The sequence below is a fragment of the Pteronotus mesoamericanus genome, unplaced genomic scaffold (genome assembly GCF_021234165.1).
Source record: "Pteronotus mesoamericanus isolate MK-2021 breed Mesoamerican mustached bat unplaced genomic scaffold, CSHL_Meso_final contig_50, whole genome shotgun sequence".
Classification (NCBI taxonomy): Eukaryota; Metazoa; Chordata; class Mammalia; order Chiroptera; family Mormoopidae; genus Pteronotus; species Pteronotus mesoamericanus.
In genome coordinates, this window is record NW_026555186.1 from 10,075,898 (window position 1) to 10,652,613 (window position 576,716).

General features: G+C 40.1%; 1 protein-coding gene and 1 non-coding gene across 3 annotated transcripts; one reads left to right on the forward strand and one right to left on the reverse strand.

Moving 5' to 3' along the window:
- Window positions 1-17,946: 17,946 nt before the first annotated feature.
- Window positions 17,947-18,016, reverse strand: LOC129074741 (small nucleolar RNA SNORD123). The gene has a single exon (XR_008529559.1). It is a non-coding gene; the product is annotated as a small nucleolar RNA SNORD123 (small nucleolar RNA).
- A 2,590-nt stretch (window positions 18,017-20,606) lies between these two features.
- SEMA5A (semaphorin 5A) lies at window positions 20,607-473,509 on the forward strand. Of its 2 annotated transcripts, none has more exons than XM_054578336.1 (23): window positions 20,607-21,083; window positions 123,530-123,622; window positions 170,716-170,913; window positions 216,180-216,279; window positions 232,364-232,409; window positions 293,380-293,442; window positions 301,684-301,782; window positions 303,357-303,570; window positions 321,461-321,746; window positions 326,424-326,559; window positions 333,255-333,459; window positions 358,316-358,523; window positions 371,176-371,293; window positions 379,717-379,898; window positions 384,181-384,324; window positions 394,274-394,421; window positions 426,956-427,181; window positions 429,903-430,121; window positions 436,069-436,239; window positions 438,004-438,159; window positions 439,536-439,583; window positions 444,433-444,644; window positions 473,406-473,509. In XM_054578336.1, the coding sequence occupies exons 3-23, from the start codon at window positions 170,793-170,795 to the stop codon at window positions 473,409-473,411; spliced, it is 3,108 nt and encodes a 1,035-aa protein (XP_054434311.1). In that variant the 5' UTR covers window positions 20,607-21,083; window positions 123,530-123,622; window positions 170,716-170,792; the 3' UTR covers window positions 473,412-473,509. The 2 variants fall into 2 exon arrangements, with proteins under 2 accessions (XP_054434311.1, XP_054434310.1); XM_054578335.1 differs by lacking the exon at window positions 473,406-473,509 and adding an exon at window positions 445,688-451,322.
- Window positions 473,510-576,716: the final 103,207 nt, after the last annotated feature.

The following is a 576,716-nucleotide window of genomic DNA, read 5'->3' on the forward strand; positions in this document are numbered from 1 at the left end:
GGATATATTCCCAGAAGGGGGATCACTGGGTCAAAAGGCAGATCCATTTTTAATTTTTAAAGGTATCTCCATACTGTTTTCCACTGTGGCTGCATCAGTCTGCATTCCTATCAACAGTGCAAAAGGGTTCCCCTTTCTCCACATCCTCACCAGCACTTGTTGTTTGTTGATTTATTGGTGACAGCTGTGAGTGAGATGTTAGACAGGTGTGAGATGATAGCTCATCGTGGTTTTAATTTGCATTTCTCTGATGATTAGTGACAGCTAAGGTGGGAAGGTTAGGGGGTATAGGGATTGAGGAAAAAGGATTTAGAGACCTGGAAAACAGTGCGGTGATTGTAGGGGAGGGGCGTAAGGGGACTAAATACTAATGGAAAAAAATACAATAAAAATTAAAAATATATATCTATAAAATTAAAAAAAATTTTTTTAAAGCCTCCTTTTAACTTCTGAGACAGTTGTCATACAACTTTTGTGGTACATTTTGTGACAATCGTAGATTCACAAGCAGTTGTAAGGAAATCTTCAGAGGGATCCCACGTACGTTTTACTCGGTTTCATCGAATGCTAACATCTTGATCAGGAGTACCTTTTTCAAGATATGAGGATAAAGCATCTTTTCTGTAACAGCTTGTTAGTTAAAGTTTAGTATTTAGTTAACTAGGCCTCATTATATAGTTCTTTCTGTCCACAAAAGTTAGCAACGGCGCCATTGCCACCACCCCATGTGGCAAAATTTTAGAAAAGAGTCTACGCCCTCCACTTCTTTTCTCACCTTCTCTCAGACGTTTGCCCCTCCACTGCCGTTGAGCCAGGGTCATCAATTCACATTGTTAAATCCAGAGAGCATGGCTCTCCATTCAGCTGACTTCTCAGCAGCGTCCTTGGAGCTGATCTCTGCTCTTCCTGGCCCGCTTCCTTCTCCTGGCTTCTGGGACACTGAGCCCTCCCAGTTTGCCTCCTGTCCTGTGGGCACTCTGGAATCCACTGCGGCTTCCTCCTTTTCCCCCAATTCTGAGCCCTGGGGCGCACTCCACTCTCTGCTCGTCCCCATCCCTCTCTCATCTTGTCTAATCCTCTCTGGCCTGAAGATCCCCAAACCCCTCTTTGGAATTTCGGACGTGCACATCTCCACTGCACGTGCACATCTCCACTGCGTACCCAAGGGATACTTTGTATACTCACTCTTATTCCAAGAGAATCAACTATCTTAAACCAAGATTCAAAGCAGTGTAATATTATAAAGAGAATGAAGATTTATTAAGTAGTGATGATCTGACCTGCTTCTAATCATTGCCAAGGAACTACTAACATGTTTCTGATTTTGTTTCTAGATTACATTTTGTTTTTTTTCTTCTACTTTGAGGGCTCAGAATAATTTGAGATGCCCATTTCTTCTATGCCAGTGTGAAGTATGTATGTTTAAATTGGATTTTCCATTTTCACATAATTTCCAGTCATCTGTAGGTTTTAATATTTCAAATTAATATTTATTTTTGAAATACCCTGTGAATCTAATCAATTTATAAAATGTGAAAGTTGTCTGTTTTTTTTGAGGGGGGGCTTATTTGTCTCAGTTGATGGCAGGAGACCATTTATATATATAAAGCTTATTTGTTGTCAGTACTCCAGTCTGACTCTCTAAATCGATGGTTTAGATTAGTAGGAAAGTATTCTTCTAAAAACACCTAAATAAAAATCAGCCAGTTTGTGCTCCTGTGAAAATGTTGTTAGAGCCCATGTCGCTTTGCCCAGCACCACTGCCTGCGAGGGGCAGCCAGTTAACCAGAATTTGTAATCCATCAGGAAAAAGATTTTTCACTAAAGGGGGAAGAGAGTAATTGAAATGGGTTAAACCAGTTGAAAGTGCTTTCTATTGTGAAATATTGATAAATACTGGCTCTTTCACCGGTTTAATCTAATATATACAAGAGTGATGTGAAGAGTGATGAATTGCTACCTAGCAGAACAACTCAGGAAGAGATGATTCAGAACACAGGAAAAAGAAAATAAAACAAAAATAAGAAATGCAATTCTTCATACTGGGGAAGAACTCAGGCAACGCCTGCCTAGGGGGGCCCGCCTGGTCACAGAGCCTCCTCCCCTCAAGCGTCTCTCCAGGTGCGTGCGCCAGGGAAATGGCAGCAAAAGCTCTGGAGCCACAGAAACCCAGTTGACAAGGACAATACAATCCTAACTGTAGCTTTTACTATGCTCTTCACTAATCACAAAGATAACCATGTACATTGTGAAAAATTTAGAAAATTGAAAAATTCATAATGGACAAAATGGTAATTAGTCATCCGTGTACCTACTTCCTCTTGTTTTTTTCATGTTTACTTGTATAAACTACTACATTAGAACTGTATCTTTTACATGTTGTTTTTGCAACTGTGTTTTTTTAACCTATGTCACAACATTGTTTGTATTGCAAACAATTTTCATAAGAATGTCATACACAGCTTCCAAAGTCTTATAATAGGCTTTGAGAAGACAGTAAGATTCAAGTGGTTCCATGCTATGTAATGGATGGAATGACATTTGATTATTCTATTGTGTGATATTCATGTTGCTTCTATCTTTTTACTCTATATGAGTCCCACAATGACACTTTTGTTCTCAACTTTTATGAACCTCTCATCTCTCTTATTATCTCTTTAAATTAATTTGGAGTGAAATGGTATATTCATTTTAAAAGCTCTTACTAAGTATTTCCCTTCAGAACATTTATACAAGTTTACATGTCAATGGGTCAGACAAATAAGATGGTAAATATATATATATTTGATAATCTTTATCAATTTGGTAGATGAAAATGTTATTTCATTATTTTATTTTTTAATTTTTGAGCAAAATTAATTTTAGGCTTGCTATCTATTTTGTTGCTCCTTTTAGGAATTAATTTTTCCTTCATCCATCTTTTATTAGGATTTTTCTATTCTTAAGCACTGTATATATTTAGCATCACCTACATGGTCCATGTCTCAGTAGTATAAAGTCCCCTTAGCTTTAGGGATCCAATCAATTACGGGAGCTCACTAGCTACCAGGCAGATGGCCAGGATTAGCTCACAACAAAACTTCTGCTGCTTCTGGGAGACCCCACAGGAATTCCTCCACATGCTAACAAGCCCAGCTAGTGAGCTGCCATACCCGCCTGCTCTCTGACTTCCTCTGTCCATCTTGCTCTGGCTTCTACTTGACCATTTCTACCATCAGGATGCCACATAGGGAAGCTACACAACTGTCACCAATTGCCTAGGTACTCTCTGGACTTAACAGAGACATTGTCTTCTCTAGGGTGGGAAAACAGGAGTGTCAATCCTATACACTCTGTAGATGCCCATCCTTTGTATGCAAGAATTTGCCAGGCTTCAGAGATGGGGTGAGTAGCTGGAGAAGGGGAGGTAAGCTGCTATCTATACCCAAGAGCATCTGGGATCCAGCCCAAATAGCCAGCTGTGCCCTTGTGTAATAACACACTAAGCCTTTGTCTGTGACAAATGTTGCAACTATTTTCTATTAGTCTGTTGCTTCCATTACAATTTACCAGGCTGAAGTAGGTAACTTTGCTTCTCCATGAATGAAATAAGGGGTTGGCATCTCTTTATGGAAATATGGTCTGCTAGGTGTTCTAAAGCTCTTCTCACTGCAGAACACCTGAAAACTCTGGATAAACATAAACTAAATTTATCAAAAATGCAAAGCTGAGCTCACAAGAAAGTATGGAAACTCCCAAGGGCTAAAAATGAAGAGAGAATAGAAATGTACATGGTTGTATGGTGGGCTGTTCCAGTCTTGGTAACCAATAACCAAGGGACTTAGATTTTAATGGTCACAGAAAATAAGGCCTTGGGACATGCAAGATAATATGAAGATATTACTCCTCCACTCACCCCCATCCTAAAAGCCAGCCCTACTGTAATTGGTTGGCTACATCCTCAGTGAAAGGATATGTAAAACATCCACACACCAGCAGAGATAGCAGAGCCATTTGCTCCTGACTCATGGTAGAAAATATCTTCCCTTTTGAATGATAATCTCCAAATTTCTCCCATGAAGGTTTTGAGTTTGCTGTTACCATACTTGAGACCTCCAAAGGAGGAACTTGTCACCAACAAAAACAAGTAGCCCTGGCCTGACATCACTCCTGAGAGGCCCAAAACCCTCTCTGGGGAGCATATTTTAATCCAGGACACTCGGGACTTTCAAATATAAAGCCCCACTGAGTACAAACTCATAATTTAAACTTAAAAATCACAAAAGAACAATATACTGTGTGCACAGCTCAGCAGAAAACGCAAACAGTAGATTCAGATACTAGAAGAATAGGACGCAAACTTTAAAACTAGCAGATTTGAGGTGATTAGGGCAAGAAAAGAAAACAGAAAAGAAATGTAATATTTTTACAAAAAATCCTTGTAATTCTACCCAGGAAAATTATGCCCATTGAAAATAAAAGCTTAATGGGCAATTTAAAACAAAGAGTTAAACCAGATGTATCCAAAATGTGAGCCTTGAGGAGTAACCTAAGGGGTTATTCACTGGATCTAATGTCATTTCAGATATAAGGAGAGCCCAGGTTGCCATAATCCAGTGTGGATCCTTGTTGTTTGGGAGTGGAGGGAAGATCAGATGATAATAAAAGATCAGGTGGCCCCAACATCGTGGATAAGGAACTTCCTTGTTGGCAGTATCACCAGCATTCTAGATGACGGAGACTTAGAGGTAAATGATATAGTCACACTGCAATTATATCTATAAGCTAATAGTAGATTATTTTCTACATATTTATGCTTAACATTAAAAAGATTTCATAGTATGGCAGAGACTGCTCATGGACCATGACAGTGACTCCATCTATGCTAATAAAAAAAAACCTCTGAGTTTTGCCCGGGCACTAAACCAATACTGAAAAATGAGTTTATTCTTGAGATTCAGTTCTGAATGATGGGATTGAACAGAAATGATGTGTGAAACCTCCAAGTTGTGCCTTAGCAAGCAAGGACCCATGACCCCTCTTCTGCCTCCTTACGGGTAGACATGGCGTAAGAATGTTGGGTCGCAAAGGCAAGACAGTCACCAAGGCATGGCATAGCCCCTGGGAAGGGGGAGCCTGGTGCCTGACACCCTTGTGGGGCAAGGGCTGCACTTCAGATTGTAGGTGAGAAAGAATGAAGCTTTTCTTATGCTTACGCCATCACACATTTGGGTGGCTGCCACACATACTTAAACCTACAGAGCAGATGTTGGTGCCTGAAAGTGTGAAGTCGCCTTTGTTGGAATCTAAAACTGATGTCATTGGCGTAGAGGAAACATTGTCACAGTGGGCAACAAAGACTCAGGTCTCGGTGGCTGGAAGGCCGGTGATCCTTGTTATACAGTGACCAAAGATCCAGGGCCACTGCCACCTGCAGTGTCTTGGGAGGCAGAACACATGCCGTCACCAACATTCAGGGAAGTGGGCAGGAAATGCAGAACGTTGGCCTGTTCTTGCTGCTACTTAACATACTAGATAGGCGAATGTAAATTCTGCCAGGCCAGATAGCCACTAAGCAAAAATGGAAGGGCCACCGCTCTGCTGCATGCAATGAAAGAGATAAGATGAGGAGGAGCCAGGCCCCTTAGGGATTAGTGAATATTACGTCGTGACAGCTCTGGCTTCCCCTTTCACTTGAAAACCTCCAGTGTTTAAGCCTCTGTTATTTTGGGTGTCTGTCATATACAGCCCAATTAAATCTTTATTCTACATGGTAAGGTTAAGTCATTCTTAATTAATTCTTTCATGGTTTTTGTGCAATGTTTTGTTAACAGATCCAAGTAAATTATGAATTATTTCAAAATAGTGGACTACAATTTATAGCCAAGTGACTATTGTAGATGTGCCCCTCAACACTGTCTCTCTTCCCTCCCCTTCCCTCTCCTCTTCTCCTCTCTTCTCATCTCCTCTCTCTCTCTCTCTCTCTCTCTCTCTCTCTCACACACACACACACACACACACACACACAAACACATGTGCGCGCGCATACTTTTGAAGGTGAAGCAGCAAAGGATAATTAGATCCCCCTTTCTTGTAAAGAGTCAGTGGGGATAGCGGAGCATAGGAGCGGGAGGGCTGCTGATGTGCCAAGAGGCTGGGCATCAGTTGTAGCTCTGTCCCCACCTGGCTCTGTGAATCTGGGAAGGATACCTTATCAACCCAGCCTCTGAGTCTTCATCTGCGTGATGAAGTTTAAGACCAATGGTCTTGAAAATCCCTTCTGGCTCTCAAATCTTATCTTGACATTAACAAAGTAGTATTAATTTTGCAGTTTCATAATCTGCAATTATACATTCTTGTCTTCAACTCCATCTGCTTGCCGACCCTGGGAACGTGAGCCATTAAACTTGGAATAAATACGCTTACAAGTTAAGTTTGCCTTTTTGTTATAAAATGAAATTAAAGTGCTAAGAGTGTTTTGTCAGTTCAAATTAACATTTGGACACAAAAAAGCCCTGAGGTATGTGTACAAAAGACAGTGAGTGGTCCTTTTACACTCCGTCCGAGGTCAGTTTGCCTCAGAATTAGGGAAAAAAGAAGAAAGTCACATTTTGAAGCCAAATGAAATTCTCTCTTTAAGAATTCAAATAGTTTGGAGGACATTTTAATCCCTCCCCCATTTTTTTTTTCCCAAATGAAGAGGCCCACGGAGCCCTGGTGCCTGTCTGGTGCAGCCCAAGCACTGGGACCTGTAAGTGGCTCCTTGCTTTACATCCACTCCAAGGGGGGACTCAGTCCTGGCAGGTGTCCTCTGCTTGAGTTATTTCTAGACATGCCCGCTCAGCCTGATTCCAGCCTTTTAACTCTAAGGCCTGTGATTGCCTAGCTTGTCAATGCCCTTTGTGAACGTATGTACCTGTGACTCCTTGTGTCCCCGCTCTCCAAGGAACCATGTCCTGACAGGCAAGGAGAATCAAACTCTGAGCAGGCTACGTTTAATGTGACTTGGACAAAACTCAAGACTGTCTTAAAATGTAGATTTTCCTTAATGTGTCAACAGGGAAAAACGAGCTACTGTACAAGACAGATGATTTCCCCACACTAGGTAATGTCATTCTGCGAGTTACAGCAATTTAGCCAAATCCTTAGTATTGTTGTCACATTTAAAAATTGTTGGAAATGATCTAACATGGCAGCAATACAGTCATTCATTTTCTTTTTATTCTACAAGCAAACATTTTTGAGCACCTGGTAACATAAGCCACTATGCCAGGCACTATGAATACCAAGAAGATAAAACATAGTTTCTGTCTGAAAAGCTGAAGTTCCGGAAAACAAAATTCCTGAGAATAAAGACTGCAAGGGGAAGGAAATGATCAGGATTTAGTCACGGAATGGCAAGCTTTGACATTAATTCTGATTTGATTTCAGAGGTTAATGTGCAGGCTGTGCTTGTTAATATTCCCCTAGACAGCAGTTCTCAAAGTGTGGTCCCCAGACCCGTAGCGCCTACAATCGCCTGGAGGCAGGCTACACGGTGCCAGTCTTGGGCCTCACCCAAGGCCTTTGAATCAGAAGCGTCAGAGGTTGTTGGGCACCCGCACAGTGTTAACAAACCCTCCCAATGATTTTGAGAAATGCTGAATTGGGAGTCTTCTGGAGCAGGTACCAGCAGCCCGGGGACAGATGGGGCCTTCCCCCTGCCTTTGCACATAAAGTGTTCTTGAAATACAATTCCGTGGTGTATTGCCTAGAGTTAAACAGAGACTGTGTGGCTCACAGAGCCAAAATGTTTACTATCTGACCTTTACAGGCAATGTTGGCCACACCCTGGCCTAGTCCACAGCAGGGGCAGTGGTGCCACCCGAATCCCCCACCATGCCTCCTGGTTATTTCTTCCTGGGGGAAATAATGTCACCTCTTTGTCTTCGTGTTCTCATCCAGGAAGTGGTGATAATAAGGTTCCCAGCGTTTGCAGTTATTGGGAGGGGTCGAGAGGGTTAATAGTTTAAACCTCTGAGGCCAGAGCCTGGCAAGCAGGAAACTCAGTACATGTCAGCTCTACAAAAGACACATTATAAGACACTTCACTGAGGATGGCCCATGCCTCAGATGTCTGTGACTTCATCGATGCAGTCACCGTGTGCAGATGAATCACTGCGTGAGGCTCTGGAGAATGAAATAGAAGGCATCCAGTCCGCTCAGAGAGCGCAGCACTGTTTATCTTGGTGGACACCGAAAGGCGTGGCACAATTTTCTGGAAAGGAGGTGCCAACATACCATTTCCTCACCCACCAGAGATCCTGACGTGTTTCACTGGGGTGAGTTGAAATGACATCTCCTAAGGGTAGGGAAAGGTGAAATAAATATTATTGTAGCTCTTATGCTGGCATGAATAATTAATGGTGCCTCTGCTTGTTAATCTGGGAAGTTAGGGAAGAAGGACAGTGAACAATGGTCAACATGATCTGGTGTTACTCACTGGGAAATGCTTCCTCAGTTCCTATCCTCCAGAAGGCTCCTTCAGTTCATACACAAATCTGCAAATCTGATCCTAGCAGAAGAGAAAAGGGTGTGTGTGTGTGTGTGTGTGTGTGTGTGTGTGTGTGTGACAGAGGCAGAAAGTGACCCCCAGAATATTGGCAGTTCCAAAAGTAATAAACCTGGCAACAAACATATTTTCAGATTATATTACAGATAAGCAAAATATTTTATAGAAATCAGCTGATAAATGCTGATATTTTAGTGAATCTTTGAGCAAGATGAGCAAATATTTGAATATTCTCTGATTGTTTAAGATTCTAAACAGGAAAATGTGTCTCTCAATAGAGTTTAGCATGAAATGAGTTGCTGTATAGGATACTCAGAGCAAAACCCTTAGAGATAGACAAGAAAACACAATTGGATCCTCAAGTCTTTGTTCTCAAGGGCCATTTCCTTCTCTGCAATATCAGAACCATTTATGCTCTGAAGACGGGTGAGCTTTTGTATAGACAAGAACCTGAGGTTAATTGTTTGTAGCAAGGCAATGTATCAGATTCATCTGGGGACCTTTTTCAGAATCATAAGTCTGGACTCACTCCCTAGAGATTGATTCACTAGGTGTGCAGTCAGCCTGGGTTTGTTTATGTTGAAGAAACTCCCCAGGTATTTTTGATTATCATATTGCTTAAGGGTTATACAGACCGGTTCCATCCAGAGGATATACTGGAGGTTAACATCAAATTTAGTTACACAGTCATTCAAGTTTACTGTGTTGAAACTCATATAAGAAGGTTGGTACAGTAGGTAGCGTATGAAGTTTGGAGTCAAACACTTCTGGATTCCTCTGGTTATTAGTTTGCACATTGCTTGCCTCACAGAGGCAGAACCTCTCTGAACTACCTTTTCAAACTCTATGAAATGCTTACAGTGGTAATCATTTGCTCCTGGCCGCTGTCTCCTGAACTTCCTGTATCACACTGCCTCATTCACTAAAGGTCCCTCTTGATAACTTTAACATCGACATTGGTCACACATCTAGGATGCCGACCTGTTCCATGACCCATTTGTCCTCTGCCTTCAACACCATTAACTTCTCTCCTCGTCTCCCATTGCATTGGACACACCTCGGACCACTGTGTCTCCTCAACCTACCCCTTCCCCACAACAACTCCTGTTCATTTCTCAAGGCAATGGTTCCTTGACCTCATTTTGTCCCCGAGTCCATTGACACTGTTGTCATTTTTGTCCCCATATCCTTTAAGTTAGCTTGCATTGCATGACCACCTTTAAGTCACTTCCTTGCAAACATCCTCAGCCTTCCTGCTTCTCTACCTTTCTGTGAACTGGTGAAGCCATTTCCTGGTTGGACCCAATTACTGGCCTTCACTGCACCAGAACCTGAATTACTGAACTTTGCTAGAGAAAATTTCACTATAACATGGATGGAGTGCATTTTAGGATAATGAGCGCAAGCCTGAACTGGTCACTCAGTGCAGCTGGGAGGTTACAATAAGTTTGTTTTCCTGATTTCCAAGGTGTTGATTTCAGTGCTGCTTCTCTTCTCTGATGTTCCTGCCCTGTTTCTACTTCCCACTCAAACCTGACCTTATACAGTTAGAAGGCCCTCCATACCCGTTGGTTCCCCGTCATGGATTTTGCCAACTGTGGAGAGAAGTTATTTGAAAAAAATGTTACATTGTTGCTGACATGCACTATGCAGATAGGCCTACAATGGTTGTGTCTGTGCTAAACAGGTACAGACTATTTTTTCCTTGTCATTATTCCCTAAACAATATAGTACAACAACTGTTAACATAGCATTTACATTGTATTAGGTATCAAAAGTAATCTAGAGATTATTTAAAGTATACGGGAAGATGTGCATAGGACATATGAAAATACTAGACCATGTTATGTAAGGGACTTAAGCATCTGCAGATTTTCATATGGGGATGGGGTGGAGATGTCCTGGAACCAACCCTCTCAGATACAGGGGCGGGGAGGGGGTGGTGGTGGAGGGGAAGATTGCACTTCATTAGGAAAACAAACAAAAGTTCTTAGAGGGGCAGGTCCTCATCTGCATCAACAAAACTTCCATTCCTGCTTGTGCCTGGTCTCCCTTGGTCCTCTCTCCTATGGCAATGCTAAAACAGGCCCTGCCCTCTCCAAACACAAATTCTGTTACCTCTTATCTTTCCAAGGCTTTCGTTCCTGGGATTATCTTGTTTCTCTACTGCTTAGTCAATTTCTCTCTGTCCAGGAAGGTATTTCAATCAATGTATAAACATGCTTCCAATGACCCACTTTAAAAAATAGCCCTCTGTGCTCACATCCCTCCAGCTGCTACCAGTTTCTTTGTTCTTCTTCAGGACAAATCTGCTCTAATGAGCTTCCTCTGCCCACTCTTGGCACTTCCTTACTTCCCATTAACCTTCTTTATTGAATTATGACATTTTGTGAGCATACAGAAAAGGATAGTAATCTAATGAACACCCGACAAACCAGCTTTATCCAATCTTAACATTTTTTCAATATTTGCCTCATCTTATCTTTTTAAATGGAAAACAACAGAATCACAAATAAAGTTGTTTATCTTTTCACAATCTCTGCCCACAACCCCCACCCCAGATAAACAACCTGAATTTAGTGTTTATGACTTCTCTGCTATTTAACTACTATGTGTATATTCATATATAGATAAGATTCTTTGGTTTAATATTTTATATAAACTGGCAGTATACAGCATGTCCTCTGCAACTTTGCCAACTGGGCTGTATGCAATGGACATTTTTAACTTGACAAGGGTAGCCAAAATGCCTTCCCAAGTGATTGTACCAATTTACACCTCTAAAGGTCCCCTTGCCAAAATTTGATAACAGTTGGTATCACCAGACTTTTTTTATTATTGCCAAGCTGATTGGTATCACATGGTGCCATATTGTTTTAATTAAGTTTCCATGAAATTTAGGGAGGTTGTAGTCTCTTCTTATGTTTATTGGCCATTGGACTTCCTGTTTCATTTGCACATTTTTCTATTGCTTTCTCCTTCTCCATTGGATTGGAAGGAGCTTGACCATATATTCTGCCTATCATCTTTTGCCAATTGTATGCACTGAAAATTCTCCCAGGTTATGGCTTGCCTCTAAGTTGTATTTCATCATATGGAAGTTCTAAACTTTAATGTTGTTTGCTGTATTGATTTTTTTTTTTTTTCTGTATGGCTGGTCTTTTGAAAACTGCATCCCTACCCAGAGGTCATAGAGATAGCTTCTTATATGTTTTCCTTAATTTTTAATGTTTTCTCACTTGAGCTTTAATCTACTTTGAGGTTATTTCTATAAATGGCTTGAGGGAAGTTTCTAATTCAGTGTTTTTCCACCTGGGTTGTCACTTGTTTTAGACCCATTTATTGAGCCCCACCTCTCCCCAGTGAGCTCCTTTGTCACATGTTGAACATGGCATATAAATGGGTCTGTTTATAAGCCCTCTTTCATGTTCTCTTAGTTAATCCCTGTGCCAGTATCTCATTGTCTTAATTTTTATAGCTTTATGACAATATCGGTACCTTATGACTCCCACCTACCTTGTTCATTTTCTGCAGGAATTCCTTAAGCACTCTTAGACCTGTGATCTTGCCTTGCTTATGAATTTTATGATCTACATAAGTTCCATGAAGCCAGTTCAGATTTTGGCTGCATCTGCATTGTATGTAAGAATGATTTTGGGGAGTATGGCTTTTCCGAATGAATATTTAATAATCAAGATATTATATACCATATCATTCCATACATAAATGTAGGATAACATCAATTTATCTAGGCTTTCTTTAGGATCTTCAAATGTAGTTTCATAAGTTTTCCACAAAGGGCCAACATATCTTTGCCAAAATTATTCTTAGGTAACACATTGATTTTTTTTATTGTTAATGTTATCTTTTCTCAATTATATTTTCTCATATTTGCTGCTGGTTTATGGGAACACAATTGATTTGTGTGCTGAGAGTCTACCCAGCAGACTTACAGAACTTTTTCTCTCTTCTAATTATTTATCTGTAGATGTTCTTAAGTGCTTTTACTGGAAACAATTAAATTGTCTGCAATGTCCTTTTGTGGGGGTCAGGAGTGAGCCTCCCCAGAATGTGTCCCCTTCTGGCATGGAGATTATTTACAGCTGAACACAATTAATACCCTACAAACTCAGGAAGAGTTTTTACCTCCCCTTTACCTGCCGAAAGGAATTCAGGTGGAAAACCTGCTTCAGGAAAGGAACTTTAGCACAGTCACCTTAGCACATGTGAATGAAGTATGTGGCAGGCAGGGAGAATCCAAGCCAAAATCTCTAACTCTAGATTCCCTCCCTTTCTAATTGTTTCTGGGTGACCCTACATGAACTTGTTTACCATATGTTTGCTTTCTCATTGACCTGTAAATTAATTGCCCCTTTTTAATCCAAAATGACATATATACCTCATTTTGCCTCAGTGTCTTTGGAATTGTCATGCTTAGGTGAATTCCCCCATATGCACTTATTAAAATTTGATTTTCTCCTGTTAATCTGCTGTAGGTCATTTGAATTATTCAACCAGCCAGAAAGAACTAAAAGAAGTAAAAGGAAAGTTTCCTTGCCCGACACACTTTTCAACTAATTGTGTTGAATAGAAGAGCTGATATGTGCATGCTTGTCTCCATATTCCCGTCCAACTTTTCACAATAAAACGTAAAATATCTTGTTGGTTTTTTTGGTAGATAGTCTAATTCCCTTTAATTACTTGTCTAATAGCTAAGAGAGTTTTTTTTTAATGATAAATACATGTTAAATTTTAGCAAAGCATATTATGTAGCTGTTAAAGTGGTCAAATGTTTTTTTTTTAGCTTGTTGATGAGATGATTAATTACATTAGTATGTTTCCTAGTGATAAAACATCATCCATGTATTTTCGAGAGTTTGGCCTATGACTTTTCTATTCATTAGGATAATTTTTATAAAATAGGGATTAACTTTGTCTTGAATATTTGGTAGAATCTTCCTAGAAAACCATCCAGGACTGTTTGTCTTACTTGTTATGTATTTACTGATTCAGTTTCTTTAATGATTGTAAGTGTATTTAAATTCTTACTTCCTCTTTAGTTTTCTTAAGCTGTTTTTCTAGTGAGTTATAGCTCTATTACCAGAGGTTGGTTTATTTCATTACACGTACTTTTTTAAACAGCTTTGCTATTGTTGATTTTTTCTATTGTAACTTTACAATCTTTCATCAATATGTGATACTAACTACGTTATTTTCCTTTGCTCTTTTTCTGACTTCTTGAGTTGGACTTTTAGCTTGTCAATTTCAGTTCTTCTTTCCTAATGTTAGTGCTTTAGGCTTTTTTTCTGTAAATGCTACTTCACCTACAGCATGTAAGTTTGTTTATGTTTTATTTTCATACAAAATATAAATTTTTCTGATTTCCATTGTCTTCTTTGTTCCATGTGTCATACAGATGTGGCTTACAATGTACAAATATGAAATATTTTAAATGTTTTATTTAAAATGATTAATTTTTAACCTGAATTTATGGTACTGAATATTCAGAAGTCATTGAGACTTGCTTTGTGGTTCCAGACTTTCTTAATTTTTATAAATCTTGATAATTATTTGTATTCTGGATAATTGTTTTTCTCAGGATACCTAAATTCATACTTTTCCCCCTGTAGAATCAATCGGTCAGAGAAATGTGTACCATCAATAACTGTGGATTTGTCAATTTTCCGTATAATTTTGTAGATTTTTAGTATTTATATTTTGAAACCAATTTGGTAGGTTTGTACACATTTGTATTCCCTAATGAGCTGAATCTTTTTTAGATAGTGAATTTTACTGAAAAAGATTTTAGCTTTAAAACCTTTATTTCTGATATGGGTATTTGTAAACTATATTTATTTTGACTGATATTGGCCTGGTATATTGTTTTCCTATTGTGTTATTGTGCTCTTGGATATAATCGGATTTTACATATTTACTGAAATTCTACTAGTTCTCCTCTTTCTACTCTTTGTCTTTTTTTTCAGCCTTTTACTGGATCGATCAAGTTATCTTTATTTCATCGTTTCCCCTCTCTACCGTTTTAGAAGATTGTATGTTTAGAAGATTGGTGTTTTTTCCTTTTTTGCTCTTACATTACTATCCTTGGTATTTTCACTTGTGTGTTTGAGTTAAATTCTAAAATATTTCCACTCTTTCCTGGAATATTACTCCCTTCCCCATATACTTGTTAGTCACTACTCATCCCTCAAATGTCAGCTCAAATGCTGCCTTTAATGGTGCCTGTCCTGACTCTCCAGACTAATCCAGACACCCCTAAACTTGTCTTTCCCAGCATGTATCAGGGCCTATGATTACATGCTTGTGGGATCAGTCCTTGATACCTACCTCTCCCCCAAAGACAATAACGCCTACCAGGGCAGTGGCTGACTCTGTGTTGCTCTATTCTATTCTTAATGCACAGCTCAGTGGCAGGGCACACGCTGTGCAACCAACTTGGCTGCAAGAAGGAACACAGAGCCGGGGAGAGGGCTGCGTGGGTGTCAACGTAGAGATGAGGACGCAGGGATGCCAGACCTGGAAGGGCCTTCACGTTCTCCTGCTAAACCTGGGACAGAAACAGTGATGGACAAAACAAAAGGGAAAGTTACTTCTTTCTCCTATCATTAAGTCTGGAGGTGACAGTTCATGGCTGCGACAGGGGCTCCAGAGGGTAACCGGGGATTCGGGCTCCTTTTTTCAGCTCCCCTGTTCTTGGCTTATGGGTTTTATGTTCAAGATTACCTTACAGTCCTGGATGTTGGCTGTAATTTCAGCTACCACAGTCAAGTTCCAGGCAGGAATTCAAAAGCCTTCCCGGAACCCCAATGTTTTTCCTTGGGTCAGCCTGCCTGTGCACACTGGCTCAAAGAAATGCATGAGCAGGAATTTGCAGTATAGAAAGAAAAATAGTTTAACAATGAATTGGCCAATGTGGACAGGGGGAGTTAATGCTAAAAATCTGACTCCCATTTTTACAGATTATACGAGAGGGCAAAATCACAACACACTGTGGGTTAAGGGTTCTGGGTCATTCTGGGAGCAGATTGATCAGAGGTGAGGCAAGGGTAATAAGTCATTTCTTCAGGTCTTGAGGGCAGCTTTGAGGTCTTCTCTGAAGTTCCTCTGTCCAGGGGTCATTGCACCTTTAGGCTCAGGAACTGAGATATAACTTAGGTCTCTGACCTGCCAGAGGTCTGGACCTTGTGGCCATTGGGTTCAGTTGATAGTCTTCTGCTGCCTCAGGGGTTGCTGATTATCTGGGGGAAGGCTAAGGCTCGGAGGGGTATATATGTATGGAGAGATCTGATTTCTATAGCTGGGATTTAAGCCCAAATTTAATCAAAGTCACAAAGACCCTCAGTTTCAGGAGCAAAGGGCAAAAAAGATCACACCATTAGTTGTTGCCCCCTTTTATGAAGCCTTTCTTGGAATCCCACTGACTTACATCTTATTGGTCACAGCTAAGTTCCATGGAAGTTGATTTTCTTTCTTTCTTTTTTTTTTAAAGCCAGGCAGACTACAATTCAAAGAAAACCAGTTCCATGTTATTAAGAATGATTGAGGGGAGGAGCACTATGGTATAGACTGGAGGCCCAGGGAGACCTAGACCAGTCAGAAGAGGTGTTGGTATTCTGGGTGAGAGAAGCTGATATTCTGAGTTAGGGTAACAATGATGGGAATGGAAGGGAGGGTCTGCAATGAATTGACGGAAGGGTGACAGGACTCTTGACAATTCACCTTCCCCCTTACTTCACAGACACTTGGCCTGCTCATTAATTTCACTTAGTAGGTATTCTTTTCATTTACCTCAAGGTCATCATGAGTTAATCTCCCTGGTAAATGATGGAGTAAACGAAGCAGAATAATCTGTATTTCTAAACCTATGCAGGATGAATGCTACTTTTGAAAATTTATTTCCAAAAATACTTATTTCCCCCAGATCTCTATTTTTAGTGATAGAGGAACACAGAGGATATTGGTTAATGAGTATCAAGCATATCTGTTTTAAAAGTACAGCCATTCTTTGCTTATATACACACAAGACATATACAAGGCTCCATGCCAGAGAATAACACTCAGGAAGCCATATGGATGCTTTGTCTCCATGCCACAAGGCGTCGACATTTCCTCTAGGTATTCCAAAAATTTTTTAAACCCAGCATTTCTCTTCTCCTTATACCACACTTATAAGAACACAACTTGAGGTGGTTTGAGCACAATTTTATTTTAAGGAAGTTGGGTTGCTAGAAAAATATGTCTAGAAATTTAACCATAAAGACAAAATACTTCTAGAGGTGGTTTTCACCTGCCGGGTGAGTTCCGGTGAGCTCAAAGGCAAGAAAGCTCGCCTGGGTTGGGCGAGGGCCAGGTGGCTCTGTGTTAATCTCCATGAACATCTGGCAGGGACAAAACATGCTCCTGACAGTAATGGGAGGCTGGAAGCAGGCCCTGGGCGGGCGTGGGTAGAACTCGGACTTCAGAGAAGGGAGAGTGATGGAGTGTCCAGTGTACAGCCTGGCAGGGGGCTATTGAACAGGTGTCCTCAAGGTCTCCCTGGTCCTTCGGTTTAAGGTCCAGGACCCCACTTCATCCCATGCCCATTGACGCTCATTCTCAGATGTGCCACAATGACTTTCTATTCTATTGTTTTAGTTTCTGGCTCTTGTTTTTGAGTAAACCTGGCCTGCCTACCTCTGCCCTGGGAGAAGGCTACTACATAAAGGGGGGAGTGAGCATTTCGAAGGGTACAAGAATTTTTACCCTGGTGAAGCTCAAGGGACTTGAGTAGTTGGCTCCCTGAACTCCCCCACTTGGTGATTCTTCTGTCAAGACTTTGGGGAACATCACAACATTATCTGTAGCCATATCATGGGTCTTTCAAGTCCTTAAAATAGGATATGAACAAAAACGAGCACTAGGCAATCTTAGTGAGGCATAAAACTGTGTATTGTTTTATCAATGTTTGCCATTTTAAGGAAAAAATTAATGGAGCTGATCAGAGGATCTAGCAGTTTTTTCAATTCTTAAATGCCACGGATCTAAATGAAGGAAAACAGGAGTAAAATGGGAACACTTGTGGGTAACAATTATAATGTGTCCCTAGGCTCATCTGCAGGAAAATCTAGTTAAGATGTAAATGTTCATAGGCTACGATTTCCGGACTGAGGTTTCTCATGATACTAATACAATCATATGTGTTGTAAAGGTCATAGACAGAGGGGTCCCTTGAAGGTCACTCTTGACCACAGCAACATCTGTATCTCTACCCGGTGACGTTGTCTTCAGCCTGCTGCTCCCCTCTGAGGTGGCAGTTTATTGATGTAGCTGAAATTCAAGCACAAGGGAGAGAAATCAAGACAAACCTGGTTAATTATTTCAGAGACATAGGACATCCGTCACATCACCACAGAAATTGAGGTGAATCAGGAAATGGATGGCGTTTTTCAGGTCACATGAATCAGCGCCCCAAAATTCATCATTTTCACCGAGTGGTTGGTTTGCTCATTCTTTTACACTGTGTGCATGGCCGACATAAAACAGTTTAGGGAAAGCCCTATTTTTATTTTTAAAAGAGAACTAAACAGTTTAGTTTTAAAATGATCACCTCTAGTTCTACAATGTGAGTAGAAGCTTAATGTAGGAAGTCCTTTAGTGAGGAAAACTTAAAAAAAAAAAACCCAAAACAACCCCACAACAAACTCAGACATTTCATTTGGAACAAGGGAACACCTGTGGATTCTTTAAAATAATTTTATTGTAGAGACTTCTGTGTTGGGCCCTGGGTGTTTACCCTACTTGCATCACCTCCTTCCTCTTCCAGTACTTACAAAGGACACACCTGCCAACAGGTTCATTTACGCTCCAGGTGAAGAAATGGTAGCTCAGGAAAGTTAAGGAACTTTCCCTAAGTCACGAGGTGAAATCAAAACCTCACTCTAGGGCCATTTCACTTTAAGGATTCACTTTAAGTTTTAATTTGGTTTCTCCTCTGTCCTCAGTATTAATTTGTTTGTAATTCATTATCACTAAACATACCTATTTTAACAATGCTTGGGTATAGCCTGTAAACTGCCTATGAAATTGACCTCCCTCCCCCACATACACATAAAGTTACACAATTGATTGAGTTAAACGTTATCTTATCAGCCCTCCTGGGTTATGGTGTAGAAAGCTAAGTTCTTTTCACGGCATAGCTCTCTGCACATATGCCAAGATTTTTTTTTTTTTTCCCAAGGGTATAGGCCCTTAACTGTACTGTTGAAGGCAAGGACAGGATTAACTACACATTTGTATCCTAATTTGTCTCCCTTTGCCCCGGTGGCTGGAGGCTCCAAAGGCATCCATGCACCCAAGGGCTGCAAGGTCAAGAGGTGAGGTACTGTCCTCTCTCCCCTCCCCTCCTCCCGCCAGGAGCAGAGCAGCCAGGCCAGACCCTGCCTGGCTGCCTCCTCCTCCCAGGGAGTTCCGTGGCCTCCAAGCCACGTAGGCAAGGGAGTCGGAATTCAGGAATGGAGCTAGTGTCCCTCATGCCAAGCACAGAGCTGTTAAACTGTTCAGTAAGGTCCCAGGAACCAGGCAGCTGCCTGGCACCAGCCTGGTGCCCCCACCACAACCCAGGTTGGAATGCTTCCCGAAGAGGTGCCCAGATACTGACATTTCCTCCTGGATGTCTTAAAGGAAATCCAAGTGAGGCCTTGAGTTCCCAGGAAACACCACCGGTGTGAGAGACTTCGAGATTTTGGGCTGGGCTTCCATGGAAACCTTCAGAATTGCTTTCTTTTACTTTATTAAAAAAAAGTTTTCTCCAAAGTAAACACAAATCAATGTCCATTTGTATTTCTACTGCTCTTCTCTTGGATATGACCGGCTGTGACACCTTCCAGCCAGTGGTGGGTTCCTTGCACAGATGTGCCAATGGCACATTTACAGGCACACTGGCCCATTCCCAGTATGGAGAATCTCAGCAACCTGCCCCTGGCTCTGGAGCGATATGTGAATTTGTACCACAGGGACACACTATGTCACTAGCTGAGAGAAAAGCTATGGGGCATTCGTGCGTTTCCTTTTACAAAGGGAACTTTAAAGGCACCCTCTGAAGCTCAGAGGGAGAAAAAAGGGCCCAGAGATACTGTCCCCACCCCATCCAGAGGGAAAGTGTCACGTGCTGCTCTTCGGAGTTTCGAACAGAGGCTTTGCAACAAAACATCAAATTCTAGGAGTCTTGAAAAGTAATTTCCAATTATGAATATTTTCACCTGAGTACTTGCTGCATAGAACTGAGATTCTCCAAAAGTGCAACAAGTAATATTTTGCCCCAGAATTAGACGAGCTGACCTTGTCCATCCGGGAGCTTCTCTTTTAACGCTCAGGGTATTACTTGCTTCCCCGGTTCGTCCGATTTGCTCCTGTCTCTGAACTCCCCTGAAATCGACCCGAACTAGGCTGGCAGCTCACCCCTAAATGGCTCCTCCAAGAACCCGCAGTGACTTTCTAGGTCTTTAAGGAGTTTCCAGCTCAGAGCCCACAAGAGGACGTCACACAAAAAGGAAAAAGTCACTAATTCAGGAGTCCAGGAGGGCCCGGCGACCCCTGCCCACCCCCACCACGCGGCCGCAATCCTCCGGGGGACACGCACGTACCTGGAACAGAGGCCGGCAGTGTGGACGCGCCACGTCTAAGTCTCGGCCCTCACTGCCTCCGGCCCTTTATACTGCGTTCCCCACCCCCCCGTCCACCCCCAAAGTAGCCACGTCCGAGCAGCGGGACCTGGGCGGGGAGCCACCGAAGGTCCGTGCGAGGGGCCGAGGGGAGGGAGCCCCCAAAAGTCCAGGCTCGGGTGCACTCTCATCAGGGAGGCCGTAGTGGGGTTCCTGGGTTGCCGAGGTGCCCTGGGCTCAGAGGGGGTCCAGTCCGGGGAAGGGGCGGTGAAGGGGGTGGGGCCTGGGAGGTCAGGAGCGGGGTGGAGCGCTCGGGTTTCACTCCAGCTGGGAGGGGGAGGAGGAGGCGCGGCGGCGGGGGCGGGGCGGGGGCGGGGCGAGCTAGCCCCGCGCTTCTCGCTCGCACCCCGCTCAGCTCTCTACTCGCGGGGAAGGCGGCGCCGGCGGCGGCTGGTCTAGCTGCGCCCGCTCCCTTGCGCTGCCCTCCCGCAGCGGGTGGGCTCCGCGACCCCCGAGCGGCTGCGGCCCCAGCCAGGTGGAGGCCCCCAGTTTTCACCTCCCCTCAACGCGGACAGCCAGGTCCTTGTGGCCCATCCCGGGGGCGTCCCTGCGGAGCTAGTTCGGGTACTCAACTTTGCCTCGTTGCCCATCGCCCCCACTGGGAACGAACCTGCTTCTCCCCCGCGCGCCGGCCGCGCGCCAGAGGACGGTGAACCTGCTGCTCAAGTGGCGCCCCCAGCCCGGAGCGTCGCAAGTGGGGTGCGGCTCTGGGGAAGTGGCGGGGGCGGCGGAGGCTGCTGCCTCGACTTCCCTCCCCGGGAACTGACTAGGACCCTCAGATCTCTCCGGGGCTCCAGGCTCTGGATGACTGGCACGAGGAGCGCGCATTGCACCTGGTGAGCGACCCCCTGCCCTATCCCTTCGTGGCCGTGGCCGCGGCCGCAGCCTCCGCTGTGCCGCGCTGCTGGCCGGGACCCGGGGGCGGCAGTGATGGGCGGGTGGGTCAAATCGGTCCGGAGCAGGGTCGATCTGCAGACCTGAGCGGGGAATCGCGGGTGGTGGCGGGTATAGGATTAGGAGGACTATCATTAGTGCGGGGGTTCCCACAGATGACCTAGTGCACTGGCTGGAAGTTTGTGTCGCTGCCTTTGCCGAGGCTCGAGCGTGCAGAGGTAAGGAGCGGAAGCGACCCCACGGACGCGACCCTTGCCCAACACCTCGGGAGGGTTCGCAGTGGAGATCTCTGCCCCTATCCCGCACGCGTCCAGGCTTACATCGACGGGGGAGCAAAGGGCAGGGGTCCGGTGTCCGGCCCTGCGCGATCCCATAGCCTTTGCCTAGGAGCCTAGCTGGGGCAGCTTTTTCTCTTTCAGTTACAGGGGTTTTGCGGCGCGCGTGAGAAACTGGGAAGAAGTGGGACTTGGGCTCAACTCCGCCAAGCGCTTTGGTTAATGGGGATGATTGAGGCCGGGGACCGCTCCGAATGCCGCGGCCGGGATGCAGAGGCCCGGGAAACCGCCTGCCCGGTGGTCTGCAGGCGGGCGAGTCCCTTTCTGCGGGCATCTTTCCGCCGCTCCGCGGATTTCGCATCCTCTGCCTCAGGGTTTCGGGGGGCGGAGGCAGATCTGAGCGCTGAAGGGAACTGGTCCTCCCAAGATGTCCGGGAAAACCGCCGCGGAGGAGTGATATTTGCTGGATCCTTTCCCGCGGCGCCCCTTGCGGGGCCTAATAGAGTCAGACTCCGATTCCCGGGGCTTTGGCGGGAAGAGCGTTTACCTCCTCGCCCTTTCCTTGCTTTGTACCTGGATGCGGCTGCTCAGAGTTGGGATTTAACTTTCCTGCGCCTGTGGCGTCCCGGGCATCCCCGGAAGGGGGCGCTGAGAGCGAGCGCTGGAAGAGCTAGAGAAGATGCTGAGAGCAGCGACTAGGTTCTGGGTGAGTGGGTGGGGGTCCCAGAGAGCAAATAGCAGGACTAGGCAGATCTTGCAATAATTTCAGAGGGGTGGAAGGTGGCGGCAGCTGATCTGTTGACCAGAGGGAGCTGTCAGCGTTGCTAGAAGAAGGGACAGGAAAGGTGGTTGCCAAACACAAGTCCTTTAAATAGAAAGGTTCCTTCCAGAGACAAACGTACTACTGCAAACTCTTCTGTCTGTACATCTGTCTTCCTCCCAGTGACGATTGTCTTTACTCAGGAAAAAAATCGAAATTGAGTGAAGGTAATATGATTTATGTTTAATACTGACATAAAGTTCTGCTTCTCAGGAGAACATTAATTAAAATGCCAGGAGTTACAAATGATAGTTGCAGTTTGTTTTTAAGGAAAACAATCGTATATCACCGTTAGCGTCTCCCGAAGAGCTCTGTTATCATGACCAAGTTTGGGCGCAGCAGATATGTTATCAATTATAGTCAGTCTCTCCTAAGGAGGCACAGAAAGACAAAAACAGGCTGTACTAGGTAAGATTTTTAACACCTAATTAGCATTGCTAAATGAATTGCTAACTAATGCCAGTTTCATTACTGAATAGAGGGTAATATTTATTATGCACTATTTTGAGTGACCAGGTCACAATTTCAGTTCAAGCAGATAATAGGTTAAGTTGTATCACTTAAAGTTGTGTATCACTTAAATAACTTTTATGGTTGATGATTTTGTTTACCCCAGAGGAAACATGGATTTTTTTTTTTTACCTCCAAAGATTTTTTATCCGTTTGTTTTTAATGAAAAAGCAGTCCATAATGTAACTGTTTGGGTCACTGGAAACACAGGTTTCATTTTGCTTGAATTTCTCTCATAAAACTTTGCCACAAAACAGCAGCTGCTCCTGGGTATTGCACCATACTGGTGGATGGAACCATGGGGTGATGGGCTAGTACCTGCTTTTACATGCTTTTAGCCTGCATGCACTTTTCTAACAGGGAGAGGATGGATGATGCTGATCATTTTATGCCATTTACAAATTGTACTGACTTATTTGATGGTTTTAATAGCAAACAGCTGCGAGATCCCTGCTGCGAGCACAGACTTTGGTCTCCTGGGTGGTCAAGCTTGTCTCTGTCCAAAAGACGTTTTTTGAGATGTTCAGAATTTGCTAATAACAAGTCTATGTTCTTCACTGCTCTTTTCTTTTAAAATTATTTCTTCACCATTTCTGGATGGAATGAAACATAGGAACTTATAGTGTGGTGGCTATGGGACCCTAAGGAATATGTACTTATTCACGTAGACTTTGGCTTAAGTTTTAGAGAGTTCACAGTCCTTCTGGAGCCCCATCCATGGCTTTGTGGTAAGAAATCTTGCTTCACAGTCACTTTAGGCTCTTGATCAGGGACAAATGTTAAAACCAAGAAACTTTTCTCTGTTGTATGCTAATTGCTCAAAATAACAGATGCCAGCTCCTTGGGATTATGTCAGATGTTCTTGATATTAGAGAGAGCTGCTTAACTGAACCATTAAGCAGTTTTTCATTAACTTGGTGATTATTTTTAATGATTCCATTTTTTTTAGTTGTAAAGTTATTGAAATTGAGGCTTTGCTTCTGATACTCATAAATGTCCAGCCAAAGATATAAAGCCATTCCATCACATACACAAGCAATCATGAACTCTAGAGTTAACTAAGATTAGAAACTAATCCTTAAGAAGAGGTTTGGATTACTAATCATATGGTTTGCAGGATAGACCAAATCAATCAGTTTATAATATGTCCCAGTTAGGGAATCCAGTTCCCTAGTAGCATGTGTAGAGTGTCGGAGAAAAGCGACCCCACACCCTGTGGTAAATTCTCCATAATCCTCGATTATACAATTATACCAAATTTGTGTTTAAAAATACTTCTGGAATTGTTGCTCTTGTTATTCGACAAAGTGCTTAGGGTATAATTATAAACCAAGGTGACAAATTTTTATGTTTAGGGTTAAATAATTAAAAAATGTAAATTACAGTGTCTAACAAATTGAGCTATACCAGTGTGCAAGTGTGTTAAGTGGGACCGTGTACGTTTCTGCCTACCTGCATCTTTGTGCGAATTTAGACAGAGAAAGTGAACCGTTTTCTTGAGTCCTAAGATGTATATATGTTTTAAGTTGTTTATGTTACCTTTATGTACTCTCGTTGACAATATAGACATTTTCACATATGTTCCCAGCAACCTTTTAAAATTGAGATGCAGAAGTTTTCTTGAAAATCATTGGTTTTTATCACTCTGCCTGCTGCCTTGTAGAAATGATCTGTCATAGAAGGGAGCAATCTGCTGTCTCTAATTCTTGTACAAGTTGGCTGCATCCTAAAGATAAATTCACAGGTGAGGTGTAGCTCATTGGCAAGTAGGTTGAAGAAGCAGCTTTTGGCATGCTTGATAAATATGTCAGTCATTTCCTTGATGAATTTGTCAGGTCCTGGTTATCTGATATATAAAATCAATTTCTAACAGCAAGGGAAGGAGAAAAACATTAAAACATATTTGAATATATGTAGATAAGATTTTCACTTTCAATGAGCCTACCCAAGACTTGTTTTGATTCAGAATTTAAGCCAATCATAACAAAGCAAATGAAAACTTGATCCAAGGGAAGGCAGCATATATAAGTGATCTATTATAATGTACTGGCATTAACACCATTTCTCTTTGTCATATGACGGTTCTAGAGCAAAGGAAACCTGGCTCTGATTGTCACAGAATATTTTGAAGCCAGGCAACTTCAAAGAGAAGTTATATTTCACCTGGGGCATGACATTTAAAACAGGATTAACCCAACAGTGGACTCCAGAAAACAGAACATTTTCTCAAAAGAGTTGCTGTTGTATTTTTCTAAAACCCTTTCTTTTTTTGTCCAAGATTAATGGTTATTTGACGAGAGCAAAGATGAGTGTTTATTTCCTTTTTCTAAGTTTTAAAATATACCAGCAAAGTACTGTTGCATTTGGAAAAAAATCATTTCATTCTTCATTCTTTTTCAACTCATATACTAAAATTGTTTTCCTGAATAATATTGAAAAACAATATGTTTCAAGAGAATACATTTTTTTTTAAAGTGAGTGAATTTCTTTTATTTCTGGAAGGCCATGAACCCACTAATCTTTCATCTTCTCATCTTTCATTTATTATCTGTCATTGTATCTCTGTGGAATTGGCTAGCCTAGAGTTCATGGAGAATGATGGGGAAGTATACGCTGGAACAATTTTATTTTATGCTGCATTTTTATGTACATTTGAGAGTAGATGACATTACTGTAACAGGTAATTCAATTACAGATATGTATGATCAGTAACAAGAAGAGTGATGTGATCAAAAACCAACTATGGTGGGGAAATAATACTGTATTTGCTGAGATGTGAAATTAAGTAAGTTCTAGGCAAGTGACAATCAGGATTGAGCAAGGACAAATTGTTCACAGGAAATAGAGCTTCTTTTCAATCACTTCAAATTCTCGTAACAGTGGGCAATGATATTGGAGGTGCCTCTGCAAAGAAAAGCAGAGCCAAGGAAAAGCCATATGAAAAATTCTGCTGAGCAGTTTCCTGTGAATTGTCTGTAAGATGCCTAGTGCTTGGCTAAAACTTCCCAGAAGAGATGCATTTCTCGTGAACTGAGTCCAGACAAAATTCCACATGAAGAACTACCCTTCCTGTAAAACAAACCAGCAAACAAAAGAAAACCTGGGAGATGAAACACATCTTGGAGGGGTCTTCCCAGACTGTTCTCAGGCAGCCACCAAGGATGGTGGCTGCCACTGCAGGACTACTCAAGCTTGCTGTGGTGAGGGGACACACTGGAGGCCAGGGACACGTATGGTTGGACATCCTGCAACCAAATGGATTGTAGAATCACAACTGGCTTCTGCAGTTTCTTTTACAGGACTGAGATTTAGATCTCCCATAAAACTTTACTGATTGTAAAGCTGAGAACATTGTTTGTGACTGGCGGCATAAAGCAAAAAGAATTGCTGTGGATGTTAAACTTTCTTCGTCCAGCAGAAATTGTAATGAAGCTGCTACTCGTGCTGTTTGATGTATGAGTATGAACTAAAGAAGTATTTGCTTCTGCGGCGTCTGTCTTATAAATGCCTCTGTTTTCTAGCTATGTATTTGACTTTAAGAAAATCAGTGCTAAAAAGCTGGGTAAAATAAATGCCAGAAGCCTACGGCTAATAGAGTCTGGAAAGGCTTCCACCTTGAATGAAGCACTCACTGGCCACAGAGCAGTCCCCAGGGGACAGGTCCGCCTCCTGTGTTGGAGATGGGTCAGCAGTGGTAGACAAATTCCTGGCTGGAGTTGGGCAGCTGGAGAGGGGCGGTGTGGACAGCAGCAGTTGACAGCAGCGTAATTGCCCCGTGCGACTCAGGGGTGTCAGACAGAGGTCCTGTGAGGGCCCTGCCCAGAGTTGGTGGGTGGAATAGGAGGATGGACTTGGAGATGGCCAGGTGTCAGTGGGGGGTTAGAATCCACGTGTGCGTGGGGTCTGTGGGACCTCACAGAAACAGGGCCTCAAAAGATAAAGGGGGTGTGGAGATGGGAAGCTTGGCAGGACTTTTCTACAAGAGTGGCCAGGATGTTTGGCTACCAGTGTAGGGCCTTGGGAATGATGACCCAAAACACATTACTGGAACTAAATTACGGTGTGGAGAACAGGTTGAGGGCGCAGCAGGAGAGGTCCCTGAATTTAGATGTCATGATAGAATTGAACTAGCAGGACTACTGTGAGTGTATGTTTAGGGTGATCCTTAGGCCAGAGACCTGCAGTGGGGACTGAATTGGTTCAGTCAGAGGGGGCAGGGCACTGTGCACCAGAGGCTGGGACACAGCAAGTGTAGTCATGTGGGACCATGGTCCCCTGACCTGACTTGCCTGGCCACTGTTCCTCCTTCTTGATTCCAGCCCCTCCAGTCTCCTTCCCAGCCTTTGTGTGTTCTCTTCCTTCTGCTTGGGATGCTCTCCCTCTACTATCCTTGATGGCTCACTACTCCCAGGTCTCACTGCTTTGAAGCATCTCCAAGTCACACTGTCTAAAATAGCATTCCTTCTTTTCTTTCTTCCTTTAGTCTCCCCCTTTTTCTTTAGAGCACTTTGCATTATTTATTTCTTTAAGGCTTTCACCAATAGAGAATATGAGCTTAAGAGGCAGATGAGATTGTCATTTGTGTCTCGGTCCCTCAACAGTGCCTGGCACACATGCTACCCTCAGGCCATATGTGATGAGCGAATGGATCAGTAAAAGCCTTTATGTAGCATATAAGCAATACAGACTGCACTGCAGTATCCTAGATAAAGGACTAGCACTAATTATATTCTTTATGTGGAGAAAAATGTTTCAGAAGCCCCCAAACTGATTTATTAGCTTAATCTTAAAATACAAATGTCTTTGTAAGCCAAGGGTTGTACATACTTCATATATCCTAATTCGGGGCTACTTGCACAGTAAGTAAATGCTTGTTAAATGAATTGATGACCTTGCTTGACTTAGAAATTAGCATACAAACACTTTACGTGTATTAGGACATTTTATGTATATTAAATCAAAAGAATTGAAATTCAGGGGCGTTGTCTTAGTTAAAATAGCATCGCTCCACTCCTCTGCCCCCATGCACAAAAATTCCAGGGAACATATTGTATCCTTATTACATATTTTCACACATTACAGAGATTTTAGAAATACTAAAGTATTTTAGAAATATGGCAGGCTTTCTTAATTTATTTCTGAGATTAGGCCAATAAGCCTTGTCACTTAGTTGGATTTATAGATTTAATAAGCTGAAACAGATGAGTGGATAAACACAATGTGGTATAGCCATACAATGGACTACTATTCAGCAGTAAAATGAGCTCTCAATCTATGCTGCAATGTGTGAATCTGAAAACATGTGAAAGAAAAGCCAGTCACAAAAGACCTTGTGTCCTATGGTTTCATTTATGTGGAATGTCTAGAAAAGTAAACCCATGAAGACAGACAGCAGATTTTTGGTAGCCTAGGACTCAGGGCAGGAAACAGGCACTGCAAACGGGTGGACTGGTCTTTTGGGGAGGATGGAAATGGTCTAACATTGGGTTCTGGAGAGGAGCTCACAGCTCTGCATTTAGAGACATTGTTGCATCATATACTTACAATGACTAAATTTTGTGGGATGTAACTCATACCTCAATAAAGTTGTTAAAAAATTAATCTGGGACATAACCTCAAAAGGTAGAGCACATTAAACTGCCAATGTCCTAACCAAAGTCTGCTGCCTCTTCTGGAAACTAGCCTGTGTTTCCATGATTGTCACAGAGCCTGGTGCTGAGGCCACCAGATGCTGAGATGACAGCATTTCTTTGATGCTGAGGAAGTGTGTCAGCGCTGGATCTCTGTCAGGAAAACAAGCAAAATCAGGTTGTTTCCAGATGAGACAACATAACTGAATTTAATCAGTACATCAAACTAATCAACCATCCTAGCTGCTCAGAGTTTGGTTCTCCCTAATTCCCTGTCCTTTGTTAGAGTAAACTTCTCTTCTGCCACTTTTCTCTGCCACTTTTATTGTTGCAGAGCCCAGGGGGACATACCTGAAAACAGTCTCCTGGTTGCATGAGGGCTGCGGAGTGTTGCTTTGCCCACCAAATGATGCTGCTCTCCTGTGGTAGGGAAAGCCTGCTGCATTGCTCCTGTGTCCTCGTACACTGTCTTAGCAGACCATTGGCCTCAGCAGGTGAGGCGGGGAACTTTAAATAGCCAGACCCAGAGGCAGAATGCAGAATTTTAAATGCCCAGGGCCTGAATAGTTAAAGGGGAGTGTGCTCATTTTCTGCCTTGGTAGAAGAGTCATAGACATACTTCTGGCTTTTTCTACTCTGCTTTGACATGTTTTGCAGGTAAAGTACAAGCTGAAATGAGGTTGTGGGTAGAGATGCTTATGAATTGCCTGTAATTGCCTTGCTCTTTGACTGCTGTCTCTGGGGGGAAGTATCTTTAGTTCTCCCCTCTTGTTTGTTTATTGCTACCTCCATCTGTTTAGTGTGTTCAAACCCTGTCTGCCTCCTGCCTCAAGGGTTCCCCAGCTCTCATCCGGCACCATGCTCTCCCCAACCAGTTGGTGTCCACATGGTGACTTTCCGTGGGAGTGTTTACTTTGGCACAGAAGCTTTGAGTTCCAGGTACTCCACCCCCTTGGCCTTCAGGAGCTGGCTGAGACTGCCAGCCTTCAGAGCTCTCATGCATTTCCCCATTAGTTATAAAGTATTTTTGATCCAGCCCGTGATGTTTCCAGCAAGCATTTTTGATGACATCTAATTTCTTCAGTGCTTGTATGCAGAATTCGGTAGTTGCATGCAAAAATTGAGACTGACTGTTTAAATCCTTGTGCAACGGTTTTTTTGACCACTTACAAATGCAATTTTGAACTAGCTTGTTCTCAATTTGCCTCCACCCTAACTTGCTGCCTAATCTAGACGCAAATTAAGAGTCCAATTTATGCAATGACCATGTTTTTCTATTGCCAGTCCTAAATTATTACTCACCCTTGGTGAGTGGTTTGGCGTTATTTATGAGATTGCATTAATATTTCCTTCTCTGTAATAGATGGCAAAGGAGTGACTGACATTTTTATTTTTGATGTCACTTTTGATAGTTTAATTGGTCAATAAATGTTTAGGTTGGTATTATTTGTGAGTGTGTGTGTGTGTGTATGTGGTTTTGTTGTATTTCCTTTAATTTTCAAAGAATTACTATTCTCCAGATTTCAAGGAGAACTAGTTAGGCATTCTGTTAAACAGACTGACTGTTTATATGATTAGAGAAATTACCATGCCATATATTTAGTTTTGAAATACACAGAATAAGAGAATGGTGCACTTTTCTCTTGTTTTAAGACCTCCTTTAGAATAATTGTTGATTTGTATTGGATCTGATAGCTGAAATTGATCATAATTAAAGTAATGCATAGTGTTATATACAGAATTATTGAAGGCGTTGTCCTCAGTGGGGAAAATGTATTAGACTATTACTTTGGATGATTTTTACTTTTTTCTAACCATTTCGTTTTCTGGAAAGCACCCAAACATTAACATTAAATACTGCTTTTGGACACTCTAAACTACATAGGATCCTAACACGGGGAAGGGCCTGCAATGTTGGCTGCATAGTCTGGAGGGCTGATGTGTGTAGTTCCTTCCTACCTGCTGGACCCTCCTCAGCTCTTGTTGCTGCTCTGACATTAAAAACTGGGGGATCTTTTGGCAACATGTCAGTGAAGGAAAACTCCTCTGAAGTTGGGAGTTAAAGTTAGGAACATTATTCACTTACATCTAATATCTCTGGGATGTAAATATAGAAGAAAGATCATTGTCCTGGCTGGTGTGGCTCAATGGATTGAGCACTGGCCTGTGAACCAAAAGGTTGCCAGTTCAATTCCCCATCAGGCACATGCCTAGGTTGTGGGCCAGGGCCTTGGTTGGGGGCATGTGAGGGGCAACTGAATGATGTTTCCCTCCCTTTCTTTCTCCCTCCCTTCCTCTCTCTCTAAAAAAATAAATAAAATCTTTAACAAAAGAGATCATATTTTACAGAGCAGGAGTCTGGTGCCTAGATATTGAACCTTTGCTCAAGGGAAAGTAACCAGATGCCTGAAGTGGAAAGAATACTGGTCTCTGGTTTCCTGTCCTTTCTGATAAAGCTGATCCTCAAATATCCTTTGATGACTTTTTTCCCCATATCTGAGGGATTTTCTGTTTCCCCCTCCTTATCATTATCCTCCTCTGGTCAATTTCTCTGCTAATCCAGCAGTCATTTAATTAGTATATTCCTCCTTCACGACACAGTTTTGAGTCAGACTGAGTTCAAAATAACTTCTAATTGACCCTGTATTTCTAATAAGACCCAATTCTCTCCCTTTTCTTTCCCTTCTCTGATTCAATACCCTCTGCCATGTACAAGGGGGTTTGCCTGGTTTTGCCTCTATGTCTGACACTGTCTGGAGTCTCCAGTGCCTGGCTCTTTACTGTGGGGATTCCGAGTTGCTGCTGATAGTGCAGAGACCCCTGTAGACATGTTCTTTGGCCCAGATCCTCATTCCTGGGCTGCTTGGGTTGTCTCATATAGGCCAGACCTCATCTAGGTCAGTTATGAGTATGACAGGAATGTGATGGCTATTTAGTTACATCCCAACATTTGCTTCACATTTGATGGTGCTCTCAAGCATGCGTGTGCTTATGAGGAGAGAGCCACTTGTCACGAGGCAGTAGGACCCCCTTCATTCCTCAGTCTTGCCTCATGATGGAAAAGATCTGAAGCCTTGGACCTGTGCCCCTCCAGGTCCTCCCTTCTCTCCAATTTTGAATCGCTCTCACTGCCTTGGCCCCTGGTTACACCACAGAGGTGGCACTGGGCAGGTGGGGCCACTTGCACTCAGGTGCTTGAGACGGAAATAGTTCTCATTCTACTTGTTCACCCTTATTGCTTTTTTTCTTTTTTAAACAATGCACACCTCAAACTAATGTTTTTCTACAGCTTTCATAAGGAAAATGCCATCCTTCAATGTAAATTATGTGGTGGTCAGGGGGGTGGGGTTGGGGGTTGGGCTCTGCAAGTCCATGCAGCACATATTGGCTGTCAAGGCTTTCAGAGCAGACTCCAGAATTGGGCCTGGAACCAACTTTACTCTCTCTGCCAGCAGTGATAGAATTCCTAGGTCCTATTACCAGCTTGTGAAAAGAAATCATTCATGACACTGTGAGCTGGCAAGTAAGAATCTCAAAGATTCATTCACTTGAAAGCTCAGCCTGCAAATATTATTTAGCTTTGAACATTTTCTCCAGGCCCACCTGCTGGGTTTCCATCTCACGGAGGCTTATCTTGGTACAGAAGAAAGACTTTGAAGGTTCATTCATAGTGGGGATCTTAGGGGGTGAGTGCCAGAGATGACGTCAGAGAAGAGCCTTCCGGAACACATCCCGCTCCTCGCCCCTGGTCCAAGAATCTGTGTCATGAGGTCATGTCTCTAGCACTTCATGGGGTAATGTAAATGCTTGGACTTCAGTTGCTAAAGCTCTAAACCACGGTTAGGACAAGAGAGGGGAACAGTCAGCCTTCGTGGTGGTCAGACACCTGTCCATTAAATACCTTGAAGACAGTTTTAAAAAGAGTGTCTTATCTGTCGATGAATTAATTGTTTATTGAGGTAAGCTCAGAAAAATTTCTGATTTGAACTTGGACCATGTCTAGAGGAAATATTGACCTGACCAACATGGAGAAGAGAATATAGAGAGTAACACACCTTAGTTTTGGATCAGGAAGAAGGGTATTTCCCCCTGTCTAGATAGTATTTAAAAGGGACTTTTAAAAAATCATATAATGGAAATTATAATGGAAAAACTGCATCCTTCAGATTCAAACACAGTTCAGAAGTGTATTAGATTTCTTTGTTTTGGTTTGTAGAGTAGAGTTGTACAGGCTTTGGAGTGAGTTTGGGAAAGAGAACAACTGTTAAACATTCTTCATTTGATCTTTGTGACCCTGAGAATTCCTTCATAATCTTTTAGAAAATCTTTTTCTTCTAGTGGCCAATTACTTTGCTCTTTTCTTTCAAGGGGGAAAAGAACCATCATGACCCAGCCAGTGAGTAGAGGAGAGACTCAGTGAGGTGCAGGTCTTGTTTCAGGATTCTTCAGAGTGTCTGCCACACACCGTCCAGATCCTTGTCCTCTTTCAGAAGGTCCCGCTCTACTGGTGGGCTGGTTTGGGGCCAACATGAAGGAGGCGCACAGAAAGGAAGGGATAACCCTGAATAATGGAGACTCCCTGAGCTCCAGCGAATGCTGGTTCCATTTAGTCTTTCTTTTTTTTTTTTGTTCCTTTTAATGAAGTCCATTTGCATTTCTTCTGTCCTCCCCCTGCGCCCGAGACAACAAGCATTATTTGCAAAAGCAGTCATGCTTCCAGCCCTTCCCACAAGCAAGCCTGTGATCTGCAGGTGAACATTGTCAGGAAGCCTGGCAGCGCAGTTTGGTGTGGAGACGCAGCCCCATGGCCAGGCACCCTGGCCTGCCTGCGCCTTGTTGTGGGCACTGTTGTGGCTCATAAAACACGGCTACAGGTTCACCCCAATGACCCGTAATCAAGAGTCTCTTTAATTAATGGTGGTAGCATGTGAATTTTGATGCAGTTTTGGATTTGCTAGTAAGGACCTTTCAATGGGCTTTTCATTTGTTACTTGAAGAACTGGTTTTGGGGCCCAGGTTTCTTGCCTTGAGTTTGTTGAGTAGGAAGAAGGGTTGTGATTGGAGGCTTGGCAGCCATTCTTAGGAGGCCTGGACCAAGGGCACAATTAGTGAATGTCTCAGGTCGGGGACTGCCGTGAGAGGCCTGCAAGGTCCAGTGATCGTGGTGGCTTTCTCTTTAGTTGCACTTTTGAGTGAATAGGCTGTTGGCCTCACTGGAGCCTGCAGGGTAAACTCCTGGAAATAAATCAGATGCACACTGGGAGGCTGTTTCCTGGAAAGTGTATGGCGTTGCTCATGGTGACCTTTATTACTCTGCAGGAAAAAAGCCACCAGGTTTTTTCAACCTGCCTATTGGGATACATTTTCACTTTTGACAGCCATTTTGCCTAATAATGGCAGTGTAACCCAAATATATCACATTTTATGCCAGATATTTAAAACGACCCTGTGGAAGGGGCTGTCAGTGCCAGCAAAATCCACCTCTTGTATCTTTCCTATATGTGGGAAGGAAAAGGTTCTGTAGGTGTATTTCTATAAAAGAGTTTGGCATTAGACTTCTAAGAATTGGTAGAAAGATAAATGAATTCATATACGTAAATAATTAGAGGTACATATAAAACTCGTAAAATATACATATTTGAAATGCTTGGCTTTTTTGAGCAATTGGGAGGTTGTCAGCCATTTCCTTTTATCATATTAGTTTCCAAATGATGAATTGGATTTATTTAAATAAATGCTCCATATTTTAAGTGGAGTGGAGGTCCAGGGAATCTTCTGAAATAATATTGTTTTCAATTAATCTCCAGTATACCACATAGCTTGCTTATACTTAGGGAAAAGACATTCAAATCTATATTAACACTCCTTTAAAAATTATTTACTGTTAGTTCTGAAGTAAAAAGTCTGTTTAAAAAGATCTTATGGACAATCTCAAATTGTCCATAATTGTTCGTGTCACAAAATTCTGTTCCTTTACTGCATTTCAGATGAACAAGACGGGTTTGCAACTGAAGCACTGTTCTGTTGATGCCACAGTGACTTAAAATGTTCGGAGGGGTAGCTGAGCTATTTTTAACGTGTGCAAATGTATCCTGTGGTGGCCGATTTCCAATGATCCAAAATTAGTCCTGGGATCTTGGACACCACAGTCAAGGGCTCGGACGATCAGCATGCTCAACATCTTTGAATTTGTCAGCCTGAATCTAACACCAGGATTGATGGCTTTGGCCAAAGAATACATTATTGTTTGGAGAACACAAAAAGATAATCTCATTGTGAACAAAAAAGTCAGAATCTGCAGAATTAGGTGCTGGCAAGGTGGGTGCTGAATAAAACTGGGAGCAGTTCCAAGCGATTGGGAGATGTCAGTCTCTTGGGGAAAAGGACAGTTAAATACCTAACAGGGGCATTTTTATTTTAGTGGTAGGGGTATGAAGGAGAACAGCTGAGACTTTTTTTTCCTCCTCTGTTTTGTTTCCATGAAAAGAAGGTTAAAGGGGGAGGTTGACTGGACCCCTGGGCAGGACGGGCTTGGCCATCACAGTGGCCTTTCACCTGGGGAAAGAGAAGGAGAGGTACAGTTACCCTCTCTTCTTACACATGCTGCCCCAGTCATCCTGCAGACAAATGACCGATTTGCTTTGGAAGAATTATATTTACTTTTGCCCACGTCTCCAGAAACACTCGATTATTAAATATATATGAAGCATGCAGTTGTCCTTCCCAGGGCTCATTGATTACCAGTTTTCCCCAAGGTTTTTTGTTTGCTTGTAAATTAATCCACAGTTTATAAGAGGATGGGCTAATCTTTAATAGCTTTATTCTGACAAACCCTGTCTCTTGTCTTAATTCAAATCGACACGGCAGACAGGAGGTAGATCTGACTCAGAGGAAGGGACATGCACTTGGTTGAACTATAGAGTTTCGTTTGTTGAATGTGGACTGCCTCCTAATTGATGTAACCGTTCCACAGGCTGCCAGGATTGGGAAGCTGCTGTTGAGGCTGACCAGTGCGTCTCTGTCTCGAGGCAGGGCCTTTTCCAAATGCTCAGAGATGGTGATCTATTATGTTCTTAAAGGAGGGTTTACAGAGGTCCTCCGTTATCATGGGGCCATTTGTTTTACCCTAGTCCAGCTCCAGGGGAGCCCTAGGGTGAAGGATAGCATTCAGCCAACCCATAAGTGTTTACCAGAAACTTCCTCTGCGCCAGACTGCAGGCCCTGCCCTGAGAATACAGCGCGTAGAGGGAAGAGATGGTTTCTGTTCTCTTGGTGCCTGTTTTCCAGCTGGATGTCCCTTTTCTTGGCATGGATGCCATTTTTCTCCATTTTTCCACAATCCAAACTGATGCTTCAGGTGCAACCAAACACCTAGGATTCCCTAGCGCCTTGAGCCAGGATGGCCAAGATGGTAGGTGGGAGGAAGAGTGCGTGTGGGAACAACTGGTAATGTTCAGTTTCCACGCCCTGGCAGAGCAGCCTCGCCTGCTGGGATGAAAGGGCGTGGTGGAGATTTGGAAGGTGTGTGCCCCGCTGGCATGGACACAGCCCGACCCTTGGCTCTGTGAGGGGTACTCTCCACTCCCCATGCATAGCTGCGCCCATCAGAGCATGGGTAGCCAGGATAGGTGCCTTCAGAGGTGGTTCTCTACCAGCAGACAGGACCTAAAAAGCAGAAATGGCTTCAAGTTTAAGTAGGAAAGAGAGTGAATGTTCCAGGCTACCTTTTTAGGATCTTCGAGGAGTTTGCAGTCCCTTGCGTCCCCGTGGGATCACCGGGAGCCCTTCCTTGTCAGGGAGCTGGATGCCGAGACCACCGTATGAGGGGCTGACTGTCGTGCAGGACCCCAAATGTGTGCCATTTCTTGATTTTCTTTAGGGACAAAAAGTGCATGATCCACTTTTGTTGCAGGACAGTCTTCTGCAGTGTCTAGTGCACTGTGCAGTCAGGATGAAGAAAGGAAGCCAACCTTTTCTGACATTGTAGAGCCTCGGGATGTGAAAAGGAGGACGGGAGCAGTCAGACATCTGAGCGGCTCAGCATCCCCCCTGCCCGGCCTTACCTGTTCGTGCCCGCACTTTCCCGCCTCTCACCTGTTTCCGTCGCATGCAGTCTGGTTGTTTGGGATGTTCCTTTTTAGAGTGATTCCAAAAGTCTAGTTAGCTTGCGTGCTTCTGCAAAAGGGTCATTTCTCTCTTCTATGAGCCCCTCTGTGGATCTGAAATAGTGATTGTATCTGAGTTCAGCCATTATCAGTAGGGTACCTGACGTCAGAAGGACAAAAACTATTTCTATTTCTCGAGTTGTATGCAAATGCAATTGGTTCGTTGTTTCTCATGACATAGTTGTTTGAACCTGAATTAACTCACTTTCATTCTGTTTTTACCTTTGCCCTTTTATTTAAACCTAAAAGAGACACACCTTGTTTTGGGATTAATTTTAACACATATTTTTGAAAGAAGAGGATATTATAAATGAGGATTTTTCTTTTTCTTTCTTTTTTTTCCCCCAGGGTGGTAGTGTTTGGGACTTGAAGAGTTTATAAATTATGTGTCTTGTTTCCTTCTGGATGTTCCATTTGGATGTCTCTGTTTATGTTATAATAGCCCATCAAGTTCTCTGCAGCCATGAATGCTTCTACACCAAAAATGTAGCTATTAGTCTAAAAGGGGGTATCTGAACTATCCTATCATCACCTGCAGCCCTGTGAGAGCACTTTCTTTTTTCTTTTTTTAAACACAGGATCTATCTTTTCATGGGATAACCAACACAACAAAGAACTGCTGACTTTCCTAGTGATCCACATCTCTGGAAACGGTCACTTCCAAGAAAGCCAGGGAAGGTAGAGATCCAAGATCCAGAACAGTAGGGTGTGTGGAGGAAATGCCCCCCACTGGCAGATGCCCCGGAACTAGCAGATGACCCTGAGCACCTCTCTGTCTTCCCAGCTATCTCCCTGACTTTGCCGTCTCTTAAGAGGTCACCTTGGCCACTGAGCCTTTTGGACGCTATATAGAGTCTGTTTGAAAGTGACACCTTTAGGGTTTCACGGTGCTTACATTTCAGATAACTATTCCAAAGGCTCCAGTTCCAGCTATCTGAGGGAGCAGATGAACAGTGAGTGTCTGGGTATTGAAGTAGAAAAAGAGAGCTTAGCAATACATCAGGTTGTCAAAAAGGACTTTTATTTCACAAATTAACCCCTGCCTTGCTGAAGAGCTTCAAAAAGAGTGAATGAATAAATGTAAATGAACTTCATAGTTACTTTCAAATGCAGTCATGAAATTTTAGAAGGATTGAAAGCAAGGCACTAGTTTATAATGTGAAAAACATAATTCTAGTTCCAGTTTAGTGAATGTCTTAGTAATGTTGGTGGAGGCCTTTAGATCAGTGTCTGAAATATTCCTGGTATAAAGAGCTTACATGTGTTACTTTGTTTTAATTGAAGTTTATTAGTTGTAATTTTGGTTCAGTAGCTTACCGTGAAATAAAGTCCACAGTCCTATATCCTGAAGCCCTTGGGAGGAGCTGCGCAGCTGGTGGTGGAGGAGGCGGAAGGAGTGCCCAGGCTGCCTCCCGGGCCGGCCCAGTGGCATCCTGACCTTTCAGGAAGGTGCTGACAAGCCTGGCAGCCAGAAGGATGGCTGTGGGGACTTTTACTTAATTATACGGGGCGGAAACGATGTGAGGCAAAGCTGGCACACTGAGGGAGGAAGCTCTTCTCACCCAGGGCCTGGCTGCCATCCTTAGATGGTTTCTCAGACTGTGATGTAGCTGACAGCTGGTTGTGCTTTCAGAACTGTGGTAATAGCCAGAACCATCTGGATACAGCACTACCACGGCCTGAAAACTCAGGCCTGCCTTGTGCCTATCTTTATGGATTTTCCAGAGGTTCCAAAACACCTGCAAATAAAGTTGCCATATCTTACAGACTGCCATCTGGCAACAAAAGCAAAAAGAAACAAGTGGGCCTTCATCAAACTGAAAAGTGTTGTTATGAACTGAAAAGTAAACTGAAAAGTACACCAAGAGGCTGTGGGTTCAGTATCCAGGTCAAATCACATACCTACCCAGGCTGCGGGTCCCCTGTCAGAGCACCTATGGGAGGCAACCAATTACTGTTTCTCTGTCACATTATGTTTCTCCATCTCTCTTCCTTTCTCTCTAAAATCAATAAATATAACCTCAGGTGAGGATTAAAAAAATAATAAAATAAAAAACTTCTACATAGCAAAGGAACCCATTAACAAAATGAAAAGACAATCTGTGGAATAAAAGAAAATACATTTGCAAATCACATTTCTGGTTAGGGGTTAATACCCAAAATATATAAAGAAGTCATACAACTCAATAGCAAAAAACAAAACAAAATACCCCACAAATTATCCAGTTGAAAGTGGTCAGTGGCTATGAATAGATATTTTTCTAAAAAAGACATAGAGATGGCCTACAGGTACATAAAAAGATGTTCAACATTGCTAATGCTCAGAGAAATGTAAATCAAGGCCTTAATGAGATACCACCCCACAGCTCTTGTAATGGCTATCATCAAAAAGACAAGAAATAACAACTGTCGATGAGCTTATGGAGAAAAGGGAACTCCTGTGCATTGCTGGTGAGATTGTAAGTTGGTGCAGCCACTATGGAAAACAGCATGAAGGTTCCTCAAACAATTAAAAATAGAACTACATTATGATTTATCAATTCTAGTTCTTGGTATTTATCTGAACAAAACACTAACTTGAAAAGATGTCGGCACCTTCATGTTTATTGCAGCCTTATTTACACTAGCGAACACATGGAAGCAAGCTAAGTGTCCACTGATTCATGAATGGATTAAGAAGTTGTGGCATGTATATATAAATGTATATGTATCATGGAATACTTTTCAGCCATAAAAAAGAAGGAAATAGTGTCCATTTAAGATGACCTAGTTGGATTTTGAGGGCACTATGCTAAATGAAATAAGTCAGAGGAAGACAAATGATCTTACTTATATGTGTATTTAAAAATAAAATCAACCCCCCCCCAAAAAAACCCCAACTCACCATTATAGAGAAGAGATTGGTAGTTGCCAAAGATGAGGCGTGGGAGGTGGTCAAAATGGGTGAAGGTAGTCAAAAGGCACAAAAGTCTAGTGTAAAAAAAAAAGGGGGCTAACTAATCTAATCATAAAGGCCTGGTGGACCTCTGCAGTTGGGTACTCCTGAAATAACCTGTAGATGCCTGGCTCTGAGGTGAAATTGATTTTGTACCTGGGAATATAGGCAAACAATGTAGTTCTCTTATTTCCAACTCTTGTCTATTCACTCTTTTCAAGAAAATACATTAAATTGATAAATCCATTTGTTCCCATGATTTATTACTCTGCAACACATAGCCCCCTAACTTTGTAGTAGAAGACAGTACTTGGTTATTTCCTCTCACAGTCCTTCTGGTGGCCTGGGCTCAGCTGGGTGGCTCTCCTTGGGTCTGTCATGTGTTGCAGTCACATGGTGCCTGGGGCTAGCGTCATCAGAGGCCGCGAAGCTGGGTGCAAGATGGCTTCACTCACAAGGCTGGCACCTGAGAGTCTTGCCACGTGTCTTCCCTGTTCTTACGTGAAGGCATGGGCTTCAAGAGGCAGGAAACCCGTTTCCCAGCCGTGGAAAGCCTTTTCCCAGAATAGGCACGATGTCTTTTCTGCTCTGCTCTTAAGGCAGTCTTAGGGCTTGCCCTGATTCAGGGGGTCAGAGAGGTAGAATGCTTACTGACAGGCAAGTGCCAAGGCATGTGCAGGAGAACATGGGCGAGGGGAGACTGTCAAGGCCATCTGTGGAGTATGCCATCTGCCATTCCTTGGGTTTCGTGTATAGGCAATGATTTTCAACTAGTGTACCATGGCACACTGGCATGTCACAAGAGGCATACTGGTGTGCTGCGAGAATTTTTTAAAACATGCAGCACCTGACTATTTAGTCAGTCGGGACAGACGAACTTCTTTTCCCTTAGATTGTCAAATAAAAAATGATAACAGCCAATACAACAATAGCTGTTCGGTGTAAATGAATTAAAATCATACCTATTTTTTTGGTCAGATAGGCAGAAAATACTTGTTTTTGGTGGGCTGAAGAATTTTAGTAATTAGTTTATGTGTGCCATGAGATGAAACAGGTTGGAAATCACTGATGTATAGGAACTGAACAAAATAAATGTGTAATCACTTGCTAAAGTCAATCACATTCAACTTCATTTCTATAAAGATAGGATTTGGAAGGAAGCTAGTGCATCAGTACTCAGCAAATACAACATGCAAATGTCAGACTTACACATTACAAAATGGGTGATCCTTTTCAATCAAGCAGATTTTTTTTTTTTAATGCCACGAGGAAGAGTGGTTGCAGGATTTCTTGAAAAATGTCAAGGTTTTCTAGAACTTTTCAGTACGATTGCAAGATAGTATAAATGTAGCCATTATGGAAGTGGGTTTTGCATCGAGGTGGTCAGATATGTTGCTCACTTTCCTCAATTCTAAAATGGTAAGAGTAATTCCTACCTCCTTAGGGGTTTTGTGATCATTAGAGGCTATTAATACATGTAAATTGCCTGCTCCATAGTGAGCACTCAAAATGTTAGCAGGTATTCGTGTTGTGATGATTCAAGAATTCTTTTGCTGATCCATTGTGTGGATTAGCTCCTTCCTTTACTCAAAGGCACATCCCACAGTGACCTTGTTGCAGCTCCTGTTAACGTCACCTGCACAGAGATGCCCACACAGAGCCCAGGAAGGGAGGTGGGAGGAAAAAGTGGAATCGCTAGAAATAAAACCTGGGATGAGCACTGTTGCTTGACCCTGCCCATATCTCTTGACATTGGGAAAACAAATAAAGAGAAGGTTGTCTGTTTGTGCCAGGTACATTCTGCTTGCCCAGGCAGATGCTGTCAGGTGGTTTCGCCAGGCCGGGGGAGGCTCAGCTGCACAAAGCCTTGCTAGTCCTCCACTTCTGGCTGGCTTCCTCCCACTGGGAGCCCTGCAGAGCCTGGAGGAAGCAGGGCTTGTGCCCTGAGGGGTCTCCATGGGCTGGCTGCATCCTTCCACCCAAGGCTTCAGAACCCATCAGCCACATGCCCCCACCCCTCTCTTGGGCTGTGGGACCTGGAAAATGCTCCCTCCTCGCAGTCCAGCAGGCCTAGGGTGGTAGCTTAGCCACTGTGACTACCGCTGGCCCTGACGCTGTGTTTCCTCCCCTTTATTAACACCCCACGTTTACACTTTCCTCCAGATACCCACAGTACCTGGTAAAGTGTACTCTCTATCCCTCCTGGACCCTAGATGCCCTGTCCCCAGGATGATTAGCATTAACATCTATTTTCAGTTGGTTTTGTGATAGCTATTCCTGCCAGCAAAGAGGACGTGAGAAGTTAAGATACGTATGGCCATCATTAATAAGTAGACAGACAACAAGTGCTGGTGAGGCTGTGGAGAAAAGGGAACTCTAGTGCACCGTTGGTGGGAATGCAGACTGGTGTAGCCACTGTGGAAAACAGGATGGAATTTCCTCAAAAAAATTAAAAATGAAATTGTCTTTTGTCCCAACAATTCCTCTGCTGGGAATATACCCTAAGAATCCCAAAATACCAGTTCAAAAGAACTTATGCACCCCTATGTTCATAGCAGCACTATTTATACTAGCCAGGTACTGGAAACAGTCTAAGTGCCCATCAGCAGATGAGTGGACTAAAAAACTGTCTACTTTACACAACAGAATACTACGCAGCAGAAAGAAAGAAGGAATTCCTACCCTTTGTGACAGCATAGGTGGAACTGGAGAATATTATGCTAAGTGAAATAAACCAGTTGGTGAAAGACAAATACCATATGATCTCACTTATAAGAGGAATCAAATGAACAAAATAGAACCAGAGGCTTGGAAACATGGAACAGACTGACAGCGGCTAGAGGGGAGAGGAAGAGGGGGGCAATGGTGGAAAGAAGGGGAAGGGACTAGTCAAAGAACATATATGAGTGACCCGTGGACATAGGCGATGATGTAGGGATTGATGACGGGAATGTGGGACGGGCTAGGTGGAGGAGTCAAAGAGGGAAAAGAGAATAACAATAAAAATTTTTTTAAAAAAGAAAGAAATGTATTGTCTTTACGAATGCCAGGATGGAGCTTCCAAATGCATTATCTTGAAGTCACTGAGGACCCTGAATGGTAGGCAGCTTCCTGTTATTTGAGTTACCCAAAGCTCAGAAGGGGGTGAAGCAGATCATGTGACCAGAAGTGGATCTTGTGCTGAAACCAGGACCTGAATCCTGGCTCTCTGCTCTACCACACCTCACTGGCCACCAGGGAGGATGGAACCAGGGACATGGACCTACAGCTTGAAGCTAAGCTGCCCCAGGGCTTAGGGGACCTTCAGTTGCTGATGGCTCTCCGGGAATAAATCACTTATAGATTTCTTAACTAAGGCCTGACAGTATTTCCTCTAGAAAATCGGGACCACATGTGCTTGAAATCTTTTTCTCTCTCTCCGCCCCCCCCTCCCCTCTCTAAACAGGGCAATTCTTGTTTTGCTAGCTGACATCTTTACTGGACAGTGGATTGATGGTTTATGTAAAGGCACCTGACAATTCTTTGAATTAGTTTTGATAAAATCAGTAAACTGTATTACCCTGGGACAGTCCTCATCAGTGCGGTCTAAGATATATTTAATTTTAGATGTATAAACACACAAATTTCTATTTACCTACTGGTTTATGTACACATATCCCACTTGGCTTTCTGGCTTAATCCTAAACTTAAATGCTAACCACCAGTTGTTAGTGTGGTTGGATAATTGATTTGAATGGAAAGGAGGAGAGCGCTCCTGACTCACACAGATTCCCCTCTTTCTTTCAGTATTTTGATCTCCTTGGGAAGCATTTGGTAGTAACAACTTTGCAACTCAGCGTTTAGTACAAGTTTTATAACAGGTCATATTTTGGGTGAAGTGTATGGTTTACTGATGAGAAAGAAATGCTCGTTTTGATATGTTTCTATTTGAAATAACCCCAAATGGGTTTCCAGGTGTCTAAAACTTCCCCTAATTCTTTAAAATAGAATTACTTGCAGTTATTAATTAATCTCCATGATACAACCCTTCAAAGAGCCACATAGATATTCTAAATAATATAATTTCTGCTCTAGATTCAATATTTTTACATCTATAGAATTTAATTTTCCTGACAAAACACTATTATACTTTTGTCCCGACCCTCTATTGATTCCTGCTTAAACTAAAATGACATCATTTCTTAGACTTGAAGGACTGGTGTTTCAAAAAAAGGAAATTTGATCTCTGAAAACCATACCAGACTTTTCTCATTCTAATTTCACTTCACCATCGTGTGCAAGGGGGGCAGGCAGCGTCAGGGGAGGGGGTAGTGTGGTGCGGCGCAGCAGAGCCAGTCCCCAAAGGCAAGTGGGGGCATTTTTGGATGTCCCAATGACTGGGGCCTGCAGGCCAGCACAGCCATCATCATTTGTTGTCATCCCATCCCCCCTTGCGGATTCCTTGTTTCTCTTGCTCAGAGTCCAGCTCTTTCTTTAGTCCCAGCTGAAGTGTGGCTCTCACTTTAGGGGACATAGTGCCCTGATCTAGCCTGACCCTTAACTTTTGTTGCCTTTGCTCTCACGGCCCATCATTTGTTGTAAATATTAGGTTAAAACAAAGGATGGCAAAATTTTCTTGTGTAGAACCTAATAGTAAATGTTTTAGCTTGAGGGCCACCTGGTCTCTGTCATGACTACTCAGCTGTGCTGTTTTAGTGTGAATGCAGCCATTGGCTGTATTCAAAAGATTGGGCATGGCTGTACTTCATTAAAACTTTATTTACACAAGCAGGTTCAAGGTCAGATTTTGGACCCTTGCCTTAAACCATATGAAATAACTATCTTTTTAGTTCAAAAAATGGTCAACTATTGGCAATTTTATATGATTTAAGCTATTATATTGTATACTTCATTATAAATCTCATTCTCATCTTGATGCATCTCTCATTTCTACCCCAAATACATCTAAATCTCTTTCATTCTCCCAATCTTTTTTTTCTCTCGCTTGATTTTCGCTTCCCATTATAAGTCAGAGCCTTGAATATTTTGGGCATCCAGTTAATATATATTTAGTGTATGACTGACGTGCAGAGCACCAAACTCAAAAATCCTTCACTCTAAGAAAACATAGTAGATTAAATATTCTCTCAGTTACCATGAAATGTGTGTAGATTTTAGCTTCCCATGCTGAGTAAGTCAGAGCCTTGAATATTTTGGGGCATCCAGTTAATATGTATTTTAGTATATGACTGAAGGACAGAGCACTAAACTCAGAAATCCTTCACTCTAAGAAAACAGCTTATTAAATATTCCTTCAGCCACTATAAAATGTGTGTGCATGAGATTACCTTAATAGTGGTTGAGAATTTGAAGAGTCCATATATTGTGACCAAAGGGATTTTCATTATAGTTGTGGTTTTGTTACCAATTGTACCATCTGTATTTGTTTCCCGGGGCTGTTGTACACATACTTGGTGGCTTAAAGTATTAGAAATTTATTGTCTCACAGTTCTGGAGGCCAGAGGTCTGAAATCACAGTGATGGCAGAGTTGGTTCATTCTGGAGGCTCTGAGGGAGAGTCTGTCCCATGCCCCTTCCCAACTTCCTGTAGGTGCCTGAAGTCCTTGGTGTTCTTGGCTTGTAGACCGGCACTTCCTCAGTCATGTGGCATCCTCCCTGTGTGTGTCCTTCTGACTCTTGTTATAAGGTCACCAGTCACTGGATTAGGTCCTGTGCTCATCCAGTATGAGCTCATCTTAACTAATTACATCTGCAGGAACCTTATTCCCCATTAACGTCACATTCTGAGGTTCTGAGCGGACATGGCTTTGGGCGGGGATGTTATTCCCCTATCCAACCCAGTCCACCATCTATGGGGGAGGATGCAGTGCCAGGAGCTGGGGATGCCACTCGGCTGACATCCTGACAGGAAGGTCTGCAGGGACGTTTCTGGCACTAGGGACAGTCCAGGTTATTTGCTTTGGACCTAGAATGGAGAATTAAGCTTTTGAGTGCTTAATAGACATTTGGTGATGTTAATTTACCTGTGAGCTTCCTCTTTCAAACCAACTATTGACAAATGGAAGTTCACCCAGGAGGTGATTATTATGTGGTATTTGGTGACCGATAATTGATAAGTCACTGCTGAGACACTGATTTATGTCACCTTCCCATTGGCCCTTCTTTATCTCTTTTTGTACATTTGTACGGTAATTTAGACTCTTAGATTGTGTTTAATGGCTTTGATTTATGAGTTTCTGTGAACAATTTACACAATATAGGAGTGGTTGTGATGACAGTAAGATTTGAAAAATAGGCTACGATGTTTTTCACTTTATAAATGTTTATAACTCATGCATTTTCATGGGATTTATGAGCATGATTAAGTTTGTCATTTTAGAAATTGAAACTACCTCCTCAGAGAGATGATAGTACAGGAGCTTACATCTCCAGTGGGACTGTGATAAGGGAAGGCTCTGGAAAAGGACACAACACTCCAACATTTGAAATAATGTACCACTGCCACTGATTTTACTGTTTTTCTACTCAGGTCATACTGCTCTTTGTGGGGCTCAGTCTGGCAATTACGTAGTTCTCTCATGTAGGTTTCGTTTTTCAATTTCATTCTCTTGATTGGAAGAGCTAATTCCCATTTTATATAAATAAAGAAGTGATTCCTTCAGGTTATAATAGATTTTAAACACTCTTTTATTAGCTGTGTAAATCAAATCACCTTTATTACTTACTAATTGCTTTATCTTATAAAATTGCTTATACCTTTATATTAAGCTCAAAATAGGCACATGCAAATGAGTTTGGAAAAGAAAAATATTGCGTCTGTGAAACTGTTTAAGTAAGGAGCAGCTACACCTGCCCTAACTGCATAAAAGGCCGTGTGAATTCAGTTGCAGTTGAAGACCCATTTGATCAAGAACTTTGAAGAAATTCCACAACTAAAACATAAAAGGGAGAAGCTGAATCATATCAGGGCTTATCATTGGAGACTCAACTCAGGAGATTTTACTTTCTGTTAACTGGTAGTTCCACAGTTATTGTGAACCTCAAAGGCTTGATTTAACTTTCCGGATTAAAATTGTTTTGGAAGTCCAGGAATTAAACCGTTGAGGAGAGAATGGTGTCCTTTGAGACACACCGCCCATTACTTGCACACTGCCCGTTGTCTTTTCATCATTTTCCCTCCTGTGCATATCTCCTGGAGCAGTTAGGGGCTGCACCAGGGGTATGAGATCACTTATTGCATTAGCCCCATCTTGCTTTTCTCCCTGGAAGTTGTCAGCATCCTTGATCGAATAACCCGTGGAGTTAGGGACAGTGTTAAGCTGAAAAGGTGTTCAAGGAAGAAATGAGATCTATTGAAAGGTTCTGTTCATGTGGATGGCACCCCTTATACAGAGATCATCTGAGTCCATGCTCTAGGCCTTTAGAGAAGGAGGAGGAGGTGGGGGAGGAGGAGACCAGGACAGGTGTGGCAGTGGCAATGAAAGGCAAACACCATATGATCTCATTTATAGCGGAAATCTACGGAACAAAACAAACTAACAAGCAAAATAGTATGGAACCAGAGGCACGGAAATAAGGAACAGGCTGATAGCTGAAAGAGGAGGGCTGGGAGGGCCGGGGAGGGGGAAAGGATGGGTCAACTGTAACAGTGTAAACAGTAAGAAGAATTTTGAAAAATATACCAAAAAATAAAATTTTTATGATAATTGGGACTTACAAAAAAATTTTAGGATAGTTTAAGATTTATGGAAAAGTTGCCAAGACAGTACAGAGTTCCCATTTACCTTGCTTCTAGATGATCCGTTCTTAATGTTTTACCTTAACATGGTACATGGGTCACAATGAAAAAAAGCAGCATCGATGCTTTATTATTAACTGAAGTCTGTACTTTATTTGGACTTCCTCATACTATCTCCCCATGTCCTTTCTCTGTTCTGGGACTCCATCCAGAATACCACACTCCATTTAGTTGTCATGTCTCCTTAGGCTAATCGTAACTGTGACAGTTTCTTAGACTTTCCTTGTTTTTGATGACCTTGGAAGGTTTGAGAAGTGCTGGCCAGTTATTGAGAATGTGTCTCAATTTGGGTGTGTCTGATGTTTTTTATTCATGACTGAATTGTAGTTACTGGTCTTGGGGAGGAAGAACGCAGAGATAAAGTGGCCTTATCACATTGTATCGAGGGCGCGAGCCATCAACAGGACTCATAGCTGGCGAGGCTGACCTTGATCATCCGCCTAAGACAGTATAAAATATGAAGTAACATACAAGTCCAGGGTGTCTAGAGAGGCCCAAGGCCATAAGTGAGGCCTACCATGTGCCACCCCATTCTACCCTCGGTGTCCAAGTCCCTCTGGCTCTTTTTCCCTCAGAGCTGGTCCTACCTACTTCTTCTACTCTTTGTCCAGCTCTGTCCCAAACCTCTGACACCCTTTGTAGGTTTCTGTGTCTGTTTAGTTGATGTCTCTTTCCTAGGGGATAGGCCCTAGGAGGGTGGAGAGCCCACTTTGTGTATTGTATACTCAGCCCCTACAACAGTGCCTGACACATGATAGATGCTTAAAAAATATTGAATGAACAAATGAATGAGTGAGTGATGTGTAGGAGAAAGGTCACAGCATTTAGACCATGGTCTGCTACACTGCAGGTTACAGTCTGGGGGTGAATAAAGACTGGTGCTAAGCTGCGCTGATGGGTCTCTTCATGGCATCATTCCTGGGGACCCGTGTCGCTTGGCTTTTTTTCTGCCAACCTCTCTCACAAGCTTAACTCCTGAGAATTTTCTGTAGCACATTTTTTTTCATAAAGGTCTGAACTTCTGGTTGCTGTATGTATTGTGAGAATAGTTGCAGAAACACATTGTCTATGATTAAAATGGGTTTCCCTGATTGCAGGGAACTGCACTGGGATTAATTAGAAACATACCACGATAGCAAAAGGAAGGGGTGATATAATAGATGTGATAGATGATGTATCAGAATGTAATGATGATGGGACAGAATGCGCTGGAATACACTCTGAGAGTTACAGGCCTAACAAACCCGCCTGTGCTGGTCCTAGCACGGCCCTAGGCGTTTCAACCCCTGCTGGCCCTAGCATTTAACTGGATTTTGTGATAGTCGATAGTTCTGCTGTGCTAGTTCTTGGCTTTAACACATGCACGACGATTGGAAACATATCTAAGGAATTTTTCCTTCCACTCAGACATGGAGTGCTCTGCGGCGAACCCTTAAAAGGCTTCTTTCAGCATTAATTATGTGGTTAGAGCAAATAAACGGACAAATTAGAGCATTAGCACCAACTTCAAATGATGCTGGAATGGTTACAGCAGCTAGTCCAGGTTGTTTTTGCGTTTCAGAGATGGAAAGCTTTTTCTCACTTTGTAAACTTAGAGCTGAACAATGGAAAGTTCAGGGGCCTTTTCCTCTTTGAATGCCACATAATAAAGCAGTATTGAAGTCAAAATTCCGTTGTTGTTTTTCTTTGGTTTGGGTTTGTTTTTTTTTGGTTAATCCATCAACAATGTGCTATGCACAAGTGGGATGCAAACATTTAATTTTGAAAATGTTTCAAAGTCCTTTTTAGATTTTAGTTGAAAGTGGGACACTCACTTAAAAAAAGCTACAACCCGGGGGGTCTCCGCAAACAATGTCAGCTTTTACTTGCACCAGGGCTCTGCCAGTGCTTCTTAGTAACAGGGCGATGATCAGCAGTGACACATTTTGCAGAGAAGGAAGGAAAAGCCAACACAAACACACAAACTAAGGCACAAACTCACATCAATACACTAGGAAGAACAGAGCTCGAAATTGTATTTAAGACTTTATAATATACCAGAGTTATTAACATAACCCTAAGAGTGGTAATTCAATGAGCAGGTGCCCCCAAATGAGCCTTTATTTATCAAGTTTAAAAAATAGCCCTGGCTGGTGTGGCTCAGTGGATTGAGCACCAGCTTGTGAACCAAAGGATGCCAGTTTGATTCCCAGTCAGGGCACAGGCCTGGGTTGCGGGGCCAGATCTCCAATAGGGGGCGCGCAAGAGGCAGTCACACATTGATGTTTCCTCTCTTTCTCCCTCCTTTCCCCTCTGTCTAAAAATAAATAAATAAGGTCTTAAAAAAGACCTACTTTCTGTCCTCGTGTGGAATGAAAAAAAGTAGGTGAACGATAAACTTGTCATTCTGGGCTATAAAAGTATCATTGAGACTCATGTAAAATTTTTTTGTTTACTCTGTTCTGTTTTGATTCAGAATCTTCTCTCTTTTTTAGGCAGAGTGGTCATTTTCTTCTCTGGATATCCATTAAGCATCAGGCAGCGCACAAGTTGGTCTGAACAGGGAATACGTAATTTCTGATCTGAAAGCGAAGGAGAGGGCATCAAACTGATAAATAGGAGAATCTGCAGAAATACCCTGGGGAGTTGCTGTAGCAGTGGAGCTGGGTGCGTGGCTCTAGGCTGTGGGTAGGTTGGCATTAGTAGTTAAAGTTTTCCTCATTTATCTTCTTCCTGTAAATAATGTATAAGTTTAGATTGATCATAACATTGGAAACCTAGAGAAGACTGAAGTAATGAATGTGTAATAGACAGTATCCTTGATCATTCATCTTTATTAGGTGAACATTAGATATTTTAGAAGTAGTTACATGAATTTCTTAAGTCTTGAAAATTGGTGAGCTGCCACCCTACTCACCTTCGCAAGTTCATTCACCTTCTGAAGAATATGCTTTTTGCCTAAGGAATTAGCTGATGCAAGTTAAGGGCCCATTTTTTCTTCAGAATACATGAAGATCTAGATTTAAATTGAGTCACACTTAAGTAACCCCATTGTAAAAACATAATTTAACACTTCCACAGCAAATCAAACATTCCGTGATGGTGCTTGAGTAGAAAGTGTGTGTTATTGTCTTCTGCAAATTCAGCTTTTTCTGGGAAATGTTTCAGTGAATTTGCCTGTAATAATAATTATTATTTTTTTGTGTGTGAATGAAATGGAGTTTCTCTGCCCTTTGTAAATGGCAAGTCATTTTTGAAGTTTTAGTCCAGTTACCATAGTTACTGCTTATGTTTCTTTTTCATGGGATGATGAAAATCTTGTTTCTCTTGACCTTTCTCACCTGTTGTACCATAAATGATGACCAGAAGGGAGAAGCTCTTTTGTATTTGTTTGCTTAGTGTGTGCGTGTGTTCCAAGGATGCAAATTTGAGTTGCTATGGTTACAGGAAACCAGATTGGAGGGAATCAGCTCTTGGTAGGGTGCCGCTACTAGATTCTTTTGTGACATTTTCTTCATAACTAGCTGGGAAAATAATCTTTGTAAACTTCAATGATGCACGAAAGCTGACCATTTCACAGGTTACTTTTGGAATGAAATTGTTTCTATTAGTATTAGCCAAGGAATTTCAGTCATCTCTAACTTTGTTAATTATAGAAATTATAGTCCACAGTTAGAAAAGTAAACTACGAGAAGTGACTTTTTTCTTGTCTTGATTGCACTTGGGTGTTTATGCCACTGCTTTGCCTACCTAAGGGTGCACATGGAGCGTCTGGGGCTTCTGTAAGAGCTCAGATCCTGGGCCAGTGGTTCCTGGTTGGGGCCTGAGATTCTGCATTTCTGGCATGCTTCCCCATCATGCTGATGCCGCTGGGCATGGGCCTTTGCTTGGAGTGGCTGGAGACCATGCCGCACAAGATTTTCCTTCTGCATGGACTTTTAATGCACAGGCTAGGCAGCATTTAAATGGATTCTCACTCTATTTTGAAAAAAAATGTGGTGATTGTCAACAGACATCCCAGAATTTGTTTTCCATATGAGTGGTAGCAACTCTAATAGGCTTTTCCTCCACCCATTCACATAGATTTGGAATTTTTTTAAAAAAGAACACATTTTACTTTTTCTTGACCATAAAGTCATGGATATCCCTGTGTTAATGTGTCTGAGAAGAAAGCAATAATTAGGAACGGATACGATGGTAGTAAAGTGAATTATGTGTTCACACTGACATTTTTCTCTACTTTATTCAGAGAAGCTGCTGTGAGAATACCAGGATCTGATACAGGTTCTTTTCAGCTATGTGGTAATTATTTTGCCCCTCTTTGAGATTTGATGCAGATTCTGAGTTTCTAATGGGTGTGCTCATTGAGGAAGGGTGTCTCTGTGCCTGTGGTTGGCCAATGCCTCCCAGGGCTTCCGGTATGTCCCAGGAGCTGTCACTCCACTGTGGCTCCAGGTCTGCTCGTGGTCACTGCTGCTCCAGTTGTATGGCCAAGACAGCAGGCTTGCTCCCACGCAGCTGCTGCTGGGCGCTCCTCCCTGCCTGGGGCTCCAGGATGCTTTGGTGAGACAACATCTCAGGGAATGGCCAGCCCTTTAGTAGTAAGTAGAAGACCATACAAACCATCATGCCTCTTTGCACTGGGTTCCCTTTGGTGGGATGGTAAATGATTCTTCTATTCACACTGAATTGGAGACAGGTTCTAAATGTTAAAAATTTGCCTGATGCATGTCACCTACACAACTGAATGTGTGGATGGATTGTTGTGAAAATGCAGAAATGGCAACAGGAGGAATCTTGGTTTTTCTAGAGATTCTAAGTGTGACCCTGAGTGAAAGTTCTCCAAAATCTTTTTCAGTTCTTTGTGTCATTAACAAGAGAGCTCTTGCTTTTCATGGGCAAATCAGTGGGTGTATGGTATGTGTATGCATGTGTATATGTATGTATCTTTCTGCATGTGTATATCTCTGTATGTGTGTGGTATTGCAGGTGCCTATGTGTTTATCTGTGTATACAGGTGGATATGTGCATGCATGTGCATTCACGTGCCATGCATGTGTGGTGCATGTGAGCATGCATATGTGACCTATGTATGTGTACACATACCTGTGTATGAGTTAATCTGTACACGTTGACACATGTATATGCTTATATAATATGGGTGTTCATGCATGTACTATGGACCTTTTATGTAGTGTGTGTATCTGTGTGTTGATGCGTGGAGTTTTATGTACATATGTGTGTAGTGTGCATGTACCTATATAATGTGTGTTAGTGTATATGCGTGCACTTGTGTATATGTGTGTGTCCATGTATGTGATATGTGCACATGAAGGTATGCATATGTGTATGTGGTGTGTGTGTGCACTTTCTTGAAGGCAGAGCTGAGGTTGAGTCCAGCCTTGTACCCTCTGCAATGCATCGCACGATGCCTTACACGTAGTAGGTGTTCAGTAGACTTGTTCAGTTAAATTGCATCAACTGAATGAATAGTAGGTTTGCTGGAATAAAAAGAGATTGCCTTCATATTGAATTTACAAATCTCAAGTAACCACAGTTAAGAAAGGAGCAGATGGATTAGTAAGAGAACAGAATTCCTGTCACTGGTTCATCTGCAAGGCATTTCCCCCACTGCCTCTGATGGAAAAGTGGGGTTCACATTTGGCCTCTGCACCAGGGAGCACAGCTGGATTTTTAGCATACTTTTTTTTTGGAGATCAAGAAATTAAAATCTCATGATTAATTTATTTTCAGATTTTTATACTGCCATTAAAATATTTTCTTCTCCTCTCTGTCTTATCAGATGCTGCTGAGGAGTTGGCTCTGAAAAACAGCTGCTGTTCTTGTGTTCTCACTGAGTTAACCGCATTGCACTCTGGCCTGGCGGGGGGGATGAAACATATCTGCGATTTGCTAGAGCTGCAAGCTCCTCAGTTGGTGTAGTTCTTAGATAATCTAGGATTAATTAGCAACATTGCACATTCTCCCAAGTTTTCAGCTCAGCTCCTTATTGCTGTAATCATATTAAGCATGTATTTTTCATACTTATTTCAAGATCTCAGTGACAGTTTCCACATACTCTTACGGTCACACAAGCTGCCCTGTGTCAACTTTTAATGAAGGCTTCTGTCCAATTTTCTTTTGCATGTTGGACTAGAGGGTTTTGAAAATTGTATCCTGGCATATATGATGCACAGTGCATGCATCTCAACATGCTGTGTGATGACACTGAATTTCAGGTGTCTGTCCTTTGGATGTTGGGGGCAGGAAGAAAGGACTTGTTTGTGGAGTGTGTGGGAGGAAGGAAAGGCATCCGGTAGCCTTGTGGCTGCCATCCATCCATCCCCCTGGCTGGGACTCTCAGGGCACAGCCCTCCGCGAACCTCTTCAGGGACTGGCTGGGCAGGAAGAGAAGTGCTGTCTATCTCCCAAATCTGTAACAAAGCCGCCCTGCGGCCCTGGGTTCTGGGGGAGCCCTCCTCACCCTTGAATTGGAAAAGGCTGACTGAAGAGTGAAATTAAGTAGGAAATAGGAAATTAAGTAGGGCATGGGCCCTCTGAAGTTTCACAGGGAGAATGTGCACCCTCCCCTTGTTTGCTGCCTACATCCCATTGTGTTGCTATTTAGAGATGATCTCCTGTTGTTTGGCTGTTTAGAGATGGAAATTTCCACTGGACAAGGCTAGAATTTCCTAAATCAACACTAGGACTAGGGATTATAAGCAGTCACATCTGACATTAAAAATAATGCGTTTTCCTGGAGAGCGTTTAATTCATAGTTTAAAAAAATGAGTAAGATTTTAAATGTTTTTATGATATTTCACATTAGTTAAAGAACGCCGTTATGAAAGTATACATGTAGGTGAATATAATTCAAAGAGGGACATTTTGAATTTTTTTCACTTTTAACGTTAAAATTTTGTATTGTGGCACGTATAAATAGTTTTGTAGTTTTCATCTTCCGCAATAGGGACGAATATAACTATATATGTCTATAATTTTTCTTACAAACTGATCGGGTACGCTTTCTGTTCTTTCAGGTCTTTATAGACTGCTTATATTTTAATCCATTACTTAAGCTTCTAGAATTTTTTTGTGTGCCAGTGCTAAGAGTGCTATGTAAAGAAGTGGTTGGGGTTGTGGTAAAAAGCAGGGATTCTGGACACCGATTGTCTGGACCTCACGCTGTCGCTTACTAACCTGCGACATTGGGCAAATGAGTTAACCTCTCTGCACTCAGTTTCGGTATCTCTAACATGCAGATAATGATACTTATTAACCCTTAGGGAGTCTTTTTAGGGTTCAGTAGAGCAGCATTTGAGTTAATATAGTAATACAGTTAATACACTATGAGTTAGTATAGTAAAGCAGCATATGAGTTAGTATAGTAAAGCACATAGAATGGTGCCTGGTGCGTGCTATGTATGTGTTGTTATTGTCATCAACAGCAGACTTACTAAATATTAGAGACCATAGAATTATATAAAACATTTGGGACGAGGGGGACTAATTTTTTTTAAGCAGCTATTATATTCTAATATATATTTTACTTATTTAATCTCCATTAGTTGTCCTCTAACCTAATGACACTTATTTTATAACTTAGCATCCACACAAGAGCTAGCGGCATGTGTTGGAGTCTGCCCCTGATACCTTTGGTCCCGGAACAGCAGGGGGCCACAGCTAAGCGACCTATCACCAAGGACGAGCGAGCGAAGCAACCTGAGGTGCGGGGAGGGACATTTGTGATAATAGAATACGTGCAGATGGAAAGAATGTCCGCAGGTGATGCAGAGAGGGAGACATCTGTGTGGTGGGCAGAGGCATTCGGTCGCTGGTCAGCAGGGGAGAGTGTGGGGACAGCTTGTCCACGAGCCTGAGCTGTGGAGAGGGCAGCCCTAGACTCTCCGGTGTCTTCCCCGCCGTGACCTTCCTGTTTAAACGAGCTGGGGGCTGCGGGTAGTTCCCTCTGACTTTTGCTGAAATAACTTAAAATTGAAACTGGAAAATTTTATTTCTGCTGACATTAATTAAAAATATAACGGTACCTAGCTCAGCAGTACCCTGAGAATAGCCAAGAGTCTGAGCTTAAATGTCCCATTATTTAGTTCGTACCCAGAATAGCCCATGAGCACAGTCAGATGATTACGTTTTACTCTTATATCCCATGACTGTAATGTCTTTGGTCAATTCCTTAATGGCACAGGCCGATGTTAAATTAGTAAACTTTAATTTTTTTAAAACATGAAATATAAAATTACTCTCTAGGGACCAATTTGTAGTCAGGCTTTGGCTGCTGTTACAAAAGCATGATTTGAGTGTAGGAGAAAGACATTTTGCGGAATCTGACCTGAAACTTTCCAGCATCTCTGGAAAGAAGACAGACTGAATGGAGAACGGCCGAATGAAGGAGCTTCAGGCCTCCCACCCTGTCAGTTTTCTCCAAGGGTTTCCTAACGCACGGGGTTCAGGTTTAAGTTTGAGGGGAACGTAAGCTAATGGAGCGTTTCTAAAAGCTGATTGCTATGAAGGCATCTTAGAAAAGATATTTATCAGGAAGGTGCTTAGGAAATAATTGAGAGCGGTTGATATTGAGAGATAAACAGACAGTGCAGTAGGCAAAAGAGTGGTCCCAAAGGTGTCCCACTGTCATCCCTGGAACACCTTATATAGCAAAGGAAACTTTGCAGATGTGGGTAAAGGCCTTGAGAGGGGAGATAGCCCGGGGTATCCGTGCGGGTTCTGAATGCAATCACAAGAGCTGTCCTCAAAGGAGGCAGGGGAATACTAACTACAGAGGAGAGGTTTGAAGATGCTGTACTGATGACCCTGAGGGCGGAAGGGATGACACATGTCAAGAGATGCAAGAATGAAAACCTCTAGAAGCTGGAAAAAAACAAGGAAATAGAGGGAAAGCCATTTCAGATATCTGACCTCCAGAAAGGCAAGGGATACATTTGAGTTGTTTTAGGCCACCACATTTATGGTAATTTATAATAGCAATAATTTGTTACATAGGAACCTAATATGCCACTCTATTATCTAACTAGTAAGCTTTTGGCTTCAGGGTATTGAGTTTTAAACAGAAAATTAATATTCAAATGTATAATTGACCCATGTGGAACTGAAATACCGACAGTGATTCAAATCAGGAGCATTTCAATGTCAAAATTCAGAAGGGGATTCTGGGATATGGATTATTTGGAAATGTTGTGGAAGTAGATGGAAAGAGTGACCCTCTAGTTCCTTAGCATTTTGTGGCGGAGCTCTGTGTTGCCCCATCTGTTTTGTGTGAGGGGCTCGGCTGCCACAATAAAGTACGAAGACTGTCAGTTTTGCTGAGGATATGATGATCTTCCCAACCTTTCCTTCCCCTTCTTAGCAACTCTCCCCACCCCCCCAGTACAAATGTGTTCCCAGTGGCTGAAGATTTCTGGAACACTACTCTGTATAGATTGTCTGTATGTTTGATGTGATTTGATTAACACATCCAAGGAAGAAGAAATATTCTTATTTTTAAAGAAATTTGCTGGAATCTGGAAGATTTGACACTTTGAATGAAATGCAGTGATAGAATTCTCTCTATATTATTTATTTTTTCTCTGAGGATAATAAAGTTCTCCAGTGTAATAACGTTATGAGAGTAAATCATTAAAGTCCTTAATTTTATTAAAATATACCTTTAGCCCAGGTGACTGATTTTTTCTTTTAAGTTCTTGAGATGGGAGGTTTATTTTCCTAAAAGATTTTGTGAGAGAATTCAGATAGACAACATTGAACGTACTTTAATTCTCACTTTGAATATTTTCTTTTTGCATCTCATTTCGATGAAATAAGGCAGAACATTTTTACTACTTGTTGGCTTCATTTGAGTCTTTGTTTATTAATGCTTTTTTTTGTTTTGGCACAGAACACTATTTGGTTCACAATACTCTAGGGAAAATGCCTAATTACTGAACAACTTTGACTGAAATTCAGGAAGAACATATTTGCAGGGAACATATTTGTTCAGTTTAAGTTTATTTGACTTTCAAAAATAGATAAAAATAATCTGCAACTGCACCACATTGGTGCTTTCATGGAAAGGATCTGGTTGTGAGGGGAACAGCGAGAGATGGTGTCAAGGGCTTTCTTTAATTTCAAATGCCTTAAAAGGAGAAGCGGAATGCGTTGCAGCGCTCCTGCTGGCATGCGGCCAGGCCCTTCCTGAGGTTTTTCCAGAATACAGTGCACAGTGCAACAGAATTGAACACGCATGTTGACTTTTAAATCCACTCTGTGTGCATTGAGATTGCTCAGTTACTATGAACAACTAATTAAAAGAAATAAGAAAAAAAGTATCACTGGATTATGAATTAGAAGGCCAGGGTTTCTGCTTTTGGGGTCATCACTTCTCACACCACTGTAGACAAGTCCCATCAAGGCGCCCGGCCGCCATTGCTTTATTTGCAAAATAGCAGCGTGTGCTTTGCTTCCCACTCAGGCTTCTTTGGAGTGTGAAAAATTAGGTATGTGGGAACAATTAGTAAAATATAATTTTATATAAAAAGAAATGCTTAAGTATGAAGGTGTTCTGATCATTGTGGAGGTCAGGAAAAAGTACACTTTTTGCACATCTGTTGATGTTTTGGGTGGTGTTGAGAAGAACCAGTTCCCCTAAGCTGTGAAATAAGTGAGGAGGATCTGGGGCTATTTCCGCTCTTCTAGGGACTGCAGCTGTGACCTCCTCTAACTTCTGATGCCTGGAAGCTGCTGAGGCTAATGATTGCCCCTTTGCCTTCATTCGTAATAAACTACAAAGGATGTTTCTAGATTCTTCATCTTCCATCCCCTGGCTAAGATAACAAGATATCTGTGCAAAGAAGAACAAATGGGAAGAGAAAGCACATTTTTTCTGAGGAGGGTACTGTTTACATTTGTGTTGCATGGTATTACTAATAGTAATTTTCCCTCAAATCATTTAATATCAGGTTCTTAAAAGGGTGATTTAGCTTTGTTTTCAGATTATACCTGGGGCCCAGGTACTGCACAGACCAGACGGGAATATTTCCACGTTGGGGGGGCGGTCTTCTAAGGCAGCTAGATGTTCTCAGGTTTTTTCTTTGGAGCTCTTGTCTCCAGTACACTGCAGAGCTTTTCCTTGGATTTCGAGTAGTATGGAATGATAGTGCAAAGGTCATCACAACATTGGATAATGTTCTCCCATGTGATTGTCTCCTGAATTAGCCAGATAAAAAAGCTAAACCCTGTTGTAAACAGAATGTATCTCCCTGACTTAGTGAAACTGACAAGATATATTCCAATTCTCTATCGAAATGAATAATGTAGATAAGAAGAATGTCATCATATTACCACATCAGAAAGTCTCTTGAATATGGTATGCTTATTAAAAAAATATGTTTAGTCAGCCCTGGCTGGTGTGGCTCAGTGGACTGAGCACTGGCCTGTGAACCGGAGTGTCGCTGGTTCCATCCTGGTCAGGGCATGTGCGGGGGTTGGAGGTGGGGGCCTCAGTGGGGGGCATGCAAAAGGCGACCGATTGATGTTTCTCTCCCTTTCTTCTTCTCTTCCTCTCTCTAAAAATAAATAAAATCTAAAAATGTTAAAAAGGTATGTTTATGTATTTGAGAGAGAGACATTGATGTGAGAGAGAAACATCAGTTGGTTCCTTCCCATGTGTGCTTCATCTGGGGATTGAATCCACAACCCAGGTATGTGCCCTGACAAGGAACTGAACCCCCAGCCTTCTAGTGTATGGGATGACACTCCAGCCAACTGAACCACACTGGCCAGGGCCAATGTGGTACATGTTTGGGTAGCTGTAGGAGTAGTGTGTTGCACAGTGGGAAAGACACCTAAAAAATTCATCACCCCAAGAGTTAAGGAACCTGTTAAAATTTTTCAGTATACATGAATTCCATAAGGATTTGGATGACCTCATGAATTAATGAGCCATTCATGGTTATGAGAGAATTCAGAATATTTCTAACTCTTAAGATTGATAACAGGAAAGGCAGTATTTGATACTCATGCCATAGAATGTTGGCTGAAATTTGAATAACTTCAGAGAACAACACTTCTAATTTTGTTGGAGTTGTTAGGCCAAGTGGATTATGAATCAGTGTATTGTGTATTTTCTTGCGCACGTGTGTATGTATGTGTGTAATGGCTGTCACAAAAATATATGTTCCAAACTTGTGTAACTCGGTTCTTTGAATTGATACATGAAATTATGTTTTATAACATTCTCTCCTCAAGGGTTGGGAAGATCATCTTAGATTGAAATCTTGAGAGGTAAATGGAGGAATTCAAGTATGTATTAATACATGCATATTATAAACTTTGTATAACTGGGGAGAAGGGTCTGAAGTATATACATTTTTAAAGCAACATACAATTTTATTTATTTCAGCCATTAGCATTAAGTGGAACAAGATTAACAAAGAATTCCTAAAAATTATTCTATAACCCAGAGATGAGACTTGTTTGCAACTAAAATTACTAATATCTTGCAAAGATATATAAATGAACACTTACAAAGGACTTGAAAAATTGAATTTCTAACATGTTATTTACCTCGCTATAGTTTGTACTTACCCCATCAGAAATAAAACATCACCTATGAATCATATGACGTTGCCATTTTGTAGGACAAAATCTGTCACATATTGGAGAATTTAAGTATTCAAATTCACACTAATTCTTCCAATCAAGCAACAAACATTTATTGTCTTATAATATATATTACTACTATCTACTACAGTGGTTGGCATCCTATAAATCCTCAGTGAACTTTGTTGAAGGAATGAATGAGATGGTAAATGAATGGAAGATTGAATATGTGTGTTTTGGACTAAACATGGCCCCCAGAGGTCATGGGGGCTAAAATGGTACGGTTTCTGCCCTGGCCTGTGGCTCAGTGGTTGGAGTGTTGTCCATATTCAAAGGGTCATGGGTTCAATTCCCATTCAGGGCACATACCTGGGTTGTGGATTCGTTCCCAGTCCATGTACATACAGGAGGCAGCCAGTTGATGCTTCTCTCTTGCATTGACATTTCTCTCTTTCTCTCCCTTTCTCTCTGTGTGAAAGTAATTTAAAAAAATGTCCTCAGGTGAAGATAAAAAAAATTAAAATGGCATGGCTTCTAATCTCAAAGCTTCTTCTTTTCAAGTTCTTTTCAGATTCCATGGGATTAGTTTTTTTCTATCACTCTCATCCCTTGCATGTTACCTCCTAAGGGAGTCCTTCCCTGGACATCCTTCTGAAATAACCCATTGCAATTCCCACAAGAAATCTGATGTTTCTTTCTTTGCCTTTATTTCCTTCCCTACTCTTGCCACTATTCTGAATGATGTGCTTTCTAGTTTACATATGTTTTCTGTCTTCAGTGAGGTCCATGAGTGGAGACATCTTATCTTATTCAGTAATGCATCTGTGGTTCCTAGAAGAGAGTGGCACGTGGTAGGTCTGAGTAAATACTTCTTGAAAAAGAAGCTGCCTAGTGAGATCCACTGATTTGCCCATAGTCTTACCCAGAAACTACACTTTAAGGTGAAATTGAGACTTCCTACAGAATTTAAAATGTTAGAATGATAAAACCTCGAGCACCTGTTGAAGGGCTAACACCTCAGTATAGCAGGGATCTTGGGCTCTAGAACCAATATTCATTCAGTCAGCAATTTCTGTTGAATGTCTACTAAGTGCTAGGTGGTGGATATTTAGTGGATCATGGAGGACTTCCTGAGTTCTGTCTCCCATCCTGTTTCTTGTGTCCTTAGCTCCCATGGTCACCTGCCTTCCCCTGTTGGTAATGCAGCTCTGCAGAATGGTGGTGGACTGCTCCACCTGATACCCTCTGCTTGTCCGGAACTGGTCCATGGTTGCAGGTTACTTGACCTCTTTCTCTTTATTGAGGCATTGATTTCATTGCCAAACATTCTGTTTTTACTGATGGACCTATAGGGTTTCTGATCAGCATCCTCTAGGGTTGTCAGTGAGACTCTTCCCTTGACCTTTGTTCTTCACTGTAAATCACTTTTCATTGTCATATATATATATATATATCTTTAAGCTCTGACTGTGTGATAAGTACTGAGGACACAATGATGAGCAAGACAGACATGGCTGTAGAATCTCATGGAAGTTTCATTGTGCCAAAGAAAATAGGGATTCTTAAAAGTAATTTCAGTGAAGTAGGAGGAAGGATATGAAAGGGAAAGTAGAGAAAGTGCCAGAGTTTATATCAGGGAGGAGGTGGCATTTTGGCCGGGGTCAGGAAAGGCCTTGCAAAGAAAGGGCATGAAGTGCACACCCATGGGAGGGAGAGGGCCTAGGTGGGGCAGTGGGAGATTTCCAGGACGAGGGAGCTGTGTGTTGGAAGGCCAGAGAGCGTGAAAGCTTGCTCTCGAAGAACTGGAAACATTCCGTCCAGCTAGTACCTTGTGGTCAATGGCATGCATCCATGGGAATGCTGCAAACCACCCTTCCTGCAGTGTGGAAAATGAACTGGAGGATACAAGATTGGATGCAGGGAGATCAGGGTAGGTGCCTCTTCAGTAGCCCCAGCCAGACGTGATGGTGGCTTCTGTTGAGGGAGAGGTAACGGTGGAGTGAGAGAGAAATCGGCCCACTTAAGAGGAGTTGAGGAGGCTCCGTGCACAGGATTTGGTGACTGCTGGATGCGGGAGAGGAGGGGCTTCCTGATGAAGAGGGAGGTGGCATCACTGGTTTTTGCTGGATCTTTAGAAGAAAACATTCCAAGATGAGAGGCTGGAGAAGGCGACCAGTTGTTGCAGTTGATGAGGTATAGAGGGATGAATTCCAATTTTTGGATCTTAAGACTTGGCCCACTCATAGTGACTGAACTCGCTCCAGTTGCTACCATGGCCTTATAATCATGTTCTAGAAACACTTTCTCGTCCGGCCTTTCTAAAGTTCCCCTTGGGCTGGGAAAACAGCTTTCCACGGCGGACACTTCTAGGGTAGAACCTGAGGCCTGCTGGGTCACCACATGGCGGTTACAGGACTCTGCTGCTTCCCTTGTAGGCAGACTGAGAATTTACGTCATAGGCTTTATAGGTGTGGAATCAGACATGGACACCAACAAGGAAAGACCGCAGAAGTACATCCTGTAAGAAGTAACAACCATGTGTACCTGTGTTGTGTAGAAGGCGCAGGGAAGCAAGTGTGACAGGAGAGCCAATTTTCCTGAAGAAGGCGATTACGGCATGTGCGGGAAACACGAGATGATTGCATTCCGATACACTGTTAATGAGGGATCCTACGGGGCCAGATGGCATCCCTCTCTCTGAGGAACTAGTTGACATGTAAATCTGCACCAAATATTCCAGGATGGTTTTAACCTGAAAGTGACTTGAAGGTAATGGGGATGCAGACCCGCTCCTCGAGGGCGATGGGGGGAGTTCAGTGGCTCCCTAATCTGTGGCATGTGCTCCTTTATTACAGCCATAAACATAATAGGATCTAACTGTGATGGGACACGCCCACATAACTTACCAAATTTATGTCATTTCTCATAAAATAACACCTATGCTGCCTCACTCATTTCACCCCATTTCTCACAAGAATAGACATTGTTCTATAAGGAATTGACACCCATTTCATTATTGGTTGTAGCAAACTTAGAATGAGATCAGCTTTTAACAAATATTCAGAAATTACACTGAATTTTAAAGGTTACCTTGGCATAAGCCTGTGCTTCAGGGTAATTACAGAGAAGGGTCCCCCGGGGTAACTTGTGGGGTGACATGCGTGGCTCCTGCATGGCCATGCACTCATGGCAGTTGAGGCTGTTGTGTCTCGGGACCTCACAACTGGGATCTGCTGTTCTGGAAGCTCCTCGTTGACTTTGGCTTATAAAGATGCTGTTCTCACCGGTTTTGTCACTTCTCAACATGTCTGCTTGCCATTTTTGCCAACCATTAATAAGGGCACAACAAAGCCACACAGATTTTCCACCCCTGTTGATCTCGTGTCCCTTATTTTGATGCCGCAGAGACCCAGGGCCTTTCCATACACCCCTGCCCTGTGGGGATGCACTTGGTTCTGATTAAATATGACCTCCTCTTTAAACGGGGTTCTTGGCAGTCGTCTCGCCAAAAACTGGACCACGTACGATGGTCTGATGATGGCTGCAGTTTTCAAAAAGAGACATTTTATAGTAATGCTGGGTTTAAAACAATAATTAGAGAATTGAGCATCAGAACTGTTTAACAGCTTGTTAGAACCCTAAACATGTACTAGTATATTTTATAGCACTTCAATGAAGATATGAACAAGCTAAGAAGTCAGGGAATTGTAGCAGCTTCTAACCAAGGGTTTGAAGTTAAGACAATATGTGTAGGCTGCTGAAAGATTGTTCCCATTACAGCTAATGTAAAATTCAGCTTTTACAAAGAAATTGGAACTTGTCTAATGTTTAATCAATCTCTAAATGATTCTGAATTATTTGGTTCCTTCTATGTCATCTTTCTGTAGCTCTTATGTAAATTATTCTGGTTGGCTCTGCTGATTTACTTATACTTTGAACTTTGGCATGAGCTGGAGAACCCCTTTTGGGGTCCAGCGTGCCATTTCTCTTGATAGCTACTCGCCCCATCTGGTTTTATTTTTGGCATATTTCATCTGGTTCTGTGCTGGGTGAATGTGGAGAATAGCTGCTTGGCTGACAGTTAATCTACCAGGATAAATTTCTGATTGCTCACTTTGAGGCTGTTCTTATCATTGATCACTGAAATTATAAACCTGGAAGTCAAAGACAATAAAGAAAAATTGTGCCCCCATCCATGAACCAGTACTGTATTTCCTTGCAGCAGTTAGACAATAAATCACTGACTTCGCTTTAGGAATCTGGCTGTCCTCTTGGGGAAAGCTGCCAGCAGAGGTGTTTGGGTGCCACGTGCCAAGACTCTTCCCTTTGGGGTCCTCAGGTCTCCAGGGTTGGGGTTGTTTGTGCGCGGGCACTGGCACTCTGGCTGCTCTGGCTTTCTGGAAGGAGGCGATTAAGTAACTCTCCTTTCAGTGCTTCCAGTGCCCTCCTGAAGGGGCGGCACAGGGACTAAAGGAGGTTTAACAGCCTCCACCGTGTGATCAGAAAGAGTGTGGGCAATCTGCGGCCAAGTCCCCAGTGGGGTCTCAAGGCTGCGATGCAGCAGACTGTTTCCTGTTTCCCCAAAGAGTGAGGCCGGACCTGAGACCTCCCATTGGTAATTAGTGAAAATAGCCGATGAAGTGAGGTTGTAATTTGGAAGTTTGATCCATGGACATGTGTTGTATAATTTAAAAAAGTTATACTCAACTGATTTCTTCATTGGATAAGCCAAGTCCCATGAGTCCTCCCTCTTGCTTTTGTCTCTGGTGAAAGAATAAAACGAGTGCTAGATCCAGGATAGGAGGGGGAAACTGGGTATTGCATTCTTAGCGCCCCCCCCCACCCCCATGAAATTGCTTAATCATTAACATAGTAACAATGAATGTTTCCAGCACACTTCTTCTCCCTTACAAGTTTTTGTATTTTTTCCCTGCCCCCATAGAAGATAAATTGAGAAGCTAAGTTAGACTTTTAATTTATCAGCATTCTGAATTTTGTTGTGATTTTTGGTCAGGAGAAATTACTTGGTGGTGAATTTTGATTTCTGTCAAAATGCAGTTATAGGAATGTGGAAGGTGATTGGACATCAATCTGGTACGCCAAACATAGGGGAGTACGAAACATAGTACTGTTCTTATTCGGATACATACCTTATACAGAGCCCAAGGCAAAAAGATCAAGAAATGTCTTCTGTAGAGGAAAACTTTGTAGCCCTTGTTGAGTGGGAGTTTGGTGTTCTCATGTCCCTTTGGGGAAATTTTTAGGAACTTAAAGATTAACACAAAATCTATTGATTCCTGCTACTTCCCTTCCCATTTTTGCTTCTCCTTTCTCCTCCTCCTCTCTCTCTGCCCCAGCTTAGAACCACTTGGGAAGGCTATTTAATTATTTTGTGGCCTCTGCTTTTTCAGGCGGCATGTCGCTGGTGGATTTCAAGGACTTAACTTGTTCCTTTACTTAGACTTGAGGACTGGGTGCCAGGGGCCTCCCGCCAGGACCGGCTCTCCAGTTTCACCGGGAGCGTGCCAAGTGACAAGGTTAGCACGTGTTTCCTTGCGCAGAAGTAGGCTGGCTGACACTTGAGGCATTCCGTGGAAACTCTATAAGCCCGAGAGGTAGGATGTTTAGTGATAACTCACGGCTGACAGGGAGCCCAGGCCAGCTCTCTGCTATTTCTGGCATGAAGTTTTGCTGGGACACTGTCAGTCCCATCAGCCTTGCCATGGTATGGATGTCTCAGTTACTGCAAACCACATGTCCTCAGCAGCGTGGCTGGCACAGCCCGGCCTCCGTACCTCGGGCCAGATGGTGCCTCTCATATGCATGTATGTCTATCAGTGGGGACCGAGTCCCCATATACTAGGACAGCTTGGTTCATGTGACAGAGAGGTGGCTGCTTCTGCTTTTATTTAAGATCCAACTGTGCATAAAAATGGTTTCTCTTCTCCCTCTTCCCTGCTGCTGAGCAACAACCTTTACCCTCCAGGAAATATTATTTATGTTGATTGAATACAGGGATGTGTATCTTTTTCTTCGTTGTTAATTCACACCCTTCAAATGCTTCCACAATATTGTCCTTTTTATTTTAAAAGTGCTATTTACAGACAGAGAATGAAAGCTTACTCAAATATGCCTGATTAGATATTTGTCTCTTTTGGTTTCTCTGGTAGGTTTGATCATTTTAAATGTTTTCCCAGTGCCATGGCAAAATGTGGATGCCCGAATGCTATCATATGTTTAGTAATTATAGTGGAACAATGTAGAAATTGAACAAGTTACATTTTCTATAGGTGAATTAACAGAAAGTTTTAAGTTTCTCATTGTGTTACAGTTTAGACAATCTTGAGCTGTGTGCACCTGAAAACTCAATTTATGGCAGATCAGCCAACTAAGTTAGACCTGTCCTTTTTTTTTTTCTTTTTTTTTAAAGATTTTTATTTATTTATTTTTAGAGAGCAGGGAAGAGAGGGAGAAAGAGAGGGAATCATCAATGTGTGGTTGCCTCTCGCGCGCCCCCCTACTGGGGACTTGGCCTGCAACACAAGCATGTGCCTTGGCTGGGAATTGAACCAGCGACCCTTTGGTTTGCAGGCTGACACTCAAACCACTGAGCCGCACCAGTCAGGGCATAAGACCTGTGTTTTTGTCATGTAGCAAGCTGTATGATCAGAGCCGGTAGGGTGCTGTTGGGGTGACCTTTGGGACTCAGGTTCCTGTTCTCTTTCCCTTGGCCCTCCTGATGTGTGGCTTTTGTCCTCATGCATGTAGAGGGCACAGGAAGGCTGCTGCATTCCAGCAGACAGCCTGCATCCGGCGGGAAGCGCGGAAGGGGAGTGGCTGGAAGGGACATGCTAGGCAGTTCTCCTCTTGAAGAGCTTCCCAAAGTTTCACCCAGTGCCTGCGGCTTACCTCCCACTGACCCAAAACCATACAGGGTTACCCTGATGGCGAGGGAGGGGCGAGATGGAAACATGGAGGGGCAGATAGGCACGTGGCTGCCCTGAGTCCGATGGACAGGGACCGTGGTTGGGTGGGGAGGAGGAGAGGAGGGGTATCGAACAGACAACATCAGCGTCTGCCCCATGTTTCTGAGCTCTTCCAAATCCTAACTTTAGCTTTTGAATGCTTCTTTAGCCTGCTTAATTTCCCTTTTTTAATTCTGCATGTAGAAAAACACCTAAAATGTCTGTGTCTATATTTATGCACATATACTTAATAAATATTTTATAGATACACACATATGTATATAGTCATGTGTGGAATAACAATGTGTCAGTCAGTGACAGACTGCATATATGAAGGTGGTCCCATAAAATCATAATGGAGCTGAAAATTCCTGTCATTGAATGACCTTATAGTCATCGTAACATCATAGAACCATGCCATTACTTGTGTTTGCGGCGATACTGGTGTCAGCAAACGTACTGCACTGCCAGTCCTGCAAAAGTAGAGCACGTAAAAGATGATGTTACTGGTGTATGTATTTACCGTACTATACTTTTTATCGGTATTTTAGAGGGTACTTCTCTTATAAAACACAAGCTTGCTGTAAAACAGTATGCCGTGCTATACCAGCAAGCAGCCTCAACACCTCTGTTTACCTCGTCTCTGAATTGCATTATTTTCTCTTGCACTTGATGTAATATCGTGTTTGTTTGTTTGTTTGTTTTTGTATAGTAACATGTTTTTACAGGCCTGTAGTCTGGGAGCAATAGTATGTACCATATAGCCTGTGTGTGTGTAGTAGGTTAGACCACTTACATTGGTGTAAGTGCACTCTATGATGTTCACACAGTGAAATTGCCTAACTGTGCGTTTCTCAGAACTTATCCTCATCGTTCAGTGGCCCATGGCTGTATTTTGATGTTTGTCTTTAAAGATAATTTATATTCAATTTAGGTTCTCTTATCATAACCTCTTACATTTTTAAATGTAATATCCATGGATTTTATTTTTCTGTGTTACAGTTAAATTCTAATAACAGGTTAGAGATTAAATTGGGTTAGCAACTATTTTGACACAGTTATATGAAACTGCTAATGTATTTTGTGAATGAAGCCTGCTTTAACTGAAGAAACACTATCTTATTTAGAATGTTAATTAATTTTTTCCCATGGCCTTTGTATTAAGTCATTATGAATATCAAGAAAATCAGTGTGAGAAATTCTAGCCTCACACAGTGGCTGTTAAATCAGTGTTAGATTTTTTCATAAAGGCAGGGATAGTTAATTCTTTCACGAGGGGATTAATTTAGTTTGATCTTTAATTAACAGTGTAGCTTCTGAAGATATCAATGAAAGATTCTTAGGGAGTAAAGGCCCAGCATGGAAGGGATGTGTTGGCAAGTGCCAAAAAGGCAAGGAGAGACTCAAGAGAGGGAGCAAGTGTGCTTGGAAACAGCATCAAACACTTAGGTCTTTTGGGCAAACAGTGTGGGTGGGGCTGCTGGGCACAGACCATAGCCTGGAGCTCTTTGCATAGGGTTGCCCGAGTTAACAGATGTTTTAGCCTAAGTGTATCCTAAATGCGGAGTGGGATAGGATTATATTAAGATGTCCCTTGCTGTCTGAAATGCAAATTTAACTGGACCTCTGGGGTTTTCCCTGGTGCCTTATCTTCAGGGCAACCCTGTGTGGACCACTGGACCCTGCCAGCCTGGGTCAGCTCAGCGCAGACCCCACGGTGGCAGGGGCGGGGTGATCTCAGGATCAGTCGGGAGAAAGTGAGTGCTTTCAGTTGTTAGCAAGGCACACTTTGATTAGAAATGCACACATCAAGAGCGAGCATGATTAAAAACCTTCGGAAGGTTTGGGGTTTTGCCAGACAGCTATTCACATATGCCTTAGGAGCAGTTTTCCTGTCATTTGCAAAGAATACCACTTCACAGGCCTCATAGGGAAGACATCCGCCCCACCTTCACCATTAATATGTGGCGAATTTACAAATGATTGAATCTGAACCATGTGTTGCATTTAACAGTGCATTATAACAACCCAAAATGAGTTGAAGATTAACAAAACTTTCTAAACTGATGCTAAATTGACTTAGTGATTTGCATCTGGCTCTGTGTGGTCGACCTGTTGACAATAACTTATTCAAAAAAATTGCTTTGCAATTTCTTCTTAATTGCGTATGTTGTGCTGTAGGGTGATACAGAAGATACTAAAATATGAGTAACAGATGGATGCTTGCTAATGGAGCTTATTATCCCACGTATTTTCTCATTGTTTTCTATTTATGTCCCTATTTCTGTAAAATAAAACTTTTGCAGAACAACACTAACTGTGGCCTTTTTTTCCTCACTTTTCCTACACTTTCTTATCTCAGTTTCTTCTTGTCACCTTACTCTACAGTGGACGAGACTGTGCTTTGGAATCCATACGAAGTTTGGTTTTTGTTATTAGTGGATGAAGTTAATGATACGTAACCAGGCTGAAACACTTCGAAGGCGGTGGCAGTATTCATGTATTCATGATGGTGGTTTTGTTTTATCTATGCCTGCATCTTTCTTATCCTTATTTAAAATAATAGAAAAATGAAATAATAAAGAATCGAAGTGTCCATTTCTGGACCATGAAAAAAGGTGTCAATCGTTAAGCTTTATGCACTTACATTAGCTTATTTGTAGAGCCTAGTATGTGTAGAGCATTGACCGATATGGACATATAGGAGGCGTTTGTCTTATTTTAAATAGTTTGCAGCTTAATGAGAGGGGGAGGGAACATACATCCAGATAATTAGACCAGCGAGGCATTCGTCACGTCTCACAGGAGGCAAGGCTTCTTTGTGCCAGCACTAATAGTGCAATTCTTGTGACTTTGTAGTGTACTCATTACCAAACACACTCATCATTTTTATCCATTCTCTGTTTTTTCTTTTCTTTATTTGGCATTTGATGACTTTTTAATATGGGAAATTTCACTCAGGTAGGGGTAGAAAGAGAATAAAGAAATGGTACTAAACTAGTTGATGTTTTTCCTTAAAATACTTTTTTTCCAATTGCCCCAGAAAAGATTGTGAAGTTTTAAGAGTAGTAATGCTTTGATTCTTGCAAAAATTTTCCTGGGGGTGGATGTGGGTGTGGGTGTAGAGTCAACCATTTTTATGACCAGTTGCTCCAATTGTTCCAGTCTCCCTTGCTCCACTAGGTGGCACAACAAAAGCATTAGGACCTTCCTCACTTACATTTTCTGCTTTGTGTTTACTTATTTGGTTGTGACGTTATCATAATTGCAGCATGCATACATTTTCCTTATGTTTCTTTTAGCTTGCAGTAGCTAATGTATCTTTGATAGAGTGAATTCTGTAATTGTTAATCATATATACAAAACAAATACGCAAAATGAGTACAGAACGAAAACACATGCTAACCCTGCTAATCCCAACCTAGCCCAAACCCTGCTAAACATTGCCTTTTATGTTCACGGTTCAAGTCTGACTGCAACTCTCCAGTCTTAAGTCATAATGGCCCCTGGCATGACATGTCTTTTGGGTCAGAGTTGGTTAATACAGTATTTGGATGGCATGCCCATGGGAAATGAACAGCTGTGGAGAATTCATGCTGATAACTTTGAGATCTGAGGCTCATCTACTGTTTCACACTGTTTGCTCCCTGGTGCCTTATTGTGGCTGGGAAATAGACCCTGTGAGCCCCACATCTCCACAGTGTGCCTCACAGTCAAAACACCTTCCATGTTAGAATCCACAGGGCGTTCTGAGAGAACCCAGGAATAACTGCAACTCTGTCTTTTGAAATGTCATAACCTCTAGAAATTTATATTAAGGTTTCCAAAATTTATTTCTGGACTAAAATAAAATATGACAAAGTTTGGCATAATTTTCTCAAAATAGCTGGGTAAATGGTGAATAAAAGTCATTTTCTTCTTGGTGGCATTGCTATATTTTAGACTTTTTGTTTTTATTCATGATAATAATGCTCTGAAAATTATATTTTCACAAATGTGCTGTTATTCCAGAAATTCTCTTTTGTACTGTAGGTGACAATGCATCCTTATGTGTTGGCCCAGAATTTGTACTCTGTGGGCAGTGATTGTACCGTTTCAGGAAATAGTTTCTCAGTTCTAGACAAATGGATTAGCTATTTCATCATGGTTGATTTTGTATGAAGCATTGTAAGATGTGCTGATGGTTAGCAAGGAGTTTAGAAACACCTTATTCAATTTTGGTGCATCTACCATCTGCCAAGTTGTGAAAGGAAATTGGAGTACAGAAGCCAAGGCCAGGTGCAAGAGCACCTTATTACCAGGTGGGCCATTGCCCCGGTGCCAATTTAACCTCCATTCCCCATTCCTCAGACCCTCTATTTCCTCTCCTTGCTCTCCTTCCACTCCTAACCCCTATCCAAAGCAAAGATAAACATTTGTTTATTGATCAGGATCTCGATCCCAAAGCAGGCCAAGCTTCCTTCTTTCCCCATTCTCCTGCAAACCTCTGCCTGAATCTTGACCTGACCGCTCCACTATTGAGGAAAGGCCAGTCCAGGAAAAAAGATCAACTCAGGCCACGCAAAAAAGAAGCAAATATGGGAACACAAAGGAGGACAAGCCAGCAGCTCCCCAATGCCCAGGACTTCTCTGGCTTAGGGACTGATACCTGGCTTTTCAGGAACTTGAACTCAGGCAGGCTGCTCGGACTCTGGTTCTAGAGAGGGGCAAGGGGGCCATGCCCCACTCGCTCAGAGCTGGTGGCCTGAATACTGCCCAGGTGACTTCTGCCCCTATACCGCCTTCCCCACCTCTCTGACCTAATGGAAAAGAAGCACTGCCCTAGAGCACGGTAAGGCCTCTCTTCCTTCAAACATACCTGTTTAAAACACCCTTGAACTGGAGCACTCAGGCAGATTAGGAAAGGTGGCTGGGAGGGGCCATGAGTATCCCCAGTCACCATCCCTCACCTTTGTCCAGTCTCTGCTCTTCCAGAGTGAGGTGTCAAGGCCAAGGTGTCCATGACAGCTCATTGCACATTATTAGACAACCACGAATCTCCAGTAGTGGTAGGATGGTGAAAAATGGTTATTTTCATGTTTTTAGACAATGGGAACATATTAAAGGCACAGAAGTAATTTTCAGTTACAATTTAAAAACCAGCTGTTGTCTTTCAGTTGAGGAGACTAAATGGGCAGTTCAGTGATCACTACTGGCTACTTCCATGTGGAGTTTAAACACACTCCATGACTCACAGGGTCAGATGGCCTGCATTAGGGGTGTTGGTCCTCAGCCTCCGTGCAGTTAGCTCGGGATGGTGTCTTGTATCCATAGTTGTACCCATCTCGGCAGGCATCACATCCCCGACACGGAACACACAATTTAACAGCATAGAATACAATGGTGTGCATCTTTGGGTGTGCGAGTGCCAGCCAAGAGTCAAACCACAGGCCACCGTTTGATCAGGGAAAAGGAACTAATGTCAGAAGCGTGCTGTTGTAGTGAGCAGTGAATGAAGGCCAATCAGTCCAATGGTTAAGAGCAGCAGCTTCACAGAGAGAGGCTTACAACTGAACAACTGCTCATCCCTTACTTCCTGTGTGACCTTAAACATGACATTGACTTCTCTCATACTCCTCTTTTGTAAAGTGAGGACATTAATAGCACTTTACTCCTTCTTTGCCTCCTCCAGCTTCTGGTAGCTGCAGGGGTTTCTTGGCTTGTGGCAGCATCACTCCAACCTCTGCCTCCATCTTCACATGGCCGTTTTACCTCTGTGTCTCTGTGTTGAAATTTCTATTATAATGACATCAGTCATATTGGATTTAGAGTCCACCCTGATGACCTCTTCTCAAATTGATTTTATCTGCAAAGACCCTCTTTTTAAATAAAGTCACATTCACATGTTCTAGGTACACAAAAATTTTAGGGGAGACCATTCGACCCAGTATTAGAGGGAAAAATCATTCAAGAATAATGTAATATTAGGAGCTTGGGCAGGGCATTATCAGAGACAGGATGTAATAGCCCTTTCTAACAGGGCTGTTTTGAAGATGAACTCTCACCCTCTGTGGTGTGCTTGGATGCCTGGGGTCTAGAGAGGCTGGCTACATATTAGCAAACACAGTCTTCAGACATTTATTACTGGAGTTCTATGATGCTCAACCTTAGTCCTCAAATATTGTGAGGTGTGTCCAATTACTGAAATGCACTAGAAGATGATTTTCTGAGGTCTTCCGTCCCCTCCATTTTTGCCTCTACAGCTGTCCCTATCCCCAGCTAGCTGTGTCCAGACATGGTGGACTCAGTATTTGAAATTACCAATGAAAGGTGGCCAGCATAAAAAGAGGCAGGGCTTTTTTCTTTTTTAATGGGTACTTGAGCATAATGGTTTTTGAGGCAGTGTGAAGAGCAGTGATGTGTTTCTTAAGAAACCACTGATGCTAAATATATATAGGCCAGTTACCATTAGGGACTCATTTGTCTCTGTCAAGTGTGAAAGCTGATTGTGTCCATGTCATTATGGCTTCACTGGCCCCAGTGGCTCAGAGAAAAATAATCATGTCCCTGTAAGTATCCAGTACACTACACTAAAGGGGAACGGACCATGCTACCATGCAGTGCTCTTTTTAATAAGGCATTGCATTTAGAGGACAATGCCAGATTAACTAATTTAAAAGACAAATACTGGATTCATATACCAGGCTATTTTAAGGCCTTTTTATTCATGCATATTAAAACACAAATGAACAGCGATTATCTCCAATGGGCTGTTCAGAATATTGCTCTTCCTGGTCGTGGATTGCAGAATGTGTGTGGTTTTATGGGCTTTGAAAATATTCTTATGGACTAATTGTCAAATTATAGAAATATATCCCTAAAAATAAAAAATAGAAAGTGAAGAATCAAGGAAGTTCTAATAATCCAGCCTTCTTTAGAAAAGTTAATTTCGGGTTGATTTCTGGCCAGTAGGCTGGTATACTGAGTGGACAGAGCACATGGGTCAGATTCAGCAACTCTGAATTTCAAATTTTGTCCTTACCACTTACTGGCTGGCCTAAATTGGACATGTTTTCTGACCTGAAAAAGAAAATGTGTATAATAATATTTCCTTTGGTTGTATTCACTACAACTTCAGTGTGAGAAGCAGCTGCTTCAAAAACAGTTTTATGGCTTTTGTAGACTGTCTAGGTAGAAATTCCTGGCTCTTCCTTATGAGATAAACTGTAATATATTATCTTTAAGCTTCCTCTAAAATGCATGTACCAGGATATGCAATTATACATTCTTCACTAGTTTATCTTACTTTTACTCAAATGCTTATTCAAGAAATGAATGCTCACTCTGGGCCAGGCATGCTGGGGATACCACAGCTCGCCTTTCAGGGTGCGGGTAAGGAAGGCGGAGCAGATCATGAATGAGTAAACAGATGAGTATTCAGTATATTAGGCAGAGACGAATTCTGTGAAGAACAATTAGACAGTCTAAACTGAGTGCCCTTCTCTCGTCTCCCTTCTCCAATACTGATAATACCTTGGAAAATCCTGTCTTCTAATTGTCCTTTCATTGAGAGAAAGAGTGGCGTGGAGTTGGAAAAGATGGTTTCATTGAATGAATTGCGTGAATTGAATGCATTTATTTTTGGTGGATGAAAGTATTTGCTTATTTAGATTGAGAGTAACCATATTTTATGCTTATCTCTAAGATTTGCCAGGGAAAATATTGGGGCTTGTTAAGTAAGTCTGATGGCAAAGGTCATCCTTTGCCTTTAAAATTGTAAAAGGATGCAAGAGTGGAGGTGGTGTGATCTTCATGTATGCTTTGCGATTAACACAGTGATGGATTTGTTTTCATTAGGTAAAGGTATTTTTCAAATAATCTTTTACATCTTATCTAAATACTTCTCTCCTGTCTTCCCTTGCCTAAATTTGATATGGTTTAAAATTTGAAAAAAATTGAATTTTTCCTGGATGTTGGTTAGATGGTGTGAGAAAGCAGGTAATGACACATTTCCTGCTTTGGATCAGGCTGAATGGCCCCTACCTGAAGCCACGCAATGCGCAGGGCTGTCTCATTTTTTGTTATTATTATTATGCAGTGAGCAATTTGAGGGAGACCCCTGTTCTGGGCATGGTCAGAACTCTCCCCTGCTCTCACCTCCTCATGCCTGTCTTTAAAAGATGTTCCTGTAGATGTGACTTTTGGAGGAAATGTGGATCAGCCTTATTTTTGTTAGGGAAGGAAACACTAGAGATGAAACCCAAAGCACTGCCTTGTAGTGCTCTCTGTTGAAACCACTGAGTCTCTAGAATCCCTGAGAATGCCCCAGCCATCCCTGAAGACAGTCATGAGGTGGGAGGAAGAGTCTGCTAAATAGCTTCTCTACTTACATGAGTGCTCTTCCTTCAAACTGGGCAGGTTCCTGTGGTGTAAAAAAAAAAAAGGTGCTTTTATATATAGACTGTTTGGCACACTTGCAGACAATACATTTAGAACTAGATTTGCAGCTCTACCTTTTTGGATCAAAAACCAAGGATGTTATGTGGACACCCACATTTTTTCATTTTTAAGTAGCAATGGGAATGTGTTGAGTTGAATGAAGGCCAGCATTTCTTGTCCACTAGCGGTTTACCATTGTCAACCACATTCTCTTTATTTATACAAGGCATTGCTGTGCCCACAGAAGAAAAATATTAATTATTTTTTATTCTACATTTCTCCTCCATTTTAAATAATTTTACATTCTTCCTGCTATAGTCATGATGTTTGTTTCCTTCTAAAATTCATATGTTGAGTGACCTAACCGCTGGGGTGATGGTATTAGTTGGCGGGGCCTTTGGGTTGTGATTCGGTCATAAGGGTGGTGCCCTCATGAATGGGATGAGTGCCCTTAGAAAAGGAGTCCCACGAAGCTCCATTCCACTGTAGAAGAGCACAGGAGAAGCTGCGGCCCAGAAGAGGTTCCCTCACCTGACCAGGCCGGCACTCTGATCTTGGACTTCAAGCCTAGAGAAGGATGAGAACAAATCCCATTTTTTAAATAATCCACCTAGTCTGTGCTGTTTTGTTATATAAGACTGAACAGACCAAGACTCCTTAGCAAACACTGTATGTCTCAAACAAGTTAGAAAGTGTAGTGACTTGAGAACTGATTTGGGTTAAAATCTAAATATTTTTGTCAGCTGGGCTACCAATAAGGATATGAGAGCATCGTGCTAGTCTTTTACTTAGTTTATATGAATTGAAAATGGTGAAGGAGGAATGCAGCTCCCAGCTCCCTGTAAAGGACTGTGAAGGGTTTGGGATTTTGCAGTAATTGTAAGCCAAGTTAGCCTGTCACAATTTTATGGATGTGGCAGAAGACATGAGACGTCTGGTTCCGAGGCAAAGGACATTATTGATAATAGCACAGCAAGCAGCACGAGCTTCCTGTTTGCGCTGACTTCCCATTGCTGCCGTCCCCCAGTACCCACGTGGAGGGGCCAGGAGAATCACCGGTGGTACACGCTGTGGATATGCGTCAGAGCTGAGGAACCCAAATGTAAGAAACACAAATTTTTTTTAATAACTGCATGGAAACCCAACCGACATTTGTCCCAGAAGGAGACATTATCTTTATTACGCAGGACAATAAACAAATCTGCCCTGTGTTCTTAGGAGACACTGACTTTGCCTTCCAGGACTGTTTGCTATACAAACATCCTTGGGATAATCCACAGCAAAAGCTGCCAGAACAAAAGTGTCCCGTAGCGGCATGAAATACACATGGAGAATTGCTGGCCAATATGCACATATATATCCATGGATGGCTCTTCCTGGAATCTTAGAGTTTTGTGACTTCATCCATTTTTGCCTGTGTCCAACTGAGTATTCCTAACTTTAAAAAGTTACTTCTTTGTTCTCCTCAAATGACTGACCACTGTCTTCTCACCCTAACACTGCATCATATTATATATTCCTTTTTTATTGACACCAATTGATATATTTTCTGATTCCTTCTTGGACCATGAACATCCAGAGGGCATTTATGTTCACTCTCAAGCACCAAGCTTGCTACTTAGCCAGCTCACTCAAATCAATGTCTGTTGATGAATGGATGAGTCAATGGATACATATTTAATGAGGGAACATAGATTCTATTTCTAGCACCCGTTCTTACTGTGAATTGAGGAATGTGTCTTCTTGTTTTGAGAGTTAGTGAAGTTAGGAATATAGCTGCCTCTATGGTTCAGCTTCTCCCACCTGGAATTTTTCCAGTTTTGGCTCATTTACTTGCTCTCTCCTGGAGGAAAGCTTCCCAAGTAGCCTTTGTATTTGCTCATGTGTGATGCTGTTATTCATAGACCCCTGTCCTTGACCATGACTTCGTGCTGACTTTTAACATTGGCAGTTTAATCATTGACTCTGGGCAGTTTATCTTCTAGTAAGGACCCCGTTACATTCCAGGTATGGTATGACCAAAGGTATGGCAACCCCATGGGTTGGAACAAACACAGAATTTTTTTTTTCGACTAAAATACTGACAGCCTCTAAGGGAATCTAAAAAACTTAAACATTTTGAAATATTCTATAGCTACTTTGGTTTTGAAGTAGGTGTATGCACATATGTACAAGTATTGTTCTTCCCTGAAATTTCTAGTTTTTAACTTCGGAGTGAGCATTTTAATATACACAGGCAGTTCACAAGAATTTTTAAAGTAAAAAAATGCCAAAGGGTGCATTTATTATTTCTTAAATAGAAACTTGAACATTTTAACCAGATCCTTTTGATAGCATAACTTTTCGTATGTGGATTAATGTCACTAATATAAACTGATCTATAGGACAGACTAGTTGTTTTGATCTTGCATAATGTCTGAATTTAACCTGTGGTATATATTATTTACTGGCTACAACAAGAACATGTCATACAACCTGTGTTTTCTTACCTGAAAAGATGGTAATAATGATCCCTCAAGGTTAAAAATTAAGAGGATCAAGGACATTTTGCAAATGCTAAAGTGCTATACAAATATTAGGTTGGTGGGGGGCATGGGACAATGGGGAATTGCAGGAAGCTGACTCATCAAAGATCTGATAGAACTTCAGGGACTGGGAGCACTGACGATTAGGAAGCTTCCCAGGTGAGTCTGAAGAACAGCCAGGTCAGAGAATGAATGGCCTAGTGCATCAATGTATCTCCTGCCTAGATTTTGTTTGGATCAAGTGTCCAATCTTTGTCAACTCACTTGGAAAACAGAAAGACGATATTTAGAAGAAGTAGACTGACTTCTTTCATGATAGGCCTTGTCAATTTCAGATTGAATATCATTCCGCTTTGAAGTTCTATTTCTTTGATTGTCTTGAGTTTGAGAGTTAAAAGATTAACTTTGTTGTGCCCCTGTCCCTTCCTTCCTCTCTCCATAAGTAAGCACCTCAAGGTAAGGATCTATGTCTTGAATTTCTTTTGTTTATTGTTATTCCTAAAGCACCTGGCTAATTATGCAAAAGGAAAGAGCTCTGTGGGTAGGTGCTGATTTAACTGGGTTGTATTAAAAACGGATAATTAGGCTCAGTCCTAATGGAGAACATTTAGAAGGAGAGATCCAGATAAGAACATGGCCCACTTATATTTTAAAAAAAATGTATTGTTTATTTAGTTAAAAATAGACACTATTCAGCACATGCCAGAAATAGATACTGCCTGCAAGAGCACGGTAACCCTATATCTGTTGTGTTGAGTCTAGGCAACTTGAGAGATAAAAACAAATGATTTGTTGGCTCAATGCTAGAAAATATTCTTTCAAAAATTTTTGTTTCTAGAAAGGTCAGCTCTGAGCTGCTACTGGTGTGTGTGTGTGTGTGTGTGTGTCACTTCAGTAGGTGCTGGCATCATGCTGACATTGCATCCAAGCCATTGTCTACTAATTAGCATTTTTCATATTTGTTTCCTGTGAGTGACAGCCCATATAGCATGGGAAGAAATTCTTGCAAGGACATAGCACACGTTTCAATGAAGAAAAACAACAACAGTATCAACTTTGCCTAGTTGTAATCTGGAGGAAAATAACTTTAATTTCATTATCAAGGACTGTCAGACCCTCACTAAAATTTTCTTTTCTCCTTCCCTGGCCCCATGGTTTTCAATCAGTTCTGTTTTATAGAGAGACTATAGTGACATTCTCCCCATAGAGATAAATATGGTTATAATTAATTATTAATGTTACCAGGTCATGATTCTCGAGGAGTCTTGCAGTAGTCAACTTAGGCATCTGTGGGTAAGATAGAAGAAAGCTACTTTGAAAAAGTATGTATTTAGGGTTTTGTAACTTTTTGAATAAACATTAATATATGGTGATGGCAGTATGCATTAAATGATACACTTAAAATATACTAAATATGTTAATTAATAATTAGATATATAATTAAGGTGTATATTAAATACACACACACACATTGATAGACTTTTCCTAGAGCAGTTTGAAGTTCACAGAAAAATTAGGTGGAAAGTGTAGATTTTCAGTACACCCCTCTGTCCTTCTACCGCTCACAACCTCCGCTGCTGTCAACATCCCCCGCCAGAGGGACGTATCTGTTACAACCAACGCACCTACATAGATGCATCCTTGTCATCCAAAGTCCATAGTTTACATTAGGGTTCACTCTTGGCTTTGTGCAGTCTCTGGGTTTTGACAGATGTATAATGGTGTGAATCCCTCATTCTAGTGCCATACAGAGTAGTTTCACTCTTCTAAAAATCCTCTGTGCTCCACTGGGTCATCTTCCCTCTCCTCTAACCCCTGGCCACTGCCGACCTTTTTATTGTTGCCATAGTTTTACCACCTCCAGAGTGTCATACAGTTGGAACCAAACAGTACGCAGCTTTTTCATATTGGCTTCTTTCACTTAGTAACATGCATTTAAGGTTCCTCTGAGTCTTTTTGGCTTGATAGCTCATTTCCTTTAGCACTGGATAATATTCCATTGTCTGAAGGTATCATTTACCTACTGAAAGACATCTTGGTTACTTCCACGTTTGGACAATTATGAACAAAAAATGTTTCTTTAGAGGAAGTCTCATATGCTATTTTCTTCTCAATAAAGATTTCTGTAAAAATGAAAGCAAATGTAATCAGGGTATTGCAGACACCAAAGAAATGGTGAGGAGGGGCGCTTGCTTGGGTGTTGGGGAGGTCGATGAGCATTGGGTCATTTGGTATCCTGTTCCCATGTGTTAACTTCTTACCAGCTTGCAGTGGGTGTAGGGCCTGGTTTCCCCATTCAGATGGTTAATGAGGTCTCTTTGAGGATTGCCCAAGACCGCTTAGCCACACAGTCTTTGATGTTATTCAGATATATCTTTGAATCCTCGTGTGAGCATCTCCCATTCTGTGAATTTAAGCAAGTTTCTTCCTGAGTCTCAATTTTCTGTTCTAGAAAATTTGTCAATAATGGCTTCATGGTAATGTATGCATAATGCCTGGCCCAGAAAAAGTGGTCAACCAGTGATTATTATCGTTATTTTTCTTATCATTAGCACTGAACTTCTTTTCCAACTTTTAACTTTTAAAAATTCTTTCCCCCTACAAAATATGAGCTGCATGACAACAGAAATGTCTGTCTGACTTGTACCTAGAAAAGTTTCTGACACACTTAATAAAAAGCTATTGAAAGAGTGAATGAGCTTTCCAAATGAACCAATGGACTTTGTAGAAGCTGCCATGTTCCTTTCGACTTTATTGCAGGAAGACTGACTACAGGTTTGCCATGGAAGAACATGAATAGTAGCAAGTAGTGTTTGTCCATAAATTGAGGACCTCTAATACTGGCAAATTAATTTTATCCATGATCTCTTCTCTAAGTAAATATATTGAGTTAGGATCTCTATTCATGCATGTAAAACCATTCAATTTACTTATAAGATATTAGAGCACCATGTCCCTTTCTGATGGGTAAAATGGCAATGGTGATAAAAAGTTTTTCCTTTTTCTTTGAAAATTATTTTTGTGAGGGTGGGGAAGGTGGTGGTGGGTGGGGCGGAGGAAAGTGGTGGCAGGAAAATGGAGACAACTGTACTTGAACAACAATAAAGAAAAAAGAAAAAAGAACTGTAAATAAAACACATTAAAAGAAAAAAGAAAATTATTTTTGTGCTTATTTTTATATTTTAATATAATTTTTGCAGTGGCACTTTAAGGATGATCTGATGAAAATAAAACACTAAAGTTGATGGTAGAAATATGCATCTGATTTTATTTTTTTTAAAGATTTTATTTATTTAATTTTAGGGAGAGTGGAAGGGAGAATGAGAGGTAGAGAAACATCAATGTGTGAGAGAAACATTGATGGGTTGCCTCTCGGCACACATGCAGGTGCCCTGACTGGGATTTGAACTGGTGACCTTTTGTTTTGCGGGCTGGTGCTCAATCCACTGAATCATACCAGCCAGGGCTGAATCTGACTCTAATCAGAGAATTTGCCAGTGCTGATGGTCTGTTCATCAACTTTTACTTCCTTACATGTGTCTCCTGCCTTTGCATCTATTCAGGTCTCTGAATTATATATTTAAAGTACTGTAGGTTGAGTGGCTACTATCAAAAGAGAGCTGTGATGGCCAGACAGATCCCAGCGTGCAGGTGGAGGAAACTGAGGCAAAGGAGTGTGTGATATGAATGAGCCTTCTCCTATCTAACGCTGAACTGGATGATGTCATGAGCCAAGTGCTGTCACATTCGGTGGACACTTAAGGAGGACCGGAATGCCTATCACTGGTTAGGGACGGGAATTCCCTAGTTTCTCTCCTGTTGACCTTGCTAGGTTCTGATAGCTCTGGCTTACAAGCCACTCCATGAGGCTGCCAACAGATCGAGTTTTTGCTCTAACCTCTTTATCTCGGAGAGGACACCATGGAAAGGCAGACTGTGTGCCACAGTCGGGACAACTTGAGCTTTGGCGTAAGACCAGCTGCCACTTGTCAGTTCTGAAAGATAAGTTGGAAAAAATAAGCCAGGCTTAACGTGAGGTTATCATCAAGGACATTGTATCCATAGGCCCCTGGTGAGATCAGAGTAGGTTCACCCCAAGGAGCTACAGGAGAGCGGGGTGCGTTCTCCGACGCAGTGGGGGATTAGGCGTTAGTGGCAGAACTGTGCAGTCTGTTATTTTAAGAGCTGCATGTTACCCTTCTTGTGAGCATAGTAACTGGATGCTGCCTGAAGAAGGGCTGCATTTATCTACTTATTACATGTCCACTGTAATGAGTGCTTTTGAAATAAAATACAGAGGGTCAAGGCATAATTTTACTGTAAAATTATTTTAATGTTTTTTTCTGATACAGATAAATTAATGATGGATCACATAAAAGAAGAAAATGACGTATTTGACCGTGTTACTCATTCTTAAAAATCTGACTTTAGGTCTTCCAAAGCTGTATTGTAAGGATGGGGTTTTGCCAAACAAATCTTGTGTCAGTTTAAGTCAGATGTATTATGCTTGTCTTTGGTTCTCTTCTCTGCTGTGTATAGGCCTTCGGTCAACTAAAATTGTGCCTTTTAATGTTCTCAAATTGCAAACGCTTAAGTGCATTTATTTTGAAAAAACGTGCTCAGACATTTTACATATATTTGATCATTTAACCTATGCATTCTCACCAGGGAATTCAGTTTGCTTGGGGAGCAACTAAGAATTGTTCCCCGAATTGCTCTGTGTTCTATTTATACATTTCCCATTTTATTTATTTTAAATAGTCTGCACTGACTGGCTCACATGTGTGTGCTTTCCATGATCACATGGCAAGAAGAAAAGCACCAGCCATATGTATGTGAGGATGAAATGCACCAATGCACATTGAACACTACAAAGCTAAAAACTGGAAATCCTGAGTGGTACTTGAAGGCAGTGTATTTAGAGCCAATACTCACTTGAGTAGCCTATTAGATAGCAATTTGCACTTTGAATTGTAATGGATGATAACATTAGAAATAATGCCTCTCTTGATCAGCAGAGTTCTAATAGCCATGTGCCTCTCCTCCTCCAAGTTCTGCCTCAAGGCCACTTTTGTTTCTTAAGTTTTAAACACCTGCTTCACTGTTTAATGCTATTTGAGCTATTTCACCTATGCTATTTGGACAGTGTTTTTTTCTCAAAATTGTCGATACTCAAAATGGATTCTTTGGACCAGATGTATTTCTAATATAATCCACAATATTTAGCACATTCCGTTTGGTTGAGGCAAAATCCACTGACCCCCCCAGCTCTCTTCGCAACGGCAGCTCCTCCATCACCTTCTCCATCACCTTACATTTCTCCTGTGACAGAGCACTTGTCTCCCAGGAAGGGCTACAGAGATAGATGTTTTATGGAGAGTCTGATGTTTTGTTTCCTTTTGCATAATTTTAATTAGAATTTAAGAAACTCTTGTATCTTGGGCCAACACAGCACTTAGTAAGCATCTGTAAACAAGTTTTATGGAAAAGCTAACATTTTCTTTGGACCAGTGTTTATTAGAACCAAAGGAACTGACTGTTTTTAGCTTATTTCAGCATTCAAGCCTAGTTAGTTTCTTTCTAGTTGGGCCAGAGCTGCTGAAGTACACTTATGGAAGTCACGGTTTGTGTCACTTGCCGTCTGCGCCTCAGAAAAGCCTGAATCTTAGAAACCATGCACAAGCCTGCCTGAGATTTCCGGTTGTTTAAAGGCTGGTACTCGAGACAATGTTAATCAGTTTCTCTCTGGAACTAAATGCAAAATAAATAACAACCAGGCACCATACCAGTCAAACAACTGATGAGGGAGCATTTCAAAAGATGTTTTGACAACAAGGCTGTGTTGACTTAAAATACAAAAGAATACAATTTTTTAAATCTGGTGTTAGATTTCAAATAAACCTAAACATCTCTCTGTTTCCAGAGAAAGGCTCCCAAATGGGCAAATTTCATTCTAGAAGAGAGCAAGTAATTATAAGTAAACACTTGTGATCTGGGGATACACAGCATTAGGTTATAGTACACATCAATTTAGGAATTGATTAACCTGAGGAAAGCCTCTTACGCAGGTGTGTGGCAGGCATACATCTCACACAGAGGCTGATATTCAGTGGATACAGGGTTAATTTTCCTGACCTGAGGGCAGTAATGAATAATATGGTCACAGCCAAATAGCAGGATGTAATGACATTAGAACATGATAGGCCACAACAGTCTTTCACAACCGAATTGCCTATGAAAGGCGGTGCATTTTGTGTCCGGAGTTCTTTTATAAGCGCTACTTATGCATCAGACAAGATGCGAAATGCCCAATGGTGTGATCCAGACGTGTGGTTATTCCAACTGCAGCTCAGTTCACACAAGGATGAATACCCATTTGGGCAGATTTTTCCTAAAGAAGGAGGAAAGAGTGGGTGATTCAAGTGGGGTGGGGATGGAAGAGCCACACAGGTGAGCATTGGCCAAGTGCTTCCTGCAGTACTGATGCAGAACGTATACTGCCATAGACTCTGAGAGAAATGTGGTGAATAACCAGGGAACTGGATATTCCTCATGTTACACGAGGGAAAAAGATAAGGATGCTGGCTACCCAGTGTGATTTAATACTGTACTGAAAATTTTATGCAGTGATAACAGCCATAAAGCAAGATAGGGAAATACAAATATTGAAATGGAAAATATAAAATTCCACATTTTGCCCCCTGCCAAAACACAAGATAATCCATTACAAATATTAGAAGAAATAGGAACTTAGGTTAAAGTTTCAAAAGAAATAAGCAAAAGCCAACAATTTACTGTTTACCAGCAATAATTGGTTACTATACAGTGACATAATGTGATTCCATTCTTGATGGCAGCAAAAATACAAAAATATCTAAGAATTAACTTAAAAGAATGTCTAGGGCCCGTATAGCTCTTTGGTTTTCCTAAGATTTTTGGTTGGTAGATCATCTTAAGAGCCTGTAATTCTTCCTATCTTAGGTTTGTAATTTTGCTTTCTTTGGTTGGAGTTCACTGCCTGAAGCTGCTATGGCTCTGTGTACAGTAGGTTCTCATTTTCTGGTGCCTACTGTGTCCATAATCAGCCCGTGCACCTCCCTGCCTCTTTGGCCCAAGTACTCACCCTAGTGGTTTCATCGTGAAAGCAGACGCCCCTGTTGCTTGACCCCATGGGGTTTGCCCATGAATCCCAACTGCTTTAGTTTCTCTTGCTTTGGAACTTGGAGCAGCCCTGGAGGCACTACTGTGTTTTCTAGGGGTCTTTTTAGTTCATATTTGAGGCTGTGACTTTCTGTGTAGGTGAGCAGATTTCCTTCCTGTCTCTCAGAAATTCCTCAAAATTTACTGTCCGTATAGCACTTTGTTCTTGTCTTCTAGCACTCATGAACATTTTCTTTTTAAATGCCCACGCCCTTTTTGTCATTCACAGGATCTGAGGGTGGGAAGAAGAGGCAGCTCCATGTGCTCAGCTGGCCATCTTGTTCCCACCTGGGGACAGGACACAAGAGTTCACACAGGGACCCCTGGTAGGGTTGCCAGAGAAAATACAGGGTGCCTATTCGAATCTGAACTTAAAGAACGCATGACTGTGTTAGCATAAATCTGTTTTGTATTTACTCTAAGAAAAATAGAAGTATCCACTGTTTGTCTGATATTTACATTTAACCTAGGAGACTGTTGTTTATCTGCAATTTAAATTCAATGACAAATTCTGTATTTTTATTTGCTTCATCTGGCCATCCCACTCGTGGTGGACAGAAGCCACAGTCACCCTACAGGAGTGTGTGTGATGGAGGGTGGAGGTGGAGGAGACGATGAGCCACCCTGCAGGGACCCTGAAGCAAGAATCTGAGAACTGGAGCAAATTAAATGCGAGTTGAACTGAGACTGACCCACTTTGTGTAGGTCAGGTGCTTTCTTAATGCCAACTTTACAATTGTCTTAGCCTTTTCAGGCTACTGGGACAAAAGACCACATGGGTAGCTTATAAACAACAGAAACTTATTTTCCACAGTTCTGGAAGCTGGGAATTCTAAGACCAAGGTAGCAGTAGACCCAGGGCCTGGTAGACGCCTGAGTTCTGGTTCATAGACAGCATCTATTCACTGTGTCCTTGTGGGGTGGCAGGGGAGAGGGAGCTTTCTAGAGCCCTTATTATAAGGGCACTAATCCCAGTCCTGAGGGATCCACCGATATGATCAAAGGTCTTAACTCCTAATACCATCCCATGGGGCTTAGGCTTCAACATAGGAAACTGAGGGGGCACACAAACATTCAGACCCTAGCTATAAATATAAATGATCCAAATAATGCTTAACTGTGGCTAAATGAATTTCTAACAATATATATACTTATATTAATGATAACGCTTCGAATGTGATACCATAGAGTCTACTAAGTTATAGCTAGTCATTAGCTTGAAATGTAAAACAACTCTTCAGAAGTATTATCAAAACATACTCTTTAATTAGTGTTCTTCTAGTGTTTCAATTTAGTATCATTAACTTCAAAGATGTTGAATGTTGACTGTGACAGCTAGCTAACTAGCTATTTGCATACAGCCTCCTGATGACATGCCGAATAAGAACCAGTGTGTTAAAACAAAGGGATCATGTAAAGAATTTTTAATATTTTCCTGACTGTGGGAGGCCAATGAAATAATATCAGTGACTAATTATTGTTGACATACTTGTGAAATGATTGTAGGAACTATAAACAAAGCTTTCATTTTTATGTTACAGAGGATCATGCTTTGCCTTAATCTTTGGAATGAGGTTATTTATAAAATGGCCTATGTTTTAATGGTTTCAGGTTGGAAATCCATTTCTTTTCCCTTTGGAAAAAAAATCTGTGAATGTCAATAATTCATTTTCTCCTTTCATTATTATTCTCAGGTGACAGAATTTTGATTTGGTTCTTCCTGGGACCCCTGCACTACAGAATGATTTCTGTGAATAGAGAATCAGCTCCTGAGAATTGTCACGTTTAGAGTCATTTGACTTCCTATCTGTGTATGCACATGTTGGCCATGCTGCCTGTGTCGAGCAGAAAGTAGTAATTGACCTTGACATTATCTATATCTTTTAATAGGGTTTTTATTCTTTGTCTAATCCCTCACAGCTGCTTCCCCCCCCTCCCCCAGACCTTGAGTCTTTGAGTATTTATTATTTTAAAGTGCACTCGTTTTATAATTTAAGCTTTTCGATCTTTGGAAGCTGATTTACTTTTTTCTTCCAGACCTTTTGACATGCAAGAATGTAACCTAAGGACTTGATGAGTACATACCTGGGCAAGGGTAAAGCAGAAAATAAAAGAGAAATAACACTCAGAAATTTTATGGTAGCATTTTAAGTCACCTTTAAGTGGTTAGTAATTTACCCCCCTGTGTCTGTCCATTCCTTTTGCTTGGTTTTGGTACATATATTAACTAAGGGTAATATGTGCTTTTTTACACACTCATAGCTTTATTCATGCTCTTGTTATGGGTTGTGTTTGTTGTGTTTCCATTCATTGACTGCGTCCCGTTAGGTCTGCAGTCTGGCATGTCACTGTTAAAACATGATTGCCTGGGTTCCTAGGTATTTTACAAAGACAGGAGCAGAAACCTTTGCTGTACTTGGAAACTGAGTGGGAGCAAGAGTCAGAGAGAGAGATAGAGAGAGACAGAGAGACAGAGACAGAGACAGACAGAGAGATGATGGGGTAAGGCGGGGATGGAGGAGAAAGGGGGGAGGGATGGAAGGGAGGGATAAATTGAGAGACAGTGATATGGAGACCTGGATGGGGAAGACATGGAGGGAGCCAAGAAGAGAGAGAACATAGTGGGAGAGAAGGAGTGATGGAGAGAAGGAAAAGAGACCCAGAATTAGACAGTGAAAAGCCTTTGTCGATAAATGCCATTTATAGGAAATCTCTTCATAGGTAAAGTGCTTCTGAATCCAAATACATGGCATGATGATTCCATGCAGAATTTTATACTGTAGGGTCACAATAGGAAAAAAATGAACAGTCTTTTGAGGTTTGAATGGAAGTTAATATATGCTCTTTATAAAATTTTAAATCCCTAAGAATGTTATAAAGGCAAATGGAAAGAGTGAAAGGAAATATATTTACTTTTCTAGAATAAATGATCACCAGTCCAGTGTGTCAGGAAGAAAGCTCCCACTGAACAAATCCGCAAACCTGGACCTTTTGAGTTCCACTTCTTTGGCCAGTGGTTTGCTGTGCAGGAGTTGGTCCTCACCTCCTGCTGTGCGCACCTCTGCCCACCTCCACGTTCAGTGACAACCTGGCCGTCGTGGGAGCATTTACACCATGGAAATTGGCAAACACCACGAATCAGGGCTCTCTGGAAAGCCAATATTTAAACATGGACAGGTACACCACTGGACGCTCCTCCTGCCCTTCCAGTGCCCTGTTTCCATGTTACTTGCTATTGGATGCCCACAAGGGTTGTTTGACCTCCCACCTGCCTCCCACCCAGAATGCTGACCTCTGGGGATACCCACCTGGGTAATGTCTTGTGCTCTTGATTTCTCTCATTTTTGTCCATCAAAATGTATTTGCCACGAGTGAATGTCAGTGCTGTGCACGGTTGCTCTCATTGGATGGCCTCTGAGGTAAGCCCTGCACTTGTGTTGAATTCATAGCGTATTTTTCCTTGGTGCAAAATGTGAAAACATGGCAATGATCTGGATCTTCCCCGGGGTCAGACAACTCTGTAATCTAAGTGGAGGGAATGTCAGACTTCATTCAGCCCACAGGTCACAGCGCTGTCATCTGCATCCCTGCGTACAACACTGGCCTTGGTGAACACAACCAAAAAGCATGTTGAAAGATGAAAGAGAAGTATCGGGTTGGCAAATACAATTTTTGGGGTCAGCGAAATTTCATCAGGGAGCAGAGAGACTCTTTATGTTTTGTTTACTGAACCATCAGTTCAATTTCAGTGAAACAAAAATGGTTTAGAGATGTGATTTCCATTTTGTGCCTCTGTCAGGGGCAGTTGGTGGACCTGGCATCACCAGGGAGGCTGACATAGATGTGTCTGTGCATTAGAAGTCTTCCCTGGGGGTGGCCCTGCTTTTTGTTCAGATAGGAAGACAAGTCAATGATAAGCACATCTTCTTATTGGAATCTTGTCGGTGGCCATTGGTCGAGGGCCTGGTCTTTATAAGAGCCTGGCCTTCTGTGGCACCTCAGAGCTTTCAGGCACCTCTGTTATTATTAAACCTGCCTCAAAACCAGTGAGTGGGATAAAAAAATGGAAAAAGAGAGAGAAAAAGGGAAAAGGATTTGAAATATAGACTAGAAATAGAAGAGCTAAGATTGTGCCCCTCCCCCAAAAAAGAAGAAAAAGGAATCTCTAAATCTCTAACAATTGAGGCAAAAATCTCTAGAATGTCCAATAGTTTGTCATAATGGACAGCACTCTGTAGGTTTATAGGCTTGTTAATGATGGTATTTTGTCCCCTACTTTGGCTATCAGAGTCTGATGGCTCGGTGATGAATCTGTCTGAATTGGCAACCACAGGTTGAAAGGGACACTTTCCTCATTGTGTCCTGGGCCAAAGTAAGCCTCTCAAAAAGATCCACTTCAGAGACTGTAGTTCTTACATCCTAAATTGTGAGCTAAGTGTAAACATGAATGATACTACATTGATGACACCAGACAGATATTTTGTAACACTTTTTCCTATCTCTCAGTGGTTAAGATAGGATGGTCCTTCACTAACAATAATAAACCGTGGCTGCCCACGTGTCCATGGATCTAAATTTCCCTGATGTGATTTATCCCTGTCTTGCCCTGGATTGAGTTTAGAAAGTTATGGAGTCGAGCCATGAAGGCTGTAGCCGACACGTCTGATTTACATGCTTCTCATGCTTCTCTCTCTCCACGTGAGGCGGGTAAGTTATGAGTCCACTGCTCTCGGGAGCTGGGCTTGTTTCTCTTCTCTGTAGGCTGGAGGGCCACGTGTACCTCACTCTTCCCTCTGAGAGGCAGTAAGAGCAGATTTGTGGTGTACAATATTCCTGATTAATTGAAGAATACACATGGCTTATTCATACTCACAAAAGCAGGGTTGCCACCAAAAATGACTCTAATTGGCTAAAAAATAACCCTAAGGTGTTATTGCCTGCAGCCTGGATCCCCCTCCAGATCAGCAGCAGCTAATGACTGATTTGCCTGAGGCAGTGAATATTCTCCTACCCAATGTAAGGAGCCCCATGACTTATTTTGCTGACTTAGGGCTCATATAATAAACTTTCAAAACAGCTTTTGGATTCAGGAAGATTGCAAAAATGAAGTGATTTTTCAACATTATAATTTATTAATAAACAAAAATAAATTTATTTTTTATTCTATGGCCTAAACCAGGGGTTCTTAACTGGTGGTGATTTTTGCCTTCCAGGGGACATTTGGCAGTGTCTGGAGACAATTGCAGTTATCACAACCTGGAGTGTGTGTTTGTTGGTGGTGCCCCGTGGGTACAGGGCAGGGATGCCGCTAAATACTGTGCGATGCACAGAACGCCCCCAACAGAGAATTATCTGGCCCCAGATGTCAGTAGTGCTGTGGTGGAAAAACTTAGGTCTAAATAGATTCTAAAGAAGAAAAAAATATGAGCATTTGTTAGGGGATTTCCTGGGTGGGCATTGTGTTCATTCTTTCAATTAAGAGGTATTTTGTGAGCACCAGTTAGGCACCATGCTGGTGTGGGGTAATGCTGTTTAGTGAGCGGAAGATCATCAACCTGACGCCTATGGAGGTGGTGTTAGTGGGGACAGGCCACTTCCAGGATGACTCCCAGCCGGAGGTGCCACTCAAGAAGAACAGACTGTAGTCATGAGTCATGGTTGGAACAGATACTACTTTCATTCAGTATTCCTGGTGTGAAAGAGAAATAATGCCTGAAAAGGGATCTTACACGGGAAAGCCCTGCTGCATATTGTTAATAACGACCACTTCAGTCACTTTTTGCACTTTATTCACATTCCTAAAAGGTTAGTGTCATAGATAAGGAAACCGAGGCTCCGAAATAGTAAGGCACGTGCCTGGCACCCCCACCTGCCAAGCTGCCAAGCTAGCGCCCATCCTGCGGCCTCTGCTCTGTTCTCCCTTTACACCAGTGGGAAGAGAAGCAGCTCTGTTACTTTCTAAGGGTAACAGGTGTTTTTATTTGTAAAAGTTTTGGTATGTTACTGAAAGTTATGACAAGTGATGATGGAGAGTTTTAACTGCTGAAATGATAAGCACACATTTAAAAATAAGGAATATCATCCAGAAGCTGGGCCAACATTATGGACCAGTTAGACTGATTCAGCTCAAGAGGCAGCGCACAGAGGGTTTTGGGCTCTCAGTGGTCTGGAATCCTGGCTGTTAGAATGTCCCCTTCAAGTGCTGAGCATCTTGCTTGGCATGGAGGCATCATATATATAGTCTTCAGTGTTAGAAAGGAAATTCAAAAAGTGGCTAACAATATGGAAAGCTGTTCATAACTCAGGAAATGTAAATTAACAACTGAATTTCAGCTATCAGATTGGCAAAGATAAGATAAAAATGGAAATCCCCAAGATGTGCAAGTGTTGATGGCAGTTTAGGAAATATATATCACATTAATTGACCTGCCAAGTCCATGTCTATGAATTCGTCCTGTATTTATTCCCACCTAATTGTGCAATGGTGTTCATTTCCTCTTATTTTTAGTAGTGCAAAAAGCCTAAATATCCACTAGAAGAGACATGGTTAAATAAAATATGGAGTAATACATGGTCTGTAAAAGGAGCAAGACTGTACTTTCAGGGATCATTTCTATACTTTGTTAAAAGGAATGTAGCATACCTGTTATTGCAAACTTGGAAACACCTATGGTATATTGAGTGAATGAAGTTGATAATAAAACAGCATGTGCAATCAACTTGTGTATGCAGTTGGTCATAAGTACATGGAGTGTGTTTAAAAGAGTATCTACCAACATATTCTTATTCGCTACCCCCATACAATGAATTGGAGGGAAGGAAAGGGAAGTTTTCTTTTCATTTTATGTAATTCTGTTTGAGAGATAACTACTATATATTCATTTAAAATGGGAAACCTCTTAATTGAAAATACACTTGTTGAGCACCTATTAATTGCCAGCTGCTCCGCTGGGCACTGGAAGCACAAATAGGAATGAGTCATTTCTCCTGCTATAGAGTAGCTTTCAGTCTAACTTTTATACCCGTTCGCCAAACCTTACTTTCTGTTTTCAGATTCTTAATTACTTTGTTGTTCTGGACAATTAGGTAAAAAGAGAAATAAAGTCATTTGGTACTATGCAGGTGAATTATTTTCCTGCATGTTTCTAAAATAACCTTTTGAATATTATGAAATATAAAAGAAATGAGATTTTAAAAGCTGCCTCTTTCCTCAAAACTTAACGTGTATCATGGTCTGAGATGCTCACAATGGAGAATGTATTCATGGAGAGCCTACTATGTGACAGGCTCCAGGAATATATTGATGAGAAAGAAATATGTGGCCCTTTTTAAAGTACAGTTGGGGAAACAGAAGACACATAAGGAACAAAGCCTTAAATGTGTCATTAAAATTAAGACGAGGGCTACGGAAGAAATGGGTGTGGTGAAGATTTTGACAGGCTGTCCACAGGACCCTCTCTGAGGATGTAACGTTTAAAAGTAGATGTGAAAAGCTAGAGAACCAGCCATACATGACGAGGGGAGTGTTCCAGTACATGAGAACAATGAGGCAGGAAACAGCTGGCTACATTTAAGACTCCAGTGGCTCATGGGAGTTGGCCAGATTGAGGGCAGGACAGGTAGGCAGGGGTTGGCTGGCAGGAGGCAGGTGGCCCTGCTTTCTGCTGTGTAACCACGGTGCACGTTGGAGCAGTCATTTCTCCTCAATGATGGAAATGATTCTGAAGTGACAGGCAAATGTAGTAAACTTAGAGGTAAAAGAAGATTAATTCCACAGCATGTGGTGTGTATCTTCTCTTACTTAGTAAGTGGATCATCTTGAAAACACATGAACTCTTTCAGATGAAATACCAAAATGTCCTAAAACAATGGGTAATATGATTCTCAGATAGGCCTATTTACTCCTTGGTCTTTTTCAAGCCAGACTGGTATTTTCTGGCAGGAAGGTCTGTCCTTGCCTTTGATTCTTGTCTGTCACAGCTGGTGTCCCTGTGTGTCTGGCTTCTCTCCCTCTGAATTCCTTTAACCTGCAGACGTTTGGCTTGAACTTGCCTTGAGGCTCAACCATATTCAAACTTGGCCTCAGCCAGGTGTGCAGGAGGTGCTCTGACTCGTTAGAAAGTCATTTCTGCCCACAGACAAATTTGATCTTCAGGATTCAACCCTGAGGGACTGAACTCTTCACCTTAGAGAGCTTCTTTCTCTCATCGTCCACAGCTTTTATTAGCACCTCCTGTATCAAACTCTCCACCATTCTTTTCAAGTACTTTCGTGTCAATATAATGCACCATGAAACTGCTACTTACAAATAGATTTTTAAGGTTCTCTTTGTTGTTGTTATTTTGAATCCTTTACATGGCTCAGCGATCTAGCAGTTCTTTCCCTGATGACTTTTATCATTCATGTAAATTAGGGGAATAGACCAAAAAAAAAAAAAAACAACTTAAAATATGTAGCAAAGAAATAGTCACAAGTAAGGAAATGATTTAATAAATAATGCTGTATAAATTACATGAATATTTTGCAGTTGTTAAAAATCCTACCTTTAAAGAATTTTTACTTTATATGCATAGAAATGTATTTTAAACATAACTTTATCAGTTAACAATTCTATATAAATTTATATACTTTATATGTAATATGTATTTTTATAAAAATAATTAGGAGTAGATAAAGACTGTAAAGAAATGCACCAAGATGATGATGGCAATGATTTTTTTATAATTTTGTACTCTGATAAATTTTCTACGATGGATATATACAGATTACACAAGGAAGAAAGACCTATGAAAACATTAAGAACATATCTAAAAGTGATAAAAAATTGTTATGATGCAGTTTTCTTTGGCTACTTCCCTCCACTTACCTCTCAGCTCTCTTCTGCCCCTCAGGATCTGCTGTGTTAGACAATTCCTTTGGCAATTCCTTTGTGCTTATAGAATAGTAAAGGAAAAAAAATATGATAGAGCCTCAGTAGAACTAACTCTGCTCTTTCAACACAGAGCAGGAACATCTCATTTTATGCCTTATTTGCACAGCACAGCATTGATTTTCTAAGTCACATAATGTTATCAGGGGGTGCCATCAAAGAACAGAAATCAAAACAAAATAAAACTCTTCTAGAGCACTACACAATGTTTTGCTTATGCTCAAAAGCATCAAGAGGCAGATAGAAGGAAAACAAAAATCAAAACCAAACCAAACACTGCCAAGCTTTTAGGGAAAAAGTGGAAGAAAAATTTCTCAAAGGACAAATGCCTCTAGAAAACATAAAACTCACTATATGTGTTTTGAGAGGCAAATGCAATGAGTTGATAGCTTTTTTTTTTGGTAAATTAAAAAGAAGTAGAGTGCTGTTTTTAATAATTTGCCTTATAGATCTTATAGTGTAAAGAGCATCCCATCATTTTACTAAGAGCCAATAGTTACTTTTTTGCATTCTTCCTTCAAGTGAAGTTGGAAAGAAAGATGTACCAAGGAGCATTTAATTTAGAGTACCTTTGCTTGTAATTGTATTGTTCAGCTACGTATTTAGGTATTTAATGAGTCTTGTAACAGGAATATATACAGACTTATTGGTTGAGAAAATTTATTTAGCATAATACACATAACTTATGGAACTTTAGTTATGCTACATATTTTGGACATTTAAAAAAAATCTCTGGCTTATTCTAATCAAACTAGAAACTGGTTGTTTTAGCAAGTCTCTTAATTTTCCAAAGTCATGGCTCGTTCTAAATCCTGCACCGAAGCATTTCCTGTCTCTCTGGGGGTTGTGGATGGTGGGAAGAGGCCACATCACTCTGTCCCTGCCTGACTCAGTCAGTGATAGAGGAACCGCAGGGAGGAGGCTGTGCACACCCTGCAGGAGCAGACCTGCTGCGCCTCTGTGCAGCTCCGTTAAATCCCCGCAGGTTTCTCTCCTGGCGCCCTGCTGGGCAGCGCCGCTAAGGGACCCACAGGTGGGCTCCCACGGAACCCAGAAACCAGCCCTGTTGGTTTTAGACCCCCTATGCCTGTTCACCCATAGGGCACCCACATCACCCTTCTTGTGCGCTTATGGGTGTGATCTATGGATGTGAGGGAATTGGGCCCTGCTGGTTGTTAAATTAAACTTGGCCTCCCTGAGGCCCAGACCTTCTCCGCAGGAGAAAACAGAGTCTTTCCCAAAGCTCTCGCCTCCAGCTTCCCAGCGCTCCGGGGAAGCCTTTCTTCTGGGCCACCTGCTCGAATGGAGAAAGTCCTCCTCATAATAATTATTAACATTTTGATCAAAAGCTAGGATTTTTTTTCCAGCTCTACTGAACAAGACTGACAAATTACTCATAGCAATGTCAGCACCAATTCGATTGTCAGGTGATACACAAACAGCTCTCAAATCTCTGTACTTTAAACAAGTGCCTATTTCTCATTCCTGCTCCCTGTGCACCTGGGGTTGCCAGAGGCTCTGCTCTGTGTGATCCATGCTCAAGTGCCAGGCTGACTTCTGCGGCTGCTGTCACCTGGAGCGTTGCTGTCATTGTGATAGAGATGAAGAGAACATGATAATATTGAGCACTGACTTGCAAAGGCTTCAGAGGATCACTGGTCCCTTCCACTTACATCTCGTTGGCCATAGAAATCATGGGGCCACGGCCTGTGTCAGAGGTAGGAGGGGGGATTCTACCAGGAAGACAGGTGAACAATATTCATGAGGATCATAATACCTGTAATTAGAGTTCTTGTTTTTTCTGTACCAGGCATTGTTACCCTAACCTTTGCTAGTGTGGTATTATCTGCTTTACTTGCCACAGCAGGTAGATTCTGTCATGATCTTTACACACAGGCTCACAGATGATGACTGAGTGCTCAGTGTTGAACAATAGTGTTGGACAGAGTTGGTTGTAGAATCTAGTTTCATCTGTTTCCTCAGATCTGAGGCTCTTAAGCCCTTGCACAGAATTGCCGCAGAAGTCTTGAGGCCGACAGTGCAGGGGCAAGGAGTTTGGCACTACTGGACCTGTTCTAACTGCCTGCCCAGGTAGTGCAGCCCAGGGAATCGCCTGAACATCATGTGGGTAGAGTTTACTGTGTGTGGAAGCTACATTTCTTTCTGTCTCCTCTAAGTCAAAAACCTATACTATATCTTCATTACCTTGTTGAAATGGTGAGAATTCTCCTAACATGGTTACCTTACTGGCTGCTGTTTCCCGAAGATGTGCTGTGTTCCAGACATTGGGACAGCCCCTCTGCATGAGCTGTCTCTTTTAACTCATCTTTGGTTCACAGAGGAGTCATAGTGGCATGCCCAGCGTCCACAGACCTTAATGAGCAGAGTCAGAACTAAAATCTACAGTTGTCTGACTCAAAGCTTGCCCTCCAAACCATTGGTGCCTTGGGGTTTCCATAAAAGTACTCCAAATTCCCAAGGTCCTTACGAAGGACTTCTTCCATTCAAGCCCACCTGGGGGAACTTAGGATCTCTAACTTTTCTGCCATCAGTAACGTGAAGAAGAGGGGGAAAATAGGTGTGAACTAACAAGGGCCTCTTATGCACTCTGCTCATGGTTCCCAGGACTTGTTGGATTCCGGGGGTGGGGGGAGCCGATAGCCAGGGGTGTCCTGGCCTCATGACTTACACACAAGTTAGAGAATCTCTTTCAGCTTTGTTTTTCTCAAATGTAAAATGGAGACACCTTCCTGCAAGGACCTTATACATGAAGTGTTTTTCTTAGTTGCTTATCGAATGGTGGTAGCTTTTGGAGAATGGAGAAGTGTTAGCTTTCTCCATTTTCTGGCAGCCTTCCCTAGCCACCCCCAGTAAGCTGTCTGTAGACATGGCTTTATATCAAATGCCCTAGCCATGACTTGCAACCCAATGCCACTCATAAGCCCCACCAGTATAGAAAAATTAACCTCTTGAAGCAGGTAAAAGGGGAAACTATTACAACATTCTGGAGGACAATGGTAGTACATATATGAAAAGCTTCAAATATGTATGAATCTATTAACTCCATGTTTTATCTTCCAAAATTTGTTCTAAGAAAATAGTCAGGAAGATTTATGAGAAATGTTTATGTGGTGTCATGAGAGCAGTAAGTGGAAACCACTGAAATATCCAGTCTTTGAGGATTGGCTAAATAGATAGCTACTACCATTAGACGGATAGCTCTGTAGCCATTTAAACTGTAGTTTTCAATATTCAAAGATTTGGGTAAAAATAGAGTAACTCCAGTTTTACATAATGGAAATAAATTTGCAGGCATAAAAATTTACAGGTAGCGCATACCCCCAAATGTTACCAGAAATCCTAATCCACCACCAAGAGATCACTCACTATTGTTACTTCCTTTTCATATTTTTGTGTTCTCAAAAATTTATTAATAATAACGATATATTCAGAAAAAATTTTATAATTTATCTAAAGGAAGATAAAGAAAACACTAAGGAAAGTTCAGTACTCAGTGAACTTTGTAGGTTGCGGTGAGAAGCAGTAGAATGTGGGGTCCCCAGACAGGAAGGAGGCCGTGGGTCCGCTGCTCCAGCCCTGGGTGAGATTTATCCAAATCGTACCATCTATGTTCCAGTAACGGCGGAGTCTGCCAGCGTCTCAAATCAGACATTCCTAATTTGGCAGAATTACTGTCATTTACTATTATTAAAGCTACAATAAGAAACATTGTCTACTTCTTTTATTTTACATAAAATTTAATCACAAGTTCCCTTCTGAGTAATGACAGACTCCCAGCTGACCCTCCCTGTGTTTTTAGTAGCAGCCTGAGTCAGCGGAGCGAGGGGCGGCTGTGGATCCCAGTCTGCACTTGGTCTTTGCCCAGATGTGAGTAACACTGATCTTCCTATAGCCCCGAGCAAAGCTTTTTACCTCTCTCTGTGCTCCATAAATGGGGATATTCATACTTATTTTCTTCCCAGCCCACCAGGGTGTTGTAAGGATTAGTTGAACTTTGTTAGTTAAAGGACTTTGAAGTTTTAGTGCCCCAAATGGTGTTATTTAAAAAAAAAAAAAAAAAAAAAAAAACCCTGAAAAACTTTCAACTGCAGTGTTGCCTTATTTGTAGCATTTAGGAATTCCGCACAGGGAAGCAGCCTCCCACAGGCATGGCGCCAGGCCCACGCTGGGCCCGGGCGGGCTCCGGCCTGCCTGGACCACTCTGCCCAGCCTGGCTCCTACCTCTGGGCATGGAGCTGCGCTACCTGCCTTGGCTTGATTCTGGCTTAGCGGCTCCTTGGGGTTTATTATCCAAATTCTGTCAAGGTAGAAAGCCACCCATGCTCACAGCTGCCTCGTCTATGCCAGGAAACAAAGAAACTTTTTCCATATGTGCCCACTTGACTCGCTGTGGAGCTCTGCAACGTAGCATGGCCGAGCAGAGCCTAGGCAGCCTCCAGCCAGTGCTGTAAAGCTCTCTGAAGTGGCAGAAGTCCCAATCCAGGAAAAATGAATGCTCATCCGGGGTCAGACCACTTCATGCAACTCATGTTCTTGCTCTTGGTGTCTGGGTCCTTTTGTTTTCTACATGGATGAAAAGAATTTTGTGGCTAGGGAGGAGAATTAATTTGGGCAGTCAGTAAGAATGAAACGCATCCCTGCATTCTGATTGCCAAACCTCATTCCCCTTTCCCTCACGTCTGCCCACTCCTGTGATAAATCTGAGACACACCGATCCAAAAACACAGGCTCCTCCTTGGCAGTGACTTTGAAGAGTATTTTAGAAATGCTTATTGAGAGTGGATGCCAATTATTTAATGCTGAGTGGGAAGAGGAGGAATGAGTAAAACCAGCCAACGACCCAGGTGAAACCAATCCCAGATCATTAACTCTGAAATATTTGTGATAAACATTGAAAATAATAACTTTGTAGTAACATAAGAGCAGATTGTATTCATTTAATGACTCCGGTAATTGGATTTCCTTATCTTTGTCTATAAATACATTTACCTTGTTTCCTAAGCTAGAAGTCTCAGAATCCTTATAAATTCTACCTTTTCTTTCACACCCCTTCTCAAATAGTCACCAAATTTTATTTTATAAATAACTGTCTCCCCAGGCTCCCCCTTCTCCACCCCCAACATTCTAGACCTTCTTTTCCGCGTTGACTGTCTGGGGCATAGTTCGTACACTGGCCTCATGATTCCTCTAACTCCTGCCAGTTTAATCCCTGCTTCCAAACGATCCCCACACTGGTCGCCAGGTTACCCTCATAGGCAGCTGCTCAGATCCTTGCACCCTCTGCTCCCAGGCATCATTGGTTTCCCATTGCCCTTGAGATAAAGTAGGAAAAAGACTTTCCTCACACGCAGGTTGCTTCAATAATGTTCAAGAAAGATCGTACTGGAGAAGTTAAACAGGTAAAGATTTTTTCCAAGACTATTGCAGTAGGGGAGGGAGGTTGAACTCAAGAAGTCCACTGAAACCAAAAGCAAGAGAGTTTTAAGCGCTGCAGAGCTAATGGAAAAAGTACTGGGGGGTTTTAGGGAGAAGGTTGGTCAGCGTGGTGAGGCCATCTGCGTTCGCTCACCGGGCTTGCTGAAGTTGGGTCCCCTCCCTCCCCTGGAGACTGGGAGATAGGGCCTCTGTCTTTCTTGATGACTTCATTTCAAAAGGATGGCTCCTAGGCCCTTGAGAACAACAATCCTGGGCTGTAAAACTGGCAAGAGGCTGGGCCAAGATTTGTATCTCAGTGGAGCAGAGAAAGGATTTAAATAGTAAATTTTCTAAAATGCATGTTCTAAGAAAAGGGAATCAGGGACCTAGCATCTGGAAGAAGTGGGGCCTGAAGTCTAGTCAGGCCGAAGGGAAGGTAAGGCTGTCTTGGTCAAGAGCCTGCACCATCGCTGTAACTTGTAACTTTGTCTCTGAATTCCCCTCGGGCCTTCTCTCCGTTTGGTTCACTCTCGACTTCTCCCCGAGTCGTCCTGTTCTCTCCTTCTCCACTTCAGGGCCTTGCACACTCTTCATACTTTGAGAACCTGTTCAGATGTCACCTTGGCACTTCAGGCAGCAACTAGTTGTTTTGCCCAAGGACCTGAAATGGTATCAAATAATTAAATATCTACATGGCCGTCAGCCCAATTGACTATAATTACTATAATTGAGTATATTAAGCATATCTTGGCACATTGTGGGTGATTGAAACACTTTTTTTTTTCTTTTTTTTGGTGAATAAATTTCTACTGTTTCAAGAATGATCAATGGAGACTTTTGGGAACATCCTTAGATTTTTTTTAGCACTTAGGAAAGTCACTGTATTTTAAATAAGATTCTGATTTTAACCTGAAAATAAAAGAAATTAACAAACAAGTAATAAATGTCATAGGAATCACCTGGTAACTTGTTAAAACAGAGATTCTGAGGCCCCACACCTAGAGATTCTGATTCAGTAAAGTCTGTGACGGACCTGAGACCTCACATTTTGTGTTTCTTTAGTGGTTCTGATGGGGAGTCAGAGCCCATGACCAAATACATGACCTCATGTCACACAGCCTTAAAGTAGGTTCTGTATAATGGAACTGGGAATCCTGAAACTACCAAGGCAAAAAAAGGTTTTTGGGGAATATAAGGAAACGCGGGCACCAACCCTTCCTCCTCCCTCTTCCCCCCACCACTTGACACAGACAAGATGTGACCAACTTTGGGTCATGGATGGCTGCACACCCATGGGCAGGGTTTGCTGCAAGCACTTGTTTTTAACGAGACCCGAGTCCATTAGACCTAATGATCTCATTCAGGGCTAAGACTACCACCAGCAAGCATTTATTTGCGGGCACTTGCTGCACTTTCCACATTTTCTGCTGATTTCACTCAGCACAGGCGGTGGCAGGTTACAGGCTTCAGTGCCAGGGCCAGCTAGGCTGGCATGGGTGGATGTCGTTGGGCCCTTGGACCCACCCCCCTCGGCTGAGGCTTTGGAGGTTCAAATAGATTGGAGAGCCTCATTTAGACCCCTATTTGACTAAAAAATAAAACAAAAAAAATTTAGTTCTTTAAAAAATATATTTCTAGACTTTTGTAAGTATGAAGTTATTAAAATTATTTTTAAAATGTTTGAAAAATAGTACATTAGTGTAGCAAATAATTCAAAGAGAAGAAAAGTATACACGAGAGAACCCCTCTCCAGAGGCCAGTGCCGTTAACAGCGTCTCATGTTTCTTTCCAGAAATATTCTAAGGAAACATTCCTATCTATGCAAGTTCTTTATAAGCAATAGGGACCTAGATATTTCTCTGGCCCTTCTTTTTTTATGTCACTCTTTACCACAAAGACTTAGGGCAGCAAAAAGATTTACCTTACACTTTTCAATGCCTACATTTTGCAAGTTATCCCATTGTATGGCTCTAACACAGTGACTCAACCAGGGGCGGTTTCACTCCCTGGGGGACATTTGTCTAAAGACATTTTCAATTTCATAGACTGGGTGCTACTAGCATCTAGAGCATAGGAACCGGGCAGGCTGCTTGTCATCCTGCAGTGCTCAGTCCCCAAAACAGAGGTGTGGCCTCAAATGTCAGTACTGCCAATGTTGAGAAAAACCTGCTATATAGTATCACTAATTTTAAAAGACTTGGATGCATTCTGCCTTCCGAGCCCAGCTGTCAACTAATAACAACAACATAAAACAAGGTCACGGAATATGCTCAGTGGAAACACTTCGGGGTGAAGGGCACTGCTTTTCCAAACAGAGCTGCGTGTGGAACGCTCCTGTCTGGGCCTGGGTGTTACATCTGTTGGTCTGCAACAACTTTGGTGGTCCTAGCGTCTACTACCTGGGTATTAAATCTGCCTTGTCATTTCCTATCGCGCAGCGCCTTTGGAGGAGAGCAAGCTGCTTTGGGACAGAGGAAGGCGCTCTGGCAGCGGAGCCCTTGGCGGCTCCGAGCACCTGCGGAACCTATAATTTCGAAGGCAAAATGAGAGCATCCGTTTTTAGCCCCGGAGGTTTTTTTTAAAAAAATGGTTTATATTCTGGCTGCTTTATTTTTGTAGTGGCTCTACTGTGTTTAACTTCATGCCCGGATAAAGAATCCTTTCTTTAGAGAATGATTGCAACTAAGTTAAAAAAAAAAAGAAAAAGAAAAAGAAGTAAAAACAAAAAACAAGCAAACTTGGTAGGAAAATCATACTTGATTATTAATAATATTGTCCTGACCTCCTGTCTTTCCCCTGAAAGCCTATGACAACCTTTACTATTTAGGTGGCACCTGAAGCTTGTATGTAGTTTTGTTTCTTTCTGGATTTAAAGCAACTCTTGCAAATGCAATTTTATCACCACACTGCTCTCTCTCACTCTCTCCAGCTGTTTCAATGCACTTTTATTTATTGGGAGCCTTGCTGAGCACTTGAGAGCCTTCCTTTGCTTTTTTCAGATCCTATCTTTCCCAAATAAGATTTTCTTGTTTAACATAAATGAGTCCCCACCATATGAGCCTTTGTGAGAGCTCAGGTATAAGGGGCATCCCTATTTTTGGAAGACTCACAAACATTTAGTTCAGGCTCGCTGCTGGCACGAGAGGCGGGGAAAGTCTGGTGGCTGATTGTTCATAGCAGCCTTCGTGCCTTTAGGCAGGGTTGGGTGTAGCAATGCAGCCATCGTACCAAGGAAGATATAGAGAGGAATGAGAAGGACATTCATGTTAGCGTTTATGGTGTTGCAGTCCCAGTGTCTCTTGGGTGTTTAATTTCCTGTAGAGATTATAGGAGGGAATAGAAGCCCCTTTCTTGGCACATACAATGGCAACTGCCAAGCATTTGGAGAGTGTGTACGTATGTGGGGGTGGGTGTAAGCGCACCAGCGATTGAGACTACACCTGTCTTTTGCTAATTAAAAAACAATGGTTGTTTGCCTTTTCCTTGGAGGTCTGCGAAGGTCTGTACGACCGCTGTGTCCCTGATGTACAGTTTTGTAGTTACGTATCTCTGATTACACCACTTGGTGAAGGCACGTCTTTCAGGGGAGATGTGATAGAATGGTATTGCAGTGGTGTTACTCAGACCTCAGATTTGATTCTGCTGTAAAAACCAGGTGACCCTGGATGTTTATTTGGAAAAATATTATTCTCCAGGCCTTTCTTCTGTTGGATCCACTGTTACCTGGCAGGAAATTATTGCTTTTTCAGCTTCCAAAAAGATCTTGCTTTCTCTAGGCCATTAGTACTGAAGGGGCTAAGCTGACGTTTTCGTGTAGCTAGCTGACTTTGAACACTGCTGTTTGGTGTCAGCTAAGCTAGACCTTGGTTATTACATTTGCTTTGATGACCTTTGGTTCTCCCATGCCTTTAAGACACTGTAAAATTCAGTGAGCTTTCTCCGTGTGAACCTAGAGGAGAATGAAACAAAGTGTGAAATAATGTCTAGAATTCAGCCTTCTCATCATCAGTTGAGCTCCTCCTGTTTTGCCCAAATGATTCCTTACCTGGTTCTTGCATAAGAGCTTGTAATTATGGAATTCCCTATTTCATTCAGTGCTGGGAAAGCTCTATGAGAAATGCATGGCTGTAGAGGGCAGAAACCCATGACTAAGGAAATAAGCATTTCCTCAAGTGATGGAAATTACAGTGACTGTCTGTCTTCAGTTTTCTTAGACATTTTTGGGGATGGGTCCAAAGAGAAACCATATGCTATTTGTTCTGAAAGGTTTAGGGAGGTCTAAGGCAGCCCAGAGAACGAATCATTGTCAGCTTACTTTTTTAAATAAGAATAGCAAATTAGACAATAGCTTAACCAAACAAATGTAAGTCTTAAAGCAACACATAAGCTAAAATTTAAAAAAATGTAATGACACAGGCTTATCAGTTTTTTTATCAGTAGAGGAATACATGACTTTAATATAGTATTTATTTACTTTTTATTGCACTGTACACTTTCAGTGACAAGAGAAGAATGAATTTTATGAAACAAGGTATTCCATAATTTCTAGCAGCTAGAAAATATAAACTTGGAACATTTGGTTCTGTTTCAAATTGACAAATATATCAAGATGAGGAAAACCTCTCCCCACTCTTTTCCTCTAAAATGGAGATGTGATGGAAAATGTTTTGCTTTGAGTAAGCAGCAAAATTTTTCTACTTGGATGTATAATACTATATTTTATTACATTTTTAGAACCTTTAACAGAATACATATGAACTATAACATACCAATAATTTAACTCAAACATAATTTAAAAATACTTTAATACTTTTTGCTATGGACTGAATTGTGTCCCCCACCACCCCCCTTCATATGGTAAAGCCTAACTCCTACTGTGCTGGTATTTGGAGATGGAGTCTCTGGAAGGTTGAGGTCATGATAGGATTAGGGTTCTTATAAGAAGAGACACCAGAGATCTCTCCACTGTGTGAAGACAAAGCAAGAAGGTGACCATCTGCAGTTTAGGAGGAGAGCTCTCAGCAGGACCAAAGTCAGCTGACAGGTTGATCTTAGAATTCTAACCTCCATAGCTATGAGAAATAAATTGCTGTTGTTTAAGCCACCTGATCTGTGGTCCTTTGTTATGCCAATACAAACTAATCCATTTACATGTTTCATGTTTGGGAGTCTATTTCATATCTAGGATGTATTGAAATGGACAGTGAGATATTTGCTTTAATATGAACTTCTTTGTTCTGTGTAAAATATAAAAGTCTACATTTATGGTTTCATTAATATGTACTCCTGTAAATTCATTGACAATTGTTCTAACCTGTGAGTTGCTAACATAACATAGTTTAGCAATAGCTTGCTCATGCCTGTTTGGAGAGCCAGAGGCTTCATTTATACTCTTGGTAACATCAAAATAAAAATTTCCTACTGCTGTTTTATATGACTGGTTGGAATTTTGAAAATAGACTTTGACAGTATCTGATATGGCAGTTTATGATTGAACTATCCATGGTTAGTAACCAATGATCAAATGTTGATGTTTTGATTTTGACTTGACTTCTCTTATTTAGTTAAGGCATAGCTTCCTTTAGAACCACTGCAGACAGTGAATTGAAAATGATAATCGGCTATCTATAATGCTTGATTTTGTGTGGTAGTTGAAAATAAAATGATTAAAATCAGTCATATAAAATTATATATTTTTTAGCTTATGATGGACAAGTTCAGTTGATAAACTATAATATCAACTTATTTTAAATAAAATTAGTGTGTCATGACTTGAGTTTGAGTGATCTGAATCAGTTATCTATTAATAGTTAAAAATAGTATAACATACTGAGTTAATAAAACACATTTGCGATCTCACTGCTTCTGTGGGTCTGCAGTCTGGGTTCTTACCTGGGATCTTTGCAATGTTGCAAGTTAAGGGCAATTGACTGGGGTAGGGGGTCTCATTCGAAGGCTTGACTGGGGAAGGATCTGCTTTTAGGCTCACTTGGGTTGTTGACAGAATTTAATTTCTTCTGGATGTAGGACTGAGGGCTTTATTTTCTGGCTGGAAGCTTTCTTCAGCTCCTAGTGACTTTCTGTAGTTCCCTGTCATGTGGACTTCTCTAGCGCGGCTGTTGGCTCCCTCAGAGCCAGTCAGGGATACAGAAACTCCCGCCAAGTCGTACTGTGATCTAATATAACGTAGCCACTTTATCTCTTCTATCTGGTCATCTTTGCTGTGCTCTATTGGTAGAGGCAAGTCAGAGATCCCACCTGTCCTCAAGGACAGGCGTCAGAAAAGGGCATGAACACGTGGAGGCAGGTATCCTTGGAGCCATGTTAAGTTCTCTCCCAAGCATGGTTGTCAATGCCTTTCCATGAAACATATTTAATTTTTAAATAAAACAATGTAATTATGGACACATTTGAAAAATTATATTCTATATTAGATATTTAACCTTATGCTATATGTGTAGCCTAAAATAAGCCCTACTTATTTAGTTATTGCCACTGCCATTGATAAAAGTCTTCCCAGTCCATTTTTATCTTGTAAAAATAGATCATATCAAGGGCCTAGTCTTTAAGACTATGGGAATCGGTTTTCATTCAACACAGCTTCCCTACTCTTAACTGAAGGTCTGAGTAATCTGCAAGGCTTTAAAGTAACGATTTTCGACTGGTGTCCTGAGGCAGGTACACGGGTGTGCAGCAGCAAGAATTTTTAAAACATGTAATACCTGACTATTTAGTCAAGGGGACCTCTTTTTCCTTAGATTGTGAAATTAAAAAATAATAACAGCCAACACAAAAATAGCTGTTTGGTGTGAACAAATCTAAATTATACCTATTTTTGTGGTCAGATCTGCAAAAAATATATTTTTTGGAGTGCTGGGAGAATTTTAGTAAGTAGTTTATGTGTGCCATGAGATGGAAAAGGTTGAAAATTCCTGCTTTAAAGGATGTCACTGTTGATGGAGACATATTGTAAAATGTGTACACCTCTGGGACTCCTGCCTGAGTTTCTCAGCTTCTTATACCTGCCTGTTAGCTGTCCTTGAGCCCCCCAAATATTGATGTTCACACATGTTCAGTGGAGTTGACACTCACCCACAGCAAGGGAAGGCTTCCTGTGATGTCCTTCGCAGCAAACTTGGCTTTCAACGTGAGACCCAGGCCTCCGCAGAGGCTTTCCCCGTTCACCCTGGAGCTTCAGTTGGCGGACACGCCACACGTCCCCAGAGCAGTTGACAGCTGCCTTCTGCGGTTTGGTGGGCGACCTGACCATTTGCTGCCTGATTTTCCATGCTGGACCACATGCGGATGGGTGCCTGCCATCCGGATCTCATGAACAGGTTTATTACCAATGTGCTCACACAGTGCAACAGCTTCAAGTTTGAGGGAAGTGCCTCTTTGGCAAGGGCTTATCTTAGTTTAGGGCAGTTACTCTAGGTTTAGACTTTCTTCATTATCCTGAAACATGGAGAAAGACTGCAAGACTGGTCAGATCAATTTTTAAAAGGCAGCAGGCTTGAAGATTTAGAACAAAACTCTTATCACTAAGGGGAAAAATGGGACCCATTTGTCATCAACCCTTTGGAACTTTATACTTTGTAATACATCACTGCTTTTCTCTATTCTCAAATGAAAGCAGAAATGCGGGTTTTTACAGAATACATTTTCTTTTCCTTTGTAATTTATATAAAAACCTTGTCCCATGATCCTTTTTAAACATGTGGTCCTTGCATGCTTCAGAGGGCATCAGAGTGATGTTTCTTAAGATTCCGCACTACCCCCCCCCCCCCCCCCCCCCCAAAAAAAGGGGTATTTAGGAGGAAAAAAACGTCATGATAGGTATGGAATGAGTCTTTGCAGTTGCAAAGTACAAGGGAAGAAACCAAATTCCCGGACAACTAGATTTCAAGACCTGAGACAGGCATTAAAGAAAATAATCTAACACACTAACTTCATTTTATAGATTAAGCAATGAGGCCAAGAAAGATGAAGTTATAGACTTGGGATCTGAGAATAGAGCACTGCTTGTTGTCATGATAATAATATTGAGAAACTTGGCATGCGTAGTTCTGAAACCTCATAACTTTCCTGTAACCTGGTGGCTGATACTATCCTGCTTTCACAGGAGAAGAAACTCAGGGAGATTTTAACACAAAACAAAACATGGCCATGCTACAAAGGTAGGAAAGAGAGACAGGGTTGAAGTCAGTCGCTGTGCCATTTCTATTCTGGGGAGCCTCTGTAGACATTTTCTTAAAGAAGAGGGAGGGAGTGTGTTGCAGATTTGCTCCAGCACTGCCAGTAAGAATGGACAACACGTTCTCCTCTTTGTCCCTAACCTGGGAAGTTCTCGGCAGCAATTTGTATATTTAGGAATTACACTTGGAAGCAGCAGGTTTTTAGTGCAAGCAGGGAGACCAATTGTTTCACAAAAGCTCTGAAATAGGTACCTAGTTGGTCTAATTTGCTGGAATTGACTTGGAAATTTTAAGAGGTAACATTATTAAGATGGTAGAAACTTCAGTGTCCTGGGAGCTTTGAGGCACATTCAGGGCTAAGGAAGTTTTCATGGGGAGATAAAAGGCGAGTTTAATCCTTTTGTAGAACAGTCCGGGCAGGGGGGCTTCTGAGGATGTCTCTGATCCCATTCTCTTTTGGAGGCTGGCCTCTCTGTTGTCATTTAAACACCTTAGTGGAAGGCAGTTTCCAAATGGTTTTTTAAAATGATGTCTGGTGAGGTCCAGTGCTTCTTGAAATTCCCCCAGCGCTGGGTTTCCCCCTTGCTTTGAATCCCAATGTTTATTTTTAAAAGTTTCGTGGTTCGACCTTTTAGCTTTTGTTATTGCAGCTGGCCCGACTTAGATCTCCCTCCGCTCCTCCGGCCCCTTTGTGGTTTGGGGTATGGTTCTGCCGCATTAGGACTGGGCTGAAGGGACAGGAGGCCAGCTCTACAGACACATCTGCTTTGTGTTAGCTGCCAAAGCCACAGGTGTCCCGAATTTGCTCTGTCTGTTCACCAGAATGTTCCTCTTTTCCCCTGGTCCTCTCCCCTCTCTGTGTTCTCCTTGAATTCCCTTGGAAGTTCGGGTTTTGCATCTCCTCATTTTGTTCTGTTTTGTTCTCTGGTTCCAATTACCCCTCCTGCTTCCCAAGCCCAGTCCTGATTCTCACCTGCACTCAGAGCCTGACACTCTGAGTGCGGAGGCAATTATTTGTGGCCAGTTACAGAAGAGAAAGAAGGCGATGGTGGTGTGACAGAGACGCATTATTTCTCTCCCTGGCTGGGTGGGGGATGGGGGGACAGAGCAGCTCTTTGTCAAGTGGTGGAGCCAGGAACCCGCACTCTGCTGAAAGATGGAGGTGGTGAGCGGAAATTCTGCAGGGAACCCGGGAAGATTTACTTTAATTAGAATTTATGCCCCAATCGAAGTCCTGGAGCTACGGGCTTATTGGAAACAAAGAGCGGGCTCCTGCTGTCATTGGCAGACAGAGTCTGACGCTCTCTGTGAGCACCTTCTCTGAGCTGTCCGCAGACTCTTTTGATCACCTTTTCCCCTCGGTGTTGCGTGTATTTGAAGCTCTCCAGATAATGTGTCCCCTCCTGAGCTACTCTTCCTTCCCAGAAGGGTCTTCTGTAAGTTTTAGTCAAATATCAATCGTTTCTCTACTTTGCAGTTTAAATTTTCAGTGGTTAAGCCTCCCTTTCAAGTTGCTACCAGATCTCTTTAAAGCGCTCAGTTAACTTATATACGCCCGTCCTTATTTTAGCATCTAGTATTTTGAGAGATCAGGGACTCTTTAGAGCCAGGTTTGACTGAAAGGCCAGATGGAATAGTCATTAATTTCTTTTAATTCTCACAATTTCTTATTACAGGATTGCTTGATCCCAGTTTCAAATCCTTTTCCTGTTCTGGCCTATTCCTCTTGGCACACTGCCTCCCAGGCTTGCTGCTTTTTCTAGAAACAACTGACTGTATGCGAACTAACCAGGAAACTCCAGGAGAGGTGTGGTTAGTTTGCAGTAATCATAGCCTCAGGGTACAGGCCAGAGAAATCCCTGTCTGATGCTGGGGAAATAAAAATTCTGATGCCTGACTCATATCCATAATGTGTGAACTTGATTTAGTGCTCTTCTAGGTTCTTGTGATTTTCTTTATGAATGTATTTGTAGAGCCTACCAACTTAACTTTTTGTGATCTTGATAGAAACCGCTCTTCTTGAATTTGCCTTATCAGTATGTTTTCTTAGCCTGAGGACACATGCACTATTTCTGTTTTTTTTTTCTTCTTCTCACTTTCTATAGACAACTAACACCATAGAGGTGGAGGTGGAGAAAGATGCTTATTTTTTTTTTTTTAAATTGTGAAAGAAGGAGTGTAGTCCAAAAGGAAGCCAATTCCATGCAAGGTAGTTGTTACAGTTCTTAAGATTTTAATAAAAGGGGAGTAGTTTCTGGAGGACAAGAGCTGTGAGGCCACCAAAAATCCAAAAAGCAAGAGCTGTGGACCTTTGTATTCTATGGCATTTGTAGATTGCTTGTTTTGTTTTTTAATGTTCAAGATTTCCATGTCCTAAAAGTGACTCCATTGAATCATAAGACTTGACTTTAGAAAAAACAGTACTCGCTGTTGTGTATCAGGTTAACTTCTCCTCTTTTATATGTTGTGTGGTGAGAAAACACTTTTCCTATTCAGTGCATGACAGATGAGAATATGTCAGAGGGGCCATGTGTGACGTGTGTGGGTATTTGGAAGTTCAAGTTAATAGCTTGGGTTGTCAGGAATATATTATCTCAAGCGTAATGAGACCCAATCAACTCTATAGACTGTAATCATCCCTTAAATAGAGGGAGCAGGAACCATTATCAGATGCAGGAGACGGTGGTCTGGTTCACATTACATAATGCGAGCTCCGAAGAGTCCTGCCAGCTAAAGTCAGAGCCTGCATTGGGCGAGTGACCTTGCCTCTGGCTCGTCATCCTTGATGCTCGCTAATTGTTCAGGTTTCTGTTTCTGAGCGGCCTAATTTTCACTGTAGGATGACTTCAGAAAGGTCCCTCCCCACGGTGCAGTTTGTGCCAGACAGCCAGGCACCAGGGCCCCTGTGGTCTGCAGCGAGCACCAGGAGTTATGTGCTCCACTGGAGCGAGAGGGCCAGTGTTTCGTGTTTCGGGAATAATCAGGGAGCTTGTGTCTTTTGAATTTCTATTGCCTGACTCCCAATCTCCCTCGAGGGAGGGGGTTCTCCTCTGAGTAATACGCACAACATTCTTACAGTCTTGCAGCCCACCCGCCTTCACGTCAGTCAGCTTCGGACATTCCTGTGCAGAGCTGGGGACACTGCTCTGATATTTTATCTGTGGCTCATATCCTCCAGTACTTACAGTCCACCCTCATTATTCATGGTCCTCAGGCTTTCTCTAGATAGTCATCACCAACACTGAATTAGCTAACACTGAACCATTGCTCCTAAGGGGCGTGGAGGGCTAAGCTCCTGTGAGCCTCTGCCCACAACATCTTCAACCCATCAATAAATAATCTTGTTCTATGTGTATTTTTGTTTAAAGACATCTTATTTAGTATATAATTGATTCATTAGCTTTGAATTCATAGCCAACAGCACATTTGGGGGTTACAAATAAATTTTAGCAAATAGGCAGGTTCACAAATATGGAATTTGTGAATAATGAGAATCAATTTTATTTTCTTTTGCTTTCATCAGTATCAGTTGCCACATGAACGACAATGGTCTGGAGTTATTTGACCCTTTTGTGCTCTGAACCCCGTAGGTGCAAAGTAGATGTTTAAACTTGTCCTTGGAGGTTGCAGCATCATGCGTGCGAGATGCCACAGGATCTGAGTCAGCTCTCAAGACAGGCCTTCTCCCTGGGTGATGGATCAGACCCCTTTGGAAGCTTTCCTGCCTGTCCTGCTGATGGCATCATTGAACCTGGACTTCAGTGCTTCTGCATTGACCTGGAGAAGAGTAGTGACTGAGGCCCTTTTGTAATAAACACTGCCTCGAATAAGAAGCTGGTGAGGAAACGACACACATCTGTGCAGCAAGATGTGCACAGCAGTAGCCATTTTACAACATAACATTGCACCTCTGGTTTCTCCTTTACAATTTTGTTTAGCGAGTATGTGGCTGTGAGCAAAAAGAAAGTTTTGTTTCGTTTGGGTTAAAGAGTATGGCCTGATGTGTGGGCACCCACCGTCACTCCTGTTAACATGGCTGAGAAAGTTCCCTGTGAAACAGTGCCAGCCCCTGCGCCCTGGTGAGCACACTCAAGGGTGGGGACGGGGCAATCTGGTTGGGGTGCAAGAGTATGGATGGCCAAGTGCAACGCACACTTGCTGAGGTTGACAGCGGTGTCTCCCGTGCTGCCGCTCCTCTCTAGGGTTCCTGTGTGGCAACGCGTTCTGGGAAGCACGCGGCTCCTGGACAGCCAGCCATAGGTCTGTCAAAGCAAATTGGGATTGAGGAGGAGGGGGGGCTCCCGCTGGTGATTTCAGTTAGAATAAAGATGTCTTCTGTGCAGTGACAGTTTCTGGAGTGATTGCCCTTGAGGAAGGGAAGCATATTGTAACTTCTCTGCCCTTTCGTTCTTTAAAGGCCTGTCATAGAGTCAGGGGCCCCAGGAGCGCCCATGCTGAACTGCAGGGCTAAGCAGTGGACATGAAGCCAGTGGAGAAGGCGAAGGAAGGGGGTGAGGGAGGGTCTGTTCCTACAGACAGTTTACCATTTGACACCAAATGGAGTAGGTGTAGGGCTAAAACCATTCAATTATTCATATTTCTGTCATGGTTATTGTTTTCTGTACTTCTACTGGAGGTTCAGATAGAATCATTGTCTTACTTGGTGCTCATACCTTGTCAGGTAGAAGTGCCTTGTCTGCAAAGAAGAAACCTGCTGCCTATCCTTGGTCAAGAGAAGAAAGAGGATAAGGAAGCTGACATTTCCCAAGATTTACTGCACAGGAAGATCATGAAACCTAGGCCGTTTCTGACCTTCCCTTCCTTATCTCAGATGACTGTGATCAATTTGCATCTTTTTTAGCTCCTGCTGACAGACTCCTTTGTGCCCTAGAATATGAAAATAGGAGACACCCAATTTGAAGGGTATGAGTAATTTATGAAAAAATGCCCATAGACATTGTATCGTGACATCAAATTATGTTTTGGTGGATAACCTTAGGAGTCCTTGGGAAAAGCTGGTGTCACCCAAATTTCATGTCTCTTTTCTGATGTATATATAGCTCTTTTATAGTATTTAGGAAGGGACATGACTTGAGAAACTGTCTGTAAATAACGAATAGCCATGGCTCGTCTTCCCAGTGCACTCCCAGGCACAGGAAGAAGTGAGGGGCCAGCAGGGCGGGACATTTTGTTCCATGTATCACCTTCCCCCACAATGCTATCAGCTCTCCACTTGAATGAGGGTTTTTTTTTTATGGTTGAATTTCACCAGAGTTCACAGTGACTGCTGCATGATAGGACAGTTCATATTGAGATGATAGTCTCTCTGATGGGGTGTGTGCACAGAGAGAGACAGATTTGACATTAGCACTCCACGCAGCTTCTGGGTGTCTGCGGTCCGAGAGAAGGGACGTGGATAAGAGGCTGAATGTGGGAAGAGCATCTTAATTTAACACTTTAGTCAGGTCTGTGTACTGTTGTCATTTGAGTTTATCTTCCGTGTCATTGCTTTACCTTCAACACTAGAGTTATACAGACCTTTCCTAAGGCTCAGGATTTAGTTATTAGGCTTATTGCTTTTATAAAGCAACGTCACCATTTCTATAGGCCTGAAAAGTGGTTGGTGTGAACTAACTGAGTGAAAAAAAAAACCCCTAATTATGTTGAGATTAAAATGCACATTTTGGAGTCAACTATAAAATGCCTCTAAGAACAGGACTTTCTGGTGCTAAATTACCTAAAATGCCTCTAAGTTTTTAATTTGATAAGCCTTATCATAATTTCATGTTCATTTTGGCCAGAGCACGTACATGTTTTCTAAAGCCACACATGAAACAGAAAACAGGACGGTGACCAAGGAGCTCCTCTAAAGTTGGCTTTTCTCTGCAGTTAACTGGGGAGAAGGGACACAGGAATGAGTAGGGAGGGTTGCTGGTGAGCAGGCAGCCAGCCCAAGGTCGAGTACTCTCCGGACGCTGCCCGTGTGAAGGTGCCTGATGCCCAGGATTAGAGAGAGAACGGAAGCCCAGGAAGCAAAATGGTGAGTTTTGTTTTAACCGTTGGCTGCAGAACTGCTACATGAGAAACATTCTAGGTCAAGGGAATATCACCAGTTCAGAAATTGGAGACTTGATATCTATGAAAAACTGGTTGACTGAGGGAATTATTAGTGTAGACATGAGATTTACAAAGAAAATGTTTGTATTTCTAAAGAGTAAGTCTTTCTGACCAGTCACTGTTGGCCACTGGGTTGGCTTTGTTCCCCTGTCTTGACTCTGGTCATGACAGAGCACCTGTCTGTCTGTGGGACATTTCTGAGTATGTGGGGAGGCTCTGGATTGGGCAGGGGAAGTGGATGCAGCTTCCCCAGAGAGTCTGTGGAAGGATCCTTGTGTCTGCCAATCGGCTTAATAAGCTAGAATAGGGGAGACTTTGCTATGTTTGCCTGGGGGAATCTGCAATCAGTTTGGATTTTTTAGGAGTTTGAAAAGGATGTTAAAAAAAGTGGGGAGCTCAAACCTGTCTTGAGTAGCATCAGCAAGGTGCTGAGACCTGAAAACCTTCTAAAGAAATGTGGAAAGATAATTTTATTTTGAGCGAAGATGAGATCAAGGCAAGCCTAGAGCCTTGGGCCAGGAAGGTGAGATTTTCTCTCCAGCACAACACAGCGGCTCCTGGCTGGGTACCTGCTGAGGACCTGGCACATTTTAGACCTGTAGGAGAAGGGGGCAGAATCCACTTCCACCAGGTGTAGTTTGGGTGATTTTGACTGATGTTAGATTAAACAGTGTTACCTCAAATTGGAAGAGTCTCTTCTAGAAGCTGGCTTTTGGGCTGCGTCCCAGTCTGTGAATGTTTTTGCACACCCTGAAGTCAAATGAAGGAAATCTCATCCCATGTCTTTCTTGAACATGCGTATTTACTTGGTCTGGCCCTGGGGATTCAAAGTTGAATATGACATGGTGACTGCTCTTGACAGGGAGGGCCAGCAAATTCACAACAGAGAAAACCAGAGGCAGACCCCCGAGTCCTGGTCAACAGAGGAGAGGCGACTACATCACAGGGAGACACTAAGGACACTCTAGAACGTCAGAGAGCCAGCAGGAGTGCAGCAATGGTCTCAGGATGAACCACTTGGGTGATGAGGGCAAGCCAATAAGATAATATAAAGGGCAAGAAGTATAGAGTTCTGGATTCAGAGTCATAAATAAATTTCACACATACCCCAGGGAGGGAATTACTGTCTCAGCAAGCTTATAAAATCAAAGAAAAAACAAACAAACAAACACACTTGGTCAATTTAATACTGTTGATCCAACAAAGTAGAGGTTTATTTTCCTGACAGTTTTTATAAAGGAAACAAGCCTGACCTCACTGTTGTGGGGATAAAGGGCAGGGTAGACACTCATTCGTGGGTTTACCATGTCCAGGCACCGTCCTAGGCACTTTACCTGCGTTATTACGTTTGCGGACAGAGCGAGTCAGTGGGAAATAATGAAACACCATTTTGTTAAATGTGGAGCATTTCAAACTGGTCTTGTTTACTTTCAGCTCTAAGGAGTGGGGATTTGTTGAATGTCGTGGTGAGTGATGAATGGTGGCTCCTTTAATCATCGGTGAGGTCAGAAATTTCCTAAGATTATCTGGCGCTCCTCTCCCAGGTGTGATTTTTAGGTCCATGGTGTCCCTCACCAAGGACGGAGTGAGGGATGCAGGTCATGTTAGGCCCCTGAGATGAAATTTTGAAGGGTGTGTGCAGCAAAGGAAATGAAAGAAGGATCTTTGACCCTTACAAAGGAGAGGTCTCTTCCCCAGCAGGTTTTATCAGGATACGCCCAGCCTTCTGGTTCCATTTAGCCAGTCAGATTTGATCAGATGTCTCCTCGATGGAGGCTGTGGGATGGGCAACCGACTTCATGACTAATCCAAGGCAGCTGCCATGGTTGTTTTTAAACATCAGGGAAGCTGTGCTGGCTCTTCGTGGGGAGGATGTTTTAGTACAGTCTGTGCTGAAATGGATGACATGACTCATTGCCAAATGTAAAAAAAAAACAAAACAAAAAGAATCCTTTTATTTCCCCACGTGTATAAACACCCTAAACACAGCAGTGTTTATAGGAAGGTAATATACCATCTGGTTCAATGCATAGTAGCCTATTTCTTATTTTTATCACTAATTTATATTGAGAGGATGACAAATAGAACAGAATTAGATTTCTGGTTATGCTACACAATCAGTGCTAAGGCTTCTGTAGTCTCAGAAGCATGAAACAAATGGTTTGGGGGAATGACTCACTTACTTGCATATCGTAAGGCAAAAATGGGATGTGTCTTCTTTCTTCAGGCTTCGGTGCCCACCTTTGACAATGGAAGACCCAAGAGGTCACTAGGACTGAGTCAGGAGGATATAAAAGTCTTTTATTCTTCATGTCTTCAGAGAGACAAACATTCTGAAATGACTTCAGAGTATTTGTTGAGTTTAAGCCAAAAACCAAAACTATAACTTCTAAGTTTGACTTCTAAGTCCAACACAATTTGCTTGGTCGAGATCACTGTACACCATGTCAACTGGGAGCATTAGCATCCAGGCACACAAAATAAATTTAGTCATGGAAGACCCTGGACTGACATAGCCCCACGTGCATGCTGGATTGGCTGTGTGTTTGTACTAATCTGATTGCCCTTAACAAGTTGAAGGAAAACATCTTTTCATTTCTCTGTATCGAGCTGGAGAGAGCATCCTTTGTAGGCAGGAACTTCTAAAGAAATATATGTTCTTCTTTTAGGAAAATATTTTTCCAAGTGATTTAAACCATTGCCATTTCGCTAATAATTCGTCATGAATTTTACAGTCACCATCTTTCCTGGGATCAGTAAGCCCCTTTTCTTCTCCATGCTCTTGCAGCCAACCTTTGTCTTAGTTCAGCTTTATTCTGGGGAGGTATCGGTGCTGGTTGTATGTTTACTATGTGGCCTGTATTTCCCCCTTCCTGTTCAATCACCGAAGGCTGATATACAAGCCCAGTCCTTCGTGCTTGCTTTAACAAAAGCTAAGGAGCGATAGTAGTTACATAATTTTTTTAGAGTTAAATCTTGATCTTAGAATCTTGAGTTTAGATCTCGAGTTAAAACTTGACTCTTTTGTGTGGGCAAGCTACTGCTTACAAATTAAGTCTTGTCTAATATGTTGTTCTGAATAAGCAAGAATTGAGAGACCACACTTTTCAAAAAGCCTCAGACACCCTTCCCTTCCCGGGTACTGAGAATGTAGTCTACAAAGGATGGATCAATTTAGCTGTCAGAATGAAAGCTGAGGGTCCAATTGCCATGCAAATTGACCACTTGTACAAGCGCTTCAAAATTGCCTACATGAAAAACGATCTTGCCCTTTGAAAATTGGGCACATGGTGGCAGAAATAAGAATGTGGTCGCTCCTCAGAGACCGTGGTGTCCCCAGAGAGCTGATTTTAGAAATTGCTCATTTTGAGCAGTTGATGGTTTTTTGGCAACTTGTTTGCTTTTTAATGAGTCATTTTTGCCCTCTTTCTTTCTTTTCCCTCTGCTCCCATGCCTCTTAGCAGCTCAGAACACATCTCATTGTCTGATGAGTGAGTATACGACTAAGAAGTATTTTACCCAGCTTTATTCCAGTTACTATACTGGTTTTAAGGTCAGCAATTCCAGCTAGCTTTATATACTCAACAAAGGGTGATCTACACAAAGACTGAATGGAAAACAATTGAGTTTTCTTCCCAAATGTTCTTAGGATTAGTCAATGCTTAGAGAAATAAAATCCCCAGTTTCTGCCTTTCTTTTCTTCAGGTCTCAGCTGTGTTTCATATTTCTACGGCATCCCATTTTATAGTGACCACTGACTGGTGGAGAGGAGGGTCTCGGGTGGACCTGAGTGCGAAGGCTCTGAGTTGGAAGCTCATGTTTCTTCCTGGTGCATCTTTGTCTTTGGATACAACTTTCCAAAGTGCCTGCTCTTCTGTTAAGGAAGGTGGATTTGCCTCTGCTAGTCTCAGAGCCCAAAGATTACATCATTACATGACCCAAATGTGAGATTTGTGTTCCCTTGTGAGGACACACTGTCCATGAAACCTCAGCCATCCCTGGGGCTGGTCTCCATGTGTTCCTACTTGGCGCCTAAGATAGCCAGAGATTCCAAGAGGGAAATTGTGACATGTGGCACTTGTTCTTTTTAAATGTACACAAGATAATTATCAAGTAGATTCTTTAATGATCTTGACCAATATGTGGCATTACTTGTACAGAAAATAACTAGCTGGTTACTAATCATTTCTGATTTAAGGGAAAGCTATTCTAAAGGGCGAATTCCTTGAGGACAGAGCCTTTCCATGTAACCAAGGCTTTATGCCATACATTCTGCACTCAGCTGGGATGCAGGAGAAAGTGTCTTACTGGTCATACACACTGATATGGAAACTAAGGCAATACATTTATTTATTTTTTGCAGTGTAATATAGTTGTATAGTTAGAACTCTCAAAAGCTGATTTCTAAATGTCCTCGTATGTTTGTTGTGCCACATGTTTTTTGTGTGTGTGTAAGATTGCTAACTTTCTATAGCTACAAGTATTTGCACTGATGTTTCCCTATGGACATGTTACTTAATTTAGATGCTGTTTTGGCATAGAATCCACAGGCTACCCAGTGCAGGCAAACCCAGGGGTGAAGGAATGTCTTTCAAACAGAAAACATCCTAAGGGTAGGCCCGTGACATCACATCCCTTTCTAACCCAGCTCTCAGCATTTACACATCATAATGTCAAACCATGTTCAAAGTTTAGAAGGGACTATTGAACAAATCAACAGACCTATATTTAAAAAACAAAAATAAAACACAGTTTCAAATTTGAATCCTGACCTGTCTTGAATACAATACGGTGAGCAGTCTTATATGTGGGGTGATTAAAATGCTCCTGCTCCATGGGCCAGCCTCTGACCCTCCGCAGTGTCGACTGGGGCAGGGGGACCGGTGGCTGCTGGAATGGCGCTTGTAGGCCCAAACTTTGCCATGTACTTTCTTCATCAATCTCAAGCTTTCCCTATTCCCTTTGTTGTCTTGAATTGCTCAGGAATGTGGGGGCACTAAGAGCAGAGGCTCACCCTCCTGCTTGCCTGGAGCCCAGGCTGCCTGCGATTATGTCCTTAAACGTTTGCACCTTTGCAGAGCACCCACCTCTCTTTTCGGGCTGCTTCCTCCCTCCTGTTCTCATGCGTCCTCCCTCTCCTTTCCATTGTCCCCTCTTCACTGTCATTTTTACCTTGATGTCTTCCTCTGTTCCTCTTGCCAGCACTTCCTTTTCTTTTCTTGAATGGTTGGGAGTTTCTGATAATCCCCCAGGCTATCGGAGCCCAACTTTCTTTCAGGCAGCATCTTTTTTAACCTAATGTCCACTATGATTTCTTCACGCACCATCCAGTGAGGCACATGTATTTGAAGGGAATGACAGAGACAGTCAGAGGTGACAATGCCGGAAAAGCAAAGTTAGGGTTAGTGTCAGAAAGGGGAGCAAGTATGTAAATAGAGAGTAAACAGATTGCCTTCACCTCATTCCACCTCTGAGAGAGGGATTCTTTAGACCGAACCAGGGGCATTGGACCAATGAGCAAACAACAATAATATCCTGTACTTGTTTTGTAGTTTGATTTTTAGTGAGAAAATTCTGATTCTCATTGTTTATAGTATTAAGTCCAAAGACATTCATTCCTCACTTAGTACAGGCTCAGTTTCTTGACTATTCCTATACAACTAATGTTTAAAAAGCTAGACTATGAATTATAGTCTTTTTTAAAAAAGTATGTTAGAATCTCAATTCTCTTGCAGAGCTTCACCCCCCTGGTTTGTTCCCTCCCTGCCCATCCTGTGCAGAGCTGCCATTGGATTCTCCTAAACACCAGTCTTGCCTGGCCTTCCACTGAGCCTTCAGTGACTCCTTCCTTTGGGCAAAGTCCATTCTCTTTCTCATGTTAATGTTCTTTAAATTGTTTGCTTTTTCATAAGGCAGCTCCTTTGAGCCTTTCTCCATCTTTGATCTCAATGGAGTGTGTGTCAGGGGCTACTTTGCTGGTCCACACACCCCTGATGCTATTCCTCTCTGCCCCTCAGCCTCCCGCTTAGAACCCATTCTGTTTGCTTCCTTGTCTTCCTCCACAAACTTGAGCATGAGGCCAGCTTTCCACCTGCAATTCTCATTGCACTCCAGTCCTGACTTTCCACCTTAGCAGAGTTGCTTTGCTTCACGTGTCCCAGTTCAGTCCTTACTCCTGAGAACTCCTACCTCAGAGGGCCCCAAGGTTGGGGTTTCCATGAATTCATCCTGCCCTAGGGGCAGAACCGGATGCTCATGCTGCAACTCAGTATAGCTCTGGCCAAAATGGCTCTTCCTTTCATCTGAGGATTCTCAGGTCTTCCTGTCTGATCTACCATTTGCTTCACCTGTAATGTACCCCACTCAAATAATCTTCATCAACTCTTAATATCCTACCCATCCCTCAAAGCCCAGATCACATTGCTCTTTTCCTAGGAAGCTTTTCTGGACTGTGCCACCTGGAAGTAACCTCCTTTTCCTGCAATTTCATAGCTTTACTGAGTTATGTAGCAGACAAATCAGACAATGCCTGGTGTGAGCTACCAAGAACATAATCGGTTTTTGCTCTGTCATCTACCCGCCTACAATGGCCATGGGGTGTGCTGTGCATGGTGGTTAACTCACCTCATGGCAGATGACAAGGTGTTTCTCAAACTCCATAGTCATTGGTAAAATTCTTGAAAGCTGGGAAACCGTAGCCCAATAGCTCATACATTTCTTAAACCTGTCCTGCTGGGTTTCTTTCCATTCCTCCACTAAACGTCTTTATGATGCCAGGTGGTCTCGTCCAGTTTTATTTTATTTCTTTTTATTTTACTGTCATTGGTTTCTAAATTGAGCTAGTAAGACTGGCCTGAAATTTTAATTTCTCTCATGTATCTATAAGATAATGGCCACCACCCAGCTGACCTTTGATCTTTAGGACAATGTTTAAATCCATATTTTTTCTCATTCTGGGTAGAATGGACTGGGGAAGTTTGCATATTTTAGCAGAAAGGCATCTGTTGAGGAGCACTTAGTAAGCTGTAACTGATGGTTAAATTTTATCCATGCATTTCAGTTTAGAGACAATTTTAAGAGCCTGTGAAGGTGGTTATAGGGTAATCCTGGAAATGGCTTATCATTCATAAATCACAACACCTTGCAGAGGGCTAGTTCTGCATAGATGTGTATCTGGGATGGGTTTTTTGGGGCAAGGCTCTGATTGAGAATTATGATGCAAAGGACTTTCTACTAAAGATGATACTAAGCTAAAAGAGAAAAAAAATAAGAATAATATGGGATTGAGTCAAATGAAAATGTTTATATATTAATAAAACATAAGCAGTTCTTATTTAATGGGTAATTAAATATCCACCTTAAAATATTTCACCTACCAGTCTGAGGCCAGCCTCTGGGGCTTTGTTGTTTCTGTACCTACTTCATTTTCTAGGAAATATGCCAGTGATTTATGGTTTATACATCAGCTAATGTATGACCTCACTGGGGAGGATGGACTAGCTCAGCCTTCAGACTCAAAGGGGTCATTGTCTGTGACTTTAATTTAGCTCCTATTCATGGTCACTGCTTTGTTGCTGCAATTTCTGCTTGTATGTGTGAGTGTTGTATTGAATCATGTATATGCCTTTGGAAGGTGGAACTCCTACCCGGGCAAGGATTGACCTTATGGCGCAGAGGGTCCTGATGCTGTTCACTGGCCTTCTTGCCCCAGGGTGATAAATTTTTTTTTTAATTGCTAATATAAACACTGGCATAGTAAAACCTTTCAGGGTATGTTATTGGCCCAGATCCTGCTGTTGGAACTGATTTTTGGTTTAGACACCTGACTCAAGGGAATGTTGTGTTGTCCCCTGTCCCCTGAGCCATGTGAATGCTGTGCTGGGCATCCTGTCACTTGAGCATTCATTGCCTTTTCACAAGGAAGAGGCCTGGATTTAGCAGGGATGCTCCCTTCCTGCAGTATTTGTTGTTTAGTTCCATCAGCAGTTCTGAATCCTCACAACGTCCTTTTTGGCCTCAGCCCCTTTGCTGTATAAGAGATTGACCACCTTCTGCAGGCCTCACACTTGGATGTCCTAGCTAAGCAGCCTCATCAGCTAATAGATGACCTCACTGGGGGAAGATAGGAAAACTCAGCCTCCAAACCTAATTATCAGCCCTGTGTTTAATTCGGACACGTGGGAGCCGATAGAAATCTCCAAGAATTCATGGCAGCAACCAGTAGATCTGTCCAACTTTATTACTTAAATTTTGATTAAGATAAAAACAAATACAAGCAAATGTTAGCTCTAATTGTGAAACAGATTTTAGGGCTCCAGAGAGAAGGTTGGTTTATTCAACGATGCTGTTTAACAAAGAAGTCCCAACTAACATATTTGTTGCCACACCCATAGGAGATATTATTGGTGTTGGAACAAAGAATTGGCTGCTCCTAGGAATTTTTCCTGGGCTGAGGATGCCTCCTTACCTTGGGGAGAGCTCTCTTATCCTCTTTTGGCCTCAAAGATTTGCATCTGTGCGTTCTCCTTTCCAAAGGATGATGTCAAGAACTTTCAAAGACTCTGTTGGGACCATATCAGAATCCAGTACGCTGCAGTGTGTCAGCGCACCTGGGCTGTGGGCGCCTTCTTGGGCAATTCTGAAAGTCTTGCTTTGGATCACCTCCTTGCTTCCCATGAATTAACCAAAGGCACCTTATGGAGACAGTAACCACTCATAGGGACAATGTTACCTAGCTACTGCTTTCTGACCTCCGAACTGGGGGACTTCAAAATTGCTCCTTATCAGACACCAGTTTTCCAAAATTCCAGATGCTGTAATTCAGTTAATTTCTGCAGGCAGATGGCTTTTAGATAATTACTGAAGAAGATGGTGTGGGAATTATTGCATAGAGGAATAACCAGAATGTTCCAGAATGTTCTGGGAAGTTCTCCTTTTCCTGTCATCATTCTCAGCTGCTGCCTAAGTGTGTTGGATAGGCAGCATCAGTGTGTTCCAGGTTTATGGCAGCCAGAAGATGCAAAATGTGGAGAGGAGAAGGAAACTGTGTGAAGAAGGACAATAGAGAAAGTGTGAGCCCTGAAGGGCTGTATTTGAAGTCACAGGCATCCTTAAGTAATAATGGACATATTTCCCTTATGAATAAAAAGTGGGAAGAGACCCATTTCCTGGAAAAAATGGCTCTAGGGAGGCTGATATTTTATGGTAGACTTTCTATCACACAACAACCTCAAGTTTTCAGGACTTTTGCATGTTAAATTGGATGAGGAGATTGGATGTCTTGCTTTGGTTTTAGTAAAGTGAATCATTTTTTATGGTTTATAATTATTTTCCTATAAAGTTTCACATTGTGCATCTACTAAATCAACATGTAAATAAAAATACAAACTCAAATTTCTGTTATTAGTTTATTCTAAAACTTCTGCCTTTAATCTTCTGTTTTAAGAATGCATTACTTAGGGTACTGTATTCCAAAAAAGGGCATGAAATAGCCATCATAAAATGACTAAGTTCACACAACCAATCTAACTTTTATGTTCAAACTGCTTAAAGTAATTAAATGGGTTTGAAATGAAGGCCCTTTCCATTGTTTTCTGTTGTTCCCTAAGATTTGTTTTTGTTTGTTAACAGCATTTAAATTTTTATTATTCCTTTTCTGAAGAAAGAAATTCATTGGTTCACAGATGTTAACTAAGCCAGGACTATCCTATTCGTCATTTTTAAGCTATCTGGTGTCACTCTATTTTAAGTCTTACATTGCTAAAGCAGTTTAATCTGGTTGTGTGTAGCACAAATGGAACTTTCTAGAATTGATGAGCAATGACCCCAACATTTTAAAACTGGGCAGATAGGATCATTTTTTTCTTTTCTTTCTTGCAGTGTTGGTATGAGAGTTCGACTTGAGTGAGCAGATGGCTGTGGATTTTTAGTGTGATACATGATTGAAGAAACACTCCACGCTTTTCCTCCTTGGTAAGTCAGACATCGAAGTGGGAAGTGAAGAACCCAACAATGTTATACATTCTGTGATACTGTGATAGCTGATGAGCTTCACTTATCTCTGCTGTTAAAATGGCAGTGAATAGGCAAGCTTTCAGAAAGACAACTATTCTTTGTGGCAAAACTGTTGTGGGCTAATGCCTTACTCAGGAAACCCAGAGTCTTGACAGGGCACCATTGACACAGCGTCTTCTGGTCCACAGTGTGCTTGTCCTCCTGGTTTCAGTTTTATTTTGCACCCATATGCATACTGCTTAGGGCAAACATGCAATTATTTTGGGCTATCTGACAATTATGTTGCACAAAGGTGTTCTGGTATCAAATCTCCCTCTTTTATTACAAGCAAAAGCAGATGTTTACAAAAGTCAAGGTTGAACAGTGTTGACATATTTAAATCATGGGATAACATGGGGCACCCTTTGCTACATACATCAAATAAGGTGATTTTTTGGGGTGAGGTGATTTAATTTTTTCTTACAAAGTGTACTCTGACACCTTAAGGCCCATTGGACTCTACAGTTTTGTTTTTTTTTAATCTAGAATGATGGACAAAGAAAAACCAATTAATTTGTGTTTCTTTAAGGAGTTTAAGCAGATAACTACTCTGTTCATTCATTCTTTCATAGAAATAAATAATTGTAGCAAGTCCATGAGTCTAATGGGCAGAACTTTTGGAGATAATGCCTTTTTCAAGAGCCACTGGTCCTAATGTACAATACTTGTTCTATGAGTGATGGAAATGGATTCTTCACTTCAATGGCAGTAATATAAAAAAATAAAATTATGATTATAAAAGTAATGAAAAGCTATATATGGTACCTTATTAACTGGAAAAAAGAAACCTCAGAATTATATATTTATATTAATATTAATAATACATATTAATATATTATATATTATATATAACATAATCCTATTCATCTTAAAAATACACATACACAAACATAGAAACATGTACTCTCTACCCATAAGTCATGTGTATTATAAAATCTACCAGAATATATATTAACATGTTCCAAATTGTAAACAAATTAACTCTGCAATTGAAGATGTTGGCACATTATAAGCCTTATCTTCACTATCCAAAGTTTTAAATTTTAAAGTTTGGAATCTGAAAGAATGAAGGAAATGGATTAAAATGGTGAATAGTGAATGCTCATTATAGAAAATACAAAGTGGAGCATAAGTAGGTTTATAGTTGTGAGTATGTGAAACAGAGTTTATTCTTGTATTATTAGTTATTAATTATTATATTATTTACCATATGAACAACTGTAAACCTATTTTTGCCTCACCCTCCATATAAAAGAAGGGCAAAATTCACCCTTAATCCCTCCACCAAAGACAGCTGCTGTTGGCATTTAATGTAGTTTTTTATAGTATATTAAAAAAAGATTAGTAACTTACAGAGTTGAATTAATACTACTAGACATGAACTTTTACTTATTGCTTTTAATTTGTTATAACATATACTTGTATATTATACATATATTATAATAACATATCATAGTATTAAAAATTATTAATGACCCTCATTTATGTGTCATACTATCCTATCATATAAAGGCACTATATGTAATTTCCTGCTTTTTTGCTGGACATATATATTATTTCTAATTAACAAAAATAATAGACAATGTTGAAATGATCACAACAAGCGCATATGTCTTACACTTGATTCCAATCCTGCTTTCTAGCTTTTTGTAGGTCACACTATCTCCTGCCTTGTGAAAAGCAGAAATTTGGTGAATGAAGTAGACATTTTATCCACAACAGCAGCTGTTACTGTAAAGTTTTCTTTTAGTTGAAGGTTAGTTCATTGCACTAGAATAGCTGTGGTTGACTTACATTTCAAAACCAAAGAGTTTTAGTAAGACTGCTAATTAGCTTTGGAAAGTGTTGCAGATATTTATATTTCAACAATACTATGCAAGAGCATTCACTTTACTAAACCTTCACTGAGTATCATCATTAATTATTTTGTCAGTTTGTTAGTATTCCTTTCCTTTTATATGTGTCATTGTTTACTCATTATGCTATTTGGTTGATTTCTTATGTGATTATTAGCCATTACTTGGAGAAAGTGTGTGTGTATGTGAAAGAGAGACAAAGAGAGAGAGAGAGAGAGAGAGAGAACACATGTATGTGAGGGGATTGTTTGTTTTTATTTTATACTTGCTGAGCTGTTGAGATTCAGAATTTTTATTATAGATTTTAGGACTTTATTTTTAAGAATATTAATTCTTTGTTGTATTTTTTCCTCCATTTCATTTACTTATCAATTTTATCCTTTTAATTTTAAAGAAATTTAGTGTAGTGTTGCCCAGTTTTTTAAATAATTATTTCAACTACTGCTTAGAAAAATAATAATTTTTCTTTACTTTCTACTTATTAAATATACTCACTAAATATGCTCAATTCCTTAATTCAGAAAAAGTTCCATTATATGAAAATACATATTGACTTTTGTGCTTTTTCTCACAGCTCTATTCTGCCTCTGTTCTTTCTCACTGACAAAAATCAACCCTCAATTTTAATTTCATGAATATATTCAGACAATTAAAATATTTGTATAAATGGAAGATCTCAGTTGCACATTGCTTCATTCTACAGAGGCTAGATTCACAGTGGACAATTGAATTTTTTTATTCTTTTATTTATTTCTCTTTCAGTTAGGAAAAGAGAAAGGTTAATTTCTGCATTTTGAGATATACTACGCCCTTTACCTCTGTTTTTAACAACCACCTTTTAGTATATTTTATTTAAAAGTACTTAACCCATTATGTTGAATATTAATAAATCATTATCACAGTTCTTTTCCTCTCATTTTACCCTCTTACCTAATGTTTGGTGTTTACATGTAATGTTACGTGGTGTGTCTGGGTGACCAAGGCAACGCTGGTTAAATCACGTGATGTGTAGGCTTATGTCCTTGCTTGTTGAGGTTAGCGCACTCACCTAAAATAGTAGTTGTGATGTTCCTGCAATAATGGTTTCACAGGGCATTAGTTCCAAAAGATAGCTTGCTTGCTCTTTCTCAGTTGGAGGTTCACCTGGGTTTGGGCAATTTGGGCCACAGCGTGGTTATCCGTCTATACTTTTCTTGGTTTTCTAGATTTCTTGGCTGTAACATAAGGAAAGTGAGAGGACATCATTTGAGACAAGGATTAGGCAACGAGAAATCAGACTGAGTTTCTGGAGACAGACTACATGTGGAAAAAACTGTGCTTATTGACTTGGTATTTTAGTAGCGGACACTGTGCTGATAGGAATTTCATTCTGTGATAGTTGCTGTTCATTTTTATGCATATTATTGATATGAATACATCACTGGCTTAAACATGCTGCATGGCTGTATTGTGGGATAAAGATGTAGCCTGTCATTCTTAATAATGTCAGAAATACTAAAACGGTGGACTCCACTCCTTATTCCTGCCCTGTTGTCTAGTCAGCTGATGGAAGATCTCCGTAAGACGGTCTGGAAAGGCCCGTGCAGACCTGATCTGTTGAGTCACATGCATTTCACTTCACAGGAGTCAAACTCACTGCCAGGAGGGTTGTCTGCTCCCATTATCCACATTAGGATGCACTGGAATTTCCATACTGGAAAGTTTCCCGAAACCTTGTTCTCTTTCCTTCTGTTTTCTTCTGTATGGGATTTTGACCTTTTTATTTTTTTCCACTTGTTTTAGTGAATGTCTGCAAAAGTATGTTATTGTCCTGAAGGTTGCTGGCCTTATGAATACTATAAATATTTGTAACTCACAGATGTGTGGGCAAGTTCAGATTCCATTTTCTTTCCTTCATTTTGTGTTTAACTCAGGCTGGGCATGGCACATGGGTCTGTTCATTCTCAGGCCCCCGTTGGAGGGGTATGTGCGTGTGCAGTTAATTATTTGGATTTGAAGGTTTACATGCGCTTACAAGGAAACTGCCCTTGTTTCCTTGTTCATGAGATCTTTCTTGGCAGAACTTTCTGAAGGGTATGAAAATGGCCTTGCGCTTGGATTTGGGGTTTCGGGGACCTGGGGGTTTTCCTGCATTGTGATCTGAGGAGAAGGGCATTGGAGAGGCTTGTCCAGCCACAGGGCTGCCACCCTAGTCAGTTCCTGTTTTATCTGCTGGGGCTTTTCATGTGATTTTCATGTGTGTTTGTGTCTTTTTTAGCCTGACAGGGCACCAAGGGATCAGAGTCATTTTTGTTTCATTTGCTTTTGCTTAAAAGTTTGGGCAGTAACCACTATTGGTTAAACAAAAGTAGAAAAAGCAAAGGTTGGAAAGATGGTCAGGAGATTCTGGGAAGTAAATACCACCATAATTTCATAGAACCAACTCTAAGAATAGCAAACAGATCTTACACTTCTGGTGTGGCGGATTTATGGGGGTGCACCTAAGTTAATTTACCATAGTCAGACTTTTGGGGGGATGTGGTGGTAACTGCCCTGCTTATAGCCCAGAGCTCATACTCCTTTTGAGAACTATCACTCTCCCTTCTGTAGCAAACCACCTCCTTGCTACTGTGATGTCTTGAAGACAAGGCACTTGCCTAAGCTGGCCAGTCACACATCCTGTCTGGTGGCTACTCTGGCTAATTCTAATTGAGGCTGCAACTCCAGCTTAGGCACTGATATCCCATTCTTAAACAATTCCTACCTCTTTTTCCTGCATCACCATTTTTTATTTTCCCTTCTCTGCTGAATCTTAGGAATGCAAACGTCTACCATCCTAATAAAATGACCTATTGACGCTAATTTATCCTCCATCTACAACTCACTTCTCTCCTCTTTACAGAATGACTCCTTAAAAAGGCTTGCTTATATTTGTTATCCTTAACGCCTGTGTTTCCATTTTCTCTTGAACCCATTTTGACTACCCAGTCTTTCTGTAAGTACTGACTTGAGAAGGTCACCAGTCAGCATTATGTTGCTAAATCCAGTTGTTGAAACTCAGTCCCCATTGCACTTGGGAGTCATAGTCAGCAGTGTTCATGCAGTACAGCGGGTCTCTCCCACCTCCTTGAAGCCCTTTCTGCATATGGTTTCAGGGCACCACACTTTTTTCCCCACCATTCTCACTATTTGTATATTTTTGCCCCACCTTCCGAAGGTAGTTCCCATGACAGCAGGGATTTTTGCCTCTTTGATCACTGTGCCATCTCCAGGCATAGAAAAGGGCTAAGGCATAAAAAGCTTTCAATAATTATTTCCTTCATGGATGGGTTTATGGAAGATGGATGGGTGGATCAGTGGATGGATGGATGGGTCTTTTGGGGTTTTTCAAACCCAGTGACAAAACTTTAATTTGGACACAGAACTGGAAGTTAATGAGATTGTCTACTAGACAATCATGGTTTTGTGTATTTGGTATGATTTTCTCCATATTGTCCAGTGAGTGGATAGTTGCTAGTTCACCAATTATCAGCTTACATGTCACTTCCTCTATAGACCATTCTCCTCCCTCTTAATGATTAGACCAATTAGGTTGCACCTTCTCTGTGTCTCTGCATTCCCATATATGTCTATTCAATGATAATTTAAGGTTGGATTCTTTGTAGTATTTTTTTTTGTGCACATAGTCTTTCCTCTTCATACAGTGAGACCCTTGACTTGATTGAGTGTATCTTTCCAGTACTTAACACTCTGACACACAATAAGTGTCTAATATGTATGAGTTATGTAATGAAGTGTTTCCAGTTGAAATTTTGTAAAACATAACTTCTTTAATGGCCCTTAACAGGGTGATAAAATGGGCTCCTCTAGCCTTCTCATTGTGCTTCATTTGATTTAAGGAGTTTATTTCTTAGTTTTTTTCAGTAATTGAATAATTAGATTTGCTGTAGCCATTGTAGACTGTCCCATATTGCCCATCTGTGGCCTCTCACTCTACTGCTCTTCTGAATAATTTTTTTTTTGCTTTCCACATGAGTGAACATCATTCATAGTGTATCAAAGGCAAGAGAGAGTGCATGAGCCTTCCAAAGTCTCTTTCTTTGAGCTGCTTGTCTATGAGTTGTACAGAGAACTGAAAAGGAGGGCAGGAGTAATCAAAGAACATGAGGACCAAGACCCATGCGGCCCTCCCCTACCTTGTGGGGTCAGATGTCAACTCCTTCCTGGCATTTAACATTTCTTCACATGAGCATTTGGACCTACTATGAGAGTCATGGTGGAATTTCAGCAGTACCATCTTCAAGAAGTACATATTATTAAAGTAAAAATAGCACAGCACAGCATGACTGTTAGGGCATGGGGCTGAGCCAAGGTCAGAACCCTGAAATCATACTTTCTGTAAATGAGTTTTCTGGTGTGTACATGTTCAACACTAATGTGTTTTAAGGAGTCCCTGCTCTGCTGGGAGCACATTTCTGGGCTGAATAGTCAGGTACATAGACAGACAGATATAGATATATATAAGTAGACATAGACATAGATATAAATAGACATATAGATTTATGTAATCTATATACATATTATGTATATAGACATATAGATAATATGTAATACATATTATGTATATGTAGACATAAATCAGTAGATATTGATATAGATATAGACTGGTATGTTTATAGACATAGAAGATATAGACATAGAAATAGAGACATCGATAACACTATTATTGGGACTCATGAAGGTCACTGAAATAAATGTCTAAAACTGTACTGAAGTCTAGCTTCATGGCTTAATTATGAATTTTTGGTAAATTAACTGATAGCTCCTGAAGGACCCACCTCACAGGGGAGGATCAGAGGTCTACAGCACCTTTAAAATAAATGGCCTGTCACTAACTTGTTGCTACAAGCACTTGTGAGCTTGCATGCATGCGTGCACACAGAAATACAGACATGCAGACACACACACACACATTTTTCATCAAACAGCATAAATAGTCGGCCCCCTTTCTTATCAGCCATCCCTGAACACGTACCTGTGTCATTCTGACACCTGTGCTCATGGCTGTGAGTAGCAGGTAGGAGGCATCCACAGGCTGGGCACGCAGTAGGTGCCAAAGTAGAGGGAACCCCCTCAGTGAGGCATGTGTATGACCATGCGTTCCCACGTTAGTGCTCATTCTAAAATATTATCACTGAGCCAAACATCTTTCTAGTGGGCGGGTCTGGTTCTTTTCTCCCAAGTAACTATGACTTTTCTCTATTTTTCTGGAATTCCTTCCTTCTTAACTCAATTTGGCACATAATCATATGCTAACTGTATCATTCCACTGGCATATTTTCTGTGGAGCTGATAAAGTTCTTCTCATAACTTTCTCTTTTATGTACTGTGTTATGGTCTTCTAAGATTGTTTCATAAACCAGGTATAAAAATGATCTATTATGATCTATGTAAAGGTCTTAGAAGTTTATTCTGGGATGTCATAGTAATAGCAATAATTAAAAAGTGATTTATTATGTTCTAACATTGTTCTGTGGTTATAATATTAAGTGTCTTGTATATATCCTACCCTTCACTCTTATTTTCTTAAGTTCTGTCTTTATGGCACAACATTTACAAAGCAACTTACATTTTCTTAAGCATATCCGAAATGGTCAGATACACTTTCAACTAACATTTCTAACCACAGGAGCATGATTTGTGAAGACTTTATTGATTTGGAGTTGCTTCTTTTTCTGAACCCAGGCCAGTTCCCCAAGTGTAGACAGTGTAAAGTGTAGATCTTACTATGTCACCTTCACCTGTCTATAGTAGTCACACTTTTTTGATCTAAAAGAGGACTGGGACCAGTTCACTAGTGGAAGTCATTTAACAGCCTCTGGTAATGTAGCAGTGACAATGGGAATTTAATAAAGATTCTGCAACATTTCATAAAACATTTTACAAACCACTGGTAATAGCCTAGTAATAATTCATAATAATGGAGCAAATGATTTGAGTACTTCCTGCCTCCCAGGCACTGGTATAACTGCTCTGTTTCTACCACTTTCTCTTCTCAACATCATGCAAAGCAAGGCCTAATACAGTGGAACCTAGATTTTCAAACTTAATTCATTTTGGAAAACTGTTTGAGGAATGATTTGTTAAAAAGCCAAATTTTCTTTGTCACCTGAGAGACACGTGACTGATCATACAGCTATCAGCATGAAAGTGTTGTTAGGTAGGCAATTGAGACCCTAAGTTTTGTTAGACAACTGAGACATTTTTTCCATGAACAACTTGGTCGAGAACTGAATTGTTCAAGAACAAGAACCGAGGGTTGGCTCTATTGTTCCCAGTTTTGAGATGAGTAAACTGAGGCATGGAAAGAAACTTGCCAGGGTCACTCAGGTCATCTGGACGGCCGAGCCCAGTGAATACTATGTATTACCCAGTGTGTGTTTCAGCATCCCCTTTCCCTACAGGTCTCCAAGGGAGCCCCCATGGTGGAATATTACAGAAAAGAATTATAAGGCAACAGAACCTGCCTAGTTTGCATGTTATTGCAAAATAATGCAGCTATAGGTTTCTGAAAATAGTGTTTTGGTTTTGTTTCACTGAGCTAGCAAATATTTTGAGGGTAGGAACCCATACTCACTGTGTAATTTCCTTGCCAAAAACACATGATTGGCGGTCCGTCTCAAATAAAAATTCTTCATAGGCAAACATCTGTGTAAACCAACGGTGCCTCTGAAGCATCTCTTCCTGTACATGGGTCATCAACGACTGTCGGGCACCCCAATTAATGTCTGATTGGAAACTGTGTTTCTATTATTGACATAACACACTGACCACTTTTCTTGAAAATTTCAAAAAATGTGACAAAGAGAAACAACCTACATCCCACTCCCTGCTTCACCCCTGCAATAAACATTTATTGAGCACACGCAATGTGTGAGGCTTTTAGGCATTGGAGATCTACTAGCAAACAAGACAGGCTCCCAGTTCTCACAGAGCATACATTTTAGGTGCGAAAGATCATAATGATTATATCAAAATAAATAAGAAAGTTATCTTGTAGTGGTAAGTACTGAGTGGTAAGTAGTTAGAGAATCCAAATAGGGTTGTGTGATAGAGAGTGAATAGGTCAACTTTGGATTGGCCTGTGTGTGGTAGAGAAGGGGAGAGTGGTATGAACTGAGACCACAGAGATGGGCAAGAGTTAGACTATGTAGGGCTTTGAAAGGCAAGATTCAAAACTTGGGTATTCTTTATATGTGTTGGGGAGCCTTAGGAGAAGCAGTGGTGGAACAGGATTTGATTGCATTTTAAAATTTTCATTCAAGTTGTCATGGTTGCCATTGGGGAAATGGATTGTTGAGTAGCAGGAGGGGAAGCAGGAAGACGCGCCTTGCAGGTGACTGGACAAAGCATGACAGAGGCACAGACTAAGGTGTTGTTGGTGCAGATGGAGAAAACTCAATGGATTTGGCATATTTTTAGAAATAGTTAATTGGTTGGCATTGTGGAAAGGGCAAGGAAAATTAAGGATGAATTGTAAGTTTTGGACTTGAGAAAGTTAGTGGAAGGTGGACCATGTACTAAGATAGGAGTCCTGGGGAGATGTAGGTTTTGGAGGAGAAAGCAAGAATTCTAGGGCCATGCCAACTTGGAGTTGACAGCTTTCACTTCTCACCCAGTTGCATGGAGTAGACAGTAATATATGTGAGTATGGACTCTTTGGGAACGATTGGAACCAGAGATAGATATTAGAGAGGCATTGTAGAGTGACAGTATTTAAAATCCAGGGCCTCTCACCTAGAATGGGGAGGAAAGGCACATCTCAGACAGAACTATGGGTGTGGGAACTTAGAAGGAGGGTGTTGGTAGAGTCTGCATGATATTTCCCTTAATATAGTAGTACTTTGGTATTTCAGAAGTGATCTTAAAAGTGACAAGAAATCCCAGAGTTAATTCTCCCCTTGAGAGATTTCATTCAACATCTTAGCAGCAAAATTCCCCATGGTTGTAACATAAAATGCCATTCTGGTTATAAGGAATAAGGTCAGATTCTTACAATGAAGTATGTAATGGGAGCTCTTTCAGCCTTGATTTCGTTGTTTCTTCCCATCAGCAGTTTAGTCTCCTATTGTTCTCAAAAGTAGTCTTTCCTCAATTGAATCTTGGGAGGCACTAGGCAGGGCAAGACAAGGGTTTTAATGATCTCCTCAGTCTCCCCTTATTGCAAAATGCTACTTTATGACATAAAAATTTGCCTCACTGTTTTCTCACCCTGTTCTTTTAATTGTTTATGTATTTTTCCAGGAAACTTGGGCTAGTGAAAGTTCAGTATTGGAGAGGCCTGGCGAATATGTGTGCTAATGAGTTTCACGTTTTCAATGTCAGTTCAGGCAGCAGTCAGCCCACTTATTGACTAAAGGAATCTGGGAACATTTGAAACGTGCTGTGGAGGAGACTCTCTGACACACTGTTAATAATACAGCAGATAGCGATGCAGGCCAGAGAGCCACTCAACGTGTGATTCCCCGCAAGGGTTTCAGTTAACAGCGCTTGCATTGTTAACACCTTTTGTAGGAGGATCAAAGCTATGAAGCTCAGGATGTCACCAGAGTTTTATCAGTGGCTTAGAACATTGATTTTCAATCATAGAGAAATGCATTTGGCCTGCTAATGTGAAGCTGAAGGCTTACATTTCTCACAGTCCATTAAAATAACATCTGGCACTGGCCATTAAGATTTCTTGAGACATGTGTATTTTACTGTAAACCAGGCTATAGGACAGTATGTTGAGAAGTCATAGGTTTGACCACCCGGAATCCACACAGAGGCCATTGTGAAAGGCGTGGGCATAATTTTGAAGGTACAGTGATCAAGTATTTGTTAAAAGAGATGAACTAAATTAAAGAATAAGCATTTTTTCTAGTGGATCATTTTTATGAGTAAACTGCCAATATAGAAACTAGTTTATAAATAATCTGAAAAGGCTCATTTAAAAAATTATTGCAGTATGATTGCCATCTAAAAAGCTATACATATTTGATGTATAGATGTCACTGAGTTTGGAGATACAAATGTACCTAGGAGACCATCATTGCCACCATCAAGTTCAAAAACATGTCCATTACTTCCCCCAAAGAATCACCTCTCACGAATGCCATTTTGAGCAAGTCAGTTGGGGTTGGCAATCACTCCTCAGCACCCTAAGTTGCAGTCAGCCTGGATGTTAATGTTATGTGATCCCCCTTCTCTGCCGCAGGTGGTGTTCAGATCTCAGGTAATATGTATGTATGTACGGTGCTGGTGTCTCTTCTGAAGTGAATAATGTGCAGCTCACTGAGGGCAGTAAAATGTAAAGGTGGGATTTGCCTCAACTGATCAGGGTTTTCAATGATTATGTACAAGTTGTCTGTGAGACCCAGAGAATATATATCACCTGTGATTATAATGCGATTTGAATGTGGATCCAGGCTTTCAGATGGGGTCAATGAGGGCAAAGGAGTTCCCATTATCCTTTTAAAGACTGATGTTATTCCACCATTTTGGGGATTAGAAACATAAAACATCTTTATTGTTGATACCAATAACTGTCTGATAAAAATTCAACAGAATAAAAAAGCCAATGCTGAAAGATGTTGGGAGGATCAGGCAGAATGGGAAATATGTTTCTCTCTCTCTTTACCACCTAACAAAATGGCCTATGATGCTGTTACTTGCTAAATTCTGGAGATGACGGAGCTGGGTAACAGAAAGACTCAATGAAGCTGTAAGGACTGGTGCTCCGGTGGGCTGCATCCCACTGTTAAGTCTTCTTGTCTCTCTCTCTCTCTCTCTCTCTAAAGGAGAGAAAACTGATGGCACATAACATTGTTAAAGAAATGGAGAGTCGGTCCGTCCCTGCACATTCACCCCATTTTGTATATATAACTAAACCACCCTCCTTTCAGAATAGCTGGTTCTCCTGATGTTGCAGTTTCCCAGCTCAGCATATCACCAGGGTCTCTGTATGTGTTCTGGTCATGGAACCCGTCATAGGGACAGCACAAAGTAATATTTGCAGCTGAAACCTTCTCAGACAAGTGCTTTGTGCAGATTTGAGAATTATGAGGAGACATATTAGGAACGTTCACCTTACAGAGCGGGTCAAATCACTTTACTGACTTTACATCTGATCATGTTCTTCTTAGGGAGGTATAAAGAAGTCATTTATGTCGGTGGTGAAGAATGCATTTTTGCAAATGTAAGTGTATTTATACCATATTTCTTTCCAAGTTTATATGTCAATGCATGTTTTAAGTCTTAATTTTAGCAGTTGCAGACTAAACGTAATTGGGTTGTCATTAAAAAAAAACCCTCTGCTGAATGATGATATACAATGTTTAAATAATCTTAACAAATCAAGTATTAGATAGAGACATTATTGGCAATGCATATGATAGACATAAGGTTAATATCTCATATACAAAGTTATAAACATTGATAAAAAATTTCAAACAGCCCATAAGAAAATGGGTAAAGATACAGATAGGCAATTCAGATAAGAGTAAATTCTGAACTCCAGATGAAATTGATGATCTCCAGATGATCTCCAGTAAGAAGATGAAAGATGTTCCCATCTGCTACTGTTATGGTAATGCAAATGAAATATTATTCTTTTGACTGGAAAAAAGAGAAAACACTTACCACTTGTAAGGATGTCAATTAAAGGGGACTCTTACCCATTCCTGATGTATGTTGGAATTGTTTGAATTTTTGGGAAAACAGTCTTGACAATCCCTATTAAAAATATGCAAACTTTTTGACCCAATAGTACAATTTCTGGGAATATAGATTACAAAAATAAACACACACACACATAAATATGGTATGTGTATTGGGTATTTACAGTGGCATTGCTTTTACTACCCTCCACCCCAAACACTCAACACACTGAGTATGTATTCATAGATTATACATTATATATCAATTAGAGTATGAGAATGCCTCAAATATGATGCAGCCATTTAAAGATTAAATTACCTCTGGGTACTTAGGAGAGATTTTCATACCACTCAGTGAGGAAATGGATTCAGTTTTATAACGTGGAAAGATCCTCATCCTCCAAGACAGTATACACGTGTTTGCTGGTGATCCCATGGACATGGAGAAGGACCTAGGAGGGGACCTGTGAGAATGCTAGCGACGACTATGTGGGTAGCAGGAGGAGCAGCTTCTAAGAAATGGCTCTGCAATGGGCATTGAGCTGGCAGAAGTCGGCAGGTTTGGTCATGAGGGAGCCATGTACTTTAAAGCTGTTGTCTAGACATAGCTGAGTTCTGGTTATAAGGAAGATGGTCAAAAAACCTTTCCATTTCTTTAAAGGGTTTGAAATAACTTCTAGGAATATAGCCTTTTCTCTGGCTTCCAACCTTGTATCAGATCCTTTCTGACTATCTTCTGATAATATTTATTCTCTTTTCAAATGTTCCCTTAAAAAAAAATAAACATTCAATGTGCAGTTGATTAGAAATCCTAAATCTTCCCTTAGGTATTTGATATAAGATATTAAGTATTTCCCCTCCTCTCCAGCCCATGGGTAAACCTGGGCGTGTCAAAAATGCTTCTCCTGTCTCATTTTCCTCTTATATATTAGCAAATACCATAATTCTCCTGTGTATTATGGGTAGTGACAAATACTATAATTAAGGTAAATTATAATGGTAAACGCCTAAGTTTTTATCCAAGAGGTGTTGTATAAACAGAAAGATTGCATGTAACACAGCCCCTCAGCACCACTCTGTTGGCAAATGCTGGTGCTATTGCTTAAAAGGAGAAAGCTGGCTGCGGGGTGAGGGGTGACACACACATGAATCAGTGACAAAGTGGGGGTTTTCGCAAGAGTCGGCAGCCTCTCTGGTCCGCTGTTTGAAGAGCCCAGTGCATTACCCATGGTTCAAGATGGAGTGCCATGTGTGCCTGTGTACCAGCAGACAACACAAAGGAGAAGTGGAGGCTGCAGCTGTAGATCAAACACCCTCCCTTTACTTGAACAGCATCTGGGACCAATATGGCCACCCGGGGCCCAGCAGAGCTCATCCTGAAGCCAGTGCTGTGGCCACAAATGTGCTAATAGGGCTTTGGGATGCACATCAAAAAATGTCTCCTCGAGTCATAACTTTTCTTTGTGTGACACCGCAGACAGAAGTTGTTCTTAATTTGCCTTTCTGAAAACTTGACTTATTTTCACTGGTGATGGGTTGATTTAGAGGAGCTTCTTCATAGCTTCTCATACACTGATTCTGGAGAAAAATCAAATGCTCCCTAGATGAATATACAGAAGTCATCTGCGTGTCATTTATAAACATTTACGTGTCCCGTGTACTTGTGCATGCATGCAGGCCCCAGGAAGAAGACAAAGAAGCCTCCCATTTTAACCCTGCTGTCAGCACACTGTCAGGCCCATCGATGTTCAACAACTGTAGGTTTGCACAGCATCAGGAGAGGTCGCCCCGATGTACTTAGGAAATGGGGTGGCTGGGTAGTCAGCATGCAAGGACTGTCATCACCTTGCCCCCTTTAATCGTCAGCTCAGGGCATTAAGAAGTACAAATAAGTAGTCACAGAATAGCCATGGGGATATAAAGTGCAGTATAGGAAATGAAGTAGCCAAAGACCTTATACACAGGACCCATGGACATGAACAATGGTGAGGGGATTGTCTGAGGGAGTAGGGGGCCCCTGGATAGAGTGGGCAAAGGGGGAAAAATCAGGACAACTGTAATAGCATAATCAATAAAATATAATTTTAAAAAATTGTCAGCTCAGAAATGCAAATTGTCTTCACTGAGCATGATTTGTGAATGTGATTGGCACCTCCTGCCCTCTGCATCTGCCCTTACTTTCTAAGTGAGGTGCCTAGCCTGGCCAAGACATTCTATTTGTCCTTCACTTTGTCCTAAATGGCTAAGATGTTTGTTACTCGCCTGAGCACCTCTTAGCACCAACAGATATCTGGTACTTTCTACCCCATTACTTGTCCTCATCAACATCAGGAGCATATGTATTATAAGTTTATGGCTCTCTGGTGTGTAAACACACAGATATCAGAGTTCCCATTCTTAAGGAGCTCATATTTTAGTATGTCCTTAGTATCTGTCATCTGTGGAAGGCAGTTGTCATCTGCCAAGGGTAAAGAACACTCGTGTTGGGTGCCAGAAATTGTGAGCAAATGGCAAGCTAATTGATTGCAATCATGGGAAGGGCTCTGATTACTACGTGCTGAACCAAATGTTGCTGCTAATGAGTTCATGGAAAATGGAGTGTGTGTCCCGATTTGCTCCATCCTTCACATAGGTGTTATGGACTGGTTGCTTGGGCCCCTAAAGTTTATATATCAAATTTATATCCCTCAATGTGATGATGTTAAAACTGGGACCTTGGGGAAATGATTGGGTTATGAGGGTGGACCCCTCCTGAATGGGATTAGTGCCTTTACAGGAGAGACAGGAGACAGAGAGACTTCTCTCCTCCCTTTTCCCCTACTCTCCTTCTCTCTTTACACATTGAAAAGATGGTAGTCTGTTGATGGTATGCTGATGAATAACTGGAATCAAATAATATGGGAAGTTGAGGAAAAAAATGTACAAACTCGGATTTCACTTAAGGCTTAGGTAAATGTCAATTTGTGTGAGAAATTTAAAAAAAATGTTTCAGCAAAGCAGATGATCACCATAAGTAGAAATTGTAAATATATTCTGCATATACAAGTCAGTGGGATAGCATATTTAATTAGAAATTGCAGTTTATAATGTTAAAAAATACTCTGAAAAAAATTGTCTGTGAATTGTGTCCAACTGGTTTTATTTGAGTGAATTTTTTTATAGGTAAAATGTAAAAGTGGTAGCATCTTAAAATAATACAACAGAGAGCTGAAATGCTTGCTATAAATTGCCTCTCATTTTTTATGTGGTAGCATAAAGAGAGAATCTTTATGGGGTATAAAAGATAATTAGAAAGTTGTCCAATGACTGTACCAGGCTCTCTATTTTAGTAGCTGAGGAAGGTTTCAGTGGTAGAGAGCTTACAGCTTAGTGTGGCCTCAGTATTTGTGAACTATGGATAACAGTTGTCATGTGCAGATGATAAAGAACATTCCTCTTGGGAGGTGGGAATCGTAAGCAAAAGACCAGGCTTTGATTAGAATCGTTGGAATAGGTCTGATAATTACGTCTGGTAATTGGTCCTACCAATTCCTTTCCTCCTTACAGGGTTTAATACTGCCTAAATTCCCTCCCTCCCTCCCTCCTTTCCTTTTGTCTAAAGCAGAGTTTCTCATCCATGGCACCATTGACACTGGGGTTGGATAGTTTCTTTTTGTGGAAGGGCTTCCTGGGCATTTCAGGTATTTATCGGCATCCCCAACCTTTCCTCCTAGGAAGCGGCAGCATCTGCCAGCTGTGACAGCCAAAACTGTCTTCAGACCTTGACAAATGTTCCCAGGCAGAGGGAGTCAAATCATACTTTGTTTCAGCTAATGATCTAAATATACTCCACTAACTTAACTTTACTAACTTACATGCAGGACAAATAGGAGTCTTGAAACCATCGTGTGTACTTGTGTAACTGCACATCTGTGAATGTGAGGCCTTGGACGTGAGATGCACTGCAGTTTGCTTGTTGCCTTTGACTGTATTCTTGATGCTATGCCCAGAGCTTCTATCCAGTACTCAGCTGAGGTAACTCTGGGGTGGAAGTGAGGCAAACAGGACCCAGCTGTGACTTCTGCTCTCCCGGCCCGAGAGGCTGCGGGACGCTTATCTCCACTGGTGCCTAATGGCTGGCAAGTGTGGGGCCTAAGTTTTGGTGAAGAATGACTTTGGGTTCGTCCTGTATGAGATCAGTGATCAGAAATGGTTTAGAGTGGACAAACACTGCCATTGGTTAACCTCTAATTCCCTGACCTCCCACTTTTCCAATTCTCAATGCTTTTTCTTCTCATTTATGTACTCATGGATTTTAGGGTGAAAGAGTGGAATAAATAAAATCCATTCCCCTACTGAAGGTTGAAGAAATTGAGTAAAGTTTTCCAAGAAAAAAACTTCTAAGAATTTCTTTATGATCTGATAACCTACTACCATCATTTCATTTGTCTCCCTTACTTTCACTGACAACTGCTCAAACCATCGCAAGAAGCAGAATAACATATATACTTGGAATGGTACCAGGAGAATCTTTTGGTGTTATCCCTCTGAAACCCAGAGAGTTTATTGAGCTCAGTGAGTGCAGGTTAAAGCTGCCTTTGGAAGAATTCAGTTAAAACAATTTTTTTTTTATTATTATTTATAAAATTTTATTTATTTTTAGAGAGATGGGGAAGGGAGAAAGAGAGGGAGAGAAACATCGACCTGCAAGAGAAACATCAGTTCGTTGTTTCTAGTACGCCTCTTCCAACTGGGGATCTGGCCTGCAACCCTAACCTGTGCTCTGACCTTGAATCAAATCAGTGACCTTTTGGTTTGCAGGCTGGCACTCAATTCACTGAGCCACACTGGCCACGGTAATTATTATTATTTTTGTTGCTCAACTTTCCCAACTGTATTCCAAGGAAGAAAGTTGACTGACAATGGAAGATTTCACAGTCTGTATATTGGAACTAAGTCGGAGATCTGATGGCAACTCTTAATACTGCACAATGTTAAATGTGAATTGGGGAAACTTTTAAAACAGAGTGAGGCCATAAACCAGTGAGTGAATTATAATGATGCAGACAGTAGTCATTTTGATTTGATAGGTGTTCAGCAGGGCTTTTATTACATATATTTTCCATTTTATTTAAAGGAAAATTCCACCCACTTTGCTTAGACCAACCATCTGGAAGTACTTTTTCCCTTTATTGCCTTTGACACTTTGCCAACTGAATGAAAAATGATAGAGGATAAAAAAATTACAAAAACTCTATTTTTAATGCAATTTAATGTTATAAAAAATGCTTATTTTTAATCTTTCAACATGTACATTCAGTTAAATTAAGTTCCTCCAAGTTTCCTTCGGTAATTATTTGTCTGGCATGTGTGACAAAGTGTTTGGATTCCTGTTCTTCCTCCTGATATCATTTTACATCTCTGAGGCCCAGCATCTTACAGATGTCTGTATTCAATGCTCATTGTCACTTTATTAGTAAGAGAACTCCATCTTACATCTGTGGAACCCTAGATACTCAGCAGGTCATGTTCCTATGGTTGGTGCAGCTTCTTCTATACTGGCCAAAGGCTTTTTTCCCCATTCTGTAATGAAATTTTGCTTAGAGAAAGCAGTTTTCTGAAAGATGCATCTTAAAAATAACCACTCATTGGAAGCACTTACCGGATAAATCAAGTAGTGGTTGATTTATCCTCTGGAAAACACAAATCTCTTATTTATTTTAGTCAAATGCCTATCTTCCTCACAAACCATCCAGTGTCATGGTGACCAGATCTTTGCCTATATTTGTATCAAATGGCCTGAGCTTTGGGGAAGCAGTCACACAAAATTGAGACCCATCTATGAAACGGTATAATATTTATCAAACAGTCTTGTGTGAAATGGTGTAATATTTATAGCAGACTTGCTATGTGCAGGCACTGTACTAGGTGTTTTTTGAATGTTATGTTAATCATGACAGAAACCCTCTAAGGTAAGGTGTTGTATTCCCTTTGAATGGATAAAACTGAGGCACAGATCTTATGTAACTTTCCTAAGGTAGAACCATCAAGCTGGGATTCACTCCAGGGCTTGCTAGTTCAAAAGGCCATGCTCTGATGCTGGGAAAAATTCTTCTTTTCTCTTGATTGCGAATGATACCTGTGGTTGATGCTTTCTTCTAATAAGCATATCTGATAGGTTTTTGGGTGAGTTTGTTGTTGCATTTATGTGAAAATTTCTAGTAAATAATGTTACCAGTGTTTTTATGTTACGATTATTTGACAGTAAAAGCATCAATCAAGCCAAGGACTTGTAAATATTTGGAAAGGGACATATTTCCATCTTAATATTTATGCAAGATCCATGAACTTTATAGCACTGAATGTAGATCTATGTTATAAAATCTAATCAGATGGACATTTAAAAAAATTTTATGTTCATTTAGAGAGAATGTATTGGATAGGCATCAGCAGAAAGAGCTAGAGAAAAACTATCATCTTAGATGAAAGTAATTTTTTCTTCATAGTGAATTGCTAGATCTGGAACACAGCTGAGTAGTGTTTTCCATATCTTATGCTTCATTTATTGCAAATGAAATTAATTTTTTTTGATGGTATCCTTTAAAGTCACAAATATTATTACAATGAAATATGATGATTGTAATATCTATTTGTGCATGTAATATGTGTTTTCCTAAAATAATTACATAATAAATTTTCATTTCACAGTAATAAAAGAGTTGGGTATCCTTTTAGCTCTCATCCAGTTAAACAAGAAAGGCAGTAGGTGGTAATTTAGAATCAGATTCTACTAGATAGAAAAAAAAAATTAGGAAATGTTTTCTCCTAATTTCTGGAGATAAGTTAATTATTTATAGAAATTTGTCATACCTATTTTGGTACATACCTTGCTTGTGTTCAGTGAAATTCATTTAAAGGAGAAGTAATACTTGGTAAATGGTAGGCTGCTGGGGATACTCAGAGCACAGGAATATTTCAGAAACATAAATTATATGGCTATATAACTTGACCTTTATTCAGCCTATATAGCTTTGGTTGTCCATGTATGACGAAAACATTGTGAAATAATATCTGCTGTCATTTGCCTTCCCTGTTCTGTAACTACATGTATTCAACAGGGTAAAATTGCTTAGTGATTTCAAGCATTTATTCTTACCCTTTCTTCTAACCTAACCTTCTCTACCTCCCTTCAGCCACGCTCTCTAGCATGCTTTATCACTCTTTCCAGTTCGAACTTGTTTAAGCCTTGCACGTCTCCCTTGATGATGTCCCACTAAATCTATTGGAAAGTTTTTGCCCCAATATATCAACTTATACCAGCCTATTTATATGAGATCTAGCTCCACCTTGCCCAATACAATGGGTGTGCCGTTTAAGCCATGCATACTCTCTCCCTAAACTTTTTAAATCTCATTTAAAGCTTCAGAAACCAGCTGAGTTTCTTCTTATTCTTTGCCTAACTTTCTTATTTCTAGTAAGCTTCATATATATCTAGTACGAACTATTACATTTGCTATCACAGGTGGTACATGGTTAGGTAATGTCCTTTCTCCTTCCATGGAACACTACCCTGATGATTTGGGAAAAGTTTCTGGTCTCTTTCCTATCATTATATATAATTTTATTTCCCATTCTCTTGGGACATGCCCTTCATTTTTAAAGTTGCCTTCACTGTGACTTCTAGGAGCCCAGCCGGATACCTGGCTGCCTGACCTTGTGACCCCAATTTGGGAGTGAAGATTCTGTTTAACTCCTGCTAACAATCATTCCATATATACTTTATTTGGTGGGTTAAATGGAATGGTAGACCTTGTGGGTGAAACACCAGACATTGGTGATGAATGCATGTATGAATGCTATGTTTTGATGATGAAGTCTCTTCATACAAGAAAACACTGGGGACTGTCTAGTGTAGAAAAAAATTAGTTAAGTAGTAGAGGAATTGATAAAAGCAGTTCGTAGGGTTTTTTTTTTTAATGTGACATTCTTGATCTGAAAGTCTAAAGAATATTATTAGTCATTCCAAAGATAAGTCATTGAGTCACGGGGTAACCTAGGAAGTGGTAGACTGTATTTTGTTTTAAAGAAATAATTCTCTAGGGCTTAATTAGAATGAACAGAAGAAGGGAGGGATGAAGGAAAGGGAACCTGGAATCCATGGCGAGATTGACTTTCCACCCATCATTTACTGGAACAGGACATTGCCTCCTTGAAGGAGACAGCCTTTCATTCCAGGGAATACCTTGCATGGATGTTGTTAAGACTTTCTTTCTTTCTAAAAGAAAGCTCTAGTACCCATAGTCATAATATTGTTTAGCCTTGATGGGCCTTAGTTTATCTTCCTATACGTTATAACTCGTGATATTTTCTAATCATGATCACATATTTAATGTAAGTTTTCCTATTTGCTGAACCCAAAATTAACTATTTATTCCTTCTTCTATTCCTTCCTTGTGGGTAATTGACCAGCACAGTTTAATCCTTGGGACTGGGGAATGAGCTGCTCTTCTGCCAGTGGGTGAGACATAGTAATGGTGTGACTTGACTATCAGTCTATGGGTGACTTAAGAGAAGTGCCTAGCCTGTTCTAGTTGGGGTATATGGGAGACTCAGGTGTTCCTGTATCAGTGTGCTGCTTCCACATGATGTTGCTTAAATGTGGGCTAGAGATGCGTGACCTCTGAAGTGACTGAATTTAGAGGACACTCATGGTATAGATAAGGCACGGTATAGACATGTACAACCAAGACTCATCTCTTACTTGTCTGTTTTAGCCTAGTGACTTAGCTAAGTGTCCAATTTAAGAAGATGTATTAAACTCCGGAGCCCCAGAAGATAATCTGAAGCCCAGCAGAGAACATGCTGGAGACATGCCATTTTATTTTTTTCTTTTCATTGTACAGCCATCTGACCCTATTTCTTTTCTCTGAGCTGGAACAACTAGAATAGTGTGCACGAAGGTTGAGAATAATATTTAGAATGGTGTTGTAAGCTATTTTATTTATGGTTACACAGTATGCATAGTTTTTCAGATGATCACAGGATGAAATGAGAAGTGGTTCTGTGGAAAAAAAAGTCCAGATGGAAATTGTCATTTGCTGTAACTCAAAAATAAATATCGTAAGTAGGAACTGAATGCTGTGTTGTGGAAATGTAGGCGGCTTGTATGCCTTTTTTCTTTACTCGCAGATTGTTTTATTTACTTACATATAATATGTGAAAAGAATAGCCTGGATGCTTTGCAAGATTAAAGACCAATGAAATGGAAATCCCAATACTGGGAAAATTGACTGCTGACTGCCCGGGGAAATCAGACATTAAAACAGCCCCTGAAAAATGGAACAAAATGTTTTGAAAAGGTGAACAAAAAAAGGTTCTACCTCTTTGGAGCCCATGTAATGTCAAATGAAATTGATCAGTTACGCACACAATATTTTTAATAAGATCTTAGTAGTTCTCTGGAGTACCTTATCATTAATATTATTGTTATTATTATAAATTTTTTACATTCTTAATAGTTAGACCCACAACATCATTATGTTTTCTTTTGTCCTAATATAGGTGTGGGTGCATACTTTTATGTTATTTACACTCTTATTTAATAAAACCAAATGAAAGATACTGGAAAATGAAACTAACTTTTAATTAACAGTTTCTAAGAAAGAAAAATTCTACAATAAAACAAAACCTAAAAGAGCTTTTCCTATCAATTATTATTTTCATAGAGAAGTATGTAACAGTTTTTATTGAGATTAAAAAATGCCTGGATATAGAAATAAAGAAAAAATCCTAAATAAAGGGTATAGTATCATACTTCATCCCAATATGAAACCAGAGGGCACTAGGGGGTCTTACTCATTTGTTAAAGCTGCAGTTTTTTCTACTTGGAGACTTTGGTTTGATTAGCTGCCTGACGACCAGCAGGAACCATGGGGTAATGGCAAAGCTGCCCCATCTAATGCCGCTGTCTAAGGCACTTTTTTTTTACTAGGAGGCCAGGTGCATTTAATCACTTCTCAACACTTCCTCAGGGAGGGAAGTATACTTTTCCACAGGGAGAAACTTAGTCATGGAAAGGTTTAAGATCTGAGGGCCTGCAGGTCAACCCCCAAATCAGTTACGGAGCAGCCGCCGAGAAGCCACTGTGTCTCCTTCACACACAGGTAAGGACCCCTTCCCCGGTGTGGACTGGGAGGAAGAGCCGGAGCAGGGGCGTGCACTGGACACAGATGGACAGAGAGACAGACGGACATGGGGTTTTAGCTCTTATTCAGCCATAAACTCAGATCACTCAAGTGTTTGTTTTACAGATCCTCTCTGGTTAGCCATAAGTTGGCTGTTTGGGTTTGCTTTGAACTTAATAGATGAGAGATACAGTCCGGATCCCAAATTTCATGTTAGGATATTTGACCCTGAAGGTTTGGAGAGAGAGGCATGTTTGGGTGGATAATTATCTTTTGCCTTACTTGGTGAATCATTTTCACATGTTTTTAGCCATGTTTCTAAACTGATGGATATTAAACTGTACTTTATGTAGAACACTTCGCTGGCGATTAGCCAGGGTGTCAAGGGGTCCTCCAAGAGCAACTCATTGGCATCAGGACTCCTGGGTTCTCTTTCAGCTCTGCTATCAACAGTGGCTCTTGGGCAAATGACTTCCTCTCATGGGAACTCAGTTTCCATGTCTGTAAAAAGAGAACGTTGAAGTGACATCAGTGTTTTCTAAACTGCGTTTAAAATGGCCCAGGTTTCCCCCAAAGTGTTCTCAGAGGAAAGGGGGCCAAGGTCATGGCTTTTGAAAACAGTGGTCCGTTGTTAGAAAAGGTTGAAAGGAGCAAGTGTTCCTGGATCTGTGCATGGCTCTGTGAGATTTATTTAAAAATATAGCTTAAACATAAAATTTGCCTTGAAATATTTGCAGTTTCAAGTAGCCACAGAGTGGAGTGGTTCCGAGATCCTGAGAGACTGCAGCCTGGGTTCAGACCTTTTAGCTCTGTCATTTACTATGACCTTGGGAACAGTTTTTAATATCCCCATGTGTCAATTTCTTCATCTGTAAAGAGGATAAAACTTTGGGTGATAATGATGTAGGTTCATTAATGGTAACACATGTACTATTCTGGACGGACACATTCATAATGGTGAAGGCTATGCGTGTGTGGGGGCAGGGTGTGTATAGAGAGCTTGGTATCTTTCCATTAATATTGCTGTGATCCTAAAGCTGCTTTAAAAAGTAAAGTCCAGACAAAAATTGAAAATAATAATAGTAACTGTCTTACTGGATTGTTATAATGGCAAAATTGTTAATATTATAAAATATTTTGAACAACATCTGGCACCTCTTAAGCACTGTGTAAGAGTTGAATAAGTGTATGCTCACCCATTGGAAAACTTGTTTTGCAACTTGGAGAAAATTTCTGCAATTTAAGAACAATTCCAGTATTTTCTGCATGTTCATTGAGTTTCTGAATTGATTTAATAAGTTGGTAATTTGTGTAGAGTGGTCATCATAGACCAAGAAAATGACTTGAACAAAAGGTGTCCAACATTTACTTAAAGATCCCTTTAAAATCTACAGAGAGAAAGCTATAGAGCTTGCACCGGGCTAATTTTATATCGTTTCTGTGCATTCTCTTGACACAAACATTTCCAACTTAAGTGTGAATCCTAAAGGTATCTTATGCTTTCCCACATGGTATTTTTATCAGTTCTTACAAGTCAAGTTACATATATGTTTCTTCTCCCTAAATTTGGTTTTAAGCTCCTTAATACAGTGTAAAATTTATTTTAATTATTTTTCTGATGTAGTTTAGTGCTATAAATGCTTTACATGACAATACATATTTAATGTTAAAATTTGACACTTGAGTCATTCACATAAATCAAACTATTGTTTTCTTAATACCCATTATTTTACTGAAGAGAAAAACCAGTATTTTCCCCAACGCTACCCTAATAAAGCAGAAATACATTCAGATCACACTGGATTTTAATATGACACAAGAGCAGTTTTTTTCATGTTTGAGAAAATATTTATAACTTTTTGCTTTGCTAGGGCTTAATTACTGTATTTGTTTTTTTTTAAAAATGAATTTAAGGTAGAGTCTTTATGAGACTTTTCCGATTGGCCAATTAAAAAGCTTGTGTCATGCGATCTTCTGATGATAATATAAACAGATATCCATGATTTTGCTAAACTTGGCAGTGAGTAAGCAGTTGCTGTTAGGAAAATGTTTCTGTTTGGGCAAATCCCGCTGTTGGGCATGTGGGGCCCTTAGAAATACAGCTAATTTGTTGGTGACATTTTTAACTGTGTTCTGTTTATTTGATTTCAAACCAGTTCTTTCTCCCGTGTCCCTTTCTCAGCGTTGGTAAGGCAGGAAGCATGCATGAGCATCAGCATGGGGGATTAGACACCCAAAGTCCTCTTCTTGCTGGAAGATAAAGAGAGGTCTCTGATATTCATCATTTTTGGTCAATTTCTCTTGTGTGTAAGATGCAAACTGTGCCTGCTCATGGTGACTGAGCTGGTGTCCTCTCTTGCAGACACTGTTAACCCAAACACATCTTCCATGAGCGAATTCAATCCTAAGGACTATTAAGTGATATCAAAGAGAATCTAGCACATTTCAAATTCCCCTTTGAAAAGGTCATGCAAATTAATTCTTGATTATCAACCATCAGCAGGACACCAGGCACCTTGCTGACCTTATGCAGGTATTATTAGTTCATTTCTCCTTGCGATCACCCAGAGGGGTGGGTGTGGATGGGTACTTTTATCATACTGACAGAGAAGAAGCACCGCAGAACTGAAGCAACTCAGCCAAGGTTTTTATTTCTGTGTTTGACTCAGGTCTGCCCAGCTCCAAATATGGTATTCTTCTCACTCTCTCTGTACACCAAATCTCATTGGCTTTTGTTATAAATGATTCAGTTCAATGGGGGTGAAGGGAGATGACCTAGGTTCAGAAGGAACGCTTCAGAAACTTGATTTTAAGTATTGCTGAATTAAGAATGTGCTTCCCTATGACTGGAAAGTTTGCCAAGCCCTGAGTTAGAGAGAATTAAGGTGACTGGGTTGTGGGCAAGGTTTTATGAGAGCAGGCCGGGTAGTCCCCACTGTGGGTCCCTCTGGGCGTCTGGATCTCTGGGGAGTCCATCTTGCTGCAAAGCCATTTCTAAGTGTTATCCAGATTCTCAGAAGGGACAGAAATGCTGTAACAAACATGGTGTTGAACACCCTGTTTTGTTTCCTGACGTGTACAAACACAGTCTCAGAGGACATTCCCAGATTTGGCTGCTTGGGCCTGTTGTTTAATGGTAGGATAAAATAATGAATATCTTGCTTAACATTCTGTAACTCTAGAAGTTGCTTCCAAACCACATGGCTCCTTATTAAACTGGGTGAGAGAACATGCTTACAGAGCTGGTTATCTTATATTCACCCTTTCTTTGGGTGGCTGGATAATCCACTCTGGAATCTAGTACCTGTTCAAAAGGAGGGAAATGACAAAACAGCTCATCACTTGTTGGTTTGTGGTTGTGGCGGTCACCTGAGACGGTCCACCTGGAAGGCTTCAGTGTTTGTTCATTCATTCCTGGCCATTTTCTTCCTTGATCTCAAGAACTCGCTATCACAGGTTAGTCTCATGATGATTTCTGCCTCTAACAAGGGGAAATGATTTGTCTTCAAATTATGTGCCAAGGGGTCACTGAAGATCCCCTGTAAGAGAAGTCTTCTAATCAGTCATCATTGCGAACATACATTTCAAAATAATTTGATTAAATAAGGAATCTAGTGATACAACACTAGGGACTTTGAACTGTAACTGAATCTTATGGTTTAGTTGTGGCTGAAAGATTTATTGTTGGTATTAGAAAGTTATGGGCACCCAGCCTGCAATTTGAGTCCTGTTTTCCTCTTTCACACACAGACATATGTATATGGTGGAGAGTGCCAGTTGAAAATACTTAACGTTATGACATTGATTAGAAAAAAAGTCACTAGTGCATTTTGCTTAGTTTAACCTCATGGCAGGCAGTTAATGGAAGCTTGTGACACCATGGTTTGTGGAAAAGCAACAGCCCTGGATTTCATCGATGGGAGAATTAACATAGGAATCATATGTATATCTTCTACAGATAATTCACAGTAGGATTCTGAGCTTGACTTTGAACTTGAATAGAAAGCACGTAGTTTCATAACCGGATCTTATTGTGCTTCTGACCAATTCCACTGGCAGAAGAGGAGAGCTGTGTATGTCTAGCCTCTGTTTCTCTTTTCTCTCATTCTCATGTTCAGTTTTATTAAGTTGTTTGTTTCTAATACTAAAACCTTTGAGCGCAGAGATGGAATGCTCAGCAAAGAGGATTGATACATTTTTCTCAGCAGAGGATGAGGTGGCTTAAAATTAGGGGTTGTGATTTTCATTACAATGCGACGGCAAGTATGTGTTAGTCATTGCCTGCTAGTCAGTGTGAGATGATGCATGTAAAGAATTTAATATTATAATCTTCACAGCCATCCATGGGGAAAGTACAATTAATATTCTTGTTTTGTAATGAGACAATTGAGCCTCGCTAGGGAGAGGTTAAATACCTAACTGGCCCAGAGTCACCCAGCCAGCAAGTCTGGAAGCCCAGTGAGGGAGCTGGGTTTCTTAACCTTTCCAGTCCTTGTCCATTCTTCTCACAAGCATTGGCTGTGTCTCCATACCATTTAAGGACTAAGGTCTCCATTGTGATAAAAAGGTGTACTAACTAATGAGTGTCTCTGCCATGGCCTTATGTTGTGTTGGGAATTAAGTTTGTAAATAATGCCACTTTGTAAGTGGAATGGTAAAGTCTATATCCAGTGGGTCCTGAGTGCAAGGTTGAAGGAAGAAGTGATTCTCATGGGCAGTGAGAGGGGGAAAATAATAAAGCTTTTGCAAATGCTTTTTAAGTGGTCCTTCACAGGAGAGGAGGAGTAGATGGAAAATTCTTTGGAGAAAGAATTCTGAGCATAAAGAGCAAAAAGAGGTGTCATCATGAATGTGCCAGTGTCTCAGGAATGCTGAACCATGCATGGAGCCTGGTGGGAGATGAGGCAGGAGTATAGGGTAAGACTGTGTTGCATGATCAAATGCAGAGGGGCATAATGGAGAGGTTTAAGCCTTATTGAGGGTAGATGGAAGAAAAAGAGAACAGAGCCAGGAATGATGCAACCAGGACACTGGCCAGGGCAGAAAGAGAAGGGCATTCAACAGGTATCATTTAATGGTCACTTAATATATGCCTGGTGATGTTTTGGAAGCATTAAAAGCATATGCTTATGAAGTCCTCCACAAAGGACTACTAGGTTAGTGGTACTAGTATTTTAGATGAGAAAAGACAGTTGGCAGAGGTTAGTAAACTCTTCCAAAGTCACCAATTTAGAAGGTAGCAGAACTCAAACTCACCTATGTTCGATTCCAGACATCGCTTGAAGGACCTATGAAATGCTCTCATTTGCATGGTAGAATTGGAGATAAAGCCTTAGTATCTCTTTAAAAACTGAGGGTGTGGTTGACACATGCCACTTCTAAAAAGTCTAGGAAAGTATTGATAGATGAGAAAAGCTGTCAAAGTCCTTTTTAGCCCTGTGGTTGAATGTTAATAATGGATTTGTTATTTATAGTCCTTTGCCATGAGCAAAATCACCTTATTTTTTAATTGTAAGAATATGTGGATGTTTTGAAGATCCTCCTTTATGGGTTGATCTTACGTGAAAAGAGTGGACCAACAGAATAGGGTTTAGACATCTGAGTCCTCTGTGTGTGTGTGTGTGTGTGTGTGTGTGTGTGTGTGTGTGTGTGTAGTTAATCGTTTTAAGCATGTCATTATAGCAAATAAGGACATGATTCTTTATGTTGTAGACAAGTGCAGATGACTGTCTAGTAGTTCATGTGTGGGGTGCACTTGGACTGGGCATGCTTGCATATGATTTATTAGAGTATGCTGAAGACAGTGCTCTGGCCTGCTTGGAAGCACTGGTATGGAGGGAATGGTGATAGTCAGGAGAAGAGGCAGCTGTTTGTTATGACTATGTTGTGCTTAGTTAGTGACCCTGGGCCAATTCTCATCCTTGAAATTCTTTAGGAAAACTCCCATGGGATGAGAGGCTTGCCCAGAATATCCCCATAGGATGAGAATCTTGCTCAGTGGTCAAGGAATTAATTTGCAAATAGATGCTTGCTTAAGATTTATAGGATTGTGATTTGGGGAAAACATAACTATTTCATGATCTGAAATGCTAATTTGACAGTTCACAGCACAGTATGACCTCAGGCTGTGGGAACTGTGGAGGAAGGGGCAATACTGATATTTAAGAGCTGAGAAGAGGACCATGAGGGACTGCTGATTCCAAGTCAATTACACAAGTGTTGCATGATGGAGGCTTCACTTTAAGAGGTGAGACTTGTGGTCCCTAGGATAGTTCTGAGATTCCAGAAACATTCTCTTGGTCTGCCATATGGCACTAGATGCTCAGTCTTCTAAGAACTCAGTGCTCTGAGCAATATAATATCAGAACATTTGTCATTTACACATAGTTGAAGTAATATGCCCACGTACTTGGACACTGCTGTTGTAGATACTGCCCATCTGCCTTCATGTCCACTGGTTCTTTCATTTGCTCTTCTTTTGGAGAATGAGCAACACTGCAAAACCTTCCCTTTAACTCTCTGCCTTAAGTGCTTTAACACTGGAAAGAAATACTTGGAAAAGAATGGAAATTTCTGTTAATTGTGTTTGGGTGAAGAGGTGTGTGCATAGTCTCTAGGGATTTTTGAAGGGGTGTGTGGCATGCATGTTGGAGATGACAGTTCTTGGGCTTGGAGCCAGGTCTCCACCAACACAATTATTAAGTAATATAACATAAGTAATATAATAAATTGACAGATTATGTATATAAAATATAAATTGAGATAATTTTTAATGATAGGAAATATACATTATAAAGCAGTTTGTAAATAGTGAAAGATATTTAAAATTATTTAACCCCTGGTGCTGCTACTTTCTAGATTAACAATAACCTGGGGCTAGAAGGTTGACTTCTCTGAATCACAGTTTCTTGTCCAGATTAAACTCAAGTCTGTGATTCACAAGCTGTCATGGTTTTCTTACAAAGTTTTTCATGTCATTGCATGCATAAAATGGTAACATTGGTGTGGGTAGCTGTGGTAAATGGAGAAGACTTCTCACCTGGAGGCTGAAGGGGTTGGTTCCCAGCACACCTGAGTTACAGTTCTCCAGTATCCTAACCCCTGCTGGGTGCCTCTCTCCTCTGTTGTGACTCTCATCTGTTAGGAAATTGTTTTCCCAATGTGCCTGCACTCTTGCTCCTTCCTATAACCTCTCTCATTCTAATCTGTGAGAATCACCATCAAGCACTGAAAAATATTGGACAATAAACTAAGCTTTTGAAAGGTTATGATCTCATTGTATTTTATCTTTAGTATGGTGTGTGGAGGAAACTCACAAGATAAATGAAGAGTCCATTGATGGTGCTTTTGAACTTTAGCTCTGACTTCCATTTAGGAAGTTATGGATGGCCACCGATAATGCCTTTCATTGTATCTGGCATTTGATGCCACCCATTGTTGTATTTTTTTTTCTAGGCTTCTGAACATCATATTTTTCTTGATTTTTTTTTTCTGAACTTGCTTCAGTCAGCAGGTCTTTGGTTAATGTGCAGCTTAGATAAAAAGTCTAAATTCTAATTTCCTACTGTGAGTAAGATCTTTGGCCATGTGGAGTCTCCTCTAGAGAATTTGAGTTTATCATCTTGTTCTATTTTATTTTTATTTTTATCTGGAGGTTATAGCTCTCCTTTCAGAAGAGGATCATTCAGATGCTCTTGAGTTAGAGACTTGCCTTTTAGATGATGATCTAGCTCTGAGGAGATAAAATAATTCCTGATTCCTTTAAAATAATCCCAGGTTGTCTTTAACACCATCTTCTCTGTTCATGCAGGCGTCTTTAAGCATAACCACCTGTAACCAATGTGCCAAGGTTGGACTTACTAGATAGATCTGTGTCTGTCCTGTGATGATGAAAATGAGTTGGTGAGGGAGATAAGTCCCCAATTCATTTTGACTTTTCTCTGTCATATTTCTTTACATACATAAAAATTTTGTCTGATATAATCACATGTGCCCATTTGCAGTAAACTTGCAAAAAAAGAAACCAACCCAGAAGTATTAAAATATGCAGATCTACATATTTCAGAACATTGTAATGATTTGCTGTGTTTTCCTCCAGGTGTTAATTGTAACAGCAAAGATCCACATTGTCATGTCTAATAATTACTGAGCACTTGCTGTGAGCTCACATTGTTCTGTTTCTCATTGATTAAATTATTAAACCTTCACAGCCTTATGAGAAAGGCACAAAAGTTATCCCCACTTCAAGATGAAAGTAGAGGATATAAAACCATAAGAGGCTGACCTAGTATTTCTATCCAATGTAGAATCAGACTTACTACCAGGATCCCCATGTTTGTATGCTTATATTCAATATGAGAATATACATGTATATGCATGTGATCATACCTTTGTGGGTGTGTGTCTATTTATTTTACTGGCTATAAACAATACCCCTAACAATACTCTTAATATTTTATCTTGAGTATTTCTCATGTCCTTACATTTTGTCTTAAAAATACTGTCCTGTCTTCCTGATATACTTACTTTGTATAGAACTATTTCCATTCCCCCAAACAGAGGCTTCCAAATCCTGGTGTAACAACATAATAATATGACTAGGAAGAGTATATTTCAATGTAAATCTTTGTTGACAGCTCTGATGAATTCCTTCAAAGAATATCCTACAGATGAAACCAAAAGGCAAAATATAAATAGTTCTAAGCTCCTTAAAATTTGTGTGTGTGTGTCTGTGTGTCGGTTTGTCAAATCAAAAAACTGTTTTGTTAAACAGCCATAGCCACCATAAACAGCCTCATGTTTGCATTTCAAAATGGCAGTAGCTAAAGCACTACCAAATTCTACAAGCTGGAAACAGTATATTTTTTCAGACTTCTCAAATAGGTAGCTTTCTTCTACAACTTGCCAATTTGTGTGATTCATTAGATTAGTTACTACACTAGCTAGATCTGTTTGTTTGTGGTTCACTGCAAGGAAGTGTCTTCAAATGGTGAGTGTTGTGCTCAGGGTACATCGGATTTTCCAGACTGAGCTCTTTGTGAGTTTAAAGCGTGGCTCCATCACCTCCAATCTCATCTCCTTGGTTAATGAGCTGCATCTTGTGCTACTGTGGTTGTAAACAAAGAACTGCAGGAATTTTCCAGAACAGCGAGATTAAGCATAACATTTTGCCTGTTACATATGATGTTAGAGAAGGTACATCACTTTCACCTGTGTACTCAACTGGAAACACAATCTATTGCTTATCGACAGAACAAACATGTATGCTAACTTTCCTAGAATGACTTCACTGGTATGTTCTATTTACCAAGTTTTAGTGGCAACTTTGAGGACAAAAACACAATATCGCCATGTCAGGATGAAAAGTATTTGTCAATGCTGTGTGCCTGAGTATTTCTCCTCGGTATAAACAGAGAGCTTTGCATAGTACAGTTTATCTGTCAAGGCTGATAAAACCAATATCCTTTCTGTAGGTAAGAGTGAAGATTATTTCCCCTGGGTAAAAGGAATTTAGTAAGTAAGGGAGTGGGAGGTTCCCATCTCAGAAATGTCCATCATTATTAGCTCATTTTACACATGTGTGTCCTGCTTGTGTTCTCATCCCAACTCCTCTTCACTGGACTTTACAGGAAACACAGGAATTTCTTGTTCTGCTTAAAGGCTACTTATGGAAAGTTCTCGATGCAAGTTTGTACCTTCTCACCATCCCTTCTTTAACCCTGTCCTGCTTTCTGTTCTGACCTGCAGCAGCTGTTGTTCCATTATTTCTGACCTCCTTATATTCAGTAGGTCTAACCTGAACTGAATCTAAATATGTACCTTAGTTAATTCATAATACTAATCTCACATCATTCATTTATTTTAAACTTCAATATTTTTATTCATTTTAAATTAAAAAATAAACTAATGGTTGTTGAAATTCAAACAAGGTAGGAGAATATAAAATATCCCCACTGCCTAGGAGTAATCGCAGTTCTTTTTCACTTACAAACATATAAACATAGAAATCATTTGGTTTATTTTAATCAAAAATTGGATCTTGTTCTTTCTCTTTCCTTTATGTCTTTATAGACAGATAAATGTCTAACTTTCTTTTTTCACTCAACATGATTATTGGGTTTTTATGTAAGTGTGTAGAGTCTTACTGCATTGGTTTTGTAAGCTACATAATATTCATTCATAGGCATGTGCCATAATATATTCGATCTCATCACTTACAAAATTTTGTTCCTTTTATTTCAAAGAGGTAACTGTGTTTGCTAACCCCATTCTCGGTAAATTCTACCCTGTGATTTTATTTGATTTTTTTCTGCCAAAAGTGTGATCTTTTAATTTCCAGTCCATTTGCATAATTCCCACTCTTCCAAAACTCACCTTCCCCAGCCTTTTGTTATATTAGCCTGATGCTTCTTTGCATTACCTGTTAGTTATTTATTGATCCATTCATTCAACAAGTATTAGGTACCCTGTATGTTCCAGAAGTTGCAGTGGGCTCTGAGGGCTAGAGGGATAAGTCAGGCTCAGGCTCTCCCATGTGACCTTGCAGGGATGCCAGGTCACAAGGCAGAAGACTTCAGACCTTGACAGAATGAGTTCAGGGCCACAGAGATGAATTGCATCCTAAGGAGGGGCCCATGCCTCTCGCTGGAGAGGAGGATACAGGAATGGAGGAGCGAGCTGGTATTTGACCTGGACCTCAGAGGAGGGATAGGTTCTAATACAGACATTGGGGAAGGGGTTCTTTGCAGAAGGGTGAACATGGGAAATTGCAGGGCCTGAGAAGGATCAGTGGGTTGTTTAATTCAATCTGGGTGGTTTGACGTGGGAAGTTGATGAAGTAGAAAACTGCCTCTGATGTTCATTCAACATTCATGCATTTCACCTTAGCACTACTGTGACGTTTCTGTTCATGTTCTCTTGCCTTTTAAAAAATGTTTATATATCTTTAACAACGTCAAAGTATTGTTTAGTTTTGTTTCTTTTTATTTTCAGAAAATATTGATTACTGTATTATATGTTATTCTTGATTTCCTCCCCAATGTTATGTTTCTAATATTTATGTTGTATGTAGCTGGAGTCCACTCATGTTCACTGTGATATAATACACCATAAAAATCTCCATTCTCTCAGTGTGAGCCAGTATTCTTTCTAGTTTTTTTGCTATTGTGAACAAGGCTGCTATGGATGTTCCTTTACATGTTTCCCGGGCAGATGTGGAATTTCCCCAGGGCTGAGATAGCCTACCATTAGACCTCTCATTGAACAGTGAATTGATTTTATCTTCTCTTTCTAGGGAGATGCTAATTGGTTGCTGGAAAATGTTTATCCTAGAAGATTTAAAAAGCATTTAAAAATAGTCCTATTTGCTTATATTTATTAAAACATTTCTTTTAGTGCTTCCTCATTGCTAGGGAGTACTCTACATCCTTTCAAATGACTCATAATTTCAAGCCACGATTTTTGTCTCTGTATTACAGATGGTGGAACCTCAGGCATAAGGTTAACAACATTGGCGCTGAAATTGGGACCCAGACAATTTGGATCCAGAGTCTGTGTCCTTAAAACCTCTGCACTGCTGCCCCTCCTAAACTTGTGTTGATGGGCAGGGGGGATCATTGGGCTGTAGGCTGAGGAACACCATTAGGTAGTTCTTAACCTTTTACATAGCAAAAACAGGCAATGAGCCATTCTCGGGCTGTGTTTATCCCCTGCACTGTTAACAGAACAGCTTGCCAAACTGATGCAATCTGACCTTCCTCTTTCTGGACTTACATTTAGGAATTGCTCCTGTTGTCTTTTCATTAACGTATCCACCATGGCAGAGGTTTTGATATATTGAAATACAGAATTTAAAGCACTTAGGGATTACTTTTTAACCATGGAGACCTATATTGCATTGTCCTGAATGACCTTTCCACATTCCAGACTAATGAACTGAAGGATAAAAGACCATATGTTCACAGCATGTCTGTATTTCTTAGCGTCACCTTTTGTGCTAATCATTCGATGCTTCTGTGGCAGCTAATTCAAGGTCTTTATTGACTTGGTCTCCTGAAGTCTCACCTAGGAGACTGATTCCTTGTGAATGAACTTGTAGTTTTCCATAGAAATTCTCCTAGAACTCGGGTTAAGTGCTGTTCAGTGGCACTGGCACAGAGTATCTAGATCTTCACAATGATTTTCACTTGTTTGGACAAAGACTCTCTTGGTTTCTATCCCTTCTAGAACCTCCTTTGTCTGTTAATTAGTATACGTGTGATACTGTCTCCTAGGTTCTGGGGATGTTGAGTGAACAAAACCAAGGCTTAGTCCTCCAGTTAGTTGCTTATATCCTGGTGGACCATAACCAAATACATCCGTTGAGCAATTTCAAGTAGTTCTAAGGGATGAGTGCTTTAGCAGGCCTTGCTGGGGAGTCCTTTCTGAGGAGCTGACGCTTGAGGGAAATCTGAATAATGAGAAGGCGGCACCTTGGAAGGACCTGCGGAGAGAGAAAGGATCTCTGGACCTATGGGCCAGCAAGTGCTGTCTGAAAGGTGATGAGCTCAGTGGGCAAAAACTCTAGAGAAATGGGTGTGTGAGCACACGTGTGTGTGCAAGTGCACACACAGGTTCGCAGCTGGGGCACAGGGCGTGGGAGTGCTGGGGAAAGTGCGGAAGCAGGTGGGGCCAAACACAGAGGAGTTCTGGTTTATTGGGGTCAGAGGTTTGCATTTTTGGAAAGTTGAAGAGTTAGTCCACGGTTTTAAACAGGGGAAAATGTACCTAATCTAATTAATTGTTTTTCTCCTTTTTATATTGGAAAGGATAGTGCAGCTACATACAGTTTAAAAAATATATACAGGTATTCCATTCTCCCTGTTTGTTTTTCTCATCTTTATTGATGTGTAACTTACAAATAAAAGCTGTACATATTTACCATGTACAACGTGATGTTTTGATACATGTGTAGAGTGTGAAATGATTACCGCTATCAAGCTAATTTTCACGTCAACTAGTGTAGTTACCTTTTAGTGTGTGGTGAGAACATTTGAAATTTACTGTCTTAGCAAATCTTAGGTATGCAGCACAGTATTATTAACTGCAGTCACCGTGCTGTCCGTTAGATCTCCAGCACTCACTCACCCAGTGTAACTGAAACTTCGTACCCTCCACCATCTCCCTATTTGTACCACCCCCAGCCCCTGGCAACCACCGTTCTACTTTACGCTTCTGTGAGTTCTACTTTTTTAGACTCTTTAAAAGGTTGCTCTGGTTGCAATGTAGAGAATGGGCTTTTGGGGGACAAGCATGAAAAACCCCAAGACTTCTTCACTTGGGGTGACTTCAAGGCTAGAGACTTCAAGACTAGAGAGGCTTCTGCTGAGTCCAGGTGAAATATGGAGGAGCTTTACCTGGCATTGCAGGTGGAGGAAGGGGACAGGTGTGTAACCCATATGCTAGGGTTTATTGATGGTTTAGAGTGTCATGTCGAGGAATTGGAGAAATAAAAATTACTCTACCTGTGATGGGGAGACTCAGGCAGGAAGTGGATTTGAGGAAGAGGGAATCGGTGATTTGCTAGGTCCATATTTAGTTGGAGGTAATTCTTTGTCAAGTAGAAGTGAAAGGTGATGGAAGTTGCCATTTCAGGGGCAGGTTGAGAATGAAATATAAATTTATATTCACCAGCTGAAAACTGCTATTTAATCATCATGGGCGCCCAGAAGGGCGTGGAGATGGCGGGCAGAGGAAGATACAAGTCAAGACAGAGGATGACGCAAGACACAGAGAAGGCCACCCTATAGTTGTGCAGGGGCTGGTTCTCTTTCACCATTGGCTGAATGAAATCTTGGTCAATGAGGTCTCTGGCTCAGATGAATGATGAATGATGCTGCAGCTGGTTGGCTGCTTAGTGAAATTTCTGTCTCCAAGGACACCTATTCAGGCCCAACATGAGGTCAGTTTTAGAAATAGAGCATCTCTTGTTTCTTCAGCCTCATGATCCATATGTCTAGTGGGGCTCGCAGTCCCTAGTCAGCAATGGTCATTGCAAAAATGAGGTAGAAACAAGAACAGGATCTTTAGTACAGCAATATGGCTCTGGGGCTGGGGGCTGGGGTCTTACCTGTTAAAATTGTTAGTTTTTCCATTTATCTGTGGGGCCTTTCTTTGTCTTTATGCCTAACACAAAGGAATGAAAATCCTTATTGTTTATGTCAGGAAATGATAGATTTATTAATATTTTACCAAATCACATAACCTTCTTTGCAGTTTCTTAAATTTTATTACTTCTTGATAAGTAGACTCTTTGATTTTGATGGTATGTCTCAGTAATTTTTCCTTGTGATGAGAACTTCTAAGATTCATTCTTAGCAACTTTCAAATACACAAGACAGCATTTTTAATATAGTTATTTTTTTTTATTTTAGTGAGGATTTTTTATTCTTGCCTTCTTTAAATTATCACCTGAGGATATTTTTTCATTGCTTTTAGAGAGAGAGGGAGGATGAGTGAGGGGAAAGGGGAGAGAGGGAGAGAGAGAGAGAGAGGGAGGGAGAAGAGAAATATTGATGTGAGAGAGAAACATCGATTGGTTGCTTCCTCATATGTGCCCCAACCAGGGATTGAACACACAACCTGGGTATGTTGCTCTGACTGTTAATTGAACCTACAACCTTCCCATCTATGGGATGATGCTCCATCCTACTGAGATGCACCAGCCAGGGCTTGTTCTTGTTATTAATCAGTTGACCTAAAGTAGTAATTAGTGCACTTGGGATCTGGTGGGTTTGTTTGTTTGTTTTATTTTTTTCCCTCAGACCAAAAATTGCCTCAGATTTTAAATGAACTAAAATTTTTCACTTTGCCATGCCTGGTCCGTTGGGCCTAATAGGTGTCATCAGCTATCATACACGAGAGCGATTGCCAACTAAAATCTGAAGACACCAGATCAGGGGCCTTTTCATTAAATATTCTATTTTTTCCAAGTGTATTAGCAGTCTGTTCGTTATCTGTAAATTCACCCTATAATATTTCAAGGTATTTACATTTTCATCATAGAGTAATGAATTTGATGTATTTATTTCTGGTATGAATTATAACATCCCCTTTTTTGGGTCCACTCCCTTTTCAGGTGGTCCCAGCGGATTATGGTGTGCCAGAGTCACTACTGAACCCTCAGGGTTCACACACTGTGGTGAAATCTTCCATGTGCATTCACGTTTCCAGACCCAGGAGACTTCCTCTTTTTAGCTGGTTTGCCTATAGCGATCCCTTCATCCCTTTGACCATTAATTGGAAAATCATGACATTTAGAAAGGACATTTCTCAAAACCATGGGAGTCCTTATATTTGGACCAGATGTTAAGAGAATTTTAATAGAGGAATAAAACATCTGTGACAATGAATAACAGAATAGAAGAAAGAGGAACATGAAGAGCATTTAATGGAAGAATATATTGCTTTTTGTTAAGAAGGTAAAAATATGTATGTGGGTTTGCATTATTTTCATCCATTAACTTAGTCCTCAGTTGGTGATGACTATGTCTCGTATTGGCCAGAGGTGGACATTTTCACAGTCTTGTTTAACAAGGGGGAAGATACACAGGTATAGGAATTTGGGTGATAAAGGCTATCAGTAGAAATGAGAATCGATGTATGGTGGGGGCAGGCAGGGGGAGGGGAAAGAAGGAAAAACCAGAGAAGGCTACTCAGAGATGGAGCCTAAGGATTGGGACTGGAGCCTGGGAAACCCATCCAAAAACAGCTGATGTTGCAGAGGTGAGAAATAGAGGGGGTTGGTCAGGGTAGGGAAGTGGGCGTGAGTCTAGATATGGATGAGTGAAATGTCAGAACATAGTGACAAAATGACAGATGAATTTTGGGAAGATGAAGGGAAGGAGGATGGTGGGTGAGTCCTCAGATCCTGAGTTGCGTGGCTGAGTAAATGGCGTAGCTCACTATTAGAGGAAATAGGCGTGGAGGAGACAATTGGCAAAGATGGATATCAGGTCACCTTTAGAGGACATACCTCTGCGTTATTTATGTGAAGATAACTCTTTTGATTTATGAGTTTGGATTATGTACAGAAGTTTTGAAGAGAGTTATAGATTTGGAAGTTACCAGTTTTTAGGAAATTTGTAATATCATGCAAGTTTGAAGAGAAAGGCCATTGAGAGTGTGTAGATTGAGGAGTAATGAGCCTTCAGGAGAGATTGGGGAACACCATCATTTAAGAGGAGAGCTCAGCAGTAAGAGTTATGGATGCAGTAGGAACACAAGGATATTCGGATGTTATTGAAACCAGGGAAGGGAGGGTTTCTGGAAGATATTCCGCAGAAAAGATCAGCGGGCACAGATGCCATGGAGCTGTTCAGCTGCATAGGCTCACCAGATTTGACAATCAGGAGGAGACCAGTGATAGCTGACCTCCTGATTGAGGGTGCTGATGGAAGGGTCTGTCCTTTTCTTTCTGCCACCACTGTGCACTTTGACATGTTGGCAAAGACATTGTGCTCCTAGTTCTGCTTATCTTAACTAAAAACAAATGAGAGCTATGAATGATAATTTTCACACATGAGAGTCATTTATAACTTGATCATCTTATTCTGTCCATGTGAGCTTCCTGCCCTGAGGAAATGACTCTGTAAAACCCTTTAGAAATTGTCTGTTGTTACCTCAAAGACCCACTATTTAAGTTTTCTTTCTTTGAAAAGACTCTTGTTGGTTTAGCTCACGCAGAAATAGGTTGAATGAACTTTCACTTAGTTTTAAAACCTGCTGACAGATAAAATTAATATTGCCTTTGTGTAAATAATAATTTTATCTAATGGACTTCATTTATTTTTATGGTTCCTTCAGGCGATCTGGAGCTAAACTAGGGGAAAAAGGCAAAAGTGTAATAACAATTCCCTTTGAAGAAAGATATAAAATAAGGTCACTGAAGCTGAACCATTATTAAAATGTATAAAATAGTTTAATGTTTGCTTTTTCCCATTTTATACCATGAGGTCATTTTATATAGCCATAAAATTCCATCTCATCTCCATTTGGATATGATGAGAATCTAGGAGTAACAAAACCAACTTCTTTGTTCACCTGAAGGTGGCAGCCAACAGCGCTACTATGGTTAATGGCAGTCGGTGTTTTCAATGAACACATCCTAAAAATGTTTCACTAATTCGTTGATGTTAAACCTCTTTTGGCTAGAACTTGGCAGTCAAGACACATGACTTAAAATATTATAGAAAGGATCTAATTTTTACAAAAAAATGTATGTAAAAATGGAAGATGTAGCATGTCTGGGTGAATATCTTTATTTTCCGTAGAGACTCAAGGTCATAACAAGAAAACTTGAATTTTACCTTATTTCCCAAAGAATAAAGTGTTCAGTTATTGTTTTTGAGAAAGGTTAGAAGAATCTTTTTCCTTGAACACTGTGCATCAAGTTTATTGTTTTATTGATTCTTCATTTAATCCCATTTCCTGCTCAATACCTAGAATATCTGAACTCTCACAAGAAAAGAACATAGGTCCATTCGATATGTTGATTCTAACCCTGAACACATCAGACTGATTGTCCTGGATCATTTTTTTCTGTTTCTTTAAACACTTTTAATTTGAACCCCTTCAGAAGCCATAGCTTCTGTCTTCTTCCTCTATTTAGAGGGAATTCCTCTGTGTTCTGGGTTTCCTGAGACTTTACTCCTGTTTTTATTTGATAATTATCAAAAGATAGATTTTTACTTGCTTGACTCCTATTAACTGTGACCTTGAAGTGTCCCCATTGGTCTCCTCATCTTTGCCTCCCTGTGTTGGTGTCCTGTTCTTTGCCCACAGGTGATATCCTTCAATGTGGTTGGTTGGTCATGATTCTCCCTACGACACTGCATGTTTCCATGCCAAGGGTTTGTCCCTTATTATTCATTCTGGAGACAAGTCTAAGTTTCTGGAGGTGATTTAGACTACCTGATCTTGTGGCCCTTAATCAGTGTGTGGTTTTACCAGTGTGAATGTTAAGACTGAACAAGCCTTGCAAAAAGCCAGGTGGTAGCTCACCAAAATGGCATGGCTGCCATGATACATTTGATCTTACCGTAGTAATCTCTGAGATTTCTTTAACTTGAGCCCTCATATCTCAGCTTCAAAGAGAAGAGAGAGATGGGTTGATTTCAACCTTCTCTTTCACCTCTCGAATTCACTGAGTCGTTGACATATTTCCTGTTTAGTATGTACCAGGGGAATGAACAAACCATTTTCCAATGGTATTAGCTCCGTGGTGAGGGATGGGTGAATCTCAAATGCTCAATAGTTCATCAGCTGTGTGATTTCTGATTCATTCCGACAACTCATTCAACATGTTGAAACGCATAAACTCGGGACTGTAACAACGTGTTCAACCCACAGCTGATTTATAATAAAAAGGAGAAGTCAAAACATAGGAACAGGAAAGGTTGTATGCCTATATGTGCAAACTTTGATGAGGAATTGTCCACTGTAATTGGCACATTGGGGGTCTTGGAAAAGACCTGCCCCTGTAAGTGTAGAAAGCAGAGGCCAACCTGTACCATGCCCAGTGGGAAGACTGGGGGCAGGTGTGGGACCCGCAGCATTAGCAACGTGCAGATGAGTATGCAAGACTGACTGAGGATCCTGACTAGGCCAGAGGGGCTGGAGGGATGCCTTTGCAGTAGGAGTAGTGGAGGTGGAATTTGGGTAGATGGTTGCTGGTGAAGGGGCACAGTGTTTTCTTTGGAGTGCAGTGGAGGAACCCGGGGAGTTTTTGAAGAGGGTTGGGCTGTTTACCTGGCAGCCGCTGACGGTTGTGCAACAGACACCATGTTTAGCTGTGCCAAGGTGTGTGAGGATGAGACCAGGCGGTGTGTTTGGGTGGACCATTTTGCGGTGGTTCTGCTGCTTTCAGTTTGGACTGCCACTTAATTCTGGGGGAATGGTTGGTTCATCAGGGCCTATGGAATAGGGCCAGGAGATGGGAAGAATGGATGCAAATACACACATTTCAGAAGAGTGTTCCATCCCCTTCTACAAATCCTAGCCCTGTGTTCCCAAAGTTGCAATATGCTATAACTTTGCATATTTAACAGGCACCAGTGTAACAGCTCCTCAGTTTGGCTTCCCCCCCTTTGAAGCTAAGCACCCTGCCGTGGGCTGGTATGGGGCCTGACTTCCTGCGTCCTGTCTGAGTCAGCTCACCTGGCTTCATTGTCCTCTCACCAGTGGAAGTACTGCTCTTTATGAACTCTCTGAAATGTGCCAATGGATCAAGCTACTTCCAACTTTATAGCAGATGTAAGACTCAGAGGAAACCCAGCCTCCTCTGAAAAGAAGTACATTAAGCTTATTTTTGGATCTGTTTCCATTAATAACTAGTTAGGCTTTGTTTCCAAAGCAAAACTTCTTGTGTAAGTGCTCATTCTTTTTTTTTTTTTCCTTCTTTTTTTAATCTGACAGAGTTTTTTAAACTAAGAGGAAACAGTTATTTTCTGTTCCCTAGAGCCTACTCATTTGCAGTGTGGGTGTGAATGGGAAATGTTATTTATTGCACATGCACTTATACAGACTTTTGCTTATTTAGATGGAGCTTATAGAGAGAGCCTCCCACATCAGGAAACTAAAAGGAAGGCTTCAGGCGTTTTGAAGTAAATGTAAAAAAGTGCTTCTATTTTGTAGCTGAAATTAGTTTGCTGTACGAAATCTTCCTATTGGCAAAATCATTTGTTTAGTATTAACTCACCTAATATATTTTTAATTTTTCAGGGGTGGTGGGATGAAGTTAGAACAACTTCTTTTGAAATTGATTCTTTGAAAATTTCTTCATAATATATTTTCCAGTGTAACAAATATATAGTTATAATTAATGTGACTTTTCATTCTTATTGAAGTTTTGCTGACACGACTCAATACAAGTTCAGCTGGGTGATTTATATAAGTGTATTTTAAAGTAATCTTTCTAGCGATGATAGCTTATTTAATTTCCAAAGAGGGAGAGGTGTTTTGATACACAAAAATTGGAGCTTCTCACCAGGGGCGATTGGCAGTGCTTGGAGACAATTTGGCAGTGCCTGACTGGCACACATGGGGAGGGGCTGCTACTGGCATCTAGCCAGGGATGCCCTAAATGCACCGAACAGTTCCCAGAACAAAGAGTGATATGGCTCTAAATGACAAAAGTGCTGAGATTGAGCTCTGAAAATCCCTGATATAATTTTGACCCCAGAGCTCCCTGATTCAGTGGAAGGTGGAATTGCACAGTCTAGGATGGAGGGCCTGCTATTTAGGGGTTAGCCTGTTAGAGCAGAGACACTCAGGGAGCAGTTAGCCTTGCATGGCCGATGCTCAGAAAAGCCCACTCTGTAAATGATGGTGAGTGCCTTCCTCTGGCCTCATACCACCAGGATTGTTTCTAGTATCTTTATTTTAAGAAAAAAGGTAACATGCTATGTATTCTGAAAATTACAAACTTCTAAAAATCACCTGTTCTCATTAAATGTTCTTCCCTCAGTTTTTCATGGCAAACATGCAATTTCATCTCATCACCATGGAGCTACGTGTCCCATTTTAGCAGCTCTTCCCCTTGACATGGCATCTCCTCCTTCTCTAATCATCGCTTCCCACATCCCAGGGAAGGGGCGATTCAGGCATGTCTGTTATTTTTCTCTACCTTTCCTTCAGGAGGCTGAGCTGCTAGAACTGAGGCGAGAGATCATGGCTGTTGTTAACTTTGGACGATTCCAATCAACAGTTGGTCTGTGGACTCATTTCTTAGGTAGCAGAAGGGAGTCTATGTTCACATGGGCCTGACACATTGAGGAACCGTACAAGAAATGAATTTGCTCTTAGTCCCTAGTTGACTTGAGCTCAGTCGGGGAGGTCAAGACAGGGCAGAGCCCCCCATCCGTCTCCTGATGGAGTGCTGCCTAGTGTAACCACTGTGGGTGCCAGGCATGGTGTAAATGGGAGTGTCATGCCTGCCACGGAGCTTGCACCTTCTCAGGGTTTACTGGCACTTTCATTATCATCCCGGCATTAACTTTTATCATTGCTGATTCATTTTGACCTGAGGCAGTGTTACTCTACCTCCAGGGGACGTGTGCAGATTCTCCAAAGGCCCTTGCTGTGAACAGAGCTAAGTTACATCTGAAGCTCCTAACAAGTGTTATGTTAAGACATGTCATTTGATGACATTGCATGTGTTAAGTCTCAGGTGAGAAGGGTAAGAAAAGACGGGCTGTTCATGTGTTTACCTCTAGACTGGAGTTCTAAAGCATTGCTCAGTTTTGCAGACTATGGCACATTTTCCAAGAGTGAAATTAATCATGCTTTAATTTTATAACCCAGGAAAAATATAACACCTGTGCCTTTACTGCTTCACTGTCCCTTACTGTGCATTGTGCCTGGGCAGGGATTGTGGACCCAACGGTGAGATGCCCCCTGGCTCCCAGTTTCCCTCTGCATCCCTTCCTCCACCTTCATGCTCAGGACCCCTCATTTCGACAGAAGCCACACTTGGCCTCATCATGATTTGCTGTCCCTACACTAGTTTTCTGCTCAATTTGAACATTTTCATCAATGGGAGCATTGAGTCAATGGGACTCAAAATGGGACTCAAAATCTGATGCATCCTAAACTTTTTTCTTCCTCTTTGTGAAATCTCACCACATATTCATGGGCACAGAACTTTAGAAGACAAGCCTGCTTTCATTCTTTCATGACCATGTTCTTTACTGGGACCCCAGTAGCTTCTACATTTTTTTTTTCTGGATCTTTTGTTTGATACCTCTGCTCCTGCTTAAATCTACAGCCTCTTCCCCACTAACCACTTCTCAGAAAAGATGCCACATTTAATGATCTGTTTTCTTGACACTAAAATGTTCCTAACTCTGATTGGTTAATGCTTCTCTGAGTTCATTGAATTTTCTTTGAATGCCTGGCATTCAAAGTAGCCACCCACATTTTAGCCCCCTTTTGCCCCTCCATTCCTTTTTGGTTTCTTCCTATATGAATTCTGTCTCTTGTTTTGTTGAAACCGTGACCTACCCTTACAAGCTGATCGTTGACTGTTCACTAACGCCATTGGTCTGCCTCATTGCGATGCAATGGACCAGGTCTCTTTTTAAAAAGTGTTATTTTTATATTTCAGCCTAACTTGATCTTCATTTTTGCTTGGTGAGCTATCTCTGATTTCCTTCTCATCTTTGTGTGGTGACTTTTAAAATTGCAGCTTTCTAAACAGATAAAAGATTTTCTTTAGCTCCTTTTCTCTTTTTCTTTTCTTTTTTTCACGCTTTCCCCTGGTGAATTTAACCACACCCATGATTTAACCCTTCTAAACAGTGTATGCAGTCTCTGACTTCTTTTTTTTCTGAGCACTCAGGCTGGATTTTCAGCAGCTTTTCCTTAAATATACTCTCAGCATCTTAAACCCAACATAAACAAAAATAAGGATAATAGTCTCCTCGGAACAAAATTCTTCAGTTGATCATCATATTGAACAAAATGGCATTACCGTCTTCACAGTCTCTTATATTCTCTGTCTTGAGTGTATCTGTGCCTCTTTGCTTTCTGTTCCCCCAAAGTTTGCAGATTAGAGTAACAATCATTTTATTTCATCTCACATTTTGGGGGTTAAGAATTTGGGCAGGATTCAACTGGATGATTCATATCCTCTCATACTTATTGAAGTCACTCAGTGGCTTTCATGTATATTCACATATCAGGTGCATTGGTGGGGATGGCTGGGAAGATGGGCTCAGTGGGTAATATCCCTAGGAGCTCCTAAATGTGGTCTCTCTAGCATGGCAGTCTCAGGGCACCTGGGGTCTCAGTGCCCAGAAAACATGTTCTAAGAGAAAAGAAGTAGAAATGGCCAGTCTCAGGGGCTGGGCTTAGAAACCAGCACACCATCAATTCTGTTGCATTTGACTGAGCCAACCCAGATTCAAGAGAAGGGTCCTAGTCTGACCTCAATGGGGGGAAGTTCAAAGAATCTGTCTCCCTCTTTAATTTGTCATACTTTTCAAACCCATTACTTTAAATGTTTGCCTGAATTTTTATTCACATTGACACCATCTGAAGTCACAGTTTCATTTATTTCTCTTCTAAACAATTGCAGTGTCTTCAGACGAACTTTTCCACCTCTGTACTCCTTTCTACCCGATTTCCAATGCACACTGTTGTAAGAATAATTTTATTAATATTTCTTCTAATGTAATATTAATATACTATGGTAGCTTGTTGCCTAAAAATAGAGAGCTCAGATTGTAGTATAGTTTACCTTCCAAATGTTAACCCAACCTACTCTGTGAGCTGCTTCCCACGGCATCTCCCTTTATATCCCCTGGTGTTTGGGTCAAGTATAGTAAACTCTTCCCAAAACACATTGCCTACTCCTTCCTCTTGCCCCTCGAGTGCCTCTTTTCACCCTCTTCCCTTGGCATGGAATGTACTCCCAGAAGCCTCCATCTGTTGAAATCCTCTTTATCCTCCAGTATTAAACGCAAAGGCTAGCTCCTCCGGGGACACACCCTGAATCCCTCTAAATAGCGGCAGGACACTCTCACCACTCCCACCGCTCTCCTGCTTCTTTTTAAAATGGATTTCTAACAACCTCGATTGTAGTTATTTTTACAAGCCTATCTCATTTTAAAGCTTATTAATCTTTTAAATTATTCATAATCTTTCAAGTATCAACACTCCCAGCATAGTAATTTCATCTCACCCAGTGGGTGCTCAATATAGAGTTCATTTGATTGAGGCTTGGTCTCTAGCCAGAATCTTTGCAGGCGCGTCATCTATAAATTTCAAAGGGTAAATTCACCAGATGTGGACAATTTTTAAGAGCCGGGTATCATATTATTAATCAGTTTATTCATAAAGGACAATGATCATGACCTATTAAATGGGGCCTTTTGAATCTGAAAAAGGAAGGGCTGGCTTCTTAGGGTTTTCACATGCAGATCTGTGTTTGCATGAGGAGGGGAGGACAATGTTCCAAGGGAAAACCAATCAATGGTCACAGTCCTTACACTGCGTTCCTTAGAAGTAACTATAATGTCTTGGTAGAGCTTACACTTGAACACTTTTCCTTTGAAAATAAATGGTTTGTCTCATAAAAGTATTGTGAGAAAAAGAGGTCCTTATTGAGACACACATATACTCATATATCAGCTAGAAAAACATCCACTTGTCTAAGCCCTGGAAGTTCTTTTTCTTTTATTTTATATGTTTTTAAAGGTAGTGGCAGGACACTATGAGAAAACGACCACCCAAAAACCTGAACTTGTTTTCATCCAGTTGTTGTCCTTTCTGTGTTTTAGGCACTTTTCCCACATGACGGGAAGGCGAGCTTCTGGTTAGAAGAAAAGCGTGCAGAGTCAGACACCTCCTACTCACCATGAAGGGGACCTGTGTCATTGCATGGCTGTTCTCTAGCCTGGGCTGGTGGAGACTCGCCCAGCCTGAAACAGACGCTTCTCAGTGCCAAAGAGCAGAGCACCCGGTCATTTCCTATAAAGGTAAGGGGCAAGCATGCTCCGGTTGCCAAGGCACCCCTTAAATGCACTTTCCCTACTCAGTGACAGAGAACAGCAGTGCGTATTGCTTTATTATTCTGTGACTCTTGTTTTAGACATTGTTGAAAATAGGAGCAAAGATGCAAAAACCTTCATCTAGAAACAGATGAGTATCTCAAGAAGAATCCGCGACCAGAGTTATCACAGATAAGAAAGTCCCAGTGTTGAGACCCCCTTTAGTTAACAGGTGCTGGAAACATAATAGGCATTAGAACCAGGGGATAAAAATATGACCCGCAGAAATAACACCAGAAGACAAGGAAAGCAGCCCCAACCAGATGGCCCAGTTGGTTAGAGTGTTGTACCGTGCACCAAAAGGTTTTGGGTTTGATCCCTGGTCAGAGAATGTACCTGGCTTGCAAGTTCAATACCTGGTCAGCACAGTACGCCTATGGGTGGCAACCAATTGATGTTTCTCTCTCTTCCCCCGTCTCTGTCTCTCTCTTCCTCTCCCTCCCTCCCTTCCTTCCCTTTATTCTCTTTCTAAAATCAATAAACATACCCTTGGGTGAGAATAAAAAAAAAAGAAAACAAAAGTTTCTTTACCTCAGCATTTCCCAGCAAAGCCTTAGTCTTGCCACAAAACGTGATTTTTGCCTCTCTCTGGCATCGTATGGCAGACAGAATTAGTTTAATGTCTCTGGTGTCTCCATGGATCTATAGGATTAATTAATTAGAATATATTTATTTTTTCATTAGTCAAAGTTTATATAGGGTTCTTTTTACCCTTGGCACTTAGTGTTCAGGAAGAAAAACAAATGTCTTTATTCCTGTCTCATTGAACTCGGTTATATTATCAAGCTCACCATAATTATTCAGTCATTGGATTTTAATAATCCATCCAATAGTTTTATGCTTTAAAAAATTGTATTTATTGATTTTTGAGAGAGAGAGACAGACAAAGACATCGATCCATTGCTCCATCCATCTACCCACTCACTGGTTTACTCCAGCATGTGCCCTGACTGGGGATTGAACCCAAAACCCTGGCACATCCAGATGACAGTCAGCTAACTGAGATCCCTGGCCAGAGCCAATAGTTTTATGTTTTGTTACTTTTTAAACTTTGTATCGTGAAAAATTTCAAACTGAAAAGAATAGTTTAAGGAACACCCAGACTCTGCATTTATTAATTGATGGCCCATCTGTTTGCTTTTAAATCCCCACTTACGGTCCACCCCACACCCACCAAATCATTTTGAAGCAAATTGAAGAGATCTTATTTGTAACATTTGAATTGATGACTGTCAAAGAAAAAGAATTCACAATAGCATTGTCATATCAAACAGACAGAATTCCAGAAAAATAATTCCATAACATCACCAGACATTTAGTGAGTATTGTGAGATCTCCAATGGTCTCGTGGCTACTTATGCATTTTTGTAACAGTTGGATTGACTCTAAATGGAGTTCCTGCATTGCAGTTGGTGGAGTATCTCTTGAGTCTTTTTAATCTTTTACTGTTTTTTTGTTGTTGTTGCTCCTTTTGCAAATCAATTATTTTTTTTTAAATCTAAGTTCTTTGTACTATAGAATTTCCCACAGCCTAGATTTTGCCAAATGCATCCCACTGGCATTTGTCTGCCTTGAATATGTCTGTAAATATGTAGTGATCAAGAGGCTGCTTAGATTGAGGTTCACATCTTTTTGCCTATGCTCTGTCATGAATGGTGCTGTGTCCTTCCATCGGAGGCAGATAATAACTCGGTGTGAAATTAGCAGGGAGTGGTGATCACTGCCTAAATCTACTGATTCATTCATGAGGCAAACCTGGGGTTTCCTCATTTTATTATTCTTTCTTTATTTGATGGCAAGGATATTTCTATGTATCCCTCACTCTCCCTATCCTCGCTATCTTGTTTGACGATCCTGAGGATACAGCTTATATGGGAGCGATGGAATAAGAGCTGTCCCCTACCCTCCATCAGTTTTTTTTAAAGAGACTATTAGTTGGTTGTCTGCCATTGCCCAAAGAGGAAAAATAAGATGTTATATTTGCTTTTTGTTTCTTTTTCTTATTTTGATTATTAGAATTGTTATTAATACATGGATTTCGAGGGTTGATCTATGTTAAGCAATCACAGCTTTTGTCCTTACATATGGTGAAATCGTTGCATTTCAAGCCCCTAGAAGCCTCTTGAACCTGGCTCCTGAATTGTTCTGACACCACCCATGTTGCCTCTGCTAGCTTGCTGACTCTCTGAGACAGCAAGATGTTCCTATCTCCTCTTAGACATTTCCTCCCATAGATCTGACAACCACCTATTTTTGGCTCATTTTGTGTGAAGGCTCTCAGCTAGGTGTTTTGAACTGAGGAAAACATTTTACAAACATGCACCATAAGTTCTTCTAGGTAGTTCCAACTCATCTCCAGGACTGTAAGGTTTTTCGAACCTCTTCCATCTTATGTCTACATCATTCTCTCTTGTACACAGAATCCTAAGTCTCTGCAGGCCAATATAATATTCCTTTGCCTTTTCCTGATATAGACATGTATTTGTATCAGAATAACAGTTTCATGCAACTCTAGGCTCATTGACTACTGAAAACCCTATAAGATGATTTTCTTCTTTTAGTTGTCAGGGTATAAATTTCATTGGGGAAGTAAAGCAAAATCTCTGCCTTGAAATCACTTGAAATTATTTCCTCTTATATGGTTATGCCAACTCAAAACCCAACCTCTGCTGAATTTTGCTTTTAATTTCTAGAGATTTTAAAAACTTATATTAATTACATTGTATTATATCAAAGTCAAATTCATGAGAGAAGGATGTTCAAAGAAACTAGCTTTCTTCTCTCTTGTTCACTCTCTGCTTTTAGCTAACCTTTTACTTACAGCTTATGGTTAACGCTTCTTTTTAAATGCAAACATACACACATATTCTTGCCCCCCCTCTTTCTTAGACAAAAGGTTACAGACAGACAAACATTTCTCTATGTAACATTTTTTAACATAATGATATATCCTGGAGGGTACTCCTTAGTAGTGTAGATTTATGTCATTTCTTTTTAGAGCCACATAGCTCCCTGCTATGTGATCAACACAGTTCAGGTTTCCTGTCATTTCTGATCATGGATACTATTGCAATGAGTAGTGTCTCTTGCAAACAAATTTCAATATTTTTGCAAGAGTACCATTGAGAGACATTGCTAGAATTGGGATTGCTACGTCAAGAGGTAAATGTATTTGTGGTTTGCTAGATGTTGCCTGATTTCCATTCATGAAGGTTGTGTCATTTTGTATTCTCCTTGCCCTGGATACAAGTATCTGTTTCCCACCAATCTTTTCCAGAGTATACTGTTAGGCTTTGGGATTTGGGCTAATCTCATAGTTCATAAATGGTATCTCAGCTTAGGTTTAATTTGCATGTTTTTAATTAGGAGTGAATGCACAACAAACATTTAATTGGTGCCTATTATGTACCAACGTCTGTGCTAAATATTGATGAGCTAGAGGCAAAAAACACAGCCTCTATTAAGATTTTAGAATACCTTCAGGAATGTAAACCAAAAGGATCACTGCATTACATTTTATTAAGGGTCCTAATGGGTGTCATTGCTGGGGGCTGTGAGGACTCTAGGGTCCTAGGAGAGGGGCATCTGAACGACAGCCCAGGCTGAAGGAGTGTGGTTAAGGAAAGTTTCTAGGATGAGGCAATGCCAGAACTGAATCACAAATGATGATCAGAAGGTGTTTGTGAATCTCACAAAAGGGGAAGAGTTCTCGGGGGAGAAGAACCAATGCATCGGTCCTGAAGGGAGGGAGGGGAGCATAGTACACATTGCAAGCATCATATATAGTGCATCATGAGATCTTAGTCTAAGTTTTAGAGAGGACATAGAGGGAGATGAGGTTAATGGGGTTTCACAATGTAAGGTGCTGAAGAGCATCTTGAGAAGCCCCTCATATATCTCAACAGGCTCAGCTTGGAGGATGGCAAAAGGGTGGCAGGGAAACCCAATTCTGAGCCTGCTGCTGTGATCAGAGGGAGCAGTAAGGAGGAACGGGGCTGAAGGAGTGGTAGCAGAATTGGGAAGAATTGGGTGAACTCCAGAAATTTGAAGGCTTTTTTTTTCATTAATGATTGAATGGGTATAGGGGGAGAAGGAAACACCAAGTATGACCCCCAAGTTCTTGGCTATTTATTCCATATGGAAGAAAGACAGGGAACCAGATTTGAGGGATGTTGATGGTTTTAAATGAAGAAAGCGGAGTTTTTACCTGCCATCAGATGGAGTTATCTGTTTGAGAACACGGCATCATGAGAACCAAGAATGAAGGACTTTTCAAGAGGGAGATGGCCATCACAGTATTCAGTGATGTAGAGTTTAAGAAAGATGTAGGCCAGAAGGTAGAGTGACAAACTCATCCTGGTTTGCCCTGGACTTCCCTGGTTTCACATTGAAAGTCCTCTGTTCCGAGAAAACTAGGACAGAGGGTCACCCTCCTAGAAATTCTGTAAGCAATGATATTTTAGTTTCCTAGTGCTGCTGTACCAAAGTACCACAGACTGGGTGGCTTAAAACAAGAGAGACATCTTTTACAGTTCTGCAGGCTAGAAGTCTAAAATCAGGTGTCAGCAGGGCCATGCTTTCTCTGAAGGCTCCAGGGGAGAATCCTTCTTTTCCTCTTGTAGCTCTTGATGATTTGCTGACATTCCTTGGCATGTAGACTCATCACTCCGATCTTTGGGTGACATAGTCTCTCTGTGTCTTTTTTTCTCTCCTCTTCTTATTAATGACCCCAGTCATACTGCATTTAGGGGCCACCCTAACCCAGCATGACTTCATCTTCACTAGTTACATCTGCAGAGACCATATTTCTGAATAAGATCACATTCACAGGCATCCAAGGTTAGGATTTTGACCTACCTTTTGGGGACACACAATTCAACCCATAACAAATAGCATTTAGCCCAGCAGCTTTAGGGCAGTGCAAGAGGAGCAAACTCGATGCTGATGAGTGGAAGGATAAACATGGGAAGGATAAAAGAAATAGATATAAAAGGAGAGAACTATTGTGTCAGCCAGCAGGGACATGAGGACAGGGGATGGCTTTTAAGAGAGCATTACTTAGTCATCCTTAAATGGTGATGAGAAGCCAGCTGATGCAAGAGGCTGAAGAGGGAAGGACAGGGGAGATAATTGATTGGGCAAAGTCCTGGCTGTAGGTGGGAGTAGGATACTGGGCACAGGCGGGGGATTAGCTTACAGGAAGCGGACTCCACCTCCAGTGAGGTGGGGAGAGAGTGGCTAGGGCACCCAGGATGCAGAAAAGTTAGAGGGTGGGGGTGGCTGGAAGGGAAGGTAGTTCCTGAGAACCTTCATCTCAGCTGAGAAGGAGTAAGCAGGCCAAGGGCCAAGAGTATGGGGGTTTTAGGAAGGAAGTGCTTCTCTGAAGAAGGGATGAAACATGACCAAAAACACACACAAAGATTCCCTGTGGATGGTAACAGCTCATTCTGTCCTTGAAGTGGCTCATGTCACAGCTGAGCGGGTGGCCACCGATAGCCTGCATGTCCCCTTCTCTCTAACACAGTACTCTTCAAGAGAGTTTGAGAAAGCAGGATGAAACACTGATAAGGAAGAAATAACAGGAGGACTGGGTAATCTTGACTTATAAAATCTTGATTTCTGTGTACATTTATAACTTCACGATTCAGGGTGATAACACTGGAGGTGCTCTGCGCAAGAGGCTGTTAGTGAAGTGGACCAGATACGGTAGCAGTGTCTTACTATAGCTAAGCACATTGTATTGAAGTCTTTTAAAAAATATTTTATTTATTTTAAAATTTAAAAAAAATTTAAATTTGTTGAGGTAACATTGATTAATAACATTATATAAATTTTGGGTATAAAATTATGTAATACAACATCTGTACATTGCATTGTGAGCTCATCACCCAGAGTATGGTCTCCTTTCATCACCTGGCCAGGCAGGTATATGGAATCAGGATGCTGGCAGTACCATTTTATCTCAGCCTCAGTAAAATATCTGCCACTGTGGACTTCTCCTGTCTGGCGGAGTTCATTGCTCAACACGCTGTAACAGCTTGCTGTGTTTGCAAAGTTACTCCTCGACTGCATGTTCTGGAATATTTATCCCAGATTGTGCAGGGCCTGCTAAAACACCCTGATCTATTACAGACACACCATTCACACTTAATGCCCTTGTCTGTTCCAATAAAGAGGGGGGAAAAATAGTGACTCTTCAGGACAGCGTGTTTCTCAGCATGCTTATTGCCTCTCATAACGATCTCCGAAATGAGTTTTAAATGTTTAATGTTCACTTAGGTAATAGTGCCAGATTCTGCTTTGGTTTCTTTATTGATTAAAGTTTACCCAGCTATTTAGAGAGTGTGCTCCAGTTATAGGAATTGGTTTATGGGGAGCAGTTTTATTCAATACAGTAAATACAGAGAAGACCACTGGTGGAGTGAGTCATGCCACACTCAGGCTTTCTTTGCCTTGGACTTTTACTGTCATGACTAATTTGGAGGCCTCCCTTCAGTGCCATAGCTGGCAGCTCTTGATATCAATGCCTGAAGTCACTCCTGCCTGCAGAATCAGCCAGGGCACTATTAATGCCAATCTTAGGTCCCTGAGATCTTTGACTCGTTGGTGTTCTTGTTGAATGTTTTCCTATGTTAGGATCATTGATCGGCCTGAGGGTTGTTTTGGAACTTATTTTGGAGGATCTATATGGACACTTGATAAAGTATTAGCAACCGTTGCCCCCTGATCTTGGGAAGGGCATCTGAAAGAATCAGAATGGGTATTCTAGCTGGGACCATCACTGGGGCGGGACTTGGCCCTTGAACTTAAGCAGTTGCCTTTATCCCCACATGGAGTCAAAGGTGATTGTAAGAATCGTGACTGAAAGGTTCCAACATAGAATCCTAAACTTGACTTCTAGTCTGGTATCACAGGATGAGTAATTATTTTTCATGGATACTGCATTTTTCTTTTGAATCATATGATTATATTCCACTGTATATATGTCATTATTTTGTTGTGTTGACAACAGAAATATGTGATTTGTTTTGTAACTCTCTGTTGACTCTCCCTTGTGTTAACTTCCTGGGACCCCAGCCTGTCCCACCTCTGAGAGGCTGTCTTCTGCCAGTTTGTAAGGTGGCCACGTCCACATTTCCTTTTGCCCCATTAACTGACAACCTGCCCTTTGTCTGCCTCTTACTTTTCTTCACTTGACTTTCTCATAGTCTCTGGAGCCCTTCTTTTGGCTGGAGAAAGTGTAGCCTGGGCAGCAGCAGTCACCCTCGAAGTCAGAGTGAACTAGCCTTCTAGAAAACAGTGATGGAGACACTGGGAGGAGCCCCAAGAAACCTTTTCTGTGCCATGGCTCCATATATGTCCCATGCCCCCAAGCAAGTCCCATGGCTCCATACCTGTCCTGTGGCCCCATGAACGTCCCATGTGTCCATGCCCATCCCATGGCACAGCATTTCCTCTCCGGGTTTTGGCTGTCTGGTGCCCAGTGCCCCGGACAGTCATGGTGCTGGTTGGATTTCTTCTCTAGTTTCTAGGCCCCTCATCATCACAGCCGGAGCGGCAATAAATGATTTCTAGAGTCTCTGTAAGAGTTCAGAGTCTTTGACTATGTCAACCTTGATTAAAATTGTTAGTATTTCTTTGTGTTCATCTACTCTCAGAACTGCCATTTGACCTTTATAAATCACATGTATATATGACTTCATGACAGTGGCCTATTTTCTACATGGAAGAATAGGACATTTATTTGAATTAAAAAACAGATGGCATGAAATTGATTTTAATTTTAATGTTTTATATAAATCCTATTAAAGTATAGCAATACACCAATAATTGTGGAAAACAACCTTGAACTCAATGCTTCTCTCTGTAAATTTATATAAACCGAGTGTGGTTCTCTTTGGTTTCATAACAAGAGATGAGTTATTCTCCTGTGAACTGGGGAAGAAAAGTGTAGTTTGTATCCTTAAAAAGTCCATTGTTCCATAAATATATTGACTTTTGTTATGCATGTGACTGAATGTTTCATATAATATAATGTCAGAATCACATGGGCAGATTATTTGAACCAGTTTGCAAGTGAAGTAACTAAGGAACAAGCACACTGCCTGTTTTTTCATATAAAAACTGCATTTGGGAATACATTTTTGATTTTAAAGTCTGTTGCTAGTCAGCTATCTGAAAAAAAATGGAATATTTAAAAAGATACCACTTTTCAATTTTTAATGTAGGGCATATCATGATTATTCATAAATGCACAGAGGTGTTAGTGGTTTTACACTGCATTTTCCTCTAACACCTCTATATGTTATTCATTGAGTAAACTGATTCCAGTACCTGCATTATACTTTGATGTTGTTATTGATCTTTGACTGATGAGACCCAAGATGATCCTTGTTGTATGTTTTTTATAAATAATGATTAGCTTCTGAAAGTGATTTATTGAGTTTTGAGAATTATCAATAACTTTTGTATTACTTTTGGTTTCTAGGGCCACTAATGAAATAATTTGTGAATGAACATGTATATTTTATATTAAGGTAAAATTTTCATTTTTTGATTGATTTGTCTCGGTGGGGAAATAGTTCTTATTATTTTAAGACTGCAAATGGAATACTTTATAAGGGAAGTAGTTCAATGTGATTGCATTAAAACTGGGAATAAGATTTTGTAAAGTTAGTGTCAGGATTTTGATTTAAAACATTCATTTCATTTGGCCTCAAATGGTATGCTATTGTGTTTTATTTATCTTTGAACATATTATAGTCTTTCTAAGCATTAAATGGGTAATTTATCTGTTTCTCACACTGAAGGTAGATAAAAATCTTGTCCTTATTTTATATATAAAGGAGAAGTCGGAGAGTAAATGTAGGGTGGATAAAGTTTTAATTAGGCAGTATTTTTCTTAGATTTATGACCTCTGTCTTCTCCTATGAAGGCAAGGTAAGCAACCATGGTTACATTTGAGAGACAAAGTATTACGCCAACTCCAGGAGACAACAGTGTTGAATTTTTCCTATTACCAATGTGACAAAGAAAATACTCCAGTGAGGTTTTTAAATCTAATTTAGTTAGTTTACTAATTTAATTAACACCTTAACTTTTGATTTTCCAGAAGGTGTTTTGTTACTGAGTTAGAAAGGGCCAGACCAGAGGTGGACTCGAGCTTTCAGAGGAGTTGCGTTTGATTTCTCTTTGCTTTCCCACTTCCTGCATGTGGCTCGGGGCTGATCACATGTCTTGCATGAGGCAGGAAACATTCTTACTCATAATTAAGAGCTCAGCGACCTATGCTAAGTGCCAGAATGAATAGATTCTTCCAATCCACAGGATGACAAGTTGCAGGAAAGCAGTTTGACCATTCCTACCTTGAAAGTGCCCTGGGCGTGTGTGAGGTAGACTGCACACCCTATTAACTGAAATCAATGAGGCCAGACCCTGGCACCAGGCATGGCTAACAGAGTGCTCCTTGTAGCTCTCAGAAGGTAACTAAAAATTGTCATTCTCATTTGTATTTTTGACTTTTTGCCACTGTATTCCCTGGCTTCACCACACAGAATGTTTTAGCTTCTGCTTGTTTGATGATAAAAGCAGAGGTCCAGTTCATTAACAATTCAGTCGATATTTGCTGAGTGTATGTTATGTGCCAAAGATGGTTTCAGTCATGGGGGTTACCCCAATAAGCACAAAAGGTAGAAATCTCCGCCTATGCTGAGTTTACATTCTATTGGGGGAGATGGACAATGTTAGATGATATATGGTGATAAGGGCTGAAAACAACTCCAAAGCAAGGAATGGGTTAAGTGGTGGAGGGTCTTCTAGGTTTCATTAAGGTAACCAGGTGTGCCAGACATTTACCTGTTGCCTCTCAGCCCCACCTCACCCTTTTTGATTCTCTGTGCTACTGGTCAGGGAGACAGAAGAATTTTTCAGGCTCCCGTACCAGCTGGGTTCCTATTAGGATGTGTGAATGGGGGGAACCAGCAGTTACTGAAGAGGCTGAGAAAGAGGTCACGTCGATGCCTCCAACTGCACAGCTGAGGATCGAAGGGCAGAGGCGGGGCTTTTTGGCAGTTCCTGCTGGAGTCACAGCTGGAGAAGAGCAGGGCACAGGGACAGGGTGTGGGCTCCAGCCCAGCTTGTTAGCAGCTGCTCATCTCTGTGTGTCATGCACGCTTCCTTTTGGGTCTCCCAGGCCCTGTCCTTCATTTCTTTGCTGTATGAGTTCTTACAATATCTTTACAACCAATTCCCTCTGTAAAATTTTCTCTATTTGAGGTACCTATGTTGGCTTCTGTCCTTCTGGCTGGATTGTGAGTTTTACAAAGGACCCATTGAGTAAGGAGTTAAAAGAGGTAAGGGGGCAAACCATGTGGATAACTGAGGAAAGAGGGTTCTGGCAGAGGGAAGAGCAAGTGCAAAGGCCCTGAGGTGGGGCCATGCATCCCAATTTTGAGTTGCAGCAAGCAGGTAGGTCATCATGACCGGAATGAAGTGAATCTCAGAAGAGGGTAATAGAGATGAGGTCAGATGGGATAATAGGGACCAGGTCCTATAGGGCTTTTAGGAATTTTTTTTATCTTGGGTGAGGTGGGAAGCCACTGGATGATTTTGAGTAGAGGGACAATGCGACATGATTGAAATGGGCCAGCTGGCTGCTGTGTTTAGGATAGACTGAGCTGTGGGTAGGTGGGTCGGATGCAGGGCAGAGACTAGTTTGGGGGCTGGTGAATAACCTAGACTGGAGATGGCAGTGGCTGGGAGGAGGGTATTATCAGCGGACACAGGGAACTGTGGTCGTATTCTGCATATAGCTCATTTTGGAAATCCAGTTCAAAGTTTTTCTTTTCAGGTTGTATATATACTGTAAAAGAAAGAAGCAGGCGAGGTTGACTCTAAGGCTTTTGATTTGAGCAATTGGAAGAGAGGAGGTGCTGTTTACTGTGATGAGGAAGACTGTAAGAGAGTCACATTTGGAGGGGTATCAGGAGCTCCATTCTGGACACGTTAAGTATGAGATGGTTCTTTGACATCTGGGTGGAAATGACAAGTAGTCAGTTGCTTATACAAGTCTGGAGTTCTTGGCTGAAGGTAGGCATTGAGAGTTATTAATATATAGCTATCATTTAAAGTCATAGACTGGATGCAGTTTCTAGGGGAAAATGTGGAGAAAGAAAAGAGAGGAGGTCTATTGAGTGAGCCCTGAAGTCATTCAGAGAATAGAGTTTGGAGAGATGAGAGAGCAAATAAGATGGAGAAGGGGAGTCAGATACCTGGAAGCTGAGTGAAGAAAGTGTTTCCTTTGCAGTCACCTAGTGGGCTAAATCTGGAGCCTTGGCTCTGAAGACCAGAAAGCAGGAGGCTGATACTAATTTGCTAACGAGAAAGGAATACTAAGGCACTGACGGGCCCGGAGTTTCTAAGCCAAGCCTGGGCTCCACTGGTTGGAGGAATATCTGTCAGATACTTCCGATTACCATGGACATGTGCCACATATTTTGAATCCGAATATCCCTTGAATGATGGCTAAAGAAAGAATTGCCCTAGTAATCTTTAAGAAACAATATTGTATGAGGTTTGTACCTCTAAAAAGAGAAAGCTCAGAAGTTGCCCTGGTACTCAAAACAGGCATTAGTAGCCAGCTGGGAGGAATGGAGAGAACAATATGGTCAGGAAACCAGGGGCTGGGTTTGTGTCCTGTGACTTAGTAATTGTGTGAACGTGGGTAAGTGGCTTAAAAAATGGAATGATAACACTACCTTTGTAGGATTATTGAGTAGGGTAAAAAAGACTGTGTGTGTGTTTGTGTACATGTGAAAGTACAAGGAACTACAATTCAATTCCAACATTAAAAATAGTCAACTTTGAGCTTAAATGTAGTTGTATAACACTATTAGAAATTTTTGAACACTCTGTGAGGCAAACTAAATTGAAAAACTAGCACCCATGAAGTGAACAAGAAATTTGAATAATTGGTCTTCATGATTTTTATCTGGGTTTTAATGTTAATCACTGTATAATGCATGTATTTGTTGATAACTTCTCCATTTATGTGGTTAAAGGGAAAATCGCAAATCAATGCATGGATGGTTCAAGCCAGATTTAAACATTTTCTGAGATGAAAAAAATGGGCTAGCAAAGTATGACCCACTCACACTTAGAACTCATTCAAATGCTTTTATTTCTTAATTTTAAAGGGTTAGCCCTACTAAAAAAAAAATCATGTCTACAAAAATAAAGCTCCAGAATAAAAATCATAAATCTTCCATTTCACAGCGGGGACATCAAATCTTAGATGAAAAATCTATGGATTAAGGTATGAATTTGAAACTCAAATCAATTTGTTTTGGGACTAAAAATGCAAACTGATGTAGACTATATGAATGTGTGAATTCCTGTAAGAGTTTTAAACCATAACATCTAGTACTAACTTTACAAATTGTATACAGATTGTCAGAGAGCTGTATTAAACATGTCTTTTTTTTTACAAAGATTTGATAAACAGATGATTCCTTATTTTATTTATTTTATTTTTTAAAATATTTTATTTATTTATTTTAGAGAAGGGAAGGATGAGAGGGAAACATTGATGTGTGGTTGCCTCTCACGCGCCTCCTACTGGGGACCTGGCCTGCAACCCAGGCATGTGCCCTCACTGTGGGTCAGACCAGCGACCCTTTGGTTCGCAGGCCGACACTCAGTCCACTGAGCCACACCAGGCAGGGCAGTGATTGTTTATTTTAGATGGAAAAATGATATAGGGGACTTTACTATCTAGCAATGATGGAAACAAAGGGACTCGACTTGCCCTCTTGCTTTAAATAAGAAAACCAGACAAAATATTGGAAACTACAGTTTTCAGACAATGTACTAGCAGGCAGAGGGCAGAGCAGGATTGTAATTACTTAAAGAAAGGAAATCAATGAGTCCTATGATTGCATCAGCTCACTGAAAGTGCTTTCCAAGACATAGCACAGTAATATAGGGAATACAAACATGAACCAGTATAAATCACGTCTCAGTATATTTAAAAGGATTGAAATCATGCCTGTCTGATCTGTAAGTACATCAGAACCAGACTAAACATCAATAACAGAATGACATATAGGAAATTATTTTGGACTTTAAGTAATATACTTCTAAATGAATCATAGGTCAAAGAACAAATCAAGAGGGAAATTCTAAAATATTTCCATCTGAATGATACGAGCACAACTTAATCCAAATTTTAATCTGTACCCAAAGCAGAGCTTAAAACGAAATTTATAGCAGTATTTACTTATACTATGGATGGAGAAAATGCATCACAATGATTTTCGGATGTTTCTTAGGGAAATAAAGAAAAAGCAAATGAAATCTATGGTAAACAGAAGAAAAAAAATGAAGAGGATAAATAAGTTAAGTGGAAAAAAACTAATGAAGATCAATGAAACTAAAACTTTAGTTCTTTAAAAAGATCAATAATATCAATAAACTTCTAGCCATATTGATCTGGTACAAGAGAGAAGACGTATTTATCAATATTAGGAATAAATGAGACATCACTATAGAACCTACAGGAGTAAAAAGGATGCTAATAGAAAACAATGAACAGCTATATGTCAATAAATTTAACAATTTAGGTGAAATGGACAAATTCTTTGGAGATACAATATGGGTATATTCAAATTCGCTGAAGAAGATACTGATAACTGACCTAATTCTATATCTCTCTTTTCTAATAAAAAAAGATTTTATTTATTTATTTTTGTAGAGAGGGAGAGGGAGAAAAAGAGGGAGGGAAACATCAATGTGTGGTTGCCTCTCACACGCCCCCTCCTGGGGACCTGACGTACAACCCAGGTATGTGCCCTGACTGGGAATACTGGTGACTCTTTGGTTCACAGGCCAGCGCTCAATCCACTGAGCAACACCAGCTAGGGCTGAACTAATTCTATATGTCTTAAAGAAACTAAATACATAGTTTAAAATCTTTTCAATAAAGAAAATTTCAAATCCAAAGATCTCCAATAGTAAATTCTAACAAATATTTAAGGAAAAAAAAATACTAATTCTACTCTTCCAGGGTAAAAGAGTATGGAACATCTCTCAGCTTCTTTAAGACATCATCGTTACTCTTTTACTGAAGCCAGACAAGATATTCCAAAACGAAAAACTATAGATCGGGAACTCTCATAAATGTAGGAACAAAAATTCTTAGTAACATTTTATCTGTTGACTCCAGCAATTTGCAAAAAGAATAATATGTTATGTTCAGTTGATCTTTACCCCCAAAATGCAACATTGCATGGGATTTTAAAGGTTTAACCTTTGAAAATCAATCAATGCAAATCAATGCATTAACTATACTTTTAAAAAATACTTATCTCCATATATATAGTAAAAAATTTCTTTTTACTTATTGTGAAAAGCCATTTGATAAATTTCAGCACACATTCATGATGAAAACTAGGAGTAAGGGTATTGCCACACAAGACAAAAGCTTCTTTAAAACTCTCCTTCTAACACGATGATTAATGGTCGATGTTTAAGGTCTGCATGCTTTCCACAGAAGGATGTTTACTCTTACCACTCTTAGTGCTTTTAGTTATTTTACTAGTCACTGTGAGAGGTAATAATAGATAAATAACAAATTTTGATACAAGTAATATAATAAGTGGATGGCATGCAGATTGGAAGGGAAGAATTACACTTCTTGGCAAACAAGATTACCTTAAGATATGGAATATCTTAATTAAATTTTTAAAAAGAGTATTAGAACTAACAAGTGAATTTCTCATGATTTCAAGATATGTAGTGAATATAAAATACTCATTTGCATTGTGATACACTATCAACTAATAGAAATTGAAATTAAATTATGTATTTTACAGTAGTATCATAAATATGAAATAAGGATATGTTTAGCAAGATGTGTAGGAGCTGAACATTGAATGCAACAAAACATTACGAATAAAATTAAAAAGACCTAAACAAATGAAGACACGTTTATACATCAGAAGATTCAATCTTAAGATATAGGTCTGTACCATATGTATTGAAGCTATACCACATGAATTGCAATCAGTATATTTATACCAATCCAATAAAAGTTTTACTGTTTTTTTATTATATAAAATGAAAAGTGGTTTTTGAAACTTATATAGAAATATAGAGTATTTAGGAAAACTGAAAATGAGAAAGAAGATCAATGTTAGAATACTTTGAGTACATGAATTCAAGGTAATGTGGTATTTACACAAGGATAAACGTATAAATCAATGTAACAGAAAATAGAGATTAGAACTAGACCCACACACATATTGTCAGTTAATTCTAAATAAAGTGGCCATGACAATTCAATGAGGAAATGATTACCCTCTCAACAAATAGTATTGGAAAAATTGGACATCTCTATGCCAAAACTATGAAAGGGATCATAAGCCCAAAGATAATAAATTTATAAAACCTCTAAAAGAAAACCTATGAAAAAAATTTCTGTGCCCTTAGATTAGGCAAAGACACAAAAAGCATATTAAAAAAAAACTGATAAATTGGACCACAGCAAAATTAAAAACATTTGCTATTCAAAGACACCATTGAGTAAATGGAATTGCAAACATTTATAAAACCTATGTCTACTAAAAGTCTTGTGTCCACATATAGAAATAAACCCTTACAACTTAATAAGAAAATAAATAATCGAAATGTTAAAAAATGGAATAGAGATTTATACAGGTTACAAAATACTAAGGACAACCCTGGTGAGCTCTATACATGCAACAGAGTGACTAAAATTAAAAAGACTGATAATACTAAGCACTGGCAAGAATGTGGAGGAACTGGACCTCTTAGGCTTTGCTCTTAACAATTTAAGATGGTGTAACCGCTTTTGAAAATGTAGAGTTTCATCTACATTTTCTTATAGGAATTTGCCCAAGGATAATGTAATGTTACATAATATCTGCAGAAAGATTACTATCCAAAGGTTCACAGCAGCTCCATTTATACTAATCAAAATGGGAAACTCAAAATTCCATCAATGGGAGTGGACAAATTAGTTATATAGATTGGAATATATGGACAATAAAAGGAAACTACTTATGGACAACAAAATGGATGAATCCCCAGAGAATTATGGTAAGTGAGAGATTCCAGATACAAGACTACAAATTATGTATTATTCATTTCTGTGAAATTCGATAGAAGATAAAACTAAAATAACAGAATACCTATCAGTGGTTGCCTAGGTCCAGGGAAAGGTAAAAAATTCACTGCAAAGTTTGTGAGAGAATATATAAGTAAATACAAATATTTTATGTGATGATGGGGGAGGTTTATACATTTGTTAAAAGTTGCTAAATTTAGCCCTGGCTAGTGTAGCTCAGTGGATTGAGTGCTAGCCTGAGAACCAAAGGGTTGCCAGTTCGATTCCCAGTGCAGGGCACATGCCTGGGTTGCAGGCCAGGTCCCCAGTAGGGTGTGCACAAGATGCAACCACATACTGATATTTCTTTCCCTCCCTTCCCCTGTCTAAAAATAAATAAATAAAATCTTTTTTAAAAAGTTGTTGAATTTAAGTTGGTAATATAATTGTGTCTAAATTATACCTCAGTGAAGCTAATTTTAAAAATTATATAGCTTCCAACTCTAGTGGAGAAGCATGGACTTGTCCAGAACGTAGAATTTAGTAATCGAGTTGCTTAGGAAGTAGCCTGAGTTTGCCACATTTCCTTGGCACTAAGGCCAAACATGTGAGAGCTTTACAAGAAGAAAGGTAATTAAGAATAATGCGTTAAGCAACATTTAATACAATGAATAACTATGCATGTGTCTTAAAGCTTCCTAAAATCCCACATTTTCTGGTCTATAATGAAAACCTACCACATACACTGTTTAATCAGTAAAGTTTATTCCCGTTATTTTAGAAAATTAAAATCCTAATAATACAGTTTGACTTGGCGTTAGATAAGTTATATAGACAGTTTCTTCTTTAAATACAGCCCTTGCGCAAAGGGTAATCTTTGGAGGAAAATATTTCTGGCTTACCTGTGCTTTGAGACAATGTCATCATACTGAGAATTGCTGATTTGTAGGTTACTTGGGGCGAGACTTGACTTGGGGAGGCGAACACACAGTACAATATGCAGATGATGTATTATAGAATTGTACACCTGAAACCTATATAATTCTATTAACCAATGTCACCACAATAAATTCAATGAAAATAAATTTTTAAAAAAGAGATAATAGATCCTCTCGGAATTAGCAGTTATCAGAACCATAGAAAGGAAATGGGAGAGGCATTCATTTAGCAGCCACAGTGGTGACCTTTGGTTATAACCTTTGCTTATAATGCATACAACTCTTCTTTTTTCCTTTCAGGCAGGGCTGATTTCTTATAGGCGGTCTCTTACTTTTCACACCTGCAGTGAGAAATGGGGAAATGAGAGGACCTATTAGGGTAAAGCAGCACTGTGCCATGGAACTTCCTCTGATGATGGGAATGTTCAAATTCTGTGCTGGTAAATACAGTCGCCATTAGCCATGTGTAGCTCTGAACACTGAAATGTTGCTAGTGCAACTGAAATCATTGATTTTATTTAATTTTACTTAATTAAAATGAAAATGTAAAGAGCCATCTCTTGGTGGTGACTGTCCTAGTGGAAGGCTCAGATATGGACCTTCGGCTCCTAGCACTATATGGAAATACTGGCCGAGGCCGCTGCTCCTGTGTGTCTGCGCAAAGACTCTCATGTCCTGACATCGTATAGAGGTCAGTCCTTTGGGAAGTCGCCATGGTTTGTGTTTGAAGAAAGCTGGACCAGGTAAAGGAAAAGTTTTCCTAGAAGTAATTATGATACTTCTGCTATTAATTACTTCTCTGATGTGAAGAAAATCTCTTGTCTTTCTGGTTGGTCTCAATTTCTATAAGCAAAAAATGAATATACTGGGTTATTATATGAAAAGTTTCTACCACAGTGATAATACTATTGCAATTTAAGCTAGGATAAAAAGGTAGCCCAAGGGACATTTGGGATATTCTTTATCTCTTCAAGAAGACTCCCTCCTGTCTTAATTCTCAGACAGTAACACAGTCAGACTATGTATTGTAAGAGCAAAATAGAAATTGAGATTGTGTTGATGTTGACAGCTATCACAAATGTTTATTTAGTAGGAAAAAATCAATAGTTTATATGAAGAATTGTGTGACTTTTCATTTTCATATATTTCCATAGTTAATTAACATATAAAGAGCTGGGATCGTATTCCATTTTACACTTAACACTTTTTCTTGCTACCTAGAAGGAAACAATTCAGAGATGAAGTACTAATATATATTTTAGGTCATCAATGTGGTGACATTTAGAAACTCTTGCTCTGAAAGCTGACTGGCTATTAGGCTTACAGCATCAATTAGAAATATCTAGGCTGCAAATAACAGAAAGCTGACCTAATAGAGGTTTAAATTATAAGGATATTTATTGTTCCCTACCTGGAAGTAGAGAATCAGTCTCTCCAGGTCTGGTTCAGAAGTGTTAGTAAGAGCTAAGCTACATCATTTTGCTCACTTGCCCTCATGTAACTGGCTTTTGCTTTTGGCTTTTATTTCATGTTTGGATGGCTGCTGGCAGCATTGGAAGGCAGGCAGGGGTGGGAAGGTTGGAGGATAACCAACTGCTTTACTCATCTGTTTCGTATCAGAAATCAACAACAAAGGCAAATCTTTCGTGTGCAGAATTGTTTATATGCAAGTGGCCAGACCTGTGTCACATGACTCACTCTAGGCATAAGGGAAGTGCCTGGCAAAGGGGGATGGAGAAAATCATAATTTAACCCCTGAGTCCTGTAGGCCAGGGACGAGGGTGAGGTGAAGAATCCATTTTGAGTGCAGTATTTAAGAGGCACCAAAAATTTTAGTGATAAAAATAAATAATATATTAAAGCAATATTTTTAAAAAATTTATATTCGTGATAAAAATTACAATGAACAAACTCTCTGGATCTTACTTTTTAACCTTTTTATTGTATTTTTTTCATTACCATTTGTCCCACTTATACTTTCCTCTCCCCAGCAGTCTCCCACCTCCAGAAATCACCACACTGTTGTCTACGTCCGTGAGTCCTTTTTCATTTTTGCTTAATCCCACCTCTCTATCTGGACTTTTAAATCGAGATTGGATCAGTACCGTCAAGCCCTGCCAAGCCCTATTGGAGCTCTAATGTCTATTTAAAATGTGGTTGGCTTGTTCATCATGGGTTTTTTGGGCATTAATTTAGACCTTTGAAAATATTGCATTATAGCATTATTTTGACAGGTGAGGTTTCTGGTACCCTCTTAAATATGACACTCTAGGTAAGGACCTCACTTGCCTTACTCTTGTCCCAGGCCTGCTGTTTAACAAATTAGGTTCTGTTAGCAAGGAAGAACTGGTGGGCAGCTCATGTTGTCTCCACAGCTGTGTAATCGGTTCTGGTGTATCTCCCCTATGAATATTCATAAATGTCTGTCCTTCTATCCGCTCCATGGAATATGTCTGTCTCTCCTTTTATATTCTAAAATTCTGGTTGATAAACAATGTCTATTTCAGAACAGTATCTTGTGTTTCTTTCTGAAAAATGAATATTCAAAATACTCTCTTTGATAGAAACCCCAACTAGACCTTCTAGTGCCAAGAAACAGAAAATTTCTCCCTAGCAGATTGTTCGCAACCAAATCTGAGATGCAGTAAAGAGCAAGAATTTCCCATTTTTATATTTTCTCATTTTAAAAGTAATATTCTTGAATGACTTGAAATTTCAAAGATGGTTTATGAAAAAATTGAGAGATGTAAAGATCTGTTGGTACCTTCTCATGTCTCTTGAAATTGGCAACGGGAATTTGACTCTCTTCGATTATGACTGAGTCTGTTCTCAAGAACTTGTGCCATAAAATTTTAGAAATTGTAATCATGCAATATGAAAGTGGCACAAAGGAATTTACTCTTCCTATAATTTTAATATCACTCTCTCTTTGGTCTTATTAACTACTAATTGATGTTGATAAGCTGTTTATTTGAAACCTCTTAAGCTTTTCTTCCCTTCAAGGGGTATGATAAGAGCAAGCCATCTCTCCATGGGAAAGTTTTAAAATTCTATCAGGGTATTTGTGACTATAAGCAACTGTCCTCCAATGAAAATTTCATATGGTAAAATTTTATCAAGACCTGTAAAACCTGACTAATATAGATATGTATTAGGAATTTCATGCAAGGCTATAAAAATGCATTTGTATTAAGGGCCAAATATATTATTCACACCATTTATAAGATGTAAACTCTTCAATCTCATAGATGTCTGTCCAAAATTTTTCAGTGTCTTCTCTGATTGAATTCAGCTTTTGAAAGCTCTTGAGGGCAGTATTTGGAATTTATGGGAGGAGGGAAGAACATACAGAAATAATAAATTACATAGTTGGTTGTTAAATATGGCTGCTATGAGAAAATTTAACGTATGCTACAGGGAAAGTAAAAGTGGGAAGATTATAATGAACTTTGCATGTGTCTATCATTACTGTTCTTACTTAGGACTTCCCCTTCCTCCTGAGCCAAACCTGAGCACCCAGATTTGTGTTTAATTAATTAATTGACTAATTAAAGCATCAATGAAATACTGAGTTCCTCTTAGCTATAGCCTTACACCCTGCCTTTCATATACCCCATTTTTTTCTGGCCATCTGACATGCCTTTTTATTTGATTTTACTTTTTGATTCAGTTACCCCATTGCATGAATTAACAATTGTTTTTTTGCAACTGAGCTACTAACTCTTTGCAGGTCTGTATCTCTTGGCCAGAACTATATAACTGTTGCTGGGCAGGGGGATGGAGGGTTTATTTGGATAATATTTTGTCTGCGGTTCATTTTGTAATTCTTAACTGCTCTGGGATTCTTCTGCTTCCCTACCTATGTGAAGCTTCAGTTGATATCACCATGAATTTCACACTCCATGTGAGAGAAAGATACCTCCCAAAGGATGTGTAATTCTATTACACAGCAACAACTCTTTCTAAGACTTCAAGCCAAGCAAAAACATTTGCTAGTGCTGGAGCTACTTTTCAGCCAATCCAACCATGTGACCTTCGAGATCTTCTCTCATTGCGGCAATTTACTTTTGACCTATTCCTGCCCTACCATATAATCGTGACCTCACTCTTCTACTGCGGTAGGTGAAGTAGCAGCCATACTGTTTTCCAGTGCAGATCCAGTGCATGGCCACATCTGCCTTCCTGCTCTGTTTGTTTTTATCATCTGTGCAACATTAACGGACCAGTGTGCATTTTCAGATGGAGAAAACATTATATCAGCACTTTGCAATGACTTCCTGTGTGCTTTAATTGTTCAGCGCAGATTAGAATGCCTTATGCCTTTTATAGTCCGAGACCACGCTCCTCTGGCTCAATAACCACATAAACAAAGCACTAGCCAAAGAACCAAACACGACTGTAAGGTCTCATGAAAAATCCTGCTCTAACGAAGTGGACTATAGAGCCCTGGAATCTTTAATTAGTCAGATTCCTAACCATATTAAAAGAAAGAAAAATGCAAAACCAAAAATGAGACATACCTCAAATATCATGCCTACATATCCCGCTAAGGGCCCCTGGGGGCCAGGTCAGGTGCCAAATAGTTTGGGGACAGGTCACAGTTTCCCCTTTAAGCACATTCAGATGGTTTCACATATAAAAATTAAGGCTTGAGTTGGGGGCTAAAGGTTTTTTGCTCTAGCCTCAGTAACTAACAACTGAAATCATCTCACATTTGGTATTTATGCAGTATGGATGTAGTACAGAGATTAGAATGTGTGTGGGCTGAATCCTGAAACCATGGGGCAAGTAGATTAACTATGTTTACTTAGTTTTTATGTTCTCTTTTTTTGGGATATAATTAGCAGTTTAATTAGATTACTTTAGTGGTTTAAATTCTATTTTGAAAAGGCAGATGTAAAATAGAAGGTAGGGATTGCAAATTACATACCTCTTCCCTGCAGATTTAAAATGTTAATATTTGTCACCATAAAAATGTTGGGAGAGCATTCAACTAATTTTCTCTGTTCATTGAAAGCAGTATTCCTCATAACTGAGAAACTAATGTGAAAATATAAAGGTGACAGTTCTTATGAAAGATTTCCAGCAAAACAGTGGACTGAGTTTATGGGAGAAATCCCTTACCCTCACATAATGGCATTATAAAATACAGAGTTGGCCCAAAAGCAAGAAAGCCAAAGTCCAGAGGCAGCAGCTATTAAAAGAGAAGTCAACTCTGGAATCCTCAGTAGGACTCCACATTGAAAGGCCTTAGGGGCCAAAGTTTTCAAACATGGTTACAGGTGGGAGGAGCGGGTTGGGGGTACTCATGGGCAAGAAGAGCAGAAACTCAACTTCCAGTATAAAGTTCAGGCTGTAGTGCACTGTCCTACTTGAGAAGTGGAAGTCCAGAGAAACCACATGTCACCCCCATAGCAGAGGGACGGGAGCAGACTATGGGTGGAAAGAGACCCATGAAGTAGAAACTGGAATACCAAGCCTGCTCTATGGGCTCCCATGGGGGATCCAAATAGGGACTGTCCTTGCCAGAGAGGAGCCCCAATTCAAAATATAGACAATTGACATCTAAACACCAAATCTGAGAGGGCCCTCTTGTCTTCCTCTCTCTAGCAGTGTTCCTGGACGGTTCCTGGATTGTGGGCTCTTGTGGGAATTCCTCTTACTGAAGATGAGCTCAGAGTTAAAGAATAAAGCTCCATGAGACAATCAATGTAGAACTTATACCCTCTGGCCCATAGAACAGATTGTCTTAGAGATGCGCAAGTAGAATCAGGATGGCCAGAGCAAGAGGCCATGGCATAGAAGTGACAGAGAATGGATGGAGTAAAGATGATATTAGGAGCTGGAAAAAAAATTCTGAGGAAAGCTTTGTGAGTGTAATAGAGAGGAACAGACTGAGCTATATTTGAAATCAAAGTAAAGAATTCATTTATGTATTATCTACAGCTCAAAACATGTAAGAAATATATGAGTCAGTCTTAACCACAGAAAAAAAAATAGATGGTCTAATTTTGATCACTTGTCTGCCTTTCTCCCAAAGAGAGCCATATATTTTTCTCATTTCCAGTTACGAAAGTGCATGTCCTGCAAGAACTTGGGTATTTAAAGAGCGAGATTTCTATTTTATTTATTATTGTACCCCAAGCAAGGATTTCATAGATGTTGGTGGGCATAATGACTTCATGTATATACTTCTTTGCTTCCCTAAAACTTACTTTCTTCAATAGGATGAAAAAAAATTAAAAAAATTGTTCATGTAAAAGATAAATCATAGACTGATAGAGAAAATTATAAAATAAAAAGCATTCATCATTCTTGTTTTGTGTTCTTCTCTGCCTCTTAGCTCTTTGAGTTTTTGTTTTCTTGCATGAATCATGAACATAATATTATATGCCTTCAAGGCTTTTTCAAAGATTTGGGAATGTGTATGTAAAATAACCACAGAGTTTCTTGGCTTAGTTCTTAGAATATGGTATGAAATTAATACCTACCAAGACAATTGTTTTCCTCTCAGTTTTATTATTTTCACCACCATCTGAAATAAAATTCCTGAAGAGCATGTACTACAGCTTCATTACCTTTGGTAGCTATTGTCTTGTTATCATAAGCAAGGTGCAGGATGTAATAAAACTTGACTTGTTTTGGGGAGTACTATTGCGTTAGCTCGTCTTTCCTGGGTCTCTATGTCTTAATCTAACCTTTCTTTATCGATGCCTTTTTTACTCAATATATGTATTTTTGAAAACACCTTTACTGATCTTCAGAGTATTAAAATCTTGTCTTTTGAAATATATTCAGTCTGAGAAATTCCTTAAGATCTTGCATTCTGTACTCTATCTGGGTCACCAATAGAATCAAAATTCCATTCCTGTGGCTAATACTCTATACCTTATCTTCAAGTGTGTGTGCATGTACTTGATGCTGATTTCTGATTCATCTCCAGAGAGTACAGATGAGACATGATGACCCACTACCAAGGTGAATGGTGGTTCATATGGTGACTAGTTTATTGAACTGCCCAAAGGATTCAGAGGCCATTGCTGACAGATGGTGTCACCATTGTAATTCTTGTTTATCTTGAATTTAGAAACTAAACAAAACAATCTTTCATTATTTTTCTATAAAATGAGCACAACAATCTTAAATTTGTTGCCATGACCTTAGAAAAATCCACCATGAAATACTGTCAAAAAAATAACTCTCAGCACATTGCAGTCTTAGATTCCAGGTTGCCCTACCTCCTCCTTCCCTGTGGTTCTCATGAAACTGGGTGAACCCTTTGCCCTCAAAGGGTAACTTTCCCATAGTTGACTTTTTGCCCTCGCATTCAAGAAACGGTTATTTGAGTTATGCCAATGTGGATACTCTACTATTGGACAGGCCAAGAGGATGTGGTACTAAAACATAAGGCAGAATAACTTGGATTGATGAAAATTTGAATTTTTTAAAGAAAAGGACAAAATTTGGTATAGAGAAGTGATTATTATAGACAAAAACGTTATGTTGCGTTCTCCATGCAATAAAAGACTCATTTTAGATTCCATGGATGTCAAACTTGTTAGTGATTTCAGCTTCCATCTAACATGTTGGGATCCCCGCCTCTGTCCACTTGTTTACTCTGGCCTCCATGTACAAAGGGAACCTACTGGATGAAAACAACTGGGAATCATGGCAGGTTGTGAAAAGTGCGAAGTGTAGCAGTCTCAAATTCCAGCAGTGACTCACAGCACAAAATCACAACCCAACAGCAGATATTTATAGAGTCCCTTACATACAGCATGTGTTTGAGCTTTTATAAAAGTCTGTAAGTGGCTATGTCTTCACTCTTTTATACAGCCAGGGAAATAGACTAGAAGGGAAGCAGCTTGCCCACAGGCCATGATGTCTTGGGAGGGTTAGTGTTAGGGACTGCAGTGGCTGGGCTCTAAAACTCTACAGCCCTAAGCTGTGGTGGGGAGGAGCTTGGACCATGCTGTTTCTACCTTGTGTGCACATCTGTGTGTATGTGTGTGTACATGGTGCGGTGCTCTGCTGAGGAGCTGGGGCCATGGTTGGCAGGGGAAGCCTACTGCGCCCGGGTCATGTCTGCGCTCCCTCTCCTCCGGTTCACAGAAAACTCCCAGAACCCTGCTGGCTGCCACATTCACAGGAGGACTCTGAGTCAGTGTTTTCTCTACTCTTTGAATCAAAAAGTTTTGAGTTAAATATATCTCATCATGCACCTTAGTGCCCAAAATAAGAGGCTTAATTCTAGAGTCCAGGGGTGCTTATTGTACAACAGAGGAATGGAGCACCCCAAATGCAGTGAAAAGAACTCCAGTCTAATATTCACTACTTCCTTTCTTTTTTTTTTTAATTTCATTGCTTTCACTATAGAGTGGGCACCTAAGGACTAAAGTTCATTCATTCACTTTAATGTTCAGCATTTATTCACTTAGTTATTCACTGAAACAACGTTCATTCGTGCCTTCACTACATACATTTTTTATTGAGTGAGGGCCCCCTTTATGTCAATCTTTGCATCAGGCACTGGGGATATAGGGAGTGGGAAGACAGGTGTGCACATAGGCAAATGGAACACTGGGCCGTGGGGCCTGATAGGGCAAAGCCAGTACATATTGTGCCCATGGAAGGAGTCCTTCATCTTTTGAAGGAGACCCACAGAGGCTTTCTGGGGGAGCTGTCATTGCAGCTGGCATCTGAAGGGTGGGAAACAGAGCACCAGGTGAGAACAGAGAAGTAAGGGAAGCTATGGATAGTCCCTGGGCCAAAAGTCTTTGATACAGTTAGAGCCCAAAGTTCATGTTAGACAGCAGGGAGAATGTGATTGAAGATAAGGAGCCATATCGGTGTATTTTTACTGAGGTTTCATCTAAGGATGCTGATGTGAAGTTAGAGGCAGGGGACACTGGTTAGGTAAGGTACTGAGGGAGTGACTCTTGGCATAGCCAGGTGAGCAGTGGTGCAGATGAGAGGGTGGTGGCCTGAACCAATCATAGCAGAAGGGACAGAGGGAAGCACATTCAAGGAGAGGAAGTAACAGGGGCCTGTGACTGGGTGGGAGCAGATGTCGCTGCAGCGTGCTCGAAGATCCGCTGTGTTCAGCCAAGTTAACTGAAATCTGACAACCTCTTCTGTTTTAGTTGAATTTCAGCAGCAGAAAAAGCATTCTCATAATTTATGTCCAAACAATGGTAGCTAAACCACTTTAGGTAAAAAAGTGAGATTAGAAATTTATTTGTGAATATTCATCAATATTTTATGATGTGGAGATAAATAATTTTGTCTTACGTATTTTAAGACATAAAATGATTCGAATACCCCTCTGAGCTTTGCCCTGGACTTCAGATTAATCCTCTGTGTGTCCCTTCGCTAGGATCCTCCCACAGTCAGGGCTGCTGCCCCTCTGGGGCTTCCATCTCGACGTCACCAGTCAATTAAACGATGGCTTCTTGGGTCACAGTTCCCCCTACCCTCTCTTGTCACCCTAATCCTTTGAACAGACTCAACATTTGAAAAGTGGCTTACATTTATGCCCTGAGTTTATAAAGATAGTGCCAGCCTTTCCTGTCCTCGGGTGTCTCTAACGTGGTAGTGTTTATGTTTGGGGAAGAACAAAAATAGAAATGTTTATACCCGGTGGGGTGAAAAAAGAACTAAGGCAAGCTGGCATCATCGGCTTGGTGGGTCTGCTTTGTGCAAACAATTCTCACTAATTATAGCCCTTTCAGACGGACAGCGTTATTATGCTGACCATATGTAATTAACTTGACTTTTCTTTATCTGCGTATGAAAATAGAGTGGCATTGCTGTTTCACCCCTTACATATTTCCAAGCAAGGACTGCGCATCGTTCAGTGGGACAGTCTAGCATTCATCTTTTCTGTAGGAGTTCTGAAATCTCTGTATGGCATTAAATTTAATAGGCCTAGTATATCAAAAATAGAATTATAATTATGAAAAGTCAGTTAAAAGGAGGGTGAACGGTAAAATGAAATGAGATTTTTAATGGCTTGTCGACAGTTGTAATTAATGAGATGGAGCTTGGGCCACGCATGTGACCTTCAGGTAGGAATGGGACAAAGCCCTGTATGAATGGGCCCAGGAAGAAGAATGATTTTTCAGAAGAAAATTCCTCCCTACATCTTGCCAGCTTTTGCCTCCCCCTCCCTCAGGACTTTTTCTTGAAGTTGGGCTCATTGGGGTGGTCAGGAAGCCGCGCTCATATCACCAAGTGCATGAGAGCACCCCTGGAAGAGACAAAGCAGGCCCCGCCATGGAAGCCCAGGAAGAGGGCAGTTCTGGAGCGAATAGCGGCTCCTGTATTTGAGAAGCCACTTGTTATCTTGCTTCTAATAGGAAGCTGCTTTTCATGACAATGTTAATTTGCAGGTCTATCCACTTCAGTGTCTGTTTTACACAGTGATTTTCTTTGAACGCCAATTACAAACAAAAAGAGAAGGATGCAAAGGAATGCCGGCTTCGGTGCCTGACACCATCCAACTGCTCAACTTCCACGCACACCAAGTGGGTTCCTGAGGCTATAAAAAATGTTTCTGTCTGATTAAACACAGGTCCCTTTGAACTCCATGGGGGTTCTTTTCCACTAGCACTTTCTCATAACTGTATGCAAAGTCTTTTTTTTTCCCCTTTGGTCTGACTTGGGATCCAAAGAGCCTACACGTCCGCTGTACCCCACTTCCTTCATCCTTTTGTTAAAGCATAAAAAATTGTAGTTCCTGTAACATCTGTTACATTTCATACCCTGAGGCACAGACGGGCTGAGCTAAACTTTCTTTGCACACACGCTGGCCCTTTTTCCTGCTCCTGCATGTAAAATGGGTGGACTGGAAGGCAAAGCAGATCAGAACAAATATCTAGTAACTAGTTCACAAAGAATGTTAGTTACCCACCTGATTACTATCAACAGAGTCTCTGTCTTTCAAGGGGGCACGTGGAGAGGAAATGCATCTTCAGTGAGTCTGGGGCTTAGCTGGGGCTATAAGCTGTCCATTTGAGGGAAAGAATTGGAGTGAGAGGGGAGGTTAGAATTTATATGTATGGCACTAGAAACAGTATCCAATTGGGCGACACTTAAAAAGCACATATGCAGGCATATGGCTTATTGATCTCAAGAATGTGGTTAAATGGTCAAATTAATTCTAAGGTCAATACCATCATGGCTATTAGCTCTGAACTACTGTGAACTATAGGAGTTGTAGATGACTGGGGAGGAGTGACATGACTCTACCCAGGAAGAAGATGGAATTTGTTCTTTTGTTCTTGCATGCATTGGTTGTTCCTTTGCTCAATGTTCCGCAAGTGTTCAGTGTGAGGACCCCTTTTCTTCCTGTTCTAATCTGCTTCCTTTAAGTTCCCAATTAGAATTGTATTAACTCTCATCTACGTGTTAATGGCCATCACATTTTTATCTTCAGTTCAACCAGTTCAACCAGAGCCACAGAACCACCATGCACCTACCTACTCATCTCTCCATTGGGATTTCCAGTGGGGATCTCCATCCATAAAATAACCGTTGGGTTGTTTTCTAGACCATTTTTTTTTCTCTAGTCTCTCCTGCCTCAAAAATGGCCCAGAGATTGAGTTGCCCTAGTCAAAACCTTGGGTGTCATCCTTAATTCCTCACATTTCCTTATTTTCCAATAATAAAAGTGCCTCCTTAATCTTCCCTTCCCCTCCTTGCCCCTGGACTTCATCCTATGTCCCCCGTGGTCAATTCTTCACACAATTGTCATAGGAGCTTTTAAAAATGTAAAGTAGTTCATGCTCCCCCTTTACCACTCCCTCCACACACACCTTGGCTTCCTTGTGCTATAGGACAGAGTGTGCAAAAATGAGAGCCTATAGCCAAATCTGGCCCACCTCCATTTACTGTAAATATCTTATTGGGACTTAGTACACCACCCTTTGCATTTGTCTACAGTGACAACAGAGGAGTAAAGTACTTGTGACAAAGACCATTTGGCCTGCAAAGCCTAAAATACTATTTTTCCCTTTACAGCAAGAGTTTTCTAATTGCTCCCATGAACATAATCTAACCTTCTTCACCTTGACCAGCAAGACGCTACCTGAACTGTCTCTGCCTCCTTGTCAGCTCTCCCGGCCTCACCTCTCACATGTTCCTGCCTTTTCTCTGTTGCTCGATTATTCTGGGTCAGCCCCACCTCGGGGCATCTCCCCAGACAGCCCTCATCTCGGAATAGCCTTCTCCCAGCCTGGCTTTTTCTCATCACTCACATCTCAGCTTAATGACTCCTCAGCAGAGTGGTCTTCCTCAGAAACTGCATAATGTCACTCCAAGCCACACTCTGAACATCATCCTGTTTTATTTATGTCATGGCACTTGTTACTTATTTTATCGATTTTGTCTTTTTCATTAGATTACACACCTAAGGAGAAGAAGAACCTTCTCTGTTTGTTTTCCCGCAGTCTCTCTAGTTCCAAGCGCAGGCCCAGACACAGAGTCGTTAAGTGTGTCAGCTGAAGGAAGGCTGTCATGCTCCTGGTGGTGGATGGCCCAGTGAGGGAACATTAATGGGATCAAGCAAGTGATTAGTGCTGACCATGATGAATGCCATGAAAATTGGGCACAGCCAAAAGGGTCTCTGAAGTCTTTTGGGAATACATCAGGAAATGAGTATGTGCACTTGTCAGGAAAAATTGAAAACAAGCTTAGAAATGTGACTGTGACACTGAATTCACAATTCTCTGTGAGGAATTCATAAACACAGCTCCTGGTTTGTCTGCACAGTGGCTTTGTTGCATGCTGGGAGCGAGAACAGCTATTTGGCAACCAGGTAGGTTCTGGTCGAGATCAAGTTAGTACCTGGAAATGAAAACAACCATAGCTCTACTAAAATAAACCAAAGTGGAAAAAAATGAAAGACAGCATTTATTTTCTTATCTCCTCTGACCATGCACCACCTGTGAACCTGTCTTTATCAAGGTCAGTGATTTGAAGGTGCCCAGTGCAGAGCTCTCTGGAGGATGGTGGGCCAAGGCAGAAACTTACCTCTGCTGGCAAGAACAACCTTCAAGCCATAAATGTCAGCTTTTGTTTTGCATTTAAAACATATGGTTTTAACATTTTGAGTGTTTGACTTGGGGCTACTGGTACCTAAGTAAGCCTGTGAACGAAGCATGTAAATTTCATGAAATCATAGATAGTATCAACTAATAGGCCCGGCTAGGATTTCCAGAAGGTTTGCTTTTTCTGTGGGAGGAAATGGAAGTATAGTAATTAGCTGGGGTTTCAAGATGACTTTGTGTGATCGTGTATAGGACACTCAATGTTTTCCATGAGTTGGGCAAAGATTTCCTGTACACCCTTTTTGTTTTAGCTGAAAAAAAAAAGAAAGAAAGAAACTAGGGCTGTATAAAACTAATGGAATAAAATATTCTGGAAATGCTATTACTTTCTGATGCCATGTGATGTATCCTAAGCCATGTACTGTGAGGGATTAGGGGCTCTTTTTAGACTAGACTATATTGACGTCTGGCTGGGTGAATGTCAGTAAATTCCCTTGCTCGTCTGGACTCCAAATTTCTCATTGATAAAATGAGGCATTTGAGTGGATGTGTTCAGAGTTCCCTTTTTACTTTAAGGTTGTGTATTATTTTTGTCCGTGTTACTAAAGGATTATACTTAATATGTTTAATGACCTGTAATCCATATTTATTGAGCTTTTACTCTGTGATATTCTAAAGCAGAGGTTGGCATGCTTTTTTTTTCTTTGCTGTAAAGGGTCAGATAGTAAATATTTTAGACCTTGGAAATCAGGCTGTCTATATTAGACGATACCAGTGTAGCACACATAAAGCCATAGAGTACACATGAACGAATGGGCAGTGCTGTGCTCCATAAAATTTAGTTACAATAAAACAGGTGATGGGCCAGATTTGGCCCATGGACTATCATTTGCTGATCCTAGACTGACAATTATACTGTATAAATATTAAAGATGGCTTTTAAAAATAAATTCACATGATTTGTATATAAATTCATTCACATGTAAAATACTTAAAAGGAGAGTGGAAGAGAATTGATAGGTGCTACTTAAACATAATCACCAATCAAGATACATTCTATAGACAATGTGGTTGAGCAGAAGGAATGGAGAATGGTGAGTAGGAGAGATATAGGTAGATCCTGGGACTGCATTGTGCCTTGAAGCTTTCAACATTTTATTCATTCCATATTCATTCAAGACTTGCTGCACTGGGTATTAGAACACAGATATTAACAAGTGTACATGACATTCTTAAGTGGCTTCCTGTCTGTTCTGTTTGTTAGAGAGCAGTAGAGACTCATCGGAGAAAGATAATTCAGAAAGGGTGGAATCATGTTATCAATGTGGGCAGGTGAGAAAGAGCTCGTTGTGGCATGACTAATGGGTCTAAGTTGGGGAAAAACAGAAGGGAAGAACCAGGTGAGTTTGAGAGGGACCGATAGCCAGGCAAATGCAGTTTGATGGGCCTGTGGAACCTTACAAACAGCACAGCTTTGCCTTTTGAGATTGGCTTGCCTTCCAAAGGCTGTTTTTGAGCTCATGTGTCTGGAGGTTTACAGGGATGCCCTAAGACAAGAATGTGCCTTCATCTGTGTGTGCAGCTTTCACAGGAGAACTGGGATCCTCATGACTCTGAATCTGACTTTTCTTCCTTCCAACCCTCCTAAAAGATTGATCCAAAGCAGATTGCTTTTTGCCTTTTTTTCATGGAATATCAGTGTTAATTATTCAGTAGAACAATGAATAATGTAAGGGGATGTCTGCTCAGTTTTGTTAACCTATTGTTATCTTATTGGTTTCTGTGGAAGGGTATAATGGAAAAATTCTTAAGTAGAGAAATTTCTTATGCTGGTTTAAGAAAATGAGGTAGCTGTGGACTGTAAAATATGTGAGGAAAGATTACAATGAAATATACTAATTGTATTATGAATGGCATTTACTTGTTTTCTAGCCATATATCTATTACAACTCATACAAAGAATTTGGTGAGCTTGAACCTAGGAAAAAATTGCCACTTTGAAAAAGCTGTAGATGGGCCATGGGATCTCCTCTCAGATAAGTAGGTTAAATAATTTCCTGATAAAGTGAGGGAGTGATTCTGTGTCTTTCTGACTCATCCAGACCAACATCCCTGTGCTTCAGTAGCTTGCAAGAAAATGTATATGGGTTCCATTATTTTACTTACTAGTTATCCTCACAGGAGGAATAACCTCTGAGTTAAGAGTCCCCATAACCAGCCTCAGGTTCAATGATTTCACTAGAATTTTTATCATACTCATATTTTATTATAGAAAAAAGGATAAAGTTAAAATTGGAAAAGTTGAGTGCATAAAGAAAAATCTAGGAGAGTCCAGGTTTAAGCTTCTATTTGTTCTCTCCTAATCGAATCATCTGGATAACACTCAATTCTCTTAGCAATGATGTGTGACAATATGGATGGAATATCGCCAACCAGAGAATCTCATTTGAGCCTTGATGTCTAGAGTTTTTGTTTTTTTTCCCCTCAGCCAATAGGCATGGAATGCCCATGTGCCTAACCCTAGTTATTCAGTCTCTAGTCTATAGAGGTCAAGCTGATACAACATCATCAAAGGTCCCCACCATTGATCACATTGCTAGCATAGAGGGGCTGGCATGACCCAAGGTTCTCAGGTATACAAAGACATTCTTATCAGGCAGGATATTCCAAGATCTTAGAAATTATCTCCCAGGAGCCAGTCAGGGGTCAAACTTTTCTTTGAAATATGCAGGGTTTGAACACCCCAGACCTATGGAATCTCTTGATTGATAGAGTTCTGCCAAAGAGCAGTACCTTTTCAGTTACTTTTGAAAGATTGTTCATGGATAGCTTTCCTAATTTGGCAGAGCTTTATCAACCCTTAGCAGGAAGACTGTGATTTACATAAAATTGTATATAGTTCTAATAAGAGGTTAAAATTGATGACAGATATTCTGCCAGGTACTCCGGGTGTTGTCAAAAGATACAACATCTGTTAGGAAAAAGTCCAGCCATTGTTAATATAACAAGAACGGTTGATGTAACGTGGCAGCCAAGGAGAATGCACTGGAATGTGCATGTGTGAACAATGACAAGTTCACTGTACTTTTCAGTGGGGGCGGTAGGTGCCATTGAATGAGCATGTGTACTGTGTAACCATTGCATTCAAAATGACTGAGCCAGTAAAGCAACAAGTCTGCATTAAATTGTGCATTAAGCTTGAACATCCCTCTGCAGAAACTATTAGGATGATTCAGGAGGCTTTTGTGAATGAGGCAATGAGTGTGCTTAAATAAAAGTGTGGCACAAATGCTGCAAAGATAGCTAAGAACCTGTTGAAATAAGGCCTGCAACAAGCAGAACACCTGAGAATGTTGAGCATGTACGGGCGGCGATCAACAAAGATCAGCGACAGTGTGAGAACTAGAAGCTGATTTTGGGATTCCAAAAACTACTGTGTCCGAGATTTTGATACGGGATCTTGGCACGAAACGTGTCGTGGCAAAATCTGGTTCACGGCTTCTGCTACCAGAGCCGAAGGAACATCGTGCTACAGTTGCTAATGACTTGATTCAAATTGCTACCAATGAATCAAATTTCCTAAAGAAGGTCATAACTGGAGATGAATTGTGGGTGTAAGGCTATGATCCAGAAAGGAAGGCCCAGTCATCCCAATGGAAATTGCCTGGTTCTCCATGCCCGAAGAAGGTGCAGCAAAGTTGCAGCAAGATCAAGACCATGTTAACTGTGTTTTTTGATAGGGAAGATGTTGTCCATCACGAGTATGCCCCTCCAGACCAAAGAATTAATGAGTACTACCATAATGTTCTTCATTGGTTGAGAGATGCAATATGATGAAAACAGCTGCAGCTATTGGCTACTGGTGATTGGCAGCTTCATCATGACAATGTGCCCACTCATTCATCACCTCATGAGCAGAGTTTTTGGTGAAACATCAAATCACCCAGGCGACTCAGCACCCCATACAGCCCAGATTTGGCACCCTGTGACTTCTGGCTTTTCTCAAAACTGAAATCATCTTTGAAAGGGAAGAGATTTCAGACCTTTGATGAGATTCATGAAAATACTGTGGGGCAGCTGATGGTGATTCCGGCAAAGGATTTTGCAGAGTGTTTTGAACAGTGGAAGAGACACTGGGAGAACTGTGTGAAGTCCCAAAGTGCCTACTTTGAAGAGGACTGAGGCATCATTTTCCTATGTATAATGTTTCTTGCATCTTTTATCTTCTTTAATAAATCGTTCTATTTTTCATAGCACATAGCTGGATACTTTCTGCACAGACCTCATCTAATAGGACCATTCTCATGGTACAACTTTGAGACAGGTAAAGACCAATCTTAACTGCCCAGCGTGGCAGAGGTGGGAACTGGTATTTCCTGAGACCCTCCCATGCTTTAGGTACTCTAGTGAATGCTTCATGGGAATTAATTTACATATTCTTCTCCACATTAACTATTGTTTTCTTATTTTTCCTCTACTTTATATTTTCTTAAGAAAAAATGAGGCAACTGGTGGTAGCCTTAGAGTCCCACAGATGGAAAGTTCTGCATCCAAGATTCAAACCCCAGTCAGCCAAACTCTGAGGACTATGCCACTTTCATGAATGTTTGGGTAAATGGAGGATGGTTTTGTTGGACTCAGTCTCATTTATTTGCAGTGTTAATAGCAGTTTGTTCTGAGAAGACCTAGAGTTAATTTGTTTTTCAGCAATGGAGGGAATAGAACAATGTCTCTATATTACCAAGGAAGCTCTGTTCTTAATATCTTAGATATATATGCACTGTCCAGTAGAGTAGCCAGTAGCCATGACAGGCTATTGAGAACTTGAGATGTTGCTAGTCCAAATTGAGATGTGCAGAGTATAAAATACACACAGGATTTCGAGGATTTAGAACATACACATGAAATATGAAATGAAGATATCTCAATTTCATTTTGATAATATGTTGAAATGATATCTCGGATATATTGGGTTAAATATACTATACTGTTGAGAATTAATTGTACCTGCTTTTTGACATTTTTTAATGCACATATTGGAAACTTAAATGCTATGTGTGTAAGTCATATTTATATTGGATAACATGCCTCAGAACGTTTATCATCACACTTTCCTTGGGACCAGCTAGCATTTCTCTGCTTCAGTTTAGTTCTCTCTTATGTATATCTCATCTTTTTTAGCTAAATTATAAATGTCTCAAAGGCAGAGGTCTGCCTCACATTGCATTCCATAGCTAATACCTAGAGTGGGTTCTTCCATGTAGCAGATCCTCAAAAAACATTTGCTGACTACACCAATAAATCACTGTGTGCCCCTACATTCTTGGTGCATATCACCCTAATGCTGAACCCTAAAGTTTCTAGAAAAATCTGGGTCTCTCTTGGAAAACATTCTATTTGTGATGTATAGATAAAATTGATACTTCTGCAAAAACACATCCTGGGGGACTCATTGAAATGTCTTTGGTAGGGAAACTTTCTTGTGCAACACTGGCTTGTTCCTGCTTCTTCCCCTGAGCGCTGAGGTCTGCAGAGGTAGTGGCTTAGATGAGAACATACGATTTCCCAGTAGCAAACAGCGAGAGAAACTGATTGTAAACTGTGAGAAAGAGGTATTAGCTTCAGGAAATGATTTATTTTCTTAAAGGCAAGGTCAGGCAATTCCTGAACACAGGGCAGAGAATGAAGTGTGAGAACATTTTAAAACTGAGTGCCCTGGATTCTAAGAGGTTCCTGAGACTATCTTGTGTCGTCCCTGAGGTTACACAAGGAAAATACTCATCCCTGCTTACATAGCACGTACACGACCACTCCTGGGATAATCTAAGTGCCTGTTGAATAGAAATTGCTCATTTTTACATTTTTAGTCATATTAACATCATTTGTAATTCTGAAGTTATAAATCTAAAGGAAATTACTTTTTAATATCCTCTGGCCCAACATTAAGATTTTGCAATTAGATTTTATAGCCTACAGTCATATGCTGCAGGTCACAAGGCAAAATTAAGACTGTTCTACGCTAGGAGCGTTTCCTGTAGGCGATGCAATGGACTGATAAGCCACACAGAGTTTAAGGCAGGGCAGTCCTGGCACTTGCATCATTGCCTGGAGGGCAGAGCTGGTTATAGTTCAGGAGTTTGAGGGTCTTGGCCTAGGAATTTGTACAGTCTTTTAAAGAAAGTCTGTCTTGACGGATGGACAAGTAGAAATTGCTTCTTGTGTGAGTTAGCCAACAATAAATACTCGCCACTGATTAGCTTGGTTCTTATTCTGCAGTCAATAGGAGTAAATTGCTCCAGATGGTCTAATGAAATAGGTTTCCATGATCATAAAAGTTACAGATGAAGGGAAGGAAGTGCCCATTGTCCAGGACAAGTTTGAGCCTAGCTTACTGACAACTTTCCACAAATTTCCTTTACACCTTGCCAGGTGTGTCTCAGGTGACCTTCGGACAGTTCAGAATTTCTTGGGCTGGAGTAGCCTGGAACCCACGTAATACTGACATTTAGGTCCTGAGATGGAGCAGGTTTTTTTTGATCATAGAACTGTTTCACACAAGCAAGTGAAAACTTGGGGAAACAGTGGGAATCCTGAATCACACTTGATTCAGCACGGGAGTGCATTTCAAATGGTCATGAGATCGTAGTCGATTGCAATGAAATCTTGGTTCCTAAATTTCTCTTACAATGTATGCCCAGGAGAAATATCAAACACGTTTACTTAGTTCTGTATTATCCTGCACTAATGTAACTTTTATGAAAATGATATGTTCAAAAATCACACATGAATCCCTTCAATGAGTGGAGTATACTCTCAGCCTGCGCCTTGCCAGCCTTCAACTGACAGCTGCCTCCCATGCAGGCTCGCTGCTCCTGCCCTTTCTGGAGTAGGGTATGCATTCTTTCCTCTGATTTAACAGATCTGTGGCTATTATTTAATGCATTTTTACATTGTGAATATATAGTATGCCATGCACTCCAGACTGTAAAACATAGCTTAAAATGAGACTTGTGGTTTTCAAATTGTGTTTTAATTAATAAGACCCAGATCAGGAAAACTTTAACGAAAGTGAACGATCGCAGCTTTTGGTCTCTTCGAAATCCAGCAGGCAGGCTGTCCAAGATGAAGCAGTGAACTTCAGAAGAACCCAATTCCAGAGCACAGATATTTTGCAGCACTTACAGTTTGTGGGTTTTTTCTACGTGGAAAATGGATTAAGTCTCTTCCATGTCATTGCAAGGGACATATGAAGGAACATGATAGAACACCTGACTCATGTGGAGCAGATATGCAACTAAAGACAAAAAAGATGTGAGAAAGCACTTAAAATACTGTGTTTCATATGTTGTGCTTACATTAAAAATGTCAATAAAAAATGCTTTATGCATTCTTGATATGTTGGGCCCTTTTTGCTTTTACTCAGATAAAAATGTTTTAATTTTTTCTAATTATTTATTCTAATAATTTTGGTTTAATTTAAAGAAAAAGTCACATCATTGGAACATTTTGATCATTTCCTATATAGCAAAATTTTGAGACAATTTTCTCACTCTGTACTGTAGCCTTTAGTGTGTATTTTACATGTATAAATTTATATATGTATCTTGATGCACACTTTTGCAAATATGCATGAATACAAGCATATATATGAATGAACATATTATTATCTAGATATAACTATGTATAATTATATACACATCTGCACCTAGATATAAAAATATGTAAATATATACTTATATACACCTATTTATATATCTGTGCATGTATATATGTGTAAATAAACATGTATATACATACACATTCATACACACATATGTATATGAATATATTGTACCTAAATCTAGACATGGAATTTTAGTCCCTTAAAATACTACTAGTGCTGTGATGGAGAAGATACAGATTGGTAAAGAAGTCACAGAACTCGGATTTTCCACTTTGCCCCTCGTTGGCAGGTGGCTTTGGGAGGTCATGTAACTTCTTTGCCCTTAACTTTATCAACTATAAAATCCAGGGTGTCGATTGCAGGACAGGCAATGGCATGTCTTGATGAAACTACTGTGATTCTACCAAGTCTTAGAGAGGAGTTAGAGTAAAAATAATTGAGCTTAAAACATTTGGAGGAACAAAATTGGTTTGATTTTTTTAAACTTTCTACAAAGCTAAAGTTAGGCAGAGTGTGTTTGCCTATTTCTAAGTGAGCTGATATGATCAGGACCTGCCTTGGAAAAAACCTGATGGAGGGGGTAAATTTTCCGCTGTCAGGATCTCCTTCCTTGGATGCCTTGTTGTGTTTGGTGGCCCCTGGTTTCTGTCTGCCTGGCTCTGGGACCTTGCTTTTTCCAGTTGTGCCTTGCCCAGTGGGTAAATTGGGCAGTTCATTCCTGTCCCCCATCTGAAAACTACCACCAATTTCCTTTTTCCAATTTTGCTCTCTTTTGATGGGTGGCAGCTGCTATTTTCAGTAAATTATTTCATCGTACTACATTACTATGTGCTAAGGATGAATGTATTTTATACATTCCCTGGACAGTGGATTTTAAATTTGGACCTTATGAGAATATTTCCTTCATCCCAGATGGGTTTAAATTCCAGTTTATCTCCTTACCACTTATGTTACATTTGGCAAGTTGTGTAGCTTGTCAAAATCTTGGGGTTTTTAATTTTTACTTTTCATTCTACAAGAAAAATTATAGATCTGGCTTCACAGTGACATGAACATTAAACAAAATAAGAAATTGTTAACATCCAAAAATATCTAATACAGTTTCTAAAACCAAGGAAACCCTGAAAACATAGTAAAAAAAGTGTAAATAAGAAACATTGGTTATTGTGATTTATCTTTTTTTACAAACATCAATGTTTGTCTACTTGCATATTTCCTCTCTGATGACTTATTTTGCCTTGTTCTGCCACTCAAAAAACACATGAGGCTTGGGGGCTGTCAAGGGAAGAAATGTCCAAACCTGTGGAAAAATTTTGTGAGATTTCATTTGGGCCAAAGTCACAATTGCCAGGAAGCAAGATGTCAAATGCTTGAGAACATAACAGTTTTGCAGCTTCTTTTATGCATTTGAAATTAAGGTGGGAACTTTTGGAAGATCACATGGAGGTGAGAGAAAGCAAGGCAGGGACTGTATAACAGCAGAGTTAACACGATTATGAGCTCTATAGAGGATGGATACACTTACTTTAAAGGTGTGTTAACCTAAATGCCTGAGGCAAAGATAAACCTTTTACTAAAATAATTATATGCCCAGGGCCTGACTACCCATCACGACCTACCCAATTAGTGATTTATGATCAGATCACCCTGTGAGATTTTTTTCCCATAAAACCCCCTTCCTCCCCCGCCCCCTTTTTTTTGTCCACAGGACTGAAATCAGTTATCATCACTTACGGAATTGCAGGCAGGACTCAGGTAGCTGAAATCCTGATGTGTTCTATTTGAGGGGCAGGGGGGCTGTGAAACATGGCATGAGAGTGCTGCTGACGTCCTGCCTGAAGTGTGAGGTACTTGCTGTGGGTGACGGAGGAGCAGGCCTGGAAAAGCGGATGGGAAAAAGTGGAAGAAAAGGGTAGTGGTCAGGTGGAGGTGTGGTAAACCAGTAGTCCCACTGAGCTCTTCTTTTGTCTTTGGGCTTTTTAAAATTCTGCTCCTTTGTTTTTCAGTCATATTTTTAGTTCATATTTTTAGGTCAAATGGTGGTTTATGTAATGCACTGAAGCTGAAAATGAAATCCCTAGAAGGGAGATGCATGCCAACATTAAAGAGTAATAGGTATCTTTGAGATAGGACGGTGCCTTTCACAACTTGGGAAAAGGGCAGGCAAGGAGAATTTCTAGAATGCCCAGCCAAGATACTCCCTGCATTTCTCCTCCTGCCCCGCCAGCCCTGCCAACAGAAGTGCCCTCTGGAGGAGGTGAGAACCCAGCTCATGCATTTTCAGAACAGTGTCCTGTTCTCCCATATCACAGCTGAGTGGCTCAGACTGCTTAGAAATCCAGCCATCGCTCATTCCCCTTTTCATCCCTCCTTCTCATTCCAGAATGTCCTTCCCGCCAATAAAGTGGATCGATGGGTATTGACATTTTCTTCCCCCTTACATACGTAAAGACCCTTCTTGGATCATAAAACCTTACGAGTGAAAATGGTAAATGCTTTTACTCACAGAGTTTAACTGGCTTGTAGATTATTGCTAATAATAATAACATTAAAACAATAAATGTTATATTTACAGGTTGACATGGTAGCTGGGTTTGGGAGACAGTGCCTTCTGTAGTCTGTAATTGAAAACCCAGTGGGTGGCAATTTTTATTTAACAGTATAAGAATATATCAGTGAGAATAAACTACCTTTCCAAATGAAGAGGTCGTAGGTTTTTCTTCCTGTTACTTTTAAAATGTGGCACACAAGGTCCTGGCCCATGTGGCTCAGTTGGTTGGAGCATCATCCTGTACACCAAAAGAGTGGGAGTTCGATTCCTGGTCAGGGCACATACCTAAGTTGCAGGTTCAATCCCCAGTTGGGGCATGAATGGCAGACAACCAGTCATTCTTTCTTACATCGATGTTTCCCTTTCCCTTCCTTCCTCTCTAAAATCAATAAACCTATTTTAAAAGTAAAAAAAAAAAATCTGTCACATAGGAAGGTACATTTTTTATTTAGTTCAGTTTAAGTGTATAGCGTAGTGGCTAAAAACACAAGCTCCAAAATTAGGAGCTAAATCTTACTAGCTGTTGACCTCAACCAGGCTTGGTTTCCTCACCTACCTCACCTATAATAGGGTGGGCGTGAGAAATATAGGGATTAAAATGTGTAAATTGCATAGAATGGCATTTAGCTGATGGCATGCACTGTTTAAATGTTAGCTATCTTTGTTAGCTGCTTTACCTACAATCATGTTGTCAGTTTTGCTATTATCTCCACGTGCAGCGTTAGATGTAGATTAAATCGAAATGTAATTTCCTGAGTATTGGAAAGAGTAAGCCTTGATTTGCATTTATATTTTTGTATATTTTGTTACTACCTGTGCTTCTGTATCTCTCCCCACTATCCCCTGGCCCCTCCTAGTTTATAGCCTGTGACTCAGTTTCCGATATGGGTCTTAACTTCCCCAAGAAGCTTTGCCTGCCTGTTTTCTTGATTCCTTAATTGACTGAATTTTGAAGGAGAAAAGAATAAAACTCAGGGTACCCAGAGCTGCCCTTACTCTACCAGAGAGCTTCCTCACTCAGTGTCTGCCCACAAGTCAGCTGGTCTCAGTCCCTCAGCGCTGCAGTCTCTGGGGGAGCCCCCAGTCTGGGTTTTGGAAGGACTGTCAGCTTTCGGACTGGTGCTGTTCTTCACCAGCAGAATTCCCTGTGATCTTCGCTTATCAGGCTCTAAACGGTTTTCTCAGCTTGTAACAGTCCTTCCCTTGGTTAGCTGTAGCGTGTTTGCTCTAAAGAAAAAAAGATAGCGACTTGCAGTCCTTTTGCTTTCTAATCTTGGGTGGTTAGGGGTGACTCACTTGAATCTGCTAAGCTAGTCTCTAGTTTATATATGCCAGTTATTTGGACCAAATTTATTAATACTAGATACAGGTTTATGAAAGTAATTTTTCTTGAAGCTGTGACACTGGATTCTTTTGAAAGTTAAATAAATGTGCTTTTGGTAGACTTACTAAAAAATAATGTTGGTATTTATATAGTAGTAAGAGAAGGCAATATGAATAATTGCAGCTAATTTTGCAATAGAAAATCATTGCCAGAGGCCATATTTTAACAATTATGTTTGTGTAATGAATGGGTTAGCTAGGATGATTACTATCAATTATTAAAAATTATCTACAAAGTATTCAATTCAAATTTATAGATTTTGTGTTACTATTTAGTTTCCAAACAATGATCATATGGCTACCATATTTAAGTTCCATTCCATCACATGGTTTTTTCAGTAACATCAGAAGAGAAGGCTAGTAGGAAAAGGTGAACACATCATCTGAGGGAAATGAGCATGTACCAAGAAAGTCAGTGCATTGAAAATGTATCTCCCTGGCCTAGCACGTTCTGTGTGTCCTCCCCCGATCGCCTCACTCTCCCTGGCCTGTCTTCGGCCTCTGCTGCGCATATTCACCCCACCTGCCCTGGTACTCTCTCCTGTCCTGACGCTGTAGTCTCCTGGCTCTTCTTATGAGTCCATGACTGTTCATTTTCTGATTCCTTAGGAAGCAGGATCAATAAATCTTCATGCTACTATTGAACACTGTAATTGTAGTGGTGAATTATTGCAACAGATTTTATGATGTTAAGCTTTTCTGAGCCATCCTTGTTTTTCTGAATTAAATCTATCCCATATGAAAAAGTGTGTGAAGTGTGTGTGTGTGTGAGTGTGTGTGTGTAGGATATACTAACATAGCTATTTCCTTAAGTATTTCAGCTGTGTTCTTAAATGAGCTGGCCTATGATTTTTTTTTCTCATAATGTCCTTGTCTAGCCTTACTATCAAATTGTCAAGATCACAATAGCTTCAAAACCACAAAGAGAAGAGAAGATTTACCTCTTTGCCCAATCTCTGAAATAATTTGTATAAAATTAGAATTATATGTTTCTAAAGGAGTTGGTAAAAATGTAAAACTGAGCCTGTAGCCCTTTCCTACATACTATGCTTGAGAGTTTATTATGTATTTTGTTTGGGTGTTTGAAACTCTAATCATGAAAGAATATAATTAAAAAGGTTTTTAAATGTTGTTTTAATGGTGGGGGGAAAATGCATATTCTTATAGGCAAAGGGGAAGGGGCTTTATAACATTGGATATTAATTAGAGGATAAAAGAGGTAAATAAGAAAATGGATTAAAGATGAGGGAAGAGATGAGACTGAAGCCAAGTAGTTGGGACTGGTTATTAAAGAAAGGGTGGAACATGACGGTTCTGATCTTATAAGCAAAGGTGAGATGATAGGTATTGGTGCAGGTATATTTTCAGTTAGACGGATGGGCTGGTACAGGAACTTTGGCCCAAGGCCCTCCTCGGATCCAGTGAGGTAGAAAGCTCTGTGATGCACAAAGTTGAGCTGGGCAGCCCTTGTGGAAGATTGCACGTGATAGTCAAAAACGGAGAGAATATGCAGATTACCCAACTTGGATCTAGTATTAACCATAAAAATACAGAGTTTTAATGGGGAAGCTCATTAGCAATTTAAATAAGGAAAATTGAACAATATGGGCAGAACTCTATGCTGGTGACTCCTCTTCTTCTGTCCACATGGCTCCTTTTATTATTTCAGTATTTTAGGAAGGGGTGTAACCTTTGCTCAGTATAGGTTTTAAACCCCGAATTATGTATCTTCATTCTGGTTCCTGTTGGTCAGTCTCTTTCCACTCTTCTCAATGGATAGAAAGATAAATGCATGGGAAATGAATTAAATCAAATCTTTCCTTTCATTTTATCTAAGACTCAAATCATCTCTACTTTCTACATATGAATATTTCCTGTAACTGTATAAACGCCTGTATTTATAAATACTGTGCTTAAAGAAGATATTAGCGCTAGTTCCCTAACTGAATTTTTAAACTCTTGGAAGGACCATTTATTAATAACTTTTTATAGCTCCGTGGCCTTTAACATACTTTGCTATAAATATTTTGTTTCAATTGACTTACCTATAAGATGAAAAAGTTTATATAAAGTACTAAAAACAATCAAGATACCATACACATAAAAATTTCAAAAATGAAATAAATACCAGTTACTACATAACTCAACCTTTATTGTCTTTAAGTAGAATGGAACTTTTAGTTCGTGTCATTTTTTTCCTCAATAACTGACATTAGAGAAATGGCATATTTGTTATACAGAGTTATTACTTGAAAATAATCCACTCTGGCAGTGTAGTTCAGTTGGTTAGTGTTATCCTGATACAACAAGATTGTGGGTTCGATCCCTAGTCAGGGTACATACAAGCATCAACCAGAGAATGCATAAATAGTAGAACAACAAATCAATGTTTCTCTCTCGCTCTTTCTCTCTCTCTCAAAAAGAAAAGTTAAAAAAAGAAAATAATCCATCTAATTTATATCAACAAAGGCATTTTTACAGGACATGGATATATTTTCATAGTAAATCTGTTTTTACACCTGCTTTTGTTGAAAGAGATTATCTCTGCGCCATTTCCCCCACTGAAACCAATAACTATGTTGACTTGACTGTTACGTGCCTGTTTAGTTCAGTGTGATAGCACTTAAAATGTTAAATCTAAGAGAAAGAGGTGATCAGGTACCAGGGTTAATTGTCAGGGCCGATTATAAAGTGTGGCACAAATGGCAGGAGAATTACTGAATGTTTTTTCAGTGTCAGAAATGAGCTAATGGATTGTATTAATGTAATGGAGGTTTAAGAAGCAGCATTACAGCCTTCTTTAAATACTGTCATTTTATAAGAAATAAGAGTAGGACTTCAGGCTGGAGGCCATTTAACAGGATTTAATAATATTTATACATAAAAACAAAAAGCAAAAACAACCTCTTTTACAGAGTAGCTCTTTCCTGATTTCCCTTAGAAAAAAATGCAAATGAGGCTTCGAAGTAACTGCGGATTTCTCATCTAGGAAGGACAAGTTTAATAATGAGGTCAAAATAGAAACCCAAAGGACAAAGGACAGGATATGGAACATCTTCTTTGAAAGAAGGCAAATGGTGCTCCTGTGTTTGCCCTTGGTCCTACGGAGGGCTTGTGTGATTTTTCCAAATCTTTGGTTCTTTCCTGTCAAGTTGCACAGGAAATGGTATTTTCTGTGAATAATGTGTTATTTTCTGCCCAGCCCAAAGCCAATGGGAAAATGCACATCTGGCTTGTAAATCACAACCAAGCATGGATGCCTTGCTCCCTCTTTATTGGGTGGCTGTAACTTTGTGCTTTACACATTCTCAGTGTGGATTATGTGACATCCTGATGGAAACCTCCAGTGGCCCCTCAACAGTCACCTCGGGGGACCTTTAAATCCTCTCTGAAATGTAATGTTTGCTACCTGAAGTGCACTCTCTGTGGTCCCCAAAAGAAACATCATTCATTTTTATCTTTTTATTTATTTATTTTTCCTATTTAGAAATTGGCCCCTGGTTACGGGAGTTCAGAGCGAAGAATGCTGTGGATTTCTCGCAGTTAACATTTGACCCAGGACAGAAAGAACTTGTTGTAGGAGCAAGGTGAGAGATCTTCCATTTTGCCACCACAGATATCTTCTGACTTCATTTTGCATCTGTGCAGTTACACGTGGGCTGCTCTTCCATAATTGACGAGTGCTCAGTAATAATTCTTTTAAAAATGAAAAACAGTGTGAGTGTCATAAAGTATACTACTAATAGTAGGATGACTACTGCATTTTACAGCATGCGTTTATGGGGCCCACCCCTTGTGCCAGGAACTGTTCTAACATGAATTCATCCCATTTTTCCTCCCATGAATCCTGAGAGGTAGGTATTGTCTGTTTCCCTATTTTAGATAAAGGGAAATTGAGGCAGGAAGTGGATAAATACATGACCATGTTTATTATGTCTAATAAAAAATGGACCCAGGTTTCAGTCTCAGGCAGTTAGGCTTCAGAAACCATGTTCTTCTCACCAAACTCCTCAGTAAAATCCTACAGATCAAGAAGCCGTAATGTTCATTCTGGCCCATGTTACCGCTCTTCGTGTCCACAATTAAGCCATTAACCAGCCAACTGAGCATTCAAGGAAAGTTGTTACTATTTATATCTCTTAAGGGGCACATGTTCCTGCATCCAGTTCAATATTTGACATTCCAGTTGACACTAAGGCCACTGGAACACTGTCAGCACAGATCTTGAGTTTTTCCGTCATATTTACCATGACTTCCGCAGAAACATACATAATCCGTCTCTTCAAATCATCTATCCTGCCATTGTATTTGGAAGTTGATGTATAAAAAAAGCACTTTATGTCTGTCTCTTAGGAAAAATGACATGGAACTAGGAGAAAGAGGTACTTTGTAGATTTGGATTCTTCTGGCATCCAAGCAAAGCACAAGTGGAGTGCTCATATCGCTTTTGCCCAAATTTACTAGATTATAAAACATACCTTTCATAGTGAGAGAAGTTATACAGTTTCCACATAGACCTGAGTGAAGCTAATATGCTTTAGGTTCTGGGCATTTGAGACAGGTATCGAACACTTTTTAGGGTCATTGTTTCTGCTGTCAGATCTTAAGTAGCCTTTGTATACCCATCCAACATCTGAAGACATTAAGATGTGTGCTTGTAACTTTAAATGAATAGATAGTAATTGGTTAGGTTCCTGCCAGCGACCCTGCCACCTGAATCTCTTCTGATGTTTGTGGGTGGACAATGAGTACAGACTAGACGGGCCCCCTTGGTGTGCTTTTGCTTACTCCAGCCCACTGGTAATAATTGCGGGGTTTCTGATGCTGATTTCCACAAATTCCATCACTGGGATCCTGGGCTGATTATAGCAGGGATTTTTAACTGGTCTGCTGCCCTCCAGATATCCTCTTCCTTCTGTATACCACGGCTAATGTCATCTTTTCAAATATCCGCTTTAAGTAACTGCCATTGAATAAATGCTGGCTCTTCGGTGTGGTCTACCAGCCCCTTTGCCTTTTGGTCCCACATTGCTTACAGACTCGCCTTTTCCATTCTCACACAGTCCAGGCATGTGGAATTATTTATGTTACGCACAAAAGAGAACATTCCCTTTCTTGCCTTTGGGATTTGGTAACCTTTTACTTTTCTGGAATATTAGCTGCCCATCCATCCCACCCCAAATATCTACTTGGTGAACTTGTAGTAAGGATCTAGCTCAAGGCTCCTCCATCTGGCCTGAGCTGTTACATTTCCTGCTTTGTGTGGTCTTTTTAAATTTCCTGGTAGATGACACCTGTCATCTACCTTTATTAGTATAGATGCATTAGTTCTAATTAATGCATTAGTTCTTGTCCAGTGTCCTCCCTCCAACCCCCATTTTCATGTAGTGACTTACTAAATGGTAGAGAGGATATGTCTGTCTGGTCTTTGTTTCTCTAGAATACAGCACTTTCTCCTCCTGATAAAAACTTGGAGATGTCTGTTGTTTCAGTATATATGTTTCTAGGATTTCATTTGTATATATACCCCTTCGCATCTGGAGGAAACGTAAGGGACAGAGCATAGCAGATGTATTCCAGATACCGACAGTGGGGCAAGGACACAAAGGAGTGTCAGTCTCTAAATACCTAACCTAATGCTTATGGGAGACGAACCTTTTCCCTGAGCCGAAGGGGAAATGGGGCCCCTCCTGGGACAGCAGAGGCAAATATGATCCCGATCGTTGTAGCTGGGTCAAAATCCCTCATTCAACTCTAAAGGACTTTGGGAAAAAAGTTTTCTTGTGAGTTTGACTCAAAAGACTCTCCATTGTTTCTGGAGGTTGAGCAGGCAATGCCTCACATGTGCACGCTTTCTGCCGGTGGCTGGTCTTTGGTCCGTGACACACAGTCTCCTAATGAATGTGGGAAGCCACTGAGCAAAACCAGACTGCGAAGAGACATCATATGGTCCATCTGGGTCCATCTGGGTCCATCTGGGTCCATCTGGGCTGGAGACAGCACCTGGGATTGTTCCCAGGGAACACCCATCCCTGAAAGTCTCCATCCTAGTGGCCCTAGAGGTTTCCATCTTTGTTCCTAGAGGTCTCCATCCCAGCATCCCTGCAGGTCGTCCTCCCAGTGTTCCTGGAGGTCTTCCTCCCAGCATCCTTGAGAATCTCCACACCAGCATTCCTGGTAGTTTCCATCTACCTCATGTCACCTCAGTCCCAGCCCAGCCATGCTGAGAGGGATTGGACTAGCCACTGAGTCAACCTAGCATGCCCTACGGCATGGCAACCAGGACAAATAGGATCTCCAGATTTAGAACATAAAAGTCCAGGATATGCAGTTAAATTTGTATTTCAGATCCTAGAACATGGACTGTATTTTCTATTCTAGTACAATGCATGGTACATTGTAGACACTCAGTAAACAAAAGAAAGGGTAGACTGGATTTGCTTAGTTGTGTGACTTTGAGCCCATTTCTGTCTAACTTTCTCATCTTTAAAATCGATACAGTTATTTCAATTCCTTTCAGCTGTTGGGAGGATTAAATGAATAATCCCTGAAAAGTGATTGTCACAGTAACAGGTACCCAGTAAGCCCGCAGTGGTAAGGGACTCTGCGGTTGGCTATGGGTTTGGGCATACATGTACATATGTATTTTGGCAGATATCGCAAAGTAAGAATAGGAAATTTACCTGGAAAATGTGGTGGGATTAGACTGAGAATGTTTGAGAGGAAATGTGAGCCAGTTATAAAACTTTAAAAATAACCCAGCCCTCAGATTCCTGTTTGGGAGGGCTTGACCTAGCAAAGAGGTTTAGATAGCAGGTGTATATTTTAGATATCTGTAATGGTTTAAAGATATGATTGGTAGAAAAACACAAGAGTCTTTTTTTTTCATATTAGCAGTAGATATTGTAAAGTTGTTTATTGGATGGTTTCTCTTTATACCCACGATACTTTGTTTCTGAAATTGAATTCAGTTCAAGATTCTTTGTGCTCTTTGCAAAAAGAAGTTCATTGTCCTGCAAAAGAAAAACCTTTCCAAAGGTGATTTGGGTTGTGTAGTGCCAGAAGGTCCTTGCATCTGGATTCATACATTTTCTGGAAGGAGCCCTAAATTCACGATTTTCAAGTAGCACATTACTTTTCATAATATTTTAAGAGCATTGACATTCATATTCTGTTTTACCCAAGCCTCTTGAAAAATTAATAATGTTGGTGGATGTTTTCAATGACAAGACTCAGGCATTTTCATTCTAAAAAATATGGAAAATACAGTAAAGCATAAAGAAAAAACAATTCAGAAATAATTACAGTTAATATTTTTGGCTTTTGCCCTGTAGTATTTGATTTCTATTGATTTATATTATTGGGATAATATTTTATGAATGATTTTCATATTTTTGTCCAAAAACCTACTTAAAGCAATTCCCATTGTGTGTATGTGTGTATGTGTGTCTGTGTATGTGTGTGTTTGTGTGTATTCCAAAATGAAAGGATATTTTGTGGTTTAGAGGTATTTGAATAGATAATTATGAATGTAATATAGTAATAATCACAAAGTAGCCACGAGTGTAAGTAAGTTTTCTGCATTTAGGATTGTAACAACAGATGTAAGGGAGGGTGATTATATTTTAATTCTCCAAATGAATCTGATGGTCTTTAATGCTTCCAGTTCATTGTAAGAATGATAAGTTAATTCTATGCTAAACTTAAATATTAGTCCAAATTGTGCCTAACTTGGTCTGTACCCAGTGCAGGGCATTTCACAAATTAGTCCTATTTTTATAACGTGCAAAGCTACATATTAGTAAGGAAAAGAGATTCTCATCAAACATAAGAGGAGTTGATTTCAGTCAGCTTTGTTTGCTTTTTGAGTTTTGAGTTATTTCTTTCCTATAACTTGATTTCTGATTATCACACCCTTCTCTGACAAGGTCAGTGTTATACAAGCATATAAATGAAAGGCACAGAAAGAACATTCACCGGTAAGCTCTCCCATAATCCACCTGTGAGTCCGGGAGGCCCAGCCACTTGCTCGCAATTAAAGTGGTGGCATGGAAGCCCATGTATCCAGTATTTGGGTCAGGCAATCATCATAACTGATGACAAATATAACGATTTTTGTCCTCAGAAATTTAAAAAAAATTTTCTTGAAAATACATTCTTTTTAAATATTTTTTAAACATTTATTTATTTATTTATTTATTTTTAGACAAAAGGGAAGGGAGATAGAGAGGGAAACATCAATGTGTGGTTACCTTTCAGGCACCCCCTGCTGAGGACCTGGCCCACAACCCAGGCACATGCCCTGACTGGGAATTGAATCACCGACTCTGGTTTGCAGGCCAGCACTCAATCCACTGAGCCACACCAGCCAGGGCGAAATTTTAATTCTTTTAATTGCCTTACAAAATGGCAACATTATAAGGATATCAAGAGAAAGGGTACTGGAGATGCTTGAGTTTCCTTGCACAATTTACCTGAAGTGAGTACCAGCCTACTCAGCAACTTGCATGGAGATTGCCATTATAACCAATGGATTATTTCCATTTATTGGAAAATATCTCTTTATACATGTTTGTACAAAACATAGTATGGATTTATAATCAGTATGTTTATTACCAAGAACTAAAACTAACACCCGAGTGCTTCCAAGACAGAGCTTGGTGTTCCTAACAGCCACAATAAACTTGTTTTGAAAAATGTTAGTCTATTTTGTGAACCATTTGTTTTGCTCATTGTTTAAATCTACAAAACTAAAGATAAAAAGGAAAGATAAATTACTTCTGTTGTGCTGGGTCTGTATTTGCGTTAAGTATTCAAAGCGTCTGTTCCCATAAGATCACATGAAATGGATGGGCAGGCTTCTGTTTAATTGGAATGATTTCCTTTTTTTTCAGAATGATTTTGCCAGTGGTTCTAAACAAAGGAAGCTAAATTTTAGATTCATATAAAAGTCATTTAAAAAAATTGGCTAATTCAATTTTCTCCTTTCTGTGGTTATAATTCCTATTTTCATTTTAAAGTTTTACCCTTAGAACTAATCTGTTGGAAGTGGCATGTAATTAAAAGGAAACTGGAGATTTTTATGAGATTTATGCCTCTAGTAGCCACAACTTCTATTTTCCAAGGTCTATATTTTAGCCAAGTTTGTGCATTAAAGGTAACTCCCGCTGAGAGGAATGAAATCAGCAATTAGGAGTGAATCCAAAAAGCAGCAGAACCCCATTGTGCAAAGAAATCCCAGGTAATGGTGATGTTTATATTGTGTTTACATTAATTACAACTTAGGAAAAGCAGCTGGTGATGAAAAGAAGGGCGGTGCTTTTCATTCTTGCTCTTCATTTTCACCCCTACCCACCTGGAGTTGGTTTAAACCTGTACTTTATGGCTTAAATATTTTCTTTTCTCTGTCCTTCTCCGTGTCGGCACTCGATTCATATGTGTGTCTGTTTCTCTCTTAAGATTCTCTCTACTAATCTCCCTCCTCCTTCTGCTGGTTCTCCCCTTTCTTCTAATATGCTTATTTGATTAATTAACCTAATCTGTGTTTAAAAAGTCCACTCTTTGCTGGCTTTGTTAAATTTTGTGCAGTCTGCCTATTTGATTAATTAACTTAATCTGTGTTAAAAAGTCTGTTCCTTGTCTGCTGGCTTTGTTAAATTTTGTGCAATATTTGCCAAATATCAGTGTTCCTAAGTATCACCAGACGTGTTCATTCAACATTCAGCTTTCTCTGCTCTCTACTCCCATCCCCTCTGATTCAGTGGTTGGAAGGGGGTCCTGGAGTATGAGCTTTTAACAAACATGTGGTCTACAGACCCTCTTGTGGGAAAGACTTCTAACCATGTGTTCCTTTTGCTGTTGTGAAAAACAAAATAATCTTTGTACTTTCTTCCCTGCCGGAGCTGGAAAGCAGATAAGCCTAGCAGGGTAGTTATTTATTTAGTTAGAAATATATATATGTAGTCTTCTATTTTCCAGATTACAAGAATGAGCCAACAAAGGAGTGTGATAAAAATGAACCAGCCTCTTCACTTTGAGTGTGTGTGCGCGATACAGTATTTGAGTGGTGAGAGCTTTTCTCCCCGCCGGTCCCGCATGGGGCCCATCAAAATTTATTAGTTCAGTTGTTACTCTGTCACGACTCTTCATTCATCAAATATTTATTGAGCCTACTTTATGTCAGGAAGTATCTCAGGCATTGGGAAAACAAAGATGAAAACTTTATAGCCTAGTGCAAGGGTTGTCAAGCTAAGACCCAAGTTGGCCTCCTGTTTTTGTAAATAAAGTTTTATTGGAACACAGCCACACCCATTTATTTGTATATTACCTGTGGCTGCTTTAGAGCTTTAGCTGCAGAAATGAATGCTTGCAAAGGAGACCACAAAGTGAAGTCTTTGCTCTCAGACCCTTAAAGAAAAAGCTTGCTGACTCCAGGACTCGTGAGTGGGTCAAAACAAGCAATTGAATTCTCCCAGGGAGAGCTGAGTTATGGGCCCTGGAGACATCAAGAGTAAAGGAGACTGAAGGTCCTTGGGGGTAAAAAAGGTACACTCAGAAGGGGATCTATCACTTGGTCCATGGAGGTACATTAGGAGTCCGGAAAGATCTTCTTGCCAGAATGACTACACCACATGGAAAGTCCCAACTCATGACGCAGCTTGACTGAACCTGTTGGTGGCTGAGAGGGAACTTGTAGGTAAGGCCAGAACTTTAGGTGAGGTCGGTTATGGAGGAGCTTGGACTTATCCCTCCAGACCTGTGATTTCTATCCCAGACATCGTGAGTTATCTGAGAGGCCTTTCAAGAAAGTAGGTGCCCACGTTTCTCTTCAGATCATTTGAATCAGACTTTCTGGGAGTCATGTTGGCACCTTTGTTTTAACAAGCTCTTTTTTTGGTTTGTTTTTATTTATTTTTCCATTTAAACTTTTGTTTTCCATTACCATTTATCCCCCATGCTCTCTTGCACCTCCATCCGCCCCCCTTCCCTTCCACGATCACCATACTGTTGTTTGTGTCCATGAGTTCTTTCTCTTTTTTTCTTTTCTGCTCTATACCCCTGCCCCCACCAACTCCCTGACCCCTCCCGCAGACATGTCAGCCTTCTCTCTATAACAAGCTCTTGATGATGCGCTGGCCTGGCAAATTTGAGAACCTCTCCCAGAGTCATCAGTTGCTCAGCAGATGTCTAGGCCTACCTATTTACATGTTCAGACTTACATTAGGAAGATACTTTTGCCATATTGTGTGTGGAATGTGCGAGAGTTTGGAGAATTTGGAGGTAGGGACAGTGGTTGTGGGACTGTGGATCGGGTGACAGTATAGAAAACTTGAACTTAGTGATAGTGGAAATGGAGAGAAGTTAGATTTGAGACCTATTTCAGAGATGGTTTTGACGGTGATTGGTGACAAATAGAGTGGGTGGCTGAGGGCAGAGGCCAAAGGGGAGATTTGGGAGCAAGATTTGGAAGTGTGACTCATGGCGGCATTAGCTGGGTTTGAGCACAGGGGAGGTAAGCTGTAATTCTTTGATTATTTCAAGAAACATTTAAAAGAAACCCTTAGATTTTGCTAATTCTGAAGATAGCCCAGAAAAATAATTGCACATGGCAATAATTTGAGCAGTGAGTATTTCTAGGAAGACAGAAGTTAAAAGAATTATAGGATAATTCTCTTGTTATTTTTTAAATGAAAAATTATCTCTATTAACTGAAAAATGGAAAGGAATGAATTAAATGCCCAGTGGACATACAAAAAAGCAAAAGTCACCAGTTAAATTTAGAGCAATAAGTCATGATCTGTAATCCTCAAAGCACTTAGAGATTGTCAAGTAGCATTTAGAGCATAGTGAAATTTAAATTATCAGTGTAGTTAACAATATTGATTAATAACTTTGCTCCTAAATATGCTATGAGAAAAGATTTTTCTGGTTTTATATCTCTGAAATTTGCTAACAGTGTTGGTCTTAAGCATAGCATTCTACTAAAAATTCATCTTTGTTATTTCATTCTACTTGCCAAAGACCAAGAGGCTATCCATGTATTCTGTGAATTTTAATCTTGGTATTGAAACATACCAGAGTACTATTAAGACTTTGATCTTGGTTTTGATGTATTCTTTGAAACTTATTTCTAATAACCAGGACTTATAAAGGGTTGGAAATAGGCTTTTGGGGAATGAGACAAAGAATGAAATGAGCCAATACAGTTCTGGGAGAGTGATTATTGAACACATATGGTAAAAACAACAATAATAAAACCAAAATTATTTTAAAGATTTTATAGCACAAAGTTTATATATATTTACTATTTTGGGAGAGGGTTCAAAAAAGTTGGACTGATGAGGTAGCTCGTAACATGTCCGTATTATACAAAAGTCTCCATTTTTAAAAGTATATTAGCCAAGGGGAAAAAAAAAATCAGCATTCAGAGCTTTGATCTAAATGAGACACAACTATTTAAATATCTTGGTATATATTTGGAGTAGTTTGGTAATTTTAAAATTTAATTAAGTTCCCCAAAACTGTGGAAAATATACGTAAAAGAGGTAATTTTGGAAATGTTATACCCACAGAAAAAATAAAGGTTCCTGAAAGTTGTTTGGAGTCAACCAGCATAATGAAAGTCTTAGAAATAGCTATTATAGATAGGTGGGTGAAATACGTAAGTCAATTACATGATGGAATTGCATATTTATGTTCTTTAAAAGCTATGGATATGATTGATATATTAACTGTTTCCATTTAAACAATTAATTTTTATAAAATTATATTGTGTTCTAAAGGACATAGTTACTACAATACTTTTCATTAGCTGCCAAAACACAAACTTATATTTTCATCTTCAAGTCTGTCAGTGCCTTTGCAAATGTGGGTATCATGTAAGATGTTACTATGTCAAATCCTGTGCCAGCTGTATATCAGTAACTGTTAAGATAGAACCTGGAAATGAAAAGAAATGGAGAAGATGATGCTGGCACAGGTAGGTGCAGGCAAGACCAGCTTTTCAGTTGATGTCAGCTCTCAGATTTACCCCAATGGTCACAGCTTTTAAACAGTGTATGTTTTGTCTTCGGGTTGTTTCATGATCAACCGTGGTCTAAACTTTGACATAAGTCTGCATCGTCATTGCTTAAAACATTTTCTTGCAGATGTACTTGCTGTCTGTCTTCATTTTCTCTTTGTGCAAAATACATGTCTGTCTTAATTATTTGGTCTTCTGTTCCTTTTCCTTAAGAAAGCCTCTAACCTACCTGTTCAATAAGAACTTGGAATTTTTTCTTTGATTTTATAGCTATATTCATCAGAGACCAATTGAGTTATTCTAAGAGAATGTCATTTTAAAACACCTGTGTCTTTCATAATTAATGGAGGTCAGAGTTAAGTTTTATAGTGTCTCTAGATAAAATGAGTCATTTAGTTAATATGCTCGTGATGGCTCAACCTTTTCTTTAATGCCAGCTGAATTTTATTACTTTACATGAGGATACAAGTGAACTTCGTCTATTAAGGTCCATACTGCTCCCTCAGAGAATATATTGTTGTGCTTAGTGATTTGTTGCTAATCGGCCTCCGGGGGATGTGATGGGACACAGGGATGAGTCAGTCAGTCCTGCAGTCAATAACAAACAAACTCCAGGGAAGAGGGAGGAAATGCACTCAGATGTCTAGTGAGTAAGGGGTGAATGGGCTTCAGAACTGTCAGTTTGTGTCTGCCCCATGTAATGGCTTTGTGATTTGACTGATTCAGTCTGTTGGATCTGTGAATAACTCATATATTAGCACTCCTAAAAGTGATATGGATATTACATTTGAATGGGCAATGTGAAATTTTATTCTAGAACTTTGAAAAAAAGTAGGTCCATACCAAGGGAAGAAAAGCTCACACTTTTATTTACTATAGCCATTAAAGTGAACATTTCCGGCAGGGATGTCCAACCTTTCAGTGTCTCTGGGCCACGCTGACAGAAGAGTTGTCTTGGGCCACACATTAAATATAGTGCAACACAAAATATTTAATATTTACTGCAATCACAAAAAAAACTCATAATCTTTTAAGTGACTTTACAATTTTGTGTTGGACCGCATTCACAGCCACCCTCGGATGCATGCAGCCTGGAGACCGCAGGTTTGAACGCCCTTGCTAGAGCATGGTAAGCCCTTGCTTTGTACCCCTGTAATGAAAGGGGGATGGAATCAGAGAGCAGCTCCCCTAAGCTGTGGAGCTAATACACTCTGAGGATCTAACCTCTTAACCTTGTGCACCCCTGCCTCTCTCCCCAAAGAGTGGTACTGTTCCTCCTTACTACCTTTTTACATCTGGGGTGTTAGGAAGATTGATGAGACCACTTAAATAAATGCTTTGGGTTGCTCGAAGCATTGCCCTACTGGAGAAACTGACCCTGTGTGAGACACTTGGTTAGCATTCCTTGTTGGCAGGGAGCCAGAAGCATTACTTCTTCATGTTGGAAAGATCGGGAGTCTTTCCTGTGAACCTCACCTATAGGGCTTTCTCTCCTCTGTGAGCTCGCCATCGCAAAGAGGTTGCCTCTTCTCTAATGCCCTGGATAATAGCCACTTGCAGGGGACGACCGCAGATCTTACTTTAATGTGTGAGTGGCCCCATGTCTGGGTGGTAATAGCAATTTTTCGTTCCCCTTAGATTTTCTTTCTTTTCATAACCTTTAACTCCATAGGTCATTGACCTAAACTGTAACGGATCAAGTTGTCTGGGGAGATTTCAGGTCTCTCATCTTGCCAGCTGGACTGGAATTTTTCCAACAGCAAAAATGCACTTGGACTTGTACTTAGAGCCAAATAGTTTGAGGGAGGAGGTTTGAGGATAGCAGAATCCACACTGTGTTTTGCCAGATTCTTAGGTTCCAATAAGGAGATTAGGGAATTCCACAAATGCTTTTTTTTATTTCATTTTTCAAAATATTTTTGACATTACTGAAAATCATGATAGATAAAGTGAATACTGAAATGTATAATATCACGTATTTCTAATATGGACACTCTCAGTAAGTCATTAAATGGTTTCCTTGGGGTTTGTGTAGACCACAGTTATGTATTAAACAAATATTTGAAAACACCTACCAATTCCTTTTCTCCAAAATCAAACAAATAAAAAAAAGCAACAAAAATGTAACCAATCAACTGACATAAAAATAGATGTTGAGTCTGTGCAAGCTTATAGATCTGATAATTCGAATTTCAAAATTTTCTAGTTAGCATAGTCAACTGACTTTATGATTAACATATTATATAGGTAAGTACTTACTGAATAAGTTTTTATTAATAAAGAATTGTCTTATATTTTTATATGCTGAGATTTCATTTAAGATTATTTGAAATATGTTATTCATTGGCAAAAAATAAAAGAATATGCTTGAAACGTATATTTTCAGGAATTTATTGAAATATGTTTTGATAAGTCTTTTAAAATCTTTCATGAGATGGCCATGTGTTCCTCAAACTGTATTAGTCATTTCATATATCTAAAAATGGTCACCATTTTGTAAAAACTTGTGTTATTTAAATATACAGACAGATTACATAGTTTCTTGTTTCATAAATGAAGAAACTTGGACACTCTTAAAATAAGTCAGTTTCAGGAAGAATCTGTGAGAAGTAGGAGGAAGAAAGGAATCACTGTCTCATCAGTCAGACCGGTAAGATGAACATGTTCTCTTAATGGTTGGACACACACAAGTCACAGTCAGATCAGTGTCCCGGAGGTCAGAATCAATTATGTAGAATAAAAAACTGGTCATTAGCCGTGCTAAGCCTTGGATTATCTCAAAATTACTTGTATATGTGACTGAACAATGAAGGCATAAAATAATTGTACTGGAAGAACTATTACTGTGTGTGTGTGTGTGTGTGTGTGTGTGTGTTTAGTGCCAGTGAAATTAGGAAGGGGGCATTGGATGACTGATTGGTAAACTCATGTAACACAATGAGACAAGGGACACTAAAACAGGCAGTCTTGTTTCTAATCCTAGGACTTTCCCTGAATCCTAGTGATCTTGGATAAATCACACTGCATATCTTAAGTGGAAAAAGTTTCTCTGCCTACAGATTGAGGGGTATATACCCACTAATGACAATCCAGCTTTAGAATTCTTGGATTCTATGATTTTTAGGTAAAAAAAAAATTGAAGGTGGGTTAAAAAAAAAATCACCAACTAACGTCTTGTAACCCAGAACATACCAAAGAAAAAGTTCAAATCTCCGGTACTTCTCTTCATTAAGTTGACAGTGGAGGTGGCAGCAGCGTTGATAACCTCTGATAATTACTGTGCTATTTTTCCTAGGAAGCATGCTCTTCTTCTCTGCCCTTCCCATTCACCTATTCAGCGCCTCTGCCATACTGATGTTTTACTGATGAGAAGCTTGCAAGGGCACCATAGTTCTCAGGGGTTTGGTGAATACAGAGTAAACAGTGAAAATCCACTGGTAATGGCTTGGGGGTAGAGAGTGGTACCTGCACAGAAAGTTGGGACCTGAGATGCAGAAAAAGAATTATCATCAGCAGAGTTAGATTTGCTTGGGAGATGTATACTGACATGTGGCATGTTTGTCAGCATAAATCAGTGTCTTCCTATCTTAGTCCATATGGGCCGCTGTAACAAAACACCACCTCCTAGGCAGCTTATAAACAGCAGAAATGTATTTCTCATAGGTCTGGAGGCTGAGAGTCCCAGGTGAGGGTGGCAGCATGGCTGGGTGCCAGTGAGCTCCTACTTCTGGGTTGCAGATGGCCAGCATCTAGCTTTGTGTCCTCACACCTTGGAAGGGGCTGGGATCTCTTTGGAGCTTCTTTTATGAGGGTAATAATCGCATTCATGAGGCATCCACCCTCGGGACCAAATTACCTCTCACAGGCCCCACCTTCTAATACGGTCACCTTTGGGGCTTAGGGTTTTTAACATGCATTTTGGGAAGACTCAAGTATTCAGAGTATAGTACTTACCCTACAGAAAACACTTGAAAACTGGACCCAGGGGTTTCTGAGCATGATCTCTATACCTTCTCCAAGCCTCTCCCCAAGGAGAGAGGCCTCTGACTGCTCCTCTTCAGGGGCCCTGCCCAGAGCTCTGCAGAACATCAGGGACACCACCATCCTCTTACCCCGTGCTGTGAAGGCACTTTTGGCTCTTCCTTTGCATAAGGGAGCTGCCTTTCTCCGAAGTTCCCAGTGATAGATACTATAGTGTGGCCATGCACATGTGTATGTGTGGAGGTGAGGGTGTGTGTGGGGGGTGGGATGGGCAGGTGTAGGATGGCCTTGTAATAAATAGCAAAGCCCTCGGGTAATTGATTGACTGAAAAATGTGAGTGTTTTGTTTTTTTTTAATTGAGAATATTTATAGAGCCAGTGAGTTAGAAAGAGTGTGATAACTGGGTGCCAGAATCAAAAGAAGATAAGCAATAGTATCTTTTTTTCTAAAAATCCTGTCATGGAGAATATTCTGAGAATTTCATTGTGTCTGGAAATTTTAATATTTCTTATAAACTGTCTAGCAGTAGCCATACTGGTTGCATTTGTACAATGTGTCAGACAGGCGCCCTGTGACTATTCGCTCCATTCCACAGGTGAGAAGACTGAGGCATAGAGTGCTGAAGCTTTCTTCCTGAGGTCTTGTAGTGATAGAGCTTTGGCTTTTGCACAGATAATCTGAGCCACTAGGCAATGCTGTCTCCTGTGACCGAGGGGCAGTGACCACTGGCAGCTTTCTACAGCTGGGAAGCCAGTTAGAAAACCAGCCCGAGGGTCAGGGTCAGGAGCCATGGTTCTGCCTGATAGCCAGTAATTGCCACTGCAGCCGCTTGTATGCTCCTTGCCTGAAAGACTTATCTCTGTGTGTGTGTGTATAGATTTCTAACTTGTCTTAGAGGAATCCTGCTGGTCTCTATTTCACATCAGGTGAGATACTGGCAACTCTTCAAATGCAGGCTGGCTTCCAGGGGCGCTTACCAGCAGGGGACCCTGGGCTTCAGTGCATGCACTGAGTTCATGTGCTTCCCCTGCACGAAGATGTTTCTGTTGGAAACCTTACCTCTGCATGGTGCCCAGCTAAATAAAAATAGACTCTGCTGTCATATTCCCTCCCTGAAGGCCTCCTTAATCTGGTTCTTCACTGTGGGCCAGACCTCAGCCATAACAAAGAAAGGGGACGTTTTCCCCAGATGGCTTTGTGGTGAGATGCCATGTGCCAACCATGCCTCTGGGGTTATTTTCAGAGGTTAACTTGGAGGGACACAAAGAAGGTGACAAAGAAGCCATTACAGTGGTTGGAGAAGGCAGTTTTCACTGAGTGCAGGATGGCAGGGCCCCCATGGTGGGGGGCAAATTCTGAGAAGCCTGAGGGGCAAATTCTGAGAAGCCTGAGTACTGGAGTCGGTCCTTGAGATGCAGGAGACCACCCTGAAGGGAACTGAGTCCCATCTCCTCCTCCAGCAGTGTGTGTGTGTTCACTCACGCTGCTGGATGTCAGCTTCCCTGTCGCTTTGTCCTCCACATGCCTGTCTACACCAGAGGCGTGTCTCTTGGTCCTCGAGGCTGTGCCCTCGGCCTCACTTGACAGTCACTTGTCACTTCTACTGGGACAGCCTCTGCTTCTGACACCCACCTACCTTTCTATATAATTAATCTGCTTTTGTTTGTTACTGGTGTTGGAAAAAGTTTATTTTATTTTATTCCATTTATGTATTTATTTTAGATCTAACCTTGGACCAGCCCCTTCTAACATAACCTCAGCTTCACAGGGACTCCCGCTCCCCGTCCTGCATTCTTGGGGTCTGCTTTCCAATGCTACTTGCCAATTTTCCCTGCCTTCTGCTCCTGTGCTCTGTTTCTCATCTGCATGGAGTTCCTTCATGATTTGAGTTAGAGGCCAAAGCATTTCACATGAGGGAGGCCCATCTGTTTTTTCTAAAAGCCGCAGCAGTAGGGCCCAAAGCGTCGTGTGGCCCGTACGTATGGCTTTCTCTCCCTGTGTTCTTCTGACCTCCATTGTATGCTGCACTGCTCTGTTCTTCCCCTTCACTGTTGAAAGCTGATAGTTCCCTTCTCTCTGGCGTCCTCTTTCACACTTGGGCACACCGGCAGGGCTGACTCTTTCAAGCCCTGGGTGGCAGACCAAGACCCTGTTTGTAAATATATGATACACTAAATCAGTCTAGCAAGACAGAGCACTAATACTCAGACCATTGTTGAATTCAAAACCTGGACATGTTTTAATTACAAAACTTGGTGAATGCGGGTGACCGGTAAAAATGACACATGAAGAATGGTTTTATATGATCTTACTTAAGTTTAGTTTCAGAATCAAATGCCAATGTTGTTTTTGTCCATTCACGTAGATCAAGGGAGCCAGTTAATAATGTAGACTTACCTGAGTCTCACACACACGCGCATACATACGCGCGCACACACCTTGTTCCTTAACTTTTTCGCCCATCTCAAATGTGTGTCTGTTGAATTATCGAATGCCTTCTTGAACTCTGAGGTCCCAGGAAAGTTGTGCTACATGTGGTCTTAGCAGGAGGATGCTTTGGAAGCCAAAAATCATTGTTTCTTTTCCTTCTTTGTTCTCATGGATTTTTATGAACTGTAATTTTTTTGCCCTATTAAAAATAAACTTGCTCTCTTTTTGTATTTTGTAGAAACTACCTCTTCAGGTTACAGCTTGAGGATTTGTCTCTGATCCAGGTAGGTGCAATTTATTTTTCTACAGCTTTCATTTTCCATCTGAATTAGCTCACTGTTTGAGGGACTGAAGACAGATGCATGTAAAGGTATTAATCAGGCTGCTCCAGGGGTCCTTTGCATCAGCAGGTTAGGCCTCAGGACTCTTGGCCGCCCTGTTTGGTGTGAGTCACCACCTGCTTAAATTCATTGTTGGCCCTTTTCTCCCACCATGCAGCTAGCCCCTCTTCCATTCATGGGCCTCATCCGACTTTCTCTCCTGTAAATGGTAAATAATTCAAAGGACATTCCCTCAGTGTCTGGGAGCATCTTTTTCTGCCCCTGTTAGAATAATCATTGATTACTTAGTTTGATGCTTTTAGCCATCTTATTCTTACAAAAATCAGCCCCCTTTGAAAATCATTGTTACCTCTTTATAATTTATAATTAAATATAAATGTGTGTTAAAAACTACATCTAGCAAAGAATAAGTGATGACAGAAAAAATGCAACTTACCTATGTCTGTGTTTATTGTTTTTGAGAAGGAGCCTGATACTCTCAGGTCTGAATGGAGTATTTATTTTATTGGTGGCTCTGAACCATAAAGGCCCACGCTGTCCTCTAGTCTTTTAGGAGGGTCTGATGACCAGGGTCTCCTTGGAGAAGGAGAGAGTTATGACACAAATATCTTTCACTGAGGTTCTAGAGCTCCCGAAGGAACATGCCAGAATCCCAGGGCTGTGTCACTTGGAAAAAGTTCTTCAATTAGTTTTAATGCCACCCTCATGTGCTAGAGTTTGAGGAAGTGATTAGAGAGAAATTTATATTATTTTCTCCTATGATGTTGGTGTTTATGAACATTCTGAAAACTTTGGAGCAAGAGCTTCATATTAGATCTTTTTTCCATCAGGACCTTACAACAAGCTAGTCCCACAAGTAAAGCTAATATTGGTAAAAAGCAGAGTCTTTGAAGATGGTAGACTTGGTGGTCTAGCTCCACGACTGCCAACACTGGTGGGTTTCCTCTTTTGTGAAGTGGTCACAAAACGCTATCTTCCCCAGAGTGTCACTCATAAAATACATAAAGTCAGGCATGCACAAGAGAGGAGGCACAGTGTTTTCTGAACAAATGGTAATTGCTTATGTTTTTAAAATGGACTAATAGGAATAAATAATACATTATTGTCCAAATTGTTTCCTCACACTAGGCAATGAATTGCCTTTCCACTGCAATTAATTATATAACTAAAGTCTTTAAGTGAATTGATTGGTTGGTAAAATTATAATGTATTAACAATGACTCAGAATGATCAGCAATTTAAGCAAAACAGCATTTTAAAACTCCAATTTTTAAATAACATTTTATAAAAATATAGACCTTTCAATAGCTAAGAAATGTATATAATGCTCATTGTGATTCTCATGGTATAATATATTACCTGGCTTATTGTATGTGTTAAAAAACTAAAATGTGTAGATATGTGTGTACATAAGCGTATTCATTGATTTCCTAACTCTCTTGGTTTAGAGGGTTTGGAAGGCAGCAATGAGCACACCTAATACCCAGTCCTGGCTGTCTAAATTTCATTCTCCACCAAAATAAATCAAGGTTTCTTATAAAAGCAGCTGATTCTAGGGCCTGGGTAATAGAAGTCCCAGCTGCCTGGAAGATTTTGTTGTTTCAGAAACTAAGAAAGTATTCAAAGAACAATGAGGGCATGTCAAAAGGATCTAAGAGCCAACTTGAAAGAGGCTCACTGAAGAAATCTAGGACAGTTTGACTGTTAAAGTGAATAAGGATGGCATCGGATTATTACCGATTGAATAAACTAAGAATTGATGAGTATATACTGACAAACAATAAGAGAATAAATAAACAATTGAGACAGAAGGGACTGATCTTCCTTACTGTAAAATGTCAAAATGAGTGCTGAAATTTATGGGTGAGATTTTGATGGCCAAGATATTTATGTATTCTGAAAGTATTTACCTATAAAATACTTATTAATAATAAGAGGAAAACTTGTGACTTAGTAGTGAAAAACCTGGTCAGTTTCACCATAACCACTTAGTTGAATGTACCCTCACTTGTAATGGTACAGGAAACTAGTATAAGTCTCCTGATTCCGTGTGCTTAGAAGTACACAATAAGATTTCCATACTATTCCAGCCAAAAATTATAACCAATTTCACTCTGAGAAGACAGCACACAAACCAAAACTGAGGGACGTTCTACAAAAATCTTGCCTCTAGTTTTCAAAAATCACCAAGTCATGAAAGGCATAAGAAGAATAAAGACCTATTTCATCATAGAAGAGAAAAAATAGTCATGACAATCAAAGGAAACACTTGTTCCAAATTATATCTTGGAACAGAAAAAAGAATGTTTGTGCCATATTGGAACAATTGGCAGAATTTTAAGGTCTGTAGGTAAAATAACAGAAATGTGTTAATATTGATTTACTGATTTTTATACCTGTAATGTGGTTATATAGGAGAATGTCCTTGTTCTTTGAAAAATATCTACCAAGGTAAGTAGGGGTAAAGAGTATCATTCCTGCAACTTATTCTGAAATAATTTTAAAAACTGCAATATGTGTGTATGTATATTACTATAGACATGTAATACACATACAGTCGTGCAGAAAGAATGATAAAGCAATGTGATTAAAAGTTAATAGGGGGACTGATTCAAAGATAGCATTGAAATGTAAACTATAGCTGAAAAATAAAAAAAAAAGTTAATCAGGGAAATCTAAAAGTCTGGGTGAATAGCTTACGAGAGTACATTGTACTTTTCTTGCTGTTATTTCAAAATAAATAGATGCAAAAACTTGGGAGATGCATTTGCCAGTAGCCCATGTATGATATTATTGTGTGGGAAGGGAAACTGCTTTTCTCATCCTTGTTTCCCATTGTCACGACCGCCTGTGGTGGAAGTTAGGGTTAGGTTATTGGTGGAATTGAACTGTTATTGAAGTGTGGGAAATCCATCAGCCTCACCACCCACTGAGAGATTATAGTCTGTGACATAGAGCCAAGCAAGAAGGCAGGCGCTTTCTGAATGGTGGCCTTGACCTCAGGGTCCGAATATCAGGTGGCAGACCTGACAGCAGCCCTCATCACATTGGTGCAAAACATGCCACTCTCACATTCTCAGTTGTGTGTGACACCTGGTAGCTCACGGTTTACTCAGTGTGGAGAGGGGTGAAGATGGCAGTTCTTCCCATCAGACGTTTTTCTTTTTCCTGTACGTCTCTGATACATGTCTTGTGGATTTCTATGAATATTTTATTTTAATTTACATGACTATTTCCAAGGCTAATAAGAAAGAGTAGGCACATCGATGAAGAAAGGGCTGTAACAGTGTTAGAAACAGCTCTGTCCAGAACATAGTGTGAACCTCATTGGTATATGAAGATTATCTAGTGGTGGTCACATTGAAACAAGTGCCAAGATGCAAGAGAAATTACTTTCAATAATATACTTTACCTAACTCAGTATAGCAAAACTATCATTTCAACATGCACCCATTACATTATAAGAAATTGAGAAATTACGTTCCTTTTTTTGGTATGGAGTCTTCAAACTCTCCTGTGTGTTTACCCTTGGAGCATTTTCCTGTTCGGACTAGGCAACATTGAAAAGCTCAGGGTGACTGAGTGCAACCCAGTTGGACAGTGGAGTTCTGGGTCATGCGTGACAGAAGCATTTATGTCTTGGATGCCTTCAGTCATGTTATAGAAATGTTATTTTCTACCAGGGAGCACCTAGATTGATCTGGATATCTGAGGCTAATACTTTTCTCCTTCTCTGTGTCTCCAAAAATAGAACACTTTTTAAACATGAGAAAATGAGGAAACTGAGTCCAGAGAGAACAAGCAACTTGCAAAAATAGAAAAAAAAATGGAGAGCATGAGAATTGAGAATGCACGGTAGCTTTTTTTTTTTTTTTTTAACACCAGACAGGCTTTATTTGGTCTTGCGCCTCTCTCTGCCCAACAGCTGGGTCCACTTCCTGGTGGCAGCTTGCATTGCTCCTGTCTTTCCCCATCACCCATAGGGACTTGGGACACTTCCACCTTGTCTGTAAGCTGCTTATAGCTTCCCACACTGGAGGTGATTGCCCAGCTTTAGGAGTTTGCTCCTGTTGTCCGCTCCTAGAAATACTTTTACCCTATCATCTTCTCAAACTAGAAAAAGACGGCCCATCCCGAGTCTCACTTTAGCCATCCCCTCTTTGTAACCCATCCTAAGTCTCTTTGGGCTGATGACCCTCTGATGCATTTTATAGTCTTTGAGCCTTTATTTCTGACTAGAGCCTATTGCCTTACATTGAAATTCACAGTGTGTGCCATGAGGAGCATTGCATTTCTCTTTGTCTCCTCAGTATTAGATTAGAGCAGATCATTAGATTAGGTAACCTGACAGGTGGTAGACTCAAAACAAATGCCTGTGAAAGTTTTCACCCCTTGATATTTAGTAACACATTCAGTCCTTTTTTTAAAAATCTTTTTTAAAACTTACCATTAGCCAAGTGCGGGTAAACTTCATATTTGTGTCCCTAACACAGAGATGGAAATTAACACAGTCTGAGACTAGAACAATGAGAAATACTTGCTGAAACAGACATCCTGCTGTGCATACACACACCCCAAAAGAAGACTCTAGAACAGTACAGGTTATTCCTGACTGTCCCACTCATCTGTCTGCTCAATACTGTTCTGCAGTTTTCCTCTTCCCCAAATTCTCCTCTCTTTACATTGTTCTAGGATCAGTCCTGAGAAGACAGACATTGAATAATATTTTCTTAAAACTCAATTTAGTGATTTTCACAAAATTCCAGAGGTCCTCCGCCCGAACAGTGTCCCCCAAATTCAATGTGCTGCTTTGCTTTACATAGAGTGGCCAGCATGGTCCTTGGCTACAGTAAGCACCCCTTAGTGCATCTTTTCCCTCTCCCCTTCCTCAAGTCAAGGTGGTCCCCGCATGGCGACTTGTTGATCCTCAAATCTGTTGTTTAGTGAGAGCAGAAGAGGAGGTTTCAGATCTCATTTCTGCCAGAGAGGCAAGGGAAGGATGGGAGATGAGCTGCTGGCGTGACAACAGGGGTCAAAGATGCTGTCCTTCCAAAGATGGCTGCCCCTTGTGGCTCAGTGTGTGAATCCACGCCGAAGTCCACTGATGAGACAACTGGGCTTTTGTGGGGCGGCTTCAGAATGGGAAAACTAACTGCAAGCCTGATGTTGTCAACAGAACCCAAATCTTGTTGCTGTTGCCTTCCTAGTAAAGTTGAGAAATCGCCAGGTGGAGTTCCTAAAGCAGTAAAGATTTGAGCAAGGATTGAGTTAGGACACAATTACTCTACTACTCTGAGTAAACATGATCGGTTTTCATTAGACCTCTTGGCATCACACAAAAATATTCACATGTAAATATATCACGAGGTAAAATGGATGTATTTAGAATACATATTATACCTTTCGTTTCACCAACAGCCATACTTTAACATATTAAAGTAAAAGACCAAGAGTTGCTTTTAATTTACAGAAATAAAACCTGGTTTGCATCAACAACTCAAGAATCAAATATTAATGTGCTATCATTTATAAGGTGTCTTTCCACTCGGAGGCTGTGATAAATTCTCTCACATCTCACCGCATGCTGAAATTTAGCCATGGCATCTTGAAAACCAATCACTTTTGGGCATTGTGATAGAAGACGTGGCAGTTTACCAGTATGTGTGTCTCCTACTTGTCATAATAACACATTCAGCTCTTCAGTATCACTTTCCTCCTTGCCTTGATCACAGTGGTTATTTTGCAAGAACAAAGCTTTTTGAAAAATACAAAAATACAGCTGGTCTCCAGACTCATTCACATTTGCCCATCTGGGATTGTACCCTGGATGGCCCGACAAACACACTCCTTGAACAGCCTCCTAAGAACACAAAGGGACTGCAGCTCGTTTAACCTCGCTATCTTTCTAACGTTCTTTGGGGAAATAGCTCAAAATCCATTTTTATATTGTTTTGTTACTGAGGGAAAAGAAATTCACAGCCTATTTCTCACTTACAACTGCAGGAGTAAGCAGAAAAATTGAAATCTGTGTTCCAATTTGCCACCTGCCTCTCTATGACTTCTAAATTGAAAACTGTTAAATCTCTGGCTACCTGGTCAATGTCGGAAGTCTCTGGAAAGTTAAGATAGATGTTAACTTTGTTTCCTGTATATTTGGGTTTGGGGAATTGAGTTTCAATTTCTAAACCAGTGTTTCTCAGCTAGAGGCTGTTTAACCCACTGGAAGCATCTGGTTGTCTCCACAGGCGGGGGAAGGCTGCTACTGGCATTGAGTGGGTAGGGAGCAGGGCTGGGGGCACTGCTAAAAACCCTCCAATGCACAGGGAAGCCCCTCCATGCGAACTCAGAATGTCCTGCCTCTGAATGTGAATAGCGTTAAGGTGCAGAAACTCCATGTGAGATGATTGTAACCTCAGCTTCCACGTATTTGAAGACGCTCCTTCTCCACTTGGTGATGTTAGTATTATGTGTTCAATTTATAAGATTTTTCACGTGCTTAGGGAATTCTCTTCTTTAGATTTATTCATATATTTAACCAAATGCATGTATAAAACCTTAGTGGCAATTTCTAAAGAAGCTGCTGGGAGACTTGAGTTTAAATTTCTTCCTTTTATTAATATGAAATTAAATTTAAAGTAAATTGAGTCAATTTATTATACTAATACTCTCTTTAATGGGTCATAACAATACGATATAATTTCCCTCTGTTGGAATTTATCTGTAAAATTTAAACAATGATGTATTAACTAATAACTTAGAATAACTATTTAAATGAGATAATCATATTAATTCATTTTAAAGTCAAGTTTCTTATTTATATTGAACCATAGGAGACTGGTCTCCCCTGCAGTCCTCAAAAACCATGATTATAAATTTTATTTATTTTCTGCCTTTTTCCAATATATTCTTTAAATCATAGTGTAGAAGTAGAAGGGATCTTAGAAAAAATCTTTATTAAAACCTTTTAAGGGCCTGCAACCTAAGGCATGCGCCTCAGTTAAAATTTTACTGAAATGCCGCCTTGCTCTTTCATTTGCATATTGCCCTCTGGTGATCATAGTTAATAGCGTTTCTTGGGACATAGGCACATCCATTCCTGTGTGTGCTGGCTGTGACTTCCTTATCAGCAGGGCCAGCCAGGTGTAACAGGAACTGTCTGACCCACAGAGCCTGAGGTATTTCCTACTTGATCCTGTCAGGAAAACTGTGTTATCCGTTATGGTCCCGGCTACACTGCAAGTTCTCAGTGAGTGTTTCCCGAATGGATGAGCGCACTAATATTGATGCAGTGTGAGTGTGATTCTTTGTTTCTGGTATGGCTTTTTTCAGACAATGTCGGGTTGATGTGTTCATTTGAACTCCCTGTGCAATAATTTCATGGTCCACACTAGACCGTGGCCTGTGGGTTGGAATCCTAAGACAGGGGAACGATTTGTCCCCAGATTCTTATTTCTTACATTCAACCCCTTGGTGAAAATTCCCTGTCAAGAGCTGTTTTACCTACCCATTTATTTACACACATTTACTTTACTTTTAACTCCGTGGAGGATTCAAAGTTGCTTAGGTCTATTTTACATAGATGAGGACTCAGATTTTACTAGTTTCAGAGAGCAGTCATCAGGTTAACTGTGGTTAACAGAGCCCCGCGCTTTCAGTGGCTCAACGCACAGACAAAAGCCTTAGTCCTCAGTTGTGTGACAGTCTAGAGCGGAAGGCCTGGGTTGTGTTCCACTGCCATCCAGGTATCCGGGGTGTTCTTCTTTACAGTTCCTCCAACCTCAGCCTACACCACCAGGGGCAGCACATATGAAAGAGTTGGGGATCCTGCAGAGGGGACCTATAAGGGTCATGCCAGGGGGTGGTACACCTCCCTTCTGCCCAAATTCCATCAGCCATAACTTAGTCACATGGCCTCAACCAAGTGCAAGGGGACTGGGAATTGTAGTTTTTCTGTGTACCCAGGAAGAGGACAAACACTTGGACATTTAGATATTGGCAGGTATTAGCATTTTGTCCCAGGCAGCTTTAGGAGAGCAAGACTAGCCCCTCGGGATGCACTTAAGTGTTTCTGTGTTCTCCCCAGGCTCCCCACATTCCACCATTCCACCCATTCTAATTTCCTGCTACACACAAACAGATTTATTCATGCTTCCAACATTTCTGTAAATAACAAAGCGAGGATACTTTGAACAAACCACTTAACCTCTTTGGACCTCAATTTTCTCCATGATGTGTTTTGGAAAGGAGAGTCAGGAATTATCCCTGAGGACCCTTTCAGCATTAAAATCTTAATGTGCACCATCCTTCCCTTTACTCTTTTTTCTGTCATTGCTTAAATGCCTCTGGATTCCTCCTTCTTTAAAGAAAACTTACCCTATAATTGGAAACTTGGCATTATGCTTATTTGATGTCACTTTAATGACCTAATTTGTCATAAGATAATGATGACTCAACAGTAGTAATAGCAGACAGCATTTGCTGTGCTTCTACTCTGTACTCAGCCTTCACATGCATCATCTCATTTTTGTTTTCTCAGCAGTACCAAGGGGTAGGTGTTACTGCCAATACTCTGTGGAGGAGGAGTTGAAGCTTGGGCAGTTGATGTGATTTACCCAAGATCACCCACCTGGTATGTGGTAGAGCTAGGCTGTAGACCTGGTTATGTCGGGCTCCAGAGGAGAGCCTCTAATTACCAACCAACATGCTATTTTATTTACTCATTTGTACTGACTGCCATGTCACCTATGGTTGAAGACTGGCTCACAGGGAATATAACTGTTCATTTACCATGTAATTTATATCTGGGTTTTAGGTCAAGTTTCCTGTAAGCCTGAGACAGGGAATCCTGTGTTTGTGTGCTTTATCTAGAGGATGTTCTCAGCAGGTGGGGAAAGAGGGGCACAAGGGAGGAAGGAAGGGAGCAAGGGTTTTCTCTACTGGAGTCCAATGTCAGCGTGATGCCAAGGGCACTCGGGAGCAGGAATGGAAACTCAGTCAGTCCCCTTTGAGGCAAGGGGGATGTTTTATATCCAACTCTTCCCTTGTCCTTCAGTCCTTAGCTAAAGATTTTAGAGTTTGGAGGGTGTGGTGACATAATCTCCCAACCAGCCAAGAGCAGTTCTCCAGAGGAGGGGACAGCCTCCAGCAGGCATCAACCAAGAATGACAGCAATCAGAGGAAGGCTCATGGTTCTACAAGGAGAGCCGGGAAGGGCACCAGAACACCCACTGCAGGGTGCATTCCTTAGTATTTTACTTCGCGTTGCCCTGATGTTCTAGACCTTGACTATTCCCAAGCACTGAAGGAGTGAAATGTTTTTTGTCTTTGAAAACAAATGTAATACAAGCTTGATTATTGAATGCATTCTGTTGTGTTGTACAAGCCTTAGTTTTTAATAATTCTACCTATCCATTTCTGAATTTATGCTTCATTTGCAGCCTTAAAAACTAAATTGAAGAGGCAGGGATATTTTTCTCAGTCATGTGTATCATTTGGTTTTATGAAATGAGGTCAGGAAATTTCTGTAAGACAATAGCAAACACTGTCTGACAATCACAGGCTGCTAGATAAATGGAGGGGTCCATTTCATTTATCTAAAATGCATTTCTACTTCTATTTCAGAAGTGGTCCCAGAACCTGACATAACTGTTGAATGATGGGCATGCTTAGAATTCTCTGCCCTGCTTTCATTGTCCTTATTTGTGTGCCTCTTCCAAAATGCTGACACAGATAGATAAACCAACGTACCAGGAAAGCCCTTTGTTTCAAATATAAGTAATGGATTTCTTGTTTGGGTAAGAGATTATGTATTCTGGAAGCTGAAGTCTCCCAATTACCTAGGGGGCCAAGTGAAAATGAATGGCAAGGGAGAAATAGAAATGAAAAAAATGTGTCACATTGGCCTACCATTCTCTGGAATTAATGGATTGGTACTCTTGATTTGATAATTCTTTAACATATAGGCCATTTGTCATCCTGACTTTATTCAGTAACTGTGATGGAGTTTGATAGCATAACTGTGGGTGATGGCCACTTCCCTTGTTTAATGTATATATGTCTGTCAGACTTTCCTTTTGCTGTTCTCTTTAGCTAACTTTCTAGAGTTTATGCATTATTGCTTCTTCATTATGCCACAGTGTTTAATCTGTTTCTGTTTGTACTAGTTCTTACTGGTCTTGAAGCTAGCTTCTTTTAAATGATAGGATATAATCTCTGTTATGATTTTATATGGGTTTATGGAACAGTTTAATTCTTGAAGTTCACGTTCATTTTCAGTTTTTGGAGATACTCAATTTATTGTTTACATGCTCTTGAGGAAGTACAGAGACAGGTTTCCCACTGAAATACACACTATTAGAAGTAATCTGTTTTAAAAGAAAATACGCATAATTGGGTATGAATTGTGTCAATAATTGCAGTCCAAAGACCTTTCAAAGTTTTTTTGATGTACAGTTTTTAATCATTTGAATAAATGAGCTTTAGAATCAAAAGTAGTCTTTAAAGTATAGCCATTAGTTTCTGGTTCAAGAGGGTAAAGGGAATTTCAAAAACAGATTGTACATGTATCAAAAATGTAGCATTTAAATGTCACTAAAGATATATAAAAAGAAAAAAACTATGAATCTTAGATATGGAATATTATATATACCCCAGATTGAAGGCTTATTTTTGAAGGGTATAAAACACCCTTTATTTAAAAATTTGGAAATATATAGGAACAAAAAAAAAAAACCAACCCAGAATCAAAACATGGGATAAAAGCCAAATAACAACCAAAACTAATTACTTTAGATGAAATGCTAATATTCAAGGAGTGCAGTAAAAAACTAATTACTTTAGATGAAACAGTAATATTTCAAGGAGTACAGTAATATTTCAAGGAGTAAAGAATTCCAAATATTGTGGTTTTCCATTAAAAAAAAGGAAGAAAAAGGAATGTGAGCACGAAAAGGAGTATAAAATGAAACATGCTCCACGCATACTCTCATTTTTGCAGTTCCACCATGTGGTTACGGCAGATAGGAAATTCAGTTTGGCTTCCTTGGTGGTTTGAATGTGTACTGTTTATTGTGCCGAGGATGGCCAGCATCAGGGTCAACTGAGAGTGGCCGTGCTTTAACCTGTAAGGAGCTTTATCACTCTTTTTCTTGTTTACTCCCTTCTGGTACTACCAGGACCTTATTCTTTGTGATTCTGGCACTATCCCCATGACAATGGTGTAGCATTCTGAAAATTTTCACCCGCTGAAACAATATCCATGTCCTAACTCCCTGGAACCTGTGAAGGTCACCTTATATGGCAACAATATGGGATAAGAATCTTGAGATGGGAGGTTATCTCAGATGATATGGGTGGGCCCCAAATGCAATCACATATCCTGGTAAGAGGGAGGCCAAGGGAGCTTTGACATGTACATACGGAGGTGAAAATCCTCTGAGGATGGGGCAGGGAGACACTTGGAGAAGCTTGCCTTGAAGGTTGGGGTGATGCAGCCACAAGCCAAGGAATGCGGCAGCCACCAGCTGCTGGAAGAGGTGAGGAAGACTTCTCCCCTGGAGCTCTGGGAGGGAGCATGTTTGTGCTTGGCACCTTCATTTTGTTCCAGTGATAATTTCTGACTTCTAGCCTCCAGAACTCTGAGAGAATACAGTTGTATTGATTTAAGTCACCAAGTTTATGACAATTTTATTACAGCAGCCTCAGGAAACTAACAATGTATGACCTCTATTTCTTGTATCTTGCAGGCAGGCCAGTGACCCAGGAAGCCTAATTAGAGTATCCTATCTCCTTGGTCAGGGTACTGTAAATGATCCCAGGCAGCTAATTAGTAACCTTTAAGGGCTTTGAAATATGCACTGAGAGAAACAAGGCACACTTCTTTTCTTTGCAATTTTGAAACTGAGAGATGATGTCAACTGCAGCCATCTTGTCACCTTGTGGTATCTGCTCACAAATAAAGCCCAACAGAGGCTGCCATAACTAGGAATCAACACTCTTGAGTTTTTATAGCATACTTTGAATCCCTGAGCTAGTCTGTGCTTGAGTCTTATTTTCTCCTCATGTATTTTCCAAATGTAAAATATTTTAAAAATTTTCTTTTTGGCTTAAACCAGTTGGAGTTGAGTTTTTATCACTTGTCACAAAAACAGTCCTAAGGGTTTGGTTAAAATGATTGTACTTATGTCTGCTGCTGACATTTAAAACTTTTCAAAAATACATTTGAATGCCAGTGTACACTTAATTTAAGACTCCTCATACTTATGGATTTGCTGTCTAAAATTTGTCTAACCTTTGAGAGAAGAGGCTGCCTTCAGAGTGCTGGGTCCAATGCATGGACCAAGTGTGGTTGTCTTCTGTTTAAAATAAACATTATCATTGCTTGTGGGAGTCATTTAGTCCATAAAAAATATACTTGGCTTATAAATACAGATATCAAAGAATTCATCTGGAAGTCATATTTAAACCAGGTATTTTTTCCCATTAGGAAGGACACAAGTTAAGTCTGAACATATTAACCTTTGGGTAGCATGTAATTTCCTAGGGTTGCTATAACAAATAACCACAAATTTAGTGACCTAAAACAGCAGAATTTCATTCTTTCACATTCTGGATTCCAGCAGTCTGAAATTGAGTCAGCGGAGCTACAGTCTCTCCAAAGTTTCTAGGGGAACCTCTTTCCTCTCCTTCCACTTCTGGTGGCTCATGGCATTTGTTCGGTTGTCAGTGCCTAACTCCAGTCTCTGCCTGTGTCTTCACATGGCCTCCCCCATGCGTCGGAGTGTCTGAGATCTCCCTCACCTTTCTGTCGTAAGGATGCTTGTCATTGGATTTCGGGTCTACTAGATTCTCAATAGGACTTGAAAAGATCTTTTCTCCAAATAAGGACATAATCACTTCAGGGTAGATATATCTTTTGGGAGGCCATGATTCTACCCAGTGCAGGTAGGACTCAGCCTTCTGTGTAGAAGAAAACCTCCCTGAGTTTATGTTTTTTTGTTTTGAGTAGATCCTACTATTCATAGTGCCATGAGGAGTTTCCTGGTGTTATTGCTGCATGATTTTTAAAAATGATTATTTAGCTTTTTTACTCCATCTCAGGGATTCTTAACCTCAACACTAGTGACAACTAGGTCAGGTAAATCTTTGTTCGGGTTGGGGGGAGCTGTCCTGTGCGCTGTAGGATGTAGGACAGAGGCAATAGCTCTGACCTCTATTCACTAGATGCTAGTAGCACCTCAATCTCCAGTTGTGACGCCAAAAATGTCTCCAGGCCTAGCTGGTGTGGCTCAGTCGATTGGAGCATCGCCCTGTAACCAAAGGCTTGCAGGTTCAGTTTCTGGTTGGGGCACATACCTGAGTTTCAGGTTTAATTCCCATTCTGGGCACATGTGATCACTCATCCAGTCACATACAGGAGGCAGCCAGTTGATGCTTGTCTCTCGCATCGATGTCTCTCTCTCTCCCTTTCTCTCTTCCTCTCTCTCTCTCTGAAAGCCATTAAAAAATGTCCTTGGGTAAGGATTTTTTTAAAAAAATTGAAATAAAAAAGTCTCCAGGCATTGCCCAATGTCCCTTGGGGTGCAGAAGTCTCCCCCAGATGAGAAACATAACTGTTTCTATGTCACACTATAATGGCAATACATGTTTTCTGACAGAAAAGCCAAGAGATAAGAGGGCAGGGAATCGGAGAGCACAGAGAGAAATGTAAATTCTGCCTTTCCCATTTGCAAAGTGGAAGGAATGGATTTTCAATGGACTATGATGCAAGGCAGGAGCTGTAAGCTGCCTACTTGCCCTTTTCTGGGGTGTCCATACTTTAGATGTAGAAGGTTGAGGGTGTGAGAGACCTTTTTTGTCCCAGTGTCCCTCTCAGTGATACCCTGGAATGTGGCTCTCTGAGGGACCACACAGGTGATCACAGCTGGGCTGGCCTGCTGTACCACCAGAGCTCACGGTCCTGGAGCCTGGAAATGCCATGGGAAGGGACGTGGGAAGGCAGGGGTCGGGACTACAGTTTCTTACTAGTCATATTAGGTGACAGTGTTGGGAACTTCTGGTTCTCCTTCGAGCTGAGCCCCTGCAGGGTTCTCATGGGCCAGTCCCATGACGGAAGGAGGAAACATGAGATGTTTCTGTTGTTTGTGCAATTGGTAGTAATCACTGCCAGGTTTTTATTGTAAATATTCTTTGGCTTTTTGTAGTTTCTTGTTGGAAGGGCAGAGAAAGGTGCTACACATCATGACTTCCTTCTCAAAACCTGTTCAAATGAAAGGTGTTTAGAAATGACAAAACCGCCTAAGGCGATGCTTAAAGGGATGCTTAAATTTGGCCTCAGAGCTCCGCCGCAAAGGTTGACTTGGATCGCTGGGAGCACTCTTCCACGAGGCTCCCCCTTACTGCCCTCCCTCCCTACTCCACTGGTCAGTGCCCAACCCAAGATAGGAAGCTGTCAAAAAAGCAAGGCTAGTTCTCAGAAAGTCCCCAGGACTAGAAGGGCATTAGTCATTCCCAACTCTCCTGCTTCCTGAGTGTTTGCCTGATCTCCAACAGAATTCAAACCTCCCGCCTGTGTTTCTGCGGCTTCTTTCTCCTGCTCAGATCCTACTGCCTTCTGTCTATACTCTCCCCCTGCTCAACTCCTGGCAGGTATTATTTTAATTGTCCCCATCCTTGGCAGGTTCTTTCTTCATCCACTCTCCTTCCCCTGTTTTAGCTTTCTTTCCTCTATCCCAGCAGCATTAGAACAAATGGGCAGAAGATCTCCAAGGGCCCTGTTCTGCTCACGATTCTGAGATTCACATGCCCAGTTACTATGGATGTCCCCACCTTCTGAACAGTTATGCTCATCTTAGTGCTTAGTAATAATGGTGAGGGTGCAGCCAGTCTGGCTTACTCTGCCTTTAGTGGCTGGTGATTGAACTTGCTTTATCAAGCCTGTCCAAATGGCTAACTGGAGAGGTCCCTGGCTCCTAACACCGCCACAAGGCAGGAATTTACTTAGGCTTATGGCCCCTAGTCAACAGTGGCAGAGTCTTTGAGTTCTTTACTAAAATATTATAACAATTAGAGAATCATGCAACAATCGGGCCCTTTAAAGTGTTTGAATAGCACCCTGGGTATTTAAAGCTGCAAAAATGTCAACTACTGTCAGTCTTGGATAAGAACCTTCATCACAGATGTTTTTTTTTACACCCCTTGTTCGAAATTCTGTGCCAAACAGAGAACAGACTTTATGTTTAATATTCTTAGAAAACTAGAATCAGTACAATTCTAGGAAGTTAAACTACATATTTATTATTTTTACATTTTTATTTATTTAAGAAAGAATTGTTCAAAAACTTAAAAATATTTAATTGTGATGCTTTTATTTTAACATCTGTGTTAGTTTCTTGGGACTGCTGTGACCGAGTAACAAAAATGGAGTGGTTACAAACAACAGAAATGTAATGCCTCACAGGTCTGGAGGTCAGAAATCTGAAGTCAGGGTGTGGGCAGGGCTGTGTTCTCACCACAGGCTCTCGGGGAGGGTCCTTCCTACCTCTTCCAGCCTCAGGAGTTTGCCAGCAATCATTGGCCTTTCCTGGCTTGTAGGTGTATCACTTGGCACTCTTTGCCCTGTGTGTCTTCACATTGTCTTCCCTTTGTGTTTATCCCCCTCAGTGTGCAAATGTCTGCTCTTTATGAGGACACAGTCAGCCTGGATTAGGGCTTACCATGAGAACCTCATTTTATCATGATTACCTTGGTAAAGCCTTTATTTCCAAAGAAGATTACTTTCTGAAATACTGAGGGTTAGGACTTCAACATACCTTTTTTGAGAGACACAATTCAACCTGTAACACCATCAATGTAATTTTTAATAAATAGGTGACACTTTGGTCACTCAATTTCATAGCTATGTGTTCTTTAATTGTGTGTGTGCGCGCGCATGCCATGTAAGTGTATGTCCCCCCTTTATGGAATGTTTTAGCTGATGGTATGGAGAATAGAAAAAGTGTAAGTATGCTCTTTTTTTAGGTCACACTTGTTCCTTTTTAAAATTCAACTCTCATTGACTTTCTAAGTTAACCACATGCACCTTGATTTTCATCCTTTTCCCCAGCCCTTTAATTTTCTCATAATGGAGCATTAGTGATTCTGGTCATCTGCTCTGAACTTAAGCTGCGCCCTCTGCTCTTTCCCTGTTGTGTGCTGCTTCCCTGCTGTTCTCTTCCAGAGGGGCATCCTGGAGCTCCTGCCATAACTCAGGTCAAGCTCCCTGAGGAGCGGCCAGTGCTTTTACATATTTTTTGAGCCCACATGGTTTAGAGCATAATATCTTACATATAGAAAATGCTATTTTTCCCTCTGCTTATTGCCTTTCCTTGCCCAATATTGTTACCCTCTATACTAATTCTGAAATTAAAAAATAGAAACTTTTACAGAGGCTTATTTCATAAGCTAACCCTGAAATCCAACATTTTTGAGGTATTGTATCTGGATCAGGTTACTTTTTCTATGATGTTTTACATGTATATTTGATCCTAGACTTCCAAAAATGTAGATTTCCTTTTTTAATTATAGAAAAACAAGTAGCTAAATTGACCTTGAATGTAAAAATTATAAAATGTAAAGTTAAAAAAATAAGCATTATAAGATCTGACCAAGCACTGAGTATAAAATAGATTTACACATAACCATACATGTAAATGAGTTCCCTGAGTCAAAAGAGAATTTGTAATTTATTTACCTTGGTGAATAGAGATTTTTGCATTGATGGCTTTTTTTATTAGCCTTACATGTATGAGTAACAGGATAGTTCTACTAATGGATAGTTCCCCACCTCCCCCCCCCCAGGAAATCATAATTAAAATGACTCTTGTCATTTTGAAGCATGACTGGAGTAAATATATAATTTTAAATGCATTCCCATGGTCAGGGACGTAGGTAGTGTTTCTACCAAAGAGAAGATGTAGTAACTAGAATCAGTTAACTGAGAAGATAGTATCGACTTGAAGTAAATTGAAAAGGAGGGGAAAAAGGTGATTCAATTTGAACAAATCCTTCCAGTGTCCATGGCATAAATGTAATATGTCAATTTCTAGTGAAATTATTTAACATCTTACTGTAGCATTGTTATCATCCTTTAACTTTGTTATTTTTTTTACTTTTTTATTAGATCATGAGTCAAATTTCAGACCCCACATTATTAGTTTTTTTTTTCTCATAACATTCAAAATGAGAGTGAATTCTGCCAGAAGGGGTAAAATAATTGTTAAAAAAGCACATATGAGGAAAGTACAATTCTTTTCCAAAACAATACAGAGATTTTATTATCATAGAAAATGTATCTTGCATAATTATAGAGTGTCTCAGGTACTTGCAGACTGATTCTAAGAGGGATGTGTATAAATAGGTCACAGTTAGCTGTTTCAAAAACAAAACTATTTTTCTAGATATTGACAAATTTCAGTTTGTAACAACTTACAAACTGAATATAAATAGTCAATATATTTAAAGATCCCTATGTCAGCCTCTAAGATATGATAACCTATCAATGGATGTGTAGGTAGTATATTAATTATATACACTGTATACACTAATAACCTTTTTTCTGACCTTCTAAAATAACTGCTATATTTAGACTCTATCCCTTCCCTCATATGGGATACAAGTATCTATGTCCTTGTCCCACTTACATACCCTTTTTAAGTTAACATGGTAGCATTTGAGATTTTTAAGTCCCTAATTATCATTCATCACATTAAAATACCATTTCAATGGTAAGTAATTATCTATTTGCTCCACTGGTTGATCAGAGTTGTTACTTGGCAATAGAAACTATATTTTCTGCTCAGTCTACCTAGAATCAAAGGACGCATTCAGTGATGTTTGGATGAATACAATCATTTCCAGCCTGATCTTTCAGATATGTGCAGTGTAATTCTCTGGAGATATTTAACAATGTAAAACACGTAAGATTTTCCTGAATTTTGTTATGGTGATTGGAACCAATCTTGGGGCATTTTTATGTGTATCTATCTGTGTGTTAAGGGCTCAACGCGTGCTGAATCTAATCAGCGCACCTATTTGATGGGCATCATCTCTGTCCTGATTTTGCATATGAGGAAAACTTGTCAATGTCACACATCTCTGGCCTTGGTGGACTCCAGTTTAGACCTCAGACCTCCAGGCTGCCACATCCATGCTCTTAACCTTATCCGTGCTAGTAACATCGAAAAGCAGGATAATCAGGGACAGAAGCTCCGCCTGCCGCTTCCTCCGTTGCCCGCCCTCCGTAACTTACACGTATCCCCTGAATCGTTATAAAATTCTACCAAGCCATAGTTTAAACCAGTCACTGTGAATGATTTGGTCTTTCATCTTTCTCTTTGTTTGTGTAATTCTGAACAATAGATGAAGTTTACAAATCAGAAATTCCCAGCTCACCAAAGGAAGTTTATTTCTATGTTTGACCTTTTTCAGGAGAAAGAGTGTTACAAGTGCTAGTTGGATTAGAGGCTTACTGACTCTAACACAGTGACACTCTTAGGTCATCAGATTCACTTAAATGGACTCTTAAAGATGGAAATCCCCAAATCCTTTCATGCCTGCTGAGTAAGGGATTGGGATCATGGAGATCCCAGCTTTGAACATGAACCCTGGGAAACAAAAATATTGGTGTTAGTCATACTTTGCTGGAATAGGTCCAAGCATGGGCTGGGAAAATGGTGCATTTGATCCCTGAGGTGCTGGGAGGAGCAGGGAGGGTGGGGCTATGAGCAGCTGGTCATTTGGTTGGGTTGAGGGAATGGAAAGGCAGGAAGTTCTGCTTTGACCCTGGTGACCTTACGTGATGGTGAGGCATCCAGCTGGCTGACCAGTGGGTATTTATAAAGGCAGTTTTTAATCTTGATGGGAGAAGAGGAGGAGAGGGAAGGAGGAGGAAAACAAAGCAAGTGAAAGTGAAAGAGTGGGAGAATGAATGAATGAATGAATGAATGAATGAATCATGGAACCAGGTAGGTCCCAGAATGGAACTAGTTTGTTGGCTTATTAGGAAGCCACTTCTTCACTGTTAATGAAAAGGAAGAACAAGGTGCCTGCTCTGGAGTGAAATACGTGGGAGTTCAGGATCCTTGGACAAAGCAGATCACGGGTGGGGTTTGGAGTTCTGAGAGGTCAAACAGCTAGGCTAGTCAGTAGGTCTGGGAAGAGCTTTTTGTCAAGGATCTGAACAGCACCCAGTATTCAGTTATTCCAAGCAGGGAGGTTGGCATCATAGGTATTGATATGAAGGAGACATCATATCCATCTTTGTACAAGGAACAGCAGGAGGAAACCAGGAAAGAATGAGTAGAATGGAGTCTCTGTCCCTCTCCTGGTGTCTGGCAGAACCAGGCCCTCTGAGCCCCAGTTAAGTGCCCGCTGCCCCAACAACTTTGCTGGCATCATTGGAAAAGATCTCTTGGGTGTGCAACTCCTCAAAGTGATGCAGGCTGCCGGTGTTCAGGCTTGCACCCCAGACTTAGCACCTACGAGAAATCGTGACATGTCCGTCTCGCAAGCCCTGGGCAGCTACAGTGGAGCTGAGCGGGGTGGGGATTCTGTGTGACAGGGCCCTGCGCTGCAGATGTGTGGCAAGAAGCCCACGTGCTGTCTGGCCGTGTTTCACAGACAGGGTTTGGGGATCATTCACTGCTTTATGTGACCTGAGCTTCTGTTCCCAATTTCATTTTCCTATCTCTTCCCTCCCTTCAATTTTATGATTAATTAAAAGCCAATATGTTTGCAAACTACTTATATACCTCTGTTGATGGAGGTACTACCAGATATAAAAGACAGAGAATGAAATGCGGAGACTGTAATTGTGATATCACAAATAAAGGGAAAAATTGCCATTTGTTTCTTTCTCTTTTTAGTGTACAGCCAACGCAGATGCCAACGTTAAGCTATTTACTTATTTATTGATTTTTGCAAAAAATACCAATATTACCCCCACCGTTTACCTGAATATCAATTACTAATTTGGGTTAACAGTTTCCCACCTCCAGAACCTCAGTGTAGTAAGGCTAACCCAGGCAAGTGGCGGATCAATAATTGATCTGAATAAACCTAAATGTTGGAGCAGGAGAGAAGAGAAAAGTCAGAAAAAAAATTAGATGAGAAAATAGTACCAGAGTGGACTTGAAAGAAAAATGATGTAAATGCATATTGTGACAAACTGAGACCAAGAAAAGTGCAGAATTTAATGACATGTATTAGATTCATCAATATTATTGCTAAAAAAAAAAAAAAAGCATCAATTTTGGGTTGTCCATGCAATGAGTATGAAACAGCGGAATTTTGGTAACTACATTTTTATTAATTCAAGTTTGTGTTTTTCCTGTGATAGCTCTCCTTACAATTTAAAACTAGAGAATATTTGCTTCTCCTATGCCCTGGAGGACAAGGGTAAAAAGATGGTATTATAAGCCCTAAAGAGGTAAAAAGACTAAGTTTAATGAAGACATGTTCTCAAAAGGAAGCAATTACCCGAATTGCTTTGAGTTTTTGCATTTCAAGTATTCACGAAACAGAAATTATAAGGTAAATCACATTGATAAATAGATATCAGGTACTGACTGCCCTGCGTTCTGCTGGGAAAGGAGGGGACCTGAGCTCTCACTAGAAGCTTATGTTCTAGCTGACAGGATAAGATTTATGTTCTTGAAATATTAGTGGTGATAGTGGTAGTGCTGTTCCAGGACTCTGTGATTAATTGCCAGGGTGCAACATACACAGTCTTAGAGGAGCTCAGAGCACAGAGAGGCTGGTCAGGGACAGGGACAGGGACAGGGACAGGGATGGTCAGAGCAGAGGCTGCAGCTCTGACTACCTTCCACAGCAGGGCTCCTCAGCCTTGGCATTGTTGATATTTTGGGCCAGATAATTCTTTGCCATGGGGGTGCCATTTGTGCAATGTAGGATTTTTAGCAGTATCCTGGACTTTTACACACTACATACTAGTGGTTGTTCCCCCTCACCCCAGTTATGAGGACCCAAGATGTCTGTCCCCAGACAATTGCATAAATTCCCAGGATGGGGGCAGAAATGGCCCTTGTTGAGAACCATTGGTCTACACCAACAGCAATGGTTTCACCTTTTGAATTACCAATATGATACAGTTGATTACATTTTGTATCACTTAGAAATTTCAAACAAATATTTTCCATGTCAGTTTCTGTTTAATAAAAAGGCACCATGAAAACTGATTGCTTAAAATTAACGAGCAATTCTAGAGTCATTAATCTTTTATAAATTCAGCAAAGATTAGCTATCTGGCATCCCATGTACAATATCTGTATTCCTAGAGGCACTGAAGAAGAGTTTTGGAAAATACTCTCTGGGTGCCCACTGCCTCAGCTTACTATAGGTGGCATTAGACAATTTGCTTAACCTCGCTATGCCTCAGTTTCCTTTCAGGAATAATCATAACTCCTTCCTTCAGGTTTCTAGGATGAGTAGATGAGCAGCCTGGCATATTGCAAGCCCTAAATGAATGCCAGTGTTGTTTTATTGTTACAATTGTGAGCTTTACACATGAAGTTTATACTGGTAAATGCTATAATTTAAGATCAAGATCATAAATGGAGGACTCACAGAGTTCATTTGTACATGTGGGGCAGGAGGCATTTATTTACTAAGGGGAAAGAGGGCTCAAACATTTGCATCTGCTTAAAAAAAATCAGTATTGTTATGTTTGGCATCTTCCAAAAGCCACTGTTGCCTCCACACCAGTTATGTTCTGCCCAGCTGGGCAAAGGGAGCCGGGTGGGCCGATGAGCTGGGGGACAAAAGACAGCCTGTTTCTAGTGCTGCAGCTTGAATCACAGATGCCAGTAAGAGAGCAGGCTTGATGCATGTGGCACCTGTGATGAGAAGGGAAAGTGACCTTACTAGACATCTAGACTTGTGGTAAAATAATCACTCCTTCTTCTGGTGATCAATTGCTGTCTAACAGATTGCCACAAAACAACTGTTTTATTTTGCTCACGATTTTATGGATTGGGAAGGCATTACAAAAAAACCTTGGCTGGGGAGTTCAATTATGATCATAGTAGCATCAGATGAGGCAGCTGGGATGGGAGGTTTCCTAGTCAAGCTGGTTTATTGGCTCCTATGTGTCTGTACATCATCACATCATTGTTCCTTGGGATCTGTCTCTCTCTCTCTCTCCGTTCATCCATCCATCCATCCATCCATCCATCCATCCATCCATCTCCCCACACTTCTCACCTTGTCCCATTCTCTCTCCATTGGTCATCTTATCTTCCAGACCGCTTCTGCAGGATCGGGCCTTTCCTATGAGGGACCCGGCTTCAAGAGGTAGGAAGCTAAGCTGCAGGCCAGTGAGGGCTGAGCATGGAACTGGCAGAGACGGGGTCACTTCTGTCCTGTGCTATTGGTGATAGAAGCCACAGTCCTGCCAGTGAAGTGGTGAACTAGACTATAGTTCTGGGTGGGGATCAGCTGATGACACTGAGGAAGGGCCTTGTAGAGGGGATATTGTGGGACTCATCTGTGGAGCACGCGGTTGGCCGCATCCCAAAGCTTACTTAAGCCCTATGCTCTGTGACTCCACCTCCCATACATTCTGACTCCCCTGACCAAGGGATCTTCATTTCTAGCGAACACCTGGAGGTGAGTCCCATGCAGTGACTCGAGAGTCAAAAGTGGGTAGGAAGAAAATAGGAGAATTTCTATTTTTATTATTTTTCTATAAAAGCAGTATAAAATTTACTAATATTAACATGCTAGTTGATGCTTTTCCAATATATCGACCTGCTGACACATGCCAGTCAATTTCTGGGGCATGCTGAGTCAATGAAGGACAAATGAGGAGGATTTTAGTAACCACGTATAAGTCAAGTGGATGTTTACATTATGATTTTGAGTATGGTAGGATCTTAATAATGTTTGGTAATGAAGTGAGAGGAGACCATTCCATACAGAGGTTCCCTAGGTGTCACTAGGCAACATATTTAATAAGTTGTATATTAATCTAACATATTAAGTTTGTCTAACTTAATATGTGAGTGTGTATATGTACATACACATATATGAATGTATGTATGTCTATCCTTTTTTAAGAGACAACATCCAAATTTGCTGAACTTTCTGTAATTTTTAATAATATGAGAAATAATAGGTACTTTAGGAAAAAGTAATCTTTTTATTTCAAGGATGAGTAAGACAGTCTGCTGTTCAAAAAAATCTCATGCAATGGGAAAGTAATATTTTAAATCATACACCTAAATGTTTGTGAATTTGTTGTTGAAATTGGTATACAGGTGTCACTATAATGATCTTATTTATACTTCAGATTTGAAAATTTAGAAAGGTAAAAGAATATTTTTTACTTATACTTTGCACCTGGTTATAAAATTTTCCACTAGAGGGTTTCAGTGTGTTTTCTGCTCATTTTGAACTTCTCTTAGGATTTTTGAGGCAGGTGATTTTGACATCAGTGAGGATGGAAATGTACTATGCAAATTTCAAGAAACTATCTAATTGGAAGATAGATTTTGAAAAATAGAACCCAATGATGCATTTGGATTTACAAATCTCTTTTAGGTGTCTATTTTAGTTGTAACAGTTTTAGTCTAAAAATAAAAAGGAAATGAAAGTAAAAACAGGCTTTCTAAACAAAGTTTTAAATCACTATCATTCTATCAAATTAATAAACTAAAATATTTTAAAACTTTTTAATTAGAGTATATGATAACATTTAATTTAAAATATCTTTTATTTTGTCATTTTAAAAATATATGCATTGTAATAAAAATATATGCATGTACAATTTTATGTATATAATATGCAAATGAAGAGATATACGCTGATAGGTAGTAAATGCCAGTAGTCTTTCTGATAAGGGTTGTCAGCAGAACATTTTGAGAAATATAGTAGAGTCCTATTGAAGATGTTTTGTGGACACCACAATACTTGTCTCTAGTGAATTTAAACAATTGATTAAAATAGTACTGCAGCTTGGATTCTCTTTCAAGAGAAAAGTCACTTAATTTAGAATTATTTTTTAAGAGAACAAGGTCTTTGTTTGCAGAACATGATGAAAGGTTTGACTCTTCTTCATCTATTTTGTTCCTTCATTTCTGCTTTTTTCAAATATTACATGATAAGAGTTAGACCTAGGTTATAACTTGCATATTACTACTGCCAGGTTAATCGGAATCTTATGAAGACTACCATTTTGTTTCAGCCACTTCATTATACAGCCAATTTTTGGTAAATTTGTTTTTAGTTTAATGTTGGGGAAAAAATCCATATTAGTCTCACCCTGGTTTTAGAAGATGAGTTTCATTCATTATATTTCACTGCTAGAAATATAAACACCACTGAGAATGGTTTCACAATTATTTTCTCTTGTTCCATTGCCCTTGAAAGCACACATGCCTCCTCTGGGCATCTTCTCCTGCCCTCCCCCCTGCACGATCCCCTTCTCCACGGTCCTTGCTGCATGGACTGCTTCATACTCCTGGGCCTGCAGGTGTCCAGTTGTCTGGGCCAATGGAAAAGGTGCATGGAACTGCCGGGGAGAGGTAGAGGAGGTCAGGGTTGTGACTCCTTTTATTTGCCCCCACAGAGTCACCTTGGACTGGCTGTGGCCCTTGACCAAAAGTCAGCTTAGCACAAGGACCCTGATGACAAAACTGTGTTGCCTCACTCTCTCTGTATGGGCCCAGCTTTCTCCCATCATCTATCTTCACCCCCCTGGTAGCTGCTGGGGACTCTTGTTTCTCTCCACCCCACTTATTTCTTTGTTTATAATTCTCCTATTAAATCTTCCTCAGATTACCTTATGTGATGTTGTCACGTGTGTCCTGTAGGACCCTTGATTAGTAAAAGTCCTATAAGTATATGTTATGACTTTATTCATTTTTAAAGTATTTGTAATTGTTTTAGAACACCACATATGTGTCATGTGTTTCTTTTATGTTTGTCAGTGATTTTGAAGAGAGACAGATTTTAAGAATCTGCATTTTTTTTTAACTGAGTTTGGTTGAATATGAAGCCATTTTTTTTTCAATTGGGGTTGAGAAAAAAGTACTTTGCCATATAATTTCAAAGCATTGCAGGCCATGTGACCTCTGGTGCAACTAATCAACTGCCCCCATGGTGCCAAACAAGCCACCGATGATACGTAAATGAAGAGAGATGGCCATGCTCCAGTAAAAGTTTATGTATAATTATAGATGGTGGGCCAGATTGGCCTGCTCTCTGTGCTTATTTATCCCTGTGCCATAGTAACCCAGTTAGAAAATATGTATCATCTCTTTCAAGTTTATAGAATTTTTAATGGTATATATATTATAAATCCTTGCAATAGATGATTAAATGTCAAGTTATTTGGGAAATTCTATATAGTGGAAATTCCTAGTTATATTCATCTAAAAAATAATTACAGTAGACAAAAAAAATCCTTGGCTGTAAGAATTGTATATATATGAAATAACTTGTCTAGTTTGTTTGAATTGAACAATACTTAGAGTGATTCCTAAAAATAGAATTTGATACACATGCCGATTCTGAAACCACTTAACTAATATTTAATTAACATTAGCAAGTGTGATACAGATGGTATTTTTCAGATAATGCTGGTGTCTAAGTTAATGTAAAAATGAATGTCCTTATTTGTTTTATATATGTGTGTGGTGTGCGTGCGTGCACATTCGCATGATAAGGGAACAGGAAATGGTAAGCTGACCTATTAATTCCGGGTCTCCTGCACTGCTGGCCACTCCAAAGTGTGTGCTCTCTCTTTCCTTGCACAGGGGTATGTAGACAGTAACCAGTGAACTGCAACTGGTTGTGATGATTTTGATTGCATCTAAAGAAGGGGAATATGTTCAATGATTGAAGGTTCCAGACTCAGCACGTGTGCGAGGGTGCAGGAGGCGCCTGGTCCAAGAGGATCTCAGGAAATTCATGTTTCTCATCATGTGTTGTTTTTTGTCTGCTGAAAACAAATAACTAAAGAGTATTTTCTTGCAACTTGAGTGTATTAACTATCTCTGGTCTAATCAGCTATGACTCAGAAGCAGATGGTAGTAAGACCATGTGTTTGGCGCCCCACTTGGAAGGGTACTAACCTGGCAGTGATCATGGAAAGCAGAGGTCTACTCTGTTGCCCAAAGCAGTACATAAGAATTCAAAATCACACTGCAAAGATTGGTTGGCCTTACTAATAGACTGGACTGGGAGGTAGAAGGATGGGGGCAGGCACCAGATTCTATAGAAAATGAAACTACCAATAAATGGTAGGAAAAAAATTTTCCTATAATGTATATTTTAAAATCATCTTTCAGCATTGTAACAATTTAAAAATTTGACTTTATGTTGGAATGATCAGAAGAAGGAGGTTTAACTCACATGTGACACAGGTGCATTTTCAAGTACAACTTTGTAAGAAATCTCTTTGCAACTTCTTTTTATTATAATATTACAGATTGAATTGTGGCGTCTTAATTTGTTATCTCCATTTGGTGAGGATGGTTGTGTTACCAGACAGGGACTGTCCTGGAGTGGGTCCACCTCAGGCCAGCCTGCAGTGTGGGTTCTTGATTTCATGTAGGAAAGATTTCACAACGCAAGCCCAGATGAGTTTGAGAGTATGTTTATTAAGACTGGGCACAGTGAAACAAAGAAAGGACTTAGGGTAGAAGAAGTAAAAGGAGAGCCAAGGTGGTGTTCAGCTTTGGCTCTCTAGAAATGTTGTAGGAAAGGAGTGAGCCAAGGTGGGGCTGCTGTCATGTCAGCTCGCTGAGAAGTGAAGGTCACAGTGACAGAAGTGAGCCATGCAGGGCTGCTTTGAGCTCACTGGGAAGTCAAGAGAAAAGGGGGCCTTGGAGACAGGATCAGAGGGTAAGCCCGGGTGAGCTGCTGCTGCCCACTGGTCCCCTGGCTGCAAGTCTCATGGGGATCCTTAGAATTTAGGAGGAGGTAAAAAGTTCATGCCCGGGGAGGGGCATGGGTGCGTTCTAGAGGGAGCCAGCTCTGAGTCTCTGTCCTGAGGACTCTTTATCCTTCTGCTGGTGAGAATCTTAGGGGAGGGTTTCAGCAGAATATTCATCAGCTTTCCAGGTGCACTTTTTAATATGCTGATGTCTCAGAATGATCTCTTAGAGGGGTTTGGGAATATTCTTCGGTCTGCCTTGCTGTTTTACTTTTATCTTGGGTCCATCTGGCTTTTAATGGGGCTTTTGTTATTTGTTCCCCCAACTTCATCTGTCCTTGGGTTTAGCTGGCACAAATGGCATTAAATGGTCTCTGTTCTCTAGTTTCTGAGACCATGGTGATTGAAGCTAGGTATCCTTTGGTGAGGGAGGAGACATATAAACCATTTGCTCTTGAGTGTCCTTGGTTAGGGGAGATAAGGCCTTGCGATTCACTAGCTGGCTGTAAGTGCTCAAACTGTTTGGCCTTGTTTAATTTTCTTGTCTCAGTTTCCCTATTCCACTTGCCCAGGAATTTTCCTAGCTTCTTACTATCCTGTCACAGTGGAACGAACTTCTAATATTCTTGAAAGCTACATACAAGAAGATAAATATTATTCAGTGCATCTCTTTAGAAGATTTGCCTGAAAACTCATACCTCCTGCCTTGGTTTTCTTGAAATTACCCATATCTTTTGACAGTATTCCTCCTGCTCCCTGCGAAGCAGGACCCAGCAAAGCACCCGAGTCTACATTCCTTATAGGGTACCGCCTCTCATGGGTAAGGAAGTTGTTCTGAGGCCTCCCTGGGCTTGTGTTCTTCACCTGTGCTCCTGAAAGCAGCCCTCCCTGCTTCAGAGGGTACCCAGGCCTGCCCACGCCGACTGTTGGGCAGAGTGACGGATCAGGAACAGAACAGCTGCTGTGGAAACTTGCAAGCTGATGTTGAAGTTTGGTTTAGAGAAGAACCAAGCCTGGCTGGTTTTTGAGTCTCAAGACTCACAGCCTTAATGGGGGTGGCTATGGTTTGAGTTAAAGCATGTGTTAATTTGTGTGTGAATGTGTTGCATGACAAAGTAAGGAGTCCCTTCTCAATGCCATGCCTTTTTGAAAAGCTAAGAGCACTGGGTATTTGGGGTCTTTCAAGTCAGCTCACAGAGGCCATACTGTCTTGGCTGGTTCATGGCCCAGTGATGGATGTGTGGCATCTGCTCTGTAAGATGAACTGCAGAACCCTGCACTCTACCGTGGAGTCAGGTCAGTTACATTAAGAAACGCATGCACTTTGCAAGCAGAAACATTTCCTAACAAGAAATGTGAGATATCCTTACTAGCATAGAAATCATCCCAGACAGTGGTTGGAAGGACAGAGGGATTGTGCAATGATGCGGAAATGCTTCTAATTAAAGGCAGGGGATTTGAGAAGGTGTCGGAGGCGTGAGGAATTTAGCACATGCCTACAGATGTTTCGTTCTCCCTTCCTCTCCTTTGGCGTTATTATCAGAATGGAAGGATTTGGGAGCTGTCTTGCTGGGCCAGCTGCCACAAACTGGCAGAGTTTATGTGGCTGGCCAAGGGGTACCCTCTTCCTGTGCTGCCGTCGCATTTCCTGTCCTGGGGCCTAGCTGTGGGGATTGTGCCTCCCCCTACCCACAGCCCCCTGTTGGAGGAGAACTTTAATTGGAGCAATGTGTGCTCTGTTGGCACAAGGAGAGTGGTTTGTTAAAGCCTATCCATGTTGTGGTGGTAGGCAGGCTTCTTCCAGCTGAAACCTGCAAGAGCAAATAAGAAAGCTGCTTCTCATCCTACATAAAAGGACCATAGGTCCGCACTAGTGCGTGATCATGGAGTTCGCTCCGTTTGTAGTTTTCTAAAAACTTTGCCCTGAGAAAGAGTTTTTGAGTTAGAAAATAAAGGAGAAAAAAATTCCGTCATTAGTGACTGTTAAAAATAATTGATAAACAGTGTTGAATTGGAATCGACCCAATCTGTCATAAAAAAGAAATGGAAATAATTATATTCTCCTCGTTTCTTATTCGCTGGCTCATTTTAAACTCCCACGTGGCCGCTTTCTCTACATAATTCATTCACGATGTGTCTGTGTTGATACTTTTCAGGCAAGGAAATCTGGGTTTGAGTTTACATTATGAAAATGAAGGTCTTTTGCTTTCCCCTTGTCACTATTACTTTCTTTCAGAATTCTATATGAGCTACTGTTTTATAGTCTACTGAAAATTATTGCATTGCCAGATATTCATTACAATGTGCTTTCACTCAGAATTGGAATATTCAATCAGGAAAATAACACTGGGCACAGACAAAATCATTATATACATATTTTAGTAAAACCAGGGATCATGTGCATTGAGGTGTATAGCAGGTCTGTGCTGTGACCATGAAAATGAGGTGAAGTTCGAATTCTTTGAGACGGGTAAGAGGCAGCTGAGGGCACAACCTGAGGGCAGTCACTGGAGGCCGAAGAGGGCATGCCTGAGGTTAAACGTGTCCAGTGTAACAGTGAGCGTATCAGGCAGTACATAGAGCTTTCTAACTTGCCTCTCTGTTGGGGGATCTGGTGAGAGATTAGATGCACTGGGGCAAGCTGGCGAAGCACCTAGTTTTCCAAGCCAAGAAGTATGGTAGACAGAATTCTAACATGGTTCTTGGGTGTAATCACCTCTTCTTGAGGGTGGGCCAGGCTGGTGAATATGATGAGGGATGCACACCCATGATAAGGTGACTGTATATGGTAAAGGTAAAGGGATTTTGCAGATGTCATTAACAACACTAATCGATCAAATTAATCCAAAAGGAGACTATGTGAGGTGTATTTCACCTAACCCTGTGAGCTCCTGAAAGGGACTCCAAGCAGTGGCAGAAGCTCTGCTATGGACTTGAAGATGGAAACCTCCATTTTTGTGGAAACTGCCACATGACAGGGATGGATGGGCAGCCTCTACGAGCAGAGGACCTCAGTCCTAAAATCACAAAGAGCTGAATTTTGCCACAACCAGTGAGTTTGGAAGAGGATCTTGAGCCTCAGATAGACTTCAGTTTCAGTGGACACCTGGACCCAGGCTGGTGGGGCCTTAAACAGAGGCCCCAGCTGGACCCCTGCCCCTGAGCACTGTGAAATAACAAAGGAATATCGCCTTAAGCCTCTATCTTCGTCGCAACATCATAGAAAGCAATAGAAAACTAAAACCAGGAGTACGTTGGTTTCCTATTACTGTAGTAACACATTACACCATACTTTGTGGCTTAAAACAATGTAAATATAGTAAATTTATTACCTTGCCATTCTGGATGTCAAAAGTTCAAAATGGGTTTCACTGGGCTAAAATAGACCCATTGGTAGGATTATGTTCCTTCTGGAGACTCTAGGGGAACAATCTGCTTTCTTGCCGTTCCCAGCTTCTGGAAGCCACCTGCATTCCATGGCTCAGGGCCAACTTCGGTCTTCAAAGACAGCAATCACACCGTGCAGACCTCTGCTTTCTTCATCACGTCTCCCTCCCCGACTCGGACACTCCTTTCTCCCTCTTTCACTACATCGCACTCACTGGATAATCCAGGATAATCTCCTATCGCAAAGTCAACTGAGATGGCAACCTCAATTTTGTTCGCAACCAAAGTTGCCTCCTTGCCCCATAACATAACACTCATATAGTCACAGGTCTCAAGGACAGCGATGTGGACACCTTTATTGTGCCTTATCACCAGGAATTCAGGTGTTACATTGTGGAATAGGGAGACACACGTGTGACAAGATGGAATGTGTTTTAGAAAGCTTTCTGATGTCAGGACAGGGGACCCAGTTGGGGATCTCTTTCTCCATCTGGTCAAATATGACTGCCAGAAAATGGTTAATGTCTCAGTGTACCTGCAACAACTGAGATTTCACTATTTCTTATGTTCTACTAGTGGTGTTTAATTAAGTAGACTTAGCTATAAATAAATGTATAATACTGATTTTCTTTAATATGCTCTTCACAGGAGAGGACACTGTGTCATTTTGTACACATATGTTATGTAGATTGAAAGTTGTGGGGACAGTGCAGTTACTGCTTTTCCCGTTACTGCCTTGGGAAGATTCTTCGTCCACTTGCATGACTGAAAACCACAGGGACGAACGCGTGGCTCACTGCCAGCATGCTCACAGGCCTCATTGCTTGTATCAGGTCTGGCTTTTTTGTCCTTCCGACCTTAGCTTCCTCTTCGCTTTATCTTTCGTAGCTATTTTTTAAAAAGTTTTCCTCTACAGTCATGCGTTACTGCAAACATCACAGAATGGACTTACTCCAACCTAGATGACCTAGCCTACTACACACTTGCACTACAAGTAGAACCTGCTGCTCCTAGGATGCAAACCTGTATGGCATGTTATTGTGCTGAGCACTGTAAAGCAGTTGCAATGCAATGGCATTTGTGTATCTAGGCATATTTAAGTATAGAAAAGGTACAGTAAAAATACAGTAGAAAAGGTTTAAAAAATGGTCCCCTCTATAGCAGGGTCCTTACCATGAAAGGGGTCTGTGGGACTGGCAGTTGTTCTGGGTGAGTCAGAGAGTGGGTGGTGAATGAAGGCCTAGAACATTCCTGTACATTAATGTAGACTTTATAAACACAATATACTTAGGCTGCACTAAATTTATAAAAAGTATTTTTTCTTCAAAATGAAAATAACCTTAATTTATTTTACTGTAACTTTTTTACTTTATAAGCTTTTAATTTTTTTTTAACATTTTGACTCTTCTGTAATGACACTCGCCTTACAGCATAAACACATTTTATACCTGTAAAAAATATTTCCTAGGACACAAACACGCACAGGATCATCAGCGTCACTGCCTCCCACCTCCACATCTTGTCCCTCTGGAAGGTCCCCAGGGGCAATAATGTGCATGGAGCTGTCCTCTGCTGTGGTAGCCATGCCTTCTTCAGGAACACCTCCTGCAGGACCCGCCCCAGCTCTTCTTGAGGAGGCATGTCGCTCAGAAATATGTCCATGCTGGTTTGCCTGGTTTCTTCTCCTTCTTCCTTTTTTAAAATCATAGATTTGCTTGTAAGCAGATGAACCACCATGACAATGTCACTAGGTGACAGGAATTTTTAGCTCCATTATCGCCTTACTGGACCACCGTTACATGCAGCCTATCATTGACTGAAATGTCATATGTGGTGCATGAGTGTATTTGTTGGTCTTTATAATTTTATTGTATTCATTATTTTTAAAGGTGTGTTTGCTCCAGAGTGAGCTTCACTGAACCTAAATTTGATGATGTTCTTGTGTTAAGAGTGGGGAGGAACTGAGACATGACCCAACTATCTCTCACTTTACCTAAGAGGCCCCCGTACTCGTGAGAGGATGTGATCTGACAGATGTCAAACTGCTGTCTTCTCCCCTCGTGGGGACAGCAGTGCATTTTAGTCCCATTTAATTGGATTTCGTGGATGTATTTGCCTTATCTTTTTACTGAGCTGGAAGTCTATAAGAATACAGATATTTCTCAGTATCCCTCCATAACTGTGTCTAGAAAGTCAATAAAATAATATGAGTATAGATTTACTTTTCATATAAATTAGGCTTTCTCACCTTTGGCACAGTTCACATTTTGGGCTGGAATTCTACCTTGTGGGACTCTTCTGTACATCCATCCTAGGATATTGAGCTTCTGTGGCCTCCATTCCCTAGATGCCAGTAGCACCCTACCTGACTCCTGGTTGTGACAACCAGAAATGTCCCCAGATACTGCCAAATGTCCTTGTGGCATAAGGGGAATCATCTGCAGTTGGAGACCATTGGTATAAACTTATCTGACAATCGTAGGGAAACATATTTTGAATGGGAGCTATTGCTTGGATTAAAGTAGGTATTAGAATGAGATGAAGAATATTTTAATTCCAGTAGAAGTAAATATTTTAATTGTTATAGAAGTAAATATGCCATTATCAAAATGTAGCAGATTTCCTATTGCTTTTGTGTTTTTTAATCTTACCAGGTCTAATAAGATCATTAAATATTAGAAATTAAATTTTGGTAGCCCATCTTGATTTACAATATCAATACATTCAATTTTCTCATCTGTAAAGTGGGGATGATAACAGTATTCTCCTTAAGGTTATTGTGAGGATTACATGAGGCTTTTAAAGTGGCTTTTATTTTACCTAGAACTTCTCCATTCATGTTAATGAATATTATCAACAAATTATCAGGTTAGGTTAATGAATGAATTATTTAAATTATATAGACAGACACATACTCAGTTGTTTATTTTTTTTTAAAGAACTTCACATTTCTTAGTATCTTTTTACTAATCAGAAGTGATGAAACAAAGCTTCATCACCTTGTCCTGGAGAAACCTCCTAATCTGACTAGAATGAGTCCAGGCTGATGTTCTCCAGTTTATTGAGAGGCCTGCCCGAGAAGCTGTTCCTGAAGTGAAGGCTGGGTTTCTTTTTCTTTTTAAAAGGTTTTATTTATTTATTTTTAGACAGAGGGGAAGGGAGGGAGAAAGAGAAATAGCAGTGTGTGGTTGCCTCTCGCACGCCCCCTACTGGGGCCCTGGCCCACAACCCAGGCATGTGCCCTGACTGGGAATCAAATCTGCGACCCTTTGGTTAGCAGGCCAGTGCTCAACACACTGAGCCGCACCAGCCAGGGCTGAAGGCTGGGTTTCTGACCAGCCATGACTTTCACCCAATTTCTAATACTTCTGAAATTTTCTTTTCCTGCCAGAGTCTGGAGAGTTGTTACTGTATTGGCAGGGAGGGTAGCCTAAGACCACCCCGAGGTTAAAAGAGGGTTCCCAGGCCTCAGCGTAGAGTCATGTTCATGGCTGTAATTTCTTACAGTGAAGGATATGGAGCCAAATCAGCAAGGGGAAAGGCACCTGAGGGAAGTTAGAAGAAACCAGAAGCAAATTTCGTGGGGCCCTTTCCAAGCGGGGTCACACAGGGTGGGCGTAGTTCCTCCAGCAACAAGCTGTGTCCCGCGTGTGAAGTGCTTTCTATCAGAGAGGCTCATTGGACTCAATGCCCAAGGTTTTACTGAGGGCTGGTCACGTAGGCACCTTCTACCCGGAACATACTAAAATTCCAGACTCCTTGAAGAAAAGCAGGCTTTGGCATAACCCTGTTGTTACATACAGAATTTAGGTATGGTGAGCCATTCTTAATGAAAAATGGTGGAAACCCTCTGTGCAGTTATTTATTAAAAGGGGACTGGAGTTCATTGTTATATGGAATTTAATAGCCCTGGTTGCCTGATTCAGGAAAGACCCTTAGAACTAATCCTTATTTTTTGCCTATGGAGATATATTTTGATAATGTATCAGTAGAAGTACAGAGTATAAGTTGAGAAATCATAAAATTTACAGAAACTTTAAGATCATCCTTTATCAGGCAGAGTCTCACATTCTGTATGTTATGCCTTTTTTTGCTACTGTTACAAAGATTATAATTAAAATATTATATTCTATTTTTGTAGTAACAAAAGTATCCCCATGGACATTATCTGCTTTGAACTGTGTAGCGCAAGTTTTTGGTAATTAGGGCACTTACTTTTTTTCCCCATACTTCCAGACAAGCGAACTAACTTGACCGGTTATCCAATTTGCTCAAGGTTGCATAGCTAATAAAAACAGAACCAGGACACAAATGCAATTCTTCTATTCTTTTATGAATTCCACAGCCATCTCTAGTGTCTTGTTTTTGAATCAGAATAGAATCACACCTCCAACACAATAGGTTGTTATTACCATTAATATCAAATTTTACTGCTTCTATGACTATAGGGGGTAGTATTAAACTTTCCCTCATGTGTTGTCCACCTGGTTATCTCCTCTCCTTCGTCTGCCATCAAGGTGTCTCTGATTGGGGGGTGGGGATTTTATTCTAGGTAATTTGTTGCAGGCGAGGACTTGGAATGATTCAATGTGCATGAAGTTCTTAGTTCTCCGTCCAATAGTTTTTCTCCTAAACAGCCCCCTTCCCACATGGCCTTCTGTCAGGTTTCCAGGGCATACATTTCTTGTAGTTTCTTTAGTCTAAGATCTGATCTTACAACAAAGAGGGGGAAAAAAAATGTGTTTTTGCTTAGCATCCCAGGAGATAATTGTATGATGCAAATGTGTGCCCTACCAGTTTATTTATCTTGAAACTGACATCAGTGCTAAAACAAATTGAAATATACTTACTTTAAAAATAAATTAGTTTGTTTAAAACAGAGTTTAATATAATTTATCCCCTAATTATTAAGCAATTACAAATCAAACAGTTGGTGCTGATTATCTATATACAAGGTAGCATTTTAAAAATTCATGATAAATTACAGCAATCTGTTGAAGTGTTGAAGGTGATTATAAAGTGTGATAGAAATGAAGTTTGCTACAGTGGAAGGAAAATAAATCCTTTATTAATGTTTAGTTATCTCTTTCTCTCACTTCTGGATTCAATGTGCCCTACGTCTAGATTAACTCTTATTGCCTAGGGACAAAAATATTTACTAACGTGGCATTTTTAGTTTGTCATCATTAAGGTGTTTCAAATTCTGTATCAGTATTATCAGATTACCATTGACTGACAAATTCTGAACTTTATCTCAATAAGGCATAAAAAATAATAAGCTTTACATTTCCTTTCCTTAGGGTTTCATGACCTCATTTTCTGTGTTTTTCTCAATAGATAGATGGGTGATCTTATCACTGTTTGTTTAAAAATCACCCTTTGAGACTGAATTGCTACTTGTATTTTCCACACAGAGAAAGTTCATTCTCTAGGTTCCTGACCTCACACTGTCTCAGTATCTTTATCAATGATTCAGATTAGGATATAAAGGATGTGTGAAAATATTGGTGTGTAGTTTTAAGTGAATAAGTTGATTGACAGTTTTAGGGTCCATTGGCTCTGAACAAGTAAAATCTATCAATACAATATTTTTAAGGTCCAATAATAAGTTCTATAAATGGAGCTAAGTCCACCAACAATAAAAAACAGCAAGACTCAACTATGCTAATCAAGAATGGGAAATAGAATAGGTGTGTCTGAAAACACAGTGCAACAGATTTAGATGGCTCTAAAAACCGATCAGTGTTATGATACTGAATGTAGTACCCTAGCTTCTTCTAATCTTTTCATATCTGAAGTATTATTCATGTTTTTGGAAGCTATACTTTTAAAGCAGCTTTTTATTATGGAAAATTTCAAACATAGACAAAGGTAAAGAGAATAGTATTATGAAGCTCTGTACTCAACAGTCAGATTACAATTTATCAACATTTTTGCAAATTATGTTTTATCTATTATCTTATCTCCTTTTCCCATGCACATACCAATACTAGGTTATTCTGAAGCGTATCTCAGACAAAATGGTATATTGTCTTTCAATATTTTAGTTTAATTTTATGCTTTTGAGTTACAGCTAATCAGAAAGAGGGAGGAAAGGGACCAGAAGAGTCATAGGACTCAAAAACCATATTATCTGAGAAATGAGCAAAGTAACTTGGATACACTGGCCTAGAAAGGAGAAGGCCCAGGAAGATGATTTAGGGGTTCATAAACAGAAAGCACACTAATGTGGAAGAAGGTTAAGCATTTATGTGGGGTGGTAGATGTCAGCTCAGTTTAAGCAAAAGTTTAATAAGGTTAAGTGGGTCAAAGTTTCAAAAGACTTTCAGAAGAAATTGATGTTTTCAACCAATTGGATTTACCAAGCAACAATAGCTTGACAGTGTGATAAAGAGGGGAAGGTAGAAAGGATTTAAGTCAGATTTGATGTTACAGAGCTCTCTCCAAATTGAAGAACCGATGACATATGCATGGATTCCTTACTTAACCTCTTCTTAGTATATATGAAATGAGAATTAATTTTTTTTCTGAATCTGACAGCCACGTAAAAACTTCATTCTATTGTTTGTAGTCTAGATGCATAGAGCTGTGGATACCTCCTAGAGTTCTGCGCCAAAAACTTAGTGCGCCCTCTTGATTTTGCTACTTTCTAGGTGGGCAGAGTTCGGTGAGGTGTCTACCCTTAACCCGAAGCTCTCAGGCTCCTAGTCTGTGGGCTCCTAAATTGTAAAAAAGGAATTTTAAGGTGTTCTCTGAGAATTAAGTAAGTGCTCATACTTAAAGTCTGTCTCCTTTACTCTGTGCTCAACTAGGTACTTGGCCATAGATGTTCGAAGTTATTGTTCAGATGTCTAGAATGTGGCAAAACTTCCATGTTATTATTATTATGGAAAATTGCAAACACAGACTCTCAACCACGGCTACAAAGATGACATACATGTGGTCTTTCCAGAACAAGGCTAGAGTTTGGGGGGCATTTTGGGCTGGATCAAATTTTCTTCAGTAGTCTAGAAGAAATCAGGAGATTCTTAATTTAACCATGCTTGCCTCTTCCCATCAAAATAGAACAGTTGCAATCATTTCATTGCTATCATCTTCCTACACTTTTTCTTGCAGGATGGAAGAAGCTGTTTGTTTTAAAGATAAAATATTGTTTTCTTGGACCGTCATAAGAGACCTGATAAAAGTTTCCAGTGTAGCTTAAAATTACTCTAAAAAATAATAGTTTATTCAGCCAAGCATTACATCATTATATTGACAGAGACTTTGTAAATATGTAATCATCATTTATGGAACCATAGTCTTCTAGAAATTGTCACAAGTCCCTCCCCCACCCCCAAATCCTATGTTACCATTCATGCTCTTTATTATATTAATATTATTTACAAGCAGAGGGATGCCAACAGATTCTATTTATAGGATACCTAGAAAGTGGAAAAACCCTCTTGTGCTTTGAAATGTGCCCTGGCCAACTTAGACATCTCAGGTTATCTGAAACATCAAAGCGAAACACAGACTGGATGACTTCTTTCCTTGGAATCGTCAACCTGCATTCAGAGGCTCATACCTAAAATCCCGGTCACCCTAAAACACCCTCAGGGTAGACAGAGCCAGCAGTGCTTGAAGTGCGCACAGTGTGGAATCGAGCACTAATGCCCTTTGTTCACGAACAGACTGGGAAATATGAGATAAATGGATTTTTTTTGTGATGGTGGGAGAAAATGTGGGAGAAAATGTGGGAGAGGCTGAGAAGGAAGGGGTGCTGCGGGGCAAGGAATGTTAAAACTTTAGCAATTCCTTTTTGGTCAGCCTCCGCAAAACACTGCCTTTTTCCTTCCAGCATTTTTCAAATGCCAGGCCCTCAACTTGAAAAGAGGGTGCGCCAGCTGAGTGCCTGACATTCCCTTCCAGCACGTGGTGGGGAGCTGGCTGGTGCGTGCTGCTCCTGTGCTGAGAGCCCAGACATTCAGTGTGGGTAGAAACCAGCCCTGTGATGGCCTGAAAGGAAGTCAAGGGGGCTGCTCCCTTGAACTTGGTTTAGCATAACCCAGCAGGTGATGCCTGTGTTCATTGTCTTATCTTAACCCAATGGTGACACAAGGCATCATTGTAAGGTAATGCAGATGGTTGCACACAGGACATCCGGCACTGGACAGATAAGACAGCAGTTTGTCACATATACTCACAGCCCAGCCGGGGAAGGAGGCCACCGCACACCAAGAACAGCCACATGGGGAACAGAGGGAACAAGCGGGACTGTGGGAGGCAGGCTATGTGGTGTTAAGAGGGTGCTGTGTCCCTTGGCTCCCGAGGCAACATGTAACTGGCTTGTCTGAATAATTGCAGGGGCTGGCGGAGAACCGAAGGCAGAACTCAGTGATGAGTCGGAACAGTATGGGTCCTGTGGCCCAGCAAGTCTCTTTGGCTCAGGGACCTGGTCCCTGGGAACAGAGCCCCATGCCGGGGGGTGGGGTGGGGGGAGGGGAAATGTGCGGTTAGGCCATCCGAGACCCTTAAAGTTTCCCCCAGATACCCAGGCAGCACATCACAGTGGGTGCGAATTGGAGGCCTGACACCACTGTGCCTGAAGAAGACAGCAAAGAAGAAAGGCGCTCATTCGTAGTCACAGCAGACCACTTGCTCATTGTTTCAGTCACTTGGTTCATGTTCCATTCCAGAATGTTAAAGTGTCTGTACCTTATAGGGAAGAATCCCCAGAAAAAGATTAGAAAGAATTTCAAGACAATTCTTAGCCAACTTTTTGGACCTCAAAAGAAGGGATAAAAAAATGACTCAGTAGGTAGAGGATTGTGGGCCCCCACCATCCTCCCTTCCTGCACTGCCCAACCTCAGGAGACAGCAAGTGGCTTAGATAGTGACCAGTATTCTGTGTTATTCCTGTTATTAAAGATCTATAGTCATTGTTGAGAGGATATAGCTTTCTTTTCCTCAAATAGGACATACAAAATTATAAAACTGGAGATGGGCTTCCTGTTTGTGTTTCCATTCTCGGCCTCTAGGTCCGCTGAGGGAACTGTGAACGTGACCCTCCTATTTCCCTGGGGGATGTAACTATGAGGATGCCATACTCCCCCCCCCCCCCCAGCCACGAATCATCTCAGAGCTGAGAACCATAGGGTAGTTTCTGCTCAAGTGACTCATTTGACATCAACTTGAACTTCATTTCCTTATAAAACGGTTCCCTGAATGGATAACCATATTTGAATTTTAAGTACTGAGGAGATTCTTCTGGGATTTGCTTTGAACATTATTGAAACAAAATGTGGAGTTGTAGGTTGAGTGCTTCAGTGCTTTTGTTACTGCTGCCACCCTCTTGCCTTCTCAGGCCCGCATTTCCCTCTCCTCCCTGGCTCTCTTTCTTCTTCCTCCTCTCCTTTGTTGCCCTGTGCCGTAATTCCCGCTTGCACAAGGCCCTTTCGCCTTGGCTGAGGGAAATGTGTTGGGCATATGTGTGGTGTTCTTAAACAGGAAGTAATAGACCTAAACTAAAAGTAAAGTGATCTATTTTAATAGTATGTTTTATTCTCTTCCAATCTTACAACGTAATTCCCCCAAAATAGACTTGAATTTGAATTTGTTTACATCTTTCATTGCGGGCCTGTATTTCCTAAAAAGAAACTAGGCACTTAGCCACTGTTCCAGAGTTTCCAATCCTAAAATTAGCTTAACGACAAAAACAAAAATAGATTTACAGGCTAAATTCTCTTCTTATCAATCTCTGCAGGGGAATTAGGGAGATAGGTCTCAGGCATTAAAAACCATGATGTCTTTTGTTTTGCAAGAACCTAAATTTAAGTCGTAAAGGTTAAATGGCAGGATACAAGTGTTTGGATCACACCAGGGAATCTGGGGGACAGAGTGAAAAAGCAAGGGGCAGTTCTATTCCTTTCATTATCCAATCTGTTTCTACTCACAACAGCTGTGACAGCAGACAAGGGGATTTACCCACACCAGTCAGTTACCTGGCTCTGCCCACTAACCAGGTGTCCTACTCCATTCAGTTCCGACACCCTCTGTCGTTACTCAGACCTCACCGGTTAAGGAATCAGTCCCACGAGCCTGATTCCCACTTCAGACAACGGTCACAGATCCAGATTGTCACCTCTATTTCTGACTTGCTGGCTATAAATCTGGGATCTTCCCTCACCCGCTTCCGGTTCAGTAATTCTCTAGAGTGGCTCACAAAATCCAGGATACACTTTACTTGAATTGACCAGTTTATTATAAAGGATGCAAGTCAGGGACACCCAAACGGAAGAGATACAAAGGACAAGGCGACAGGGCAGGGAGCGCGTGGCAGAGTGCCCATGCTGTCTCCTGGGGCACCAGCCTCCAGCATCTCCGCATGTTCACCAACCTGGAAGTCCTCTGAACCCCTTTATTTAGTGTTTTTCTGGGTGTCTTATTATATCAGCATGGTTAATTCAGTTATTGGCTATTGATGATTGAGCTCTTTTTCTCTTCCTGGAGGCCCAGGGGTGGGGTAAGGGCCAACAGTGCCTTTTATGGTTGTTTTCCTGGCAACCAGCCCTCATCCCGAAGCCATCTTTGGGGTCCACCAAGAGTCACCACCTGAGTGTAAACTCAGGTGTGGTTGAAAGGAGCTTGTCATGGATAACAAAGGGAATGCCAAGGGTTTCACAGCTCTCTGTTTGGAACTGAGGGTGGGAGGGGATGGCTACAAAGATGAGGGATATATTTTTTACTGAATCACACATTGATAAGAACTTTTCAATGGTTCCTTAATGCACATTCCTTAATGTTTGTCCCAGCTTTCTCCTAATATTGCAATAAGCAACTTAATATCCTGAACAGATTTTTTGGGCTGGCATCTCCATCTTTTTTTTTCTCCTACTGACTGAAGGGATTTAGCTTCCCAAATCATTTGGAATTCTTTAGGCATTTATTTGAAATTTTATTTTCAAATCTCCCCCAAAGCAAATAACAATTTTCCATTAACATGTATAGAAATATTTGGTACTGTGACCCCTTTAAGAATATTTATTACCAGCCAAGCATTTGCCCAGAAGCTGCTTGCATTTCTTCCTTCCACTGTGGTTGTACAGTAGGTCCCTGTTATCTGAGGCTTCACTTAATGTTGATTGTTGCCCAAGGTCAACCATGGTCTGAAAATATCAAATAGAAAATTCTAAAACTAACAACTCAAAGATTTTAAAATTTCAGTGCTGTTCTGAGTAGTGTCATGAAATCTCTCCCCATCCCATTCCATCCTGCATGCTTTCCAGGGGTGAGCAAAAGTAGGTTTATAGTTGTTTGTATGAAAAATAATGCAATAATTAATAAATAGCAATAGAAAAATAAACTTTGCATTTCACATTCTTGCAACTATAAACCTATTTTCGCCCACTCCTATATATGCTATATGCCACCTGCCTATTGGTCACTTAGTAGCCATCTCGGTTATCTGATTTACTGTCCTAGCGTAGCAGATTCAAGTAACCCTTATAGTAGTGTAATTCTATGTCACAATGCCTATATCAGTCACCTCACTTCATTTCATCGTGTAGTTACTGTATCATCTCTCATCATCAGAGAAGGGTAAGTACAAGACAATAAGACAACGAGACTATATTCATATACTTTTATGACAATGTATTGCTATAATTGTTCTATTTTATTATGAGTTATTGTTAATCTCTTACTGTGCCTTATTTATAAATTAAATGCTATCATAGGCATATATGGATAGGAAAAACACAGTGGACATAGGTGTTAGTCATCCACTGTGGGTCTCAAAAGGAATAGGTCATGTCCCCAAGGATAGGTGGGAACTACTCTATTTCCAGATACCTGAAGGATTAGAATGGGATTAAAGAAGGATTTTTCTTTACGTAATTAAAAGCATTAAATAGGTAACTTTGCAGGCTTACCATGTGCAGGCATTGTATTAAGTGCATTGATAAATTCTTCTTAGTACTCTCCATGACCCTTTGAGATTGTTGCTATTCATTATCTCCACTAAATAATGAGGAATATATATTTACATGCATGTAGAATTTACAGTAGAAACCAGGAACCAGAAATAATTGGTTTGTCTAGGGGAGTTACAGAAATGATGACATAGCTCTGAAGTGAACAACAATATGGTCATTAGCTGAGTTCAGCTAAACAGTGCTTCCTGGGTGGCCTCTCCGTGCCAAGTTCATGCTGCGCTGAAGATTGATGAGCTCAATGAAAATGATGAACACAGCCCCTCTCTCGTGACCAAGATACTTATGAAGTTTGTATAACATCAAGATATTGTGTTACAATGTAAACCTGGATAGAGAGTATGAAGTGATACATACAGCATAATGACAGTCAAGGGGAAAAAAATGCACTTGAGTCAGAACGAACAACTGACACCTTCCCTCCAGGTAGGGAGGGGGAGGAGGCAAGTGACCTGCCTATACTCTAGTCCCATTTTTTTATTGAATTTATCAGGGTGACATTGGTTAATACAATTATATAGGTTTCCGGTGTCCAATTCTATAATACATCATCAGTATATGGTGTGTTCACCACTCCAAGCCAAGTCTCCTTCAATTGTCATTCATCCCTCCCTTTACCCTCTTCTCTTCTAGCTAATTGAAGAAGTAAAATGGCTGTAGACATAAGCCTCAAACTAGCATTTTGAGAACCTGTTGGAAGGGAAGAGGGTAAGACTGGTAACTTTTTTAGAGATTATTTCCAAGGAAATCAGTGTAAGCATTTCTTTTTTATTTTAGCAACATCGCATTTGACAGCTCCCCCTTTTTTTTTTTTTGCTTAATCTCTTCACCTTTTTAACCCAGTCCCCAACCCCCTTCCCTTCTGACAGCTGTCAGACTGTTCTCTATCTATGAGTCTGTTTCTATTTTGTTTGTTTATTTCATTCATTAGACTCCCCATATGAGTAAAATCATATGGTACTTGTCTTTCTCTGACTGCTTATTTCACTTAGCATAATGCTCTCCAGGAATAATGAGGGAGAGGAAAATGAAGAGACTTAACTAAGTCAATAGCCAGTATTCAGCCCAGCTCTCCACATGCCCAGATAGACCCAAGGGCAGTAGGAGCAGGGTTCTCATTGTCTTTTTCAAATGAGGAGAGAGGGACCTGATGATGTTAATGACTTGGCCTTTGATCCCAAAAGTGGTGAAGACAGACTGACAGACAGACCTGCTGTCTCTCCCATCATCCTTGATGAGCAACATGTCTGCTTGGCCATCAGTCTCAATTAGGTAACGAAACACCACCCCCGAGACTAAGTTTGATCAGTACATTTTTTGTTCCAATAGTCAGGATTTTTATTGGGTTGTAAAATGTTGGCTTAGTGAGCCTGCTAATTTAAGAAGTAAAATGGCTGTAGACGTAAGCCGCAAACTAGCATTTTGAGAACCTATTTGAAGGGAAGACGGTAAGACTGGTAACTTCTTTATAGATTCTTTCCAAGGAAATCAGTATAAGTATTTCTCTTTTATTTTAGCAAAATCACATTTGACAGCTCTTCCCCACACTGTTCCTTCTCAGCTCGTTTTCAGTATTCAGTCTGAGTGAGTTTTCAGGTGGCATAAACCTTGGGGCATCAGCAGTGGGTCATGGGGTGCAGTGATAAGACTGACCTTGACACTCCCTGACCTTGTGCTGGACTTCCCTTCACCTCCTGGGGCCTCGGTTGCTGTGTACAGAGCTGACTCTGTGTCCTCTTTTATAACTTATCCCTGAGAGTTTTTGAGACATCTATTGGTGTCCCTCGGTGCTGCCACTGTGAAACACCTGGCAGCTGTGCCTGGCACCAGGGTGCATTGCTGATGGCTCTGCTGCTGGGTTCTGAATCAGTAGTGATGCCTATGACAAAAATGGGGATGGGAGGTAATTAGGGGGCTTCATTTATTCTAAAAATTATCCACTGACCTCATCTGTTGTGAGGAGAAATAATCAATCGTTTAGAGCTCTACAGAGTCTCAGTCATTAATAAAACCACACATTGTGTGTTGGCACTGACTATTTTGATGGACATTTTCAGGTATGACACAGAAGCATTTATTTCATTTTATTTACTTCTAGTGAAATTTAATTTGGTATGAAAAATCATATATAAATATGAAATATATATGTATATATAAAGTCTGTATATATATGTGTGTGTATATATATGAAATCGATATATAATTTGTTTGCCAGATGTGGGGAGCTTCACTTTTTCCCCTGAGAATAGTTTTGTGGATGTTTCCCCAGTGATAGTATGTGTGCCGTATATCCTGCTGAAAGCAAAACGTGAGCAGACTGTCATCCTTAGAACTATCTGAATGTCTTCAAGACAGGCTGCTGTGAGGAGGTGATGGAGAGCATAACTAATGGGTTTTCTCAGTATGTATTACTGTGCAAAGCATTTATTCTCTGGACTGTTGCCAGATACAAAACTCTCCAGAGTCAGGTGGGAACCCCCACCACCCTGGCTATGCCACATCCCCATGGCAGGCCAGCAAATGCACACTTGACAGAAAGGAGCTCTCAATGTCTGCTGGAGATAAGAGACTCCAGGTCCAGCTACTCCTCCTGACTTACTCTGTCCTAGAGTTTGTAGACTGCATCCACATTCATCCTTTTCTATCTCACAACAATATTATGAAACGAGAAGCACAGGGATTATTATTCCCATTCCATGGATTTGCAGGATAAGTTTCAGAAATGCAAAATCATTTACCCAAACTTTATACACGTTTGAACCTGTGGTCTTAAAATCAGGCTCACTGGATAACAAATGTGATGGGGTTTTCACCTTGAGGTGGTTACCTGTTCAGAAAGTTCCCAAAGACAAAGTTATTGTGCCTCTTTGAACTCTCAGACTCATTCCTCCTTTCAGTTCTTACTTAATTAGGATGTGACGTGTGGCAATCTGATTTGTAAGTGCAGGAAATAAAGTAGTAAACCACGGAAAAGAACTTTATTCTCTTAGAAGTTTGATTATAGTTGGAGACAAACATGTAATTAATTGATAGTTAAGGAAAGTATTAGAAAGTGTAAGTGCGATGCCCAGAATTCAAGTGCATTCAGATATTGCACTTGATCTGAATGACCCCTGTAGGAAGGTGTTCAGAAAAGCTCCATTTTCAGTGACATTTGAATTCATATCTGAATGTTGTGGAGTCAGGCAGTGGTGCAGGGGTGAGATTTCTGGGGATGGAGACCAGCAAATCCAAAGGTCCAGAAGAGGGAGTGACCTTGGCAGGCTAAAGCAAGGTAAAAGGTGTAGAGTTGCTGGATCACAATGGTTATGGGACAGAGAGTGGATGTAATCAGTGACGTGGGGTCAAAATCTCGTGAGACTTTGTGACCAAAGCTGAAGACTCCAGATTTTATTTTAATTATAACAGTAAACTATTAGAGGTTATTAAACATGATCTAATTTTCACATTAAACAGTTATATTTGATTGAGATGTAAAGAGGGGATTATAGTGGGGCAAGGCTGGAGGAAGAACACCAATTAGAAGATTGCTACCATAGTTTAGGCAAGAGATTTTCATAGAGACATGGATGGATTTGGGATTGCATGTCTGTGTATTTTTTACAACCAACAGGTTTAACAGGTGGATTGGAAGTGGACAGTGAGAGGAATCAAGGATGACTCATACATTTTTTACCTGAGCAACTGGGCAGGTAGTGATATGAACAAAACTGGGAGAAGCCAGTTGGGAGACACTGAGGGAGATCATGTGAGGTGATTTGGATACATCAAGCATGAGACCCCATTAGGGTATCACACAGGACATGCCCAAAAGGGAATTAGAAGGATGAATAGTTCCTGTCAATGAGTGAGAATGGCAGCACAACATATTGTTGGCTTCACTGTCATAGGGCCAGGTGATACTGTCCAAAATGGAAAACTATGCCATAATGATTTTATCATGGAGTAGTGGCAATATAGAAGATACTTCTTTATGCTAAGAGTTTCTCCTGAGACACATCATTATTTATAGGAAGAGCAGAAATTGGCAGAGATGACCTAGGGATCAAAGTTTTTGAAAACACACAGGGTCAGATGTTTAAAAAAAGGTAAAAATGTGAAATTTTGCAGACCACGTATGGACTTGCTGCATTCGTTTATTCACAGACTCAATTAAAATTGAGTAATTAAGAATTAAGTGTTGGTTGAGTCACCTGGTTTTTATATTAGTATGAACACAAATCTAACCAATTACAAGTGACATTTGTCAAAACACTGTAGAAGTAAACCAATCAAAATGATTATAAATAGACTGATAAGGTCTTTGAATATGCAAAGAGAAATGATGAACACACTGGGACAGAGATAGTTCTCATAACCAGAAATCATTTCTAAATTAAAAACCAATTAAATCTTTTATTACTGCTATTTGAATGTTTGTGGCTTGATTTTCATAGCTACAATAATCTGAAGGAAATAATTAAGAGACCTAATGATCCATCATCACAATCCATCAAATCAGTTGGCATTGAGTGAGAGTATGTATAGATGTGTATGGGGGAAAAAAAGTTATCGTATTTGGAAAAACAAAGGCCAGAAAGCAACTTCTCTTGATTATCCAGCCTAATCAGATCGCTAGGCCTTAGGAAACGAGGGGGGTAACTGCTGTCATTACTTATTTCAGGGATGTTAGAGTTCCTTTAGAGTGTGACTGTCCTAGAAAATACTAACTTTAAAGCCCCGTGGTTTCATCACACAGCTTGTGTGATGGCCTCAGAAGGTATGTTTGGCTTCTCCCTTTAACACTGGCATTACTGTCAGCCTTGGGACCATTTAGGAAAATTGTAAGGGCAAGTCCTCTAGTGGGAGGACAGCAAGGGAAATTGTAAGACCATTTGGGGACAAGGAAGAATGACAGTCTCTGAGAGAGCAGATAGGCCGACTTCTGGCCGGTATAAAACCCCAGAGTGCACCAGGTCCCCGGCTCTTTGTGTTTTCCAGGCCTGGCGTAACCTCTTCAATGGCCCTCACACTTCCTCAGGGCATCCGTGTGCTGAGCTATGGTTGGCTGTCCTCTGTATTCCAGGTGTGGAGGTGGGGACATGGGATCTTAGAGTCTCCCTTGGCTGTGCCTGCATAATGGCTGTGTCCGTCATACCCAGGACTCAGCTCTTTTGGCATGGATGCTTAACACCTTATGTATCTCTGTGGGACGGTTTTTCCCTTATTTCATCAAATCCAACATATAAACTCACTTTGGAAATATAACTCCGCTTGAATGATCTGTCTGTATTTTAATAATCTTTACCCAGATGTAATGTGTCAGAAGATGGGATTGTAGACACACCCCCACACATACTTGCTCTTAGCCCTGCCTTTGATATTATTTCAAGTGGGCTTGGATAATTCTGCAGAATTGCAGAGTGATAGACTATTCTACAGCTACTTTTGTGTTTTCCATGTACTCTCAGAGCTCAGCCTGAGGTAATGCAGCGGGTAGTAGGTGCTAGCTAAGACTATCAAAAGAATGAATATATATGGAATACACATTGAAATCTTCACAGTTTTGTCAAATTCTCAGTAATAATGAGATGAAATGAAGGGACATCATCTCTTCAGCCAAACCATTATTTCACATTTCCCTTCCATGGGTCTTTTCCCTTTTTATTAGAAAGAGAAAACAGCCCACTTTATTTGCTTTGCCAAGTTCAAAGCAAAGAAACTTGATTTCAGTAGGAATTTGGTGAGGCAGGAAGGAATTAGGAATCTCCTGAGTTCCTGGCACCCTACTCCCTAAAAGAGGGGGCCTTAGCACATGGGCAGAGATTATGGATGCTGAAGTCAAATGTCTTGGGTTCAAATCCTGGGTCATCCACTTAATAGCTTGATAACCTTTGGTAAGTTATTTACCTTTCTACCTCATGTGTAGGGTGAACTGAATACTAGTGCCTCATTCACAGGGCTGTTGGGAGCGCAGAGTATGTAGCGATGGGCAGAAGAGCACTATACATCATCCCCATGAACCATTCTGGAATATTTCCCCCAATATGTCTTCCTGGCAGCTCTTTTAAGGTGTCTTACTGTCACACATTGTCTGATTTCTTGTTCCTGCTGTTGCATTGCTCTTCCACGTACCAGGCACTCTTGGAATGTTGTGACAACTCCAGGTGACTGAGTGCTTTTTACAGTCCTCATTTATCTGTGGGGTCTGGTTGAACTCACTTTGCTTATCTAAAAGGTGAGCAGTGTGATTCAAAGTCAAAACTTGAAAAATTAAGGTCAGACCCAAAGTGTTGCCAAAAAATGGCATTGAATTTCCTCTATTGATAGAATTATAACTGATACCCAAAAATCTCTAGTGTGAATTCTGAATCTGGCTGGTTGGGATGCAGAATAAATATTTGGTTTTTAATAACTTGTTTCCTTTTAGAATTTTTCACATATGTGAAAGTATAAAGAGATATATTAGCCTAAGAGATATGAAAAACTTAATTTTTCCATCCTATTTTTCTAATTTTTTAACTTATAAGTTTTAATTTCTTTAACTTTGTTAAATATCCTATAAGTTAAGGATCCTAAATTTTCTCTCATTTTTCATTTGTTCACGTCATATTTCTTTTATATCATCTCACTTTCTTGACTCTCGGCACAGAATTCTAAGAAAATAAGTCATTATCATTAGACTTGGAAAAAAGTTTCTGTACTAAACTATTGTGAATTCTTACAGTGTTATTAGCACAACCTTTCATGTGATAAATATGGTTGTTTTTTCAGTTGGTTTTGAAAAACCAAAATTCACTACCAATAAACTGAAGTATGTTTGATTCAAAAGTGTGATGATAAAAACATCCTATGAATTTTTTGTCAACTCTTTTCTCTTTTGGAAGTAAATTTATTGTCCTATTATGTTTTTCTTTAAGCCGAATTGCAAAGGTAGTTTATTTTTATATGGCTGGAGTTATTATTGGGGAGGAAAGAAGGCAGTCCATAATTGTGTAAGGCCCTCAGCCCAAAGCCAGCCAAAGGAGCGGATGGGAATTAGTGTTATACTATAGATTAGACAGACTCGAGCTACTGACATCCACCCAGTTGTCAAGTCAGGTGTGCGATCATCTCCCACACATCCATGGTGCACCTCCCACTACGAAGTAGCTGGTTACCCATCCCATCTGTCATGCTGGTGTCGCTGCTTATGGCAGCTCTCTGTATCTGACTTCTCATTGGCTGTAAGGGTCTCCGCAGCAGTCTCCTAGTCATCCACATCCATTCCAGGCCTTGCCTGCCCTCACAGAAACCTTTCTCAAATACTAATCTCACCAGGCCAACTTCTTGCTTAACGTCCCACCATGGCTTCTCTTCAGATCAACTGGTTCAGATCAAAGCAAGTCTCGCGCCAAGTCCCTGGCCTGATTCGTCAGGCCAGTCCTGAGCTGCATGCCCACCCATAAAGCCACATTCTTCTTCATTCCCTCTTCCAGTGACTTTTAGTTTCTCAAACTGATACCCTTTCTTTCCATTCCAAGTGTTTGCACGGGCTAATTCCCTTTCTTTTCATGAACTCTCATCCCTGCATTCACTGATCAGTTCTTTCACTATCCAGCTTAATTAACCTTTGATTCATCCCCAGCCACATCTGGGCCAAGTTCTCCTTCAACGTGCCCAACCAAGACCACAGAATGTATCCCTTAGAGATCTCTTTTTCCTATTGGGGACTGTGTCTTTCATATTTGCAGACTAGCTCAGATGTGTGGCGGGATATGGAGGTGAATTTATCCACCTGACAACATCAAAATCATGTGTGTGTGTGTGTGTGTGTGTGTGTGTGTTTGCACATTTGTGTATAATCCATGGGTACATATGTCTGTAGTAGTTTTCTGTGGCTGCTGTAACAAATTACCACAACCTTGGTGACTTTGAAAACAAACAGAATTTATTCCCTCACAGTTCTAGAAGGCAGAAGCTAAAATCAAGGTGTTGCTTAGGCTGCTCTCCCCCTCTCCCCTTCTGGGGAGCCACTGCCTCTTTGCCTCTGATGGCTGAGACTCTCCTTGACTTGTAACTGCACCACGGCAATCGCTGCCTCCATGATCATGTTACCTTCCCCTCTGTGTGTGTCAAATCTCTATCTTCCACCCTTGGTAAGGATACATTTCACTATAAGTGGGGCGCACTTGTATAATCTAGGCTAATTTCCCCATCTCAAGATCCTTAATCACATCTGCGAAGTCCTTTTTGACTACAGGTAACCAAGGTACCAAGGTACCTTGGAACAAGATGTGAGTATCTTTTGCAGGGGTCATTATTCAGCCTGCCACAATGGCCCACCACCGGACATACACAATGTGTGTTTCTTGATACTAATCAGAGCTATAGAACCAAAATTTTGACTTCAAATTCATTCAGGGGAATTTGGGTAAAGTTGCAAGTTTTGGCAATTCATCATCAGCTCTGTCTCATCATATATCAGAAGAGCTGCTGAGAATACATGGAAAGGGGCAGGAGAGACTGACTGATGTTCACCTCCAGTTACTGTAAAATATAATATCCATTTAACATCTAAAATACAATATCCATTTTTAATAAAAATATCTTGAACATTTATATATATCATAAAATTACCAGCTTCTCCATGACTGGTGAGATGAGTTGGTTGGGTGTCATCCTGCAAAGCAGAAAGTTGCCAGTTTGATTCATGGTCAGGGCACATGCCTGGGCTGCGGGTTCAGTCCCAGTTGGTTGGGGCGTGTACTAGAGGCAACAGATCAATGTTTCTCTCCCGTTCTTTCTCTCTCACTTCCCCCCTCTCTAAGAATGAGTAAATAAAATAAATTACCAGCTGTTATTCTCATACTTAACACTTCTGGACTTGTTTACTAGATAGAGCTCGTTTCCATCAGAGAGTTCTGTAAGGATAATATTTTAAGACTTGCCCCTGGCATGTAAATAAATTGAGTATACCATAGAAGAGAGAAAAATGTTTGAAGAAATAAATGGCAAAATCACAAATCGCTGTTTAATGTTAAATTATGTTTTTGCCTTAATAAGTTTAAGCAGATATTACTAAAATAATGAGAATGTTAAATATTAACTGAGAAATGAATATATCGATAATGTTCATTAAGTCTACATTTAACATTGGAATATTATAAATAACGTGTCTTGAACAGAAGTATATCATCTTGTTATACATTTTATTTAAAATAGGAGAGAAATGTAACTGCCCAAATGTACACCAGAAGACAAATTTTAATGTTCATTTCTCTTAGCTGCAAGCAAAAATTTATGGAAATAATACTGATAAGGCTCATAAAAGGCTTTTCAATATATCTTGTGGTCTGGCAAATAGCTCAATATGTTCTGAAGTTGGAAGCAAAGCTAATCTTTGTAATGGTAAGATGCATCTCAGGAAGCAAGTGTTTATAATACAAATAATAAATAAATTCTGAATGGTCCAGTGAGTATAAAACAATTCCTCAGTAAACATCTATAATCTGAGCTTTATAAGTACTTCAGTGATTGTAGCACAGGTTCTAACTCAGAACTGCAGGGAAAATCAGGTATGAAGTGTTGTATTCAGAAAAGTAGAACATATTGATGGAAGAACTAAAACAAACACCCATATATTTACTTCTCTATTGGCTATTAAGGTAACAGTTTGTACAGAATGTTTTCATTAGGATTTAGTCAAGATAAAGAATAATAGGACTGAGACTGATGACCCCCAATATAAATGACCTTACACTTCAAGAGACCTCTAACACACAAAATCACACATAGGACAGTCCTCTTGAAGTTGTGAAATATCTTATTAACATCAATACAATGAAATTCTAAGCTGCACAAAGAACTGTAGGGTTTCTGTCTCTTCATTTGCATCCATGCAGTAGTTGCCGGAGTCCCTTTATGTATACATTTGTTTCATGTTGCCTTACTGCTTTGTATGACCTGCGAGATGCAGCCCCTTTTGAATCCTTTAACTGTATTTGCAAGTTAAATCTCATCATATGGCCAGGAAACTCACTTCTGTGTTAGGGTCAGACATGTTTCTCTTCATTTTCCCAATGGTCCTAGAATGGGATTGTGAGTAGTCAAGTGCTGTGTCCTAGAAGAAAGCATTGGTCAGAGCCATTGTACAGCTAGAGCTTTGTGAAGACGTTTCTAAGAAAGCTTTCATTATATCAATCAAGTTGTTCATTTGCAGAGTTGGTCAAGGTCCTACAAAACATCCCATGCCAATATCCTTCCTCCCTCCCTCTTTTCTCCTTCCTTCCTCCCTTCCTTCCTTCCTTCCTTTCTTCCTTCCTTCCTTCGTTCCTTCGTTCCTTCTTTCCTTCCACCTATATCATTGTCTCATAAAGTTTCAAACAGTCTTAATAAGTTCAGTTCAGTATGATATTTCTCATGACATTCTGTAATCAACTCACTCCTTTTGGGGTATCTTTTTGCATGTGTAGCATAGTTGTTACATCAGCTAAAATGTCTAATTTTAACTTCTAGAGAACATCACAATTTCTGTTGATCATTACAGATACTGTGATGTTTGAAAGGCTTCATCTATGTAATTGTATGTTCTGAAAAAGAGAGAATATGGCATTAGAAACAGTAGTTTTCCCCATGAAACACCTTTGGGAAACATTAAGTTAGGCAAGTCCTGGAGAAGTCAACACTTTTATCCCCTGCTTGATTGACTTTGAATTGAGTTCTGTACATACTAATACTTTAGGAAGTTTATGTCAAAAATAGTCATCCCTCTAGTAATTGGATTTTTTCACACACTTAGGCTAATAGATTAGGCAGTAAGCCACTTTTCAAACCAATCCACTTGAATCCATGAAAGTGATTTCTTTGAATCCAAGAGCAGCTACTCTTACTAGCCTCACCTTCCAGCATGGCTTTCATTAATGGCAACATTTTTGCAGTGAAACAGTGGTTTGAAGCCTCAGTGCCTGAAAAGTATCGTGGAAAATTACACCAAATGTTAGAATATCTTTTAATATTTGGTTCCTTTCTGATTTATTTTTTTCATAAAATCATCCTAGTGGGGCATATCCATATTAAAGAATAAGGTTATTATAACTCATCCTACATTGTTTTGTTTTCTCCATCCTTAGATCCATTCCAGGCCCTGGAAATTGCTTATCAGACGTGCCTAGACCCTTAAAACAGTAATTTGTCAAATATGTTTTCTGGAATGTCAGGATACTAGACATGTTCAGGGGTTTTATGTTATATATGTTTTGATTCTATTATTTACAATAGGATTTATACCAATGTAGACCATATACAAAATTATGAACACTTTGGAAACCTTTAGTGAATTAATTTTTATTATGGTATTTCCTGGATCACATGGTTTATTGCAGAGCATAGGATAAAGTGTCTGGTGTCATTTCTGATTGTATTCCAAAGCAACTGAAATCCAAAGGTGGCCTTATTTATTACTACTTTATTTATATAACCAGTATTATTTCAAAAGTAGACAACAGAGCAAAATGTAGAAATAATTGAATACTGAGAGCACTATGACTCAGCAGTCAGTTGTCCTTACCTTTTCTAAATGATTTAATGTGATCATCCTGCGCTTAAAACACGACTTTAGTAAATGCCATATTTACCTTCTTTTGTATGAGATTATACATCAGTTTACTTAAAGAAACCAGTTGACTGCTGAAAAAGTATGGAAGCCCCTAGTCCTTCCCACCCCTCTTTAGAGAGAAACTACCTTCATTCTTTCTCTTCACACTTTGGGGCAAAGTCAAGTATTTGGACAAGGAACCCTTGTGGGGTGTTCACGGTAGAAGTGCAGCACATGGAAGGCTCACCCAGCCACTCAAAGTCCCCACAGCCTCCTGTGCCCTTTGTGCATGAGAGGTCCTCTACGGACAGCCTGGAGCCAGTTCCGAGGCTGTGTGTATAGAGCGTTCTGTACTCATTCATTTAGTATTCAGCAACTGTCTGTTGAGTTCTTGTTGTATGTGAAACACTGTTCTAGGTTCTGGGGACACATAAGTGAACCAGGAGGGCAAGATGCTGCCCAAATATAACTTGTCTCCTATGAGCGATCGAGGAGGCAGATGTGGTCTTGCACACACAGCTATAGAGGCCTCTCTGCGAGGATAACACGTGAACAAAGCCATGCAGGAGGCATGGGCGCCAGCTAGGTGGGTATCTGGGAGAAGAGTTTCCAGGAAGTGGGACTAGCTGGTGCACAGGCCCTGTGGAACAGGCCTGCACGGTCTGAGGATCACACCAAGGAATGCTCGTCTCCTCGGAGTGTCAGGGCCAGGGGTTCTAGAAATGAGACAGAAAGAAAGTGGAGGGATGTGGCTGAACATTGCAGGCGGCTTTGATTTATACTCCAGATTAATGTGGGGCCCTTGGAGGGCTGTGACAGAAAAGGGATGGATGACATGTCAAGATTCATTTGGAAAACACAACATTGTTGCTACATAGAAGAGTTGTCTTTTCATATCCAAGATGTTTAATTTCACAAAACCAACCCAAGATTCTTGTATTATACCTGGCCATACAGTTGTTGACTCTATGGTTTCATTAGATGAAGCATTTTTTTTTCTCTAAAATCAATACTGGGATCATGGATGGATCCAGAGACTTTAAAAATGAATATACTCTATATATGGGAATCAATACTTTTTATGATGAATGAATATTTACTGAATGCCAATAGCTCTGAACTTAGATGGGCACCATTTTCTGTGATTTAGGTATATATTTTTCTAAGTTATGAGGAAATAAAACAAAAGGATTGTGACAATCAGCACACACTTCAACAATTTCAGTGACTGGAGAGTGGTCCAGAGCACGGGATTTGGGTCCAAGTTACAGTTCAAATCTTGGTGCCTCCACTTTCTATTTTTTGACTTTTGCTAAGTTTTTAAGTCAATGTTGTCACCCAAAAGTGTTATAGTAATGGTATCTCCCACATAATATTACAGAGATGTAAATTGGATAAATGTATAGATAGCGCTTAGCACTGAAGCTAGCTAGCACTTGACAAAAGTTCAATAAGCTGTTATCAATAATTTGCTTAAGATTTCACAGCTAATTTGTAGCAGAGCAATGACCCTATTTGTATGATATCACTTGTCAACCTCAAACTCTTACTTTTATGTCATGCTGTCTGTACTAACTTGATTTGTGTTCCCCCAACCCCCCAAATTCATGTTCACTTGGATTTTCAACATGTGACTTTCTTTGTAAATAGTGGCTTTGCAGATATAATTAGTTAAGATGAAGTCACACCAGACAAGGGTTAGGCTTTACTGTATAGACGAATGTCCTTATGGGAAGGGGGACATTTGGACAAGCGGAGACACACTGATATACCATATGATACCAGAGGCAAAGATCAGAGAGAGGCTAAAACCAAGGAATGCAGAGGATTGCCCACAACCACCATAGGCTACGAGAAAGGCAGGGAGCAGATTCCCGAAGAAACCAAACCTGTGGGCACTTTGATTTTGGACTTCTAGCCTTGGCAACTGAGAGAGAATAGGTTTCTACTGTGTAAAGCTACTCATCTTTTGGTACTTTCTTATGACAGCCTTAGAAATCTAATATACTGTCTACTCAATTAAAACAGCCCTCACTTTAAAAAAGCCCAATTAAAAAAAAAAAGGCCCAATGAGCATTTAACAAATTGAGAGTTCCATTGCATAGACTTCAAAGTAAGTTTGATTTGATAATATGTGCAAGAAAATCTTGGGGTTTAAAATAAGGTTTTAAAGCCCTAGCTGGTGTTGCTCAGTTGGTTGGAATGTGGTCCCATAGACCAAAAAGTTGCCGGTTTGATTCCTCGTCAGGACACATACTCGAGTTGAAGGTTCAATCCCAGGTTGGTGTGCTTATGAGAAGACAACATATCCATGTCTCTCTCTCACATTGATGTCTCCCTCTTCCTCTCTAAAAGCAATGAAAATATATCCTTGGGTGAAGATAAATAAATAAGGTTTATAAATGACAATAATACATGCTTATGAGACTCTCTAAGGTTATGATTTGCAATATCTCTAATTTTGGAGGATATTAGTGTAACAAGAATCAAAAAACTGTACTTAGATGATAAAAAGTCCCCTCCCAATTCTCTGATTCTCAGAGATCACTGTAAGAATGACACGACTTGCCCTGTATTTGACATGGACATAAATTCAAGTATTTGGCAAATTAATATTAAAAATGAACAAGTACACTTAATATCCACCATGATGGAAAGGTGGAGAGGAAAGTTGGACAAATCTTTCCAAAGTGACTAAAGTCACTTTATGCCTTTCAGTGCACACAGCATGCCACTTGTTTTAAACCTGTCACATGTGGCCATGAAAGTTCATTAGCGATGATGTCTATGCTCAAGAACAACTAGATCGATACTTTACTCAAGTTACATTAAAAAAAACCCACAGTTATTCCAGGTTCCAACTAGTTGGTGTTTGCTTCCATTTTGCACAAAGGTATGGCCTCACAGTCCCTGGCAATTTGTTTATAATTGCCCTGACAATTTAACATCCTCTAGCGTTTCACAGAAATATATGACATAAGAATATGAATGCAAACATGTTAAAAAAAGCCCTCAGGTGGTTGTTAATTTTTGGCACTGTGTAATTAAACTAGTTTTTTAAAAAAATGTTATCTCTTGCCAGTATCTAATTAACAAAGCCATCTGCTGAAAGAGTAGTGGCCCATCTGCCTAAGAATGTTGTTCTCTTCATTTTTATGAAAAGTATCTGCCTTTGCTGGTCCCTGTCTAATTAACTTCTCTCACTGCGGAATGTGATATACACAGCTTTGTTTATATACTTCTGAGAACTGTGGACTTACATGTATGTAACACATACATAAAGAGAGCCCATCATTTTTCTTTCCCACATCTGATTTACTCCTGAGATTTCAACTCAGTTTATCATCACCTGAGCAGGGGTATGTGCTTGACAGTAAGGCGTGCATTGTATCATGAAACACTAGGTGCTTCCTTACTCCCTCAAGGTTTCTACAGGTAAAAAATGACTTTCAGCAAACCTACTCCATCTCCTTTTAGTCTTTCTGCAACACTGTCACTTCCTGAAAGTTGATGATGGAGTAAGCTCCACTCTATCACTGGATCTGAGGTGAACATGGCTACTGTAACAATGCAAATGAGCACTGTTGCAGGCTCATGATCTTGTCTAGACTGATAGAAGCCACTTGTATTTTATTATAAAGTAATATCTAATGTGTGCAGGTATTATCTATATGTCTGTTTTTCCTTCCATCAATCATTATCTAGAACAATGCCTTGTGCTTGCTAGGTACCCACTGAATATTTATTGCATGAAAGAAAATGAATGCATGTGCATAAAGGAAATCTTTTGTAAGCACTTGAAGAGCCCAGATGTTATTTGTATATAGTTACAGAGAAAAAAATGCACCACAAACAGGAACCTTCATGTCTTTTAAAATATAGGTGTTTCAACTCTTTGCCTACTGTGTATAGCCAAATAATAGCAATATTACTGCTATGTGTCTGCTATTGAAAATTATAATGAAGAATAAGTTCAGAATGGAATAGGGAATTGATTTCTTTTCTCTACTGGGCTATCATGCAATGGAAAAAGACAATAGATAGCAAAAATTAAAGATTAAAACAACCCAGAGACTCAGGAAATTAGATCATTAGTATTGTATTGAGATCTGTAATGTAGAATGAAGAATGGTTTCCTTTTTGTTTTGACTATCATAAACCTAGGTTTGGGTAGGTAAGAAAGATAGCTTCACAAACTGGTAGTGGGATTTGTTCCAAAATTATGATACATGAAAGAATAACCAAGCATCTCCAGTGAGAATAGAACAAGAAGGCTTGATTAGAAGTCTAGCTGATTAGAACCAATCTTGTGGAATGAAAAAAGTTATGACCAAGAAGTTATGACATAATCTAATTTTATACAAAATAATGAGTAACTTTGAGAACAAAGATCTTCTATAGGAGAGTTCCATTGATATTTATATTTTTTTCCAAGAAAAGTGGGGTTTTGTTTTTGTTTTTGTTTTTCCTCGCAATGGTCAAGTGGGTAAAGTGTAGCTCATTGAGGGAATAGAAAGATACTATGGGATTAATCTGGAACACCCAATTTTAGGCCAATCTGGAAAAAACACATTGTCCTACTACATTTTTTCCCCAAATTCTGTAATATCTCATAATATTTGTTCAGCCTTATAATAGGTTTTTCAGTTCCACTGTTAATATAATTAATTTCCCTTTATCCCATCCTTTATTCTGGTAGGAAACAAATCAATAGAAAAAGCTATGCAATCATGGTTTTTAATTCTGGATTTGAGTATTGTTGGAAAGCTGGTGATACTGTAATGAAAATACCACAGGAAACTAAATTTTGGTACTTTTACCAACTGTCTTCAGAAGAATCTGTTAAGATTTGTTCTGTTTTCTATTGGTCCAATAAATTTAGGTGAGCAATTGCTCTTTCTTAGTCAACCAAATAAAGTAATGAAATATTTTTGAAAATCTCTCATATTCTTTTACCTATTCCTTCCCCCTTTCAATCGCTGGCCAATATTTATCTGGAAAATGCAAAGGCTAATTGGGAATTAGATGGACTTGGGGAGCTGTTCATTTGTCATTTCAGAAGGATCTGAACCATTTTATGTCATTTGATAAGTATTCTTCTCATAACCCTGGGACTAACCTTGCTCCTCATAGCTCTTGTGTTTACTGAAGAGAGTGTTAGTATTCAACTTTCAACAAAATTGCTAGACCAATGAGAACCTTTATAAAATATCTCTTTCTCTAAAGTATTTTGCTGTATAGAAATTAATTTCTCTCTGTGATATATAACACTAAATCCTTTTGATAGTATAAAATCACAGTTATAATAAAGTCTACTTTGCTAAAAGAATATATCATAATGGATCAATTCTGTTTTGAGTTTAAGTAAGGGCAAAGGCATGGGTATCTTTATTTAAATAAAAACAAGAGTGAGCTTTTATAAAGAGATCTAAGAAAGGAAACATCTACTCAGAATGGCAGCAATGCATTTATTTTATCTGTGCTTCATGGAGATAGACAGTTATGAAGCTGTTTTTGAAGCTCTTATCTCTTCTGTAGACGTGCCATCACTTTTCATGAAAATATTTGTCATCGTACCATGGAATTTAAGTCATTTGTTTGCATGAGATGCTGATTAACTATGACTTTACTGTTGCCATTAAACCTTATGAACAGGAAAACATCAGAGAACGAATTAAGTTCTCTTATCAGATGCTGACACTGACAAACATCTCTAAGTCTGCAGGAGGGAAAACAGTTGTAGTATTGTTTCTGTTTGAAAGACACTCAAGTGTTCTCTCTAGAATACTTTTCTTATGGGCTCATATTTGCCAAGTTAGATAAGTTATATAAGATGTAGTGTTTCATGTTTTAATCTTTGTTATGTAGCATTCTTTGGGGGATAAGTAGAAATTAGATAATGGTGTTAGAATGACTTTGTTATTCTCCTAACTTTTGGAGAGTTAGAAGGAAAGTCTTTCTAGAAGTAAGAGTAAAGCTGTTATTCCTCATATTAGACAGTTTATTTTTGGCTAACTTAGTTTATTATTTAACATAATTCCAAATTAACAAAAAAATTGCCCCTTGTTTAAATTTTTTTTCTGACAATGATCTAACTAGTTCTTCAGAAATTCTGAATTCTTAAGAAATTCAACTCTAATAGTAATAGACAGGACATAATTGTAGTAACATGTGTACAGCTGGAGAAAACATTTTTACCTCATAATAGTCCACATTCCGTGCAGTAATAGAAAAGATAAACAACTGACATGGGTAAATTTGTTCAAAAAATGATTCACAATCTCAGCATAGAGATCATTAATGTTCTCAAGCATCATTTCCTCCTATGAAGTAAGCGCTGTCTGTTATCTTAACTAATCACAGGCTCCATTTGTGAGTTAGCATCCCATGTGTAAGTGCCCATATCCAATTGATCAGCATGATTAGATTTGGAAAGTCTGGGAAAAAAATATTTAACAGTTGGGGCTCTTAATATTTAGTCAGAGCTAATAACAGTATGAACATTACTGGTATAGGGGAGAATAGTAGATGTGCTTTTTGCAAGAGCTATTTATTTTATTGACTATTCACCATTTATATATGTATCTTGGTAGTAATAACAAGCAAAATCATTCTTCCTTCATTATCTATGTATACTGATAGATGGCATACTATTAAAATAAAATGCAAATGGGTGAGTTTTTAGACCATATTGTGTCCAGGCTTCTCTTTGGAGCACGCGATGGGTTTATTCTGTGATGCCACTAAAGCGATAGTTTCTGTAATTGCGCACTGGTTGCCACCTCCTTGGGTGTGCCTCTCTTACAGTGACCAGACGCAACTGTCACACGGTTACTACTTAAACATGGATACTTAGGGGGTGAGCCCTTTAAAATCCTCCCTTTTTAAAGCTCAGCCTAAGCCCAAATGATTGAATGTTATATACTGGGTTTAAATTCTATTTTAATTTGAAAATATTGATGTTATGGTGCACCCATATTTTCTAGTCTGGTTGCTGGTGTCTTATTTTTTTTCCTTTTTGTTCAATGACAGCCATAATAGTTGTGGTCATTTTGGTGTTTCCTACAGGCTGTGGAGTGGGAGTGTGATGAAACGACCAAGAAGGCCTGTTACAGTAAAGGCAAATCAGAGGTAAGGGGGGCACGGTCATGGGCGGCCGTCACTGGCTGAAGGATGAAGCATAAAGGATGTGAATGTGAAGGCTCTTCCTGATTAAGGTGCCATGTAATAAAAGCAAGATTTAAAATATATGTCCACTAAATTCTCCAGGTTTTAAGACTAGATTAGTTTCCAAAGAAAATTTAGAACATAAGATCAGATCTAATTTGTACCCTTAGTCATTAGACTGAGGTACGAAAGTAATTAATTATGATATCATTTAGAATAATATGGGCCTGAATTTTTTAAATAATATTTTAATTTTCCTAGATTGTGTCTTACAGCTAACCCCATAAAGTAACTATGTTATACCTAAAATAATGTCATCAAAAATGAGTTGAGATTCCTTTATAATTTATCTTAATATATTTTTAGAATAAGCACTTTCTCCACAAGAAAATCTACACCCCCTTCCCCAAGTTCCTAAGGAAAGAGCAGATTATACAATAGCCTGGAAATGCATGTCTTGATCAACTGTGTTCATGGCTGGAGAACTTTCATGCAGTTGGCTGGCCCCGAAACAGGCTTATGACGACTCAGAAACTCTTGTGTTTCTAAGAGAATGATACTGGATCGTGTTGAGGAAATTCTTCTGTCACTGGATCTTAGGCTCATTATGTCTCATTCTGAGTGATCATCTTACTTCATTGGAGCAAGGGCTTTTCAGTGTGAATCACACTTTGGGTTGCAGAAGAAAGTCGCTTCACTAAGAGCAGCAAAGAGGGCTCTCTCCTGAGTGTGGTCCAAGGGCAGAAAATAGAGCAAATGGAAAGATTGCTGGGAAAGCATTCTCACACCATCTGTATTTGCAAAAGACTGTCCTGTACTTGATTTTACCCAATTTCACTTCCTGTTTCTCTGTCTTTGAACTCAACAGTTTTGAGTGTCAAACACATAGGTCTCAGAAAACATACTCATTGTGTTTCCCAAAGCTGAATAAAGAACTAAGAAGAAGGAAGAGGATGAAGAGGAAAGTACAGTCTTATTAGCCAGGGAAGCACTTGGAGACAAGGAAAAAGAAAAGCTATTTATCAAAAGATCTCTAACCTCAGAAAATGCCTCTGAAATAAATCATGGGAGGAACAAAGATACAAGAAGATTAAAGGTAGCCCCAGGTTACAAGGAATCAGAATACAGTCTCCTAAAATATCCCTGAAAATAAATAAGTTCATAATAAATCTATTTATCTCAATAACCTTACTGAGGTTGTATAGATTATGTACAAGCCTTTTGAAAAGGTGCTTTCTCTTCCCTGTAATGTTTACACATCTTGATAGGACAGATGTGCTGTACTTTTGTCCCTCACTCGCCAGAGCACAGGGTGTTCTTCAAATAGGACCACCGTGCTGAGGGATGTAACATGGGGAACCAACTTTACCTGGGGCTGGGAGGAAAAAAATGGCTTTCTTTCTACCAGTAAGATTCCCTGATAGAAAGCCTCAGCCTTCCTTTCTGTGGCTCTAAGGTCGACAACCTCCCCTTTGCCTGATCACAACAGTGCCTTCCAGGGTCCCAGGGCACTGTCTGATGACCTCATTCTTATTTAGCATTTATTTAGCCTCTGATTCTTTCTTAACATGGCACCCGACATAGGAGCCATCTGATGAGGACCTGAGCCCAGCTCCCCGGGGCCAGAAGTGGTGGAAGCCAGGCCACCCCAGTGAAAAGCCATAGCTAGGCCAAGCGCCACTGGCTAAGCCCTGAATTCAGAGTTCAGACACCCCAAGTTTCCCTGTTCTGACAATGCCAGGAACCAACCCAGAAAACATCCTCAGAGTCAACTTGACTAACACATAACATCGGTCAGGGGGAGTGAACATCAGATTTTTCTTTGTATCCATGACTTGAGAAATGAGAATTCAACTGTTTCACATCTTTGTTTGTGCGGTAGTGTTGTGAGAATTGACACAGAATTACAAAGTTCCCCTTCTCCCTAAATAAAAAGAATAATGCAAAATGTGACATCTCAAAAATGAGAAAAATGCCAGCCATTTTGACTGAAGTGGGTTTTTTTGTACGCTAAGAAAAGTGGTCTGTGCTGCTCCACACAATGCGTTTTACTGCAGAGCCAGGAATGTGGGGAAAGGGTGAGGGGCTGGGCCTGCGGGTGGCGGGGCCGCGCCCACTCGCTCCTCTGGTGAGAACCTGTCTCAGCTGCCTGCAGAGCAGGGGGGAAGAAAGATGAGACATTTCCTCCTGTTTCCCTGGGAACAGGATCGCTGGGACTGAACCGACATTGTTCCGTGTACAGTCCATTCCAGTGACAATTTAGAGAATCAGGGTCAAGAAAGATGTCGCCAAATCTTTGATTTGGGCCCATTTAGAAGAGAGGGGTGGGGGTGAGATTGCTAATTCTTCCTGAGGTTTGAGCTCTATTTTATTATACAGTTTTCAGTGTATTTTGGAAAGATGGGGTGACTTCACTGCTATGACTTAAACATTCCATGTACCAAAGAGGGGAAAATCTGTTTTAATAAATTCCAAAAACGTTTTAATAAAATCTGTTGTATTTAGTCCTTTTTGAATACCTTTTTAGAATTCGGCTTTGAGAGCTATTTAAATATCTTTTACACAAATATTATTTTAAACATAAATAGTCAATTCTCTGGTGACCTAACAAGCGTTCCTTGTCTGTTTGGGGTTATTTTGTCTGAGCCAAAGCCTTTCCCACCATGACCTTTAGGAACTTTACAAAGGAAACACAACTGATTATTAAGGGAATGAAAGAGCTACATTGTGTATATGTTGCACTTTATAACTTTCAAAAGTTTCTTGTTCATGATTTCATTTCAGTACTTTTAACACCAAGTTCCTAGAATTATTTTGCTAGTTAGTGGGAGAGTTTTGATTAGGATCCAGGGCTCTGTGTATTGTTCCTCCTGCTGCGTCCCGTGATCCGGCTCCCAAGTTCTCAAACTGCGCAAGAAAGGGTTAAACTCCACTGAGTGACGGACAGAAAACTGTGATGCCATCCTGCCTGGGAACCTGGTGGCATCAGGTTGAAACTTGCCATTTTCACCTAAATTGCCAGTATTTGGAAAGCTGTTAGCTAATCAGTTCCCCTAGCAAACTACAGACCTGCCTTAATCCTATATGACTGCTTCAAAAATTGAGGATTCTTTAGATTAGATTAATGTACACCAATTTTTTATTTGGAGGTTCCCAGACAAGTTTCCCATGGAGTCAACTTCATTGAAAATAGTCACATTATGTAAAAATAAATATATAAATTACATTTTAATTTATTAGTATACTGTGTATTACATAACATAATATACATATGTGTACATACATAACTATATCTCTATTTATATATATAAACTTACATATAGAGAGAGAGATAATGATATATTTATATATAGGTAGGGCAAAAGTAGGTTTACAGTTGTTCATATGTAAAAAGACATGCAGGTTATGATTATCACAATAGTTTTTAAAAATTATTTATTTATTGATGAGAGAGAGAGAGCAAAAAAACATTTATTTATGCATTCATTGGTTGATCCTTGTGTGTGCCCTGACCAGGGGTCAAACCTACAACTTAGATGTATCAGGACAATGCCTAACCAACTGAGATACCTGGCTAGGGCTACAATAGCTTTATTAACTCAAAAGAATGCCACAATGGCACAGTGTACATAAGTAGAATCTTGTAAGTGCTCAAATTGCTGGCCTTTATTATTTACACACTCTTGTAGCCTTTGAAAGTCAGTAAACGAACACAAATTTCAGTGACCCACTTGGGTTAGCCCCACTGCTTCCTGAGGTGGTTGAATTCAAACCTACTTTTGCCCATCCCTGTATTTATATATACTTCTGTAATATGTATGCATATTTATAATATAAAATACATATATCTGATTGGATCATGTGATTTTTCAAGATCCACCTGGTAATCATGACTTTGGTTGGTGTACATTGAACCGAAAAGGTGCCTGCAATTACTCTAAATTGCTCCTCGGATGCTCCCTTTGGATGCTCACAAATGCATCATTAAGAGATAGACACACTGCTTTCAGTGGGAGTGCTGTGATTAACATAAAGGCTGTCAGGCTTCCAGCCCTCCTTCCTCCTTCCTCCTTCCTCCTCCCTGAAATTGATGGGCTTGATGATGGCTGGGTGTTGCTGAAGCATCTACCTTGTTTACGGTTAATTTTTCTACACAATCATAGTCTTTCTTCAAGCAGAACATAACTGTTTGAAAGGAAAATGATGAAATGCTATAAGGCAAAACCAGTTACTTCATTAAGAAAATGGTCCTAAAACATGTGTTTTCTCTTCCAAGGCCAGACCTTATATCCTTGAGACCTAGTGAGTCTTGGCCAGTCTCATCTAAAAGCTTTCAGTGAGTCAGCAACTATGCATTTTGGCTATCAATTCAAATAAGAATTGCTTTAAAGTCAAGGACAGGTTGACCAGCCTGAAAGAGTACAGGCACAAATGGGTCATTTTAATGTCCAAGTGGCATTATCAGAATGGAAATAGATGAGTCTAATTGTCAACAACAGAAGCCATGTGGTGGCAGGTTGCTAGTGACCTTGGAAATGAACACTATGACTTCTTGGAAAACCAGAGTGCATTAAATCCCCTTCATCCATTTTGAAGATGGGGTGAAGAAAAAAAATTATTAGATGAGAAAAAAATTCAAAGACATTTAGATAAACTGATTTATAAGAGAAACCTATAACAGAATCTCTTAAAGGGGTTTCTATATAATGTCTATATTTTAAAATAGGTGACTCTATGCATGCCTCCTATCAAGTTCAGCTAACCCATGTGAAGGCCACATTTGTAACACAGACTTATTACAAAGAGTACCAGGAGATTTTCTATAGGAGAATTTGGGTTTTAGGATCATTACCAGAATGAGAATAATTATTACCAAGCCTGACACACAGACTATTTTCTGTCATTCCTAATTTTGACTCTTTTCATTCCTAAATTTATCTTATGTCCCAAAGCTAAGTACCTCCACTTTCTCTCATTTTTATGTTTTTATGTTTTGTTTTTTTGAACTTGTCCCCATCTCTCTTTTTTAAAAAAACCTAAGGAGTTGTTATTTTATGTGTATTTCCTTAGTTAAGATTCACGTTGGCTGCTTCTAGAGTGAGTCAAGGCAGTTTGTAAGTTAAACCTAGGAGTCCTTCTAAGTGAGTAAGAATAGGAAGGGTCTGAGATGAGCTGTCTGAGACCTTTGGGCAAGTGAGTTCAGCTCTTGACCATTAAGAAGAAACAAAATACCACCTGCCTCCAAAGGTTTCTCTTGTAGGACACTCTGTTCCCTCTGACCTTGCATACTGGCCTCATGTAGAACATTCTCCTCCTTAGGTCCCATTTGTCATGAGCAAGTCTGTGTTCCCTAGGGTTGGGTCCCCCTCCTTCCTTTTAGAAAAGAACTGCCCAGACCTTCATGTCTGATTGCCCTGGTTCCTGACATTTACCTCCTTCCTTCCTACACTCTGAGCTGGGGGAAACCCATCGCGGGCACATGGCTCGCCCTCCTCAGGTAGCAGAGCTGCCCGGTGTGGTCCTGGTTACCGGAACATATCTTTTCCTTTTTCTTATTTTTTTTAAAAATACTCCATGCTAATTGAAATAATAGCTTTTTTCCTTCATTTGCCTTTCTCCAAGACTTAAAATAAATTACCAGTTGGATTTGTCCTGCTTCCCTGGCACAGGTCTGCATGCTGGCTTTCACATTCCCTAAACAGGTTCCTCGTTCTTTCTCAAGTTTGTGATGGGCCTTAAGGACTGTTAATAACCTACAGTCCTATTTTCACTTTGTCTTCCTTTGGGGAGATTAAGATAAACACCATCTTTGTTATCTTGATTGTTTGCCTTCTCATAATTGATTAAAGGCACTTGCTCCTTCTTCACCAAGTCTGTAGAATTCAGCCCTGAGGTCACATCTTTTCAGGCTGGACAGATTGTCTTGGATTAACTTGCCCCACACCATTTTCATGGTTAACAGGGACTGCCTTGAGCACATTTCTATTTCATGTCAGTCTCTTGCTTCAAAACAACAAACAAAAAGTTCTGTACATCTTGACTCATCCTTGAAAGACTTTTAAAAGCAGCAGCAGAAATCAAACAAAACCCCCAACTGTCTCCACTGTGTAATTCTCCATCTTTATCTTTAATATAGTGTCATTTTTGTGTCTGTTTTATCTGTTCAGGAGTCCAGCCCTCTTGGCCCTGTGTTCCCCAGGGTGTCTCTTTGGACTTGCCCTCAGACAAGCTCATGCTTTGTGTTTTCCTCCTCGCCTTAATCTTGTGTTTGCAAACTCTGCACCCCTCTGCTCCCTGAGGTGGCAGCTCTACCACATCCCTCCTGTGCTCTATGTACGCTCCCGGAGTCCAAGAAGTCATGACCATATGGTTCTCTGAAGTCCTGTTTTGTGCTTTCTCTCTAGAACTCTCCTGCCCTCTCCCCAGTTATAAAAACAAAACAGAACAGAACAAAACAAAACACACCTCCCCATCTGGTGCTCCTTTCTCACCCAATTTACTGTCTACTGTTTACACTCATTTCTTAAGTATTCTGATAGTTATATTAGATCTCTCACTCTGTGGTTTTCTTTCCTCAGTTAAAGTGTCTTCAGGTTGGCACCCAAAGATAATATGTTACCTGTATTGCTAGAATTAGCATTAGAAGACATATCTACCCTTGATATTTCACTTTACATTTACAAAGTAAATCCACATAGCTTAGCTCTTTTCATCATCATAGCCAGGCTACATAGCAGACTGGAGCAACATTTCATGGAGACTGGGGTTCCATTTTTTTGAAGGATCATTGCTGTGTCATTAAGTCCAGATCTCCCTGACTTTGGACAAGGTGTTGCTCAAGTCCTCACATCATCTTCTGGGTCTAGCTGGTTGGTCACTGCCCACATCCTCTTGATTTACTGGACTCTAGCCTTGCCTTTTTACAATTCTCACCTGGTTTAGACCCAGGATGAGGATGGACTGAATTATAGACATGGTTTCCTTACTTGTCTCTGAACTACAGTCCTTATTTCCAGGTTAGCTTCCACATTGATTCCCAGTCATCCTATAATCACAAGCATTGGATCAAGTCTGAGCTTCATGCAGCAACAGCATTTAATGGGTCCCTTCACAATCAAAATAAAATGCAAACTCATCCACCTGGCACACCTGGCCTGTGTCTGGCTCCCCAGCCTGTGTTGCCTCTTGCATACACAATAGGAGCACCAGGATTTCTCTAGCCAGGGTGCCTTGGCACAGTCCTGTCCCCTGCTTGGAGTGTCTTTTCCCTCTTTTGCTTAGTAAAATCCTGCAACTTTCAGATGGTACCTCCTCCCAGAAGCCTCTGTAAATTCTACTTGCCCTTTGAAATTCACGTTAGGTGTCACCTCCTCTGCCAAGCCTTCCTACACCTTCTTGCTTCCCCTCCTCTCTAGAGTTAGTTATACCCTGTTCTTCTGTGGACAACCCTAAAGTAATTGCTGTGGGCCTGTATTTTAATTTTTCTTTTTAAGAGCATAGATTGCGACCTTCAGTGTAGGGCCTACCAAGAGTACCTGATCCGTAAATGCTTGTGCCAAGTCCATGCACACCTATGACCATGCCCCAGGTTTTCTAGGAATGCTTTGCAACTAACTGCAAGAATTATTCAGCTCTGGGTCACGCCTCCACATGGGCTTTCTTCCATATATTTCAGACATCCTTTCTTTGTTACTTGTCTACCAAAGAACCAAAAATGTTAAGACTCTTGCTTTGTATGTAATGTAGTTTGAGAACTTAATGTGAAACCTGTTCTAATTTGTGAAGTTTCACATGTGACTTTTGCATTCGGAGGAGCATCCACAGTGTTTTTTCAAAGTCCTGAGGAAGTTTCCTAAGATACTGTTTTATGAGCAGCAGTGAATATATTCATTTTATTTACTTTCCTAATACATGGCAAAGACAATTTTGGGTTTGTATTGATATCAAATATAATTCAAAATGAAACCCTATTCATGAAAAGAAGATACACACTTTGAGATTTTAATTGAACATAGTATCCTCTATTGAATAAGCATGCAGGTAGATTATTTAATAGTTTTGTTGGTATTTTTTGTTAAATATCCAAGAAGGTTTCTTTTTTTAGTGGTCAATTAACATTTATTAGCTAGACAGATTTTGTTTAGAGTCAGCATCCCCTTTGGGCTGAGGCGTTGTTACTATATTTCTTGTGATTTTTTTTTTCAGGATGAGTGTCAGAACTACATCCGGGTGCTTTTGGTGGGTGGCGACCGGTTGTTTACCTGTGGGACCAATGCTTTCACACCTGTCTGCACCAACCGCACGGTATGGCTTCATGTTGAGAGTTGACAAAAACTTAATACCAGGAAAATCCAAACCTTCTATTAAAACACTAATGTCTTTTTGTATTTCTGCTTTCCAATGAGTTACTCTTTAATTCAAAATACACCTTTCATCAAATTGAATAAATATTTGATGTATTGATTTATTCCTAATCCCAGCTTTCAATTATATAAATAACTGGAAATAACCATAGCTTGTATAATTAAATTTGAATGGAATTCTAAACTATTTCTATCAGTTTTTCCCCACCAGTGACTCTAAACATTAATTGTAAACATATTCTTTTTTTTCTTTTTCTGCTTTACTCTGGAGATATTGTTAAGTATTAAAGTGGCCTAAAATCACAATCCAAATGAACAAAGATATTACAGATTGGATAAGAAGCATGACAAAACTTTAAAGCAAGGAAACGAACAACTGGAACTCTAGGCAAAGTAGTTATATCATTACTGACAGGGATTTTCAGCATCTGCATCTTACGCCAGGAGAGCACCAGGGCTATCAAAGCACACAGTTATCTTCCCAATGAAGGGTCTTCCTTTGATCTTCCTCAGGGAACATAATACTGAACTATCATCAGGTTAATTTTCTGGTTGCACAACTTCTCCCAAAAATCGGAATTTATCATCAGCTTTCAGGGTTCATTATTTTTGAATTAACATTCAGTTATTGGAAATAAAGTGAGGATGATGGTGATAAGAAGTGATGCTCACAGAGATCCCTGGGGGCCATTCCCTATTCCAAGAGCCCTCTGTTGACTTGCTCATTTAATCCTCGCTTCTACCCCATGTAGTGGTTCCCCTTTGGGTCCCCATTTCATAAAAGGAGAATCGGAGGCATAGAGATTTTGAGTAACTTAACGGGGCTGTAGTCCACCTGTAGAGCAGGCAGTGGCTCTGAGTGTCCCCTGACCCCTCTGCTCTATTGCCTCTCAGGAAAGAGTGAAGGAACAAATGCACCTAAGATTCCCTCCCCACTCAAGAACTTTTCTCCTTCAGTGACTGAGAGGCTGACTTCCCTCCTAGATGACAGCAGGACATGGAGTTGTCTCTTTAAAAGCTGAATAATTAAGTTTTGGAAAGTTGGGTTACTGGGTGCTATAAATATCCATACATCCTTACCTGTGAACACAGTGTTGGGCTATTCATAATATGCTGAATCACTTATATTGATAAAAGTGTACATAATTCTTTATTGTGGTTTATATTTCTGTAAGTATTAAATTTGATGTCTCTTTTTAAGTGGAAAGATCTGGAAAGATCCACAGTGCCCCATGCATTATTGAATAGTAGCCATATGCATATAACAATTTTCAGATTTTGTGAGGATTCACTAGCATGAGGTTTTGGAGCTCGAATGGGCTGATAAGAGAGATTGATCTTTGGACTCTTTAACCATGACCATAGAATGCAGTTTCATCAAGGGCAGAGTGTGAAAGTTTGTTGTGTGTTGTCAGAAAGCTTGTTGCCCATGCTTCATTAGCAGTTCAGGCATTAACACTATTAAAGGGCTTGACCGGGGGATAATTGGTTTCCCTCTCTTGTCCTCACCCACAGTTGAATAACCTGACTGAGATCCATGATCAGATCAGTGGCATGGCTCGCTGTCCCTACAGTCCCCAGCACAATTCCACAGCTCTCCTCACAGCCAGCGGGGAGCTGTATGCTGCTACAGCCATGGATTTCCCAGGGCGCGATCCTGCCATTTATAGAAGTCTGGGCGTGTTACCTCCTCTCCGCACGGCCCAGTACAACTCCAAGTGGCTCAATGGTAAGTCTTACACTCACTCCCATTTCCCCTCTCATGTGTCTGTGATGCCTAGTTATGTGGTGTTCAAAACCAAATTGCCACAGTTTCTAAAGTACAGTATGTGTCTTTTCTAAAGAAATCAAAATACAACTTGTTTGGTACTTCCATGTGGAAGGGCATCATATGGCTCTTCGGTGATAGAAAGAGCAGTGACATTCCTAACAGTGTGGATCATGAGAATAGGACTCATTTGATAATCATTGAATTTATGCTGTTTTTTAGTGTTACTGTTTGTAATTTAGAAAATGTGATGTGTCCAAGATATCCATAGACTCATGCACTTTCTCTTAATGTCTTTATTATACAAGGTCTGGCACAATAGCACCGCCTTTTATTATAAAATCTCTTATTACAAAATCATAAACATGTAATTCTGTAATGTAACAATGTCACACTCAAGAACACCATATGACATTTTAGGTGAAATTTCAAATTCCATCCATCTTGTGTGAGACATTCACACACCCTACCAACCACACTCAAGCAAGCCTTACTTCTGATCGACCCTGTATATCTAAGAAGGGAAATTATTAGCATTTCATGAAATGTTCAGATACCGATTACAGAATGTGTGTGGCTACTGGTAGCTCCAAATAGCTTGACTGATTTAGAAAGAAAGGTACCAAGTTGTATAACTAGAAGGCTGGGGTATTTGGAGTTGCTTTTATCAGTGGCTCAAATGTTAATAAAGACCCCAGTCCTGTCACTGGTCTTGCTGCCATCCACATCCTGTCTAGTTATGTTGGTTCTCAGGCTGGCTGCACTCATGGATGCTAATTCACTGCTGCAGCTTCTCGTCCTACATCCAGATGTGATGATACCTAGTGGAAGAAGAACCACATTTCTTCTTTTTTTTTTAAGAAATCAGGAACCTCCAGAAGACTTCCCATCAATCTTGGGCTAGACCTTTGTCACCTGCTCACTACTGGGCTTGACCCTGCACCATGTCCTGAGATGTGGCAGCCGAAATTCAGTCCTTTGTATATGTATATATTCACGTGTGAGTGTGGACACACACACACTCACAAACACAAGGATATGGATAGATATAGACACCATATGTAATCCCTTCTCTCATTTATTTGAGAGTTGCTAAGATAAAATCTTTAAATTGCCATTATAATATTTACTATTTTTAAGCTTTCAAGTTCTACAGAGATTTGCTGACCTTTTGCCAAGTACAAGCTAATTACATAGAGCAGGGTTTCTCAACCTCAGCACTCTTGGCATTTTGGGTCATATAATTCTTTTGGATATGGGAAGAGTTGTCCTGAATATCAAAGAATGGTTAGCAGCATCCCTGACCTATACTTACCAGATGCAATACCCCTCTTCCACCCCCAGTTGTGATAACAAAAATTTCCAAAAATTGCCTCAGATTGAGAACCACTGGCTTAGACCTATTGCTTATGAATATGTGCATATATAAATATGACACAAGTATTTGGCCAAATAATATAGTAAAACCAACTATCACAGTTTGCCTTTTGAAGACTCCTTGCAAAAAGTGTTTTCATCAAGTTTTTCCAGGAAGTTGAATGACTCTATGCTTCCAAAGAGTGACATGGATTGATTTTTCCAAACCAAAGAGTAACTATTCATAGATTCTCTCTGTTAACATTATTTCTGTTGAACCGGTTGCAACTGAACCCATTGACTCTCGGTGGAAGGCCTCCTTTCATCCCTGAAGCTTTCATCTGTATATCTCAAAGTTCTTCCTATTTGTTTGTTGATTTTTATTCACCAAGCAAAGATTCCAGTTAAAAATTAAAATTCCCCCACTCAAAGGCATCGCAATTAAAGTTTACCAAAAGCAAAATAAAAAAGTAATTAGGGGCACAGTTTCTCTTCACTAAAGTGATACCCTTAAGAATATCCTGGAAAAATAATTCAGGTCATAGCATGAGTTATAAATGCCGGCTGTTTGTTTACATGTGACTTCAATACCCATGGGTTGACCAGATGGCTGGATTCTGCTCACTCTCTGGGTGGAATCCTTTCCATTTGAGAGTCAAGTGATAGAACAAAGGCGGTAGAGAGCTAACCCGGGCTCACCCCAGTCACAGCAGCCCTGCCATCATCATTTGTTGAACACAGGAAGTTTTAGATTCTCAACTCACTGCCCTCATAGCTCCCGTGCATGGAGTGGCCCTGCTTTCCTCAGAGAGAAGTGCCCTCACCCTCCTCCTCTTCTGGCCACACCAGGGAGGCCCTGACTCCTGGGACAGAGAGAAAAGAGCCTGACTCAGGGTTTCCAGGTCTAACTTGCTCACTGTTTATTCCCTCTCCTGGTTTCTGCCGGGCAATTCTTCTCCTGGTTTACTGGCCCTGGTTTTCTACTCTGCTTGATCCTTCATCCAAGACAGATTCCAGCCTCTGTCCCTCACTTAGCTTTGCTATGTCCCCTGCTGAGCCTGGGTGCAGAGTCATCTATTGTCACTGACCTAATTGGAATCCGTACATTGTACCCCATCTTCTCTTTGACCAGACACCCTGTCTCAGTTCTTTCTGCAGTGTTCTGGAGTAGTTTTCTTTCAATAGATTGTTGCTCTATCCATTATCCCTTCTTTTTTGCCATGGCCTTAAATTTCTTCCTCACTAATGATGATCACTCTCTTTTTATAAAAATGCTCAGATTTCTTCTTCCTTAAATGAGACAATAACAAACAAAGAAACCCAAATAAGCTAAAACACACACCCTTAGTTCTGCCATGCCCAGAAAGGTTCCTATTTTAGAGACCTTCTAAAGGATGCTCATATAGGCTTCTCCTAAGTTTTCAGCTGATTGAGAATCAAGATAGCAGCCAATGAATGGAAATCAGGCAGTTGGATTTGTTCTGAATAGAGCATAGTGGGAAACAGAAAGGAGGCTTCATGCAGTAGGCTGGTGAGGTGTCCTTCTTTGTTCCTCTGCTCCTGTCTGTGTTCATGTCTCCTCACTTCTCTTCTGAAATTCTGCTCTAGCCCCTCTCCAACCTATTCTCCACTACCCACCTGGGGTGATCCTTCAACACCATACTCCAGATCATGCCAGTCCCAGCCCTAACCCCCCGCCTTTAATGCTTCCCCTCTTCTGGGAAAAGAAGGTGCCTCCTTCCTTCCATGGCCCTCACAGACCCTGTGCACTTGCTCTGGGGCCCCATCTGCCCTGTGCCCTCTCTCCTTTTACCCCCTCATTTGCATTTCTTCTCCTCACTATGTGGTGTACTCCTCACCCCCATGGTTAGGGACTGTGTTCAGTCTGGGTTTAATGAATGGTATCAGCTAACAGGCAGAGGGTGGAGGCTTTGGCAGCAGAAACAACTGAGGGTGACTGAACACTCAGCCTTGGGGATACCGATTATGTCCCAATTCTCAGTTTCCTTATCTGCAAAGTGGAAGTAACTACCCACCCAACCCAGTTGTTGTGAGAATAAAATGAGACAATGAAGAGATGATGAATATTAATGTCTTGCATATAGCAAGTACTCAATACATGAAGGCAATTACTGTGCACTGCCCAGAGAGAGATGGGGTATCTGATGTGGGAGGCAGTGAATAATGTTTTTTCACTGAGTGCGTGGGTGAACTGTTTGGGCTGTGCTCCTGAGTGACTGACGCCTATCGACCTCCTCTTTCCTGGCTCTGACAACCCTCCTCCCTGCTTTCTTCTGTACCACCTGCTGTCCCTCTGAGGCCGGCCTCACCTGACCCTCCTGTCTTGCTGCTGCCATATCCAGACCTGCCCATTCCTGCTCAAGCCATGATCCATCCACACGCAGGCAGGAGTCAGGCCACTGGGAAGCTATCACTAAGCTAACAGCTGCTGACAAAGTATAAATAAAACCCATATCTTTGTTTTGGATATTTTCTAAGTTTTTCCAACGTTTTTGTGTTCAAAAGGAAAGAGAATTGTTTCAGCAAGAGAGGTCTAGTGGAAAGCACCTACTAAACGTGGTCAGCAACTTTTTTGTGCCTGGATTCACTGCTTGTGGTTAAATTGTGTGTAGGACAACTTGCTTATACACAGAGCTAGCCCCTTCCCATAATTCCGTTACTTAACTTACTCACAGTGTAAACTCATGAAAGTACTGGTACAGCAGTCACCAATATTTGTTATGTGGCTGTAGCGGCACAGGCTAGGCATCCTCCTACCCCACCTCCAGCAGCCAGCCACCAGCCAGTCTGCTATATCAAGCCACAGCTTCAGGGGCATTTTGAACAGTGTTTGAACAGTGGCCTGTGTTGTTTCCCAGGGTTCTCAGAACAAAGTACCACAAACTAAGTGACTTAACATACATTTATTATCTTAGAGTCCTGGAAGCTAGATGTCCAAAATCAAGGTGTCAACAGAGCCATGCTGTCCGGAAAGGCATTAGGGTAGGATCCTTCCTGCCTCTTCCCACTTTGGGGGCTCTAAGGGTCCCTTGCCCTGTGCTTGCTTCATTCCAATCTCTGTCTCTGTCTTCCCACCATCTTCTCCCTGTGTCTATGTCCCCACATGGCCATCTTCCTATAGGAACAATGCTATTGGATTAGAGGCCCACCTTCCTCCAGTATGATCCCATATTAACTAATTATACCTACAGTCACCCTATTTCCACATTTACAGGTACTGGGGGTTGCGACTTCAACATATTTTTTGGTGGGATACAGTTCAACCTGTAACAGTGTCCTAATCGTGACGTGCTCAACGGTTGAAATCTTAAACTGCAGTCTCCTATTTTCCGATGACAATCTCTATCTCATCTCTGTGCTGTGGGTAAATCCCCTGCCCACCTACAGCCTCCCTGTCTCAGCTGTACCACCTTCATTCTGAGCAGACAGTGTTGATTTCTTGCCTCCAGTGAGGTCAGGACTGCAGGATTGTCTGCCTTCTTAGTTCAAGACAGACTGGTTATGCCTTTCCTCCCTGCTTTCCGGAATTCTAGGATGGGCAATACGTTTGCTCAAATTGCTGCCCGCTCTGCCCTGCGTCCCTCCCCACCCCAGAGGTGAAGGGGTGCCTGTCTCCTAGGCAGCATTCCAGAGTGGATGTCCTCCAGCTCATTCCATGTCTGAGTTACCCCTCAAAGGGCTACAGTGAAGGCTTGACTCGAGCGCTTTTAAACTCTAAGGGGAACACACAGCCACAAAAAATGTCTCTTCAGGACTGAAGATGTGTTCACAGAACATGGCAGGCCCTTTGGCAACTCTAGCCTCTGAGGACCCCTAGAACTTCAGGGCTGATCTTAAGAGAATGGTAGCATCGGCCTGTCCAGGGTGGTGTCCTGCCAGGACATGGAAACCCTAAGTAAAGACCTGCCAAGCCTGTAATCTTCCCACCACACCTCCCAGGAACCAGCATAAGGACCTAGTCTGGTTCCAACAACTTTCCTTGAGCTCGCTAAGTCCTTTGGATTTAATACTTGAGGTCCAGTTACAATTTCTTATTACACTATTATGGCCATATGCCACTGAATGGGTGTCCAACCTGCACTGCTGCACTTGTGCCACATGAACCAGGTGATGGGATGTGCCACCAGCTGTCAGTAAGGGCTGGTGTTGAGGGGAAGAGCAGAGCTGGCTGTGGACATTCTCCTCAGGTTTACCTGCTTCTCTTTTCCCAGCCTGTGTGATCTGCTCTGCCTGTGTTTTCAGCCCTTGGAAACATCCTTGGAGCTCTTTAGGGGAAGTGTGCTGTTCCCTGGGTGCACCGCGCCTTCCTCACTGTGTTCCTCTGCACCTGGCATTTATGCTGCCCTTACTACCCTTGATTTTGCCTGCTCCCTCTTTCCAGTTCTTTCCTTCTGCCCAAGTTCCAGTTTGCCCCAGAGTCAGCTGGATCTCTCATCCTCTCTTGGCCATGTGCATAATGGTGCTACCCCCCTGTCCTGGAGCCCTTGGTCGTTCTCCGAATCCAGACGCACCAGAGTCCTCGTTTCCCCTGAAGAGAAAGCCACAGCTCTGCCCGCCAACCTTCCATCAGTGAGTCTGTGTCCTCACTGCAGACCCCTTGCTGCCTCCACTCCAGCCTCTTACCTGTTGCATATGCCACTGACTCTCTCCTTTCTCCAGGGACCAGCAGACTTTCACTAGAGAGAGCTGGAGAGGAAATGGCGTAGGCTTTGCAGTTCATGTTGCTGCTTTTCAGTTCTGCCATCGCAGCGTGAAAGCAGCCATCTCCAGTCACACATGAACGTGTGACTCTGTGCTCACGAAACTTTATTTACAGCCAGCGGGTAGGATTTGGACCATAGGCTACAGGCTATAGGTTATAGACTATAGTTAGCCAGCCCTGTTCTTTCTGGAAAATTCTTTTCCCCCATATAATCCACCTGGCCAACTGCTTTAGCTCCTCCCAGTCTTGCTTAAATACAACCTATCAATAGGACCTCACCTGACCACCTTATTTCAAATCACACTGTCTCCCAACTAGCACTTTTGGTCTCCCGTCCATGTTCAGGGTTAATCCTTAGCTGTTCTGCTCTATATTACATTATCACTTTTCCTCCATTAGAATGAACACTCTCCAGTGGCCCAGCTCATCTGTTTTGCCCACTGATGTGTCTCACATGCTTTCGACCGTACTGAGCACACAGTTAGCACCCATCACATATCTGTTGAATACAGTAGTTAATACATGAATAGTGTATTCCTATTCCTCTGTGTGCTCAGCATCTCCCTTAGTGCCTGGAACACACCTGAGGCTCTATTAACAATTGTTGAATAGGTAGGAGATGAACACCTATTTTAAAATTAGATTTTTTTCCCCTCTGCATAAATAACCCCTAAAATAAATGTATGTGTTTAGAGAAACACATTAACATTAATGCATTACATTACTAATCATCAATGAAAATACATTAATGCATTAAATACTAATCACTAATAATCCTTATTAAATGATTACGGTTAAGACATGATAATAAATGTTTAATGGCCAATGCTTAAAATAGAGAAACTGTAAAACTTGCCTTTAAAAAATTGGCAAATTGGGGAAGCAATAAACCCATGAAAAGGGGAAAATGACATTTCCAAATTAATAGTGTATTAACAGCAAATTGAGTTTGTAGGTTCTTTTTTTTATAAGTTTATTGAAATATAATTGACATATAACATTGTGCAAATTTAAAGTATACATTGTATTAATTTGAAACATTTATATATTATAAAATAATTGCCATCATAGTATTAAGTAACATGTTTGGCCTATCACATAATTACCATTTTTTTAATTATATTTTATTGATTACACTATTACAGTTGTCCTGATTTTTCCCCCTTTGCTCCCCTCTACCCAGTACCCCCCACTCCCTCAGGCAGCCCCCACCATTGTTCGTGTCCATGGGTCATGCATACAAGTCTTTTGGCTGCTCCTTTTCCTATACTGGACTTTACATCCCCATGGCTGTTCTGTAACTAACTATTTGTACTTTTTTTCCAAGTCTGTTTTATTGATTATGTTATTACAGTTGTCCATTTTCTTCTCCCCTTTTGTCCCCTCTGCCCTGCACCCCTCCTCCCTCCAGCATTCCCCCTGCCTTTGTTCATGTCCATGGGTCATACATGTAAGTTCTTTGGCTTCTCCATTTCCTATACTGTTCTTCACCTCCCCCTGTCTATTTTGTACCTACCATTTATGCTTCTTGTTCCCTGTACCTTTTTGCCCATTCTACGCCCACCCCCACCCCATGATCTTCATTTTGTATGTAGTAAGAATATTTCAGGTCTATTCCCTAAACAACTTTCAAGGACATAATACAGTAATATTAGCTAAAATCAGTGTAGATCTCCAGAACTTGTTAATCTTATACCTTGAAATTTATACCTTTTACCAATATCTCTCCCTTTTTCCCCAACCTCAGTCCTGGGTAGCTACTACTTTATGTCTGTTTCTCAGAATTCAGCTTTTTAGATTCCACCTATAAGTGGTACCGTACAGTATTTGGCTTTCTCTATCTGACTAATTTCACCTACTATGATGTCCTCAGTTCATCCAAGTTTTTGGAAATGACAGCATTTCCCTTTTTCTCATAGCTGAACTATAATTTCATTTTATATATTGATAAACTCTTGGCTCTTTCCATATCTTGGCTCTTGTAAATCATGCTGCAGCTAACAGGGGAGTGCAGGTACAGTTCTGAGGGAACTGCGTGCTTGCACAAAGAATAAAACCTCAGTAGGAACTTAGAAAAACTAATTCATAAATTAGCCTTAAAAACTCAGCGTGGACATCTGCACAGATGTAATCTCATCAACACTCAACGACCTGATTGTTTCTTCTCTGTAGGAAATGTTTGCCTTTCTACTGGGTTGTCCTGATGAACTCCTCAGCCTCCTCCATTCTCTGAGATGCTAGCCATGACCTCATGTGGAGGCAAAGGCACTGGAAATCCACAAGTCTTCTCATTTTAATAGTGATCCTTTTTAGGAGCTGTTATATTATAAGTTAAGGAAACTCTTACTGTAATCTCAAATTCCAGTGGTTGGAAATATGTTAATGATGTTACCCACCCAATAAATAGTCTTTAAAATACAATGATTAACCTAATTTATTTGGAGAGAGAAAATCCCCTCTGTGCTTAATTCCAAGAGAAATGGTTTCTGCTCGTTGTGAAGACGTGAGCTTTGTGGAGCTGGGTGTCCCTACCACCCATCAGCGTTCCAGGCCTGGCCAAGCTGGGGTGACTTTGTTGGGCTCTGCCCTGGGGATAGTGACAGCTCTTTTGGCAGAGGCTACACAGCACCTTCCTTGCAATGTCCGTGTTAGGCACTCTCTGGACAGATGGTATTTGTTAAGGCAGGAAATTCATCAACGAAAGCAGAGTTCACAGAACAAGCAAAAACACAGACACGTGGGACTTGGGAATCCACTATATTTGTGTAGGAAAAATACAGTATTTATCAAGGAAAAGAAGCTTGGTAAAGCCAGAACAAAAATAAGATTGCATACTGAACAGCCAAGATTTGTATTTTACCAAAGAAGCATCTAGGGAGATGCTTTAAAAGGATGTCCTTGTAAATGGTGGGCACTTTCTGGAACTGCAGTTGCGAGGCTGAAGTCAGACACCTGACTCATGGAGGTTAACCTTGCTGAGTGATGAGACTTGGACTCACTGCTGAGCAAGGTCCTATGACACATGACCCAGCACGACGAGCCATTCTTTTCTAACTTTCAAGCTTCATCCAGTGCATCAGAGGGCATGGACAGGTTGTCTATCTTGTGCGGGATGCATGTATTTTGGAAATTGTGTTGTAAGCCTTATCTGATTTTCTTCATCTGAAAAGATTTTAATAAGTAACCTTCCTGCATACCACATGGCTGTCTGTGCACCTGTCAGCATCTGTTAATTCAAGTGATACGCCAAGTGCAAGGCAGAGTCGCATAGCTATGTATAACTCGTCAGGAGGATGGAAGACTCCGTATACATGTTATCTGTAATCCTTCACACAGTCTTCCAAAGGAGACGGTGCTATCCTTATTTTACAGATGAGCAAGCTGAAGTTAGAGGGATCAGCTGCCTGCACCGGGGCCACACGACTCTTGTGCACCTGAGCTAGGATTTGAAAACAGATCCCACTCCAGAGCTGGACTCCTTCCATGTGCTCCTGGCCTCCCCTTTGTTTAGTAAAGACCCTAGAAAACACCGACATCCCAATCTGCCTCTATCACTTTCTCCTTGTGCCTGTGTTTTTATGCCCAAGCTGAGATGCAAGAGGAACATAGGAACTTTGGAAACAGTTGAGAGTTTATAAGCTTTCTTATAAAAGCTTAGAATCAAAGCCCATCAGAGGAGAAGAGGTAATCTGGGATTATTAAAAACAAAGCAGAAGAGATTGTGGGATAATTTAACACAGGCCTTCATGGGCACAAAAGTTCAGCAAGTGACATGAAGGAATCAATTCTTATGGTGCTCTTTGAAAATAGTGTCCCTCTCTGTCTTGGTCAGCCAGCACCGAGTGCCTGAAAGTTGGGAACCTCAGCATCCATTCAGCCTTATGATGAAATCTTTATACATGTCAGCAAGTCATTTGGGGTTTCAGTTTGCACATTTCAAAAGAGAATGGATGAATGAGCCTTTCTGTCCCCCACCAAGATGTTATGAAGCCAAAGACACCAAATGTATACACTAAGTTCATGGAGACCTGCATTCCACCCCCTAAAAAAAATCCAAGCCAAGAAGACATGCCCCATTACAGAGAATACAATATATTATGTAGGAATTTATTAGTACATATATAACCACTCAGGAAAAGGACTTAAAACTCATTGCCTAGAGACCACAATCATCTTGCTGTGACAGTCCTGGATGACTCCTGGCATCCTGGCATGGATATTAATGTTGTTCTCTTTTCCTCTCAAAAGTGTTACAGTTTGAGCCATAAATTCTACTGTCATCCTCTTGATAAGATAGTCAGTTCTATGTGTTTCAGTAAAGTTTTCTCCATATTATTCTATTAAACTTTATCCTCCGTCAGTGGCCTCTCTCAATTTTTCATTCACTACTGCAGATTAGATAGCGTATTCTCTGCATTTTTTTGTTTTTGTTTTTGTTTTTTCTTTCTTGCCCCACTCAGATCATTCCAAATGACAAAGATCAAGCCAACATGCCAGTTTTACCTGTTCTAACTGCATAATGGTGAAACCCAATATGTTCTTTCGATTAAACCTTTCTTTATTTTCCCTCTTAGTCTTTAAAAAAATACTTTATAGGTATTGCCCTGACTGGTGTTGCTCAGTAGTTTGGGTGTTGTTCCACAAAGCAAAGGGGTGCCAGTTCAGTTCCCAGTGAGAGAACATGGCTGCGTTGCAGGTTCGGTCCCTGGTCAGGGCACGTATGAGAGGCAACCGATATTGAAGTTTCTCTTTCACATCAATGTTTCTTTCCCTCTCTTCCTTCCTCCCTTCCCTTCTCTCTAAAAATAAATAAATAAAATCTTTAAAAAGAAATAAAAAAATAAAAATACTTTTTAAGTATTAAAATATTTCTAAGATCTTTGATTTCAAGTTAATATTTCAATGAGAAAAACTCTTAGGGTTTTTGAGTTATGAAGCTGCAGGTTCAATTATTAGTTCTATAAAGGAGTGAACCTATATATTTAAAATATAATCAGGAAAAAAATGAACATGGTGAATAGAAACTTTCTGTTTTCAAAATGTTCAGAAATATGTAGTCCTGAAATCAGTTATATGCCTAACTGAGCTAAGGAATGTGTGATTTAGTAGAATCTTACAGGAGAAGGGACAGGCTGCCAGGGGCTTTGTGCTTGGACTGGGGTAAGAGACCAGAACGGACAAGGATGTCTTTGTCCTTTTGAATTAGAACATTTAGACAAGTAGCCAGTTAAGGAAACTCTTACAGACATAAAAAGGAGAATTCTGGGTGAGAATTTTGGGCTCCTAAGGTGCGTGCTCATGCAGAGGTGACAGTTCTCATTTAGGGAGACAGCACATGTCCTTGTGCTACAAGTCACCTACATGAATCTGTAAATCCACATCAAACACTTGTTTCAACAGGGTATATTTCCCTGTTGAAGGAAAAACATTTCTAGCCTTACTGCAAGTCTTTTGGCAGTGGTTTCCTTTCTCCCAGGTGCTAGGAGAAGGACCTGGGATCCAAGGCTCACTTTGCTGGGTCAATGACCACTAAGGACATGCTTGGTCCACTCCTCCTCCACTTTACCTGACCACTGCCACCACCACACACACAGGAGTTTGGATCATAAGCTGTCTTTAAAACCCTTCCATGTCTCTCCTGTGACAGTGGAAATTCAAACTTATCGTTGTGGGTACCTGGCCTGGCGTTCTACCTCCTGTCCCACCACTTCCTTCTGTGCCGACGCTGGCTTCATTCCATTTTTGGCCACCCCTAGGGTCTTCTCTCAGGCTGCTCTTTCTCCGTTCTTGGCCTGGTGGCCTCTTCCCACTCTCATATCTTCCTGTTTCCTGATCCCCTCCTCTCTGATTCTCAAGTTCACTTTGCTGCCTTTAGCCCTCATTGTCCTCATCATCCTTATGATTACTTGTTGGCCTGTATCTTGTTTGTCTTCTCTTGCTGTCCTTGAAGTCACAGGCTGTGTCTCACTTTACACAGAATACACAGTGCACAGGACAGCTCTTCAGCAGGTGGTCAGCAAGCTCCGGGTCATTCAGGAGCACTCTGTCTGGCATCAAGCCTCCGTCTATAGCATGGCCATTCTGCACCATTTGGCTCCATATTTGCTGAAAGGAACACAGACCCTAATATGATGTACAGAATGCCATACTAATGAGTCAGCTCGTTAAGTATATATGGATATGTTTACCAATGTGTATGTTTATGTTCATTTGTATATTTATGTATATTTTCAATATTAATTTATGTTTATTTATTATTTTATACATTTAAATAAACAGACATCTATATTTTGATGAATAGCAATCAAGTGCAAGGCACTTGGCATGTGTTGCCTTTGATTCTCACAGTGATACTGCGTGTTGGACATTGTTACCATCATCCTAACCAGGAGGAACTGGGAATCTATGCCATTAAATAACTTGGCTAATTTCATACAGCCAGTAGGTGGAAGTATTGAGCCATATATACATACATCTCAATGCCTTCTGTCTGTGCACATGCACACGTTTCTGTATGTCTGTCTGTCTATCCAATACTAGAAATATTAGGCTTTTAAACCACATTGTACTTAATATAATTTATTTTAGTTTAGTTATCCACTTGTAATAAATACCATAATAAATACCTAGGCAGCACATTTTTATGTAACTTTGACAAGGGAAAAAAATGTACATGATAGGACAGGATCTGAACTCTAGGAATATATGTGGAAATGGTTTTGATAGTGGCTGACATTAACACATTAGAGAACAGATAATGTCTAGCTAACTGTATGTCATGTGTAGAGATTGTTTCCATTAACTCTTTTTTCTTTTGGTGGAATAGCTTGCTATTTTAAAATCTCAGCATATATGTCTGTATTTATGTTCCTTAATTTCTGGTCACCTTTAAGCTTAATATATGCATATTTGATTATCATTATGTGAAGTTTTCCCAAATATAAATTGTTAAAAGGGAATCAAGAGTAAATCATGAATAATTATAGCCACCACTCATTAGGATTTTACTATATGTAACCATCTCTTTAATCCTCACAGCAAAGCAGTCCTTCTGTGCCCTGAATCATCATCCAGGATGAAGGAGCATTTTGGACATCAGTGGTCCAGCCCCAGGTTTCAGGCTGGGGTGGGCGGAGCCACAATCCATGCAGGCTGCAATGCCAGGCATTGGCCAACCTACCTTTGACAAGCATATCCTAAGAAGGCCTTTGTTTGCAAAAGAAATTATGAGAGATTTTTATTCTAGCAAAATTTTTGTTGAGCTGGAAAACTGGAATTCCTTTTTGATCTTTAATATCCATACTCATTGATGTAGACAAATTTGCCCATATCAAGAGGCAAACAGTGACCTGGTCAATTGTGTGAATGAACCATTGAACCTGGTACACCTCCAGGCCAATGGGGTAGTCACTGGAATGGAAAGAATAGGGAATGGAAGGGTGCATTTGGATGTTCAGCATCTGGTGCTTTTATGTGGTCAAAAATTGTCTTAAAGATGATGCTTTTATTTTTCCTGGGTTCACTTATATTATAGGTCTCCTGTTAGTGTTCGTTTTGGCTTGGTCACTCTTATGTAAGTAAAGATATAAAATCAAAGTTCTTATATCACGAAACATGAGCCTTCCTATAGCATGACAGATTTTGTAGAATACTGTAATGCATAATTCAGTGTTTTACAAATGTGAGATAAAACAGCTCCATGGATATATTTATAATAAACTGACATATATTCTTGTTCGGCTTTATTTTGAATTAGCAACACACCTCCTATTCCTTTGTAGCTCTAATAATAATGATAATGAATTAAGGATCCCTCAGATCCGTCATTTACACACTCACATTCATTGTAGATAATCAGGCAGTGCCTGATTTGTGACTTGTTTAGTTCACTTAGGAGTGACAGATACTGGTTGGTGGTGAATTGCATTTTAACCTGAGACAGAACTTGAATAATGCAAGGGAAACAATATGCATCTTATTATCCTGCCTGAGACTCAAACGTCCCCTTAGCTCCAGATTTATATCTATAAATGCAAGAGTTATTTGGCTGCCTGTTTAACAATTATTCCTGCTTTCTTGTTGTCTTTGGAAAAGAAACAGGATGCAGGCTGAGTTTCAAAAGGCTCTGCTTTCCAAGAAATGGAGTTTCCTGACTTTTCAGCAGGTCACTCAGTCAGGGACCTATCAGCATTCCGAAGGACCACTATAGGATGGCAGGGTATGTGTCCAAAAGCAGCTTAGCCCCTAAAATGACCTGTAATGTGTGGTAGTGAACTAAACAGCGTACACTACACACTAAGCACACATTATCCCCTGTCTTTTCAGCAGGAAATTGTTCGAGCATGTCTATGTAAAATGTACTTTGTCATCCTATCATAAAATTGGTTCAGGAGGGCTTGAAGAGATATTAGGGATTCTCTGGAAAGAGGAAGCTATGGGCCAATCTGCTTGACTTGACTTTGCACTCTGCTTACATGAGAAATATGAGTGAGATTGTTCAGTGGACTGGACAATCCATGACAACATGAACTAGACGCCCTACCAGTCACCCAGGGGCCCTCTGGGGTTATGGTGGCGGCCATGTGAAACACCACCTGTGGGGGTGGGGCAATCACTTCGCAAGAAGATTTGTGTTTTGTAAGCCCTTGCTTGGATTCTTGGCTCCTTCTTCCTGCTTTTCTTCTCTCTGTATCTTTCCTGATGTCTCTCAAAGTTTCAGGGCCAAGTTTCCTCTAGGCGTCTGTCTTCCCCTCTACGAGGGTATAAGACCCTCTTCATCATGATCCTGAATATACCTGCTCACCGCTTTGGTTTCCAAAGCTTTATTCAAAATTCCCATCTTTTTCTTTCTTGAATATTGTCAACATAATTGATTGTTCTGGTGCTGCCCATTATGTGTTTCAGTGTAATGTAGTCAGTGTGGTCAGATAAGTGTAAAGGCTATGTGGTCAGACTATCTGCATTCAGGGCATAACCCCTAGCACTGCCCCACACGTTGTGTGAACTTGGACAAGTGATTAAATCTCTGGACTTTAGTGTCTTCATCTATGACACAGAAAGAATGACCCAGCATCTACCTCTGGATTCCTGTGAGTTTAATTAGAATATGAATGTGAAGCACTGAGTTCAGAGTCCAGCACAGCAGCATCAGCTCCCTACAGATATTCTTAAATTGTAGACCAACCTTGACCTGGAAGAACCACAACAAATCTTCTTACCTTTGCTGCTGCTTATTTCCCTGTTTGAGCCTTCCTACATATGAGAGATATTTACTATGTGGTTTTACTACCTGTCCTCAAGTCAGTAGCAGAAGCAGTTGGTTGGGAGCGTGTTTGATAAAGCTTGTGGTCTCCACTCACACATAATCCTCAAGTGCTGGTAACCATAGTCCTGGGCTAGACCCATCTAGTCCTGGGCCTTGTTTCTTTGTTTTCTCTTTTTAAGGTAAGGTCTGTTGTTGTTTTTGTTGTTGTTGTTATTGATGAAGATGATAGTTTTTTGTTTATTTTCAGTATAATGATCAAATTGCAGCCTACGTATAGGAACCTGGGTGCAGGACCTACTCTCAAACAATTTAATCTCTCTTTAGAATTAGGTGTATATTTTCTGTATAAACCAAACATAATTTGTAATTGTCCCCTATCTTGGCTTTTGGAGTCTGCTTTAGAAGTAACTCTCTTTTAGAGAGTGATTGTAAACACATATTCAAAATTTCCCCCAATATTTTGCTTTATTTTCTAAGAAACACAAGTCAGAGATATGTAATCTCCAGAATATAAAAGCATGATGTAGCAGTAAATATATTTAACTCCATCTCGTACACTTTAATGCAGTCCAGGGAGGGTTTTTTTTTTGTTGTTGTTTGTTTTTTAAAATATCCACTCCAGGTTAAAGCAAAAATGATGTATTTGTTATGTTTGGTAGTTTATAAATTAAAAGAATTTCTTATCACATTCTCTTTGTATTACTTGATATTCTTTAATGACTTAAGAACAATATAATGGACTGAAACAAAAACATATTGCATATACAATTTAGGACATTTGTTACATTTTTAGAATGTAAAGTTGAGTTAAATTGAAATATTTTATAAGGGCATTGAATGTATGCCTTGATCGAAAACCAGCAACAGTCTTTCTGGACAGAATAGTAGAGCACTCAGTGCCACCTTCATGTCAGCCTCTGAATCAATGTCTGCATTTCAGATCTGAAGTGAACTTCTTTGTCTTACTCGTAACGTTATGGATCATGTTGTAGCCAAACATCCCGTATTTTGCTGTGTATAATGCGAACTCTTTTACGCAAATTTTTTGGGGAAAAATAAGGGTGCACTTTATACATGGGTATAATGATTTCATATCATGGGTATAATAGTGGTTACAGTAATCCCATGTATAATGCACACAAAAATGTGAGTGTGCATTATACATGGCAAAATATGGTAGTTGTAGTTGCCCTGATGGTAACATGGCTATTGGTGCACTCTGATTGAATCTGGCAAGATACAAGGCCCACTGAATTGTCCCCCAAAACTAATTATTCCTGAAACGCATTCGTGTGGATAGTAGTTGTGTTTATCTTTCCATTAATTTTGAATACCAAAAGTTATTGCTATAGTATTCTAATGGCACCATAAAATTAAACACTTGCTGATTAAATGAAAAACTTTTAGCAGTAGAGAAAAGAATAAGAATCAAAGCTGTTTATTAGTGTTTTTAAAGATGATTAGGAGGGCATATCTGTGTCTGAAAGGGTATCATCTGTATTATTGATGGGCTTAAATAGAGAGTTATAAAAACAATGCTTTCCATACTATATATAAAATTCAGTGGACCATCTCTGTAATTCCTAAATTCCTCATGAGCTTGATGATAAGTAAAGGTCTTGTCATACTTCTGTCATTTTTAAATCCCTATTTTTAAGCTAATTATGAGATCAAAAATATTCGGGTCAATGACTCTGCTTCAGTATGGTGCCTTTCTCTAAATGGATTCTCCAGCAACCCAGAAAAAAGAAAATAGGGGTTAATCCTCACAGTAATGTGATTACCATAGTAATGGGAAATGCTAAAGCTCATTTAGGACACTAACCTTACAATTTCAGTTTTTGTTTCAGTTTTCACAAATGGAAAACATTTTTATGGTCCTTACTAAAAGCACATAAATTATGTCAGTCATAAATGTGTATAATAGCAAAATCAAAAAACTTTCTTGTCTTATCATACAACAATGATATGAGACTTTTATATAGGATGGTGCAAAAGTAGGTTTACAGTTGTTTTTATGAAAAAATAACACAATAATTAATAGATTATAATAAAAATAAGCTTTGTTTTATGTCAACAAAAATATAAACCTACTTTTTGCCCTACCCTGCATAATGAATCACATTTCATGTTTTTAATCTTATTTTCTCTCTTTTTGAAGGTTATGTAATATTATATAATCTTGTGTACAAATAAAGTAATAGGTGTTGCTCTAAAGTAGGCTGCATATCTTCACTGCCCATTTTTTATGGTATTAATGTCATGTTTCCTTGACCCTGCACTAAGTCTGGCTGCTAAGTCACCTGTGGAATTGTTATGGTAATTTCTTGTCACTGTGGCCAGTTCTACCCAGCAGCACAGACCATTAAGATGCTCATAGGGCCTCCCCTTCATCCTATAAGATGTCTACACAAAACCAAGTCCCCATGGAAGAAATAATGAACAGGCAATATACAAAGAAATATCACGTGGAGGTTAAGACTTTACTTCTTTCCTGTCATTTTCAGAGCCAAACTTCGTGTCATCTTACGACATTGGGAATTTCACCTACTTCTTTTTCCGAGAAAATGCTGTGGAGCATGACTGTGGGAAAACCGTCTTCTCCAGAGCTGCCCGGGTCTGCAAGAACGACATTGGGGGGCGGTTCCTGCTGGAGGACACCTGGACCACATTCATGAAGGCGCGCCTGAATTGCTCCCGCCCTGGGGAGGTCCCCTTCTACTACAACGAGCTGCAGAGCACTTTCTTCCTGCCTGAGCTGGACTTGATCTACGGCATCTTTACCACCAATGTGTATGTAACTGGGAATAATTGCTTTTCCTGCTCTTCTACTCATTCTGAATGAGTCTACTGTTTTTTGACCTTTGTGGTTTAAAAGTAGCTTTAAAAAGAAACCTTTTTTATTTTATTGGGCTAGCAGCCAAATTTTTTTTTTGAGGTGAATTAAATGTTACACTAAAATCTGATTTCTGAGACTGGTATTAGGAAAATAAAATGAATCAAAAGGTTTTGATCTATCCTTATTGGAATAGCAGAATCAGATTGTTCTGCTGAGAAATGTTTCTTCCTGATTGGCCAGGGTGTTCTCAGTAATTTTGTAAATGCTATTATGTGTTAGATGTGTTTTTGTTTCTATATGCAAGTTATGCATTTGTGCATAATGAGAGCACTATTGTCTGGAAAGTCTAATCTTTGAGACAATATAACTCTTGAGTAAACCACTGCTCATATATGAAATGCACATTCTCACTTTCCCAGAGTTGCATTTTAAGCTATTATTCTAGAAGATGACTTTTGTAGGCAGGCATTTCTAAAACGATGATTATGCTTTTAAAATATTTTTGAAAAAAAGAATGGCCTTTTTTCCTTTTGTGGGCAGATACCCTTAGTTTCATAACTGACAATATTTGTACTAGATACAGTGTATGAAGTTTTCTGATCTTCTGTTCACTCTAATCTGATGGACTGCAACAGGACCCCACACTCGTCTCCCATTTTTAGCTGATCTGCTGTGATAGGGCTCCTCAGGGCCATACGCAGCCCCGGACCCACAGGTCACACTGTCACTAGCCTCCGCTTTTCTCAGCATTGCCCGTGATGATGGTTATTCTGCAGCGTGGGTTCTGGTTTTGCTCACCTTTGAAACTGTCACACTGTTAGCCTAACAGCTTGGACAAAAGTCCAATCATTGGAGCCCCAATAAAGGAGCTGGTTCAGGATGGGTTGAAAGTGCTGATAAATGGGGTGGGGTGACCAGCCATCTGGGTTTATCTGGGACTGTTCTAGTTTTAGAACTGGGGACAGCCCTGCTCCATCTCAGGAGACCTCTCAGTTCTGGGTGATGTCTGCTGGGATTCTAAGTCTTTTTTCTTTCTCATCTCTCCTGCATCCAAAGCCTGCCAGTGAATTGCATTTCCAAAGAGTCACTTTATCTGCATCTTACTTCCCCGTTGATCTTTCCCTTCTGATCTTTCACTGCTGAGCTGAAGTGTTAACATTCAGTTGATAATAATATTTACTCCATGAAGAGTCTTCTTTCTGACATGAAGACAGAAAAATAAGACCAAAATGGATGGTTTCCCACCCACCCCCACTCCACCATGACCATCTTTATTGTAAATCTGGTTTTCAACCCAGAGGTTATTTTCCCTCTGTGATAAGTTTCTTTTAAAAAATCAATTTATAGTTTCTGAAGTTGATTTGCTTTCCAAAACCTTTTTTAAGAAATAGTGTAGACTGCATAAGATGAATGTTCAGTTGTTTGGTTGACATCAATTTTATACACAATGGGGATTTGGCTTAGTTAGCTGTTCATTCCCTTAGCTCTGGGCTAAAATGAACAATTTAGAAAGTTATGTGAGTACTGTGCCAGGGCCATTCCAAGATGGTGAATAGTCAGTTTAGGTGCTCTCAAAAATAAGTTTCGGACTATTCCAGACAATTTGTTTTGTGTTGTAAACACCCATCATGTTGGAAATCACCCAGTATATAACATCTGTGCTAGCAGAGGCAGAATTTCTAGATCTTTCCATTCTCTGTTGAATACTTTCATTGGGTCGTGCGAACAACTTTCCAATATATCCATCTCCAATCCTACACTGTGTCCAAATTTTCCTCCCTCTCGTGTCTCAGCCTTGATCTTACCCTCTCAACTGATGATCATGTTCTTGATAAGACCTGTTGCAAACTGGAACAAAATGATGACCAGCGGTAGACGGTCATTTCCTATTTCTGAATTAGGTGCTTGGGAAATGCCGAGACTCAGCTTTCTGGTGCTTTTGCTCATAGGATAGTTTTAGTTAGATTCTGTATATTTGTCAAGGTCTCTGAACACTGGGGAGTGGGAAGGGGGGTCACTGTCCTGGCTCCCTCTGTCCCCGTGACTGTATGGTTTCCTCACGCCCGTGGACATGAATTGGGCTGAAGGACATGGCATATTATTGCAGCAGAGTTTCTGAACGTTTCGCTTATATTTTCTGAGACATCTATAATTGGTGGCTGAAAAATAGTGAATGGCAGGGTTGGGGGTTGGAAACCATGAAGATTTTGATATCTTTTCCCTTCTTAGGCATTGAAGAACTGGGATGAACATCTCTACTTTTCTTTCTGTAGCTTTCAGTAGACTAAAGAAGCAAACTTTATGTTCCACTACTGTGGGGCTCACCTCTCTCCACTTTCACCCACCTGAACTCTGAACAAGTTAAGGAATAACTCTTAGCACTAAATGAAGGCCCCAGCATGCCCGTAATTACTGAGGGAGGCCAGGTTGCAATACGTGGTTGATGGTCTGTTCGCCAAATGGGCTTATGAGTACTGATCCCAGCTTCAGGGAAGCTCATCCACGAGGCCATGATAGTCTAGACCTAGGCAGGCCTCACCTGTCTGCAGGGATGGGGAGGCAAATGTGGGTATATAATTTTGGAAGGCAGGCCTATCCCAGGGAGGTGGGAAGGAAGGACCACAATGGACATGTCTGATCCCTTGCTCCCCTCCCCCTACTGCAAGTACAATGGTATAGGGAAGGGTGGAGTGTGTGTGTGTGTGTGTGTGTGTGTGTGTGTGTGTGTGTGTATTTGGTGCACCAGTGGTGCTCTACTCACCATGAAGGTCAAGAAGAAGTGTCCCCCAACAACTGACACAGAGGTCCGGACTGCCTGCCACTGGAGCACCCAGGGGGACTCTGGGCTGACCCCAGATACGTGTCCAGGCCTGTTCAGAGTGATTGAATGCAGTGAACTGAGAAATGGGGTACCAGCAGGAAGGGGAGGGAGCACAGCAATGGGGTTGTGAACAGGAACACTGGGGCCCTGTGCAAGGCAGGCGCAAGTCCTGCTCTACTTCCCCTCAGCCTGTGACTTGGATGAAGTGACCGCCCTGTGCCTCTGTTTGTTCGTCTGTGTACACAGGCTGGTCTCAACGTCCGTAGGGTCCCTGTGAGGAATGAGGTAACCCTTATGAAGTGCTTAGCACAGTGCTTAGGAGGATATTATTATTATTATTATTATTATCATCATTAAACACTGTTCCTTGACCAAGGTGGCCTTACTTGGCCCCTGGTAGGCACCCTGCTGTGCATATTGCTCTCCTTGCTCTAACATAGCCATTTTTTTGTTCTTCCTAAAGTCCAGTTACATGTTCAGAGGCTAAGTCTTTCTTGCATTTTTTGACTTAACATGTTCTTCTTTTCCAAGGGAAAAGTAAGAGAGAGTAAAAACAGCTGTATGTTTAGGTTCATATGTAGCACCTATCATTTTATTCCCCAGCTGTGGGGATAAGCCTGTTCCCTGCCACTCTCTCTTCTGTGCTAGAGCTTCCAGAAGAAACATGCATCCCTGCCTTCAAGGCTCCTACATTTCCAGGGGGGTGGTTTTAATACTGTCCACACAGAGCTTGGACAAAGAATTCAAAATCCTGGTCTTTTGAGCAGAACTATCTCCCTCATTTAGTTCCAGTCGAACTCCCTCATTTAGTAGCCAGGTGACTTTGGGCAGGCGTGTCGACCTAATTGTGCCCTGTTTTACTTATCAGTGACTGTCCCTTACCTCAGGATGATTAAGTGAATTGAAATTTGTAAAGCCTCTAGAATGGCATCTAGCAACGAGTCTGTGTTTGTCTAAATAAATCAAGTTTAAGGCAGATATTTCTGTTTTAGAGTTCCTATGAAATTTCCTTTGATTTGGGGAGGAACGATAAGTGGACTTATTATTGGCTAAAACTATTAACAAGAAAACATAAAACCAAAGCTAAATTCAAAATGCAGATTTATTTAACCAAAAAATATTTTGCTGTTTCCTCACTTAGTAGAAGGTCACTGAACTCCTGAAGTCGTTGCACTTACGCGTCTCTGCAGAACTTGAATTCTAAATTATAGCTTCAAGGTGTCAGCATGTTCTCAATTTTTCCCTCTCATCCTTTTTAAATTATAAAAAGAATATATGAAGGGTGTCTGACAGGCACTTTGTACAAAATGATTTTAGTTGATTATTTTTAAAGGTTTACAAATAAACACAAATATCTGGGGATTATTAAAAAAAAAAAAAAAAGCAGTAGCTTGCCCCAGTGCCCACTAAAGTAACCAGATACATGGAGTGAGGGGGACATACTGGTGGATGAGAGGCGCCAGCCACTGGCGGAGAAAGGCTTTTTCCTTCAGAATTTAAAAGGCATAACACAGGGCTTTTCAAAACTCCTTTGTCACTCCAGTTGTGGCTGAGTGAATTAATCCCATCCAGCAGGATTACAAGTGTCATAACTGTTAAACAGCCTTGTTTCTACTGAAGTATTTGTTCATCCACAAAGAAGTCACAGGGAAGCGCCGCTCACAGCTCTGACTTCTTCCTTGGGGTTGTTTACGAGGCTGGGATCTTGAGGGTCTCTAGAAGGTGCTCCCGCTGGGCGGCGTCCAAGGGTCTGTGAGGGAGAGTGGTCACTGCAGGATTTTTCTGACCTCCTTTCTTCCTCCGCCCCCAGGAACAGCATCGCCGCCTCCGCTGTGTGCGTCTTCAACCTGAGCGCCATCTCACAGGCCTTTAACGGGCCCTTCAAGTATCAGGAGAACTCACGCTCTGCCTGGCTGCCATATCCCAACCCAAACCCCAACTTCCAGGTAATGTCAGGGGACATTAGGGCACTCACTCTGTCTTGCCCCTCAAAAGCATGCTGATACCTTCTGGAGACAGTCTGGGACTATTTAAACCCTGGTGGCTGCATGGACATCTATGGGCTCCCTAGACCCCTCATGGACAGTCCCACGCTGGGCTTGGCTCATGTGAATAGATTGAACCTTTTGTCAACTCAGGGACCAGGACCAAAAAGGGCCTTTTGTCAGCTGCGATGCCTCAGGCTGGACTGGGAAAGGCCAGCGTAACCACGCTCCAATTAGTGTTAATGATGGTGGACTCTGTCCTTAGAAGCTCTGATCCCTCATGAATGATGCTCTGATGAATGGGCTCCCAGGCACCGCGGTGGAAATGCACACACAGCATTAGAGTGCTAATTGGCAACTGTGGCAAGATTCCCCTCTGGGGTAAATGGGATGGCATGGGACAGCTGTGGGGAAAGAACAGTTGGAGGCCATTAATTCATAAATCTCAAAATGATAGGCTGTTCCACCAATGAGAGGCCCTGTATGTCATTTATTCCCATCTCTGAAGGTGCAGAGCTAGCTGAGACCCAAAGAGAGGAAGTGATTTACTCTTGGTTGGTCAGCAGCTATGTGAGTTTGCTGCGCTGCCACCTCAAAATGCCACGGACTGGGTGGCTCAAACAAAAGAAATTGATTTTCACACAGTTTGGAGGCTGGAAATCTATGATCAAGGTTCTGGCTGATTCTGTTTCTGGTTATTCTGGTGAGAGCAGTCTCCCTAGACAGCTGCCTAACAGCTGTGTCCCCATATGGCCTTTCCTCAGTGCACCTGGAGAGACACTGAACCTTGAGGGATCAGGGCCCCACTCTTATGACCTCATTTAACCTGAATTACCTCCTTAGAGGCTCCATCTCCAAAGAGAGCCACACCAAGGGTTAGGGCTTCAGCATAAGAAATTGCAGGAGATACAGACATTTAGTTTCTAACAGTAGGCTTCCCTGGAGGGCCACTGTTCTGACAAAAATTGTTGAAGGCTCGTCATCATCCTCATGGGTGTGTGTTTGGTACCGCCCAGTTCCAGAGGGCGCTCAGAGCGTCACTGCCTCATGTTGCCTGCTGGCAGCGGTGCTCTGATCCCTAACACCTTCTCCAGGACAGATGGTCCTGCCAAGGACACTGGGGATGAGTGACTGAGCTGGGATCCAATGCAGGTCCCCAGATGCAATGTCCCAGTTTCTTTCCACTAAAGGACCATCAGTTACCCTAATTAATCAGTGCCAGACCTGCGTTGCATATCCAGACCTCAGAATTCTGGTTGGTTTATCATCCTACACACACACAACCTTTGGCTTTGAGAAAGCAGGGGATATGGAAATGTTCAGTTGTTTTACACTTTACTTGGACTTCAGCAAGGACTGTTCAATTTTTTTAATGTTTTTTATTGTTTATGCTATTACCATTGTCCCAATCCGCCACCCCCCGGTGGGGCGGCCTCCCTTCCCACAGTCAATCCCCACACCATTGTTCATGTCCGTGGGTGATGAGAGGGAGTAGAGGGAAGGGGACTGTTCAGTTCTGTTTGCTTTGAAACAGTTTTTTGTTTTTTAAATTTTTAAAAAAGAATGGGATTGAGAATAAGAAGGGTGATTTACACATCCTTTCTCCATTTACTGCTTTACTTGCACAAATTATGTAGCATCTTGTCTCATATTTTCCTCAATAAAATGAGGACAGAGAGATACAAATGCACAGGCGTGTATATTTCAGGAGTAAATTTTGATGATATCAATTAAAGTGCATTGTTTATTCTATAATGTACATGGTGAAGACGACTCTCGGGGACCATTTATTGGGTGCCTTCTGAGTGTCACAAATAAATGCTTTATACACTTTGTCTGCTTTTCTTTTCTCAGCAACCCTGTGAGGTGGGCATCTGTGTCCACACTTAGTCAGGAAATTGAGGGCTCAGATTCACATTTATTATCCCAGGCTTGCTGATGAGAAAGTTCAGTACTGGACAGAGGAGTTCCTATTATGGGTCAGGCGAGCTAACAGTTTAGTGGGGACAAAACAGACATTAGACACTTTTCCTGATGACATACATGGTTTATGTAATTATTAACTAAACACTGACTCTTGGCCTTTTTGTTGAGTCTCTGTAACTAAATCCCACCCATGTCCAGATGCAGACCCTTTGTAAAATCCTGAAAGTGAAATATACCATTCCCTTTACTGAAGTCCATTGTAAAACCCTAATGGTTAAAAAATTTTAATGATGATGCTCACTGTACTTATGGCGTACTTTTAATTCTTGATGCTACTAATGCAAGTCTTTACAAAGAGCAGTGACTTACAAACTTTGTGATGTCTTACTGCCTCTGAGCAGTGGGTAAATTTAGCTCCTGTATCTGGATATATTTGTAGCCCACAGCAAATCTGCTCGTTTCCTAAGGCCACAGACATCTGGTTTTATAATGCCAGTGTCACACTGAAGGGCTTACTCGCGTTTATGAGACGGCAATGGGTCCAGTCTACAGTGTAAGAAATGAAGCTTGTAGACACTTGGCTTTCACTTGGGGCAGGAAGCTTGGTTAGCTGAGCTTGTCTTCTTTGGGTGGAATTTAAGATTTGTGGGAAACTAAAGTTATACTTTATGGTGGTTCTTTGTACAACACCTAGTACAAATATGTTCCAAGTGTTTCCTTTCGGTTTACCTTATCTGAGACCGTGGTAGGTTAGGCTGCCTTACTGACATTCCTGGCACTATCTAGTCTGACACAAAGTGAAATAGGTTTTCAACTAAAGATCCCTCTAGTAGTCATGTGTAAAGGGCCTTATGTTTGCAATAGCCAACAAAGAGAAATGGTTGTTTTTTTAATTCCTTTTTGCCTACTGACATTTGGAATTTTATGCAGAACTGACATACTAGAAGTAACTACTAATTAGAGGAGCAGAAACATGGTTCAAGTTCAGAAGGAAGTATGGGTTAGGAAGACAGTGCATAATCATTCAAGATTTAATACAGAAATTTCCACTGAAAATGATAACGAAGCAACAAAAACTATTTACTTATCAATTACACTCTAGAAACCACTGTAGGTGGTGCTGTAAAATTGTGTCCTGTTACAGGCCATGGCCCCCAAAGTCACCCAGACCCACTTACTGACCCAGACCCCAGTGGCACAGCTGTGGTTGTATAGACTCTGAAAGTTTCTGTGCAGTTTTGATGACAACCAATCTGAAATGATGGAGCGACATGGATAATACAGCTTCAACTCAATGGCAGCCAAGCAGATGAGGAAGCCGATGTTGAAGGACCACATGAAGGGACTTGGCCATGTCATCAGGGCCCCTTGATACATAATGCAGATTTGCAGCGAGACAGGAGGAAAGTTATGAAAACAGACATCCTCAGCGTGAGGTTACGTGATTATAGACTTGCCCGTCAAGTGCCTGTAAGTTAGGATAAAGGTCAATCTGTTGTCCTTGAAACAGATAAAGAAAAATGGAAATATTGAATTTAACAATTAGTAGAATTATTGACCTTAGTACTCTCAGAGGTGTTAGCAAGACAACGATTATGGGTTGTGGTAAGCCATATGAGGACAGTAACTGTGTTTTAGTTATTTTTGTTGTTTTCCTTTTGCGCAGAGTCCCCAGGGTGTCACACAGACACTGTGGGAGCCCAGTCTATAAGGCACAACTAGAGAATTTGCAGCTCACTAGAGAACTCATGGGTTACTTATGATCCAATAAATGCATGCTATAAATCTAAATAGCTTTCAAAATAATTGGAAAAGAATCCTTGGGTGAGATATTCATTACAGGCTAGAGAAAAGAAACCAACACATTGTAGAGTATAGTTCAAAACCAGTCCTTGAATAATGATTTTGTCACCCAACTCCAGCGTGTGGGAGGTTTTCTCATGCCTCCAGGCAATCCTCCAGCACCATCTGGGTGTCCTACAATTCAACTCAGTTTTGACACTATGTACCCACGGATAGCATCCGACCATACATGTAGGCCCTTCCGTGCCCACTTTGGATGCCAGTTTGAAGTCCAGGTTGTCAACCTTGCTTCTCGCCAATACTCCATAGATAGGAGGCTCCAACAACCCTCTCCTTGGTTTCTATTAACTTTCTTGAGCAGCTCATGGAACTCAGAGAAACGTTTTACTCAAGGGCAGGTGGAAGAGATGCACAGGGTGAGGTGTGGGGAATGGCAGCAGAGCTGCCGTGACCTCTCCAAGCGCATCACCCTCCCAGCACTTCCACATGTTCAATAACCCTGAAGCTTTTTGAACCTGGTCTTTTGGGGATTTTATGGAGGTTTCATTACATAGGTTTCATTGATTAAATTATTGGCCATTGTGACTGAATTCAACCTCCGGCTCCTCTTCCCTCCCAAGAGAGGGAGTGAGACGGAAAGTTCCAGCCCTCTAATCACAGGGTCGTTTCCTCTGGCAACCAGACCACATCCTTAGATGCTGTCCTAAAGTCACCTCATTAACATTACTAATGGCATCTTTATTCTGGTCATAACTTGGGAAATCTCTAGGGATTTAGGGGCTTGTGCCAGAAACAGGAAGAAGCCAAATGTAGCTTTTTTTTTTTTTACTATAAATCACAATATTAAAAGTCTATGACTTAAATAAAATATGGGGTTCAGGAATAAAAACAACAACGGTGGTCATTGGTCCTTCTACATACCTCCTACTTTTATGATGCCAATTTTTAAAAACACTGCATACAAAGCAAAACCTGCGTGCAAGACCTCATACAACAGGCAGACAGCTAATTACTACCTGTACCATAAGTGCTGCCATTGATTTAAGGAAGAGCAAATGTCAAACATAAAGTCATTCTCAGGACAAGAACTCATCTCCATAGAGTTCACACTGAATCCAGTACAGCTTTCCTCCATTTTGTAACACATGGGTTAACAGAAACGTTCCTGTCCTCCAAGTGTTGAGACTACATATGATAATTATATAAAATCCCCTAGTGCAGACCCCCTGGCTCAATAGCAACTGCTAGTGTATTCATCCATTGATTCCTTTCTTTCTTTATTCATTCATTTTCCTCTGGCCACTGCAGCTCAATGGACCATAGAATTGCTGTTCTGCTACCAGACAAGTGCATTGACCATTGATTTACTGTGCCAGGCACACTGTCTCGTGCCTTGGCATTTACAAGCACTTGCAATTAATTTACAAATGCTCTCCCCTGGTTATCTCAGTGAGTCTCAGAGAGTCCTGTGATGTGAGCCCAGTCTTTCTAGTCACTTTGCAGGCAGATGCAGAAGCTGAGAAGCAATGCCTCACCTGAGACCACGTGGCTGCTGATGGCCAAGTTAAGTCCTTCACCTGACAGCATGTGGTCCTATTGCATGGCACCCGAGGTGCCCCTGCAAGGATGTGACTTTAAATTAAGTATTGGACCCTACTCAAAACCTATTTCATTCCCAAATTCTCTAATTCTACAATCAGCCTATCATTTTATGGTATGTAGGGTATTTTATCGAGTGCTACAAAAATAACATCTGTTTTAAATGAAGCAGTTTCTATCTTACACTTTATACCTCTAACCTGCTATAAAACCAAGTATTAGAAATGGCAGGTTATAAATGGTAGTTTCAGATGGTATGTTTCATCTGACCGACTTACAGGAAGTTCTGCCGAGGATCAGCCTTTATTGGTACCAGGATTTAAAGTTTATGAAAGAAATGAGAAAGGTCGGAGGTAATTTTCTGATTCTATGTTCTGTCCCAGAAAAGCTTTGCTTTCTTTTTCACCCCTCTTTCTATCTCATCCTTGTCAAAAAGCATCCTGTATAATACCTCCCCGCTTCTTCAGAGCACAGCTCTGAATTTAGTTGTCAGCAACTTCTAGGCCAATTTCCCCCCCAGTATATCGCAGATTCATCTTCATATACTTCCTCAATCTGAGAATCTTTCCTCCCTTTTTTCTTCTCTCCCTCCCTTCCTTCCTTTTCTTTCTCTCTTCACATTTTTCTCTCTCCTCACCACCCTCCCTCCCTCACTTCTTTTATCTCTTTATTCCCTCCCTTTTTGCAAATTCACCATGTTATTCCTAATCTTCCTAGACTCTACACAAATTTTTTGTTTTGTCCAACTTGGAATATGAGCATAAAACAGTAAGACCAGCACAGTGTTCTTGTCATCCATATCAAAGATACTGGAATAATGTTACATGATTTTCAGATTAAAATGGCCTAATTCTATCTCCATGGAATCCACATCTTGCTTATAGACCCACTGCTCCAGTTAAAAAAAGAAAAGAACTAATAAATTTGTATTATGTATTTGATTGCTGCATTTTCAATTTGGGTATCTGAATTGTCAGCCAGATATAAGATATGTATTTGCATTTAGTCAGAGGACTCCCAAGTGACTCAGCAGGCGATGTGGAGATTTCATGCATATACTGTTCAAATTAAAGTTAGCAACGACTTCCACTTCATTTATTCTTTTTAACTCTTGATCATCCATTTATGATGAAGTTGAGAGACTCCTCAAATATAAATGCAACTCTAAAGTGAGAGAGGTACTAGGGTGGGGACTTCAGGGACCGTGGAGGAGCGGGCATGTTTGCACAGTACAGTTATTCAGTTTCCAAGTCAGCCTCCAGCTGGGTGGCCAGGATCACTGGATGTCCAGGTAGCTGGTTCCAGTAATGGCTTGTTTTCCCTTGCAGTGTGGCACGGTGGACCAGGGAATGTATGTGAACTTGACAGAACGGAACCTGCAGGATGCTCAGAAGTTCATACTGATGCATGAGGTGGTGCAGCCAGTGACCACTGTGCCCTCCTTCATGGAGGACAATAGCCGCTTTTCCCACGTGGCCGTCGACCTGGTACAGGGCAGGGATGCCCTCATCCACACTATCTACTTGGCCACAGGTAGGAGCTCTCCTTTTACTTCATTCCTTATCCTGTGTGCTTCTTTTGAGAAATCTTAACATTTCTCTTTTTTCACTACATTAGTTATAATGTTAATTGGAAAAACAGTGTGTGATTTCTCAAGTATTGTTCCTTAACTTCCCATAAAATAAGTCTTCTTTGGCAAGTCTCAGTTTGGATAACTTAAAACAATGGAATTTGTTAGAGGACATGGTTGAGTAAAATATTATCCCAAAGTAGATAACAAGCCAACAAGCCAACAAGCACAGCAGATAACAAGCCAACTTATACTAAGGACAACATGAAAGGTGATGTCAAGTTTATGCAGTGGGTATGAATACAGTGATGGGTAGTGAGAGCCAGCGAGGCTCCTATAGTTGGCCAGTAGGGGTTGGCTTCTCCCAGGAGGTGACATTTGACCTGAGAACTGTCTTAGAAGGAAGAGCTGGCCTTGCAGGTGCCAGGTGCAGGAGTGGTCACTGTGAGTAGTGTCACTATGTGGTCAGGTACAGTCAGGTCAAGGAGGTGACCATCAGGTCCTCGAAGGAGACCACCCAAGCCTCTGAAGATCAGCCTAGGGGAGGACTGGGGAGGAAGGGAAAGAGCACGGGGGAAGTTGGAAACAGCTACTATGAGTAAAGCTTCTAGAAGCTGTTCAGTGAAGTCTGGTAGCCTGAGGTTTTAAAAGTTTGTTGTTTTAAGAGAAAACATAGAGGGGCAGACAGGAGACAGAGATCACTTCTCCTGTATTTTCTTATAAGGACACTACTCCTTTTTAAGAGGGCTCTGCCCTCATGACCTAATTACCTCTCAAAAGCCCTACTTCCACATAGCATTGCTTTGAAAACTGGAGCTTCAACAGGAATTTCGGGAAGACACACACATTTAATCCATAGCATTGAACAACTTGCTCCACCGCTATTTCAAACACGCCCATACCAATGAACTACAGGGGTGGGCAAAATTAGGTTTATAGTTGTGAATGCCCAAAACATAGAATTTAGTTTTGCATTATTGTTTATTCTTGTATTATGTATTTTTTTTCATATGAACAACTGTAAACCTACATATGTCCAGCGCAATATGTGAGGACTTTTATTATAAATGGTATGTTTGAACAGAATCTAAATAAAATAAAAATAGACCAACTTAAATAAATTATAGATCTGAAGTGAAATTATCATCAACATCCATGGCTTTTTAAACAGTACAACCTTCAATAATCTTGCTTGCCCAATTCTGTTTGGAATGATCTCTTCCTACCACACTATACCCAGGAAATTAGCTCAGGCTGCCATTGGTTTGCTATTCCAGGCTGTCTACTCCTGTCTCCAGGTTTGTAGTTGTCATTCTGTAAAAATACACCATGTGCCATTCAGCAAAGATGTCTTATAGAGATTCACTTTTTTAAAAATTTATTTTTGATTTTAAAGAGAGGGGAAGGGAGGGAGAAAGAGAGGGAGAGAAACATTGATGTGAGAGAAACAACAATGATTGCCTTCCATACGTGCCTTGGGGAACCAAGCCTGCAACCTAGGCATGTGCCCTAACTGGGAATTGATCCAGTGACCCTTGAGTTTATTGGACAATACCCAACCAACTGAGCCACACCATCCAGGGCCAGAGATTTACTTTTTTGTTTTATAGACCTTATTTTTTGCTGCTTTATTCTACTGTCTATTTTCAAATTGAATCATGGTATAGACATGGAGATGTTGCTGACTCAAGTCACAGGTGGGGCGATAGGTGAAGATCCTCTAAATGTAAACTATTTCTGCAGTTTCCATGTCTCTCTCATCAGTGTGTTTGTTAACTTCAAGGGGAAGAGCCTTTTTCAGTGGGTTAGGTCCCTTCCAGCAGGGGAACAACCATGGATACATGGGTCCTAAGAGAGTCCTGTCCCAAACCACATGGGGACTCAGGGCAGACACACAAAGAGATCTACTGGTAGCTAAATATGCAGATGGTGGTTTAGACTGGCTTGGTAATTCTAACTTCAGGACCTCTGGAAATTACAAATGTCATGTCTCAGCCAAGTTCTGGATCTTCTCATTACCTGTGATGGTGCTGATTAGCACATTAGAAGAAGAGTTCTTTGGCAAGTTTTAATTCATAATGAAATTCAGTTTTAAAGGATCTAATTTTTAATGATTCAGCATATAAATTTCTGTTGTATTTCCAAGGTATTGAACTATATAAATGGACTATTTAAAAGAATACTTGAAAATATCAGTCTATTTTAACTAAACCTGCTAAGAGATACACCAGAGTTTCACAAAAATTAGAGATTTTGCTTTTAAAATTCAAAAGGCTGATGTTTACATGGTCTTTTATTTACATCTTGCACCAGTGAAGTTAAATCAAAGCACACCAAGTATAGCAGGTCCTGCAATAATGTCGTTTGGTTCAACTTTGTTTAATTATAATGTTGATGAAAAAAAATCAATTCCGAACCAGGGCCACTGACTGTGTGAAGCTGGTACGTTCTACCCAGGTACAAATGGGTTTTCTATAGATGCCCTGGTTTCCTCTCACATTCCAAAGACATAGGCATGAGGGGAACTGGCTTTTCTCAGTCTGAGTGAGTGTGGGTATATATGCGTGGCCCTGTGATGGAAGGGTGTCTTCCAGGGTTGGTCCCTCTTGCACTCTGAGCTACAGGGACAGGCTTCAGCCACATGTGACCCTGAACTAGAATCAGCAGGTTAGAAAAGAATTATTTTACTTATTTTTATTAATCTTTCATAAGTGTATGCACAGCTCACATTTATTTGAATGTTTAATATTAGAAATGTTCAGGTCTTTATTTAGAAATTTAATGATATTTTTATGACTAGAAATATGCCATAGGAACTTAACTCTTGTTTATATCAGTTACCCCATGGTAAAATTGGTTTTCTTATGTTGTTTCACTTGAAGCCTCAGTTCCCAAGAACCTATTATGGACTTTGACTACTGTAGAATCATTTTCTTGGATAGTGAAGCTGATAAGGAGCTCAAAAGCCTGGGGGCCCGACGGTCTGCCTGTCCATGTTGTACTTATCCAGGAATTAATAAATACTCAGCTGATGACCGCGAGAGTGACATAGGCAACAGAGAATGTCAAGTGAGAGTACTGCCTAACTTGATAATAAAATCACTGTATTATTTTGGTTTTGGAATCCAGATTGGGTAATAAGTTTATTTTCTCCTATATTGATTTTATTTGAATGAACACAACTTGGAGGAAACCTGCCAATGGCCATTTGAAAGTTGGTTAATTCTATTTTTCAATATTATCTGAAAGTCAGTGTGAAATAGACCTCTGTTAACAGTGCAGTTCCTGGTGCTCCCGCAGCTTGAATGGATTTCCATCCTGGCCACCACCGCCCCCCTACAACCTGCAGCATCAAACAGTTTTTCCCAGACATGCTCTGGGTCTGTTTGCTCGCTACTCCTGACTCCCTTATGGGAAATCCAGCCAGGGCTAAGCACATTATCTGAGTCATTATCTGTGCTGACATTTTATGTTATTTATTTGAAGGTCTTCTCAGGCCAGGAGGCAAAATGACAAATGGTAACTCCTTTAGAATATTTATGGCTGGGGTTCTCTAAGTTACCAAACCTTATATCCAAATAGCTGCTCAGTTCCTCTTTACAAAGCAGAATTACAGTGGTGTTGACCCCATCTGGGGATCTTCTCCTTCCTTGCTTGCAGAACACCGTCCCTTTGCCACTTCTACCTCGTGATGTTGCTTTACTGGCTCCATGTATTCTGCCCGCCCCTCCCATGTGGCTATTGCTCTGGCTTTGCTCATTGCTAAGGTTCTTCTAATTTTATGTTGCCTCCTTAAAAACATCATTAGGCTTAAGGATTTCTTCTAGGATGAACTATATTACTTTTATTTTCACTTTGCCTCAATTCCAGTGTGCCTATAACTGAAATTGTATCTTTCTTGCACAACTCTAGCGCTTCCCTAATAGTCTGCCTCACTCTTGTTCAGGCGCCACATCCTGTAAATTCAAGCCCTCTGTCACCTGTGCGAACCACGTATTTTATTTTCCTATAACTATTTATTTGCTTAATTCAAACCCCTACTCTTTCTAGAGTGCTATTTTAGACCAGTGTGTGTTCAACTTGAACATGGATAAAACTCATGTGGAAATGCTGGTTTGCAAGCCTAGCCCCATGAGATTCTGGTTCAGGGCAGAGTTGCTATTTCTAAGAGGCTCCCAGATGAACATCACACTGAGCATTTCTGGACCATACTCAAGTAGTGCTGTTCTACATGAAATAATGATATTCTTGACCTAGAATCTCTCTCTAATGGATGCACCTTGCTGCTCTCTGTGATTAGATGCTGACATCATCATGATGCAGATATAAAATCTGTTATCAACATGAGCCTAACAAACATGTTTACTCTTCAGTAGGTGCTGGTATGATTTGCTAACTAGTTGGCAAAAGAGCTGTGACTTTATTTGAAAGCAAATGTTTTAAGATGCAGCAAGCTAATTCAGAATGATTACACTACATCAGGCTAAAAACAACAGTCATATATTATCTGTAATAGAAGTTGGTAGTCTGGGCAGGGACAGGCAAAGGTACCAGGAATGATTTCCCTGAAATCAAGGAAGACGTGAATCTGAAAATTTCAAAGCACACTGCATTTGAACAATATTGATTCATAATAAATGAGCACTAGATGTAGCCAGGTTAAGTTTTTAAATTCTAAGGATAAAGAAAGAATTATTTAGGCATTCAGGAAATAAGGGCATATTTAGCCATTCAGGGGGAAAATGCCAACAAATGTGAAAATGTTAGATGGTCCCTGAATACTATTCAGCAGCATAAATCTGTGAAATATATAATGAGAAGTGCAGTGTGAATTAAAAATATTATACTCAACAAGAAAAAAATAAAATAGGCAGATATCCCTCAAAATGAAAATCTCAGGCAATAGAATACTGGGGATCTCTTTTACAAACACAAAACAAGACTAATTACTGGCTAGATTCAGCCAAGCAAATTGTGGAGAAGCTTTGAGAAACAAAAAGGAAGGAAAACGTGGAACTCTCAATACCAGATTCCAAGTAAAACTATGTATGTATGGATTGGAGGAAAAGGAAATGTGGCTCAAGAATATTATTCTAGACTAATCTTTCCATCAAAAACAGAAAGCTTTTATGTCTAGCCAAAGAAGAATATCCTCAGAGACCTCAGAGAAAAGTCATAGAAAAAGGATGGATGAGATCTACAATTCATTTTAATTTCAGATAAAGAAAAATCAAGGTGTCTGTAGAACATGATGGTCGGTAAGGGCTGGGAGAGTTGGTGGAGTGCGGTGTATTCAGACACATAGAGAAGGTCTGTGAATTGTTTGTCTGAAGCACCTCCTCCCATTCTGTTGGCCTTGCCTTGTCTCATCTGCCACCAAGGCCGATAGATTCCTCAGTGGGACTTTGAGGTCCTTCCAACTGATGCCAACCAGCTCTGGGCCAGTCCCCTCCTGCCGCTTCTGGACTTTGGTGTAAAGCACACCGCTGTGTGGGATGGGGCTTCTTAGCAGATACTAAAGGGGCTGAGAGATGCAACCCAGAAGGGCAGGGGGATTCATTTCCTATGAGGTAAGCTTCACCCAATGAGAGGGCATATATGGGAAGAAAGTAACTAGTAAGTTTTCTTTCTCTTTTTCCCCCAATGGGCTGCTCACGGCAACCTTTTCAGTGTAACCAAGCAGATGTCCACTTGTGGCTCGACATAAAGAAGTGGCCCCATGGTGACACCTCATATGGCATTACTTCCCATATTTCCTACTCCCTTTCTTCCTCACTTACACAGCCCTAGAATTGTACCCCTAATAATGCATTAGCTCATGAGCCTTGCTTCCTGCTCTGCTTTCTAGGCAATTGCAATAGGGAGAATTGACTCACCCCTGTAGAGTTGCATAGCTACAAACCATGGCAGGGTAGATGGTATATGCTCTATAATCCATGTTAAGAAAGTCAGATCTTAATCAAGTAAAATGATAAAATTCAAAAATTTGTAAATCAGGGAAGTAACATGGAATGATAAATGTCCCTGTTTTCCTTTCTATTTCATTATGTATGCTGTTACAATTGTCCCCACTTTTTGCTCATTTGCCTACCTCCACGCCCCCACCTTAGGCCATCCCTACACCATTGTATATATTCTTTGGATAATATGTTTAAAGATTACTGTCCCTTAATCTTGGAGAATAAATTGGAGGGTAGCGCAAATATAGAAACAGTGAAATGGAGGTAAAAATTTTTTTCTACATCATCAGTGTGAATTTGCTGCATGATTCACCAATCATAAAAATAAATAGGCATTGTAGTGACATGTCTTTGCATTGTGATTATGTACTGAAGTCGAGGCTGTCTGTGGTCAAGGCTATTTCAGTCACAAATGAGGTCCAGGAGGAGATGTAAGTGGTGGGCATGGCCGGCAGACAGGCAGTGTTGTAGACTGCGGCACACGTGCTCAGCTGGGCGGTGCTGCCTCCTCCAGGCAAAAATTAGTTCTCAAGGGACAAAAAGTCTTATTTTTGTGTATAAAATATAGGTATCCATGCAATACACAGACAAATATACATTCTTTAGTGTTAAAATTTCATGGGTAGTAGGACAATTTCAGAAAAAAAGCACGAAAATTCTCCTTGCCATAGTGATAATGAAGTTTGAGAAGTGCTGCTCTTGGGCATTCCCGTGGAAAGAAACTATCAGGCTCCGTAAGTGCTCTGGCAGTATGTAGGGTGAGGGAGTGGGTAAGATCAAGAATGACTCCTGATCATTTTTGGTTTGGGCAGCTGAGTAATGCCGAGAAGGGAGGAATGGAAATTCTGGTGTGACGTTTCCAGAAGAGGATTCAGCAGTGAACACAACAGGCACACTCCCTGCCCTCAAGAAGCTTATATTTTAGAGAGAGATGCAAGCAAACAACAAAATAAAGTTACATTGAATGCATGCTGGGGGAAAATAAAGCTGGAAGAAGGAATGGGGGAGGCAAGGGTTTCCTTGTTAAGGGCTCATTTCTGAGATCTGTTGTATTTAATGAGTTTCAAGAGGTAAATGGGAAAGACTGGAATTCATGTTCAAGGACTTTAGCTTTTTGGAACATTCCACCTTGAGCACTTTCAGTAGAGATTAGACACCATGGACCTAGCTTTTATAAAGTTTACAGCAACTCATGAGAATCTCCCTGAAAAGGAAGTCTGATGGACAAGAGAGGGGGTCCCCAAATAGGTGAGGTTCTGAGGGTCACATGGGGTCAGGGGCATCATAACCCGAGGAAAGAGCAAGGAGATGCCTTGTTATGCAGGTGGGAGCCCAGCTCTCATGCCTGTTGTCTTCCGCTTACCCCTGTGAGGAGTACCATGGAGAAAATACAAGCTGTGGCTCTATCCTACCCTCCCATTCTTCTCTTCCAAATACAGAACACAGCATTCTTCTTGCTACTAATCATCATTAAAACCCAGAAATCAGTATGCTTCCATAATCAGCAGGAAGAAAAAGCAGATAAAAAGGGGCCTTTTAACTGTCTGTCTAAAGAGAGGAAGAGACTGCTGAGTGAGGGGCAGGCCTCAATATTCCCTCAGACTAAGTACACAAGACTTGAGAAACCCTAAAGAGATCCTTTTGGGCACCAAAAATGAAGTAATACATTTATTGTTGCCATTACTAACATTTATCTCCCTCAGTGTTTATAATCCGTTTGCAACTACCTAAGTACCCCAAGCAAGCATTACATTGTAAAATACTATACCGGAAAGATTGTTTACGGTCACTCCAAATTCTGTCCTTCTCTGTGGAAACTGGAAATCCAAACCTAATTCAGACTTGTTCTCTATGTGCCTATTTATGTAAAGTGTTCCATGGGCTAATAAGGATTATATAGTTTGAATGCTTACTTGATAATATTTAAAGAATTTTGAGTTTAAGGATAATATAACTTCAGTGAATAATTGCAATGTTGGAAAATCTGTTACCTGGTAATATGGATTACATTGTCTGCCTGCTGCCCCAAGAGCTCAGTTGACATCTTAATCTGCCAGAAGTTCTACCCAGATCCTCATGAGCACATGGCCCAGCTGCGTTGATTTCAGATTTCCAGCCTCCAGAGCCATGAGATAAGTTGCTGTTTCTCTAAGCCCCCCAGAATGTGGGATTCTACTCCAGCAGCTCATTGCCTCTACCTCACCCAGGTCGGGTCTACTTTTCTACTTTGCATTTGGCCTTGCAGCCAAGTTTAAAATGTAGCCTGATTTTCTGCCATTCCCCTGACATTTCTCTGTATCCTGAACTCAACAAACAAAATTAGTTCTTTAGTATTAGTTTATATCAGACCCAATTAGAATGAAAATCGTACTAGTGAAAACAATTTAGTGTATGCCAAACTACTTAAAATGGCATAAAACAACTAATTATTTTGTTTACTAAATAAAGGAATATAAATTCTTGCATTTTAATGTTCTTTGTTTTTAACTATGTTTTCTCAATAATTTTAGCAGCTTATCCCTAGTTCCCCAACCACAAATTAATATTGTGAAGTTTTATGCTATGAATCAGTAAATATACCAATTTACTTTTAATATGATGCAATTTCCTCCCTTTCTTTTTAATGGAGTAGCTCATTTTACAATTTTTCTCTCCCTCTTTTTTGTTTGTTTTATAATTATGTTAAGTCTTTCTACTTTGTTTTTCATGTTTCACATGATCAGTGTTAATTGAAATTTATCCCAGGCATTAAAGCCATGTGATTTCTGGACAAAAGAAATACAAACTATTTCTGTTTATCTCGTCTTTTCACATCACTTTTGCTTGATGCATATTTTCAGTATAACTCCTTTAGTTACCATGGCAGTTTCTTGAGTTTCAACACAATAGTCTCTTTTTCAGGACTTGCTATCCTTCTGCTTATACAAAAATCTACTTAGCGTATTATTGTTTCTGTGTGAAATGGTGACATCATAGCTCCAAAGAGATTTTAGTAACGTCCACACAGTGCCCCAGGTTTTCTTGTTTAGTGAAGTCTGAATCTCCACTTCTGCAGAGGGGCGTTCAAACCACTTTCCGCATGAAAACTCCTTAAGGCAAGTCTGGTGGTGAGCACTGCTGTGAGAGCCCATAATTCAGGGACTTGCTTAAGAAGTTTTAGCAGATATTTTTATCATGGGTAATTAGGTTAGGAGAAGACCCACCTGTTTGATAATTTGATGGTGAACCTACAAGCGTTCCTCTAAAATAATTGTACTTGTAGATCTTAAGGTCTCCATTCTCGTTCATTTCATTGCCTGTGGCAAATAACAGTAAGTACATTTTACAGTTATTGCTAATACTTGTGAATTACTCCTTTTCATACAAAATACTCATATGTCTTAAAAGAGATTTTATTCATATATATTTTACTCTAGGGGTCACTGTGGTAATATCCATTATATTGAATGTAACTGGAAATGTTTCCTGTGTCCAGTACAGTCTGATGATTATTTTTACGCAAAAAAAAAAAAAAAAAAAAAAAAATTCAAGAGAGAAAATGCTATCGTGTTTGAACTTGGATAGTAAAATTCTATGAGGTTTCTCCCCTCTATCTTCTCCATGATGATTACATAATCAATTAAGTAGTAAAATAAAATTACTTTCAAAGAAATAAATCCCTATTCTGTCACTGTAAGACCACTGATTTTATTAGTAATGAAAGTGGCATCCTGCAAGTTTCAGTTTATCTGAATTACCCTCTTGTAAACTCAAATTTAATGCAAGATCCCTGGTGTATTTATGGATACCAGAGCTGGAACTCAAATCATACTCAGAAACCTAATAAATGCCAAATGCTAGATGATTAAATGTGACATGCGGCTCCATGCAGCCTTTTCCTTTGTTCCATGCTTAAAGTTCTAAGAGACTGCTTGGGCTGAGTTGATATTAAAATAAAAATCCACATAAGCCTTAGTAACTTGTGAGACAGAGGAGGTCATTTAAGATCGTTTGGCAGAAGGCAGAGGTCTGCTTCTCCCAGAGGCATTCGCGCGACCCAGGAAGGTGCACAAGGGCTATGAAGCCAAGTCTCAGGTTCCTGTCAGGACCCAGCTTCACTTGGGGATGTTGTTAGCGTTCACTGTAGTTATGAATAAAGATGCAAAACTGACTCATAGGTGGAGAGAAAGTCAGGGTGCCAATTTCAGGAAATGGTTAATGAGAGAAATATAAGTACACTTCCCCAGATTTAAGCACTCCAAACATTAAGGTGGGAGACGTCAGGAACAATCTCCCCCCCGTCCCACATGAGAACCTCTGTCAAGGTGGGATGGGGTCAGCTGTCACTGTTTCCTGTGATTTCACCGTACAAACTAGAAGAGCATCTTATGAACCTTCAGAGAAGTCATCTTGTTGTTTGGTTCTCTGCCTCCATTTTCTGTAACCTGCACCCTGAACTCAGTTGTGTAGCGTAACCAGGTTCCAAAGACGTGTGAGCAGCCTGTAAGCGCCCTGGCCTTCTGGTTCCCAAATGGCTTTTCTGTGTTCAAATAGGGTTTAATATTGCTGTGCTAAGAAATCAACTTCAAGGCACCACTGCTCTTGCTCCTCCAAGTCTGTGTGTGATTTCTTTTGTTGTTGGAGCATTTTTATCACATCAGTACCCATCCGATGTATAAGATCTTGATTACAGCCCTTCCTTGTCATGATGTTTAATTTGAATTAGGTTCTTTTGGTGGTGACGAAGACTTTCTCTGGTTACTTCAAGCAATGGGAATATGGTAAGGATACCTGTTTATGCTGCCCTGTTAGTAGTCACCCCTTCCTCATTTCTTGATTCCTATTCCCCAGAATGAGAAATCCCTGAACCTAATCACCATTATTCTGCCTGTGAAGAGGATTCCAGGCCAGGCCAGGCCACACTGAAGGCTGCTGGTCAGTGTGCACAGTCACCGTACTTGGGGCAGGGGCCCACTGACACCGTCACCTGGTTCTGTGTGCTGAAAGAAGGTCCTGTTTCTTCAACGGGAGCAGGGTCTCTGGCCTCAGAAGGAGATACCCAGTTTTGCAAACAGTTCCACAAGGTGTTAAATGGGATACTCAGAGATTTACTAGTTTTGTGTTGTTATATGACATACTATCATAATATTAGCAGTTTCAAAAACCTTACACTTGTTATTTCACACTTTCCATGGACCAGAAGCCTGGACACTGCTAAGCAGGGTCACCTGCAGGTGTTTTAGATGTTAGGTGGATTGCAGTGTCATCTGAAGGCCAGACTGGTGAAGAACCCGCTTCCAAGCTCACTCAGGTTGTTGGCAGAGGCCGGTCCCATGTTGCACAGACCACATGTGGTTCCTTCCCCTGTACTCACATCCATGTGACCTCCTGCTGTATCCAGCCTGCAATGGGAGCCTTTGTTCTCAGGGCCTAGGCCCGCTTTGACCCTCTTTTGGGTGCTTTCACCTGATAAGACCAAGCCCATGAAAGATAGTCCCACTTTGGTTAACTGAAAGTCAACTTTTTTGAAATCCTTTTTTAAAAATTATTTATTGAATTCATTGGGGTGACACTGGTTAATAAAATTACATAGGTTTCAGGTATACAATTCTACGACATATCATCTGTATATTGTATGGGGTGTTCACTACCCAAAGTCTAAAGACATCTGCTGAATCCCTTCACTGTTGCCATATAATGTCATCTAATCACCTAAGTGACATAGCACCATTTTCAGATCTGGCAACTCAAGTGGGGGAACCCGTTTTACCAATCTGCCTGCCTCCCATATGTGGTCTCTTGGGTGCCCCCTACCTCACACATGCTATCCACCCCCACCCAAAACAAAAACAGACACAAAAGCAAACTGAAAAACTTCTAAATGTGTTTCAGTTTTTAAAGTTTTAAATTAAGCATCAAACGTTTTCCTTGGGGCAAACAGCTCCTCCTGTAATTAAAGCTGTTCATATTTAAGGGAAAAACAGCTCTTCCCCTAGTTTGCTCTACCTGTTGCATCAACTACTTGCTCCATGTCTGGTGATCTAGACCTGACCGAATTGCTTGTGGCAGAATGAAATCGTTTCCCATTGGCCCCAGGGCTCTGTGAGCGAATGTACTGAAAAAAAAAATTCTGTAGGGTAGAAGAGGAGGTCAAGAGGGAAATGCCATATACTTTATGGCACTTAACATTAATTCCTGCACAAATTAAAATGAATAAGCAAAAAATTATCCTTGCCTGGCAACAATAAAAATGGAAGGGCTACCCAATCTCTGCTTGCACTCCTCCCACCATCTCTACTCTCTCCTCTTTCCTTTCTTTATCCTATGACCAGGATGTGTGTTCTTTTCCTGACTGGAGGGATAAACACCCTGCCAGTGGTGTCCTTCTCAAGTCGCCTATAGGCATTGAGGTGACTGCATCTCTCCCCCAGGAGGCATGGCCTCCTTGACACCCAGGTACTTCAGGACCCCTGGGGAGCCTTCAGGATTCCCACAAGGAGAGACTGTGCACCACCCAGGGTTGCCGTGGGCCTCTCTGATGAGGTTTATGGATCTCCTGGGCAATGCAAGGAGCAGAGATTTAGAACTCCACTACGCTTCCATGTTGCTGGTGGGCATTATAATACTAGGTGAAATCACCATCAACTAGCCTACTACAGCCATTCTCTAAGCTGTTCAATCAGAAAACAAAATTCTTTCTAGTTCCATAAAACCTGGAATAATTTGATTTCATTACAATGTGTTAACAACTTGAATTTCGGCACTGGGAAAACTGGGCACCCCTCAGATGGCCAGAGTGCTACCTTTTCTCATCCATTGCAAAGAAGGCTGTCTTCAAAGTAAACCTTTCTATAATGGCTTCATCTAGCACATAGGACACGGTAAGGAGGGCTTTGCAAAGGTGTCAGGTTGCTTGGGCCAAAGTGGAACCATATCTGATCATAGCAGCCAAATTACTTGTAGGGTTGGTTTTGAATATCTCCCTTTTTTTATTCTTCATGTAAGCACATTCCCCTGTCCTTGATAACTTGCATATATCCCTGTATATCCTTGTATATTGGCAGGACATTATGCCTGGCAGTAATAGCCAACCATTACTAAGCAAATTTAGCCATTGGCCTCTAGGTAATTAAATTCTAAAGCAGACAGCAGTGCACTCAAGGACTGGGAAGGAATAATTGCAGTGTCCACTGCATGATGAGATATCATCAACAATGACATTTTGTATGAACTTTCTTGCAGAAGTTGTTACACAGCAGAGCGACTGGGAAAAAAGATAAACCCATCATTTCTTTGCAGATAAGCCTTTCCAGAGATGTTGATAGAGAAAGCCCGTAGTGTCCAAGGAAGAGATTTGACGGACCTGTAAGAGCACTAAGGTGTGGGGAGCAAGGCGTACATATTAATATTGTAGTTCCCTCCTGGAACCCATTAGAAAATAAAATGGATTCTCCTCAAATCATCCTGATGAACTAACACAGGTTTTCTTCCACCTGCAGCCAGCTGTAATTTGGGTCAACAGGTGCAATTATTGACAGTGTGCAAGGTGTGGACATGGTATTTGTCAATTGCAGAGATGTCAACATCAGAATATCTTTTAATTTGGTTCTTTCAAAAATAATGTAATCACAAAGTGAGGTTCAAGAGATGCCCAGTTATTTGTTGGTTTATAATATTTTTCCCCACTTCCCTTTTTGAAATAAAGATGGCCAAGTTGATATTTCTTAAATAAAGTATTTTATGGTCTTTGAACAGAACCACACAATTCCCATAATGTTAAGAATGAGATGATGTTTCAAGCTAACATCCTTAGGGACAAATGCTGTAGCTGCCTGATCCTCCCTGCTTTACCTGTTGGACGGTGAAGCTGAGGATGTGACTTTTGCTAATGACATTTTATATGAAGAATGAAATCAAGAACACTTGAAATTATAAATTTGTAGGCAGTTACTCTTGCAGACCAAAGAAAAATCAATGGGATGGAAGAAAGTCTTCTCCTATTGTGCATTGGTCAACCTTAATAAGAGCTAAAATAAATACCTCAAAAGTGGAAAGCGAGGAGCCGTCTGCCCATCTGTCCATCTAGCCATCCTTCCAATCATCCAGTCCCATTGTCTATTTTAACTAACACCAAATATGAAAGAAAAAAAAAAAAACTCTGAGCCATTTAAGAGCAATAAATGCAAATTAATTAACTTTCTGTCCAAGTGAATGATTATCATCATGTTTTGGATTTCTGAAGGCTACAAAAGCTTAACTCTGTTTGAAATTGTTAAAGTATTCTGAGATTAAAACAATGTTCAGGAGGGCAGTTCTTGTTATCTATTTTTAGTCTAACTCTTGAGTTCCAACTGAGTATAATGAAACGGATTAAATATGTAATTTTTTTACCTGAGGAATTAAATTTGAGTTGAGAGAAAGGAAAGGAGAGTTTCCTTAAGACAGAAGATTTCTTTGTTCCACCAGAAATTTGTGTTCAGCATTGTTACCATGTGGGGCTAAAATATTGCAAGTTGTCTACAATTAGTAAAAGTCCCTTAGAGTGATCCTAAGTTAAGACCAGCAGAAGTTGAGGTTTTATAGGCCTCAATTATAATGTATTTGTGCCCATAATAAAAATTCCACTAATTGTCTACTCAAATACACTTATGGGATTTTGAAATAATACAAAATTCTCAGCCTTCGTATTAAAAGTGATCTCTAATATTAATAATCAGAGTTGGAGCTCCATTTAGGTCCTCATTGATTTGATCCCTTAATTTTTAAAATCTGACCTTGACCATAGAAAAAGTGCACTGGTTCAAAGTGAAAAATAGCCTCAACCACAAAGGCCTTGACTTGTCCTTGGTAAATTGGGTCTTTAAAAGCAGTCTTTATAAGGAGTTGCAGTTCTTTGAGTTAAAGTATGTTTTTTTCCTCTCATTAGAAATTGCATTGATTACTTAATGTTGGTATGTTTTAAATATTTGTGGGCAGCATTAATTTCTCTCTGCATGGATTGCGTATGAGCCAGTTGTACTGGTCTTTACCGAATCATTGACCTGTGATGATTCATTAGACAGCTTGTCTGCAGGACTTAACCTGTATCTCTGGGGTCTCAGATTTTAGGGTCTTCCTGCACCTGAGCACAGAGCCTGCCAGGAGCGCCAGGGTACAGGCTGAGTGCCAGCTCATCTAGCCCTGACTGGCCTCTGACCTCTCACCCAGTTTCAGTGAGCAGGACTTTGACATCTCTGTTGACCTGTGATTTGATCTTCTCCAGTGTCAGAGTTTTGTTCTGCACCCTGTGACACATCTGCACCCCAGGAATCAGATGGCTGTTTAAGAAAGTCAAGAGGTGCATTCTATATAGTAGTTTTCCATTTTTAAGAAGGCTTTTTTAATAATTAGAGATTCCAAGCATAATACTGTTTTACATGTAAATGTTATGTATATGGAGTGAACAACAGGTGCCCCCATTTACCCACCAGCCAGGTCAAATAGAAGAGCGACACTGGAGTTCTGAGGGATGCTTTTTGTCCCCCACTAACCCATTTCCCCTTTCCCAAGCACCCCTACCCTGAATTTTTTAATTATTTTCTTGCTCTCTTTTGATAATTTCATCATATTTGAATAGCATAGCTTAATTTTATATTACTTTGAACTTTAGGTAAATGGATTTATGTATATTTTCCTGAGATTTGCTCTTTAAAATTGTGTTCCATATTTTTCTGTGAGTGCTTCATTCATGTTCATGCATGCGTCTAAAGTCCCTTAATCTTTACTGCTATACAGTTTCCCTTGTTTACCTGAATGTAAGGTCATCTTGTTATTTGACCTTTGGGTAGTTTCTAGTATTGTTGCTCTAAGTGGTATTGCTAAGATGCATCCTTGTTACATCTCATGGAACCCCTGTATAGGACTTTGTTCAGAGCAGGGATTCCCAATCATGGTGATCATAGTAAATGACATTTTGTATATGGTACACTGGAGAAGTCAAGGTCATTTAACTGCCGTGAGGACCCAATCCGGCAGGACACAACTACCTGCTCTGCCCTGTGAGTGGAGGAGATCTATATTACAGTGTGTTTGTAATCCATTAGTGGTCCATAGGTTGGGAAGCTGAAGTTGGTAATTCACATGGTACTAGAATCTTTAACTCTACTACCTTATTCCAAAGAGCTGACCAAAGTGTTTTGTGGAAGTCAGCACTTTCTTGCCCTTGATGTTGTTTGTGGCATTGCACAAATCCATGTAAATTGTGCTATTTCCCAGCCATCGTTTTCTGGGATCTTCCCTGCTTTGTTCAGACCACCCTCCTTCCCTCACATGCCCTCATTTCCTTCTCCATCTGGCAAGTGCCTGCTCATCCTTCGAGGTCCAGTTAAAGGATGTAGGCTTATTCCTCCCCATCCTTTCCACCAAGAATGTAAAGCATTTCTTCCTGTAGATCCCAGAGGCATAAGGATTTGAAACCACAGACCTGGACTAGGAGAGTCAGAAACACCCCCTAGCAGAGAAGTGTGGGAGCTGGAGCTCAGAGATAGGGCCATGATTTCTTGATGGAGAAGGTATGGGATGGGCATTCCCAGGAGAAGGCACAAATTATGCAAAACCTATAGATAGAGAAAGGCCGGATATTCTGAAAGGTGAAAAGTTTGTCACCTGGTGGTGTGGGTGGAGTGCCAGGAGATGAAGATGAAAGGTAGGAGAAGTCAGATTGGAATTTTTATCCTAAAAAAATGAATTCAGGATTTCAGGTGCATGGACAGATTTGGGCCAATGGGGAGACACAGCTCAGTTCTGGATATGCTGTGTTCCAGTTGCATGAGTAGGTCTGATAGCTGGTTGGAAATCCTTTGAAGCTAAAAAGAGAGGTTTGGGTTGGTAAGAGAGACCTCAGATCAGTTTGAAGCCTTGGGAGTGAATAAGATCGTGCCTGAGGAGTGTGACAATTCTAGTTACCAAATAGTTTAGTAAGTGAGACAAGCTATAGTTCATAATTAGTATAATGTAGCAATCCAGAAAAATGACAAAGTAATTTTCTTATTCCATTGAGTAAAGAGCTCTCTTTTTCTTTTAAATTAATGTTGCAAAAGTACAAAAGTGCTTAGCATAGGTTTTTCTCCACCATCCCAATCCACACCTAATGGGATCAGACGCAGTGTAAATTTCACCGCTGGAGGGAAGAGGGTAATTTAGACTCCGTATTCCTGCCTGGTGACTGTCAGGGAAGGGCTGCCAACTTTGCCAACTGGGCGGCTGTTTTGTAATTTAGATACGATAAATCTAAGGCAAGTAATTTCCTTCTAGAAACTTGAATTGCCTCCTTAGCAGAATGATGAGGGTTAGATTTAAGCTGTGGGGTTAGATGAGAGCTTTAGAAAAGATACCCAGAGGACTCTATTAATTGTCTTCTCGTTTTAAATGTAATAGAGTTTTTATTCACAGGAAACTTCAGTGGTAAATTTCCTATAAACATCAGGTTATGATTTAGAGGACTGAACAGCACTTTTGAGGTTTTGTGCAGCAAGGCAGTAGAGGCTGCTGTAATGGAGTGCTCATCTCTCCTCCTGGCTCACGTATGGGGAGCAGACAGAGGCAGGGAGCCTGCTCATTTTGGACAAAATTTGATTAGGGCTTATAATCTATCAACAAGCTCAAAGCAGCAAGAAAAATAATGATAATTTTTTACAAAGAGAAGACTTTGTGTCAGATACTATCCACGCCCTCTCCATGAATAAACCTCCTGCGTGGCCCTGGACCTGTGAGCTGGGCCCCAGGGTGAAAAGGACACAGACACGTGAGTCATATGGAGCCAGGAGTCTAACCTGGGTCATCGGGCTTCCGGGTCCACACACTGAACCATGTGCTCCGCTTGAGCACCTACTGTTTGCCCGGAACCCTTCTAGACTCCAGTGAGACCAGTGAACAAGGCCGACTAGGTCCCCCAGAGCCTGGCTCCCAGAAGCTTATAGATGAAAAGGTCAGGATGTGGGAAAATGGCTTAAAATAGTACTTGAAGTAAAAGAATATTGCACGTAATTTATGGGTAGGATGTTTCAACTGGCTAACAGATGCTTTTGGGGAAGAAATAAGTCATTAGTTGCATCTGATAACCGGAGTTAATTAAAATCTTTTTTTCAGGTATACAGTAGCCAAGAAGACCTGTTTTTTTCCTTTTACCATATAAATGTAATGCTGAGCTCCCGGTGCCAAGACCAATTTAATTCATTTGCTCAATTACAAGTTAAAAGAAAGAACTTGGCTAACATATTAGCTGTCTGCTTCTTTGGTGTAATGACTGGCTGAATTGATGAACTTTATATAATGATCTGTTGCTATGACAACATGCTGCCCAGTGAGTGGAACAGGGTGTTTCATCATTACCTTTTGGATAATGGTTGGAACAGCAATGGTTGAGAATACAAAAGGTTTTCTTTCATGCTGCAGTAACTCTGGGTCAATGAGACAAACACTGGAACGGCCCTCAGATACAGCGTTGGGGAATCATTCAAATGCACAATTGGAAATAAGGTCATTTAGCTTCCCAGGTTAGTGGCCTTGGTGTCTGCAGTGACTATCCAGCCCTGTCACAGGTGACTATTGTCAGAATGGTCACTCGCCCCTTTCAGAACTTGAATTTCTATACTGGATTCAGCACATGGAAAGATGAATAATAAACAGTACTTTAAAGCATGACAAAACTTAGAGAAGCAGTAAGAGAAAAATGGAATCAAGATTACAGATTTAACTGTCCAGTGCTTCGCAACAACCCCTACATCTTTATATCACATTTTCCTGAACTAGCACTCTGTTTCTTGGTATGACATTTTTCTTTTCTTACAAAACAAAACAAAACAAAAAGATTTCTATATAGAAAGTATGCTGCCACTGCACCCTTTTTTTCCCTTTGAACCTTAGAGGAAATATATATATTTATTATGAGTTTTAGAAGTACTTCAGGCTGCTATTTGTAAGAAGAATTAATTTCTCTGAGTCTTTTCTCATTGCTCAGGGTATCAGAGTTGGAGTCAGTACACACATAGGGTATAATGAAATTTACCGTTTGCTTCATTTTTAAAGCTTGGGTGAATGGCAGAAGGCTGTCTGATCATACACAAGTATGAGAAATCAAAAATGATTTAATTCCCAGCAACAGTGAACATGTTATTGAGCTGACCACATTACTTTTTTTCCCCCATCACACCCTTGCTCCCTCCTTCTGTCCTGCCTTACTTCTTTCCTGCAAAGGGATTTTCTTTTTTTTTTTTTTTTTGCATAAACTCTTAACTTTGAATGAGGCTGAAATTCTATAAATCCTCCAAAAAGAAATTTATTATAATCAGCGACCTTTTCCTCAGATATTTGAAAGTTCATTCTTTAGCACTCATTAGTTCTCTCTAATTTCCCCCAAAGATCACCAGAGTCATTAGCCTAAAGGTCATGGGTAATTGCATCAGCCATATGAATTATTGCAAAATGTTTATCAAAATGCAGCAGTTCTTCACAACATTACATATCCTGTGTCATCCCCCACTCTTTTCTAACCTATAACTACATGTATAGGTTTTGTGCGTTAAATAAAATTAATGTCAATATTTGAAAATACTAACCTGTTAATAATGTAAATCTTATGTTGTGATCACATAAGGTAAAAAATTAGAGTCTAACAAAATTTTACCTTTGCATTAGAATTTGAGTCATAATATCTTAGGGAAATAGGGAAAATAATTGGCAGTCTATTTTTGAAATTTCTTTGACCATATTATCTGGGTGACAAAATCTATTTTTATATTTCCTACTCTTGACTGGAGTCCCTGTGCTGTATTGCTGGGGCTGCCATAACAAAGATAACAAAGTGCTGCAGACGGGCTAGATGAAACAACAGAGATTTATTTCTCACAGTTCGAGAGGCTGGAAGTCCAAGGTCAAGGTGTCGGCAGCACTGGTTTCTTCTGAGGCTTCCCAGATTGGCCTGCAGATGCCTGTTTTCTCAATGTGTTCTCTCCTGTGGGTGCACTTATCTATATCCTAATTTCCTTTACTGCTAAGGACACCAGTCACATTGTATCAGGCACCCCTTATATGACCTCTTAATCTTAATTTTATCTTAATTGCTACATTAAGGGCCCTGAGCTAAGAATATTTACATTCTGAGGTACTAAGAGTTAGAACTTCAACATACGAACTTGGAACCCATAGCAATCTCTATCTGACTATAAGGCATATTTGCACAGCAAATGATGGACTGTTGTACTTGATCATCTCTATCAAGATTAGTAATATAATCTTGCCAAAACTACTAAATTCATGTTTGTTAGCAAACTGAACATTGGTAGTTTCCCCCAAAGTCAAACAAACGGTTAATTTTCAACAACTAATAACTGCATTATGTGCATGACAGCTTACATAAGACAGAGCTTACATTACCTACAGCAATTAGTGGTTTGAGGTTCTTATTTTAATTGTAAACTTTTTCATTTAAACAAATCTTTTGACACCTTAATTCTCTTGGGAAAAAAAAACAAAAACCAGAACTGAAATAGAAGGTATTTTTCATTAGACTATTTCTTGTTGCTTCCCGAGCTAGTGAAAATGAGAGCCTTAGCCTGATAGAGAAGTCAGTTCTGTCCTGGGCTTGGCCCCACTTATACATTAATTATCTCTTTTGAATTCCATAAGATAAACACATGTGTATAAATCAGGCTTCATTTTTGCCTTGAATAACAACTGCCATCAAATACAATTTTATCTGTCTGCCTGATCTTTTAGGAAATCCGCAGCTATGCAATTACTGACTCATCCTTATTGGAATTGCATATTATCTTTACATGCTTTCAAAACAAAAATTCCTCTGAAGATTTAGAAACCAGCCCTTAATCGATATGAAGAGGACCTAAATTTGGGCCCAGTAGTCTGATCTTTGTAACTCAACCTTTCTGGGCTTTGCTTTTCTCACCTGCCAAATTCAAAATGTTTTTGTATGTCCCTTCCAACTCTAATGTTTTGTGACTCTTTGAAATTGCAGTATAGAAAACAAAATGATGGTACATGATTCACTTTCGAGGTGGCCCTACTGATGAAGGGCCCATGGACTTAACATGAAGTGTAGGAGCCGCGAAACAAGTAAATTAACCATTAGACTGTGATAAATGTTATAAAGCAAAAAGAACAACAACAAGTAAAGTGCTCTGAAGCTCTCACTGTTGTGTGAAAGAAATAGATGTTTGTTCATTGGTCTTTTTCATGATCTGGGCCCTGCCTTTCTGACACTAAAAGAAACAATGACTTTGCCGCATCCTAGTTCCAGAGCAAGTGTGCTTCAACGTTGCGTTGTGTATAGAGGGGAGAACGTGGGACCAGAGCCCGATGGAACATAAAAAGTCTGATTCACCGCCTACCAGTCAAGGTGCTGGGTGGTGGGGGTTCCGCGCATCCTCCCCAAAGAGCTCCTGATGAAGTATCTACTTCAGTATAGTGGCATTCCATTGGTGTTGGGAGACTCAGAAATGCCACTCCTTTACCCATCTTTTTCTGAAATAGAGTCTTATCAGTCTTTCTTTTTCTTTGTTTGATTTAATTCATCATAAAGAGAATTATATTCCTCGGAATTCCTTGGTTATTTTTGTGTTTCAAATTTACCCATTTGAAGTCAAATCACGTGACATGACAGAGGCGTTCGTTAGTGCTAGGACGGTTATCGTTGCGGTATGTACGTGTATTAAATCAGCACATTGCACACCATAAACACATTGTACACGACGTTACATATTTGTTATATCTTTTTAGAAATTTCTATGTCGTCATGATTAGTCACCAGACCAGGCCCCTGTGATGGGAAGAACAAGATCCCATCCCTGCCCACGGGAGACTTCCCCGCAGAGAGGCAAGTCAGTAATGAAAGAATGCCCTGACTTGGGCCTTGGCACCACAGGAGGAAACAGGTGCCTGGGTGTGGGCAGAGGGGCACAGAGAGGACTGTCAGCCATCTGAGCAAGGACACAGGACAGCAGGAGTCAGAGCAAGGTGGCTGGGAGGCCACTTCAGGCAAAGGACCTGCCTGTACAGGGAACAAGGCAATTGCAGGCTCTCTGTGCTGCAAGCCCCCTGGAGACTGGAGTACAGAGCGGTGGGGGGTGGGAGTGGAGGTTAGAGATGCTCAGGCCAAGCGTGGCCCATGGATGACTCGGGACAGTGTTGGCACCTCATGCAGAGGGTTTGAGGCAGGAGAGGGGCGTGGTCACATGTGTGTCCTGCTGGTGAAGGCTCAGTGAGGAGAGGAGAGAGTGTTCTGGAGACATCCAGGTAGGAAAGGTTTTCTATGCTAAGGTAAGTGTTCTGGCCACAGAGCAAAACCAGGTGCAGGCTGAGGAAGGACAGACTTCAAAGGAAACCAAAGGAACTTTCTAAATGCTGTGTGTGGCCTGTAGGGTGGGGGTGGGTGTTCCAGATGCGCCGACCCTGGTGCCAGGGGAGGGAGAGCTTCAGGAGCCGCCTCATGGGATCAGGGGCACAGAGGTGGAAGGAGACCCAGGCCATCACTTATCCACACTAAGTACCGCTCTCTGAATAAGCCCTGTGCTGCTGTCACCTCCGAGTCAGCTGGAAATCGAGTCCAGGTGTGCAGCACATACGCTGACAAGTTTTGATCTATGGTGGTTATTTCTTTTAAGTCACATTATTAAAACTCTTTTTAAATTTGGGTTTTTTAATCTGCAGTTGCTTAAGGGTTTGAAATGCATGTGCGCATATTGACATTTGAACTATTATTTGGGCAGGTTTCTCAGAGTAATAATCTATCAAAAATAAATGAGAAACAGGAAGGCGTCTTTGCCAAACTGTTGCACAGGATTTAGTTCTGTTGGCCATATTTCCCATGAAAAGGGTGTAGTATCAGACACGAGGCGTGGATTCGCCAGCTGGACTCCCAACTCCTTTGCCCCTGCCCCGCCCCAACGCCTGCATTGCTACAGCATACTCTGTTTTGCCCAGAGAGTCTTCTACTTAAGCTCTCACAGGAGCCTTGCTGTCCACTGGGTGGTGGTGATCCTCCTTCTATCTATCCTCTGGCTCAGTCAGTGTCTCCTGTCATCATAAGGTCCAAGGGGCAGCTGTACTGTCACTGCTCCACAGGAAAGCTGTCCCCTCCCTCCCCTTGTGAGGACCTCCTCTCGGGGTGCTGAGGCTGGAATGCCTGCTGTCAGTCACCTTCCCCGAAGCTCCCCTCTGGTCCCCGTCACTGCCTTGGTGCTGTGTGTGTAGTCTTGCTCCACAGTGTGCCGGGCAGGAAGACCGCCGTGTCACTGAAGCTGTGTTTCCCACCAGCTGGGAACTGCGATTTCCAAGTCAACATTAAGTTGGCTTACACTGTAAAGTCATATAAATTGTCTTGCTCACCTAAGTTTATATAAAGTGTATTTGTTAAAATACTTGCCTCCCTGTTCCATAGGTGCTCCCTCCCTCCTTCCCTCCCTCTCTTCCTTCCTCCTCCTCTCTCTTTCCCTTCTGCTCATAGACACATATTTTCCCCCTCAAAGACAGGTACTATGTTTTTAATCATCCCAGCATACAGCATAATTATGTCTTTTATACTTAGACTTTCTCAAACACATTTAACCAACCAGCTTAAAATAAAATTAAGCAATAGTTTAATTAATACTGCACGTATTACATTGTAGTCAGTTCATAATCAATTCATGTTCAGTGGGGATGTTTCAGATACCTGTTTTTAAATAAATTCAGGAGGATACATGTCTGCATATGTATTTTCTCTCAAATGAAAACATCTCTAAAGACTTGCACAAAAACAGAAAACTGAAAAGTATTTTCTATCCAGTCTTCCAAGATTAATGATTAACAGGAGGTGCCAAAGGTTCATCATTTACTTCTGGTTTTAGGTCACTTCCTAGCCTCATTTCCTGTGTGCACAGAATAAAAATGTTGGAAACTTTGCACCCTGCTGGGTCTTATTCAGCCAGTACCTTTGGAATGATTTGAGGAATTGATGAGGTCTGCGGGGGAGGCGCTTCTAGAGGGCTGGGTTCACGCCCTGGGATTGCAGGCTGGTAGCTGGGGCCTCGCTGCAGCACACCATGGAGAACACCATGCATTTCAAGTTTGTGTCTCTGACACATGGCATTGACCATGCTGCGCCCTTCACTGGCTGAAAGGCCCTTCTTCCATGCTCTTCCCAGCCAATGTGAGGAGTCTGCGTGGTTCAGGGATGCTCCTCCTTGGGCAGAGCTTATAAATAAGCAGAAATACACAGTGAGCAGAAAACCTGCAGATAGGAGGGGTCCGGGTCAGAAATGGATATTTATAGTACAGAAAATAAGACTTTTTGGAGTTGAGACCAAGAAATGCATCCCAAAGAACATCAGAGGGAAAAAAGGAAAGAGGTGATCGAAATAGAGGAAGAAGACAGACAGAGAAGGAAAAGGGGCCGCCTTCGCTGTCCCAGACATGCGTAGTTTCCCATGGCCAGGTACTGCCTGCTGCAGAGGCAGTCAGCCCGTCTGACACTAGAAATCCAAGATTATCTCTTAAGAATTTCTGGCACCTGATGTTCCACATGGGATGGCACTAAGCTGGCTCCTTTGAACTGCAGCCAGCTCTGGTGTCCAGACTTGCACCAGGATGAGGCAGATGGTAGCAGCGCGCTTGCCTTCCATGGCTGCGTGTTAAGTCCGCCGAGAGCGGTAGATGGCCGGCGCCTGTGTCCACATCCAGTGCAGCAGATTTGCTAGGTCTGGGCGGGGGCCCAGGCATCAGCATTTTTCAGAGCTCCTCAGAGGATTCTCTGTGCAGCCAGGCTGGAGGGAAACCATAGCTACTTAGCTGCCCAGTGACCTGGGAGACCCACTGAGCTTACTCCCTTCCTTCCCTGTTGTCTTTGCAGATTACGGCACCATCAAAAAGGTGCGGGCGCCCCTGACTCAGAGCTCAGGCAGCTGTTTGCTGGAAGAAATCGAACTCTTCCCCGAGAGACGGAGGGAGCCCATCAGGAGCCTACAGATCCTCCACAGCCAGAGCGTCCTGTTCGTGGGCCTGCGGGAGCATGTGGCCAAGATCCAGTTGAAGAGGTGCCAGTTCCACCGCACACGCAGGTAGGGCAGCCCTGGAGTCCAGTCTGTCCACTGGTGCTCCTTGTAGCTGCGCCCACAGAGGGGTTGGAGGGCTTTAAATTCCCTGTGGTTGAATAGCAGCAGAGCCGTAACATCCTTGTGAATCCTGAGTCCCAGGATGCAGAGTTTTGATGCAAACCGATTTACTGTGATGGAAATAACCCACCAGTTACCTGTGGAGGAGGAGCCACATTATAACGTGTACAGGCAACTGTCAGGGTTATAATAAATTATTCGGTGCCTTAGGACACTCAGTGATAACACTGATAGTTGGTGTTCCTGCATTAAGTTAGCACAAGTTTAATTTTAGTTGTGTAATATGTGTGTGTATGTACACAGTCTCTCTATGTATACCCCAGTATGTATCAGACACAGAACAATTTGAAGTATGTGTCCTCCTCCAGCCAAAGCTAACCCACACACCCGAAGGAGCAATGGGCATCATCTTTCTGGGCAGTCCTCACAGCGCTGTCCTGGGCATCAGCTGTCTTGGGGCGCTGTCTCTCTCCTGAGGTTGTGGGACCACCAGGCCACTGGGAGGAGGGAAGGAGAAGGGCATTTCTGCAGGTGCAGGGAAACCCATGTGCCATCACATCTTTTTTTCACACCTTAGGCCAATCTGCTGATCTGTCATGTGGTGTCTTTTATTGACCACATTGATGTTCGAAGTTCAGTTTGGAAAAATGCAGGCCCAGGTGGTTGGAAACTGTAAAGTTATGTGCATGACCAGCACTGTAATGTTGAAGTATTGCATAAGTGCTCTGGCCCATGACACAGGCTTGCCCCTGGGATATCCTAACCTTAAACATTCTGAGGAATCAAGCCTCTTACTAGTTCCAGTGCCCCAAAGAGGGCGTCAGTGCAGAATTGGGGTAGAAGTGGATGTTTGGATATATTACTCACAGGCATCATACACAGGTCACTCTTTCTCAAACCAGGCACCCAGTGGTACTAGTGGTGGGATTCAGAAGCTTGAAGTCACATCACAGACCTGCATGTGCTGTTTCTTGACATGTCACTGTAGCACTGGAAACCTCACTCTCTTATCTAACTTGCACATTACTGGAGAATAAAAATGGGATAATGTATAGAGTACAAAACTTAAAGCACCCTGCAAAGTGAGTGTTCCTGTATAGAAGGAAAGTTTAAGGTATAATAAACATTATTATAATAGCCCCTTCTGGGTCATTCTCGAAAATGAAGTCTCTACTATGATGCCTCCTTTGGTATTAGTGTTGAGAAGTAACACAAGGGACCTCCCAGCTAATAACAATGCTATTGGGAGCATTGATACCAAATAGTGATATTCCTTACCAACTAGCTTTTCTATAGCACCCTTTTCCTAACTAACCAATGGTTGATTCAATTTGGATTTGTGTCCCTTGCAGGAGCAATTTAGGGCAGGAATTATTCTGCCCCGTTGCTGATGGCTCAGTGGGAGTCAGGGAGCGTTGGGGTCTTGCCAGCAGACATGTCACAAATCAGGGTGCAGTTAGAAGCGCCCCAGTCTTGCGGCTCCCTCCCAGTGAGTTCTGAGCTCCAATGGTGACTTCGTTGGGTGCTTGATCCAGGTTAAGGTGCAGGAAGACATAAGCTTGTGTGGTATATCAGGTGTTTCTGGTGCCAGAAAGGAGTTATGGCTTGCAAAGCATGAGGCCGGTCACCCCCTCATGGTGCTTTCCTTCATTGGACCCGGGTTGCATGTGCTTAGCTCCTTGTAATTTAGGAAGCTAGGCTCTGCATCAGCTCCCAGAAGCCAGGCCTCACAGGGCCCGCTCTTGCATCTTCCCCAGCTGCCCTTCAAAGCTGCTCATGAATCCCCAGGAGCTGGCTGCCACCAGGTGCAGTGGCCAGGGAGCACTTCACAGCTCCCTCTTTCTGTCAAGGAAAATAAGGTCACTGGTCTATCCTCATCAGGCTCCTGTAGGGAGAAGATTTTTCAGTTACACCCAGAGCTTCATCTCCCTGCTACTTACTTGTCCAGGTGCTTCTCTGCAGACTGACGGACTGTGGTCTCTGTGTGCCCGCACTCAGTAGGGGGTGGTTTGCATCTGATCCTTAACAGTTCCAGCTGAGAAAACAAAATAGGAAGATTAAACTCAAGAGTTTCTCTGGATTCTTTCTAATATGTTTCTCTACTCTCCTTCTCCTAGAGAAAATTAGCTGGAGAAAAGAATCCATTTTTAAGAAACTAATATCTTTGTGACCAGATTTTTTTTGGCGTGAATTATATGGAGAAAATGGTGGGGGTTTTTTTGTTTTGTTTTGTTTTGTTTTTTTGACAAAAGCACTGTCAACTTTCCAGAAATATGCCTTTAACAGTACACAAAATAAGAACAGAATAACAGCTAACAGATGGTTACTGATTTCTTTGTTAAGTGTATTTTTTGTAGTACAATATAATTTTTAGCTATTACTAGAAACTCAATTTTATCAATGAATCTTGAAGTGTTTAAGAAGAGGAATTGAGCTTAACTAATCATATTCACATTTTTCATTTTTAAGAATATCTGTTTTTCAAAGGCAATGCACATTATTAAAAATGCTTATAAGTGATAACAATTGATACATTTCCACAAATTTCTTTTAGGTACCTGGCAGTGTGCTAGATTTTATCACTCTTTAATCATTTTATCACCTTAATCACATACCCTGAGAGTAAAGTCATATACCTTCTCTATTTTTCAAATGAAGAAGTGGCGAGTTAGATTTTTGGAGTCCTGCTCAAGGTCACATAGCTCCTGCGACATGAAACTCAGGTTCAGAGCCAGGACTTCCTGCCCCCAGAGCCTGGGCTTCACCTTTGGTCCTCTGTGCTGCCTCTGGTACAATGAGGGCCTCACGCTCAGTGGTCAGGTTTCAGAGCGGACCAGCTGTGCGCTGCTGGTATTTTGCATGTGTGACACTTCCCAAGAGCCAGAGCTAGTTAATATCAGGACCAGCCAAACTCAGGTCTACTAACAACTGGTCATGGCTTCTTCCCATTAGTTTCCTCTTTATTTGCCAGACCCAGAAGACCAGAGGAGTTTCGCTTCCCCTGGTTATCCTAAAGTGAGTCTCCATTCTCCCGTTTTTCTAGAGGTGATCCTGGAACCTCAAGGGAGGCTGCACACCCACAGGCCTGCACCATCCATGGGACTCACTGTAACTTGGGACAAACAGCACAACATTTTAACTTCAAAGAGCTGTTTTTCTGAGACAATTGTTTTGAAAGAAAAATATTTAAAACAAATATTTTAGTCAGATTTGATCTCAAAAAATAAGAAAAAATATGTGTTTTAATTTTAGCGCTCTTTTTGCACAACCATTTAATTAATAGCATTAGGAAATTATGCAAAGAATCTCTCATCAGAGTGGGCTATTAACTTCTGCAGTGTATAGTGCAAGAGAAATTTTCTCCTCTATGCATCTGGTTGTGCTCTAGGACTTATTTACTGCATGTATGTATTAGTTTCATAGATTGAATGAACAGTTACTGAACTGTGAGGAACCTGGAGAATCAGAAGAGGCCCAGATATGGGCACAGCATATGACAGTGGCAGGTGGGTGAGCGGTTGTCATCCTGGGACCACCTGATGTGCACCGGGTGCCCATTGCGGGCTCCCCAGTAGTGGCGTGAGGTCTTGAAAGTGGAAAACGATGTTCACAGGGATGCACAGGCTAGAGCAGCCAAAAATAGCCACTGTCTTCATTTCTGCTGATAAAATTACCAACGTAACCTCATAATCTTATACTGGCAGGAAAACAGACTCTGGCAGAGAGCCGAGAGTCCCCATTTCATTGCTTCAGGAAGAAAATGATGGTCACAGGACTCAGACTGTAATACTCACATCCAAAAATCAGGCTGTTATTCCCACCCCATCCCCACTACCATCCCCTGTTCTGCCCAGGGAAATGCCACAATCCTCCAACTGGCCCGACAGATTGTAGCTCCTGGGTGGTGAAGGGAGAAGGGCTTTTGATGAAGACTTTTTAAGTCATTTTAAGGATTGTGCATTAATTAGATCGGTGGGTCGGCACACTGCCGCCGAAAGGAATGAGAAAATGTGCAGGCTTCCCAGGCTGTCTGGCTTCTGTCGCAACTACTCAACCCTGTCCTTGCAGCATGGAAGCAGCCACAGATCTTAATGAATGGGCGTGGCTGTGTGTCAGCAAGGCTCCCAGATCCCAGATGCATCAGGCCAAGGACTATAATACACTTTTAGATTCAGAGTTTATTATTTTCATAGACAACAAAAGTAGGAGCAGAAAAAGTGTCAGCTACACATGTCCCTTGTCCCGCAGGATGACATCAACACAGAAGGGGCCAGATGGCCATGCGGCAGGAGAACTGGGGTGCCGCGATGCAGGGCATCCAGCCCGTGCTGCAGCCGAGGGCTATAACCTGCAGCTCGATGAGAAACTACCCCATGACAGCCGCCCCGGAACAGAGGCAGGTGGGAGGGCAGGGGCCTTGCGCAGCTCCTCATCATCCGCCTCCGTGCCATGACCAGGGAGGATCGCGGGGCGTTCTGCCAAAGCTTGGGTCCCCTGTGTGGAGCATGGCAGGTCACCAGGGTGCAGGGCAGAGCACTCCCCTGTGCTGTGTTTCAGTGCAGCTTCCTGTGGCAGGCCGTCACTTGCTGACTCCTCAGTTAGAATACAGTCCTATATGCCTTTTGAAGGAACGACTGAACTTTAAAATGTTCTGTGTGCTGATTTATAAAATTTGGTGTTAAATTGATTAGGTTAATTATTAAATTATATAAATTAACTCTGTACCTTAATATTTTCTGAGTAATATGGTGTTTTCTTCTCTTTGAGATATATATATATAAATAAATATATAGATATATTTATATATATTTAATGCTTACATAAATCACATGTATTTTTTCATTTTTTAATTACAGTTTACATTTAATATTATTATGTAGTAGTTTCAGAGGTCCAGTAAAGTAGTTAGATAATTCTGTCCTTTACAGAGTGGTCTCTCAATACTTACATATTCTTTATTTTTTATTTAACATCTACCACAGTTATGAGATGAGATAAACTTATCAGGTTGTAGAGTGAACATTTCATAGGGAGAGCAGGATGTTAGTCAGAAAGAATGTCCAAAGTCTCATCAGTCATAGAACAGGCGAGTTTTGCGTGCTGCCTGTGGGCGGGCTTCACCCAGCTCCCAGGAACAGAGCTTGCTCCTGATGGCTGGCCATTGTCTGCCTTCCCAGGCTCTGCACAGCTTCCACACGGTGCCCAGCCCCAGACAGGCTCAGGAAGCACTTATCAAATTAACAAATGGACTCTCTGCTTCTTTCCTTTCTGCTATTTTATTTAATAACCTAGAAAAGAAAACCTAAGTTCTTGTGAAACAGTAACAGTCCCATTACATACAAGTAAAGTGACAGAAAACATTAGCCAAGGGGTTGAAAACCCTTGGGGCTTAGGTGTTTGTTCTGTTTTATTTTTGCTTTATTATAAAAGCTGATTGGGGAGAGAAGAGAAGCCAAAAACTGGGAGAATCATAGCCTATATTAAAAAACAGAAGACAAATGCCTTTTTAAATTTTGCTTTATAAAACTGTAGGGAAAAAATGAAAACATTAAGAAAATGACTATGGCCCCATTTGTGAATGGGTATCTAGTCATTCTCAATTTAGTCAACCTGTGCTTATTATCATTGAGTTAAAGAAATTAACATCTCATTAAGGAAATTAGGATGGAAATTAAGACATTTATTGCTTGAAAAGGCAAAGTTTTAAAAGGTGGAATTAATTGATTGGCACCTTTATTGATTAAATATCCTCTAAAGATAGCATCTGCCTTGTGGGAGAAATATATACTTACAGAGAGAAATTGAAGGATCCTCGCAATGTCCCCAGCAAGAAAGCTTTGGCCATTCAGTTATGAATCACATAAATATTCAGAAAGATGTTTGATATGTACCCGTTTTACAACCTCTTCTCCCTTCTATATTAATTTAATATTTTCCAAATTTCAGTGTCATGAGTTTTTGTTTGTTGTTTTGGTGCAGCCTCTAAACGCTGTGGATTTCCCTTAGTTAACTCATTCTTAGTATATTTATTGAACTTCATATCTGCCAAGCACCAAGCCAGGCCCTGAGTGGAGAGTGATGGATGAGGTAGCCCTGACTCTGTCTTCACAGGACTCAGACTCTAATGAGAAATTTGGGCATAAATAAAATCTCTCAAATATCTGTTACGGATTCAAGCCAAAGGGCCTTGGAGTTACCTTAGACTTTATCCCCAAATTGATTGAGCTTTACAGCTGATCTTGGACACACTACACTAGGACCTAATATCTGAGCCTGACATCCCTGTCCAATTACTTTTTAAGTTCCATCTGAATTACAACCAGTGTTACAGTCCTAAATTTCCAATAGTAAGGGAATTAACCAGCAAGTTTTTATATACTTACTTGATGGATTGTTTGCTTAGTGGGCTATGCTGAAGCCACTCAGTGATGACTGTGAAGACATCTGCATGACGTGATAGTAATTGGAAAAAGGAAACCCTTATGTATATGTTGTCATTACAACTGTTTAAAAAATAGAAGGGGGGGAAGCAAAATACCTTCATCAACACACTAATTACGATTGTGAAGAGCACATTGTAAGAGGGGGTTGGAGGTGGGCTTTGGCTGGAACCCTTGGTCTTCCAGCGAAGTCACAAGTTAACACCCCCAGGTCCTGGACAGGGTGGAAAATGAATGGTCAGAATGTGTAGAAGGCAGAACTTGACTAGTAGATTAAGAAACAGATATCATATTACTGTTTTGTACTAGGGGGAGATGTAGGTGTTACAGGGCCTGAAGCTTATACCGTTTGGGCGAGTTTCTCACTAAGGAGAAGAATATCAGATTATAAATATAGAATGACTAAGGCCAATGGCAGGGCCTGAAAAGGCCTCAGGAACTAAAGAAGTAAAATCTTCAGGAAGTAAACCTTCAGCTTCATTGTAAATCCATCTCTGACAATCATATAGGTAGAAGGAGATGTAGATGTAGATGTAGATGTAGATACAGACTTTGATCCAAGTGGAAAATAAAAACAAAGAAAAACATGTGAGTGCCATCTTGTAGAGATCCCATGGACTGCCCCTTCCTCTGCCATGCCCATTCCGTTTGCCTACAGCCATGCAATGAGTATATTTTTTCTCTTTTCCTCTTTGGCTAAATATTTAAATGTAATCATATTATACTTTGTATTAATTTGTGATACATTATTGTTACAATGGGGAATCTGTTTCTAAGAATAATGTGTACTAAAAATATCCCATAGGTCAAATCTGATAGCATTGGCTCTCAGCTTTTCTTAGCCATGTGTTAGACAGCCAGCAGTTTGGGTTCAGTTGTTTGTTCAGTTTCCTAAAAGAGCAGAAATAATGTACAAGGGGAGTTTGACATTTTTTTCTTTTTTGCTTTTCTTTCTTTTCTTGTGGTTTTTCTTTTGCAACTGACTGTTGCTATTGGTGTAGTTGCTTAATGATTTTTTCTTTTAATAAAAGGTGAGCTCTTCGGGTACAGGGACTATGCCTCTTGTTATGCCACAGTAAACCCACCACCTTCAAAGTCTAGTTCATTCATGGCAAGTGCTCTTCAGTATGAGCTGAATTAATGAATCATTAAAACACTTTTTACCATCCTGTGTTTAATGGATACATTTTGATAATATGGCAAAAATTCTTAACATCAAAAATAAACTGATGTAATGACAATTAGTGTGACAAAAACAAGCCAGATAAAGTTATCTATACTTAGGCAAGCTAATATGTGAGGGGATCATACTCAGTGATTAGCTCTAATTTTACAGAAGTACAGTGAAAAGATTTTAATGAATATACCTATTTTCCTATTACTCAGATTAGCAAATAGCATAACTGCTAACTTTAACATGTACAGGAAAAGTTTAGATAAATATTAGTATAAATATCCAGTAGAAAGGCAAGTAGTTTATCCTTTTTCTAGAATTAAGGCCTGACTCTAAGTATACATTTAACTCTACAACATACTCTCAATAAATGTGTCTTCAAACTAACCCTTCAGATTCTGATTGCCATGTTTTCTGAATTTGCAGAATTTCAAATACCAGAGCAATATTTCAAATAAGAATAATCTAAGGTTATTCACAAAATAAGGAAATTAAAAAGGTTCATCATACAAAAAAAACCAAAAAACATTTTCCAAGTAGAATAAAGAAAAGCCACTTTTGTGATGGTTAACAGTTCGGTCTGTGATTTTCCACATGGTCTCTTTGAAAGACCCACCTTCTAAAAAATATGTTATGATGACTCATTTTTCTTAAAGTATAATTAAGAATAAAGATAGAGCTGATCAGCATTTCACCCAGGGTTTGGAATATTTTAAGTGAGAAAAATATATATAAATGGTATTATTAAAGGCTGGGCATTTGTGTTTGTAGAGAAGCTTTAACACTTAAAGGGAGAAGTGGAATGTTAAGAGCTTGCAGAGCTGGCAGCATTATGGGAAGAAAGGGATGGTTGCATATCACTGTAAGTGAAGCTTTTCACTTAAAACAGCTTAAAATGTTCTGCATAACCCTGCGGCATTGTTTCATTTATCCAGGTAGCTTTACAAGGAGAAGATTGGGGCAAAGTTAGGGAAATGGAGGAATTTTTCCCCTTTTCATGGTTTTAATTTTGTCTTATGTGACTTTAATAAGAAACATGATCAGGAATTCAGGCTTTTTGAATCATTTCTGTAAGTGTAGCTTTGCCCTGTTGTTCGCCAACCTGAAAATGGTTCAGACATGGGAGTTCCCGTGATACACACTGCATTCTGTCACCCAGGCCATGGGTAAGACCAGGGCACTGGGGTCAGATTCCAGTGTCCCAGCCTCGGGAGGCTGCAGCAGCAGGCAGGTTCTTATTTCCCACCTTCGCCCAGGTCTGTCTTAGAGGTTGCATTGCAGTTGAAGTAAATTTCCTCTGGGCGTTTTCCTACAGAACAACTTTTTGCACAGGTAGAGTTAGTTGGGAGAATTTGTTGTCCTCGGACCTGGCTCCATTATATGAAATAATCTTATTTCATAGATATAAAATGTGCACTTTCACTGATCTTATGCAGTCATTAGTTCTCATCTTTCCTACCCCCTGTAAAAAAAAAAAAGACAAGAAAAAAAGAAAAAGATGTTATTAAATCAATAATTGTGTCTCAAAAATTGTGAGTTTTTAAAATTGAAAAATTTGGGCTTTGTTTTATATACCATAAATATAGATGAAATTTTATTCAGCAAAACTGATTATTAAAATGAATTTTTATTTAAAAGAATAAATTATTAGAAATTATATTCCAAACCTCAAGAAGAAGAGATTTTTAAAAGCCGGTGCTCACACATTGTGACCTAAACTTGTGTTTGAAAAGATGTTATCTTAATCTAATAGAAAACAGGAAAGGATACCCTACACAGCTTCCTTTCTTAGAAGCTGTGAATCTGCTTATGTTGGTCTGAAGTTCGAATAATTTAGATTTAAAATATATGTTTTTGTTTTTTAATATTTTTGGAGTGGAGGAAGGAAAGTTACTAAAGTATGTCTCAGATGGATCAAAGATATGTGAGTAGCACTGGCCAGTGTCGTTCAGTTGGTTGAATGTTGCCTGTAAACCAAAAGGTCGCAGTCTAGGTTGCAAGTTCTCTCCCGGTCAGTGCACGTACAAGAGGCAGCTGATTTCTGTTTCTCTCTCACATTGATGTTTCTCTCCCTCTCTCTCTCTCTTCCTTCCCCTCTCTCTATAATCAAGAAGCATGTCTTTGGGTAAAGATAAAATAATTAAAAATAAATATAAAAATAAAAGATACAGAGACAAATGAAGTGATTCATCAGAAGAATCATAAGAAATCCTGGGTAAATGTTTTCATGATTTTTTAAGAATGGCAGCTCCTTCTAAATATGGCATAAAATCCAGATGCTGTGAAGGAAAAGATTAATAAAATTTACTGCATAAAATTTAAAACATTTTTATCTCAATAAAAAAATATTTAGTGACAAGTGGAGAAAGCAGTGGAAATGCTATTGACAGAGGGTTAATTTTTTTAATACAGAAATTTTTGCTGCCAGTGGCCACATAAAAAGACTAAAACCAATGACCCAGTAAAAAAGAAACAAAAGCAGGAATTGGTTATAAATAGATGTATACCCAAATAGAAATACAGATAATCAATAACTGCACACACACGCTCTACGTCTTCATCTCACAACTAAATAAAACAGATGACTAGAAAATTGGATTTTCATTTATCAGGAAGAACTAAGCTATTTTTTAAAGGCTATATCTGAAACAGAGAAAGGAAAAAGAGGTACCTGTCATACTGTTGATTGGTACAAAATTATTAAAACCTGTAACTTTTAATCATCAATGGAGTTTTATCATGTAGAAAATATGTACAAAAATGTGCATTTCAGCCTTGCTCTCAAGGATTTAAATAAATGTTGGTTCATCAAGGTAACAGAATACTACACAGATATTAAAGGGAACATGGTAGAGCTGTATTTACTGTAAGAAAAAGTGCCATGATATATAATTATGTGTAAAAAAGTCCAACATGAGTCTGTGTGTACAGTCCCTTTTGCATGTGTTACATCCAATTGTTGTCTATATAAACAGCAATAATATAGAACTATATTAGACTACATGTAATACAGGTATATATCCACACATGCATGCTTCTTTGTATAGAAACACTATCTCCTAAATATGTATGTGAACAGTGCCTCCTTCTGGAGAAGGAAGGCTTTTACTTTGCTGTTTATTACTGTTTTAGTTTGATTTTTTTTGCATGGAAGTATTAATAATATATGTATGTTAAAGTAATTAAACAAGGAGGCCATTGGCTTGCAGTGCCTTGGTAGCCTGTGTAAGCAAACCAAAATCTAAGCCAGAATCTAAGTAAACTTAAGAACAGCCATTCACACACAGCCAATCAGCCTTTCCCAAATAAGGCAGCCACTGAAGCTGGAGCCAATCTTGTAATTTCCTTGGTTTGCTTCCATATTTTCTCTATAAAAGCATCTCCCCCAGATCCTATCTGTGGAGCCTCCTAACCACTTTCAGTTCAATGCTGCTCAATTAGCATTCATGTTTGCTAAAATAAACCCTTGAAAAATTTAATGTGTCTTAGTGTACCTTTTAACATGTGCGCAGTCACTTATCAAAAAGTTCTGTTGAGGCAACAGTGACAGATCACTGTTTCATACTCCTTCCCACCTCAGCTTCGTCCTGCTGTGCAAAACCCCAATTCTAACCATTTCTTGTTTGAACTTTTTAGGTGGTTAATAAATAATAACGCATAGTAAGTTAAATAATAATTTTATTTCTCTGTTGCTTCATTTACTGTCTTTAGATGTCTCTTCTCCAGCTTTGAGACTTTGCCTTTCTCTGCTTCAGTTTCTTCATTTTAAAGTGGGAGACATCTAATTGAGGTACTATGTTTATAAGGTTCTGTGAGTTTTAAATGAGCTATTCGAGGTGAGGTTTTTATAACAGTGCTTTACACATGGTTAACATATTTGGTGTATTAATTAGGGTTGTTCCATATCATTAATATTAACCAGATTATTATTTATACTACCTCACTGGTCCCATGTTTGACTAATTGACAACTATAACATATTCTCCCTTCTAACTCTACAAAAATATTAGAGTTCCATGCTGTACCCACCTCTTAGCCCCTTTAGAGAGAGAATGCCCAGGAGTTCAATGCCCTGTTTTCCTGTGGAGGGACCTTCTGTATAATTCTGGCTCTGTGACTTACTTACCTCCGTCTACTTGCTCCATCCCCAAATCTGCCTTCTGCTGTATTTATAACACAGGGACCAAAGTCTTCATCTGAAAATACCAGGTTGCATATTAACTCCTTCACTGAGACAAAGCTAAAATAAAATGTCCGCCACCTACAGTAGTACTGAATAATATGTTGAATATTATAGACCGCTATATTAAACTATTGTTAAATTTGAACTTACCACATCACAGGGTTTTGGTGTACTTTCTTGTCCTTGGGCCCATTTCATAAATTTTGTATCTTTGTTTTCTTTGTTGTTTCATCAATACCTCCCCCATTACAGTTTTTTAGGTGTCTAAATATGTAATAGCTTGATATATCACAGTAGGCATTCAACAAATGGTAACTGTTATTAAAGTGTTGATGATAGTTATGATATTGTTGATATTGATGATGGTAATGATGATTATGGTGATGATAATGTGTTAATAATAATAATAATACCTCCCTATACATGTTGTGTCTAAATGAGATAATTCGACATATCACAGTAGGTTTTCAACAAATAGTGTTGATGATGGTGGTGGTGATACAAACAACTGGTATTTTTGAGCATTGCAGAATTCTGACTTTATCTTTGTTGATGGCACCAAAAGGTTCATGTTGGCACAGATAGTCACTTAGTCATCTGCCCTCTATCTTAGGGAAAATAAAGGTGTTTTGATGAAAAGTAGTTATTTAATTTTAATTGGTTACCTCCAAGTGTGTACAGATTGAAATTTGTTTTTCATAATTACTTCCCATGTCAAGTTATAAGGGCCAGGCATGCCTTAGTTTGCATCCTAGTTCAGTTATGCTGCCTCTCTACTGACCCTCGGGTGTGTGTCTGCAGCGCCTGCATCGGGGCCCAGGACCCTTACTGTGGCTGGGACGTGGTGATGAAGAAGTGCACCAGCCTAGAGGAGAGCCTGAGCATGACTCAGTGGGAGCAGACCATCGCCGCCTGCCCGGTAAGTGTCCGCGTTCTCGGTCCTCTGGACACACTGTCCACAGTAGCCCCACAGTGCTTTGGTCCTAACCAGAGCTTGAATGACATCTACCCATTTTTATCTTCAAACCTTTTCGACACAACCTGTCTGTGTTCTCTAAACTCACTCTGCTCTTAACATGCACAAGAGCCACATAGGATAATGGCAGAAGCTTTTTGTCTATTTTGAAGAGAAGTGTCTTATGAGAAAACAATACTGGCTTGAAAATGGGATGTAATATCTCTGTTTTATTCTTGGAGTTTTATCTCCAGAGTTTGCTGTGAACTATTGTACCCTTTGCAGCATTAATAAAATAGTACCTTCCACACACATCTATTTCCTTTGGGAGCCATCATTCCAGAAGCCCATGTAAGTAGAGCTTTTAAATGAATGAACTAAAGGATATTACCATTGAACCCCATGTGGGACAGTCTCATAGATTCTGCTCAGGGTCACAGCAAAGTCTGGGAGAAACAGTTGAATGTACATTCATTCCCATGGTGAATTCTGCAGAATGAAGAGAAGCTCGCTTGCATTTGGGTCAGAATCTGAATCCAAGAGAACAGAGTCCACATTTTCTTTTGCCAATTGAATTGTTTGCATACTCACTTCTGGGAACCAGCTGAGTTGTTTATTTTTTGTTTGTTTGTTTGTTTTTCCTTTGTCTTTTTAACCCATAATTAAATAATCTCACTTTCTTTTTTTCCCCCCAAGAATATGATCAACAGCTATTAGCTTCCACACATTTGCAAATTAAGTTACTTTGCTGTCACAGAACTGCTAATCTCTGTGACTGTCAGTTCTGGCATTCCTCTGCAAGACAGTGCTGAGCAGGGAAGTGACACATTCTGTGATTTGAAATCTGTGCTGTTTCTTCAATACAGAATTGCCCGAGGCATGTGAACTGTAGGTCTGCTTCCTATCAAGGGGCCTGCTAATTCTATTATCTAAACCCATGTCCATGAAGATATCCTTCCACTTGTAAGTGGGAAAATCAGGCAGCTACACGAGGAAGGCCAGGGCTATTAAAACCAGTGTCCTTCCCCATGTTGGCACAAGATCAAGGCTGTTTGGTACAACGGTGAATTTATAACCTCTTCTATGCTCTGAGCAAATCTTTGCATGGGGGTTAGCTGCTAGCCCTTTCCTTTGGATTATTGCTTCAGAGCTCTGATTTTAGGAGCAAACATGTCTGTGGCATCTCTTGAAATTAATTTGAAAAATGCCAGTGTTTTAAGTTCCTTTTCATTTCTGACCAACACTCGATAAGCAGGACAGTGTTGTTCACCTTCCATTCTTGCAGCTAAGAGAGAACAACGTTCAGTCTCTGAATTGCAGCCCTAATGTACAGACATGCACTTTAGGAGAATCAGCACACCATCTTTTAGATATTTGACCTTAAAATTTTAAAGGTAAAAAGCACAAATGACTATAATAGCAGTTCTTCTTAAGCAATGAGGCCATGGTCTAGGCTCCGTGGCTGTTTTACTGGATATCTGAGACATGCTTACTTATGTAATGGAAAATACACATGCCGCCACTTGGTTTATAACAAATCTGTGTCTTGTATATTTCTACAGTCCAAAGTGGAGATGATCCAATATTTAAGAAGTGAGCAGAGGGTTGTTACTGAAGTTGTCACTGCTGCTGAGAGGAACATTTCTCTTGTAAACTCGGGGAGGTCAGAGGGTGATGTGTATCTGCCCTGGGGCTGAAGCCATCCTGCCACCTTCTCTGCTTTAAAATTGTAGCTGAGATGTGATTTTTGACCCACTCTCTGGAAAACACATAAGGTCCTTCTTTATCTCTTGTTCGAGGTGATTTCCTTATACAAAACATTCCTGTCCTTTCACCCTATGGAATGTGTCATATCAAGATGCACTTTTTGTAAGTTAACAATATGGAAAACATGCAACAACAGAGAATAGATTCCTCAGGAAGCAAAACAATATGTTTTTCTCATATATGTAGACTACAAGGTAGAAAATGGGAAGTTTTGTGTAACTCATCTACTATTTTAATTATATATCTTTTTCTAACAATCTGTGTCTTAGAAAAAAATGAACTAGTTGAAAATTATTAGCATTTATATAAAGCGGTCTTAACTTAGTTGTTTTTAAAGGCTATTAAAAATGGAATTTTTTAATCTTATTTTTTATTTTTGACTGAAATGAAAGAAAGATTTAATTTTATTGGCAAAATCTACCATATTTCATCCTTTTAGATATGCCACTGGTTGTAAAGTATACTACTGTTTTATTAAAAGAAAAAAAATGCTTCCATGGAATGCAAAATGCAGGCTGATTCCAGAGATTTTAAAAATACATAAAATCGTATAATCAGCAAAATAACCTTTTTATCTACATATCTTTAGCCAAAAGAGATTAAGTTTTAGAAGCTGAGAGATTTTTAAATGAGACCAACACTGCTTCTATCCAGTATAAAAGCCCAAGCTGAATAATGAGACGACGTCATTTTGTGGAGTTCAGTGAGGTTAGAGGGATGCTGAATGTGCTGAGGCTGATATTGAACCCTCTTGTGGGAACCTGCCTTGGAAATCTTCACAAACCTTGGACAAACAATGTAGTGCAGCTGAGTTCCCCAAAGTTAGTTTCCCAGTCAAACCTCACTCAGAGGCTGCCATTTGCTGCTTAGATCCTGTGCTCTCCAGAGAGTTCAAGTTGCCCATGGGACCCCAGAATCTTCCCAGCAACTTAGGAACTTAAGACCTATTTTCCACTGAAAGGTCACTATTTAAAAATGTTTATGGATTTCTGTTGTCCAGGAAAAAAGGACAATAGTTGACTGACTGTTGATTAAAGCACTGTTTGCTATGTAAATATAATTGAAAACACTGTTCTCAGTTTAATAGATTTGAAGTGCTTGAACAAAATCTAAATCAAAGTATCTAGCATGATGCAAAAAAATATGTATGTTCTGCATAACTTGTAGTGTTGCTGAACAAGGATAGTACAGTTTGAAGACTCTGTCTGGGCTTTATGAGTAAATACAGTCTGCATCCTTTGTGGATACATGGTTACCAGCATATCATATCATATGATGAGCTCCTGTTTCGAAATGTATCATTCAATAACTAGGAAAATACATAGACCAAGTAAATCTCACAATATAGGATTATTCTCAAGCTACGATGCATAATTTGCTTCTTTAGAGTGACAGAGGACTTTAGCAATGATGGAACCCAAAGCCCTCATGTAGATGGCAACCCCATACACCGGAGTCTAAAGGGTTTACACAGATTGTAAAACTACATTGGGAAAGAAATCAGGTTTTAGACCCAGTTCTTCTGATCTACAAGGCATTGCCATTCACAGCTGTTAGCATCTCCCCAAGGCAGCAGCCTGCAGGTGGGCCCAATTTGATCTGGTAGTAACCCTGCAAATTATGCTCAGATAGCAGGTGAAATACTATTTATAAATTGTGTAATGAAATCTACTATTTTTTTTTAACAAATATAACACAGTCGTTGACCCCACAAGATGTTTCCTGTTGTTCTCTTGCACAATATAATTTACAAATAGGGATGAGATTCTGGGATAATCCGTGGCATTCAGTGAGCATTTGCTTCCCATCAGTTCTCATACTAAATACTTTATATACATTAACTTATATAACATGTTGTGTAAGACTTGGAAAAGTCTACTTTAATAGAAGGAAAATAGAACTAAGGTTAATTGTGTGTCTAGACTGTATATTCAGTGCCATATTAGGCAATTTTTAATGGGCTGTCTCATTTAATGTTAATGATGACCCTCAAAAGTAGACATAGTTGCTGCCACTTCATAGAGAAAAGAACTCTATAAAGTGACTCCGAGGCAATAAATAAAGATTGCCTCTATTTGCCCATCTTATCAGAGACCACAGAGAACTTGAGCTTAGTTCCCTTCAAAGGTGCTGTGTTTCCTTTGTGTAATTCATTTATAGAGAAGGACTTAGGGATGATATTAGATTGATGTCATAACAGATCGGAGCATATAAATATCCGTTCTGTTACAATCTCTGATAAAAGGTATGTGAAACTTTGAAAATAAAGGAAGATCTTTTAACTTCTGAAAAAATGCCCAAATAGAAAATATGAGATTTTGATGTTGTTATAAGAAAATGATGGCTGGAGTACAGTAGAAGCCTGAAGATATGCTCCAGGAACCTCTGTACATAGCAAATGCATCTCCATCCTGGGTCAGTTGGGAATTAATTTAATTGCACATGAATGTATTGAAATGAGATTGTGGATTTTGCTTGTTAACAAAATGTACATCTTCCTTAGCTAGCTCTTGGAAATCAGTTATTTCCTAGGCGAGAAGAACTTTGCTGTTACAGAATTGGGGGTAAAAGTACATGAAGCTGATTTCCATGAGACTGTCACCAAAGAATGATCTAAGAATTACATTATGGAATGAAGTGGCTGAGATCAGTCTCTGGACTCAGTTTGTCGTGAATGACCTTGGGTCTTTTAAAGTATGGTTTCGAGTAAATTGAGCCTCATCTGAGTTTCAGTTGTCCTCCCTGTGAAATGGGATATATATAACAAGGGTGTTGGTAAGGTTCAAGGAGTTAATAAACGCACATCACTCAGCACAGTGGATAGCATACACTAGACTATCTACATATAGACATGGTATGTGTTTTACTATGACTTAGTATTTAATGATATAAAGCACATACCCCAAATAGAAAAATCACTAGGCAGAGACCTAGAAGATAGCACTACAGATAATTTATTCTAGATAGTTTTATATCTGATGTCTGTTTAAGGATAGCTAAGGAAATATAAAAATACCTACTCATACACAGAAGTAAAGCAGCAGAACCTACCCTGTTATTCATGGATCTACACTATTTCCAAGGCAGATTCTGATACTACTATACTCATGATCAAAACAAGCCTATGGTTAAATGCAATGCAGGAAGCCTGCATGCTTTTCTGAATATCACAAGCTCTTCTTGCATTGAATTTAACAGAACCAACAGCAATGTCTCTGAATTAAAAATTGTGCCTTTCAAAGAAGGCAGCTACCCTACCCATGGCTGAAAAGTAAAGCCTACATTCTCATCCTGCAGAATTATCTCTCTGTATCCTCCCATTAATGATTTGCTGAGTGCATTTCCTTTCCAGTGTTTTTATTACTGTAACTGTTCTGTTTTTCTACCTCATTTCTCTTCATTCCTTCATGAGCTGTCACTTACTTTGTATTCTTCTTCTCTTTTCATCTGTCACTGATATGTGAGCCCATTTTTACCGATCCATATATTTGGGAGGAAAACATTGATGCCGTCCATTTCTTTGCCTAAGGCCCTGTTATCTTACACCAGTGCCCAAAGGGAGGGATGGGGAGAAGATGTCTAATGCAGTGGTTCCTAACTGGAGGTGTCCCCAGGGACATTTAGCAATGTCTGCGGAAATTTTGGTTGTCAGATCCTGGGGCATCTGGAGGGTAGAGGCATCCAGGGATGTCATTACCTATTCCACAGTGGACAGGGCAGCCTACTCAACAAAGAGTTGCCCTGCCCAAATGTCAACAGTGCTGAGGCTGAGAAACCCTGGTCTCATGGGAAGGAAGGGGCAACCAGAATTTCCAGTTACATCTTCCATATTGCTAGATGTGCAGTCTTTGGCAATTTTATAACTATTTCCTTAAATCTTAGTTTGCATTTTCTGTAGAAGTAGTATATAAAGGTTTTGTCCAATAGGACAGCATTTACTTTAAAGGAATTTAATTCCCTATGAGTAGGGCCTTAAAAATGACTATTTTCATCCTGTGATGGGGAGAGAACAGTTTCAGGGCTGATTCTTTTGGGTTTGGGGAGCCTTTGGAAAGCTCTTACTCCCCGAGCCTTCTCATGCCCCCCTCCCTGGGACATAAAGCATCACATCCTCACGTAACTGAATCCAAGGCAGGAAGGATGAGAAGGAGCAGAGAGGATTTTTCTCTTATCTGGAGGAAAAGAATTTCTGGAAGCCTTTTGCTGCCTCTTGGCTCATTTTCCAGGATCAAGTCACATGTTTACACTTAGATCCAGCGCTGGCCCAGTGAGTGGGGTTGCCGTGTTGCATGACTGGCTCAGACCAATCGTTATTAGCCCCCTGGCTCGGGGTGTGTCCTTGTCAAGGGCATGGCGTGATGCCTTCTCTCCCATGGGGAGTGACAAGGAATAATTCCCATGATGAATGTAAAGCCCCTTCATTCAATGTATCATTTTAATAAAAACCCTCCACCCTAACTGGGATTCTCACTTTAAGCTCTCTGGGCTGCAGAAACGGAGATCCTCAGATCTCCTGCAGAATAGGGGATTGTGTTTAAGGGAGCACATGGACTGGAACAGAAATTTCAATGTTGTCACAAATCAGGACAGTGACTCCTTGGGGGGCTCCTTCTCCGCATGTCTGTCTGTCTGTTTCTCTTTCTCTCTCTCTTGTTCTTCCTACTTGTACCTTCCCTGGATTCATTTAATTCTGTCATTTTCTTGGTAAATTCAGCTGGCACAGAAGCCGGCTCATGACTGCCATTCCCTTTCCACAAGTCCACAAGTCACTGACTTACTCTTTCAGTGTGTCAGTTTCTGAGTCTGTTCCCATCACAAAACATCCTCTTGGAACATTCTGAATGATTTATTTCCATCTTCCTTCATTTGCCACTATATTATATTTCCTCCTGGCGCCACAAATCCTCATTTTCCTGCATTTAGACTTCCTCGTGCCTTCTTACAGGTAAAGAGTTCCTCACAGTGTCTGTGCCCATTCCTTTGTATTTCGATGAAATGTAGGCCAAGGGGGCTTTGAGCGAATCTTTTGATCCCAATCCTATATTCTGAATATATCCTATATTCTCAACTTTCACTACCTTCCCTCTGTCCCATTCCGCCCAGATGCTGTCACTCGGTCCTCTTCAAAATCTTGTGAACTCTGGCTTCTGGCTTCTACCTCCCGCCAGAGCCATCCTGTGTGCAATTAACTCAAGACTTAGATCTTCTTCTCTAGGACCTCACCTCCACCATAAAGCCTTGTTAATTTATGCCGTGCAACTTCTGTACACCCCTTTTTTTGACACTCCAGTTAACATTCGAGTGGCTTCTGGGCTCCTCCTGGCTGGGGTTGGGGTCTGGTCCACAGAAAAGCAGGCTCATAGTGGAAAAGGAAAATTTTTATGTAAAATTTTAGGGTCCGCATGATGTGTTAAGATACATGGATGCTGGTATCCTAAATAAGTGTACTATTTTGGTTGTTCTTCCAAGTTTTTTGCTTTACAAATTCAGTTACTTTTAAGCTCTTTAGGTTTCACACTCTTTTCCAGGAGGTATGTGTGTTGGGTGTGTGTGTGTGTGGTGTTAGGAGGGACAGCCACCTGCCCATACACCACACACTGAGCAGCCCCATGGTATCCACATGACACAGACCAGTCCTGTGCTCTGAAATCCATTCTTTCCATAGCTCATCAGTCTCCCAATAACTAGCCCAGGAGGGAAATCCTCGTATCCTGTACAGATCCAGTCACTGAGCCAAACCTGTCAGTAATTTGAATAAAAGTTTTGAAACGTTTTCAATATGAAAATGTCCCAAACTGTAGAAACGTCCCTTCTTATGTCTCCATGAGAATTTTCTGTCCCCATTTCCGCCTTCCAGCCAAACACCTGCATGCCCAGCAGCAGATGGGGGAGGCTACAGATCTGTGGGCAGTTGAGACCCGAGTTCCTTGTCCTCTACATCTGGGTCTTATCTGCGTATACCATCATTTCCATGGAGGAGGAGGGTTCATGGAACCACATCTGGGTTTGTGAGACCAAAATGGAACTCGACATCATTTCCACATGATCCGTGCCACACTTTTACCTCCAATGGGCCCGTACCAAGACTGCAGTCACTGTGCCAACCACTTGACAAGTCAATTAAATGTTGTTAGTTTTAAGTGACATTTGAGCCAGGCCAGGTCTCCAATGACAACGAGTTGACCAATCTTTCATTTTTTTTTAAGCTACCTGAAATTGCAACACAATTGTACATCTGTGCTTTTTCACTCCAGTGCTGCTTGTTCCCTGGGTTTCTCGCAGTAGAGGACTATTCTTCCATCACCTGATTGTCAAGCTATTAGCATGCTTCGCTTCCCCTCTTCCTTCTCCTGCTCCTTCTCTCTTTTTCTTCTTTTCTTTCTCCTCCTCCTCCTTTTTCTCCTCTTCTGCCTTCTCCTTTTCCCTCCCCCACCTCCTCCATCATTATCTTCACCAGTGACCTCTTTTGCTTTACTTTGAAATATTCCATTTCCTCCCTTTTTATTGTAATATAAAACATTGTAACTGGGTTTTGATTGCCTTATGAGAGACCTCTCATTTTTTCTTTATGTCTGCTGCCTTAGCCCTTTCTGACCTCCCTCCTTGTATCTGCTTCCTAGACAAGGAACCTCACTGTGGATGGGCACTTCGGCGCATGGTCCCCGTGGACACCCTGTACACACACAGATGGCAGTGCCGTGGGAACCTGCCTCTGTCGCACCCGCTCCTGTGACAGCCCAGCCCCCCAGTGTGGCGGCTGGCAGTGCGCAGGCCCGCGCATGGAGATCACCAACTGTTCCAGGTACGTCCCCCGCAATACTTGGGCCTACTTTTGTGTGTAAACTGACTGTAGAGGAGTTCAGGGAATCATTCCTAATATATATCTCCCACCTTGAGGGAGAGGTAAAAAAAGATAGGGTTGCTTACCAACTTCAAAATTATGTAATCTCTAGAAAGAGATTTTAAACTCTAGAGCAGATTATAAATCTGAACCCATTCTCATGTACCTTGTTAGATTAGGAAAAATATTGCTAATGTGCACAATATTAGTGGCTTGTTTGAGGGAAACATCCATGTCAATTACAGTCTGTTTCTGGAATATGTAAAATAGTAGTCCTTTATTGATATAGCGCAGTCCATTTTTTGTGCACCCGCCTAAGCCACTTAGCTCTTCACAGCTGTCTCTTTTGACAGCATCAGTGACTCCCAGTGGTTCGAAGAGAGAACTGTAGGCCCTGCCCTTCTGCCCTTGCCATTAGGTGGTTCCCGAGAATGAAAACAAGTCTCAAATCAAATTTAGGCAGACACACAAAACTGTGACACGGCCTATTCTTGTACATGATGGGGCCCCAGGTCCCTGACCCTCGGGCACCCTGAAACACACATCCATGAGAGGATTGCAATATGCGGATGTGATGCTCTGGAAGTCGGCTGCCCACCTTTTAGTCAGACCAGGGAAGGGGACCCTCTGTTACCATGGCAGACACTTCCTCAAGGGGAAGCCCCCACCTTGTGCCCAATGTGTGCGAGGACAGAGATGCATTCATGGTATATCAGTTCATCCTCTCTCAGACACCAGTTAATTCATCAATCAAAAACTATTCCTAACCGCCCGTATACTAGTGAGCGACCCTTGTGGAGATTCAGAAAGCAGTGTGCATTGTCTGAAGCGGCTTCCTTGAGAGTGCGAGCAACAATATCAGATAGTTTTCATAGTGTGAGAAGCTACCTACCTATCCACACCACTGACTTTCCTGAGTCTCTAAAGGATACATCTAGGGTAGCAGCTAAAGCCCTCATGTCCACACATGTCCATAGCTCTGTGGTGGGACAGCTGTCATTCACAATGTTTGTACTTGGACACTTGTGTTTTCTGGTGCAATAGTCTTCACAACCAATTCCTCACCTGCCTCCTAAAAGAATCTTGATAAACTAGATACCCCCTCAAATATCTATAGATTGGCATCTAATGTATTTCATCCAAAAGTTCAATATTTTGAACGATATAATTTCTATTATATCAGTCTTTATTTTTTCATTCATTTATTTATTTATTTTTTAAATACATTTGTCTCTGCCTCCCCCCCACCACTTTCCCTTGCCCTCTCCCTCCTTCCCTCCCTCAGCTCTTCCCCTTTGGTTTTGTCCATGAGTCCTTGCTATATGTTCCTTGACTTTCCCCTTACCTTCCCCTTCCCTGCCCCGCCCCTTCCCTCTTGTCTCTGTTGATTTCTTTTCCTTTCAGTGTTGCTGGTCATATTTTCCTTGCATCTTTGTATTGTTGGTTAGGTTCCGCTTATAGGTGAGATCATATGGTATTTGTCTTTCGCCCCCTGGCTTATTTCACTTAGCATGATGCTCTCCAGTTCCATTCATGCTGTCGCAAAGTTAAATGTTATAGACTAAATACCATAATTAGTGACCTCCCCATTTAAAGAAATTGATAAGCAGGCTCTGATTGAACATTCAAAAATTTTATGTTTGTCCTTCCCTTTAACTTCCTATTTCTAGTCTGTTGTCTTATAGAATCTTATCCTAATGTGCCATGTTTTTATGTCTGAAAGTCTTAAATTGGTTACTCTATTATAATTCCGTGCAACTATCACAAAACAATTACATAAGTGGAATTTTTTTTAAAAAAACTTTTATTTCTGACAAGTACAGGCTTTATAAATACGTATTTTGAAAATTAACACACAATTAGCCAAGGTATTATTGATATTACCCATGTTGACTAATAATTACTTAACATTAAATCTGAGATATTTTTTAGAATTCCATTCTTTAATGCAATTGTTTTTAATTCCCAATTACTGTTCCTGTTCAGGCATAAATACAACTTCTTGCCTGAATCGGTAAGAGCTTAGCAGCAATTCTACTTTTATGTTTTATTTTTCTAGCTCTAAGTGCTGATGAGTATTAACTACATAAGTATTTGGAAATGTAAGATCATAGCACTGTCGCTCACTTCTCTTTTTCAAAATTATCTGCCAAAATCATGATACTCTAACTTTTTTTTAATATCCTATATTAGTGGGTAATCTGTTTATGTTGGCCTTCAATTTTGTTGGAAGCAAAACATTGGAAACCACCTAATTGGCAGACCAAATGTTTTGCTCAGTTAGTATTATTAAGTACTTCCTCAATTTGTGCAAAGTACATCAAAGAACATTTAAGAAGGTCCTTCAAGTGACTAAATTCAACCTGTTATTCTTTATTTATATGCACCTTGTTTACCCCAATGTGCTTACATATTTTTGGAAAATCTGAAGTATTGCTAATTTAATACACTTTGCAAGTATATTTTTGGTTATATGCTTTATCTCAGGACATAATTTAAATATATTCTCTCAATACCTTGGAGTAGCAAGATTAAAGACATTTAATTTATGAAAAGAAATCCACAAAGTAAATTAACTAGCTAAGCCAGACCTTACTATCAAACAGGGGCCAAGTCAGACTTACTACCAATGAGAAAAATATGCTTTATTTTATAATTAAAATAAATATTTGAAGGTGCATCCTTATGACACTTCTGAATTCTAATTCTTAACAGGGAGAGTTAGGGGAAGAGAGAGAGAGAGAGAGAGAGATTAAGAAACACAGCCAGCTGATAGAAGGGCAGGAGGTCCGGGAATGCCTAGAGCCTCGACAGGAGTTGGTCATCCAAATGCGTTCAGTCTCTGCAGCCTTCCATTTTTCTCACCTGCCTTCCTATATGGAACTCGGGAGCAAAACCTGGGTTCATCCTGGAAGGGTCAGGAGTGCCACTGAGACATGAGGTTTGTGTTCAGGAATTAAATGGGAGAGTGCCCCAACGTCAGCCCCTATGAGAGGGGGAGGAAGGAGCCATGGTCGAGGGCGGACAGGCCTGGGCTGCAGGCCCAGTGGAGAACTCAGCTGAGTTCTCAGGGGAACTCCATAGCTGGGAAGGCCCTTGATGGCTGTTAGATCCTCTCAGCTAAGTTTAGCCACCAGTACTCTCAGCAGCTGGAGGAAGGCACGCTGAGTCCCAAGGGTGCACCACGTGGCTTTCACTGCAATGTGCTGTGGCCGTGCCTGACAGATAATAGAAGCCAAGTCCTTAATCAAAAGGCTCTCTGCTTCCTCAGTGTATCTAAGTGTCCAACACTCTGTTAACATTCAGTACTGGGTAACCAGGAGACCCATTCGAACAGTGTGATCCATTGAGTAGGTTTCCTGTATCTTCTGCTTATTGTTTTGTTGTGGCTATTTGTTTGATTTTCATTCATAACTATACTCAATTTTCTCCTCTATCCCCCTGCACCTACAGTGCCATGACCATAGGAGTATTTTATGTTTTAAAAGTGGTATTTTATATTTTATAAGAGTGGTTCATTTTATTTTATCTTTTAATATATATGCCTTATTTTATATCCATATATAAATAACAAATAAATTCAGATATACACAGTTGGCACTCCTTATTTATACTCTGTATCTTTGTCAAGTTGCAAGAAAATAGCCAAGAATCTGAATTTAAAATATCCTTCCTTCATTTTTAATATAGTTTGTTTTAAAACTTCAGACATTACTATGTTCTATATCAGCATTAATGCTACCAAGAGAAATACTGATTTTCATTGATTTTAAAAGTAAACGTTACATGTAGACATCAATGATTATTTTCTTCACACGGGCACTTTAAGTTACAACTGAAATAGTACAAGACAAGTAGAAGCATAAATTCTAAACATTCAGGGATTCATCTCTAATTGTTTTTCAATGAATTACCATTTCTTATTAGATTTATATTTTCATAACTGAAGTTTCTTAATAGTTTCTAATAAGATGTATTCTGCATTATGTACAGTTCACTTAAAATGTCACTCTTAAATTTCTTACCTTGGCTCTAAAGTCAGATACATGGGAGAAAAATCTCACAGTAATTGAGATTCCCATGATGCAATACATTTAGTCTCATGGCCCCAGTTCCTCTTACCTTTGCAGCCCATAACCAGGTGGTCCATGTGAGGAGGCACCTGAATTTGGAGGTGGATGCAGATGGGGGATGGACTCTGAGCCAATTTAACTCAGTGACCACGTTGCTTCCTCCCCCCTAGGAATGGAGGCTGGACCCCCTGGACCTCCTGGTCTCCCTGCAGCACCACCTGTGGGATCGGCTTCCAGGTGCGCCAGCGGTCCTGCAGCAACCCCACGCCCCGGCACGGGGGCCGGGTGTGTGTGGGGCAGAACCGCGAGGAAAGGTACGTGCCTCTCTGCCCCCAGCATCGCTCTCCTCACGCTCACTGCCCCTCCAGTGCGTTCAGTTTCCCCGCGGCTTTAGTTTGGGATCAAGCTTAGCTTTTTTGTGGCATTCCCGTCCGTTAAGCTGAATTGTCCTCCTCTTCCTGACATCCCTAAATTTTGACCAGAGTCGCATATTGACCGTGTCCCTGGGCTGCAGTGGTCCCTGAAAGGATGGTTCTGTTACGGAAGTCCCACCAGAGTGGTGACCCAGGGATAGTGAGCACCCTGTCCCTGTCTGTACTGGGCTCTCCAGAGAGTGAGCAAGTGAGTCTGCTGGAGAAAGCTTGTGTTTGTTAGAATTTTCAGCTACAGCAGTCTCAAAACCTATAGTTCTGTGTAGGACCTAAGGCGGCCCTGGGTCCAGATATATTGGCCAGAGAAGTCAAGTTCTCCATCAGAGCTGTGTTAAATAGCTGGAGGATAGGTGAGAACATATTCAAGGTTGTGGTTGTATTTATACCTGGTATATATCCTTCTATTAACAAATGCCCTCAATGAAGCTACAGTATGACCCAGAGTGGGGCATTCTTTTCCATGTGTATTTTAAGCTTTAAGGACGTCACCAGGACATTTCAATTCAGTCTTTCATTTAACAGTCTGTTGGTTTTTATAGAATCCAACATTTTACTTGGTCTCATACAATCTACAATGGTGATATTTGAGTCTTTTTTGCATATTTAAATACATTCCCATTTATGGTCATTGGAGAATATCCAAGTAGGTGATTTTTACATCACTTTCAGGATTCTCATTGTGCTGTACTCACATAAACTTACTGTATTAATCCCATGGGAAAGAAAATGACTTTCAATACCTTTTAATTAAAATGTAGTAAGGCTTGTATCTAGTGATATGGATTCACTGGAGCCTCATAAAATTCTGTACGCAGTCATTGTTATGTGGTTAATATTTATACACACAATATAATATTTATATATTATATTTATACACAGGTTTACTGAACAGATAGTTCTCCGCTAGGTATTTATTACAACCTCAAAACAACTGGACAAAAATCATTCTTTTTTTCCTTCACTGTATTCCTAAATTACCAATTAAGATTTTTATTCCTTTCAACTAAAGAAATTCATAGGTGATTTTTACAAAGCAGGGATGGTCATTTTTGAAGTCGATCCCCCAAGATACTCTTGCAGAAGTCTGTCATTTCAGAATTAACACCAGCTGATAAGTAAGAAAACTGATTATGGAAGAGAGGTCTCCCTGCTATTTCTAAGCCTGGTAAGATTTAAAATTGCCTGGGAGGTTAAAATGCCACATATTGTCACAGAACACTGCCCACTCAGGTAAAGCCACCTTCACCTGTGTGAAGCCGCCCTTAGCATCATGGCCCCTCCACAAACCTCACACCTCTTACCCCTTTCCCATGCTGTGCAAACAGGAGGGACGAAGCTGCTAACTCTGTGGTAAACATACAAGTATATGTATGTTCAGTATCCATCAATGATTATTCTTAAAGCTTTGTTTTCAGGAAAAAAATGAGGATGGCCAGTGTGTTTGGAGGACTTACATTTAAAATGTCCTTTTTTAAAAACTGAAGAAATGCTCCTTTGGTCTAAAGGAATATTGGTTAATGGAGGAAATTTGGATTTAGGTAGTAAGCGGATGGGTGGTAAGAACTGGGACTCAGATTTTTATCAAATTGAAGCCTCCCCATTGAATAGCCTTTCTAATTGCTTAGAAAGAGGTTAACGAAAACTAGAAAAAAATATATGCTTGGCCTTCACAATAAAATAGTTCTTAGATTTTTTTGCCACATTATGGAGGAGATCTCTCCACCTAAGTAATATAAAGGAATAGTATCCATTACAAACATTTGAGAAGTAAACGTAAGGTTAAAGGAAATGATCTGCATTGTAACGAATAAGGGCCCAAGGTGTAAGCATCCAAAATCATTAACACAATCACCTCGTGCTTATTTAAACTCTGTCAACCCTAAAGAACTCCTAAGAGGCCACAAGTGAATAAATTGATTCTTCCCTAAAATGTCCCTATGTTAAAGCCAGGATGGTAGTTAGCAACTTTTCATTTGAGACAAATCTCCAATGTGGGGAATAATTCCATGGGAGCTTTATTGCCACAAAAATCTCAGAACTCTTCATATAATTTTTCTTAAGTAATAGATAAAGAAAATATCTGACTGATTCTTTTTTTTTTAACTAAAATGTATGGACACTGTGTATTCTAAATTACCTGCAAAATGACTTTCATGAGTATCAGGAACTGAGTAGTAGCATCTATTCCCAAAGAGGGCGCCAACAAGGATGAAGCCATGGATATTTGTGTGAATATTATCAAAAGGCAGATGTCATTATCCATATTAGTGGTCTTCTGCCCTGTAACAACAGTTCCATAAATTTGCAGGTTTAAATCCACACACATGTTTTCTCTCTCAGCCTCAGCAGATCGGGAATTCCATTCTGGCTTACCTGGGTTCTCTGCTCTGCCAGAGCTGTGACCTCATCTTAGGGATTTATTTCCAAGATCATGTGGTTGTTGTCAGCATTCAGATCCTTGTGGGCTGTCAGATTGAGGGCTTTGGTTTCTCATTAGTTGTTAGCCAGAGACTACTCTCAATTTCTTGTCCAGTGAGCCTTCTCGCCACGGTTACTTACGTCCTCAAATCTAGCAAGGAAAAGTGCCTCCTTGCAGGCTGGGCATTACACTCTTATATAATGCCATCACAAAGTGACATGCCATTAGCTTGCCATGGTCTGTTGGTTAGAAGTAAGTCAAGGCCCTGTCTACACTCAAGAAGGGGCTGTACACAGGACATGGATACGATCAGGCAGGGATCATCGGAGTCCCCTTAGAGTATCTGCCATAGTCTATAGATTATCTGCCCCTCAGTCATTGACATCCCTCCCACATGCAAAATGCATTTTACCCACGCCCAAGGTCCCCACACATTTTTATGCCGTTAAATCATCTCACCAAATTCCAGAACCATATCATGTAAATCAGGCCCAAATGTGACTGAGGCTCCCTCCGTGTTTCCTCTCAGCCTGTCAACCTCTAAAATGAGATCTGCTACTGACACACCCCATGTGCAGTGGTGGGTGGGACAGGCAGAGGGTACCCATGGTAAACATTTCTGTTGGAAAGGGGGAAATGGGAAGTACAGTGGACCCACTGCTCCGTAGAGACCCTGAGACCTAGCCAGCCAGGTGTTGGGAGGTACTCAGTTAAGTTTCAAGGCCTGGACATATTTTTCCCTGGTTCTTGGCTGTGCCTCCTGGGCCCTCAGGTCTGTTTCCTGAATCTTTCTTTTTCTTAAAAGGTGGCATGTGCTTGGTACTGGGTGCTTTCATCATCCTGCTTTCTGGCAGTAGAATTTTGGATTTTCTAATGCCTCATTTCATTTGTACTTTCAGTGTGCCTTACAATCCAACTCGTACTTTGCTGTGGGTCTGCCTTGGCGTTTACTCCACTAAACCAAGCTACACCCACAGATGTTGGTGAGATGTCCCTCCTCTGGGGATCCTGCCGAGACTGCTGAGGGCCAACACCTCTACACCTTGCCTGTGATTGAGAGGGTCTATGATACACATCCTTGCTCTTGACCTCTTTAAAGGACCCTTTGTGTGACTTAATACTACCCCGATCATTTGATCCTTCTGAGGTGTTAACGAAAGGTTGTGCCATCACATCCTCAGCGTTTTACTCTATGCCAGCCATTTCTGGCATGCTCAGGAGCGATTTCTTAGTTTTAGCACCTTTTACCCTCAAGAGAGGCTCAGAATTGCCAAAACTATTCAGTTCTGGTTCCTTCTGTTTAATACTTCTCCCCTTACTTTTTCCTTTCTCCTACATTTAAAAATAAACAGGAAGAAAAAAGGCCAGGCAGCACCTTCAGTACTTCACCTGGGAATTTCCTTAACTATGTAACTGTTTTATACTTACATGTTCTGCTTTCCATATCATTTCAGCAACAATTTTGGAAACTTTCTGCCTTGTATGAAAAAGCTCTTTGTTCTTTTAGTTTCCAGTAATATGCTCCTATTTTCTTTTTAGTTTTTTATTCTGTGTGTATGTATATATATATATATATATATACACACACATACACACATATCTCATACAATTTGCCATTTAACCATTTTTAAGTGTACAATTCAGTGACATCAATTGCATTCGCAGTATTGTACCACCATAGCCACTGTTTCTAAAACTTTTTCATCACCCCAAATAGAAATTCTGTAACCATTAAGCAATAACTCTTTATTTTGTCTTCCTTCCAGCCCCTAGTAACCTCTAATCTATGTTTTGTCTCTATGAATTTGCCTATTTTCGATATTTTGTATAAGTAGAATCACTCAATTTTTGCCATCCTCTCTCTGTCTTATTTCACTGAACATGTTGTTCAAAGTTTATTTGTGTTGTAGCGTGTGTCAGAACTTCATTTTTTTAAAAGATGAATAATATTTGAATGCATGGCCATCCCATATTTTATTTGTTAATTTGCCCATCAGTTGACATTTGGATTATTTTCACCTTTTATTTTGTAGATTTTTTAAAATCTATTTTTTTAGAGAGAGGGGAAGGGAGGGAGGAGGACAGGGAGAGAAACATCCACGTGTGAGAGAAAGGTTGCTTCTTGCACACCCCCAAGTGGGGACCTGGCCCGCAACCCAGGCATGTGCCCTGACTGGGAATTGAACCGGTGACCTTTCAGTTTGCAGACTGGCACTCAATCCACAAAACTACACCAGCCAGGGCTCCACCTTTTATCTATTGAAAATTATGCTGCAGTGAACTCTGGCATATGAGAGTCTGTTCAAGTCCCTGTTTCATTCCTTTTGTGGATTTAACTTGGAGTACAATTGCTGGGTCATATGCTAATTCTAAGTTTAGATTTTTGAGGACTGCCAAACTCGTTTCCACAGTAGCTAAACATTTTATGTTCCTACCAACAATATACAAGGATTACAGTTTTTTTACATCCTCACCAACAATCCTTTTTACTTTACTTTTTTTCTTTTATAGCCATCCTAGTAGGTATAAAGTGGTTTCTCATTGTGGTTTTGATTTGCATTTCGCTAAAGACTAATGAAACTGAGCATCTTCTCATGTGCCATTGGCCATCTGTATACATTTTTTGAGGAAATGTCTATTCAAGTCCTTTACATATTTTCTCCTTGAGTTGGTTTTGTTGTTGAGTTGCAATTCTTCTTCTTGTGTCATTCTAAACCCTCACTGGTAGCTCACAAAGTGTAGGTTTATAATGACAGTCTGTTCAAGATGATTTAGGTTTTCTCTACCATGCTCCTCAAAATTCTACTTGCTTCTTCTCGCCATTCCTGGATCCCAAAGTCACTTTCACAGTTTTAGGTATTTCTTACAGAAGTATCACACATGGAGGTCCCAAAATCTGTTTTACTAGTTATTACATAATAATGTTACCACAAACTAAGCTGCCGAAAGCCCCACATGGTTATTGGCTCATGGTTTCTGTGGGTTCGTAATCTGGACACAATTTACCTGCATACGTTGCTTCAGGATCTCACAAGCCTGCAACCAAGGTGTAGACCATGACTGCGGTCTCCCCGGAAGCTCAGCTGGAGAAGGGCCTGCTTCCCAAATCCCATGGTCGTTTTCAGCATCGCGCGCCTTGTGCACGGAGGGACTGCAGCTGTTAGCCAGAAGCTGCCCTCACTTCCTCACCACCTGGGCCTTTCCAGCCCGACTGCCTCCCCAAAGCCAGCAAGGGAGAGCTTCCCTGAAATAAAGGCATTACGATCTTATGTAATGATAGCCTGCCATTATCGCCATATTCTCTTCATTAGGAGCAAATCACAGCTTCCTCCAAGACTGCACAGGAGGGGATTCACAGGTGTGAATTCCAGGAGCGGGGAGCCAGGCACCAGATTAGAGTTAACAGTGGAAGGAATGAATGGTGGGGGTGGTTCTTACATGATTCTTTGTCTTCATGCGTGTGTTTACTCAATCCTGAGTGAGCTCTTTGCAAGTCATTACTTTCCCCTCATGGGTTCGCTGAGCTTTTCCTTGGGGTAAAAAAATTAATACTATGGTGTTCACATTGTATGTACAGATTCTCTGGTGTCACAAAGATCCCATTATTTCAGTATATCCCAGCAAAGGGACTATCATTTGGAGAGAACCAAGGAGAAAGTAGTTCTGACTGGGCTCTGTTTGGTGCAGGCGGACAGAGGCTGCAGTGAGAAGCTATCATGGATCTAACCAGAACAGAATACAATTTATAGCATAATGCAATATGAAAAGAAACATGATAGGGTGTTGAAAATAAAGTCTAAAGGATTGTGAAAGGCAGTTCTTTTCACAGAGACTAGGTTTGTGGAAAAACGGATAATTTATGGAGATGTAGTGCTGGGTTATTAATTAACTTTTAAATGCAAAATGAGAATGAACAGTCATGGGCAAAATTAAAATCTTAATTTTTAATGCATCATGAAATGCATCTGTGGCTGTCAGTGATTTAAGACACTAGAGATCCGAGTGAGCCCATAAAATTTCAAACTGTTTAGCTTGTTATTTGGTAAAAGCCGGCTCTGTGTCGAGAACTAGAGCAATGAGACTCCACCAGCTGGCCCGTTGTGTAGGATCTGATCCATAAATTAATAAAAATCCTTGAACAAGCAGAGTTTCCAGGGTAACTAACTTCCGCCTCCCACTTTTGTTTGTGACCAAGAAAGGCAGTTTAACAAGAGATGCTTGTCTTAAGAGCATGTTAGTTTGGGTGGGAGACTCAAGGGTCCAGAAGGACCCTTCCTCTTTGAAATTGCAGAGAATCAGAATTAGGGGCCTGCAAGGGCTTTGCCTCTGATTAGACTCTGGCTGGATTTGTGAGTAAAAGTACAGATATAAAAGGACAGAGAGAGCCTACACATTTCTGCTTTCCGTCTGACCTCCCTTGAAGCGGCTGACATATTCACAAAACTATAGTATGGCTTTTTTTCCCCGGGGACCACTGTAGAGGGAGAAAGAGAAAGAAAAAGGAAGGCACGTTGTGGAAAACATTAAATTGTAGCCAGCTATGGAACTGATTAACGCTGCTTGAGAGTTCTATACTTCATGCAGTGTTCAGGTTCTCCTTAAGTCATGTTTTAGCTCTAATGGCATGTGGAGTGTTTTCAAAGGTGGCGTGCTACAGGCAAACGCGAGACAAGTTCTTGTGCACTATGATTTATTTTGCTATGGAGAAGTAGTAGCTCACTTACTATGCTTCTTATTAAAAGTCAAAGGTCTTATATTTCCTTTGTTCTCCCTACTCTTTTATTGTTTGTTTGGGTTTCTGAAAGCTGAAATTTGGACCAAGGCCCCTAGCATGCCCGCCCCTTTTAAATGTCGGTGGAGAGGCTTGGAAGCGGGAGGCAGTCTTCTACTTCTCGTGATACCCACAGTGAGAGAAGCTGCATGTGGAGACTTTGAACTAAATGCCGAGAGTTCTGATGTTCTGAGTTTTCTTGACTTCCTGCTCCCAAACATGTTCTTAAAATAAATGGCAATTTCCTCTTGGAATAGTCCATGAACCAACACACATGGTAGTCATCTCCGAGCAGTCAAAATGCTTTCCTTGTTGCAACTCTGCTCATTTGCACATGCTTCTTAAGGTCACATTCCTTTAACCTATTGTATCCTCAGTTTTATTTGGACTCTTTTATCTAGAGGTCACACTGTCTTAATTAGAAGGTCCTTCCCGTCCGTGGCTGTGACCCTGAGCTCTGAGAGCCGGGCACCTGGGAGACTGTCTGTGACTTCCTAAGTGGGAAACCTCATGTTTCTTATTGCCTCAAAAGTGAAAAAAGATGAATAGTGATGACCCTTCAGTTCCATTGGCTGCTCTTTTTTGTAAAACGTTATAGAAACTAAACCATTTGCCTGATTGGTTCTTGACTTTCTGGAGGCTTCTTCTGCCAGGACCTGTCACCTCTTTCCTGGAAAGTTAGCATGCCTCCCATTTTCACTTGTGAGGCTGACTTTTGACTCTAGTGTTTTGTTACTTTTTCTATATATTCACACAGTTGCTTTATCTTATTCCTGCTTTCCCAAATCGCATGTGCATCCCTTTCTCTCTTCCTTCCATCAGCATCGTGTTTGTCTGGCTTGGACCACCTCTCCCTTCAATGGAGGCAGTCTAGTTTCTCCTGGCCGGTGTTTGCTCCATCAGCTCTTCCTGCTGGTGGCCTCCCCTCGCCTGTCTTTGGAGGCCCAGACCCCCACCCCCAAACAGGGAGAGCTCCTCAATTCTCAGGGGCTCCGGTGCTCCAGCAGGACGAGCCATCAAATCTGTCCACTCTAACTCAGATGGTACTCTTTTTTTTCCCTCTGGAGTTCTGTGGGATTTTCTTGGGATTTTCCTAATTCCTTCTTAAATAAGGTTCAACTTTCTGTCACCTTTTTCTGTTCTTTTTACGTCAGTGACCTTTCTTACTTCACTCTTCCCATTTCTACTTTCCACTATTTTTAAACTGTCAGTCAGTGGTCCATGTGCCTTACCCTACTGACTCCCTTCAGCTTGCCCTGGTTTCTTTGTGTCACTCTACCTCTTCCCAGAGCCTTCATATTCCCTGTGGAATTTTCTTGGTTTGATGAAGAAACTGTTGAATCTTATCCGTATTTTCTGTCAGGAAATGATGCTCACAAATTACTTTTCCTAGTCTCTGGGAAGCAGCTACCAGTCGACCTGTTTTCCACTCACTAAGACAGGATGGCTGGCCCTGCACATCCTGAGCTTGTGTCCCTTTCCTGGTATTCATCTCAGGGTCATAAACCTCTGTGACAGGGAAGCACCCTTTGTCCTGCCCTTCGTGTAGTGCCCTCTGCAGGGTTAAGTGTTTACTAATTGTGATGACATCAAAGTAACTGACTTAGCCTCACAAATAGGACCCCCTGCTTCCTGTTTCTAAAGGCAGACTGTCTGGGCAGGGAGAAAGACAGAAACATCTCACATTCTAGTCTTCTCTAGAAGACAAATTTGTGTTGAGTGGGTGGACTTTGTGTTTAAATAGTCCTTTAGATCACCAGATATGTCTTACTAATTTGGCTATTTTCAGAATACCGTCTTCCTCCCTACACATTGTAACCTGTAGAATACCAGGCTCTTTCTTCATTTTTTTGTTATTTGTTTCCCTAACTTCACTTGATTTCAATTGTACTATCAAAAGAAAAACGAGGAGGAAATTTGACTCATGTACAGCTAAGAAAGCCCTTGTATACTTGGCTAAGCATTGGCAATGTGCATGTATATGTAAAAGTATATTCAATCACAAAAGTAGAACTAGTGTTTGTAAAGAGTAATTCAACTATTTTTAGATAACTGGTAGTCATTTAAATTAAGGTTGGACATCATTCTGGGAGTCTGCAAATAAATTTTCAAATGCAATAACCTAAGCAGTATATGGCATGGAACTATGCTAAAATCAGGCTTTAACTTCTAACTTATATTAGTAGGATTATGAGCCTCATTTTGATTTCACGAATGAAAAATGAAATCCAAATACACTTTTGTTGACTTGGTATTATTCATAACCTGCTTTATCTTTTAATGTTGATATTTAGAAGATAAATGCCCTACCTAGGTATTTTCTATGTGTTCTCATTTTTGGGTGTCTATTTGAAGGGTTTTTTGTTTGTTTCTCCTTTAATTGGCTGCACAGGAAGATCCATTCTGCATTGTGAGTTTAGCATTTTCTTCATTGTCTCCCGTGCATCCCATTGTTTGTGCACACACAGCATGGCCAGAGCCACATCTGCCTCCTTTACTGAGCAACCACTTCAAATACAAAAGCCCCTCCACGCCGAGCATGCCCATGTGTCCAACATCTGGTGCAGGGATGGAGCCTGGAAGGTCTGGGACCTCACGTTGCACTAAGCAGCTTCCTTTTCCTCTTGGTTTCCCCATTGTAGATACTGCAATGAGCATCTGCTGTGCCCCCCACACATGTTCTGGACAGGCTGGGGTCCTTGGGAACGGTGCACAGCCCAGTGTGGGGGCGGCATTCAAGCTCGTCGCAGGACTTGTGAGAACGGGCCGGACTGCGTGGGCTGCAACGTGGTGAGTAGAGCCCTCCTCTTTCCTAGCCTCCCTCCTGGAGCTATGAGAGCAGAGTCAGCACACGCTAGATGTTTTCATACCAAAACATCCTGAACATGCAAGATAAATGACAAATACTAAGTGTCCCACAGATACTAAATGCTCTGCAAACGCTACATGCTCTGTGAACACTAGGTGCTCTGTGAACATTAGATCTCTGCAAACACTGGATGCTCTGCAAACACATGTAAACATTAGATGCACTGTATACACTAGGTTACCTATACACATCACATGCTCTGTAGGTACTAAATGCTTTGTAAACATGAAATGACCAGCCAGTGGATGCTTTGTACACACAGGATGCTTTGCAGGTGTCTGTTGCTCTCACACGCTAGATGTTCTGCAAACATTAAATGCTCTGCATGCATTAGACGATGTGAATCAGACAGGTATCCCTGGTTAATGAGAATGTTTTCAGGAAATACTGGACATTCAGGGTGTCCTGGAAGTTTCTGGAATTAAATATTTACATATGGAATAGGCTACCCTAGTAGATTTTTAGTTCCCGTTTCTGAGTTATGATAACCACAGCCTGTTTAACTCGGGTCAGTATTTTTGGCTTGGGGAAATGGGATAGGGTCTCATACTGGGCCCACACTGAGGTATGGAACACAGGATGAACCTGAGACACTGAGGAGTGAGCAACTTTATGGGGTCGTTGTCAGAGCACACTGATGCCAGTTCAGAGGAAGTAAAAGACAAGTTAACAGTTCTGTTTTTCTTCAGCCTTAGCAAGCCATATTTCTTCTAGCCCTTTATGCACTAAAATAAAATTGCACTTGTGTGAGCGCCTTTGCAAAGGCCTGTTGCTGCTCCCCCTGTGCCATCTGTCAGGGCGACTGGGCCCTGAGGGCTGCTGGGCTGGCACCGCATTTGCCCTCCCCCTGGCACCTCAAGGTGGACACAGAGATGGGAGGTGGGAGGGTGTGGGGCGTTTGCGGGAGGAAGTTCAATGATGAAACAGTCTAGCTTGGTATCCTTCTGCACTGATCTTTCCAACTGGTCTTTGCAGCATGTTGGGCCCTTAGTTGATGAAGCTAAGTGATGTTTTGTGCTGCTGTAAAGCTTGTTTTTGTGGGCTGCAAAAACCACATACCCCAGACAGCCTTGGGAAATTCGGAGAGAGGAAGAGGGCTATGAGATGCTTTGTCAGATATTACTGTGACCCAAGGAGGCCTCCGTTACTGGGATTTACAATTAGATTTTTTCCCCCTTTGCACTGGCAGATATTGCAGTAACTTTAGTAGAAGCTATTACTGATTACAGAGGCATTTCTTTGCAGGCCGGCCTGAATTAAATTTCAACCATGAAAAATCTTATTGTCTGATTTGCAATGAAATGTTTATTGCTATTTCAGATACTGAATTTTGAAATTATTTATTAAAACATGAAGGGTAAATCTGTGAACATTCTCCTGTTCTTGGAAAACAATTCAAATGTGATAGCTTTAGTCTTTGCTGAAATATATCACTTCCTGTTCCCAGAGGCTCAGCATCTGAGCCTGGGATCTTCATGTCCATACAAGGCTCTGTCCTGTCTGCCTGAAAACCACAGGGATGATGCCCTGAGTTGATCTTGCATTTTAACTTTGCAATTTAGAAAACTCAGAACTAACATCTCAAGTCACTCATTTTCTTACTGCAAATTCACTTCTATAATTACACTTAAAAATCACTTTAATGAAAGACAAATTATATTAAGTATAGTGTATCTTCAGTGTATTCACAGGTGTATGTGTGTGCACATGTGTGAGATACGCCTGGCCATAATGTAAAAACTGAATGTCTTCATAAAGGATTAATTTATTTATTGCTTTTTTTTACATCCAAGTTCACAGAATTATGGTTTACAAAATAAATATAACATCAGTTTTCAAATGCAGATAAATGTCATACAGGTCTTCAATGAGCCTAATGTCAGTTCTTCAGTGTTGTAGTTGGTTTTTTCTGTCCTTCCTTCCTTCCTCCCTCCCTTCCCCACCAAAGTGGATCTATTGGCTATGTACTTCCAGGTAGGTGTTATTGTGGCACACTGGAGTAATCTGCTCATTTATGGCAGAAGTACAACCTTTTTTCTCCCATCCCACATGGTTTTTCCTGTGTATCCTAGCACCCATCTGCTCTCAGGCATGAATACCAACCCATGCCCATTGGGGGCTATGAGCAGGAGGAGAGATGGGCTTGGATTTTTCAGATTGCTTAGAGAGTGGGCATTATCAACTAAATTCCTAAGAAGCATATTTAAAAATAAAGCTATTTAAAGTAATATGTAGATCTTCACATTCTAGCTGCAATTTATAAATGTTGGGCCACAAAGTATGCTTGTTTTTAGTGGAGGGGTTTTTATTAAGATCATAGCTGTAATCATAGGTAATTTATTGATTTTAGAGTCATGAAGTTGATTATCTGCTTGCCAGTATCTTGCTGGATGACAAATCAGGTGACATTTCTGAGCCTCAGTCTCCTCTAAGAAGGAGGTGACAGCCTCTCCCTCCCATAACTGCTGTTAAGTGTTATATTTGGTGATGGCGTGAGGTTCTGACAGAAGGTCTTACCTTTCCAGCCTTTCACTGTGAGACTCTCGTTTCTTCAATTGTTATTCCTGAGCTTCAGCTGTTCCTCTGAGCTCAAGCTTATTAAAAGTGACAGTATGCTAATGAAATGTTATTTATACAGTAAAGGGCATGCTTGTGGAAAGTGTAAGAATTTCCTGAGAACTACCGCAGTATTAACTGTATATAAAAGATGTGTGAATCTCTTCTTGCTCCGACATTTCAAAACAAATTTCACAAAAAGATTTCCCAAGTTTTCACCTGTGAAATTCATATGTCCTGGTTTTGAATACACCTCCCAGCCTTTATTTAAATCTCAGTAAGAGAAGTTCACTTCAGACAGTTAAGGGCCCTCGTTGAGAGCCCTTAGTTTTTTCTGTGAGTCCCTGCTCTTAAAGTGCCAGACATTGATAGCGCCTTAAAATCCTGTTTCAGTGCTTTTGGATAAATACGCAGAAGTGAGCTTGCTGGCTCATATGGCAGGTCCATTTTTATTTTCTTGAGGAAACTTCATAGTGTTTTCCATAGTGGCTGTGCCATTTTGTAATATTGGCATCAACACACAGTTTCAGGGAGAAGAAGTTCTATACTTGAATAATAGCAATAAAGACAGTGGGCATTTTATAATTTATCATATTTAAAATTACTTTGAAATTATTAACAGAATATCAACATTTTACATTAACGTCTTATATTAAGTATATATTATTATATTAATTATATTTGGCATATTCATGTTTTATTTTTAACTTGTTTGGGTAATATCTAGTAAACAAAGACAATTGTTAGATCAAGTCTTAAATATCCTTGATACTTCATAATATCAAATGAAATTAAAACTAAGTATACTTTAGTTATTATTTAGGCATGATATCTCATGTTATCATGTATCAGTTTAGATTGAAATCCTGTGTTACGTAACAAAATAATTAACTCTTATTGAGCACCTACAGCATGCCATACACTGCACTAAAAACAATTAAAATGTATTATGTTTATTCTTCTTGTACCCCTGCTAGGCAGTGAAAGCATTTAACATTGTTACTTCTACCTGGGGAGGGAAAACTCAACTTGAGAAGATTAATGCACTTGGCCAGTTGCAAGTTGCTACTGACAGGCTGGGTTAGCCTTTGAAAACTGCGTTTCTGGACACAAATAGAACTTAGTGACAGGATTTCATTTGCATAACTTTTTTGCTCAGTGTTAAGTAATAAATGATAGGCCTTTATTTTATCTTTTCTTACTTAGTATTAAGTGTTTCTTAAAAGAAAGTGGAGTTTTTTTGTCTTTGGATAACTGTTCTCTCGTTCATTAGCGCCCTTGTTTTTCGTAACATTTTGATCATATTCTCTCAGCCAACCATGAGATACGATTAAGAGATTATTATGAGCATGGAAATTAATTGAAGATGAACTCATAACAAAGTTAATTCTACATTTAGCCTGAAAATTACAACACATGAAAGGAAAAAAGACATAAAATATTATGTTGTATAAATAGAATTGCTTCTGAAATTAATGTAACTAAAGATTTTCTCAGAGGTTTAGCAGATATGTGAAAGAACAGAGCTCGAGAGTGTTAGATACAGCGAAGATAATTCCAAAAGAGAAACAGACTCAATATCATCAGCCCTGTATTTATTACTGAAATTTAACACACAATGAAAAACCATTAATGAAAAGCTATGATATACGATATCAACAGAGCGCATAGAAGAGATACCTAAACCTACAAAAGAACTGAACCACAGAAGGCCTGGAAAGGTCAAGGAGAAAGATACTAAAATCAATACATGTTGTCAAAAGGACTCTGTGAGGTTAATCAGAATTGATACAACAAACTAAAAATTGTTTGTGTCACTATGGATAAATTCAGGAGCAAGTGAAACATGGCAATCCAAAGTTTATGTTGAGACATAAGAAAATAATGATAGTATTACAAAAATACCTCATTTTTTTATGTAGGACACTGGAGTTTGCAAAATATTTTGCAAATGTCATCTCATGTGTTCCTGATTCTCCAGATGAGAGAATCAGGTCCCAGAGGAAACTAATTACGTACCTGGAGCCTGGCAGCTGGCAGATCCAGGTCTTCTGCCACTAAGGTCCTTAATGGTCAAGGATTCTGTAGCTTCCTCGGAAAATACAGCTCAGGGCAAGAGCTGAAGACTGACTGGCAGGAGCTAATATCGCACAAAGCTAGATGGGGTCAAAGAAGTGGTTATTAGAAAGACTCATTTCCTTTTCTCCTAAATTGATAAATTTATTTCTGGTGCCCCCTTTACTTTTTTTTAGTACTACACTATTTTTAAGAAAATTGCAGCTTCTTGCATTGACACCTACTTCTCTTCAAATGGGACAACTGGGAGAAATGAAAGTTTTTTAAAACTGAACAAGTACCACATTTTGCCATCCATAATGTGCACTTTTTTGCTCAAATTTTTGAGGGGGAAATAAGGACGCACATTATACATGGTTAGTTTCTGAAATACCTTGTGTTTTGTAATTCTTTGTTACATAAAATTTCTTGTAGCATAATATAATCAAAAATAAATGCTAAAATTCCTTTATAATACAAAAACAAGTATCTAAATATAAATAAACAATTAAATTAAAAATTAAAACAAAAGATATTTTTCCTGAAAGCTTGGGCCAAAAACATGGGTGCACATTATGCATGGCAAAATACAGCAGTTTTTGCATTACCTATATGCTAGTTGTGGTTGTTCATTCCCTTTGTTTTCGTATTTAGTGTTACATCAGTTACGGACAGTGATTTTCTCTAGAGCCATGCTCCTGCCATGGAGGATGGATGCATTTTTGTGAGCAGCTACACAGGAAGTTCTCTACTTGTGCAATGACTTTTATTTGCTTTTGTTCCCTTTGTACAATATAAGCCCAGTATATACTAGACTACAGGTACTTGAACACTGCCAGTTTCTTACTAAGTTATGCATTAAAGTATTATTTCACTTTGGGCCAAGATCCACCTCCTTGTGTTTATTTCTGTCCTCGACGATACCCTAAAAGCTTGGTCACAAGCGCTGGCCTCTTGCCCAGGGTCCCTGCAAGGGTTCCTTCTTGAGGTATATACTTTCTCCTTTCCTTCCCTGCTATAGAAGCTGCCTCTCAAATACCACTTCACAACTGATATTAAAAGGCGTGCTCTTTCTTAACTGCTGTATCTACTGGAAATTATCTAAAATTTTCATGTGATCCATTTCCAGGATAGGTCAACAAATGACCTTGATTTTCATGAAGAAGGTCACAGTATGAATTCTGCCACTGCACTATGCTTCTAAAATGCATTCAATTAAATTTTAAAATACTTTTCTGCATGGTAAAGGATCAACACCCGTAGCTATAGTTTGATATTGCACCTTCATAAGCATGGAAACACAAAATTTGCTTCCTTTTTGTTGTATCTGAGTGAAGAGCTTGCAGTTATAAAAGACAGAGTAAAAATGTCACATTTTTTTAAAAGAAGCTTGAAGGACTTCCACTCAAGATGGAGGTGGATAGACATGCTTTGCCTCCTCGCACAACCACAAGGAGAATCACAACTAACCTCAAAACAGAAAACACACAGAACTGCCAGGAAATCTAACTGTATAGAAGTACAAGCAACCAAGGAATTAAAGAAGCCACATTCATACAGACGGGTAGGAGGGGCAGAGATGAGGAGGTGGGGTGGAGAGTTCATGGTGCAGTGCAGAGAGGTGGCAGCAAAACAGGCAGTCCCACATTCACGTGTCATGAATAAAAATCAAAAGGGATAGCTTAGGAGCAAGTGACCCCAGCCCCAGATGAGATCGTGCAGCCCAGGGCTACAGTGCTGGGAAGAGAAAGTCTTATAACTTCTGACTGGAAAAACCAGTGGAGATTGGGGCGACAGAAAAAATTGCTGGTTACCCAGGAGAGCCTGTTTAGAAGGACTGCATAGTCTTTACATGTACACAAACCTACTCACTCTTAGATTCAATACAGGGCAACAGCTGGACTGGTGCTAGTTGCATACAGGGAGTGAGTGAAGTGACCAGAAAAGGGGCAAGTGCCTTACGAGCCTCCAGAAGCCAGGCAGCATCATTGTTCCCTCTCTGAGCTCTCTCCCCTCTCATAGAGCCACAGAGCAGTGACATGGGTTGCCCTGCCCTGGTGAATACCTAAGGCTCCGCACCATACAACTTAACAGGTGCGCTAAGTCAGGGAGTCAACGCAGCTCTACCCAATACACAAAAACAAACACAGGGAAGCTGCCAAACTGAGGAGACAAAGAAATATGGCCCAATGAAAGAACAGATCAAAACCCCAGAAAAAGAATTAAACAAAATGGAGATAGCCAACCTATCCGAGTTCAAAATATTGGTGATCAGGATGCTGAGAGAAATGGTTTGAGTGTGGAACAACCTAAGGGAAGAAACAAAGGCTACACTAGGTGAAAAAAAGAAAAATCCACAAGGAACCAGCAGTGAAGGGAAGGAAAACATGATTCACATCAAATATTTGAAACAAAAAGAAGAAATAAATATTCAACCAGGACTTAATGAAGAAATAAGAATTCAAAGAAATGAAGAGAGTATAAGACTCTGGGACATCTCCAAAAGTGCCAACATCCTAATCATAGGGATGCCAGAAAGAGAAGAGGAAGAGCAAGAAATTAAAAACTTATTTGAAAAACTAATGAAAGAAAACTTCCCTAATTTGGCAAAGGAAATAAGCATGCAAATCCAGGAAGCACGAGAGAGTCCCGGACAAGCTGGACCCAAAGAGGACCACACCTAGACACATCATAATTAAAATGCTAAAGGTTAAAGAGAAAATAACAAAAGCAGCAGAAGAAGAAAGTTACCTACAACGGAGCTCCCAAAAGACTGTCAGTTTATGTCTCAAAAGAAACTTTGCAGGCTAGAAGGGACTGGCAAGAAGTATTCTAAGTGAAGAAAAGCAAGGACTTACAACCTAGATTACTCTATCCAGCAAAGCCATCATTTAGAATAGAAGGGCAGATAAAGTGCTTCCCAGTCAAGGTAAAGTTAAAGGAGTTCATGGTCACCAAGCCCTAATTACATGAAATGTTAAAGGCACTTATTTTAAAAAAAAGAGGATGATCAAAACTAGGAACATTAAAATGACAACAAACTCACAACTATCAACAACCGAATCTAAAAAACAAAAACTAAGCAAGCAACTAGAACAGGAACAGAATTATACATATGGAGATCATTTGGAGGGTTTTCAGCTAGGAGAGGGTAAGGGGAGAATGAGGGAAAAAATACAGGTGTTAAAAGGCATAATTGGTAGGTACAAAATAGACAGGGGGGTGTTAAGAATAGTATAGGGACTGGAGAAGCCAAAGAACTTCTATGCATGACCCATGGACATGAGCTAAGAGGAGGGGGAATGCTGGAGGGAAGGGAAGTACTGGGCAGAGGATGGTAAAGGGAGAAAATTGGGACAACTGTAATAGTGTAAACAATAAAATATACTTTAAAATAAATAAAAGAAGCTTGAGTATTTTGAAAAAATTAATACCAGTAGAGAAAATCAAGGGATACAGCAGGTGACCACAAAAGTATAGGTTTTCTGAAATTTAGCACTGAAAGTTTCATGATCAAGTTTAGGAATGATGCATGATGCAGAGGGAGAGAAAAAGAAAATGATGGATCACAGGAATTAGTCCATCAAAAGTCTGTCTTTAAAACACATAAATTATCAGCTGCAATCTTGGAAATTCCAGTTGATATGGAGGACTGGAGCACTTCACAAAAAAAATGTTTTATTTATAGAATTGGAAGAGTATTGCACAGATTTCTGTGGCTCTGCAAAAAAATCAGGCTCATTTCTGCCTATAATAATTCAAATACAGTGATTGTAAAGTTAATTGAAAGGAGAAGTTTCCATGAATAGAGATTTTCTTCTGTAGAAGTGGCTTGTAAGATACACAAAGAGATTTTTCCTTTACAGTTTACCAATAATTTCCATGATAAAACTTTTCCTATACCTGACACTAAAATACCTAAATGTATTTAGGGAAACACAGTAACACTATTCTCATTCATAATTTCAACTAAATGGCCATGTATTCATGACATGAATATATCGTATCCACAGAACAAACTGTTTTTTTAAAAGGTATAACAAACACTCAGCTGTCTTTATTTAAAACAGGGAACCCCATGTCTCTGTATTAAATGATGTCAGATTTTTAACTGCTACAAAATGAACAATAAAATATGGCTTTCTAAATATAAAGCCCTAGTAGACGTTCCTCCAAACATAATCAGGGAATATTCTTTTCCAAATGCACCTTAAGTCTTTGATTGTAGCCCTGCTGACATTTTTGGGCTAATCATGGATTATCCATAGAGAACACTCCTAGAGTCCTCTAGCCGATTTTGATGTCCTTGCTAAATAGGGCACTTATTTTGGTCAATTTCTGTAGCTCACCTTGTCTGCTTCTAGTTGAACGGGGCACTTTCCACTGCAATTAAAGAGAAGACTCTCTTAGTTTTTAAAAAGTGATTCAGCTATCAAGCTGAATTCGCTTTGACATGATGTGCTGAAATTCTCTCTCTCTCACTAGAAGACAAGGACTTCCTGTCCTGGGGGAGAAGACGGAGTTTTCAGCATCAAGATTGGGCCCTTGCATTGATTTGTGTCTTTGGGTACTTCTGTCTTCCCTTCAATTTTTAAAAATCATATTTTAGTCCAGCACCTCACTGCACAGGCTGGAGTTATGTTTTCAGGAGGCATTTTCGTGCATTATAGTAGCTTGGGCTTTGACTGCATGAGAACATTCTGCCCACTCGGCCATCCCAGTCAGAGACCTGTGTCTCTACACTGATAGCAACTCTGTTCAGCCAGCTTACAGAGAAGGTGGAGAGAGAGCAGCAGAGATCTGACCCTGTAGTTTCATGTTAGAGAGACCAATATTGCATCAGCTCTAAAACCTTCCCTAAAATCAAATAAGTAAACAAGAAAACAAGACTTTTCCTTGACAAAAAAGCTTTGTCATATACTTAATTGATTGTCCTTCTTATGGTGTGGTCTGCCTTTGGTTTTCTCAGGCTTTCAACATCTGCATCCATCACAGTCTGAAAGGATGTTTGCCTGAGACACCCTGATGGAACCAGAATCTGAGCATCTTGATATTTTACTCATATCATTCCATCATTGTTTAATTAATTTTAAGCTTCTAGCCTCTGTGGATAGCAAGGCAAATAAGGGAATCATAGTCCCTACTTAGAACTTAGGACAGAGTCTTCACTTGAGGAGCTTAAATCAAATGGTCTGTATATGAGTTTGTTCAATGCCTTATTTTTATCTGTGGTGCTGTTTAATACCAGTTTCCACTTAGCAAGGATGGGGCATGTTGTAGAGTTAGTTCACGCGTATACAAGTGCAGCCAGAGAATTTTCAAAAGAGTTTTGATCACCTTATACTTGTCATTTGGTTTGGCTCATGGCAGACAGTTCTTCCTTTTGGAGAAGTAATCTGCATTTAATTACAGCAATGATATGCTTCAATTGGTGTTTTACTTAAGGTTTGCATTTCACATTTTATTATTTCATCCAAGTGCATCCAATGGAATTATTGAACGTGTATAATTTCAGTTGTTAAAGCAATTCACACACATAATAATTTACGAAGCAACTTGTAATTAAGTAAAGAAGAAAGTGACAGATGTTAGGAGCATGAAAAAATGGTTTGAAAACATTGAATATTTTCACAGATACCATCATTTCTTTTCTCTCAGGTGTTACCACTTTGGTAATCCTAGAATTTCTAAGAACTTTAGCCCACTTCAGACCTCTTCTGTGTGACTACATGAGAGAATACAAGAAGCTAGTGCTACATTAAATGTTATAATCTTTCTAAATGGAAACACAATGCTGCATTTAGAAGCCTTCAACATTTGTCAGAAAATAATAAAATCCTAATTATTTCACTCTGTGGTCTGATGATGAGCCACAAAGCAGACATTCTTAAGCACAGTTGTCCTTCATTTCATTCCACTGCATGTTTTTTTCTAGATCTCTTTGACTTGCAGAATCGCATGAGGTTCTGGTTTGAGAGGAATAGTTGCGATAGAGACACAAAAATGGAGTTGGCTCATACCATGTCACATTCTTGCATTATTTTATAAGCCACTCTCCGTGAGAAAGTGACATCTCACACACTCCTCTTCCACATCTTGGTTATTTCATGAGGTGAAACATTTTCCACATCTGTTCCAGTCCATCCTAGTCCCGTGAAATTGCCCGGTTTGAGGCAATTAGAAAGTAGCCTTCCGAGGAACTCTAGTGTCATCATGTGGGAGAAAGAAAGGGCAGTGGTTGAAGGAAGGAAGCTGTGGAATCTACTTATAAAATGACTCAGGCTCCGCATATGAAACCAGAAGCACATGAACCATAGCCTCTCAAAAGAAAATGAGACAGAAATAGAAGGGCAACCAGATGGAATCCAGACCTCATGAGGAGCTCTCTGATGCTCTCCAGGCAGTTTTCCTTTTGACATTTATTTAATTGATTTCTTTCACTTATCCTCTTGCAACTGCTAATAGCACTTAGTGAGAAAGGCCCTGACATCTGAAAGTGAAGGGGAGGAAAGAGCTGTGCCTGTTACGAGTCTTCCTCGAGAATTAACTTGTCTAATGCTTGGTGTGATCTCCTATGGTATTGTTAATTTGTAAATAGTTTTAATATGGAAAAAAGAACATTCTCAATGACTTCGCTTACTGGTCAGTGCCCATGATCCTATTCTTTGTAGAATTTTCAGATCTTTTCATCTGTGTATTTAGAGAAACAAAAATGTTGAATACATGTTGTGAATACAGAACTGTCCTGGCTGCTAACCTAAAGGACATGACTTTCTAGTGTAAGGGAAAAAATATAAACCAAATGACTAGAATATAAGGAAGAAGCTTAGAATACCAATGGAGCAATTAAGAGAAAACAGCGATGGAGAGTTTATCTCTGGCTCGATGGGTGAGGGGTGCCCACAAGGTGTGGCCCAGGATTTGGCCAGGTTGTAATGGGAGTGGGAGATTGTCTATGAAAGGAACATGAAAGGAAAAGTATGGGTCAGAGGATGTGGGGTACACACTGGGAGCCCTAAGTAGCATCGTTTGGGTGACGTGAGGAGGTGTAAAGTTATGTGGCCAGACATAGACTTGGAATGTAAGTTGTTTCATTTCTAAAGGTCTTAAGTACCCAACTACATGGAGCGGTCATTCAGCTCTCGTTGACTTGTAATTGTAGTTACATAATTAGAGATATGCTAACCTTCTTGGGTAATATTTCCATGGTACAACTCTATTCATGATTTCAAACATATAAGCTACATCCTGTTTTTAATTATTTTTCCCTTTTCAGTAAAAAAAATATCATGTTGATTTTATGATCTAAAGGAAGCTATCTAGAAAGCTATATATAGAAAACCCTAAAGACTACTCCAAAAAACTATTAAAAACAACAAACACATACAGTAAAGTTGCAGGATACAAAATCAATGTACAAAAACCCACTGCATTCCTATATGTTGTACTAACAATGAAATTTCAGAAAAATAACTAAACAATTCATTTTGCAATTGCAACAAAAAGAATAAAATACCTAGGAGTAAATTTAATAATAGCTGTGAAGGAACTATACACTGAAAACTACAAAGCATTATTAAAACAGATTGAAAGCGACAATGGGATGAAAAGATAGTCCGTGTTCATAGACTGGAAAAGTCAACATCGTTAAAATTTTCATATTTCCCAAACCAATTTTCAGATTTAATACAATTCCTATCAAAATCCCAATGTCATTTTTTAAAGAAATAGAACAAAAAGTCAGATTTGTATGAACACACAAAAGACCCTAAATAGTCAAAGCAATCTTAAGAAAAAGAGAATGAAACCAGAGGTATCCCACTATCTGACTTCAAATTACACTTCAGAGTAATGAGAATCAAAACATCATGGTACTGGCAGAAAAACATAAACACAGACAAATGAAAAAGAATTGAGACCCCAGAAATAATACAACATGTATATGGGCAAATAATTTTTGACAAGGGAGCCAAAAACACACAGCAGGGAAAAAGAAAGCCTCTTTGATAAATGGTGCTGGGAACATTGGAAAGCCACATGCAAAAGAATGAATCTAGATTACAGTTTTTTCCCTATGGACAAAAATTAATTCAAAATGGATCAAAGGCCTAAATATAAGATCTGAAACAATAAATTACATGGAAGTAAACATAGGTGCTAAACTTATGGTTTTGACCCCAAAGACAAGGGAAGTAACTGCAAAAATAAATGAATGGGACTATATCAAACTAAAGAGCTTTTGCACAGCAGAAGAAACTGTCAATGAAACAAAGATAACCAAATGAATGGGAGATGATATTTGCAAACAACAGCTCTGACAAGAGGTTAATATCCAAAATATGTAAAGAACTCATACAATTTAACACCAATCAAACAGACAATCCAATTAAAAAATGAGGAGAGGGACTGAACAGACATTCCTCCCCCAAGAAGACATACAAATGGCCAACAGATATACGAAAATGTTCAACTTCTCTAGCTATAAGGGAAATACAAATCAAAACTACAGTGAGACACCACCTCACACCTGTTAAAGTGACTATTACCAGCAAGGCAAGTAATAACAAGTGTTGGAGAAGTTGTGGAGAAAAAGGAACTCTGATTCACTGCCAGTGGGAATGTAAACTGGTACAGCTACTATGGGAAACAATATAAAGTTTCCTCAAAAAATTAAGAATAGAGTTACCACATGACCAAGCAATCCCTCTTCTGGGTATACCTGAAAAACTCAAAAACATTTATTCGCAAATATATATGCACCCCTATGTTCATTTCAGCATTATTCATGGTGGACAAGACATACAAACAACCAAAGTGTCCTTCGATAGATTATTGAATTAAGATGTGGTACATATATACAATGGAATACTACTCAGCCATAAGAAAAAATGAAATACTGCCATTTGTGACAACATGGGTAAACTTTGAGAACATTATGCTCAGCAAAATAGGTCAGTCAGAAAAAGCTAAGAACTATATGATTTCACCCATGTGGGATATAACCTGAAACTCATAGACACAGACAACAGTATGGTAGTTACCAAGGGGAAGGGGGAAGAGGGTATAGTAGGGAGTAAAGAGTAAAAGGGGCCAAATACACAGATCATGTATCATAGAAATGTACACTTGAAACCTATATAATCTTATTAACCAATGTCACTGCAATAAGCAAAAAAAAATAAAGGAAGCTTTCTAACTGTAAATATATACATGATGCTAAACATACAAATCTGTGTGGGTGACCCACAATCATTACTACAACTTTAGGATGTGCTCCTAAACCTAAAAACCTTAAATTTAAGGTCAATCATGCACAAAAATATGTTATGTAAACTTAAATATAGCCCTGTTTCAAAGAGAAAATTTTCATCACACTAATAATATGAATTAATTGGGTTTTAATCTTATTAATACCGAAAAATAAGATATTTTAAGATATTAAAGTCAGGGACAATATTCTATTAATGACTGTATCCTTAACACAAAGCAGGGTGTATAGTGAATAAATGAATGCAATTATTAAATGTATGTATTAATCTTTTTAAAGACTATGATAATTTGGGGAAATATTGCCAACATGTTTCCAAATGAAGTGATTATTGTTGTGATTATATTGTTTTTGTCCACTCTTCGGTTCCTTTTTTTATGGTCTTATACAATGAAACATGCGTTGTGGTTAGTCTTTCACAAAAATTCACACTCCATTCAATAGAGCTCCATTTAATTTTTTTCCCACAGTACTTACTTAAGAACATTTTATTTTTTTTTGTTCAAATTGTTAAATTATTTAAAATTCCCTCTAATTGCTTTACACGTCTGCTCCAGCTGAATCAAATTTAGCACAGAAAACCAGTATCGCTGCAGTAATAGTGTATGAGGTTCATTAAAATTGCTTTTGTTAATAGATTATACTTGGCAGTGAGCTTCCAAAACTTACCAGGCCCCCATAAGGAAGACTTGAGTACATGCAACTAATGCAGAACACCTAATTAGGAAAAAAAAAATCTGACAGTATTTAGTGTGTCAGGGATTTCAATATTTGAGCTCCCTTTTGTAAATAATTCAAATGGCCCTGTGCCCTGTCAGACCAAAATGCTCCATGTTAATCAAATGCTGTCTTATTTCCCTTGATGCAATCCATGCATACCAGCCTGAGTGCTGTCCAGCTCTGCTCCCTCAACAAACAAGTCTTAAACAACCCTGAGTATGAGCCACAGCCCATATGAGTATGGGCTGGATGTAATGTGAGTCTGATTACATTGTTGTTCTGGACCTCAGGGAGCTCTCCACCTGGAAAGAGGAAGAATATTAACAACCAAATAACATCAATTCGAGGTCAAAAGTGCCATATTAAGTACCAGCTACAGGCATCCAGAGGATGGAAAGAACCAAGTTTATAACTTTAAGGCCCCTGTACATGGGATGGGTTTCCCTGGGCAAGACCCATATCATCACTTTAAAAGAAGCTATTTGGGTGTTTAGGGAGTTACTGAGACCTAGGTAGACCAATAGTCAGTGGGACTTTGAGTATTATTGGTGTTCCCAATAGTTTACTTTAACAAAAGAGGGTCTGGCACTGAAATTTGCTGAGAACCTGGTCTTTCCCTGGGGATGCTTTTGGGGGTGACTGACCTCTGGCCCTGAGGACTTTGAGGATGCCCCCCTGGTACACTGAGGCACCCTCAACGTTTACTCAGCAGCATAAGGATCTGTCTGTGGACTTTGTGCACTTGTTATGTTTCCCAGGCACTGTGAGTCTCATTGACACCAAGGGGTCCTTTAGCTGGCTCATCCTTTAAACTAGAAATGTCAATGTTCTGACCATTGGCATTGATGTTCTATTTTGTAAACCACAATTCCTGGGGCTATTAGGAAGACGCAGTGCACCGTGTCCTTTCATGGAAGAACTTGGCAGGGTTTTCTGGGGTCCACATGTCTTGTATGACCTTCTCCAGGCTTCGCAAGCTCTCTCACTGCCCTGTTCGTATCCTCAGCTGTTAAAATTCTGGCATTTGGCTTCTACCTTTTGCCTGTATCCTTGCAAGAGAAACAATATATAAATAATGGAAGTCATCATGTTTTTCTTAGTAGACATTGCACCTTGTTTCTAGGCAGGATTTGCAACTTTCCTCCTTTGTTTGCTTTTATGCTGATACCTGCATAGCAGAGGACTCTGAGTAGGTGTGGCTGTGAGTTTATTATAGAATTACTGGGGATTACCTCATTTACTTGAAAGAAATCTGAATTAACGTCCACACAAAGTACAAACGTTAAAAATATGTTTTCCACATAAATAGTTACAACAGGATGAGCATTCAAAAGAAAATTTTACAATCCTTGCACGTTATAGACATTTTATTTACATCTCAGGAGGCCAGATGATCTGCTTGGCACAATTCTAAATTGCAAATACTGACCTCCGAAGTGTCAGAGTGAAATGAAGTCGTTGGTGAGCCTGAAGTTAGAGAAAGCTGGGTGACGCTTTTCCACTAGAGAGGGAAGGTGCCCCAGCCACTCAGGGACACTTGGCAGAGAACGCCCTGGGATTTTAAGCTCCCAGGTGCAGGTGCTCTGCCTGGGTGGCTCATCACTGCGTCCTCAGCAGCTTCTCAGTGACTGGCACAGAGTAGCTGCTAAATGAATAACATGAAATTTATTGGCAGCATTCAAATTAAGAGGGAACTGTCACAAATTGGGACCAGCAGTAGATATCATTCTCTCAGAAAGTCCCCAAATCATTCTATTTGTAAAAACATGTGCAGAGAAGGGTCAGTTCAACATCTTAAGTTTTGTTTGTATCTCTCTCCCTCGAACATGTGGGTGCCTCATCTCATGGCCCCCTTTTTGCATAGGGGACAGGTGTCAGGAGTTAGAGCCAGTTAGAAGGGCAGGAGATCCTGAGCTGTGAACAGAGAGGGACATTTGTTTTAAAGTGAGTAGCAAGTATCTGTAGCAAGTTCTCCCAAGCCGCTATGTCCAGTGGTTGAGTTGTTTGGTGAATGGCATCGCCTCTATGTATGAGAAATGGCTAAGTTCCAGGAGCACTGCTAATCCATAAGGTGCTGTTGTGTGAATCTGAGCAAGTTTCCCTTCTGATGGTCACAGCATTACAGGCTCAGGCCTTGGCGGACAGCTGCATGTTTTCATGCACAGGACGGTGCCCCTTCCTCTATGTACAGGCAGCCCCATGCCGAGGCTTGTGGTTTAGGAGAAGAACCAGGCTGAGTAACAGCCCTCACATACCCCCGCTGCCAGAGTCGTCTTTTGTGCAGTGCATATGTTGTGCAACCTTGTGCAACGTTAATTCATCAAGATATAAATACAAATGAAAATTATACATAATATTTACAATTCACTTATATTTTTACATTCATATTCATAATTTGACATTCCTGATGGTCAAGTGGAGAATCTTGTAAATAATACATTTTATATTAATAAGATTAAGAGAAAAAACGTTCTAGTCATTTCAATAGATGCAGAAGAAATATTTGATCAGTAACTCAGCAGTCCTAGATAATAGTAGCAGTTTTCAAAAAGCCAACAAATCGAGCGGATAGGAGCACCTTCAGCCTTTTGAAGGATGTGTATTAAAGTGCCATAGCAAACATTATCATAACTGGTAGTGGGGCCTCAGAAGCCTTCTCGTGAAAGTCAGGAAAAAAACGGAGTGTTTTCGCCAGCCCCGCCACTGTTCCCTGCTCTCCTCGAGATCACAGCCGGTTTCATACAGCAAGGCAAAGAAATGAGAGTTGTGAGTCAAAGATGGCAATCATTTGTCCCAAGAATTCCTGCCAGCTCTCCTCCCGTGTCTGAAAGGTCAGAGGCTATTACTGAATGACCAGTCGTTGGATGGAGTGTGGCATCCGGTGAGCGGTGCAGGGCAAGGGGCGCCACGCTGAGCCCCTGCGGGTGGCCTTGGGGGGTGCTTCCCTGGATGGGCCTCCATCCCACTTGGACCAGAGTCTTTTAATCTTTATCAGTTTGTATACTGTTTGGTGATTGAATGATTATTCAGTATTTATAAAGACTTTGAACGGCATTCAGGAAAAATTTTCAAAAGTCAGACAAGAGACCGTGGGGCGTTTCTGCTGCGTGGACCCCAGTAGCGCCTGCTTGAGGAAGTGCTGGCAGGTCCGAAGCTGCCCGACAGCCTGCTGCCTGACAACAGCAAGTGGCCAGGGCCCGGCTAGAAACAGAAAAATGAAACCTGAGCAGCCGCTTCCTTCACAAACCGCGTGGCCTATCAGGGAGACCCCTGTGCAAGCAAGTCATTGCATGCAGTGCTGCCCCCTTCATCGGTTGCTGTGCAGGGGACAGAGGTGGCACGCAGGAGGAAGTTGGCTTCCAGGTAAATTTAGGAGAAAGCTAACAGATGACATGAAAGGCAGTAGCAGCAAAGGCAGAGAGGGTAGAAGCCACAGCATGTTTGTGGGTCTTTAAGACGGTGCTGCGCGGTTGAGACGCAGGCCCTGAGGTGGGAGGGGTTGAGACAAAGCCACTGACCTGATTTTCTGAGATATCTCCAAAGCTGAGGACTTTCTGTTTTACTCTGCCAGGGATGAGAGCCACAGAAATGCAGTGAGAAACACTGAGTAACCTAGTGTTTTCCAAGATGGACACGCTGATGCACCGTTCAAGATCGCTAGAGCCTTCTCGAGGCTCTATTTTGATTATAATTTTATGGAATTATATATGTTTTATATATACTTACATATTAAATTTTATAAATACTCATTTGGTCTTCCAGCTGCTGGTGCCATTCCTGCCTGCCTGTGTAAACTCCTGTTTGAACAAACCTTGCATCTCAGTCCCCAGACAATAATGTTCTGTCTGAATGTGGGTTAGAACATTTCATGGTGTAATAAAGCCAGATAAACTCCATTACTGAGGAACAGTCTGAAAGAAGAAAACTACATTTTTTTCAATCATACTATAAGAGAAAATTAGATGTCTACAGTCATCTTTATATCACTTACTACTTTATTCTATGTACTAATATTTGTAAGAAAGCAATTTAGAGACACTTTAGTCATATTTTTTGAAGGGCAGGCACTTTTACTCAGCCACCATATGGAATTTTTCGGCTAAATGAATAGAAATTGAAGGAGAAATCTGTCAATACTCTTGCTTAAGTTTTGCAATGTGTCCAGAAGAGAAAAATTAATTTTAAACTCACCCACAGTATAGAATTCTAAAATATTTCAACTGGGCATTTTCTATAGGCCTGAAAGATGGCTTTGAACAAGAAATGCCCTTACCTTGTTGAACAAAAGAAGCAACATTCTAAAACAAGATATCGTTGGTTTAGGTAATCTTAATATATGAATTTCCAAGTAAGTGACTTCCATTATGTTTTCATATTTTCATATATAAAAGTATATTTATATCATGATGGTAGTGGGAAGAAAATTTGTAGAGTTAAAAACTAAGGAATGCATATAACTATGTATTGGGATAAACACATCTGTGATGAAAATATGGATTTGGAAGAAGTTTACCCACTTCATTATTTAATCATCATTTTATATTTAGGAATTTATAGCAGGATGATTTTCTAATCATAATTAAGTAGATGAAAATTTGTAATGGAGACCAGTCTTTAAACATTGATTTGAGCATTTATTCTTTTGTAGGAAACTTCTACATAAATCGTTATACCATTGCCATGTTAAGTATATTAAAACCTAGAAATGTTTATCTTATATGTTTGGTTACAACATCTTAAATATTTTAATTCTACTGCAGACCTCATTTTTGGGAAAGCATCCAAAAGTAGGTTTACAGTTGTGAATATGCAACACTGTGTAATATTGTGTTATTATTTATTAATGATTGTATTATTTTCCAAGTGAACAACTGTAAACCTACTTTTGCCCTACCCTGTATTAAGATCTGCGCCCAGAATGAGGCCCAGGTTCAGAAAGCAGTTGAAGGACAAGGATTCTGCAGTTCACCTTTGTGGCAAAGGCTTTTATGGTTTCATGATGTCTGACTATTCTCTTTGATACTTGCTCTGATAAGCTTAACCATCTATCTCCCAGCCTATTGCATATATGAAAGTAGAGAGAAGTCCACAAGAAGTGGAGGCAAAGAAAGTAGCAGATGCAAGAGATGTGTTTAGGTTGTGCAGGGAAAAAATTCTAATGCATCAATAGTATTGCCAGTAATAAGTGAATTTAATTATAACCTCAAGACATTAATAAGCCATAAAATTAAGTTTGGAGACAGAATGTTATAAATCTTAGAAATAAACCCATCAAAAGCAGTCATAGAAAAATTACTGCTTTATGATGTTTTCACTCTATTTAGACAGAGGCTTCACTTTTGTGATAGTTTATATCAGAATGATCGTATGAAAGTCATTATACATATGACTACATTGAGATGGTGATTTCACAAAGAAAGGACAAAGCCTGTATCCTTAGATTGTAAATGTGTCTCTTTTTGGGGAGATTGGGGCTTGTGGTTAATGCTTCTCCCCGCTTTGGGAGACAAGACAATAGAATGTGTTGGCAGACAGGGAGCTCCACCCATGCATACCTTGCACCTTGGAATTAACCTGCGATCACAAGTTCTAAGTGGACCACCTTCACACTTCACTCTTACACTATAATTATTTCAGGGACCCTGTGTATACATTTGAAACATTAATAAAACTGGGACACAAGCATTTTTAACTGTGTAAAGAAAAAATAAGGATGAATACTCAACTAATTTGTCAACTTACATTTTAACCAGAGGGTCTTTTATTTTCTGTGATCTAGACTAAACTTTTTCAAAGGTGCTAAGGGTGCATTAGGGTTTTTATTTTGTGTTTTGTTAGCAGTGACATTATACTATTAGGGCATGGATCATTTTTGTCAGAATTAGTTACTTGGGCAGCTATTGCCCAAGCGGTTGCTTCCCACCTTCAGGGCTGGTGTTGAGGAAGACAGTGAAACTTGGGGTGAAACTGGTCATTCAGGCAGAGAATCCCAGGGGAATGACTCAGGGAATTGACCACAGTGTCCTGTTATGGAAGGTCAAGTCTCTCCCTCATCTTAATTCCCATTACACATAGCTGGTGTTGGGCTGATGGTACTTTCATGTCTGCCTTGAACTCCATCTGCTTATTTTCATCATTAATATCTAGGATCCTCTGGAGAGGTATAGATGCTCCAACAGTGATTATTGAAACATGGATAAATGATTGAGTGAATGGATGGATAACATGATACTTCCATTTTCATTACTGTTGTTAATTGAAAATGTCATTTGGGCAATATTACTTTGACTTTAATTTCAAAAATATAAATATTTAAATTAATATATTTAGGTCAATACCCATAAGTTCTGACAGGAAACATTCATGAGGTAATAGGAATCTAATTAAACACTTTAAATTATAAAAAGGAAGTTGTTTAAAGATTTTTTAAGAGGAACATAATTTCCCACAGTAAATTGTCCAAAAGTAGAGCAAAAAGTCCAATTCCTTCTGAAAGATGTTGATAAAACACACATGTTTTTCATTTCCCAGATCCATTAAATGATGGGTTCCCAGCTTAGAGAGCCAAGAAAACACCCAAGAGTTCCAAATATTTCCCTACTGGTGAAATGAAATGTCATAAGGACTTTGGCTTTAGCAGTGAATGTTCCAAATACATCATACATGCTATTGGGATTTTAGATTATTTAAGGAATATAAATTGATAAAAAATCATCTTCAAGTAAACTGAGATAAGAGCAAATTTAGAAGATAATTTTCCACAAGATGATCACATAACAGAGGGAGTGAAATGATATACATGGAATCTTGGATACTTATTCCAGTTAAATAAATTCATCTCCCTGTGTTTAACCCTGCTAGGATAATTATGGGTTCTTATGACCATCTGAATTTTGAGGGAGAGAATTGCTAGTGACCAACTTTGGAGAACTCATAGTATTTTTCCGTTCTGTATCCCGCCTTTGTTTCCACACCTCTGTGCAGAACAACAGTGCTCCAGATACCAAGTTTTCTGATAATCACTATAAATACATTATCTGGTTTAACATTCTCAAATCATCATGATGTGATTCTCTCTATAGTCATTTTACCAATTAGAAATTTGAGGGACTAGGTCATAGACATGAAAGGAGTAGACCCCCTGGTCAGACCTGGTGGGATGTCTTCGTTTTCCCACAAGGCCACAAACTTGGCAGTGATCTGAGAGTTTCACAGTAGAAACTTATGAATAAACTCAAAGGTGAAAACACTTTAGAGACAAGACTAATGAAGTGCCAGCAGCCTGTGCACCATCTACGCCCTGGAAAGTCGCCACCACCAGCCTTGCAGAAGGGGCATATTTCAGATGGTTTCCTCATTACAACATGGACATGGACATGTCAGTGGGCCAGGGACATAGAACATCTGACAGGGACTAAGGATTTCATGAACATAACACTCCATCCTCAGTCTTTCAAGTCCTAGTTAGGTTTGGGAGAAGACGGGCATCTTCCACACAGTCTAGAAACTACAGAAATACACCCTTATTTTCAGCTTTGAATCAGCAAAGTTGATTGTAAAATCAGTCAGACAACAAAATTGCTTTCACTTTTGGGGAACTTATTTGATTCCAGGTAGCATCGTCCCCGACAGCATTTACTAATGTGCGGTCTGCTCCGTTACTCAGTTCTGTTTCTTCAAGAAGGTCTGAGAAAAGGGCTCAAGATGAGCTCAGCTCTCTCTTGCTTTAAAGAAACCCATTTAACTTTGTTGAACCCAGGGCTCCTTCCTGAGAACAGACACTTTTCCCTGTAGCAACCATGCGCTACCCAGATAGACACTTTAGGAAAAGCTCTTTTATGGAGCTTTCCTATTCAGAACACCATTTCCATTCTGTTTATGCCTTTAAATTAAAAGATATTTACCCAACATACTTAACTTAAACATAGTGGACTGAAATCTACAGCCTTAATGGGATCAGTAAAATTGAAATTAAAATTACTGGTCAACACATGTATATTTTGCACAGTTCTGCAAAGTTGAACTAAAAAAAAAAAAATCTGCATGGGACCAGGCACCTTTAATAAAACATAAATTCTAACAACAAAAGTCAACTTACCAGATAACCTGTGAGACTCTCATCAATACCTTGAATTTCCTATGAATTATTACTAGCAAGTAGTGGTAAATTTTTTTACCAAAAAAAACAAAACAAAACAAAACAAAAAACTTCAACCAAGATTTTTTTCATGAGAAAATTGGAGGAATATCATAGCAGGAAGGTAATGAGCTTCTGGTGAAAGAAAATTCCTTGACACTGGGAGACCAGACTAAGGAAAAGGAGGAAGGAGATATAAAATTTAAACTTCATTTGAATCATCCAATAAATTGAATCCTTGGAGGATTGGACAAAAAGCAGGATCATAGAACTGATTTATTTTTAAATACACAAAAATATAGATGTATATATTTACATAGGTGTGCATTAATACTCTCGTGTTATGCAACAAATTAGCATAAATTTAGTGTCTTAAAACAATGCTTTTATCATCTCACAGTTCCATGGGCGAGAAGTCTGGGCCCAGTGTAACTGGTTCCTCTGCTCAGTTTCTCATAGGCTGACATGAAGGCATCGACCAAAGTTGCAAACTTTTCTGAAGCCCCGGGTTCTCTTTCAAGCTCCCTGGTGGTTTGCAGAATTTAGTGCTTGGCAATTTTGGGACTGAGGTCCCTGTTTTCTGTCTGGCTTTAAGCTGGAGATCATGTGAGCTCCTGGAGGTTGCCCTCAGGCCCCAGCCACAGGGCTTTCTCAGGATGTGGCAGCTAACTTCTTCCAAAGCCAGCTGGAGAATCTCTTATCCACTACAAGTTCTTAGGTTACAGAACCTAATCAAGAGAGCCATTATCCCATCACCTTCCCAGGGCCCACCCCCACCCACAGAGAAGGGACTGCACAGGGTGTTGCACCCAGGCGGTAGAACCCTTGTGAGCATCTTAGAATTTTGCTCACTGTAGATGCACATTGTCAGCATGTCCTTAAGATCGTTGTTGTACCGTAATGAAGGAATCAGGCTTCAGGTGACTGAAGGAGAGTAGACCAACTGCTCACAAGACTCCAAGTAGAACTACTAGACTGTGAGACCCAAAGACACCCAGTCCTGCATGCCTGAGGAAATGCAAAGAAAACTGAGAAATCTGGATCTTTGTAAGATATCTTCGGAAATTTTACCAATTGGAAAGCAAATAGAAGAAGATACTACAACCCTGTTTTGCCCTAAGTCCCCTTGGGTGCAAAAAGCATAAATACAAAAAGACATCCACATGATCTAGGAGAGGAAAATGACATTTAAATTTTTTGCAGTCAAAGGCAGGGAAAAACAAGTTGCACATGTTCATCAACACCACCTGACTTGCGTTTATTCATAGTTTATTTCTCAAAACCTCAAAACTTAAATTGCTTTAGAAATTAATTTATATATAAAATAAACATTTACTTAATCAAATGTAGCCTAATCACTAGGCGTTTATAAAACATTCACTAACAGTTGTCTATGCTGCTAAATAATTGCTTTTAATGAAATACATTTGGTTTTTTCAATTCGGGTTTTCTGAGGCCACAGAAGTATGATTTTAGCCTGTGTCTTGATGATTGAATTGTCTATACCACTATATTATTCTAACTTGGGTTTACATTTTCTTGCCAAGAAATTAAATCACTTTAGCCCACACAAGTGTGACTGTGTGATTATAACCATAACATCCAAATACTATGATTATAGGGAGTAGTTCTTATTTCTTTTTTTAACTCATGTTTTTCTTACAATTGTATGTGTGTGGTGAATTTTTTTTTTATACACACACACACTCACACATCATTTCTACCAAGAAAACAGATAACTGTTTGTTGCTTCTTTTGTACTTACAAGAATCTAAGACAGCTTAGACCCCTATGTTTAATTTAAAAGTAATGCCCTATGAGTTTTCCTGCCAAAGCTTTAATTTATAATGACACAACCTCAGTTTGGTTTATGTTATTTACTCTGGTTCTTCCAAATTCCTCATTAGAATTCTTTAAAGTATGTACAAATTATTATATTCTTCTGAAGGAAGTATATTACCATTAAATATTTTCCCTTATAAATGGAGGAGTGGGAGTAAAGGGTGGACTCCTTTGCTCGCGGTCACCCATTTGAATCTTTGGTATGAGAAGGGAGCGTTTTGCCCAATGATAGATTCTTACTTCTAACTGAAAGTATTTTCTCCTCTCATTGTAAGCTGTTTGTCAGAAAAAATAAATAAAAAGTGTCTGAATTCTTAATGTTTACTCTCAGCTACTAAAGATTTAAAGGCATTGTAATGAGAGAATAAAATAAATAAAATGGATCTTCTTATTTGCGATTTCAGCGTATAGAGTACCCACAAATTATAGCCTCTCTAATAAAGATTTTCAGCAACAACACTATTCTAATTCTCTTGGGCTTTCTACAGTGTTAGAGAAAGGAATAACATTCAAGGAAGAGGGCTAGCTTCATTTTGTATATACAGACACACATATGTAACGTGCATGCACACATGTCTTTTCTTAGTATGAAAGCTGAAGGAACACTTACTTGCTTCTCTGCAGTTAAAAGATTGCAGGCCGATTGCTTGCTGAAAGTAAATGCACCCATTTGAAAGCCCCTGAGGTGTTCAGCACAATCCGTCCCACCTTTGGAACCAGCACTAGTGCCTGGGGAGGGGAGTTGCATCAACACCCAGCTGTACCCTCTAGAAGCTCACAGGCTGGGAGGCCCTGGTGCAAACAAGTGGCATAGTTAGGGTTCATGAGAGTGGCAAAGAGAGAACAGAGGCCTCCCAGAGAAAATCTGATGAAATGCAGTCACTGCACACAACAGTGGAATTTTCTTCTCAGAAATCCTCACTTATTGCCTTATAAAATTGCCTTACATTTAAAAATATTTCTGTTGTACTTCATTGAGTTTTTATGATTAGTAATTGTAATGGAAAGAAATTATTTTTTTCTTTATTTAAATTATTTAAAGAATTAAAGATATTCTTTAAAATCTCTAAATCATCAGCTTCTGTTTAGAGTAGCAAAGGTAGATTGTTGGTCTTCTAGCATTTTGAGTATCAAGTCTTTCGCCTTCTGTGAACCAGATTCAAATGTACACACTCAATATTTACCTTGAATCAGCAGACAAAATCAAAACCAAGATTGTGGATCCCAAAATGCTTTTAGTGTCTTGAGATCATCTTGTCTAACCTCTCATTTGGCATTTGTTGGGATGTGTTTTGTTGTAGCCTGAATATATACATCGAAATGTGTACATTCAAAATGTATACATCGAAAACTGAATGCCCAATGGGATGGGTTCTGCAGGTGTTAGGCCTTGCAGATGGAGCCTTCATGAGCGGGATCAGTGCCCTTGTTAAAGAGGCCCTGCGGAGCTCCCTTTCCCCTTCCACCAGGTGAGGACACAGGAGAGATCTGAGACCCAGAAGATGACCTTCTCTTGACCGCACTGGCACCATGATTTTGGACTTTCAGTATCCAGACCTGTGGGAAATACATTCCTATTGTTTATATGCCACCCAGTTTGTGGAATTTTGTTACAGCCTGGAATGGACTAAGATATGTTCCAAGTGTTCCAAGGTTTGCAGAGGGTTAGACAGTGACTAAGAGGTTGCCCTTGGGGCTGAGTTCTCACACCAAACCCTCCTGAGACTCACGAGCTTCTCCAAATCCCATGGAAGGCGATTAAAACTCCTTTGTGTTCAAACACCTGTACCAACATGAAAATGCAGTGCAGCTGAAGAAACTGATTGTAAGAGAAATAAGATTCTAAAAGAATGCAGTTGATACACGTATACAGAAACAATAACTTATAGTTGCTACACTGGCTAATTTTGTAATAGGAAATAACATTTTCAGGTCTATGTGATGAAAAGTAAAACTGGACTTGATGCACATTTTGTGTTCATGAAACATTTATCTATAAATACTTGGTAATTATAGTAAGTCCCAAATACTCAAACATGAATGCCATAAAACACTGAAATTTTAATGTGTGCAGGTATATGTAAATACAACTGTTCTGAATATCATTTGTAAATCAGCAAGGTAACCACTGCCTATTCAAAAGACTTACCTTTCTGTGACCATGTAATTTTAATAACTTTACTGCAGTATGATTGGCATCTAATAAACTGAACACGTTTAAGTATAAAATTTGATTAGTTTTGACCAATGTGTTTTTCCAGGAAACCATTGGCAATCAAGAAAACGGACATGTCACCAACCCAAAAGTTTCCTCATTGCATTTTGTGACCTGTCCCTTGTAAACATCTGTGTCCTATCCATGGAGACACTGACCTGCTTTCTGACCTTCCGTTAGCTTTCATTTTCCATAATTGTATACGTGTTCTTTCTCTTTCTGTTGGATTCTTCCTCTCTGCATAATTAGTTTCAGATTTTTCTGTGCTATTGTACATATCAGCAGTTCATCTCTTTTATTGCTGAGTAGTATTCTATTATTTGGATATAAGATAAATTATTTAGATATTCAACTATGGATAGGCATAGGATTTTTTTCCCCAGGTTTTGGCTATTACAAATAACGCTGTTATGAATATTCATGTACATGTATATATTTGTATGGGCATGCTTTCTTTTCTCTTGGATAAATATCTGGAGGGAACTGCCTTGTTCATATGATGTGTGTTTATAAGTTTCTAAGAAAATGTCAAGTAGTTTTCAAAGGGATTGTGCAATTTTACAATACATCCCTACCAGCAGGACATGAGGAAGAGTTCCCGTTACTTGCAAGCTCACCAGCATTTTCTGTTGTCAAGTTTTTGTTTTGTTTTAGCCATTTTAATATGTAATAGGTATGTGGTGATTTACTTGTGGTTTTAATTTATTTTTTTCTAAAAAATTATCTTGAGTATTAACATTTTTTTTGCCATCTGTATATCTCCTTTGATGAAATGTTTATTCATAACACTTGAAAGTTAATAGTTTTAATTTTTCAAACATAACGAATGAGTCTTTTATTAGATACATGATTTGCAAACATTCTTTCCCAGTGCGTTGCTTGATTTGATTTGCTTAACAGTGACTCTCAAACAGCAGACCTTCCTGATTTTGATTAATTCAACTTATTTCTATTCCTTTCTTTTATGAGTGATGCTTTTGGCCTCATATCTAGAAAATGTTTGCTTGACCTAAGGTCCTCCTGTTTTCTTCTGGAAGGTTTATGGTATTAGATATTGGTGTATGATCCATTTGAGTGTATTATCATTGATGAAGCAAGTTATTGATTAGAATTATCGCATATGGCCATTCAGTTGTTCCTGCACCATTTGCTGAAAAGACTCTACTTCCTTCACTGTATTGTCTTTGCACCTTTATCTAAAATGAATAAACCATATATGTGCAGGTCTGTTTCTGAACTTTCCATTCCATTCCTCTGCTTAATTTTTATATCTTGATGCTAACACCACCATGTCTTGATTTATTTTTTTCAAAGGAAAAATAAAAAGCAAAACCGGGGTCCCCAACTAACCACTGAAATTTGTTTATCAAATTTATGCAAATTCCCCTTTAATAAGCTTATTTGTGAATTGATCAACATGATTTACCCATTCATTCACAAAAATAAGTGTTACTGTACTTAAGATTGGTAGTGTGAAATAAATATGACAAAGTTCTTGCTCTTGACAAACTTGCAGTCTATAAATCAAGGCAATCTCTAACTAGACAATTAAACTTCAGTAAAATACAGGCTTCAACTATGGAAAACAGGCCTGCGGTGAATGTGGCAGGAATTAAAAATAAGACAGTGGGGAAGAAAGAGGGAACACAAGAACCCCTATCTATAGGACTTGACCCAGAAGGAGAATTAGCAGAGTGCCTCCCAGGTTTCTGGATTAAAATTTTAAGTGGATGGCCTTATCACTGTTGACTGAGACATAAGCTACGCGGGGAACATACTTGGAGAATTGTTTGAAATTTCTGTGGTAACCACTTTTTAAATTTGTTTTCTTTGACTATTTTTTTTGTCCTTGCATTAGTTTCAGTTTTTAAAACTTTAATTCAGCTTTATTGAGATATAATTGGCATATAACATTGTTTAAGTTTAAGGTATATCATGTGCTGATCTGATAACATTTAACAAATTGCCCAGTTATTACCACCATAGTATTAGCTAATACCTCCTGTTCATCACATAGTTACCATTTCTTTTTGGGGTGACAACATTTAAGATTTAGTCTCTTAGCAGCATTTAAATGTAGTGTATGATACAGTTATATGAGCTACAAACACCATTCTGTACTTACAGTCCCCAAACTTGTTAATCTTATAACTGGAAGTTCATACCCACCACCCTACTTTCTGTTTCTCTGAGTCTGTCTTCTTTTTTAAAACTTTATTTGGCATACAATATTATGTTAGTTTCAGGTGTTTATCTTTTTTATGTTCCACATACAAGTGATGTCATACAGGATTTGTTTTTTTCTTTCTGACTTACTTCACTTAGCACAACGCTCTCAAGGTCTGTTCCAAGTTGTCGCAAATGGCAGGATTTCCTTTTTTCTCATTACTGAATAATATTTCATTGTGTATATATATTTCAATTAAACTGCATATATACTGGATTGGGCAGAAGTAACGCCTGCTTGAGTATAGTTGGTAGGGGGGTAATAATATGGAGATAATAATTTATAGTTTTAATTTAAACATTTCACCTAAAATGTCATATGGTATGCTTCAGCATTATATTGTTATGTTACAGAATTACATGCTTATGATTTTGTAATAAAAATTTTTGTAATAAAGGGGGACATCATTTGTATGAGACCTTATACATTACATACGCCACATCTTTTTTATCTTTTCATTCATTGTTGCACACTTAGGTTATTTCCATATCTTATCCATTGTGAGCAATGCTGACATGATATAGGAATGCATATCTCTCTCTGAGATCCTGATTTCATCTACATATACACATATATGTATACACACACACAGAAGTGGGATTAACATCAGTAACTGTTTTTACTTAATATTTGCCACCAGAATATTAAGAATCCTATGGGGCAAGTAATAGTAATTAGCTCCTGAAACTACTTTTAAAATAACTTCTTTCTGTAACATTAAATGTAATGCTGTTCAAGTTCCATTCAAATATGAGGACTTATAGCAACAGTTCAGAGGTAAATTGTAGCAAACAGGTAAGTGTTAAGTCATATCATTACTCACCACTGACTTGAATTGCTTCATAATTTTAGTCATTAACATAAAACAGATTGGTCATATCATTTCTCAGCATTTCAAAATCTGATTTTAAGTAAATGCATCATACAAAACCTCAAAAAGCAGTTGAAAAGAGAAAGTCCTTTGTCTCATGTTAGCATCTGTGCTATGAGGAGCTAATGAACAAAAGAACAGATTTCGTTATCAGAGGTTTAGGTCTAATGAGCCTGAATCAAATTTCTTCGTCCTTGAGCTGTGCCTCCCTCTGGTATGCGTGCCCTCTTCCCTGCTGGCCATGTCACCAGCACGCAGAGGCCAGCTCAGGCACATGAGCCACCGTTAAAGTATATCTGTCACTCATATATTACACACACAAAATTTCTTCTCCATAGAAACAATGAAATTATTAGTACAAGGAAGGTAAGAACTATTGATGTATCTTCTATATTTGTTCATAAAGATGTGAGATGATACGATCTTACAGGCAGCGTTGAACTTATTAATACTTGGATTTTTTTAAGCAGGGGCCCTCAAACAGCAAATGCTTTTAGTCCAGTGCAGCAGGGAGCCCTGGGCGCTGGCCCAGCCAGGCTGGCACAGAGTCACGAAGGGCAGGACAGTGGCATATGGCATTTTCAATCTGGAGATGGCAGTGCTGCCACACCGCAGGCCTGGGGGACCCCAGACGGGGTGTTTATGGCATTCCTGTCACGTGGCTTCTATTCCAAGTGAAAATGAGAGAGCTCACGTGTGTTCTCTCTAGTTCCTCACATGATTGGGTTTATGGCCTGAATTGGGGCTATTTTTTCATTCAGGAGGCAGCATCCAAAAGATGCCATAATAAAAGATGCTATAAACAGAGGAAAATGCCGTCATCTGTCTTCCAGATGGAAGACGAGCAGCACCTGTGGGCCAGGGAAGGCCGGGCGGGAGGACCTGGCGTCGGGGAGCAACGATGGTCACTTCTCATACTTTCTGTTAAAAGCCTATGGTGTCGCCAACATGGATCGCTCCGGGGTATTGTCTCATGTAAAAATAATAGAACAGATGGATTGTGAGTAAAGAAACCTTGTTAAAATAATCAGAATAGTGACAAAACCTTGATTTTAATACACTTCCAGGTAAACCTGGTGGTGTGGACACACATGGCTACTTGCTCTGTTACTGAAAATTCACTAATAAAACATTAAAGGGATATCTTTTTTTTTCAAACCAGAAACAACTTTTACTGAATACCTGATGAAGTTAATTAATGACATGCTCATAGAAACTAAACAACCACCCCCTAAAACAAATGAGCCCTTGACTTGGATTGGAAGGGAACTGGACAAGAAACAGAAATCAGTCGTGCTTGACCACACCTCATGTACGTGGAAAGTGCTCGCCTCGGGCTAAGTGCGAACACTGGATTTTGACATAACCAAAAGTGGAGCTTAACCGTATTACGATGACCAGAGATGGGAAGGCTGCATCAGTGTTGAAGGCACATAGGGTGGAGTAGGAAGTTAAGAGTTAAATTGTCGTTTTTCATAGTGCACAGGGAATGGACAATGCCTGATGGAAAATTCTCATCATTATGGTGTGGGATAGATATCAAAATGTTTACCTAACAATTGATGGGGGGAAAATGGAACAGTTCTCTTTTTGATGATACAGCTTAGAGAGCTACTTAACTCTTATTTTTATGTTATGTTTTACATTGATAAAAATCATTGTAGAACTATGGCCATAACTGAGTATGTTACGGGTTGTGGGCTTTCCTTCCAATGAAACATACTTTGTTGTCAAATGGAGGAATCGTGATGTTGTGCTCTATCCTAACACAAACCCAGTAACCCTTAGATTTGGCCCTCTTTCTGGAGGCATCGTGTTTAAAATTATTGCCAAATAAATATTTTAGTGCTTCTGATGGATCTTCTTAGCCTTAGATTCTACCCCCCCAACACACACTGTGCCCCATTTGCCGGATCTTCAAATCTTTCTTTTCAGCACCCAGGTCCCTCCCAACCTGTGTTCAGGGAGATACCTGGTAGTAAGGAAAGGGAGGAGGAACTGACAAATGTCACCGAGATATTAACCAGGGAAATCTTGTGGAAACTTCTTATCGACTGAAAGTTATTATATACTGTGTTGTCATTTGGATACCTACCAGTCTAATACTTTGAACCTGTGATTACAAATCTTAAAACATTCATTAATCACAAACTGAACATACTGTGGTCCAAAAAACAAGTAATGGTTCCATCATTTTCACTTTAATCTGTAAAAGAAGACAGCTAAAGTTAGCATCAGAATAATCAGCATTTTGGTTACTTATTATGTTAAAGGAAGATGATTTTCATGGAAATCATTATTTTTATTTGCCTATAATTAAGTTTATTTTCTCATTTTCATTGTTGATGCAAAAGAAATTGTGCAGAGCTTTTCGGAGTTTACTTGAGCACTGCACCTTCTCCTAAATACCCGATTTAACAAAAGTGTGTTTTAAACTTCGTAGAGTAGTTGATGGGTGTCTTCATAACTGAAGTTTCAGAGAGACCTGTCTTTCACTAAAGGAACAAATCCCTGACTCTATTTATGCTGCATGATGAGCACACGCCATGCCTTTTCTCTTCCAGGAGTACCAGCCTTGTAATACCAACTCATGCCCTGAGCTGAAGAAGACCACGCCGTGGACACCCTGGACGCCTGTGAACATCTCTGACAATGGAGGCCACTATGAGCAGCGATTTAGATACACATGCAAAGCCCGCCTGCCTGACCCAAATTTGCTGGAAGTGGGAAGACAGAGAATTGAAATGCGGTACTGCTCCAGCGACGGAACCAGTGGCTGTTCCACAGATGGTGAGTGGAGATGCCGTGGGGACTGACCCACTTCCATGGACTGGCATGTGATCTTCTCTTAAGTTCACAGAGGAGCGGGGGACCGGGCGGGTGGGGGGGCAGTCCTTTGGATGACTTTTAACAATGACCCGTTTAGAGCAGAACTGGTTTTGTGCAAATTTGTAGGAAACACTCTTACTATAAAAAATGTACTGGTAGTTACATATTGAGATGGTCCTGTGAATTCAACCCCGAAAATAACACAGTATTTATAGCAGGTCCACAGTAGTTTGAGGAGGATTTATTTAGTATCAGAAAATATTATGGAAGGGTTAGTATGACCTTCTGTAGTTCTTTTGGCACTGAAATTTGCAATAAACTTTTCTTTTATCTTAAAACTGGACAAAGAAAAAAGAGTTGCATCTCTGTGTTTGTATATATAAAAGGATTTTTCAGGGTACAGCATGTGAGAAGTATTCAATAGTCTTTGAAATTACTTTGCTCCTTGCATTTGTATAAATCCCTTTAGTGACATATTAACAGCACGGAATAAGCTCTAGGTAGACCAGAAAGTCCACCCTCTGCCTGGGCATTTCTGCATCCTTCTTCCTCTCCTCTGTCACTCTCATCTAATGTAACACAATCTGGCCAATTCTAACAAGAAACAAGTGCTCACATATGGGTCTTCACAGCAGTAATAGTAATATCTTGCACCAGACCACCTCCCAACATTTCTCAGCACTTCTGTGTTTATAATTCTACCTTATTCTCCCATCATGGGTGTGATAGAGAAAGCACAGTCACCATTAATGCCATTTTTAGAGAAGGAGCTTTAGACACGGGACTGGGCCTAGAGGAACCACCGAGCTGGTAAGTCATGACACTGGGCCGATGCAGGTGGAGTAAATTCATGGAGGTGCCATAAATCTCCTCCCGAACTGCAAGTGGGGGGAGCTCTTAAACAGAGTGTCTGTGAGCAGGGCCAGCCGCTGCACACATGCCACAGAAGCCCACGCCTCCTTCTGGGAGCCGAACAGCCACAGCAGCTTAGCGCGGCCAGCCTGGGTGCTAGGAGCACCAACAGGGGCCAGCAGTGGCCGCTCCTGGTCATATTGATTTTGCTGACATTAACTGTCCACTAAGTTAACGACATTAACTCTCTCCTCACCTCAAAACATCCTGTTTAATGTCATTTAGCAACTAACAAGCTAATTCAATGTTTCTTGGGAGAGGGGAGGTGGGAGAAGTCTGCTTTAGTGAATAATTTTGTGTGAATAAGTCTACAATTTTTTTAAAAAAAAAACACTATTTCCTTATTTCAGAGCTCACTGTGAACTATCTTAATTTTTTATGACATCAAAGTAAAAACAAATAGAAAATGCATAACAATGTTTCTCTGTACATTAACTTTATTCTCTTTTCTAGAAATAGATTTTGTATTTCTTCCATTTTCAGTTAAATATAAAACCAAAGCTAATTCATTGTTTTTAAATGTTAGTAACATAAACTAAGGAAGATATTAATACACTATAATAAAATATATTCTGTATTTTCTACAAAAGTATATCATGGGCATGGCTTAAAAAAAAACTTCATCTTTCTTGTGTCTTAATGACTTCAAGTTCTGAAGACTATCCACACGTTTTTGGTATCAATATATTGAAAATACAAAATTGGACTTACTTGCCTCTAACCACACAAGATGCAGCTTAATTGTGAATAGCTGTTCTTTACTGATTAACCACAAAGAACTGGTCCATCAGAGAAAGACATTTCTAATCCATTTTCTCTAAAGAGCCTCCTGCCTAGGTTTCTAGGCCAGTTTTGAAATGAACAACAAACTTATTTCCCAGTGGATAGAACTGGTTCATTACTTTGAGACTTATGTTCGTTAAAACCTGTGTCACTCTACCTCCACTGGAGACAATTACTGAATGTTTTTTAATATTATGAGTGGCTCATTTTTCTTCAAATGAACAGGAATTTTGACTGTGGCTAATTCAGTGACTTAAGTGCAAAATGCTCTGAGCACTCCTGATGCACAGTCAGTATTCAGGGTCTGTCTCTACCCCAAACCTCCAGCCCCCGCTACTGCTCCTTCTACATCTACACTTGTTGCTGGGAAGCCATGTCTTACTAGTAAGTGTGCCCTGAACTTCACGGGAGCATTTGCCACATGACAGCATCATTCAAGGGTGTGCTGGGTGCCAGGCCATGAGCTCAGTCCCACTGCTGGGTTCTGGAGCAGGCACGTGTCTCCACGGCCTGTGAGTCAGAAGCATGAACTCCACACCTTTCGCCGGCCTTACTTCACTTTGCAAAGGTGAGCAGGTGAAGGACTAGTTTTTAAAAAATGTCCGAATCATCCTCAGTTTTTGCAGACCATGTCCCCAATTTTGAGTACAAGGCCAGGTTATTGAAGAATTTCCAAGGGAAGTGAGAAAGTTGTGGGTTTTTTTGTAAAAAGTTTCTCAGAAAAAAAAGTGAACTACAAATATAAGGCCTATAACCTGTGTGAAGACTTGGTCACGTTCAAAAAGTAAATTCTTATTTGCAACCTTATTTAACAGTAGCCACAGAGAAAGACACTTGTTATAGAAGGTTATCACTCAACTGCTTCTTTTTTTATTTTGGGTTTTGAAGTGTAAAAATGTGTTCAACTGAATTTGAGGGTGTAGTTTTGAAAGTTAGTTCAGACTCTGGTTACTTTGAGAACTAACACTTTAGCCTCTTCCTTGGCAGGCCTTTCCGGAGATTTCCTGCGTGCTGGGAGATACTCTGCCCACACCGTCAATGGGGCTTGGTCAGCCTGGACGTCGTGGTCACAGTGCAGCCGCGACTGTAGCAGGGGCATTCGGAACCGGAAGCGCGTTTGCAACAACCCTGAGCCCAAGTACGGAGGCATGCCCTGCCTGGGCCCGTCCCTAGAATACCAGGAATGCAACATTTTGCCCTGCCCAGGTGAGTGGATTGAGGTATCTGGAAAAGACTGAAAAATCAAGCACCTTGGAAGACCTTCTGACCTAGGGAGGCTCAACCAGGTTCTCTGGCTTTAATATGTGTGTGTGTGTATGTGTGTATATGAGAGAAAGAAAGAAAGGCATGTTTTGGAGATATTAAGGGTTCAGTTCTAAACCACTGCAGTAAAGCAAATAAAGCAATAAATCAGGTCACATGAATTTTTTTTGGTATCTCAGTGCATATAAAAGTTATGTTTACATTATCCTGTAGTGTCCTAAGTGAGCAATAGGGTTATATCATTAAAAAAAATTGTACATACTTTAATTTAAAAAAATCATTGCTCAAATGTGCTAACCATCATCTGAGCCTTCAGCAAGTTGTAATCTTGCTATGGGAGGGTCCTGCCTTAAATTTGTAAGCCCTGTAAAGCAAAGCACAATAAAATGAGGTGTGCCTGTATATGCCCTCAGCACGTACAAATATGTAAATCACAGATTATGTCTTCCAACTGCTTATAAGTGGTATACAAACAGGTATAATCTAGGCAGCATTATATTCTTTTTATTTCTCCCAATTTAAAGACACTGAAACACACTCATGAACGCCTGTGAGGACCATGGGTCCCAGGCACGGTGCCCAGTGGGGAAGTCAGCCCTACTGCCATGGTCAGGAGGGAGGGGTCCTGTCCTTGGAAGTGGAGGCCACCCACTCCCAGACTCTGATGGGCCCAGCTCTGTTGGAGCTGACCTCTGTTCACCACAGATTCCTACTCCAGGGTTACAGGTATCAAGAATGTCTCACCAGGGGCCTGCCAGCCAGCTCCTCATGCCCTCAGGCAGCAGGAGCTTTCTCCCCAGCTGGGTCTCCAAACACACATACCCTTCTCTCCTGGAGGCTGACAGGGGCGCCGTTTCTGGGTCTTCCTCCTGAGTCCTAACTTTTCTTTCCATGGAATTCCCAAGCTGGCAGAAAGTTAATAAAATGAGCTAAAAAAAAGCCCCCAGGAGCCTCTGTCTCCCTGACGAGGGCGCTGCCTGCTGACTCGGCCCCACAGGCTCCTCTGTCTGGTCTGCACTCCTCCTGCCACAGCTCTGGGGGCGGGGGCCCTGTTGCCCTCCTCCCTCCCTTCCACCTGACCTTCGCACCGTCAGAGGCCCTTCCACCCAGCGCCTCAGGCCACCCCGGTGCTGGCCTGCAGCTGCCTGTGCTGCCCTGACATGGGCCCGAGTGAAAGGTCCAGCGGGCGGGGGCTGCTGCAAGGGTGTCGCTCACTCCTGGCAGTGCCTTGGCCCCCGCCATGGGGGCTGCACACACACTACGAATACCTACCAGTAACTGCTGGATGAAGGGAAAGCAGGCAGTCAGGCAGTTACTTGATCTCTCGCCTTTCATTCAATTTACCAGCAAATGCGTGTGCGTAGCCTACTGTGCCCTATTCACAGGATAAAGAAAGACACAGTGATACGGTCCAGGTCAGAAGGAGCCTGGCATTTGGTGAGGAGGCATCCTGCGAATAATGCCAACCCGGATGGTCACCGGCTACTGGGGAGGTGAGAAGATGCAGAGGTTATGTCAGCCAAGGACCCACTGAGCTGGAATCAGCTACCCCAAGCAGGCTGCCCCTGACCTGAGTCTTGAGAAGGAGAGAGAGAAGAATTAGACAAACAAACAAGGATCAGAAATTAGGTTGAAGGTCATTCCAAACTCCAGGAACAGTATTTTTAGAGGCACAGAAACTTGAAAGTATCTCTTCAGTATGTACAAGCAACTTGCTGAGTTCTTTCAGCAAGAAACTGGCTTGTAGCAGTGCTGAGTAACCATTTGTTGGTTGGGTAAATGGATTGATGGATGATAGAAAAATGATTGACAGACAGGTGGACAGATGATGGAAGAATGGATGATGGATGGATAGATGGATGGGTGAGGGATGAAAAGATGGATGGTTGGATGAGTGGATGGATGGACAGATGGATAATGGATGGATGGATGAGTGAATGATGGATGATGAGTGGGTGGGTGATGAATGGATGGGTGTATAAATATGTACATTAAACTGCAAATACATAATTCCCAGCTTTGTAGCGGAGGCTCTCAGTGTGTTCCTGCTCCTGCAGCTGCCCTGCTTTTTCCAGGCTGTCTCTGCCAGGATTTCTCCAGTCTCTAGCGACTCTCCCCTCCGACCATCCAGCTTTCCCAGCCAAGTGCAGCTGAGGGGCTGGGAAAGGTCACAGAGCTGGTGTTTTCCCACCGCCCCAGTGCTGAGAGTGGAGGATTCCTCCCTGGGGCGAGGCGGGTGCCCTGGGGCGTGTCAGAGATTCCCGCTCAGGCTGTAAACTGAGCAGGGAGGGTGGCATGGGAGTGTTGGAATCCCCCCATGGACTCTCGCCTTCCCAGGTTCCAGACACGAGCCCTGGTTGCCCTCAGTAGAAGACGCAGGCTCCCCCGGATGCCTGACGCTGCCCTGTCCTTGAGTGCAGGCTCAGGGCCCATCTCAGAGACAGCCGTCAGTATGATCTGGGGGCTGTTTTTATTTTAGTTGATTTGATGGTCAGGACAGTATCATGTGTATATAACCTTAATGTCTGGAAATAGCCCTGTCCTCATTTTCTTTATGAAAGCCAAGAGTCCATAGAGGGTTGTAAAAATAGTCAGAGTGGCCGCTTTTTACTTTCCACTTGGGCATGGGTGGGTTTGAGGGGCTGAGTTGGGCAAATGTCAATGTTCCTGGAAAATTCCTAAATAAGTGATAACATGTAATGCATGAAGGAGGGATCAGAAGCTCTCAGGGCTCTAGATGCAGAGCTGCTCAGCCATGAGGAGGTCCAGTTATAGGGCTGTTTTTACCTTATTTCAGATACTGTACTCCCTGTGATTTTACTCTAAGCCTGTTGGGTGCATAGTACCTATGCGCGCATATACACACACACAAATGGGCACTGTATTTTATTTAAAAACAAGTTTCCTCATTATGATTAAGTTTGAAAATAAATCCAAGGACACTAAGAGAATGTAAAATGTCTTTTAAATTTGATCTCCAGTTCCAATGTGTATGATAAACAACAACAAGGTATGAAAGTTGAGCCCATGTTGAAATGACCCTTTCTCAACTTCTTGTGGGTTGATCCATGTAGTACCTTCACCTCCATAATGTACCTGCAACAGTGACAAATAGCTGGGTGTTTCTCCTTCACTCCTTTTCCTCAGTCCATGTTTGGTTCAGAACTAAGGATTCCAGCCCTTGGGTGACCAAGGTAGATAATACAGGTGGTTCTTTTTACTAAGTAATATTCAAATTCAAATAACGTAGTTCATTTTGTCTTTTTTATGAAAGCAGTAGGTCAGTAAGTTTGAGTGAGAAAGAACAGAGTGAGAATCTAACAGGGGGGCGGACATACATGAATCAGTGCATTAACATCCAGTGTTGTTAACTCCAGGCACAGCTTTCACAGCAGACTCATGCTGCATGCCTAGGACGTCATACCTGTGAACAGCATCTCATTCCACCTACCCCCCACCCAGCCCCTGATGGCCACCATTCTACTCTCTGCTTCTATCAGTTTGACATTTTTATATTTCATATGTAAATGGAACCATGCGGTATTTGTCTTTCTTTGACTTATTTCACTCGCATAATGTCCTCCAGATTCATCCAAGTTGTGGAAAATGACAGGACTTCCTTTGCTTTAATGGACTACCCCATTATACGTAGATACTACAATTTATTTACCCATTCATCTGTCAATGGATTTTATGTTGTTTCCACATTTTCGCTATTGTGAAGAATGCTACAATGAATATGGATGTGCAGATATCTTTCTGAGATCCTGACTTCAATACTTTTGGATATATGCCTAGGAAGGGAATTTCTGGATTATATATGGCAGTTTTTTTAATTTTTTAATTTTAATTTTAATTTTTTTTAGGGACCACCATACTGTTATTCAATGCACCTGCATTTTACATTTGCGCCAATAGGGTACAAGGGTTCCAATTTCTCCACACCCTTACCAACACTATCTTCTACTGTTATCATTTTTTGTTGTGGTTTTTTTTTTTATAATAGCCATCCTAACAAGTATGCAGCGATGTCTCCTTGTGGTTTTGATTTGCATTTCCTTGCCTATTAATGATGTTGAACATCTTTTCACATACCTACTGGCCATTGATCTGCAGGTTCATTATGCAACAGAAAAGCCCAGGATCTTTAGGTCACATCATTGCTTCTAAGTCTGGTTCCAACTCCAAACTAGATGAGGCATTAGACAGTCCTAAGCCCCAGACTGCCTTGTGTACATTCAAACACCTGAACTCCATGCGGCTGCTCCCCTAAGGCACTGCGACTCATCTGTTCCCTAGTTTGGAGTGTGCATGCAAACCCACTTCAAGCTTCAACTTGGGTTACAGATAGAGAAAAACTGCCAGCAACTATCCCCTAGTGAAAATAGACATGGCAGTGAGTGTTTGAAAACTGTAAAGTTCTAGGCTAGTCTATGCCTGCCTTTTTTTTTTTTTTCCTGTTATTACAACCCATGTCAGATACCTGATTCATCCCCTCTTACTTTCTGACCTGCTTATTGCCTTTTGGGGAAAATGGTGAAGTCTGCAAGTCTGGATAAACTATAAAATCACAAAATTCTCAGTTACATGTCAAATGTTTCTTTGTTCTATTTTTACTCTTTGCAAATTAAAATATCACCAACAGACATAATTTTGCTGCTCATGTATCTCAAAAATACTTTTTTTTGACCTGTGTCTATGTCTAAAGAGACATATTACTCCATAAAGATGTATTAAATTCTTTACATTCTAGGAAAAATTGCCCTGTGTCTTTAACAATTGGGGAATCCCCTTTCCTTGTTGTTTCTGTTTTATTTTATTTTAGAATACAGAGCAAATAAAACATGATACTATTTACATAGGGTAAAAGAGTGTCTCTCATCACCTTTTTTATGTGGCTTGCTGTGGTTGACTGATTTTTGCTAATTGGAGTCTAATGACATCTTGACAAAGTCCTGGCTTTGCTCTGGGACTCAGTAAAACAGGGCAGGTCTGACTGGCAAGAGAGAGGGTCAGCAAGGAGTTAGACAAAGGGCAGATCATATATGACACTGTCAGACAGAAGCTGGCGTGAGGTCTCAGTTTAACAATGTAGCCAACACAAGAGGGAGCACGGAGATCCAGGTGGGTCCGCTCACCCAGCGCTCTGCTAGGAGACCTGTCTGCGGGTATCAGGGGCCCAGCCTGGAGAAAACGGGAGACCTGCTCAGGGTCAGGGATAGGCCCCCGTTCATCAGGAACCAGTTCTGCTGAATGTTCGAGTTACAAAACTCACCTTCCTTTCCAACCTGAAGTCTGACTGCAGGGAGCAGGTCCTCTCTTTAGTCTATCACGTAAACACACCATCGCATCTGTGTGGTGTGGACTTAGTTTGGTTGTTTGGTGCCTGCATTTACAGAGTATCTCCACAATCCTTCCTCACAGGACCTGTTACCTTTTCTTTATCCCCTTGTCCTGGAGCAAATTGTAACTCAATTAGTAAGGAAAGCTATGACATGAACTACCTGTCCTTGGCTGTAAGTCTCCCCTAGCCAACTCGGTTGTTCAGTTAGCAAAAGCCAGAGCAAGCTTCACATTAATCACAGCAGAATGTGGTCGACGGTCCTTCCCAAGGATGGGGGTTTTGTGTTGCATACACTGCACCGCTCTGTCGTCCTCATGCTTACATGTTATGTTTAGAGATAGATCCTGAAGGAACAAAGAAGAGGGACTGAGAATGGGAGGAATATGCAAAATAGGTGCCCTCACCAGCGGAAGACCCCAGATACCCTGCTGTGAGTGGTCAGTGACTTCTCGGATGTGCTCCTGCCATACACATGCTATCTGTACCCTCATCAGATTGATCAGATTCTGCGTTTCAGAAGCAATGTGACTTTGTGTCCCTTCCCAGTGGATGGCGTGTGGTCTTGCTGGTCCCCCTGGTCAAAATGCTCGGCGACATGTGGCGGTGGACACTACATGAGGACCCGCTCGTGCACAAACCCAGCCCCGGCCTACGGCGGTGACATCTGCCTGGGGCTGCACACGGAAGAGGCTCTCTGCAACACCCAGCCCTGCCCAGGTAAGCAGAGGGACGCTGGGACAAACTTGCCTCTCTCCTTGATTTAGAGATGGTGAAATTGATCATGTCACATCACAGGTACTGTAAGAAGGGAACCCAGCAACCTCGCACTGTCACCCTTGAAGTGACTTCCGAACATGTGTTCTACAATAAAATGGCTCTCGTCATGCCATAGTTTCAGAACTAGTAGCAGAAGCTGGTTATAACATAGCCTTTATAAAATATTTACTCTGATAATGAAATCTGAGATTCTGTTGTTGAAAATCAGCAGGGGGCATGGAGATACCTTGTAAAGTTGTTTCACAGGATGGGCCTCAGGGCTGTGGGGGTGGAGTTTGAGCACTGAGGCTGGCGGACTCAGGGGCCCACTGGACCAGATACCACAACCTCCTCAGCCAGAAATTAGCTCAGTTTTCTGACATGTGGGGATCACTTGGCGTGGAAATGAGACCTAACTTTGACATTGAAACACTTTTACTTTTTTTTAATACACTCCTGCAGATATTTCTAGAAGGTTCCATTTATATTAAAAAGTGCCCATCAAATGTTCCCATCATTCGGAAAATAGCACTTGACAGATTTTTAAGGGAAAATTGTATCCTTTACGTGGATCTTTCTTCCCATTGTATCAAGGCACAAATTTGATTTCCAAATTTCCTCTGAACTGCAAAGACAATGCTGACATCTTGCATTTAAAAAGAGAGGGCAGCCCTGGCTGGTGTGGCTCAGTGGATTGAGTGCTGGCCTGCGAACCAAGGTCGCCAGTTCAATTCCCAGTCTAGGGCACATGTCTGGGTTGCAGGCCAAGTCCCAGTGGAGAGCACACGAGAGGAAACCACACTTTGATGTTTCTCTCCCTTTCCCCCTCCCTTCCCCTTTCTAAAATTAAATAAATAAAATCTTTAAAAAATAATAAATAGAGGGGGCAAAAAGAAAACTGCATAGAAAAATATTTTTATGCTGATTAATATTTCATAATACTGAGTTCATTTTTGTAATCTCCTTACTTCAAATATGAGTGTTTCTCTGTCACACATCTGTAGGCCTGGGTGAATTTAACCAATCCTGGCAAATCTTCCACTTCAGAGTGACGTGACCTGCTATTGCTCAACTTTTGGCCTTAACCCAAGACTTGTACATTGATTTTTATGAGCTTCCGTGACAGTAAACATTGGATAAGATGAACTCTACTTCAAGTATAGCCTGGCCAGGGCATATTGACTCTGCAGAATGGTTTTTATGGCAAAGAGAACACTTGCAGCATTGGGCTTCTCACGAAAACAGCAACAGGGCTTTCTCGGGAACGCCTGCTGTTTCTTTCGCTTGAGAGCAAGGCCTGGGGGAGTTTCTCGGGGGAGCATTTGAGGGCTGCCCTTTGCAGAGGAGCATTTTTACCCGGGTGGAAACTGTGTCTCTATGGATGATTTCTGTTCCCCACCACTTGTGGTCTGTGCACAGCTGGACATCAGTGATTAGCTTGAGTGTCTAATCCAATTATTTTATAGCATGAAAATAATGTGGTTTTAGCAAGTGTATTTTAAGCACATTATTTCAGGTCAACTATATACCAATTCTTTTATTCATGCTTGTGTGTATTTTATCTACTGGACTTTTAAGATAGGAGGACATCTTATTTGCATACAGATCCATTAAACCTAATATGAGGACTTAAATTCATATACGTAACTTTAACTTGACACTGCTTTCAAGTTGTCTGATCTCAGTGGGCCTTGTTCCCTCTTTCCCCACGTTTGATCGCTGCAGAGATGTGGTCGGAGTGGTCAGACTGGTCTGAGTGTGATGTGTCCGGAGTCCAGGTCCGCGCCCGCCAATGCATCCTTCTGTTCCCCGTGGGCAGCCAGTGTTCCGGAAACACCACGGAGAGCCGGCCATGTGTTTTTGATTCCAATTTCATCCCAGGTAAGGGCAAAATGTGAGCAAAATCACTGCCTACATTCAAAGACAAAATGAGCCATTGAATTGAGTTTTAACTGTTCTTTGAGATCCCTCTTGGTGAAACAGATGATCCAATCAACTTGTCGTTTCAGGGTGATTCAACTGTAGATTTCTAGATAACTGCAGGTGTAGACCTGCATTTAGGCTATGAGTTTTAAGATTTTTTTGAAAAAAATTATAGACGTATTTTTTAAGCACAGTGTTGTCTTCTACAATTTATTGACTGCAACACATGCAGAAGATTTTGCTCAAAAAATGAAAGTGGTGTGTTTGGTTGTTTTAATTATTAAGTCAAATGTTTTGGCAATGCTTGTGTGCTTATGTTTGTACAAGAGAAGGAGGACCATTCTCATTATGCAATTTTAATGCGTTTAATCACCGTTGTTCTTATCTTGGAGAAAAGGTGACCGGCCCTCTTACCACTGGCTTTTCCATGTGAAATTGATGTTTAGTTATTGGTGGTAGGTAGTCACCTGTAGGTCTACCGTAGGTCTGGTGTATATACTAACACAATATTTCACATGTGCCCACTGTGTGGGTTAGGACTGAGACATGAATCAAAGCAGAGATCAACCTCTTACAAAGCAATATTAAGTTATAATGTATTTTCCTCCATTTATGGAAGAGATCATGTTTTAGAGAAAAGTAGCCTCAGGTCTATAGGGGACTTAATCATGTATGATATAAAACTGCAATGTTTATTGTTGTTGTTTCCCTTTATAATCATAGACATGTTTTAATTCTTATCTAATGAAAACTCAGTATGGGAGAGGATAATGTTCCTTGCCTTCTGAAATTGTGATTTACTGTTTGGGTGGGTTTCTGTTCACATTGGCGTCTCATATGTGGCATGGCAGAGCATGAATGGGCTCTGAATAGGGACTTTATTTGTCCTGGCCATTTCCCTGGAGTTCTCTCTAGTGGATTGGCCCCCTCTGCAGGGAAAGTGACAACAGTGGCTTTGATGCAACAAAAGATCTGAGGCAGAAATACCTCAGGCAAACACTGTGGGGTTCCAAAGTTTGTCAGTACTATTGTCACAGAAAATCAGCACATCTTCTGGCCTTGTTTTCAAGCTACTGCCCTGGTTTTAGCTCCAGGGACCATTGCATTTTCTATCTGTGGTGATGAAACTGATCCCTTCCCAGTCAAGATGATCTTGACCAAATACAGCTCAGGTTGGTTAAACAAAACAAAGAAACAAATATAATTTTTTAAAAATAAGGTTTTTGGGAGCTTGACTCACACAAAACTCAACATCATTAGATGTAAAGGGATCACTAATGTGATCTTTCTTCCCAGTGCCCTTTATACATTGTGATGGTTTTTTGTTTTTCCAGAAGTATCCGTGGCAAGGTCCAGTAGTGTAGAAGAAAAAAGGTGTGGAGGTAAGTTCTTCCTTTTAACTGCTTTCTAATGGATTCCTGATATTTTCTGCTGTTGGCCAAATGATGTTTCCGCTGTTGTTCCAAAAAAAAAAAAAAAAAAAAAGCAGACCAGAGAAACCCCTGGATCCCAAGGACCTTATGTTTCAGTAAGTGTAAATGCTCAGTCAGTGTTTGACATCTGGAATAGTGGTTCTCAAGTGGGGTCCCCAGAACTGCATCACATGCAGACTTGAGAAAAATACAGAGTCCCAAGCCTCTCCTTGATCTGTAGGATTAGAACCTCTTTGAGTGGGACTCGGCGCTCTGTAGTTTAACAGGCCCTTCAGGTGATTCTGGTGGATGCTAAGCCTTACGAACCAGTGTCCTTGGTATCTTGATACTATACAGATACTAAATATAGATGTTTGAGTTTGGGTATTCGAACATATTGTTTATATTTATAATGCAGATTCATGGCAGCCAGCCTCAGATCTCCAGGCTGCTGTAATGACAAAATTATAAGGGGGCGTAATGTTCTACCCCTATCTCTAGAGGCATGTTTCAAGCTTCCCAGAACCCTAAGTGGCAAAAATTAGTATTCTGTGATTTAAGTCTATGATAAATTTGGACTTTACTGTCTATGTCTGTCATGTCTGGATGGGAGGGGCTGACTCTCTGCATATCCAAGCCCAGTCTCTGTCCACCTTTTCAAATTGGCCATAAAATCCACACCCAGACCATCATTGTCGTATGGGTGTATTCATAGGCTTATATAAGCCTATTAATAACCATTCCTACCATAACCCATCCACTAGGGGAGTCCCAGACAACTCAGCCCAAGGGGCTTTGGTCTCTGTTTATTCTCAGGAGAAACCTGATGCTTCTAGGCAGATTTTAGGAATGTACTTCCCATTATTAGCTATATTTAATTATAAGAGCTCACTATCTATTATTGTACATTCTTTCTGTTTAGTCAGCCATCTGGTAATCCAGTCATTCAATTATCTTTGCTGAGCAACCACTCTGTGTTAGATTAATGAGGAGCTCTGAGGTTATAATGAGGACTAAGAGAGCCCCAACCTCTGTGGAGCCAATAGTCCCAGCATCAGGGACAGTCTGATGCCTGACCTGAGTCAGGTCACTGAGGTCACAGACGGCAGTCACTAACTTGAGATCCATCTGTAAGATGAATATGTCACTTTAAATAAAAATAATCACAACATTGCGTTAATATTTTGAGACCAGTCACTATGAACCAGACACTGTATTAAGTGACAAGGAGAAACCTATTTGAGCCCCACAGAGAGCATTTATGTAAGTGCCCAAGTCCATAATTCTTTATGTAAAGAAGAATTGGAGATAGGGAAGGGTGTTGGGAATGAACACTTTTCAGGTTGTAGATGGGCCATGTGGGGCATATTCTGTATATTACATAATGCCCCTAGAGGCCCTTAGGGCCACACTTCATAACCAATCGTTCTAATTATGCTGCTGTGATGTGTGGGTGGAGTGAATATGCTAATGATCCTCCTGGTGGTTCTGGTCGGTTCTGCAGCCAATGGGTCAGATCAGGTCATACTTTGCTGCCAGACAGGTGATGAAAAATCACTTTTCAGAGATTTTGGCATTGGGAATTGTGGAAAAGCATTGTCAGTCATGGGTTTTTACCTGCCTTTTGTAAGCAGTGATTGTGAGGGTCAGAGAGATGGGATCCCTGGCTGACGTCGACACAGGCGGCCCGCAGAGCCCAGGTCAGATCCAGGCAGTGGGATTGCAGCGTGAACTTGAAGTTCAGAGTACCACAGGGAAAGGGAGGGTTGTGTCTGGGGGCTGGCGCCACAGCACCCCAGTCGGTGGACACCCAGGCCCCTGGGATATCTGCTGCCCTCAGGGGCAGTGAAGGTCCAGAGTGGGTGGCGTTTGTAGGGTGTGAACCTGTTCTGAGGGAGGCCACCAGATGATGTCTCTGCAGAGTCGACAGGCCCTCCACATCTGCCACAAGTTTGAAAGCCCCTTTCCTTGGCTGATCCTCTGAGGGTTAGAAGTTGGGATTCTTCCAAGGCTTTGAGCTCCCAGGAGGACATAAGGCAAAGCCCATTGACATCCTAAAATGCTGCTGCTATGTGTCTGAGCCAGCTGGGCCAAATAGTTGCAAGGAATCAAACCCTGAAGTACTATTGATTAATTCATAGAAACTCTTAATTACTCTACAATATTCAGAACTAATTTTTTTGATCTTTAGGCTGCTGACATTGACACTCCAGGATAGCTAGGTAAGAGGTCAGAAGGATTTGATTCTTGAGCTAACAGTAAAAACCATTTCCCAGCAAGGATGTTTAGGGAGATAACATGGATGTCTTTTCCTGGTCTGTTGCAAAAAAATCAATCACATTTTGCACAGAAAATCAGGAAGCTGAACCAACGGGGAAATTGGTCTCTACTCGAGCTTTACTGACCAAAAATCACAGCAATAAAAGCATATTCAAAGCAAAGAGTCACACTAAGCAAACTCAAGAGATTTAATAGGCACTAGTTTTCCTTATGCAAAAAATCTGAGTCTTTTGAAATTTGTCAACTGAGAGAGCTATTTTTAGCTTCATGAGACACAGGACTATATAATCCTCAATAAAGATGTCAGTGGCCCCAGCCTCTCGCGGGCACCTGCAGGAACGATTCATCTGACTAATGACAAAGTATCTGCATATGGATAGAGTCATACATCTTCTACCTGTTATAATAAAATATGTTATCAGTGCAGCAGAAAGTAGTTATATTCATACCTGGAAATGTCTCCAGGGAGTCTGAACCCTAAAGTATCAAGAAATGACAGCACTGTGAAGTCCATGCTAGGAGCACAGCTTCGGTGTTAGAGTGAAACCTGCAGTGGCCAGTGCTGGAACAGCCCCAGGTGCTTTATCCAGCTGTCCCCGTTAGGGAGCTGTCCAGCCCTAGTGGATTCAGACAAAATCAGGAAAAGCCAAAGATCTATGAAGTCCTTTCGCTTTGCTAAACTATGAACAAAATAATCAAAAAGTGAAAGACTGAGGTGGGTGTTGGGAGTGGATGATACCTGTGGAATGTTCTAGTGACATCCCCCTGGATCATCCAGCTCTTGGCACTGAACACACTGGACACCTGCGGTGGGAATGCAGTGCTGTTTAGAGTCTCAGTGCAGGTAGTAGTGTGTTGGTTGTGCTCACAGCGCCCCAAGGAGGCAGCCTCAGCCCAGTCTCAGTCCGCCTCAGAAAGAAGATCCACCTCTCAGGGCCTTGGGTCCCCAGAATGCAGTAAAGGGGCACTTAAAGGGAGAACTCAGGGTTTAGGGACAGGTAAGAGATATTAGCATCTGCTGTGGATCTCAGGTAACATGAAGGCTTCTTGAAGAATCCTTGTTGAGGAGCCTGAGTGGTTAAGGTACAAATACCCCATGACCTGGGTGTGGGGGGCAGACCTGCAGGTCCCCCCTCCTGAGAGCCCCGGGGGCCTCACTTCACAGCTTTGCAGACTCACCTGGAGTTGATGGTGGTGCCCAGCAGGCCTCTGCACTGGTTCCATTCGAGGCAGTGTGGACAGATTGGGGAGGGACGGGGTTGAGCTCCCTTTAGTGGCCAGTGGAGGGGACACCTGAGGGAAAGCCAAGTCCTCGGGATGTGTCCTCTGCAGGGGAGACACATAAGGGCAGTAACCCACAAGCAACTGGCTAGCCACACGGGGCCAACACAGTAGGAGAAGTAAGGTCCTGCTCTGCTCTACCTGGTATTCCCTAAGCCCAGCTTCTTCAGCACTTCCCAGTGCTGTCTTTAGTCCCTGAGAGGCGTGAAACTTTAATTGCAAAGTATCTTACAAACACACCCCAAATGCCTATTTTTCTTTCTTGCTGCTGTTTCTCAGACATCATGCAGGTCATGCTTATGTTACCTTGATGTCACTTGAGCCAATGCGGTATTAGACCCACAAATCCATGCCTGTTCGCTTTTTCAACACTTTATACTCACAACTCAAGGAAAATAACTCAGAGTCTACCAAACAGGAAAAAAGTGTAAAAAAGAAGGTCATTTCATGACCACTGAAAGATCATATTTTATTCCTTTGACACAAATCCTTTATTTCTTTGTGAGATCTCCACTTTCTTTATAAGATCTCCAAAATGTAATGTATGTGGAAAAAAGCAGTGTCCAGGATAATATTTATGCATGTGAGCACACACACAGACCCAGCACAGAAATGTGCAGAGAGCTTTGGGAAAAGCACACCAGAAACTGGCTATGGTAATCCCTCTAGGAAAGAAAAGGACTTATTATTCTTATATTCCCTTTTACACTTTTTATGTTATGTGTTCATATTCATAATCAAAAATATAATGAGAAACAAGAATTATGTAAGTGGAACACATCTTTAAATAAAATGAAATGATAAAGAAAAGGGGGAAATAATGTGGCTTGCAGGCGAGCAGTACTAGAAGCAGTAAAGGCCGTCTCCCCCTGTGGGTGGCGCACAGCCATGTGCGTATGGGGACACCCAGCCTGTCCAGGAGCCTAAAAACATGTTTCCTAGAAATCCCATAGACCGTAGAGTGGCTGCATTTGAAAGAAAAGAACATTCTTTAAATTTTTTTAAAAGCTTCTGCTAGTATATTAAGGTGATTTTCAAAGGACTGATTACGATGCATAAGAGCATTAACTTAAAATATACTATGTTCACTTTGGAGATGAGTCTTCATTGGCCATGCCATTTCAAAAGAACATACTATGATTAATTTCAAATGGATATGGGGCTTTCCATTTTGTTTTTCTTTATTTGCTAAAGCCCTGAGGTGTTGTGTAGCATGTTCCTTTCCAGTGTAGCATCACTTTCGATGCTGTCTTCCCAGAGTTCAACATGTTCCACATGGTCGCTGTGGGGCTGAGCAGCTCCATCCTGGGCTGCCTTCTTACGCTCCTTGTCTACACCTACTGCCAGCGGTACCAGCAGCAATCCCACGATGCCACTGTCATCCACCCCATCGCGCCTGCCCCTCTCAACACCAGCATAACGAACCACATCAACAAACTGGACAAGTATGACTCGGTGGAGGCCATCAAGGTAAGGGACACGGGTAGCAACTGCAGCAGCCAGAGGTACAAAGAAGGCAGGCGGACCTGGGGCTCCTGGCAAAACACAATGGTGATGGTGCAGGTGACGGGGTGGGGCAAGGTAACGGGCTCTCGCTTATGACGAACTTCCTTTTTAGTTTTGCTTTGCCTGTGAAAGATGGAATCTCATATTGGGAATGTAGGTTACAAATGAGACAAGGTAACAACAACAAATAAAATGCTGAGAAATATTAGGTTATTGGCCAGTGTCCAGCTCTGCCTCCACTGTGCCTTCTGCATCCAAAGGGAGGTCATGCCAAAAAGAAGAGCTCCAGGCCAAGGACCAATACATGCTGGGTGCTGGTAATGGGGACCAGGGTTGGGCAATCAGAAATACAGGGCCATTTCAGGAGTCACCAGGATGGCAGTCGGAGAAAAATTGTTACCGTATTGTCAAGACTATCTTCAAATCATTTTCAAGCACAGTGAAGCTTTGTGTGATGTACAAGTGCTGTGTGACTGGTGTATGTTGTTACATTTCCCCAGTGGGTGATCAACCTAGTGTTTGCCCCAGAAATTTGGAGTGAATGACCAATCTCATTCTCAGGAAGAAGGGGAGGGAAGGGTAGTGGCATTAGAGCTGGCAGGCCTGGGCTCATGAGTCACGTACCAGCTGTAACGCACTTTCTCTGAGCCTCCCATTTTCTTCTCAATAAATTGAAAATAATGAAAATCAAATGGAGTAACTTATATGAAATCCTTTGAACAGTTTCTTCATCTTTAAATGGGTATAACAATAGGTACTCCCTATCACTGTTGGAAACTTCCTGCCTAAAACTCAACAATAGACTGAAAGATATAAAAGTTGCCCACCTTATTCTAGCTTTGAGGCAAATCCTCAGTAAGGCCAATGATGTTAGGAAACTGGTAAGTGAGGAAACATATTTTCCAATAATGGAGCCTTAGAAGAGAGCTCAAGTTCAACACAATTGTCTCCTAATTATATTCTGTTTCTGAAATACTACTTAAGTTTTTTATTTTTATGTTTCACAGGCATTTAATAAAAACAACTTGATCCTAGAGGAAAGAAACAAATACTTCAACCCGCATCTCACTGGGAAGACTTACTCTAATGCCTACTTTACAGATCTCAATAATTATGATGAGTACTAATGGCTCTTATATTTTTGGCTTCTTGAAATTCCCCAGTTCCTCAAGGCCTGTGCTCCATGACTGCCCATGTTTCCAAGACTTCAGAGATGAAGTTTGGATACATTTCAAGTGCATTTCAAGCCACAAGTGTCCCATTGCTGCCAAAAATAGATGTCCTTAAAAGCAACAAAAATCTGAATATGACATTGTGAAAATCTGGTCTACAATACTTGATCATCGTTGAATGAGATATGATGTCGAGTTTTCTTATTGTGCTCAGTCCATTTTTTTAACAAGTCAGTTGTTTCCTTGAGCTTTTTAACAAATGTATCACCTACATTGGAAGGAGATTTTAGAAATAAGAGCCTCTTCTAGCTATTGAGCATAGATCTTCATGATGTTTTAATTCAAGATAATAGTCACTTTATATGAGAGAGCCCCCTACACACACCTACATACACATGCACATAACACAAGGAGTGCTTAGGTCCACAGTATTGATAAAAATAAAGAATATGAATGTGGCCATACAGTGATTCACCATGAATCTCCCATCTTCCCCATCTGGAGAATACTGTGGAATTCTTGGAAGCAACTTGTGTGTTAGGACATGGAATGATTCGTGCCTGAGGAATCCCAGGATGCAGCCTGGCTTGCATCTGTCGAGGTGATTATATGGGGTCTGAGACACTCCGTCCTTGGACCTGATGTAGTTCCTGTGTTACCGCTCAGGGAGGTGAGCGAAAAGAGGAGAGGCACCGACACAGACACGAGGACGGGGAAGTTGTTCTGCAGGTTGCTGTGAAACTAGCCTTATTCGGACTTTTGGATGTCATGGTATTCCAGGGAGCTCCTGGCCACGCAGTTGGCCTGGATGCCCACCTGTCTGGTCCATCGTAATGTCCTGAAGAGCCAGCCTGTAAAATAATGACTTGTGTAGCATTGGATAGACCCTACACTTCCTCTCTCCCTGCGAAGAAAAAATCTTGAACGTTAATGATGTCAGTGAAGAAAGTATTGAAAGTACTAAAATATAATTGTAAAAAAACTTTTTTAAAATTTTCCATGTTATGGAAAGTATTGAAAGAACTAACATTTAATGAAAGTCAACTTTTATTTTCCATCACCCTGACTGAACTGATGTCTGGCGATCAGCCCCTACCAAGAGCATTAATGATGTGCAAAGCTTGCTTTCTGCTGCCCCTTGCTGTACATAGCGAGCCACTTCCCAAGTTCCCAGGTGTCATTGCTGCCTCCAGGTCAAGTGAGGAGATGTTCAGCTCTGGTGCCTTTTGATTTTAACCTTGTGTTGCCTTCCCATCCACTAACTCCCACATCTCCCTGTGTGGAGGCCACAGCATTTCAACATGTACCTTGAGAAATCAGGGTACCTGGAAGTAAGGTTTTTAATGATTGTTGTGTTGCTGAGCATTTCAGAGTATTATACAGTTCATAGTAGTCCCCACTAGGGAGAAAAAGGAAAAATTATTCACCAGCAACTGATACATAACATATGAATGACAGTTGGTTGGATAATTATTGAAAGTAGGAACAAGATTGAAACTCTTCATCTAATGCCTTAAGGCATTACGATAAAGGCCTTGGGTAGAGTTTGAAACATGTTCTTATTGATCAATGAACCTTCAGATCTGTGAAAATATGTAGTGTGGGCATTAACAAACATGGACTTATTAGCATATGTGTGTTTTTACCATACCCCATTTAAAGAAATAGTTTCATAAGTGTTGGGAAAAGCCTATCTTTAGTAATGTTGAGTTCAAAATATCCTCCTATCCCCAGATTTGCAAAAATGGCTCTACTGAAATTAAAGTTTAAATGGCAGGTGTTCTCTGGGAGGCCTGGAAGACTGCAGTCAGCAGTGTTTGGGGACTTTGAGTGTGGAGTCCAAGTTGCATTGCCTCATTCCTTGTGTGCTATGTAGGACCACTCTGTCTGTGTGGGGAGCCTACAGAGTAGCCAGGTGGTTTCCTAATTGTTCCTGGATTAGATTTTACCTGGATGCTTCAACCCATTTCATCACTTTCCTCTAAGAAAAATGTCCTTGCTGTTTATCACATTAGCTGCTTTTTTGAATCCCTTTCCTGAGTATCTTCTAAGTTTAAAAGGTTATTCTCATTCCCCGAGGAAAGAGGAAACTAACCTGTCAAAAAAAAGCATCACTGGGCATCACTGGGAAATACTTTCTAAATTATATCGAAGCTGATCTTTAATCAATTTTAGACAGTGACTGAGGAAAACGCCCTTCACCCACAACAGCATTTTCATGTTGTTAATTAGGTAAATCTTTTTGATTAGCACTGAGAAGAAATCCCCCCATATTTGTCCAACACTCTATTCAAAGGAAGATTATTCTGGTTTTCCTGACTTCTCTCGCTTTTCCTATCTCTCCCTCTTAACAGATTTCAGCTTGTTTAGAGTAATTTCAGCTATAGCCTTAAGTTTTTTCACCAGCTGTGGAGGAACGTTGTTGCTGTCACTGTAGAGCTGTTGCTCAGGTGCCTACCCGTCACCTGCACACCCTGCTTCCAGCAGGAGCCCTCACGCGTGGGCTTCCACAGGGGCCCTGTCATGTCTCCTGGGACCTCCCCGTCCTGCACACGGCAGCTCTTCCTTAGACTAGGACATTTGGGATTCCTGCCAAAACCTTCGTGGACACTTGTCACATTTTTCATTCCTGTGTGTCTTTTTAATTTTCTCTTTCCTCTTCTTTTTTCTTTTACTACAAGAAGCACAATTATAAATCCCTACTTTACACTGCACCAAGCAATTTAATCCCACTAAAGAAACCTGTTGTCAACTGACATTAATCACAGGTTAATTTTTAGGGTTGTTTCTGGATACAGTTCAAGTTTGGCTGGTTTTCATTGGGAAACTACATTAGGCTCATTTAAATTCTTTGGAAGTGGCTCCCAGTACTGTTCCTTTCTCTAGCCTAGACTAGTGATGATCTGTCAACCCTCCAGTGCACCAACATTTTACAGGAAGGAGAAAGACACAAAATTTTTAAAATCACTCTTCCATACCCCCTTTTTAAAGGACTTATTTAAGGACCTGTAAATACAGTCATCCTCAGTACCATGACTGTTGGCCAAAGTCACACTTGAACTTCCACACTTTGAAAGAAAGCACAGTAAGAAGTCACCATCCATACTTTTTGGAGCAGGGGGATCAAGGTTTTATTCAGTGGTCCTATGTTGCTTTATCAAAAATTTGGTACGTGTTACAGAAGCATCAGAAATGGAGACCTGTTCTCTTTTGAAAACATAATTCCACTCTGCAAAGGGACTGAAAGCATCATCAAAACCATATTCAGAGACTGACACAAACTATACTGTCCCTAGTGAAAGCTGTCTCACACAGTAGTTTTGAAAGATCGTGTTAGTTCTGCCATAGAAAGCAATCAGGCTGCTTACCAATGACCAGAGCCAGAACCAATTCTCATTTAAGTAAACATGTTTTATTTTGCTGGCATGATGACTAGTCAAGAACAAGAAAGGAGAAAAGTAAAGGCAGAAAACCACTTTATGGCATTTTTTTAACTAACAATTTTATTGGGCAGAAGAGTCAAATTCATCCCACCACATGTAGCCAGAAATATGAGGCCAATATTTCAAACATGATCATGTTCTTTCTCAGCTTGTTGGCATTGTAATTCCAGAGGGCCCAAGTATTAGATGAATGGCAGTTCAAGTGGTTCACATGTCAGATAAATACAAGCTCAGAGTAAAATCTTGCTAAGAAGAGGGCATTGTTAGCCACCCTCTGTAAGTTCAAATAGTTTACTTTCCTATAAAAATTTGCCAGTGCCTTGTTTAAAATGATTTATTATTTTATCTGGATATTATTGGTTCCAATTTAAAGTAGGGGATTGACTGGCTGTTCTTTAAAGAAAATCATTCTTCTATGCCTCTTTGAACTCAGGAATAGAAAATGACTAAGAAGCACATCATCTTCAGATATGATCTTCACCCCCTACTGGGATGTGGCTCCAGAATAGGGGCCAAGGAATGTTCAGAACGACAGTGAACCCAGCCTGGCCTTCCAGAAACTGACATCACTTTCATCTTACACCCTCCTGCAAACACCTTAGCATTTGCCCTGTAGTAGGAATGTCAACGGATGCCTGTAGAAGTTACAAACTTTTGTTACTGTCCCTCTTCAGGCAAGTCCATAGATAGAAGAAAATCAGACACAGGCTGGCGACAGTGGCCACAGACAAGGTGAGAGGAATGAGAACCTCATAGAATATTGCCTGCTGTTTTGTGTTCTTTCTTTTTTTAAGTCAGCATCAAAGCTGCTTCACGAGTTCACAAAGCTGTTACTCTTAATTTAGGATGAGGTTAATGGCATTTTCTCTGCTAAAGTCTATGTCTTTTCCTCTGTACCATGACTGATGACCAAAGTCACACTTGAACTTCCACACTTTGAAAGAAAGCACAGTAAGAACGTTTAACTTAAGCACCTACACTCACTGCCAAATACTACATCATCGGGAAAGAAAATGCACAAACTGGGTGCAGTGTAGGATTCTTCAAAGGTGTATCACAAAACGTTTTTGTTAGGCCACTTGATGTGACTTTTGAAAATGTTATGTACTTTTAAAAGCCTCCTTCCGTTAATTTGCTGTTGCTGTTTTATGATAGAAAATAAACTTATTTGGGATTCTTTCATTTTTTAAAAAGGATACACACACGCACACACACACACACACACACACACATATTAATCATAATGGAGCTTTTTAAGAATGAGATAACATCGCTTTCCCCTTCACTTGAGTGAAAAAAGGTTTTGGTTGCCCTGTTGGATTGTTTGTGGATTGCTGAGTAGTTACTCACAGGGTCTATGAGCATACCAGACTTTTTTTCCAGTTCTTACATTCAATGTGAAATACAAATTTCCAATGGTCTTCACTGTTATCTTGTCTGTTCGTCAGTTCACTGGTCTTAAGTGTGCACATGAGAGATGTCCAGGTCTATATCTAAGAAAGTTGTTTAACAACACCTGACAGATACATTGTTTTCAAAAATCCATTTAAGACACCAATTGCAGTAGCCCAGGGAGCTCATTACCTGTTTGACTGACTCAGTTGCGGGAGTTCAGAGAAGGAAGGGGTAGACTGGGGTTATCCAGCCTATCAGCAGAAGCCAACTCACGCCTCTCCCAGCCAGGACTCCGGAGGAAAACAGACAGATGTATATGTTAAAATGCGCTATTGTTAACAGAGGTGAAAATGCCATGCTCATTCTCCGCTCTTGGTAAGTTGCCAATTCCTGTAACCCAAACTTACTCATCTTTTTTAAGACAGTAAATTCATAAGGAACAATCCTACATCCTGCTAACAGTGCAGCACTCTTCCTTCCGTAGCAATGCCCTCCTCACCTCTATCTGGAAAAAAGATAAGAGAATCCTGATTATGTACAGTTAAAGTGTATTATATTTTTTGTACCTAGGTTTTATGTAAATAGTTTGTCTCATTCAATTGTATGTGAGCATTTAAATAAATCCTACCATTTAGGAAACAGTTTAGTGGCAGTTTTCTTTGCCTGGCGTCAAAGTCCCTTGTGTTCCCAGATGTGCTAAGGAGCAATCACTACTGAAAGGAGAATGTTTCAGCAAAGTGAGATTGGATGACCTCCTGGGTAAATCCCATAATATGCTCTTGTTGGGTTTTCAGACCCTAAAGCCTCTTGAGTGTTGGCAAAGACAGGACCAACCAGCTTCATGATTCTGTGAAGTAGTTAAGAACTTTCAGAAATTTTTCTATGGACAATAACAAATGTGTGACAAGGAAAATCAATCAGGTTTTTAATTTACCGGTAGTTGCTATCACTTACTATTGATGATTGATCTGTTAAGCTTTATTATTTTTTTCCTGTACACCACATTTCATTCTTTGTTGCATAAAATAATTTTTTTCTAGAATGAACTACTATCAGTCAGCATGGACACAGCTAAAATGATACCTGTCCCAGGAAAACTATTGAGTGAGATCTATATTTCAGTGTTCTCTCTCTCTCTCCAGTATATATATTTCTATCTAATATATATACACATATGTGTATATATGTATGTAAGTCATATATATGTGTATATATACATAATTTTCAATAGGCCAAAAAGCTGAAAACCACTTAATATAGAGGCCAAAAATTATAAAACTATATAAAAATATAAACTAGTGAAATGTTATAATAATTAAACTGTTTAATCACCACTCAATGAAATATTTTTTAATTATATATTTGCCCAGATGAACCAGGCTGACTATACTATTAAAAGAGTTCTCTCTTATTGGGAGGTTGGATGTCCTAGAGTGCTAAAAAGCTCCCCAAAAGAATAATTTCTGAAAGCTTTGTGGGGAGGTCAATTTTCCCCATGTTGAGCAAGCTGACAATCCAGGAGATGATTAGCTCTGGCTGCATATTAGTATTTTCTGGGGCATTTTTGAAAACATCACCTAACCCCATTCCAGACAAATTCAATTTGGATTCTGAGTTATTTGTAATGTTAATATGAAATATTAAGACATCCTTCGAAGAACCTATATTTAGATGGTAGTTTAGAAAGTAAATAGGATAAATAAATATACCACAATTTCCTTTCTTGTGGCTTTCTTTCTGAATATGTATTTATAATCATATATTCTAATATTTACACATTCTCACACATTGCTTATATATCCAACTCCTTTCTATAAACTTCATATGTTCTTAAAAATAAAATTGAAATATGATTTAAAATATCTTTCTAGACCTATTTGAAATATATATTGTAAATCTCCATTTAAAGTGTCTCCATGAGCCCAGCTTTTGAAGAATAGCAGACAAGGTTGAGTGTATTGACTGCAGAACTGTGGGTATATGTAAAAAGAAATTGTCCTTAAAATAATATCTGAACCAGTATTATTTTTCTGGAATTTTACTTGGTTTATACTTGGTTTATTTCTTTAAAGTGGTTTGTTTATAAAATCAAACAGAAAACGATGTCTGAAATGGCTTTTCTCTCATCAATCAGCTTGGCATGTGTTTTCCTTTGAAGCATTTGAAGCTCTCACCTCACCCCTGCAATCACAGACAGAACCAGAACTAAAAGCAAAGATGACGTTTGATATACATTTAATAGTTCTTGATGGGACAGAGCTCTTAAGACTAGTGGCTAAAAGCATAACAGTGGAAATAGAATTTACTGAAAAAAATAGCCCTTTGTAAAATGATTCCTCAGTCAAAACACAGAAACTGTAAGAATTCATCCCTAGTTTGAAAAACTATTAATATTTTGAAAATGAGATTTAACATAGAACACAAAGAAAAGTTTGAATTACAGTTTTTCCTGAATGTGTGTGGGCTTGATGATATTAGTCAGGTGTTTGTGAATGCCTCTGCCGGAGGGTCAATTGTTTATCACAGTGGGCGTTTCATGGGCCATCTTTCCTTAGAAAGATATGAGCAGTGAAGACAGCAGGGCTTCAGGGCTGTGCAAATGCCTGTCCACAGTTCTCTTACTCTTCAGTTTCCTCCTCTCTTGCGCCTACAAATTGTTGTGTCATTTCTGTTTCAGGCTAAGTAGATGCAGTTGCAGGATGTCTCTGTGCACTCTACTTCTGAGATCATGCGCCCCCTGGTGGCCAGGGCCCACCCTTCCTTGAGAAAATGGTTTCGTGGTGGCAGCAACATGGCACCAGGAAAATCCCTGTCAGGAAGACAAAAGCACAGCTATGACCAGCCATTCAGAGAGAGAGTTCACCTCATGCACACAGTCACAGCTAAGCACAACAGCTGGAAAGTCTCCTTCCTGAACCTAGAAGGTGCTCCCGTTTGCTGATGGGACAAGGGGAACACACACTTGCAAAAGGAAACAACAGTTGCGGGAGCTCCATTCTGAATCTGGAGACACAGTTTCCATGGGCTTTCCAGTCATTTCGACTTAACTCATTGTGACATGCATTTTTAGCACATACTCAGGGCAGATCCCATTTTTTAAGGCACCTGAAGCTTATATAATTTGAAGGGACTGTGAAAGAAAAGGAATATAAAATATTCACAGTCTGAAATCAAGTATGAAAATAAGTCACTACAAACTTCAAATTTAAAAAATATGATAGAAACTATATATCTAATAAATTCAAGAAAAATAATGGAAACCTTGTTTAACTACCTGTAGTATTACAGACACATCTGTAACACTTCCCCCCATATTTCTTATTTGCATATACTTTAACCCATCATATAATAACACTTCTATAGTATCTTTTCCTATTTCAAGAATAATTGTTAATTAAGATTATTTTTAACACATTATTTTACATGTAATCACATGTAAAATTTTAGGAATTTTTCCAGATTTTGGAATAATTCTGTCAGCTTGCACTTACGTAAAAGCTGAGATTAAAATGATTGCCTACAGAGACCAGCTTTTGGCTCTGTTTCCAAAATTCTCCACTACTCAGATTTTGGGGGCTGACTACTGCAATACAGACCCCCAATACTGCACAGGGATGACGTGACAGAGTACAGAAGTTCGGAGTACAGAGTTTGGAAGTGACTACAAATCAAACACACATTTCTAAGCCCAGACTAAATGTATCCTCCACTTCAGTTTCTCCATAGACTCTCCCAGAAATGCCCACAGCCAACCCAACATCACCTAATAGCAGGGGAAATGTGGTGAAGAGGGAGGGAATCAGAATGGAAAGAGAAGGGAGTCTTCACTGCAGTTGAATCAGTAACTCATAACTTTTTAGAAAACCACAAAGTGATAGTCCCTAAAGCATGTATTCCATTATCTCCATGATAATACACTTCTGTTCTGCTAAGTCTACAGACTGGGCTGGATACTGGGAAGACAGAGGCGACTAAGGCCGTTGTGCATGGGGTTCCACTCCCAAGGACCTGGAACCCCCAATGGCAGGGAGGTGGTGTTGGGTTGGGTTCTAAGAGTGTCTCTCTTCCTTGTTGGTGATCTTAGGGCTGTTCACTTCTCTGTGCCTCAGTTTCTCACCTGTAAGTAGAAATGAGAAATCGATATTGTAGGGTTATTTTGATGGTGCATCAAGTTCATACAAACAAAGCATGTAGCAAAAAGCTTGGTCACATAAAAATATGTTGTTGCTGTTACTGCTTTTATTATAAATAAAAGAATCATGGATAATAATTAAATAAGCAGTATTCTCTTAAGGACTCCTTGCGGCAACTGGATGTTGTACAATAAAAAAGAAAATCAATCCCACAATATTTGAAGAGGAAATGTGCTTTCAAAGTGATTATCAAAACAGATATGTGCCCATCACAGGGAAACACCAAATCAGGTTAATCAGATGCATATTTGAGGGTTTAACAAACTATAAACAAGTTATGATTTTCCATGATAGAGGTACCAATGGGAAGGGAAACATTTAGATTCTCAATTGCTCTGTTCTATGCAATACAGAGCAACCTGTTAGAGCAAAGCCGTTTCTTCTCACATTGTGGCGGAAAGACTTGCTCAAGAAAGCAAGCATCTTCCAGGTCGTAGGAGGGAAGGTTTTCTGTACATCTAAGGTAATATTCTCACTCTTATTTAGCCAAAGAATGTGAGATGCTATAATTTGTTCAAGAATTAAGGAAAAAATAGGTATTCCGTGGTCAGTAATCAAGGTTGGTAATGAACTTGGGTTCTTCAACTTCGAGATAATCAGAAAAAGAGAAAAGCTTTTAAACAAGTTGTGTTGAGTGTTTTTGGTTGTTTCTAAACCAAATCAGAAAACAGAGACCAAGGTCATCACACCACACAGACTGCTCTATAATGTGAAGAAAAACTGCCGGTGGAAACATACGTTACAACCAGGGTACATGTTTCTTCAGCTGATCTTTCAGATTATTTTTTTCGCTACTTAGTATTTTCAAAAGTTGTATAGAAAATAGCATGGGGAAAAGTTGTAAAATCTATCAACATTCAGGTAACGTGGGTCCTGGAATTTCCCACAAGTGTTTTACTGGGTGGAGGGAGCAACAGGTAAGAGGAGATATGTGGAAAAGTTCAGCTGGAACACGAAGATGCAAGTTTCATTCATGGTAGGATTTACTTGCACGTGCTAACATAAATGCAAAGTAGCCTTTGCCAAATTCCAGTGTTTGAGATCGGTGGAAGAAGGTAATTTTGTATGTAGAATAGTTAAAGTGGCTGGTATGGTACCAGAAGTTGGGGCTACTAGTACCACTCCATACTCCCTAATCAAACTCCTGCTTCCAGAAGAATCACTACCCTAGAGGACAGTACTGGGAAGTGATAGTCAATTCATAGGCTAATCAAGGTTGGTAATTAACTTGGGCTCTCTGACTTTGAGATAATCAGAAAAAGAAAAAACCTTTTAAACAAGTTGTGTTGAGTGTTTTTGGTTGTTTCTAATCTGTTTTTCTTTTGTCAAAAGGGATGATAATGAAAATTCCTAAAAGGTAAAAAGAACTAGAACCCAATCTCTGAACTTCTCTTCAGAAAATGGAGACCAAGGTCATCATACCAATGATTGTCTAGAGCTCACATCTTGGTGGAAAAGATTTTGTAATTATAAGGAGATAAAGAGGGAGCGGTGATGGGTATGTTGAGAGGATGAAAGGCCCGTGGGCGTTTGTTAAGGATGGATCCTCTCTAGATCCTCTTGGCAGCTTTGGCAAGTGTCAAGTGGCTAAACGTGGAGGTCATGGTGTAGGAGTGATCTCGCAGTACTCAGAAAATAACCTCTCTTAAAACCACTCATTGTTAACTTTACAATTTAGTCAGGTTATTTTCTGGAAGCTTTTCAGAAAACAAGTTTCAACAGTGCAATAAAATTGAAATGGGGCCCAGGAAACAATAAACCCTATTGTTGAACTGTATTAGAAGTTCTTTCGGCTTGTGAAGGTGATCCTTTGTGAGACAATGAAATGCTATGCAACCCAGCTGGAAATGTCCTTTGAATCTCTTCCTAGTACCCTGAGGGGTGGCAGCTGACACACCCTGACAAATTTAAAGTGGCTAAAGGAAAGACAAGAGTTAGATGCTTAGAAACAATGGAGAGGCAGGGACTTCGGGGGAAGATGCAGGCGTGCCTTAATCCTACATGCACAGGGCCATAACAGGGCAAGGGCGTTGTTGTTACAGAATTTTGACAGCCTGGAGAACAAAGCAAGTTAGCACCTGTGACTCACAAACGGATTTATACTGAGGCCCCCTTTCCTATGCTGTCCTCTCTGCACATAGGGACTCAGTCCTTAAGGCTTTACCATCCAGAAAGCTCTACCACAAATGATTAGTGTCCCTTAAACTAAATATTTTGTTAAAACAGAAGGTTGTAAACATTCTAATTGAGATGGTAGACATCTTTGTAGAGAAGTGGAGGGGTACAAGGAATCAGGTGATGCCTCAAGGATAGCATTATTTTGTGCTGAAGAAAAATGGAACTGAACTTCCTGTACAGGGTCAGGAACTAGGAAGTTGGTGTCAGCCATGATACAAGGATGAATCCCATGCCTATGTGGGAACAAGTTCTGAGCTGTGGTTGGGGCAACAGCACACGAGAAAGAAGAAAGAACCCATAGCCGATGCTAATACTGAAATAAATGTTAAGAGGTGGCCTATAGTGATCAAATGTAGTCATATGCACCCCAGCAAACTTAAAAGTGAATCTTGAAATGATCAAGGAAATCTAAATAACATAACTTGATCAGCAGAACAAGTCCTCACACTATACAAGAATAAAATAAAATTCAATATTAAAAACACAATTTTGCAATTTTCAGCATCCATTAATGAAATACAAAGCATGCAAAGAAGCAAGAAAACATGGAACAAATATTTGTATACAAAATTCATAGCAGCTTTGTTTATAGTAGCAAAACAGTGAAAACAGCCCAAATGTCCAGCAATTGGCAAATCATAAATTACAATGTACCCATCAAGTGGTATAGGGTTCAGTAATGAAAAGGAATAAACTATTGATACACAGGACAATGTAAATAACTCTCAAGGACATTAGACTAAGTAAAACAAGACACACACACACACACACACACATCGTGATTCTGGTTCCACTGGTACGAATTTTTAAAAATGCAAAATCATAATGGTAGAAAACATTTTTGGAGTTTCCTGGGGCTGAAGATCAGGGGAGTATTCTCTACAAAGGAGATAGAGGGAAATTTTAGGAATGGTAGTTTTCTGTTAGAAACTGTTAGAAACAGAGACTGTTAGGTTTACATTACTGTATTACTTGTAAAAAATAATCATTTACTGGAAATGTTTGTTTTTTGTTATTTATATATTTCAGTAATGACGATGCAAAAAAATAGTCTAGACCTGATCAAATATTGTGAACCAGGCAGAGATAAGTGTAAAACTCACCAATAAGGTCCCCACACTGGGGCAACGTCTGTCTCCCTGAAACAGATCGTGCATAAGGAAAGAGTATAAGCACAAAGGGAACATCCCTTTTTGAGAGATTCCAATATTGACATTGGTTGATGGATTTGGGTTATTTCTAGTTTAGGGTTATTTTAAATCTTATGAAAAGATTTGAAAATAAATATGTTTAAGATAAAAAGGTAAGAGGGTAAATTCTATAAGGCGAGAATAAGGCATGATGCCCAAAGAAAAAGAGAATTCAGAAAACCCACCAAAATTCTTTAAAAAACACACTATGAGCATTGAAAAATATCTCTAAAAAGGTTAAATGGTAAATTAAATATTACTGATGGAAGGACAGTAATTAGAAAATAGAACTGAGAAAATAAGGCAAAATGAACAACAGATATGAAATACAAAATAAAAATTAAGATTCATGAGAAAAATAAGACATACTATATGAGGGCTGTCCAGAAAAAGTCCAGCCATTGTTAATATTATGAGAATAGCTTGTGTGACACTGATGTAATCTGGCAGCTAAGGAGAGTGGACTGGAATGCACATGTGTGAACAATGATGACTTCACTGAACTAGTCACTGGGGGCAGCAGACTGTGAGCATGTGTACTGTGTGGCCATCACATTCAAAATGAGTGAGCAAGTAGGGCAACAAATCTGCATCAAGTTTTATATTAAGCTTTAGCATTCTTCCATGGAAACTATTTTGATTAAGGCTGCAGCTATGGGCAACTGGTGATTGGCAGCTTCATCACAACAATGTGCCCACTCACCTTTCCTGCAGATTTTTTTGGTGAAACATCAAATCACCCAGGTGACTCAGCCTCCCTACAGCTCAGATTTGGTGCCCTGTGATTTCTGGTTTTTCCCAAAACTAAAATCACCTTTGAAGGGGAAGAGATTTCAGACCATGGATGAGATTCAGGAAAATATGACAACACAGCTGACGGCAAGTGGGAGAACTGTGTGAGGTCCCAAGGTGCCTCCTTTGAAGGGGACTGAGGCGCTCTTGTCCTATGCACAATGTTTCTTATATCTTGTATCTTCTTCAATAAATGTCTCTATTTTTCACAGTACATGGCTGGATACTTTCTAGACAGATCTTGTATTTTATCAACGAAGTAGCGAGCAGATCTGTACTGCATGATTGTGCATTATGACAAGTAAAAATATCAGATTTTTTTTTCCACATTCTAGAAGAATTTTGTCTCTTAAATATAAGGGAACTGTTCACAGTGCTGTTATTGCCCTGTTGAGGGTAAGGATGGGTGTTAAAAGCACCACTGAGGATCCCAGGACTAATCCTTTCACATTCAAAGAGCCACTGCTGAGAGTCATCCTCAATCAAAGCTTTGTCTTGGGGGCTGTTTGGGGTTGGAGGTGATGACAGAAGCCCATAATTCATTAAGCATTTATGTAAGAATGCTGGGGGGACATTGCTGTTCTGAGAGTGGTAAAAAATGATGGCTTAATTCAGAGGCGGGGCAGCCAGCTTCCCCCTGGGTCCTGTGAAGAAAGGGAGAACATTGGTTCACGTCTGTTGATTTCAGCCACCTGGTCTGAGTAGCTTATCAGAGGCGGCTAACTTCACACCACGCGCTTTCCCGTGACTCAGTGGGGGAGGCAGTTTCACCTGTGCCGTTCAGTGTCAACCCTGATGCTCATCACAGTTCTAGAAAGTCAGTGCTTCACTGAAGTAGAGTCATTTCTCACTTGAAAACAATTATCTCATTGAAGTTTCTGTGCGACTGTGAATTAGTAATTTGAAGTAAAAAAAAAAAAACTGACTTCTTAAAAATTAGGGAGCATATTTTAACAATTTGAGATTTTTAAATTTTAAGCCAGATTTTAACACAATGTCCATTTTTATATATCAGTTGGAATTGACATTCAATATTATTTTATATTATCTTCCAGTGTACAGAATAGTGGTCAGACATTTATGGAATGTACAAAGTGATCCCCCCAATAAATCTAGTGCTCACCTGGTCCTATACATTGTTACTACAATATTATTGACTATATTCCCTATGCTATCCTTTGTGTGCCAGTGGCTATTTAGTAACTATCAATTTGCACATCTTAATTTCTTCCCTTTTTCACCCGGCCGTCCCCTCTCCCCTTTCCCCCAACAACCACCAGTCTGTTCTCTGTATATATGAGTGTGTTCCTGTTTTGTTTGACCCTCAGCATCCACCCAGGTTTTCACTAATGTGGCTTCTTTCATCTTTAATCATAAATAATCTTTTCCCCAACCTTCCCTTGCATCCCATTGCCATCGAGGATGCCATCATGTTAGATGCAAGGCTCAGCACCACTGCACAATGTGGAAAATGTAAGAGCTAACTAAGAAAAAGAGAGGGCACGGGCAGTGTTAACCTGTAGAATATTTATTCTCTAGTGAACATCTACTTTTTAAAAAATCTGTCATTTATGAATGAAAAATTTTTATCTTTAAAAAAAATTTTCATAGCAGGTCCTCCATGAAAGCTAGATTAGAAATTAAAGATAATAAATAAGTGAATAAATAAATTACTAGTATTACTGAATAATGGACCCATTGCGGGGGACCCAGATGCTATTACCGAAACAACACCCCCTGCCTTTCCACAGGTCCCTCGGGTCTAGGTCCTTTGCCTGCCACCCTTGAAATTAGGGCTCTCAGTGGGGGAGTTTGGTGAAAAGGAAAGGAATTATTTATTCAAAAGTTACACAAGTTTTTAATAATGGCTAAATGTCACTGTTTAAATCTCAAATCCCTTTAAAACAACCACCAACACACGGTCCTGTCTTTCCCCACATTGAGCAGTTAGGCCAGTCAGGCCAGTCAGCGGAACACACATCCTTAAGGAAAAAAAACCATGAGTCCAGAGCTCGGCTAGGCAGGCTGCTTGTGGTTTCCAGCACCATCTGCTGTGTTGCCATGATCTCTAGTTCTTAATTCAGAACCATGCAGCACTATCTTATGGCCCACTAGCAAGAGTCCTTTCTCCCCTTTTCTTCCTGCGTGGTCTTCACATTGTTCCCCTGAGTCTGTGTCCCGTTGTCTCTCTCACAAGCCCTGTCTCCCCTTCCCAGTTACATCCTGCTTCCCAAGCAGCTTGGCCAAGCTGCTGTAGCAGAGCTGCGCCTGCCTCGAAGTGCTGGCCAACCCATTTTAGGTTTTAAATGTTGGATATTGAATAGCATAGTCATGCAAATTTAAATGCGAGCTTTTTTGCAGCATATTAATGAGAAGTAATCATATCCTAGTATATCGTAAGTGGCAACTCACGTATTTATTAAGAATTGTTATTTTTATTTTTTATAGCATAGATGTAATAAAATAGCCACTCTCCCCCCACACACACAAACACTCATAATCACATATTCACTCACTTTGGAACAAATGGATAACCACATGATTTTAGTGCCTTTATTATATTTATAATTTAGTTGAATTCAACTTAATAGTGACAGCATAAATAGTGAGGGCCAAAGGTTATGATTCAAGTTTCAACAAAGAGAAGACAAATGATCATCAAAAGCAACAAGAATCTTACGTGAATTATGTCAATATTTAGAGTGCTTATTTTTAATTTTTGAAAAATGAATTTCTACTAGATCATAATGAATTTTACCAAAAGAAATAAGTAAAAAATAATGATTCATATTGTTCAACTTTTTTTTTGTCTTAGCAGTGAAGAAAACAGCAGGAGGATGTCAAGTAAAAGATATTTGAATGGCCCTGCAATAGAAAATAGAAAATATGCTATAGAATTTAAGGCATCATTTCAAATTTCCTTCAATGGGTCAGTTGCCATGTGAATGAATGATGGAGAGATACAGCATGAATGAAGGGGGATGCCTAGAAGCAAGCCTTCTTACAGCAAAGGTTAGGTAGGGCCCAATTTACTTTTTTCTAAATGTCGTTTTCTTAAACTTCTTAAAGCTACGCAGAGGCAGCAGCCGACACAGGTCATTGCAAGTTCCATCTCGCTCAGCGCGCAAGGGGAGCCCTCCCAGCTCTCCAGGAAAGAGCCTTCTGTCCTAATTTAGCAATTTCCTCAGATGGCTGGGATAAAACACAAGGGATGGTTTCTATGGTCTGTAATGACATCAGGGCAGTTACATAAGGATCATCTTAAAGTAGACAAAAGACAATCAAATTTCTAGAGACAGTCCATTGACAACAGAGACAGGGAAATGCAGAGCCTGCTGAAATCTGGAGAGATGTCTTCAGACTTTCACAGTTGTCAAAAAGAGCGTTGGAATGAATTTTCTAAATATTGGGAGGTCAGGAAAGCTCCCCCGGAGCAGACCCCCTCATCTGAGTGAACACCCTGATCACGGTTAGCCATCTGAGTCTCCTTGGACGCAGGGATTATCACTGTTGACTTCTCCTTCCCCCTCCCCTTGGACTGCTTCAGTCCTACCTGTTGTTTCCCCTGACCTTTCAGGCTTGTCATCGTGTGCTGGAGCAAATTGCTGTGGGCCTCTTAAATAAATTCCTCACAAGCCCCATAGATTTCTGGGCTGAGTCCCTTATGATTGTGAAAGTACATACAAACGGATTCTTTGGCAATTCATCCCAGTATTTTTATTTGTTGAATTTGGCTCTATGCCTAGATTTTTGTGAAGGTTTTCCTTTTAGCCATTTTTTTTCTTTTATGAAAAATTTATCTTTTTCTATGCTTTTAACAATCTCCTGGATCCTATATGTTTTTCCAAAGACAATTGCTAGAGACTGCACAACTATGTTTTGATAGGCACAATTGTTGGCAGACTCTGAAACTAATGTTCACTTGGGGCTCACTGAGAGTCGTCCGTTGTTATATTCAGGTAAACCCCCAAAATACACATTCCAGAAGATGCCTCAAGTGTTACCCTTTTCACCCTGAATATTGCTGTGTTCACCTGTGCTATAGCTATCCTCCAACTCCAAACAATCTGTGTGAACCATGACTACCCATAGGACTTCCCACCGTGGAAAGAAGAGCAAAGAACAATTTAATTACCATTTAACCTAACACAATAATCTCTTCTGCATCCTGAATCCTAAAGGAAAACAAAAGAAAATAAAACAAATCACTGAACATGGTTTTAATAATTTTCTCTGAAAGTGTTAATTCAATGTTGGTAATTCTCAGCAGTAACTTAAGTAAACAGATCTCAACAGTTTGTCATAAAACCAGATAGAAGCGGAAACAATGTAGCCTATAAATTGCTGTTACATTTGATTTGAGAGATGCTAAGTGCCAGCTGAGTGAGTCTGGTCTCTGGTCATGGGAGAACGTTCTGGTCAGGAAGAGGAGCTATGGGATACCAAAGAGACGATTAAGGGGAACGTAAGCTTCCGTTACAAGGGTGGGTATGGGAAGGAACCTTACATCAGATTTAAAATTCTGGGATACAAGGAAAATAATTTTGGAAAATTAGTCAGGGAATAAAGTATCCTCAATCTAGGTGTGTAATTTGTCTTCAATTTATGCTCCTAAATTACTTTCTGAAAAATAAGACTATTTGTGTGTAGAATACTATATATCATATAATCCGGAGATTTTCTTGTCAGCATGAAACACGGGCAATGAGTTCCAGAATTATAGAGATTTTAAAATGGATATTTTAAAGGGAGAATAAATTGGTTGTATTTGAAGGTGACTAAATCAAAGGACATACTGAGAACGCCGAGCTCACTCTCACAGTGGGATGAAAAAGAACAGGGCTTCACCGTGAGTGGCGTGGGAGAGGAAGGTCTGCTGCTGCGATGTCATCTCCACGGCAGTAGGGAATAGGGTCGAGATTCCACTGGACCCCTTCACATCAGGACTGTCATTTGAAAGAGAGATTATGTGTATCACCACAGATCAAAACTCATTTTATTGTTCCGATGCAAAACTATTAACATGATCTGAGAATATCAACTACTCTTCTAAGGATTCCAAGTTGTTTTACATTCATAAGGAACGCGAAAATGAGAAGCTACAATGAAGAGAAAGTGAAGACATTTATTTTCAATATAAAAAGTGTTCACGTCCATTTTTCTAAATCGTGACTCTGACTGAGACTATGCAGACCCCTGCAGGGACGGTTCGCTGGTGGTGGGAATGTGTATGTTGATGCATTTGTGGACATTTTATTTTTCTTGTGATAGATGCACTTGACCCGTTCTCTACCCTCCCACCCGCCCCCTACACCCTGGGGATGGCTCATGTATACTGAAAGAAGGAACCCTCGAAGGGGTGTGTGGACAGCTGGTTGCCCATCTGGCAATTGGGGAAGAAAAGACACTTCTCAAATGTCGTTGAAAAGGGTCAGATTCATCTGGCACACTCTTTTGGCTCTTGCCCCATTTCCTCCTTTTTGCTGCCTGGAATAAAAATGTGATGCTTGGAGGCACAGCAGCCATTTCGTGAACATTGAAATAAAAGTCATATACTTAGGATTATAGAACAAAAAAGTAGGAAAAACCTGGTTCCCAGATTCAGTGTGGAGATAATTCTTCCCATCCAGAATGTGTACCTCCACCCTGTGTTTCCTGTGGAGGAATGTATTTGATTAAGACACTTCATTCAATGTTATATTACTTGCAGCTGAAAAAAAATACTGTACAATATACAAAATAAACTGAGGAAAAGTAGAATTCTAGATATCTTAATAATCAGGAAAGACAGCAACCAAATATGATCACAGACACTTCTTATAAGATAAAATAAGAAGAAAACACAGAGCTAGACAGTTACAAGATGGTCACTGTGTGATCATTTTTCTTTTGCACTAGCCCTGATTGCATTTAAATTTTCATATTTCATGCACACTCATCTAGACAGGTATCTGTCTCACTTTCTATTGAGATAATAGTGTCAACATGTTTTATTGGTTATTATAAGTGTGGCAAAAAGGAAAGAGACTCTAGAAGAAAATAAACATTTCTCCCTATTATCTTTTTAGAGAAATCAAAAAAGAAATGCCATGCCAAAATTAGAAAGAACTGGGACTGTTACAGTTATCTTTGCTGTCAAATGGCTAGACTGAACAATTTTTCTTTTAGCCCTCTTAAAAGAAAAGTGCAAGGATCAGTGAACATTGATAACTGAGACATGAAATGGAGGCCATTTTTGCCTGAATAATCCTTTTTGGGCAATTACAATCTTTGACAGTAAATGCACAATTACAAAATTTCTTCCTCAATTTGATCCAGATAATCAGACTTCATGAGAAGTCAGTATGAATTGATCTGTATGAATATAAATAATTATAAATGTTTAATATCTTAACTCATCAACTAAACATGTTATCAGGGATCTTTGTGCTGCAATCACATAAGAGCTAATCAGATGGCTTCTGTATTCCAATTAAGTTAAGCAGTTTTCACTATTTGGAAAATGACTTGATTAGGACATGAGTAATTTTTTGCCATTTGGACTTTCGTTTTTATTCATAATTCTTCCTCTTTTCTAAGGATCATCTGTGAGGGCTGAGGAGGTAGAACATAGAGTAGCAAAGTACGGCATTGTCTTTTGTCTTTGTATTCACAATGTGAGGGAGATTTGGAACAAATACCAATGATAGTTCACTTCATCCCCTACCCAGGAGCTGCAGGGGTATTTGCCTCACTAAAATAAACCATTTTGGGCAGATTATAATCCCAAGTATAAATTTAGATTTCCCAGTTGCTTACACTGTGTTTTCTATTTGCATTGTCTGATAGAGGAAGGAGTGTCAGGTAGAAGGTACTCTTGTGATTTCTGCTTCTCCAAGCTTCTGCCTTCCTCCTAATGGGCAGTGTCCAGTGAAGCAGTAGCCCAAGAAACTCTTTTCTCTCCAGGAATCTCAGAAACCCTGTGGTGTAAAGAAAGAGTAAATGTTTGGTTCTCATGGACATGGGGGACTAGTGAGACAGTGTGCCACTCATTTCTGCTTCCTGCCTCACCCCACCATCCACTATTGTCACTGACCCAGTCCAGGACAAAAGGCAAAGGGTCACCCATCAAAGTGACAGATCTACCCATGTTGGAGACACTGGAAGCACCCTACAGTTCCCTGTAAAGTAAGATCACAATCTCTTTGCCTTGAAGACTGACTAAAATCAATAACTCTGCACTTCATTGAGAAGCAATATAGTGTCTATCCTAGAATAAACTAGTAAAATGATCAAGGTTTTTCTTTAGTCTGAGTAAAAGCATAACTTACTGTTTCTATTGTTCCTTATACCACCTAAAGGCTAGGTGTATGATGATGTTGATATTTTATTAATGGCAATTTTGTGATTTTCTACCATATGTTGATCTAATTTTCTACCATATCCTGATCTAATTATTTCATTATATTCTGTATTTATACATATATGTAGATTTAAAATAATGCATAATTTGGATGTATTTGATTGGTAAACAAGATATTCAAAAAAGTCATATAAATGTTTAACTTGTGTACAAACCAAAAGAAGTTGCGATAATAAGAAAATGAGCGAAGGATAGAAATTCAAACCTTCAAATATACAAAAGACAATAGCTATGTGGAAAAAGATTCAAGTCTTGTTGAGATTCAAAAATGTAAAATACCATTTCTCTCTCACCAAAATAGCTGGGGCAAAAAAGAATGAAAATATTGTGACGTTGTCAAATACAGCCCTTTTGAATACTTCCAGCATAATTATCAACTGACACAACATTTTCACATATAACTGGCAAAATATTTCAAAAGCCTTAAAATTGCCCTTGACATTTACCTCATCTATGAAACATAGCAAAATTCCACAAAGAGTAGATGGTGAAACAAGAAGACAATATTCACTGCCATTTCAATGGCGCTTCTTGCTAGGTTTCTGGCTCCCACTACTGGGTAGAACTGGTGCCACTGGGAAAACGGATCAAGTTTGGGGTGGGAGAAGATATGAGACTTTCTATAGGGACAGCTACATGAAGTCTCTAGGGCCTTACATACAGTAGGAACTGCGTGATGGGAGAAATAATAGATAAGAGTGAGTTGGGAGTTGTGTTGAAAAAAATGGAGAGAACAAATGTACACAGGATTTCAGGAAGTCTTTCCTTTGAAATGGGAGGTCTATGGTAACTGGAGAAATACATAAGATCAAGGGCATTTATTTTTAAGACAGGAGATTCTTGAGTATTTTTATATGCTGATGACAAAACAAAGCGAGGTTGAATATAAAGCAGAGAGAAGATAGTTGCTAGACCAGGGCTGCTGAGAACTGAGGAGGTGGTGGTGTGGATGAGTCTGCAAGGAACCTAAGGAGGAGCTTGGCTTAAGACAAAAACACATGCTCCCAAATGACAGAAAGGAAGAAAGGATTGAAGAATATAAGGAAAGCAATTTCTGTGTCAAATTTGTGATAAAAATATGACATAGATCAAGTAATAGTTTATTTCCTAGAGATGATAGAAACAAGAGCTTTTGTAGAAATGCAAGTGGAGTTTTAAGACAAGGGAAATATTTTAAATAATCCACAGATAATGGAAAATGGTTATAGTTTGTAGAAGAAGGGTTATAGTTTAGACATTCAAATGAGTTAGGAGGAAATAAATTTTCATTCCGTTATGGGATATTTATTTTAATCTAAAGGTATCTTCTACATATTTTCTATCTTTACTGTAAAATAAACCAGTTATTTAGTTCATAGCAATGATTTTGGGTGAAGATAGAAAGTCCCCTCTGAATGTGATGTCGTTTCTATGTCTACTGGTCATACCATCTTTTATTTACTATTTCTGTAAGAATCTCTTAGTATGTGATTTGCATCCTAACCCCTGAAGCCCAGGGGTTTCATAAGACAAATACATAAGACACATACAAACCCCTCAAACGATATAATTCGATCTTGACTTTTGATTGGAGGAAAAGCTTTTCTGTCATTTTCATTCACCATCACTCCATATTTGAAGATGGCAGAGAGGAGGATGTTTTAAAGAATAAGAAAAAATTGATTTTGTAGAAGCATTACTTTTAATATTCTGGTGAGAAGTACAGGAACTTGCTTGTATTCCCTATTTTATATTTTACTAGAAATAATCCCAATGGTTGACTTCGGACCTTTAAATACAATTGCTAATGAGTTGTGAACTCATTTCAACTGAGTCTCACACTTTGGATAATGTTCCAGGGAACATAAATTTACATACGTGAATAATACTGATACCGTTATAAAGATGACCAATACTACTCTAATTTATAAACTGAATTTTGAGACATTTTACTTAACATACCGCATGTATTCTAACTTAAGTACTTTATAAACACAGCTCTCAAACAGTCAAAAGGGAGGCTTCCTTTTTACAGTTCACACAATGTAATCCCCTACACTTCTCCTCATCCTTCTGCCCTCCAGCACCCCAGTAAAATAGAAAATATCAACATTGGGAAAACATGTGCAAACTTGCCAGAAGGAGTTTAGTGAAAGCAGGTATTTTGGTTCAGTAGAGTTGCCCACCTGATAGAAATATTGCTACCATTTAGAAAAGAGCACCAGGTATTACTCTGGGAACCAGGGGCCACAGGTTTTTATTACTTGTTTGTTTTTAAAGATATCTTTTCTTTCTTGTTTATTGTGTTATTCCATTTGTATATAAAAGTAAAGAACTCATAGGTGTTCGATTTAATGAATTGTCACAAGAAAACACACTCATGGAAACATCGCCCATTTCCAAGTAAAGAGCTCCCTGCACGCCAGAGGCTCCCTTCGCCCCTTCCCTTCCACTGTCTAGTCTCTTCTTGAAGTCAGAAAACACTATCTGCACTTCACATCCCATCGCTAAACTTTAATCACTTTTAAAAACTTTATAAGGAAAATCATGAAGTATGTACTTTATTTCATGTATGTGCTTTGCTTCTTGTGTGTCTCTGAGATTCATCCATGTTGTTTTCCATTCTCATCCCTGTATAGTTTTCCCCTGTATGAATGAATAAACCATCCTTTATTTAGCTGTTCTACTCTTGATAACCATTTGGGTTGTTTTCAGGGTTTTTGTTTTTTGTTTTTTTTTTCCATTATAAATAATGCTGCTTCTAACATTCTTATATAAGCCTCTTGGTAAACTCATGTGCACCAAGGTACATTTCTGTTGGGTAAAAATCTAGGTGTAAACTTTTCATATGATAATACATGCATATTATAAGGTTTTTTCCTCTAATCAGTCTGTAGTGGATACTTTAGAGCAGGTTTCTCAATTTCAGCACTATTGATATTTTGGACTGAAATATTCTTTCTTGTTGGGTGCTATTTGAAATGTAGAATGTTTAGTAGCATCCCTGGCCTCTACCAAATAGCAACTAGTAGCAACCCCCAGTTGTGATGCCCCAGTTGTGATGACCACAGGCATCTACAGAAATTTATATCCTCCAGGAGGTCAAATGAGCCCTGGTTGAGAACCACTGCTCAAGCATTCACAACCTGAATCTGAGATTTACATTTTCACAACTTCAAAGATGTTAGAACACTTTATCACCATGCACTTTTTTTTCATATATTGTGCTATTGTTGTCATATATTTTAATACTATAGATATTTAAAATTGAATAAAACACAATTGTTTTACCATATCAATATTCATTTAAATTCTGTTTATATATTTATGTTTATTGATTTTATTCTTTAATAATAGTATTTATATCTTCACTTTTTCTCTCTATTATTTTTTACTTTTGGTCCTAACTACTGGTGTGTTAACAATTTTTAATTTAATGCCACATTTTTAAAAAGTTGTGAAGATGATTTATCATCCTTATAAAAGATGAGTGTTACTTCCAACAGACAGATAATTCATTTTTAAGCACCCCTTTCACCTCAGATATCTATGAATTAAAAATTTCAAAGCCTGGTGGTTCAGAAGCCAATCATAAATTGAAGCTGATCATGGATAGACTGATTAGAGGCTGGACTTTGTTATTTTGGGGGGGTTGGTCCCTTTCTGTTTGTTCTTACTCGTAAGATGTAGCTCTTTACCGTTTCCACTGAATGCCTAGGCTAATTGCTTTGCTTGGATCTAAACTTCATTTTTGGTCTCTTTACTGCAATGAGGTTTCTCGGAAGCTCTCCTTAGCTTTTTTACCTCTCAGCTTTAGCTCCTGAGCCAGTGGGAACTAACGTTTTAATTCACAAATGGCTCAAATGGTAAATGGTGCTTTAAGGCGAGTTTACTTCTTTGTGCTTCCTTTATTTTTGGTATCTTGGTAGCTCTGCAAAGACTTCAAACAGACACTCCCTAATATTTTATCAGTGTATCTAGTTGTTCTTATTGATTGCATTGCAGCAAGCTAATCTACAAATATCAGAAGAGTGAAAATCCATGATAACTTGGAAAACTAGCCAAATCAACACACAGTAACATAACGAAAATAAGTATTAATATCATTTGAATAAACTGATGATTGTCTGTACCTTTATTCCTTAATCCAATAGAATTTGCATGAGTGCCTCGCCCCAAAGTGCTGTGGGCCAATGGTCAGTAAGAAGTGAGAAGGCCTGTGTTACTGTGGAAAAAGAGCAGAACAAGGAGTCAGGCATCTGGGCTTAAATTTGACTCTGCCACTTCCAAGTTTTGAATCACTTAGAAAATTACACAAATTTTCTATCTGATGTTTCTCACCTCTGAAATATAGCCAATAACCATGCTACCTTCCTTACAGCATTACTACATGGATAAAATAAAAGTGAAAGTTTGATATGAGGTCTCTATCAACTTTCCACAATTATGCAAGGGGCATTTGTAACTTTGATTTTTATGTTTAGTAGATTTATGTCTTTAGTAGAAGACAGATTACACATGGTATCTCTTTATAATTGGTGTGTTCAGCAGAGAAGACAGAACTATGAGAGGAAGCAAAATTGGATTTACTTGATGGGTAATTCTATTTTATCTATGGAACCCACACTGTTTAACATGCCTGATTTTTATCCCCAGTATTTGAAGTCACATGAATCTTAAGGGCTCGAAGAGATGATAAACACATATGGCATCACTGATCCTAAGCACAGTGGTTTAAGGTTCAGTTGGTTCTGACTAACCTGAAAATATCTAAGAGAAGCAAAGATAATTTGTTCTCTGGTTCTTTCTTCTCTGAGAGTCCTCTCAAAAAAGGCTGAGTGTGTCAACTAAAGCTCTTTGGAAGCATTCTTCCCTGCATCTTAGGGGACTTCACGAGATCCCTAGTAAGTAGAATCACTAATCTTCAAAAAGCTGATTGATTCTTCATCATTTACTGCTTTGGCCACAATTCAAGATCTTAAGATCCATGAAGCTGACATAAAACTTTATTAATGTGGCTGGAACTCTCAGCATTTCATATGAATTGGCTAATGTGCAGTATCTTTACTAGAACAAAAAAAGCAATAGCACTGTTCCCATTATTGATGTCATGGAGCAAAGGACGTTATCTTTATGTGAGCCTGGGTGAATGAAAACACATTACAGAAAGAATCAACCACTGGGTGAACTGAACAGGGAGGGGTATATGGAAACACTTACTGGGAAAAAATCCCTGAGAATGAGAATTACAGAAGGCTTAAGTACCTCGTGTGAGAAAACAAGCATCCTCCACCCTAACTCTCCAAAATGGAGACATATCAAGGAGAGCAGATAGCTGGAGGAGGGGTCACCGAGATCTTGTTAGTAATGCATAGGAGATAATGGGATTAAATGTGAGGCTGACTAAACCAAAAGACCTTTATCTTAGATGCTGCTAGCTGGCAGGCTTATTGTAAAATTTTGTGTGATTTATGTGCATGAATTATGTATGTATAATTTCTTTACTCCCTTCCCTGGCAAACTAGTCATAATGTTATTATTACTGTATTAAAGTTACACAGAAATATCATCCTACGTATACCTACTTTAGAATGCTTATGAAAACTTGCCATTTCTTATAATACTCTTTACATAAAAGCAAATAATACAAAAGAAAATAGGATGAAAATACAAGTAAAGCTGTGGATAACATTATAGGATACTTCATACAGTGAAAGAATGAACACATAAATATCTTTATAAAAATATGTGAACAAGACAGAACTTCGCGTGTTTAATCTAACTTTGGGATTTGGTGGAATGCAGCTCAGCGAGTTCTCAACTTTTTTCTTTAATGACCTAGTCCTATTTAATTCCCTCTTCTTCTAAGTACATTTTCTCTTCTTATTTATCATCTCCATGCCACACTAATTTACAGACTACTCAGAATCACTGGAACTCTTGAGTGTCCACCAAGAAACTCTCACTTAGCAGAAAACTCTCCCTAAGCATACATCATATAATCAGGGGATGGCAGGGACTGGTTTGCCAATTATGACATGGTAATTTTTGGGACCACCTCATTAAGCAAGTCTCCTGCCCCTCTGTGACACGGAGTCTGCCTTTTTTTCCATTGAGAAACTCTGGGGATTCAATGAGGCATTCCTGTAAAAGCCCCAGCACTGTGCCTGGCACATGCTAAATATATGCAATTTTCATGCACCATTACTGCTTCTTTTTAATGAAATTGCAAAGATGACTGCTGTCATCTCTCCATGAGGTCAGGACAATTTCTTCATGACTCTTACAGAGATGTCTCATGTTTTGTGTGCCATAGCTTTGCCACCTTGGACATACCTCATCTGCTCTTTCTGTTACCTGATTTCATATACCTCATATAAATATAACAATATATAAACTGCACTGTCACACACCTTATTCTATTGGATTCAGAATTTATATTAAGCTATAAATGTTACCTCTGTAAAACCACAGTCTTTCAAAAACCTATTAAAACATTTATATATAGTATCTAAATTGTCCAGTGTTTATTCTTCTCTGTTTATGAGAACTGTTCCTCAATGCATGCAACTGAGATGCATTGAAATCAAGAATTCAGTTATAAATGTTTAATAAAAATAATAACATATAGATGAGACAATTGCTTGTCAATTTTTATTTATAAACCATTCTGAGGCACAATATGTAATGGCAATCCAGACTTTGTTTACTGAACCAGGACTTCTGAATTTGGCTAAGTTACAAATCATTATATTCTTGGTTTGAAAGACTTTCATTGCTGCCAACTAATGGATGCTATATAGGAGATAATTTCAACTAGGAAATAAATTTTCCCATAATATTATCCTCTTGCAACATCCAGAATAAATTTACTTGTTCTATGATAAATGTTGAAATGAATATTATAAATTGGCCAATTTTATGTCCCATTTTCTACAGTTTCAAATACACTAAATTAATATTTATTTTGTTCCTTTTCAGCAATAAAAAGAAATCTCTGCACTAAAGATATGCACTGGTGCTGGCCAAGACATGTTTTGGCAAAAGCTAAGACATGACATATGGAGGGGGAGGCAGCATTTTACCAGGTGAATGGTTTGGCTGAGACATGTTTCATCAAAACCTTCCCATCCAGTGAGCCACCTGCCAATTAATTCTGAGCTACAGGAGCTGGGCATCACCCAGCTGGTTTGAAATCCTCTGTTGGCTCCAAGTTCAAGAAGAGAAGAATGATAAAGACCTTGACAGGAAGAAAGGAAGGACTCCTTTGCCAGTCTTAACAAAAGAGGTACTCTTGCCCCAGCACAAGCTTTGTGCTCCATAGAGTGACTCTTCCTTAGGCCTTCTTTCATCTCACACCCAGGTAACATGTTGACTGGATGTCGGCTGGTCTTCTTTGCCCTGGAGATTTGTGGTCTTCAGTGTGGCCTGAACCCAGCCACCCATGACTGACATACACTCTCTGTGGGACTCTTGGAATGTTACTTATTCCTCCCTATTTATTCTTTTTTTGGGTGAACAATAATCCCACTCAGAGTGCTGTTGGAGAAATTTAATTGAAACAGGGAAATGTTCGGTGATTATAATTCTTTCCATTCCCTTCCTTGATCTTCCCCTTTACTCTCTACTGCCTCCAGCGGGAAAAGGCTGAACTGCTCCCCAGTCTTGGCAAACGCCAGGAAGGCACTTCTGTATAGTGTTCCATGTGCAGTGAACCACTTAAAAGAAAAGAAGCCCTCATGGCGAACATAGAAATAGACAGCAAGCTTTTTCGTGTCAGATGCGCCTTTTGACACCTCTCCCAGCACAAGGCACCCCACACAGTCCAGGTGCCTGCAGTAAGGCAGTCTGTGTTCATGGAGGTGCAGTGACAAGAACCCAGGCACGGGATTCCCATGGCACTGTGAATTCTCACTTACTCCTTACCACCGTGCTGTGAAAGGTGGTCCCATGTCAGACACAAGTTAACTGAGGTCTGGAGAGTTAGATGGCTCTTAGCCTCCACAATGACTCTACAGGCAGACAGCCCTGGAACAACACAGAGACACAAGCAGCCCTGCCGTCTCCTGACTCACAGCCCCGGGTCACAGCAGGTCAATATGACAGAACCATACAACCGTGACACTCCTGTTGTCATGGTGCACCTTGAAGGAAAATCCTGCTGGGCACAGAGAGTTAAATACAGGGAGCTGAACACAGTAGTGAGAGTTAAGGATCCAGAACCATGTGTATTCTTTTTAATAAATGCTGAATCACTCTTTTCTAACAGAAGCATGTGTGTTTTCTCCATTGTTTTCCCAGAAAGCTTAGACATTAGCATATAAGGCTGCGTGTTTTGTCCTTACATACAGGGACACAAATCAAAATTGATTCATTGATAATTAATTTTAAGGAGATTTGAAAGGAAAGAGCCACATTTCATTCTACTATCCAGTTTAATTAAAATGTCAATTCTAAAAAGCCAGCTTTATAACTGGACTAAAGTAACAGCCTTTGACTCTTTGCAGACTTTGAGCAGTTGACATGTTGAATATCTGTCACCAGAAAAATTTTAATTTGTTGTAAGGTCAGTTTTCTCATAGACCTTTGTGCTTCTATAGTTGTTTAACTTTCTCACATATCCTTCACATAAATTATTTCAATTTGAATTCTCAATAAATACACTAGGTAGTAAAAGCAGATGTTTTATTTTTGCTGTATTAAATAAAGACAATGGGGTTCCTGAAGAGAAATAACTTATCCTAAGTTCATGTGACCAGTGACTTTTCAAGCTGAAGTATCTCAATTTACTAGAGGAATCATGTCATTAATTAAAATATAAATTGAAATCAAGTCATAACATATGAAATATAGAAAGTATAACGAATTGTTTTCAATATCACATTTGCTGTTAATGGGACAGCTGTGGGGTTTTCTTATACCAGCCGATGCCCATTTGCAGATCTTTCCAGCCTGTTTCCCTATTTGAAAACATTGGGGTAAATAATCTGTTGTTTTGCCTCCTAATGGTGATCCCTTGTCACTGAACAATGCAGGACTCATGTTGGTGAGTGTGTAACACCCTCAGGGCTCTTTCTAAGCGTTACAGTGTCTTCACATCTTTGATTATCCACAACAAACTTGTGAGGCAGGTATGTCATCTCATTTTAGAGACAGGGGTATAAAACCCATCAAGATTAATTAAGGAACCTTCCCAATACACAAGTAATAGGTGGAATAGCCTAGTTTTAAACCAGGTGTTCTAGACCCCCACCCCATCTTGTTAGCTTCAGAGCTAGCCAGCCTTGCCCTCACAATGAGATGATGGATGACGTGCTCTGAAGGCAGGCCCAATGCCTGGCTGGCAGCAGCTTGCGGGAGAAGTCTTCAGCTGTCTGACGATTGGGTCACCAAGTCTAGAGACCCTGGGGCAGGGGAGAAGACTGTAAGGGAGGGAGAGTAGTGAGGACAGAAGCATGGCTGGAGGCAGTAACGTCCAGTGATTGCATGATGGTACAGAGATAATTCTGGAGAGAATGGAGGACGTAGGAGAAAAGTCCAAGGTGAGCTTAAAAATTAAACTGAAGCCAAAGTGAGGAGGTACTTGAGCACCAGATTGGGTGGAGGTTAGTTTGTGAAGTCTGTGAGGAGAAAAGGGGGTGAACACAAATAGTAACTACATATCAACTATGAGGCAGTCATACTGGGTATTATCAATACCACCATATTGAACTCCACAAATCTCAAAATTGATAGGTTGATCCTCATTTTACAGAAAAGGAAACTGAGGCCCAAAGACGATAATTAACTAGTTCCTGGTTCTTGATAATTAGTAAGGGCCATGGATTGAAGTGACATTGTTGCTTGACTCTCACACTGCTGGAAGTTAGGAGATTTCTTTCATCTGTGACTTTGGGAAGGTGAGTATTATTTCAACAAGTTCATTGGAAATACAACCAAACAAGGATCCATAAATAGGAAAACTGAATTTAAACACATTTTTTTGGTGGACTGTTGCTGTTATATAGTTTGAAAGATTCCTATGAAAATGCAAAGTTAATTCATCACCTCTTACTTCTGGAGGGGAGCTCCTCTGGCTGGCTTCCAAATGAAATGCATTTTAAATCACAGCCACTGGCTGGTTATTAATAGTGTTCCGAGTGAAGAATCTGGAGACCAAAACTCTAGAATTAATTCAAAGTTGTCTGAAAATCTACCATCCCATAATGAACAGACCAAGCTGGAAACATGATAAATTTAATTATAATTGACTTTGTGTGGGTATTGCCATTTATTTGCATATTCAGCAAGTCCCATGGAATAATTTTTCTTACCTCCTTCACTGTTAAGACTGAAGAAGGGCCAAAGCACAGAGAGAGGAAATAAGAAGTTTGCCTATAATTAAGAGTCAGGCTCTCTTTGAGACCAGGTCTCTTATTTAGGGCAAACTTCCTAGACTTAGTCTAATGAGCCCATCTCTTTATCAATGCACATTGCGTACTTAATTATAAACGACCTGATTCTCTTGGCTTGGAAAGCCTGTGAATGTGTCAGGATGCTTCCAGCAGCTGGGAGGAGAAACCCACCTCTAACTACTCACTGAGAAAGTCAAGAAGCACCAGACTTACTCCCTGGAGAATCACGGTGCCCCCGGCCTTGGTGCTGATGGGTCCCCGAACTCAGTGGAGTCACTTGGGACCAAGCTTTCTGCCTTTCCAGTCTCTGATCCACAGTCCGGCTCCAGTCAGGAATGGTTCCCTGAAGATGGACTCTCTAGGACTTGGACTCCAGGATTCCTCACTTATAACTGGGAATGGAGATGGCTGCTCCTGGGCGTTCCCCAGGTGAGTAACAGGAATTTCCTCTGAAGCTTCCAGACTTTTTCTGATGCATGAAGGGAAGTATTTCATGCATCAGAAAAGGTGGCAAACTTTTTTCCTAATTCATGGTCCAGATGATGCCACGTTTCCACCCTAAATCTAAATATTAGCAATGAAGGTGGACTTGGATTATTCAGGGGCATCTCTGCAAATGGGGGTGAGTTATTGAATTACTATTTTTAAAAAATCTGGAAAAGTAAGGGCTGTGGAAGCAGTTGGTAGGCAAGTAAATGATGAATGAATGAATAAATGAATGAATGGGTGGATAGAGTCAGCTTCTGATAAAGCACCTGAATATAATGGCCACCTGGACAAAGTTAGAGTTTTTTAAGGATGAGCAAATAAAGAAATAGATGCTGGATATGCAATTCATTAAATGTATAGAGGAGTACCCATCTCTATGTGCATGTGGCTGAGTTATCAAAAAGAAAGAAAACTAACAGCTGCTGCTTATTTAAATCATTGTGGTGGTGGTGCTGGCGGGGGCTGGGGTTTAACCAGAAAATTACAAAGCAGCACTATCCCACCTAACAAAAAAGAAATGTTTGCAGGCTACAGCTTTACTCTCACAAAGAAAGGCAGAGAAGAGTATGTAGAGCTGAGGGACAATGCGATGCCATGCGAGCCCTCCTTTGGCCTCCCAGTTCCCATATGCACACTTCTACACGTATTTGAGCTTCTGTGCAGCAAAAGCACAACTCTTTCCATATAAAAGGCACAGCTGTCCTTTGTATAATTGAATAAGTTTTCATTTCTTCACTAACATGAGGAGGCCCATAGTACTAGCAGCTATTGTGTCCTTTGTTGGCTACAATAATTACCCCTCAAAGTAAGTTATGATACCATGAAATATTCTGTTGCCTAAAGACTACATGGTAAAATTACCTCCAACAACTTATTCATAAAATAAAAAGGGAAAAGGTAGAGAAAGGGAAAAATGTTTAACATGTACAAATACTATATCTCAAATACAAGAAAATACGCCAATGTTTTCTAAAAATTATTTTATGTTAGGAAATCAAAGGAAATATTTGAGCATGAAGGGGATGTGGAAGCCAGGTTGCTGAACTGAGAAGGGGATGGAAGGAAGATGGACCATCACCACTGGAACAGTGGCTTAAATAGCTGTGGTGTGAATCCAAAGGAAGGTGAAGCTGGATGGGACTCCAGAATCAGATGTGTTTAGAAAAGTGAATATGCCAAGGAGAACAGTGTGGGAAGAGAGGGAGGAAGAGGGAGAAAGTGGTTTTAATAACCCTGGCTCCCCTCTAAAGAAGGGAGATCATGGTAATGGGTTGCTCTGAGTAGGTCCCCCAGAAGTAGCTGGTGCATCAAGAAGAGTACGCAGAATAAGGAAGGCCTTCAGGCAACGCACATCCTGACGTGTCAGAGGGAGTCCATTAGCAGGGGCGAGGCACAGGCTGTGGTCTGTGGTTCAGCATGGGGCATTCATACCGAGTTATCATAGATCATTAAAAGCCTTATAGTATATATTTGGCATTTGCGGGGAATGAAGGGCCATTGGGGGACTCTGAAGTTTGGAATGATTTTTATTACAGAAAGAATATCTGACAGAGTGATGGATGATTTTATTTGTCCACTTGACTGAGCCAAGGGATGTCCACATAGCTGGTAAAATGTTCTTTATGGCCATGCCTGTGAGGGTGTTCCAGGAAGAGATTAACATTTGAATCAGTAGACTGAGTGAAGACCTTTCTCACCAGCGTGGGCAAGTTTCATCCTATCCCTTGAGAGCCCAAATAGAATGAAAAAGGTGATAGAAGGATGAATTCTCTTTCTTCCTGAGCTGAGACATCCGTTTTCCCTTGTTTGGAATCAGAGCTCCTGTTTCTCAGACTTTCAGATTCTGGGACATGCACCGATGCCTTCACCCAGGCCTTGCAGGCCTCTGGCCTTGGACTGAATTACATGTCTGGCTTTCCTGGTTCTCCAGTTTGCACATGGCAAATTTTGGCATATCTCAGCCTCCATAATCACATGAACCAATTCTGATAATAAATCTCCTTTTATATATCCTGTTGGTTCTGTTTCTCCTGGGAACTGTGACTATTGCTGCAAAGAGCAATAGGAAAGCAGAAATACTGGCGGGAGGGGTTCAGTTGCAGGCTAATAAGGACTCAAAGGAGGCAATGATGATGAAGAATGACAGAAGGAGGTAGGACAAGAAATGCTTGGGAGGGAGTGACTGTAGAGAAGGTGGGACGGATTACTCTGGGGGCAAGGTGCTTCCAGGCTGGCTTCCAGGTGTGTCGGTGGATTGTGGACAGGTAATGGAGAAAGTGGAATAGATGTGGGGTGGGAAAGGAGACACAGGTTCAATTCTAGAACTGACAAGCTTGGGGAGCCTGTGAAACCTACAGGGAAGAAAGCAGGCAGCTGCCTGTGTGCACCTGCAACAGGCACACTAGTTAATGTAACTCTAGCTGCTGTAGCAAACAAAAACTGACAGATATAACACCTCAAACATGAAGAGAAGACTGTTTCTCACTCGTATGAATCTCGTAACTGTTGTCCCTGATTGATAGGAAGCTTTCCTCCAAGCAGTGGTTCAGGAGTCCATCCTCCTTTTATCTTGTACCTCCATCAACTCAGACATGTTATTTCCAAGGTTTCCATAGAGAGGAAAGAACCTGGAGGGTCAAATGAGAGAGGTTCCTATGGGCCATCCTTGGAAGTCTCAAGATGTCAGTCACTTAGATACACATGCCATTGGCTGACATCCAGTTATATGGCCACATTTAACTACAACAGGGGCTGAGGAAATGCAGAGCATAGAGCTTATATTTGTCGGTCTCCACGTCTCAAGGCTCTACACTTAGTTTCTGCTCATTAAAGGGTGTTATTATTAACAGTGGGGTCTAGTCTGAAATGGAATGTGTGAGACTACAGCATTATGTGAAATTGAAGAAGTCACAGAAAGAGGGTTGAGCTATAAAATAAAAAGAAGGATATGCTAAGACTCCTGGGAACCAACGAAGTCTCAGAAGTAACGATGGAATGCTATTCAGCTACAAGATGAGTACATTACTACACATGTGAATATATCTCACAAATGCACTGTTGAAGGAAAGTAATTAGATAAAAGAATACACACTGTATGATGGCATTTATAATAATGTTCAAAATTAGATAAAACTGGTGTGAAATGTTAGATGCTGTGAGAACGGTTAACTTTATTTGACTGGTGTGGAGGAGAGGAGAGCGTGGGAAGCTCTCGTCCTGTTCTTTATCATGATCCTGGTTCTGGTTTCCTAGGATGTTTATTTTGTGAAAATTCATTTAGGCGCACACTTATGATTTGTACATCCTTTGTACATTGAGTTTCAGTAAAATAGCTAGTTAAAAATCAATTTTGTGTATGTTTTTATATTTCCACTTTTATACCCTAATACAGAAGTCATTTAATCACATTGTAATTAAGAGCTCTCCTTAATTCAGAAATATTGGCACCCACTCCCTTTTCTCAATATATACATAAAACACATTCTGTTAAATTTTGCTTTTCTGCTCTTCCCTAAAAGTGAAAATTATTTTGTCCCAAAGGCAAGTCTTTCTAGCAGGTTGTTTTGGATAATCCACTTATTTTGGATATTTTGATGTCCAAGGAGTTTCTGTTTTGGATCCATGGAAGCACCTTGTATCATTTACAGTCTTGAAAATCATTTCAGGCTGTGCTTGAGTATCTGTGGTGGAAACAGCTCTCTGGCCACTGAGACTCATGCATCTTTTCCCTATTAGAGCTCTTTTTGTCTTAAATGGCCTCTTTTTGTCTTAATGGGGCCACTGGCTTCTAGCAAATCAGTTGTGAGCAGATGTAATATGTGCTTTTCCTAAGCCTGATCCTTAAAATATTCCCAACAGACAATCTACCCTCTCTCTCCCTCTATCAGCTGGGAGGTCATTGAGTGCAAGGTGACTTGGGGAGCTGTTTTTGGTGCATGGCTGAGCTTCCAATGACATGGACCCCTGAATGACCACATTAAGTTGAATACGTCTGTTATTCTTTCCAGGAGCAAGAAACAATTTTCTATTATGCTGAATGACTGAGATTTCAGGTTCATCCGTTCATCCCCCAACAGTTTCTTGTCTTACTTGATGTAGTTGTAAATGGGTCGATCAGAATGCTTTACCCTTTTTTCTGGTAGGACCTTCAGTTTACACAGCCAGTGCTTTCATACATTACACTGCACCAGCTAAGTAGTCTGTCCCCGAGTCAGTCATTATAATCCACAGTAACAGTCAGAGCTGCCCACTTAGTTAAAAGTCCTTTATTATATGTCTTGCCTGGTAGGAAGAATAAACAAACCCACCTGGATAGATGGAGAGAGCCTGGCAGTGGGTCAGCTTTCCGTCTCCCTTAATTTGCTACCACTTTGCATATTTCTTTTGACTGTAGCAGCAGTTAAAGGTGAAAGGCTGATGGGTCTCAATTCTCAGAAAGGGCACTGACCTCTAAGTGGTTCTATGATCCATAGCAATCCTGGTAATTAAAGCTCTGCCAGCACATACAACCTACATGTGGCATGCTGGCAGGAAGCGGTGTCTTCTGCCCTCAGGTACTGTGTAACTGTCACAAATAAAGCCTGACGCAGCATGCTCCGGGGCATGCTGCTTGGAAATTCAGCGGGGAGTTCCTATGCCTTTCAGCAGCCCTCCAGGCCTGGGCAGTGGGTACTTCCATTAATGAGGAAGGACTGTATCTCCCTTTTCATTAAATTGGATGTCACATAACCCTCGAGCTGTGTGATAAAACAAAGCCTGCCTGCTCCTTACCCTTATTTGTTTTAGGTCTGTTTGAAAGAGGGAAGATTCTTAAAGGACACAATAAAATATTTCCAAATTTTATTTCCCATTTTCTCTCAGCCAGCACATCTAGCAAGATAAATGCTCCCAAATTTTTTCTTATACCCTCACTGATAAACAGGTATAGAGTGTACTAATCTAAAGTGTACTGCCCAATTAATTCTACATATTTACATGGAAATTTGACTATAGAACATTCCAGTGCCCTGAAGGCTCCCAAATGTTCCTTCCTTCACAGACTCCTCCTTAAGGCAACTACTATTCTCACCTCAATCACGACAGATAAGTCTAAACCAGGTTCTAAATATTCATTCAACATTCATCTCTCATTTTCCTCGATCTCTGCTCATGGCTTTAGGAAAACAGTACTAAGTAGTTTTTTCTGATTATTCAACGGTCAGATGCTACTTTCTTACTTTTGTTTTCCTTTGGTTTTATATGCATTGAACATGCTTTTGCAACTTTTAAAGGAAAATGTTTACAATTAAGAAAACGTTGAAAAGAAGACCCCAAGGGCAGATATGAGAAAGAAGGCTAAAGGACAGGTAACTCGGTGCGGGTCCAGGCTGCCAGGGCCGCAGAATGGGGATGTGCTCAGCCTATGGCCCCATTATTCTTAGTGTCACTCGGAGCACAGCTGCCGTGCGACCCCTTATTCCTTGGCTGTCATTGGCCAGACCCTGAATTCTGAAATCATTACTTTAAAAGTTTGTAACTTCTACGGTCTCATGGCTAAAATGAAGCTGCATGTGGGTTTGCCCACCCCCTTCCTGATCCTTATTTAATAACTTTGGCTCCATCATAAGTCTTGAAACAAAGTAGTATAAATTGTCCTGTTTTGTTGTCTTTTACCAATATTGTCTGGGCTGTTGTAATTTATATGAATGTTTACAAATGTTTTAGAAATAGTTTGTCAAATTTCCTTACAAACCTCGAGAGTTTGATTTGAAATTACTCTGAATCCATTTGAAAGAGAATGGACATCTTGACAATATTGAGGTTTCTGGTCAGTGGCAAAATATATCTTTTTATTTAGGTGGTTTTTCATTAATTTCTCTCAGTTCTGATTTATATTTTTCATTCCATAGGTCTTGAATATTTTCATTAATCTATCTTTAATTGCTTCATGTTTTGATGTAATTGTGAATCGTTTTGTTTTAATTTCTTTTTTTACAAATGTTTATTTGTATATATGTCTATATAACTTATTTTTGTATATTGTATATTTACTTTGCAATATTTATAATCTTTATATTCTGTGACCTTGCTAATATAATTTGTCAGTTCTGTTAGCTTTTATGCAAATTCCTTAAGATCGTCTATGTCATGAATTCATGTCATCTCTGAATAAGGATATTTTTATTTCCTTCTTTCAATTTTATACTTTAAAAAGTTCTTTTCCTTGCATTATTTCAATGGTTGAGATCTCTATTATAATGTTTAAAAGAACTCTTGTTCTCAAATTTAGAGGTGCACGATTTATTCTTTCACACCTCTCTGTTAGCTTAGGTATAAGTGTTTTTTTATTTTTAGTTTTTTAATTTCTTTGGTAAATGAACTTTACTGAGTTACAATAATTTCCCTTTAATTCCAATTGTCTGAAAAATTGTGAATGAGTGCTGAACTCTGACAGATATTTTTTCTGTTTCTATTGAGATGATCATATAGTTTTTCTTCATTTGGCCATAATGTATTAAGTTTTTATATATTCTGTTTTGTTAAAGGATAATATTTTGTAAAGGGTTTTCCCTACATGTTTTTGAGAGTCATAGTTTTACTTACATTATCTTTGCCTGGTTTTGGTAATAAGACAATTGTGGTCTTACAAAACGATTTGTAAAATGTTTTGTCTTCTTATTTTTTAAAAATATTGAGTAACATTGATATTTTTCTTAAATACTTGGTAGAATTCACCAGAAAGGCCAGCTGGGACAGCTATGTCTTTACAAAATGACTTTTCATTATGAACTCAATTTCTTTAATAGGAACAGGGTTGTTCAAATATTCTACTTCTTTTTGTGTCAATTTTAATCTTTTAATTTTTAATCTTTTGAGAAATGTACCTACTTGTTTACCTTGTTTATTTTTGGCATGAATTTGTTCATAATATTAACTCATTTTTCTGATGTCTGTAGGACCTCTGGTTCTTATTTCTTCTTTTACCTCTGATGGTGATTGCTGTAGACTGAATTGTGTCTTCCCAAACTTCATACATTGAAGCCCTAACCCCTAATGTGACTATATTTGGAAACAGGGCTTATATGTACATAACTGAAGTTAAACAAAGTCATAAAGTAGAGCTCTAATCCTTAAAAGAATAGGAAAAGACACCAGAGATTTTGCTCTCTCTCTCTCTGCTCATGCACAGAGGAGAGGCCATGCAAGAGCACAGTGAGAAGGTAGCTGCCAGTAAATCAGGAGGGGAGACCTCACTAGAAACCAACCCTGATAACACCTTGGATCTTGGACTTCTTGCCTCCAAATTGTGAGAAAATAAATCTCTGTTGTTCAAGCCACTCAGCCTATTGTATTTTGTTACAGCTGCCTAACCAGATGTATTTGGTGGTAATATTTGCTTTTCCTTTCTTTTTATTATTTTTTAGTGTATCCAGAGTTTTATAAACTTTATTCACATGTTTTAAGATCTATGTTTTGGTTTATTGTTTTTCTCTACTGTTTTTGTTTTCTGTTTCATTGTTTTAACTCTTAATTATTTCTTTCAGTATACTATTTTGTAAAAATTTGATCTTGTTTTTCTAGCTTCTTAAGATGGAGGAAGGTTCTATCATTGATTGTGAAGCTTCTACATTAAAGTACTTGCTGATGTTGTTGGGATCATGTGCACTTTTTAATGATAGGTTTTTTATTTGTACTGCATATTCATGTTCCTTTTTTTCTTTTATTTATGTCTTCTATGAGAGTGATTAGTTTCTAATATTCTATTTTATCTCCACTTTTATAACATTTGGTAAATGTGTTTTATTTATTTTCAATACTTGGTCAAGGGTTTACAATTTATATGTTCACATTGTCATGGGCTACATTATAATGATATAATACATTCTAAATTATATTATACCATTTCAAAGGCAACATTATGTGTGATATTGCCACAGAATAAGTGGAAAAGCAGATATAATATCTTAATTGTCTGTTATTAAGTAAGGCATTAAAGAGATTTAAAAAAATATAAAATAATGCCGCCTTGCTCACTAATTTTTTTCTCTTTGAGAAAATGTAGTTATTTTTGTTAAAAATGTTATTTTGTTAATATTGCATGGGTACTTTAAAACAAGTTAATAAAAAATAAGCACTAATCTTGAGTAATAAACATATGTCTTAATTTTAATTTCTAACATGGCATATGTTTGTAGATATAATCCATATAAACAAAGCTCTCTGAAATTCTCAGTAATTTTTTTTAAGACTGTAAAGGTGTCCTGAGACAAAAATACACCAGAATTCTTTCTTTAAACTGCTATTTATTTTTTAAATAAATTTTGAAAAATCTTTCATTTGCTCCCATGTTTACCATTTCTGAGGCTCTCCATTCCTTTATGTAGATGCAAGTTTCCACATGTAGAATTATTTTCCTTCAACCTGAAAAGTTTCCTTACCTTCTGTTGTAGTGAAGATCTGCCTGCAAAAAGCTGTCTCTGTTTTCATTTGACTAAATATCTCTTCATTTTGCTTTCTAGTTGGAAGTTTAGCTAGATACAGATTTTTAAGTTGGCATTTCCCCTATAGCTATTCATTGTATCATGGTCTTCTGCCCCCCTTTTAGCTGCTGGGAACAGATATCTGAGAGGGTCCATGTGAACTGCATGTTCAGAAAATAAGGCCACGGGAATCAAAGGGTAGATAAAAAAATGTTAACTTCACATTTAATCCAATGTGAGAACATGCCCTTTTTACCAATTCATGCTCCATCAGCAAAAGATAGAGTATTTCAAGTTGGGTTGTAGTATTAAGTTTATAATTTTTACCTTACCTCAATTCTCTAAAACCTTTTTTAGAGAATTGAAACCTTTGTTCAACAGTCCAAAGGAATTTTTAGTTGAATTAAAAATCCTATTTTAGCTCAATGGCATTATGTGTTTTTGAGGAAAATATGTAGAGAAGCAGTTGGGTAGCCTTTCTAGTCCTTCCTCACACCCTAATATTTATCTGCTAAAATAATATCAGAAAGCCTTCTACAATATGGGAATTCTTTATAGAATGTCACATTATTATTATATAGTCAGCATTTAAATGCAAGTAATTTCTTAGAAATTTTAAAGGGGACTGACTTTTCTCCTTTGATACTGACACCTTTGAACCTATTCTAGAAATAAATGCAAACACCAGAACTTTCAGAAGAAAAAACACAAATCCAGGTGCTAAAAGAAAAGTGGCACCTATCCATTACCAACAAAAAATTATGAGAAACATTTAGTAAAATGGGTATTTTTAAATAAATGAGTGTGTGTGTGTGTATAAAATGTCGGAGCTACAGACTCCCCTTTAGAGGAAGCAGTGCCTTGAAGGAAAGGTGCAAAACCATTGTAAAAAAAAAAATCACTGGGACTCCATTCCATTTCAGCTCCATGTTCTGTGATATCCTGGTGACAACTGTCCTACTGACATGGCTATTCCTAGGGCGGCTGTGGCACCGATGATGCAGGTTTACCCCATGCACCCTCTGCTTTCTGAGCAAATGCAATCTGCTCAAAGCACAGACATCCAGGCCCTGAGGGTCTTCTCATCACCCAAGCGCTTGCACCTTCTGGAACCCCGCCTTTACTCCCGAGGCCTTTACCTCTCTGCTCCATCTAAACCCTGCCTGCCTGAGGGCCCAGACTGATGACCCCATCCACCGTGAAACATTCCCACAGGCTGCAGGCTCTTTTCTCTGCTACACAACACAACACTGTTTGTACGTTAATTTAACGCTCCCTGGGATGGTTGTTTACTTCTCTGCATCCTTCCTGAGCTGTGCGCAATGGTTGCTTTCAGACACAACTAGTACATGGCGCAGGTAGAACATGGGTTTACTGGGGAGAACTTGGGAGCTGAGAAATAGAAGAGACAACCCTGACTAGTGTAGCTTAGGAGGTTGGGCATTGCCCTGCAAACCAAAAGGTTGCTTTTTTGATTCCTGGTTAGGACACATGCCTGGGTTGTGGGCCAGGTCCCTGGTTTGGGGATGTTTCTCTCCCTTTCTTTCCCCCACCCTCCCCTCTCTCTAAAAATAAATAAATAAAATCTTAAAGACACACACTCCTCTCTTAGTTTGCTTGGGACTGCTGTAAATATAATATCATAGACTGAGTGGCTTTAAACAACTAAATTTTAATTTTCACAGCTCTAGAGGCTGGATGTCCAAGGCCAAGACATTGGCAGATTTGGTGTCTGGTGAGAGTCCGCATCTGGTCCATAGACAGCCACCCTCTTGCTGTGTTCTCACAGGGAAAGAAGGTTCAAGGAAGCACTCTGGTGTCCTTTTTATAAGGACAATAACCATGTTCCTGAGGGCTCCACTGGTGACTATTACCCATGAGCAGCCTTGGTTTGAGAAATTTCCTGTTAGGAAAGGCGAGAGGGGCTGGCATCAGCTTGTTCCTCTGCTGAAATAACTCTGATCAGCTCAGTTACCTCTGCTGAGCTCTCCAAGAAAGGAGAATATAAATCTCCTGGGACACCCAGATCTGGCTTCTTAAAAAAGCCTTTGAGCTTGTTTATTTTTATATCTTCAGTCCTAGCACATAAGCATACAACAGATACCTGTGATGAACTGGGAGGACATCAAAATCCCCAATGTCATTGACTCTCTGCTGCTGTGGACAGGAGGACCCTGTGTGCAGAAGCACCTGGGAGATAAGGGTTAGGTCTGTAAAAATGTTTTTGATATAAAGTTTCATCAGAAGGTGCCAACAGATTCATGTTTGAATAACAACCTAATGAGTAAGGCTCCACAATCTCTATCCTTGGGCTGGGAACTATTCTTAATACCTCAACATTCCACAACCAACCAATTTCACCTCATTGACTCAGTTGGCCTTTTCATGTACCATACTTCTGCCCCAAACTTACTAGCCTCAGTCATTGTCATTTTGCTACTTTTTATGCTGTACTTATTCCTGGCAGCTGCTTGGGGAATATCTAATTTTCGATTTTACCATGTATTTCTGTAAAGCAAGTATACACTGTGGAGTGTGTTGAAAGAGAAAGATACTATTCCAGCCATCAGACAAGTTACAATCCCTGCTTGGACTCTGGCAGGTAACAATATTTTACCATCTTCAGCACAAGAAAGAGAACAGTTTGACGAACATGTTTGCTGCTGTTACTGCTGTTATTCTGAAGTTTGAGGGCTGTTTCCTCTCTCTTCACCCTGTTTCAGAATGCATGAGCCAAGAGCAGGGATACAAGGAAATGCATCTAAAATGACAGGGATGCTGGGCAAAGTATCCTGGTGATTTTGAATTAAAATTAGTCAAGGATGGTATCAGCCAAGAGGAGAACCTGAATTCCTCTTCTCCACCCAGTGAACTTTTCATTACAGCATCCAAGCTTCAGTAAATACTTCACTGATGTTTAATTAGGAACGATTCCTCCACTCTCCATCTTAGTTTACCCATGTCTTCTGTATTTTTCCAGCCTCAGGGGAAACTTCATCTTAGAGAATAAGCTTCTTCATTAGTAAAGTGTCTTCATTAGCAAGAGCACTAAATGAACCTTGATATTTCAATTTTTTAGTGTGATTTTTGTGCATATGATCTCAGCTGAATGACATCCATCTAGTTCACTGCCCTAGGCCTAAGTTAATAACAGATATCAGGTATGGAATGTTAACCCAATACTATTAGCTCTCAAAGAGGGGAAATGGACTTCCTATTATGCTCCTCTTCCACATATGATCTGTTGCCTCTGATGTCCAAATCATTGATCACTAGATGGCAAAAAAATAAAATAAAATAAAATATCCCATTTATAATATGATTGTTAATTATTAGCCTCACAATCAGAAACCTCTGGGTCACATTAACATCTGTAAGTCACACTGGCCAAATCCCAGAAATTGACAGATGAAGTCATACACATGTTTTATAGCTGTCACCTACGAAAAATGATCTTTTTGGAAAGTCAAACAGATTACCCTATCAGGATCAGCATCATCATTATGCATTTGACTAAGTCACTCACAGCAGGGCACAAAGCGTTTGAAATAGTCCCAGGAAGTTTGCAGAAGTTGGGACATATCAGTCAGAAAACCTATGAGATGCTGTAGTAACAAGCGACTAGGGCTCCTGGGGAAATCATTCGCTCTTCAGGGTTCTTTAGCTTCCCTAGGGGATCTGCTTCTTAGCTGGGGAGAGTGAGGGCAGTCCTAGAGAAAGGAAGAGTACTAGGACTCAGGACAACATTCCACTGAACCCAGAAAACTTCGCACATAGCCAGAGGTCACTGGAAGCCTGGACAGTATATATGAACAGAATCGCCTTATTATCAGTATTTTTAAAATCAGTCTTCATTGTCTCAGAAGAGAAAGAGAACCTTTTGACAATTGCCTGAGACTCAACACCCACGTTGCATGATCATCAGGGATACCGAATTCTGACTGAGCTCTTTTGTCATCCCTGTACAGGCCTGGTCCCAGAACAAGTGACCCGAAGTCTCTGTCAGGGGCGGGGAGGCCAGGCATGGGCATGTTCCATCGTAGCATGGGTTTTACCTATGTAAATTCCTAAACACAGGTTCTCTCTGATGTCTACCCAGGGACCAAAAGTGCAACTGTCACCATTAATCTGAACTGTCATGGGTGCAAGGTGGGTGGGAGGTGGGAGACCTGCACACTCACCTGGCCTCGAGCGCCGTGATGTCAGCGCCAGAGCTCCTGGCTCACGTGCACTCCCGCCCAGAGCAGCGCGCCAGCCATCTTCCTCAGCTGACAAACTAATAAGAAAACGTTCTTCAAAAACATTTTTCCCCCTAGAATGTTATTTAGCCTCTTGCAAACAAAAGACTTAAACTGCTCAAACAGATAAGGCTTCTTTTGCAGAAGGTCCCTGAGGGTGCTGAAGGCCTGCAATGACCAAATTCAAAACAGAATTTCAAAATCAAAATCAAAGCATTGCAGATTATTTTCAAACTGATCAGTTACCGCTGTGACCTCTTGTAAGCAAAAGTCCACATAAAAAAAATGAAAAAAAAAAATGCTGTCAGAGCCATTGTCCAAGCATGACAGAAAGAGGGAGACTTGCTGACCCCAATTATTGTCCGGCCATTTCATTATCTCTAACAAGTGAGTGGGTACACGGGTCCAGGCAGGCCAGAAGCAGAGACGCGGGCATTAGTTTTCACATCTACCAAGAGAGAGAGGCCAGGATCCAAGAAACCGCTGTCTCTAGAAATGGCAGGAGGGGAAGTGCACCTGGACATGGTGTCAGTGGGAAGGGGACCTGGGGTAAGGGCAGCAGATGGAAACAAGGCCAGTTGCTGGGCTGGGAAGCTGCAAGTGGGTTGAGGTCAGCAGCCAACATCTGTGCAGGGATGAATCTCCACACACAGATGTGTGTTCCTTTGCCTGACGACTTGGGGAATCCTCTTAATACATCACCCAACACCAACACCTGTGACTGCAGTGAGCCTTCTGAACTTCAGACGGGCCGCTCGGGTCTCCTCCTCACCCTGTCCCACTGCTCCAGGCGCCTCAACATTTTTTTCCAGACCATGTCCCTGCAGCCCTAATGCATGTTGCAACAAGCAAGTTCTTTTATTTGATACCAGTTTGATAACATCATTTGATCAGAACCTTATGTTGGTTCCTATTTCCTATCATAAAACGGCAGAAGTGCTGCTTTCTCTGCCTGAAAGAGGCCAAGAACACACGGGCATTTGGCAAGAAGTCAGCTAACCCTTGTGTGTGAAGCTCAGACTAGGTTTCCTGAAGGAGAGGGAGGGTCCCATAACTAGTAAATCAGTCCCAGTGGTCCTGCCTCTTTTCCCTGGCCAGATGGAAGGGCATAACTTGATAGCATAGGAAGAAGAAAACAAAATTTCAATGTACTTAATAATTTGAAGGAAGAGTAACTGTTAGATACATAGCCATGAAGATTACAGAAATTAGGAAACAATTTCTGCTACCTTGGAAAATTGCTTTTGACAAGTGTGCTTGTATGTGTGAATATGATTCATCACCCACCCTCTGAGACTTAAGAGTATGCACACTTGCTATAGTTCCCATGTAGTTGCGGGGAGAGAAAAGGGGTCATGACCCTTGAAGACAATAGACAGGGTTTGTTGTTGACAGCCCTGTACTCCTTTGTTATAGTTGGATCATCAAAGCTCCTCTGGAACATTCTTGGCCCCCAGGATGTCAAAGTCCATTCTCAAGTTAGACTTCCACAGCACTTCTGGGAGAGGGGATGGATTATGTTGTAAATCTACCCCTGCAAGGTTCGACTTCCACTTCCAGAAAGGTGGGTAGAAACTGACAGGTTTGAGAAGGTGCCCATTTTCCAATAATCAGGACATGTAAAGAAGAGAAAATACAGTGCTAGCAATGTGAGTGTGCTCAGGCTCATCTAGAGAGCCTCAGATAGAGCCACGCTTCAAGGCATAAAGGAAGAGAAGTCAAGGCAGGTGAAGGCTCCCCGCCTTGGCCTCCACTGAGGAGCAGCCTCCTGTGCAGCATCCATCCCAGTAAGGAGAGCCACTGTTTGGAGACGATAAAGGGGATGTGCAGGAAGAGGTGAGCAAGGCTGGGAAGTAGGTGGAGGGAGCTGTGGGATCAAGGATGGGACAGAGAGAAGTGTGGAAAGAGATGGAGGAGGGAACTGGAGGGGAAGGAATGAGTAGAGAGAGACCAGGAGAAGGAAGGAGGTAGGGGCAGGTTCGCAGGGTCCAAAGAGGAGACAAGTGGGCCTCAAAAACAAATGTAGTACCCTAAAATGGAAGATTGTAAGATAAACTTTGTGCTCTTTTCATTTATGATCTGAAACGAGTTGACCTTTGAAAAAGGAGGGGGACACTTAGATCAGGCATCTAATTGAATGATGTGGTCTTTCCAGAAGGGCTATTGAGGCCAATGGAGGAAATGCAAAATAATATAGCCACTTTCGAAGACAGTTTGGTGTTTTCATTTTTTGTTTGTTTTTTTAAATACAACTAAACATGATCCACCAATATCTCCCTTTGTATTTACCCAAATGAGTTGAAATCTTATGTTTACAGCAACCTTATTCATAATTGCTAAAAACTTGAAAGAATCAAGAATTCCTTCAGTAGGTGGTACAGCCAAACAATGGACTGTTATTCAACGCTTAAAAGAAATGAGCTCTTAAGCCATAAAAAGATATGGAGGAAACTTAAATGCATGTTACTCAGTGAAAGAAGCCAATCTGAAAACGCTGCGTACTGTGTGATTCTAACTACATGAGATTCTGAAGATGGCGAAAAGCTAATGGTTGCCCGGGGTTAATGGGAGGGAGAGATGGACAGGCCGAGTGCGAGGGACTTCGGGGGCCGTAAAACTATTCTGTATGACACTATAATAACGAATACACGTCATCGTACATTTATTAAAGCGCAGAGGATGTACAGCACCATGCGTGAACCTCACATTAACTATTGACTGTGGGTGATGCGGCTATTTCAACGTGGGTTCACCAGTTATAACAAATGCATCACGTGGTGGGGGGATGATGCTGATGGGAGAAGCTGGGCATGCATGGAGGCAGGGCGTCTGGGAGTCTCTGCACTCTCTGCTTGATTTTGCTCTGGACTTAAAACTGCTCTAAAAATAAGGTTTACTTAAAACATCGGTGATTTCCTAAATATGTTATGGAACGTATGTTTTCCCCTACCACTTTGTATTCTCTGGTTTACCCATCTACTATGTTATTCACACTGTCCATATGTGGCTATTAAACATACCTACAACTTTTGAAGAAGTTTCATGTTCCCTTCTCCATGAATTGACCCCCTAGATGATCTCTTAGATCGGATTGTTGTGCCAGCCTCGTGAATTATACTCAGATGATCTTGTATTTGCATTAGTCATCCATATCAGTTTCCTACTAGATCACATCTGATTTTAGGTTCGGAGTATGCCCTACTTTTTATTGCTAATTATGATTAGACTGTAATTTGTAAAATTAAAAAACTACTGCCATAGAGATCATTAAAATTGCCTTTATTAACAGTAAGGCCAGCTTTGCCTCTCTAGCACTAATTCCTAAAATGATGGTTGGATATGTGTTGCTTTATAATCATTCAAGAGTTTTCCTGCCCAGCTCTGCGTCACTGTCTTCACTCAGTTATCCTTTCTCTCCTCAGGATCCTCATAATTGCATTACCTTTTCCTTTACATTAATGCCCTCTTAGAAAAGTCCTATCAAGCTTATTCATACTAAACTTCAACTGACTGACAAATCGTTCCATGATCTGCCACTTAAGGGAAATTTCCAAGTAAGAGAAACTATAAATCTGAGTTTTAAGAATGGGACCCACACATGTCAGGGAGGACCACAAGCCACAGGATAAATGTGGGAAATTTTCAGGTAGAACTAATTTTGCTTGAAGATGGGTTACAGTAAATATTATTTCTCCAAAAAAATGAATGTATAATGGAACGTGGTTCAAAATTCACATGGCATTTACCAGTGAATGAGGGTTCAGGTAGGAATTTCAGGTTCTCTGAAGCTACACTTCCACCCAGATGCCTCAATGGTCCCATTTCTCTCTCTGCCCTGAGATTTGGGTCAGGAAGAGGATTTTGAGAGGCCTTTCCTTAAGACAGAGAAATTGCTCTTTTGCAAGACTGACTGGAAGCTGGAAAAGTGCTGTATTTTAACAGTGGGATGGGAGCTGGAGCTGTGGGTGATGCTGGAGTCACTCCTCAGCATCCAAAGTCGATGGTGTTCTCAGGGAAATATGCAAGAATCGTCACGCCTCGACCCCCAGCCCTGGAATGTCTGTGCTGCGAAAGCGCCAAGGAGGGAAAGATTTCATTTCTTCTCAACCCTCAGAGACAAACAGGACTGCTCTCCAGAAGCACTATGTTTTGGGGTTCAAGACACCTCCTTATGGCTGATGGACTCTAATGATAATCTTGCCTGCAGCGAAACAGATGTTCATGGGGGAATACTGGATTGATGACAGCAGCTTGGAAAGTCTGCAACATGACATCGGTAGTCTCTTTGTCCCAAATGGAGAAGAAATGCATTAACCAACACACAACAGCTGAAAACTGAGGTAAAACCGGGGAACAATTGTGGTTTAAAGCCAGCAAGTCCCCACAACAAATGGGCAGGTGAACAATAAAAGGGTCCAAAGAAAACTTCACTCCTCCTCTGCAAGTTCCTCCTGTTGTCTTGTCTCCAGGGAGAGGCTGAGAGAATGTTGAAAAGGTCGACCAACCTTTTGTAGCTGTTCTTTGCGACATTCCTGCCTGGAGAGTATTGATTTCTCGTGTCCCTCACACCTGCTCCAAAACTTACACGTGGGATCCTTAAGACATCGATGCTGGTGAAAGGCCAGTCAGCCCATCCCTGAGAAGGGATTTGGGTAGCGAGGTCCTGAAGGTGGTGCGTTTACACCCTCACTTGCTTCTAATAGTTTTCATCCTCTGAATTATTATTATTTTTAACAGATAATATTCTGCCTGATTCTCTGACCCTTCGGGAAGCTGACTGTCACGAGAACATGGTTGCCTAAGGAAAAAATAAAAGAAGGCATGAATTTCTCTCTGCTTAGGACCCAGGATGGCCCTACTCTATGTTATAACATTTGCTGAAGTGAACGTAGCTCCACTTTGAACACAGTGCTTCACTAATAATGCTGCAATGGTCTCTCCTGCCCCATGGCCACTTCTGGTTGCAAATTCAGAAGTACACAGAAACCCCCGGGAGTCTGGGTAGCAGCCGTGTGTGGGGAGGGACGGGTGGCATTACAGGAGGGGCCCTTCTACTCGGCCTGGGTTCTGGAGGCATGGAAGATGCAGGAAGACTCAGCTCAGCTTCAAAGCTGTCTTAACCCTTCTTCCCCAAAGCAGCCGTGCTGTGTGGTTACAGAGAAAAGGAAGCAGGGTGAACTGGACTGGGGCCTCAGTTCTTGGAGAAGAGCAGGCGGTCAGTCCTGCACCTCTGCTTCCTGGTGGCTGCATAACCTGTGGAGGTGACTGTGCACGGCAGTTGTTTGCAGGTGGAAGGGGAGACTGGGTGGCTGAGGGTGCTTCTAACAACTGCTGTGTGTGAACAAGTAATGTTGTTTCTGGGATTCCCAACTATCCAAGAACTCCATCCTGCATTCAGAAAGGGACTGAAGGGAAAGGAAAGCAGCCACAACAGTCAGTGTAGGTGGAGTGCGCTGAGAGCAGAGTATGTTCAGCTCACAGTTCACAAGTACAATTAATTTACCATAGAGCCTTAGGATGTTCAAATCTTGCCAGAGATGTACAGGTGAAGGGCCACCAAAGGTTAATGGAGTTAGGAAGACACATATATAAATGTGTCTTGATAAGGGTGCAGAATTCCATTTCTTAAGGCTGACAGTATGATGGGAAATAACTTTAAAATTTTATTTTAACATAAAAAATCAAAACACTCACAATTTTTATAAAGTTTTATAATTCAAATAGTGATTTCATTTGGTATAAGGAAAAATAGGAAACATGTCCCCCTGCTAAGATAAAGCTCATGAAAGAACACAGAAGAGGAAGAGCCAAAATCATACTGAGCAGAACACCATCAGCTGAGCATAGCAGCTGGCCCCTGAGAGAGAGGGGCCGGGACAAGGTGGGCAGACCTGGGAGTGGTAGAGAGAGGGGAGATCTAAAAAGGGGGAACCACTCAAAGACGTCCACAGGGAGGTTTAAGCAAGAAGAGCAATTAAACATCGGCTTCTCTTATTTGTAATTCTCTATTCTACATGTAAATATACATATATAAATATAAATTATATAGTTTATATAAATATATATTTGTTTATGTTTACAAATAGTATTAGATTTGAATTAAAAGTTATATAAAGTAATATACTGATGAGAGTGATATATATCAAAATATATGTCAAAGATGTAATTAATTGCAACCTTATAATCATTATGATATTGAGTACTTAAAATGGGCTAAGCCCTCCACTTTTATGTGGAGATCAAAGATAAAATAAATCTCACATTTACACAAATATAAGCACAAGCATGTTAATTGCAGCCTTATTTGATATACATTTTAATCTAAAATTCTATTGAGGTTTCCAGATGAACAAAAAATGTCTAAAACAAAAAATATATGTGAGACATTTGGAGAAATTTGAACAATGAGTGAATATTAAACAGCATTAAGGAAGAATTATAATTTTGTTAATAGCAATAATGGTATTGCATCATTATCTGTTAAAGATTCATAATGTAGAATTTATGGGTGAAACAATACAATTTCTGGTGTTTGCATTAAAGTACTCCACAGGATGAGGGAGCATGGAAAGTTATAGTGTACAAATAGGACTGGCCAAATTGATTTCTAACTCTGTTATAAACAGCCAAAAATTATGTGGATGGGAATACATATGTATATGTGAATATGTGTATGGGAACATGCCTGTATATTTTAATATTTAGGTTAAAAATATATGTTTGTAAATGTGTGTATGTGTAAGTGGGTGTGTGTGTAATAATACATATATACACGTGCATTTTATGTATTTTTATTTGTGTATCTTCACCAACATTTATAATACATCTGTTAAATCTACCTATCAATCTACCTACCTGAATGTTTTACTGAAGAAAAGATACAACTTGATCATAGTAACAATTGTATTAAACTTACAGTATAGGCATATTGCTAGTGGAAGAGTAAATTTATGCAATCTTTCTAAGATTATTTGCAATTGAGTTTAAAGATCATTTTTATCTTTAATTTAGGAGTTCTACTCTATGCATTTATACATGAAATTAATTAGAAGTCATGTCAAATATTTATGCAAAATATTTTCATTAGACTACTATTAGCAGATTAAAGATAAAAATAATTACTTGCTCTTCATTAGAAAAAGGTTGACATAAATTATGCTGTAACAGACACTAAAATGCCCTTTTGGTGGCATAAGAGAAAATTTATACAAGGCTTCTTGAAGAGGATGATTCAATAATCTAAATGTTGCATTACTTTGAATTATTCTATGTAAGTAACAAAAAAATGAAAACTGGTAAATTATTCTAAACTTGCAATGAATAATACTTATGTTACTTTCGGTATTAAAATAAACACTTTGCTACATTAACAAGGAACATCCACACCTCAATGATTAAAACAACAAATGGTTATTCTTCACTCAAATATAGATCTTTGCTTTGCATGGTTGTCATTTTCATGCCAAGCTCATCTTGATGAGACATCACCTTTCTGGAACACTGATGGATAAACAAGGCTGAGAGAAAGAGAATATGATGACAGACACATTGGCTTTTATAGCAATGCCTGTAAGTGTCACATGTCGCTTTAACATTTAATTAACCAAAGCAAGTTGTATTGTTATGTGTGAGTTCAGGAAATTAGGGAAATACAATTTTATTAAAGAAGGATATTAATAACTGCTACATAAGTTTTATCTGCACAAAGATAAATAAAATAACTAAGCCCCCAGACATAAAGATATATATTAAGTTATATTATTTAGAGAAAAATAGTATCTCAGAAAAATGGGTACACATATTTTCACCTAATATGATCTATATTTATAAAGTATAAATATAAAATATGAATATCCTTATATCTTGAAATATTAATTATTAAATACATAACATGGGATATTATAATATATTATTTTATATGTAATGTATAATATATCAAAACAAATATATAAAATTATTTTATGTTTTCATATAAGTAATTATATAAGTATATTATATAAAATACATTTTATATAGTAATTACCAGTATTACATATTAAAATTTTAATATTTAGTATATAAATTTTAGAATATTGAATATATAATATTAAAATACACATATAAATATAGAAATCATCCAATCTGGAGACTAGAAAGAATTGAAAACAGGAGAAAGAAGGGGAAGGGGCAAGTCAAGGAACATGTTTAAAGGACCCACAGGCATGGAAAATGGGGTGCAGATTCATTGTCGGGGGCAGGAAGGACAGGGGAGAGCAATGGGAGAAAAAGCGGGACAACTGTATTGAACAACATTAAAAAAACAAAATGAATAGCCCGCTCTTCAAGGAGTTAGAGATAATATCAAATTATTTAGCATACATGTAATTATCCCTCAGAAAAAGAAAAGTATAAAATTGGAACCAAGGAAATATTTAAAGAAATATCAAAAAGCTTTCAAAATTGACAAAAAATTTACTTACATATGCAAGAATCTTAGCGAGACTCAAACAAAATACATATTTAAAAAATCATACCTGGGCGCACCCTCGTCAAAAGGCTATAAACCAAAGTTGAAGAAAAGGAAAAAAAGACCTTAAAAGCAACCAGAGGAAAAAAAGAACACATCATATCCAGATAGGCAAGGATTGGAATAACTGGTGATTTCACAGAAGACAATAAGGACACATTTTCAAGTTCTGGAAGTCAAAAAGGACAAAATGATCAGCCAAACGTATCCTCTGAAAGTGAGAAAGAAACGAAGATCTCTTTGTGTTAACAGAAGCCTGGGTGGTTTGCTCCGAGCTCTGCACCGCGAGCCAGTGCCAAGGGCTGTCTTTCGGGCTGGCACACGGTGGGCCCGCTGCAAACTTGGACCCCCAGCAGGGATGATGAGCGCGGTAAATGGGTGAGTGTAAGATTAAATATAAGATAGTGTGTTCTTTCTTCTTGTATTCAATGAAAAAAGTTGACTTTTAAAAGAACAAATAACAGAATGAAGTAGGCTTTTAGACATATTTAGAGGTAAAAGATGTGATAAAGATAGCGACAGTTAAAAATCCTCTGATGTGGGTTGTTGGGAAACGCCCTGTCTGGTTTCAGGAACTGTAACCGGCCCACAGGCTGGAGGGCCCCAAGACTGGGAATAATCTGGGAGGCCTTGGAGAAACAGGCGCCTGAGGAGACATAACCTGTCCCCCTGGCAGGGGCGCAGCTCCTGCCTTTCTGCTTTGCCATGTGATGATCGGTAATCCACGGTGGGTAAATTATCTCGAGTTGAGGTATACAGCCTAAGACAGATTCTGATCGAATATTGGCAGCAGACAAGAATTTGGGGGACATGGAGAAAGGGCAAAAAGGCCTACACTCCTCAGCTAGGCTTGGACATGGCCCCAGTCCTTATTCTATCCGGAAGAAGTCTCCTTGTCTCTTGGTGGCTCCCTCCACCTGCCTGGCTCAGGCTTGACACAATACCGAAGTCAGTCCTAAACCTGGGTGGTTCCCAGGGAAATCAGGCCTAAAAGTAGATTGTTTAAAGTGTGCTTTGTTCTTCCCTCAGAAGCTGTAGCCAGCTCATGCTGGGAAGGAAATTTACATTATTCACATACCCTAACCCTATACCCTTGGGCACTCTTGTGTTTACTACACTCTCATGTTTAGTCGCCTCTCTTGTTTACTAGTCTCCTCTAGGACCCATGTAAATTGTTGTGTTCCTGCCTTTTGTTTTCTTCAAAACATCACCCATTCTCTATGAACATTAACATACTGATGTAATGAGATAATCTGTGCATTCCTGTTACCTGGCCCCACTGATAACCTTTTCGATAAAAACCTTTGAACAAAGGGACTCTGGGCCTCCGCACTAGAGGGATGGACCAAGTCCCCTATCCAGGCAAACACAGAAGTGTTTGCGATGACTCGTGTTTATTCCCCCATCCGTGACAACACAGGACCAGCTCTGCGAGATTCAGAGCCCTGCTCCCATATCAGCTGGCCCCGGACAGTAACCCTCAGATCTTGGAGCTCCCTGCGCACTCCCTGCGACATGCTCCATCCCCCTTGGGGCAGTTGCTGCCCGGACTTGGGATGAGTGGCGTTTCCCATGGCGGTACATCCCGTCTTGCTGCAGCGTTACAGTGGGTATTTTGTTATCCCTATTTTACAAGAAAAGCAAAACAAAACAAAACAAAAAGATCACTCCCGATTCAGTGGCTTACCTAATATCATATAGCAAGAAAGTAGAGTGGAGGCTAGAATCAGACTTAACACCTTGTACTATTTCTTGCTATTTGCCACTCTCTGTCATTAGTGATGTAGAGCCATTGGGTAATTAAATCCTTACCGTATGTTCATATGGTGAAAATGGAACTGTCAAAATACTAAACGTCAATATAGGTATTTAGTATATTTCATTTGGTTGTGTTTTATACATTAGCTATGGAAAGGAGTGATATTTTTCTTCTGTTTCACGTAGCATTTTCAACTCTTCGGAGCCCTTTAAAATTCACTAAAATTTTACTATAATATCTGTTACATCTTGAATTTCATCCCCCAAAATAGTTCAAGCAAAAAACATCCCATAAGTCATGAAAGACTTTGTTGCAAAATATTTACCTACATTTGTAAATCATAGGAAGTGACTTCTCAACAAGAACTTACTTTGACCAAAGGAACAGTAAAGGGAACATTTGCTCTAAGTGTATAATAAAAAGTTCTGTGGCAGTTGGTGACCATTTTATAAGAAATATAGAAAATGACCCTTTAATTTGTAATATTGACATCCAAAAAAAGCTTAAAGGTATTCCATAAATCCAGGTTCTTTGGCAATTTTTTCTTTCTTTACATACTTTTGATACTTTCATGTATCAACATATCTCAATCATAGATTTCTAATGAAACCTAGAGTTGAGGTATCAATGATTGTTTGGGTTGCTTAAAAGTATTTTCATTAGGTTTTTTCTTTATCTCTCATGTTTAACCATTAATTAGACTTAATTTATGATGGATGACTAATTGTTCAGAGCGGTGTCCTGCTGAGTGAAATGTGGTGTGTGGTCTGGAGGAGGGTGCAGATGTGAGGCTTTGCTTTGTCATCTCTTTACGTAATTGAATGTGGTTAGTGGTTATTTATTAAAGAACATGCTTTTATCTAGAGTCTTTGGTTATTAGGGTTTATTTAGTGTAATGGCTAAAAGCCTAAATTCTCACACTATTTAGAAAGGAAATCCAAATCCATAGGTGGAATCCCATTAAAGAACTTGCCCATTTTAAAATATTTTATATACTTTGCAATGTAGCTTTCTCCTCCCATGTTTTAACACTAAACTTGACATTGAAAAAAACTATCAAATAGAAATAATTTGGGGTTGAAACTATGACAATGACTGATTCTCAACACTTTTTAAAAAATATTCATGGGGATTGTGAATTAATTGCCTGTATAGCATGAGCTTTTCAGTCATTTGCACTTTAAGGAGCATTAATTTTTTCAAATAAGCATTTAATTTTACAATAATTTTATATTTCAAAAAAAGTTGCAAAGGAGGTTTGCACAGTTTCTATATACTCTTTCCCCTGTCTCAACATCTTACTTTTTATGGTATATTTGTCACAATTAATGAGTAAATATTGATAAATTTTTATTAACTTAGCTCTATACTTTATTTGGATTTTCTCAATTTTTCCATAATTCCTTTCCTCTGTCCCAGAATACCATCTGAAATAAAATATCAGATTTATTCATTGTTTCTCCCTCTCCTCCTCCTCCTTCTCCTTCTGCTCAAATAAAGAAGTCCTATTTCTATTGAAAATCGTTATTGCTCAATATGTTTTTATTTTTTAACATAACAAACCTGAAACCCTCAAGTCAATTATTTTAATGGGTAAATCAATTTGTGATAATACAATTAAATTAGTTTTAAGACCTTTAATATCTAGTATACTCAAAATCTATCAGTTATTCTAGAATGACAAGTCATTCAGCCATTTCAAAAAACAAAGCTTGCAAGTTCACATAAACAGTCTAGCTACACCATACTTATACAATTATCTTTCAAAAAGAAGTTTATATTTTCTCTTAATGTATAGTCCTCATCTAAAAAACAAAAATATAATCAAACGAGCTGTTTCAGCTTTGTTCTTTTTAAAAAATTTAAATTATATTTTATTGTTTATACTATTACAGTAGTCCCAGTGTTTCCCCCTTTGCTTCCCTCCACCCAGCACCCCCAACTCACTCCCTCAGGTATTCCCCACATTGTTGTCCATGTCCTCCAGATCCATATTTTTAGTCTTCTTCTTCTTATTCTTAAAGAAGATCCTTTAACATTTCCTGTAACACTGGTTTTGTGGTGATGAACTCCTTAAGCATTTTCTTGTTTGGGAAGCTCTTTATCTGTCCCTTGATTCTAAATGATAGTCTTGCTGGGTAGAGTAAACTTGTTTGTAGGTCCTTGCTTTTTATCACTTCAAATATTTCTTACCAGTCTGTTCTAGCCTGCAGTTTCTTTTGAGAAATCAGGTGACAGCCTTATGGGAACTCCCTTGTAGGTAACTAATTACTTTTGCTGCTTTTAAGATTCTCTTTTTGTCTTTAACATTTGACATTTTAATGATGATATGTCTTGGTGTGGGCCTCTTTGGGTTCATCTTGTTTGTGACTCTCTGTACTTCCTGGACTTATATATTTATTTCCTTCAGTAGGTTAAGGAAGGTTTCCATCATTATTTTTTCAAATAGGTTTTCAGTTTCTTGCTCTCTCCGCCCTCCTTTCAGCACCACTGTGATGCCAATGTTGGTTCCCTTGAAGTTGTCCCAGAGGCTTCCTATGCTTCCTCATATTTTTGGATTCCTTTCTCTCCTTGCTGTTCTGATTGGGTGTTTTTTGTTTCCTTATATTCCAAATTGGTTATTTTATTCTCACCTTCATCCACACTACTGTTGAGTCCCTATACATTATTCTTCATTTTAGTTAGTACATACTTCATTTCTGACTGGTTATTTTTCATGATTTCTATATCCTTTTTTATGCCATTGATGTTCTCTCTGAATTCATGTGTTCTTCCTCTAAGTTCATTGAGCATCTTTATAACCAATGTTTTGAACTCTGCATCTCATAGACCACTTGTCTTCATTTTGTTTACTTCTATTTCTGGAGTTTTACTCTGTTCTTTAATTTGGGCCATTTTTCTTTGTATCCTCATTTTGGCAGGCTCCCTATGTTTGTTTCTATGTATTAGGTGGAGCTGCTGGGACTCCTTATCTTGGTAGAGTGGCCTCATATAGTAGGTGTCCTGTAGGGTTCAGTGGCACAGCTTCCTCATCACCAAAGCTGGATATTCAAGGTGCTCCCCCTTGTGAACTGTGTACACCCTCTTCTTGTAGTTGAGCCTTGGTTGCTTTTAGTGGGTCAGTGGGAAGGTTTTACCCAGACCAGTCAACTGCAAGGATAGGCTGTGACCACCAATCTCCAACCACTGTGGAGGACCAGCTCTTTAAGGACCCACTCCACAGAGCTGAACTTACTTCAGCAGAGATCTGGTGCCCACTGAGTCCACCCTTTGAGTGTGTCACTTGTAGAGGAAGTTGGATGGTGATTCTCTGATGTAGTCTGTAGGTGTACATTATGTATGCAGGCTCTAGGGCCTCCTGGGAAGTACAGACCACTGTCAGCCACTGCCTATGTTCTGTCCAAGGCCCATGGCATAAGCTACTAAGCAATCTTCAGATGGTTGCTACTTGTGCTGGGCTTGGAGTTGCCTAAGTGAGGCTAAGGTATGAACCAAGACCAGCTGCTAATAGTGCCAGGCCTGAGGACACTTAGTGAGAGGTACAGGGCTTGTTGACGCCAGGTGCTGGTTGTTCGAGAGAATTTGGAAAAATCTAAAGCATGTCCATTTGTATGGACAAATCACTGAAAATAACTTTGTTGGGCCTGAAACTTGGGTGGGGTGGAGCCTCAGGGAATCACCTGAGTAGGGCAAACAGTGTGAGCCACAGTGATGGAGACTCACATATGGTGCCCCGCTACTGGCTCTGAGTGGAGAGGGCTCAGGAAAGGAATGATGGCCTCTGCCAACACTTCTGTCTGGGAGAATGCTGCTCCCCAATTCTTGCCCTGATACCAGGAACTTCAGTTTCTACCTGTATGACTCTGGTGCCTTCCAAGCTGCCTACCTGGTGCTGGAGCTCAGAAGGAGTGAGTCCAAGTAAGTCTGTGTGCAGGCCCTTTAAGAGGAACTGCCTGGGACCCTAGAAGTTCCTGTCTCCCACAGCCTCAATCCCCACTGGTTTTTACAGCCAGAAGTTATAGGACTTATCTTCTTGGCACTGGAACCCTGAGCTTATGGGCCTGGTATGGAGCAGGGATCCCTTACTTCTGAGACATCCCTTCTAATTTTTTTTTGCCTCACATGGGTGTGGGATCAGCCCATTCCACATCTCTACCCTTCCTACCAGGATGGATGTGCTTTCTTCTTTAATTCCGTAGTTGTAGGACTTCCATTCATCTCAATTTCTTATGGCTCTGTTGATGCTTGTTCTATAGATTAGTTGTAATTTTGCTGTGGTTATGTGAGAAGGCAAGCCATGTTTACCTACCCTGCCATCTTGACCAGAAGGCCTTGAGTTTCATTTTTACCATTGTCCATCAATAGTCTTGGAATTTATCCAATTTCCCTTGCCAGAAGAAAATTTTTATTTATTTATTTATTTACTTTTTTATTGAATTTATTGGGGCAGCATTGATTAATACAATTACATAGGTTTCAGGAGGCAGTCCTACAATACATCATCTGTATATTGTATCTTCATTTCTTCTTATAAAGCAAACTATTCCTACTGTTGAGAGACAAGCTTCCTTTGTGAACTGCATATCCCACCCTAATTTTGTTCAGTGGAGATGTGCTAGCCAGGAGGAGTGCAAGGTAAATATCTGGCTACTTCATTATCTCAGCATAATAACTATAGTTGGGTACAATCACAAAATCTAAGAGGCCTGTAAAACTTTAGAAATCATCTAATTGTACAGTAAGAATTAAAGGTATTTTTTTCTCCATCTATGTTCCGCTGGTCCTTGTACTGTATTTTAGAACATCCTGAAACAGACCACCTTGCCCTTCCAATCACAGATCCCTTTAAGTCTGTGATGTCAGCTGTGAAACTCTTCTTTAATCTCTGCTATGGGTAGACAGTCTCTTGCTATAACTGTTTCCCTCTAATGAGGCTTCCAGACCCATCCTGTTGTTTTGCCTGTGCTCTCCCAAGGTATTGTATTTGCTAATGATCCCCTTTTATATGGCGGAGTTTTTCTCCACGTACATTCTAATTTCGCCTCTTTACCTTTTGCCCCATAAGAACCTACAATACCACTTAGCCCAAATGACATAGACCCTAGTAGGGAATCTCTTTATGGCTTTTACTGGGTTTATTAGGTGTATTCAGGTTTTGAGCTAAAATGTTACGACAAGGAGTTTTACAGCCTTTCTCAGAAGTGGCTATTGAAACTCTGATAATTAATCTGGTTTAAAAACCTGAGTGCATTTTTCACTGCAATAATAAATGCTACATCCAGGCAACTAATAGCCAACTAAATGCATATGGAGAGAGAAAGCAGGGGAATCATATGTGGGGATAAAGAACAACCAAAAAAGAAAAGCACAGGCTGTTAATTCAGTTTCCTATAGCAAGCAAGGTCAGCCACTATTGCTTGCATTTTGGCAGAGACTCATAGCAGGCAGGGGAGTGGAGAATGGAAAACAGGGAAGGCACAGGGTTGCGCTGATGGGAGGCTGTTGGTCTGGGGAAGCTGGAGGCTGTTGCCTAACTAGAAGTGGGGCATCCTATGTAGTTGGTTAGGGGAGCATGTTTGACTTGCTTGGCTGGTTCTAAATTGGAACTAGGGACAAAAGTTAGGGAAGCTGTCACTTATTAACCAAGTCCTGGCCCTTTTTGACCAATTGTTACAGGGGTTATTGGTTGGCTTTTGGGGTCATTCACTAGGATATTTGTCTGGCTTCCTACAAGTCTGACTTAGAGACAGCAGGCTGGCTTTGGGGCTGGTTGTGGAGATAATGGTTTGATTTCCTGGGAAGGTTGCTGCAGGTCGTGGGGTTATTTTTATACATGGTCTGTTTTATACATGGTCAGGATTTCTGATACATGGTCTGGTCATTGTTCATTTGTATACTCAGTATCTCACATAACTGATTTCTAAAACTGTTATTGTGTCCCTTCTTTTCAATTATGCTCAGAGCTGAGGATCATGGAGGTTTGTCTGGCTTTCCAGGGACATCCCAGAGGCTGAGGTTACATATCTGAAATCACTCACAATCTGTGATGTTTTAAAGTTTACTTTACATTGTAACATTTCATAAAAGATGTGGGTCACAGCTTACATTTCAGTTGGCTTTTAAATTAAATGAAGCATTGTTCTGGCAGTACACAGATAAGTGTACAAAATATCAAATTTAAATGTGTTTCTGCCCTAAGAATATTCTGCAAGTAGGAAAAAAAGAAACACATAACACAATTTTAAAATAGGCCTTTCTATATGGCTGTTCTGGCACTTTCGGCAGAGTGTACATTTATTTCCTGTGTGACAAAACAAATTAACACAAAAACATAGATGTCAGTCCCCCAGCAGCTGTGAGAATGCAAGACTGGCAGGACTGAGCACTGAACAAGCTTAAGAAAGTCAAACAGAAGATGCATACAATGAAATTGCAGTAAAAGTAAACACGTGAGAGATAATAAATACTTAAAAATCATATTACTGTGTTTTTAATGAGAATCTGAGTGGGGAGGGCTCAGAAATGGTGGTGAGGTCCGTCCTTCCTTTCCCAGCTGGATCTGGTCTCCATAGAGCAAAGAAAGTAACTGGAGTCACAGTAACTATTGGTTTATTTTCTCCTGCAAGTGAACCTGAGCTTCTGAGGCAGGAACCAGTGTTGTTGTTGTTTTCACTGTCATCTATTCTGCCCACACACCTCTAACTCCTCCTCTGCAGAGACAAAGGAGGATTTCTGATTCATGGAAGGTACTAGCATACAAACTGGTGCATGCAAAAATGAATAAATGAATGAATAACTGTTGCTTTTCTCTGACTTGTTCAAAGTGCTAATGAAACATTTTACATTCCATAGTTATTTTACCTTTGACACTTTTAGAATACATTCTGTATTTTTTAAAATACTTTAGATAGCCTTCTGACATTAACTTCAAGGAATGATATTGATTGAAATACAATATCCAAATGGAAATATATTTCCTATTAGGGCTCATTGGGGAATTTGGCCATAAGTAATTTGTCAGTGAGGGTGTAAACAAGAGAAAGGAAATTGTTCTGCATGTTTAAAACAGAGATAATTTAAACAACATTACTCATATGTGATGGAAATGTTGAGAATCTGAACGAGTCAGTGAGGTCGCTCAGAGATGGACCACACAGGATGCCACTACCCCCGGGCCGGAGGCTCACAGGCAGAAGACAGTTACCTGGGCTTGGGGTTGGGGTGACCCAGTGGCAGGGCCAAGCACCAAATTCTGTCTGGATACACAGATGAGGATCAGCTACTGCCAGAGATTCCAAAGACAGAGGGAGAAGAATACCTTGGCTTCTCCCTTCGCCGCACACTCCTATTTCCTGCTGGGGCCTTTTATTGGCAGGATCCTGCCAGAGAGAGCTGTCAAGGGAAACTGGGAAATGCAGCTTGCAAGGATGGACCCTGCAAAGGGGAGCCGGGCGGGGAAAGGGTGACGAAGGGGTGAGGACCAACAAGCCCAGAAGCAGTCCAGGGCAAGGGAGAGGGAGAAGTCAAAGGCGACTCTCTCTGGTTTCAACGAGACTCAGATGGCTGGCTGCAATCAGGTCATTGACTCAGATGCGGGAGTCCACGGGCAAAGGAGTTTCCTTGACCTCCTTATATTCAGAAAAAAAATTAATTCCAACTCTCTTTCCCACAGCTGTGAAAGTTTGAAGACAGATCTCTCCAGATTTTGGCAGAGTCTGCATTTTCCTGTTTCTGTTGTCAATGGACTGTCTCTACAAATTTGATTGTCTTTTGTCTCTTTTTAAGCTGATCCTTATATCACCGCCTTGTTTTATTTCAGGCTGAAGAAACAGTCCATCTGCTTTATGTTCCCCATCTGAGGGAATTGCTAAATTAGGACAGAAGGCTCTTTATCGGAGAGCTGGGAGGGCTCACCTTGCGCGCTGAGTGACACGGAGCCTGCGATGACCCGTCTCCTTCTACCGACCCTGACGGTGACAGTCTCTCACTAAAATTTTTTCACAAATTCATATTCTTGTCATTATTTTCCTGCTCTTTTCTTGTCTTCCCGACTCGTGCATTAGCTGCTCACTCTCTTTCTCCTGGAGAGTACCAGACCACTCACAATTCTTGTTTGTGTCAAGCATTTAACGTACCTCAACTTTCATTGATAAACTAAGCCTCACATCCATCTCAAATTGTTTTGCAGATCAATAAGAACTCCACTGTTAATAGGATCTTCTCTATAGAAAACAGTCATGGTTTTAAATAATTAATAAACCATTATTAAGAAAATTATTTTGGTTCTATAAGGGAGATAGGAGAAGTAGAATGTATTCAGGTATAGATAAATAAAACCAGGTTATAGAGCCTTGAATTTCAATTGCCTTGGGATATTTTCATAAAACCATTCTATATATAGCTTGAAAATGTGGATCTAAACCTCAGAAAATTGTCAAGGTTTTGCAAGATATTTATAAGTTATCAGTGGTAACCAAAGACATGGGATCAGATAGGATTGTCTATAAGGGACATGGATACTGAGAAGAAATAATCCTCATATCATACATCTGAGTAATACCAGATCATGGGGGTGAGTGGAGGAAGAGGGGTAGGTATAAAAGATTGAGAGGTAAACTGCGAAGTGCTGTCTGTTAGTAAAAGATATTGGAGGAAAACTGATGATTATCAAAGGCCAAAGAGAACCATCCAAAACACATTTTAAGAGCCTACTTAGAAAAATGTTTTTTGATCGAAGAAAATAATTTCTTTGGATATGGCAAATTATCAGCAACTTCTGACTTTATCAAATGCATTTTCAGAAAATTTGCAAAATGGACAATGAAGCAGATGTAAGGAGTTAGATTCAGCATCACTAGTTTACTCTATGAAAGAGTTCGGAAGTAAAGGGAAGGGTAGAGATGAGTCAACTGAATAATAGGGAGAAATGAAGAGAAGATTTAGAAAAGGTTTTTTTGTTTGTTTGTTTTTGTTTTTAAGTTATGATAACACATTGAACTTGTTCTATGCTCAGGGAAGGATCAACCAGAGAAGAGGGAGACATGAGGGACAGAAGTCATAAGTAGTGCTGTAAGGTGAGATAAAGTCACAGGCATGAGGAGAGGGACTGGCCTTCATTAGGAGGCAGTGATATTCTCATTGTCAATGTGGAACAATATGGAAAAATGGCTGGGGTGCCAAATCCTTAAAACCTCCAGTAGTTGACTGCTTCCTGCTTCTCCAAGTTTCTGGAGGACAACAGCAGAAAAGATTACATAAATATTGAATTTATTGCTCTCTTCTTTAATCCAGAAGTCCAACATGGAAGCTTTGTACCTCATGGACCAGTCTAGACTAGATGTTAGTTACACAAACTTGGTTCTGAACACCTGGACAAGATAGCCAAAACACTCTGAATGAAAACGACTTGTCTTTAGTCTTTTTCAAGTCCCTAGGCATGCCCTTCCTTTTTGTTCTTTATAGTTTTGTTTGTTTGTTTGTTTGTTTTTACTTCTGTGGGGAGAAAAATGAGGAATAATTTCTCATGGGAATGAGATGCCTACTTCCTCAAATCTTACATAGCTGGCCAAAGTTTTGAATTTTTTCTTTTTTTCTTCTGGCTTCTCTCCTATCCCTTCTAGAGTCCCAGACACTTATTTTGTGAAGATGTAGGCAGCATTAGCTGGGAACTGAAGACACACAAGGCAAAAGAATAGTTGGAGTTTGCCAGGTCAAAAGGAGAAGGTTATGGCATACAGAAGGAGGACATACAAGAATAGCATGTAAAAGAAGAGAAATCGAAGAGGAACATAGCCTGAGAGAAAAGATTCTTAAAGGAACTCATCAAGTGGATTTCATAAGTTTTGGTCCTTACTCTGAGAGCACTATTGATTACATTATGTTCCAACAGTTACCTTGACCTTGAGTCTAATCCTGGCCATTTCAGATAAAGAAGTGTTTCACTAATTAAACTAGGGATTGTGGAATGTAGAAGATTATAATAGCTGATTTGCAAAATAGGATAGAAAGTTATTGAAACAATTGGAATATTTAATGGGAACAGAGGAATGTCACTGAAGTAATTATTTACTCTTATCTCATTCATTCATTCCTGAGTAAAATTAAGAAATGTTTATTTAAGACAAACATGTGCCTGTCCTTGGGCCTGGCAGTGAAAGTACTCATGAAATGATTTGCTCTGTATTCTTGAGGAGTATCCAGTCTAGTAGAAGGAACAGCTAAAATTAAGTTATAATATAATGTAAAATATGAGATTATGGCTTGAATATAAGTGTTTATTCCAGTCTTGGGAGGTCAAGGAAGGCTTTCCTTAGAAGGTCTTGTTTAACCTGAAGACTGATGATACCAACATAGATGAAAAACTAGTAAAAGTCTACCAGGCCAGAGGAGAACAACAGTGTGTAGATAAGAGAATGCAAAGGTCCAAGGGAGGGCACACTGGAGAAACTGACCAAGCCTGTAGGCAAGAATGGTTGAAACTCAGGGTTCTAGGAAGTGACTGATGAATTTGCAGATTTTGTCTTGATGCAAAGTACCTGAATTGGTTTTCATTTTTGGAAGAATTTCTCTTGATTATTAGCAGTTCCTAGCTAATGCTGGCTATATTTGCATAATATCAACATCTGGGACTCTAGAAAAGACAGGAAAGACTCCAGGAAAAAAATTAAGACTTTGAACAGCTGTATAACACTTGAGGATCCTGCCAGCAAGCAGCCTGAGTTCAACATATAATATTTAGAAATGGATGTTTCACAACCTTCAGCAAGGAACAGAGCTTAATTCTAGGTGTATGAGACCAAGAACTGAGAAATCAGCCAAGTCACCTGAATTTATGATCTATAGAAATATGCGATAGTAAAATTTTTGTTTCAAGCTTCTAAATTTGTAGTAATTTATTAAGGTGGTGATGGTGAAACAAATACAGTATCTATATTTATTTTATTCTTTATTTCTACCAAAACAATTGGACTGTTGAAGCAGCATAGTTCGCCTCCCACTAAGCAAACATCCACTCAGCAATTGTACATTCTCGACTAAAATACACAGTGGCAATTAATGTTGACAGCAGTATATTTGCCTCAGTGGCAATGGTTTTTCTGAGTGTAGGCAAGGATACATGATGCTCCCACAAGCCTCATTTCAGCTACTACTTTCAAAAAATGGAGAACAAATATCAAGTTGTTCAAATAATATGGAAAGAGTAAATACAAAAGTAAACAGTTGCGGTACACTTAGAGCAATCCAAGAAATACTCTGATTTTTTAGTTCTACTTAAATAAATGTATCTCTGTTTAGATGGGGCTTAAATATATAATTCATTGATTGACATTTATGTGTGTCTACTCTCTCAGTGTCTAAATTGATAAATCTGAATGTGATCTTTCCTCTTTTCTTTATTTTCCTGCCCCCTGTTGGTATGGTATCACAATGTTGTACATATATTTTCCATATATTCTTAAAACAAAATCTTTCCACCTATGTCAGAAGGCATATTTCAAAATTTGGCCATAGTTTTCACTAAAAAAAAAGTGACTTCCTCTAAATTTCATGAATCCCAAATATACCATTTTGGAAGTCTGACTCTTTTCCCTTAATCTAAACATAACAGTGGTTGATCGATTTCAGTATTCTTTCAGAAAAAAAAAAAAAAAACAGACTGGTTTCTTTTCAATAAGAATGGAAGGATGGGTGTACACACTTACACCCATCCTTCCAGTTTGATTATACTCACACACTGCCATTCACACACACATTCACACTCACTCACAAAATACAAACACGCTTTTGCACTCAAACACACGCATGCATATTCACAAACACCTACTCACAATATCTGCCACTCATCGTCCACTCACAAACACATACTCACCATCACTTTTTCACACTCTTATACACAAGTACTCACCTACAACCTCACACACTCACAAATACACTTTCAAACATATTACAAACTCACACAGTCTCACAGGCATGCCTACACACTTTCATTCACACACACATATGTGAACTCACACACTTGTCCTGCTCTGCTGGGTCTCGGCCCAGCTTCTGTGGGACCTGTCCTGTCAGACACTGTTGGAGGTAGAGAGAGCTGGGATCCCACAGTTGACTTCCTCATCACCATATTGCTGCACTGAGCATCCTTCATTCCTACAAGAGCAATATGGTCAGAGGGGACATGCATCCATTCCATGTGCACAGCTGTTCTCATTCAGTACTTGAAGTACGTAATTGTTGGGACATTTAGGGATTAAGTAGCCAGTAAATCAGCCTCCAGCTTAAAAAGTTTCAAGAGATCCTCTCCTTGCAAGAAATAGGTTATACAAGACAGAGGATAGCTTTACCCCAGGGATCTCAGAAGAGCCACGCAAGCTCCATTCTTGGATAAATATTGTCATTCCAATTGATGGAGGGAAAAGCCAAGCAAGGGTCCTGGAGAGCTCAGAGGGCTCTTGGCTGGGAAACAGGGGCCCTGCCCGACCCAGTGCTGCCCCCACTAGCTGGGTGGTCCCAGGCAAGTCTCCAGTGCTTCTTCCTGTTTATGTTGAGCCTGTGCTTCTCAAATCTGAACTGATAAGAGCACTCATGATTGCCCTTGACATTTGCATCCTCTCCTTTATGATCCGGTAACAGCTGAGTATGTTACTCTTCTCTGGGAGGTGGGGTCTCACTCTAGACCTTTGCTGTGGGACAGAATGACAGTCACGCAGCTCTCTCTCTGTGCAGAGAGCTGGCAGCTCCTACAGCAGGTCAAGTGGCAAAAATCCCAGGCTAAAAGAATTGAAAACCTGGAGGTGAAGCAAAGGCAGCACAAGGAAAAAGCTGTGATGATAAGGAAGCTGTGAATTAAATGCTGAAGTCGCTGCCATGAGTTGGCTCAGGTTTATCACAAGAAGATTTTCTGCTGTGACTCCCTATCAGTGGGATTTACGACACATACCCCAAAATAGTGTCTCCCTGTCTAAAACCATTAAAGGCCACATTGCAGCTGGCGTCTTTTGTTTCAACAAATAAGACAATATATCCCAGGAAAAAAAAGACATGGATACAATTTACTGGCTGGGAAAATTTGAGATTAAACTCTCAGCACCTCAGTTCTCTTCATGTGTGCACCTCATGCAGTTACGAGACCCCCCAATGCACTGCTGTGCTCGGCAGTGACGGGGGATGCTGCATGTCCTCTGGAGAGCTTGCCATGCTTTTGTTAACGTCTCAGGTTTAGAGGAATAATGTAAGCATGGACATTTCTTTAAATTTTTTAATTGTTTAAATTACAGTTTACAGTCAATATTATTTTGTATTAGTTTCAGGTATATAGCATCGCACTTAGACAACCATGTACTTAACAAACTGGTCCCCTTTCTATTTCTGGCACCTGCCTGGCACAATTGGTGGGATGCAGACTGGTGCAACCGCTGTGGAAAACAGGATGGAGGTTCCCCAAAAAATTAAAAATAAAACTACCTTTTGACCCAGAGATTCCATTTCTGGGAATATATCCAAAGAAACAAAAACACTAATTCAAAAGAATATATGCCCCCTATGTTCATTTCAGCATTATTTACAATACAAAGAATGAAAGCCACCCAAGTGCCCATCAATAGATAAGAGAATAAAAAAGTGGTGGTACATATATACAAAGAAATATTACTTGACCTTAAAAAAGAAATCTTATTGTCTGTGACAGCAGGGGTGGACCTAGAGGGTTTTATGCTGAGTGAAATAAGTCAGTCTGAGAAACATAAATACCACATGATTTCACTTATATGCGCAATCTAAAGAATAATATAAATGAGCAAACAAAACAGACAGATGTATAGATAGAGAGAACAGACTGATGGCTGCCAGAGAGGAGGGGGATTAGGGGACTGGAAGAAGTGAAAGGGATTGAGAAATGTCGATTGGTAGTTACAAAATAATCATGGAATATAAAGTACAGCATAAGAAATATAGTCAATAATTTTGTAATAGACATTTAAATTTCTGATTTGAATGCTCTAATTGTCTCAGGGTTTAATAACTTGACAAAGTGTGACAGGAAAGGCAGCGGGACTGTGGTCTAGCTGGCTCACCTGACAAATACTCCACTGAATCTCCCAGGAGCTGTACTGGAGATGCCTGGTCATAGTCCTCTGGTTATCAGAAGTACTTTGCGCATGTTGACACTTCAACCACTGTAGAACCAAATGATGTCAGATGATGAAGTGTCAGGTCACAGGTCATTGTCTTTTCTAATAAAATCTAAACCCTAATTCCTTTAATGTCCTCATTAACATAATCCAAGGTAATTGTACATCTGTTTTTTCATTACAGGGGTGGGGGGCTCCTTGCAGACAAGAGTGATACCATATCATCTCTGCCATCCCAGCTGTCTGGCATCTATCAGACTTTGAAATGGAAATCAGTAATACTCTGATTATGCTTTATGACCATTTGTGGTTTCATCTAAATGCCACTGAAAGTCAGAGATCTGCTAGACCTAACCCTGTATATTGTTTTGAGGGGGATGAAATCTAGATGGATGGAGTGAACAACCAAGGCTGTAACGTTATCCAGTGTCTGGATGCCATATTGTGAGGCCCCAGCGCTGTGCTCTGTGCCCCTCCCCACCCTGCATTGTCTGTTTCACCCTGGAAATCTTACCTGCAGTAAAATAACAAGAGCAGGACCTTGATTTTACACCACCCAGAAACAATGATGTCTGTGCTCATTAATAGCCTCACCGGGTGCTGGGAACACCCCTTGTGTTTACAGTGTGAATTCAGGGCCAACCTTAGGTTTGTTCCCTGAGGCTGTGCTCTCTAGAGTGGTCTTGTTTTGCCTGAAGGTGTCATTTCATTAACATGCTTGAAGCCCCTGGTTGAGGAATGAGGGAGATTGAGCCCTTAATGTTGTATCAGAGCCCCAGCAGAGGAGGTGACAGAAGGTGACTCCCTTCATCCTGCACAAAGAGGACTTTTGTGAAAAGAGAAATGAGCTCCGCTTCCTGACCTGCTGTGGCAGCTTCCCTGTCTGTCAGGGGATGATGGGGTGACCTGCTTCAAGTCCCTATTCTTGTTGGTTAATCTACATGTAGTTAGAGTGGGTTAGCCACTCCTTGTTTGTAAACATGAATCCCTTCAAACTTGCACAAATAGCAAAAAAAGAAATCTCTTAAGTATGTTGTATGTGGGTAACCGAGTGATTTTATTTTCTCATCCTGTGTATCCAAATCCACATTGAGTTTTGTCCCCTGAAAACATGTTCATAAATTAGCACTGACTCAGATGATTTGACATCCTGTTGCATTTGTAACCTTCCTTCTTGCCTTAGTGCTTATCACTGTAGGTTTCTGGGTTTTTGGTGACCCAGCAAGTGTCAGTGCAGAACCCCTCTGGCCTGCTAAGGTCAGTGTGGGCCTTCCAATGGCCAAGGCCCCACCCTCAGCATCTAATCTCTGCTCTTCCTGGGCCTGGAGACCTGGTCGCCCCTTCTTCAGAGTTAGAAATGGTCCCTGCAGCCCATGGAGAGTGTTATTCTGTGGTTCCAGTGAGATGGGCATTTTCTTTCATGGTTAACCTCTCCATGGGGTCGCTCTGTGTGAGTCAGCAGCTGACACATTGCGCTGGAAAGGCTCTCTGGTTCTGCAGACATTCACCGGTTTGTCTGAGAGCCAAGTTAAACAAGGAGGTGCCTTTGGGCTATTTTTGGAATTTCTTTTTTCCCTCTTGAAATTCAGGTTTGCAATCATGAGACTTTAGATACCCTTGGGGTTTAAAACAAGGCCACGAGCCTTTAGAAATGTCTGGAGTAATTCCTTTGTCCAGTTACAACCAAAGAACAAGGTCAAAGGGGGACAGATAGATTCATTCCTTGTGGATAATTTATAACAGGCAGCACATTTTACTCTATCTCAAATAGACACTTTTCTTATCTGTGAGAGAGGCAAAATGACATTTCTGGTTTCCAAATAAATCACTCAATAATTGCCTTGATTTCTGGAACTATTCAAGGGTCTGATAGATTCTAAGCACTGGTCTGGTCCCTCATTTCCTGGCTCTAAGTAACAGTTCCTGAAATTTTGTTGTAGTAAATTTAACCTGCTGACTGCAAGAGATATTTCAATTATTTAATCCTTTTCTGGGAGCAAGAAAAAGCAATGTTCATTGCCAACCTTACTCCCTGGTTACTCTCAAAATATTAATAAATATTAAATGATAATAAATAAGCCCGCTTTGTAATTAAGCTGGCTTCCTGTGTGGAGCCTACTCAATGACACATCACGATATTGATGTGCTATATAATATGAATCTCTCTAACTCAAAGTAGTTGAGCTGAAAACCATACTGAGTTAAAAATCCAAATATTATGAGATTCATTTCACCTTTTTTTCCCTCTCTTACGTTTACTTGCTGTCTTTATTTAGTAATTAAAGAGAAAAAAACAGAGGCATTTATTGATGGGTGTTCTATCTCTCCAAGGGGCCTTGCGTGTCTTCTGTTATATGTAGAGCTTTGCCTTCTTTGCTGTATTTTAAATATGTTCAATTGAATACCACTTATGATTTGTCCACAAATGACTGAGAAATGGATGTGTAACTTGTTCGCATTCTCATTATTTATCCATGAGCCAGTGACTCCCATTCATGGGGAGCTGGTCACTGCTCTAATACTGAACCTCTGCTCACATAGACTTGGATGGGGGTCCATGGAAGGGGGTTTGTCGCTGTAGCAAATTAATGTTCTTATGATTTGCCTCACCTGTGACAAATGAAAATGTGACTTTGAGATCTCAGAAAATTACTGCAACCATGAGTTGGTTGACTTCATTCCTATGAGCCTCTTTAAGCCTTAACACTCAATTTATAACCATGACTCACTTCAGACTTCCAGAACTATACTTTAATGAGAGCAGCAGTTTAACCATACAGGTAATACTGTGCTCAGTGAGATATCTGTCTGCACCCAAGTGCAATGTGGGAGCCAGAATGGAAGCCACACTTTATGTCCCTGGCCCAGCTCTTAGTGTGGGGTGCAGGGCCTTCTTGTGTCCCACAACCTCACTAAGTGTAAAACTGCACAGTAGGACTGAACATTACATCCTTGGGTTTCACAAGACTGAATTACTACGGGCTGGGGAGAGAGAAACAGACCTACAGGATGGTGTGTACATACACACCTTCGCAATGGCTTGGGAAACAAAGAACCACTGTACCCTGGAAATGATGAAATTTCAGACATAGCTTAGGAATCCAAACTCAGGAAGGCCAGAGCCACACATACTCACTGCTCACTCCCTTTCTCCCATTCTCTGCTATGAAATAAAATTTTACTTCCTTGGAGGCAAAGGAAATCTCTAACATTTAAAGGGCAATTTTGATAAATCTTTTATTCTTCATCATGAAAATACTTGCACATTTCATTTAGAATACTCTTGGTAAGTGATGAGAATGGGGACTAGATATCCCACCAATGATTTTTTTTTTTTATTTTGGGTGTAATTGTCTTGTGTGTGTCCTGGTGTTTGAGGTGTTTTTCAAAAGCTTTTCTTATATGAAGAGTTCAAGGACCTACTGGAGCCAATGGGCAATAAAGGAATCTCTGTTCGTGACATTTATAGACTTGTTACAACTTGGTGTGTTGCCAGCGTAACAACTTGAATGATAAATACCTTGGATGGTCTTCCTATTTCTTCACTGAGATTCAGGTGTTAAATGACAGTTTCGTGTCTCTTCACAATGTGAAACAGTTGATAATTCTTCCTGCTTCCCATTGCATGTAGGAAACTAGAAATTTGAAAAAATGGGTCATAAGAGAAAAAATAAGCAAAAACATCTCAGCAGAATGTATATACTGTAAATCTGGTTTATTCTCCTGACTCTCCTTGGTAGTTTTCAGATAAATTCTCCACTTGGATTCCAAATGGAGGCCCATAGAGAGGTCACAGTGTCGTAGAGAGCACATTGATCCAGCTCTCATTTCTGTTTTTGATTCCAGCCAGGTGCTGCTCCTACTCACTGAGGGCATCAGTGCAAAACAAGTAATTTCCCTTCTTGTTTCAGAAAATGAGGCTTTTGGGTCAGGTAGTATGTAGCTTTCTTCTGGTTCTAAAATTGTGTGTATCTAAGTCAATGCCTTTTGACTGATTGCTTATGTTTTTCCTCCAAATTTTCCCATTTCATATAAATGTCAGGAGCCTAATTACTAGGTGAACATAAAAGAGCAATCATAGATTATTGGTTCTAACTACATGCCTGCTATTATGCTAAGCACTGAAATATGCAAACTCATTTTATTTTCGTGGTAATATGAGAAGGAGGAATACTGCCTATTGTGCCCATCTGATAGATGACAAAGCAGAGGCATGGCGAGGCCCAGCAAATTGTCCAAAGTTTCTCTCAGAGGCGACGAAGGAAGATTTCAACCTTGGTGTATCTCCAGGGCCTGCGTGGTCTTCTCTGCAGGTCTAGCTTTGGTAGCACATGTAGGAAACTCTGGAGAAGAAAGTGGCCTGGCTGACATATCAGATTAAGGGGGTCATAGGCTACATCATTTCTGCTTGGTATCTTTAGACTTCAGACAATGCTCTCATACATACCAGGTCCCAATAAGCCACATGGGAGTCTGGAATAGTGTGGCCTATGGAAATATTCTCTGTTCCCCCATCCACATGTCTCTTCACGAAGAGGCACAGATAAGACCTCTTGTGTCCTTCAATACCACCCTTTCCACCTCTCCTCATCAATCTCCTCCTCTTTAAAGTTGAACCTATAGCTTTATAGCTCTCCTCCTCAGACATTGTGTGAACTTCCAATTGCTGCTATAACAAATGATCACAGATGTAGCGAACTGACACAACACAAATTTATTATCTTACAGGTTTGGAGATGAGAAGTCCACAGTAGGTCTCTGGCCTAAAGTTTTGTCAGGGCTGCATTCCCGCTGTTTTCTTGCCTTTTACAGGTTCTAGAGGCTGCCAGCATTCCTTGGCTTGTGGCCACTTTGTGTTGTACATTTAAAATCTTCGTACTTTTCTGCAGTCTCAACATTCCAACACACAGGCTGTGAGCACTCTGACAGGGGATCCAGGTGCTAGTCACCTGCAAGAAGGGACTTAGGAGATGCCCCTTTACTACTTGGTGTCAGTGTAAGAATTGTCCAATCTCTAGAGAATTTTAAGAGTTAATTTGAACCAAAATTGACAACAGTTTCTGGGGAACAAGATCTCAAATGCTCTGGAGAATGATCGTTTGCAGTTTCTTTTATTCATTTAAAATTAAGGAGTAAAGTTACATGGAGGTGGGAGAAAGCAAGGCAGGGGTTAAATGACAGGATAGTTAAGAAGATTATGTGCTTTCTTGAGGATGGTTTATGCTTATTTCAAAGGTGCATTACCCTAAATACCAGAAACAATGGACAGAGTTTGTTTAACACAAAGATAAACCTTTTTTATATGCCTGGGTGGACTAACCACTATGACCTGCCCACCTGGGAATCTGTGATCAGATCACCCTGTGAGGTCACTTTCCATAGCACCCCTTTCTCATCCACATCAGTTTACTAATTGGCTGTCGCTGTTGGCCTCTGACGTCTGGCAAGGCTTATTGTCCTGGGGTGTCCTTGTGTGCTTCACAGGGACTGCTAAGGCTTCCTGCCCTAAACAGTGGATCTCACGCTTCTAAAACCCCCAGGACTCCACTTCTGGCTAGCCCTGGCTGAGCAAGAAAGGGAAAAAGGTTCTACTAGCACTCCTCATTAAGGGACAACAATGTTACAAAGGTTCTATCAGGACCAGAGGGCTTCCTCGTTTTCTAGTTCCTCATGTTCCCATTCCCTATGGTCCTCCCAAGTCCTAACCAGTAAGGAAACCCCCCTGCAAAGGAAGTCCGCCACAGCACCCCGTTCTGTGCTGCATACCTTGCTGCCCCAGCAATACTTCTGCCCCCCCCATGGGGTGGACCCCATCCCTGGAGATTGGTGGCTTAATGTTTAATTTTAAAAAGTAGGGGAGGGAGAGGAGCACTTAGATCCTATTCTTCCTATAAATCCACGAGTGGTTTCTCAGCTAATCTAAAATTACAAATCTCTTATCACTTTCAAGTGCTGCTACCTATAGGCATGCTGAGTTGCTTTCTTAATATTAAGTTGTCACAAAACAAAGAATGTAAAGACAAAGCAAAAGCCACTATTGCCCTTGTGGGGGGCAAAAACCGGTTCTCTGAAAAGTAACTTCACTAGGTGATCTGATCATAAATTCCTAGCTAGGAAGGTCATGGTCTGTAAGTTCTTTAGTGTAAAGTTTTTAAGTGATACCTGTCCACTGCTCTTGTGCATCATAGTCAACATACCTTCAAAATGACAGAAGTAATACTCTTTGAAGGTGTATATTTCAATAAAGCTGAAAAAAAATTACAAAAAAATGTATCTTTTAAATTCTTTAGCAAAGATTGGCAGATGGTAAAATTTTTTTGCAGTTTTTGATCACATGAAATATACTTCACTTTTATTATTAAAATGCACTGTTGCTCCATAAACAGTTCCAGAACAAAATTTATTTTCTGCCAGTGACATAGCTCTCTGCTTTTTGACTTTATTTTTGTGTCTGAGGAGCCATTTTTTGTATTACAGTCATACCTCAGTACTCGTGGGCTTCAGAATTTGTCAAACCCTGTACTCATTGAATTTTGATGAGAAAAATTGTTTTGTACTTGTCCAGGACTCATCTCACTTGCTAGACTTGTATGAGTCATGACACCAACTCACAAGAGAAAATGCTTCATTGTTTGGTACTCGTCAATTTTGGCACTGGTCATGGGTTCGAATTAACGACCAGTATGGAGGTACCACTGTATTACATTAGGTGATCCTTTTCACCTCTTTTTATCCTAAGAACTTTCTCCATCTTTTTGTTTGTTTGTATCTTTTACTACCATATGAAAAAGGTACGTTTTGTTTATTTCAAATCCTTGTTGGTATAGGTTGTGATTTCTGTATTGGTAGATTAATGTGTTCTGTCCTTGTGAAAAATTCTCAGCCATTTTCCTTTTTGAAGATTGCTTGTCTGCCATTATCTTTTTCCCTTCAGGGATACTGATTATTCATATGTTAGACTTTTTTCAATATCCTCTATGGAATTTTAAACTCTGGTGACAATATGTTTTCTAAAGATGAGATATGTTCTTCTATAATGTGACCTTGACATCCACATTCACATCAGCCAGTAGTAGAATGTATATATGTTCCTTGTCTTTGAATTTGGATGGACCTTTGTGATTGTCTCAACCAAGAGTATCACAGATGTGATGCTAGTGACTTCCAAGTCTAGGTCATAACACTGACACACTCTTTTGAAACACTTGTTCTTGGAGCCCAGCTTCCACAACATGAGGAAGCCCGAATATGTTCTTTATTGGGGTGCACATATAAAACCCCATCTGTAGAGGCCATATGTAGTTACTCTGGTTGACAGCCCAATTTGGATACAAGCAGATAACCATTGTTATTACACTTTAGACATGTGAGTGAAGGTGTCCTCAGGTGACTTCAATTACTAACTAAAATAACTCTCAGTTTTGAGTTTTCCCAGCTGAAGCCCTTGACATCCTTGATCAGAAACAAATTATACCTGCTGGGCCCTGAACACTGACCTTCAGAGTCCACGAATATAATAAAATAATTGTTTCAAGCCACTCAGTTTTGAGATGGACTGTTACTGCTGCCATAGAACCTGGAACACTTCTGTCACATCTGTTACTCTGCCTTGCTTCACTATATTCTATGTAATTTCTTCAATTCTATCTTCAGAGACACCAATAACTTCTTCAGCTTATGCCTAATTGACATTAGCTTCACCATTGAGGTTTTATTGCTAGTGCTTATATTTTTCATCTCCATATGCTTTATTTTATTTTTGAAATCTGCCTTGCCATTTCTGATTGTGCATCCTTGGTTATTATGTGATTATATTTAATTTTTAGATACTTTACACATAACACTTTGTATTAGGTTTATAATTTTAATATCTGAAACCTTTGAAGAGAGTTCATTTATAGGTGAGTTATTTCTTTTTGCAATAAGGATGTAAAGGTTCCTCCCATTGGTTAAACTTAATCTCAGAAATGACGAGGTCTTCCAATGTACAAAGTATTTTAAAGAGAGAGTTTCTTGTGTAAGCCTTGACTTTTTGCAGGTACTAGATTTAGTTGCCTAATACCAGACTCAAAGTTAGTATTTTTCCCCAGGGGAAACTCAAATTTAATACTATATGTTTTTCCTGTAATTTTTAATTCTCTTTTTGCTCTTTCAATATTTGCTTGACATCAAGGACTGTCAAAATACATTTAAAGTGTATTTGAATGAATTGAAATTAATCCCAAACCCAACCGTGTTCTTTTAGCTCTTATTGCTAGGAGTAGAAGTCCAAGTAAATTATTAAATATAGCTGTAGATATAGATTACATACAGGTATAGTTATAGATAGATATAATTAATACAAAACTTTTAAAAGTGAGCATTATTTAGTTTGGTTTATATCTTTTCATCAAGTGAGGAACACGTAGAATTTTGAAATGCATTTAACAATTACAAATTAGAATTCAATAGCTTGTTCATATGAATTAGTAAAGAATACGAGTTTTAATCAATAAAAGGACAGAAGAGTAAAAGTTTGAAAGTCCACAAATTAGAAATTTAATATCAGTATTTTACTCTTTAATTATTTCTGAATCCTTCCTCATAAATTTCTAATTGCATTTTTAAGAGAAATTAAATTGAATGATAAGAAATGGATTATAAAACTTACTTCAACTGTTCCTCCAGTCCATGGTTTAAAACAAATAATGATTTCCTCCCACTGAGGTATTATATAGTTCTCTTTTAACTTATTTGTATATTTTATAGATTAGCTTTTAATTGTGCATCTTAATATGTATGAAATTTAACAATTCTTTAATTAAACATTTCAATAACAGGAAATTCCGTGCATTAGTACTGCTGCTTTGGGATATGTATAGTTTGTTATTATAGAAAATACTATTCATTACATCTAGTTCAGAAGAGTTCAGGCTGTTTTTTGCCTATAATAATATGGAATAAATTGCGGCAGTCAGGGTTAGATTGTCTTTGCCCATTTCAGCCTTCCAGAACCACTTACAAAGGAGAATGACTTTGCACTGGCATTAAAGATTATACACAGTTTCTCAGACAAGTTGGAAGATGGAATTCAAGCTATAAAAACTAAATATGTTCCCTTCAGAAATCACCACTACAACTAGTTTTAAAAGATACAAAACACAAGTGAGGCAACAATAGCAATAGAGTTTTGGAAGCTGGAAAAAAAAAGTCAATAAGCTACTCGAGACACCCAGACTTGCAGGTTCCACTGTGATTTGAAGAAGAACATATGCACTCTGGGAAGGTTCTGGGACAGAAGCTCAGAATCTCAGTTTATTCAGTTTACATGGCAGGTGCTTCAAATGGCTTAGAAAATGGTACTACCCAGTATCTCAGAAGGTGGGGTCAAGGGTGCAAAATAAAGTTGAAGGAAAGCTTTTGATAAATAGTATTCTACTAAAATAGACCCATGCTGGGCTCCCTGATGGGAGCTGTGGTCAGAGAGCCCCAGAAAGGCTGTCCCCAGGGGAACCTGGACTGTAGAGATGACCTAAGCGTCCTGGCCTATGCAACGCTCTATCAAGAAGCATATTAAAGGCTATTGGAGAATATAAAAATAAACGGAAAAAAGTGGCCTAAGAAGAAAACATGCAATTGCAGCATCCTCTTCGGCTCCTCAGTGAACAATAAACAGTAAAGTTTTACTAATGAAAATGCACTTGACAGGGATATAAGTAAGTGAAACCTTGGCTGTAATGAGAGGAAGTTGGTAGATAACGTGTAAAAGTCACGAAGTGAGCTAGGAAGGACAGAGGCACAGGGCAGGCCAATGCTGGGCCCAAGACCACACTGTGAGCAGCTGAGTTTCCATCAGCTGCAGGCCAGACCCGGCCAAGTGTACTCTGCCGGGCAAAGCTTAGGAACAAAAGATCAAACCAGGAGGAGAATGAAATCTGGAGGGTGCTGAAGGGTGAAGAGAGTTAGTCCTTTTTATTTCATCTGCTTGTGAAGTGAATGAATTTCATATAAGGAAACATAATATACCCATATTAAGGCTCATCATTTTAAGAGTGAAAATAAATGCTAGTGGAGTTAAAGAACAAATGAGAGGGGGAGAGAGAGAGAGAATGTAAAAATATGAGGCCTGTCCAGAAAATATCCAGCCACATACTATGAAAGAGGTATTTATTGAAGAAGATACAAGATACAAGAAACATCGTACATAGGATGATGACACCTCAGTACCCTGCCGAGTAGGCACCTTGGGACCTCCTACAGTCCTCCCAGCATCTCTTCAGTGTTTAAAACTCTCTGCAAAACTTTGGTTGGAATCACCATCAGCTGCTCCATTGTATTTTCCTGAATCTCATCGATGATCTGAAATCTCTTCCCTTCCAAAGGTGATTTTAGTGTTGGGAAAAGCCAGAAGTCTTAGGGTGCCAAATTTGGGCTGAAAGGGGGCTGAGTCACCTGGGTTGCTGATCTTTGTTAATTGCAGCGCTAATATGCATGCAACCTTCTCAGGTGTTCTGCTTGTTGCAGGCTTCCCAGAATGTGGATCACTTTCACCAGAATTTCAACCATCTTTGAAGCATTGCTTTTTGTGCCATGCTTTTATTTGCACTGCACTCATTACATCATCCCTGAAAGCCTTCTGAATCATCCAAATAGTTTTCATGGAGGAATGGTTAAGTTTAATGCAAAATTTGATGCAGATTCCTTGCTCTACTAGCTCAGTCATTTTGAATGCAATGGCCACACAGTACACATGCTCACTCATTGGCATCTATTGCCCCAACTGACTAGCACAGTGAAGTCATCATCATTCACGCAATTCCAGTCCACTCTCCTTGGCTACCAGTTTACATTGATGTCACACAAAATGTTCTCATTATATTAACAATAGCTAGACTTTTTCAGGACATACCTCATGGGGAGTGTGTGTGTGTGTGTGTGTGTGTGTGTGTGTGTGTGTGTGTGTTTGTGTATGAAATGCCATGCTGATTTGCTGCCAAAGTTAAAAACAAGCATAAAGAAATCAAATGAGTATATATAAGAAAAGACTTATGCTGTGGCCTGGTTCCGTGAAGAGACTTATTTTTCTGTGCGGATCTATGTGGAAATTGATATTTACCCACAGGGCGCACAGGGCAATAGTGATTTGGTTGCCACTACTCACTTTTATTGACCTGGATGTAAGTATGAATAGAGAAAAATTTTTTTTAAAAAATACAGACTGTAACCATGCCAACCTGAGGGCAATTCAGTGGAAACCTTTTCAGGTAACTCATAAACAAAAGTATTTAAATGTTTTCTTTTTTTTAAATCTCTGTTTATGATGAACCATACTAATTTAAATATTAATAACTGAAAGTTTTTTTCTCTTTAAGCTTTCCATAAAAAATTGTTGTCAGCTTGAAAATAGCTAGAGAAATTTTAGGTCAAGTGCTATTTCGTTTTTTCAAGAAGGAGTAAGTGGCCAGGAACAAGAATTTAGCATAAAAATAACTCTACAAACATAGCTAATCATATTCCATAGATCTTTCCTGCATGTTAGCAGCATGATGCAGACAGAAAATTCAGCTAGCAAACAGTCAAAGGAAGAAAATTGACCATTTCAGTTATAAGGTCAATGTTTTAAGGTTTTTTGCTGATACATCTAAACTCATATCTACCTCTGTGTTGCAAAAATGACACATGTAATATTCTGGTAATAAATAATGAAATTCCATTCAATACAGAGTAAGAGTCTCTTGTAAGCAATGTTCCCAGCTATTTCTTCATGCTCTTTAATAATCTGATTTTTTCTCTTACTGCGATTACATTTTATTGTATAAATGTACAAAATATTTTTTATTAATTAGCCTCTTGTGGAAAGACATTTAGGTTGTTTCTAATTTTTGCTGTGATGTAATACACTGCAATGAAAGTATTTTGGAGCAACTTTAAACACTTTTTCAATTAGGTGACTAGAAGTATAATTTTTGAGTCAAGGGTTAAGTGTGTTTTTTTATTGGAATAATATTCATCTTGTAGTTTCCATTCCACTTGCTGTCTCAACTTTATCCACCCAATCCTTCCCAAACACAAGCTTTATAGTAGTCTCAATGAGGGTCAGATGAAAGGACAACAATGCAATCCAGGCAGAAGCACCAAAACTCTGTCTCTAAAGAAAGCGTGATATATTATATAATTGAGGAAATTCAGTATGGGCAAAGGCCAGGGGAAGCATAGGAAGTCTGCTTACCTATAGGTAAGGCTGAAGTTGTAAAAGCTAACACAGATGAGCAGATTACAGGTTTTTTCGTGCTCCATCATAAGACTGGATTTCACTCTAAAGTCTATGGGGAGATTCAGCAGAGTTCTCTACTTCAAGGGACAGGACCCGATGTGTGCTCCAGAAACCATGGCAACAGTGTAGAATGGCACTGGGTGGGGAGGATAAGATGAATGGCAGGAAGGTAGAAGGAGCCTGTTGCCATGAGAATTTGTGAGGGATGAGCACCTAGAAGCAGACAGAAAGAAGACATTTTAGGTGGAACACCTACAAGCACCTTATAAACCCATGGAACACATAACTGAATATAAATTGAGGTAGTTTTAAGACTGTAAGCTTTGGGGTGTTTTATAGCACAGAAACACCTGAAATGTTGGCCAGGACATTGCTGTACAATGGGTCAGGGTGACTCTCTTCTCCTGTTGTCATAGAGAGAAGAGTGCTCATGTTAACAGTCCCACCAGCAAACATGGGATGGGAAGGAATGAGTTCCCCATGTAGAGATGGCCACTATAATCAAAGATGGAGGAAAGAGGTGCTGGGTGCACAGAATAAAAATATTCATCACCAAGTAGAGAGTGGAAAACAAAAAGGTCTGAGGATCAAGTCCTACACCACACTGGTGCTTAGGAGGCAGAGACAAAGAAAACACTAGAAAAAAATATAGAGAACATACAATGATGAGCTCAGAGAACACAAATCTTGAAAGAAAAAGTGAAGAGGGCATCAGCTCCTTAACTTGTGTATATCCTCATCAGGACAGAGTCTGTGACTCACTTCCTTTTTTATCACTGCAATAAATGTGAAAGTGAGAAGTGGAAAGGTGGAGAAGGACCAACACATGAAGATTGCAGGGATTTCGAATGTACTTTTAGTAGCTTGGTCGACTGAGTTGAATCCAAACATACTCTCCAAAGATGTGTGCTCACAGATTCTGTAAACATAGATTAATATAAAAAGCATCATCTAGGACATCTTCAATATAAAAAACATGACTTACAGTTCCAGACTTTGTGGACACCCTGACATGCACTAAATAAAATATAATAGATCCTGGCTGGCATGGCTCAGTGGATTGAGTACTGGCCTGCAAACCAAAGGGTTGTTGGTTCTATTCCCAGTCTAGGCCACATGCCTGGGTTGTGGGCCAGGTCCCCAGTGGGGGATGTACAAGAGGCAATCACACATTAATGTGTCTCTCCCTCCCTTTCTACCTCCCTTCCCCTCTCTCTAGAAAATAAATAAATAAAATCTCTAAAAGAATAAAGTAGAATAGAAGTAACTTTAATCAATTGCTTAGCTCAAAAGCAAGTGAAACATTGTGGCCAAGAAATGTTGGGAGACTCAAGCTGCATCCCCAGTGGCCCAAGGTGATATAGGATCTACATCCAGGCAGAGGGAGGATAAGATTTTAAATTCCATTAGAAGGCTGATTTTGTGGCCTCAGTTCTATTAAGAAAGGGACATAGAGCTTACTCCCTGGCACAGAGCTGAGTCTTTTTAATGCTGCCAATGTATGCAGGCAAGGAAAACTACCACCGCCCAGAAATAGCAATAGAGCTTGATCTCTTCCTGTACCTGCAGAATAAGACACCCACTCCCTTCTGAAAATTCAAGCTTCATGAAGACACCAACTATGACCCTTTGGTTCACTACTGGATCCAGCACCTAGAGCAGTGCCTCCCACTGTTCAGTAAGTACCTACTATTCAGTAGGTGTTCAGTAAATAGTTGTTGAATTGTGGAAAATTATATATTGACCCCTTGCCACACAGGGGTTTGGAGTCTGAATTTGCTTCACCAGCATTGATCAAAAATGCCAACCCAAGACAATACCATAAAACATGGCCCTGGATTGATGTAACCAGCAACTCTAGCAGAATCAAAGGTAAAGTCTCTCTGATTGGTTCCTTTCCATTGAGCATGCTCAGACAATCATTAGGAGCTTGGAGGTGGGTGAAAACATCAGGGCCCAGTGAGCTCTGTATCCCCTCACTTGCTTGGGTGGATCTCAGTGGTGCAGGCTTATCTCTTGTGAGACTGGAGTCCAGGTCTGGTTGTTATGCAGTTGCCTCTTTACCAGTCATTGTACAGCCAACTGCAAGATGTAATGACTCTTGTTGTATTATGTATGAGAAACGCCAGGCTGTGTTATCAGCACTATGCCATCTGTGTTTTTCTCTGCAATTGGAAGACATGAGACATGATAGTTAATTAACTTCTTCTCCTGGACCATCTGAAAGGATATGGCTTGTGCCTGGAGAGGCTTTTCTGGGAGAAGTCCCACCACTGGAATGGGCAGTCTCTGTGTCCTTGCTCCTACAGTGGACAGGGCTGGCCTGATGGCTGCCACCCCATATGCCCGATGAGATTAAGGACAGTTTGTCTATTGTGCCATTTCTACCTAGGTTAACTTTCTAAGAATTCTGATTTTAATCAGGATGTGAAAGTTCTTTTTTTTTTTTAAATGGGGAATTTTAGCTGATGTTCTCAGAAAGATTCATTTTTGGGGTTATATTTTTGATGACTTTCAGTGATTTGGAGTGGCAGTTTGTAGACTGATTATTTGGATGTCCTTAATACACTTTCATCATGTGTGATTTATTTTTCATGCTGGTGTGAAACCTCTGGTTATTAAACTTCTGCAAATTAGCCTAGATAACACATCAGTCCTGTGAAAAGACACATCCTGGGCTTAAGTATCAGTCACAACAATGGCTAATTAACTCCCCATTAAGGTTGTCAACAGAAGTTGTGAAATTAGGAGTCGCAGGAGACTCAGCAAGCAATTATGTTTCTTGGCATTTTCGTGGTCTTTTCCTCTCTCTCTCTGAGTTTTCAGGCTGACCATAGCTCAGGCAGCACCTGCTAAGGAAGAGAACGCCCAAGGCCTCATGTGGCTGGTGAATATGTGGGCCCACCGCGCTACCACTGGGAAGCTCTGGGGGGCTTCTGGGAACCCACCAGCTCCTGAGTATGCTCAGTGTCAGAGAATGATGGGAGTCAAAGATCAATTAGGGGGGACTCCTACTTCTCAGCCCTCTGAGTTTAGTGTTCCACAGGAATCAGTACAGCATGGAGTGTTTCCAAATAAACAAAAGACAAACTGCACTCACGCAAACAAATGAAACCTACTTTCTGGAGTGTCACCTGTCCTCCAGTTTCTGAGCAAGCACCACAGACATGCAAATGTAGCTCTGTGGAAGAAGGGAGATGCCTTACAGCCACTGTGGTGCTTCCTTTCCCTCCACCTAAACCTTGGCACTGACAAATGGAACAGGTTGGATGACATTATTATTCTCATTTCTTAAGTGAATGTGTTTCTTTTCTATTGCTTAACACACTGAATTGTTATAACAGAAAACAAAATGGTAGCAATGGGAAATAGGAAAGTTTTATTTGCTTTTAATATTTCCCAGGCAGTAGCAACAATGATGATAATTTTATAGTGAAAATAGAATATGATTGTGGGAAAGGAATCTGTAGAAAACACATAAAAAGTACTTTTGGTACCTCCCTAAAGCAATAGGATGAAAGTGATTTAATAGCAACACAGACTAATCTCCCAAGGTCAACAGTTTTGTTTCCCATCATTGTACAAGCTCACCACCTGGAGGCTTACAGACAAAGAAAGAGCCCCTTCAGCCCATGGAATCACTAACAGAACTTTTCTGCTTACATTTCAGAAAGAAAAATAATGAAGTTCAAAACCCACTCACAGCAACCTTTTCCAGGAACACTTTACTCAGATCCATTTAAGACAATATGATGGATATTGAAGGGGAGTGACTTCTGGTTCAGTTTAATGGGCAGAAGCAAAACTCTGGTTGAACCCAGAGGCCCCCTAATATGTCACCTCTTGCTGCCCTCAGCCTACATATTGAGTGAACCTCCAGGAAAAGCAAAGAATAGCCACTGTCTAGATGATTAGCACAGGAACATGTGGACTTCAGGGGAACTGGGGATGAGAACAAACTCTTCATTGCCACCCTCCTGGTCTAGCCCCAGAACATGCAGATACCCCCACGACATCTCTCCCTTTAGGAGAGTCAAGGCAAAGTGAGACCACATCCAGAATATTCACAATCCCACTAGTGCTTGTTTTTTATTTCAAATGGGAAACTACAAATGTGGATTTAAAGTTTGATTTAAAATTTAAGTTAAAGAAAGTGACTTTTGCTTAAGCCCTTCACCTTTTTGATCCAGCTTTCCATCCCTTCTCCTCTGACAGAAAAAAATACCCACAATCCCTCCTAGACACAGACGACAATATGGTGATTAAAAGGGGGTGAGTGGAGGTAGAAGAGGGTAAAGGGGTATAAATGGCGACAAAAGGAGACTTGACTTGGGGTGATGAACACACAGTACGATATACAGATGATGTATTATAGAATTATACACTTGAAACCTATATAATTTTATTAATCAATGTCACCCCAATAAATTCAATAAAAAGCAAAGAAAATTAAAAGAAGAAAGTGACTTTTTGACTATTTGAGTCATAGAGAGTGATGTTTCCACACCCCATTTGTACGATACTATATTTATGAGCTCTTCTTGTTTGATCTATGAACTGCTCTAGCAAAACAATGGAATCCCAAAAGGGGGTTGTTAGAACCTCCAATCTATAGCCAGTAGGTCAGAAACTCAGGTAGTAACAGGCACTTGTGATTAGAGTCTGAAATTGGGGGGCCAAGTCTTATAAGAAAGAGCCCTTGAACTGTGGGATCTGAAATCATCTCCAGGAAGATGTTCTTAGGATTGAGTTGAATTGTATGACTAATAGCAGGTGTTGGAGAACTGCTTGGTGTGGGAGGAAAAAATATAGTTCTTGGAGATGGGCCCAGAATTATAGCCACAGTTGAGAAGGTCTAGGTAGGAGTGTCCAACCCGTGGCCTGTGGGCTGCATGCAGCCCAGGATGGCTATGAAGGTGGCCAAACACAAAATGATAAATTTACTTAGAACTTTTTTATTTGTTCATCAGTTTCATTAGTGTTCATTTAATATGTGGCCCAAGACAATTCTTCTTCCAGTGTGTCCCAGAGACACCAAAAGGTCGGACACCGCTGGGAAGGAAAGTTCAAAAGTTTGTTTTTTTTTTTTTTTTTGACAGACTATGCAGTGATTAGACCTAAAACTAATTTGTATTGTCTTTAATGGACAGATCGCCAATATAGAGAAAACTGTGACAGAAGGAAGGTTCCAAATAGCATATAAAATTTCCAGTCATTTTGTCTCATGTGATACATTCTGACTCTGACCCACTTGTGTTTACACAAATCCAAATGAGGGTTGTGTTTTTTTGTGTTTTTTTTGAGAAATGTCATTGGAAAATAAGAAACAAAGAACTAATTAGAGGGAACACTTAGCTTATGGCCATCCGGATCCTCTTGTTACTAAGGTTATGGGGTGGAAGATGAAAGCTTTTAGCATTTCAAAGATAGTATTCTATAATACCAAATACTGCACGTGCAACAACAAAATACAGGTTATCTGAAGTGTCTTTATTTTGAAATATCTCTACTTTATTCCGTTAATGTTTGCTGTCCACAGACCATTGGCAAAGACTCTGATGAGTGCTCTTCTGTACAGAATCAAAATGAGATGCTGCCCAGTTTTCCACAGCAAGAGAGGAAGTCATGCTGCTTGAGTTAAGTCTCCACCAGGCTCACCCCTAACCGTGGATCTGCCCAACAGCCTCCAGAAGTTTGGGCATTCTCAGGCATGTGGAGTCAGTGAAATGAATGATTTGTTTATGCCTCTTCGCCTCTGTGTTCTGAGTTTGGAGGGAAAACCTGTTTTGGTCTGTTTACCTTGAGAATGACTGTTACACCCTGTCCTGGTCTGGTTGTCATGGTACCCAGAGTTCACAGAGGCTTCCAGATATGCAACGTTTGGCTCTGCTGTCCCCAATTGCTTCACTTTGGACAAAGTAATAATAGCTTATTTCCTGGCTGACACCTGAAATCCTATTTATCGGTTATTGTCCCACAGCTCCTCTTCAGACAGAGCTCATCATTATTGACAGGGTTGTGTTTGTCTTACATTCTTCAAATAACTCACTGCAGCAGCACCCTCCTGTGGGCTCCCTGGGGCCCACGTTATTATCTGCCATTTTTCTTTGAGGGTCTTTTAACCCAAACTGTATTGGAAATGTAAATAATCCTCTGGGGGACACTGACATCTCTTTTGAGAGCTTTCTGACGACTCAGGAACAGCAGTGTCGAGGAATCATCCAGTGAAAGGAAAATATCAACTGTGGAATTTGACTTTCAGGCCAATGCCTCAGTCCACACAGTCTGCCTGTTAGTCAGCATTTATTGAGCTTCCAACATGGGAATGAAGCCAGGAGGGCAGGGTGTAATCATTCAGAATCTTTCATGCATTGTTGTGTGCCTGGGACCTCTATCTAAATGAGGTCAGCTGGCATTTTACTCAGGGAAGAGGACATTATAACATATTTTACTTATTGTCAACAAAATAACTTTTTTTGTTTGATGTATTTTTATCACTAATAGTCATACTAAAAAGAAAGGCAACTATTGAAGTAAAGAATTTTTTTATTTTCCCCAAATATCTGGTATCACAAATTAAACTGCTGAATGGTCGCATGGTTGGCTGGCTGCCTGGGTCCCAAGACCAGTGAGGTCGCCCTCTGCCCTCCGGGCACCCTTCCCTCCATTTCCCCTCAGTTACGCTCTGGCCACGATTTACTCCACAGTGAAACAGTAAAAGATTTTTAAAACTCCTTGAATATCGATTAGGAGGCAGCCTCTCTTTTTTGGAGGAGTATGAAAGTCCAGTTCATTACATAAATTATGACAACTCTTCATTCTTTAGGACATTTTCAAAGGATTCCAACCTAGGCTCTTGTTTGGATAAAAAATTGCTGGCGTATGTGATGAGTTTATCTCCACAACTGCAGCATTGGTCCTGCCCGGTGAAGTTAAAGCCATCTGTCACCTGTCCTCTCTAAGCAGGGTGCAGTAACTTTATAAAGATAATGGGGTGGCATTATCAGTGAGGAATGACCCCAGTCTAGTCATAATCATGGAGAGCTAATTTTCTATGTATTGGCAAAGCCAGTTTCATAATCATGTAGTTTTATAAAAGTAGAGTTATAATTTTGAATTTGTAAAAATAACTTATGACATTATTCATTTTATAAGCAACTTTCTGAGAGAGATTTATCTTTCAATAATGGGCTCCCCAGTAAATTCAAAATTTTACTCATTGTAATTATAACCAAATTCTTATTGTAAATGTGTTGATTTGAGTTTTTATTTTTTGTTCTTAAAAAGTCTGTGCTTTAATGTATGATTTCTATTATACGACCTAAGATGCTCACTTTTTTCCCCTGGTGGTTTGTGTCGCTGAGCAAGTGAATTGCTATAACCAATGTCTTTTCATTTTCAGGTAACTATTGTACCCTTTCTTGACTAAATCATTAATCCACCTGTCATGTCATAAGTGCTTTTTTTGTGAACGAGTCCTCGGTCTTCTAGTGTTGAGGCACATTGCCACTGCTCAGATTTAAACACTGGGGTAGACAGAAAACACAAAATAAAAATATGCGAGTCAATAAGACACACCAAAGAAATGGCAGGAAGTCAGTTGTGCCAGTTACCAATTTATTGCTGCTCCTCTCCAACACACCCTGTTGATAATGGAACTGGCCTCACTCACTATTTCTCCTTTTCCAGCAGTGGGGATGTTAAATTTTGTCAAGAGATGGTACTGGAGGGACTTTGCATGAAAAAGGGCCCCCCGTTTTTTTAGTACCAGGGGTTTCTTTTTTGCTTGCTTTACAGTTTCCAAAAATATGCCCGCAGGACATACATCTGTGTTCCCCTTCAAGCAAGTCCTTGTCAGTCTTGGCCTGCATAATCCTGACCACTTGTCTGGGCCAGTCAACTGTGGACCAGTTCTAACCCAGAGCTACTCAACCACTTTTATGGCATCCCTTGGGCTAAGGCCACATCAACTCCAACAGAATTCTGAAGACATGGCACAGGGTGGAGGCTGGGGAAGGGAAAAGACAAAGATGGTGGGGGGAAGGCGGGGGAGAGAGAGAGAGAGAGAGAACCTGAGGGATGTTCAGGTAGGAAATTGATGGTTAACAGGAGGTTGATTTGGAAAATTGTGAGTTCAGGTTTGGAAGCGTTGAGTTAACATGACAGCACCATCTCTCAGAGCTTTGGCCATTATAAATAATGTTTCAATGGGCAAGAAAATGCAGGTGTCTCTTTGAGACTCTGATTTTAGTTCTGTTAAATATTTACCCAGCAGTGGGATTGCTGGATGATATGGTAGTTCTGTGTTTAATTTTGTGAGGAACCTCCACACGGTTTTCTATAGCAGCTGTACCATTTTACATTCTCCCCAGCAGTGCACAAAGTCTGCAACTTTTCTATATCTTATTTTTTAAATAGCCTAACAGGTACAAGGTACTGTCTAACTGTGGCTTTGATCTGTATTTGTATTTTCCTGATGATTAGTGATCTTGAGCACCATTTCATATACCTGTTAGACATTTGCCCGCATGTCTTCTTTGTAGAAATGTCTATTCAGTGTCTTTGCCCATGTTTTAATTGAGTTGTTTTATGAGTTCCTTATATATTTTGATATTAATCTGTTATGTATAGACACATAGTTTGAAAATAGTTTCTCCTGTTCCATAGGTTGTCTTTTCATGTTGTTGATTGTTTTCTTGCTGTGCAGCAGCTCTTTAGTCTGATATGGTTCCACAGGTCTATTGTTTTTGTTGCCTGTGCCTTTGGTGTCATATCCAAAAATTCAACCTAAATATATATCTGTGGATAAATGGATAAAGAAAATGTGGTATTATGTATACAATTGATTATTATTCATTTTTTTAAAGAGAAATTCTGTCATATGTGACAACATAGAGGAATGTGGAGGACATTATACTAAGTGAACTAAGCCAGCCACAGAAAGACAAATACTGTATTATTCCACTTATTTGAGGTACCTAAATAGCCAAACATGGAAGCAGAGTAGAACAGTTGTTTCTGAGGGCTGGGTGGAGGGGGACATGGCGGATGTTATCAGTGGGTATAAAGCTTCTGTTATGCAAGAGGATTAAGTTTCAGTGATCTGGTTTATAATATCATGCCAACTGTTAACAATACTGTTGTATGCACTTAAAATTTTGTTAAAAAGTTAGTTATCATGTTATGTCTTCTTACTACAATCAAACAATCAAACAAAAACAAACACAATGGAGAAAATATTTTGAAGATGATAGGTTTGTTTGTTGCCTGATGTGGTTAGTTTTGTGATAGAATATGCATGTCAGGGCTGATTGGGTTGTATACTTTAAATATGTACAGTTTCCTATATATCAATTATATCTCAATAAAGCTATTTATGGAAAACAACTTCCTATAGTCAATCCCTCAGTTCCAATTCCAAATGCAAAATGAGGAAAGCTTTTCTATGTCTTAGATAAATTATAAGGGATATATTAAACTGTTTATTTTTCACAACATTGAAAACTTTCACAACCATTAACTGTAAAATAGAGTTCTTTGGCATGAATCTCACTTTTCCACCATCATAAGGTATCAAGTCTGGACTCCCAAGTTGGGTAAAAATTATAAATTATATACTTAAAAAAAATCTAGGGCATGAACCATGTAAAACATGAGCCATCAGGGCCACTTTCTGTAGCTTCTCAGAGTCCCCACGGCCTGCAGTGGGAGTCTCCCTTCTGTCTTTCTTTAGAACAAAGAGATCACTCCATGTTAGAACTGGGATGGCACTTCACACCAAAAGAAATGGGTGGTCATGTATTCCTCCAAAAAGGGTTGACCTTTGACATGATTGATGGTTTAACATCACTGAATTTAAGCTCAGAATTTCATGGAATATGTTAAATATGAAAACTTACAATAAAGAGCCCTACTTTAACAAATTAAATGGAAATTTATTGGCCTGGAAGCCTTTAAGTTTAAATCAGCATTTGGAACTGTAAGGTCAAGAGATGTGAGCCATCTTTAATATTAAAAATCTTATGGCATTTCTTAAGTGATTTTACACATTATTTTCTCAAATTTTTAAATATAATATCTAGGGAGATAGATAAGCCATAGCATATCACTAGCAACATTAACCGTTCAGATCAGTATGTCAGTGAGCATGATTGTTTCTGTTATATCCCCAAATTGTCCAGCATATTAAATAAGTTATCACAGTGACTTAGTTAATGCCGTCGTACTTCAAGACCTAGGAAACTTTAGGTCATCAAATGAGGATAGAGCGGAGCTAAGACTGAAGGGGGTGTTAACGATTAAAATCAATTAGATATTGGCTGATAATTAGTCTCTCTCTCTCTCACACACACACTCACTTGCTCACTCAGGAACCTTCATCATCTGAGGTTTGGAAGATAGCCTCATGACTGATTGTGAGTGGGCACAGGGTGAGCTGCCCTGGAGTGGCCCGCCAGAGGGCATGCACATCCCTGTGGCATCAGACCTCTTCTGAATTGGGGACCCTGAAATTATAGTCCCTGCTCACCTCTGCAGGTCACCAAGATCAGCTGGAGGAAATTATCTTACAGTTTTGACACTGTTAATGATTGAACTGCTCACAGCTCTGTAGCCTGGAGATGGCTGTCAAACTTTGTCACATACTCCCAGAACATCAATTCAAGATCAAGGCCACACATTAATATACAAAGGAGTGAACCCCAAAACAATGTCGTTTGCAACTAGTAAGAAACAATAACAAAAATGAAAAAATAAAAAATGAAATTACATTAGCATCTATTCTCTTCTGAAACCATCTTTACAAATATAAATATTTTTGTCTTTCTAGAGTTCCATTTCTTTTATCCTGTCTCTTTCCCTAACCCCTTATCTGTTGGCCTTTCAGTTATTTGGAGACTAAGTTCTCACATAAAAATTTAGAAACTTCAGAGAGTTTTGTGAATTAAACCTTAATTCCTGCTATAGGATTTTGCTTTCTATTCTGTTGCCTTTCAGAGAGCTGAGATGGAGTCTCTCTCTGAAGTTGTTTATGCAGCCAGCCTCATCCATTTCCTTTGGACCATCTGCCATCAAGACCTTTATCTCATTTTAATATAGCAACACAAGTGATACCCATTCATGGGACGGCTTCTCTCTTCAACATCTGGTGAGTTCCTCTTCATTTTCCAGGGATGCTTCCTAATTCTTGTTTAGTATAAATTTCATCTTTTCTGTACAGATATACTAAATTGTACTATAGTTTTTCTCTAAGTAAACCGTATATCACAACAATAACTTTCCCAAATTGTATTAATTGTTTTTCTTGACGTTTCCTATTTGCAAGTGGTAACTACATATTCTACATTATTCAATATTCTCATTTTATATTGTGGTCTTTTCAGCAATACTCTTTACTAATCACTTCTCAGAATTTGATTCTGGGACCTAAAATACGTATACCCACGTATAAGACTCATCATGGGTGCAGTGCCCCATGTGTGAGAGACCCCACAAGCTATCAACTCTCTGAGTACAAATCCCCATGACCTGAGCACTTCTTTACGGAAACTCCAGTAGAAACCCCTGATGAAATAGGGCAGACAGCAACAGCTGGAAAATACATGGTGGAGACATACGTTCTTAATGGTTATATCAAATAGAACATTATTTCAGAGAGCAAACACTTAATAACTTATGGAAAACATGAATGAGAGGTCAGTAAAAGCACATGTTACATCAATCCATGTAGCTATTTCCATATTAAAATAAACTGTTTAAGAGGTGCATTGACTTTAGAAGAGCAGTTCCCCATACAAGCATTGACTTAGACACAGGAATCGCCCTGGTTTCTGACTACCTTATTTTTTCAATGCTATAAATCTTCCAGCTGCATCATCGACTTCTCCTGTGGTAGGCAGTTATACAGGCATGAGCAGAGCGAGGACAATGGGCCAGGTACAGAAGGTCACCAGGGCAGAAAGCCTTGGGTGCTCAGTGACAGACAAAACTGAGAACTCACCCTCAGGGTGACCGTTGCTCCCCTAGCATGTCGTTGGTCCTGTGGCTTAGATCCCCTGACCTTTCATATACTCATCATGTGGTTGGGACCCTGCCCTGACCTTTCCTTCCTTGGTCCATTGCTAGTCATATGGGTTATACCCCCTTAGAGGAGACACAAGTGGCCGAAGAAAAGCCTCACAGATCTCCACACAAGTCCTCATACAACCACTCCCTTAAGCATTAGGCCCTAGAGATAACATGTAGGCTTCAGTAATGTTTCAAATTCAAATCCAAAAAAACAGTAAAACCAGACAAAGGGACCCCATGGCTGACATCATGGCCAACTGCAATGACTACTGATCCCCTGGCCTGGAGCGGACCAATCAGTGGAGACCATGACTTTAAAAGGACGCACCTAGTAAGCTGATGAATATTCTATTGAGATCCTCGCCTTAATAGCTTTTAGAATGGAGGACCCAGAGCAGCTCTCTCTATGCAGCATGACAGCCTTTTCCCACCCTCTCCCCGAGGCGCCTTTTCCTTGCCTCTCTCTTTCTCCTAAACTCCAAGGGCCTTTTTCCTTTTCTTTTTCTTTTTTTTTTTTAACAGCTCACTTTTTCTACTTCTGTGACTTCCTAAGTAGACTTTCTTATGAATTCTGATTCTTGGCTCTGAATTCTTTCTTAGCCAGATTTCAAATACCAAGGTTGCTGAGACAAGGCCCAGCCTGACTCCGCTGGTCTAACACCTGGTGCCATTTCGCTATCAACACTCTGACCTTGTTTAAGCCATGGACAGCACTGGCTTCACATCCTGTTGCCAGCCCCAGCTTGGTGCTTGCTATCATCTCGGCTCATTGGACCTTCCTAGGGCAAGTTGTTCATTCTCACTGGCTCGCCTCTCATTTGGAAAATGAGAACAACAACATCACTTAGAGAGGTCCTTGTGAGAATTTAAGAAGGCAATATATTGAAAATATGTATGACCAGTAGATAAGTATAAACCCAGTAACTTTTCAGTTCCCATTTCCCTTTTCTTGGCCTTCTTCCTCTGCACTCATTCTCTTCTCACTCCAGAACTTCTGTCTGTTTTCGCGCAGCTCCCCTCTGCCCCCTGACTTCCCGGCCTCCCAGAGTCATTCTCTCCCTCCATGCCTCTCATTTCTTAGGACCCTGCACTACCAGCCATTTAACATTTCATATAGTTACGAGTTATTTTCTGTCAAATTTGAAGTTCTTGATCCAAAACCTTGGTATTTGCATTCTAACTTCTAGAGTAGAAACCAGTAAGCTGTATGCTTATAATTGGTCAGTTATTCATATTTTGAAGGGGGTGGGGGAAACACAGCTAATATCTCTGACATAAAATATAAAAGAAAGGGCTTCCCAACCTTGGCTGTACATTGCAATCACTGGGGAGTGTTTAAAAATCTTGTTGTCCAAGCACACACTTAGAGCAAATAAATTAGGATCTCTCAGTGAGCGTATAGTTTTACAGGGAAGCCACATACAGCAGGTTCCAAATGTTTTATAAGATTTTTAACAAAGATTTTAGTGATTTTTAGTGATTATTACACAGACTAGAGGTTGGGAACCACTGATTTTAAGTGAGAAATTATATAACACTCACAATAAATAACAGGGGGATTTAACACACTCAAATATATAAAATAAGCTTTTTTAAAATAATATATTAAAAGGGTTTAGGATAGTTTTAGACTAACAAAATCTTGCAAAGATAGAATAGAGGTTTTCTGTACACCCTAACCCAGTTTTGCATATTGTTAACATGTTAATTTATCACAACTAATTGCCATAATTAATAGATTATTCTCACATGAACTTATTTCATGTAAATGTTCCTTCCGTTTTCTTTTTTCAGAAAATTTCCTTAGTTTTAATCTAATGTTTTTTTTCCCCTGGGATCCCATGCAGGACACCACACTTGGCTGTCATAACTCCTTAGGCTTCTCTTGGCTCTGGCAGCTTGTCAGACTTTCTTTGTCTTTTGATGAGGTTGACAGTGTTGAGTACTGGTCAGTTTGCTTTTGCCATTTTCCTTATCATTATATGAGTTATGGATTGTTGGGACAAAAATCACAGAAGTACAATGACATTCTCATCACATCCTTTCAAGAGTATATAATACAAACATGTCTTATGGCTGTTCACGGTGACCTTATTCAGGTGGCTAAGATGAGTTCATCAGATTTCTCTCCTGTAAACTTACTCTTGTACCTCCTCTTTCTAGACTGTCCTCTTAGAAGGAAGTCACCAGGGGAAACCCACATTTCACAAGTTTTGGAGACTTGTCCTTTTTCTCCCATTATAAGTGAAATCATCTTAAGCCAAGGCCTGTCTATATATCAATCATGACCAATAATACCATATTCTATAATATAAAAAAACTGTATATACTCACACAGACACACAGATGTGTGAGCCAGTCCTGCAAAGATCGGAACCACCAGACTGAGCCAGTCTAAATTGTTTGTCCAAAGAATCATGAGTCAAACTGATGATTGTTCTTGTTGTAAGTGGTTTGTTACAGAGGTAACCAACTGATTGATTGGTTTACAAAGGTATATACAGTGCAATGATAAAGTATTCTAAAAATAAATAATAAAAACAAACAATAAAAATTAGTGTATCTGTGTCATAAAGCTTATATCAGCAGTTTTTAATTAGGGGAGATTATCAGAATTCTTTTAAAATATAACCCAACATAACAGTAACTAATATTTCTCATCACCTGAATCACATACAAACAAATGTTGTTTCTATTTGTCTGGTTGAGTGTGTGTGTGTATTTGTGTGTGTGTGTGGGTGTGTGAGAGGGGGAGAGAGAGAGAGAGAGAAAGAGAGAGAGAGAGATTGGGCAGGTACAGTGATTCTAAAATCATTCTGCACATGTTGTAGAACTGAGCAAATGAGTAAATGTGATAATGCTATCTGAAGCCAGGGTTCTCACTGTGAAATTTGCAGGAAACCACCCCCCACCCACAAGTATAGGATAAAGAAAACATAAAATTTCAACCAGATGGTCAAAATTCAAATCACCAGTGGGAGCGGTGGAGATTCTTGTATGAGCACGCCATTAGGTCTGATCCAGCTGGTCCTGCATAAATTGAATCAGGTCATGAGGCCATTATAAGATAGATTCACACTGAGGAAATTTTATAAAATAACTGGGTTATATTCAAAATATCACTCAAGAGACAATGGTAATGTGAAGAACTAAAGCAGTAGAATAAAGGGAACTGACAAAAGCAATATATAATCCTAGACTAGATCTATACCAGAGAACACAGAATACTAAAAATGGCACTATTGTGGCAAACGAAGGTATTCAAATGTGAAATATAGATTAGTTGAAGTTATCATTTCAATATGACATTCTTTGAAGTTGATAACCATACTACTGTGGTGTGTATGAGAACATTTTGTTCTTATAATATACACACTTAAGCAGTCCTGGGAAGATATTATTTTAAATATATATTCTCAAATTGTTCAGAAAAGGAATAAAATATGTACAGTAGTATAAATGAATGAATAAATGAATAAAAGATGAAACAAATCAAAAAAATGAATGAAATATTCTTTATAGATCCTTTCCAATTAACCATTAGAACTAATACACTAAGACTCTTTGTACAAAAAATTAAATGACTACACTTCATGTACTAAAGTGAATACATTGTACATAACTAAAATTAATGAAGGAATGTGTCTGCTCATATAAAATTAACAAATTTCAGACATTTGCACAGATATTCTCAGTATCTCAGAGAATGCATTGATATAATTTTTTTATACGGTACAATATAGATTCCTTTTACTTCTGTCTATTCCATATACTCTCTATGGCTGATAGCTGTGCATTTAAGGTTTTCAATAATATCCTTTCTAGAGGTATACGATGTTACTTTTTAAACCATTGCGATATAATACTTTTCAAAGATAACTATATTTGTACCTGGTTTAGCAGAGGAATAAATAGTGACCAAATTATTGAGGCAGAAACAATCATCCCCAACATTGTTGAGATAGTTACTTGGAAGGGATTCTCCTTTAAGGCCTGCCATTGTTTACTTTAGTTCTTCAAAATGGCTATATTTTAGAAGAATCTTTATCCCTTGAGACATTAAGTTGTCATGAATTTGGGGGAGTTTTTAATATAATAAAAAAGTGAAGCTGATGTCCTATAAAATCAAAACCGTCCCAAGAATATTAAATGCTATAATTTAAAAGTTTAAGGAATGACATTTTAATGAACAGTCTCGTCAATACTGTGAGCTTCATCTCCATCACCCTGTAAAGCATGTGCTTGGAAAGAACATGTGTAAGGCTGTGCCTGAAGCTCTGCAGACATATTTAATCCAGCAGGATGGACAGGTCCAGGAGGCATTTGTTATGGCTCAGGAGAATCTTGACCGAGAGATGTGCATGGAGCAGTTGTAGATAATTCCTCATACTTCCCTCCAACACTGTAGAGGGTGTGTGCAAGCTGAGTCCTCCTCTCTAGTGTGCCTGAGCCATAGTTTGTTCTCAGGCTCAACATAGGTCACACTTGATAGATCCTGGGAGCCCTCAGGCATGAATCATGAAAAATTGAGAGTTTCTTTTTTTTTAATTCTCTTTTTTAAAAATTATTGTTGTTCAAGTACTGTTGTCTCCATTTTCCCACCACCGCTTAACCCCTCCCCACCCACTCCTACCTCCTACCTCCTTTTGGCTTTGTCTATGGGTCCTGCATACATGTTCCTTGACAAACCCTCATCTTCTTTCCCCCTTTATCTCCCTCCCTCTTCCCCTTTGGTAACTGTCAGTGTGTTCTTTATTTCAATGTCTCTGATTATGTTTTTCTTGCTTGTTTGATTTTTTGATTAGGATCCACTTATAGGTGAGATCATATGGTATTTGTCTTTCACTGCCTGTCTTATTTCATTTAGCATAATGCTCTCCAGTTCTATCCATGCTGTTGGGCAGGGTAGGAGTTCCTTCTTCCTTTCTGCTGGGTAGTATTTCATTGTGTAAATGTAACATAGTTTTTTGATCCACTCATTTACTGATGGGCACTTAGGGTGAGTTTCCTTTTGTCTCAGTTTTAGTATTATAAAATTAACAACCCCTTCTTGTTTGGATACTAGCTGGACTAGTAAGAAAAGATTCTGAAACTTAAAAAAATCAAAAAGTAATTTTAAGATGATAATGGAGATAATGAATTGTATGACTCTCTAAACAGTTTTGACCTATGTTAGTCGAGGCCTCTCTATAGCTTGATGAACTGATAACATTTTTTGAAAAACAGAGAGTGATCTGTTAGTCAATGATCAAGAATTTTAAAGAAACAGGCAATTGTGATGATATATTCTTAGGTTAAAGGTTTTGGTGATGTTGCTAAATCCACATTTTTTTAAAAGTATTTATTCAACATACTTTTATTAAGTATCCATAGTGCATCTGAAGCTGTTACAAGTAATTGGAAGAGAATTGGTAGAAGTCCTAAACCTCAAATCATTTATGAAATACAAACTATTATTTATGTCTTGATAAAAAAAAATACATGCAAATTGACAGAAGGGAAAGCAAAGACATATCTCTTCTCACAGTCAAGGGAGATGAGTGAAATTATAAATTCTCTCTAACATTAGTCTTTGATATATTATCTAATGCTAAATTGATGGCGATCTATAGATGATGCTTAAAATTCATCAAAGCAGAGTCATTAGTTTATCTTCTTTTTTTAAGCCTAAAAGAATTCTCTGCCATGACATCTCCCTCTTATTTATGGAATAATTTCATTTTATATAAAATAACTACTTCAGTTTTATTCATCTTCATATGGCCTATATTGATACACAACATTATAGAAAGTAATTGCTTTACAAGTAAATATACTTTATGCCATACACTTTGGTACGAGAGTGAATTGATTCAATCATTTGAGAGACAGTTTAGCAACATGTGTCAAAAATGTTATTAATGTTTAAAATTTTTTACCCAGTGATTGATTTAGGACTTTATATTAAAGCCATAATTGGATCCAAAATGGTAGGCAAATCATGTTTTAGAGGCCAAAATCCTGGAGAAAAAAAGAAGTGTTGAGCAGTGAGCTTGCATGTTGTTGTATGCCCCTCTAAGCATTTGCAAAATTCTTAAACTTCACAGGTGAGGTGCATGAGGAACTAAGCAGACAAAAGTTGAACATTAGAGTGTGATTTTCAGTAGATTTCCAATGTAGAGGAGATAAAAATTGAAGTTAAGAATCTAAGGTGTGTTTGATACTTTGGCAAAGAGCTAGTTTTAATTTTGATATTTGGAGACCTATGCAGTAGCAGTAACAGTGCATCAGAAGTAGACAGAGATTTTAAAATTTTAACCCAAATTTGAGGCAGCACAGACCTATACTGAAATAAAATGATTTGCCTCACTTCATCTGTCTACTGTAGGATACGGTAGACCTTCTCTGCAGTAAGATAATAGCTAGAGCTTCAAAGAGGGGGACTGAACTGAAAAGTCTGAATGACATATACTTAGAACCCCAGGCAAAAAGGCGAGAGAGACTGAAACAAAAATGGATTAGTTCCTAAAAATCGATAAGGAAATCACTGTACAGACTCTAGAATTTTAGTGACTGTAACCAGCTTAAATACAAAATGACCACACCTAGACAAGTCATAGTAAAAATTCTGAAAAGTATTAAAGGCAAAGGAGTAATTTGCAGCCAAAGGAGAAAAGCAGACAAAAATAAAAATACACATAATCTTCAAAGGAGCAAGAGTATTACCGCCAGCTGTTATTGTCAGCAAACAAAACAGAAGTCAGAAAACAGAGGAGAATCAAGATGGCAGAGGAGTGAGTGGAAGTCATACTAGGCCTCCTCCCAGGACCAACCTGGAATTACAACTCAATAGTGGAGAAATCACCTGGAACAAACAGCTGAACAAAAGTAAGAGAGGAGCCTTATAACCTCGGACAGACAGAAGAATCAGCTTTAGTACAACCTAACTGGTAAGGAGTGCACGGTAGAGACTCGAGAAGGCAGGCAGGATGCCCATGGGTGGCAGCACCAGAAGGATATTGAAACGGCCAGTTGGATCCCCCTGAGAAGAATGGGGTGTAAACCATAAGTGGGGATCTCCAGCCTACAGCACCAGAGCCCCCAAAAGTACACAGAAAACAGCCAGCTGAGAAAAGCGGCAGGGTTGCTCTCTGCCAGAGATAGGCCGCTGGAGCCACAAAGAGCTGTTTAAAGGACCAGTACATAAATTTTTGTTTGCAGCCACTTACCCTGGGCTCCAGCGAAGGCAGGGGCAGAGGGGGCTGGAGAGGTCTGAGGAGAAACTGGGGAAGGAGGCTTTAGGGAGAGAACTGAGAGAGTAGCTGGCAGGATCCCAGTGCTGACTCATCCCCAATGCAGCAGCAACCATCTTGCTCAGGCAGACCACTCCCCTGAGCAGCAACAGCATGAGTGGACCCAATAGCCCCACCCCCAGGAGACTTATCCCTGGCCCAGTAGTGCTAAAACCTGGCAGTTGAATACAGAGTGGCAGCCACAGACAGTAGATACCTGGCTAAAAGGGACACAGAGTGGTCTAGAGACACTTGAGGAGAGCCTGGAGATGGAGTATTTCGCGAGGGAACCGGGAGAGTAGCTGGCGGGATCCCGGTACTGACTCCTTCCCCATACAGCAGCAGCCATCTGGCTCAGGAAGACCTGAGTAGCAGCTGTGTGAGAGGACCCAATAACCCCACCCCCAGGAGGGACCCTGCCCCACCCTGTGGTGCCTCTAAGCCAGCCCACTGAGTGCAGAGTGACTAGATTAACAGCTGAAGGAGACAGCCACAGATAGTAGGTTCCTGGAAGTCTCAAACAGACTGCCTAAAGTCAGACAGGGACAATATCTGACATCATCAGAGGCAGATCCAGAAAGAAAAAAAAAAAAACAGCAGTCTCCTACCATAGACGTTCACACCACAAAGTCAGGAAATCCAGACAGATCAATTTAAGAAGCAGAAGCATAAAAGAAGAATCTCACAAATAATAGGAAGACAAAGAAACACCTCCCCATCCCAGTCAAAGGGAAAGGAGAAATCCCCAGAAAGAGAACTAAATGAAATAGAGGCAAGTAATCTATCAGATATTGAGTTCCAAACAACGGTTCTAAGGAAGCTCATTGAGTTCAGTGAGCTCAGAGAGAACTACAAAAAGCTACAGGGAAACTATGAGGAACTTACTGTAAACTATATCAGCATGAAAAAGGACATAGAAACTGTCAATAAGAGATAAGAGAAAATGAAGAATACAATTTCTGAATTGAAAAACACAGTAGAAGGAATCACAAGCAGGCTAGATGAAGCAGAAGATCAAATCAGAGAGCTGGAGGATAAGGTAGAAAAAAGCTCCCAGAAAGAGCAAGAAAATGAAAAAAGACTCAAAAAGGATGAAGAGGCATTTAGGGAAATGCAGGACAACCTGAAATGTAATAATACCCATGTAATAGTGATACGAGAAGGAGAAAAAGAAGGGAAAGGATAGAGAACCTGTTTGAAAAAGTAATGATGGAAAACTTCCTCAATTTGAGAAGAAAAAAATTCATACAAGTCCAGGAAGCACAGAGGGTCCCACTCAAGAAGAACCTAATGAGGTCCACTCCAAGACATATCATAATTAAAATGGCAAATATCAAAGACAAACAGAGAATCCTAAAGGCTACAAGGGAGAAAGAGGTAGTAATATATAAGGGAGCCCTGATACAACTAGCAGCTGACTTCTCAACAGAAAAACTGCAAGCCAGAGGGAGTGGCAAGAAATATTCCAAGTCATGAAAAGCAAAGGCCTGCAACCAAGACTGCTCTACCCAGCAAGGCTCTCCATTAAAGTGGAAGATGAAATAAGGAGTTTCCCAGACAAAAGAAAGCTAAAAGAATACACCTCCACCAAACCAGCATTGCAAAATATGCTAAAGGGACTGCTTTAAGAAGTTGGAAAAAAAAAGATTCTATGAGCACCCAGTTCCTTTCAGTCACCAATACTTGATATTACCAATATTTTTAATACTTATTAACCAGATTGTGACAATGATATGTTATTTTGTTACTTTAGTATTTGTTGAAACTAAACTTGTTTTTGTATCTTTCTTGTCTATTTCTATTATTTTTTTTAAAAGCTTTAAATAACTTTTTGGTTTTCTTTATCCATTTTTTGATTAAATGTTTGTAGACTGTTTTCTCTATTAAAGAAAAAAACAAACAAAAAAAACCCCTATTTACCCTCTTTTAGATGTGTTGCAAATACTTTCCTATTCCATTACTTGTCCTTTAACTTTTTTTATATGTATGTTACTGTATAGTCTTAAATGTTTAATATAGTCATATTGTCAATGTTTTACTTTATAGCTTCTGGGTTTGAATATTTTACTTCAGGGTAAGAAAAATATTAGTTTGTATTTTCTCCAAAAACTCCAAAAAATATGTTAGATTTTACATATTAACTTTCAACTCACCTGAATATTTTTTGTATGATGTGTGAAATAGGGCTCTATATTTGTTTTATTTCAAGTAATAGTGTTCCATGCCTTATTTGTTGAATAGGCCTTATTTTCCTCATTGATTTGAAATATCAATTTAATCATATATTACATTGTTAGATATATATATATATGTTTGTTTCTAGAATGCTCAATTTATTTCATTGATCTACTTGATTATTTCTGTACAGCTGTCATGATTGCTGAGACTTTATAATGGATTTAAATTTTTTAATATATTATAATTGATCATGACATTAAAAAATAAAATCAATGTGCATTAAAAAATAAAACAGAAAGAAAGAAGGAACTCCTACCTTTTGCAAAAACGTGGATGGAACTGGAGAATATTATGCTAAATGAAATAAGCCAGTCGGTGAAAGGCAAATACCATATGATCTCAACTATAAGTGAAATCTGTTCAACAAAATAAACTAATAAACAAAAGAAACCACAAGCAAGGAAACTTGGAGCAGACTGAAAGTGCTCAGAAAAGAAGGAGAAGGAGGACAATGGAAGAAAAAAGGAGAAGGAACTAAAATGACCCATGGACATGGACAACAAAGTGGGAATTGAGTGTGGAAGAGGGGTGTGGGGTAGGATGGGTAGAGGAGGGCAAAGGGGGAAAAACTGAGACAATTGTAATAGAATAAACATGAATTAAATAAATAAATAAAAGAAAACAATAAATTTACATCATTAAAAAGTTGAAAGAAAATAAGTTTCAATCTAGAATTCCATCCTAACTAAAAATCTTCTATAAATATTCAAGTAAAATAAACAAGGACAAAACAAAAACAGAATTATCACTTTCAGATATTCACTAAAAGAAATATTAAAAGTAATTTACTTGAATCAATCCAAGATGGAGAAATTAGGATAGAATTAAGAACAAGAATAAACTCGTTGGTACATATAAATGTAGTATATAAAATATATGTAAATATAGATAAGCACAATAATATCAAATAGTCAAAAGATATTAATGTAAATGAAGTTAAAGTATTCTCAAGTACTAGTATAGAATTATGTAGATAAAATCACATATTTGAGGATAAAATAATTCATTGAGGTGTATTATAATCTCTGAAGCCACTCCTGAATATATATGAAAGGATGCACAACTAAGAAGCAGGTAATAGTTATGCAGGAGTTAATCCAAAAGAAAACTATAAAAGGAAACAAAAGGATACATCAGACTGATGGGATTGAGTGAAAATAAGTAGTAAAATGGAAGATATATATTATTTTCAATAAATGGAGAATGGAAGCTATCTCACCCTAAACATTTTCTTTAAATGGGTCTGATATCTAAGTGTAAAACCTAAAATTATAATATTTCTAGAAGAAAATCCTTGTGACTTTGGGACTTGAAAAAGTTTGTTAGAATGGAAAAATCACAAATGGTAAAATAACTGTGAATGAAACATGTATACTTCTAAAGATACTATCACCAAAATGACTTTTCACAAACTAGGAGAAAATATTTCCATCATCTAGAATATATACCAAAATTATATAAAAATATATGAACTATACATATTTAAGAACTCCTACTATTTAATAATAATAAGAAACTCCAAATAAAAATAAGCACAGATTTGAATAGACACCTTACAAAGAAGACACATGAATGCCAATAAGGACATGAAAATACAGTGTACCTTGTTACTCCTTAAGGAAATACGAATCACACCACTAGGGGAAAAGTATAACTCTAAGTACATGTACTGAGCATACAAACACTGAAATTAAATTAACTAATTACATAACTGAAATACCTTGGCAAAAGCAATTTAAAAGTGCCAAAGAAAGCAGAAAAAAAAATGGATTACAAAATACAGCAGCCAAAACTAAATGCAATGGATTAAGTCAGAGATAGAGACATCTTGGACAAATCTGACTAAGAAAAAGAGGGCGGATGCAAGTTAAGCAGCACAGGAGCAAAAACAGACCCAGGGAACAACGACTACCTCTCAGTGAGCAGCTGCTGTAGGCTTGCCGCCGCCCTAAGTGCCTCACGTACATTAACTCATTTCATCCTCTAAGCAATCCTGCAAGGTCAGTACTATTATGATTCACATTTTACAGTTGAGGAAACAAAGAAAACTCAGGAGTGGTGTTGGCAGGACCAAAGCCCAGAAAATCTAGTTTCAGCGTCCAAGAATTTAACTAGCCCAGAGGTGATGAAATTGAACTACTTCAGAGAAGAATAAAACAGTCATCCATGCATACAAGATGCAATCATAACAAAATGAACATTTCAACACTTTTTAAATAAATGAAGATAAAAACAATAATGCTCTACTAAATGTTTAATGGAATTATGAATAGCACAATAATAAGTGAGTGAAATTGAGAGCAGAACATAAACTCTAAGTGCTAAAAAGGTAAAAAGGTCTATATATACACATACACATATGTATATATGTGTTTCTATATGTGAATTTTGTCAAGGAATGAGGACCCAGCACTTCTACTGTTGCTACTGCAACTATTGCTACCACTACTGCTACTATGCCCCTGTTGCTATTATCATAACTATTACTGCTACCCTTCTACTAGTAGCAGTAGTAGTATTAGAAGTAGTAGCTATTGCTGCTACTTCTATTACTATTACCACCAAATCTACTGTTGCTACTACTACTACTACCAATACTTTTACTACTACCATTACTTCTACTGCTAAGACTACTCTGCTTCTGCAACTCCTGCTACTCCTACCCCCGCTATTACTGTTGCTAATGCTTTTGCTTTGACCACCCATGTTACTACAGTGCCACAAATGTGACTATTGCTATCTCAACCACTGCCACCACCGCCATTATTACTCCTATGAGTATAATATTTACCACAGCAGACAGGGATGTCCCATCTCTGTTTGCTTTACCCAGACTAATTATTTAATCCTCACAGAAATATGGAAGCAGTCACTTAAAGGAATGATTGCAACTCTTCTAGAGCATGCAAACATAGCAATATGTTAAGCATTGCCAAGGTTTGCCAACTTGCAGTTGTGCAGTCAGTGCAAGAAAGGCTATACGACCATCCTCTTGCTGATTCTAGCCAAGGGTCTGTAAGATGTGACATTTGGCTGCCATGGCCTCAGCCAGAGTGAGAGCTTCATGCTTCCTCTCTGCCTCAGTGACTGTGAAGGTCTCATATTCCAAATGATGTGGCCAGAAAACGTGAAGATGAGTGACTCTCTGAATTCAAGTCCCTGAGTAACTTCGCATTGAGCAAAGCGCAATAGTTTTGCATCTCTACCATCAGCTGAAATTAGAGCTGTCTTGGTCAAGTTACTGTTCTAACATAGTCTAGCTTATCTAGTCTAATATAAGCTGCCATTTAAATCTGGATTCATATCATAGGAATAAAAACTATAGAGCAATTTATGAACATAAGTACAAGGATCCTTAAAAACTTTTAAAATGGAATCTAATAAGGCGTTAAAAGGACACCATAAAATGGCAGAGTAGTGTTGATTTCAGAAGCACAAATAGATCAATATTAATAAAGCTGTTAATGTGAGACAATATTTGACAGTTTACATAAAAAGTACTTCATAGAACTTCACACCCATTCTTGCATTTAACAATCAATAAAAGGCAAACAATCCTCACTAAGCCAAGAGTATTAGGAAATTAAGATTGTTAAACTAAACTGTATCTAGTTTGAATCTCCTCTTTGAAGACAGATATATGTGGCTGTCCAGCTATAGTCTGCATAGATACACAAGTATCTATTCTCAGCTATATGACTTGAACTGCACACCAAGTCTCAATATTAAAGTACAAGTTTCACAAAGCCTACATTAATAAGAAATAACTTTACTCAAACTGAGTTAAAAACAATACCTAACAAATCAATTAAAATATATACATTTTTATAAATATATATGTACTATATAAATATACTGTTTGTAGGTTTATGATATTTCTTTATTCATGAAATATGTGTTGATTATTTTATAGTATAAATATCACACTAAGTGCTGACAAGTTCTTTTGATTTGATAGCCTCAGTGGCAGATACATATTGAAGCACCAAAATCTCAAACTAGATTGAGAAAATTCCCAAATTTATTTCAGTTAATTTATGAAGAAAATATTGAGAAAAATTGTGGATTTCAGATGGCTCAGGGAACCTCAAGATCTTTAGAGAATCCAAGACTCAGTTAATACGCAAACCTAATAATGTTATTTTCATTATTGTCCATGAAAAACTACAATACTTTGGACATGAGTTTTATGAGTTTCAGAGTGATAAGTGAACTTTCTCCTTGGCACAAAAATATTTAAATGGGTTGAATAACTTAAAGGGAAAGTGCTGTTTTGGGTCATGTAGTCACATTATTTATAATTATGTGCATATTCAGTGTACTAATTGTATATTTGTGGCAGAAGTATGTGGGGAGAAACATGCTAGCAAATCATGAATAATTTACAATGTTGCTACTGAGAACATTATTACTTCCACTACAAGAATACCCATTTGAAGTGCTTCATATTTCACTAAGATGCTAAAGTGCTTCATAAACCATTTATTGGGAAATCAACAGCCATTAAAGAAAATTAATTGCTATAAGCTGTTGACAATTTATAACTATTTAATAGTCCAGTCACTATAAACTTTATGCCTTGCATATAGATAGGTATGAATACTTTAATAAATCTTATGAATAAATATGCAACTTTAGAAATAAATCATTTTGCTAGGGTTATTGACATGTTAAACTATTAAAGGCCCAAATATACTATAAATCACTGGTGATGTACTTTCTTATTGCTGGATATGATAAATAGATTGCTAACAAAAACATATGCAAGTAATATTTATTGATGCTTAGTCCATCTTTAGTTCATTAACATTTTTTTGGTGAAAGTAATATATGAGGTCTGGTATTCCTAAAAAAAGGAAAAAAGGCTTAAAATTACCAAAGGAATGATTTGTTAAATCACAATTTTTTTATAACCAGGTTAACAACCTAGATCTGGAAAACTCTCTTCCTAAAATAAAATGAAGTATTTTTTTAGAAACCCTAACATTTGTCAAACATATCTTTTATCTCATTACTTTTTAAAAAACTTAGTGAATGAAATCTGTTTTCAACATTACATTCATTTTTGCTATGAATACTTATCTTTGTCTCATTAACATTGATTGGTGTTCCTATGGGGAACATATATACTAATGGTAGGGTTTTTCTGCCAAGAATGTCGGTGAGGTAGGCATGAGGGTGGCTGTTCTAGCTGTCATTCTGGTATGTGAAGTGCTCTTATGCCTGAAAGTTTTATGCTAAAGATGACAGTATAGATGGAAGATTCAAGTACATTTTGTGGAGCAGCTCTCTGAGCCCTAGGCAGACAACTTCCACAACCCTTTTATATGAAGAAATGGACCTCTGAAACCAGGTTTTTGTCACTATAAACTAGAAGTAAATTCTAAGTGATATAACAAGGTCAGAATACTGTATATAGAGATTTCTATACAATATGATTATAACTGAGATGAAGTAAAGATATTTTCAATTAAGAAAGGAGAGAGAAAAACTAGAAGCTAATTAAATAAGTCTTTGAGAATCACTGGCATAATGTGGCCAAGAGTCACTGAAATCATCAAACTAAAATATTACCTTGTTGAACATAAAATGTCATGACACAAAACCCATAAATAAGTGATTTCCACTTTTACTCATTTATAAAAATTAACGCAGCAGATATTAGTTGCAGGCAATACAAATAGCTGATTTTAAGAGCCTGACATAGGGACTGAGATGTAATCAAATTACATAAGTAATTCACTTAATTCATACACTCATTTAGAGACTAATAGGACTTATTTAGGTGAATAGGATATATAACATCCTACTTGAGAAGTTTCTCAAATCTCCTTCCAGGTTGAATTTAATGGTTTTCTGTGCTTCAGAAAACATAAATGAGTTCATTTTCTAATTGCTCACTACAATTTTCCAGCAGAAATTCAGGTAACTTCTAATATTTTCATAATAACAAGTACAAACCAAGACTCTATTTTCTAGTCAAAACAAAGTTAAGAAATGCATATGTTTATAACATTTCACATAACCTACCATGGGTGATTTGAATGAAACTCAACAGGGTCCCCTCAACATTTGTATAAAAATTATGCTTTACCAGAAACTTCAGATCCTTCTGCATAACTTTTTATGGAGGTAGATGCCCAGAAACTTCCCAGCAATGTGACCATTTCCTTCAGGACAAGACCAGTGTGACTGTCAGCAGAGAAAACTTAAAATACTAGTTCAACTTTCATACAGTAAAATTAGAGAGTATTTTAGTACTAATATTTGTATCCTAGAAAAAAAAGCTGGTATTTTTCCAAAGTATTGAAAGCAATTATTCACAAAATAAACCTGAGGGTAACAACAATATGGTTTATGTTGAAAATTATTATTTCATGTTATACACTACATCCAGTATTAATTTTTTGAATTCTAAAAATTAGTTGAAACTTTTATTTAAGTCATGTATTCGTTAAGGTCACTTTCCACCCATGTAACTAGCTGTTCCTTCTAACTCATATGCACAGTCCCTGACGAAGCTTCGTTTACAGCTGGATGGGGCCATATGACAAGTTTCTGTCAATGGAAACTGAGTGGAAGTGAAGTGGAGAAAAGCAAATGTGGATGGACACGAAAGTGTCACCTTCATCCTCCCGAAAACCAGGCTGCATGCCAGCCGGGACCACTCACGTCCCATTGCACTGCCAGGTGAGTTTGCAGCCTTCTCCGTAGTCCACCATTCTTTCAGGAACTTCTCTGTGTTGCTAAAGCAGAAAATCTTGCCTGTGTGGGTCCAGATTAGTGGATCAGAATCTCAGAGCCAGTAGCAGGCAGACTCTGCTCACATGAAGTGTTCAATGTGGTTTCCCGATGAGCTCCTGAGGAGACCCCTCCTGACTGCCACTGACTCGCACAGTTGACAGGAGCTTCTTGGAGATTTGTGAGAATGTCTCCAGTGTCCAGGTGAGCCTGAGAGACACCCGCTTCGTCCCAACAGGCTGACCGAGATTGCCAGTGGCGGGTTCCCTGATCAGGGAGGGCACCATCCTGATCATCAGAAGTTACATAAGATGCTGTTTCCTATCTTAAACCTTTTACCCCCCAGATTGTTAGTGTGACCTCCGTTATCCTAACTGAGCTGGAAATGCATGAACATATTTCCACGGTAAGCTATTGAAATTTTTAATGTATCAGTTATCTCCTGTAGCACTAACCTAATTAACAAACACGTTATTTTTTTAAAAATTATAAAAATTTTGAAATAAAATGAAAATATTTACCCTGATAATTTAGCACATCTGCTTTATTTTAATTGTCTTTTTTAATACTCAACATTAGATGATAAATATTTGAATTTGAATATTTTTCCAAGCCATGTACTTAAACTTCTCTAAATCTAAATGATTTATGTTAAGCCTGAATCTTTAATTCATGTACATGTAGTTTAAATACTTCACACATGCAAATCCACTTACCATTTTTATGCTACAATCTCTTTTATTTTTGAATATTTATAAGATAAAGCACTACGCTAAATCTTAATACTTATGTAAAATATCTTTCTTAAACAGTGTTAATTATTTTAAGAAAATTGTCATACAAATTCATAGGATACTTTTGAAGTAGAAAAGAACTGGGGAGAGCAAAGAGAAATTCTCAGTGAGATTTAGAAAATTGCAATTTTCTAGTTGACATGGTAAAAATGAGAGGTAGAACCAGAATCCAGTGAATTTATAAAATAATGGTTGCCAAAAAGTAAAAGGACCTATGCTACATGCATATTAAAAATGCAAGGAAATAATAAGTTATTTGGAAATAGCTATCTATGAAGGATATACCTGTATGGAAAAATAACACAAAATTCAAATGAAAACATTTGAATAAATAATAGAATTTAGTAAGGTTCCTGGGTACAAAGTTAATATGCAAACATTAGTAAATTTCTTAATTAAAAACAACAGTTAATGAATATAATGAAATAACAGAATCTATTTTCAAAATTGACAAAAGCATATAAGTATCTAGGAATAACTTTTACAAGATATGTATACAATCTATAAGAATAAAATTTAAAAGTGTTTCCAAGGACATGTACAAGATTTGAATTTTTAAAAATATCTCATATTCTTGAATTTTGAAAACTTTGATTGTTTAGAAACCATGTTTTCATAAATTAGCCTATGCATTTAATGGACACCAATAAAGAAAAAAAGAAGACTGTTTATTTTTATGTAAAGATAAAAACATAATAAAGACCTTATAAAAAAATGTGTATGGTTAGATAAATCATTTCCAAAACTGAAGTGAAATGGGCTTGAACTAGGCCTACTGATGTTAACCACGTAATACAAAGAAACAGTAATTAAGATAGCGTGGCACTTGAATTCCTCTTCTGCCCAAGATAGAGCAGAAAGGAGGAGATTTATCCTCCTGCCTGAAACTACCAAAACACTCATATACAATGTGGCAAAGAAAAAAAGATATGAAATTGACATTTCTAAGGTTATGATCCCCCAGAGACAGAAAACACATGAGGCCAGCAATCAAACTTCCCAACTTCCAGCCTTAGGGGGACTTCCCAGGCCGGGGAGCAAGGACTGGGACCTCAGAGGGAGCTCTGCCCTCTTGCTTTGTTGAGGAGATGGAGGAGGGAAGCTGGGGAGACCAAGGCAGCTAGAGTACCTAAGACAGAGTGTGGAAAGGAAAAGAGCCAATCAGCCAGAGTCCTGGAGATCTGTGGAAGGTCACTTGGATTATTCCTCTGGAAACTGTCCGCACATGAGAAGGAAATACCCATGGCTGAGGGAAGAATCTTCTGAAATCATTACAGGGAAGAATACTTGCATTCACACAGGGATGGGTGTTGGGAAACCTGTCTGGTTTCAGGAACTGTAACCAGCCCACAGGCTGGAGGGTCCCAAGACTGGGAATAATCAGGGAGGCCTTGGAGAAACAGGCCCCTGAGGAGACATAACCTGTCCCCCTGGCAGGGGCGCAGCTCCTGCCTTTCTGCTTTGCCATGTGATGGTCAGTAATCCTTGATGGGTAAGTTATCTCTAGCTGAGATATCAACCTAAGACAGATATCGATTGGGTACTGGCAGCAGACAAGAAATTGGGGGACATGGAGAAAGGGCAACAAGGCCCGCACCCCTCCGCTCGGCTTTGACATTGCTGGCGTCCTCATTCTAGCTGAACGCAGTCTCCTTGTCTCTTGGTGGCTCCCTCCGCCTGCCTGGCTCAGGCTTGACACAATACCGAAGTCAGTCCTAAACCAGATCTGGCGGTTCCCAGGGAAATCAGGCCTAAAAGTAGATTGTTTAAAGTGTGCTTTGTTCTTCCCTCAGAAGCTGTAGCCAGCTCATGCTGGGAAGGAAATTTACATTATTCACAGGCCCTAACCCTATGCCCTTGGGCACTCTTGTGTTTACTACACTCTCATGTTTAGTCGCCTCTCTTGTTTACTAGTCTCCTCTCAGACCCATGTAAATCAATGTGTTCCTACTATTTGTTTTCTTCAAAACATCACCCATTCTCTGTGAACATTAACATACTGATGTAATGAGATAATCTGTGCATTCCTGTTACCTGGCCCCACTGATAACCTTTTCAATAAAAGCCTTTGAACAAAGGGACTCTGGGCCTTCCCCACTAGAGGAATGTGCCACATCCCCTGTCCTGGCAAACAGGGAAGTGTTTGCGAGGACTCGTGTTTATTGCCCCATCTGTGACAACCCCCGGACAGGCTCTGCGGGATTCAGAGCCCTGCTCCCATCTCAGCTGGCCCTGGTGGTTAACCCTCAGATCTGAGAGCATGACGCTCCCGGCTACATGCTCTGGCCCCCGACGGCAGTTGCTGCCTAGACCGGGATGAGTGGCGACCCGTGGAGGGGCCCCCACACGCGTCGCATCGTGCCCCCTGCTACAGGCGGCGCCCAGAATGGAGATGAAAAGGCCCCACCCCAGAGGTGGGAATAGTGTATCTTCCCTACTGCCTGGCTAGAAAACATCACAATTCTGGGTCACTGGCTAAAATACTCAGAAGGGTCTTGCCACTGTGGCTCTTGCTCAGCCTTCAAATCTTAAAGCAAGACCCACAATCATCATTTAGTTTCCATGTAACTTTCTAAGTCACTGTGTCCCAGAACAAAGCTCAAAGTATTTATGGAAATGCAAATGGAGGAAGGTGTTCTAACCATTGGTCAAAAGCCTTAAAGGAAAGCACAGATTGACTGAAGCACATTGGGAAAAAAAAGAGGGGGATGCTTGATAAGTAAAATAGCAAGTAAATAGCAACAGGTAATAAACAAGCACAGTTAAAAGCAAACAGCAGGATGGATGCTTACAATCTCTATGCCAGACAAAAGGAGTGGGTGGATGTGATCTCTTTCTGTCCATTCGGGAAGATGGTAATTAGAGGAGTTAATGTGCAGTTTCAGATCTCAGCTTTGCAGCATCAGGATGCAACAGGACCACAACAGAGGGAAGAGGACTGGTTAATACAGATCAGACCAAAGGGAGGGAGGGGGCAGGACCCTGGGGAGTGGGTGGAACTGAATAGGGCTGTGGGTTCCCAACAGTAAATAATGTTAAAGAATTTTTGTGAGTGAAGTCATCTGCCCACTGGGGAAGAACAAAGAGAGTCAGAGTCTGTTTATTTCAGAGTGAATGTGGAAGGACAAGTGGAGACCTCTGTCCGCAGAATAAGATTTCAGTTCTACGCTGCTTCAAGGTGCTACCTGGCCATTTCCAGGGGTTTCTTTTTTTTGTTTTTTTTTTTAATCTTAGTATCTCTCTTTTGAGATGTCACTATCTATTAACCTTGTGTCTAAACAAAGACTAAAGAAAGTGTAAGGTTTGTTTGCTCAGTTTTTCATCTAGGAATACTTCTAGATGAAAAGGTCTTTGATAATGTCTAGGAAAGAACTTTAAACCTTTCAGGTCACTCTATAAAGCATGATAAAAGACTAGCTATCGATAAATACAAATAAATTATGGAGTTCAGAAAATGATGGCCTTCCCCTACCACAGGGGCGCTGCAGGTGTTCATAATTCTTAGGGTGTTGTTAGTGTTGAACACCGTTTCCTTAAAGCCCTTGTGGAGTGGCAGGAAATTATCAAAAAGCTTCTGGACAATGACAATTATTTTGTTTGTGGAAACCGCTTATATCTGAACACACTGCATTTCTGAGAATCTTCAAATGTAGTTAATTTCCTTCTGGCCCAATTCAGCCACTAAACAGCATTATTGTTGTACTTATACAGCAAATAAAAAATTTGGAAACATTTCTATATTTTTTAGTTTCTTTCTAATGGCTAACTTTTCCTAACTTTGCAAGAAAAAATATTTCTAACTGAAAAAATGTAAGAAGTGATATATACTATATATTATATCATATAATTATATATGATATAATATATCATATAATCTAATGCAATGATTTGGCACATCTAACATACTTATGAAAATACAATTCCAATTAGATGACAACCGCAAAACTAATGTTCATTTTATTGGTCTTTTCTAATATTTCATCTGCTATTGATATCTATGTACAAATTATTTACTAGATGAAATTTTGTCTTGTCCACTATGTAACATTTACCTATGAAATGAAGAGGTCTTATGAAACCAAACCAAAAATCCACCTATGAAACCAAATGTCTACAGGTAGACTTTTAATAAGCAAAGAGGATTAAAAATGTGTTAAAATAGGTTGTGGAGAGCTTGTGATGCCACCAAGCAGGGCACACATGGGAGCCTGGCAGCTGCTCAGTCAGATGAAAACCAGTATCAGTGGTTTGGTTTTGCTTGGAGACCACCCTTATAGAGACAGCTCAGATCTAGAACTTAAAGGGCAACTCTAGGAAGAACAAGAATCTATTACAAAGTTAGAAGGCCCCATCTTCCCAGAAGTCCAAGGAAATAAGAGACCAGTGGGGACAAGAATTTCAAAGAAAGGCTGGAAAAAAGAAGTACAGCATTCAACTGAAGTATGAAGATGTTGAGGTTGCCCCAAGGAGGCAGAAACAAAACTTAGTGGTGGTGGGCGAACAGCATGAGAATATAACTAAGTCCTTGGCATGTCCTGACTTATTTCAGCCTCTCAGCAGCCTTTCAGAACCTGGAACTACCATCTCTTTCAGACACTGAAAGTTTGGTTCACTGTTTTGTCCAAGGCCACATGGATGGTGACTGAGCCAAAAAAGTGGCCCATGATTGTCCTATCGATACCCAATGCAATTTTCAAAGCCGGGCCAAGGTGGGGACAGTGATAACGAAGGTGCTAGGAGGACACAGTTGGAGGAGCCCGGTGTGACTGAGACAGCGACCTCACATCAGCCCTGATGGGGCCTGAGGGAAGGCTGAGGTCGAAAGAAGACTGGATGATAAATAGTAAGATTCCATCAGTATGTCATGAGCTGCTCCTTTTTGAAGCCATCCTAACTTATTACACATCGTGTTCATGCACAAGGTGAGCATCCAGCAGTATGCGTGGAAGGATCAGTGCAGGAAAATGTTGATAAAGTAAAGCAAAAGGATGGGCTAAACATAATGCAGGACCTAGGATAGGCCATTGAAGATTACAGATGCAGTAAAATTGGGCTAATACGCTAGGTTAACTACCTTCCTCTCAGCTCCTTCGAGAGAATTAATAGTATCAAGATGAGCTGAGTATCCCATTAATTCCATTTTTTACTAGAAAATTTCTCTCAGCAGTGAAGCAGAATCACCAGTGAGAAGTGCTTCTGACCATTATGCTGCTTACATAGTTTATTTATTTACCCCGGCTGGCTCTATCTTGGGGTAGAAGTCCCATTTGATAGGATATTATAAACAAAATCTTTCTAGCAAAGTCAAAAGTGTAAAAGTGATGTTACACATTGAGCCCTGTTTAATCTTGAATTAGAATGAATACTCTCAGTTTCTTGGAGACAGTTGCTCCCTAGGGTCAAGATTAACATGCTAAGGGTATTAAGCACGACTTAATTTCACTGAATGGGTTCTAGTATCTCCAGTTTTACTTACTGATATTCGGTCTTAAGACGTATAAAAGATGGCATTTAGTGTTTCATTTTCCTTCCTGCTTTGCTTGCACCCCATATTTATTTATTCCAAGATCATATCCAATAGGGAAGTAACAATCCTGAGTCTATGGAGATGAAATGTAGATGTGCGAGACACAAGAGCTTTGCAGGAATAATCAGAAAAGTTAATTTCATCAGAATCAAGCATTGCTTCCCTGCCCTTAGTCTGACTATCTCTTGATGTATATGCTGCTTTCCTGAGACTGACCCTTTATTATCATCAGAGTGGTCAGTAAGATCTTCACCCAGGAGCAGGTCAAATGGAAAAGTGTGTAGGAAGCCACTCAGGTGGCCCTGGGCCTGCCTTCAGCCCTGGGAAGTATGTCATCTACATTTCCAGTTCTTAGGAGATGGCAGTGGACAAGGCTATAGGGCCTTAAAGTATTGATTTATGGTATAATAAGTGTCCTCTTGCCAGGGATGTCTTCTGAGGGTCCACAACTCTCTGGATCTTCTCCAAGTTACTGTGAAGTGAAGACGATAGGGTCAGGAATTGAAGCACTCCCTGACCATCTGCACCCTGCATTTCTCATTCCCATCCACAAAGAATTCACTCAATACAGGTGCCGCATCTGGACAAAGATGAACTCAGGTGCCCTCCAGCTAGGGTGCCCTTTCCAGGTTCAAGGATCTTAAACATTCTACAGTATAACCAGAAAGCCCAAGCAAATCCTCATGGATACTGTCAGCATGCACAGGGACCATAATCAGGGTTGAAAATGCCTAATAGCTTGGGTTCTTTAACCTCAGGGGGCTCAGATTATCATGTATTGTTTTCTTACAACAGACACTTAAGCCTTTAATTTATTTTATGAAAAACTGAAGAAAGAAAAATGAGCTAATAAAATGCCTAATAAAGTTTCTAAAGATTATTCAGAGCAAAATTAAAACTGCATTCTGGTAACTTCATTTGAAAACATTTTGAGGTAACTATTCAGTCTTTTTTGTAGAAAAATAGCATAACTGAAATGCCAATAGCTTATCAGAATTGTACCTTGATGTCTGGGTCCCCTTTTATCTCTTGAATGATTTTCATATACTTATCTTTTCAGAGTTGCTTTTAATGTGTGATTAAAGACTATCTGATAAGAAAAGTTGAAACATAGAATATCACACCAGAAATACTAGGCATTCATGAACAGAGCTACACTGAACTTGACTTGTTTTAACTTTGCCGAGAACCATCAGCCAGTATCCCATTCAAGGGTCATAATTAAAAAGTTTAAAGTCACTCTTATTGAATTACTTTTTATGCGTCTTTTGTAATAACTCCAATAAAGAAAGCTCTGAGAAACAGTGGTGTATTGGGACATTTTTAATATCTCTAGGGGAATTATCTAAATGGTATCCATATTTGAGGGTAATTAATTATATGAATAACTCAAATGTGAAAATAATTACCTTTTCTTGATAAGTTAAGCACAGTAAAAAATCAAGAGAAAATAGAGTGAAATAAGGGTTACACTTCCAGTTTTCAAAAGTTGATTAATTTTCATCATATTTTATTCAATCATAGAGATTGAGCTGGTTTTTTACTGTATTCATATGGTTTTATTTGTGGCAATTTTATATGAGGGAAACTGAACATTTTTATAATAGATATACAGTTGATATAATCTACTTTTAGTTACTGCAAAAATGAGTAAAAGATACATTGATTTACAATGTATTTTAAAATATTAATCTTTAATAATCTGTTATGTCTACAATTTATCCATAAATAGTTTCATAGTTTAAAGGGGGATTAAGTAAAATATATTAATTTAAATAGATGAGTCCCTCCTATGTCCCTGATGATGTTACTGTTGGTAGAAGATACTATTCTCATCCAAAAGTACACAGGCACACCAGAAAAACAAACAATGCAATTAAAATGTGGGCAGAAGACTTGAATAGACAGTTCTCCAAGAAAGACATAGAGATGACCAATAGACATAGAAAAGTTGTTCAACATCACTAATCATCATAAAAATGCCAGTCAAAACCACAATGAGATATCATCTCACATCAATCAGAATAGCTGTCATTAATAAATCCATAAACAATTGTTGGCGAGGATGTGGAGAAAAGGGAACCCTAGTGCACTGTTGGAGGGAATGCAGGTTGGTGAAACCACTATGGAAAACAGTATGGAGTTTCCTTAAAAAATTAAAAACGAAATTGCCTGATGACCCAGCAATTCCGCTTCTTGGAATATATTCAAAGAAACACAAAACACTAATTTGAAAGAATAAATGTAGCCCTAAGTTCATTGCAGCATTATTTAAAATAACCAAGATATGGAAGCAACCAAAGTGCCCAAATATGAGTGCATAAAAAAAGCTGTGGTACATACACACAATGCACTACTATTTGGCCATAACAAAGAATGAAATTTTACCTTTTGCAACAGCATGGATGGGCCTAGAGGCTATTATGCTAATTGAGATAAATTAGTCAGAGAAAGACAAATACCATACGATTTCACTTACATATGGCTCTAAAGAACAAAATAAACAAAGAAAATAGAAACAGTCTGATAGTTGTCAGAGGTGAGGACTGTCTGATAGTTGTCAGAGGTGTAGGGAACAGTCTGATAGTTGTCAGAGGTGAGGACTGTCGAGGGGCTTAGTGAAAAAGGTAAAGGTATTAAGAAGTAAGGATTGGTAGTTTCGTCACAGGGATGTAAAGTACAGAACAGGGAATGGAGTCAGTAACATTGTAATAACTGTGGGGTGTGAGGTGGGGACTTGGAACATCAAGGGGAACACTCTGTAAAGTACATGATTTTCTAACCACTTATGCTGTACACCTGAAACTAACACAGAATAATATTGACTGTACACTGTAATTGAAAAAAAAAAAAAGGATACAGGCATATTTGTATCTAAAATAATTTAGTCCAGTCTATTGGCATGTTTCATCTTTCTGTAGGAGAATTATTAGAAATATCATGGATATTATACCATTAAAGTGTTAAAAAAAATAATTCCAAGCTGTCCATGAGTCAATTCATATGACTTGAAGGGAAAGAAAAACAATGTGTAGATGTTTCTGCTTGGTTACAAGATCATCGTTATAGTGACTTTTTGGTCCAAACCAAGCCAAACAAAAGCAAACAGACAAAAAAAGAATGAAAACTAAGCAAACGATCATCATTTTTTTCCTGAAAAGGAAAGCAGGACTTAAAAACGAACACTCCCAGTGAGAGGAAAGGGAAAATTTAGGTTGCAGAACAGTCCGAATATAAAGAGTTTTTGTAGACTCAAAGAAAAAAAAAGAAAAGAAAGAAAAGTAATAGAGATATAAGAGCAGGTGAGTATTGATAGTATACATAATTACTTCTATGTATACTGAACCTCTACTTAATGTAAACAGTTCTACATTTACCAACAGATAAATATTAAAAAAATGACGGTTTATATATTCTAAACTAACCGCAGCTCTCTGGATCTTGTTTAAGGCCAGCATGTAATCATTAGTACAACACCTGCTGTAATCACCATAGAGTTTGAGCATATAGCTGATCAGTTGTATAAAACATCAGCTCTTACATAAAGTTAAAAGGAAATTATGAAAGTGTAAATTCACAGGACTGTTTTGAAAAATAATTTAATAGGTGTGGAAATTAAGAAATGATGACTATTGCTTTTATCATATTTTTGGTATATTAATTTATTAGTCTCTCCAGTTTCAGCTCCAACGGTGCTGCAGCCCAGTTGACCTTGTAGTTGATGACAGGTCATGCTGGACCTTTCTAACTCTGAATTCAATATCCACCCAAGCACACAGAGAAACATTACTGTGGTTTATTACCCAGTGGCTAACTCTCTGTCTGGCTCAGACTAAGCTCACTTGCTTGGTAAATAAATAGGGCTTCTTATCTTGGAACAAATATATTTTTTCCAATTCTTATTAAAGTTCTTCCAGGGCAGTAATTAGGACACTATTTTGTTGGAGAAGCCTTCAGAAATCATCCTGATAGAGTTCTTATCTGTTTTTGTTCTATCACATTTTGGTTACGGGATACATTAAAGTGTTATTCATATATCATTAAATTGTGCGCTGCTGCCTTAGACCAGGGGAAGGCAAGCTGTGGCCCTTGAGCCAAATCTAGCCACGCCCCTTGGTTTTAAATACATCATCTCTAACAGCTTTCATTGCTGCTGTGACAGAGTTGAGTAGTTGCAGTAGACACCAAATGTGACTCCCCAAAACTAAAGTATTTACTATGTAGCCTTTTTCAGAGCAAGTTTGGCTGCCTCTGTCTTAGACTCAAATTGAACTGTAACACTGCAATAATTACTACCACCACCAGCACCACCTTTGAAAGTGAATGAGGACGAGGAAGAGTTTTTATTCTTTTTATTTTCATAGTAATTTGTACATATTAGAAGGTCAATTAATATTTCTGATTTACTCGCACACACGTGTCCCTGTGATTTAAATCAGCGGATCGCTATGTCGGAGAAAGGAGCTGCAGGGGGCTGGCTTCTGGAGGGGGACTGGGAAAGCACGAGGGGCAAGGCAGACCGGACTGACGAAAGCAGAGCTGCAACCGGGTGAGCTGGAACAACGCGTGTACAGCTGAGAAACAGTGAATGGGAAATTACAAAAAGGGCTCAATATTTTACAGCGTTTAGTTTTTCTAGGCCAAACTACTTCCAACAGCTCTAAGTTTTCACTTAGAGTTTTTAGAACAATAAACATCTGATTTTTCCTAGGCATTCAACAACAGCGTATGACTCAATATTGAAAACTCATTTGAGAATTTTAATGAATGATTACTTTAAAAATAGTATTCTGCCCTTTTTTGCAACCACAAGAATTACCCAACTTTTTAAGATTCACAGTATATTTGAAATTTGTGCTATAAATTTATTTTCTTTAATAATCTTAATGAAGTTTCTATTGGATAAAATTAAAAGTAATTTAATGATGGAAGTCAACAAAGTTGTGTGTTGAGGTAGGAAGTAATTTAATCAATTTTAGAGCTTTAAAGATAATAGAGATGAAGAATAAGTATCCATGGACATATAACTTTGCCATAAAAGTGAAAAGTAATTTTGTGGAGAAATATAAAGTATAAGTTTCTTTTAAGTATGCAATTTGCTTTTTGAGGGATTAAGAATGCCCTTTTTAAGAGAGAAAGTAATTCTGCCATAGAGTGACGTACTTGGCATGATATTTTAAAATTTATAAATCTATCTCCTTTCCTCTTATTTCATCATGAAGAGTTTATTGCTTTGGACATGGAAGGAGAGTTCTCACGCTACATCTCTAGACAAGTCTTAACCATCCCTTCTTCATTCATCATAGTCCTAAAGTTAAGTTTTCTGTCTCTAATTGGTTCTGACCAATTTATCATTTTACTAAATGACCAGTGCAATTTGTTTCACTCTAATTACCATATCTGTGCCTGTAGTACTTTGGGAAAAGTAATTTATTATATGTATATGAGAAAGTACACAAGGAAGTATGAGAAAGACATTCAAGTTTCAATGTAGATGTGGCAATTGTGAAAGGCCTTATGTGGCCTGCCTTAATTCCCCTGTGAAAACAAGAGGAATGTATGTACAGGCCCAAATAAATCATGTTTTCATGAATTGCCATGTATATGTTAATTCTCCTATAGTCTATGAAAACTTAAAATTTAGTTTGAAAAGACTGGAATGAATACTGGCTACCACATGCCCCTGAGAAGTTCTTTCAGTGATTCCTTTTATATTCCCCATTCCTGAGTTTTTCTCTATGTGAATAAAAAACATATGCCATTTTATTTTCATTTAACTACACAAAATTTTTAATTAGCCAATGCATATGAATTTAGTTTTAATTTTTTTCTTTTGATTCTATATTTTTGAAAAATTATAATCTTTTTGAATTGTTTTTATAGATTGAAGTCTACTCATATACCTCCTCCTGGTTTTAATTTTAATTTTACAGTGTTAAGAATCCAAGCTTATTTTTAATGTAAACACTATCCATGTAATTTGACAAAACTTTGTGTTATTCATGCATGAGGGCAATAGTAGCTTTTCTTCCAAGATCTTGAGATGATGGTAGATTTCATTTTGCTAAAAAGTAGAAGCAAGTAAGTATGGTAGGTCTGTGCTGGGTTTCATGGAAGAAGAAGATAGAACTACCATATGACCCCTCTGTCCCAATTCTGGGCATTTATCCAAAGAAATCAAAACACTAGTTCAAAAAGATATTTACATCCCTATGTTTAGTGCAGCATTATTATAAAAGCCAAGACATGGATGCAAACTAAATGTCCATCAGCAGATGATTGGATAAAAAAAGACAGTACATATATACAATGGCATATTACTCAGCCATAAAAATGAATGAAATCTTACTGTTTCTGACAGTATAGATGGACCTGGAGAGTGTTATGCTGAGTGAAATAAGTCAGACAGAGAAAGACAAACAGCATATAATCTCGCTTACATGTGGAACCTAAAAATAAAATAAATGAATGAATAAAACAGAAATAGGCTTATAGATGAGACTGATGGTTGCCAGGTTTTGGGATGGGGACTGTTGGGGGGTGGGTGAAAACAGCGAAAGAACTAACCAGTATGAACCGGCTGTTACAAAACAGGCTTGGGGGTGTAAAGTGCTACATGGGGAATATGGTCAATAATATTGTAATAATGACGTATGATGCTAGATGGATACTAGATATATCAGGGAGATGGATCACTTTATAAGTTATATAAATGTCACACCACTATTCTGTAAACCTGACACTAATATAACATTGAATTTTAACTGTAGTTTAAAAAGAATAAATGAACCAAGTAAACTGTATCCCTGCATAAGGCACTGATCTTGTCTTCTCCAACTGTAAAATTGCGTCATTGGCCACCCTCAAGTAGAATCCATTTGACTCCATGTGTCTTTAGTTTGAGGTTCTCAGATAAAAGCTGTGATTGCTCATCCAGTTATTGGTGAGCCCAAGTGTTTTTGTCTCTCAATCTCTGGGACACAGCAACAAACAGGTGATTACAGACAGCTTCCTCCTGCTCTATCACCTCAATCAACAAGAATATCAGCTATAAAGGCAGACGCTGGAAAGAGGAAGATGAAATATAGAAACATTGCATAATACAGAATTTTAGATATGGGGCCCTTCTGAGTGAAGGACCCTGGTTAAGAACCTCTATGTGAATTTTGAAGCCTTTACTGTCAGGTTGTGTTGGGGAACGCTGCCCTCCCAACTCCAGCCTCGGTTCACAGCCGTACGCAGCAGGCTCTGCGGCCGTGGCAATCAAAGACTCGAGTCCTCCAGACTGTCCCGGTCTGCCGCATATTTGCCTTCTAGCCTTACCCATCATTCTCGCTCATTATCTGCAGCCTTAGACAGAGCTCCTTTTCTGCCGCCCCACTGAGACCTCCTCATTCGGGGGAAGAGCAGGAAAACCTGAAGTCACATTCCCGACTCTGACTCTGTACTTAGTACTTTCCCACTCCGAGCTTTTCTGTAACATCAGAGTCCTACTCAAGCACCATCACGGCACCTATGACGAACTGATCAGATCAAAGGGCGCTGGGGAAGCTTGTTGCCGAGCCTCAGGCCAGGGCTACAGCAGAAGGGTGTGGGGAGTAAGGTTTCTTGTAGTATTAAGCACAGACAGAAATATGAATCAATAATCATAACACAAATATTCTGTATATGTTAAAGACGGTCACATAGGTTTTATGAATGTACTATAAATTTTTTGAATATAGTAATTATAACATTTTGAGCTTCAACATCTGTGAGATTTCATTCTATCCTTCAGGTGTGAATTTCTCTTTCAGATGCTTATTTTATGAACTCAGTGATTTTTCAGCTATTCACATTCACCTGCATTCACCAACATTTAGCTCAGTGAGAAAACTCATATGCTGTCTAATAACGCACATTAAATTCAATACTCACCACCAACTCACCCAATTTTCTTTATCCAGGAGATTTTTGAATAAAGACTTCAGTTTTTTATAATGTTTACTTCATAAAATTTATTACTCTTTTATTATTACTTCTATTTTTTTATATCTACATAGCTAAAAATGCCTCTGTCATTCTGGTATATTTTTATTTATTGTTCCAAAATTGTACCTTCTTGTTCTTTTTAAATTAAAAAAATGTTATGTTACCTTATGAAATGTGTATGAGATCACACAAGTGAAATGTCAGGATCATTCATATCATTATTTTTATTACTCTCAATACAAAATATTGTGGATTTACTCCAATTCAACCACAGAAATACATTATTGTATATTCTTTGTCATCTGGCTTTGAACAGTGAAAGATAATATAAAAACAGTATTATAAACAGCTTCATCTGAACTGAATATGAATTATTCACCTTATTTACCTGACTGCTAGAAATAACTCCACAATATTCACTTGGATATATCTATACCAAAAAGGAATGAAAATAACATCTTGTTTACATTATATATATTTTATTTTACAGCTTTATTTTTACTTTCTGCTGAAAATTGGTGGCATTTTTCTTTTCTTGGGTGTTAATGAATCTATGATGAAGAGCATAATCACTGAGTCATCAGTGACACTTGCCTGCCTGATCCAGGATAGTGACTGGGTTGGTCAGCAAGGAAGGCTCGGGATGAGCACAGTGTGGGGCACCTGGTTTACCTGAGAAAAAGGATATAAGTGTGCATTTGCACACATGCACATACACCAACACAGGTCTCATTACAAAAGGATGCCATGCCTGTAGTGGATGCACAGCACACAGCAAATGGTCAGTTTTTCCTGAGGATAATGGGACACCAGAAGGGAATTCTTGAAGTGAGTTTTGGAAATTCAGTTTCTGCTGCATGGGAAAGATTTTCCTAATAGAAGGATCATTTTTCACAGGGAACTTACTCAAATTCTCTGGTGTGTTAAGGAAACAGGAGCAGTTTGACGTGACTGCTACCTGTCGGTGAGCCATAGGGATGAGTTCAGACTCAGGGAGCAATAAGACTAAGAGATATGGGGCCTCCTGACATATACCAGAGGGCAGTCATCAAGGAGACTTTTGTAGGTCTCTAAGTGGGGGACACCATGATCATATTTGTATCTTGCAAGTATTCTATTCTAGGAAAAAAATGAGCAAGATGGATGAGGTGCAAGACTAGAGCCACATGGTTGCAGGTAGAAGATTCATACAGCCATCTCAGTAAGAAAATTTGTGGCCAAGCTGAGCAAATAAGGTATGGGCTAATGAAGAGAGAAGTGAACCACATTTGAGAATTAGAATAATCTATAGAGTTGTTTTGAAGGTGGAAATACAAGACCCAGGGAGGCAAGCTAGGACTTTAGCTTCAAAAACAGAAACACAAGGTAAAATAAGGATCTAAAGAGGAGTGAAAATAGTGGGAAATAGAGGGACAAAATGACTAGACATGGGTGTGTCAGTGTTCTCTCAGACTCCTTCCTGGTTCAGGGTGCACTAGGAAGACTCCTGGGACTCGAAACAGAGTGTCGCTCGCAGCTGGGATGTACAGCAAAAGGAAACAAAGCACAACAAATCAACGTGCATAGAGATAAGCTTGGAAGAAACTAGGCTAGAACTTCCGACAGTCCTCTCTTGTGAAGTCACACAGGATGTGCTTAATTCCTCCAGTAATGAGTTGGGAAATATATATGTGGGAACTGTTGTCTATCAAGGAAGTTCATTAGAGACCCACTACCCAGGGTTTTTATAAGGGGATGGCCATGTAGGTGTTCTCTGCTGAGCATGTTTAAGAGTTCCTGGCTCCCAGAAGGAGAAAAGCTATTCAACATAGACCGTGCTATTTGTGCAAATAGCCTAGGCACAGTGACGCCCTCTCATTATTTAGGGAAAGTTTGTATCAGTGCAGGGAACTGTTTACCAGCCAAATTACCAGATGCCAGCCAAGAACCAATGTTGCAAGCAGGTTTTTCTCAGAATAGCAGTCTCAGGTCTGCTGTTAATTTCAGCACAGTGAACAGGAAGAAAAAATGCTTGGTGGCAGGATAGTCCCAAGATATGAAAGAAATTAATAAACCAACAATAATGACCACAATTAAAAAAAAATAATACCAAGTCTTCAACCAAGCTTGATGGACTGAAAAAAAAACTTGTGACATTGGGAAAAAGGAAGAGTTTTAAGGGAAGGAGTTATCTGGTTCTGAGTTTGCTGAACTCTAGGTAAGGATAACCTGAGGATGACTCTCCAGCACTGGAGATGCAGCTTTGGTGAGAGGACAAATTGAGCATGGGGCTTAAGAATGACCAACACGTGGGTGAGACAGATGCAGGCATCCGTGTTGACTTGAAGGAGGGCAACACTCTTATTTGTTGACATTATATTTTTGATACTACTGGTATTTAAATACAAAATGATCATTTTTGATGTCCTCGCTTCTATTATGTAATTTGCCTGGAAACAAATTTTAGCACATATCCAGAAACAACTTTTTGAAGCCTAAAGCATATGAATAGGCTATAAGAAATAAAATTAGATGCACACTAATGAATTATATGTGTTTAATTTTTATGTATAGAGAGGCCAATTAGGTACTTTTGTGTCCAAAAAATGAAAAAGACATTTGGTTGTTTATTTCATTTACCATTGAATTAGAGTTGCAAACCATATGTAAAAACAGGTATATGTACAAGGAAGTACAGGCAATATCTTATGTTCCCTCAAGGTCATCAAAGTCCTTAGGGAGAATCAAATGCAGGAGAGTTAGTTCTATTTTAAAATCTCTCATTCATAAAATGATTCAGAAAGTAGGTGGTTTGGGAGCTGAGTTCATGAAAAGTTTTCCTTGAAGCAAATATGCAGAATATGTTGGAGAAATGGCAGAAATCAGCTACCACCCAAGAAAGTTGTTTTGCTTTGGATTCTTCAGCAAACAAGGGAAATAGTCACTAACTTCTTTAAAGTCTGGGAGTTGACCTGATTTAAGAGCTTAGGTCTGTTGCTTTTTATTAAAGAGGGCTTTTTCTTAAAGCTCTGTTTATGGTTATCTACATGTGCTATTAGGTTGATGAAGGTGCCACATGTTTACTGGGTTTTTTTCATGCCATTTTCCTGGCCCATTTTTTAATCAGTTTGTTTGGTTTCTTATGGTTGAGTTGTAAGAATTCTTTGTATATTTTGAATAAGAGGCTTCTATTAAACTTGTTATTTGCAAACATTTTCTCCTAGTCTGTAGCTAGCTTTCTCATTCTCTTGGCATTTTGTTTCACAGAGCACAAGTTTCAAATTTTAATTATCAATTATTTCTTTGATGGATTATGCCTTTGGTGTTGCATCTAAAAAGTCATTCCATATCAATGGTCATCTAGGTTTTCTCGTGCGTTGTCTATCAGGCATTTTAGAGTTTTGCATTTTACGTTTGGGTCTGTGACCCTTCCTGAGTTATTCTTGTGAATAGTGTATGGTCTGTGTCCATAGACAGACTATTCAATGAGGACAGCCTACGGGTGGACTCACGGTGCTGGTAGTTCAGCTAGACTCCAAGAAAGTACGAGGAAAGAATGTCGTCTACAGGTTAGTCAATGGCGGCACAGATAGCCCAGAGAGACCATGGTTTCTATTCAAACTAGAACTTTCTTCAAATACAGAAAGAAAGTAATATTGTAAAAATAAATCATTGATGAAGGAAACGTATCTTTTTTTAACCCATGTTATATTCCTGTACTAGTCACCCACTTATGCTAAAAATAAAGACAAGAAAGAGAAAAATAGAATAGTGCATAGTTCCTTTTCCTTTCAGTCCTTTATTACTCATCAATAAGCCAAGGTAAATAATGTGGAAATATATGTGCATCAAGAAGTGAAAAGAAACAAAAAGCAGATTATTCTGTGTTGTGCAGTGTTTCTGCTGTTCTGATGTGATCAAAGTATGCATGTGTCTATGAGCTATGAATAAGTAAGTGTATAATTTTGATGATTCTGCAAATGAATTAAATCCTTTTATATTTGCATATAACACTGGTATTGCATAACATGAAAATAAATGGTAAACTTCTTGCTACCAATTTATAATTTTGATTTTCACTACTTAAAATGACATTAAATAACAAATATACAAGTGTTGTAGCAAATAGAGAAAGACACTAAAGGAGAAAGGAAAAAATTTAATATTGTAGTATTTTACATATTTTTCCTACTTTTAGAACAAGAATCCTGTATTTTTATTTTGCACCTGACTCTAAAACTTATGTAGCCAGTACTGTCTAAATATTGCTCTGGTTTTTTGTACCCTTTCTCTGATATGCCATAACAGATAGTAGATATGTGTTGCATATACTATATACCTTGAATCAAAATGAAACCTAATTTCACTATTGTACACCATTTCTTTTAAAACATATGTCCCTTGCTTTAGGAGACATATCAGTGAAAAAATTGCTGCGTGGGATATCTGAGAGTTTCCTGCCAATGTTCTCCTCTAGGACTTTCATGGTGTTGCGACTTATATTTAAGTCTTTTATCCATCTTGAGTTTATTTTCATGTATCGTGTCAGCTGATGATCCAATTTCAATTTTTTGCATGTAGCCGTCCAGCTCTCCCAACACCATTTGTTGAAGAGGCCATTATGACTCCATTTTATGCTTCTGTTCCCTTTGTCAAATATTAGATGCCCATATAGACCTGGGCTTATTTCTGGGCTTTCTATTCTGTTCCACTGGTCTATGGATCTGTTCTTGTGCCAGTACCAGATTGTTTTGAGTATAGTGGCTTTGTAGTGTAGTTTGATGCCGGTATTGTGATCCCGCCGACTTTGTTTTTCTTTCTCAAAATTGCTGCAGCTATTTGGGGTCGTTTATGGTTCCATATAAATTTTTGAAATGTCTGTTCTATTTCTGTGAAATACGTTATTGGTATCTTAATAGGGATTGTGTTGAATCTATAAATTGCTTTGGGTAGTATGGACGTTTTGATGATATTAACTCTTCCAATCCATGAGCACGGTATATGCTTCTATTTATTTGTGTCTTCCTTAATTTCTTTCTTCAATGTTGTATAGTTTTCTGCATACAGGTCTTTTACCTCTTTGGTTAAATTTATTCCTAGGTACTTTATTTTTCTTCTTGCTATATCAAATGGTATTTTTTTTTCTGATTTCTTCTTCTTCTATTTCATTGCTGGTGTACAAAAATGCCTTTGATTTCTGAATGTTGACTTTGTATCCTGCTGTTTCGCCAAATTCACTTATTAGGTTGAGGAGTTTTTTGGTAGAGTTCATAGCAGCACAATTTACAATAGCCAAGTGTTGGAAGCAACCTAAATGCCCATCAGTAGATGACTGGATCAAAAAATTATGGTACATATACACAATGGAATACTACGCAGCAGAAAGAAAAAAAGAACTACTAAACTTGGCGACAGCATGGATGGAACTGGAGAGCATTATGCTAAGCGAAATAAGCCAGGGGGCGAAAGACAAAACCCATATGATCTCACCTATAAGTGGAACCTAACCAACAATACAAAGATGCAAGGAAAATAAGACCAGCAGCACTGAAAGGAAAAGAAACCAACAGAGACAAGAGGGAAGGACGGAGAGGGGGTGGGGAAAAGGAAAGGAAGGGGAAAGTCAAGGAACATATAGCAAGGACTCATGGACAAAACCAAAGGGGAGGAGCTGAGGGAGGGAAGGAGGGAGGGGGCAAGGGAAAGTGGTTGGGGGGGAAGGCAGAGACAAATGTATTTGAAAAAATAAAAAAAAATTTCCAAAACATTTAATATTTTTAAAAATTAGAATGGTTCCCTATAATTGATATAATATTATTTGTAGTGTATTTCTTCTTCCAAGGAAAGGCTGATTAAATTGATGGTAGATCCTAAAACTAGTCTTAGAAGAAAATCACAATATTGCACAACTTATATCCTTAAATTAGACAAAAACCTTTGAGTCAAAGACAAACATGTGATTTTTCTAACTATGCCTCAGGTATGAATATATCATCACCAGCTTATCACCCCAGTCCTCCTCCATCCCATAGCAGCATTGAAATGAGAAGCAGAAAATGGCCACAAAGGGGAATCAAATTCTGCTCCAATGAGCTGAAGCCCTGGGGAAGTTCTGAGATAAAGGAGAAAGGAGTGTACACTACAAAGAAGAGGGCCCCACAACCTAGGAAGCCTATGAGACTTGAAGTCGAGGGTTTTCTTTTTGCTCAAATAAGATGTTAAGGCCAAATTTCTCTTCAACACTCTCTTCCTGAATTACAACTTTGCAACTAAAAATAGGAGCACAACATAGCACAGTGTTATTTCAAGAAGTTATTTAATATCACCTGTGCCATTGTTCCTACTTATCATGGCTAGGAAATACACACAAGTCAGGAGAATATTTGGTCTTGTGTCCATTCACGTTCCCAGTTATGTATATTTGGTATTAAAGAGGAGTTAATTTGTTTAAAGGAAAAAGTAGGCTGCTGAGAATGAGTAGAGACTATAATTAACTATCTGAAAATAGCCCAGAAAAAAATATCTTACAAAGGCATCCAAATCTGGAAAGGCACAAGAGAGAAAATCATTTAACAATAGGTGGTTTTGAAGTCTTGACAGGGACAACATGTACGTTTCTAGGTCACAAACTGTAAATCAAAGAAGTTGTACGGACAAAGGACAAGGAAAGAAGTTTTGCCAAGAGTCTGGCTGGTTCAACCAAAATAAAGATAAGTCAAATGCCTGAGGAAAATGAGAAAGTAGTTAAAAGACATGTAAGCAGACTCAAATATAGAGGTGTAACATATGGGCAAAAAAGTTAATAAAATATTGTTATTTTCATGTGTAACATATGTGAAAAGTGAATGTCCTATTAGAGTATGGTTGGTGGACATTTGTCCATAAGCTTCCTTGAGATGTGGTGAAATGGATCAAAGAGTGGAATAGGGCAATGGAAGGGCCTACAATCTAAAAAACAGAGAGAGAAAGGAAGAAAGGAAACAAGGTTATAAGAAGAAGAAAAGTGCACATTAGACCTAATATCACCCCAGAAATACTAAAGGAAATATTGTATCCAAGAGAAAAAAGGTACCATATAGATATTTGGAAATTAAAAGCTTTAATGAAATAAAAATAAGATAAGTAGTCTAAATAGAAAATAGAGAATCAGTGAGCTAAAAAGTGGAAGTAATGAATTTTTCTCAGAACACAGAGCAGGGGTATTAACCTGACAGAATGAAAGAAAAATTAAGACATGAGAAAGGACATATCTTCCAACATCTTTCTATCAAGAGTGCTTGGAAATAAAACAATAAATGGAGAGAAGACAATAGCCAAACAAACAATAGTTTCCCAGAACTGAAGACAAGTGCACCCACAAAGCTGAGAATTTGCTGAGAAAACAGTATCTGTCTGCACTGGTCAAACTCATTTCAAGTGTGAACTCTTGAACAAATCTCAAAAAGACACTTACACTGCAAGACAACCCTACGACTCTC

What these genes read in the sequence shown, in the direction of transcription:
- SEMA5A (XM_054578335.1), top strand. Translation starts at nt 170,793, where the DNA reads ATGAAGGGGACCTGTGTCATTGCATGGCTGTTCTCTAGCCTGGGCTGG. An exon ending in GAGATCACCAACTGTTCCAG is followed by an intron (nt 379,899 to 384,180) that starts GTACGTCCCCCG and finishes CCTCCCCCCTAG; the next exon opens with GAATGGAGGCTGGACCCCCT. An exon ending in TGATTCCAATTTCATCCCAG is followed by an intron (nt 438,160 to 439,535) that starts GTAAGGGCAAAA and finishes TTGTTTTTCCAG; the next exon opens with AAGTATCCGTGGCAAGGTCC.